Here is a 576,716-nt window from a genome sequence, read left to right as displayed (position 1 = left end):
AGAAGCATGCCTGTATGTGATGCAGTGCTGTCTAAGGGCCCGAAGATCACGGGCACCCAGTATGGTTTTCCGGCCTTGACCCTTACGCACAGAGATTCTTTCAGATTCTCTGAATCTTTTGATGATATTATGCACTGTAGATGACGATATGTTCAAACTCTTTGCAGTTTTACACTGTCGAACTCTTTTCTGATATTGCTCCACTATTTGTCGGCACAGAATTAGGGGGATTGGTCATCCTCTTCCCATCTTTACTTCTGAGAGCCACTGCCACTCCAAGATGCTCTTTTTATACCCAGTCGTGTTAATGACCTATTGCCAATTGACCTAATGAGTTGCAGTTTGATCCTCCAGCTGTTCCTTTTTTGTACCTTTAACTTTTCCAGCCTCTTATTGCCCCTGTCCCAACTTTTTTGAGATGTGTTGCTGTCATGAAATTTCAAATGAGCCAATATTTGGCATGAAATTTCAAAATGTCTCACTTTCGACATTTGATATGTTGTCTATGTTCTATTGTGAATACAATATCAGTTTTTGAGATTTGTAAATTATTGCATTCCGTTTTTATTTACAATTTGTACTTTGTCCCAACTTTTTTGGAATCGGGGTTGTATAAAACTTGAGTCAGCCACCCTCCATTTGCCCTTATCAGAAATACCAAGCTAGCTTTTCCGGATTGATTTACATCTTCTTCTTTTGGCTACTCCCGATTAGGGGTTGCCACAGCGGATCTTTCGTCTCCATTGCTCCCTGTCTTCCGCATCCTTCTCTACCACACCTGCCACTTTCATGTCCTCTCTCACCACATCCATGTATCTCTTCTTTGGCCTTCCTTGTTTTCGTTTGCCTGGCAGCTCCATCCTCAACATTCTCCTTCCCACATGCTCTGCATCTCTTCTCAGGATGGGCCCATACCATCTCAGTCTCCTCTCTCTTAGCTTAATTCCCAAGCTCTCCACATGTGCTGTCCCTCTGATGTGCTCATTCCTTATCCTGTCCAACCTTGTCACTCCCATCGCAAACCTTAATATCCTCAACTCCGCTACCTCCAACTTTGCCTCCTGTCTCTTCATTAAGGGTACGGTCTCCAGTCCATACATCACAGCTGGTCTCACTACTGTCTTATACATCTTGCCTTTCACTATTGCTGGGACTTTCCTATCACAAATAACTCCTGAAATCCTTCTCCAACTGCTCCACCCTGCCTGCACTCTCTTTCTCATCTCACTATCACAGCCCCCATTTTCCTGCACAGTTGACCCCGGGTACTTGAATTCACCAACTTTCTTTACATCTACTCCTTGCATCTTCACTACACTCTCATCCCCATTCTCATTGATGCACATGTATTCTGTTTTGCTATTGCTCACCTTCATTCCTCTTCATTCCAATGCATACCCCCATCTCTCCAAATTCAATTCAATCTCCTTTCTACTTTCACCACATATCACAATATCATCCGCAAACATCATGTTCCATGGTGACTCTTGCCTCACTTCGTCCGTCAAGCTATCCATCACTATGTCAAACAGAAAAGGACTCAAAGCAGATCCTTGATGGAGTCCCACCTTCACCTTGAATCATTCAGTTGTTCCAACTGCACACCTCACTGCTGTTTCACTGTTCTCATACATGTCTTGCACCACTCTAATATACTTCTCATTCACTCCACTCTTTCTCATACAATACCATAACTCATCTCTTGACACTCTATCGTATGCCTTCTCCAGGTCTACAAACACACAATGTAGCTTTCTCTGGCCTTCTCTCTACTTCTCCATTGACATTCTTAAAGCAAAAATTGCATCCGATGTGCTCTTCCTTGGCATAAACCTATACTGCTATTCACAGATTGCTGCCTCTCTTCTCAATCTCGCCTCCAATACCCTTTCCCATAGCTTCATGGTGTGGCTCATCAATTTTATTCCTCTGTAATTACTGCAGCTCTGTACATCTCCCTTATTCTTGTATATTGGGACTAGCACACTCTTTCTCCATTCATTTGGCATTTTCTCATTCTTTAGGATCTTATTAAACAATCTCGTTAGGAACTCCACAGCCGTCTCACCCAAACATCTCCAAGCCTCAATCGGGATACCATCTGGTCCGACTGCTTTCCCAGTCTTCATTCTTTTCATGGCTGCCCTTACCTCATCCTTAGTAACCAACTCTGCTTCCTGATTTGATGTCCCCAACGAATCTGACCTTTTCTCTCTTGGATTCTCCTCATTTAATAAATCCTCAAAGTACTCTTTCCACCTTCTTAATACACTCTCTTTGTTTGTCAGCACATTTCCATTTACATCTTTCATCACTCTTACCTGCTGTACATCCCTCGCTTCCCTGTTTCTCTGCCTAGCTAGTCTGTACAGGTCTTTCTCTCCTTCTTTGGTCTCCAGTCTTTCGTACAACTCCTGGTATGCATCTGCTTTCGCCTTTGCTACCGCTCTTTTTGCCTTCTGTCTCGTCTCTCTGTAGAACCGCCTGCTTTCCTCGTCTCTCTGATCATCCCAATTCTTCTTTGCTAGCCTCTTCTCTTTTATAATTTCCTGCACTTCTTTGTTCCACCACCATGTCTCCTTGTCTTCCTTCCTCCTTCCCGATGACCACCTTAGCACCTTCCTTGCTACCTCTCTTACTAGTACAGCAGTAGTATTCCAATCTTCTGGCAGACTTCCATGACCATTCAATGCTCGTCTCATTTCTTCCCTAAACTCCTTCTGATGTTCAACCTCTTTTAGTTTCCACCACTTAATCTTTGGCTCCACTATTTCATGCTTCCTCTTTTTCACTTTCAAGCTCATCCTGCACATGACCACTTGATGTTGTCTAACTACACTCTCCCCTGCCATCACTTTACAGTCTCCAATCTCCTTCAGGTTACCCCTTCTGCAGAGTATGTAGTCCACCTGTGTAGATCTTCCTCCACTCTTAGACGTCACCCTGTGCTGCTCTTTCTTCTCAAAGTATGTATTGACTATTGCCAAATTCACCCTCTTTGAAAAATCAACCACCATTTGCCCTTCCACATTTCTCTCTCTTACACCATATCTACCCATCACATCCTCATCTCCTCTGTTTCCTTCGCCAGCATGTCCGTTGAAATCTGCTCCTATCAGCACGCGCTCCTCCCTCGGTATACTTTCTACCACTTCATCCATCTTTTCCCAGAAAGACTCTTTCACTTCATTCTCACATCCAACCTGTGAGGCGTATGCACACACAACATTGATTACCACTCCTTGAATCTCCAACTTCATGTCTATCACTCTATCTGACACCCTCTTCACATCAATCACACTGTTGACCAACTCTCCCCTCAAAACAATACCAACACCATTTCTCTTTCCATCAACTCCATAATAAAACAACTTGCATCCATCTCCAATGTTCTTGGCCTTGCTTCCTTTCCACCTCATCTCCTGCACACACAAAATGTCCAACTTCCTTCTTTCCATCATACCTGCTAACTCTCTTGCTCTGCCAGTCAATGTTCCCACATTCAGTGCTCCTACCCTCAATTCTAAGCTCCTTCCCTTCCATCTTTCACACTCTCTCCTAACATGCCTCCCCCCTCTCTTTCTCCTTCTCCATTTTGGCGCAACAGTAGCACACTGATTTACATAGAATCCCAAAACAGACTGGAGAAGCTTGATGGAACAGGTACTTTTTTCTGGAATTAATCTCGCTTGCTTTAGTTATGTTGTTTTAATGCCTCTGCTATACATGCATTAAGTTTAGGTTTTCCATGTCAAACCGCCTTTCTAATGTGGCCTGGAGAAATACCATAAATCTTGCAATCTTCAGCAATATTCATATTCGAAGAAAGCATGTTAGAAAATAAATTATCAACATGATAATGGTACCATAAATAATGTAAGATTATTTCTTATAAATTCATTTCTTTTTGATGAATGTGTCTAGTGTCTTTAAGCTTCTGTATCATACAGAGTTTAATATTCCAGAGTTCAACATGGGTTCCACAAATTGTTTGGATAAACGAAACAAATAGTATTCAAAAATATCCATGTACAAAATTACGCAAGTCAACATGTTCTCGCATGAATGTCCCATATGATAATAGTAATATTGATAGGACATTGTTAGGAAAACAATTAAACACTTAACCATAGACCAAATATTTACTTGATTGTGCCAATATATTCAGCATCTTTCAGAGTGTGTTGACTTTCTTACCATTCCCAATGTTGGTAAGTAGTTTGTACTCACTGAACACAGCACAAAACATCACTTTGTGTGTTTGTCTTAATTCTGAATATGGCCTAGATTACCTAAATGTCAGATTACTCATCTTGAAGCAATTAAGTCCAGTTTCAGAACACAGTTATGAACTACATTTCATTTCAGATAGAAAGAAGTGGAGTATCACCATTCAAAGATGGAAAGAAGAATGGGCCTGGTCTTCTACACCTCTGCATAAATTTGTGAGGGACCCTTCTACTAAGCCTCCAGGTCACAACTTGGAGCGTCGACCATGGGTCCACCTAAACTGTCTGAGGACCTGCTGGGGGAAAATGCAAGCCTTTCTGCATCTTATTTGCACCAGAGATGAGATGTATTTCCATGTGGCGCTCCACAAACCATCTCCCATATACTGCAGGAGTGTCCACTCTATAAACCACCACATGATCGCGAGGGCCTTATCAACTTGACGACGACACGGTGCCGTGGCTCAGCAATTGCAACGTCCCCATATAACAAACCATTCACAGTGTGGCTAGAAATAGCACCACACTGCAATAACGGTATAACGCCATATAAATCCATACGCATGTACTGAAACTGTACATACATACTGTACAAGGCAAGCTATGCATGTTACAAGCTACAAATGTTCTTGACAAATGTTTGTCAGTTTGTTTCAGTTAACCATGTGAAATAATGTCCAAAATAGAACTTTCTTCACCATCTCCTACTTTTTTTTTTATCTAGATATCTGTCGTGTTCCAAATAGCAGTTTTGTGAAGAACTCATTTGTCATAATTCTGGCTTGCCTATTGCAAGACATCTGAGCACAAATAGCAAAAGACATGGTGGAAGCACATCACTCTTGAAACTACTTCTGATGCACACTGTGTTCAGAAGCAATTAAGTTGGCATCTGTTGTTTTGATTTTGGGGGATGAGTTAAAGTGACAGATGCACTTCCATATTCTTTCTCTAACACAGATCTAGCTGGCTAAATTTAGAAATCTTATGAAGGGGAGGAAAGAGGAAGAAGGGAGATGGAGATGGAGATGGAGAAGTGTATGATGTGTTTCTTGAAAAGTAGAGAACCACTAGGAGGGTGTGTGATTGGTAAGCATAAAGCACAAGTGGCTCAAGACCATAGATTTTGGTGGGGCAAGCCAACTTAACACCATAGCCTCAAACAAAATTGAGTTGAAGTGCTATCACTCTGGACTTATGTTATAAGCTACTGTGTAATGATTTTTTTTTTTAAATAACCCTGTAATAAGCACTTGAGAGTAAAAATCCACAAATTAACTTGAACAAACCAACTGTAGATCAGTTTTCAGTGAGAGAACAGAAAGATGTAGGTAGTCTGGTCTAAAAGCCAGTACTTCAGGACAGATAAATAGCACAGCAAAAAGTCACTGAACCTCACCCCACTGGTCAAAAACATTTTACTCCAGAAGAAGAAAGGTGGTACAGGAAACTTCAGTGGTTGGGGACTTCAAAATCAAGTTGTGTGCACTTTTCCCAAGACAAGAGATGAGCACACACTTTTTTCTCCTTATGTTCTGACATACCATTGAATTCTAATGTCCAAATTGTCACTGTAGAGCAAAACGAGACATCTCAAGTTAGGGTTGGGGCAGTGAGGAATGAATAAGAGGATTGCAGAATAAAGTGGGTGATGGAGGCATTTTAAGGGACCGTGGTATGACTTGACCATTATATCTGCAACAGATAGGAGTTGAATTCTATCACATAGCAACGATCTATAGGATGGTGGTGTAAGATTCAATGTATCACATATATGGTTTGAAAGTATAGCCATCACATAGTGGTCTGTGTATAGTGTGGGTTTGCATATCCTCTACTCTGAGGTCACTGTGTATCCTATACATGTGTTCTTTACATAAGAGTTATGACCTCTATAAGAGAAGGTTCTTGCTTGTGATTCCCAGCTCTGGCTCGCCTTGGCAAAGAACTTGACTTATTGAGGGAGTGGTAAGTCAATGTTTAAAGCTGATTGGAAGGTCATGATTCCCAATCCCAGCACTTTGGATAAAAGCATCAGTCAAATGATGGAAATGAATTCAAGTGTTGGTCTGTGTTCTCCATACTGACACGTTCATCACAAAAGGACAAAACCCGACAGACTCAAGCAACAGTTTTAACATGCATTTTCTTCAACAAAGGTGAAGGTTTTGGTTAATTTGGTGTGTGTGTGTGTGTGTGTGTGTGTGTGTGTGTGTGTGTGTGTGTGTGTGTGAGTGAATATCTCATAGCTCTGGAAGTTTTCTACTTTTATTTATGCAGGCAGTGTACTATAACTAATGTGAGCCTCCTTAACTCTTTCTACACCAGCAGAATGGAAATCAGTTTATCAGGCATTTTAAATCAATATAAACAAATGAATTATTTTTATCGCTGCAAGTTGTTATAAGATTAGTCAGGACACTGCTTCTTCATGACTCTGTCATCCCTTTTCCACCAACAGGGAACGGGTTCCGTTCTGATTCATGTACCAAATTTTGAACTGTTCAGAGAAATTCGACCAAAAGTAAATTGGTTCAGAACCTGAAAAGTTGGTTCCCAGCTGGAACCAAAATATCATCAGTGGGCATGTCATTAGTTTTGAGAGGAAGCAGAGTGCACCCATGGAGAATGTGATGGAAAAGGATATATCTTGGAAAATGGAATGAAAAAATATATCTGCAATAATAGAACAAAAGCTCACAGGTATGTTACATTACATTCCACCATTTTGCTAGTACTGCCTACTTCCACTGTGCATTGTGCAACACCCTCCATTCACACTGCGTCCTTGACTACAATGGTTCCACTCAAAACTGGTGAAAATGTGGGCTGGTTCGCTAGCAGGCACCAAGGTTCAAATCACCCTGAAAGGAACCAGTTCAAGAACCCATTCCTTGTTGGTTCAAAAAGGGGTATGTATTTAGCTGCTTAATTTAGTAGTAACTGTGTTTAGTAGGCTAGGTTTAAAAAGAGAGAAATGCTGGAGTGTCTATCCATCCATTATCTGTGACCGCTTATCCTGTGCAGGCTCGTGGGCAAGCTGGAGCCTATCCCAGCTGACTACGTATGGGTGAGAGGTGGGGTACACCCTGGACAAGTCACCAGGTCATCACAAAGATGACACATAGAGACAAACAACCATTCATACTCACATTCACACCTACAGTCAATTTAGAGCCACCAGTTAGCCTAGCCTGCATGTCTTTGGGGGAAACCGGAGCACCCGAAGGAAACCCACACAGACATGGGGAGAACATGCAAACTCCATAGAGAAAGGCCCGCATCGGCCACTGGGCTCAAACCCAGAATCTTCTTGCTGTGAGGTGACAGTACTAACCCCTACATCACCGTGCCATGCTGGAGTTTGGCATCAGAAATTAATTCAGTGCTGAACACGGAAACAATCAAAGCAGACAGAAATTCATTTTTGACCTCTGGCAAAAGAACATTTCTGAGAAATCAGACTACCTGATATGTAAGCTAGAAGCTGTTAGGATAAAGTGTTTCAATTGTTTGGATGAAGTAAATTTTATGACTCACTATAATTTGGATGGAATTCAAAGAAATTGCAACTGGCTCATTCTGATGCCAACAAAATTTCCATTAATTTATGCTGTCACCTTAACTGATCGAAATAAGTTCAAAATTACTTCAAAGGGAATTATTTTAAATATTGTGTATTTAAAAACATACACAATATCTATCTTTATTGAGATATATAGATAAATAAAAGGCATAATGCATGAAGTGCTGTTGAATTTCGTTGAAGGTTAACTTGTTTCTGAGTGACCACTGTTGGGATCAATAATTCAGTAGTGTGGACAATAACGCTGTGGGTTGTATTGGTAGGGCAGCAGGTAGCATTGCCAGCTCACTGCTTCAGGGTCCTTAATTCAATCCTGACCTAAAATGACTGTCTGTGTCGTGTTTTACATGTTCTTCGTTCCTGGGGGATTCAGGTTCTCCAGTTTACTACAGCCTCCGAAACAAAAACATGCTGGTAGGTGGATTGGCGATGCATAATTACCCCTAGGTGTGAATGAATATGTGAAGAGTTTGGTTCCAAAACACTATAAATCCACTTTTATTAACTTAAGAAAACATTTATTTTCTTACAAAAAAAAAGTGGTAGTATGAAAACAACTATTTTCTGTTTGAAACTTTAATATAATACTATGAGATTGTAATAACATTAAAAATGCAAATTCAGATTTTGATATTTGAAATTTTATGAAACAAAACCTGATTTTTTTTCAAAATGCAATATATCCATGACACATTTCCCCCCCAAAAAATGCTATAAATTCAATACATTAATAATTTTTTTGAGTGTGTGAAATATAACTAGAAACAAGAAATAAAGTTGATCTACACATATGACAACCTCTGAACTTGGACTATCTCTTATATTGAACCACAGATTTTCTCACATTACATTCATCTTGTCGTCTTGTGCATGCTATAAATCTGTTACATCAATAAAAAAAATTTTCTCTGTGAAATCTGTGCAAAATAGAACTATAAACAATAAGGAAAGATGATCTACAAATATGACGGCCTCTAAACTTGAACCATGTCTTATACTGGACCGCAAATTTTCCCACATTACATTCATCTTGTCATCTACAAGCCCCAATCTATTTTACACACAAAGCTCTGAGGAATGTTAATAGGCCCAGTCTGATGTTTACATGGAAACTTTTTATTCTGAACAATAAATTTAGAAGTTTGGACACATTGTACAGTTAAATTCATATGGTAAGTGGTAGATCTAGATCCCAGGAGGAACCAGGTGCACTCAAAGTGGAAACTTACACTGGACCACATTCTCTACTGGAATAATAATAAAACATTAAGATAAGAAATGTTTGATTCCATCAAAGTTATTCATTTATTTCATTCAAAATCTCATTAAAAATCAGGGATTCTCCATGATGTTGACAATCAATAGAAGCTGCCATTACTGTTCATATATTCGAATGGTGTGCTGTGATTGGTTGAGTGGAGATATCAGGTTCTGCTGAAAATCAGTAGCGGTGTTTGTTGCAGTTTGGAAAGAAAGGGAATAGACAGGACAGAGAAACATGGCAGATATCACATTTTGCATAAAATTGAATGTGGAACTTTGAATAGTGATCAAATGCCAAATGTCTTTTGGTGGGAACTTGATTTTTTTTTTTAAATTGTGCTTATCACATTTTGGAACCAAACTCTTCATATGTACATTTGTACATTACATTAATGGAATTTAGTAGATGCTCTTATCCAGCGTGACATACAGCATATCCAGAGCAGCCTGGGGAGCAAGTTAGGGGTTAGGTGCCTTGCTCAAGGGTGCTTCAGTCATTCCTGCTGGTCCAGGGAATCAAACCAGCAACCTTTTGGTCCCAAAGCTGCACATTATAGTGTACACATAGTGTCCTGCCATGGTCTGGTATGCCATGGGTGCATTCATTCCTCATGTATAGTGTTTCCAAGATAGGCAGTTCATCGTAACTCTGACCAGGACAAAGCAGTTACTAAAGATGAATAGAAGAAAGACTATAGTGTGTGGAGTTGGCACATGTCTATGGGATTGAGACAAAAATTGCTGCAACATTTCCTTCTATTTCTGAAGAATACTGCTGCATCTTAAAACCCACACAAGTGCAAATCACATAGGCAGTTGGAAAAATGTGTGTGTGTACGTCTGTCTATCATGCATCACTCATGGGTGAGAGGTCCTGTTCAATGGCTCCACAGAGCTTCCTGCCAGTTCAGTACAAATGAACAAGACAGAAAGGGGGAGAATGAAATTCATGAAGAGATGGAGAAACTGAGAAATAATGATGGGTGGGAAAGAAAACATGAAAAAATTGTATTACAGGAAGAAAATGAGCAGGATGGAGGTGAGACAAAGATGGAACTGCAGTGCAAGTAACAATGATGAAAAGAGGTCAGAAAATGGAGTCAAAGGTCGAGAGGCCAAGTGGAAGAGGCTCATTTATATTTCATAAGCCAAACACATCACATAATCCTCTCTCTCTCTCGATCTCTTCTAATATACCAAGGAGAGATAGAAGCCAGTGAAAAAGATTTTTTTTTTGTATTATCTGACGTGCGTTGCTTGATACAGTGTTGTAGTTGAGTCACTAAACCTCGAGTCCAGTCTCGAGTCCCCAGTGTTCAAATTCGAGTCAAGTCCAAGTCATTAAAAAAAAAATTCGAGTCAAGTCCACTATTGATCCGAGTCGAGTCCAACACTCCAACCGTACTATTTGACGGTGGCTGTTTTAGCCCCATGAACATTAGTTTGTTCCTGAACATGACGTATGAACAGGTGAATGTGCATTCTCTTTGTCAGGGAGTGTGAAGTATTCTGTCAGAGATGGTTGGGAGACAGGTGTATTTATTAATACAAGTGAAGACGGTAAACAATCCAGAATGGCAGGCAAAATCGTAAAACAGTGAAACAGGCAATAAGTTGAGTGAGGCACAAACAGGCTATCGTAGACTCGGCAGAATCAAAGACAAGAAACAGGAAATCAGGGATCAGGAAACCAAACAAGGAAATAATGTGTCAGCAACGTAACTCAATACTTTGCAAAGTAAGTGATTTTCACAGTTTTTATATAGGCGCGCTGATTGCGCCTTAATCCTGTGCAGATGCGACTCGTTTACGGCGCGTGCGAGAGTCCACTTGGCGTGCGTGCTATCTGGAACACGCCTGAGAGTCTATCTGATGCACACGCCAAGAATTAATGTAAATATAAATATCCTATGCCAAATTATTATGGCATGTTACAAAAAATAAAGAGAAAATCAGAGTCCTTGCCTCCATTTTCCAAGTCCTAATGCAGTTAATGCATGAGTCCGAGTCCGAGTCCGAGTCATCAGTGCTCAATTCCTTAAAATTAGGGCACGAGTCGGACTCAAGTCCAAGTTCTGGACTTGAGTACTACGGTACAAGCCTGGCTTGATACTTTGGAAGTATTTAATTACTAGGAAACAGAACTGGAGAATGGATACCTCTTTACATTGGTGCCTTTCAGATCATGTTTGTTTGTTTCAGTGATTTATGTTGGACAATCTAACAACAATTAAGAGATAATGGTGTAAAAATTACTGTATTTTAATACAATCCTGAGTCTTTTTCATTTTAAAAGTGTCTGTTGATCTATCTATTGCTTGTACATAGTCTTTCTAGATTTACAAAAAGGAAAATAATAAAAATCGGTGAAGAATTGAGAGAGAAGAAGTGATTTTCATGAAATGTGGACAACGCCAGACGGACGCCAGACTACACATGATGGCATAAGCTCATCACCTGTTGGCTGGATGAGATAATAATAATAATAATAATAATAATAATGGGGCGGCACGGTGGTGTAGTGGTTAGCGCTGTCGCCTCACAGCAAGAAGGTCCTGGGTTCGAGCCCCGGGGCCGGCGAGGGCCTTTCTGTGCGGAGTTTGCATGTTCTCCCCGTGTCCGCGTGGGTTTCCTCCGGGTGCTCCGGTTTCCCCCACAGTCCAAAGACATGCAGGTTAGGTTAACTGGTGACTCTAAATTGACCGTAGGTGTGAATGTGAGTGTGAATGGTTGTCTGTGTCTATGTGTCAGCCCTGTGATGACCTGGCGACTTGTCCAGGGTGTACCCCGCCTTTCGCCCGTAGTCAGCTGGGATAGGCTCCAGCTTGCCTGCGACCCTGTAGAAGGATAAAGCGGCTAGAGATAATGTGATGTGATGTGATAATAATAATAAACAACATCATGAAGACCAAGGAGCCATCAAAACAAAACTGGGACAAAGTTCTGAAAAACGTATCATAACGTATAAAAACAAAAAGTATCAAAATGTTCTCTCATCTGATGAAACTAAAACTGAATTGTTTGACCTTGGCAAAGAAAAAACCCAAAAGTTCTAGTTTTGGTGGAAAACCAACTCCTTCATGTTCATCATGTTGTGGGCATGGTTTTTATGAGCACAGACTGGGATCCTGGTCAGGGTTGAGGGCAAGATACTTGGAGACTGGGGTAGTGATTGAGTTTCTAGAAGACTTGCAGCCAAAGTGTTGGCATAGGGGGTGAATAATCATATGAATTTGTATCTGCAGGTTTAGGACAGCATAGGAAAGAAGTTGACAATTTTTACATTTACTGCACTCAGCTGAACCACATGGTGGTGTAGTGGTTAGCACTGTTGCCTCACAGCAAGAAGGTTCTAGGTTTGAGCCCAGTGGTTGACAAGGGCCTTTCTGTGTGGAGTTTGCATGTTCTCCCTGTGTCTGTGTGGGGTTCTTTCGGGTGCTCTGGTTTCCCCCCCAGTCCAAAGACATGCAGGTTAGGCCAACTGGTGGCTCTAAATTGACCGTAGTGAATGTGAGTGTGAATGGTTGTTTATCTCTATGTGTCAGCCCTGCGATGACCTGGTGATTTGTCCAGGGTGTACCCCGCCTCTCGCCCATAGTCAGCTGGGATAGGCTCCAGCTTGCCCACCACTCTGCACAAGATAAGTGGTTATGGGTAATGAATGGATGGATGCATGCATTTGGTTAATGCTAATACAAAGTGACTTACAATTGTGCAGATAATGGCAAGCCCAACCATGTCAGCTGGGTGATTTGATCTCACAACTTTCTAATCAGTTCCTCGATGCACTAACCACTCAGGCGCTACTGAATCAGACAAACGTCTCCAAGTGACAGAGTGCAAATCAGCAGAATTCTAATTTATTCACAGAACACAATCTATTTTTCTTTCATGCATGTGGATCAAAGCAACAAAAAAAAAACCTCATCACGGCACGTTCCTGCACCCTTCTGTTCCAAATATTTTCGACATACACATGCATGTGAGTATCCTAACATCCTTATTCTTATCAGGCCCCATACTCAAAAAGTCTCTAAAGTTTTTTTTTTTTACACACAGTGGTGGCTCAGCAGTCTTTTAATCATTCAATTAGCTGAAAACTTTACAGAATGTCCTCTACTCCCTAATGATACTTTTGAAATATTTGACATAACTACCAACACAGAAGCTCCCCAGGACATTCACAGAAATTATCACATTTCTGATATCTTCTTGCTTTATAAAACGCTGTGTAAGCAAATTGCTCTCTATGTCTCTGGGTATGTGCACTTTTTTAAGTGTAGAAGAGTCCTTGGAGGTTGTTTGTAACAAGGACAATACATTCATTTTTCTTTTAAAGTACATGCTTCAGGCTTTCTGCTGGAGCTGGGCAACATCAATCTCTGATGAGATTTGGGCCAAGTATGATCAACCAGTCTGTTCACACCATTACTTTTGTGACTTTAAAGCTAGACAGCTTTTCGATTTCATAAAATCGGTGAAATTTAGTTCCCTCTGAAATTTGGTCATTGCGATATATGTTTATTCCTGCAATACCTCAAAAAAAAAAACCCAGGCCATTCTATGGCTGGGAAGTTATTTAATTTGAGGGAATTCCCTAGCAAATAATGTACATGAAATTGCTTGCTTCATGCAGTCAAGCACACAGAGGAAGTCCGTGTGTGCATTTGCAGGTTTACCTTCATCTTCTTCTTTTTGGTTTTACAGCAGCTGGCATCCACAGTGTTGCATTACTGTCATCTACAGGTTTACCTTGACCGTGCGCTGACAGTTACATCATTCTGTACCTAAACGAACAGCTGATCACACCGAGGTGCTCGCTGACCACCGATATTTATTAGTTTGGTCCTGCATTTCCTTTTCTTCGCAACATAAAATTTTTTCTTCTCACTTTCCATTACTGTAGTTGGTCTTTCACATTTCATTCACACACTCATGTCCTCCATTTTTCTCTCCTGTTTCAAATTTGTATCCCACAATGCCTTGCATGAATAGGGAAAGCCCACCACATGATGCATGACGTAGTATCTTGAATTGGGTCATGGTGAAGCAGGAAAAAATAGCAAAGAATTTAGGACCATGTGGCCTGAAATTCATTAATTGTTCTATTAAAAAAATAATAATACAATTGGAAGTCTGTGATTCGAATTCAGTAGGTTTTGGTCCACAAAACAAAAATAATTGGGTGTCGGGGAAAATTATTTTTATGACCTACTGGTACACTTGAAAAATCTGAAAGGTAGTCTAGCTTTAAGATGCAAAATGGCATTTTTTTATCAGCTAGAGAAAAATGCAGAGCGCTGCTGGCATGCTGCTCACAGTGTGATTGAGTACAGCAGACCAGAGGTATCACCAGAGCCAGCAAGTGCCATTAATCAATGGAATCATAATAACAGCCAGGAAGAGCCGCAATCAGCAGTATTTCAAACCTCATCAGAACAACAAATGGGCTACATATTTCCAAAATCAAAAGAAATGGACCTTCTTTCTTTCTTTCTTTCTTTCTTTCTTTAAATAAATAAATAAATAAATAAATAAATAAATGCTTCAAAATTTGCAGAAAGTGTAAAAAAAACAATTTTATTTGTTTTTAACATATTTGCAGCTTCAAGATTTTGTAAAGAATTTGCAGCTTTCACATTGCAAGATGTTCAGCCAAAAAAAAAAAGGCCAAGACAATGGCTTAGAATTCCTTTTCTTATTTTTCCAGGGTGACACTTGAGTATACAGTATGTCCATCCAGTTTACTGTAACAGTACAGGAATGAAAGAGAGCCCTTTATCTGTGGATACATAGTACCTACAAACATGTTAAATGCTACTTTATATAATTACCTCGCCCACAACGGAGTCAGCAGGGCGAGGTATTGTAATCAGTGTGGTTTGTTTGTTTATTTGTGTCTGTCTGTTAACAGTCTAGTGTCTAGACAGTTGCACCGATTGACTTCAAATTTTCAAGGTAGGTGGGCAATGGCCCGTAGATTACCTGATTAAATTTTGGAGGTGATCGGGTCAAGGTATCCAGTAAGGTCAAAATTGTTTTTTTTTTTGCGATAACTTTCTTCAAATGTATTATTTTGACTTCAAACCAACACCAAAATGTGCATCTTTCAATTCTGCTTCCAACCATATGCTGCATGATGGGGTAGCTTGGACAGTCTCGGGGGTTAAAGGTCAGGGGGGTCAAGGTCATCAGTCAAAATAACATATTTTCCATTATAAGTCAAAAACAGTTGCAGATAGACAGATATTTACAATTATGAGCATATAAGTGCTGCCGAGCAAGGTTTGTTTTGCCTGGCAACACTTGTTTTTTATTATTTTGGTCTAAGTAAAAATTGCCACGACACTTCCCCTTTCTATAAATTTTGATAAATTTCTATACATTTTGCAGTTCAGACCTGTTTCCCATTTAAAACACTTGGTACATTATGAAATGAAAAATATGACAAAGGACACCCTGAACTGTTGAGCAGCTGGAATCTTCTATCAAGCAAGAACAGGACTTCAATTTCAAAACTACAGTAGCCAAACATTTACAGAGTGTTGTTTAAAAAAAAAATGTGATGCAACACAGTGGTAAACACACCCCTGTTCCAACTTTTGTGACACATGTTGCTGGCATCAAACACAAAAGAAGCATATATTTTACAAACAATACAATTTCTCAGTTTCAACATTTGATATGTTGTCTTCATACTATTTTCAGTTAAATATAGGGTTTTCGGGGCGGCACGGTGGTGTAGTGGTTAGCACTGTCACCTCACAGCAAGAAGGTCCAGGGTTCGAGTCAAGCGGCCGGCGAGGGCCTTTCTGTGTGGAGTTTGCATGTTCTCCCCGTGTCTGTGTGGGTTTCCTCTGGGTGCTCCGGTTTCCTCCACAGTCCAAAGACATGCAGGTTAGGTTAATTGATGGCTCTAAATTGACTGTAAGTGCAAATGTGAGTGTGCATGGTTGTTTGTCTCTGTGTCAGCCCTGCGATAACCTAGAGACTTTTTCAGGGTGTACCCTACCTCTCGCCCATAGTCAGCTGGGATAGGCTCCAGCTTGCCTGCGACCCTGTAGAACAGGATAAGCAGCTATAGATAACGGATGGATGGATGGATAGGGTTTCCCTTATTTGCAAATCGCATTCTGTTTTTATTTATACTGTATTTTAGACAGTGTTCCAACTTATTTGGAAATGGGGTTGTATATTTAAACAGATTTGTCACAGTAGAGAACTTAGGAATTTCTTTTCAGGACAATTGGTTCAATAATATAGTGGAAAGTACATGAAACCACAACTAATCGTGCATAATTTCACAATGTGCTCTCAGAATAATGATAAGAAAAGCAAGAAAGAAGTCACTTGAAAAGAGTTGCAGGATAACCTGAAAGCAGCAGGAACAACAGTTACATAAGCAATGGACTGCAGTGCAATCATCTCCATTCCTACACCCCACCCAACCCTTTATTGCTAAATACATACATACAGTTGAAACCGTATATTTACGTACACTTTAGGAAAAGACACAATCTTTTTTTTTTCTCATAGTCAGACATGAAATCAGACATTCACTTTAACTTTTTCATGTCTGTCTGAATATTTAAAATTATTTCAATGTACTTAATGCCAAATTAATCAGAGAAGGAGTTTTTTATTCAATATTTTAATTGCTTTTATCAAATCAGAAGTTTACATACACTTCATCAGTACTTGGTACAATTGCCCTTAAACTGTCTGACTTGGGTCAAACGTTTTGGATAACCTTCAACAAGCTTTGCACAATACTTGACAGGAATTTTGGCCCATTCCTCTTGACAGAACTGGTATAACTGGGCCATATTTTTTGGCTGCTTTGCATGCACATGTCGTTTCAGCTCTGCCCACAAATGCTCAATAGGGTTGAGGTCGGGGCTTTGTGATGGCCACTCCAAAACATTGACTTTGTTGTCATCAAGCCATTTTTTGACCAGTTTGGCGGTGTGCTTTGGGTCATTGTCCATTTGGAAGACCCATTTGCAGCCAAGCTTTAACTTCCTGGCAGATGCTTTCAGGTGTTGGTTCAGTATCTCCACATACTGTTCCTTCTTCATTACTCCATTGATTTTGTGAAGTGCACCAGTACCTCCTGCAGCAAAACAACCCCACAACATGATGCTGCCTCCACCATGTTTCACTGTTGGTATGGTGTTGTTAGGATTGTAAGCGTCTCCTTTTTTTCTCCAAACATATCATTGTTGATTATGGCCAAACAGCTCAATTTTAGTTTCATCCGACCACAAGACATGTCTCCAAAAATTGAGATCCTTTCCCCTGTGTTCATTTGCAAACTGTAATCTGGCCTGTTTATGTTTGTGTTGGAGTAATGGCTTTCTCCTGGCAGAGTGGCCTTTCAGCCCATGTTGGTGCAGAACTCGTTTCACCGTGGACAGTGACACACTCTTACCAGCTTCAGCCATCATCTTCACGAGGTCCTTTGCATTCATTCTTGGGTTCTTACGCACAACACTGACCAGAACCCGCTCATCTCTGGGACTCAGAATCCGTCTCCTTCCTGTGCGGTATGATGGCTCGACATTCCCACATTGTTTATACTTTCGTATAATGGTTTGAACTGAAGACCGTGGCACCTTCAGGCTTCTTGAAATTTCCCCCAAAGATGAGCCAGACTTGTGCAAGTTAACCATTCTTAGTCTGAGATCTTGATCAATTTCTTTAGATTTACCCATGTTGTGTACAAGGAAGCACTGTGTTTGAGGTGTTCCTTAAAATACAATCACAGGTGTGTCTCAGGTGTGTCTCCAATTAATTCAAATGTTGCCAATTAACCTATCAGAAGCTTCCAAAGACATGACATCATCATCTGGGCATTCCTACATTGTTTAAAGGCACACAAACTGCAGTGTATGTAAACTTCTGATTTGATAAAAGCAATTAAAATATTGAATAAAAAACTCCTCTGATTAATTTGGCATTAAGTACATTGAAATAATTTTAAATATTCAGACAGACATAAAGTTAAAGTGAATGTCTGATTTCATGTCTGACTATGAGAAAAAAAAAGATTGTGTCTTTTCCTAAAGTGTATGTAAATATACGGTTTCAACTGTACATACATACATACATACATACATACATACATACAGTACTGTGCAAAAGTCTAAGGCACCCTATTTTTTTCATACAAACTTTGTGACAGATTTCTATTTTATGACTTCTACACTATTGAGTCAGTACAAAAACATTTTAGAGTTCCAAACGTTCATTTTCCAGCACAAAATTAAATGATACAGAAAAAAAGTTTGTATCTGAGCAGCATATTACATAAGAGAGCACTTTTCAGATGAAAAAAGAAAACATCATGAAGGCTACTGGGTTTTGCTGCAAAATTAAGAAGGGAGTGTGACAGTCAAAGTGTCTGGAAGAACTGTGGCTGGTTCTGCAAGATGCTCAGTGAAACCTACAGCTCATTTCACTGGAGATGACAGGGTTTTTTTTTTTTAAAGCAAAGGGTCATCTCACACCAAATACTGGTGCTTTTTTTCATTTATTATGGCTTACTGCTGTTTATAGTATATTTTTTATGTTGAAACATTTCATTTTATTATTTTTAAGCTATTTTTTTGGTCTACAGCATTTCTTGTGCCTAAGACTTTTACACAGTACTATACATACATACATACAGACATACAGTAAATAAGCCAGCACAAAGATGGACATCTAAATTAATTTAGACAAATTAGAAATCTTTTGGAACAGTATATTCTGGTCAGAAGAAACAAAAATAGAACTGGCAATAATATAGCTTGTCATCTTTGGATTAAGAAGGGTTGTGTGTGTGATTCCAAGCATGCTACCTTCATGGTGAAGTATGGAGGTGGAGGAATTATGATATGGAGCAGATTCTCTGTGAATGGTGCTGGGGTTTGTGCATCTCATCTCATCTCATTATCTCTAGCCGCTTTATCCTTCTACAGGGTCGCAGGCAAGCTGGAGCCTATCCCAGCTGACTACGGGCGAAAGGCGGGGTACACCCTGGACAAGTCGCCAGGTCATCACAGGGCTGACACAGACACAGACAACCATTCACACTCACATTCACACCTACGCTCAATTTTAGAGTCACCAGTTAACCTAACCTGCATGTCTTTGGACTGTGGGGGAAACCGGAGCACCCGGAGGAAACCCACGCGGACACGGGGAGAACATGCAAACTCCACACAGAAAGGCCCTCGCCGGCCCCGGGGCTCGAACCCAGGACCTTCTTGCTGTGAGGCGACAGCGCTAACCACTACACCACCGTGCCGCCCCGGTTTGTGCATCATCAAAGAAATCATGAACGAAGCAATATGCCAGGACATAAAAGAGAATTTAATTTTACTGCAAAGAAACTGGGAAGATGACTGACTTTTTAACAAGAAAACAATCCCAACATACAACCAAAATAACTCAAGAAAGCCTTGCTTGACCTAATCTGACCAGCTCCAAAATTGAATCCTTTGAATATTTATCGATGATTTTGAAATTGCAAGTCCGTCAGGGAACTCTCATAACCTTGGGGAACTGAAGACAATTTTATAAGAGGATTTTCTTACATGCAGGTTAGGTTAACTGGTGACTCTAAATTGACCATAGGTGTGAATGTGAGTGTGAATGGTTGTCTGTGTCTATGTGTCAGCCCTGTGATGACCTGGCGACTTGTCCAGGGTGTACCCCGCCTTTCGCCCGTAGTCAGCTGGGATAGGCTCCAGCTTGCCTGTGACCCTGTAGAAGGATAAAGCGGCTAGAGATAATGAGATGAGATGAGATTTTCTTACAATGCAGCAAAAAGCTAATTATTTCTTACTGTAGATGTCTCAGAGCTGTAATTTTTAAAAACATCTTTGCAAAAAAGCAATAATGTTGGTAAGTTGCGGTGTTCAAATATGTTTTTCCCTTTAATTTTGTTTTTGAAATATATCTTTGTTAATGTTTTTTTGTTCATATTTAGAAGTACAAAGTCAAAAAACGTGTTTAAAACGGAAGTTGATAAATGAACTGAAAATATATTAAGTGACACAAACAATTGTCAGAATACTTATTTGAACAAATACATACAGAAACGTAGCATCTCTGACTGTTTACAGACAAGTACAGTATATTTAACAGTTATTCCATGAAATCGAGTTGTACATGAACTGATAGCTGATGAGGTGCGTCGCACTGAGTTGGCGATAAACCATGTATGATGAGATTGAGTGGAATAACTGTTTTATTCTACCCACATTCACTTGATTTTGAGAAACAGAGCATTTTTATTTTTGCAAATTTGATAAATAAAACTTTACACAAAACATCAAACAGAATTATTTCCGCTTAGAAAAAGCGATTTGTGAAAAATGCTGTAATAATAATTCTTGAAAAAAAACAATACATTCTTACCATCAAATACTTTTATTCCATATTTTGTTGCTTTTTTTTGTATTTTTTGGTGTTTTCTTCTTTTTTAGGGTTTTTTGGCTAAACCAGCTTAAAGGTGCATTACCGCCACAGACTGGGCTGGATTGTGGAACAGGAGACATTGGGTAGGAGGGAAAGTATATTCTTTTAGTTATTTCTGTTTCTTTTAAATATTTTATAATAATTTTTGGGTTTTGTTTTCGAGTACAGTTTTTATTTCACCCTCGACTGGTTCAGCAAAATGCTCCACCATTTTGTTTTTCTCTACTTACGGTATATGAGCTGATAGCCTAGTAGTAGAGTAGCCAATCAGAGCATGCAATTGCTCATATCCAGTGAATGTGGATATAATAATATAGAACATAATGTCTTTTCACATAGGGGGGCATGGTGGTGGAGTGGTTAACACTGTCGCCTCACAGCAAGAAGGTTCCATGTTGAAACCTCACGGCTTATGGGGGCCTTTCTGTGTGGAGTTTGCATGTTCTCCCCGTGTCTGTGTGGGTTTCCTTCAGGTGCTCTGGTTTCCTCCCACAGTTCAAAGACATGCAGGTTAAGTAAAATACCCAGCTGCTGGGGTTGTACAAGACAGTGCACACTTAATGTTGGTCCCAAGCCCAGACAGATTGGGGAACGTTGAATCAGGAAGGGTATCTGGTGTAAAACCTATGCCAAATCAAATATGCAGAAGAGATCTGCTGTGGTGACCCTTAACAGGAGCAGCTGGAAGAAGAAGAATGTCTTTTCACATAGCTGGCAAGAGCAAATGTGAGAAAATCTCTCAATATATTGGCTTTATTTTGAGCCATACCCACCTTTCATTTCTGCAACAGTAAACCTCGGAAGAAATTTACTGCTGAAAGTGCCTAATTACGAAAATGGGCCTTTCACTGAAGCATAAATCACTTGTCAGGTGGCAGTTACACTTTTTCACTGGTTTCCCTTGTTCTTTTTACCTTGTTTTGCTTCCTTTCTTCTACCTCAAATGCTCCTTTCTTTTATTCCCCCCCCCAAGCATCTCATCACTTTAAGGCGCTTTTTTCCCATTTGCATACAGAGCCATTTACTTTCATCTTATAGCATAAACCTGTTTTATTCATCAAGCTTTCTCTGATTGTGTTTTCTCAAATATTCCAGCTTGTTCATGTGTTTTGCTTTGTTTTGTTTTTATGTTCCACTCTTGTCTTATCTGACTGTTTCACTTAGGTGAAGTGGAAAAAAGGAAGAAGAGATGAATAGGACCAAGACAAGAAGTGAAAAGTGGAAAATGGTGTGGAAATGTAAAAGCACAAGTGGAAGTTCAGAAAGGAAAGGTGGATAGGTTGGGAGTGGGAAAGGAAGGGGCATCTTACATAAATCATGCTATCTTTTCCTCATGCCTGCAGATTACTTATTAAATCATTTATGTAATCAGTGCGATGCAGCCCTCAACATGAGTTCCATATATTTTGTGTAATCCCTTTATAATTTGTGTGTGTGTGTGTGTGTGTGTGTGTGTGTGTGTGTGTGAGAGAGAGAGAGAGAGAGAGAGAGAGAGAGAGGATGTGTTTATCAGAATGTGCCAGGAAGATGAAAATTATAATTAAAATGTTTATTAAAACATTTAAATTCAACCCCAAATCAGAAGCTGGGACAGTATGTTGAAATTGAAATAAAAACTGAAAACAGTGATTCGTAAATAATCTCTGACCTGCATTCCACTCAAACAATAGCACATTATTTGATATTATCTCGTGAATTTGATTGATTGATTGATTGATTGATTGATTTGTGTTCAAAATAAACACTTATTTCAATTTTGATTCTTGCAACACATTTCAAAATATTGGAACAGTAAAGTATTTACCGCTTTGTAACGTTGCCATTCCTTCTCACAACACTTAAAAGATGTTTAAAGACTGAAGACATGAAGTGATGAAGTGTTTCAAGTGTTATTTTGTCCCATTCTTCTTGCAAACAGGTCTTAAGGTGTGCAAAAGTATGGGATCGTTGTTGTCATATTTTTTTTTTTTTTCAAAATTTGCCACACATTCTCTATTAGGGACAGAGGGGGCAGGTGCCCTCTTCTTCCACAGCCATGCCTTTGTAATGTGTGCAGAATAGGGCTTTGCACTGTCTTGTTGAAATCTCCCTGGAAAAGATGTCGTCTTGAAGGCAGCATAAATTGCTCCAAAATCTCAGTGTACGTTTCTGCATTAATGCTGCCATCACAGAAGTGTAAGTTACCTTTTCAATGGGCACTGACAACTCTATACCATGATACACCCTGGATTTGGGACTTGTTCCTGGTAACAGTCTGGATGGTCCTTTTTCTCTTTAGTCTGGAGCACATGGTGTCCATTTCTTACAAAAAAAGACCCGGAATACTGATTAGTCTGACCACAATACATGTTTCCACTGTGTGATGCTCCATTTCAGATGCCTCCAAGCCCAGAGGAGTCAACAGCACTTTTGGACACAGTTAACATAAAAAAAAAGATTATGCTAAAAAAGGTCCTTTTTGTAAAGGTTTACTTGGTTTTTGTGGATGTAACTCCATATTGGAGTGCTTGACAAAGTTTTGCCAGAGTAATCCCAAGCTCATGTGGTTCTCAGCTATAGATGAATGATGGTTCTTGATGCAGTGTCATCTGAGGGATCGGCATTCACAGGTGTTCAGCTTAGGCTTGTGCCCTTTCCCTTTATGCACCAGAATTCCTCCACATTTCTTGAATCAGTAAAGGATATTGTGCACCTTAAAGGGTCAAATATCCAAATCACGTCATATCTTTCTTTGAGTAACAATGTTTTGAAACATTTCAATAATTTTCTCATGCATTTATTGTGAAACTGGAGATCCTCAAAGACTGCACCTTTCCTGGATACTGATTTTGTAGCAAATCATGACTACAATCACCTGTTGGCATCACCTGTTTCAAATCTTTTTTTTTTTTAAACCTGATTACTCACCCTAAATTGCCCCACTGCAACTTTTTGAGGAAAGTGTTGCAGGCCTAAAATGCAGGAATGGATGTATATTAACAAATGAAATGAAGCTGACCAGACAATACATGAAATATCTTGGGTTCATACTGTCTGAAATGAAATACAAATCAAAGGAAATTGGGGTTGAAAACCATGACCATTCTTCACTTGATCTCTCTCTCTCTTTTTTTTTTAATCCCCTGCCCAAACGAAGTTTGGCAGGGGATACTGAAAAGGGTTCTGTCCAGCTGTCTGTCCAGTCACATTTTCGTGTCTGGGCCATATCTTTAAAACTACTGAAGATATCTTCATGAAACTTTGTGTACATATCAAGCAACATGTGAACTGGTGCCTTTACTATTTTGGATTTTTGAAAAAAATATCTTTCAAATTTTTACATAAAAAATAGATTTTGACTTAGTTTCTAAGAGCAATGTTTGTTTCCAGAGCATATTTCCAAAACTATTCATGATACGGATTTGAAACTTGACATACATGTTAACAAGGTGATGTAGATGTGCCTTTTCATACTAAGAAATTTGAGAAATTGTAATTTTTCACGTTTCCATGGAAACAATTTCAGACTTAGTCTCTCAGGTTAATCTTAGTGGTAGGTTTTGTTTCTGGAGCAGAACTTGAAAACTATGAGTGGTATAGTCTTGAAAGTTGATATATGTGTTGCAGTGTTGTGCATGAACGCGTTCAAAAGAACGCGTTCACTGAACACGCTCGTTTTTCCATGAACTTTGAACTGAACGCAACAACTTTGTAATGAAAGAACTTGAACGTGAATTCGTTCAAATTATGCGACATGAACGACAAACATGAAGATGAACGAAACATGAAACCTGATGATTCGAGTGGCACGTCTACCTGCAAGATATTTTACATTCTACTACTTCACTGTCAGTCTGATGTTGTTGTCACTCACTGCCCTGAGGTGCCGCGTGTGTGCAATGCATCATGGATAACGTAGTGTGAAGCCGGAGATAGTGGATGGCTCTATAATTTGGCTCCATACTACGTTACCCATGATGCAGCAGAGGAGAGTAGGCGTAACCCAGCGTTCCCTAGCTACAGGCAGCAGACAACGCGCACACCACAGCCGGCGCACACTCACGGCAACATGGCCAGTGAAAGTTCAAGTAGCGGCACGGAGAACACAGATGAGTACAATGCCAAATAATTTTAGAAATTTGATTGTTGTGTGGGCGGCACGGTGGTGTAGTGGTTAGCGCTGTCACATCACAGCAAGAAGGTCCTGGGTTCGAGCCCCGGGGCCGGCGAGGGCCTTTCTGTGCGGAGTTTGCATGTTCTCCCCGTGTCCGCGTGGGTTTCCTCCGGGTGCTCTGGTTTCCCCCACAGTCCAAAGACATGCAGGTTAGGTTAACTGGTGACTCTAAATTGACCGTAGGTGTGAATGTGAGTGTGAATGGTTGTCTGTGTCTATGTGTCAGCCCTGTGATGACCTGGCGACTTGTCCAGGGTGTACCCCGCCTTTTGCCCGTAGTCAGCTGGGATAGGCTCCAGCTTGCCTGCGACCCTGTAGAAGGATAAAGCGGCTAGAGATAATGAGATGAATGATTGTTGTGTGCATACACAGATGTGTACTGAAGAATGAGGCTATCTGAAGTTTTCCTGTTTTGTATTTTGAGAAATAAAAAGCCCTTGAGCATGCATCCCTCTGTCTGATCAATATGGTTGATATGGTCAATGCTGTTGATATGGATCTTAAAATAGCACTCCTTCAGTGTATATACATATTGGCAGTCATCTTTTTAGAAACACACACATTTATGAGGAAGTCTAGTTGTCATTTATTAGAAGTTACTGTTAGTTGAAACTGAAAGCATTTGTTTGAAGTCACGTGTAACATTTTGGTAGCAGTGGTTGAGTCAGTGAAGAAATCAAAATATTTTGTCCTTTTTTCCATATATAGTATGTACAATAACTTCCATTTTGTGTGATAGAATATAATATCTATAATATGTGAGTAGTTTTGAGCTAGAATGTAGCATATGATTTTAGTCTTTATTTTCATATCCCACCTAAAAGTAAAATGAACTGAACTTTGAACTAGTTCAGAATTAAAACTGTGAACTATGAACGTGAACGGTTCACTTTTAACATGTTTGAACTGAACTTGAACTAGTTCAAAAAAAGCGTGAACTTGCACAACACTGATGTGTTGAGTAAGTAATGTGCCTTTTGATACTAAGAAATGTGAGAAATTTACATTTTTAGCTCACCTAGAATAAAGGTCCGGTGGGTTTATGCCACAGGCTGCTGAGATCAGTGTAAAGAGGTAGAGTTGGTTTCCTAAAGCAGAACCTGAAAAATGTGACAAATAATATCTTGAAACTTGGTATATAGTTGGTACATAGGGTGGGGGATATAGATAACTCTGTCTTCTTGTTTCTCATTTTTTCAGTGTCAGATAAAGCTACTTCACCAAAAATGTGGAGGGGACTAACTTACAGTGGTGCTTGAAAGTTTGTGAACCCTTTAGATATTTCTATATTTCCACATAAATATGACCTAAAACATCATCAGATTTTCACACAAGTCATAAAAGTACTGTAGATAAAGAGAACCCAGTTAAAAAAATGAGACAAAAATATTATACTTGGTCATTTATTTATTAAGGAAAATTATCCAATATTACATATCTGTGAGTGGCAAAAGTATGTGAACCTCTGCTTTCAGTATCTGGTGTCACCCCCTTGTGCAGCAATAACTGCAACTAAACGTTTCCGGTAACTGTTGATCAGTCCTGCACACCAGCTTGGAGGAATTTTAGGCCATTCCTCTGTACAGAACAGCTTCAACTCTGGGATGTTGGTGGGTTTCCTCACATGAACTGCTCGCTTCAGGTCTTTCCACAACATTTTGATTGGATTAAGGTCAGGACTTTGACTTGGCCATTCCAAAACATAAACTTTATTTTTCTTTAACCATTCTTTGGTAGAACGACTTGTGTGTTTAGGGTCGTTGTCTTGCTGCATGACCCACCTTCTCTTGAGATTCAGTTCATGGACAGATGTCCTGACATTTTCCTTTAGAATTCACTGGTATAATTCAGAATTCATTGTTCCATCAATGATGGCAAGCCGTCCTGGTCCAGATGCAGCAAAACAGGCCCAAACCATGATACTACCACCACCATGTTTCACAGATGGGATAAGGTTCTTATGCTGGAATGCAGTGTTTTCCTTTCTCCAAACATAATGCTTCACATTTACACCAAAAAGTTCTATTTTGGTCTCATCCATCCACAAAACATTTTTCCAATAGCCTTCTGGCTTGTCCACATGATCTTTAGCAAACTGCAGACGAGCAGCAATGTTCTTTTTGGAGATCAGTGGCTTTCTCCTTGCAACCCTGACATGCACACCATTGTTGTTCAGTGTTCTCCTGATGGTGGACTCATGAACATTAGCCAATGTGAGAGAGGCCTTCAGTTGCTTAGAAGTTACCCTGGGGTCCTTTGTGACCTTGCCGACTATTACATGCCTTGCTCTTGGAGTGATCTTTGTTGGTTGACCACTCCTGGGGAGGGTAACAATGGTCTTGAATTTCCTCCATTTGTACAGAATCTGTCTGACTGTGGATTGGTGGAGTCCAAACTCTTTAGAGATGGTTTTGTAACCTTTTCCAGCCTGATGAGCATCAACAACGCTTTTTCTGAGGTCCTCAGAAATCTCCTTTGTTTGTGCCATGATACACTTCCACAAAGACGTGCTGTGAAGATCAGACTTTGATAGATCCCTGTTCTTTAAATAAAACAAGGTGCCCATTCACACCTGATTATCATCCCATTGGTTGAAAACACCTGACTCTAATTTCACCTTCAAATTAACTGCTAATCCTAGAGGTTTACATACTTTTACCACTCACAGATATGTAATATTGGATCATTTTCCTCAATAAATAAATGACCAAGTATAATTGTGGCAGCGGGGGCGTGGTCAAGCGCCGGTCTGTGACAGGAGGGCGGAGTCAGGGAAGGTAAGTGGCAGAATCACTACACCTGACATCATTTAACCTGTTTGTGTGGCTTCCCAGTGACTGTGCCCTATTTAAAGAGGGAGAGTAGAGAGCAGAGGAGAGCTCATCCCGGAACAAGACGCCAGTCGTGTGTTTGTCTATTTGAGTAAAGATTGTTAGGCTGAAAAGTGTAGCAATAAACGTTATTTTGAACCTGATCTCTGTCCTGCCGTCCTCTGTGCTCCACCCACCCACCCTGAACTGCCACAGTGGTGCCGAAACCCGGGACTGGAGCACCAACACCGAACCGCCCCATGGAGTCTTCCCCGTTCACCGACCTGGTCCACGCCCTTGCCACAGCCCAGCAAAGCCAGCACCAGGCGCTAGTCACGCTCCATAATGATCAGAAGCAGCGCTTTGAGGCCCTGGTGTTGGCCCAGCAAGAGGACCAACAGGCGTTCCGGCACCTCGCGCCAGCGGGGACAACGGGTGCTTCCACCGCGGGCCCGTCCCCCCTCACCCTGACAAAGATGGGCCCGCAGGATGACCCCGAGGCTTTCATCACGCTCTTTGAGCAAGTTGCGGAGACCTCGGGATGGCCAATGGATCAGCGCGCGGTGCGCCTCCTCCCCCTGCTAACGGGAGAGGCACAGCTGGCCGTGCTACAGCTCCCTGCCAACCGCCGGCTGGCCTATGCGAACCTTCGCCGGGCCATCCTCCAGCGTGTGGGGCACACCCCCGAACAGCAGCGCCAGCGCTTCCGCGCTCTGCGCTTGGAGGAAGTCGGCAGGCCGTTCGCGTTTGGCCAGCAACTCCGGGACACCTGCTGGCAGTGGCTGAGGGCCAACAACCGCGATGCCGAGGAGATCGTCGATCAGGTGGTGCTGGAGCAGTTCATCGCGCGCTTGCCAACAGGAACCGCGGAGTGGGTCCAGTGCCACCACCCGGCGTCACTGGATCAGGCCATCAAGCTGGCGGAGGACCATTTGGCAGCTGTTCCGGCAGCAGGACAGCAGACAGCCTCTTCTCTTCTCTCCTCTTCTCTCTCTCTCTCTCTCCCCCTCCTCCTGTGTCCCGTCCTTGCCCCATTTCCACACCGCGGAGGCGGGGGCCGGCACCACCCCAGCCAGCCTGCCGCACCCGCAGTGCCCTCCTGTTTCTCCCTTCTGTGTCTGTCTCCCCCCCCTCAGGTGAGTGAGCCCCAGAACACCGGTGCAGAGAGGAAGCCCGGGCCGGTTTGCTGGCGCTGCGGGGAACCGGACCACCTCCAACAGCAGTGCACGGCAATGGAGGTGGGCGCAGTGGTTCGGGTCCCCGAAACGCCAGAAGCCGCCCTCGATCAGGCCAGAACATATCGCATACCGGTGAGTATTCAAGGGGATACATATCAGGCGTTGGTGGATTCTGGTTGTAATCAGACCTCAATTCACCAAAGCCTGGTGCAAAATGAGGCATTGGGGGGAGCACAGGGGGTGAAGGTGTTGTGTGTGCACGGGGACATTCACAACTGCCCTTTGGTGTTGGTCCACATTTTTTTCCGAGGGGAAAAATTTATAGTGAAGGCAGCGGTTAATCCTCGCCTTACCCACTCTTTAATTTTGGGGACTGATTGGCCAGGATTTCGGGATTTAATGACACGCTTAGTAAAGAGTGAGTCCTGCCATTTAACAGGGGAAGGTCCCGGTGTTGCTTTGGCGGGAGCAGCTGTCACAGAGCCATCTACGTCATCTCCACATCAGAGTGAGGAGCCGCCGGCCCCTCCTCTCTCTATTGGGAAATCCCTCGCAGATTTCCCATTAGAGCATTCGTGGGACGAGACTCTGCGACATGCATTTGACCAAGTGAGAGTAATCGATGGTCAAACGCTCCAGCCGAACGCCACCCCGTCCTTCCCCTACTTCGCGATTATAAAGGATAGGTTATACCGAGTGACACAGGATAGAGCCCTGCACTCCCACGGGAGTCCCGCGGGACTCGCGGGACCCGCCGCAAAGCAGTGCAGCACGGGACAAATTTTGAAAGCTCATTGCGGGCGCAGGCAGGACCAGAAGTGCACATATGCGCACGCAGGCGGGAGCGGGAGTGCACATATGCGGCGCGGGCGGGAGCGGTGATAAGCTGCAGTCCCGCTAACTAAAAACGTGTTTGAAATAAAATTGATAAATTATTAATTTATGTCTATCATATATAATTTGTGCTGGATATTTTATTTGGCATTAATAAAAACATTTTAAGATGCCTTAATTTGCAGAGAGAGTCAGATTGCCAGATTGAGTGAGGAATGGCATCTTAAATTTGCCATTGATCACCCTAACGGGAAATCCTTTGATCACTCTAATGACTCGCAGTTCACACCCAGCTAGCAAGAGAACCATGAGTGAAGTGATTTACTGCTTGCGTTAGTCTACAACTCTAATCAGAGAGACAGGTTACACAGTGCCGGTAGGCTTGACTCAATGCTATCCCAGAAATCCTTCCTGTAATATGCAAATTTGTCTGTCCAATCAGAGGTGGCCAAATTTGCATATTACAGGAAGGATTTCTGGGATAGCATTGAGTCAAGCCTACCGGCACTGTGTAACCTGTCTCTCTGATTAGAGTTGTAGACTAACTCAAGCAGTAAATCAATTCACTTCTCTTACTAGCTCTGCTTTGCAATAAAAAAAAAACGCCATTGGTACAAAGTAAGCCCATTCACTTTTTTATGCTGGTCAGAGAATTACAATGGTTTCTCATGTGATAAAAATGTGCGATTCGCGATTAAATATTTTAATTGCTTGACAGCACTAATTATTATTATTATTATTATTATTATTATTATTATTATTAGAGACACTACATGCTGAATTCAGAAACAAGGTAAATAATAACAAACGTGAATGTGAGCTGTAGATATTTGTGCTCAAATCCACTCAAAGTAGGGGGCGGGGCACCATCATGCTGTGTCAAGACAAGAACTTTCCTGAGAAATAACGTGAACATCTGCATCATGCGGGATTTGCGGGCAGGAGCGGGACAAAATATGGCAGGCGGGAGCGGGACTGAAAATCATAATTTTTTTGTGGGCGCAGGCGGGAGCGGGACTGAAAATCATAATTCTTTGCGGGCGCGAGCAGGAGCGGGACTGCACAATGCGGGCGCGGGCGGGAGCAGGACTGAAAAATCCGACCCGCGCAGACCTCTACGCAGGACATTCAAACTAAAGAGTAAGTCACGCAACTTCTAATTCCAAAGAGTCGCCGGGAATTGGTATTCCAGGCGGCTCACTTTAAAGGGCTGATGACACGAACATGACTCTATGCAATTTCTTAAATAAACTATGCAACATGGCAAACATGTTAGATTTCTGTTATAATTACGTGAAAAGAAGCTGTTGTTATGCAAATATCCAACTTTTAATTGCACAGCGCAAGAAAACTGGGTCCGTGGCTCGCGGCCATGATGTGACGTCAGTGGGAGAACACGCTGCAGTTCACTGGCTGTTCTACTCATAGACATCCTATGGTTCTACTCTGGTTCTACTCAATGGAAATGGTGCATGAAAACGCCGGTGAACTCTCTAGTGCTAGCTCTTCCTCTTCTGGGAGTCTAGAATTGTGTTGATCTCTTCCGAATAGAATCTATGATAGTCTACCCTCTTTACCCTTTGCCTCTCGTTGCTAGGCGGCAGTTACATGAAAGCCGCAAGCTTTCACAAGCAAATACATGACTGATATCACGCCGACTTTATGATTACATTTATGATTATCATGTAGAATCTACAGCTCTACGTACCTTTATCTTATGTTGTTTCACAACACATGTTCTGACAGGAGGACTGTCTTTGGATCCGGCATAGCTACTAGTAGACCCCCTCCGGAATACTGGCAGTGTTGCCAGATTGGGATTTTCCCGCCCAGTTGAGCGGTTTCAAGTGCATTTTGGTGGGTTTTGAACATATTTTGGGCTGGAAAACTTCAGCAGTATCTGGCAACAGATACTGCTGACATTTTCCAGCCCAAAATATGTTCAAAACCCACCAAAATGCACTTGAAACCGCTCAACTGGGCGGGAAAAATCCCAATCTGGCAACACTGTGTAGGCACTGCTGATGGTAGTAACACACGTTTGTGATGAACTGAACACCCAAGAGATTCTTTTAAGCTGGGAAGAGTGTCAAAACAATCCAAATCGAAGTGTTCAGAGCACAGGACGGATGTTGGTGAGGGCTCCCACTTGTCACGAGTGCGCCTGACTTGCTTCACCCACTTCGCATGCAGCTCAGGATCTCTGGGAAACTTGAATAAACTTACCCCATCCTTGTAGGTTTTGGAGCAAAAGCCGGCAACACAATGCGAAGGCATAATAACATATATATATAATGTATAATAATAATACTAATAATGACAAACTGAACACCTGTCGCGTCAACAATAAACTGGTAAGTTAGGAGGAAGGTTCTTTCGCTGATGTCATATAGCTCCTCCTCCTTCTCCGTCTCCTGGGTGCTGCAGCCCTGTCAAATTTGCCCAAATAGCCGTGTTTTTTATCATAACTTGTAAAATAGGTGCCTTCGTGAATTAATATATGGATCATCGGGAATTACTTTTTATGTTATAAAACATCGTCAAAGATGTCAAAAACGTGTCATCAGCACTTTAATCCCATGGCTGGACACTTAGGGCAGAATAAGACACTAGCCTGAATAATGGCCTGATTCTATTGGCCGGGGATTCGCGGCGATGTTCGTAGGTGGTGTACGGCGTGCCGCGAATGCCAGTTAGTAAATCCAGTGGCCATTCCAAAAGCGCCTTTGCGCCCTCTACCATTAATCGAGACCCCATTCGAAAGGATTGGGATGGATCTCGTCGGGCCATTAGATCGGTCAGCACGCGGGTACTGCTTTATATTAGTTCTGGTGGACTATGCAACGCGATACCCGGAAGCAGTGCCTCTGTGCAATATCTCAGCATGCAGTATTGCAGAGGCGCTCTTCCGCGCTATCTCCCGAGTTGGAATCCTGAAAGAGATTCTGACTGATCAAGGCACCACGTTTATGTCACGGACACTGCGCAAACTGTATGGGTTATTGGGGATTAAGCCGATCCGCACCAGCGTGTATCACCCACAAACGGACGGTTTAGTGGAACGGTTCAATCACACTCTCAAGAATATCATTAAAAAATTCATAAGTGAGGATGCACGTAATTGGGATAAGTGGCTCGAGCCCTTGTTGTTTTCAGTGCGAGAGGTCCCCCAAGCCTCCACGGGGTTCTCCCCGTTCGAATTATTATATGGGCGTAAGCCGCGCGGCATTCTAGACGTGCTGCGGGAAAATTGGGAGGAGGGACCTTCACAAAGTAAGAACGAATACGTTATGGACCTGTGCACAAAACTCCACACGCTCACCCACCTAACCCAGGAGAATTTGCGGCAGGCCCAAGAACGGCAAGCCCGCCTATACAACAAGGGTACGTGCCTTAGGGAGTTCACACCGGGAGATAAGGTACTCGTACTGTTGCCCACATCGAGCTCCAAATTGATCGCCAAGTGGCAAGGACCCTTTGAGGTCACACAGCGAGTCGGGGACGTCAACTATGAGGTGAGGCGAATGGACAGGGGTGGGGCGCTACAGATTTACCACCTCAATCTGCTTAAACTCTGGAATGAGGAGGTCCCTGTGGCGTTGGTGTCGGTGGTTCCGGAGAAGGCGGAGCTGGGGCTGGAGGTTCAAAAAGGGGCATTGGCATCACGTACCTCTCCGGTCCCCTGTGGAGACCACCTCTCCCCGACCCAACTCACGGAGGTCGCCCAGTTGCAGACCAAGTTTTCGGATGTGTTATCGCCCCTGCTTGGTCGCACTAACCTCATAGAGCACCACATAGAGATGCCCCCAGGGGTGGTAGTGCGTAGCCGCCCTTACAGGCTACCCGAACACAAAAAAAAGGTGGTTCGGGAAGAACTTGAGACCATGCTCAAAATGGGCATCGTCGAGGAGTCCCACAGTGACCTGGAGCAGCCCGGTGGTCTTGGTACCCAAGGCCGACGGGTCGGTCCGGTTCTGTGTGGACTATAGAAAAGTCAACGCGGTATCTAAATTCGATGCATACCCAATGCCTCGTATTGATGAGTTGCTCGATTGACTCGGCACTGCTCGCTTTTATTCGACACTGGATTTGACGAAGGGATATTGGCAGATCCCCTTGACTCCACTATCCCGAGAAAAAACGGCCTTTTCCACACCGTTTGGCTTACACCAGAGGTCACCAACCCGTCGATCGCGATCGACTGGTCGATCTCAGAGGCTTTCCCAGTCGATCTTGGGGAATGAGGAAAGAAACTGGAAGATTATACAGAAATACACTGCAGTATATCTGATTGGCGTTCATATTACATGTCTTCCGATAGGCCCACTACAGCTTTCCCCCTCTGTGTCGCAGGGTTCTTTTTTTTTAAACTCCTGCTTACGTCTTACGTCTCTGAGCATCGTCACCATGGTGATAGCCTCGCAATACAGTTCAGGGTTCTCCACAAGGGGTTTTAGAGGTGCGGGCCGCCCCCCTTTCTGTGATTCCTGCCCCCGTTTAATTTCTGCCACCCCTTTACAAAAGGAAGCATGATATTGCCTATAAAACCGTGAGGTTATAACCTGGCTGTCAGTGTTACTGTAGCTCTTGAACTGTTTCCGCGGAGTGATGGATCGGACTCGAGCCTGGCATGAACCGCTCCAACGCGCTACAATGACACCAATCTATCACCAGCCAATCAGGAGACTTAATCAAACACATCCCCCACCCACCAATCTATCGCCAGCCAATCAGGAGACTTAATCAAACGCATCCACTGCCCACTTGTGTCTGCGTCTGAGACGTTGAATTTTCACAGAAGGAGGGAAGAAGTTGACTGAGGTAATACTGTGTGATAAATTAGCGAACGAATAAGAGAGGAATTTCAACATATAGGGCTCAAGTTTGTTACCGTTAAATAAGCATTGCTTGTACAGTAACGTTATGTCGTTACAATGCTGAACCACTTTTAACGTGCCAAGTACTGACTGTAGCCGCTAACAAATGCTAATTAGCTTGCTGTCAAGTTTTTCCTTTGTCGAGCTTTAAGCGTAAGGTCATGGATGTTACTACTGCTTGTTCCTGCCGTAATATGATACGTGATATGAACCTACCGTAACTATAAGGCACTCACTGACCGTGTTCAGTCACAGCCATCACATTGACTTGAGTTGCGTGATGAACTGTAACCTCTCTAGCATGACAGCAGTCATTGGTAGTAGTATCACTGCAAGTTCATATTTGTCTTTATTGTGTATGTATGGTGAAAGAAAATCAGTTCATGTTGAATTGAAGTTGTCATTTTGTCACTTAAGTTACAATTTGTGATGTATCATCACCGTTGTGTTGTAATTTCAGTTGACAATTTCCATTTTACGTTGCTGTGAAATTAATTAATTTAGTGTTACAATACAAACAAGACAGTGCAACTGATGTTAACAGTTCAGCTTTCTCATTACAATATTATTAGTTGATATTAATAACAATCTGAGTCATTGGTGGTTCATTCATTCTGCTCACTACAGATATAGGCCTATATATTTTTTGTGTATAGTTAATTTCCATTGTATGTTGTACTGAAATTAAGTAATTTCGTCAGCTCTCACAAGAAATTAAAAAGTTGGACCAGGGTCTTAAATCTTATTCAGTTAAAATTAGGCCAAATAAAAAGCCTCAACTTGAAACAGTCTAGTCTGGATTTCTTTTTCTGTCAACGCTTCAAGGGGTAGATCTTGCTTGCCATCTAGGCAGAGGTGAGGGATCTCGGGCATAAAAAGGTTGGTGACCACTGGTTTACATTGATTTGTCACACTTCCGTTTGGGCTGTTTTGGGCGCCCGCTACGTTTCAGCGACTGATGGACAGGGTCCTCCGCCCCCACGCCACCTATGCGGCCGCCTATCTCGACAACATCATCGTCTATAGTAATGACTGGCCAAGGCACCTCGAACATCTAAGGGCCATCCTTAGGTCGCTGAGGCGAGCGGGTCTCACAGCCAACCCGAAGAAGTGTGCAATTGGGCGGGTGGAAGTACAGTATCTGGGCTTCCACTTGGGCAATGGGCAGGTGCGTCCCCAAATTAACAAGACCGCAGCAATTGCGGCCTGCCCGAGGCCCAAGACCAAAAAGGGGGTGAGACAGTTCCTGGGGCTGGCTGGCTATTATCGTAGGTTTATACCTAATTATTCGGACGCCACCAGCCCACTGACTGATCTCACTAAAAAGGGGGCACCAGATCCAGTCCAGTGGATGGAGCAATGCCAGCGGGCTTTTTCTGAGGTAAAGGCTGCACTGTGTGGGGGTCCACTTTTATACTCCCCTGACTTTTCTCTCCCCTTTATGTTGCAGACCGATGCGCCAGACAGAGGGCTGGGGGCGGTTTTGTCCCAGGAGGTGGAGGGGGAGGACCGCCCCATCCTGTACATCAGCAGGAAGCTGTCGGTGCATGAGGGGCGCTATAGGACCATAGAGAAAGAGTGTCTGGTCATCAAGTGGGCAGTCCTCGCCCTCCGGTACTACCTGCTGGGGCGCCCTTTCACCCTCTGTTCGGACCACGCGCCCCTCCAGTGGCTCCACCGCATGAAGGATGCCAATGCGCGGATCACCCGTTGGTATCTGGCACTCCAACCCTTCAATTTCAAGGTGGTCCACAGGCCGGGGGCGCAGATGGTCGTGGCGGACTTCCTCTCCCGTCAAGGGGGGGGGGGGGGGGGGGGGGGAGTCGGCTGCAGGCCGGACGGCCACCCGGCCTGAGTCGGGCGGTGGGGGTATGTGGCAGCGGGGGCGTGGTCAAGAGCCGGTCTGTGACAGGAGGGCGGAGTCAGGGAAGGTAAGTGGCAGAATCACTACACCTGACATCAATTAACCTGTTTGTGTGTGTCTTCCCAGTGACCGCACCCTATTTAATTAAAGAGGGAGAGCAGAGAGCAGAGGAGAGCTCATCCCCAAACAAGACGCCAATCGTGTGTGTGTCTATTTGAGTAAAGATTGTTAGGCTGAAAAGTGTAGCAATAAATGCTATTTTGAACCTGATCTCTGTCCTGCCATCCTCTGTGCTCCACCCACCCACCCTGAACCGTCACAATAATATTTTTGTCTCATTTGTTTAACTGGGTTCTCTTTATCTACTTTTAGGACTTGTGTGAAAATCTGATGATGTTTTAGGTCATATTTATGCAGAAATGTAGAAAATTCTAAAGGGTTCACAAACTTTCAAGCACCACTGTGTGTGTGTGTACACACACACAGTGCTTTCTACAAGAATGTGATGGTTCTCCAACTTTATACATTAAAATGGTCTATATTACAATGCAATCACAGATCATAGTGTTTGAGTAAGTACATATGCTTAAATATGGCGTATGGGTCTGTCTCTGCTTTACAGTTTGTATTATCTTCACTTCAAGATCAATTCTCTCTCTCTCTCTCTCTCTCTCTCTCTCACACACACACACACACACACTTCTTCAACAGTGCTCATTTCAAGGACCATTAAACATGCCATCACCTATTTGTGCAAAGGTGCTACATTCTCTATTTCAGTTTCTTGAATAAGGGTTTTTGTATGAAACATGTAATTTACTACATTTGAAGTGTAGCCTTTTTTACAATGTATTTTGCTTTTCATTATATAAGTGCACCGATTTACTATGTACAGTTTTCAGCATTTACAGTGGGATTTTATTACACTGCCATCTTCTTTGAAAGTGCTGTGCATTTATTAATTATGAGGTTAGAGAAGTCCTGAGATTTATCCCAACATTAAGAGGATCACTGTTGACATTGAACAGGTTATCAAAACAATGCAGAAACAGTGTTTAATTTTGCCTGGCTTGTTTTTCCCGATTGTTTCAGGTATTTTTTTTAAGGTGGTAGATGTTTTATTTTGTTTAATTGCACAGTGCAGTGCGATTTCTTTTCATTTAGTAGGTATTGGGTTTTTCATTTTGAGATTAATTTGCAGTCAGGGGTTCTAATCCCTGCAGAGACCTCTGTGATTAGCTTGGTAATTAACTCTTTTTATGCCATTTCTGCCATGAGCTCAGAGTGGCATCTGGCTAATGTAGTTTGCCAATTAAGTTATCTGGATTTCATGATAGCAGGCATAACTATAATCTTTTAATCCATAAATCATTTATGCTTTCCATAATTACACCCTAATATTTGTTTTCATGCTGTTCTGTGTGGAGTGGCGTGAGTATGTGGGGATAGAAAAGAGTTGCTCATAATAAAAGCTTATGGATAAAATTTAAAAATAAAATATTGCTTAAAAAAAATTCAGATAGACTATAACTGGTCCAATAGCAGACTGACCTCATCAGCACGCCATTTCCACTTTCAGAACTACTGCTCACTACTGCTGAGTTGGAATAAGCTCAAGAAACTTTTGCATATGAAAATTCCAGATCAGCAGTTTTTGAAATACTCAAACCAGCCCACCTGGCATCAACAACCATGCCACAGTCAAAGTTACTGACATTACATTTTTTCCCCATTCTGAGATTTGATGTAAACTTTAGCTGAAGCTCTTGACCATCATCTGCATGACGTTATGCATTGTACTGCTGCTGCATAATTGGGTGATGGATAGCTACATTGATGAGCAGGGGTACAGGTGTTCCTATTAAAGTGGGCATGAGCATGTAATAACTTATTAAAGTGGGCATGAGCATGTGAATTTAGTCAACTTTATACCATGTTTTTCACAATACAGTGGCTAGAATTGGTAGGCAAGCACAGTGGCCATCAGGCAGTGTTGTCCAGGAGTCTAAAGGTCTGCTTAGGACTATAGCAGCACTCCATTATCAAAATACTGCTGTGCAACCAAGTTTCTAGTTTAGAGTTTACTGTTTACTGCTTTGTTTATATTATAGTTTATAGAAGTAGTTTATTGCTGAGTTTGTCTGTATTCATTGCCAACTTCATTCACATTATCGGTCTTTATCTGGCTGCAGTTCTTTTTCTCTTCTTTCTCCTTCCTTTCCTCTACTTCACACTCTCCGAGTTACCAAGTAAGTTGGCAAACTCCACAAATTAGCTCCTGCTTTCCCAGCACATGTGAATTGGGTTGCATCAGTTGGACAGTGCACAGCGAGTGACTCAGTCCTGGAAAAGAGAGAGAGCAGGAGAGAGGCTGAATTATTTTCCCCTGAATAATCTCCACTTTGTCACTGTATATTCTGGAAATGTTTACTTTTAAAAAGCCAATTTTTGAAGCAACTTTATTCGAATTGCCTTGCACTCTTGCACTCAATCATCTTAGTAGTTCATATATATTCTATCCACATTCACTGGATATGAGAAATCATGCACTCTGATTGGCTACACTACTACTAGGCTATCAGCTCATATACTGTGGGTAGAGGAAAACAAAATGGCAGAGCGTGTTGTTGCTGAACCAACCGAGGACAAAATAAAAACTACTCCAAAATAAAACCCCAAAAATTATCAAGTATTTAAAAGAAACAGAAATAGCTCAAAGAATATAGTTTTTTTTTCTCCTCCCACTATATCCTGTTCCACACTCCAGCCCAGTTGATGGTGGTAATGCACCTTTAAGTTGGTTTGCCAACCACCAAAAAAAAAACCTAAAGAAGAAGAAGAAGAAGACCCCAAAAAATACAAAAAAAAGCACAACAAAATATGGAATAAAAGTATTTGATGATAAGAACATATCTTTTTTTTTTTCAAGAATCATTATTATAGCATTTTTCACAAATGCTATTGTCATTTTGCCGGTTTGTTTACATTCTAAGCATAAATTATTTTGTAAGGTGTTTTGTATAAAGTTTTTATTTATTGAATTTGCTAAAAATAGGAATGTTCAGTTTCTCAAAATCCAGTAAATGTGGATAGAATAAAACAGTTATTCCACTCAATCTCATCATACATGGCTTATAGCCAACTCAGTGCTATGCACCTCATCAGCTTATGTACAGCTCAATTTTGTGGAATAACTGTTATATATCTTCAGCTGGAAAGTTGCATCGTGGCACAGTGGGTAGTGTTGTCACTTCACAGCTTCAGGGTCCTAGTTTCAATCCTGAGCTTGGGTCACTGTGGAGTTTTGTATCTCCATGGGTTTCCTCTTGATCCTCCAGTTTCATTAAAACTTCTCTCATTGTCACTAGGTGTCAGTGAGTGCAAGAATTTGTCCCACACCACAAAAATTCCATTGTTCCTGGAATAAACACCCTGAACAAGATAAATTAAATACTTTCGACAAATGGATGAATGGACAGTTCAAGGTTATTTAGCATGTTAAAAGAACATTTCCTAAAGTATGTACATTGTATTTATCAGGGGTGGCATAGTAGCACATCAGGTAGTGTTGCAGGCTTATTGCTCAAGAATCCAATGTTTAATTATTACTGTCTTGTGGAGTTTTGCACATTCTACCCACATTTCCTTTCACCTCCCAAAAATCTGCCAGTCGATGGACTGGCTTCTCTAAATTGCTTCTAAATATAAATGATTTTTGCCCTGACATGGACAGGTATCTTCTTCAAGCTGTATTCCTGTCATGCAGTGAGTGTTCATGCATTCTCACTTTGTATGTTCCCCCTGTGCTTGCGTGGGTTTCCTCCCACTGTCCAAAGACATGTGGATTAGGTCAGCTGGTTACTCTAAATTGCACACTGGCATGAATGTGAGTTGGAATGGTTGTTTATATCTGTGTTAGCTCTGCAATAGATTGGGGACCTGCCCAGGACCAACCCCACTTCTTGCCTAAAATCAGCTGGGATTACCTCCAGCTTACCTGCGACCCTGACGGATTTAGTGGGATGGATATTAGATGGATGAATAGATACAACATTAGTGGTTGTTAAGGTACAATTATTTATGTATCTTAAATTATTTTAAATGTATATTCACATTGGGTAGTGTTTTGTCATGTTCTGTTTCTGCCTCTTCGTGGTACTTTCTGTCCTGTTCTGTACAGTGATGATTCTGTGATATTGCCATTCAATTCTATGCAGAATATGTATACGTATGTGTGTATATATATGTGTGTATATGCATATGTCCTGGGTATGACTTTAAACTGCAACCGGTGGTGAGTCTCAGGTCCAGGAAGACTTGAGTATTGGGGAAAGTGGAGCTACTCCTTAATCACCATTGCTCCCAGGTCCGTTCTGACCCGGAGTGGTAGCACCTGCCTGGGTTCCAGCTATGGGTTAAATAGTACATCACCAATCAGGTGCTGGCAGCAGGGTGCTTTTTGGTGCAATGTGGTAGATGAACCCAACAGAGTCAATGGTGCACCACCTGATGGCATGCAGAAGAGCTACTCAAAGGGCCAATGGACGGCGTCACTCGGCAAGTCAGTTGTCACTGCAGGGCAACTTCCATATCCGTCAGGTCTGTGGCACTTTTGTGCACCACTTGGCATCAGGTCTCAAGGTCCAGAGAGGCAACACGATGGGGGCATGATATTGTTTGTCTTGCCATACTTCACAAGGCACTTTATTGGGAAAGGAGAATTACACACAGCCCATCTGTGTTTCTGCACATCCTAATGAAGCAGTCATCATCGCAAGCAATGGACATCTGACGATATTCACCTATGATGTCTTTGGGTATTGGCTTAATTTATAACAAAAGGCAGTTTAGTTTGAACTTTTGAGGAACCAAGCACAACAGCACCACAAATGGTCAAACTAAAAAATACACAGAATGATATGAAGTGCATCTGTGGCTTATTTTGTTCTAGCCCAGACTTTAGATTTCTGGAACTGATCTGTAACAGTTATGTCAGGTGATTACTCACAGTGAAACCCCCCACTAGATTCAATCTCCATTTGGGTTCATATTTTTCAGCCTACTTCCCTGACACATTGATATCAAGTTATCAGCAGTTATCATGTGAAATATAGTTGTGGATGTAATGAATACAAACAAAGTTGATTATTTACTCATCTTTTTCTAGCCCAAACTGTTTTCAAAGGAGCAACTAAGAGATGCACATACGTTGTTCAGTTAAAGTAAAAATCACACAAGCAGATTGATGACGATGATAATAATAATAATAATAATAATAATAATAATGGGCGGCACGGTGGTGTAGTGGTTAGCGCTGTCGCCTCACAGCAAGAAGGTCCGGGTTCGAGCCCCGTGGCCGGCGAGGGCCTTTCTGTGCGGAGTTTGCATGTTCTCCCTGTGTCCACGTGGGTTTCCTCCAGGTGCTCTGGTTTCCCCCACAGTCCAAAGACATGCAGGTTAGGTTAACTGGTGACTCTAAATTGACCGTAGGTGTGAATGTGAGTGTGAATGGTTGTCTGTGTCTATGTGTCAGCCCTGTGATGACCTGGCAACTTGTCCAGGGTGTACCCCGCCTTTCGCCCGTAGTCAGCTGGGATAGGCTCCAGCTTGCCTGCTACCCTGTAGAACAGGATAAAGCGGCTAGAGATAATGAGACGAGATGAATAGTATTAATAATAATAATAATAAAGTCTTTATTTCAACTTTGTAAAAAAGCATGCTAGTCATTAAAATATCTACAATTAAATATAAAATAATAATGTTTTATTTTAATTATTTATGCATTTAAAAATATTGAAATTGTGTGTGTGTGTGTAATAGTCCCACATCACCCTTATTATGCCATCCATGAGAACTCATGATACATCACTTACTCAACCCTAATAGTTTTCTTTGTCAAACCTTTGATAGATATAAGATTTTAGCCCGCCCATCTAATCACTGCCAGACGCCCCCAGCTATCACCAAATGATGGCTAACATTATGCATGAAGAAATATAAATTTGAAAATGATAGCTTCTTTTAATGTGTGAAATATAGCTATTCTATAAAAAGCCTGTGATTTTCACCATCCACTAATGAAAGAAAATCATTAAAAGGCCCATATAAAATTGGGAACACCCACATGAATTTTATTCACAGCTTGGTCCCTTCGGTCTCACCCATTCATACTTCACAGAATAGTCCAAACCCTGTAGAGATAGCCTTCCAAAAACCTAATTACTAAATAATTATGGTTTGCCCTACTATAGCAGTATTAATTGCAGAGGCAACAAGAGCCAGGCTGGTGTAGGACACTGATTAAAGACCGGATAAATAATTGAAACATTTCATGCAACATTAACAAATGTGATTAAATATTTACCACTCTAGAGTCCAACAAAATGGAGTGGAACTTTGAGGCTATTTACATACTTGCCATGGCTGTCCTGCTGTTTTCTCACGAAGTCCTCAAAATGTGTGTTAAATATTGATGTGATCATGCAAACAAAACAAATAGTTTAAATCTTTTCCTAATAGACCAGAGGTCTCTTTTATAAGCTTTTCTCTCCACACAAACAGGCCTCCAATGTATGTGCATGTTATTTCCTGTGCACATATTGAGATTTATGTAAAAAATATATATATATAAAATAATAATAATAATAGGGGCGGCACGGTGGTGTAGTGGTTAGCACTGTCGCCTCACAGCAAGAAGGTCCTGGGTTCGAGCCCCGGGGCCGGCGAGGGCCTTTCTGTGTGGAGTTTGCATGTTCTCCCCGTGTCTGCGTGGGTTTCCTCTGGGTGCTCCGGTTTCCCCCACAGTCCAAAGACATGCAGGTTAGGTTAACTGGTGACTCTAAATTGACCGTAGGTGTGAATGTGAGTGTGAATGGTTGTCTGTGTCTATGTGTCAGCCCTGTGATGACCTGGCGACTTGTCCAGGGTGTACCCCGCCTTTCGCCCGTAGTCAGCTGGGATAGGCTCCAGCTTGCCTGCGACCCTGTAGAAGGATAAAGCGGCTAGAGATAATGAGATGAGATGAGATAATAATAATAATAAGTATACTTAATGCTCTCGACAACACATACACATTTACCGCTTTGTATGAATTGCCAATTTCTATGGTGAGTTCATCAACTCAACAAAATGTTTCAAATATCTACTTTCCATGGAAGTCATCAGTCATGAAATGTGGTTCTTTGCATCAATATTCACACCTCTTTTCTACATTTTGTACTGGTAAAAACCTTGAGTTGAAATGATATTTATCTTTGATTTTCATAACATGTTTAACATAATCAGGATCCTGGTATTTTTTTTTTACCAATTCTTCTTAGCAAACTCATTCAAGCGCCATCAGGTTGAATGGAGACTGATTTTCATATCTTGCCAAAGATTCTCAATTACATCAAGGTCTGGGCTTTGACTGTGCCATTTTAACATGTTCATTTTCTTGGTTTTGAGCCACTGCAGCATGGCTTTGGGTAACTGTGCCATTGGATGGTGAACCGTCACCCCAGTCTCAAGCTTTTTGCAGACTGGAACAGGTTTTCTTCTCTGTTAATCTTGTCCTGAGTAGTTTCCCAATCCCTGCTCATGATAAGCGTCCCCATAATGTGATGCTACCACCAGCATGCTTCACTGTGGAGATAGTGTTTTCAGTATGATGAGCAGTGTTGGGTTTCTACAAAACATTTTAGTCTCAGCAGATCAGAAAACCCTTTCCTATATGATTGCTGAATCTCCAATATGCCTTTTGTAAAGCTCAATTTTTTTTTCTCTTTTCGACAAGCTTCCATAAAACCCACTGTTATGGAGTTGTTACGTGAACAGCTTCTCTAGTCAATGCTAGCTGCATATATTTATAGGTCTTTCAGTGTTACCCTTGGCCTCTTGGATGCTTCTCTACCTAATGCCCTCCATACATGGTTGTTGGTGGACAGCATCTTCTAAGATTCACAGCTGTGGCATATTCTTTCCATTTTTTTTTAAATAATGGACTTAATGGTGCTCCACACAATATTAAAAGCTTTGGATATTTTTTTATAACCTAACCCTGATTTATATTTTTCCAGAACTTTATCCTGGACTTGTTTTGATAGCGCCTTGGTCTTGATGCTGTTTGTTTCGATATATCCTCTTAGGAGCAGGTGTATTTATATTGAGATCATGAGACACTTTAATTGCACACAGATTAACTCCATTCAGCAATTTATGTGAGTTTTGATGGCACCTGGCTGCACCAGGACTATTTTATAAGTTTCACAGCAACAAGGTGAATATTTATGAAGTTACAATGTTACTTTTTTAAATTTGTAAATTAAAAACACAGCTAATTCCAGTTAAGTCCATTTTAATTGCAGGTTATAACACTACAAAATGTGGAAAAGTTCAAGGGGGTGAATACTTGAATGCAAAACACTATAAGTGCAGGACTTGAGAATGGAAAGTATGAAGTGCTCCAAATGAAGTTGAGTGGGCAATCAACATTGTGTAGCTGTACTGAAAAACAAATGACACTGAACAAGCTTGACCTTACTGGGGAAAAAAGAGAAGAAGACAATGTATTTACTCAGTTTAATCATCTACATTGGTTGCACACAGATTGTTTGCTTTGGCAGGAAGTTATAGAATTATGTTAAATCAACACAAACCCTTTATGTTCAGTCATAAATAGTTTGTGGGGTCAGGCACCCTTTCTTCCACAGTCTATTCAACGTGTGCAGAATGTGTGGGGTTTTTTTCAGTAAAGTAAATTAAACTCTTTGATCATTGTACTCCAACATAATTTAATTACTTCATTACAATTCAATCCATTTTATTCCAACATCATTTGATCACTTAACTCTAGCTATATTTATTTTACTATTTCGATCTAAATTACATGTTGTCATAACTGTAAAACTTGAACTAAATGTAAAATTATGTTAATATAATATCCATCCATCCATCCATCCATAACCACTTATCCTGTGCAAGGTCACAGGTAAGCTAGAGCCTATCCCATCTGGCTATGGGCAAGAGGCAGGGTATTGGTATTTCACCCACGTGACCAAGTCACGTGACGCAGCCATTTTGGACGGCACGCTTAAGTCCTTCAGTGCAAGGCGGTAATGAGATGGTGGAGACCTTTGCACATTTTAACAAGAAAGGAAGCTGTGATTCGTGTTAAATTGGATCTGTCCTTTATCACAAACACTGTACCCAGCCTTGGAGCCCTGTTTATTTATTTCTGTGTCCCGTTTCTTTCTAGCCTTTGTTATTGCGTTTTATGTCTGATGTCTGCTACATGCAACCCTAGACAAATTAACACTGCCTTGTTTCACTGCTCAGATGGGTTAACAAACACTGACTCATTTACTTTTTGCTATATGTTTTATCAAAATTGCGTTAACTGATAAACTAACCTGAAATGAAATGATCACTGCAAAGTCTGGAGTACTCTGTTGGCTCCCAATCCTGTCACTTCACAGCTGCAATCCATTTGGCCCTCTTGTCTGTGTCAGTAGGAAACCGGTAGTGATGTGTCGGTCGTGAACGATCCGGTTCAAAGAGCCGGCTCTTTGAAGTGAACGACGGGAGCCGGCTCTTCGGTGGGAGCCGAGTTGGGGAGCCGAATTAGTTTTTTGTCCTTAGGTGCCTCAGAGAGAGAGACTTTCACAAAAAAAGTTGCTGTCCGATTGCGTCTTTGTGTTGTCTATTACCATTCAAAGGAAAAAAAAGTAGCATGGTGTACGCCTACTTTTTTTGGTTGGGGGGGTTGATGTCATTCACAGCTGCGAAAATACGAAAATTGGTGTAATGCTTAAAGCTGTGGAGCGCAGGGGAGAGGAGTCTGTGAGGCACCTGAGGAGGGGAAAATCAGCTGTGTATTTTATATTGGTAAAATTACGTTTGTGAGAAAATAATTTATTAATTGGTAAGTAAGTTTTATTTCTATAGCTAGAACATTGTTACACTGCTATACTTTACAAAGCTTTACAATGGCTACAAAAACTAAAAAATAAAATGGAAAACATCCTATTGATAAAATATAAATAATAATGTAATTAATTAACTAGTTAATTGCAGCAATTAAATCAAAAATAAAATCTCGGGAGCCGAAAGGACCGGCTCCTTATAGTAAGAAGAGCCAAAAGAGCCGGCTCCCGAAAAAGAGCTGAAATTCCCGTCACTAGAAACCGGTAAAAGGAGCGTCCTGCACGCTGTCCCTGTCTGTTGCGGCAGCCCACAGCACAACAAGCAAACACCATGGTTATTTATAGAGTGCTTACTGACAAATTAATCTATTCTAGGTGTCTGTAACACGTTTTTTTTTTCAAGCTGGTTCTCCCTCTCTGTCTGCAGCGTTAGTATGTAGCTTGACGTTCAAAATGGCGGACACCGGGGCGTCACGTGACCCTGTGACGTCAGGTGAAATACCTCAATACCTTGGACAAGTCACCAGGTTATCACAGGGCTGACACATAGAGATAAACAACCATTCACACTCACATTCACACCTAGGGTCAATTTAGAGCCACAAATTAGCCTAACCTGCATGTCTTTGGACTGTGTGGGAAACCGGAGCACCCAGAGGAAACCCATTAGACACGGGGAGAACATGCAAACTCCACACACAAAGGCCTCCATCGGCTACTGGGCTCGAACCCAGAACCTTCTTGCTGTGAGGTGACAGTGCTAACCACTACACCATTGTGCCACCCCATGTTAATACATTTATAAATATAATTTAATGTAAATATAAAAAGTGATGTTAAATATACAACCCCAAATCAGAAAAAGTTGGGACAGTATGTTGAAATTGAAATTAAAACTGAAAAAAAAAATTGTAAATAATCTTTGACCTGTATTGCATTCAAAAAAAATACAGTGGTACATAATTTGAGGTCTTACCTCATGAACTGTATTGTTTTACCAAAATAAACACATTTCAATTTTGGCTCTTGCAGCACATTAAAAAAGTTGGGACAGAAAAGTATTTACCACTTTATATTGCTGCCATTCCTTCTCACAACACTTAAAAGATGTTTAGGGACTGAAGACACCAAGTGATGAGGCATTTGAGGTGTTATTTTGTCCCATTCTTCCTGCAAACAGGTCTTAAGACATGCAACAGTACGGGGTCATCATTGTCATATTTTTTGTTACAAAATATGCCTCACATTCTCTATCACAGAGACAGAGGGGACAGGCACCCTCTTCTTCCACAGCCATGCCTTTGTAATGTGTGCAGAATGTGGTTTTACAGTGTCTTATTGAAATATCCCTGGAAAAGATGTTGTCTTGAAAGCAGCATATGTTGCTCCAAAATCTCAATGTACTTTTGTGTTAGGGTATTGCTGGGATTCGAACCTGGTTCGTTGGTGTGATAATCCAGCAAACCCCCACTAGGCCACCAGGGGGATGACTCAAATGCAGAGGCGTGAGGCGGAAGTAGAAAAAGAATCAAAAGGTTTATTTAAACTATATACACTATATACAGGGCAAAACAAAAGACAAAAAAAAAACAAAGAGTATAATCCAAAAGAAAAGCAAAGTGCAAAAATTCAAAAGCTAAGAAGATCAAAAAACACAGTACAAAGGAAACTGGAGATAAACATAACAGCACAAAGACTCCGTGACAAGAGGACTGAACTCAGGGGTATAAATAGACAAACTAAATAAGGACACAGGTGAAGATAATTAGGCAATTAACACAAACACAAAACACAGGAACAGTGGCGGCCTCTAGAGGCCAAAATAAACACGACATGAAAAGGAAATAACAGCGGCCTCTAGAGGCCAAAACAGTCCTAGTCCTAACAGGACCCCCCCCTCTAGGAGCGTCTCCTGACGTTCCCAGGGCGATCCGGATGGGCCGAATGGAAGTCCCGACATAGTTCTTTATCAAGGACATCCCGAGCAGGAACCCAGCAGCGCTCCTCAGGACCATAGCCCTCCCAGTCCACCAGATATTGCAACCCGCCGCGGACCCGGCGGGAGTCAAGCAGGCGATTCACAGTGAACACAGTCTGCCCCTGGAAGATGCGGGGGGGTGGGGGGTTCCTAGGGGCAGGGGCATACGTAGACGTCAGTACGGGCCGTAACAGGGAAACATGGAAAGTGGGGTTGATCCTCAGAGTCCGGGGCAACTGGAGCCGGTAGGAGACAGGGTTCACCCTGCGCACCACCTTGAAGGGGCCAATGTAGCGAGGAGCAAGCTTGCGGTTCTCCACCCGCAGTGGAAGGTCCTTAGTGGACAGCCAAACACGCTGCCCAGGGCGGAAAGCGTGTGCAGGTCTTCTATGGCGGTTGGCCTGAGTCTGGTTGGTTCTGGAGGTCTGTATGAGGGTCTTCCTGACCTTACTCCAGGTCTTGCGACACCGTCTCACATATTGGTTGACCGAGGGCACCCCCGCGTCCTCCTCCTGGTCCGGGAACAGAGGTGGCTGGAACTCGAATTGGCACTGGAATGGCGACAGCTTGGTGGCCGATGACTGCAGGGTGTTGTGGGCGTACTCCGCCCATGGCAGCCAGGTGCTCCACGATGTCGGGTTATCCATAGCCAGGCCTCGCAGGGTGGTTTCCAGGTCCTGGTTGAGCCTCTCCGTCTGACCATTGGACTGTGGGTGAAACCCAGAGGAGAGGCTGGCAGTGGCTCCGATGACCTTGCAGAACCCGTGCCACACTCGGGAGGAGAACTGGGGCCCTCGGTCTGAGACGATGTCCTGTGGAAGACCAAAGACTCGGAAGACATGATTAAACAAAAGTTTCGCAGTTTCAAGAGCAGAGGAGAGTTTGCACAGTGGTATGAAGCGGCAGGCCTTGGAGAATCTGTCAACTAAGACCAAAATGACCGTGTTACCTTGTGACTCAGGGAGACCCGTGATAAAGTCGACTGCCACGTGGGACCAGGGACGCCGGGGAATGGTCAGAGGATGCAGGAGACCCTGGGGACGCTGTCGTGGGTTCTTGGTTCTGGTGCAAACCTCACAGGACAGGACAAATGACCTTACTTCCTTCTCCATGTTAGGCCACCAGAAGCGTCTTTTCAGGAAGTCCAGGGTCCTCCGAGCTCCCGGGTGGGCGGTGAGAGGGGAAGAGTGACCCCACTGGAGAACCTTGGCCCGGGCTTGATGTGGGACGTACAAGAGGCCTGGTGGCCCCGTCCCAGGACCGGGGTCCTGGCGTTGGGCTCGTCGGACAGCCTCCTCAATACCCCAGCGGACAGGGGCCACAATCCGGGACACAGGGATAATAGGCCCGACTTCATTTTCCCTGTTAGTGGCAGAGAACAGTCTGGACAGTGCGTCAGGTTTGGTGTTCTTGGAGCCAGGGCGGTATGAGAGGGTGAAGTCAAACCGACTGAAAAACAGGGCCCACCTAGCCTGTCGAGGGTTCAGTCTCTTGGCTTGCTGGAGGTACTCCAGGTTCTTGTGGTCAGTCCAAACCAGGAATGGATGTTGTGCTCCCTCCAGCCAGTGCCTCCACTCCTCAAGGGCCAGTTTGACCGCTAGCAGTTCTCGATCCCCCACATCGTACCGGGACTCAGCAGGACTCAGGCGGTGGGAGAAGTAAGCGCAGGGGTGCAGCTTTCCTTCCGAACGTTGAGAGAGCACCGCGCCGACACCACTGTCCGAGGCGTCCACCTCCACGATGAATGGTTGGGAGGTGTCCGGGAGGACCAGAATGGGTGCCGTGCAGAAGCGGTCCTTGAGGTCTTTGAACGCCTTTTCTGCCTGAGGAGACCAGCCATAAGATCCACCGGTCCCTTTGGTGAGGTCTGACATGGGTGCTGCCACAGAACTGAAGTTCCTGATGAACTTGCGGTAGAAGTTAGCGAATCCTAAGAACCGCTGAACCTCCTTAACGGACTTGGGAGTAGGCCAATCCCGGACGGCCAGGGTCTTGGCAGGGTCCATTTGGAGTTGGCCTGTCCGTACAATAAATCCCAGAAAGGAGACCTCGGGAACATGAAATTCGCATTTCTGGGCCTTGGCGAACAGATTGTTCTGTAGCAGCCTCTGGAGAACCTGGCGGACATGGTGGCGGTGCTCCTGCACGGTCTTGGAAAAGATAAGGATGTCGTCGAGGTAGACAAAAACGTATAGGTTAATCATGTCCCTTAAGACGTCGTTGATTAGGGCCTGAAAAACAGCTGGTGCGTTGGTGAGTCCGAAGGGCATCACCTGGTATTCGTAGTGCCCAGACGGGGTGTTAAAGGCAGTCTTCCACTCGTCTCCCTGTCGGATACGGATGAGGTGGTATGCGTTCCGTAGGTCCAACTTGGTGAAGACGGTGGCGCCTTGGAGCAGGTCGAAAGCAGTGGACATCAGCGGAAGGGGATATCGGTTGCGCACAGTAATCTTGTTCAGGCCCCTGTAGTCAATACATGGTCGAAGCCCCCCATCCTTCTTGCCGACAAAGAAGAAGCCGGCACCAGCAGGTGAGGTGGAGGGTCGAATGAACCCAGAGACCAGGGCGTCTTTGAGGTATTCCTCCATAGCCTTGCGTTCTGGCTGAGAGAGGGAAAACAGTCTGCCACGAGGAGGGGTAGTCCCAGGGAGCAAGTCGATGGCACAGTCGTAGGCCCGGTGCGGAGGAAGAACGGCGGCCCTGCTCTTGCTGAATACCTCCTTGAGATCCCAGTACTCTGTGGGAACTTGAGATAACTCGGTGAGATCAGGGGGCTCGGCAGGAGACACAGGAGAGCTAGAGAGCAGACAAGAGGCATGGCATGCAGGGCCCCATTCCACAACCTGGCTAGTTACCCAGTCTATGCGAGGGTTGTGGCGAGTAAGCCAAGGAAGGCCTAGAATAACTGGGAACTCAGGTGAAGGAATCAGGTGCAGGGATATTTCTTCCTTGTGACCTTGAGACTGGAGGAAAACTGGAGAAGTAACTTGGGTGACTCTTCCATCACCTAACGCTTGGCCATCGAGGGCAGACACAGACAGTGGGACTTCAAGAGGTGCAGTCGGAATATTGATGCTTTGGGCGAAGTGAATATCCATAAAGTTCCCAGCCGCCCCTGAGTCTATCAAAGCTTGACAAGAGTGGACAGACTCACCCCAGGAGATGGAGACCGGGATGTAGATTCCTTGGCCAGGGAGTCCGGGAGAGAGGGTAGGCCCCGTCACAACCCTCCCTCGGCTGGACGGGGCGGTCCTTTTCCCAAGAGTTCGGGACATGATGCTCGGAAGTGACCAGGCTTGCCACAGTAGATGCAGCACTTGTCCCTCCTTCTGCGCTCCCTCTCAGATGCGGAGAGGCGAGTACGACCCACTTGCATGGGTTCTGGACAGTCACTGAAGGAGGTAGACGGTCTCCAGGTAGAGGTAGGGAGGCTGGGGGGGCTCAAGGCTTGGTGGCATTCTCTCATCCTGTTGTCCAGACGAATAGCATGTGAGATGAGGGTTTCGAGGTCACTTGGGCATCCAATAGAGGCCAGACCGTCCTTGATGGGGTCAGACAGACCATGGTGGAAGGCTGACACCAGGGCAGTCTCGTTCCATCCACTTACTGCTGCGAGTGTTCGGAACGAGATGGCGTAATCTGCGACGCTTCCTCCTTGCCGGATGGACATGAGCTTTCGGGCTGCGTCGGTACTGATGTCTGCCTGATCGAAGACCCGAAGCATCTCTTCAGAAAACAGCTGGAAATCAAAGCACTCAGGTCCCTGTCTTTGCCAGATAGCAGTAGCCCAGGCTCGCGCCTTACCAGCTAATAAGGTTATCACAAAGGCAATCTTGCGGCGATCCGTAGTGTAGGTGGTAGGCTGAAGCTCAAAGGTGAGTTGACACTGGGTAAGGAACTCTCGGCACTCACTGTGCTTGCCGTCATACCTCTGTGGTGCAGGAAGGCTGGGTTCGCGAGGTGAAGAAGGCAGCATTGCAGGAGGCACTGGAGCAGGAGCAGGAACTGGATCAGGAGCAGGAACTGGATCAGGAGATGCAGGCAGAGATGTCAGCTGTGCCAGGGTTTTCCCAATTTGCTGAAGCAGTTCCTCGTGGCGAGCGAGGGCCTCACGTTGGCTGGTGAGTGTACGTCCATGAGCGTCCATGGTCGCTCCGAAGCGTGTCAAAGCTGCCATAATTCCCTGAAGGTTGGCCGGGTAGACAGTTGAAGCAGCCTCTGCTGAGTCGGTCATGACGGAGTCTTTCTGTTAGGGTTTTGCTGGGATTCGAACCTGGTTCGTTGGTGTGATAATCCAGCAAACCCCCACTAGGCCACCAGGGGGATGACTCAAATGCAGAGGCGTGAGGCGGAAGTAGAAAAAGAATCAAAAGGTTTATTTAAACTATATACACTATATACAGGGCAAAACAAAAGACAAAAAAAACCCAAGAGTATAATCCAAAAGAAAAGCAAAGTGCAAAAATTCAAAAGCTAAGAAGATCAAAAAACACAGTACAAAGGAAACTGGAGATAAACATAACAGCACAAAGACTCCGTGACAAGAGGACTGAACTCAGGGGTATAAATAGACAAACTAAATAAGGACACAGGTGAAGATAATTAGGCAATTAACACAAACACAAAACACAGGAACAGTGGCGGCCTCTAGAGGCCAAAATAAACACGACATGAAAAGGAAATAACAGCGGCCTCTAGAGGCCAAAACAGTCCTAGTCCTAACATTTTGTGCATTAATACTGCCATTACTAAAGTGTAAGTTACCTTTGCCAAGGGCACAGACACAACCCTATACCATGACAGACCCTGGCTTTTGGACTTGTTGCTAGTAACAACCTGAATGGTCCTTTTGGTCTTTGGGCTGGAGCATGTGGCGTCAGTTTCTTACCCAAAAAGACCTTGAATACTGATTCTTCTGACCACAATAGGCATTTCCACTGTGTGATGGTCCATCCCAGATGCCTCCGAGGCCAGAGAAGTCAATGGTGCTTCTGGACACAGTTAACATATGGCTTCCTTTTTGCACAGTAAAGTTTTAATGGCCATTTGTGGACACAACTCTGTATTGTAGTGCATGACAAAGGTTTGCCAAAGTAATCCTGAGCTCATTGGTGATCATACATGAATGATGGTTCTTGATGCAGTGCTGTCTGAGGGATCAGAGTGATTCTTGCCCTTTACACATACAAATTCCTCCAGATTCCTTGAACTGTTTAATGGTATTATGCACCGTAGAGGGTCAAATATTAAAATCCCTTCGTATCTTTCTTTGAGGATCATTATTTTTAAACATTTCAATAATTTTCTCACATATTTGTTGACAAACTGGCCCATCTTTGCTCCTCAAAGACTAGGCTTTTCTGGGATACTGATTTTGTACCAAATCATGATTATAACCACCTATTTCAAATCACATAATTTAATTGTTTTACCTCATTACTAGCCCTAAATTGCCTCTGTCCCAATTTATTTTTTTAAATGTGTTGCAGGTCTGAAAGACAGAAATGGATATATATTAAAATATGAAATCAAGTTGACCAGACAAAACATGAAATATCTTGGGTTCATACTGTCTGCAATGAAATACAAGTCAAAGTAAATTTAGAAATCACTGCTTTTTTTTTTTTTTTGCATTTTCAATACCTTCCCATCTTTTTCTGATTTGGGGTTGTAAATACAGTAAATTATATTTAGAATTTCAGCAATCAGTTATTTTCTTGTTGTCTAATCTTTTAAAGTTATTGGATTCTAATCCAAAACACTTTGGGTTTTTTTTTCAAATACAGCGAAAATCTCCTCATGGTCCACTGGCTGTCTGTTTTGTGTGTGCACTGAAAAAAAAAAAAACATTCCAGTGTTCATACACAGCTCAGCCCTGGTTCTTTAAATGAGACACAAACAAAGTGGCTTGGACCAAGGCACACAACACTAATTCAGCCAATCAACAACGGGAGTGGGAAATTCGTGCTCATGCATAGGACAGGGGCAAAGGAGAGATGGGGGAAATAAACCTCAAAGAAGAAGAAAGAAAAGAGGTCCACTAGCTGAAAGAGGGTGCATCATAAGCTGTGTGTGAGGGTCTAGGAGGGTATGTGAGGAAGAAACAAAAATGTAGCCAGCTGGCACTCCCATCCATCCTGCTTTCCAGTGGCTGCTCCCTGGGCAATAAACTGGACTACATTTGACTCCAGCAAACTAGTCAGCAGGAGTTTATTCAGTGAGACAGGCTTGTCTCATTTCATGCCAACAGAAATGCATCTCTCTGCAGTAAGGCTTGTGGTGGTTGCTTATGTGCTTATATGAACATGGAATGGTGCACGAACTCTGTGCTAGTTTCAAGTTACTGCTAATCACTTTATTCACATTATAACTTCATAGTGGTCATTTCTTGTTGTTTTTTTTAGATTTTTTTTTTTACTTTTGAACAAGAAATGCATTGAACAAGTGCTCCTTCAGTGCGCCATGCAATGATGTCAAGATTATTCAACAATGTGTCACATATGAACAAATAAAATAATATACATTTTTCAGAGAGCTGCACAGTAATTATAACTGTAAAACAGCAAGTGGAATATTAACAATCAAATATGCATACATGTCAACCCCTCACGGCTCTCACCTGTACTCCCTGGTAAAGAAATCCATAATTTCCATACCAAATCCATAGTAATATTTCATGCATAATAAAAATGTATCAGATCTTACCTAATACCTAATGTCAGATACAACCTTTGTTGGCTTTTGTGTGAAGAAATTAATTGACGGCTGTCTCTTTTTCTGGTTTGCATTCTTCACATGCATTTGAGATTTCATGTGTTCCCTCACGTCGTAAATTCCAGAGGCAAACACTTTCACGTCTCTACAACAAATTGTGCAGTTGACATACTCAGCACCCATTTTGGAAGCGATAATTATTCCATTGAATGTTTCTGTCCATTCGGGAAGAAAGCAACCTCCAGTTTTAGATGTTTTGAGTTTTTCTTCGGTGGTGCCGACATCTTGACCTGTCTATTGTTACGCTACATGTGCTGTTATTTCCCGCTCGGTGTGCAGGAAAATCACAATTGCACATGCTCAGACATTCGGAATGGCTTGTTGGTACTAGCGGAAGTACCGGTTGAGTAATTCTAAATGTAGAAAATGGCGGCTCCCATGCATTTTCGTATTTCATGACGATTTTTTTGATGGTAATAAATCAAAATAATTTTAAGGTGAAAATGTAGAAAAATCCGTAGTTGAATACCACTACGCCCGTACCATTTTTAAAATGCCAAAATCTGTAGGGAATACGGGAAATCCGTAGGGGTTGACAAGAATGAATATGCAAAGAGCTTACAACTGTAAGACATCAAGAACCCTAGTGTATTTTAATTTTCAAGTTTTGGGCCTTTCTGGACAGTTCAGCTGCATCTACGCCATTATTCAAAGTCAAAGTCCCTCCCACACCAAAATCTGGCCTTCCCAGGCAGTCTCTTGTCCCAGCTCTCTGAGGCGCATGGGTGCAGCGCATGGGTGCCTATCCCCGTTTCTATAGCCCTTGGCCTCTCACATATTATACAGCTAGGGTTACAGTGGGGGGTAACTGCTGTAACTGCGAGAGTTTGACTCCCTACTCATATCTGTATTGCAGTGTGCCTTGCCAGATGGCACTAGGTACCATTTTTATAATGGTCTTTGGTATGACCTGACCATGAGTAGAACTCACAATCTCCCAGTTGAGAGGCGGACACACTAATCACTCGGCCAACTCGTGGTCATCTCCATTATTACCTTTTGAATAACCTCAAAGGTGTAGCAGAGCTTTGACAGGTACCGTACCTTGTGTTTAAGGCCTAAAAAGTCCCAACAGCATAGCAGTTGCAAGGGCCACATTCTCCAGCTTGTCAAGCACCACCACACCCTTGAGGATTACTCACACATTAGAATAGTCACTGCTGGGAGTCCCTCTGGTGACAGAGATTCACACTGTTGTTCCATCTATGGCACTTAGTGTGTTGGCATCAGTCAGGTCCTGGTGAAAGGAAAATAATTTATTTAAAGATAGGTTCAATATTTTTTGACACCACATGCTGTAGACTAATGAGCAAACCATTAGGTCCACTCATGATTCATAATTCACCTTACTATATAAAGTAATATAATCCACAGGTGGAGGACAGTGAAGCCAGAGGGAGAGAGAGCTGTACTTAAGATTATTGTATTATTATTTTATAGTGTCTCTGCAATCAGCAAAATGCATTATCACAATTTTAGTGTCAATAGTCCATGTCAATTATAACAAAACTAATTATAATCCAATGCAGATTCATACAAGTTTCAGCATTTAAGACAAAATTCATTAAGATGGCTAAATTCATTATAACCTAGGCTACTTTTTTTTTTTTAATGTGGCAAAGGCACCACCTACTTTTACACATACTCACAAGAAAGTACTCCTGCACCAGATCCTCAGGCTGCTAATTGAGATAGAAGCAGAGTCTTTTTATGACATACTCCCTGCCAGCATCAAATAGCATCCTCAAGAATTAAAAAGAACATAGTGACATTTTAACTCAAATTGTCAGTAGCAAGGATGAAAGAGGGCAAAGACAAAACAAATTTGAAAACTGTTCTGGGGAGGGTTTCCCAAAAGCATCGTAGCACAAAGATCATTGTTAAATGATAGCGCGAGCATCACAATGAACACTCTCTCTCCTAGTTAAGATTCTCTTAACGTTAAGAGGCTTTTGGGAAACCCACCCCTGTAAAGTTAACTTGTGAAGCTGGCATCTGAATAACAATCTGAAAACCAAATAAAATGCAGAGGCTCCTCTCTGTTGACCTATTGAAAATGATCATTGAATAATTAAAGCATTTGGCCCAGCTTGAGAGTAGCTTGACTCGCAATCATGCAGCTCACAATCACCCGAGTGATGAATGTGTTTGTGTCTATATATTGTTTGTTCTGCTTTGTGATGGTGATTTGAAAATATTTGATGAAGATCTCAGTTAGATTGCAATGTTCAATTAAAATTGCTAGGAGCTACCCGTATAGTGTGTGGCTCTTAAAGCTGTCACTCAGCCATGTTTATCATACAAACTATCATCTAGACAGCTTTTCAAAATTTAATATTATTTTTCCACCTTGAGTGATATGGAGTAGTCAAATTTTGGGATAACTGACCATTGTAATGGATACTTATGAATCTTTCACTGACCTAATGCCAAAAGCACAAAAATGCAATTTATAGTTAAATCGATAAAAAGTTATTGCTGCAATCATGGGAGCCATGTCTTTAAGCATCTTGCCCTGATGCCTTGACCACTTCACAAACACCCTCAAGAGATTTTTGGAGTATACTGTAGGTCAAGCTGTGACAGAAACCTTGACTGTAGTGGTATAGTTATGATACACTTGAACACTGTGTTTATTTGAAACAGCATGAAACCATTTTTTAACAACATGGCCCACTGACATACACACAAGACATTTGTTACACCAAAACTACACCTGCCAAACACACCACTGCATGTACTGTGCATATTTAGTCATCATTTGAGTTCTGCTATGGAATACTCTAAACCACATCCTAATGGAGCCAAGCATTAATCTAATAGTTGCATGATATACCATCTACAGAACAAGAAGTCACACCTTTATTGAAACTTTTTTTTTCTATTTAACTCCATTAGCTCAAAGTGAGCTGGCCCTTTCTCTTGTACATCACTGGTCATGGGAGTATCATGAATTATTTCTTGTCTTCTTAATACAAATGTTTTCTCCCTTTTAGCCCTAACCTTCTCACTGTTGTTACATTTCTTGATATCTGAAAGGAGTTCAACACTCATTTTCTCCAGGGACTGGTAGCTTTCTTCAAGCAAAAAGGAGGGGAAGTAAGCCACTTCACCCCTCTTTCATTTCTTAAAGTCAAAGGCAGGATAATGTTTCCCATCTGGTCAGTGTTTCAAAGATTTACACAGACTTCAGGATATCCTACTTTCTGGAGATGGATGCTGTACTTGTATTTGAGACTGGTCTTCCATCCACCATAGTCAGTGGCTGAGCCAGTTTCTTGTAAACATGAATGCCTCAGGGTGGCATGGTAGTGTATTGGTTAGCACTGTTGCGTCACAGCAAGAAGGTTCTGGGTTCAAGCCCAGTGGCTGACGGGGGCCTTTCTGTGTGGAGTTTGCATGTTCTCCCTGTGTCTGTGTGGGTTTCCTCCAGATGCTCCGGTTTCCCCTACAGTCCAAAGACATGCAGGTTAGGCTAATTGGTACAGTAGCTCTAAATTGACCATAGGTGTGAGTGTGAATGGTTGTTTGTTTCTGTGTGTCAGCCCTGCAATGATCTGGCGACTTGTCAAAGGGTGTACCCCGCCTCTGTCCCATAGTCAGCTGGAACAGGCTCCAGCTTGCCCATGACCCTGCACAGGCTAAGCAGTTATGGATAATGGATGGATGCCTCATGATGAGCACCTGTACAACTTGGTCAAACTTGCTGTCTGATATAGATTTTGTGCTTAACTATCTCCTGAATCAACCCCTCTAGTATATCAGACTTCAGCTTTGGATCAGGGATCAGCAGTCTCTCTTTTTCTCTGAAAGCTTTATGGGCCTTCTCAAGTTTCAACTCTGCATGGAACATATCTGGCCATGAAGACCATGAAGATATTTACCCTGGAGATGAGTAAACAACAGTGCCCTCACCAGAAGATATGGTGTTATCAGGATGCTTGATTGATGAAAAGACCAACTGTTCACACTCTGGATCAGCAGTCAGAAGTTTGCAGGATCTCATCTCATCTCATTATCTCTAGCCGCTTTATCCTTCTACAGGGTCGCAGGCAAGCTGGAGCCTATCCCAGCTGACTACGGGCGAAAGGCGGGGTACACCCTGGACAAGTCACCAGGTCATCACAGGGCTGACACATAGACACAGACAACCATTCACACTCACATTCACACCTACGGTCAATTTAGAGTCGCCAGTTAACCTAACCTGCATGTCTTTGGACTGTGGGGGAAACCGGAGCACCCGGAGGAAACCCATGCGGACACGGGGAGAACATGCAAACTCCACACAGAAAGGCCCTCGCCGGACCTGGGGTTCGAACCCAGGACCTTCTTGCTGTGAGGCGACAGCGCTAACCACTACACCACCGTGCCGCCCAGTTTGCAGGATGTGTACTGTATATTACTTTCACTGTAAATTTGTCTTGTATTTCTTCCTTTTAACTTAGTATGTTCATAAACTCATGACCAAGAAGTGAGTCCATGAACCGCAGCTGAAAGGGCTCCCTTACTTTACACTGACTCTTTACTTCAGTCTCTAGTTCAGTCAAAGTTGAAGGCAAGCCAGCAAAAACCTTCTGACAGCTGTCTGCCCCATGATTACTCTGAGAATAGTTGAGCATGTAATGGTCTTACTTCACTGTATGTTAGGAAGAAGAGTAAATATACGGTGAACGGTTTAGAGTCAGTTTTATTTCAAGAGGTACATGTGATCAAACTCTCATCATTTGACTGTTTTCCCAGTGGCTTGGTAAGATAAGAGTGAATACTTGTCTTCTTCAGAAAGGGTCAATCGTGAAGAACATCTTGAATTTTATTGGGCCAACAAAACATCACGGCAACTAGGAGTAGAAAGAAAAGACTCCATAGTGCTCACTATACCATCCATAGAGCAGTTTCAAAAGAAAAAACAGTCTCTGATGCAAAATCCATATTTAATGGATTTCCACAAATTCAGGCAAGACCCATGAACAACTATTATACCTATCCTGTAGTTTACCCCCTTGCTACATTTTTTGCAAGGTATGTTTCAGAGATATTAGGATCTCTCTGTTTAAAAGCTTGAAGTAGTGACACCTTCAAAAAAAATCTAATCAGATAGTAGATACAGCTGAGGCATCCAGCATTGGTTTATTTCACAGCCAGTGAGAGAGACACATTTTTAAAGCAACTGGTGTGTTTTATTAGCTTTTTCAAGAAACTGTGCTTTGCTTCAACCTCATGTTTGCTCTCAAGGTATATAATAGACTCATCATTGTAGACTGGAGTAACCACAAGCTCACCAATCTGTTTTAGGTTCAACAAGATCTGCCATGCTGGATCATGGCCAGGAATCTTAGGCCCAAATAGAAATGGGAGCAATCTTAACAAGTTCCAGTTCTCCTGGGCATTACTATTTATGGTGTTCCTGATTGAGAGATTTTGTGGCAAAATATGAGGCTTATTTGTTTTGTCTGTCTACTTGTATGGGAAATGTTGACTGGAATTGTTCATATAATTAAAGGTGATATACTTCTTTAATATTATTAATGTGAGAGAATGTGCTATTTCAACAGACACAATACCTTCAAAGAGATCATGGGCAAAGTCAGGAATGTAGCCACTGACATCATGAAAATATGTGAAAGTGCTTTACTCAAAGGACTCAAACACAGCTACTGCCACTATCTAGGGTTGCTCTGACATAAGTATCATGTATTTCTTTTGTTCTGAGGCTGAAAGGTCCTGATCTAACCTTTTTTAATACATTGGCTGAAGCTGTTGCTGTACAGAAATGACAAAAATAGGGGCCTGTAAAATTCTCAACAAACCCTGTGATTCCATGACCCCCTAAATTGCCCGTAGCAAATGTCTAAACTGTACCTTTTGGTGATCCACCCAGTTGTGGGACAAAAATTCCATCAATTTCCAAATATCTGAGTTTATGCATAACTGGCTCTAAAATCATAGCCTTTGGACTTAACATTGTATATTTTGCAAAGGAGGACAAAGACAAATGAGACCACGGGGGTAGGTTGTGTAGCACCCAATACACAGCAAAGAGTTAGTGGGATTTACATGAGGTGCCTAGAGGGTTGCAGAACTAGAAGTCATCAACATACAAACTAGTCGATTCCTTAAAGGGATAGTTCGGGATTTTTGACATGAATCTATATGGTATCCCCGTCAGCAGTGTCGTGCATCCACACTGACTTACCCCCGACAGTGTTCTGTGAGCCTAGATATTGTACAGTGTTGGTCAGTGCACAAGTAGTTCCGGCAGGTTTCCTGGGGTCTGCAAAGTAACACGTTTTTCTTCTCAAAACAGCTCGTGTTCGAATGAGTGATTTATTAGCATAACAAAACCCTTGTAGTCCAAAAAGTCACACCTTGTAATTGCTTGGGGCTACTTTCTCTCAATAGCGATCAGTGCGCGCTGTCACTGTTAACAGTTGTGTGCGAGCTAGCCAACAACTTTCATTAGTTGTTCGACAGTGTTTAGCAGCAGCAAATTGCTTTCCTCCTCAGTATACAAGTGCGCTTCCATGGCAGGGAAAAAGAAACTACCACTGCTGCCTATGTAGTGCCCTATTTATACAAATAGGAGTCATTCAGGATTCAGCCATGACACGGAGCAAAAACATGGCTGAATCCTGAATGACTCCTATTTGTATAAATAGGGCACTACATAGGCAGCAGTGGTAGTTTCTTTTTCCCTGCCATGGAAGCGCACTTGTATACTGAGGAGGAAAGCAATTTGCATTACAGCCGTGAAGCAGCTCGGCTCAGTTTTCCCTTTCGGGCGCTCTCGTTTTCTGTTAGAATTTGGTAAAGAAAAAAAATAATAATAAATATTATTTACCAGCTTACCGGGTCCATGAACATAAATCTGACAGCTAACAAGGTCGGGATATAAACGAATCGAATACAAACCACCCGCCGGGACTCCTACTTATGCGGCTCCAGCTTATCCTTGAAGCTGGAGCCGCAGCTGGATGAAGCCGGCAGCGCGCAGGAAAATAGTGCCAAGCGATTTCGAGGTCTGACTTTTTATTTGGCAACGGTTTTGTGATGCAAATATATCACTCTTTTGAACACATACTGTTTTGAGACGAAAAACGTTTTACTTTCGTGACCCCAACAAACTTGCCGGACTACTTTCGTCTGGACCAAAACTGGACAAGAACTGGACTCACAGGATGCTGTCAGGGGTAAGTCAGTGTGTTTGCACGACACTATTGATGGGGATGCCATACAGATTCATGTCAAAAATCCCGAACTATCCCTTTAACTCTTGCCCTGACAAGAAACACTTTTGCTTACAATGCAGACATCCCAGAAAGACTTGTACACATTTTTTTTAACTCTGTTTCCCTTTGTGTTTCATAAGTACAGACCATCTTGTCCACTATCTTTCCTGTTCAACACCACTTGTAGGGATTCAAGAATGGAGACATACTGCAAGGTTTTGTTCTATTCAGCATTCAAAACATATTCAGCTGGTTCAACAATATTAAGATTGGCCTTGTAATACTACTTAGGTTAAAATACAGAACTCAAAATACCACCTTTTTCTATGACTTTATTTATAGGAAGTGAATTTAACTTAAAATTCTAACTTTAAAAAAAGCTGCTGCAAAAGTGTATTCAGTTGCAGAGAAGTGTTTATTTCCTCTATGATAGCTCTGTCAACCTGGAGCTTGTGCTTCTAAAAAAATATCAACTCAAATGTCATCAGTGTGGGAACCCGAGGGACAGCTAGTTAAATGGTGAAGCTCTAGCAAAAAAAAAAAAAAATCATTGATTGCTATGCTTGGTAGATGGGTAAAAGGTCCTAACTTTAAAAAAGCTGCTGCAGAAGTGTATTCAGTTACATTTGGAAGGTCGTTTGGGGCATCAACACTGCAATCTGGTTGTGCATCAGAGTATGCCTTGCCTATGTCATCATCTTCCATCATTTTCCACCATTATTTTCCACAGATTTCAGGCAGACAAAGGCGGTTTACAATCTGTTAATGAATGAGAATTGTGTTGCGTTCTTGTAGGATTTAAATGTTCCATAGATATTCATTTGAAAGTTGCAATCTGAAAACATGCAAGTTACAACCTCATTGTTTTTCAGGTGTGCATTAATATGTGTCATGTTTGCACCTGATAGCACTCAAGACTCCACTTCCAAGCATTCACAGTGACCTTCAAATATGACGGCCACAGACTACAACACCCATCCTGCACTTCCCCCAATTACTCACAGCCCCCCAATTACTCCTGGACTCAATCACCACCACACATATATAAGCACTCACACAGCACTTCGTCTTTGCAAAGTAAATGCCTAGTTTTGTTGGTCTGATTTAACCAAGCCTTCTGATATCTGCACTGTTTATCCTTACAAGGACAGACAACCCCAATTCCAAAAATCTTGGGAATCTGTGTAAAATATAAATTAAAAAAAAAAAAAAACAGAATGTGATGATTTGCAAATCATGGAATCCCTATATTTCATTGAAAAGAGTAGAAAGATAACATATCAAATGATGAAACAGAAATCTCATCTTTGTTTGTTTGTTGGTTTAATATTTATTTTTAACTTAGTGCCAGCAACACGTTTCAAAAAAAGTTGGGACGGAGCAACAAAAGACTAGAAAAGTTGTGTAATGTAAAAAATAATAAAAATAATAATTGGATTAATTGGCAATGGGTCAGTAACATAATTGGATATAAAAAGAGAGTCTCAAGAACACTTCCAAAAGCCATCATCTGTGAACATATTTCGTCACTGCTTCTTCAAATGCACATAGAAACAATAACTAGAAACATCGCCTCCTTCTCTGAGCCTGAGCTCATTTACAATGAACTGAGGCGAAGTGGAAAACTGTCTTCTGGTCTGATGAATCGAAATTTTAAATTCTTTTTGGAAATCATGGACACTGCTTCCACCGGGCTAAAGAGGAGAGGGACCATCCAACTTTTTATCAGCACACAGTTCAAAAGCCAGCATCTGCACAAACCTAAACATCATATTATGAAAATCTAAAAAAAAGTTAATTACAAATATTTTATGTTCCTGCAGGGAGCCTAAGGTGGCCTGCATGATAGCGGTTTTATTTTCATTACCTTAATGTAGGTCCCCTGGATCTTTCATATTTCCTATTTCAAGTCTCATCTCATCTCATTATCTCTAGCCGCTTTATCCTTCTACAGGGTCGCAGGCAAGCTGGAGCCTATCCCAGCTGACTACGGGCGAAAGGCGGGGTACACCCTGGACAAGTCGCCAGGTTATCGCAGGGCTGACACATAGACACAGACAACCATTCACACTCACACCTACGGTCAATTTAGAGTCACCAGTTAACCTAACCTGCATGTCTTTGGACTGTGGGGGAAACCGGAGCACCCGGAGGAAACCCACGCGGACACGGGGAGAACATGCAAACTCCACACAGAAAGGCCCTCGCCGGCCCCGGGGCTCGAACCCAGGACCTTCTTGCTGTGAGGCGACAGCGCTAACCACTACACCACCGTGCCGCCCCCTATTTCAAGTATTTTTGCTTTGTTATGCTTTATGTATGTTTGTTGAAGATCCAAATAAATAAATTAATTCTGAAATTCTGAATTCTGCACCTATTGCAACTGCATGCCTCCATAGTAAAGAGTCCAAGTGCTAAACTGGCCTTCCTGCAGTCCAGACATGTCTCCCATTGAAAACAATTGGCACATTATGAAGCACAAAATATGATAAAGGAGACCCTGAACTGTTGAGCAGCTGAAATCCTATATCAGGCAAGAATGGGACAACATTTCACTTTCATAACTATAGCAGTTGGTCTCCTCAGTTCCCAAACACATACAGTACATTGTTAAAATTAGAGGTGATGCAACACAGTGGTAAACATGCCCCTGTTATAACTTTTTTTGAAATGTGTTTTTGGCATCAAATTCAAAATGAGCATATATTTAACAAAAAACAATAAAATTTCTCAGTTTCATCATTTGATATGTTGTCTTTGGATTAAGTCAATGTACACTTAAGCCTATATAACATTTATACTCACCACAAAAATCTCAGAGTGTGAGGCTGGTGGTGACCTATAGCACCAAAGGAGCACACAAATCACTGCATTAATATACTGTTTATTTTCTTGTACAGTAAATATAACTTTGAGTATAGATCATTCTAATCCTGTTATTTTGAGAAAAAGATACATGCTCACTATAGAACTTGAGCCACAGGAGAAGCTTATGCATGTCTGGCAGCAATCTACATTTACAGCAATGACATTAAAAACATACAAAAAAAAGCACTTCAATCCAAAACTATGACTCACAAAACAAAAGTGACTTATAAAACAGTTAGTTCCTGTCTTACCAGTGCAAAGAAATTTGCACAGAAATGAACAATGCTGTGTTGAGTAAAGTAGAAACAGTAATTGTGTCTGCTTGGAAGTTTTCCCAAAGGAAATATGACAGTTCAATAAGTCTAATGTTAACTTGGCAACTCAAATCATGGCTACTTTTAGAAGGGATTTGCGGACACATTTTAGCCTGAAAATGAAAAGCACTACAAACAATGTCATAGCAAAATTGTTGGGGGAAAATAGCAAAAATCTCATGTGACTAAAATTTGACTATAACTTGTGTAGTTTTCACTGACTAAAACTCATAATCATCAAATGACTGAAACATGACAGAAACAAATATATATTTTACTCAAAACACTAAACCTAAAACTAAATCAAAACCACATACTAAAATTAACAATAATAGTTATGCATTAGCCAATATTCAAATGTATCCCAGCCATTCATACTTACCGAGCTGAGCTGATAATAATGTGACAAAGCAGATTGCCTCCTTCATCAAATTAATTGTACACAATGCATGATAACATGGGATATCATGAGCAAAACTAATATTGATACCTTTACTTGACTGACTCACCTTATCCCAACATGAGCAAATTAATTTCATGTACTCTCCCTGCATACAATTTAGATTCTACACAATATTATTACATTTAGCTTCAGAACATGAAATGAGATCATCAGTGACGGCGTAGCTCGCTCCGGCCCCGTCTAGTCCAAAAGAAACAATCTAAAGTGGGCCACCTTGCACCATAAATGTTGCTAGCTATATACACTACATACAAGCTATATACAGAAGCTATATACACCCTAGGAATACCTACCTATTTCCCAGAAGGAATCCAAAACAGTGAGGAATTAACCAAGAAGAAGCAATTTTTGTTGAACTGCTCATTAAGAATTAATTAGTCCATAACTTCATTAATAATTGCAATTAAGCAAATCTGGGTAGAAGTTACATGCACCTTAGGTAGCCCTACCTTCATGCCAGAAAGAATCAAAATCGGTGAAGAATTGAGGGAGAAGAAGCGATTTGTGTGAAAACTACTCGTTAGGGCTTAATTACTCCATATCTCCATTAATAATTGCAATTATGCAAATTTGGGTAGAAGCCATATGCATCCCAGGCAGACCCACCTTCCTGCCAAAAAGAATAAAAATCAGTGAAGAATTGAGAGAGAAGACGCGATTTTCGTGAAATGTGGATGACGCCGGACAGACAACACACGATGGCATAAGCTCATTGCCTGTTGGCCAGATGAGCTAATAATTGTGTTAAATACACAAGAGATGCTTAGATAAATCTAACAAATGGACAGCCTCCTTTTTTCAGTGTTTCTGATCGCATTGCTGATGAAAGGCTAAAAAGGGAATGTGTGTAAGGATTGAAAGGATATTTTGGAGCACAATATTGACTGAATTATGAGTTTGGTTGTGTGTGTTTTTTTTTTTTTTTGGGGGGGGGTAATGGAGTGTTTGTCATCAGGCCAGAATATCTGTCTAGAGACTTAGCTGATTAAACTTATTCATGTAGCTGTCCAAAATCCTGATGAAATCATGAGAAACGCAGAACTAGTTTGCAAGATTTTTCAATATCTTCAGGCAGAATGACTTCCTTTACTACTGTGTTTGATAAACAGGCTGCTTACACAGCATAGTTGTTGCAGACATCCAGTGCAAGGTTAGAAAGTAACCTAAATAAAGCCATTTTCACAGTCTGTTGGTAATACAGTACTGTGCAAAAGTCTAAGGCACCCTATTTTTTTCATACAAACTTTGTGATAGATTTCTGTTTTATGACTTCGACATTATCGAGTCAGTACAAAAACATTTTAGAGTTCCAAACATTTGTTTTCCAGCACAAAATTAAATGATACAGGGAAAAAAAAGTTTGTATTTGAGCAGCATATTACATAAGAGAGCACTTTTCAGATTAAAAAAGAAAACATAATGAAGGCAACCAGGGGCGCTGCCAGAAATTTTGGGCCCCATGAAAGATTAGAATTTTGGGCCCCCCAACTTTGCCCACCCTCGTCACAATTGCACTATTGTCATTATTTGACTTTTGATAGCCCATGGACCTTGAGTTTGTGACTTTGTTATTACATTTTATGTATTAACCTACCAGGGACTAGATGAAAACTGGTCAGTGACTAATTCTGGTGCATTTACAATCACAAATGAAAATTCAAGATTTTGCCACATGCCTTCTTGTGCTAGGACAATTGGTAGTGAAATGTGTGATGTGACTGCTAATAAATCATTATTACATTCCACACACGTAACCATGTGAAACACTTGACTGGTGTCCGTTATTAGCAACACTTTAATCTAGCAAACTGTATATGGTGCTCGCTCATTAAAAACATCAATCCTAAAGCATTATGGGTTGTATTGCTGCTTACCTCCTTCTTCAAAGGGGGGTTCAGTAGTTTGGTAGGGCGGAGGTCCCCCTGAGGCTGAATCTGTGCTTATTTAGGGCACCCCATTAGTTATGAAACTGGTTATTAGCACTAGTTATTAGCACCAGCATAACGTAATATTTCATCTTGTTTATCACACAAGTCAGTTCAGTTATTAAAATGGAAAAAATGTCACTGTAGAAACTGTAAAAGTGTTCTCTTGATAGGCTAATCCAACCACGTTCATACTGTTCATTTACCATTCGCTAATATTTTGAACACACATGTGAGTGATAGCTACCTTTCTTTGGGAAAAACTGAGTGACCAGTTGCCTGCCTCTCCGGTCCCTCTCAGCTTTCAGTTGCCTTTCTTTACGTTTTTGACAGCCACTCTTCATATTTAGCGATCATAGACTGTACGCACTCCACTGCTGGCTGGCTGGCTGCTGCACCGCGACACAGCAGCAAGTAGCGTTGCACTGATCAGCACACAGATTTAACGCATCGCGCTTCTACCAGAACTGGACCATACCATTTCACAAAAGGGGGAGGGTTAAATGACAATATGTTGAAGAACTCAAGAAAGAGACAACCTTGTTCAATTAGCTCATTTTACCAGATGGAATATTGCATTGTTGTTATTTCAAAAGTCTTATTAAAATCATTAAAAGCATATTATCAGCCCCTTAAAGGGCCCCATGGCAGCACTGGGCCCCTAGAATTGTTCTAACCTTTCCCCCCCTGGCAGCGCCCATGAAGGCAACTGGGTTTTGGTGCAAAATTAAGAAGCAAATGTGATAAAGTGTCCAGAAGAACTGTCTGGTTCTGCAAGATGCTCAATAAAACCTACAGCTCATTTCCTTATAAAACTGCACTAACTGTACCTGAGATGACTATTTAAAATAATAATAATAATAATAATAATAATAATAATAATTATAATATTATTATTATTATTATTATTATTATTATTATTATTATTATTTTTAAAAAGGGTCATCTCACACCAAATATTGACTTTATTTCCAGAGGTGGACAAAGTACCCAAGTTTATTACTTAAGTCAAAGTACAGATCCCACTGGTTAAATTTTACTCCAATACAAGTGAAAGTTGTCCAGTCAAATTTTTTACTGAAGTTAAAGTACTGAAGTACTTGCTGTTAAAAATGCTTAAGTATTAAAAGTACATTTTCTGTCAACGCATTGTTGTATTATTGCCACAACGCTGACAAAACCTAATGCCTTTGAAGCAACTGATTGGATTTCCTGACTAGTTTGTAGAACGTGTAGAACTGAAGCTCCACCTGACATGCTAGCAAACCCATTTCAAACTGAAATCATATTGGGTAGCTAATGTTACTAGAAAAGAAAGATTTCTATATTTTGTTTATTTGGCAACATTGTGCTAAAGTTAATGTTATTCATGTTAGCGTAACTCTGTTTTTACATGCTAACTAACAGTATCCAAGTTAACTAGCTATGTGTTAACGTTAGCTGTGGACAAGGCTACAGCAATTTGGCAGGCAGATCCATAGAAAGTCATTTGACTAACCAGACTGCATAGCTATTGCAACATTATCGCTAGCTCTAAAAGCACAGACAACTTCATTACAAGCTTTCTCTTGGAATTAAATGTTTACATCCCTCAATATACTTCCACAGGTTGGACAGCAAGTTTTCGCAGGCCGTGATGTGGTTCGTTTTAGGCAAACATTTAAAACAAAATGAATCTTTAATCCTTTCTGAAAACTGAAACATAGGTTCTAGCTATAGCTATGGGTGCATGCATTCCCCAGAAAAACCACCTCCTTTCATTCTGCCATCAATGGAACATGTTCAAATAATGTTGCTGGGAAATTGAACTTGATTTTATACAGTCTGTGGATGTGACATGACCCTAGTGATTAGTGATAGGCTGTCTCAGTGTCACCTGTGAAAAAATCAATCATGTTTTATAAAAGAAAACAAAAAACATCCACTTTCAAAGCTGCTTCATAGTAACGAGTAATGAGGACCTTGATAAAAATGTAGTAGAATGAAGAGTACAATATTTGTCTTTCAAATGTAGTGAAGTTAGCCATAAATTTCCAAAAAAAATACTACTCAAGTAAAGTACAGATACTCAAAAAGTGTACTTAAGTATATTACTCAAGTAAGTGTACTTTGTTACTGTCCACTTCTGTTTATTTCATTTATTATGGCTTCCTGTTGTATATAGGTTTTTTTGTTTATTTTTGTTTTTAACGTTGAAACATTTCATTATTATTTTTTTTAAGCCATTTTTGGTCTACAGCATTTCTTTACATGTGCCTAAGACTTTTGCACAGTATTTTTTATTATTTATAATTTATAATTTATCTTTACTTGAAGTAGAGATGGCTATGAAGTACGTTACATGTAGAAGGCTGTTTTAAAATAAGTTTGCTATTTTAGTGAATTCACTTTTTATTAAAAGTAATACAGTGGTGCTTGAAAGTTTGTGAACCCTTTAGAATTTTCTATATTTCTGCATAAATATGACCTAAAACATCATCAGATTTTCACACAAGTCCTAAAAGTAGATAAAGAGAACCCAGTTAAACAAATGAGATAAAAATATTATACTTGGTCATTTATTTATTGAGGAAAATGATCCAATATTACATATCTGTGAGTGGCAAAAGTATGTGAACCTTGCGTTCAGTATCTGGTGTGACCCCCTTGTGCAGCAATAACTGCAACTAAACATTTCTGGTAACTGTTGATCAGTCCTGCAAACCGGCTTGGAGGAATTTTAGCCCATTCCTCCGTACAGAACAGCTTCAACTCTGGGATGTTGGTGGGTTTCCTCACATGATCTGCTCACTTCAGGTCCTTCCACAACATTTCGATTGGATTAAGGTCAGGACTTTGACTTGGCCATTCCAAAACATTAACTTTATTCTTCTTTAACCATTCTTTGGTAGAACGACTTGTATGCTTAGGGTTGCTGTCTTGCTGCATGACTCACCTTCTCTTGAGATTTAGTTCATGGACAGATGTCCTGATATTTTCCTTTAGAATTTGCTGGTATAATTCAGAATTCCTTGTTCCAACAATGATGGCAAACCATCCTGGCCCAGATGCAGCAAAACAGGCCCAAACCATGATACTACCACCACCATGTTTCACAGAAGGGATAAGGTTCTTATGTTGGAATGCAGTGCTTTCCTTTCTCCAAACATAACACTTCTCATTTAAACCAAAAAATTCTATTTTGATCTCATTTGTCCACAAAACATTTTCCAATAGCCTTCTGGCTTGTCCACATGATCTTTAGCCAACTGCAGATGAGCAGCAATGTTCTTTTTGGAGAGCAATGGCTTTCTCCTTGCAACCCTGCCATGCACACCATTGTTGTTCAGTGTTCTCCTGATGGTGGACTCATGAACATTGGCTAATGTTAATGTGAGAGTGGTCTTCAGTTGCTTAGAAGTTACCTTGGGGTCCTTTGTGACCTCGCCGACTATTACACACCTTGCTCATGGAGTGATCTTTGTTGGTCGACCACTCCTGGGGAGGGTAACAATGGTCTTGAATAGCCTCCATTTGTACACAATCTGTCTGACTGTGGATTGGTGTAGTCCAAACTCTTTAGAGATGGTTTTGTAACCTTTTCCAGCCTGATGAGCATCAACAACGCTTTTTCTGAGGTCCTCAGAAATCCTTTGTTCGTGTCATGATACACTTCCACAAACATGTGTTGTGAAGATCAGACTTTGATAGATCCCTGTTCTTTAAATAAAACAGGGTGCCCACTCACACCTGATTGTCATCCCATTGAATGAAAACACCTGACTCTAATTTCACCTTCAAATTAACTGCTAATCCTAGAGGTTCACATACTTTTGCCACTCACAGATATGTAATATTGGATCATTTTCCTCAATAAATAAGTGACCAAGTATAATATTTTTGTCTCATTTGTTTAACTGGGTTCTCTTTATCTACTTTTAGGACTTGTGTGAAAATGTGATGATGTTTTAGGTCATATTTATGCAGAAATATAGGAAATTCTAAAGGGTTCACAAACTTTCAAGCACCACTGTATGTCCCATATAAAAGGTTGAGTTCCTCAATGACAAGAGATGTTGTTCAAAGAACTCTATATAAAGCACAGTGTGTGTTTAATTCAAAGTAAAATTGCATCTGGTTGAAGAAGGGTTTCATTCATTTTGCATGACTGCAATCTGACATTTGGGCAGACTAATGCAAATACCAATTACATCAGTTGGCTTCATGAGTGAGTCAGACAGACCCCAAGTGCTTCATTTTGAAATCTGTGAGCAGTTTAGGAACACATACTACCCTCATAAACACTGTCACACTACTTTACCCATTATAAGAAGCATCCCTTATTTCTCTGAGCACAATGATGACTCAGATTATCTTTTGCACAATTTGCTGTTTTAGATTAATTAATGCAAGAGAGACAGACAGAGAGAGAGAGAGAGAGAGAGAGAGAGAGATTAATTTGACATTTTTATTTTACCCTGAACATCCCTGGCTCATTGGCCCCTATGCATACATACACACACACACCATCATCAACGACCAAATCTGCTCAAATCTTCTAGCTATTTTATGTGAGGTTCAAAAATACCACAATATGTATACATCTCGCGCTGAAAAAAAATTAGAAAAATCCAACCTTTAATTGAACTTAATTTCTTCAGAAAGAAACAAAACACTACTCAGCTGTACACTATTCATCTCTCTCTCTCTCTCTCTCTCTCTCTCTCTCTCTCTGGCACCAGCTTCTCCTAAAAACACAAAAATAATTCAACTGCTGGCGATTAGACACAGATAAGAATCATCATGCCATACCTGCTGGTTCAACCTGCCTTCTCTCCATCAACCAGGGCCGTTGACAGCTTTGGCTGGGCCCGGGACAAAATAATCTGAGTGGGCCCCCCCCAAAATAATCTGAGTGCCCCCCCCACACACACACACATACGCGCGCACGCACATCGCCACACAGCAACCACCCACACCCAACCCCTCTTTTCACAGTCTCCATTCACTCCAACCCTTAAATAACAGGTATTCCAAGCCCATTATAACAGTCAACCATTTTATTTCAACATTTCAACATATTTACAGTTTGAACATTTCCTTAGTCTGCAACTATTCAGGTGCGAAATGCAATGCGCCGGACTTTTGCTGTGGCAAAGTCGTCAATAAGGTCATTGAAGTCCAGCTTCTTTGCAAGTTCGCGCTCTATAGAGAGCATAGCCAGCCCATTGAGCCTCTCCTGTGACATGTTTGAGCGCAGGTAGTTGATAAACCAAAATGATTGTTTACGGGATGGAACTGGGCCTCAATGAGAACGGAGTTATGGCTTTCCCAAAATCTGAACATAGAAGCATCACCACTAGTGATGTGTACAGTGAGTTTTTCAGTGTATTTTTTTGTCTTGTTTTTCATAAACGTCCTTTCCGTACTCGATTTAGAATGTTACAAAAAAAAGTGACACCCTCCCAACCACGTAACATTAGCCTATCTGACCTGGGGGCTGACACGTTTATTACGGATAAACCAAAAGGATTACAACGTTCCCTGGATATAGAACTGGACCGAGAAGATTTCAAAATCTTAACGTGTAAGCAACAACAATAAAACAGAGGTTGTTTTATTCATTTAGGGCTTATTAGGCTACTTTCATTAATTGCGCTTTTCATACAGGCCTATCATTTTTCACTTGAGCAAGGGAATTGTTTGAAGAGTATCCAGTCTAAGCGAAAGTTTAATGTTTTGCAACAGACTAACCTCAAAACACCCCATTTATAGCCCATTCGTTACATTAAACTCTATCTAGCTGGCAATTTCACATGCCGTCGTATCTACACGGGATGATTTCCAACAAAATAAGGTTTAATTAACAAGAGGCAGCGTTCCACGGGCTTTCAGCTAACCAGAGTCCAGCTCAGCGCAGCTCAGCAAGCGTGCCTAAAACATTTGGATATGATTGCGGGCCAATGTGCTATTCTTTGCTTCATTGAGATATCTGCAACACAGTGTTATTAAACCGATATGTTTATCAAATAATTCAATGCCCTGTGCATTTCAGTGTTCACTCAGTGTACCCTGCTATCCCCTACTTTATAATTATGAATGGCGTGTCGCGCGTGCTGGGGTTACATTACGGGGCTGGAAAAAAGTTATCTGTGTCTTACCTGGCTCAGCTGCCCCACTGCCTTCACCACCTGCTGCATCATCTGAATCTTTTCTAAAATATCTATGCAGTGAGCCCCTGATGCTCTTGGCTTCTTCATCTCTTTTACTCTTTTCTTTTCTTTGCTCCTGACTTGTGCATGTTGGCAAACGGGCTCGCACGCTTATTGTCGAAGCGTTATGATGGAATAGTGCCGTGTTATTTGGTGCCTTAATCAAAGACCAAACCATTTCTGCATTAGGGGTGGTAGGTGGGTTCTTGAATCTATTTTCGAAGACAATAAAGGCAAAAGAACCAGAAATCATTCATTGAATGCAAATATAGCACATTTTTCTCCCCCAAATCAACACATTTTGAAATGAAACAGAATGATTAATGGCATCTTCATGAGGGACCAGTTCTGGGCCCCCCCTCATGCCTGGGCCCGGGACAAAATACCCGGTTGTCCCCCCCTGTCGACGGCCCTGCCATCAACAGCTGAGACTCAACCACATCCCGCTGCCTCAGTCTTCTTATGCGTAAACTTACACATACTCAGGAGCATCATGAATACCAAATTTCTCATGTAAACACTTGTATGAACAATTTACAATCAAATCCATTTGGATCCAGTTTGATAAGTGAAGCCTGATAAGCATGCATTATTCCTTTTTTGAAAGTCCTCTCATGAAAATGACCCAAGTCATCTGAGTCACTGAGAATGAGCCATCCCCTAAACAATTAGAACAATGACAGCAACTGAAGCTAACATAAGCATGTGCCCATGTCTTTTTAACACTTATTCCATGAAATCGAGTCACACGAGCTGATAGCCGACGAGGAGCATAGCACTGACTTGGCTATAAGCCATGTACGACGAGATTGAGTGGAATAACTGTTTTATTCTATCCACAGTCACTGGATTTTGAGAAACAGAACATTTTTATTTTTATTTTTTGCAAATTTGATAAATTAAAACTTTATACAAAATGTCTGACAAAATAATTTCCGCTTAGAATGTAAACAAACCAGCGAAATCATGGGAGCAATTTGTGAAAAATGCTGTAATAATAATAATAATTCTTGAAAAATACAAAAAGATAAGTTCTTACCATCAAATATTTTTTATTCCATATTTTGTTGCACTTTTTTTTGCATTTTTAGGGTTTTGTTTTTCTCTACTCATGGCATATGAGCTGATTGGCTACTCTACTACTAGACTATCAGAGCATGTGATAGCATGCTCATATCTAGTGAATATGGATAGAATAATAATCAATTATCATATAGCCATTCTATTTTCTCTCTCATGTATACAAATGAATGTGTCTTTCTATCTTACCCCTCCATGGAAACACACACACAAATACATGCTCAAAAGGACACCACACACGCGCGCGCACACACACACACACACTTGCATTCTAGGACAGTTAAATAAATCATTAAATAAATCTGTTTGTTTGTGTCTGTGTTCAAGTATCTCTAAGTGGTCCTCATTGCGTAGTTACAGACACTTAGCTGAAGCAGTGACCCTGTTCACTCACCACTCAAAGAAAAGAGCAAAGATAAGAACTTTATTCTGATTCATTCTGCACAGTGATTGTTACTCTGTAGGTTTTTTTTTTCACAGTACAAAAATGTTTTTTATGTTTACCTAAACACTCAACCAAACACTGACAAATGTGACTTATAGTAGTCAATATACTATATTGACTATTACCGTATAAGTCACATTTACTATAAGACTACTATATCACCACCTCCACTGGCTCCCCAAGGCTGTGTGCTTTCTCTGCTGCTCTTCATTCTGTACACTGATGAGTGCAGATCAACGTACCCCAACTGTCACCTGGTTAAGTTTGCTGATGACACAGTTCTCCTGTCCAGCCCTTCCCTCCATCATGGACCCGCTCTTCAGCAGTTCGTAGAGTGGTGTGACTCTTCCTGCCTGGAGTTGAATGTTAGTAAAACTAAGGAGATGGTGGTGACCTTCTCCAGCAGCCAAAGGGAACTAGCGGCGGCTGTCACCACTATGGTCCACGGTTTTCCAGTCGAGACAGTTGAGGAATATAAATACCTGGGAACCATTCTGGACTGCCAACTGAGGTTCTCTTCCAACACAGAAGGGATCCTGAGGAAGTGCCACCAGAGGATGTACCTACTAAGGAAACTGAACTCTTTTTCTGTCAGTCAGAACATCTTGTTGACATTCTATTATACATTCATTGAAAGTGTTTTAGCTTTTTCTATATGCTGTTGGTATTACTCCATTACTGTACAGGATAGGAACCGCCAGCATAATATTGTCAAGGTGTGTTCTAAGATTATTGGACTTCCTGCTCGCCACCTGAATACTGTGTACGAGCAGCAGGCTAGCGGCCTGGCTCGTCGAATTCTTAAGGACTCAACTCATGCTTTGTTCCCGGCATTTGAGCAGCTGCCATCTGGTCGCAGGTTCCGCTGTCCGGCCTGTAAGACCCAGAGGAGGAGAGCAACCTTTGTTCCAAGTGTTATTCTCCTCCTGAACTCTAAGAAGTCTAAGACAGTTACAATAACTTAAGTCTTCTGTACAATACTCTAGTGCAATATCACATGTCCTGATGTGCAATATTACAATATCACCTTGTCACTTTAACTACAATGTCACTCTAATCATATTGTCATTTTAATTTTATCCACGCGTCATTTTATTTATTTGCCATATTTTATCTGCTGCCTTTTTTTTTTTAACTTTGTTACTGGCAACAGGCCTGCCATTGTACATTGTATATAATATACTGTGGTTTTTTTTTGCCCACCCATTTTTGTGATTTTATTCTTTTCGTGATTTTATTTTCTTGCTCTTTTAATGTACCGCTCTTCGCCCTTCTAATTGCCCTTCGGGGATAAATAAAGTTTTGTCTAAGTCTAAGTCTAATATTGTATATTTTAAATAATACTGACTGGCATTGAGTGGTATATCAGATATATTCCATTCAGGTAGCATGATATTGAACGAGTCGAATACAAGTTCAGTATCATGCTAGTTTAATGGAATAATGTCTGATATACCACAAAAAGCCATTATTATTATTATTATACATTACTTTTGGGTGTTCAATGCATCTTTCCCTTTCAAAATTTTCTCAATCTTCCATATTTAACAAACCAAACCTGGTGGCCGTGTTTGTTTGCAAATTGTCACAATCACTCGCTTGGGTGAAAGTTTTATGTCTCCGACCTGTGATGTCATGTTGTCTTGACAACCATGCAATATCATAAACCATATTCAATACTCATTCTCCATTGGCTAGAGTGACATAATAGACGTAGGATAAGCGATATGCTAACAATATTGCATGCTGTCAAACCAAATGAATGAAACCCGCTAGAAGGGAAAAAATTGTCCTGTATGTACAACCCCGATTCCAAAAAAGTTGGGACAAAGTACAAATTGTAAATAAAAACGGAATGCAATGATGTGGAAGTTTCAAAATTCCATATTTTATTCAGAATAGAACATAGATGACATATCAAATCTTTAAACTGAGAAAATGTATCATTTAAAGAGAAAAATTAGGTGATTTTAAATTTCATGACAACACCACATCTCAAAAAAGTTGGGACAAGGCCATGTTTACCACTGTGAGACATCCCCTTTTCTCTTTACAGCAGTCTGTAAACGTCTGGGGACTGAGGAGACAAGTTGCTCAAGTTTAGGGATAGGAATGTTAACCCATTCTTGTCTAATGTAGGATTCTAGTTGCTCAACTGCCTTAGGTCTTTTTTGTCGTATCTTCCATTTTATGATGCGCCAAATGTTTTCTATGGGTGAAAGATCTGGACTGCAGGCTGGCCAGTTCAGTACCCGGACCCTTCTTCTACGCAGCCATGATGCTGTAATTGATGCAGTATGTGGTTTGGCATTGTCATGTTGGAAAATGCAAGGTCTTCCCTGAAAGAGACGTCATCTGGATGGGAGCATATATTGCTCTAGAACCTGGATATACCTTTCAGCATTGATGGTGTCTTTCCAGATGTGTAAGCTGCCCATGCCACACACACACTAATGCAACCCCATACCATCAGAGATGCAGGCTTCTGAACTGAGCGCTGATAACAACTTGGGTCGTCCTTCTCCTCTTTAGTCCGAATGACACGGCGTCCTTGATTTCCATAAAGAACTTCAAATTTTGATTCATCTGACCACAGAACAGTTTTCCACTTTGCCACAGTCCATTTTATAATGAGCCTTGGCCCAGAGAAGACGTCTGCGCTTCTGGATCATGTTTAGATACGGCTTCTTCTTTGAACTATAGAGTTTTAGCTGGCAACGGCGGATGGCACGGTGAATTGTGTTCACAGATAATGTTCTCTGGAAATATTCCTGAGCCCATTTTGTGATTTCCAATACAGAAGCATGCCTGTATGTGATGCGGTGCCGTCTAAGGGCCCGAAGATCACGGGCACCCAGTATGGTTTTCCAGCCTTGACCCTTACGCACAGAGATTCTTCCAGATTCTCTGAATGTTTTGATGATATTATGCACTGTAGATGATGATATGTTCAAACTCTGCAATTTTACACTGTCGAACTCCTTTCTGATATTGCTCCACTATTTGTCGGCGCAGAATTAGGGGGATTGGTGATCCTCTTCCCATCTTTACTTCTGAGAGCCGCTGCCACTCCAAGATGCTCTTTTTATACCCAGTCATGTTAATGACCTATTGCCAATTGACCTAATGAGTTGCAATTTGGTCCTCCAGCTGTTCCTTTTTTGTACCTTTAACTTTTCCAGCCTCTTATTGCCCCTGTCCCAACTTTTTTGAGATGTGTTGCTGTCATGAAATTTCAAATGAGCCAATATTTGGCATGAAATTTCAAAATGTTTCATTTTCGACATTTGATATGTTGTCTATGTTCTATTGTGAATACAATATCAGTTTTGGAGATTTGTAAATTATTGCATTCCGTTTTTATTTACAATTTGTACTTTGTCCCAACTTTTTTGGAATCGGGGTTGTATAATAATTTACTGTATGTTATATGTAATTACTCTAGTCAACAAGATTGACAGAAGAGACCTATATGACAATTAGGTCTTATTTATGTCTCATGATAGGACCTGGATGTCTCAAAGATTTGAATGAGCAAGCTCAAAAGTGGTGTCTGTCATAAAGCATGGTGGGACTAGCAGTTGACAATAAGGATCTGGCATTCGTTGTCTTCCAGTGCTGGAACTGTGCGGCCACAATTGAAAGACTCAGTTTTCCATGAGATTTTCATTCTTTTTTCAGATGCAACAGCTTTATCCATCAACATGTGATAGCACACCTGCTGATCTTCCCACTCGGGAAAAGGGTTTCAGAATCCAGCCCTTGCATTTTACACCTGGTAGAACTTTATAAGGTCTTTTATTGTCTTTAACCATGTTACCAGTTTCATCCAGTCTGCCGAGCCTGTAAAGAAATGTATAACAATTTCTTTTGTGGCCTGAACACACTCTAGCCATGGGAGCTTTAGGGATTTTCCACCATGGCTGTGCTGGATTTGTTTGTAGCTGGTTGCTGTCAGTTTTGTAGCTGTTTCAATTACTTCCATCAGTTGGGGGGGGGGGTTTGTACCTTGAAAGATACGTGTCTTCACAACAAACAAGTAATGGCAATAGTAGCAGAAAGAAATTGGGGTGCAATTTCCCCATAGAACAGAAACTTGCTCTCTACTTAAAGCTTTAATGAAGCCAAGTCTGTTATGTTGGAAAAGAGCGCATGCTCCTTCTCAGTTCTTACTAATTTCTTCTTCTTCCTCTTCTTCTTCTTCTTCTCAACCCCAAAGGGTATAAAGATATCCCAAATGCTCGAACAAAACTTGCACAATAGTGTTTATTATGCACCTTAATATTGTTAAGGAAACTGTTTCTTTGTTTGTTCTGTTTGTGGGAATGGAACAGCTGTTCCTTATTCATCCGCAGCATTTAACTGAATGTTTACTGAAAGTATTCGACACTACAGCAGCATTTTAAAGGAAGTCTCTTGTGGCTTTCTTTCTGGAGTGGTGGAGATAATGGACAGGCAGGCTTTATAAGACAGGCTGATGATTTTGAATATAAATAAAGCACACATAGTAATACGACACAAAGTCACACAGGAAATTAAACCCTGTTGTCTTTAGTGTTATTTTGGGACTATTGTTTTGCCCATAGTCTCTCAAGAGACTGACTGACTTCTGATGAAGTGGGAATACACACTGGAAGGAATGTAAGTCTATTGCAGGGAATCATGCACACTTAATAATAATAATAATAATAATAATAATAATAATATAGAGCTAGCATTTGAAACTCGAGAAAGAAGGCAGGGACACATGGTACATGTGGTTCCATTGGTGATTGGCTGTTTGGGTGGGTGAAGTGGAGAAAGCTCACTCTGTGGTTGGAACAATGCAGAAAATGGTTCTCATGGATGGAGAAACAAATATCCAGAAGGTTCTATCAGGTCTAATCGAAAGTACAGTGGACAAGTAAGGTGTTGTGAGTTCTCAAGTGGGAGAACAAACTTTGTTAACCCTTTTATTGGCTATTGGCTTATGTAAACAGCTATCATTTTCATAATATAGATATTTAGGCACTGACTAAAAGCAGAGCTCCTGATGAGTGTATGAGCAAAATATTTGCAAGGGCACAAAATCAGCCTGAATGGAATAATAATATTATAGCATATGACCCATTGAATTATGTAGTGTAGTGTATTTTGTGTCAATAAATTGCTGCATTGTCTTGTGACAGTGACACCAATAATGAGATATGCATCACCATTACGAATCCATATGTATTCCTTTCTTTGACACTGCATGCCATGTGCCAGAAACAACACCACAATATTTATTATGGTGTGACTCTGCTGGGTGTCTGGTGGACAGCAGTGAACCAGCGCTTTCACTTTACATCATTACTATAGAGTTACGATCGAATATCAAACTTGATATGTCAAACAGTTGTCTGGTTACATCTGTCACATCCATATGCGCTGCTGCGTGCACACAGCACCATTAGGACTAATTACCATGCACCTGTTCCCGATTATGTGCAATCACAGTGCAGACATATAAGGGCTCTCAGTAACACACAGCCTATGGGAAGTATACGCTCTGTACCCTGCGTCTAACATTACCAAGCCTTGTATTTTGTATTGTTTTTCTGGTTTTGACCCTGTTTGTGTTTTTGGACTTTGAATATTGTATTACCTCTGATATACATACATACAACATACAATGGACATTCACAAAAAAGGAAACCAAAGATTGTCAGCAGTACGCAAGCTCAAAGGCCTCCATGTTGCTCCCCACCTACTTCTACTACTGTATTCCAGTATTGTTCAACCTGTTTTCTTGTACTGTTCCACATGTTTTTTCAATATGCTCACTGTCAAAAACCGCAACAGACTCTTTCAGATAACCAATATTGCCACCAAACTAATCGATCTGCCCACTCCAAATCTGCAAGACCAAAACAACAAGGCCATCACACATATTGCACATGCAATATCCCTGGACTTTACCCACCCACTAAATCGGTACTTCTCACTTCTCCCCTCAGGTAAAAGGTACTGCAGTATAAGATGCAATAAGGCCCGTTTCAGCAGAAGCTTAATCCCCTCAGCCATTCAAATGATAAATAAAACATCCCAGAGATAACCATGTCAGTGTGTATGCCCCCCCCCCCAGGATCCCCTCAGCCATCCAAATGATAAATAAAACATCCCAGAGATAACCAGGTCAAATGTGTATCCCCCCCCCCCAAAAGTATACATGTTTCTGTCTTTTTTGTAGATCCAAATGTATCTGTGACAATGTCTGTGTGTCTGTGACTATGTACTGTATATATGTCTCTACTGTATGTGTGAAAACAGTCTGATATGTATACACGCCTGTGACCATGTCCATGTGTTTGTGATTATGTATGTCTCTACTGTATGTATGAAACAGCCCTTAAAACGTGCTATGAAATGTATGTAAACTGTGAAAAAGAATTTCCCTAAGGGGACTGTAAAATAAACTAACCAAACCGTATCCTGTTTGTGCCTCGCTCGACCACTGCCTGTTTTTTTTTTTTTTAATTCTGCCTTTGTCTACATTTTGGATATGTTGGCTAGCGTGCTTTCAGTAAAACTCTTCCTGCACTTACATTCATCTCCCGCCTTTACATGACAGAAACGGTCAACTGTCCAACAAGATAGTGGACTAATAAAACTGTTTTAACTAGTTTTATATGAAACTGTGTGAATATTTTCCATAAAATGTGTTAGTAAACAACCCCATGTTATTTTTTAAAAAGCAAATTAAAAATAAGTGCTGGATAAAAACCCATCTATCTTATGTAAATAAAGATAAAAAATTTTGTTGCCCAGTGATCAAGTGTTTGAGATATGTTGCCTTGCACTTATGATCAGGTTCCCTGTGGTGGTACGCATACGTGTGGACGTTGTATGGTCACAAAAGCCATCAAAAATCAGGTCGATGCATTCTCTTGAGTATGGGGCTCCATTCTGTGCACTTTGGGCAGGGAGAGCGCCAACAACAACAACAATAATAATAATAATAATAATAATAATAATAATGTATATAGAGTAGGGAATTTTGGAAAAAGTTTGTATTTAGCTTAAGAATCAGTCCAAAAACAAAACTATTCAGCTAACAGCAGTTTTGTCACAAACTGACAGCATCAGTTTCTCAGCTCTGCAGTGACAGTGAAGTAGAAAAATATCACTGTTGTATTTGACACACTCTTACCAGCACCACATACACAAACATGCCACTACCCTGTCAATGTCACTGCTGTGATGAGAGTGGTCTAGCACACAAATATCAGGTTAGTGCTGGTCCTATAGTGGTAGGCTGTGTGCACCAAAGAAAGTGCACATTTGTGGCAGATATGGCTGATAAAATGCACAAGGAGTGTACATAGGTAAAGGTGTATAGATAGATAGATAGATAGATAGATAGATAGATAGATAGATAGATAGATAGATAAGTGTCTATTAAAATCCGACAACTTGTAACACACCTCCACATTTCCACACACTACTCTCGATACTTAAGTGGTGGAGAACCGCTGTTGAAAATAGAAAACAGTAGAATTCATTAGTACAGTTATCTGTCAGGTTAAAGCAGGCTGGTAGGATTTAGCCTCCCACTCCAACTCTGTAGCTCTGATTACTAGATGACATGCGTGCGCACACACACACACACACACTCAGAAAGATTTCTTGCTCTTACAACCCTATCACTTTTCAATTGTGGATATAATTTTTTGCTCAGAAATGTCAGTCACAGCATTTGAGGAAACTCGTCTTCACTCTTGACTGATCACTGTTCACTGAGAATATGCAAACTCATACAAATTTATTATTAATTACTGTACATAACATTTTTACAGTCATTCTAATGTAGTGTATAAGACCAACCAGTTAACACCTCAGCTTTATAATTTACAATAACTAGGTAAAATAGATAATGTACAGTCACCAGCCACTTTATTAGGAACACCTATACACCTGCTGTTTTATGCAGTTATCTAATCAGCCGATCCCTTGACAGCAGCGCAAAGCATAAAATCATGCAGGTACAAATCAAGAGCTTCAGTTAATGTTCACTTCAAACATCAGAATGGAGAAAAATTGTGATCTCAAAGTGTGACTTTCACTGTGGCATGGGTGTTGGTTTGAGCCAGATGGACTGGTTTGAGTATTTCAGAAACCACTGATCTCCTGGGGGTTTCACCAGTGTTGGGAGTAACGCATTACAAAAGTAACGAATTACTGTAATGCATTGCTTTTTGCAGTAACGCGGTAATGTAAGGCATTACAGAAAAAAATTGGTAATATTTTACTCGATACAAATGTTAGTAACGCGCATTACAATGCATTTTTAACCTGGAATGAAGTGGTGGGGTTTTTTTTCCTTCATACAAATTCGCCAAAATCACCGCGAGATCAGCAGAGGTGAAATGTCCGCGCAAAATGTTTCACTTCCTTTTCCTTTAAAGGCGTCACGCAGCGGCAATAAAAGTCGCATTATTCTACACCAGAATGCTTTCGAGATTCGAAATAAATTGACCGTCGATTTTTCAAAAGCTTCCCGCGGTTGTAATCGGTCCTTATTTGGTCATGCCCATCACTTGAAATTTCCCGCGTTCGCAGCGCCCCCTCTCCGTCAATGGAACAGCTGCGTGACGTCATACCAGTAACCACTCGGTGCAGTTGCAATGGCGGACACACCAGAAAATAGGAGCGATGCTGAGGAAATTAGCTTTGATTTTACCGATACAGAAGAAGAAAATGGCCCACAAGTAGAGATTTTGACAGCTGAATGTCCTGGTGGTATCCAGCCTTACAGATGTGAACCTGAGCGCTCATCTTCAGAAGAAAATGAGGACAGTTCTGACGACGACAGAAACGAAGACGAGAATGAAGACCGGCGACTTGAAGACTTGTTTTGGTTGGTTTCTCTGACTAAATCACTACTTGTGTGTATTTTTAAAGACCATTTTCACTTGAATTAGAATGCTGTGTGATTAATCTATGATTATGTGTAATACTGATAGCTGTAGGGGGTGAAAGTATAGCTAGAAAGATTGAATTCTAGCAACTTGACAGCTTGCGATCTCGCGAAATGCAGTGGGCCTTCTGATACAGTAGACCCCTTGATATTCCAGTTTTCATCATTTTCCTTTTATTGCGGTTGATTTTAACTTGATATTCAGTATGTTATAGGCTGGGAGTATTAAGCTTTGTATTGTATTGTTTAGTAAACGTACAATCGTCAGTAATAAGTGATAATTATTAGTTAAAGGCAGCTCTGTGGCATAAATCTTTCAATTAATCTTCTGTCATCCATTTGCTAAAATTATGTGCCACATATTATCAAGACAACACTTCATGTGACAAAGAAAGATATGACAAATACATAAATGTATGAAAATCATTTTGTACAATTAATGATTGATACATAGAAACACTTAAAACATGTGTTTTTAAAAAAATATATTTTTCTATCAATACCAAGCCATGACCTTGAAATCAGATCCATTGATAACAACAGTCACAAATAGTGTTCAGTGTTCGTTGTTACAGCCAAACACAATACACCGATTAGGCATTTTGTATCTCAGAATATTAATACATCATTTCATAGTGTTTTGAGTGTTCAAAACTATCCACAAACTGAATAAATCCACAAAATCCGCAATATAAACAACTCTGGTAAACGCACGCTATAGAGAAAACATGGCGACAGGCCAGCATCACCCAAGGGAGGTTACTGGTATGACGTCACACATAAGTTGACCTAGTTAACGGCTGGCTGCCTAAATTTGGCTGTGCGCGTCAACTTTAAATGCTTGTAGCGGGCGCATTGTGACACTGAGATCGCGGGAAACCGAGGGGCTTGAATAACCCACCAAACCCGACATTTTGACACATGATATAGCCTGATTGCTGAAATTACCGCACGACGCCTTTAAGCTAGTCAGATAGGAGAGAGAGAGATGAGTGAACCTGCAGCTGAGCTAACGTCGGATAGCACATTCTCCAGATGGGCATACGCCCATTACTTTAAGTTTGTGAAAAATAAGGATGTGAAGAACATCGTAGTCAAATGCACTTTGTGTGCTAAATCTAAAGAACTGTCCACTTCCCGAAATAGCACCAGTAATTTAACTAAACATTTACAGAGGTGCCATAGTAACATGAAGTTAGCAAGGAAGCAAGCGGAGGATGAGAGTGGCGATAAAATCACCAAGCAGCCAAAATTAACGTTCTGCCGCTCTGAGATGTTCCTTCAGCCTCAAGAGGTTAGGAGACTTGTGGCGGAGTATGTTGTTGAAGATATGCTGACAGTTTGTTTACATTTTTGTCCTGTATAATTGAGTTTTTTTCTGGTCGGAAGTCAGACTAAAGTGATTGAGCTGCCTTTCCTTCGAGGGCTAATATGCCTAAGCACTTCAATATCATTAAAAGCACTTTGATTTTGTTATTTCTAATTCTGTTTTTCGAAATGTGACTGGGTAGCCTCATATACTGTAGCTAATAGTCATTGTCTAGCCGTGATTTAAAAGGCTTGTGGGGGGGTTTTCAGGCCAGTTTTATTGTACACAGCAAATTCCTCAGTGTTGAATTAACACTTTCAGAGTTAATTTGTGTCCAGTTGGACCTATATAAACACAGTAGGGTGTTAAATCAACACTCTGGGTGTTAATTCAACACTGGGGATTTTGCTGTGTAGGCTACGATTTGCCATAATATGTTCATTTTTGTTAAATTTCTGAAATGGAGTCATATCCCTTAGGGCTAATCGTTTTTTGTTTTTTTTTATGAAGCATAAACTATGCTAAATGCTGTAAACTTGAAAACAATAAAGGCATAGAAATGCTAATTTTGTATCCTGTCATATCTTTAGACATTACAATACAATACAGTTCAATTAATGTTAATATGAATAGGCCTAAAGTTACAGTATTTCTATCACAATTTGCCAGACTTTCACCTTTTGTCTGTTCTTGCGATGATTGTTCCTTGTATTGTGCCATGAGCATCACTGTAGCCATTATATTCTAGTGTTTCTAACCATAAGCCTAGCTCAGTCAGATACCACATCACCTTCCACTGGATGTGTGATGAGCTAATTGAGCGTCTTGAGCTACATTTAGATTGCCAGATCCATACTTCCAGTTATTTTGGTGAGAGTAACTTAAAAGTAATGCAATAGTAGTGTAATGCCTTACATTTTAAATACAGTAATATTGTAATGTAACTAATTACTTTAAAATGACAGTAACAAGTAATAAATAATGCAAAACAGTTTTGAAGTAACTTGCCCAACACTGGGTTTCACACACAACAGTCTCTAGAGTTTACACAGAATGGTGCACAAAACAAAAAAACATCGAGTCAGTGACAATTCTGTGGGTGGAAACACCTTGTTGATAAGAGAGGTCAGAGGAAAATGGCCAGATTGGTTGGAGCTGCCAGGAAGGATATAGCAACTCATATAATCACTCTTTGCAACTGTGGTGAACAGAAAAGCATCTCAGCATGCAACAGCAGAAAACCGCATTGGGTTCCACTCCTGCAGCCAAGAACAGGAATCTTGGAATCAAGAACAAGTTCCTATTAAAGTGGCCGGTGAGTGTAGATAGTAGATCTCTACTGTTTTATTAAATATGAACTCATATGGACATATCATTGCTAAAGACAACTTTTCTTTGTAGCATTTTCAGAACTGTCACAATGAACGAGGGTCCTATTGAAGAACAGTAGTGTCTAAACTACATTGTTTTATCTAATTATTATAAATTATACAACTGAGGTGTTCACTGTTTTGTGTTATTATACACTAGCCTAGTGTAATATTTGTACATTAATAATTGTAATTAAGCAACTCTGGGTAGAAATTATATGCGCCCTAGGTTCCCCTACCTTCATGCCAGAAAGAATCAAAATCAGTGAAGAATTGAGGGAGAAGAAGCGATTTGTATGGAAGCTGCTTGTTAGGGCTTAATTACTCCATATCTTCATTATTAATTGCAATTATGCAAATTTGGGTAGAAGCTATATGCACCCCAGGCAGACCAACCTTCCTGCCAACAAGAATAAAAATCGGTGAAGGATTGACAGAGAAGAAGCGATTTTCGTGAAATGTGGACGATGCTGGACGGATGATAAATAACACATGATGGCATACACTCATCGCCTGTTGGCCGAATAAGCTAATAAAATGGTGCATGTAAAGTTCTTTAGTGTCTATATCTTAACTAAAACAGACAAACTGCAGGCTTTCCCAAGCCTTTGGTGATTTCCATAAAAGCTCTATATAGTCAAATCACTTGTGCAACCATGTTATTGTAAGGGTTGTTTGGTTTTTTCCACTTGAATTTCATTGGTGGGTACTGTATATATCACATTAAAGGTGATATGATTTGACATGGTTTATCGTAGTTTCATTTTCTCCCTTACAAAGACCTGCAATTTTAACAGGGGTGTAGAATTGTTATATGCATTGTATATGCACAGACCAGTTGGGGCACAACACAATGATCATGGCTTATAACTTTTTCAACTCAATTATCTCATCCCCTCAACCGAATGGTCTTGTTCACTTGCCTTATTAAGGTCATGGCCATGCATTAAGATCTCTACTTTATTATTATTATTATTATTATTATTATTATTATAGAAAGCTGCAAACCAGCTGGAAATGTCATTTGTTTTGAAAAAAAAAAAAGTTTTATGTAACTATCTAAATGCCATGCCAAGTGTAAAAGCACAAATAAAAAGCTTGTCCCTGCTCTGCATTCTCTAAGCAGCCTACATATGGTCCCTTATTCAAACTGTACACTTCATTCCTCTCATTCTGAAAGCGTTATTGGGTGTAAATGGATGTCCAAGTCTAGCTGGAAATGTCATTTGTTTTGAAAAAAAAAAAGTTTTATGTAACTATCTAAATGCCATGCCAAGTGTAAAAGCACAAATAAAAAGCTTGTGCCTGCTCTGCATTCTCTAAGCAGCCTACACGTGGTCCCTTAGGCCCTGTCCACATGGCAATGGATTCAGGTGACTCCGATACAATTGCTTATCGTTTAGGCCTGGCGTCCACACGGCACCGGCGTTTTGGGTGCCCAAAACACAATCTTTTTGAGAACGGGTTCCAGAGTGGAAAGATCTGGCAACGTTGCCGTTGTGAAGTCGTCTGGATGAGTAGAACGGATTTGTTTACGATGACGTCACAACCACATGACTGTGAGTGCTTCACGCCGGGTAGAAGTGTAACGAACTCGATGCAAGTTGTCAACAAATCCTATAACTTGGTTCATGAAACGCGCTTGCAAAATATTTTCACTGTGAATATTTATTGTGTAATGGTGCAAAGTGAGAGAGAGAGAGAGAGAGAGAGAGAGAGAGACTCTGCCCTTAGGGCAGAGTCAATCCCGCCAGCAAAAATAGGGAAAAAAAGGAGCGATCTCACCTCTTCAGATGTTGATTTAAGTCCTACAATACATTCCTCAAAAAGGGCGTAGAAGAGCAAATTAATCCATCAACGTGTAGCATTCAATTTATTCCGGACCATTAAAGACGCCGCCTTCCGCGTAGAATCATACGTCATCCTCACCGCCATATTGGATAGGTCAAAGCGGAGAATAAAGGTTCATGTGCTGCGTTTAATTGTACCAACAGGTTTACCATCCAAACGAGATCACATGGGATTACCTTTCACAGGTGAGAAACAACAAATTAATCCATCAACGTGTAGCATTCAATTTATTCCGGACCATTAAAGACGCCGCCTTCCGCGTAGAATCGTACGTCATCCTCGCCGCCATATTGGATAGGTCAAAGGGGAGAATAAAGATTAGCTGCATTTAACTGTACCAACAGGTTTGCTGTCCAAACGAGATCACATGGGATTACCTTTCACAGGTGAGACTGGAAAAATACTTTTCATTGTATTTGGTCATTATAATGTAATTTTACGAACAGATTTTCCTGACTTTGTGGCTAATATGAAGTCTTGCGCATAATAGTTTATGCGCATGCGTCCTTACTTCTTCTATTGTTCTGGTGTCTCCGAAGGGACCGTCTTACAGCGCCCCTAGAGGTGTGGCATGTGTATTGCATCGTTTTCAGCAAGCGTTGCGTTGCCATATGTACCTGATATTTTACTGATCATTGCCCATTTGGACGCGATATATTTTTAAATAACATCTCGTTGCCGTTGTCGTGTGGATGTAGCCTTATTCAAACCGTACACTTCATTCCTCTCATTCTGAAAGCATTATTGGGTGTAAATGGATGTCCAAGTCTAGCTGAATGAGAATTGACTTCATGCTGTGTTAATGTGTAAATGGGCTAAAATGTACTTCTGACCTGGCCGCATGGAAAATATCTCTAAAAGCAATTCAATGCATGTTCCCGTTCCCAGAATGTTAAAATGCAGCATAGGTGAAAGAAATACTCCACAAAAGAGCTAATGATCCATCACAAAAAGAGTGTCTGAAAGGGTTCTCTCTCTCTCTCTCTCTCTCTCTCTCTCTCTCTCTCTCCATTAAGAGTTATAGTGGTACTTGAAAGTTTGTGAACCCTTTAGAATTTTCTATGTTTCTGCATAAATATGACCTAAAACATCATCAGATTTTCACACAAGTCCTAAAAGTAGATAAAGAGAACCCAGTTAAACAAATGAGACAAAAATATTATACTTGGTCATTTATTTATTGAGGAAAATGATCCAATATTACATGTCTGTGAGTGGCAAAAGTATGTGAACCTTTGCTTTCAGTGTCTGGTGTGACCCCCTTGTGCAGCAATAACTGCAACTAAACATTTCCGGTAACTGTTGATCAGCCCTGCACACCGGCTTGGAGGAATTTTAGCCCATTCCTCCGTACAGAACAGCTTCAACTCTGGGATGTTGGTGGGTTTCCTCACATGAACTGCTCGCTTCAGGTCCTTCCACAACATTTTGATTGGATTAAGGTCAGGACTTTGACTTGGCCATTCCAAAACATTAACTCTATTCTTCTTTAGCCATTCTTTGGTAGAACGACTTGTGTGCTTAGGGTCGTTGTCTTGCTGCATGACCCACCTTCTCTTGAGATTCAGTTCATGGACAGATGTCCTGACATTTTCCTTTAGAATTTGCTGGTATTATTCAGAATTCATTGTTCCATCAATGATGGCAAGCTGTCCTGGCCCAGATGCAGCAAAACAGGCCCAAACCATGATACTACCACCACCATGTTTCACAGATGGGATAAGGTTCTTATGCTGGAATGCAGTGCTTTCCTTTCTCCAAACATAACACTTCTCATTTAAAGCAAAAAGTTCTATTTTGGTCTCATTCATCCACAAAACATTTTTACAATAGCCTTCTGGCTTGTCCACGTGATCTTTAGCAAACTGCAGCTGAGCAGCAATGTTCTTTTTGGAGAACAGTGGCTTTCTCCTTGCAACCCTGCCATGCACACCATTGTTGTTCAGTGTTCTCCTAATGGTGGACTCATGAACATTAACATTAGCCAATGTGAGAGAGGCCTTCAGTTGCTTAGAAGTTACCCTGGGGTCCTTTGTGACCTTGCCGACTATTACACGCCTTGCTCTTGGAGTGATCTTTGTTGGTCGACCACTCCTGGGGAGGGTAACAATGGTCTTGAATTTCCTCCATTTGTACACAATCTGTCTGACTGTGGATTGGTGGAGTCCAAATTCTTTAAAGATGGTTTTGTAACCTTTTCCAGCCTGATGAGCATCAACAACGCTTTTTCTGAGGCCCTCAGAAATCTCCTTTGTTTGTGCCATGATACACTTCCACAAACATGTGTTGTGAAGATCAGACTTTGATAGATCCCTGTTCTTTAAATAAAATAGGGTGCCCACTCACACCTGATTGTCATCCCATTTATTGAAAACACCTGATTCTACTTTCACCTTCAAATTAACTGCTAATCCTAGAGGTTCACATACTTTTGTCACTCACAGATATGTAATATTGGATCATTTTCCTCAATAAATAAATGACCAAGTATAATATTTTTGTCTCATTTGTTTAACTGGGTTCTCTTTATCTACTTTTAGGACTTGTGTGAAAATCTGATGATGTTTTAGGTCATATTTATGCAGAAATATGGAAAATTCTAAAGGGTTCACAAACTTTCAAGCACCACTGTAAGCTTTCTCACAACTGGATGTACCAGCTACCAATAAAGCCTCACAGTTTTGTTACCTGTTTGCTATCCATTTTTCTGACTTATGCGTGTAAAATAGAGGCAAACAGAAAGGTTCATCATAACACCAGGATATAGACAGTAAATAATAACTCAGACCAAGATACCAAAGTATTTAGACTGAAGTGAGTTCTGGATTTGGACGAATGTATGTGTTATATACAAACTAGGAATGGATCCATTTTCCACTTCTGCATGAGAAAGCCAGAAACAGAGAAGGCAATCCTGATTAAATCGACAATCTTGTAACCAGAGCTATCACTACCAGTTTATGCAAACGTTGGATTATGACCAACATTCCCCGTTCTCTTAATTACCCTCTTTGACATCTGCTAGGAGATCTGTATTTTATATTTAATTCATGTGAAATTTAAAGAAACAATGACTGCTTATTATGAATCCTGTGAAAAGGCAATTACACAGGGTTAGTCAAAATTATGTTAACCCTAATGAATTATTTTTCTCCTGAATGTGTGGTGCGTCGTGACTGCTGCTGGCGGAATTGAGCCCCACTTTTTTGACGCCCCAACAGTGTCTACTTACAGATGGTGCAGCAGTACGCCATCGATGAACTTCCACTACAGATTGGATTGGCGGGGTATTTCCAACTGGATGGCGCACTGCCACATTTTGGCCTTACCATTCGTGCTTATCTCAACCACACATTTCCAGGTCAATAGATAGGTCACAGTGGACCATTGCCGTGGCCTCCACATTCCCCTGATTTGACTCCCTCTGATTTCTGGTTATGCCAAGAAATGTATGTCTCCCATCTCATTATCTCTAGCTGCTTTATCCTGTTCTACAGGGTCGCAGGCAAGCTGGAGCCTATCCCAGCTGACTACAAGCGAAAGGTGGGGTACACCCTGGACAAGTCACCAGGTCATCACAGGGCTGACACATAGACACAGACAACCATTCACACTCACATTCACACCTATGGTCAATTTAGAGTCACCAGTTAACCTAACCTGCATGTTTTTGGACTGTGGGGGAAACCAGAGCACCCGGAGGAAACCCACGTGGACACGGGGAGAACATGCAAACTCCGCACAGAAAGGCCCTCGCCGGCCACGGGGCTCAAACCCGGACCTTCTTGCTGTGAGGCGACAGCGCTAACCACTACACCACCGTGCCGCCCTATGATGTGTGTTTTATGAATAAATGGTTTCTACCATTTAAGTGTTAACATAATTTTGACTAACCCTGTATTAACTAGAAAGAGACTGTGAGTAAAGTCACAGTAATTTGCGCTAGCTGTTAAAAACCAGGACATCTGATCATCATTTCCTATAGGTCTAGAATGGTAAGAGATAGAGAATGATGCTTAGTGAGGAAAAGGTGTGCCTTACCACCCTGAAAAAAATAAATAATAATAAAAAAAACTAATTGAAAAAATCATGAAAATTGACAGTTACAGTATAAGTGATTGGAAAACAAAAATCCCGTTTTTCATGGATCATTTCGGATCAGTGATCCGGATCACCACCAAAAGTCACAGCAATATAATTCAGCCCAGAGGTATTATTCATGTGAAATTTGGTGATGATTGGTTGAAAACTGAGGGAGAAATAGCGTCCTAAAAATGTTAGGAGAAGAAGAAGAAGAAGAAAGTAAAAAGATCCTAAGTGAGAGTAACAATTTGTGCCAGCACTGCTAGCGCAAATTAATTAATAAAGGCACTATGGGCCTTATCTTATACCTGGCGCAAAGTGGTGCCTAGTGTCTTTGCTAGTTTGAGATTGACACGGTTATTATTTTACTGTCAGTGACAATACTTCACTGTTATTTTAAGGGTGAATTATCAAGATAGTAATATGTGCACAACATGCGTACACTCTGCTTGTTACACACAGGAATGTGCAGCATCACACAAACATGCAAAAGATTAAAAATAATAAGATTACAATGTGAACGAGTATTATGGTGTGTGTGTGTGTGTGTGTGTGTGACAGAATGGTTAGTCATTATATGCCACTACCTCCTCCCACGCCTTCTTCATTTCAGGGAGCATTGGTGGAATCCTGCTGCTGCTGTAGATGGTCTGCTCGCTTGCTATCACTTCACACATAAACAGATCCATTTCATCTGCAGAGAAAGTGTTCTTTCCTGCTGCCTGGCAAATCTGCCATTATAATATAATAATATATAATAAGTCTGTCAAGGTGCAAGTGTACGTGGCTTTTAAAGGGAATGGGAGACGACACTCTTATTGGTTTATTGCATGTTGCATCCAAAACACACCCATGATTAAGTAAGAGACTAAGTACAACCCTTTTGAACCATGCAACCATTTTTCCTCCATTAATCTAGTAAAAGTGGATTTGGATACACCCTGAATGCACATGTGCCATGAACTTCAGACCATGTGCTGAGATCATTAAAATAGGGCCCAATGTGTGAAAAAATGGTGGGGGTTTTCTGGTAAGTATACATTACATTAATGGCATTTAGCAGATACTGTTATCCAGAACAATATACAGCATACCCAGAGCAGCCTGGGGAGCAGTTGGGGGTTAGGTGCCTTGCTCAAAGACACTTCAGCCATTCCTGTTGGTCTAGGGAATCAAACCAACAACCTTTTAGTCCCAAAGCTGCGTCTCTAACCATTAGGCCATGGCTTCCCCCTGTGAATGCTATACACTCATTCTGAATTTGCTGCCTGCAACATGTTCCAAAAAAGGTTGGGACAGGGGCAAGCGAAGACTGGGAAAGCTCAAAAAACACCTGTTTGAAACATCCTACAGGTAAACGGGTTAATTGTTGTTGTGAAGTGATCTTTCAGATATCACTACTCCCCAGAGCCAGTAGGGGGCGTTGGTAATGTTGACCAGTGTTGTATCTGACTCCCAGGGATGAAGCTGCTCTCCACCATGACTGGCTGTATGTACCGGTGCGAATAATAAAAGCAGTTCAAGAAAAGAAACCAGCTCCTTTTATTGCTGATATATTGAAGATATCACAATTGTTATTTGGAAAGGCTCAATCATTCACAATCAAGCATGAGGCGAGGTTCAGTTTGAGAAAAACTGCAAATTATGCAGCACAAAATACGACAACAGAGACCGCGAATATTTGAGCAACTGAAGTTGTATTTCAAGCAAGAATGAGAACGTATTTCACTTTCAAAACTTCAACAATTAGTGTCCTCAGCTTCCAAATGCTTATTGAGTGTTGAAAGAAAAGGTGATACACTCAGAATGAGTGTATATTAAAAATAGATAAAGTTTATCAGTTTGAACATTAAATACTGTATATTGGGCGGCACGGTGGTGTAGTGGTTAGCGCTGTCGCCTCACAGCAAGAAGGTCCTGGGTTCGAGCCCCGGGGCCGGCGAGGGCCTTTCTGTGTGGAGTTTGCATGTTCTCCCCATATCCGCGTGGGTTTCCTCCGGGTGCTCTGGTTTCCCCCACAGTCCAAAGACATGCAGGTTAGGTTAACTGGTGACTCTAAATTGACCGTGAATGGTTGTCTGTGTCTATGTGTCAGCCCTGTGATGACCTGGCGACTTGTCCAGGATGTACCCCGCCTTTCGCCTGTAGTCAGCTGGGATAGGCTCCAGCTTGTCTGCAACCCTATAGAAGGATAAAGTGTCTAGAGATAATGAAATGAGATGAGATACTGTATATTGTGTTTGTATTGTATTCAGCTGAATATCAGTTGAAAAGGATTTGCAAATCATTGCATTCTTTTTTTATTTATGTTTTACACAGCGTCCCAACTTTTTTGGAATTGGGGATGTATGCATATCTAAGAGTTATCATCATTTTGAGATCTTCCTCTGGAACATTCAACTGAATAGGGATAGGAATAAATATCTAAACTGACATGTTTGGGCAGCACAGTGGTGTAGTGGTTAGCGCTGTCGCCTCACAGCAAGAAGGTTCTGGGTTCAAGCCCAGCAGCCAATGGGGGCCTTTCTGTGTGGAGTTTGCATGTTCTCCCCATGTCTGTGTGGGTTTCCTCCGGGTGCTCCGGTTTCCCCCACAGTCCAAAGACATGCAGGTTAGGCTAATTGGTGGCTCTAAATTGACCGTAGGTGTGAGTGTGAATGGCTGTTTGTCTCTATGTGTTAGCCCTGTGATGATCTGGTGACTTGTCCAGGGTGTACCCTGCCTCTCGCCCATAGTCAGCTGGGATAGGCTCCTACTTGCATACATGTCAACCTTTGGTCAATCAAACCTGTATAACCAACCTCCAAAATCCATATTTCCCTTATAAAATCCATATAAGATGCAAATTAAAATAATTTACCTAAAATTTGAATGATAATTAACAATGATATATCCAAGTTACTTTTTATTCAATATTAATAACAATAAACCTTCAGAATGAATACAAAGCTCCAATGTTTGACAAATACACAAAGTGTCACTCTAATGTTCTGAATTGTACTCCATGACAGCTTTTTTTAGCAGTCCGCACCATTACCTCACGAGGCTGCATGTCACAGCAAGTGTCTGTGTTGATCTTGCCGGAGTGCCCATTCAGAATCTTTTCAGTCACTACTGAAAGTCGCTCAGGTGGAAATACACGTTTCAAACAAAATGTTACTTCCCGGTTGGCGGGATTCTCGCAATGTGGTGTGCGCATGATCAAAAGTGGAACCAAGTCTCGCTACCACAAGATAATGCGCGATTTCATAAGACTCTTTACTGGCTGTTTGTGCTTTCTGTGGTGTACAGTACATTTGTAAATGTTATGCGCTCTTTTATCATCGTGGGAATTGATTATAGCTCTAAATAAATATTGAAGTTTTTTTAAAGAATCCATATAACTTTATTTGTACGCCCGTATACTATGTTTATTGAATCAAATCCGTATAAAATACGGACATTCCGTATAGGTTGACATGTATGTACTTTCACAGAATAAGCGCTTACGGATAATGGATGGACTGTCATGTTTGAAGATCATCGAGAAAGTGAGATTTTTTTTTAATGGGAGCACAAAGAATGACAAGTCAAGTGAAGGAATGACAACAAGGCTCCACTCATAATAATATATCATCAGATTTACTTTAGGTTTTGACTTTGTAGCATTCCACAAAGTCTCGTCTTCTTCCGCTTATCCAGGACCGGGTCGCGGAGGCAGCAGTCTAAGCATGGAAGCCCAAACTTCCCTTTCCCCAGGCACCTCGGCCAGCTCCTCGGGAAGAACACCGAGGCGTTCCCAGGCCAGCCGAGAGACATAGTCCCTCCAGCGTGTCCTGGGTCTTCCCCGGGGCCTCCTCCCGGGGGGACATGCCTGGAACACCTCCCCAGGGAGGCGTCCAGGAGGCATCCGAAAAAGATGCCCGAGCCACCTCAGCTGGTTCCTTTCGATGTGGAGGAGCAGCGGCTCTACTCCGAGCTCCTCCCGAGTGACTGTGCTTCTCACCCTATCTCTAAGGGAGCGCCCAGCCACCCTGCGAAGGAAACTCATTTCAGCCGCTTGTATCCGCGATCTTGTTCTTTCTGTCATTACCCAAAGCTCATGACCATAGGTGAGAGTCGGAACGTAGATCGACCGGTAAATTGAGAGCTTCGCCTTTTGGCTCAGCTCCTTCTTCACCACGACGGACCGGTAAAGCGACCGCATCACTGCGGAGGCTGCACCGATCCGCCTGTCGATCTCACGCTCCATCCTTCCGTCACTCGTGAACAAGATCCCGAGATACTTAAACTCCTCCGCTTGAGGCAGGACTTCTCCACCAACCTGGAGAGGGCAAGCCACCCTTTTCCGGTCGAGAACCATGGCCTCGGACTTGGAGGTGCTGATTCTCATCCCAGCCGCTTCACACTCGACTGCAAACCGCCCCAGTGCATGCTGAAGGTCCTGGTTTGAAGAAGCCAACAGGACAACATCATCCGCAAAAAGCAGAGATGAAATCCTGTGGTTCCCAAACAGGATTCCTTCCGGCCCCTGGCTGCGCCTAGAAATTCTATCCATAAAAATTATGAACAGAACCGGTGACAAAGGGCAGCCCTGACGGAGTCCCACATGCACTGGGAACAGGTCTGACTTACTGCCGGCAATGCGAACCAGACTCCTGCTCCGTTCGTACAGGGACCGGACAGCCCTTAGCAAAGAGCCCCGAACCCCATACTCCCGAAGCACCCCCCACAGAATACCACGGGGGACACGGTCGAATGCCTTCTCCAGATCCACAAAGCACATGTGGACTGGTTGGGCAAACTCCCATAAACCCTCGAGCACCCTATGAAGGGTATAGAGCTGGTCCAGTGTTCCGCGACCAGGACGAAAACCGCATTGTTCCTCCTGGATCCGAGGTTCGACTATTGGTCGAATTCTCCTCTCCAGTACCCTGGAGTAAACTTTCCCTGGGAGGCTGAGAAGTGTGATTCCCCTATAATTGGAGCACACTCTCCGGTCCCCTTTCTTAAAAAGAGGGACCACCACCCCAGTCTGCCACTCCAGAGGCACTGTCCCCGACCGCCACGTGATGTTGCAGAGGCGTGTCAACCAAGACAGCCCCACAACATCCAGAGACTTGAGATACTCAGGGCGGATCTCATCCACCCCCGGTGCCTTGCCACCGAGGAGCTTGCAAACCACCTCAGTGACTTCGGCTTGGGTAATGGACGAGTCCACCTCTGAGTCATCAGCCTCAGTCTCCTCAGTGGAAGACATGACGGTGGGATTGAGGAGATCCTCAAAGTATTCCTTCCACCGCCCGACAATGTCCCCAGTCGAGGTCAACAGCTCCCCACCCGCACTGTAAACAGTGTTGGCAGAGTACTGCTTCCCCCTCCTGAGGCGCTGAACGGTTTGCCAGAATTTCTTCGAGGCCGACCGATAGTCCTTCTCCATGGCCTCCCCGAACTCCTCCCAGTTCCGAGTTTTTGCCTCCGCAACTGCCCGAGCTGCAGCACGCCTGGCCTGCCGATACCCGTCGGCTGCCTCAGGAGTCCCGGAGGTCAACATGGCCCGATAGGACTCCTTCTTCAGCTTGACGGCATCCCTTACTTCCGGTGTCCACCACCGGGTTCGGGGATTGCCGCCACGACAGGCACCGGAGACCTTGCGGCCACAGCTCCGAACAGCTGTGTCCACAATGGAGGTAGAGAACATGGTCCACTCAGACTCAATGTCCCCCGCCTCCCCAACAGTTAAAGACCTGGGAGTTAAAGACCTCCCCAACAGAGTGCTCGGCCAGACGTTCCCAGCAGACCCTCACCATACGTTTGGGCCTGCCAGGTCTGTCCAGCTTCCTCCTCCGCCAGCGGATCCAACTCACCACCAGGTGGTGATCAGTTGACAACTCAGCCCCTCTCTTCACCCGAGTGTCCAAGACATAGGGTCGGAGATCAGATGACACGACTACAAAGTCGATCATCGACCTCCGACCTAAGGTGTCCTGGTGCCATGTGCACTTATGGACACCCCTATGCTCGAACATGGTGTTCGTTATGGACAGACTGTGACTAGCACAGAAGTCCAATAACAAAACACCACTTGGGTTCAGATCGGGGAGGCCGTTCCTCCCAACCACGCCCCTCCAGGTGTCACTGTCATCGCCCACGTGAGCATTGAAGTCCCCCAGTAGCACAATGGAGTCCCCAGTCTGAGCACCCCTCAGTACCTCTCCCAGGGACTCCAAGAAGGCCGGATACTCTATACTGCTATTTGGCCCATAGGCACAAACAACAGCAAGAGCCCTCTCCCCAATCCGAAGGCGCAGAGAGGCGACCCTCTCGTTCACTGGGGTAAACTCCAACACATTTTTAAAAAAAATTGTTCACTGGACACAGTGTCAGAAAGTGCTATGAAGCTGGAATGCAGTGCTGCTGTGAATCCAATATAATGCCTATATGGTTTTCTGGAATGATCATCTTTTAATAACTATAGAGAACGTTCATTTATGAACAATGAAAAACTTGCACAATGTTATATTTAAAAGTTACCGGTATACATTTTTTGAAACTCCAGCAGACACACACTGGCCTGTCCACAGTCTATATGGTGAGCAGTAGAAATGTGTGCACACCACTGTGAACTTGCATTGTGTATGGTGGGAAAATAAATGAAAGTAGCAGTTAATTACCTCGCCTGCAACAGAGTAAGCGAAGCGAGGTATTGTAATCAGTGCAGTTTGTTTGTCTGTTTGTTACTTGCGAAAATCAGAGAGTTTTGCAAGTATGTTGATCTTTCCATTTGTTCGTTTGTTCATTGGTGCTCTAGAGTTGTAATTTCTTGACCAATCTTCACCAAAATGCACAGGACAACTCACTAGGGTTACACAAAGACATCATTAATTTTTGGTGGGTCACGTTCACCAAGGTCAAATCTTGTAAAAAACCTAATAGGCCATAACTCCATTTTCTTTGTGATTTTTGCAAGTATCATGCTCTGCACAACTTTTCATTTGTTTATCTGTCTGTTTGTTTGTGTGTCTGTCTGTTAACAGTCTAGACAGTTGCACTGATTGTTGGCTGCTTCCGTACGTTCGGGGTTGCCACAGCAGATCTGTTTCACATACAACCCCGATTCCAAAAAAGTTGGGACAAAGTACAAATTGTAAATAAAAACGGAATGCAATGATGTGGAAGTTTCAAAATTCCATATTTTATTCAGAATAGAACATAGATGACATATCAAATGTTTAAACTGAGAAAATGTATCATTTAGACTACGTTCAGACTGCACCCTGAAACGACCCATATCCGATTTTTTTGCCCATATGCGACCCATATCCGATTTGTTATTGACAATCTGAACGACACAGATCTGATTTTTTCACATGCGACCCAGGCCGCTTGGATATGTGGTCCTAAATCCGATGCATATCCGATATTTTCACATGCGATTGCAGTCTGACCGGACAGGTCGCATTCATGCGACCTACACGTCATCAACAAGAGACAAATGTCACTATTCTGCGTTGGCTAATCCCGCCTCTTTGGTGGAAAACAACAACATTTGTATAGTTTTCAGAATTTAAATAGACTTTTATAGAATTGATCAAGCTAATGGTGGATTTGGTAGGGACCTGGATGTTGATCTGTTAGCCTGATTAAATAAAACAGTTTCTATAACTGATTTATAACTTATAATCTTGTAATACAGGATGGTTTAAGATTGTTCTGGAAATTTCCAGTAATTTGACACCTTCGGTCTCATTAGTCTGCTGTTAATCAGATTACTGTGTGAGTTCCGCCGCCGCCACAAAAACCACATCGCCAGGTCTCGCCTCATCTCCATAGCAAACTGCACTGGTGTTTATGCACCTTGAGCCAGCGCTGAGAGAAGTTGCAGAATTCAGCTGGCTATAAACAATCTAAATAAATATTTATAAAAATGTAGAAAAAGTTTATTAATATGACGAAATAAATATGTGCAAATTATTAAGCCTGAATTAAGAGTTTGGTAATACAGCGGCCGTATCCCAAATGACTGCCTACTGAAGCTCGAGGGCACTATATAGAGTTTAAAAGTCCATTACTTCCTAGTAACATGTAGTGCACTTATATAGAAATTAGAGAGACATTTAGGAGTCAACCCTTGTTACCAGGCTACATGTTTTCATTTCAGTTCAGAAACAAAAACACACACGAGACCTCACACTTTAACCAGATAATTAAACAAACAAACAAAAAAAAGAAACCATTAAACATGAAGAGTGCGCTTTTTTTTTTGTTTACGTATTACGTAGATGTGCTTATTACGTGTCAATTTGCGCATGCGAGACACTTTTGGGTCGTTTTCTGTTCATATTGGAGATCGCATACAAGTCTCATATAATTGGTAATATGAACGGCCTAACAAAAAAATCGGATTTCACAACAAGTCGGATATGGGTCGTTTCAGGTTGCAGTCTGAACGTAGTGTTAAAGAGAAAAATTAGGTGATTTTAAATTTCATGACAGCAACACATCTCAAAAAAGTTGGGACAAGGCCATGTTTACCACTGTGAGACATCCCCTTTTCTCTTTACAACAGTCTGTAAACGTCTGGGGACTGAGGAGACAAGTTGCTCAAGTTTAGGGATAGGAATGTTAACCCATTCTTGTCTAATGTGGGATTCTAGTTGCTCAACTGTCTTGTGTCTTTTTTGCCGTATCTTCCATTTTATGATGCGCCAAATGTTTTCTATGGGTGAAAGATCTGGACTGCAGGCTGGCCAGTTCAGTACCCGGACCCTTCTTCTACGCAGCCATGATGCTGTAATTGATGCAGTATGTGGTTTGGCATTGTCATATTGGAAAATGCAAGGTCTTCCCTGAAAAAGACGTCGTCTGGATGGGAGCATATGCTGCTCTAGAACCTGGATATACCTTTCAGCATTGATGGTGTCTTTCCAAATGTGTAAGCTGCCCATGCCACACGCACTAATGCAACCCCATACCATCAGAGATGCAGGCTTCTGAACTGAGCGCTGATAACAACTTGGGTCGTTCTTCTCCTCTTTAGTCCAAATGACATGGCATCCCTGATTTCCATAAAGAACTTCAAATTTTGATTCGTCTGACCACAGAACAGTTTTCCACTTTGCCACAGTCCATTTTAAATGAGTCTTGACCCAGAGAAGATGTCTGCGCTTCTGGATTATGTTTAGATATGGCTTCTTCTTTGAACTATAGAGTTTTAGCTGGCAACGGCGGATGGCACGGTGAATTGTGTTCACAGATAATGTTCTCTGGAAATATTCCTGAGCCCATTTTGTGATTTCCAATACAGAAGCATGCCTGTATGTGATGCAGTGCCATCTAAGGACCCGAAGATCACGGGCACCCAGTATGGTTTTCCAGCCTTGACCCTTACACACAGAGATTCTTCCAGATTCTCTGAATCTTTTGATGATATTATGCACTGTAGATGATGATATGTTCAAACTCTTTGCAATTTTACACTGTCGAACTCCTTTCTGAAATTGCTCCACTATTTGTCGGCGCAGAATTAGGGGGATTGGTGATCCTCTTCCCATCTTTACTTCTGAGAGCCACTGCCACTCCAAGATGCTCTTTTTATACCCAGTCATGTTAATGACCTATTGCCAATTGACCTAATGAGTTGCAATTTGGTCCTCCAGCTGTTCCTTTTTTGTACCTTTAACTTTTCCAGCCTCTTATTGCCCCTGTCCCAACTTTTTTGAGATGTGTTGCTGTCATGAAATTTCAAATGAACCAATATTTGGCATGAAATTTCAAAATATCTCACTTTCGACATTTGATATGTTGTCTATGTTCTATTGTAAATAGTATACAATATCAGTTTTGGAGATTTGTAAATTATTGCATTCCATTTTTATTTACAATTTGTACTTTGTCCCAACTTTTTTGGAATCGGGGTTGTATTTTACACCGGATGCCCTTCCTGACACAACCCTCCCTAATCTATCCTGGCTTGGGACTGGCACTAAGTATGCACTGTCTTGTACAACCCCAGTGGCTGGGTATTTTACCTAATCTGCATGTCTTTGAACTGTGGGGGGAACCAGAGCACACCCATACAGACACAGGGAGAACATGCAAACTCCACACAGAAAGGCCCCCTTCAGCCACTGGACTTGAACCTAGAACCTTTTTACTGTGAGGTGACAGTGCTAACTTCCATGCTGCCCCTATATGTAAAATGTTATGATAAAACTAAAAAAAAAAAAAACCAGACTTCTGGAAAACTCGGGGAGGCTATACAACATCACAACAATGCACAAAACTTGTGTCCAGATGAAAATGGCCCTCTAAAATTAGAAAACAGATCTGCTTTTATAGTCCATTAGTCATTTTTAGAGGTGCATAAACCCCGAATACCATACAATTCGCTTTCTAAAAATATTCAGGGCATTTTCAACTCTGCTACTGGTACACGTGCTGTTACCCTATGTTTGCACTGAACATGGTGACAGTGTCAAAATGTCCGGACATCATTCACTGACTATGTGAGCCAGCGTCTCTCATAGCATTTTGGATTGCAGCCCCCAAACTGTGGAATTCTGTCTCTCACTATCTTCGGGATTGTACATCTCTTCCCAAATTTATAAATAATCTAAAATCTTTTCTCTACTCTCTGTGCTATTCCTCCTCCTGATAGTTCCTCGGAGAGCATGCAAACTCCACACAGAAAGGCCCCCGTCAGCCATGAGGGTCAAACCAGGAAAAATCGCTTCTTCTTCCTTAATTCTTCACCAATTTTGATTCTCTCTGGCATGAAGGTAGGGGTACCGGTACCTAGGGTGCATATAACTTCTACCCAGATTTGCTTAATTACAAATTTTAATGACGTTATGGACTAATTAAGCCTTAATGAGCATTTCAACAAAAATCGTTTCTTCTCAGTCAATTCCTTGCCGTTTTGGATTCTTTCTGGCAAATAAGTAGGTATTCCTAGGGTGTATACTGCTTCTGTATATAGCTTGCAACATTTATTGCAAAAGGTGGCCCACTTTACATCGTTCCTTCTGGATTAGACGGGGCCGGAGTGAGCTACGCCGTCACTGACGGTCTCGTTGTTTCATCCTACCAGGGGACATTGATTCCACCAACTTTGTGCCAGTACAGAAAAATGCCTTGATGGACGCCTTTCTTACATCTTGAGGGATGGTAGATCAAGGGAGTGTGGTACAGAGCAGGGTTTGATGAGTAGGTAGATGGGGGTCGGTCTGACTTAGAAAATGAATGAATTAATGAATAGAGATGAACACTTTTGATCTAAGTTGTTCAACATTGAGAAGACAATCATGCAATTTGAATGAGACATGATGTAACTCAATAAAATGTCCTTTTCTTTAAAATTTCAGAAATACGAATGCAGCTCTGCCAAAATAAACTGTTTCCTGTTGATTTTCAGGTTAAATCCTAGCAGAGCCACAGAGATCTATACTTTGAATGCATATGACTGTATGAGTATTTCTCCCAGTCCCTCTATCTTCAGTGTCAAAATCAAAGATGCATTCACTCTGCACAGTGCAATGCCAGAGTGATTATTTCATTTGTATAAATCATAAAAGGTTCTACTAACTTCTATCCCAAGAGTCACCTCACCAAAAGAACTAAGCAGCAGAAGTATATCTCTATTCCCGTCAAGTAAATGAGGAATTTTACGGTCAGTCAGGCTTTTTCTGTTATCACAACTGTGACAGTAATGAGAGACAAGTAATGAAGGGTTTGCAATATTAAAAAGAGAGAACCTTTTATCTTTTTCAAAAGAATTATTTTAATCTCCTTGCTCACATCTTCATTAAACTGGAATGTGTGGCCATGTTAATTATAGACCACTTCATTATCTTTCTTTCCAGGGATATGGATGGGATTTTATAACAGAGAAGGCAATCAAACATGAGATGAGATGAAAAGGGAAAAAAAACTAAATATAATCATGGGTAGGGTGAAAATTCAATGACTCACTGATTTGGAAAAGCTGTCTGGAGGTTCTCTGCTTGAAAATAATCAATAGTGCTTTCTGCAGAAAGACGTCATGCCATCATATCACATCCACAAGTACGCAGTGTTGGATCAATATCCTGAAGAGCAGGTATTGATTTTCACTAATGTGTAGATCTTCTTGCTTAATGTGTAGGCACTTTGATTGCATGAACCTCTTAGATAGAGGAAGTCGTTGTAAGCTAAACAAATTATTACACATTATTTGCAACACAAAATGAAGCATGTCAGGAGACACACAGAGACGTCTTTGGAAAGTGGCAAAACCTTGCAATGAAGTGAAGTGAGTGAGCCATTTGAATACACAGAACTAATGGAACTGTAAGAGGAAATGGGAGGAGTCAGTAATCAGACAAGAGTGATTAATGTAATGTCCTGACTGGTGTGGAGTGGAAACTCAGTCACAAGTAGGGATGGAAAGATCAATACGGAAGCATCCATACTTTTGATCCTGATGTTTCTTTTTCTTTCTTTTTTTAATAAATCAAAAGACAGAAAACAAACTATGCTGATTTTCTATCAATAAAAAATGTGAAATATTTAAAGAAACTGGCCCAGAGTTGCCAGGTTTGCCTCAAATATTCCATAAAATGGTTTTCAATTCCCAGAATTTTTTACATTTCAACATCAGTAACTATCATTACCAAATCAATTATTACAGACTATTTCAAGTAATATCATGTCATACATTTTAACAAATGAACAGGAATTAGGTCTGTAGGAAGTAACCCTACTTGTACAGTATATGGCTTATTTTTTTAAAACAGGACCCAAATTCTAACAGTCTTGGATTATTTCACATACAATTTGCCCCAAAGTCTGAGACGACTAGTGGAAAAAAAGGTTTCTATTTTGTATTTATTCTCAAATTTAATACAATGTTTTTCATTACAGATCATAATCAACATAACAATTTGAGTGAAAAGGAGACTCGAATCATCTTTGCAGTACTGAAAAGCAAGTACGCACATAGTGAAATTGCCCGTGTCAGCTATTCGTCAGACGTCTGTTCAAGTTAATAAATTTACAGCCATTGTTCACATATTATAAATATGGTAGTGCTTCAGGTATTCAGTATAACATCTCACTGTTCAGCATTTCTGTAAGGGAGACTTTCTCATTTCATCTCATCTCATCTCATTATCTCTAGCCACTTTATCCTTCTACAGGGTCACAGGCAAGCTGGAGCCTATCCCAGCTGACTACGGGCGAAAGGCGGGGTACACCCTGGACAAGTCGCCAGGTCATCACAGGGCTGACACATAGACACAGACAACCATTCACACTCACATTCACACCTACGGTCAATTTAGAGTCACCAGTTAACCTAACCTGCATGTCTTTGGACTGTGGGGGAAACCGGAGCACCCGGAGGAAACCCACGTGGACACGGGGAGAACATGCAAGCTCCACACAGAAAGGCCCTCGCCGGCCATGGGGCTCGAACCCGGACCTTCTTGCTGTGAGGCGACAGCGCTAACCACTACACCACCGTGCCGCCCCGGAGACTTTCTCAACATCATATTATGGCTAAACTGAAGGTTAAGCGGTCGGTGAATTGCACTCAAACACTTTTACCAAAACAGGATCATTTGTATCCTGCAGCAAGATAATGGTTTAAAATGCACATCAAAGCTTTGCAACAACTATTTGAAGACCAAAGAAAATCAAGGAGTGCTGACCATTATGAACTTTCCTCCACAGGCACCTGACCGAAACCCCATTGAGCTTTTATGGGGGCACTTGAAGACAGAGAAGACCAAGAGTTCAGTAACATCAGAAGATGCTTTTTGGAATATTGTTGTACTGGGATTACATGGATCATCAAATTTTGCACAAACTTGTGGAGTCCATGCCAGCTTGAGTGCATGCTGTCATAATAGCAATAGGGGGACATATCCATTCCTTCCCCCAAAAGATGAAACATAAATTCAAGAGAAGAAGTGGGAGCTTCAGGCATGCCCTGTGTCCAAAATTGCTCCCTACTCACTATATAGGGCTCTATATAGTGGGGACGCCATTTTGTAGTGCTGTCTGAAACCTTAGTGAGGATTATTTACACCCTATATAGTGCACTCAAAGTATCCCACAATGCATCATGAAAAGTAGTGTACAACCGATGGTCACTAACCAAAGCAATATATCCCATCATGCATTGCGGTCGCGCTGAAAGAAATCAAATTAACAGTCTCAAATTTGATTTAATAAAAGGCAGCGGCAAAGAAGAAAATATTCAGCCTTGATTTAAAAAAAACTGAAAGATGCAGGTATTGATTAATGTGGGAAATACGCTCAGTATAATATGTATGTATCACAAAAAATACATGCATGTATTTATTATTTTGAAAACCCACCAGCCGACTGATCTGGGACATTTTAATTGTGCGACAAAAATGATGTAAATACCGGCGCGATGGACTAGTGTCCGAAAGCGTTTTTTCATTTTACCAATGAGCTCACTATATAGTCCTGTATATAGTAATTCCCTATATAGGAAGTAGGGAGTAGTGAACAAGTGACAGATTTTGGACACAGGGAAATGGTCTTTGGTTATTTTAAGGTAAATAAACGTGTGTGTGTGTGTGTGTGTGTGTGTGTGTGTGTAAAGGTCACTTACAAAACAAGCATGGGGTAAAAAAAAAAAAGTCCACCAAAATCAGTCAGGATGTAACTCCAGTGGTGTAGCTACTCACAGTCTCACCAAAAGGTGTACAAAAGTATGTCCCACACCATCTGCACAGCCACCGCAATGTCACCTGGCAACAGCGTTCGGAACACCGTGCCATGAATCCACAAAGTGAACAAAAACATCACCACAGAGAGTGCTGGGAAACCCTGATGTTGATGGAAACAACAAATACACTGCAGTCCGTAGCAAGCAGAGTCATGGCGGACCAAGGCCTGAGGAAACAGAGGCTCAAGACTGGGTTTGGAGCTACACAGCAACCCAGTGGACAAAGACACAGAACCAGCAGAATATTCAAACAGAGAACAAAAATCAAAACATACACCAACAGAAAGAAAGAAAAAGAAAATGTCCCGGTGAGAAGCGGCAGACAAAATGCACACAGCATACTCTCAACTGGAAACAGAAAATGTTTTGAGGGTTAAAGGAGAATTGAAGTCATTTTTAAACTTGCTTATTCCTTAATTAACATGTTATTCAATTATGTTTTTGGTTTTAGTAACCTTATATCGTGACTCATATTGGCAACTAATTGCAATTAAATGTTGTACTTATCGGCCTATTCAGTTTTTAGCCATGTTGAATTTAGTTCATTTGGTCCACGGCAGGCATCACTTATCCGTGCGATCTTCACAAGACTTGTGCGAGACTTCGAAACATGAAGTGTCAGCCAGGTGTCAGTGCCACCATTTTGAAAACTGTTTCTCAAACGAAATATTGGACAAAAATTAGTTTAAATGACGATTACTGCCTACTTTTTTCAAACTTTCCTGATTGCTATCAAAACAAACAAAACTTCCGGCTTGATTACATCAGCATTCGAAAGAGGGCGCGCACGTCTTTTGACAATGTTGGCAGATGTTGGTCACTTTGATTTCCACTGTACGTTTTACTTCCATCCTACAATGTCTCTCACAGGTCTCAACGAATCTCGTTTACGCCCATCGCTTTGACATACGGACTGATACCGTATATTACATAGCATATTTCAAACACTCATAACGTGCTATAGCAGTGACAAAATAGCGATCAAAAATGCATTCCTTTTTTTAATAAAATGAGAAATAGAATTTTGATCATAAAAAATTTGCCTTCAGTTCTCCTTTAAGACTTAGCTTTCAGGTCCAGGTTAGAATTAGGGTTCGAGTAGGGGTTCGAGGTCAGCTTTTAGTTGTAATGATTAAGGTTAGGGCAAGGGGCTAGGGAACGCATTATGTCAATGAGCATCCCCACAAAGATAGAAGTGTGTGTGTGTGTGTGTTTAATAAATAATTAGAGGGTGTTATTTTAAATGTGAAGTTTGCAATTTGACAAGAAAGAAGAAAATTCAGATGGTGTCCCTAGGCATTTCTGCTTGTGGAGTCAGACAAAAAAAAAGAAAAAATTTAGAGGAATTAGTTAATCATTGTAAGATTGTGAGTGTGCATTTGTGTTCAGAGCATGAGTATAGCTCTGAGTGTTTCCCCCCCCTTAATTAAATGCCCTCTTCTTTAGAGATAATTAGCTCCCACCAGTTTCAGTGCAAGCTAAAATGTTATTATGCTTGGTTTCGTAGCACTGTGAGGCACTTTTGGCTTTCCCTCTCTCCATTGCTCCTTCTCTTTCTCTCCCTGAAGAAGACATTAATCTTCTGCTGCCAGTGGGTGTGTTGGGTTTTGATACACCTCTCAGAACCAAGAGGGAAAGGCCCTGCAAATATTGAGTTAGTTCCCATGACACACTTTTGACACCTATATACACTCCTGTGGCTTCTCAACTATTTCTGAATTGCCACTATCTGACAGTTTTACACAAACCAGTGCAGTCAAATAACAGCTCTGGAGATTGAATAATGCTGGGTTTGCTTAAGAAACAAATTAAGGTACACACTCATACACCACAGAACACTTACAGCATAGAGAGACCTGCGAAGATATGGAAATCACAGTTCTAGTGTTGCTTTCATACTAATATATTTTATTAATTCTGGTAAATTAGAGTGTAACCAAATTGAACTCTTTTTCCATGAATTAATTTTTGTTTAATATACAGTATGATCAACACTGTCCAATTTGTAAAAGTTGCAAATTGAAAACTATGTATATCTGCTGTATATCATAGTATCATGCATCATTTTGTATAACATTCTAAATTATTCTATCCACATTCACTGGATATGAGCAATCGCGTGCTCTGATTGGCTACTCTACTACTTGGCTATCGGCTCATATATACTGTAGAGAAAAACAAATGGTGGCACATGTTACTGAACAAACCGAGGACAAAATAAAAACTCTTCTTGAAAACAAAACCCCCAAAAATACAAAAAAAAAGCAACAAAAGATGGAATAAAAGTATTTGATGGTAAGAACTTATCTTTCTTTAATTTTTCAAAAATTATTATTATAGCATTTTTCACAAATTGCTACTGTCATTTCACCGGTTTGTTTACATTCTAAGTGGAAATGATTTTGTCTGAGGTTTTGTATAGTTTTTTTTTATCAAATTTGCAAAAAAAATTAAAATAAAAATGCTCTGTTTCTCAAAATCCAGTGAATTTGGATAGAATAAAACAGTTATTCAACTCAGTCTTGTCGTACATGGCTTGTAGCCGACTCGATGCTATGCACCTTGTCAGCTATCAGCTCACGTACGACTCAGTTTCGTAGAATAACAGTTAAATATTTTAATGTTCTAACATATTTATGTCAAAACTGCCCATACCAATGCACCACTTGCCAGTTTATGGCTAAGACTATTGTGAAGTGATCATACTACTCCCCCACATAGTGAGAATGTTGAGCTCAGTGACTGGTATTAGGCTGATTTAGGGACTCATTTGGGGAACTGTTAGTTCTGTCTCTCTGGTATTCCAGGCCTCACTGAAAAGCAAACATATAATAAATATGCCTCTCATTAACCACACATAGGTGTAAACCCTCACTTGTTACCTGTTCCTTTTCCATGACTCCTCTTCCCATTCACAGTTAGCTCTTCACCACGCCCTTACTGCTACAATTTGTCTTTCATTCTTTCTGTGTCTACTGATATGCGAGTTAATATCTGACTTAAAGGTGAAGTATTATACCCTTTTTCCACAAGTTAACACAGTTCCATGAGGTCTTAATGAAATGCCTGTGATATGCTTTGGTCAAAATACCACAAGGTTAAAGCACCACAGCTCTATTCTCACCCTGTCTAAACATTCATTCATTCATTATCTTTAGCCACTTTATCCTGTCCTACAGGTCGCAGGCAAGTTGGAGCCTATCCCAGCTCACTGCAGGCGAAAGGCGGGGTACACCCTGGACAAGTCGCCAGGTCATCACAGGGCTGACACATACTGTAGACACAGACAAACATTCACACTCACATTCACACCTATGGTCAATTTAGAGTCACCAGTTAACCTAACCTGCATGTCTTTGGACTGTGGGGAAACCGGAGCACCCAGAGGAAACCCACGCGGACACGGGGAGAACATGCAAACTCCGCACAGAAAGGCCCTTGCCGGCCACGGGGCTCGAACCTGGAACTTCTTGCTGTGAGGTGACAGCGCTAACCACTACACCACAGTGCCACCCCGTCTAAACATCCCTATTCAAAACAGCTGATTTGAGTGCCTGTTCCTTTAAATGATCATGAGCCACTGCTCAATACCCTCCCTCTCATCTTCCGCCGCCCAATCAGATAACATTTATTCTATGAATATTCATTTACAAAGGCAGTTCTCAAGCCATGGGCGGAGATACTCAGATTAGCGGACGGGATAATTCTAATGAGCTCCACTTGTGACATAGGAAGAGGAGCCAAATCTGAAGGGCTTATTGAAGCACATGTTTTCTGAAATAGGCAGCTCAAAAAAACTGACTGGGTGTCTTATTTCAGAGTTTGTGGGTTGGTAGGCTCCAGATACCCAAATGTATATGCACAAGCACTGAAAAAGTGAGATTTATATAATACATTCCCTTTAAGTCCTCCAACAGGCCCAATCATAACAACTTAAAAATAACCTGCCACAGCATAACTTTTTGTGAGACAAGGCAAGAAGGTGGGGAGTGAAACATGTCTATTGAGATGTGATTATCATAAAAAATCCAAATTGTCAGGGAGAATAGTAGTCAAACAAGCATGGGTTGAACCCACTGGTGTACAGGTAGGTATATGTAGAGTAGACAATAGGCAGACGTAAGTATTAAAAGGCAGAGATCAGTATCCGAAGGTAATATGAACATAGAGCACAGTGTGATTCACAAAAATAAATATTGGAAAGACCTCACAAAGTGAGAATGTTTGTGAGTTGTTTATACAGTACAGTCCTCCTGTGAGAGTCCTCCTGTGAGTCACAGCAGAATAGTTGCATAGTGATTGGGAAGGGATGGATGGATGGATGGATGGATGGATGGATGCTTTCCCCTAGGAAAATATGAACAATTGTGTTACAGCATCACCATTAGCCCAGTCCTTGCTCTCTTACTTATCTGAGTAGTAGGGGGATTTTTGTACATCTAACTATCTGGTGATTCTGCACCATTTTTATGTCTTATGACCTTTACTGCCCACCATATTTTAGTGCAAAATTGTCCATCCATCCATCATCTATAATGCTTATCCATCAGGGTCACAGGAGAAGCCGGAGCCAATCCCAGCTCACTTCGGGTGAGAGGCGGTGCACACCTTGGGCAGATCACCAATCCATCGCAGGGCAAACACCGAGATGAACAACCATTTACGGTACACTCACATTCATTAGTGCAGAATCATAACAATAATAATAAAAAGAAGATCATAATGGTTCCAATAGGGTTATAATCGCTTTGTTCATGTACCCTAATAATTAAAAAGGAATGTAAGTGTTTGGTGCAATCTCCATATAACTCCCTAGGTAGTAGGAGGATGTTACAATGGACAAATAACAGAGAACAAAACATGTAAATCTAAGAATGATAGAGGATGTGATGGAATGTAACAGTGCATACCAGAGTGATTTGTAGAAAACGTGCACCACTACTGCCTTCTAATGACCCAATCCAATTACTGGGACTAATTGATGTGTCAGTTGATATTTCATTAACATTAAATTATGTTATACAATAATAATCTACTAAAATCTAATTAAATTTATTATTGTTATCTTTTTTCCTTGGGTTAAACAAATTTACTAACCAATGGTTGAACTTAGCATTGATACAGTATGTAATGTTTTTACTCTGGGCAAAAGTTTTCCACGGGGCAAAGGTTTGAATTTGTTATGTGCTGCAATCTTAGCTAAGCACTCTCAGTTAAATTGACTCATATATTCTCTGCCAAGGCCTGGCCTGTACTCTCCCTACTGCACTTTTTTTTTTTTTCCATATTGGAGTTACTTAGATGGTTGGAAGTGCATAATAAAATTAAACAGTACACCAGTGTTAGCTGAGATCTTTAAAAATGCTCTAATGTGAAGAATTAATTAAACATAATCTCATCTCATCTCATTATCTCTAGCCGCTTTATCCTTCTACAGGGTCGCAGGCAAGCTGGAGCCTATCCCAGCTGACTACGGGCGAAAGGCGGGGTACACCCTGGACAAGTCGCCAAGTCATCACAGGGCTGACACATAGACACAGACAACCATTCACACTCACATTCACACCTACGGTCAATTTAGAGTCACCAGTTAACCTAACCTGCATGTCTTTGGACTGTGGGGGAAACCGGAGCACCCGGAGGAAACCCACGCGGACACGGGGAGAACATGCAAACTCCACACAGAAAGGCCCTCGCCGGCCCCGGGGCTCGAACCCAGGACCTTCTTGCTGTGAGGCGACAGCGCTAACCACTACACCACCGTGCCGCCCCTAATTAAACATAATAATAATAATAATAATAATGTTATTAATAATAATAATAATAATAATAATTTTGCTCAAGTAACTTTGCATATTAATACAATATATTTTAATTTTTACTAATGTCCCACAACATTCATGCAACCCTGTTACCTGAACTCCATGAAGTACAACCCCAATTCCAAAAAAGTTGGGACAAAGTACAAATTGTAAATAAAAACGGAATGCAATACTTTACAAATCTCAAAAACTGATATTGTATTCACAATAGAACATAGACAACATATCAAATGTCGAAAGTGAGACATTTTGAAATTTCATGCCAAATATTGTCTCATTTGAAATTTCATGACAGCAACACATCTCAAAAAAGTTGGGACAGGGGCAATAAGAGGCTGGAAAAGTTAAAGGTACAAAAAAGGAACAGCTGGAGGAACAAATTGCAACTCATTCGGTCAATTGGCAATAGGTCATTAACATGACTTGGTATAAAAAGAGCATCTTGGAGTTGCAGTGGCTCTCAGAAGTAAAGATGGGAAGAGGATCACCAATCCCCCTAATTCTGAGCCGACAAATAGTGGAGCAATATCAGAAAGGAGACTGACAGTGTAAAATTGCAAAGGGTTTGAGCATATCATCTACAGTGCATAATATCATCAAAAGATTCAGAGAATCTGGAAGAATCTCTGTGCATAAGGGTCAAGGCCGGAAAACCATACTGGGTACCCGTGATCTTCGGGCCCTTAGACGGCACTGCATCACATACAGGCATGCTTCTGTATTGGAAATCACAAAATGGGCTCAGGAATATTTCCAGAGAGCATTATCTGTGAACACAATTCACCGTGCCATCCGCCGTTGCCAGCTAAAACTCTATAGTTCAAAGAAGAAGCTGTATCGAAACATGATCCAGAAGCGCAGACGTCTTCTCTGGGCCAAGGCTCATTTAAAATGGACTGTGGCAAAGTGGAAAACTGTTCTGTGGTCAGATGAATCAAAAGTTGAAGTTCTTCATGGAAATCAGGGACGCCGTGTCATTCGGCCTAAAGAGGAGAAGGACGACCCAAGTTGTTATCAGCGCTCAGTTCAGAAGCCTGCATCTCTGATGGTATGGGGTTGCATTAGTGCGTGTGGCATGGGCAGCTTACACATCTGGAACGACACCATCAATACTAAAAGGTATATCCAGGTTCTAGAGCAACATATGCTCCCATCCAGATGACGTCTCTTTCAGGGAAGACCTTGCATTTTCCAACATGACAATGCCAAACCATATACTGCATCAATTACAGCATCATGGCTGCGTAGAAGAAGGGTCCAGGTACTGAACTGGCCAGCCTGCAGTCCAGATCTTTCACCCATAGAAAACATTTGGCGCATCATAAAACGGAAGATACTACAAAAAAGACCTAAGACAGTTGAGCAATTAAAATCCTACATTAGACAAGAATGGGTTAACATTCCTATCCCTAAACTTGAGCAACTTGTCTCCTCAGTCCCCAGACATTTACAGACTGTTGTAAAGAGAAAAGGGGATGTCTCACAGTGGTAAACATGGCCTTGTCCCAACTTTTTTGAGATGTGTTGTTGTCATGAAATTTAAAATCACCTAATTTTTCTCTTTAAATGATACATTTTCTCAGTTTAAACATTTGATATGTCATCTATGTTCTATTCTGAATAAAATATGGAATTTTGAAACTTCCACATCATTGCATTCCGTTTTTATTTACAATTTGTACTTTGTCCCAACTGTTTTGGAATCGGGGTTATATTTGGAATATCACACAGTTCACACATTCAACAGGAAGTTGCATCATCTGAAGATCATATCGTAAAGACTGTCAGAAGAAGAACATTACTTTCTCATTCATTTTCATTATTTTCATTGACATTGACCATGTGCTTCTGTTATCCATCAACAAGCTTCTGGTAGAATTCTGGTTGGATAATTGACCACTCTTCTTGGCAGAATTGGTAGAGAATTCCGTTAAGTTTATGTGTTTCCTGAAATGGACCTGACTTTTAAGCACAGTCGTCATATTTTCCGTAGGGTTGAGGGCAAAAGCTTAATGTTAGCCTCCCTTATCCATTCAATAATCAGCTTTGATGCAGGTTTGGGTGTTCAGCAGGACACTGACCCCAATGGTGTCCAAGTTTCAACAGTTTAGTTGATGGTTTGAGGTTATGCTGCAGAATTCTGAAGTAGTTCTCCTTCATTATTCCATCTACTTTGTGCAATGTACCAGTTCAACTGGCAGCAAAACTGCCCCAGAGCATGACGCTACCACCACCATGCTTAACAGTTGGTACAGTGTTCCTCTGTACCTCTGATCATTGTGGACAAACAACTTAATCTTTCTTTCATTTGACCATAAGACTTTCTTCTAAAAGGCTTTTCTCTTTTTCCATGTGATCAGGTACAAACTTTAGTCAAGCTTGATGGTGTCAATTTTAGAGCATAGGCTTCTTTCTTGGACAGGAGCCTCCTAGTCAATAGCAATGTAAAACTTGCTTGACTGTATACAGTGTTCCAGCTGCTTCCAGTTCATGGCAGGCCTGTTTCTTCATTGTTCCTGGGTTATTCTTGACCATCCAAACCAATTTCCTCTCAGCTGAGGGTTACAGCTTGGGTGACAGTTTCTTCCAGACCTTGGCAAAGTGGCTACACCTCCCACTAGCTTGTACTTACATACAGTTGTTTGAACTGATGATCTTAGAATCTGGGGTTTAGAAATGACTCCAAGAGACATTCTTGAGTTGTGTAAATTTATGATCCTGTTTCTGAGATCTGCACTGAACTCCTTGGACTTTCTCACTGGGCTTTGGGTTGATCAATCCTTTTTATGTTGGCACAGAGAAGCTACCAGCTATAGTCAATTATGATCACTAACAAAAAGTTAAGAGGTGTTAGCACCGGCAGGTTAAAAGAGATTTTAGATCTTTCAGCATGACTAAACTAATAATCTAAGTGAGTGTTTGTTTGTATATTTTTGAACCTGTACGGTATATATGACCCTGTGTTGATTTCAGAAAACCCAAAATAAATTAAAACTTGTGCACCACATTCTTTTTTTTTTCTATTAAAGACATGTTGTACAACCATTCTGCCACAGAAAAAGAACAGTTCAAAGAAATAATTGAAAGTACAATATTGCCAGGGTGGCACAGTGGTGTACAGTAGTGGTTAGCACTGTCGCCTCACAGCAAGAAGGGCCTGGGTTTGAGCCCAGTGGCTGACGAGGGCTTTTCTGTGTGGAGTTTGCATGTTCTTCCCGTGTCTGCATGGGTTTCCTCTGGGTGCTCCGGTTTCCCCCACAGTCCAAAGACATGCAGGTTAGGCTAATTGGTGGCTCTAAATTGACTGTAGGTGTGAATGTGAACTGTTTGTCTCTATGTGTCAGCCCTGTGATGATCTGTGACTTGTCCAGGGTTTACCCTGCCTCTTGCCCATAGTCAGCTGGGATACACTCCAGCTTGTCTGTGACCCTGTCCAAGATAAGCGGTTACAGCATTTCCAGGATAAGCAGTTATGACCTTCATGTTCATGATGAATGTATGTAAACTTCTGACCTCAAGTGTATATTCCCTGTTACACAAATTATCAGTTACAAGTAAATTATTCATTTTAAAATATAGCAAATCTATAGAATGCCCTTAGTCACTGGGGACTGTGACTGTGTTTGAGTCCCAAACAGTAAATAGAAGGCTGCTCCATAACTGTTAAACTTTGTAAGAGAAAGCTTTGCCCCCAGCTGTAGCTTTCATTATTTGAAGTACCAAAAAATAGCCTGCACCTTTTGATTGAAGCAGGAGTGGTGGATCGTAAAATACCAAAAAGTTCTCTCCAGTTCTGTGGCACGAGACTATTTAAATAATTATAAAGTCAATAGTAGAATTTAATAAATCACTGCAAAATTTTTCTGGGACCCAGTGCAGTGTAGATAAAATGGGTGATGTTTTTTTTTTTTTTTCTGGTTCTAGTAAGGGCAGCATGATGGTGTAGTGGTTAGCACTGTCGTTTCACAGCAAGAAGGTCCTGGGTTTGAGCCCAGTGGCCAGCAAGGACCTTTCTGTGTGGAGTTTGCATGTTCTCCCCGTGTCTGCATGGGTTTCCTCCGGGTGCTCCAGTTTCCCCCACAGTCCAAAGACATGCAATTTAGGTTAATTGGTAGCTCTAAATTGACCATAGGTGTGAATGGTTGTTTGTCTCTATGTGTCAGCCCTGTGATAACCTGGCGACTTGTCCAGGGTGTACCCCACCTCTCACCCATAGTCAGCTGGGATAGGCTCCAGCTTGCCTGTGACCCTGTAGAACAGGATAAGCAGCTACAGATAATGGATGGTTCTAGTAAGGACAATGGCTGCTGCATTCTGGACTAACTTGAGCTTGCTTATGTATGTACCTACTGGAGCATAACAAGGCATTATAATAATCCAACCTAGAGGTAACAAGAGCATGAGCTAGTTTTCTTCTGCATTATAAAGTGCCATATTTCATATCTTAGCAACACTTATTAGATGAAAGAAGGCTACCCAAGTGATATGTGAGCTTTGAATGAGAGACTGGAATCAATCAGACCAAGGTCTTTTACTGCTGCATATGATGCAACTGAAAGGCCATCCAGAGTTACTATATAATGAGAGCTCGCTTCTAGCTGCCTGTGGTCCTAATAGACTTCTGTCTCATTGGAATTAAGTAGGAGGAAATTACTCAGCATCCAGTGTCTAATGCCATTTACACATTCCTCAACTTTATTAAGCCAGTGTCTCTTATCTGGCTTTGCTGATGCATACAGTATACCTGTGCATCATCAGCATAATAGTGGAAGCTAAAACCATGTTTACAAATAATGGGAAATATGGGAAGGTAAATTATTACATTTTAAATATCATAAAAACAACGAAGTGCTGCACAACAGCTGATTAGTATCAGACAGCTGATTCACTGGTGTGTGTGTGTGAGAGAGAGAGAGAGAGAGAGCACCCTGATGCTCTCAGAGAAGCTCAGACACATAGTTTTAATGTTTTATTATGTTTTGAGCCCACTAAAATAAAAGCTTTTTAAAATTAAACATGCAAATGCCTTGATTCCTCTTTTCTATTTTAAATATAGTAAATCATTATCATGTTTTCATGACATTAGCATACATTACGTGTATTTGCCAGTTCAAACCTGTTACTTATTTAAGAGCAAAATACAGACATTGCCAGCAAATAAACTTTGTTCAAAGAGATATTGTTGCCAAACATTAGTTAAAACATTTTGAATGATTAAAGACATGTTTTCAAATGAGAAAAAAGACCATACAGCTCTGGAAAAATTAAAAGACCACTTAATTTTTCCTTAAATCAGCATCTCTATGTATGCCAGCCATTTCATTCCAGTGTCTGTGCTGGAATTTCAACACAAGCACAACTCATTTTACTTAATGAGGTACTGATTAGGTCATCACTTGAACCAAATCTTATTTAACGAGGAAAAGTGTAAAAACCACTGCTGTGGCCATTACTATCCTCTTAGACCAGATTGGATGGCAAAAGCGTTGCTAGTAAAACCATAATTTAATTGGAATACAAAAATAGCTATTCTTCATGCCAAAATAGATTTTTTAAATAGTTTTGAGTGAGAAAAAGAAGGTGTGGCAGCGGGGGGCATGACCAAGCAGCAGTCTGTGAATGGAGGGCGGGGTCGGGGAAGGTAAGTGGCTAAGTCATTCCACCTGCTGTCAATTGTGTGTGTGTGTGTGTGTGTGTGTGTGTGTTACAGGGATGGAGCATAAAAGGAGAGAGAGAGCAGAGAAAGGGGGCTCTCGCCCCGACCACAACGCATGTGTGAGTGAATGAGTGAGAAAGGAAGAAGGAAAGAAAGCTGAAAAGCTAAAATAAAGTGGTTTGTGGAACATTAACTCTCGCCTGCCGTGCTTCTGTGCTCCACCCACATCAGGAATTACTACAGTGGTGCCGAAACCCGGGAGCACAGAAGGGAACCACCCCATGGAGTCCTCCCCATTCGAAGAGCTCATCCTTGCCCTCGCTACCGCCCAGCAGAACCAGTATCAAGTGCTGATCACCCTCCGGAAGGAGCAGCAGCAATGCTTCGAAGCCTTGATGCTGGCCCAGCAGGAAGATCGCCATGTGTTCCGGCACCTGCTCGCGTCAGCAGGGCCTTCGGCCACTGCTGCCGCCACCCTCATGAAGATGGGACTGCAGGATGATCCGGAAGCGTTCCTCGCTCTCTTTGAGCAAGCAGCCGAGGCATGGGGGTGGCCGCTGGAGCAGCGCTCGGTGCGCCTCCTCCCGCTCCTGACTGGCAAGGCGCAGCTCGCAGTGCAGCAGCTCCCTGCTGACAGCTGACTGGTCTATGCTGACCTAAAGAAAGCCATTCTGCAGTGGCTCGGCCACTCCCCGGAGCAACATCGTCAGCACTTCCGGACTCTGGCACTGGAGGAGGTCAGCCGGCTGTTTGCATTCAGCCAGCAACTCCGGGATCCCTGCCGGCAGTGGTTGAGGGCAGAAGACTGCAACACCGATGAGATCATCGATCTGGTGGCACTGGAGCAGTTTATCTCTCGACTTCCGGAAGGAACAGCGGAATGGGTCCAGTGTCACCACCCAGCGTCACTGGGACAAGCCATCAAGCTGGTGGAGGACCATCTGGAGGCGGCTCTGACGGCAGGCAGATGAGGCATCTCCCCTCGCTTCTCTTCTCTCTCTCCCTCTCTCTCCTGTCTCTTGTCCCCCTCTCCACCCCGTTCCCCTGCCACAAAGGCAGCAGCTGGCTCCGCCCCAGCCGGCCTGTCGCACCTGTGGTGTCCTCCCATCTCCCTCTTCTGTGTCTGTGTTGTCTCCCCCGCAGGTGAGTGACACCTATAACACCAGTGCAGAGGGAAAGCCTGGGCCGGTGTGTTGGCGCGGCAGGGAATCCGAGCATCTCCAGAGTCAGAGCTCTGCAAGGGAGGTGGGTGCTGTAATCCGGATCCCCGATGCACCAGAAACTGCCCCCGATCAGGCTGGAACGTATTGCATACCGGTGAGTATTCAAGGGGATACGTATCACGCTTTGGTAGATTCCGGTTGTAATCAGACCTCAATTCACCAACGCCTGGTACAAGGTGAGGCATTGAGGGAAGCACAAGTGGTGAAAGTGTTGTGTGTGCATGGGAATGTTCACCATTATCCTCTAGTGTCTGTCCATATTCTATTCCGGGGCCAAACGCATAGAATAAAGGCGGCGGTTAGTCCTCGTCTTACCCACTCGTTGATTTTGGGTACTGATTGGCTGGAATTTAAAGAACTAATGGAATATTTAACACATAGTGGGTCCTGCCCTAGTAGGTCACAGGAAGATCCTGGTGTGACATTGGCTGGAGAAGCTGTCACAGAGCCGTCTACATCAACACTGCGTCAGAGTGAAGAGCAGCCTGCTCCTCCTCCCTCTCTCGTGGATTCCCTTGGGGATTTCCTGTTTGAGCAGTCGCGAGACGAGAATCTGTGGCATGCATTTGACCAAGTGAGAGTAATCGATGGTCAAACTCTTCAGCCAAGGGCGGCACCGACCTTCCCCTATTTTGCCATTATTAAAGATAGATTGCACCGAGTGACACAGGACACTCAAACTAAGGAATGAATAACCCAGTTGTTAATCCCAAAGAGCCATAGGGAACTCATATTCCATGCAGCTCACTTTAATCCCATGACTGGACACTTGGGGCAAGACAAAACACTAACCCGAATAACGGCTCAGTTCTATTGGCCAGGCATTCACAGGGATGTCCATCGGTGGTGTGCAGTGTGCCGTGAATGCCAATTAGTAAATCCCATGGCCACTCCAAAAGCACCATTGCACCCTCTTCCTCTAATCGAGACCCTGTTTGAGCTAATTGGGATGGATCTCGTCGGGCCATTAGATCGGTCATCACAGGGATATCGCTTTATTTTAGTTCTAGTGGACTATGCAACACGATATCCGGAAGCAGTGCCTCTCCGCAATAGTTCAGCATGCAGTATTGCAGAGGCACTCTTCCGCTTTATCTCCCGGGTTGGGATTCCGAAAGAAATCCTGACAGACCAAGGTACCTCGTTTATGTCACGCACACTGCACGAGCTGTATGGGTTACTGGGGATTAAGTCTATCCACACCAGTGTCTGTCACCCACAAACAGATGGCTTAGTAGAGTGATTTAACCAGACACTCAAAAACATAATCCAGAAATTCGTAAGTGAAGATGTGCGTAATTGGGATAAGTGGCTCAAGCCCCTGTTATTCACAGTACAAGAGGTCCTGCAAGCCTCCACAGGGTTTTCTCCCTTTGAATTATTATATGGGCGTAAGCCACGTGGCATTCTGGATGTCCTGTGGGAAAATTGGGAGGAGGGACCTTCACCTAGTAAAAATGAAATCCAGTATGTTCTTGACCTGCGCGCAAAACTCCACACCCTCACACACCTAACCCAGGAGAATTTGCAGCAGGCATAAGAACATCAAAGCTGGCTGTATGACAGGGCCACGCGCCTTAGAGAGTTCACGCCGGGAGACAAAGTGCTCGTATTATTGCCCAAGTTGAGTTCTAAATTAGTTGCCAAGTGGCAAGGGCCCTTCGAGGTCACACGGCGAGTCGGGGACGTCAACTATGAGGTGAAGCGAATGGATAGGGGTGGGGCACTGCAAGTCTACCACCTCAACCTTTTAAAATGCTGGAATGAGGGGGTCTCCGTGGCGTTGGTGTTGGTAGTCCCAGAGAAGGTGGAGCTGGGGCCAGAGGTAAAAAAGATAACATCTCGGACCACTCCGGTCCCTTGTGAAGACCACCTCTCACTGGCCCAACTCACAGAGGTAGCCAAGTTGCAGAAGGAATTTTCCGACATGTTCTCACCCCTTCTGGGTCATACCCACCTCATAGAACACCACATCGAAACGCCCCCGGGGTGGTAGTGCGTAGCTGCCCTCACCGCTTGCCCAAACAGAAGAAAAAGGTGGTTCGGGACGAACTCAAGGCCATGCTCAAAATGGGCATAATCAAGGAGTCCCACAGTGACTGGAGCAGCCCAGTGGTCTTGGTTCCCAAGACCGATGGGTCGGTTTGGTTCTGTGTGGACTATAGAAAGGTCAATGCAGTGTCTAAATTTGATGCATACCCAATGCCTCGCATTGATGAGTTGCTTGATTGGTTAGGCGCTGCTCGCTTTTATTTGACACTGGATCTAACAAAGGGATATTGGCAGATCCCCTTGACTCCTCTATCCCGAGAGAAAATGGCTTTTTCCACACTGTTTGGTTTACACCAATTTGTCATGCTCCCTTTTGGGTTGTTTGGGGCGCCCGCTACATTCCAGCAGCTTATGGACAGGGTCCTCCGCCCTCATGCTGCCTACGTGGCTGGCTATCTAGATGACATAATAATCTACAGTCATGATTGGCCGCGGCACTTGGAACACCTGAGGGCTGTTCTAAAGTCGCTGAGGCAAGCAGGCCTCACAGCTAACCCGAAAAAGTGTGCGATTGGGCAGGTGGAAGTACAATATCTGGGGTTCCACTTGGGTCATGGGCAGGTGCGTCCCCAAATTAACAAGACTGCAGCAATTGCGGCCTGCCCAAGGCCCAAGACCAAAAAGGAGGTGAGGCGGTTCTTGAGGCTGGCTGGCTATTATCGTAGGTTTGTACCTAATTATTCGGACGTCACCAGCCCGCTAACCGACCTCACTAAAAAGGGGGCTCCAGATCTGGTCCAGTGGATGGAGCAGTGCCAACAGGCCTTCTCTGAGGTAAAAGCTGCACTGTGTGGGGGGCCACTTTTACACTCCCCTGACTTCTCTCTCCCCTTTATTCTGCAGACTGATGCATCGAACAGGGGTCTGGGGTCTGTTTTGTCCCAGGAGGTGGAGGGCAAGGAGTGCCCCATGCTGTACATCAGCTGAAAGCTGTCGATGTGCAAAAGCAAGTACAGCACAATTGAAAAGGAGTGTCTTGCCATCAAGTGGGCGGTCCTCGCCCTCCAATACTACCTGCTGGGGCGCCCTTTCACTCTCTGTTTGGACCACATGCCCCTCCAGTGGCTCTACCGCATGAAGGATGCCAATACATGGCTCACCCATTGGTATCTCGCTCTCCAGCCATTTAAGTTTGAGGTGATCCACAGGCTAGGGGCACAGATGGTGGTGGCGGACTTCCTGTCCCATCGGGGGGGGGGAGTCAGCTTCAGGCCGGATGGCTCCCTGGCCTGAGTCGGGTGGTGGGGGTATGTTGCAGCGGAGGCGTGGCCAAGCAGCAGTCTGTGAATGGAGGGCGGGGTCGGGGAAGGTAAGTGGCTAAGTCATTCCACCTGCTGTCAATTGTGTGTGTGTGTGTGTGTGTGTGTGTGTGTGTTACAGGGATAGAGCATAAAAGGAGAGAGAGAGAGTAGAGAAAGGGGGCTCTCTCCCTGACCACAACACATGTGTGAGTGAGTGTGTGAGAAATGAAGATGGAAAGAAAGCTGAAAAGCTAAAATAAAGTGGTTTGTAGACCATTAACTCTCACCTGCCATGCTTCTGTGCTCCACCCACATCAGGAATTATTACGGAAGGGTTCGATTCTGGCTTTACTGGCAGAGGGATACATTGAGTGTCAGGTTGCTTCCATCCTCAAAATTTCAAAGACGGCAGTTCATAAGAACAAGGTCAAGCAGCAGACATTGGGGACAACAAAGTTACAGATTGCCAGATGGGAAAAATGACTCTTCACTGACTGGGATGATCGTCAACCCCTACAAATGCCACTCAACAATCGTAGGATGACATCAAATGACCTACAAAAAGAACAGTAAATGGCAGCTGGGGTTAAGTGCATGGCAAGGACAGTTTGAAACAGGCTCCTCTGAGTGGGTTGAAGTCATGCAAAGCTAGAAAAAAGCTCTTGATCAATGAGAAGCAAAGAAGAGCCAGGTTGAGGTTTGTTAAAGACCATAAGGATTGGACCATAGAGGACTGGAGTAAGGTCACCTTCTCTGATGAATCCAATCACTAGCTTTTCCCATCACGTGGTCATCTAAGGTTTAGACGGAGTCTTGGAGAGGCCTACAAGCCACAGTGTCTCACATCCATTGTGAAAGTTGGAGGAGGATCAATGATTATCTGGGGAGCTTCAGCAAGGCTGGAATGGGGCAGATTTTTGTTTGTGAAGGACACATGAACCAAAGCATGTACAACATGCATGTACAACGTCTTTCTACTCTGACAGTGTTCCCTAACTCTGAGGATTGGGTTTTCCAGCAGGATAATGCTCATGCCACAAAGCCAAGTCAGTCAAAGTGGGGATGAAGGGCCACAAGATCAAGACCCTGTCATGACCAGCCCAATCTCCAGACCTGAACCCCACTGGAAACCTCTGGAATCTGATCAAGATGAACATGGATAGTCACAAGCCATCAAACAAAGCTGAGCTGATTGAATTTTTGCACTAGGAGTGGGAAAAAGTCACCCAAGAGCAACATGAAAGACTGATTGAGAGCATGCCAAGATGCATGAAAGATGTGATTAAATGTCAGGGTTATTCCACCAAATATTGATTTCTGAACTCATACTAAGCTCAAATATTAGTAGTGTGTTGTTTAAAATTGAATACAATCTTGATTTTTATGCGTTATTCAAGGTCTGAAAACACTTCATCTTTTTTGTTATTTTTGAGCAGTTGTCATTTTCTGTAATTAAATGCTCTAAGTGACAATTTTTTATATGGAATGTGGGGGAAATGTCAGTAGTTTATAGAATAAAATAAAAATGCTCATGTTCCTTAAACACATACCTATAAATAGAAAGTCAAGTCAAGTTTATTTGTATAGCACTTTTAACAATAAACATTGTTGCAAATCAGCTTTACAGAATTTGAATGACTTAAAATATGAGCTAATTTTATCCCTAATCTATCCCCAATGAGCACGCCTGTGGCGATAGTAGCAAGGAAAAACTCTCTCAGATGACACAAGGAAGAAACCTCGAGAGGAACCAGACTCAAAAGGGAACCCATCCCCATCCGGGCAACAACAGACAACATGACTATAACATTAACAGTCCTAACATAAAGTCAGCTTCGTTGATGTTATAAACCCCCCACCAATGGAAACCCGAACGCAAAACCGTTCACGACAACCATAGTCCCAAAGTCAGCAAGTCAACTGCAGTCCTAAAGTCAGCAAGTCAACTGCAGTCCCCAGCCACAAAAGCACCACTGCAAGAGTCCAGAGCGTCCTCCAGGCGCGACCCCCAACTGTCCACATGGGGCCGCCCTCCACAGGAGCAATGCGATGAGACTCCAACCAGACACAGGGCACCAGGATGGATCAGGCAGGTCGAAGGAGCAGAAGAGGTCAGCATCTCGATCCCAGGACCGACATGTAACTCAGAGGGGGGGACTGTTAATTGGGGGGGAGAAGAAAGAGAAAACACAGGTTGTTAGGTATGCCCAATGTCACCTGAATAAGTAGGAACAGTATACATATTGCACTGAGTACAAGCAGGGACTCCAGCAACTAACTATGACAGCATAACTAAAAGGGGAGAGCCAGAAGGTAACACAGACATGAGGGAGCCCTGGGACATAAAGCAGCCAGCCACTACACCATCAACAAAGTCGAGTGAGCAAGCGAGTGGGGACTGACAGCATCCATACATCCCAGTTTACCAAAACACTCTATGTCTGAGGACCCTCCAGATCTACTTCTTTACCTCATAAACACCATTACCAAAAGGCTTGACTAAACAGATATGTTTTCAGCCTAGACTTAAACACTGAGATTGTGTCTGATTCCCGAACACTACTTGGAAGGCTGTTCCATAACTGTGGGGCTTTATAAGAAAAGGCTCTGCCCCCTGATGTAGCCTTCACTATATGAGGTACCAGCAGATAGCCTGCACCTTTTGATCTAAGTAGGCGTGGTGGGTCATAGAGGACCAGAAGTTCACTCAGGTACTGTGGTGCGAGACCATTCAGTGCTTTAAAGGTCAATTGTAGTACTTTATAATCAATATGAAATTTGATTGGGAGCCAATGCAGTGTGGATAAGACAGGGGTGATGTGGTCATATTTTCTAGTTCTAGTAAGGACTCTTGCTGCTGCATTTTGAACTAACTGGAGCTTGTTTATGCACTTATTGGAACATCCAGACAGTAAGGCATTACAATAATCCAACCTGGAGGTAACGAAAGCATGAACTAGTTTTTCTGCATCATGTAGTAACATTAAATTTCTTATCTTAGCAATATTTCTGAGATGAAAGAAAGCTATCCGGGTAATGTTATCAATGTGAGTTTTGAATAAAAGACTGGGGTCAATAATCACTCCGAGGTATTTTACTGCTGCACGTGAAGAAACAGAAAGGCCATCCAGAGTTACTGTGTAATCAGAAAACTTACTTCTAGCTGCATGTTGTCCTAGTACAAGTAGTACTTCAGTCTTGTCAGAGTTAAGCAGAAGGAAATTAATAGGCATCCAGTGTCTAATGTCCTTTATACATTCCTCAGTTCTATTAAGCTGGTGTCTCTCATCAGGTTTTGCAGAAACATACAACTGTGTGTCATCAGCATAACAGTGGAAACTAACACAATGTTTACAAATAATATCACCCAGAGGTAACATATATAAAGAAAAAAGCAGTGGACCCAAGACAGAACCTTGTGGAACACCAAACTTTACCTCAGTACATCTAGAAATATCACCATTTATATCAACATACTGATAGCGATCAGTTAAATAAGACCTGAGCCAGGAGAGGGCCGTTCCTTTAACTCCCACAACATTTTCTAGTCTATCCAGAAGAATGGAATGATCAATGGTATCAAATGCTGCACTAAGGTCAAGCAACACAAGCAGTGAGACACAGCCTTGATCAGACGCCAACAGTAGGTAATTTACTACTTTAACCAGAGCTGTCTCTGTGCTATGATGTCTAAATCCTGACTGATACATTTCATGGATGTTATTCCTATGTAAATAAAAGCATAACTGCTGTGCCACAGCTTTTTCAAGGATCTTGGAGATAAAGAGGAGGTTTGATATTGGCCAATAATTGGACAGCTGACAGGGATAAAGGTCAGGTTTTTTAATCAGGGGTTTGATAACTGCTAGTTTAAAGGATTTGGGTACATAGCCAATCATAAGAGAAGAATTTATTATTTTTAGAAGCAGTTCAATTACTTCAGGTATTATCTGTTTGAATAGACGTGTAGGTAAGGGATCTAGTACACAAGTTGAGGCTTTTGATGCCGAGATTAATGAAAGTAATTCAGTTTCTTTTAGGGGAGTAAAACATTCTAATTGATGATCTGATACAGTTATATTGTTAACCAGAGAAACTGATCATTTTACAGTGGTCTCTTAATTTTTTTTTCTTCCAGAGCTGTATAATGTGTAAGAGTTACAACAGCTAAATGGCACCCTAATCATGGAATCACTTACTGGCTTAAAATTCTTCCTACTGATAGCAAATTTTAAAATTTGCCCGAACTCTTTGACCAACATCTCTCAGTGAAAGACTATCTATCTGTCCATGTTTGTTTCCACTGGATTGACAGTACTAACAGGCTGAGTGGGGTGGAGTTGTCACAGCCATTGACAGATTTGATAGTAATTTAAGAACAGCTGATATGGGGTTGCCTGAAGTTAATGCAAATATGCGGGCGGGCGCACACACACACACACTCATACACACAGAGTTTCTACTGCAGAGCACTGAATGACAGTTTCCAGGCTCTTATCTCCTTCCTTCTTTAATATTTTTGCATATATTACAGAAATCATTCAAGCTCAGCCCTTCTATATCACATTTCAGCTTACCACTTTCTCTTTTTATGAAATATTAGTTTCTTAGTGTCAGTGATTGTGTATTTGATCAGAAGTCAATACCTAACTGCAATTCTGGAGCTTTAGAATATAAAATAGTCTAAAATGCACCAGGTTGTCCAGCCATTATCCATAACCACTTATCCTGTTAGGGTTTTGCTGGGATTCGAACCTGGCTTGTTGGTGTGATAATCCAGCAAACCCCCACTAGGCCACCAGGGGGATGACTCAAATGCAGAGGCGTGAGGCGGAAGTAGAAAAAGTATCAAAAAGGTTTATTTACAATATGTACAAAAAATATCCAAAAAGTAAAAATACAAAAACGCTCAGAAGATATAAGGGAAAAAATAAAAAATCCAAAAGTACAAAACAAAAGCCAAAAAACAGAAAAGAAAAGGCAAAAATACCAAAGCTCAGAAGATCCAAAAAACACAGTAACTACTAGGTCCAAAAGAAAAGTAAAATGCAAAATAAAGAACACGGTACAGAGGAAACTGGAGATAAACATAACAGCACAAAGACTCCGTGACAAGAGGACTGAACTAAGGGGGTATAAATACACAAACTAAATAGAACACAGGTGAAGATAATCAGGACTAAACAGGCAATTAACACAAACACAAAACACAGGAACAGTGGCGGCCTCTAGAGGCCAAAATAAACATGACATGAAAAGGAAATAACAGCGGCCTCTAGAGGCCAAAACAGTCCTAGTCCTAACAGGACCCCCCCCTCTAGGAGCGTCTCCTGACGTTCCCAGGGCGATCCGGATGGGCCGAATGGAAGTCCCGACACAGTTCTTTATCTAGGACATCCCGAGCAGGAACACAGCAGCGCTCCTCAGGACCATAGCCCTCCCAGTCCACCAGATATTGCAACCCGCCGCGGACCCAGCGGGAGTCAAGCAGGCGATGCACAGTGAACACAGTCTGACCCTGGAAGATGCGGGGGGGTTCCTAGGGGCAGGGGCATACGTAGACGTCAGTACGGGCCGCAACAGGGAAACATGGAAAGTGGGGTTGATCCTCAGAGTCCGGGGCAACTGGAGCCGGTAGGAGACAGGGTTCACCCTGCGCACCACCTTGAAGGGGCCAATGTAGCGAGGAGCAAGCTTGCGGTTCTCCACCCGCAGCGGAAGGTCCTTAGTGGACAGCCAAACCCGCTGCCCAGGGCGGAAAGCGTGTGCAGGTCTTCTATGGCGGTTGGCCTGAGTCTGTTTGGTTCTGGAGGTCTGTATGAGGGTCTTCCTGACCTTGCTCCAGGTCTTGCGACACCATCTCACATATTGGTTGACCGAGGGCACCCCCGCGTCCTCCTCCTGGTCCGGGAACAGAGGTGGCTGGAACCCGAATTGGCACTGGAATGGCGACAGCTTGGTGGCCGATGACTGCAGGGTGTTGTGGGCGTACTCCGCCCATGGCAGCCAGGTGCTCCACGATGTCGGGTTATCCATAGCCAGGCCTCGCAGGGTGGTTACCAGGTCCTGGTTGAGCCTCTCCATCTGACCATTGGACTGTGGGTGAAACCCAGAGGAGAGGCTGGCAGTGGCTCCGATGACCTTGCAGAACCCGTGCCACACTCGGGAGGAGAACTGGGGCCCTCGGTCTGAGACGATGTCCTGTGGAAGACCAAAGACTCGGAAGACATGATTAAACATAAGTTTCGCTGTTTCAAGAGCAGAGGGGAGTTTGCACAGTGGTATGAAGCGGCAGGCCTTGTAGAATCTGTCAACTATGACCAAAATGACCGTGTTACCTTGTGACTCAGGGAGAACCGTGATGAAGTCGACTGCCACATGGGACCAGGGACGCCGGGGAATGGTCAGAGGATGCAGGAGACCCTGGGGACGCTGTCGTGGGTTCTTGGTTCTGGTGCAAACCTCACAGGACAGGACAAATGACCTTACTTCCTTCTCCATGTTAGGCCACCAGAAGCGTCTTTTCAGGAAGTCCAGGGTCCTCCGAGCTCCCGGGTGGGCGGTGAGAGGGGAAGAGTGACCCCACTGGAGAACCTTGGCCCGGGCTTGATGTGGGACGTACAAGAGGCCCGGTGGCCCCGGCCCAGGACCGGGGTCCTGGCGTTGGGCTCGTCGGACAGCCTCCTCAATACCCCAGCAGACAGGGGCCACAATCCGGGACACAGGGATAATAGGCCCGACTTCATTCTCCCTGTTAGTGGCAGAGAACAGCCTGGACAGTGCGTCAGGTTTGGTGTTCTTGGAGCCGGGGCGGTACGAGAGGGTGAAGTCAAACCGACTGAAAAACAGGGCCCACCTAGCCTGTCGAGGGTTCAGTCTCTTGGCTTGCTGGAGGTACTCCAGGTTCTTGTGGTCAGTCCAAACCAGGAATGGATGTTGCGCTCCCTCCAGCCAGTGCCTCCACTCCTCAAGGGCCAGTTTGACCGCTAGCAGTTCTCGATCCCCCACATCGTACCGGGACTCCGCAGGACTCAGGCGGTGGGAGAAGTAAGCGCAGGGGTGCAGCTTTCCTTCCGAACGTTGAGAGAGCACCGCGCCGACACCACTGTCCAAGGCGTCCACCTCCACGATGAATGGTTGGGAGGTGTCCGGGAGGACCAGAATGGGTGCCGTGCAGAAGCGGTCCTTGAGGTCTTTGAACGCCTTTTCCACCTGAGGAGACCAGCCATAAGATCCACCTGTCCCTTTGGTGAGGTCTGACATGGGTGCTGCTACAGAACTGAAGTTCCTGATGAACTTGCGGTAGAAGTTAGCGAATCCTAAGAACCGCTGGACCTCCTTAACGGACTTGGGAGTAGGCCAGTCCCGGACGGCCAGGGTCTTGGCAGGGTCCATTTGGAGTTGGTCTGTCCGTACAATAAATCCCAGAAAGGAGACCTCGGGAACATGAAATTCGCATTTCTGGGCCTTGGCGAACAGATTGTTCTGTAGCAGCCTCTGGAGAACCTGGCGGACATGGTGGCGGTGCTCCTGCACGGTCTTGGAAAAGCTAAGGATGTCGTCAAGGTAGACAAAAACGTACAGGTTAATCATGTCCCTTAAGACGTCGTTGATTAGGGCCTAAAAAACAGCTGGTGCGTTGGTGAGTCCGAAGGGCATCACCTGGTATTCGTAGTGCCCAGACGGGGTGTTAAAGGCAGTCTTCCACTTGTCTCCCTGTCGGATACGGATGAGGTGGTATGCGTTCCGTAGGTCCAACTTGGTGAAGACGGTGGCGCCTTGGAGCAGGTCGAAAGCAGTGGACATCAGCAGAAGGGGATATCGGTTGCGCACAGTGATCTTGTTCAGGCCCCTGTAGTCAATACATGGTCGGAGCCCCCCATCCTTCTTGCCGACAAAGAAGAAGCCGGCACCAGCAGGTGAGGTGGAGGGTCGAATGAACCCAGAGACCAGGGCATCTTTGAGGTATTCCTCCATGGCCTTGCGTTCTGGCTGAGAGAGGGAAAACAGTCTGCCACGAGGAGGGGTAGTCCCAGGGAGCAAGTCGATGGCACAGTCATAGGCCCGGTGCGGAGGAAGAACGGCGGCCCTGCTCTTGCTGAATACCTCCTTGAGATCCCAGTACTCTGTGGGAACTTGAGATAACTCGGTGAGATCAGGGGGCTCGGCAGGAGACACAGGAGAGCTAGAGAGCAGACAAGAGGCATGGCATGCAGGGCCCCATTCCACAACCTGGCTTGTTACCCAGTCTATGCGAGGGTTGTGGCGAGTAAGCCAAGGAAGGCCTAGAATAACTGGGAACTCAGGTGAAGGAATCAGGTGCAGGGGATAGGCCCCGTCACAACCCTCCCTCGGCTGGACGGGGCGGTCCTTTTCCCAAGAGTTCGGGACATGATGCTCGGAAGTGACCAGGCTTGCCACAGTAGATGCAGCACTTGTCCCTCCTTCTGCGCTCCCTCTCAGATGCGGAGAGGTGAGTACGACCCACTTGCATGGGTTCTGGACAGTCACTGAAGGAGGTAGACGGTTTCCAGGTAGAGGTAGGGAGGCTGGGGGGGCTCAAGGCTTGGTGGCATTCTCTCATCCTGTTGTCCAGACGAATAGCATGTGAGAGGAGGGTTTCGAGGTCACTTGGGCATCCAATAGAGGCCAGACCGTCCTTGATGGGGTCAGACAGACCATGGTGGAAGGCTGACACCAGGGCAGTCTCGTTCCATCCACTTACTGCTGCAAGCATTTGGAACGAGATGGCGTAATCTGCGACGCTTCCTCCTTGCCGGATGGACATGAGCTTTCGGGCTGCGTCGGTACTGATGTCCGCCTGATCGAAGACCCAAAGCATCTCTTCAGGAAACAGCTGGAAATCAAGGCACTCAGGTCCCTGTCTTTGCCAGATAGCAGTAGCCCAGGCTCGCGCCTTACCAGCTAATAAGGTGATCACAAAGGCAATCTTGCGGCAATCCGTAGTGTAGGTGGTAGGCTGAAGCTCAAAGGTGAGTTGACACTGGGTAAGGAACTCTCAGCACTCACTGTGCTTGCCGTCGTACCTCTGTGGTGCAGAAAGGCTGGGTTCGCGAGGTGAAGAAGGCAGCATGGCAGGAGGCACAGGAGCAGGAGCTGGATCAGGAGATGCAGGCAGAGATGTCAGCTGTGCCAGGGTTTTCCCAATTTGCTGAAGCAGTTCCTCGTGGCGAGCAAGGGCCTCACGTCGGCTGGTGAGCGTACATCCATGAGCGTCCATGGACGTCCATGGTCGCGCCGAAGCGTGTCAAAGCTACCGTAATTCCCTGAAGGTTGGCCGGGTAGACAGTTGAAGCAGCCTCTGCTGAGTCGGTCATGACGGAGTCTTTCTGTTAGGGTTTTGCTGGGATTCGAACCTGGTTCGTTGGTGTGATAATCCAGCAAACCCCCACTAGGCCACCAAGGGGATGACTCAAATGCAGAGGCATGAGGCGGAAGTAGAAAAAGTATCAAAAAGGTTTATTTACAATATGTACAAAAAATATCCAAAAAGTAAAAATACAAAAACGCTCAGAAGATATAAGGGAAAAAATAAAAAATCCAAAAGTACAAAACAAAAGCCAACAAACAGAAAAGAAAAGGCAAAAATACCAAAGCTCAGAAGATCCAAAAAACACAGTAACTACTAGGTCCAAAAGAAAAGCAAAATGCAAAATAAAGAACACGGTACAGAGGAAACTGGAGATAAACATAACAGCACAAAGACTCCGTGACAAGAGGACTGAACTAAGGGGGTATAAATACACAAACTAAATAGAACACAGGTGAAGATAATCAGGACTAAACAGGCAATTAACACAAACACAAAACACAGGAACAGTGGCGGCCTCTAGAGGCCAAAATAAACATGACATGAAAAGGAAATAACAGCAGCCTCTAGAGGCCAAAACAGTCCTAGTCCTAACATATCCTGTGCAGGGTCGCAGGCAAGTGGGAGCCTATCCCAGCTGACTATGGGCGAGAGGTGGGGTACACCATGGACAAGTCACCAGGTCATCACAGGGCTGATACACAGACAACCATTCACACTCACATGCACACCTAGAGTCAATTTAGAGACATCATTTAACCTAACCTGCATGTCTTTGGACTGTGGGGGAAACCGGAGCACCTGGAGGAAACCCATGCAGACACAGGGAGAACATGCAAACTTCACACAGAAAGGCCCTCATCGGCCACTGGGCTCGAACCCAAGCCCTTCTTGCTGTGAGGCGACAGTGCTAACCACTACACCACCATGCTGCCCACCAGTTTATCTCATCTCATCTCATCTCATCTCATTATCTCTAGCCGCTTTATCCTGTTCTACAGGGTTGCAGGCAAGCTGGAGCCTATCCCAGCTGACTACGGGCGAAAGGCGGGGTACACCCTGGACAAGTTGCCAGGTCATCACAGGGCTGACACATAGACACAGACAACCATTTACACTCACATTCACACCTACGGTCAATTTATTGTCTCCAGTTAACCTAACCTGCATGTCTTTGGACTGTGGGAGAAACCGGAGCACCCGGAGAAAACCCACGCGAACACGGGGAGAACATGCAAACTCCGCACAAAAAGGCCCTCATTGGCCATGAGGCTCAAACCCGGACCTTCTTGCTGTGAGGCGACAGCGCTAACCACTACACCACCATGCCGCCCCCACCAGGTTATTTATAATAATAATAATCATAATTGTAATAAAATTATTTGTAGTAGTATCGTCAATAAGTATGCCGAGTAATTTGCAAAGCAGATGGAACTGATAATCACATACAAAGATTGTTGCTCGGAGTGAAATTCTCCAATATTTCATACTTGAATTCTGATTAAAACTATATTTAAACACTTCCAGTTTGATTTACTTTGCTTGTACATTCTGATAAATGGGTGTGTCCCAAGGGATTTAGAAAGAATAATTGCACAATGGAATTGGGATGTAAAGCTAGCCCTGCTGCAATTTGATGATGTGCATGATGTGCATAAGAAGTAGTGACATATTTTCACATTGATTTATATCAGCACTTTTACTTCCTGCCTAGGCTTTAGCAGCTATAAATATTCACACAACTCATTTTCAGAGATGTAAATGGGGTGCTTTAGAGCACTGTTCTGTACTACTGTGATTCTGATTATTAAAATATAACTATAAAGTCATAGGTAGTTACAATTCTTTCCTCAAGGGATACCTTTTTTGCATCCAAGGCTGTTAAATTCCTGCCCCTGTATGTACAATATTGACTAAAACTGTGAAAGTAATTGTGCCTTTTAAGCAATGTTGATTCATGGGTAATGGGCATAAGTGTATATAAATCAGTTTATTCATTTTAGTTGAAATAAAATATTCCCTGCTCTCCTCAATAAGGTCTACACATTAGTGATTTTGACAATACAAAATGCTAAGACATGCTGATAGAATCCTGGTTATATTTTTATCTTGCTGTGTACTGTACATTGTATATGGCTGGGATGACAAAGGCAGGACTTGAATTGATGGTGACCATTTTGCTATTAACACACCTTTGAGCATTAAAGGTAGTAATATGCAACTTATTAGATAAACCTAAAAAGATGCATTTAAAAATACTGTCATAGTTTGTCTAACTTTGTCACAGACTCTTCCTGTTTTGGTTACAACTCCACTTGTAGTCTATTTCAGGTTTTTTTTTTTTTTTTGTCACACTAGAGACATTGTCTGCTTTTGTCAATGTTCTTCCCTGTCACCTGTACTAATAGTCTGAGGTGATCCTTGTGTAACTATGTACATGTTCGTAGTGACAAAATTGGGGTCTCATCTCATTCATCTCTAGCTGCTTTTTCCTGTTCTACAGGGTCACAGGCAAGCTGGAGCCTATCCCAGCTGACTATGGGTGAAAGGTGGGGTACACCCTGGACAAGTCGCCAGGTCATCACAGGGCTGACACATCGACACAGACAACCATTCATGCTCACATTCACACCTATGGTCAATTTAGAGTCACCAGTTAACCTAACCTGCATGTCTTCAGACTGTGGGGGAAACTGGAGCACCCGGAGGAAACCCACGTGGACATGGGGAGAACATGCAAATTATCTCTCATCTCATCATCTCTAGCCGCTTTATCCTGTTCTACAGGGTCGCAGGCAAGCTGGAGCCTATCCCAGCTGACTACGGGCGAAAGGCAGGGTACACCCTGGACAAGTCGCCAGGTCATCACAGGGCTGACACATAGACACAGACAACCATTCACATTCACACCTACGGTCAATTTAGAGTCACCAGTTAACCTAACCTGCATGTCTTTGGACTGTGGGGGAAACCGGAGCACCCGGAGGAAACCCACGCGGACACGGGGAGAACATGCAAACTCCACACAGAAAGGCCCTCGCCGGCCATGGGGCTCGAACCCGGACCTTCTTGCTGTGAGGCGACAGCGCTAACCACTACTCCACCGTGCCGCCACATGCAAATTATTATTAGGGCCCGAGCCCTATGGGCGAAGGCCCTATTGTTCTTGTAAGAGTTCACTATTATTATTATTCTTCCGTCTTCTTCTTCTTCTTCTTCTTCTTCCGTCTTCTTCTTCTTCTTTATTTTTCTCCGCTGTTGGGCCATTTTCGGGGCGCTTGCCATGGGCGAAAACGCACGAAATTTGGCATCAGTTCCGAGAATTGCCACCGCTACTCAGAACCAGAAGCCCAAACTTGGCCGGGGCTCCGGGCCTCTATAGCGCCCCCTAAGTCGTTGTGATTGTGGCCTCCCGCATTAAGGTGCCTGGGTGCCATGTAGTTTGTAGTAGTGGCATGCCATTTGGTACGCATATGTATCTCACTAAGCCAGACAAAAATGTAATGCCAATGCATTAGCCACGCCCAACAGGAAGTGAGGTAATTTCACTTTTGTGCAAAATGCATGGCCACGAAGACAGCGCAACTCCTCCTAGACCGTTCATAGGAATGTCACCAAAATTGATACACATCATCTACAGACATGGCTGACAAAAGTTACTAAATACGTTTCACGTAGGATAAACCCTTCAGAAGTTATACGTCAATCACTTTTCGATGCAAAATTTTACATGCTTAAAAATTCATAACAAATCTTCTGATTGCTCAAAACTGCTCATACTTCACACGCAAATCACTCATTGGGCTTCTGACATGTTACCCAATTTCTGTGATATTTCGCCACTGGGGGCGCTATTTTTGGGCAAAAATTCCAATCTTTCCTCAAATTTGGTCAAACTTCACGGCCACCCTCTTGCTACCTCCCCTGTCATGTATACCACATTTTGTAAATTTTCGTCCATGGGGGGCGCTGTTTCTGGCCGACGCAATTGCTCCAAAACGGGTTTTTGGTAAATAATTCCATAATGCTTTTCCTTCACACCACTACCTTGTGATAGTACGTTGCTGTTGTGGACACTTATTTTTCCAACTCATAATCGCTCATGTACAGCATAGCGCCACCTACTTACATGGGAAAAAGCAAAAAATTTATTCTTCAAAAATCTATATCTCATCTTCTACTTACTCAATTGTCATCAAACTTCATACGCAAACTCTTCATAGCTCACCTGACATCCACACCAAATTTTGTGCACTTTCGCCCCTGGGGGTGCTGGTTATGGCAAAAATGATATTGCAGCTTCTGATCTGTCAAACTTGCCAAGCAAACTCTTTACAAGACCCTTATTGGGGCGCTTGCCATGGTCGACAATGCACGAAATTTGGCTCCTTTTTCTTAGACTGCCACCGCTACTGAGAACCAGAAGCCCAGATCCAGGCGGGCCTCAGGGCCTCTATAGCGCCCCCTAACTCGTTGTGATTTTGGCCTCCCGCATTAAGGTGCCTGGTTGCCATGTAGTTTGTAGTACTGGCATGCCATTTGGTACGCATATGTATCTCACTAAGCCGGACAAAAATGTAATGCCAATGCATTAGCCACGCCCAACAGGATGTGAGGTTATTTCACTTTTGTGCGAAATGCATGGCCACGAAGACGGCGCAACTCCTCCTAGACCGTTCATAGGAATGTCACCAAAATTGATACACATCATCTACAGACATGGCTGACAAAAGGTACTAAATACGTTTCACGTAGCATAAACCGTTCAGAAGTTATACGTCAATCAATTTTCAATGCAACATTTTACATGCTTAAAAATTCATAACAAATCTTCTACTTGCTCAAAACTGCTCATTCTTCACACGCAGATCACTCATTGGGCTTCTGACATGTTACCCACTTTCTGTGATATTTCGCCACTGGGGGCGCTATTTTTGGGCAAAAATTCCAATCTTTCCTCAAATTTGGTCAAACTTCACGGCCACCCTCTTACTACCTCCCATGTCATGTACACCACATTTTGGGCATTTTCGTCCATGGGGGGTGCTGTTTTTGGCCGACGCAATTGCTCCAAAACGGGTTTTTGGTAAATAATTCCATTATGCTTTTCCTTCACTCCACTACCTTGTGATAGTGCGTTGCTGTTGTAGACACTTATTTTTCCAACTCATAATCGCTCATGTACAGCATAGCGCCACCTACTGACATGGGAAAAACCAAAAATTTTATTCTTCAAAAATCTATATCTCATCTTCTATTTACTCAATTGTCATCAAACTTCATACGCAAACTCTTCATAGCTCACCTGACATGTACGCCAAATTTTGTGCACTTTCGCCCCTGGGGGTGCTGGTTATGGCAGAAATGATATTGCAGCTTCTGATTTGTCAAACTTGGCAAGCAAACTCTTTACAAGACCCTTATTGGGGCGCTATTATTATTAGGGCCCGAGCACCGTACAGTGCGAGACCCTATCGTTGCCATGTGTCCAATTCTGTGCTTTGTCGCCATTGCGGGAGTAATGTCTCTTGCCGAAGAAGCTGTGGAAGGTATTTCGCGGGGACGCATGCCCCCGCCCCCCTTGGCCGCTGGCGCGAGGGCCCGTCGAGGCCGCTTGCGGCTTTAATTATTATTATTATTATTATTAGGGCCCGAGCCCTATGGGCGAAGGCCCTATTGTTCTTGTAAGAGTTCACTATTCTTCTTCTTCTTCTTCCGTCTTCTTCTTCTTCTTTATTTTTCTCCGCTGTTGGGCCATTTTCGGGGCGCTTGCCATGGGCGAAAACGCCCGAAATTTGGCACCAGTTCCGAGAATTGCCACCGCTACTCAGAACCAGAAGCCCAAACTTGGCCGGGGCTCAGGGCCTCTATAGCGCCCCCTAAGTCGTTGTGATTTTGGCCTCCCGCATTCAGGTGCCTGGTTGCCATGTAGTTTGTAGTAGTGGCATGCCATTTGGTACGCATATGTAGCTCACTAGGCCGGACAAAAATGTAATGCCAATGCATTAACCACACCCAACAGGAAGTGAGGTAATTTCACTTTTGTGCGAAATGCATGGCCACGAAGACGGCGCATCTCCTCCTAGACCGTTCATAGGAATGTCACCAAAATTAATACACATCATCTACAGACATGGCTGACAAAAGTTACTAAATACGTTTCACGTAGCCTTACCCGTTCAGAAGTTATACGTCAATCAATTTTCGATGCAAAATTTTACATGCTTAAAAATTCATAACAAATCTTCTGATTGCTCAATACTGCTCATACTTCACATGCTAATCACTCATTGGGCTTCTGACATGTTACCCAATTTCTGTGCTATTTCGCCACTGGGGGCGCTATTTTTGGGCAAAAAATCCAATCTTTCCTCAAATTTGGTCAAACTTCACGGCCACCCTCTTACTACCTCCCATGTCATGTATACCACATTTTGGGAATTTTCGTCCATGGGGGGCGCTGTTTTTGGCCGACGCATTTGCTCCAAAACGGGTTTTTGGTAAATAATTCCATAATGCTTTTCCTTCACACCACTACCTTGTGAAAGTGCGTTGCTGTTGTACACACTTATTTTTCCAACTCATAATTGCTCATGTACAGCATAGCGCCACCTGCTGACATGGGAAAAACCAAAAAATTTATTCTTCAAAAATCTATATCTCATCTTCTATTTACTCAATTGTCATCAAACTTCATACGCAAACTCTTCATAGCTCACCTGACATGTTCGCCAAATTTTGTGCACTTTCGCCCCTGGGGGTGCTGGTTATGGCAGAAATGATATTGCAGCTTCTGATTTGTCAAACTTGGCAAGCAAACTCTTTACAAGACCCTTATTGGGGCGCTTGCCATTGTCGACAATGCACGAAATTTGGCTCCTTTTTCTTAGACTGCCTCCGCTACTGAGAGCCAGAAGCCCAGATCCAGGCGGGCCTCAGGGCCTCTATAGCGCCCCCTAACTCGTTGTGATTTTGGCCTCCCGCATTAAGGTGCCTGGTTGCCATGTAGTCTGTAGTAGTGGCATGCCATTTGGTACGCATATGTATCTCACTAAGCCGGACAAAAATGTAATGCCAATGCATTAGCCACGCCCAACAGGAAGTGAGGTAATTTCACTTTTGTGCGAAATGCATGGCCACGAAGACGGCGCAACTCCTCCTAGACCGTTCATAGGAATGTCACCAAAATTGATACACATCAACTACAGACATGGCTGACAAAAGTTACTAAATACGTTTCACGTAGCATAAGCCGTTCAGAAGTTATACATCAATCAATTTTCAATGCAAAATTTTACATGCTTAAAAATTCATAACAAATCTTCTAATTGCTCAAAACTGCTCATACTTCACACGCAAATCACTCATTGGGCTTCTGACATGTTACCCAATTTCTGTGCTATTTCGCCACTGGGGGCGCTATTTTTGGGCAAAAAATCCAATCTTTCCTCTTTTCCTTCACACCACTACCTTGTGATAGTACGTTGCTGTTGTAGACACTTATTTTTCCAACTCATAATCGCTCATGTACAGCATAGCGCCACCTACTGACATGGGAAAAACCAGAAAATTTATTCTTCAAAAATCTATATCTCATCTTCTATTTACTCAATTGTCATCAAAATTCATACGCAAACTCTTCATAGCTCACCTGACATATACGCCAAATTTTGTGCACTTTCACCCCTGGGGGTGCTGGTTATGGCAAAAATGATATTGCAGCTTCTGATTTGTCAATCTTGGCAAGCAAACTCTTTACAAGACTCTTATTGGGGCGCTTGCCTGTGCTTTGTCGCCATTGTGGGAGTAATGTCTCTTGCCGAGGAAGCTGTGGAAGGTATTTCGCGGGGACGCATGCCCCCGCCCCCCTTGGCCGCTGGCGCGAGGGCCCGTCGAGGCCGCTTGCGGCTTTAATTATTATTATTGTTGTTGTTAGGAAAAGCTCTCCTGGAGGATCTCCTCAATCCCACCATCATGTCTTCCATTGAGGAGACTGAGGCTGATGACTCAGAGGTGGACTCATCCATTACCCAAGCCGAAGTCACTGAGTTGGTTTGCAAGCTCCTCTCTGGCAAGGCACCGGGGGTGGATGAGATCCTCCCTGAGTATCTCAAGTCTCTGGATGTTGTGGGGCTGTCTTGGTTGACACGCCTCTGCAACATCGCGTGGCGGTCGGGGACAGTGCCTCTGGAGTGGCAGACTGGGGTGGTGGTCCCTCTTTTTAAGAAAGGGGACCGGAGAGTGTGCTCCAATTATAGGGGAATCACACTTCTCAGCCTCCCAGGGAAGGTTTACTCCAGGGTACTGGAGAGGAGAATTCGACCGATAGTTGAACCTCGGATCCAGGAGGAACAATGCAGTTTTCGTCCTGGTCGCGGAACACTGGACCAGCTCTATACCCTTCATACGGTGCTCGAGGGTTCATGGGAGTTTGCCCAACCAGTTCACATGTGCTTTGTGGATCTGGAGAAGGCATTCGACTGTGTCCCCCGTGGTATTCTGTGGGGGGTGCTTCGGGAGTATGGGGTTCAGGGCCCTTTGCTAAGGGCTGTCCGGTCCCTGTACGAACGGAGCAAGAGTCTGGTTCACATTGCCGGCAGTAAGTCAGACCTGTTCTCGGTGCATGTTGGACTCCGGCAGGGCTGCCCTTTGTCACCGGTTCTGTTCATAATTTTTATGGACAGAATTTCTAGGCACAGCCAGGGGCCGGAAGGAATCCTGTTTGGGAACCACAGGATTTCATCTCTGCTTTTTGTGGATGATGTTGTCCTGTTGGCTTCTTCAAACCAGGACCTCCAGCATGCACTGGGGCAGTTTGCAGTCGAGTGTGAAGTGGCTGGGATGAGAATCAGCACCTCCAAGTCCGAGGCCATGGTTCTCGACCGGAAAAGGGTGGCTTGCCCTCTCCAGGTTGGTGGAGAAGTCCTGCCTCAAGTGGAGGAGTTTAAGTATCTCGGGATCTTGTTCACAAGTGAGGGAAGGATGGAGCGTGAGATCGACAGGCGGATCGGTGCAGCCTCCACAGTGATGCGGTCGCTTTACCGGTCCGTCGTGGTGAAGAAGGAGCTGAGCCAAAAGGTGAAGCTCTCAATTTACCGGTCGATCTACGTTCCGACTCTCACCTATGGTCATGAGCTTTGGGTAATGACCGAAAGAACAAGATCGCGGATACAAGCGGCCGAAATGAGTTTTCTTCGCAGGATGGCTGGGCGCTCCCTTAGAGATAGGGTGAGAAGCACAGTCACTCAGGAGGAGCTCGGAGTAGAGCCGCTGCTCCTCCACATCGAGAGGAATCAGCTGAGGTGGCTCGGGCATCTTTTACGGATGCCTCCTGGACACCTCCCTGGGGAGGTGTTCCAGGCATGTCCCCCCAGGAGGAGGCCCCAGGGAAGACCCAGGACATGCTGGAGGGACTATGTCTCTCGGCTGGCCTGGGAACGCCTCGGTGTTCTTCCCGAGGAGCTGGCCGAGGTGTCTGGGGAAAGGGAAGTTTGGGCTTCCATGCTTAGACTGCTGCCTCCGCGACCCGGTCCTGGATAAAGCGGAAGAAGACGAGATGAGATTATTGTTGTTGTCCTTGTAACATTTTTAGGACACTATTTCTCCCTCAGTTTTCAACCAATCATCACCAAATTTCACATAAAGAATACCTCTGGGCTAAATTACCTTGCTCTGACTCTTGATGCTGATCTGGATCACTGAATCAGAATGATCCATGAAAAACTGAATTTTTTTTTCAATCACTTAGAACTCGGTCATTTTTTCATGATTTTTTAAATCAGATTTATTTTTTTATTTTGTTTGGCATAATGACCTTCATCTTGACCTTCAATTGACAAAGGTCAGCAAGCACAAATTACTGTGACTTTAGTCACAGTCTCTATCTAGTTTCTATTCTGTTTCCTCAACTTCTGCTGGTGGCTTTTTTTCCAGGAACCCACCAGGTTCCTTATATTTTATTGTCTGATAGACAGGACCTTTCAAATAATGTGGATTTTCAAGGAGTGCAATCTTCTGCACTTGACTGACTTGACACTTGACCTGACATTCACCTTGTCAGGAAATTTTGGAGACAGTACTCTGACTACAACTGGGCTCACATGAGCCTTGGTCTTCCACATGTGTGAAATCTAAATCTTGAAATCTTTGTAGTTGCTTAGTTTTTTATCTCTTTGAGATGATCACATCAGGGACAGCTACATCGATGAGCAGACATCACCTCTTGCTTTTGTCATGAAGAATGATGTCCGGTCAATTTGCTCCAATTCTATGATCGGTCAGCCAGGTCTTACATAATGGTGATGTTCTCCGCCTCAGTGACCTTTTCTGGCTGGTGATCCAACCAGTGATCAGGCACTGCCAGGCCAAGTTCTGTGAGCATTGAGCAGTGCAGGTAGCTAGCTATCCAACCATGTTGATGAGTGTATTCTTTTGACACTAGCACTGGGCACCCAACAACAACATGACTGATATGCTATTTTTGTTTTTGCCATAATCTGCACTTGTTATCAACATTTTGAAGGTCTTGATCACATTTGAAGTGTTGCCACGCTCTGAGTGTTGCCAAGACGTAAGTGAAATTTGTTCATGATCTTTCCTCTCCTTAGAACCAGGCATTGACTTAATTGGCTTGAAGCACATCAGGGCCCATGTTATCAGTGACTCCAGGCTCTTTACAATCCACCTGTGTCCTGGGACCAATGTTGTTTTCAAGTGTTCAAATGTTATTGTCATTTTCAAGTCATCCATAAAGGCCCTGATAGGTGGTCAATTAATGCCAGAATTCATTTGTGAGACTCATTTGTGAGACACTGCATATCAGCAGATTTAGCCAGCATGTTTATGATAAGTGTTTATCTTTATCCTTTAATCCTTTAATAAAAAAATCTACACAAAGAGATGAATCTAAATAAGTAAATAAATGGGTATGTAGCGGTTCTCGTATAATGGTGGAGCACAGAAGACGGCAGGACAGAGTTCAGGTTGGTACAGCGTTTTATTGCTACACTTTTCAGTGAACACTTATTTTGAATTCACAGACACACACACACACACAATCGGCATCTGGTTCGGGGAAGAGCTCCCTCTGCTCTCGCTCTCCCTCCTTAAGTAGGGCGCGGGTCACTGGGAAGACACACAAACACAGGTTAATTGCCCTCAGGTGTAGTGATTCTGCCACTTACCTTCCCTGACTCCACCCTCCTGTCACAGACTGGCGTTTGACCATGCCCCCGCTGCCACAGGGTATATATAGAAATAAATGATTATATATAAAATATATTATTCTAGAAATAGTGAGAAGTATACATTACAAAACACAGTAATGCAATAATCTATTTGTACATAATGTATGAGAAATATACAATAATAGTCAATCATAATTTATAAAATCCAGGTGATCGTAATTTATAATATAAATTTAGACCATAGTATTAATTGAGGATTTTGCAAGGTTCCGAAACTGATCAACAGAAGTAGATAATGATGGTAAATTAATATTATTCCAAGTAATTATGGTTCTTGGATAAAAAGAAAATTTGTAAATGTTATTATTCCATTGCAATTGCCTGTAGGGAAAATTGTTAGGTAATCTAGATGTTCTGTTTAGCTTGGTAACTTCATCAGGAAACTGGATGCCAATGAGGTTTTGTTGGATCTTGTAGAACATAGTGGCTTGGCTCATCAGTCTGCATTGCTCTCAGGTGTCCCATCCAAGATTTTCCAACATGGGCATTATATGGCTACACCAAGAGTAGTCGTTATAACCTAATCTTGCTCCACGACGTTGAATCATTTAAATTTTATTTATGTTCTTTTTAGTATATGGATTCCATGTGCAGGTAGCATATTCTAGTTTAGGTCGAACCATACTTAAATATGCCTGGGACTTAACTTCAGTGGTGCAGCCACTCAAAATACATTTGAGCAGACCTAGAGTGCTATTGGCTTTATTAACCCCGCCGACAGTAGTCGGAGGGGTTATTATTTTCACCTGCGTCAGTCTGTGTGTGTGTGTATCTGTCTGTCTGTCTGTGTGTCTGCAAGATATCTCAAGAACCAATGGATCGATTTGGACCAAATTTTGTACATGTGTTGCCAATCACCCAGGAAGGAAACCATTAAATTTTGGAGGTCAAAGGTCAAAGGTCAAGGTCATGGCAGAACTTCGAAATTTTCGCCCAATGTATTTTAATAGGGAAAAGGCGGGGTTTGCACTCGTTAGAGTGTCCCTGTCTAGTTACAGATATTATCACAGTGTTCATTCCATTGTAGGTTGTTTGTAATTGTAACTCCCAGATAAGTTGAAACTTTACACATGGAATACTTTGAGAAAGCAGTACATAACTATGTTCATAGGGAGATCTCTTCAGAGTCATACCAAGATGGTAACATTTGGACACGTTGAAGTTTAACTGCCAAGTATTAGACCATGCAGAAAGGTGGTTCAAATCTTGCTGGAGGATATGGTGGTTGTCAACACTCAGAATTTCTCTATACACAATACAATCATCAGCGAAGAGATGTAGATTTGATTTGATGTTAGATGTGATGTCATTAATGTACAGCAAGAATAGGACTGGCCCAAGAAGGGATCCCTGTGGCACTTCTGACGTAACTTCTTTAAAACTTGAAAAGGACAACTTTAATTCCTTTCTCAAGCTTATGCCACTCTGTTATTTTGGGCCCAGCAGAGATTCTCAGACTGAACCTGCTGAAGGAATCCAGGATGATGTTTCTAACCTTCCTTTGTACGTGGCATAGGTCCAATACCACATCAAAGGCAGTTGTCATAGGCATTTTTAGGTCCAACCACAGCACAATCAAACAACCCTCGCCCCCACAGTTCACTCAGGCTTCCCTGATCAGCTTAGCTACCGTTTCCAGGATTGCATAAGCCTTTTTGTCAAAATTTACACCTGTGCTTTATGACACCTGCCTCCTCTGCATGCATCTTGGTCTTGTGGAGCCACAGATAATCCAGATTCTTACACACTTTGCTGGAGATTCATTCTATACTTGTTGTCAAAGTTATGTTGCCAAGTGCCTGTGTCATCCAGAGTCCTTATGTCATCCCCCATGCTCCCTCTTGAGTGCCCCATTGGTATGTGTGTCGATCTGTAGCACACTGTGTATTCCTTCCTAGTCCTGTTGCTTACCCTACCTGCCCCAGTTGCTGTCTCTCCATGCTGTCTACTGATAGCCAACAAGTCTATTCCTGGCTTTGACTGACTGCTCTAGACTGATAATTGTGAATAAACATCTTTAAATGCACCTGGACACACCAGTGTAACCCTCACCCTGTACAGACTTGTTCTTCACTAAATATATTGCTCACTTTTTCTGTGAGAAATTACAGTAATATGACAAAAAGAGACATCTGTTAAAGACTTGGGTATTGATCTTTAATATGGTCTAGGCTATAGGATGGCAAATCTAGGCTATAAGGCATTTTTTTTCTGCCTGTATAAATAGAGCTTACTCGTCGCATTGTGAATAGACTGGCCTCACATCCAGGGTGAATGTCAGTTTTGCACCCATTGTTCCCAGAAAAGGCTCTGGCAACATTGTGGCCTGACCAGAATAAAGAGATTACTAAAGATGAATGAAGTACCATAATCAAACTATAGCAGTATTATGAATAGTAAACATAGTTATCATACTACACCAGTGTAAACCCCATTTTGTGGTGGGATGTGTTTTGTTTTTTTGTTTTTTTGAAATATATACTAACCACAGTTGACATTAAGGACCACAGTCAAATCATGGTAATATTATAGTTTTGAGGCATAAAATATTGAATATGGAAATATCAAATTATTGTTCATTTTTTATGCAAAGTGGGCATTAGTGAAAATGGACTAGGCCCTTTGTCCAGAGAGCACAAAACATGACCCTGACCACTTTATTTCTGAACAAAAAAACAACATGCATGGTATAGACAGGCCAAGAAGCAGGATAAAATTAGAAGTGGAAAACAGTAGAGGGTCAAAAGGTTATAGGGAGGATGAAGTCTGGGTGCAAAATAAGAACCAGACCTTGACGTAAACACCCAGAGGCTAGGAAGACTATGTTAACTTAGAAAAGCTTTATATGGTAAATCCCTTGTATAAGACTGTAGTTTTCACAATTTAAGTACAGTGGTGCTTGAAAGTTTGTAAACCCTTTAGAATGTTCTATATTTCTGCATAAATATGACCTAAAACATCATCAGATTTTCACACAAGTTCTAAAAGTAGATAAAGAGAACCCAGTTAAACAAATGAGACAAAAAATATTATACCGTACTTGCTCATTCATTTATTGAGGAAAATGATCCAATATTACATATCTGTGAGTGGCAAAATTATGTGAACCTCTAGGATTAACAGTTAATTTGAAGGTGAAATTAGAGTCAGGTGTTTTCAATCAATGGGATGACAATCAGGTGTGAATGGGCACCTTGTTTTATTTAAAGAACAGGGATCTATCAAAGTCTGATCTTCACAACACTTTTGTGGAAGTGTATCATGGTATGAACAAAGGAGATTTCTGAGGACCTCAGAAAAAGCGTTGTTGATGCTCATCAGGCTGGAAAAGGTTACAAAACCATCTCTAAAGAGTTTGGACTCCACCAATCCACAGTCAGATAGATTGTGTACAAATGGAGGAAATTCAAGACCACTGTAACCCTTCCCAGGAGTGGTCAACCAACAAAGATTACTCCAAGAGCAAGGCGTGTAATAGTCGGCGAGATCACAAAGGACCCCAGGGTAACTTCTAAGCAACTGAAGGCCTCTCTCACATTGGCTAATGTTAATGTTCATGAGTCCACCATCAGGAGAACACTGAACAACAATGGTGTGCATGGCAGGGTTGCAAGGAGAAAGCCACTGCTCTCCAAAAAGAACACTGCTGCTCATCTGCAGTTTGCTAAAGATCACATGGACAAGCCAGAAGGCTATTGTAAAAATGTTTTGTGGATGGATGAGACCAAAGTAGCACTTTTTGTTTTAAATGAGAAGCGTTATGTTTAGAGAAAGGAAAACACTGCATTCCAGCATAAGAACCTTATCCCATCTGTGAAACATGGTGGTGGCAGTGTCATGGTTTGGGCCTGTTTTGCTGCATCTGGGCCAGGACAGCTTGCCATCATTGATGGAACAATGAATTCTGAATTATACCAGTGAATTCTAAAGGAAAATGTCAGGACATTTGTCCATGAACTGAATCTCAAGAGAAGGTGGGTCGTGCAGCAAGACAACAACCTTAAGCACACAAGTCGTTCTACCAAAGAATGGTTAAAGAAGAATAATGTTTTGGAATGGCCAAATCAAAGTCCTGACCTTTATCCAATGGAAATGTTGTGGAAGGACCTGAAGCGAGCAGTTCATGTGAGGAAACCCACCAACATCCCAGAGTTGAAGCTGTTCTGTATGGAGGAATGGGCTAAAATTCCTCCAAGCCGGTGTGCAGGACTGATCAACAGTTACCGGAAACGTTTAGTTGCAGTTATTGCTGCACAAGGGGGTCACACCAGATACTGAAAGCAAAGGTTCACATACTTTTGCCACTCACAGATATGTAATATTGGATCATTTTCCTCACTAAATAAATGACCAAGTATAATATTTTTGTCTCATTTGTTTAACTGGGGTCTCTTTATCTACTTTTAGGACTTGTGTGAAAATCTGGTGATGTTTTAGGTCATATTTATGCAGAAATATAGAAAATTCTCAAGGGTTCACAAACTTTCAAGCACCACTGTATCTTGAATCCTTTAATCTGTTTGGGTTTCTGGATGGTTCCTTTGAACCTTGGAAACACCTTGATTTTTTTTTCTTTACAATTAACCGAATTCCTATTACCCGTTACACTTCTCTTGTGCTCTTAGGTTAAACATTTAGTTCCTTGAAAATATTAACGAACATCAAAATGTTGGATTTATCTGATAAATGTTTACTATTAGTATGTCACAGAAAATAATCCTGACTGTATTTTGTAAACAGCTATTTTTCTGTTACTTTAATGTAGCACTACTTATGTATTGCATTTTTGTCCTATACTACATTATACTGTAACTTTGTATTGTATTGCTGTGTTACTGTATGTGCCCCCAGAAATAATATTCTGTTTCTGACTCTATTGCCGCTTTTCCACTACAAACGCGGCTGAGTCGGGCTGAGACGTGCCGTGCTGACTCGAGCTGAGTGGGGCTGTTGGAGTTGCATTTCGACTACAACCGCGCTGAACCGTGCTGGCTGGAAGTGAGTGGACACATTGGGTGGAGTTAGTGAAAGTGGGTGGATGTCAGGTGATGTCGTTAAGCAGCGCAAACAGTGACATCAGTGAGCTTTTAAGCGGTAGTCTCACGACCCGGATAGTAAACAATAAACATGGAGGACATGGAGTCGTTAGTGTTGCTGGTCTTGGTGCTGTGGCTTGTTGTCACCGACAACGCGGACAGATACTGGCAAGAGCGTATAGATGAGGCGAGGCGCATAAGGCTTCAGAAATTCTCGTAATTCGTAATTCTTCTCCTTCCGGGTTTGCGGTGTTTACAGATCCCAGCGCGCTCGCGGGGCGTGTGTGGGCATGTGAGGACACTCCTCCTCACCAATCAGTGCACAGGGGAGTGTCTACTCACGCCCCCAGCCTCACTCGGCACGGCTTGGCTCGCTTCAGCCCCACTCCAAAACGGTGCGAGTTTTAGGGGCTAAGCAGGGCTGAAGCGAGCTGAGTCGTGCTGGTTTTTGGTAGTCGAAACGCGAGCCGTGTCGGGCTGAAGTGAGCTGAAGCGAGCTGAAAAAGGGTAGTGGAAAAGGGCCATAATTGTTGGGTGAGATTTACCCAGAGTGACACGGTGGTGTAGTGGTTAGCACTGTTGCCTCACAGCAAGAAGGTTCTGGATTTGAGCCCAGTGGCCAATGGGGGCCTTACTGTATGGAGTTTGCACGTTCTCCCCATGTCTGCGTGGGTTTTCCCATGTCTGCAACTTTATTCATCACACACTTGTGAAACTCCTCTCTACATTTAACCCATCTGAAGCAGTGAACACACACATGCACACACACGTGAGTAATGAGCACACACACATACCCAGAGCAGTGGGCAGCCATGCTAACAGCGCCCGGGGAGCAGTTGGGAGTTAGATGCCTTGCTCAAGAGCACCTCAGCCCAAGGCTGTCCCATATTAACCTAACTGCATGTCTCTGTACTGTAGGGGAAACCAGAGCACCCAGAGGAAACCCACGCAGACACGGGAAGAACATGCAAACTCCACAGAGAAAGGCCCCCACTGACTGCTGGGCTTGAACCCAGAACCTTCTTGTTGTGAGGCGACCGTGCTAACCACTTACACCACCATGCCGCCCCTCTGGGTGCTCCAGTTTCCCTCACAGTCCAAAGACATGCAGGTTAGGCTAATTAGTGGCTCTAAATTGACCGTACCGTAGGTGTGAATGTGAGTGTGAATGGTTGTTTGTCTCTGTGTCAGCCCTGCGATAACCTGGCAACTTGTCCAGGGTGTACCCCGCCTCTAGTCAGCTGGGATAGGCTCCAGCTTGCCTGCGACCCTGCACAGGATAAGTGGTTATGGAAAATGGATGGATGGATTTACCCAGCATATGTTCTGTCCAGTAGTTACCTAGCTGTGTGTTTAAAACAAGCAAACCGCACAGACACAGACACACATGCTGGGTAAATCTCACCCAAATTCTAAGGCTGTGTCTATTTAATGATGATTTCAAATGAAATATAGATGGGAGAAAATACCTTCTTGGCACAATGTCTCCTTCCCACGGAGACCAGTACAAATATACCTGGTGTGCTAACAATATTAAAGTACACACAGGTATTGAATTCTAATAGCCCTAATTTCAGTCTGTGCATGTTCTCTATTCTAATAGAACAAATTTAAACTGAACTCAGACACTCAGATTGCTTTATCCTCAATTGTCTGGTTCTTACTTCGTCACGTCATATCAAATTCTTGGATCACCTTGTGCCATCTGCCAATCTGCTTTATAGGTAAAATAGCTATTATCTGCTTTATAGGTAAAATGGCTATTAGCCATTTATGGAAACATAAATAAATGCAGTTAATGCACGAGTCCAAGTCTAAGTCATCAGTGCTCAAGTCCAAGTCAAGTCACAAGTCCTTAAAATTAGGGCTCGAGTCAGAAACGAGTCCAAGTCCTGGACTCAAGTACTACAAGCCTGGTTCATACGGTCTGCAATGAAATACAAGTAAACATATATTTAGAAAATCACTGCTTTCTTTTTAATTTGCATTTTTCATACCATCCCAACTTTTCTGATTATTATTATTATTATTATTATTATTATTATTATTATTATTGAGTGCATTTTAGCATTATGCCTTTCTGCACTCTTATGCACACACACCAAACAAAATAATAAAAAAAAAAAAATCTTGCTGAGTCCCACTGTCCAGCTCTATTTCAGCACAACCTGGGTCAGGTCAGGGCAGATATGGTCAGCTCCATCTCGCTCTCAGGCATCTGGCAGCATACTAAGGAGAAAAAGGAGCAGATAAATAGGCTACCATAAACCACACAGGTGTAGACCATCATTCATTACCTGCTCATTCTCCATGACTCCATGACCATCATAATCAGAGGTTTCATTTATCAAACCGTACATACCGTAGAAAAGTTCTAAATTTGTGTGTAAGAACTTCTGGTACACACAACAAAATTTATCATGTGTGCACACAGCTGTATGCAATGGACTTGATAAATCCCACACATTCTGAATCGATGTGCTCATGCACGGCTATAGTTGGTAGTATAAAGAAATGCCCACAAATTGCTATAGATGGTAAACACTGACAATCAAGTAAAAATACTGTTATGAGTGGTTTGGTTAATAAAGAAATACAGGGTTGTTTTTTTTAATGATTTTAAAATTTTGAGTACATGGTGTTCAGTCTTCAAACAGTGCATCATCCCAGTCAATATTTCAAAGTGCCTTTCATACTATTTTACTTTACACCTCATCTGGCACCTGTCCACACCCTGCCAGTTATTCTGATATGTTTGATAAGTGCTCCTCATAATCAGTTTACCCACTATTACACTTTTTTTTCCTTCCATAAGCATGGTCAGTACATCCTCACACCAAAGAACTTGATAAACCATGTACTATGCATTGGGATACTGTACGTATATGCATGGTTTACACACAATAATGTGTGTATCCACAGAGACACCAGGTTGCTTAGTTAAAAGTATTAACCTAAGAATGTGTTTATCTTCTCCCTGCACATCCTCTTTACTTGTTGTTCTCTACTGATCTGACCTTGTAGTGGGCCAGTGAATCAATCGTGGAGATTAAGGTTTGAAAGTAATCATATATATTGTTATGTTTTACATTCAGTTCAGGTAGATGGTCAAATATGAATGCAATATGAATAGTGAATCAGTCCAGAATAATAAGGATATCAGGCTTCAGATGCAGGAGGATTTGATGTAACTAATGTCATGTAACATAATACAGCAAGTTACGAGATAATAACAGAAGCCAAGGCTTCAGACCAACTCCAATGTCCATTGATGATGAGTCCAGAGTCAGCTACAATATGTCATAAGCTGCAGCAGAAATTGAATTGGATTGGAAATTGAATTGCAGCATACAGCAAGTTAAAAGATAATAAGAGAAGCCAAGGCTTCAGAGAAGCACCAATGTCCATTGATGATGAGTCTGCTACACACTACCATAAGCTGCAGTAAAAATTGAAGGCTGATCCATAGTTTGTAGGTGAAATATAATAATTATTATTCTATCCACATTCACTGGATATAAGCAATCACGTGCTCTGATTGGCTACTCTACTACTAGGCTATTAGCTCATATACCATGAGTAGAGAAAAACAAAGTGGCGGTGTATGTTGCTGAACCAACCAAAGATGAAATAAAAACTACTCGAAAACAGAAACCCCAAAAATACAAAAACAGCAACAAAATATGGAATCAAAGTATCTTTTTTATTTTTCAAGAATTATTATTATAGCATTTTCACAGACTGCTACTGTCATTTCGCCGGTTTGTTTACATTCGAAGCAGAAATTATTTTGTCGGACCTTTTGTATCAAGTTTTTTATTTATCAGATTTGCCAAAAATAAAAATGCTCTGTTTCTCAAAATCCAGTGAATGTGGATATAATAAAATAATTATTTCACTCAATCTCATTGTACACGGCTTATAGCCAACCAGATCATGTATGACTCGATTTCATGGAATAACTGTTAATTATTATTAACGGAGACCATGCAGCCATTCAAATCACTCCTGAGCTGGCCAAGTTTTAAATAGAACCAATCAAGTTACTTTTGAGGAAAGTAAATGCATAAATAAGCCAATAGAATAGCCAATAAAGGAAATCGTTTTATCAGTAGTGTATCACAAAAGGTGAGAAATGCCAATGTCTCTCAGGTGGGTTAATGCTCCCAGGTAAAATACCACAGGGAATTTCTCAACATGGTAATTAATGACTTTCCATGGAAGTCTCTCTTTCAACTGTAACTGGTACCAAGAGCAATCTCGTGGAATTGTCTTTCTGGGCAGCAAATTCCATGATAATTCCATAATTCAGCAGAGTTAACTGGGGTTTACTGGTCCATGTATGGCCCCTTTCATCAATTGTTATATGAAACTAACTTATTGTTCAGACAAGATATTTTATTTCTTACATGATCCACATTCTGAGAGGTGTAGTTTAGTGATATTAAACAGGGTAAATCAGAAGATAAGTAAATCATAAATATATCTCACACACACACGCACACACACACACACACACAAAAAAAAAAACTCAGCCCTGTAACTTTCAACCCTGTTATTTATTTTTATCCCCCGCTAGCCAAAAGGCCCGAAGGGGGATTATGCTATGGCGATGTCCGTCCGTCCATCTGTCTGTCCATCAGTCCTGGGAAGGGTACTCACTTTCTGAAATCAACTCCTCTCACAATTTTTGGAGGAATTTCATGAAACTTGACAGGATTCTTTGTTATATGTCAGGAATATGCATACAGTTTCCTCCGGGTGCTCCGGTTTCCCCCAAAGACATGCAGGTTAGGCTAAGCTTTAACTTGACCGTAGGTGTGAATGTGAGTGTGAATGGTTGTTTGTCTCTATGTCAGCCCTGTGATGATCTGGCGACTTGTCCAGGGTGTATCCCACCTCTCGCCCATAGTCAGCTGGGAAAGGCTCCAGCTTGCCTGCGACCCTACACAGGATAAGCAGCTACAGATAATGGATAGATGGATATATATATATATATATATATATATATATATATATATATATATATATATATATATATATAATCTGCTTCTTTTATAACTGACAAATCTGCAGATCCAGGATTTGGCTAATTCTGCTTGTTAAAGTCTTCTTTCTGGAAAAGACCATCATCTTCATCCCTTTTCCAACACTGTTGCCACGTCAGGGTCCATGTGGCCCTTATTGATCTACATGTCATTAATTGAAGAATAGATTTACGCTGGATGCCCTTCCTGCTGCAACCCTCCCATTTCTGGGCTTGGGAAACAACCATTCACACACAGTCACACATATGGACAATTTAGAGTAGCTAGTTAGCCTAACTGCATGTCTTTGGACTGTGGGGGGAACCCGGAGCACCCGGAGGAAACCCATGCAGACACAGGGAGAACATGCAAACTCCACACAGAAAGGTCCCCTCGGCCACTGGGCTCGAACCCAGAACCTTCTTGCTGTGAGGCGACAGTGCCAACCACGACACCACTGTGCCACCCAAAAGACCTTCCATCAAAGGTTTTGATTTTTTCAGTCATCTTCAACAGCCTCTTTATCCTGGTCAGGTTAATAGTAGATACCCAGAACACTGTGCAGGAAGCAGGGGACACACCCTGAATGATACACTAGTTCATTGCAGGGCACTATGCACATACACATTTACTCACACATTCATACTGTACATGGGGTCATTTTAGAATATACAGTCTACCTCCTGGGATGTTTCTGAGATGTGTGAGGAAACTAGAGAACCTGGAGAAAACCCGTGTGGACACAGGGATAACAAACACAGAAACACCACACATACAGTATCTCAAATTCAGGATGCAACTGGGGCTCTTTGAGCTGAGAGACAGCAGTGGTTCTTGTTGCACCACCTTGCCACCCAAAGGCTATTGTAAATTTAAGCTTGTTATCTCATACTCAGCTCTTATAATAGATCTGTACTTGAGTCCTGTGCTTGAAGCCTGACTGCACACTTCTCTGCTGTCTACAGTGTCATCACCTTTTAGACTTTATCTTCCCATAAACCTCTCTGCCCTTTCATTTTGTCACAGTTGAACTTGAGTGGTATTACATCAGGTTTTGATAAAGAAAGCCTGCTCCCAATTAGACCCTGCCTTTTACACAATGCCCATTGTTTTTCAGAGAAAGCAAACATGATGTAACATGGCTTGAATTACTGTAGCTTGTGGCTGTTGATGGAGTTTATTGAAATTTCATAATTTATTTCAACTCAAAAATTATCAAGGGGTGGCCTTCATTGATGATGATGTCAAGTGCATAACCTAAAAGGATACAAATAATACAAAAAACATTAAAAAAGAAAGAAAGTTTGATTAATTTCCTTATTCAGTTGATTCATGTCTCTTAAACCTTGTTTTATAGATGAGAGAAATAAATCACTTGGCTGACCATGTCAAGCATGAAATTCACAGGTCTTGAGCAATGTGTCTGGTTTCAAAAGGTTGTGTGTGGATATTCGTGTTGGAGTGTGTCTGAGTAAGAAATGAAAAAAAGTCTCTTCCTCTTCTATCTGCTCTCTTCATTTCAGAATTTCAGTTCAAGGCAACTTCATGCAGCCAATCTTTTAAGCTGACCACTGGAATGCAGATCAAACAAGGACCTGATCAAACTTTACTGTCAACATAGCCAAATCAACAAAAAATGTTTAAATCCTCAGAGTGTTACAAGCAGATAATATTAGTTGAATTCTTCATTGTTAAGTGCTTTTTCATTATACCCCCACTCCAGGGGGTGGGTGGGGGGTGTTTATACTGGTTTACCTCTGTTCATCCATCCCGTCCATCTGCCCATCCGAAACACCCTTTTTCTCAGCAATGACAAAAGGGTTCTTTTGGGGTTCTATACCGTGTATACTATTTTCAGGTCTGTTGCACATCAACTTCCTGTTTACCGACTGAATGTATTTACAAAACATATAGTGTGGATTTACAAAATTTTCGTAACACTTTTCTCAGCAACTACAAATCACAACTGCTTGATATTTGGTACAAAGCTTCAGCTTCAGGTTCTATACTCATCTCATCTCATTATCTCTAGCCGCTTTATCCTGTTCTAGCCCAGTGGCTAGCGAGGGCCTTTCTGTGTGTGTGGAGTTTGCATGTTCTCCCCATGGGTTTCCTCCGGGTGCTCCGGTTTCCCCCACAGTCCAAAGACATGCAGGTTAGGTTAACTGGTGACTCTAAATTGAGCGTAGGTGTGAATGTGAGTGTGAATGGTTGTCTGTGTCTATGTGTCAGCCCTGTGATGACCTGGCGACTTGTCCAGGGTGTACCCCGCCTTTCGCCCATAGTCAGCTGGGATAGGCTCCAGGTTCTATACTGTGTATACCATTTTCAGATCTGTCGCACATCAATTTCCTGTTTACCCTCTGAATGTATTTACGAAACATATAGCGTGGATTTACAAAATTTTCATAACACTTTTCTCAGCAACTACAAATCACAACTGCTTGACATTTGGTGCCGAGCTTCAGCTTGGGGTTCTATACTGTGTATCCTGTTTTCAGGTCTGTTGCACATCGACTTCCTGTTTACTGACTGAATGTATTAATGAAACATATAGGGTGGATTTTGAAGCTATTTCAAGAAGCAAAATGCCATTTCAAAATTACAGTTTACCAGGATGCTATTTGCAATATCTGGGGAGAACACTGCTCTTCACTTGTCTCATCTCATCTCATTATCTCTAGCCGCTTTATCCTGTCCTACAGGGTCGCAGGCAAGCTGGAGCCTATCCCAGCTGACTACGGGCGAAAGGCGGGGTACACCCTGGACAAGTCGCCAGGTCATCACAGGGCTCTCTTCACTTGTTTCAGGGTTAATTATTTGTTGAAGTCAATATTCATAATAAGTGTCCTATTCCTTCCATTGCTTACATTCTGATATAAGCGAGAGCGGGCGTATACATAAGTGAGCAGTAGCTCACAGTTGATTATGTTTAGTGTTAAATTATAGCAGGCTCTGCAAAACATCATGCAAATGTACTTCTTAAACAATAGGCAAAGACAAGTGTAACTGGATAAAAAGGTTTACATGGTCATTACTCTTCTTTATAATGCATTTAGATTATTTAAAGGCTTACCCACCTCTGATCAGACAGAAACTTGCCAATGTAGATTGGTATCAACTGGCTTAATCTATTCCAATTGAAGTATACTAGTGCATCTCAAAAATAGAATATCATGAAAAAAGTTCTCTTTTTTTGGAATTTAATTCAAAAAGGTAAACTTTCATATATTCTATATTCATTAAATGTCGAGAAATATTTCAAGCCTTTTTGTTGTTTTAATTTTAATGATTATGGCTTATACAGTGGTGCTTGAAAGTTTGTGAACCCTTTAGAATTTTCTACATTTCTGCATAGATATGACCTAAAACATCATCAGGTTTTCACACAAGTCCTTAAAGTAGATAAAGAGAACCCAGTTAAACAAATGAGACAAAAATATTATACTTGGTCATTTATTTATTGAGGACAATGATCCAATATTACATATCTGTGAATGGCAAAAGTATGTGAACCTTTGTTTTCAGTATCTGGTGTGACCCCCTTGTGCAGCAATAACTGCAACTAAACATTTGCAGTAACTGTTGATCAGTCCTGCACACCGGCTTGGAGGAATTTTAGCCCATTCCTGTGTACAGAACAGCTTCAACTCTGGGATGTTGGTGGGTTTCCTCACATGAACTGCTCGCTTCAGGTCCTTCCACAACATTTCGATTGGATTAAGGTCAGGACTTTGACTTGGCCATTCCAAAACATTAACTTTATTCTTCTTTAACCATTCTTTGGTAGAACGACTTGTGTGCTTAGGGTCGTTGTCTTGCTGCATGACCCATCTTCTCTTGAGATTCAGTTCATGGACAGATGTCCTGACATTTTCCTTTAGAATTCACTGGTATCATTCAGAATTCATTGTTCCATCAATGATGGCAAGCCGTCCTGGCCCAGATGCAGCAAAACAGGCCCAAACCATGATACTACCACCACCATGTTTCACAGATGGGATAAGGTTCTTATGCTGGAATGCAGTGTTTTCCTTTCTCCAAACATAACGCTTCTCATTTAAAGCAAAAAGTTCTATTTTGGTCTCATTCATCCACAAAACATTTTTCCAATAGCATTCTGGCTTGTCCACATGATCTTTAGCAAACTGCAGATGAGCAGCAATGTTCTTTTTGGAGAACAGTGGCTTTCTCCTTGCAACCCTGCCACGCACACCATTGTTGTTCAGTGTTCTCCTGATGGTGGACTCATGAACATTAACATTAGCCAATGTGAGAGAGGCCTTCAGTTGCTTAGAAGTTACCCTGGGGTCCTTTGTGACCTTCTCGACTATTACACGCCTTGCTCTTGGAGTGATCTTTGTTGGTCGACCACTCCTGGGGAGGGTAACAATGGTCTTGAATTTCCTCCATTTGTACACAATCTGTCTGACTGTGGATTGGTGGAGTCCAAACTCTTTAGAGATGGTTTTGTAACCTTTTCCAGCCTGATGAGCATCAGCAACGATTTTTCTGAGGTCCTCAGAAATCTCCTTTGTTCGTGCCACGATACACTTCCACAAACATGTGTTGTGAAGATCAGACTTTGATAGATCCCTGTTCTTTAAATAAAACAGGGTGCCCACTCACACCTGATTGTCATCCCACTGATTGAAAACACGTGACTCTAATTTCACCTTCAAATTAACTGCTAATCCTAGAGGTTCACATACTTTTGCCACTCACAGATATGTAATATTGGATCATTTTCCTCAATAAAAAAATGACCAAGTATAATATTTTTGTCTCATTTGTTTAACTGGGTTCTCTTTATCTACTTTTAGGACTTGTGTGAAAATCTGATGATGTTTTAGGTCATATTTATGCAGAAATATGGAAAATTCTAAAGGGTTCACAAACTTTCAAGCACCACTGTAGCTCATGAAAATCAGAAATCCAGTATTTCATTAACATTAAAATATTCCCTAAGATTAATCAAAAAAGGATTTACAATACAGAAATGTCCAACTTCTGAAAAGTATATTCAATTATACACTCAGTACTTGGTCAGGCCTTCCTCACTACAAATTACTGCATCAATGCAGCATGGCATCGAAGCAAGTTCTATTCCTAATATTCCTATTCCTAATATTTGAAGGTTTACACTAGTGACACCCCCCCCCCCCCCCCAATATGCCTAGTGATGCCCATGATGACACTTCCTCATCAGGCTGGTCTCCATTTCCCAGTAACACTTTATCCTCCCATTGTATCAGTCCCCATGACATCACACTCCTGAACAGATAACTCTGAATGAATGAATGAATGAATGAATGAATGAATGAATAACCAACCAGAAACCGTGATGGAATTTGCAGCATATTATAATATCAACTATATTAACTTACAGAAGTCTGTGGGTAGCATTACTGCCTCACAAGTCCAGGGTCCTGAGTTCAGGTTATTGTCTGTGTGGAGTTTCAAATATTCTTATCTCCATGTGGTTCTCTGGTTACTTCCAAATAAATTTAGGAAACTGGGTTGGCTATGTTAAATTGTCCCTTAGGTATGGTTATGTGTCTGTGCAGCTCCATGTTGCCAGTGTTAAAACCAATGTAGGAATAAACAAAAGGGCGAGGTAAAATCAGATGAAAAATATGTGAGGCAGACAAAAGGTCAGATGATCAGCAAACAAGCATAAACTAGACACTAAATCAGTAAACACGGAGCAGGCTATGGTCAAAGCAGTCATCAAAACAGGCAGAGAACAAAGGAGACACATGAAATCTGGAGCAAGACTATGCAAAGTAATGATGAAAGTCCAGTGCACTTCCCTAAACACTAATTGATGCCTCTTTGATTCCTCGAGTCTGCCTGCTTCAAATGCCATTTTTAAATAAATATGATATGTACCAATGCACTAAGGAATCAAGGTGTGTGTGTGTGTGTGTATATATATGAATTTTTCTAGTATTACTTAGGTTCTAGATACTGTACATATCACATAATTAGATAATTATTTGGAGGTCCAATGCAAATTCCCAAATATATTAATAGACAACAGTGCTCTGAGAGCACAATATCCCCCGCTGGCAACTATACCATAACTCTGGTAAAATGCGACTGAATTGAATGAAATTGCAATATGCGCATTACCGACATGTAACAAAGAATCCTGTCAAGTTTCGTGAAATTCCTCCAAAAATTGTGAGAGGAGTTGATTTCAGAAGATGAGTACCCTTCCCAGGACGGACGGACGGACAGACTGACATCGCCACAACATAATCCCCCTTCGGGCCTTTCAGCCAACAGGGGATAAGACTTAGAAATGTTCCTGCAGTCAGTACATATGTATATTGTGAGGCCTTGAGCTTTAATTTCCCTTAGAAATGAGCCATTAATAGGTTGGATGTGACCCAAAATATGTCAAACACTACCAAAATTTGGGGATATTCAAATTTTAGGTATTCGTACATATGCAAATAATCCAACATTATGTAAATCTAACAGATGGGCTTACCTGGAAGAGGATCCATTTGCACAGAGAATTTATTTAAATAAAAACAGTAACAACAAACTGAGAGGAAACAAGGTTTAAAAAAAAAGACTTTGGCAAAGCAATAATTGGTGGCAAGACAGGACCATAGGCATCAAACACAATGCCATGAAGGAAAGGTTTACACTCCACATGAGATGTTTAGATATCTGTGGTAAAGAGTTAAGGCCGATCAAAAAAAAAAAATTGTTTCCAGTCACCTGCCCAACCCTGCATAAATGTGCTCGATCCTGAAATTTTTGAAGTGTTTAATTAATACAACTGATAGTTTTAAGAGTTTCATGCACTGCAAATGATGAAAAATGTTTACCATTGCTCAGAAACAATTGCTGCTATGGGCATGGTCACATTTGATATACTGCATGACTACGGTGATAACGTGCAGGAGTTCAACGTGATTCTAGCAGAAAATGGTAAACAACGTAACAAAAACAAACATAACAAATCAAAATACAATATTTATCATCCACTTCAATGATCACAAAAATTGCTCAGTGATAGTAAATATAAAAACATGATCAAAAAATTACAGATGTTTACAATAGTCACCATCTCTCCATGCAAAATCACACATTGGCATCCATGAATGCCAGCAATTTTAATAGTGTTACTGCAACTGAAAAAGGCACCCAAGTTAGTGCAGACATCCACCTCGAAGATCTGCTGGAAATTAATTGATTGATTGATTGATTGATTGATTGATTGATTGATTGATTGATTGATTGATTGATTGATTCCAAACAGTAAAGAAGAGATAAAAACAAAAAAACAAAAATAAAAATAAAAAATGCAATCATCAAAACATCGTCATAAACAAACAGAATACCGTAGCCACAAGGCAGTAACAATAATGTTTGGAAAGGATTAGGAAGAAGTAAATAACTTATCAAATCCTAACCCTCTATACCACCGCTAATCAAACGTCACTTTCCACCATAATAAACTATATATACAAAAGAAAACAAAATCAACAAAAAAAAGAAAACATACCAACATACCAAGACATACCAACATGGTATAATATCGACCAATCAAATCATATAAACAGATACTTATGTTATGCATATATACACACATACAATACATATATACAGTACGTACATATACACATACCTATAACTATACACATCCATACGTACACAGACACCCATCATAATTATGCATATTATGCTGATATATTATATACAATTATGCATATATATATATATATATATATATATATATATATATATATATATATATATATATATATATACATTTTATATAATATATATATATCCGTATGTACCCATACCCACATATATACACTTATATTATCAATAGCATGTTATTGTAATTCCTCCTCCCTATACCTCATAAAGATCTGTTCCTTATACCTTTTTTTGAACTGGTTTATAGTTGTACATTTCATGAGTTCCACAATCAAACTGTTCCATAGCTTTACTCCACAAATAGAAATACTGAACATTTTTAACGTTGTCCTAGCACTGCGAATTTTAAATTTCAATTTTGGATATTCCTTGGTACTTTATAATTCCTTACTTTGTACATTATTAAGGCATTTTTATATTCTATAATATCCCTGAATTTTAGCCATTTTGAATTTAAGAATAGTGAATTAGTATGATCTCAGTAACCAGCACCATGAATTATTATTATAGCTCTTTTTTGAAGTATAGTTATTGCATGAAGCGAACATTTATACGTATTTCCCCACACCATTGAGCAGTAATTTAAGTACGGTAAAACCAGGGAACAGTAAAGAATGCAGAGTGAATTATAGTCCAGGACGTGCTTAGCTTTACTCAACACAGATATGCTTCTTGATAGTTTAATTAGTATGCATTCTATATGTGATTTCCAATTAATTCTATCATCTATTATTACCCGAAGAAATGTATTATTAGAAACTCTTTCAATATCAACACCATCTACCTGTACATTTATTGCCCTATTTATTTTATAATTATTAAATAACATGATTTTTGTTTTAGACAGATTTAATGATAATTTATTTCGATCAAACCAACTTTTTAACCTGTACAATTCTGAAGAGATTATGTTTTCTAACTCATGTAAATTTGTTCCAGAACAAAACATATTTGTGTCATCTGCAAATAATACCATCTTAAATATCTTTGATACATTGCACATATCATTTATATAAAGAATAAACAGTTTAGGACCCAATACTGACCCCTGAGGGACACCACAATCAATATTCAAACGAGCTGAGACAGAGTCACCCAACTTCACAAATTGTGTCCTGTTGCTCAAATAACTTTTTATCCAATTTAATACAACTCCCCTTATCCCATATTGTTCCATCTTATTAATTAATATATCATGATTAATAGTATCAAAAGCTTTTTGAAGATCAATAAATATCCCAGGGACATATTTCTTATCATCTATAGAGTTACTGATTTCTTCAATTGATTCCATTAGTGCCATCTCTGTTGATCTATTTGCTCTAAATCCATATTGACTATCACTGAGTAGTTTGTATTTTTCAATGAATTTATCTAATCTGTTATTGAATAGTTTTTCAAGAATTTTGGAGAATTGAGGAAGTAAAGAAACAGGTCTATAATTTGTGAAGTTGTGTTTGTCCCCAGATTTATACAATGGAATTACTTTTGCTATTTTCATATTGCTTGGAAATGTACCGGTTTGAAATGACAAGTTACAGATGTATGTTAATGGTTTATAAATCCCCCCAATAATAGTTTTCACTAGTTTATTATCAATATCATTACAATCTGTGGATATTTTATTACTACATTTATTAACTATGTCAATAATTTCCTTCTCATCTACTGGTGTAAGAAACATAGAACAAGAATTCCTCTTTATAATATTATCTATACAATCATCATTTTTGTTTGTACATTTATTCAATAAGACGTTCTTTTAATGAATGTTAAAATAAATCTATCCCATATAGTCTTAAAATGGAAATGACTCAATTATGGCCCTGTCCACAAATGTTTTTCTCTGCATTCCACGGACTTATGAGCAATAATACAAGAAAATCTGAGGCCTAGATGTAACTCGGCAGCACGGTGGTGTAGTTGTTAGCACTGTTGCCTTACAGCAAGAAGGTTCTGGCTTCGAGCTCAGTGGCCAATTGGGGGGCCTTTCTGCGTGGAGTTTGCAAACCCCATGTCTCCGGGTGCTCCGGTTTCCCCCACAGTCCAAAGACATGCAGTTAGGTTAACATGAGGCAGCCATGGTCTGAAGGTTGGGTTGAAGTGCCCCTACGCATGGCACCTAACCCCCAACTGCTCCCCGGACGTTGTAGCATAGCTGCCCGCTGCTCTGGGTATATGGGTGTGGTCATTGCCCACTTGTGTGTGTTCATTGCTTCAGATGGGTTAAATGCAGAGGAGGAATTTCACTGTGTGCTTAAGTTTGTGCTTGAGTGTACGTGTGATAAATAAAAGTTTCTTCTTCTTCTTAACTCGGCCTACCAAAAACAGGCTTTGGTATCTCTCAAATGTCCTACTTGGTGGACCTACTTGTCTTCAGTGTCTGTTTAAAGCTTGAAGGCCATTTGATTTACTTTTGCATGGTAAACAAAACAACCCATTACCCTAGATGCAATACATTTTTAATTATTTTTATTAAAAATATGATTTGGAATTGCATTTAATGATATGTTAGAATTTGCCTAAACACAAGGAAGTGGTGGATGAACAGAGAAAAACACATCAAAAAAGTATTATCAATTTTATTTTCTTCAAATCGGGCAGCACGGTGCTGTAGTGGTTAGCGCTGTCACCTCACAGCAAGAAGGTCCGGGTTCGAGCCCCGTGGCCGGCGAGGGCCTTTCTGTGTGGAGTTTGCGTGTTCTCCCCATGTCCGTGTGGGTTTCCTCCGGGTGCTCCGGTTTCCCCCACAGTCCAAAGACATGCAGGTTAGGTTAACTGGTGACTCTAAATTGACCGTAGGTGTGAATGGTTGTCTGTGTCTATGTGTCAGCCCTGTGATGACCTGGCAACTTGTCCAGGGTGTACCCCGCCTTTCGCCCGTAGTCAGCTGGGATAGGCTCCAGCTTGCCTGCAACCCTGTAGAACAGGATAAAGCGGCTACAGATAATGAGATGAGATTTTCCTCAAATCCTGCAATCAGGCATATAAGCCATTTTCATGCATCATAAATCAATTTGATATGTAGTAACAAAAAATTGTTTGTACCTACAATTTTAATATGGTTCTGAAAGAGAAATAAAATTTCAAAAATTCCAACCGTCCTACCCTGATTTTATTTATTTATTTATTTTGTGCTCGGCCTAAAATGAGAAACAGATGTACACAATTAATGGAAATAGGGCTGACCCACAAAGAAGATTCTTAACCTTCAGGGAAGGTTGCCCTCTGGTGGCATGGGTATGAATTGTTTGCATTAGACATGACAGTATACCTGCAAAAGTGTAATTTTCTACATTCTCTGTTGCTGAGAATTTTATGCAATTCTACTTTGCTTTTCTGCAGCCTTTGACATGGTCAATTACAAGATTCTCCTCTCTATCTATGGAGCTTTTGAATTAGTGGCCCAGAATGAGTTTTTGTTGCTTCCTACCTGGAGGGATGGTTCAATCAGGTTACATTAGTGGGGGACAAAATAAGGCTTTTTGAAACATTATAACGTTCGAAGCAATTGTGCCGGAATTGTTTTGAGGTTTCAAAACAATCTGACATCCATCTCCACAGTGACGCCTACTGACCACACACCGATGAGTAGTGTGATACACACAGTGAGACAGTCTACTGCGTTTAGAAGAATTATAAGTAATCTTGGAATATCGCTTGACCAATCAAATTGGTGAACTGGAACTAGCCATCCATCCATTATCTATCCCGCTTATTCGTCAGGGTTGGGGGGAAGCTGGATCCAATCCCAGCAGACTTCGGGTGAGAGGTGGGTCCACCCTGGGCAGGTCACCAATCTGTCACAGGGCTAACACAGAGACAAGACTAGCAACCATTAACACTCACATTCACACCTGTGGCAGTTTATAGTAGGACCAGAACTGACTGTTTTATGAATTCATACTTACCATGACCTGTATGTTTTCAACTATTCTTCAACCACTTCTTCCTCTTGGTTCAAATTGACTCGAGGACCTTATAAGTGATGTAAATGTGTAAGGGTGGTGTAGGATGTGTGTTTTATAAAATGTTTTTCTTGTAAATGTTCCTCACAGAAAGAAAACTAATGCCACAGAACTTCAGGGGAAAAAATAGTGGTTCTATGTTTCTTTCTTTTAGTAAAAAGAATTTGACCTGAGGGCTGTATGAGGGTTAAATGGTAAGATGCTTGTTGTAGTGCAATAAAATCTGTGTTGCTGGGCAGTGGCAAAGTTAAGCAGAGCTCTTGCAACTTTATGCAAACAAGGTGAAGGATAAGGGGGAAAAAAAACAAACTACAGCACTTTCTTGTGTGCCCTCAATGTACCATCCACTTGAGTTCATACAGTGGTGCTTGAAAGTTTGTGAACCCTTTAAAATTTTTTATATTTCTGCATAAATATGACCTAAAACATCATCAGATTTTCACACAAATCCTAAAAGTAGATAAAGAGAACCCAGTTAAACAAATAAGACAAAAATATTATACTTGGTCATTTACTGATTCAGGAAAATGATCCAATATTACATATTTGTGAGTGGCAAAAGTATGTGAACCTCTAAGATTAGCAGTTAATTTGAAGGTGAATTAGAGTCAGGTGTTTTCAATCAATGGCATGACAATCAGGTGTGAGTGTGTTAGGGTTCTGCTGGGATTCAAACCTGGTTCGTTGGTGTGATAATCCAGCAAACCCCCACTAGGCCACCAGGGGGATGACTCAAATGCAGAGGCATGAGGCAGAAGTAGAAAAAAGTATCAAAAGGTTTATTTACAATATATACACAAAAAATCCAAAAAGTAATAATCCAAAAACGCTCAGAAGATATAAGGGAAAAAATAAAAAATCCAAAAGTACAAAACAAAAGCCAAAAAACCAGAAAAGAAAAGGCAAAAATACCAAAGCTCAGAAGATCCAAAAACACAGTAACTACTAGGTCCAAAAGAAAAGCAAAGTGCAAAACAAAGAACAAGGTACAGAGGAAACTGGAGATAAGCATAACAGCACAAAGACTCCGTGACAAGAGGACTGAACTCAGGGGGTATAAATACACAAACTAAATTGAACACAGGTGAAGATAATCAGGACTAAACAGGCAATTAACACAAACACAAAACACAGGAACAGTGGCGGCCTCTAGAGGCCAAAATAAACATGACACAAAAAGGAAATAACAGCGGCCTCTAGAGGCCAAAACAGTCCTAGTCCTAACAGGACCCCCCCCTCTAGGAGTGTCTCCTGACGTTCCCAGGGCGATCCGGATGGGCCGAATGGAAGTCCTGACACAGTTCTTTATCTAGGACATCCCGAGCAGGAACCCAGCAGCGCTCCTCAGGACCATAGCCCTCCCAGTCCACCAGATATTGCAACCCGCCGCGGACCCGGCGGGAGTTAAGCAGGCGATGCACAGTGAACACAGTCTGACCCTGGAAGATGCGGGGGGGGTGGGGGGTTCCTAGGGGCAGGGGCATACGTAGACGTCAGTACAGGCCGCAACAGGGAAACATGGAAAGTGGGGTTGATCCTCAGAGTCCGGGGCAACTGGAGCCGGAAGGAGACAGGGTTCACCCTGCGCACCACCTTGAAGGGGCCAATGTAGCGAGGAGCAAGCTTGCGGTTCTCCACCCACAGCGGAAGGTCCTTAGTGGACAGCCAAACCCGCTGCCCAGGGCGGAAAGCGTGTGCAGGTCTTCTATGGCGGTTGGCCTGAGTCTGGTTGGTTCTGGAGGTCTGTATGAGGGTCTTCCTGACCTTGCTCCAGGTCTTGCGACACCGTCTCACATATTGGTTGACCGAGAGCACCCCCGCGTCCTCCTCCTGGTCCGGGAACAGAGGTGGCTGGAACCCGAATTGGCACTGGAATGGCGACAGCTTGGTGGCCGATGACTGCAGGGTGTTGTGGGCGTACTCTGCCCATGGCAGCCAGGTGCTCCACAATGTCGGGTTATCCATAGCCAGGCCTCGCAGGGTGGTTTCCAGGTCCTGGTTGAGCCTCTCCGTCTGACCATTGGACTGTGGGTGAAACCCAGAGGAGAGGCTGGCAGTGGCTCCGATGACCTTGCAGAACCCGTGCCACACTCGGGAGGAGAACTGGGGCCCTTGGTCTGAGACGATGTCCTGTGGAAGACCAAAGACTCGGAAGACATGATTAGACATAAGTTTCGCTGTTTCAAGAGCAGAGGGGAGTTTGCACAGTGGTATGAAGCGGCAGGCCTTAGAGAATCTGTCAACTATGACCAAAATGACCGTGTTACCTTGTGACTCAGGGAGACCCGTGATGAAGTCGACTGCCACGTGGGACCAGGGATGCCGGGGAATGGTCAGAGGATGCAGGAGACCCTGGGGACGCTGTCGTGGGTTCTTGGTTCTGGTGCAAACCTCACAGGACAGGACAAATGACCTTACAGTGGCGCTTGAAAGTTTGTGAACCCTTTAGAATTTTCTATATTTCTGCATAAATATGACCTAAAACATCATCAGATTTTCACACAAGTCCTAAAAGTAGATAAAGAGAACCCAGTTAAACAAATGAGACAAAAATATTATACTTGGTCATTTATTTATTGAGAAAAATGATCCAATATTACATATCTGTGAGTGGCAAAAGTATGTGAACCTCTAGGATTAGCAATTAATTTGAAGGTGAAATTCGAGTCAGGTGTTTTCAATCAATGGGATGACAATCAGGTGTGAGTGGGCATCCTTGTTTTATTTAAAGAACAGAGATCTATCAAAGTCTGATCTTCACAACACATGTTTGTGGAAGTGTATCATGGCACGAACAAAAGAGATTTCTGAGGATCTCAGAAAAAGCGTTGTTGATGCTCATCAGGCTGGAAAAGGTTACAAAACCATCTCTAAAGAGTTTGGACTCCACCAATCCACAATCAGACAGATTGTGTACAAATGGAGGAAATTCAAGACCATTGTTACCCTCCCCAGGAGTGGTTGACCAAAAAAGATCACTCCAAGAGCAAGGCGTGTAATAGTTGGCAAGGTCACAAAGGACCGCACGGTAACTTCTAAGCAACTGAAGGCCTCTCTCACATTGGCTAATGTTAATGTTCATGAGTCCACCATCAGGAGGACACTGAACAACAATGGTGTGCATGGCAGGGTTGCAAGGAGAAAGCCACTGCTCTCCAAAAAGAACATTGCTGCTCATCTGGTTTGCTAAAGATCACATGGACAAGCCAGAAGGCTATTGGAAAAATGATTTTGTGGATGGATGAGACCAAACTAGAACTTTTTGGTTTAAATGAGGAGTGTTATGTTTGAAGAAAGGAAAACACTGCATTCCAGCATAAGAACCTTATCCCATCTGTGAAACATGGTGGTGGGAGTATCATGGTTTGGACCTGTTTTGCTGCATCTGGGCCAGGGCGGCTTGCCATCATTGATGGAACAATGAATTCTGAATTATACCAGCAAATTCTAAAGGAAAATGTCAGGACATCTGTCCATGAACTGAATCTCAAGAGAAGGTGGGTCATGCAGCAAGACAATGACCCTAAGCACACAAGTCATTCTACCAAAAATGGTTAAAGAAGAATAAAGGTAATGTTTTGGAATGGCCAAATCAAAGTCCTGACCTTAATCCAATGGAAATGTTGTGGAAGGACCTGAAGCGAGCAGTTCATGTGAGGAAACCCACTAACATCCCAGAGTTGAAGCTGTTCTGTACGGAGGAACGGGCTAAATTTCCTCCAAGCCGGTGTGCAGGACTGATCAACAGTTACCAGAAATGTGTAGTTGCAATTATTGCTGCACAAGGGGGTCACACCAGATATTAAAAGCAAAGGTTCACATACTTTTGCCACTCACGGATATGTAATATTGGATCATTTTCCTCAATAAATAAATGACCAAGTATAATATTTTTGTCTCATTTGTTTAACTGGGTTCTCTGTATCTACTTTTAGGCCTTGTGTGAAAATCTGATGATGTTTTAGGTCATATTTATGCAGAAATATAGAAAATTCTAAAGGGTTCACAAACTTTCAAGCACCACTGTACTTCCTTCTCCATGTTAGGCCACCAGAAGCGTCTTTTCAGGAAGTCCAGGGTCCTCCAAGCTCCCGGGTGAGCGGTGAGAGGGGAAGAGTGACCTCACTGGAGAACCTTGGCCCGGACTTGATGTGAGACGTACAAGAGGCCCGGTGGCCCTGTCCCAGGACTGGGGTCCTGGCGTTGGGCTCGTCGGACACGCTCCTCAATACCCCAGTGGACAGGGGCCACAATCCGGGACACAGGGATAATAGGCCCGACTTCATTCTCCCTGTTAGTGGCAGAGAACAGCCTGGACAGTGCGTCAAGTTTGGTGTTCTTGGAGCCGGGGCGGTACGAGAGGATGAAGTCAAACCGACTGAAAAACAGGGCCCACCTAGCCTGTCGAGGATTCAGTCTCTTGGCTTGCTGGAGGTACTCCAGGTTCTTGTGGTCAGTCCAAACCAGGAATGGATGTTGCGCTCCCTCCAGCCAGTGCCTCCACTCCTCAAGGGCCAGTTTGACCGCTAGCAGTTCTCGATCCCCCACATCGTACCGGGACTCCGCAGGACTCAGGCGGTGGGAGAAGTAAGCGCAGGGGTGCAGCTTTCCTTCCGAACGTTGAGAGAGCACCGCGCCGACACCACTGTCCGAGGCGTCCACCTCCACGATGAATGGTTGGGAGGTGTCCGGGAGGACCAGAATGGGTGCCGTGCAGAAGCGGTCCTTGAGGTCTTTGAACGCCTTTTCCGCCTGAGGAGACCAGACATAAGATCCACCTGTCCCTTTGGTGAGGTCCGACATGGGTGCTGCTACAGAAATGAAGTTCCTGATGAACTTGCGGTAGAAGTTAGCGAATCCTAAGAACCGCTGAACCTCCTTAACGGACTTGGGAGTAGGCCAGTCCCGGACGGCCAGGGTCTTGGCAGGGTCCATTTGGAGTTGACCTGTCCGTACAGTAAATCCCAGAAAGGAGACCTTGGGAACATGAAATTCGCATTTCTGGGCCATGGCGAACAGATTGTTCTGTAGCAGCATCTGGAGAACCTGGCGGACATGGTGGCGGTACTCCTGCACGGTCTTGGAGAAGATAAGGATGTCGTTGAGGTAGACAAAAACGTACAGGTTAATCATGTCCCTTAAGACGTCGTTGATTAGGGCCTGAAAAACAGCTGGTGCGTTGGTGAGTCCGAAGGGCATCACCTGGTATTCGTAGTGCCCAGATGGGGTGTTAAAGGCAGTCTTCCACTCGTCTCCCTGTCGAATACGGATGAGGTGGTATGCGTTCCGTAGGTCCAACTTGGTGAAGACGGTGGCGCCTTGGAGCAGGTCGAAAGCAGTGGACATCAGCGGAAGGGGATATCGGTTGTGCACAGTGATCTTGTTCAGGCCCCTGTAGTCAATACATGGTCGGAGCCCCCCATCCTTCTTGCCGAAAAAGAAGAAGCCGGCACCAGCAGGTGAGGTGGAGGGTCGAATGAACCCAGAGACCAGGGCGTCTTTGAGGTATTCCTCCATGGCCTTGCGTTCTGGCTGAGAGAGGGAAAACAGTCTGCCACGAGGAGGGGTAGTCCCAGGGAGCAAGTTGATGGCACAGTCGTAGGCCCGGTGCGGAGGAAGAACGGCGGCCCTGCTCTTGCTGAATACCTCCTTGAGATCCCAGTACTCTGTGGGAACTTGAGATAACTCGGTGAGATCAGGGGGCTCGGCAGGAGACACAGGAGAGCTAGAGAGCAGACAAGAGGCATGGCATGCAGGGCCCCATTCCACAACCTGGCTTGTTACTCAGTCTATGCGAGGGTTGTGGTGAGTAAGCCAAGGAAGGCCTAGAATAACTGGGAACTCAGGTGAAGGAATCAGGTGCAGGGATATTTCTTCCTTGTGACCTTGAGACTGGAGGAAGACTGGAGAAGTAACTTGGGTGACTCTTCCATCACCTAACGCTTGGCCATCGAGGGCAGACACAGACAGTGGGACTTAAAGAGGTGCAGTCGGAATATTGATGCTTTGGGCGAAGTGAATATCCATAAAGTTCCCAGCCGCCCCTGAGTCTAACAAAGCTTGACAAGAGTGGACAGACTCACCCCAGGAGATGGAGACCGGGATGTAGATTCCTTGGCCAGGGAGTCCGGGAGAGAGGGTAGGCCCGGTCACAACCCTCCCTCGGCTGGACGGGGCGGTCCTTTTCCCAAGAGTTCGGGACATGATGCATGGAAGTGACCAGGCTTGCCACAGTAGATGCAGCGCTTGTCCCTCCTTCTGCGCTCCCTCTCAGATGCGGAGAGGCAAGTATGACCCACTTGCATGGGTTCTGGACAGTCACTGAAGGAGGTAGACGGTTTCCAGGTAGAGGTAGGGAGGCTGGGGGGGGCTCAAGGCTTGGTGGCGTTCTCTCATCCTGTTGTCCAGACGAATAGCATGTGAGATGAGGGTTTTGAGGTCACTTGGGCATCCAATAGAGGCCAGACCATCCTTGATGGGGTCAGACAGACCATGGTGGAAGGCTGACACCAGGGCAGTCTCGTTCCATCCACTTACTGCGGCGAGTGTCCGGAACGAGATGGCGTAATCTGCGACGCTTCCTCCTTGCCGGATGAACATGAGCTTTCGGGCTGCGTCGGTACTGATGTCTGCCTGATCGAAGACCCGAAGCATCTCTTCAGAAAACAGCTGGAAATCAAGGCACTCAGGTCCCTGTCTCTGCCAGATAGCAATAGCCCAGGCTCGCGCCTTACCAGCTAATAAGGTTATCACAAAGGCAATCTTGCGGCGATCCGTAGTGTAGGTGGTAGGCTGAAGCTCAAAGGTGAGTTGACACTGGGTAAGGAACTCTCGGCACTCATTGTGCTTGCCGTCATACCTCTGTGGTGCAGGAAGGCTGGGTTCGCGAGGTGAAGAAGGCAGCATGGCAGGAGGCACTGGAGCAGGAGCTGGAGCTGGATCAGGAGATGCAGGCAGAGATGTCAGCTGTGCCAGGGTTTTCCCAATTTGCTGAAGCAGTTCCTCGTGGCGTGCAAGGGCCTCACGTTGGCTGGTGAGCGTACGTCCATGGTCGCTCCGAAGCATGTCAAAGCTGCCATAATTCCCTGAAGGTTGACCGGGTAGACAGTTGAAGCAGCCTCTGCTGAGTCGGTCATGACGGAGTCTTTCTGTTAGGGTTCTGCTGGGATTCGAACCTGTTTCGTTGGTGTGATAATCCAGCAAACCCCCACTAGGCCACCAGGGGGATGACTCAAATGCAGAGGCGTGAGGCAGAAGTAGAAAAAAGTATCAAAAGGTTTATTTACAATATATACACAAAAAATCCAAAAAGTAATAATCCAAAAACGCTCAGAAGATATAAGGGAAAAAATAAAAAATCCAAAAGTACAAAACAAAAGCCAAAAAACCAGAAAAGTAAAGGCAAAAATACCAAAGCTCAGAAGATCCAAAAACACAGTAACTACTAGGTCCAAAAGAAAAGCAAAGTGCAAAACAAAGAACAAGGTACAGAGGAAACTGGAGATAAGCATAACAGCACAAAGACTCCGTGACAAGAGGACTGAACTCAGGGGGTATAAATACACAAACTAAATTGAACACAGGTGAAGATAATCAGGACTAAACAGGCAATTAACACAAACACAAAACACAGGAACAGTGGCGGCCTCTAGAGGCCAAAATAAACATGACACGAAAAGGAAATAACAGCGGCCTCTAGAGGCCAAAACAGTCCTAGTCCTAACAGAGTGGGCACCCTGTTTTATTTAAAGAACAGGGATCTATCAAAGTCTGATCTTCACAACACGTGTTTGTGGAAGTGTATCATGGCACAAACAAAGGAGATTTCTGAGAACCTCAGAAGAAGCGTTGTTGATGCTCATCAGGCTGGAAAAAGTTACAAAACCATCTCTAAAGAGTTTGGACTCCACCAATCCATGGTCAGACAGATTGTGTACAAATGGAGGAAATTCATGACCATTGTTACCCTCCCCAGGAATGGTCAACCAACAAAGATCACTCCAAGAGCAAGAAGCGTAAGTGTCAGCGAGGTCACAAAGGGCCCCAGGGTAACTTCTAAGCAACTGAAGGCCTCTCTCACATTGGCTGATGTTAATGTTCATGAGTCCATCATCAGGAGAACACTGAACAACAATGGTGTGCATGGCAGGGTTGCAAGGAGAAAGCCACTGCTCTCCAATGAGATCATTACTGCTCGTCTGCAGTTTGCTAAAGATCACGTGGACAAGCCAGAAGGCTATTGTAAAAAATGTTTTGTGGACGGATGAGACCAAAATAGAAATTTTTTGGTTTAAATGAGAAGTGTTATGTTTGGAGAAAGGAAAACACTGCATTCCAGCATAAGAACCTTATCCCATCTGTGAAACATGGTGGTGGTAGTATCATGGTTTTGGCCTGTTTTGCTGCATCTTGGCCAGGACGGCTTGCCGTCATTGATGGAACAATGAATTCTGAATTATACCAGCGAATTCTAAAGGAAAATGTCAAGACATCTGTCCATGAACCGAATCTCAAGAGAAGGTGGGTCATGCAGCAAGACAACAACCCTAAGCATACAAGTTATTCTACCAAAGATTGGTTAAGGAAGAATAAAGTTAATGTTTTGGAATGGCCAAGTCAAAGTCCTGACCTTAATCCAAGCGAAATGTTGTGGAAGGACCTGAAGCGAGCAGTTCATGTGAGGAAACCCACCAACATCCCAGAGTTGAAGCTGTTCTGTATGGAGGAATGGGCTAAAATTCCTCCAAGCTGGTGTGCAGGACTGATCAACAGTTACTGGAAACATTTAATTGCAGTTATTGCTGCACAAGGGGGTCACACCAGATACTGAAAGCAAAGGTTCACATACTTTTTGCCACTCACAGATATGTAATATTGGATCATTTTCCTCAATAAATAAATGACCAAGTATAATATTTTTGTCTCATTTGTTTAACTGGGTTCTCTTTATCTACTTTTTGGACTTGTGTGAAAATCTGATGATGTTTAAGTCATATTTATGCAAAAATATAGAAAATTCTAAAGGGTTCACACACTTTCAAGCACCACTGTACACTTGCCAAAAGCAGTGAAGTCATTACCAGGAAAGTATGTAACATAGATGAGCAATTTCTTACTCCAGCTTATTCAGTTTTGTCAGTGAGGCTTTAGGTTCAGTTAAGAAGTAGATGTGCAATTAAGGTGCAGATGGTGTCTCACTAAATTTTTATCAGCCATTTAAAATAATGTACTTATACACATACAAATCTGATTTATGGATATTTTAAAAACAATTAAATCAGTCAAATTCTTCTTCTTCTTCTTCTTCTTCCTCCTCCTCTTTTGACTGTTCCTGTTAGGGGTTGCCACAGTGGATGATCCTTCCCAATTTTTGATCTGCATATTTGATTTGGCATATGTTTTACCCTGGATACCCTTCATGACACAACCCTCCCCAATCTGTCCAGGCTTGGGACCAGCACTAAGTATGCACTGGCTTGTGTGTTAATCTTTTTCTTCTTCTTCTCTCAGCTGCTCCCATTAGGGGTCACCACAGCAGATCTGTTCCACTATTTGATTTGGCATAAGTTTTACACCGGATGCCCGTCCTGGCAGAACCTTCCCTGATCTATCCAGGCTTGGGACTGGCACTAAGTATGCACTGTGTTGTACAACCCTAGCAGCTGGGTATTTTACCTAAGCTGCATGTCCTTGGACAGTGGGGCAAACCAGAGCACCCTGAGGAAACCCACACAGACACAGGGAGAACATGCAAACTCCACATAGAAAGGCCCCCATTGGCTGTGAGGTTCGAACTCGGAACCTTCTCGCTGTGAGGCGACAGTGCTAGCCACTGTGCCACCACTGGCTTGTGTGTTTAATAAGAATCATCTCATCTCATCTTCTCATTATCTCTAGCCGCTTTATCCTGTTCTACAGGGTCACAGGCAAGCTGGAGCCTATCCCAGCTGACTATGGGCGAAAGGCGGGGTACACCCTGGACAAGTCGCCAGGTCATCACAGGGCTCATACATAGACACAGACAACCATTCACACTCACGGTCAATTTAGAGTCACCAGTTAACCTAGCCTGCATGTCTTTGGACTGTGGGGGAAACCGGAGCACCCAGAGGAAACCCACGCGGACAGGGGGAGAACATGCAAACTCCACACAGAAAGGCCCTCGCCGGCCACAGGGCTCGAACCCAGACCTTCTTGCTGTGAGGCGACAGCGCTAACCACTACACCACCATGCCGCCTGCTTTCAGTTTACTTTTTATTTATTTTTCACAGATACACTTAATCAAGTTATACATAAGTATACTTGGCTTATACTGAAAAGTATATTGAAAAGTCTCAGTATATTAAGCTTATACTTAAACTTTTGATCAAGGTATAGTTAACAAAAGTGTAATAAAGTATTAAAATATTTGTACCATATGTTTAAGTGTGGCGGCACGGTGGTGTAGTGGTTAGCGCTGTCGCCTCACAGCAAGAAGGTCCTGGGTTCGAGCCCCGGGGCCGGCGAGGGCCTTTCTGTGTGGAGTTTGCATGTTCTCCCCGTGTCCGCGTGGGTTTCCTCCGGGTGCTCCGGTTTCCCCCACAGTCCAAAGACATGCAGGTTAGGTTAACCGGTGACTCTAAATTGACCGTAGGTGTGAATGTGAGTGTGAATGGTTGTCTGTGTCTATGTGTCAGCCCTGTGATGACCTGGCGACTTGTCCAGGGTGTACCCCGCCTTTCGCCCGTAGTCAGCTGGGATAGGCTCCAGCTTGCCTGCGACCCTGTAGAAGGATAAAGCGGCTAGAGATAATGAGATGAGATGTTTAAGTGTACTTGCCCTGTAGTTGTGCTTCAACATTGTTGACTCTTAGGTATGTCTGTTGTTCCATATAAGGTTATTTTTTCTTTCTTTTTTTTCTTTTTTTAATTTCTCCTGAGTCGGATTATTTATTTATTTATTTATTTTTCTTGAGAGCTTGGACATCAATTTCAGTTGTCATTGTCATGTTTTTATACTTTGACATTTAATATGTTGCTTTAAATTTTGATTTTTAAAGAAAATGAATATGTTCTTAATCCTGAGTATCTGTTGTTATTTTGTGAAAAACAACAGATCAAGGCGACACAAAGTTTAAGGGTAATACACAGTTATTCTGGATGAACAGCTGTATTTATCGTGTTTTAGTGTAAGTGTCCTAACATCAAGAATAAAATTTGACATCACCTTTAGATGTTTTTCATATTTAAAAAGGTCTGAACACATCAACCCTATATTCCTTAGTACCTCTGTATAAAAATAGAGCATCATGCTCTAATAAACGACCTTATGTTATTTACACTCGCTGGCCACTTTATTAGGAACACCCATCCACCTGCTGTTTTATGCTGTTATCTAATCAGCTAATCCTTTGACAGCAGCGCAATGTCTAAAATAATGCAGAAACAAATCAAGGGCATCAGTTAATGGATTCAAACATCAAAATGAGAAATTGTGATTTCTGTGACTTTCACTGTGGCATAGGTGTTGGTGCCAAATGGGCTGGTTTGAGTATTTCAGAAAGTGCTGATCTCCTGGGATTTTCACACACAACGGTCTCGAGAGTTTACGCTGAATGGTGCAAAAAACATAGTGAGCAACAGTTCTGTGGGTGGAAATGCTTTGTTGATAAGAGAGATCAAAGGAAAATATCCAGATTGGTTCGAGCTGCCAGGAAGGATAGAGCAACTCATAACAACTCCTTACAACCGTGGTGAGCAGAAAAGCATCTCAGCATGCAACAGCAGAAGACCACATTGGGTTCCACTCTTGCAGCCAAGGACAGGAATTTTAGAATCAAGAACAAGTTCCTATTAAAGTGGCTGGTGAGTGTATTCATTCATTCATTCATTCATTCATTCATGCTGCCCAGTTTTTGTCTCTGTAGGCATTTCAGGTCTTTATTTTTTGGAGACAAACATTTCAGTGATACATTATAGCACAATTTGCTCCTGGATAACCGCCACAGTTCCTGGGTCTTGGACTTGTCCAGGTGATCAGTTGACTGAGGCAATGAGCACATCCAGCTGCAGTTACATGCCAAGACAATAAGCACATCCAGCTGTTGTTATAATAGTCACACACAGAGTAGTGTATCAATGAGTAAAATGTGACAGCATTTACCATGCTGATGCCTCTGTACTTTATACTTCCTGACTACCATCTAATTGGATGTATGCATATATGTGCTTGAGTGGATGGAGCTCCATCTGGGGATCTGTGATTCTTTAATGCTGTAGTCATCAGCTTCTTCATAACTGAATCCAGATGACTCTTCAGTTTGGTGAGACAATAAAATGACATCAATGAATTCCTATTCGATGAATATGCTGCCAATCCATAGGGGAAGCCATGTCCTAATGGTTAGAGAAACAGCTTCGGGACCAAAAGGTTGCTGGTTTGATTCCCTGGGCCAGCAGGACTGGCTTAAGTGCCCTTGCCTTGAGCAAGGTGTCTAACCCCGAACCTCTCTGGCAAGAGTGGTGGTGTACCTTGAGTCTGATTAGCCAATGAAAAACTGATGATGCAATTATCAGTTTGGGAATTGAACCTGACCAACTGAACTGCCACTCCATACTTATACATCTATCTCTTAACCTCTCTTTTCTCCTATTCAAAAGTAAACATATATCACAAGTTGGGCTGACAGACAGAGAGCTACTTTCTGTTATCATTCATTCATGGTGGATGTGAAGCCTATCCCCTAAACACTGGGTGTGAGGGAGAGGACTTCCTGGATGGGAGACCAGTCCATCATAAGGCATCATATGCGCACACACATGCATGCGCGCACACACACACACACACCTACTAGCATGAAGGAGGGAAGAAAGAAAGAAGATGGAGGGAAACTCCATACAGACAGCAATCCAAGGTCAGGATCAAACCAAGGACCCTGGGGCTGTGAGCCAGCAATACTACCCAGTCTACCACTGTGCAGTAAGGCAGCTCCCTGGCACACAGTAGGCAGCCTAGCCTCTCTGCAGTATTTTCTCATATCCTGAACACCAGAGTAGGGTTTTTTTTTTTGCCTTCATTCACATGGACTCCCACAGCAAAGAGTGGAGAGAGAATCCTGTTTTCACTGTTGGGCTCAAATCAGTAAAGCACGTTACCTCCACAGGGGCATTTGTGCTACCCTCTTTATGAATGTGTATGAAAGTGCATGAGCTTTCAAGGTTTATTTTCTCCGTGAACAAGCTCTGGGCAAACATTTCTATGACCTAATTCCTCTTTATCCAAGTTATTAGCAGTATAAAGAAAATTTTCATTTAAAGATTCAGACTCAGGCGGCACAGTGGTGTAGTGGTTAGCGCTGCCGCCTCACAGCAAGAAGATCTGGGTTCGAGCCCTGTGGCCGGCGAGGGCCTTTCTGTGCAGAGTTTGCATGTTGTCCACGTGGGTTTCCTCCGGGTGCTCCGGTTTCCCCCACAGTCCAAAGACATGCAGGTTAGGTTAACTGGTGACTCTAAATTGACTGTAGATGTGAATGGTTGTCTGTGTCTATGTGTCAGCCCTGTGATGACCTGGCGACTTGTCCAGGGTGTACCCCGCCTTTCGCCTGTAGTCGGCTGGGATAGGCTCCAGCTTGCCTGCAACCCTGTAGAACAGGATAAAGCGGCTAGAGATGATGAGACGAGATTCTGACTGTAAAGTTGAATTCTGGGCAAAAATGTTCTATTTCTATTGCTGTTGGAGTTTCAAGATGTTGCGCTGCTGCACACACCATGTATCCTGTGTGTCAGAGGGTACCATCAGGGCCTTCTAGGCTTTCAGAGAGGCCCAAACATATCAGCATTTCAAATGTTATATTTAATTTATTTCATTCTTTAACTGCTTTCATTCTTTCATAATTTCATGATAATTATTCTATCAAATTTGCTTCAGAAATGAAAGAGTTACTGTCCTGAAAACATTAAAATCGAGTTATCCAGTGAGATTTTTTTGTTTGATGTCTCTAGGCTGAGAAGAGTTTCAAGTTGGCTCACTCATTGGTTAGGACTTCATTGCCAGAACAGAAGGCCATGGCAGTGTCTGTTTGTGTAGGAAATGACAGATGAATTAACCAATCAGAGTTTGATTTATAGTGGGAGGGGCCAAAAATTTATCACCTAAGGCCTTCTCAAAGGCCAACACTAGCTTAACCATGAGTCAGCATCGTCACTGCAGCAGTGAAGTCACCTTCCAGCCGGTGTAGCGTTCATCAGTAGTGTTAGCGAATGCTAATAAAGCGGTCAATCCAGTGCTATCGAGAGCAAGTAGCACAGGCTAACGACCGAGAAACTAAGATTTCTGTCTCCAGACTCTTCTTTCATGCACACTCGCTACAGTACTTTTCACTTATACTTAAGTATTAATTTCCCTCTGTAATTTACTTATTTGCTTTTAAAATCAACATCGACAACTACACACAACGGAGCTACCTGGCAGCCTGCCACTAATCCTTTGCAAAATCATTTGCCCTGTTGCTTTTTTGGTGTGTCTGGCTAAGTTTTGGCTGAGTTGAAGTCCCAGCTCTAATAGTAACTGCTTGCCACTGCTATGTGTAAATGTTTTGCCGAGATAAAAAGCATCCCACATTTTATGATTCCGGAGCTTGCCAAAGCAAGTGAGCAACAATATCACGTGACCACTGTGGGGCATGTTTGACCTACTTTTAACCAAAACAAGTTGGCATGGGCAAACATGGCAGACTCTGCTCTCCCATCAGCTAAAAGCCAGTGGAAAAGAAAAGGAAAGTATTAAAGTAAATCAGCTAGAAAATGTGCCAGAAAAGCGAAACCACACGTTACATCCCTGTGACTCAAAACTCTCTGAGGTCGATGCAGAGTCACAATGCTTTCCACATGTCACCACCTTGGTGTGGCGCAGTTCCATAGTTATGCTCATTAGTTAAAGCTCCTCGCGTTTGGCTGTTTCCATAAGGCTATACTGTTTACCTCAAAAGATCGGATATTCAGTCCCAAAATGGAGAAAAACAACCCTCAGCACATCAAAATGATCACATCTCATCTGCATGATATTGTTCTTGTGGGACATAGGAAAATGCCATGTACAATAAAAAAATAAAAAAATTTCAGATGACTTTGCAGTCAGTACCTTTAAAATCTCAGAGTATTTCATGGTATCTATGATGTCATGTATCTTTAAGATTGCCAGGGCCTTGGAGGAACCAACAGCTTCTCAGCATCACAGATCCTGATGTAAGAATGTCAAGGATTCAGACATGCATCCTTGAAAATTCTCTGAATGAATGACACAGTCCTTGGTAGAATTTGAAGGATTCTAGACATTGCATTGGACCAGTCCTTCAGCAGGATTCAATGATGTGACATAGTTGAAATGCAGACTTGAAAGGATGCGTCCTTGACATTGAGAAACACTGTTGGTTCTCGGTAGAATATAAAAGATCCAAAGCATCGGAACAGTCCTTCAGCAGGATTTGATGACATGGCATCCTTGAAATGCAGCAGTTCAAGATCCTTCCTTGACATTGAGAAACACCCATTGTCATTGTGAAGCCTTCCCTAATACCCAATACCTAACTGTACTGTATGTTCTGATCATGTTTCTCTGCTTGCTTTTCTGTGGTGTTGGCATTTGCTTATGGTTAGATTATTCTTTAGCTTACTATTTTGGCCTTGTTGTGTTGGATGAAGATTTGTCTTTTGACCCTTACTTGTTTTTTCATCATTGAAGTTTGGATTGCGTTTTGGAATTGTTAATGGAAATCTCTTGAGTCCTGTTAGTTACACTCACTTTGCATGGAAGATAAATGCTGTTTTAGCCTTCTGAATTATTGCTTTAGCAATTAACCACAAAGGGCCATATTACACATGCAAGGAGTATTTAAGAGTGAAAGTGTATCTGCACTGAGATCTCAAATATAACTCTGGATATACACCCTATTAGGCCAATTTTTCTTGCACAATATTGACTTCATTGGAAGTGATATAAAGTCCTATGCCACTGTCTGACATTTCACTGTAACCACAATATTTCACCCGGACACACATTTGGGCATAAATACAAATTATAAAATACACAAAGGAATTGACATGGTTATGTGAAGATATGAAGTTTACCTTCGAGTGGTGAACATATTCACAAGTGAGTGAAGCAAACAAGTGAAAATATTTTCAGCATGAAAAGATAAACTTCATATCTTCGCATCATCGTGTAATGTTCTTTATATTATATGGACACATCCACAAAAAAATGCAAATTCATCAAAAGAATTTTAATTTTGAACTGGTTCACCATTTTGACAATGCGTATCTAGTCAACAGGAAAAACACTGGAAGTGACATCATCGAAGTGTCTCGTCTCGTCTTCTTCCTCTTTATCCGGGGCCGGGTCGCAGAGGCAGCAGTCTAAGCATGGAAGCCCAAACTTCCCTTTCCCCAGACACCTTTGCCAGCTCCTCGGGAAGAACACCGAGGCGTTCCCAGGCCAACTGAGAGACATAGTCCCTCCAGTGTGTCCTGGGTCTTCCCCTGGGCCTCCTCCCGGGGGGACATGCCTGGAACACCTCCCCAGGGAGGCGTCCAGGAGGCATCCGAAAGAGATGCCTGAGCCACCTCAGCTGATTCCTCTCGATGTGGAGGAGCAGCGGCTCTACTCCGAGCTCCTCCCGAGTGACTGTGCTTCTCACCCTATCTCTAAGGGAGCCCCCAGCCACCCTGCGAAGGAAACTCATTTCGGCCGCTTGTATCTGCAATCTTGTTCTTTTGGTCATTACCCAAAGCTCATGACCATAGGTGAGAGTCAGAATGTAGATCGACTGGTAAATTGAGAGCTTCGCCTTTTGGCTCAGCTCCTTCACCACGACAGACCGGTAAAGCAAATGCATCACTGCGGAGGCTGCACTGATCCGCCTGTTGATCTCACGCTCCATCCTTCCCTCACTCGTGAACAAGATCCCGAGATACTTAAACTCCTCCACTTGAGGCAGGACTTCTCCATCAACCTGGAGAGGGCAAGTCACCCTTTTCCGGTCGAGAACCATGGCCTCGGACTTGGAGATGCTGATTCTCATCCCAGCCGCTTCACACTCGACTGCAAACCGCCCCAGTGCATGCTGAAGGTCCTGGTTTGAAGAAGCCAACAGGACAACATCATCCGCAAAAAGCAGAGATGAAATCCTGTGGTTCCCAAACAGGATTCCTTCTGGCCCCTGGCTGCGCCTAGAAATTCTGTCCATAAAAATTATGAACAGAACCGGTGACAAAGGGCAGCCCTGCCGAAGTCCAACATGCACTGGGAACAGGTCTGACTTACTGCCGGCAATGCGAACCAGACTCCTACTCCGTTCGTACAGGGACCGGACAGCCCTTAGCAAAGAGCCCCGAACCCCATACTCCCGAAGCACCCCCCACAGAATACCACGGGGGACACGGTTGAATGCCTTCTCCAGATCCACAAAGCACATGTGGACTGGTTGGGCAAACTCCCATGAACCCTCGAGCACCCTATGAAGGGTATAGAGCTAGTCCAGTGTTCCGTGACCAGGACGAAAACCGCATTGTTCCTCCTGGATCCGAGGTTCGACTATTGGTCAAATTCTCCTCTCCAGTACCCTGGAGTAAACCTTCCCTGGGAGGCTGAGAAGTGTGATTCCCCTATAATTGGAGCACACTCTCCAGTCCCCTTTCTTAAAAAGAGGGACCACCACCCCAGTCTGCCACTCCAGAGGCACTGTCCCCGACCGCCACACGATGTTGCAGAGGCGTGTCAACCAAGACAGCCCCACAACATCCAGAGACTTGAGATACTCAGGGCGGCTCTCATCCACCCCCGGTGCCTTGCCACCGAGGAGCTTGCAAACCACCTCAGTGACTTCAGCTTGGGTAATGGACGAGTCCACCTCTGAGTCATCAGCCTCAGTCTCCTCAATGGAAGACATGATGGTGGGATTGAGGAGATCCTCAAAGTATTCCTTCCACCACCCAACAATGTCCCCGGTCGAGGTCAACAGCTCCCCACCCGCACTGTAAACAGTGTTGGCAGAGTACTGCTTCCCCCTCCTGAGGTGCCGGACGGTTTGCCAGAATTTCTTTGAGGCCGACCGATAGTCCTTCTCCATGGCCTCCCCAAACTCCTCCCAGTTCCGAGTTTTTGCCTCCGCAACTGCCTGAGCTGCGGCACACCTGGCCTGCCAATACCCGTCAGCTGCCTCAGGAGTCCCGGAGGTCAACATGACCCGATAGGACTCCTTCTTCAGCTTGACGGCATCCCTTACTTCTGGTGTCCACCACCGGGTTCGGGGATTGCCACTACAACAGGCACCGGAGGCCTTGCGGCCACAGCTCCAAACAGCTGCGTCCACAATGGAGGTAGAGAACATGGTCCACTCAGACTCAATGTCCCCCACCTCCCTCGGAAGCTGGGAAAAGCTCTCTCGGAGCTGGGAGTTAAAGACCTCTCCGACAGAGTGCTCGGCCAGACGTTCCCAGCAGACCCTCACCATAAGTTTGGGCCTGCCAGGTCTGTCCAGCTTCCTCCTCCACCAGCGGATCCAACTCACCACCAGGTGGTGATCAGTTGACAGCTCAGCCCCTCTCTTCACCCGAGTGTCCAAGACATAGGGCCGAAGTCATCGAAGTGAAATATCTTTCATTATTATACATACAGGACACTTTTTCAATGGAATAAAAACATGTATTCTATTCTCTTCTAGTGGGTTTATTGATGGCATGCAATATTGTTAGCATATCGCTTAGCCTCCATGTATTACGCCACTCTCCCCAATGGAGAATGAGCATGCAATATTGTCATAATATTGCATGTTGTCAAGACAACATATCACACGTCGGAACTCATGAGAAGATCCAATGACAAAACTTTTCTGCTGCATCTGTGTCACATCCTGCCACTAGAGGATACTACAAAAGACAGTGGCATATGCACTGTGTCAGCAGAGGATTCTGTCCATGAATTGTTGAGAAGTCTCTGGGGCCCCAAACAACCCAAACAGAGGGGTGAGAAACTGGTAAAACCCAAACAGCATGCAAAAGGCCATATTTTTCTCAGGATATTGGACTCAAGGAATCGTGCAATATTCCTTAGTCAAATCCAGTGTTGGATAAAAGTGAGCCACACCTAACCAGTCAAGCACTTCATCAATGCAAGGCATCAGATATGCAGCAAATTTAAACACCACACTGACTTTTCTAAAGTCTACACAGAACCAGACCAACCCATCAATTTTGGGAACCAAAACCACCAGCCTGCTCCAATCACTCCTCAATTTCAGTTAATTTTTCATACGAATTACATTGGTACACTGAGTAGCATATTTTCCAATACCCTCACTCATGAGGATATTGATGAATTGTTTTGATAAATTTGCATACATTGTGAAAGTGTCTATATAATAAAAAGAAACTTGCATGTTGGCTTGAAGATATGAATTTTATCTTCTGATGTTGAAAAAAACTCATATTTTTCATTCCAAATATATCCCAGACCTGAGTGACATATTTTCCAATATCCTCACTCCAATGAAGTCACTCCCAGCTTTTTCCTGCTGATTTGACTCACGTTGTCAAAATGGTGAACCGGATCAAAATTCTTATAACTTGCTTTTTTTTTTGTGGATGCATCTGTATAATAAAAATAATATTACATGGTGGCGCAAAGATATCATGTTGAAAAATATATTCACCACTCAAAGATAAATTGGTGGCATGGTGGTGTAGTGGTTAGCACTGTTGCCTCACAGCAAGAAGGTTCTGGAGTCGAACCCAGTGGCCAATGATGGCCTTTCTGTGTGGAGTTTGTATGTTCTCCCCGTGTCTGTGTGGGCTTCCTCCCACAGTTCAAAGATATGCAGGTTAGGTTAATTGGTGGCTCTAAATTGAGTCTGAATGGTTGTTTGTGTCTCTGTGTATGTCAGCCCTGCGACCCTGCCTCTCGCCCATGGTCAGCATAGGCTCCAGCTTGCCCCACGACCCCGATAAGCGGTTACAGACAAAACAACAAAGATAAATTTCATATATCTTCATACCACCATGCAGTATCCTCTATTTACATCACCATTATATATCAACATTTACTTATTAGCCAAAAGTGGTTCCTCTCAAAAAGTATTTCCTTTTTGATGGAGTTACAATGCAGGTTTATTCACACACAATATATTTGTACTATTCAGCTGCTGGAACCTTGGTTGCCATTTAATTTTCCAAGTAGTTTTCATTTAGTTTTTTCAAGTTGTGTGCAACTTGCCAAAGAACACAAAATATTTCCTATAGTCTATTACCACTTATTAAGTTCTATGTAGCATAATAACATGGTGGTGCAGGGGCGGCATGGTGGTGTAGTGGTTAGCCTCACAGCAAGAAGGTCCAGGTTCGAGCCCCATGGCCGGCGAGGGCCTTTCTGTGTGGAGTTTGCATGTTCTCCCCGTGTCCGCGTGGGTTTCCTCCGGGTGCTCCGGTTTCCCCCACAGTCCAAAGACATGCAGGTTAGGTTAACTGATGACTTTAAATTGACCGTAGGTGTGAATGTGAGTGTGAATGGTTGTCTGTGTCTATGTGTCAGCCCTGTGATGACCTGGCAACTTGTCCAGGTTGTACCCCGCCTTTCGCCCGTAGTCAGCTGGGATAGGCTCCAGCTTGCCTGTGACCCTGTAGAACAGGATAAAGTGGCTAGAGATAATGAGATGAGATGAGATGGTGGTGCAGTGATTAGCACCGCCTCATTGCAAGAAGGTTCTGTGTTTGAGCCCAGCGGCCGACGGGGGCCTTTCTGTGTGGAGTTTGCATGTTCTCCCCATGTCTGTGTGGGTTTCCTTGGGGTGCTCCGGTTTCCCCCACAGTCCAAAGACATGCAGTTAGGTTAACTGGCTATTCTAAATTGCCCATAGGTATGAATATCTGAGCTGTTTTCTGTGGTCAGACATGAGTAGTATGGCCTTTGTGTGCCTTCGACTCAGCCATGTTGAGCTGCGCCCTTCGTAAAATAAAAAGAAAGAATGATCAGCCAATGTTATGTAAATAATAATGTTTTATTCTTTTGTAATGTAATAATTTATTGTTCTTAACAGAAAACAACAATACTGCATGGCTGATAAGTGATTACATCTGCTTCTAGAGCTGTTGCTTCATGGCCTCCCATGTTAAGCAATAATCCATGCACATTGCCCTGTGAACATTTCTGGCAAGCTTTCTAAAAATATAAAAGGAAAATAAACTATAAGGAATTGTGCGCCTCTTATTTGTATCTGTTCAATCTGAATTATTTATTCTTATTCTGTTACATCCCTAATACACAATATAAACACATCATGGGATGTTAACACAATGAACAAGAAGCATGTGAAAACAATAATCAGGAAAGAGTGGTCTGAGCAGAGCTGGAGCAGACATGAGGGAAACAGAAAATAAAACCATTGGTGTTCAAGAAAATGGTAGCCAATTTAAAATAAGCCACATGACTGAAAGCCTTCATCAAGATTCATGATGTATTTAAATTTCTTTTTCTGCCTAGTGAGAGAATTTCATTAAAAGCAGGATGTGTGAAATGGAGGATACAGTGCAATCACTGGTGTTGAATCACCTCAGAATGAAACCAAGTCTCCAATGAGCACTACAGGGGTTCATCCAGCTGTGGAGAATGTAGTGGGTGCCAGTGGTGTAGGTCTTTTGGGCTGTGAGGGAATGGTTCTGCCTCTTGCATCCTCAGATCCTGATGAATGATGATGCATATTTCACCACCCACAAAATCCTCAGTCACTTAGCCAGATTGATTGAGAATTGTGTGTTTGTGTTCCTATCATCACACATCACTCAGCGGTGAGACTTTCCGTCCATCACTTCTGAAAGTGTTTTGTCCCTTCAGTACAAATGAGGAGGAAAAAAAACAGAGGACAGAAAGACAGAGTAAAGTCATACTAAAGGATGGAGGAACAGAGACAAATGAGAGTGGAAAGGGAAACTTGCCAAGCAGAATTAATCACAATAAGAAATTAAGAGGAAAAAAAAGAGATCACACACTGCAATAAAGATAGGAGAAAGTAGACAGTGGAGAGGCGAAGTGTAATAATGGAAATCAGTAAGCAGTATCAAAGAGCCTGAGTACATTTGGGAAGGAATCTCATTCACCTTTCATACTACAGAGTTAGGACTACAGACGATGGCTTTAGGCTCATCTATATTTCATAAACCCAATCGCAGAAGGCCATTCAAGGAAGGGTTTTTTTTTCTCTGTATGTGCACTTTTTTCCTTGAGGTAAATATACAGATACACACTTTTTCCCTATTTATGTTGAGTTGGGCTATATTATTACTGTTAGTATTTTTAGCATTTCCTTTTTTTCTTGACTATTGCACACATCCTACTATGTGGTGTCATTAATCAACCAGATCTTCCACTGACAAATTTCACAGACATCTCTTTATTTTACAAACTTGGATTTTACATTACATTACATTAATGGCATTTAGCAAACACGCTTATCCAGAGCGACATACAACATACCTAGAGCAGCCTGGGGAGCAGTTAGAGTTAGGTGCCTTGTTCAAGAGCACTTCAGCCATTCCTGCTGGTCCAGGGAATCGAACCTTTTGGTCTAAAAAATGATTCTTCAGCCCAGTAAAAATTGCTCATAAAAAAGAGAAGATTTTACCTAAAATGCTGTTATCTGAACTTGACTCAATTGAAAGAATAAGTACAGCTCATTATTTTGTGTGTTAAGTGTCTTTAAGATTTTGCAGAAACATTGTCTATAATTTTTAGCAATATCTACGTTCAGGAGATTTGGGAACACTAAACTAAATATTTTGAGATCTTCTGACACCACACCATTAGACCATATTATGTCAACTTTGAAGCATTTGGACCATTTGCCATGACACCGAAAGGAAGAATTGCATAGGTAAAAGCACATCAGACTGTTAATTTTTATGTGTTTACAGTTATGAGGGTTTTTTGTTGGCTGGCTTGTTTCAAACAATTGACATGTAATGTTTTACGGGGTGTTTATCTATATCAAAAGGTGTTTTGACTGCAAGGCTGGCTTGGCAGGGAACATGAGGCAGCCTAGGCTAGCAAAGTGGAGCTAGCGCTGATAAATTAGCAAATCTAAGTGGGGTCAGTTTTTCAAATAATTAATTCAGTCTTTTAGTGGAGATGTTCTTAAATACGACCATGTTCGAACTTCTTGGGTTTTATTTGTTTATATCGTGAAGTCGGTCATTGATGTAAGTTGTGTGTTTTCGCTAATTAACAGTACCGTTGATCTAGTTTTCTGGACACGATTATTTGAAAGTTCTGTGATTATATAGTAATTAATTTATTTGTCATATAAGAAAATCTGTGTGCTATAGATTTTCACTGTGGCAGAAACAGCAATAATAGTAATAGTAGTTTTCATAGTGGTAATGTTTCACCAAGATGTTGCACATATTCAACTTAAAATATTAAGAAAGTCTACACTACTGTTCAAAAGTTTGGGGTCACTTTGAAATGTCCTTATTTTTTAAAGAAAAGCACTGTTCTTTTCAATGAAGATCACTTTAAACTAATCAGAAATACACTCTATACATTGCTAATGTGGTAAATGACTATTCTAGCTGCAAATGTCTGGTTTTTGGTGCAATATCTCCATAGGTGTATAGAGGCCCATTTCCAGCAACTCTCACTCCAGTGTTCTAATGGTACAATGTGTTTGCTCATTGCCTCAGAAGGCTAATGGATGATTAGAAAACCCTTGTACAATCATGTTAACATAGCTGAAAACAGTTTAGCTCTTTAGAGAAGCTATAAAACTGACCTTCCTTTGAGCAAATTGAGTTTCTGGAGCATCACATTTGTGGGGTCGATTAAATGCTCAAAATGGCCAGAAAATTGTCTTGACTATATTTTCTATTCATTTTACAACTTATGGTGGTAAATAAAAGTGTGACTTTTCATGGAAAACACAAAATTGTCTGGGTGACCCCAAACTTTTGAACGGTAGTGTAAATGAAACAGCTTAATTTTACTGGCTGGAGAATCCTACGTATATTTTTAAGTAAAGACGAAGTGAAATTCAGATTTTTTTTAGCAAAGTCAGTTTAATTTTATGTGTAAAAATTACCCGGAAACTTATGCATTTTCTACATAAAATTATGGATGCAAAAATGTTGCACTAATTTTTTAAATAAAATCAGCCCATCATTTTTTACAGTGTAAGCTGCTTCAAACTTTTACCAAAATGGATCTTACTCAACTGGGCTTGCTAACTGGACTACCTTATCTCTACATATAGTATGGAGCACCTGGTACTTAAACCCAAGCCCCTACATTGAAGTAAGTCACAGGCAGAGGGTAAGTTCAGTCAAAACTACAAACCGTATAAATATAAAAAATTACATATAATAGCCAGAGATTATCATAGACTATTAACAAGAAACAAATTTATTTGCATTTTTTATTTGTGCTACATGTTTTCTGTGGGGATAGGCATTGCTAAATTAGACATATCAATGTGTTGATAGTTTAACCTACTGTAAGGTAGGTGTGGCGCTTTTATGTTAATATGCATTGCTAAATGAATACAACACCCAATTTAAAAAAAAAAAGTTGGGACAGTAAAGCATTTATCACTTTATAATGTTGCCATTCCTTCTCACAACACTTAAAAGATGTTTAGGGACTGAAGACACCAAGTGATAAAGCATTTCAGGTGTTATTTTGTCCCATTCTTCCTGTAAACAGGTGTTAAGGTGTGCAACAGTACAGGGTCATCCTTGTCATATTTTTTGTTTCAAAATTTACCACACTTTCTCTATTGGGGACAGAGGGGACAGGCGCCCTCTTCTTCCACAGCCATGTCTTTGTAATGTGTACAGAATGTGGTTTTGCATTGTCTTGTTGAAATCTCCCTGGAAAAGTTGTCATCTTGAAGGCAGCATATGTTGCTCCAAAATCTCAATGTACTTTTCTAAATTAATACTGCCATCACAGAAGTGTAAGGTACCTTTATCAAGGTCACTGACACAACCCCACAACTTGTTGCTGGTAACGGTCTGGATGGTCCTTTTTGTCTTTGGTCTGGAACACATGGCATCCATTCCTTAAAAAAAAAAAGACCTGTAATACTGACTCATCTGACCACAATACACATTTCCACTGTGTGATGGTCCATCCCAGATGCCTCCAAGTCCAGAGAAGTCAATAGCACTTCTGGACACAGTTAACATAAGGCTTCCTTTTTGCACAATAAAGTTTTAACTAGCATTTGTAGATGTAACTCTGTATTGTAGTGCTTGATAATGGTTTGCCAAAGTAATCCTGAGCCCATGTGGTTATATCAGCGATAGATGAATGATGGTTCTTGTTGCAGTGCTGTCTGAGGGATCAGAGATCATGGGTGTTCTGTTTGGAATGTGGAATGTGTTGCAGGCCTGAAATGCAGGAATGGATGTATAGTAACAAATGAAACAAAGTTGACCAGACAAAATATGAAATATCTTGGGTTCATACTGTCTGCAATGAAATACAAGTCAACATAAATTTATAGATCACTGCTTTCTATTTTTATTTGCAATTTCCATAACAACTCAATGTCTTTTTTCTGATTTGGGGTTGTAATAAATTATAAGAACATTATCTAGAGCATCAAAATATTTAGGTCGATGATATGATACTGTAATTAAGCTATGGTTACTTGAAAGCTTACATCTACCCAACATTATTATACACTTATTCATTTCCAAATTTGCCTTTGAAAAGTTTTGTATGCCTACTATTACTGAAGCCATCGCTTACATAACTGTTTTTTTTTTTTTAAGCCAATGGCATTGTGTGAAACATTAGCTAACCTACTATGCCTAATGTAAAACAAATTAGCCTAACCCTCATCATGGCCAGAGTATGCATATATAACATGTTTCATACAATTGCCTTTACTCCAGACATATGTACCAAGTTACTGTTTTGAACATTTCTTACAGATAATGGTCTAACGATCATTGCTTTGTCTTACTGAATGGTATACTGCCTGCCAGTTCACACACAAGCCATCTACTGCAGTGCTGCTTCCAATGTACATAAATTCTAATTGCTGTCAGTGGAAGTGCAAGGGGCTGTGCTTATACCATCTCTCATAACTCATACACACAGCAGACACTAAATAACAAGTCTAAACTGAATTAAGCATCCACTCATCTCAGCGGAAAAATACTCAACCACTGATATTTTATCCAGTTGTATTTAGGTTCAAATTTTATTTGTAACTCTAAAACAAATTACCAAGGTCCAGACCACTGTGATTTTATTACTGGCTCCAGGCGTAAGTACAATTAGGAGATTTTAATATTCATGTTGATTATGACTAATTGTGTCAGAATGTCCTCCAGTACTGTGAAGATCAAGTTCCCCCACCCATACTAGAGATCACACTTTTGATATTGTGTGCTCATTAGGTACTACACTTCTTCTTAACCTTGGTGACAGTACTTCTTTTTGAATTGTCTATTCCCTCTCTCTTATTCAAAAACCTAACACACTGTAACATCACTTGGAGGGAAAAAGAAATTATTGCTTCAGCCTTAATGAGAATGCTTGAGCAGGTTCCAATCCTGGAGTCTTCAACTCCATCTCCAAAGTTCCTAGTCAGCCACTACAATAATATCATCTCTACTACCTTTAATCAACTTGCTCCTTTCAGAACATGTGCTGTGACCTTCACGCATCTGGCCCCTTGGTTCACTAGTACGCCATACTACACTGTATGAAAGCAGCTGGGTGCCAATTATAATGCCTCGGCAGGAAGACAGGCCTGACATTGCTTGCACTTGCCTATAAAGAGGGTGTTTCACAGTACAAGGAGGCACTTAAGAAAGCCAAGATGGAGTACTACTCCACGGTCATTAGCAATGACCACAGTAAGCATAGAACTCTTTTTTCGACTATGCTATAACCTGCTCACAGTTTTCCACTGACTCTTTTTCCAGTCTGCTGCATCCATCCATTTATCCATAACCACTTATCTTGTGCAGGGTCACGGGCAAGCTGAAGTCTATCCCAGCTGACTATGGGCGAGAGGTGGGGTACACCCTGGACAAGTCGCCAGATCATTGCAGGGCTAACACATAGAGACACACAACCATTCACACTCACACCTACGGTCAATTTAGAGCCACCAGTTAGCCTAACCTGCATGTCTTTGGACTGTGGGGGAAACCGGAGCACCCGGAGGAAACCCACACAGACACGGGGAGAACATGCAAACTCCGCACAGAAAGGCCCTCGTCGGCCACTGGGCTTGAACCCAGAACCTTCTTGCTGTGAGGCGAGAGTGCTAACCACTGCACCACCGTGCTGCCCATCTGCTGCATTTTCTTTTTAATGACAAAATAGAAAATAGCCATCTTCAGTTTCAGCAATATTCTATCTTTGCAAATGAGCCTGTCTCACTTCTCCACTTCTTTTAATGGGTCATTCCATACTTTTATACCTGGAGAGGAGATTTCTGTTGCAGGGCTGATGAAAGCATCAAGAGCTATTACCTTCTACCAAGAGTCCATGCCTAATCCTCTGGCAAAGGCATGTCATCCTTTATTATGCCCACTCATAACTAAAGCTGTGAATACTTCACTTATTTCTGCCTTTGTTCCCAAACACTTCAAACTAGCTGCAATCACTCCAGTTCTTAAAAAGTCAGGGCTTCAACAAACTGGTTGAGGAGTTTCAGTCTGGGTTTAGGTTAATCACAGTACTGAAACTGCCCAGAGTTATAAATGACACCTTTGTTCCATCTGACTGGTGTTTGCTCAACAAAGAGGTTCTTCTGTACCTGATGCTGCTTTGACAGAGTATGCCACACCATACTCTTACACTGACTGGAAAAATGGTTGGCCTTACTGACTCATATATACAGTATGTCATATCGTTACATTATTATGCTGATGATATGCAGCTTTACTACACTGACCTCATTCACAGACTGCCTTCTCCTGCACTGGATGACTGTCTGATTGACCTCAAGACCTTAATGAATGCTAATTTTCTGAGGCTAAATAGTAACAAATCTGAAGCCATAAGAAAATAAAGCACCACTCATCAACTATTTAAGAGTTATTCCACGAAATCGAGTCGTACATGAGCTGATAGCTGATGAGGCGCATAGCAGAGTTGGCGATAAGCCATGTACAATGAGACTGAGTGGAATAACTGTTTTATTATATCCACATTCACTGGATTTTGAGAAACAGAGCATTTTTATTTTTTGCTAATTCAAGAAATAAAAACTTTATACAAAACATCTGACAATCATTTCCGCTTAGAATGTAAACAAACCGGCGAAATGACAGTAGCAATTTTTGAAAAAAGCTATAATAATAATTTTTGAAAATTTTTTAAAAAGAAGGTATGTTCTTACCATCAAATTATTTTATTCCATATTTTGTTGCTTTTTTTGTATTTTTGGGGTTTTGTTTTCGAGTAGAGTTTTTATTTCATCCTCGCTTGGTTCAGTGACATCTCATCTCATTATCTCTAGCCGCTTTATCCTGTTCTACAGGGTCGCAGGCAAGCTGGAGCCTATCCCAGCTGACTACGGGCGAAAGGCGGGGTACACCCTGGACAAGTCACCAGGTCATCACAGGGCTGACACATAGACACAGACAACCATTCACACTTACGGTCAATTTAGAATCACCATTTAGCCTAACCTGCAGGTCTTTGGACTGTGGGGTAAACCGGAGCACCCGGAGGAAACCCACGCGGACACGGGGAGAACATGCAAACTCCACACAGAAAAGCCCTTGCCGGCCACGGGGCTCGAACCCGGACCTTCTTGCTGTGAGGCGACAGCGCTAACCACTTCACCACCTTGCCACCCGGTTCAGTAACATGCTCCACCATTTCGTTTTTCTCTACTCATGATATATGAGCTGATATCCTAGTAGTAGAGTAGCCAATCAGAGCTCATGAGTGCTCATATCCAGTGACTGTGGATAGAATAATCCTGGTTATATTACATGTACTGTACCTTGGCTCAGGTTGGTGTCATGTTAGTCCTCATATGGTCATATAATTGACACATTAAAAACCTTATCAAGACAGGTTTCTTTCACCTTATGAACATTGCCAGGTTTTCCCTCTTCCCATAATCCATCTTTCAGCAAAGATGCTTATCCATGCCTTTGTTAATTCCAGGTTCGATTACTGGAACGCTATTGTATTGTAACAAGTTGCAGTATGTGCAGAACTCATCTGCTAGGGTTCTTACCAACACCAGATCATGGAAACATATTACTCACACACACAAAAGGTTACAGTGGCCCACTGTTTGCTTCTATATACAGTATAAAATACTTCTTCTCGTCCCTGCATGGTCTATCCCACAGCTAATTATTTGGCCTCTTTCTTCCCTACTCTCCAATACAAAACTCTCAGATCTTCTGACACTCACATGCTCACTGTCCCTTCATATCGACTTCAGCACTGTAAGAGATAGGCTTTTTGTGTGGAACTCATTTCCTCTCCATCTCCATGCCATTCCCCATTTGAAAACGTTTCCTTGGTTTTGCCAGTGATTCATTTGCATTATGTCTTATTGTGCCCTCTAGTTTTATATAAAACATACATTTATCTTTATTTTCTCTGTCTTTTTTATTCTTCCTCTTTTTCTTTAATCTTACATTTAATTTAGACTTAAAATTAAATAATGAACAACCTTTAGAGCCTCAGAGCTAGTAATGGTAATGCTGAGAGTTGGAATCCCAGGACTGCCAGAGAGCCAAAACTGACCCACTGAACAACACCCTTAATATTTAACTGCTTGTATAGTATCATCTCTCACTTGTAAGTCATTTTGCATGAAATGATCCAATTAGCATTTAATGCCTCCTTAGTTTTGATTGTGTAATTAGACTGGTATTTAATGCTGTCTTTGAATTAAAGACCATTAAATGATAAACCTACATATGAAACACTGTTTCCCCATGCTTTATCCCTTAGATAAGTACAATAAATTAATATAAGTAGAGAGTCACTGTTTATAATGAATAAAAGAAAAACATTTGCAGTGTAAAAGAAAGCCCATTTAGTATTAAAAAAAAAATAGGTATTTTTAAAAATAGCTTCATGGGGAATGTCCTCTGAGCTGTTAATCCATGCTTGTTCATGGGAAATGTATGAACCTTGTTGGTGACAGAGAAATATTTGGTAATAATCTGTACAATAACCTGTGTTGCAGTTTCATCTCCGTTTGAGTGAATTTTAATCAAGTGGTATTATAGCAATTTAAAATACAGCATATGATTTAAAACCCAAGTCCAATGTTCAACTAAACAGGTACAAATATGTCCCATATTAGGTACATATGATGTACCTATGGAGGAAAATACAATCTGCAGATAGTGGAATTGTTGAAAAAAACAACTGAGTGGCACAAGGGAACATGGCAGAAGAGCTAAATCCCAAATTATTCAGTTCAATTCAAAATTGTACTGTGATGTGTACAAAGTACAATGAAATTCTTACTTGAATGCTTCTCCACATACCAGATAATTACTAGTGCATCTCAAACAATTAGAATATTGTGAAAAAGTTCATTTTTTCATAATTTAATTCAAAAAGGTAAACTTTCATATATTCTATATTCATTACACAGAAAGTTAAATATTTCAAGCCTTTTTTGTTTGTTTGTTTTAATTTTGATGATTATGGCTTATAGCTCATGGAAATCAGAAATCCAGTTTCTCAAATTATTATAATATTTCCCAAGATCAATCAAAAAGGATTTAAAATACAGAAATGTCCAACTTCTGAAAAATATGTTAATTTATACAGTCAATACTTGGTTGAGACTCCTTTACTACGAATTACTGCATCAATGAGGCGTGGCATTGAGACGATCAGCCTGTGGCACTGCTAGGGTGTTACTGAAGCCCAGGCTGCTTTGATAGCAGCCTTCAGCTCATTTGTATTTTTGGATCAAGTGTTTCTCACTTGATGGGGTTCTTTATGGGGTTCAGGTCAGGCAAGTTGGCTGGCCAATCAAGCACAGTAATATTATAGTTAGCAAAGCATTTTGTAGTAGTTTTGGCACTGTGTGCAGGTGCTAAGTCCTGCTGGAAAAGGAAATCTGCATCTCCATAAAGCTTGTCAGGAGTTGGAAGCATGAAGTGCTCTAAAATCTCCTGGTCGATGGCTGTGTTGACTTTGGAGTTGATAAAACACAGTGGACCAACACCAGCAGATGACATGGCACCCCAAATCATCACAGACTGCGGAAACTTCACACTGGACTTCAAACACCTTGGATTCTGTGCCTTTCCATTCTTCCTCCAGACTCTAGGACCTTAATTTCCAAATGGAATGTAAAATTTATTTTCTTCTGAAAAGAGGACTTTAGACCACTGAGCAACAGTCCAGTTCTTTCTCTCCTTAGTCCAGAACTGGAGAGAAAGTTCTTCTGACATTGTCTCTGGTTCAGGAGTGGTTTAATATTAGGAATGCAACAGTTGTAGCCCCTTTCCTGAAGACATCTGTGCATGGTGGGTCTTGATGCACTGACACCAGCCTCAGTCCACTTCTTGTGAAGCTCTCAAATCGACTTTTCTTGACAATCCTCTCAAGGCTGCAGTCATCCCTGTTGCTTGTGCACCTTTTACAGCCAGCCTTTTCAGAAATGATCTTCTGTGGCCTACCCTCCTTGTGGAGAGTGTCAACGATCATCTTCTGGACAACTATTAAGTCAGTAGTCTTCCATGATTGTGGTTGTGTGTACTGAACTACACCAAGAGATACACTGTATTTATACTGTTGTACTCAAACTTGAAGTGAAATATTCTAATATTTTGAGATTTTTTTTGTGCTGTAGGCTATAAATATCAAAATTAAAATAGAAAAATGCTTGAAACATTTTAGTTTACATTTAATGAGTCTTGAATACATTACATTTTCACTTTCTTAAATAACTGATGGAAAATATTGAACTTATTCATGATATTCTAATTGTCTGAGATGCACTAGTAGTGTCAGAGTAGTACAACATTACAATGAATAAATACCAAGTACAAAATACTAAATACTATAAGACAGCTTACAATGTCTAACATAACAATTAACACAACAATTAACATTTAACATGAAGTAATGAAGTGTTATGACTGCACCAATCTAATCAAATTAGTAATTAACAATGCAGAGTAATGAGCATGAAGAGGATCAGTACAAAGGATAACTTGCAAATGACAGTGTGAAGTTTAGTATTAATATTACACATTAGTATGTGTTGAACAGTCTGAGAGCATTGGGGTAGAAGCTCTCCCTGAACCTTGTTGTGTGTGTGGATAGTTCTGAACCATTTACTAGAGGGTAGAAAGGGGGGAAAAAGCCAGTGCAGGGTGACAAGGGTCTTCCATGATGCACTTTGCTTTTCTGAGGCAGCACATGGTGTAAATGTTCTGGATTGCTGGGAGCCTTATGCCGATGAGCCTTTGAGCTGTTTTTATAACCTTTTGAAGGGCTTCCTTGTCCTGTGTTGTAAAGCTGCCATACAAGTAAGTAATACCCTGTGAAGATGGACTCCACAGCAAGCACACCTCTAGAAACTGGTGAGGACTGTAGTGGAAATCCAGGCTTTCCTCAGATGCCTGAGGAAGTGAAGGCATCTGTTGGCCTTTTTAATGGCAGTTGCTGTGTGCACTGTCCACTTGAGGTTATCACTGAGGGTGACCCCAAAGAATCTCAAACTGCTGACCCCCTCTACAGCATCCCCACAGATGTAGATACGGCTATGAACTTCATCCTGTTTCCTGAAGTCAGTGACCAGCTCTTTAGTTCTACTAACATTAAGATACAGGTTGGAAGACACCACTCTGCCAGGAGCTTCACCTCCTCTCTGTAAGCCAGCTCATTATTGTTGGTGATCAGACCCACAATGGTGGTGTTGTCAGCAAACTTTGTGCTGGTACTGGTGCTGTATCTGGCCACACAGTCATATGTGAATAAGGAGTATAGCAGCGATATCAGAACACTGCCCTGTGGAATGCTGGTGTTGAGGATCAGGGTGGAGAGGGTGTTTCTGCCAATTTGTACATGTTTGGGACTGTTGGTGAGGAAATCCAGGGTCCAGTTGCACAATGTGGCACCGAGTCCCAGATCTAGCAGTTTTTGGATCAGTTTGGATGGGATGACTGTGTTAAATGCAGAGTTGTAATCCATTTTATTTAACAAGTCTACATTTGTGAAACAATCTCCAGTACTAGTAAACTGCCTGGATCAGAGTCTTACATCAAAGCACCTTGCTGCAATCTTGTGCTCATAACTGTCAAACTGACTGCTGTCTGAAACAATAGGGCTTTAGGTCTAATTATGTATACTGTTAGGAATAGGAAGAGGTGGAAAATGAAAGTTTTACATGGATTTTTATTTCATTCCTGATAACATCCTGCTTTTAAAAGTGTATTTGAATATTATGCTCATTCACACGCCCTCTCTCTCTCTCTGTTGAAAATACTATCTACGTAATGAGTCTTTGAAGATGATATTTGTAGCAATAAGGACAGTGAATAGTATTTGTTCTCGTATGAGATTTGAGCCAAGTATGATTGGAAAGTGGGTTTGCAGTGTTACATCAAATGCATAATAGTAGAAGGAGGTGAAGAAAGCAATGCAGAGAATTGCTGCTTATATTTTCATGGTGTAGCACAAATCCACTGGTCAAGGTGATCCCATCAGATGAGTCAGGAGAAGCCAGTGACAGCCTCATTTGTCTGTCTTTAAATTCTACACAATCAGAATTCATGTGTGTGTGTGTGTGTGTGTGTGTGTGTGTTGAAAATACTATCTACGTAATGAGTCTTTGAAGATGATATTTGTAGCAATAAGGACAGTGAATAGTATTTATTCTCGGATGAGATTTGAGCCAAGTATGATTGGAAAGTGGGTTTGCAGTGTTACATCAAATGCATAATAGTAGAAGGAGGTGAAGAAAGCAATTCAGAGAATTGCTGCTTATATTTTCATGGTGTAGCACAGACCCACTGGTCAAGGTGATCCCATCAGATGAGTCAGGAGAAGCCAGTGACAGCCTCATTTGTCGGTCTTTAAATTCTACACAGTCAGACTCCATGTGTGTGTGTGTGTGTGTGTGTGTGTGTGTATGCGTGCGCATGGTACCCCGTGATGGATTGGTGCCTCAAGATCCACCCTGACTCGACCCAGGAAAATTAATGACTAACGATGAATAAATGAAATGTATTACCAGTGGTATTTATTACCAGTGATCCAGCAGTGTAAATATCTAACTTTGTATAAGCATGCCTTGGTAAGTCCAGTGCCAAAAGTAAGCAATCCTGTTGACATTAACAATGGTTTTAGACAAATTTCTGTGTTGCCACAAATTGCAAAAGTGTTGGAAAGGTTCCAGCTTAATTTGAATAATGATGACCTTAAAATTACGAATAAATCAACATGCCTTTATTCAAGATAGATAAACTGTTATGGCTCTTGCCTGTGTCACACAGGACTGGTATAATGCTACAGACTTTGGCAGTAAGACAGAAGGTGTGCATACTGTATTTGTGGATTCTTGTAAAGCATTTGATTTAGTCGATCATGCCATCTTGTTGACCAAGCTTACCGTCATGGGAGTTAGTAGAAGGTTCTTGAAATGGACTCAGAGCTTTTTATCAGGAAAAACACTGCAGGTAAAGCTACATGGAACATTGTCTAAATTAGCTCAAGTAATTGCTGGTGTTTCACAAGGCGGAGTTATATCTCCTACACTCTTCAATGTTTATTATATTAATGACATTGAAGAAGTCATTCCGAGTGACCTGCTTACAACTTGCAAATACACCGATGACTGCATGCAATACCAGATAGTACCTTTAAATTCAGAGAGTCAAATGCAGGATGTCATGTGTTATTTGGAATCTTGGACTGTGAGTAACAAAATGAACTCAATGCCAAGAAAACAAGATGACGGAGTCATCTATATCCCCCGCCCTATATACCAACTATATACCAAGTTTCAAAATATTATTTGTCACATTTTTCAAGTTCTGCTGCAGGAAACCAACCCTACCTCTTTACAATGACCTCAGCAGCCCATGGCATAAGCCCACTGGACCTTTGGTCCAGGTGAGCTAAAAATTAAAATTTCTCACATTTCTTAGTATCAAAAGACACATATACATTACTTAATCAACACATATACCAACTTTCAAGACCATACCACTCATAGTTTAAGTTCTGCTCCGGAAACAAAACCTACCCCTAAGACTTACCTGAGAGACTAAGTCTGAAATTGTTTCCATGGAAACATGAAAAATTAAAATTTCTCAAATTTCTTATTATGAAAAGGCACATCTACATCACCTTATTAATATGTATACCAAGTTTCAAATCCGTATCATGAATAGTTTTGGATATATGCTCCGGAAACAAACATTGCTCTTAGAAACTAAGTCAAAATCATTTTTTATGTAAAATTTGAAAAATACTTTTTTTCAAAAATCAAAAATAGCAAAAGGCACCAATTCACATGTTGCTTGATATGCATACAAAGTTTCATGAAGATGTCTTCAGGAGTTTTAAAGATATGGCCCAGAAACGAAAGTGTGACCGGACGGAGAGACGGACGGACGGAACCTGTTTCTATATCCCCCGCCAAATTTTGGATGGGGGATAACAAAAGGAGATGTGGATTTCTTTCAAAAAAGACTAACAACTCCCCACCTCCTTTACATATCAACAATGTGGAGCTTGAAAGAGTCACCGAGTTCAAGCTGCTTGAAGTTGTAGTACAGGATGACTTAAAGTGGAACTCTCACATATCAAGTATCATCAGTAAAGCTAACAAACAATGTTTATTATGTGAGAGCATGTAGGAAAGTTGGTCTTCTTATTGAGGTTGGCCTGACTACCTACATAACAAAGATCTGGCCCTTGCTAGAATATGCCAGTCCCATTCGGGGTGGTTGGCCTGAGTATCCCTCTGTGGAGCTACAAAGAGTGCAAGACTGCTGTCTGAGGATCCTTGGAATTCCAAAGGACACCCTGGAAGCACTGGCCCAAAGAAGAGACACTATGACTAAGAATGAACTAAAGCATATGATGGAGAGTAACAACTTTAACCACTTATTTCAACAATCTGAGCCCGTACACAACTACAGCCTAAGGAATAGGAAAAGTAATCAAGCACTGCTATCCAGAACTAACAGACATCAGCAATTATTCATCTTTGAGACTGTTGCTGTAGGGGTTATCTATTCTATTCTATTTTTAAACATTCACTATCATCTCATTATCTCTAGCCGCTTTATCCTTCTACAGGGTCGCGGGCAAGCTGGAGCCTATCCCAGCCGACTACGGGCGAAAGGCGGGGTACACCCTGGACAAGTCGCCAGGTCATCACAGGGCTGACACATAGACACAGACAACCATTCACACTCACATTCACACCTACGCTCAATTTAGAGTCACCAGTTAACCTAATCTGCATGTCTTTGGACTGTGGGGGAAACCGGAGCACCCGGAGGAAACCCACACGGACACGGGGAGAACATGCAAACTCCGCACAGAAAGGCCCTCACCGGCCACGGGGCTCAAACCCGGACCTTCTTGCTGTGAGGTGACCGCGCTAACCACTACACCACCGTGCCGCCCTATATATATAAGAACTATAGTAATTTATTGATCTTTTGTTTTATTTTAAATGTAAAAGACATTGTATTTTTTTCACAATAGTGTCTTAATAAGGATTTTTTTTTTATTGCAGTCATACACTCTATCATCGAATCATCTCATCTCATCTCATTATCTCTAGCCGCTTTATCCTTCTACAGGGTCGCAGGCAAGCTGGAGCCTATCCCAACTGACTACGGGTGAAAGGCGGGGTACACCCTGGACAAGTCACCAGGTCATCACAGGGCTGACACATAGACACAGACAACCATTCACACTCACACCTACGGTCAATTTAGAGTCACCAGTTAAACTAACCTGCATGTCTTTGGACTGTGGGGGAAACCAGAGCACCCGGAGGAAACCCACGCAGACACAGGGAGAACATGCAAACTCCACACAGAAAGGCCCTCGCCGGCCCCGGGGCTCGAACCCAGGACCTTCTTGCTGTGAGGCGACAGCGCTAACCACTACACCACCGTGCCGCCTCATCGAATCATAAGTAAATAAAATAAATATACAAAGACCTATAGGATAATTGTGAAGTCGGTTGCAAAATAGAATAAATATGCAGTCCAGGCTAATACATTTAAAATAACAAAAAAGTAAATTGTATAATAATGTAGTCAAATATTCACTGAAAATGTTTTGCTTAAGAACATTCAATTAAAGTGATTCTACATTCATTATGTCTCTCCAGGTGATCTCGCACAGATTTAGAACCGAATCGATAAAACTGTTAGTGCTGGAGTGTTACGTTGTTAGTCATTTTAACACAAAACAAGATAGATTAAAAGGATTAAAGGAATGAAGTTCAATGAGAGATTTAAGGCAAAAGAGGTTTAACACATTAACCTCATTCTGTAGCTGTTGTAGGCACTGCATGTATCCAGGCGTTACTCTTGCTTCACACATAATGAGAGCCCATATTCACATCAAGTTGAAATCAGTGATTTACAAGGTGAAAGTATATCTTGATTGCTTTTAAATGATTGCAAGCATGATATCTTGACGTCTTCGACACTTAATCTTTTTTTTTTTTCTGTTGCCAGGACAAAACAGCAAGGATGTATCTAATTACTGCCTCAAATTATTCATGACCCAGCTGTTACAATTATTTAAATTTAAAGTATAACACATATAGCAGTGCTACTATTATACAGGCTCACCAGGATTTGCAGTATAAGATGGCTAGAGTGTCAATCAACAGAAAGGAAGGAAGGAACTCACTATGTAGGAAAAATTTCAAATGTTCATGTTCTCTGTGATCAGAGCTGACAATCTCTGGTTTAGATAATAACATAAATTAGTCTTTAATGAAGGGAGAGAAATAGTTGGCATGCATATAAAAGATTTTTTCGCTTTTATTAACTGCCAATACCGTGAAGACAAGTTTGGCTGCTGTTTTCTTTTTTCCTTAGTTCTACTACAACATTTAAGTGCTTGTTTCAGTCCAGTAAAATACTTTTCTGGGTCAGATAGCCCTAAAATACCAAATATCCTTGAATACCAGGATTACAGAGACTCTGAACTCTACAGGGAGAGGGCTTAAAGAAGAAGAAGCCTTTATTTGTCACATGCACACTCAAGCACAGTGAAATTCATCCTCTGCATTTAACCTATCTGAAGCAGTGAACACATGCACACACAAGTGAGCACACACACATACCCAGAGCAGTGGGCAGCCATACTACAGCACCCGGGGAGCAGTTAGGGGTTAGGTACCTTGCTCAAGGGCACTTCAGCCCAGGCTGCCCCATGTTAACCTAACTGCATGTCTTTGGACTGTGGGGGAAACCCGAGCACCCAGAGGAAACCCACGCAGACACGGGGAGAACATGCAAACTCCACACAAAAAGGCCCCCGTCGGCCACTGGGCTCGAACCCAGAACCTTCTTGCTGTGAGGTGACAGTGCTAACCACTACACCACCATGCCACCCTTAAACATTCTCAGAAAAGATAGACCTAGCTAAAAAACACCTTTGTGAAAAATACCTTGTACAATACACACATTAGAAGCCCTTTGTGTCCTGCAAATATCTCTACATAGATTTCAAATGCACAAAAGGCAAAGAGAAAAGCACAGACGCAGAGACAACAGCTATCTGTGCCATCTTGGAACCAACAGAGGCAAAATAAGGGTCTTCATGATGGTAAATTAGTCAATTTAAAAATTAAAAAGATCCAAATGCACATAAAGGGGGAGAACTTATTGGCATAAATTAGATGCTCTCAGGAAACACCAGGTGGGCTGGAGACCTATCGTTTTCTCCCAGATGCCTGCCAGATGACACTTTGAATTCAAGATTCAATGCAAATCATGCATCAAGCAAAGGTGCATGAAGCAGAAGATCAGCAAGGGCTGATGAAATGAAAATGAAAAGCATAAGTGTAAGTGGGGGACTTGGAAGTGAGGATAATTACAAGTATGGCAGTTTCTGCAAGTCAGAACAGCATGCTCAAGTGGCTCTCTCCAGTCACACTTGACCACCGATCAGGAATGTTTGGTTTTCCAATATACCTGGAAGAAAAGATACAGCAAGTTTTGCTGTTGTATCAGAAAATCCAGCCACAGCTTCCTTTTCTGTGGCAAAAGGCATATGTCAAATATCTGGAAAATACCAAATATACTGGAATACTGGCATGACAGAAAAAATTCCTGTAAAGGGATAGGAATTGTTCTAAGATATTATGGTCACACAGTATAAAGGCCAATTTATGCTGACAACCCAGTCCTCGCAGACGGTGTCGCAGACAGTGTCTGCGTAGCCCCCCCACCTTCGCAGACGCTCTGCGCGCACCTCCCAAAAATTGTGACCACCGCAGAAGCCTCGCAGACAGCGCCGCAGACAAGAGGGCTCTGATTGGTCCACTCTACCCGCTGTACACGCACTTCCGCTTCCCTACTTTCCCGGTTTTTGTTTTCACGACCGGCATTTTTAAAAACACGAGCGAAGATGGAGCAGCATGAAGAGCGGTTGATTGAGGAAGTGAGGAAGTACGTACATCTATACGACTCCAGTTCTAGTCATTATAAAAAAAAAAAAAGTTCTAGTCATTATAAGTAACCGGAGGATAAACACTCCACTAACCACACCCACCAACTACTCCTAGCGACTTCGCGCACGCCTATTCCCCCGCTCAATAATAAATTACAACTGTCTGCGAAAAGCTATCTGTGAAAGCCTTGTCGCAAGAGCATGCAGAGGCCTTAAGAAACCATAACAGCAGTGGCAAACCGTGGGACTTCAGCTCAGCCAAAACATAGCTAGACACATGAAAAAGCAACAAGGCAAAGGAATTTGCAAGGGATTAGTGGCAGGCTGCCAGGTCACTCTGTTGTGTGTAGTTGTCGATGTTGATTTTAAAAGTAACTAAGTAAATTACATAGGGAAATGAATACTTAAGTCTGCGTGAAAAATACTGTGGTGATCATGCATGGAAGAAGAGTCTGGAGATAGAAATCTTAGTTTCTCGGTTGTTAGCCTGTGCTACTTGCTCTCGATAGCACTGGCTTGACTACTTTATTAGCATTTGCTAACACTACTGATGAACGCTACACCGGCTGGAAGGGTGACTTCACTGCTCTGCTGATGACGCTGACTCGCGGTTAAGCTCGTGTTGGCCTTCAAGAATGCAGAGGGCAATAAATTTTTGGCCCCTCCCACTATAAATCAAAATCTGATTGGTTAATTCATCTGTCACTTCCTACATAAACATACACTGCCATGGCCTTCTGATCTAGCAATGAAGCCCTAACCAATGAGTGAGCCAGCTCTAAACTCTTCTCAGCCTAGAGACAGCAAACAAAAAAATCTCATTGGATAACTCTATTTTAATGTTTTCAGGACAGTAACCCTTTCATTTCTGAAGCAAATTTGATAGAAAATGAGGCCAAATTAGAAGAGAATAATAATAATGAAATTATGAAAGCACAAAAGCAATTAAAGACTGAAAGAAATTAAATATAACATTTGAAATGCTGAAATATCTGGGCCTTCTCTGCAGGCCTAGAAGGCCCTGACAGTTCCCTCTGCATAACAGGATCCTCAAAAGAACAGATATATAGTGCCAAAATATAATTAAAAAAAGAATGTTTTTACAGAATCTTTGATGGAGCTGGATCCTACAATACAAAGAGACTAGTACTTTCCATCTTTGTTAAGCTGTGACATGTCAGCCTTCCAATAACACTGTTTCTGAGTCCAAGCCTTTACTGTGTTGGCTGAGGCTCTCATCTCCTAGTCCAAAATTTTTTTTTCAGTTCTCATTCTACTGCTCTCCTTGCAATGAGAAAAAGAAGAGGAAATGGCTACAATTAATAAGGTAAGATACAATTCTTAAACGAATGAAGAAAAACAAAGTTTGGCATCAGTGGGTATCACACATTGTGTCGCACTTAACAAGTAGATAAGTGGCAGAGCTGTGCTAAGTCAATGTTAACCTTGCATTGCATGTTGCGCATTCAATACTTTTCTCCTCACCATGGTTGTAAAGAGTGCTTATTTGAGTAACCATAGCCTTCCTTTCTGATCAAGTCATTCTGTTCATTCTCCTATGGTCTCTCTCATTAATACAGCACTTACAACTCCAATTCCAAAAAAGTTGGGACACTATGTAAAACATAAATAAAAACAGAATGTGAATATTTGCAAATCATGGAAACCCTATATTTCATTGAAAATAGTACAAAGACAACATATCAAATGTTGAAACTGAGAAATGTGATTGTTTTTTTTTTAAATAGATGCTCATTTTGAATTTGATGTCAGCAACATGTTTCAAAAAAGTTGGGACAGGGGCATGTTTACCACTGTGTTGCATTACCTCTACTTTTAACAACACACTGTAAATGTTTGGGAACTGAGGAGACCAATTGTTATAGTTTTGAAAGACAAATGTTGTCCCATTCTTTGTTGTATTGTGTGCTTCATAATGCACCAAATGTTTTAAATGGGAGACAGGTCTGGGCTGCAGGCAGGCCAGTTTAGCACCTGGACTCTTTTACTATGGAGCCATGCAGTTTTAATATGTGCAGAAAGTGGTTTGGCATCGTCTTGCTGAAAGAAGGAATCCTTCCCTGAAAAAAGATTTTGCCTGGATGGCAGCATACTGCTCTAAAACGTATATGTATATATATCAGTATTAATGATGCCTTCCCAGATGTACAAGCATGTCATGTGCACTAATGCACCCTTATACCATCACAGATGCTGGCTTTTGAACTGAGCACTGATAAGTCGGATGGTCCCACTCCTCTTTAGCCAGGAGGATGTGGTGTCTATGGTTTCTAAAAAGAATTTCTAGTTTTGATTCCTCAGACCTTGGGACAATTTTCCACTTCGCCTCAGTCCATCGTAAATGAGCTCAGGCCCAGAAAAGGTGGTGGTGTTTCTGGATATTGTTCATATCTGGTTTTAACTTGCATTTGTGGATGTAGTAATTAAATGTTTTCACAGACTATGGTTTTCTGAAGTGTTCCTGAGCCCAGACAGTGATTTCCACCAAAGACACATGTCTGCTTTTAATGCAGTGTCTCCTGAGGGCCTGATGATAACAGGCATCCAGTGTCAGTTTTCAGCCTTGTCTCTTGCATACAGAGATTTCCCCAGATTCTCTGAATCTTTTAATGATATTATGTACCATAGATGATGTGAGCCCCAAATTCTTTGCAATTTTACATTGAGGAACATTATTGTTAAATTATTGCACTGTTTGCCCACACAGTCTTTCATAGAGTGGCGAACCCCTCCCCATCTTTACTTCTGGGAGACTCAGCCTCTCTGGGATGCTCTTTTTATTCCCAATCATGTTCCTAACCTGTTGCCAATTAACCAAATTAGTTTTTTTAGTATTACACAACTTTTCAGGTTTTTGTTGCCCCTGTCCCAACTTTTCTGAAATGTATTGCTGACATCAAATTCAAAATGAGCATATATTTTTCAAAAAACAATAAAATTTCTGTTTCAATATTTGATATGTTGTCTTTGTACTATTTTCAATTAAATACAGGGTTTCCATGATTTGCACATTCTGTTTTTATTTATGTTTTACACAGTGTCCCAACTTTTTTGGAATTGGGGTTGTAGAACATACATCCCTCGAACTGGATACTTTTTTGTGGCACCATTTTGTGTCAACTCAAGCGACTGGTGTGCATGAAAATCCCAGGAGTTCAGCAGTTTCTGTGTGTTCAGGAAAACATAAATGTGCTTGGGTCAGCAGGTTGATATAAAATGCATAGCCTATTTTATTTACAAAAGTATCATTCAGTATTTTTGCCAGAAATATGATCCCCCCCAAAAAAATCACCTTCAGTGGTGCCACGGTATAACATAAGGTAAACGATGACCTTAGTCTCATTAGAACAATATGAATTTTAAATGTGAATTGAAGAAAATATAAAATGGCTTAAAAGAATAATTTATACATAAATGCCATCTTAAATATGATACTACAGATAATCAGTACTTGAGTGAGCATGCAAATATTATCCTCTAAGCAAACAGAATACTAGTTATATTACAGTTTAAGAGTCTGTGCATTTACTTTGCAAGGTGTGTGAAGTCTTAAATAGTCTGTGCCTGTAATGATGAACAGGTGTGTTTGATCAGATATCATGGTGTGTGTGTGGGAGTTGTCCTCCTGGGCGGCCATGTTAGTAGGCCACAGAGTGTTAGATGGAGATTATGGCACTGATATGGCACTTGCATACTAGTTGACACCTACAGTGGTGCTTGAAAGTTTGTAAACCCTTTAGAATTTTCTATGTTTCTGCATAAATATGACCTAAAACATCAGATTTTCATACAAGTCCTAAAAGTAGATAAAGAGAACCCAGTTAAACAAATAAGAAAAATATTATACTTGGTCATTTATTTATTGAGGAAAATGATCCAATATTACATATTTGTGAGTGGCAAAAGTATGTGAACCTCTAGGATTAGCAGTTAATTTGAAGGTGAAATTAGAGTCAAGTGTTTTCAATCAGTGTGATGACAATCAGGTGTGAGTGGGCACCCTGTTTTATTTAAAGAACAGGGATCTATCAAAGTCTGATCTGCACAACACATATTTGTGGAATTGTATCATGGTATGAACAAAGGAGATTTCTGAGGACCTCAGAAAAAGCATTGTTGATGCTCATCAGGCTGGAAAAGGTTACAAAACGATCTCTAAAGAGTTTGGACTCCACCAATCCACAGTCAGACAGACTGTGTACAAATGGAGGAAATTCAAGACCATTGTTACCATCCCCAGGAGTGGTCGACCAACAAAGATCACTCCAAGAGCAAGGCAATGTAATAGTCGGTGAGGTCACAAAGGACCCCAGGGTAACTTCTAAGCAACTGAAGGCCTCTCTCACATTGGCTAATGTTAATGTTCATGAGTCCACCATCAGGAGAACACTGAACAACAATGGTGTGCATGGCAGGGTTGCAAGGAGAAAACCACTGCTCTCCAAAAAGAACATTGCTGCTCGTTTGCAGTTTGCTAAAGATCACGTGGACAAGCCAGAAGGGTATTGGAAAAATGTTTTGTGGATGGATGAAACCAAAATAGAACTTTTTGGTTTAAATGAGAAGTGTTATGTTTGGAGAAAGGAAAACACTGCATTCCAGCATAAGAACCTTATCCCATCTGTGAAACATGGTGGAGGTAGTATCATGGTTTGGTCCTGTTTTGCTGCATCTGGGCCAGGACAGTTTGCCATCATTGATGGAACAATGAATTCTGAATTATACCAGCGAATTCTAAAGGAAAATGTCAGGACATCTGTCCATGAACTGAATCTCAAGAGAAGGTGGGTCATGCAGCAAGACAACAACCCTAAGCACACAAGTCGTTCTACCAAAGAATTGGCTCCAGCACAATCAGGTGTACACATTGTGTTGCAAAAATTGTCAAAATTTGATTAAGCAGTTTCAAGAAGTAAAGTGATTATTTTTGCTGCCAAATATATTGGGAATGTGGTACTGAAAGTTTTTTTTTTCTTATTCGGACCTACATTTAAAAAAAAAAAAAAAGATATATGGAGCCATGTATTGAGGGCCTACAGACACTACATACTCATCATGAAGTTTTATTTATCAATAAATGCCAATGATTCTATACAATATTTAGTGTAAAATAACCTTTATTCATAAACTTTAAAACAGAACATGCAAAATAAATGCTTATAAATCCATATCAAAATGTCAATATGTATTTCTTAGGTCTAACGTAATGAAATTACGTTCCCAGCCTATGATTTAGCATTAAGTAAATTACTCAGTATTTAAATTAAAATTCATTTTTCAAATTACACATTTCTGGATCAAGCCGAAAGGTAAAGGCATGACTTGTAGGAAGTGTTGTAGTTCTGTACATAATAATACCCCATATGTGCACAAAATACATCATTCATACAGGAATTATTTAGTGATTAAAAAAAACTTATTTACATATCTTTATGTAGGTGGATGTGAGATAAGGCAACTACCATTGTAAATACAGAATGTATGTTTACTACTGATGTTAAATAATGGGAACAAGATCAGTGAAGCTTTGGACCTATGGACACTACAAGTAGCCTATGTTATTTTTACTGATTTTATAACCAAAAAAAATTATTTATATTGACTGATGTGAGATTTGACAACTAGCATTGTTGACTAAAAACAGGCAGCACTACAGTGCTAATCATATGACTCAAAATGTTAAAATTTATTCTTTGTTTGCTCTCATGTTAAATCATTTTCATTAATTTGACACTCATACCATTACTGTTCCTTCGTTGTATTTGCACATACAGTATATAAAATTTGTTTACTTATTTTTAACAAAATTTGTAAATTTAATGGGAGAAATATGGGTAAATCACTGCAAAATAGGAACAAGAATGCTTTCGGCCTACGGACACTACAAACAAGAATTATTATGTGATTTTGACTAATTTTATAACAAAAAATATTTATTTATATAAATTGATGTGCGATTTGACAACTACCATTGTAGACTAAAAACAGGCAGCACTACAGTGCTAATCATATGACTCAAAATGTTAAAAGTTATTCTTTGTTTGCTCTCATGTTAAATAATTTTCATTAAATGAACACTCATACCATTACTGTCCTTTCATTGTATAATCATTTGCTCATATATAAAATTGTTTTACTTATCTGTAATAAAATTGGTGAATTTTATGGGAGAAATATGGGTAAATCACTGAATAAAAGGAATAAGAATGCTTGGAACCTATGGACACTACAAGGGGCCTACGGAAACTACAAACAAGTATTCAAGTTTTATCACTGTATGTATTAATCCAATTTATTTTGAGTGCTTATGTTTGATAAAAGTATCCAACAACAAATAGCACCATACCAATAATTATCTAACATGGCATCCATTCTATGATTTAGTACCAGGCCGACAGACACTACAGATTTTTTAGGCAAAATTACATGGGTTCAGGATCAGGTGACAAGACCTAGTATTTGTAAACAATCGGATAACTACTGATTCACACACAACAGAGACATCATATGCTTGCTTATAAATTACATTTTGATGATGTATCTTGCACTTTAGTCTTTTAGAAAGAGTAGTTTTTGTCATAAAATATATAATCATGCAAAATGACGCTCGACACATGATTTCATTTTTAAATTTTTTTATATAATACTGTGTGACACATTTACTCAATGAACATGAAAAAATAAATAAGTGATAAAAGAAAAAACAATATGAATTTTACTAATTTTGCAATTTATTTAAACATTTTTTACATTTAAAATATCAATAAATAGCAAGTGCAACATCATTATATCAAATTTATGATCAACTTGGATCACATAATTAGTCATAACTTTGGACTCGATTGATCGATGTCCACAATTTTTTCAGGGATTTTAGATCCAACATAGTTACATAATTTCCATTACTCTTCATGATAGACAAGCAAACTCATATGATGTAGGATACAGATACTCGATACTAACAGTAATTGGTACACCTGATTGTGCTGTAGCCGAATGGTTAAAGAAGAATAAAGTTAATGTTTTGGAATGGCCAAGTCAAAGTCCTGACCTTAATCCAATTGAAATGTTGTGGAAGGACCTGAAGCGAGCAGTTCATGTGAGGAAACCCACCAACATCCCAGAGTTGAAGCTGTTCTGTATAGAGGAATGGGCTAAAATTCCTCCAAGCCGGTGTGCAGGACTGATCAACAGTTACCGGAAACGTTTAGTTGCAGTTATTGCTGCACAAGGGGGTCACACCAGATACTTAAAGCAAAGGTTCACATACTTTTGCCACTCACAGATATGTAATATTGGATCATTTTCCTCAATAAATAAATGACCAAGTATAATATTTTTGTCTCATTTGTTTAACTGGGTTCTCTTTATCTACTTTTAGGGCTTGTGTGAAAATCTGATGATGTTTTAGGTCATATTTATGCAGAAATATAGAAAATTCTAAAAGGTTCACAAACTTTCAAGCACCACTGTAACCATCAAACCCATTTGTGCTTGTTGAACATCCCAATCAAAAACCACATGTGATTTAAGATTGAAAGTTGAATATTGGAGTTGAAATCCCCCCCTTTGTTGCTATAACAGCCTCCACTCTTCTGGAAAGGCTTTCTATTCGATTTTGGAACGTTCCCATGGGAATTTGTGTCCATTTAACCACAAGAGCATTAGTGAGCTTGTGTACCGATGTCAGATGAAAAAGCCTGGGGTGCAGTCAGCATTCCAATTAATCGCAAATGGGATTGGGCTCAGAGATCTGTTCAGACCACTCAAATTCTTACACACCACACCTTAGCAAGCAATGTCTTTAAGGATCTTGTTTTGTGCACAGGGGCATTGTCATACTGGAACAGGTTTTGACTAAGCCCTTTAGCTTTAGTTACAGGATATTGTAATGCAATAGCATACAAAACATTCTAGTCGATTTTGTGTAACTTTGTGGCAACCATTTGGGTATGACCCACATAAATGTATGGGTACAATAGTCAAGTGTCCACATGCTTTTGGTCATATAGTGTGTTAATAAAATGTTCCTCTGCGATGGTACATTTCATGAAAACTTTGTTAGCTGATGAGTAAGATTCCTTTGGTATCAATGCTGTTGTCCCACCCTAAATCTGAACCGTGCAATTGAAGGTTAAATACTCCATGTAGACACTTTCATATAATGCTCTAGTGGTGATGGGGCTCTGATATTTATTATCCTATATTAACTTGCTGTGACCCTGATAGGAGATATATAGAGAGAAATGGGTTCCAGCTCTTCAGAGCTCACATTAATCCATCCTATTTTGAGGAGAGTCCAACTCCTTACAGTGACTTAACATAGCAAGCAAAAAGATCTTCCACAACCAGAGTTTCCTATTATATGTACCCATGAAACAGCATGAGTGCTTTGAATTCTTTCTATAACCCCTTCGGACACAAGGAAAAATGCTATGGAACTTCATGTGTACAATTGTACACATTATTTCCGAAGGGGATATGTTGATCTACTTCTTTTCCACACACAATTTCTTACCAGCCTGTAGCAGTTTTATTGTATCTTACCTCTTCCCTACAGTAGTGAGAGCATTCAACTACCCAGAGGTTTAAGAGGGAAAAGACATGAGGCAGTGAAATAAAATGATATAGAGAAAAAGTAATTTATGAGCTTTTTGGACAATTTTGTCTAACCCAGCCTAATGTGCCTTGATATGCTTGACTTGCTCACCATTTTGTCACACACATTAGAAGTCTTGGAAAATACAATTTTTTAAATTTACTGTTTTATTTGTTTCTACAGCACCAAGATACTCACACAAAAAAATTCTAAAACACTTTTTTTCCCCATTTTATGGGGACTTGAAAAAGCAGACACACCAAGGGAAGATTCATTCACCCAAACATCATCAGTATCAACTGAAATAAACAAGTTCAAACATATCTGAAAGATTAATCAAACCCTGAAAGCCAAGTAGAATATGAAACTAGTCATAAAACCACAGGGACTAGAGAGAAAAATTCATCAAACTCATATAAAGATTGCTCCCCATTACGTACCTAATCTGAGAAATACAGAACAGTAGAATAGTCAGTAGAAATGTTTACATCAAGACACTGCTAAAGCTCTCTCTCTCTCTCTCTCTGAGTAGATGGCCAAATATCAATATCACATCCTTTATAAGAGAAGAAGCCCAGGCGCAGACATTTCAATCTTCAATTCCAGCAGCAAATGCAGCAGTAACATCTCAAAAAGCAACAGGGTTCGCCTCGAATGTCAATGACAGTGTGTATTTCTCCAATCGACTTGTATGTCTCAAGCTCTCAAACCCATGAAACTTATTCATTTTAGCAGATGGGTAAATTAATTTACTCGTTTTAATCTGAGCTGTAACCTCTGGTTAGATGGCAATTTGATTGAAGTCCCTTCAATAAGTACACAGCAAACATCATTTGCATATCATTAGGGATATGTTAATTAGAGGGTTATTTTTCTTCCAGATCTGGATGCAAGAGGAGATGTATGAAAATGGATGGGAAGTCGCTTGTAAAAGGTACTTAAGTGTACTTTTAAACAAAGTACAAGCTGTTTCCAAAAATTTGATATCATTTCACAATCTAATAACTTTGCCAATTCTCGTTCATCCATCCATCCATGCAGGGCTAATACATAGAGATAAACAACCATTCACACCTATGGTCAGTTTAGAGCCACCAATTAGCCTAACCTGCATGTCTTTGGGGGAAACCCACGCAGACACTGGGAGAACATGCAAACTCCACACAGAAAGGCCCCCATCGGCCACTAGGCTTGAACCCAGGACCTTCTACCACTTATCCTGTGCAGGGTCACAGGCAAGCTGGAGCCTATCCCAGCTGACTATGGGCGAGAGGCAGGGTACACCCTGGACAAGTCACCAGGTTATCGCAGGGCTAACACAGAGATAAACAACCATTCACACCTATGGTCAATTTAGAGCCACCAATTAGCCTAACTTGCATGTCTTTTGGGGAAACCCACGCAGACACTGGGAGAACATGCAAACTCCACACAGAAAGGCCCCCGTTGGCCACTGGGCTCGAACCCAGGACCTCCTTGCTGTGAGGCAACAGTGCTAACCACTACATCACCGTGCCGCCCAATTTTCGTTCAATTGACCTCAAATTTTAACAGCATGTGTGGAAACAGGTCAAAATTTTATGTTTCATTTTAAAAAAAATCTTTTTAGGTACAGAACTGCCATTCATTGGAAAAGAAAAGGTGTTTTGTGTGTTAGACTATGCTCAAACACAGTCGAGCAAGACTGTGCAGCATGCATTTATGAGAGAATTCTCTAAAAATGCACTGTTACCAGAAAAGACTGTGACTAAAGACATGCCGCAGCGTGTTTGACAGGAGCTGGACTACGGACTTGACGTGTGCTGTGTCTCAGGTGGTACGCATATTGAAAACTTGTGAAATCATTCATGGAATCGACATACCTTTGAATTTCTCGTTCAAATTTTGAGGAACAAATCTTATATTGCTCAACATTAAGCCTGTTCAGTTTCATTTGCCTAGACTATGTAGTTTCTGGGATATTTACATCTCAAATAATTTAACATTTTTTGAAACACCCTGTATAATTACAACCCCGATTCCAAAAAAGTTGGGACAAAGTACAAATTGCAAATAAAAACGGAATGCAATAATTTACAAATGTCAAAAACTGATATTACATTCACAGTAGAACATAGACAGCATATCAAAATGTCGAAAGTGAGACATTTTGAAATTTCATGCCAAATATTGGCTCATTTGAAATTTCATGACAGCAACACCTCTCAAAAAAGTTGGGACAGGGGCAATAAGAGGCTGGAAAAGTTAAAGGTACAAAAAAGGAACAGCTGGAGGACCAAATTGCAACTCATTAGGTCAATTGGCAATAGGTCAGTAACATGACTAGGTATAAAAAGAGCATCTTGGAGTGGCAGCGGCTCTCAGAAGTAAAGATGGGAAGAGGATCACCAATCCCCCTAAGTCTGCGCCGACAAAAAGTGGAGCAATATCAGAAAGGAGTTTGACAGTGTAAAATTGCAAAGAGTTTGAACACATCATCATCTACAGTGCATATGATCATCAAAAGATTCAGAGAATCTGGAAGAATCTCTGTGCGTAAGGGTCAAGACCGGAAAACCATACTGGGTGCCCGTGATCTTCGGGTCCTTAGACAACACTGCATCACATGCAGGCATGCTTCTTCATTGGAAATCACAAAATGGGCTCAGGAATATTTCCAGAGAACATTATCTGTGAACACAGTTCACCGTGCCATCCGCCGTTGCCAGCTAAAACTCTATTAGTTCAAAGAAGAAGCCGTATCTAAACATGATCCAGAAGCGCAGATGTCTTCTCTGGGCCAAGGCTCATTTAAAATGGACTGTGGCAAAGTGGAAAACCGTTCTGTGGTCAGACGAATCAAAATTTGAAGTTCTTTATGGAAATCAGGGATGCCATGTCATTCGGACTAAAGAGGAGAAGGACGACCCAAGTTGTTATCAGCGCTCAGTTCAGAAGCCTGGATCTCTGATGGTATGGGGTTGCATTAGTGCGTGTGGCATGGGCAGCTTACACATCTGGAAAGACACCATCAATGCTGAAAGGTATATCCAGGTTCTAGAGCAACATATGCTCCCATCCAGACGACGTCTCTTTCAGGGAAGACCTTGCATTTTCCAACATGACAATGCCAAACCACATACTGCATCAATTACAGCATCATGGCTGCGTAGAAGAAGGGTCCAGGTACTGAACTGGCCAGCCTGCAGCCCAGATCTTTCACCCATAGAAAACATTTGGCACATCATAAAACGGAAGATATGACAAAAAAGACCTAAGACAGTTGAGCAACTAGAATCATACATTAGACAAGAATGGGTTAACATTCTTATCACTAAACTTGAGCAACTTGTCTCCTCAGTCCCCAGACGTTTACAGACTGTTGTAAAGAGAAAAGGGGATGTCTCACAGTGGTAAACATGGCTTTGTCCCAACTTTTTTGAGATGTGTTGTTGTCATGAAATTTAAAATCACCTAATTTTTCTCTTTAAATGATACATTTTCTCAGTTTAAACATTTGATATGTCATCTATGTTCTATTCCGAATAAAATATGGAATTTTGAAACTTCCACATCATTGCATTCCGTTTTTATTTACAATTTGTACTTTGTCCCAACTTTTTTGGAATCGGGGTTGTAAAATGTTAATGCTTAATACACATTTCACTAAATGTTTTATTTTGGAATAACTTATGACAAGTGTATTTAAAGGTTGGCACAGTGGTGCAGTGGTTCGCAGTGTCACCTCCCAGCAAGAAGGTTTCTGGGTTCAAACGTCATGGCTGACGGCAGCCTTTCCATATGGAATTTGCATGTTCTCATATGTAGAGTTTGCAAATTGTTGTTTAGTAGGCTACTATACAAACCTGATAAGCTACGATACAGATATTTAATAATTGTTTCAGTGTATTCAATGTGGTCTAAAGCCTTCAGTATTATCTATGCACCATTCTGAAATGCTGGCACTCTGCTGGAGAATTGAGTGCAATATGCTTACTCTGCATGACAGCATATCAAACAGACTTAGTGAAATAGAGTGCCAGTAAATTGCAGATGTTAGTGTAACACTCTTGTAGTTCATGTGGAATGAGGAAGTGGGAAACAGGCTTGACAACTCGGGGTGCATTTTATTTTTTCATTCAAATGTCCTTTTTTAGTAATTTTATTTGGTTCTCAGCACTTCAGGTACGCACACCCGCACACATACACACAGCGCTGGGTTGCTCAGCTCTTCCTTACCCCTTTTCCACTAACGGGGAACAGGTTCCGTTCTTGCTAATGCACAAATTTTGAACTGTTCAGGGGTGTTTTTCCCAAAAGCCTCGAGAGCATTTATTGTGCTGCTCTCTCTACCATTTAATGATGCTCTTTGTGCTACAATGCTTTTGGAAAACTCAGGCCAGAATACTTCAACCAAATTGGTTTGAAACCTGAAAAGTTGGTTCCCAGCTGGAACCAAAAGGTAGCTGATCTTTCCAGCATGAACCGTAATGACATCAGTGGGGGTGTCATTAGTTTGGAGAGGAAGTGGAGGACAGCAGTGGAGAATGCAGTGGAAAAGGATACATCTTCGGGGAAAAAATGGATAGAGAACAAATATCTGTAAAAACAGAATAAAAGCTTGCAGGTAATCAATGCACTCTGCCATCTTGCTACTACTGTTTACATCCATTGTGCACTGTGCAATGCCCTCCATTCATGATGCATCCTTGATTACAACAGTTCTTCTCAAAACTGTTGAAAAGTGGGCTGGTTTGCTAGTTGGTACTAAGGTTCAAAGAATCCTGAAGGGAACCCTGTTGGTCAAAAAGGTGTATCTTTCTATCCCCTTCAGACCTTAGCTTTTTCTACTAAGTGGGGGGAAAAAAATAAAATTGTGTCACATCGATGGGAGGATTCTCAAAGAAAGGATCAGTGATAGTAGTGAATGGCCTACGACACCATTTAATCTCTTCCTTCCTGGTAACTGTCAGATCCTCATGCTCCTCTGTCACTACACTGTCTTGTAACTCAACCTCAGCTGCTACCTCAAGTTCTTCTGGCATGCATGCACCTTCTCCATTGTCACTGTCCCTCTCTGAAGCCAATTAAAAAAATATGTTTTATTCACTTTGAACTTATTTTACTATTCTAAGTCTTAAACTCTTATGCATATACTGTAATTGGATTATACAGCTTGAATATTATAAAGATAGATGAAGATCCTATGACTTAAAAATACTCTAACTTCTAAACTTACCATCTACCTCATGCCTGGTCTCATCTGGTGTCATCTCCTGAATCCAAGCAGTCAATATTGGACAGTTCACCATTTATCAGGAGATGAAGAAAGCCTTCAACTTTATACTCTAAAATTAAATTTTTATAAATGGCATAAATAATTATTAAAATATTGTAAAATCATATTTTAGCTATGCTCACAGATTTTCCCTAATCTGGCATACTGACACTAAATAATGAAGCGTCTTCTAATGTCTTTCAACACCTAATGTCCATTGGGATGGACATAAAACTTTTTTAAAAATCCTGTGCTTTACAGCTATGAAATATTTCCAAATTAACTTGACATACTATCACTTCATAAGGTTAAAATTATATTAAATGCAAATTAGTATTTAAAAGGTGCTTATTCCTCCTCCTATCCAGATGGTGAGCCATGCTTGCCTTGTGTGATGGCTGAAGCTCTCTCAAATCAAGTTACAGGTTATCACTTCATTGTGATTGGATCATCAAGGACCAATCTGTGACCAAGCATTATTCAAATCATGGCATCATCCATCCATTTTGGCATATCGCTACAGTGACGTGGCCATTCTGACAGCTTCGGCCATCAAAGTGTCTAAGGAACATTGCAGTAGTGGTTTCCTGTTGCCTTCTACTGGATTATTAGAGAGGTTTTCTCCTCTCAATCATTCACACTCACACCTATGGACAATTTAGAGCCACCAGTTAGCCTAACCTGCATGTGGGGGCTGTGGGGGAAACCGGAGCACCCGGAGGAAACCCATGCAGACATGGGGAGAACATGCAAACTCCACACAGAAAGGCCCCCATCAGCCACTGGGCTCAAACCCAGAACCTTCTTGCTGTGAGGCGATAGTGCTAACCACTTATACTGCATGTGTAATCATATTGTATTCATATTACAAAGAACTAGAGACCAGAGGTTTAAACTGTGACACGTGGAAAGTGGGGTGAATACGTCGCATGGTGAGTGGTAATGCCAGTCTGACGGAACATGGATTGATTACCTTGCTGATGAGGAAGGGTCCTAGATATCTGGGGTCCAGCTTACGGGAGACAGTTCTGAGTGGCAGATGGCGCGTGGAGAGCATGACTCGCTGTCCCACCCGGTAGGTGGGTGCCTTAGAGTGGCATTTGTCGGCCCGCCTCTTGGATGCTAGGGTGGAGCAAATGAGTCTTCTCCGGGCCAATGCCCACGTCCTCCTGCAGTGGCGTATGAAGGTCTGGGCTGAGGGTATGGCGACCTCCTCCTCTTGGTTGGGGAAGAGTGGTGGTTGGTAACCTAGGGAACACTGGAAGGGTGGGAGACCTGTGGCAGATGAAGGGAGAGTGTTGTGAGCATACTCGACCCAAGGTAAGTACTTACTCCAAGAACCGGCATCCCTGGACGCCATGCACCTGAGTGCCACCTCCAAATCCTGATTGGCCCGTTCCGCCTGGCCGTTGGTTTGAGGATGAAAACCTGAGGAGAGACTACAGGTGGCACCAATGAGTTTGCAGAAGGCTCTCCAGAACTGCGCAGTGAACTGAGGACCCCAGTCGGAGACTATGTCAGTGGGGAGTCCGTGTAGGCAGAAAATGTGAAGGATGAGTAATTTGGCAGTTTCTTTAGCTGTGGGAAGCTTGGGCAGAGGGATGAAATGGACTCATCTCATTCATCTCATTATCTCTAGCCACTTTATCCTGTTCTACAGGGTCGCAGGCAAGCTGTAGCTTATCCCAGCTGACTATGGGCAAAAGGCGGGGTACACCCTGAACAAGTCACCAGGTCATCACAGGGCTGGATGAAATGGACTGTCTTGGAGAAACAGTCAATAACTGTGAGGATGCACGTGTTGCCACCTGAGTTGGGGAGTCCTGTGACGAAGTCCAGGGCGATGTGAGACCAGGATCGGTGAAGAGTCGAGAGCAGTCTTAGCAAGCCGGCAGGGGGTCGATCGGCTGTCTTGTTCCGGGCACATGTGTCGCAGGCTGCCACAAACTCCTGGACATCTTCCTTGATGGAGGGTCACCAGAAGTGCTGTTGGATGAGCGCCAAGGTTCAAGCAGCTCCTGGGTGACAAGCCAACTTGGAGCCATGACCCCACTGCAGCACCTGGGTTCACACAGAACAGGGAATAAACAGATGGTTATGTGGTATGTTGCTCGAGTTGCCTTCTCTGGGGTCCTGCTCCAGGGCCTTCTGCACTAATGTCTCTACCTCAAGTAGGGCGGCCCCCACCAGATAGCGTGGAGGGAGGATGGTTTCAGGCATACTAGACTCCTCCTGGCGGGCAGAGAATATCCTGGACAGGGCATCAGGTTTACCGTTCTTGGAGCCTGGGCGGTAGGAGAGTGTGAATCGGAACTGGGAGAAGAAGAGAGACCATCGGGCTTGCTGTGAATTAAGGCATTTGGTGGGCTTGAGGTATTCTAGGTTTTTGTGGTTGGTCCAGAAAAGGAAGAGGAGATCCGACCCCTCGAGCCAGTGCCTCCACTCCTCCAAGGCTAGCTTGACGGCCAACAGCTCTCTGTCACCGATGTCGTAATTTAGTTCAGCAGGAAACAGCCGGCGAGAGAAGAAGGAGCAGGGGTGGACCTTGTTATCGTTGGCCCTCTGGGAGAGAATGGCTCTGACCCCGGACTCGGAAGCATCGACCTCCACGATGAACTGTTTGGTCGGATCGGGTATGGTGAGAATGGGTGCTGTGGTGAACTTGCGCTTGAGCATGGAGAAAGCTTTCTCTGCTTCCTCCCCCCACTTGAATGGGGTCTTAATCGAGGTCAATGCCATGAGAGGTCCAGCCACTGTGCTGAAGTTGCGGATGAAGTGCCTGTAGAAATTGCCGAACCCCAGGAAACGCTGGAGCTCTCATTGCGAGGATGGGGTAGGCCAGTCAGTGACTGCCTCAAGCTTGAGGGGGTCCATCTGGATCCTAGCAGGGGAGATGATGAACCCCAGAAATGAGACAGAGCTCTGGTGGAATTTGCTCTTCTCCGCCTTGACAAACAATTTATTCTCTAGCAGGCCCTGGAGGACCTGCCAGTTGTGGCCCCGATGTTCCTCCAGGGAGCGGGAGAAGATCAGGATATCATCCAGGTGCACGAAGACGAAGATGTTAATAAAGTCCCTTAAGACGTTGTTGACGAGTGCCTGGAAGACTGCTGGCGCGTTGGTCAGGCCGAAAGGGACCACGAGGTACTCGTAGTGGCCCGTGGTGGTGTTAAAGACTGTCTTCCACACAACCCCCTCCCTGATCCTCACGAGATGGTAGGCATTGTGTAAATCCAACTTAGTAAATATCTTGGCTCCCTGGAGCAGTTCAAAGGCCATGGTCATGAGTGGTAGTGGGTAGCGGTTCTTGACCATGATGGCGTTGAGATCTCGATAGTCAATGCAGGGGCGGAGCAACTTGTCCTTTTCCATGAAGAAGAATCCCACCCCTACTGGAGAGGAGGAAGGGTGGATGATCCCAGCTGCCAGAGACTCAGAGATGTACTTCTCCATGGCTTGCCTTTCGACAGGAGAGAGAGAGTAGAGTCATCCTTTGGGTGGTGCCATCCTGGGCAGGAGGTCGATTCCACAGTCATAGGGTCTGTGAGGAGGGAGGGACACTGCTTGGGTCTTGCTGAACACGAGTCTTAAGACCAGATATTCCGGAAGCACGTGAGAGAGGTCGGGAAACTCGCTGGCTGAAGGCTGCGGTGGTTTGGTGGAAGGCAGAGTGGAGTTCAGGCAGGAATCTAGGCAGGAATGGCTCCAGTCTAGGATGGTGTTGTCGGCCCAGTTAAGGTGGGGGTTGTGCTGCGTTAACCAGGGTAATCCTAGGATGATGGGTATGTGGGGGTCGTTCATGACATGGAGTTGGATGGTTTCTGAGTGGTTACTGAAAATCCTCAGGGCGAGCGGGGCGGTAAGGTGGGTGATGGTGGTCAAGCCGGTACCATTGAGTGTCAGGACAATGAGAGGGACATCGAGGGCGAGTAGTGGGATTCTCAGACGCTTGGCGGTGGTGGAGCAGATCAGGTTCCTGTCCACCCCCGAGTCGATGAGGGCCTGGAGATGGTGATGCTGATTGTCGTGGATGATGATGACAGGGAGTAACGGACGATCAGCGGGGGCTGGTTCTGAGCGTTGCCCACCAGAGCCCCTCGATTCACTGGTGGGCTTGTCCTTTTAGCGGGTAGGCTCAGCAGATGTGTCCTTGCTGACCACAGTAGAAGCAGGCCCCTGTGCTCAGCCAGTGTTGTCGTTCCTCCGCTGACACCCGTACCCGGTTTACCTGCATGGGTTCGACGGACGAGGCGAGAGGTGGAGAGGAGGTGAAGCTGGGGCTGGTATTCTCTCTCCTCCATTGCTGGATCCAGGTGTCGATGCGGTTGGCGAGGTCTATGAGACTGGAGAGGTCCGACGGCAGTTCCCACGATACCAGCTCATCCTTAATGGTATCGGACAAGCCATGCAGGAATGTGTCGACCAGGGCGCTCTCGTTCCAACCGCATGATGCCGCCAACGTCCGGAACTCGATGGCGTAATCCGAGGTAGATTGGGACCCCTGCCGCAGCTCCATGAGTTCCCTAGCTGCCTCCCAGCTGGACAGAGAACAGTCAAATGTTAGCCCCATCTCTTCAGAGAAATCCTTGAAACAGGAGCAAAAGGGAGCGTCAGCGTCCCTGACCACTGTCACCCGCTCCCTGGCCTTGCCGGTGAGGAGTGTAATGATATATGTCACCCGGGAGCGTTCTGTGGGGAAGGTCAGAGGTTGCAGCTCCATGATCAATGAGCATTGAGATAAGAACGATCTGGAAGTACCTGGCTCCCCATTGTAGGGCTGAGGTGCTGAGAGTCTCAGCTCAGGGAGAAAAGCAGTGGCAGGAGCTGAAGTTGGAGATGGCTGGGCAGGGGTAGGCATGGCTTGATAGTGCTGCATCTGTGTGGTGAGGAGGTTGAGTGAGTTGGACAGGGTGGCGAGGTTCTGGGTAATCTGTTGGAGGTCTTGCTGGTGGGTCCCAAGAAGAGTCCCTTGTTGCTGGATGGCCATTCTCAGATGGGTGGGTTCCGCTGGATCCATGTTGGCCAGAATGTACTATTAGGGGTGGTGGAAGTGTGGTGAGATAAGGATCCAAAAGCAGAACACAGACAGTAATCCAATAAGTAAGGTGATTTAATCTAGGGAAAAAAGGGCATGGTAAAAGGTAAACAAAGAGGACAAAAAACAAATGGCAAAAATAGTCTGGGTAAAAAGAGACAAAAAAACTTGACAAAAACACAAGACAGGCAAAGACAAAAATGCTAGTGCAAAAAACCATGAACAAGAAAAAACACTTAGTGCAAAAAACCATGAACCAGAAAAATCTCATCTCATCTCATTATCTCTAGCTGCTTTATCCTGTTCTACAGGGTCGCAGGCAAGCTGGAGCCTATCCCAGCTGACTACGGGCGAAAGGCGGGGTACACCCTGGACAAGTCGCCAGGTCATCACAGGGCTGACACATAGACACAGACAACCATTCACACTCACATTCACACCTACGGTCAATTTAGAGTCACCAGTTAACCTAACCTGCATGTCTTTGGACTGTGGGGGAAACCGGAGCACCCGGAGGAAACCCACGCGGACATGGGGAGAACATGCAAACTCCGCACAGAAAGGCCCTCGCCGGCCACGGGGCTCGAACCCGGACCTTCTTGCTGTGAGGCGACAGCGCTAACCACTACACCACCGTGCCGCCCAACCAGAAAAATAGCTAGAGCAAAAAACCATGAGACGCAATAGAGGCACAGAAACGGCTAGAGTGGGGGCGTCGTGGCTCAGGTGGATGAGGCGCCATACCATAAATCCGGGGACCCGGGTTCGATTCCGGCCCGAGGTCATTTCCCGATCCCTTCCCGTCTCTCTCTCTCCTGCTCATTTCCTGTCTCTGCACTGTCCTATCCAATAAAGGTGCAAAAAGCCCAAAAAAAATCTTTAAAAAAAAAAATGGCTAGAGTAGCAAACAAGACATTCTGGCAAAGTCAGAGTCTGAGAACAGCCTTTAAATATGCAGCGGTGAAAACCAGGAAGTGAGCGCTCACTGAATGGGGAAGCAGGCAGGATGGAATTCGCGTCCCAGATCCGGATCGGCGCAGATGTGGGAGAACCGTAATCTCTGGAGTGGATGTCCGGGGCGGAGCATGACATCCCATTAATACACTTTACAATAGATTATTAAATTCTAATAGAATAGATAAGCCACAATAATTGGGGATCTTTTTTAATGGGCCCCGACTTGTTACAAGTATGAATAGGTGGGCCTCAAAGCAGAAAAGGTTAAGAACCCCTGGTCTAACTGAAAGACAGACGAAACAAAAAGACAGTGAGACAAAACACAAATGATGAACGTTCACAGAGTGAAAACAAGCTGACACAAGGTCAATGAAAACATGACAAGAAACAAAGCACAGGAATACTGACACTTTTCAAGGGATGACATGAGAAAGAAGGTGAGATTTGAGGCATGTAGCATATGGAAATATGACGAGGAATAACAACCATGAAGGTGAGATGGAGGTGGAAAACAGAGGGCAAAAGGATGTAAAAAAAAGAAGAAAAGAAAAGTGGATTGGTGGAAAACGGAAGCACGTCCTGATGCATGATTTATACTGCAATGAAAGGCCCATTCCCATAATTAGACACTTTCATCTCTATAAATTGCTTCTTAGGTTTAATGAGGCAGAATTGCAAGTTGGAGTCGGGTGTATGGCGCTTCTTCGAAAAAAGAATTGAGAAATGGAAAAAATGAATGGCTCTAATGGCAATTCTCTCTTACTCGGTTTTTCTCCTTGGAAACATGCTGGAGGTGGCAGTGTTTGTCACATTTAAATTTTTAACTGTATTAGGATTTTTTAGTTTTATTTCACATTTTAATTTTTAATTGTATACAATTTAATTGTATAATGTTGTCAATGTATTTGAATCAAATGACTACAAGCCAGACAACAATAGAAGTGTGTGTGTGTGTGTGTGTGTGTGTGCGCGCGCGTGTGCGTGCGTGCGTGCGTGCGTGCATTGAAGTATTCTGTGACCTGAAGTGAAAACAACAAGGATATATAATGATGTGGGAATTACTTTGGCTTGCATCTTAATTGCATACTGCATAGAGGAACTGTCACATTCAGTAACCCCAAGCACCTGCTAAGCTCCAGCAGAATCTTCACAGAACAAAGTTGGTTCCCAACAGAGTTATAATCACTAAAGCAGTTGCTCTTAATGGCAGTTCTGAAACAGTCCTTACAATACACAGATTATTGTGAATACACCTGGGTGTATAAATGTGAAATGTTCCTCATTTTTCCTTTCCATGCCCTATGGCCAACCCGGACATGTCCTGGCTTCAGCTTAAGGAATCTGTCTACTGTCAGGTGAAAGATAGCTGCAAGGACTGGTCATGCCAGTAGTAGAAGGAGTCACATGGAGCTTTGGAAACCTTGGGAGCTGCCAGAGTCCTCACTTGTGCTTTGGTCTCAATGTATGCTATCTTAAACCACTGTATGCTTAGAACATAGCTAATCATGCATACATACATACATGACTTTTTCTCTTTTGAGCTCTATGCATACTCCTGTTGTCTGATGTGGTGCCAGCACCAGATCCTGACACTTCTACTGCTGTTGATGAGTTTTACCTAGAATGTACAGTATATTAAACATTTTAATATAGAATTAATATTTTCCATCCATTATCCATAACAGCTTATCCTGTACAGGGTCGCGGGCAAGCTGGAACTTTTCCCCAGCTGACTATGGGCAAGAGGCGGGGTACACCCTGGACAAGTTGCCAGATCATCACAGGGCTGACACACAGAGACAAACAACCATTCACACACACAGTCAATTTAGAGCCACCAATTAGCCTAAACTGCATGTCTTTGGACTGTGGGGGAAACCGGAGCACCCGGAGGAAACCCATGCAGACATGGGGAGAACATGCAAACTGCACACAGAAAGGCCCCCGGTGGCCACTGGGCTCGAACCCAGAACCTTCTTGCTGTGAGGTGACAGTGCTAACCACTACACCACTGTGCCACCCTACTGGTAATGATTGGGACATCAATTCTAACAATACATAACTTGACAGTCTCTTCATCTTTGTAGTAATGCTTAAATAACTCCAAGGTATACAGGGTTAGGAATGTCCAAGGAATGCTTGTCCAACTTTCATTAATGAAGATACTTTGCAGTTTTAATCCACTATTAATTAAAATTTGTACAACTTCAAGTGAGTGTTGCTTCTCTGGAATATTAAGTAGTTCATTTTAGGAAAATGCCTTTGCCGTTCTCCCCCCCCCCCCCCCACATTGTCCCCACTTTTTATTTACCCAATGGAAGAGGAATCCTCCCTTTAGGAGGATGGGATTTAATTGAAATCATAGCCCCATTATATCAATTATTTAATGCCCTTTGAAAATATAGAAATGGTTGCAGATTTTATGGTTCTCTATTCATGAATTAAATCAATTTGAACTACTTTTGAAAAACACAGTTTATTTAATGTCCTGCATGCTGAGAAGTTATGCATGGCAGAGATCAAGTCAGTTGGAAAAGCAATTACTAAACTCACTAATGTTTTTAATGGAGCCAGACCTCACCTGTATTATCTGCTAATGATTAACTTTACTGCCCAAGGACAAACAAGGCAAGGCAAGTAGTTTTCACTCTCTTGACTAAATAAATGAATGAAGGATGGGAATATCTGACAGTTTAGATTTTGTGGGGACATTTGGCTAGCCCCCGTGAGGAAAACTACAAATAGTCTTGAAAAAGCTTGCCATTTTTCAATTAGGAAATGACACCATATTACCTGTAATGTCTAAGACAACCCTAAACTTGTTAGAATATTATCTCAGTGGTGTCAGATGGTCAACTGACCACCAGTAGACAATAGATATTTCCAGCAGTAACAGAATTCATTTAAGTATTTGTTGATCTGTTGTAATTATCCAAGCTGTTATAGGACAGATGTGTGTATTCAGTCACTCCAGTCAGACTTCCTTATTGAAAAATATGCAGTAAATAACTTATCCATTCTAATTTAACTTCATTTTGCATTTTTAATGACAAGAGGCTTGGAAAGCAATGGGAAGATGGCCAAGGAATGTGATTGGATTTCTAGCATTTTGTCATTAAACCATTTGCCTTGTCTTTACTAATGATCAGTTCCTTCTCACTTAACACTGGGAGAATAATAGTTATAGTGCATGGTTTTATATTAGCACATAGTCTAGAAAAAAAAAGAAGTCATTTATTCTCATCTGGTGATAGGTACAGTGATATACGAGATATACAGATATAGTGTTCTGATAATGGTTATGTGTGTATTTTGACAGTGTGCTGAGCAGGAAGGACAGATCAGAAAGACCACAAAAGGCTCTGAAGTCTGCCAGCAGAACAGTTGCCAGCTGGCATAGTGTGTTGCTCTGGTATGTATCATTTAGATGGCATGAACTCGTACACAAAACAAACACTCACAAACACACCCAAGGTTTCAGTGACAAGTCTCATTTGAAATCAAAGACACCTTGGCTGACAAGGCGTGTGTATGTGACTGAATGCCATTCAACTCCCTAAACATAGTAGGAGCTCAATGCTGACTGAGCAAAAGCACTTTCATCTCCTCTTCCTTTGTCTTTTATGTGATTTTTTATCCATTTTCCTCTTGTATCTATTCAAAAGCCACCCAGATATTAGGATTTCACACAGATCAGGCTGTTCCTGAAAGCACACTGGGAGACCAAAGTCAATGTTCTCGAGCAGATATTGAATTCAGACTAGTGTGACTGTTCTAACTGTTAGGGCACAAATAAATGCTCATATCAAACTGGACACTCAGATATATAATGTTGGAAAAATGATATATGATGTCACTCCCTCCCCCCAAGACTAGGTGCGACTGTAAAAATTTGCACTGTACCTATTATTCTCCCTAAAGTGTATGTCTTATTTAAATGTTTTCCATTTTTCTGCATATCTTAATGGTTCTTGCAATAATATTTAAAGTTATTCCACAAAATCAAGTCATACATGAGCTGATAGCCGACGAGGCACATAGCGCTAAGTTGGCTAGAAGCCATGTACGATGAGATTGAGTGGAATAATTGTTTTATTATATCCACATTCACTGGATTTTGAGAAACAGCATTTTTATTTTTATTTTTTGCAAATTCGATAAGTAAAAATTTATTTATCGAATTTGCAAAACATCCGAAAAAATCATTTCCACTTAGAATGTAAACAAACCAGCGAAATGACAGCAGCAATTTGTGAAAAATGCTATAATAGTGATTCATGGGAAAAAAAAAGATACACTCTTACCATCAAATACTTTTATTCCATATTGTGTTGCGTTTATTTGTATTTTTTGGGGTCTTCTTCTTCTTCAGGGATTTTTGGTGCTTGGCAAACTAACTTAAAGGTGCATTACTGCCACTGACTGGGCTGGAGTGTGGAACAGGAGATATTGGCCAGCGGCGACAACTATATTATTTTAGCGATTTCTGTTTCTTTTAAATACTTGATAATTTGGGGGGGTTTGTTTTTGAGTAGAGTTTTTATTTCGTCCTCGGTTGGTTCGGCAACATGCGCCACCATTTTTTTTCTCTACTCACAGTATATGAGCTGATAGCCTAGTAGTAGAGTAGCCGATTAGAGCCCACAATTGTTCATATCCAGTTAATATGGATAGAATAATCCTATTTATATCCCTGTAAGAAATGTTTCCCAACCTACTGGATTCAATGTCATTTAACTTGTAGCTGAAAACACTTACTCCAACTCAACCTTTTGAATATCAGTTAGTTTTCTGTTCAATACTCTACTGCAATCAGATCGTCCTCATTCCAATACATTATGTAAGGCATCAAGGCAAGAAGCTTATTTTTCTCATAGCTGTCTGGTGACATTTACAGAATGACCAGTGTGAAGTGCTCTCTTTGAGATCAATTAAATTCATTTAATCTTTACTCATAACCACAAAACTCATTTCATTTTCTTTTGTTCTCTTAAATGTCAGATATAACCACACCCAGATCACGTTCCTGTTGCTTTGCACTTAGTCTGAAAGACTAAGTCAATAAAAAGAAATCAGTACATAATGAGAAAATGATTACTCTCAGTCAATACAAATTTCTTTGAGGGTTTTAAGAGTAGTCACAGTAATCTCAGAAGCTGTCATTGTTCATTATACTAATTAAGTAATCATTTGTTTGGATTGCTTTCCTTCGATCGTTTATACTGATATCCTGATGATGTATTTCAGGAAATACACTCACCGGACACTTTAATAGGAACTTGTTCTTGATTCTAAGATCCCTGTTCTTGGCTGGCAGGAGTGGAACCCAATGTGTTCTTCTGCTGTTGCATACTGAGATGTTTTTCTGCTCACCACGGTTGTAAAGAGTTGCTATGAGTTGCTATATCCTTCCTGGCAGCTCAAACCAATCTCCCCTCTCTTATCAACAAAACATTTCCACCCACAGGACGGTCACTCACTCAATGTTTTTTTGTTTTTTTGCACCACTCTGTGTAATCTCTAGAGACTGTTGTTTATGAAAACCCCAGGAAATTAGCAGTTTTTGAAATACTCAAACCAGCCCATCTGGCACCAACACCCATGCCACAGTGAAAGTCACACTTTGAGATCACAATTTTTCCCATTCTGATCTTTGAAGTGAACATTAACTGAAGCTCTTGATTTGTATCTGCATGATTTTATGCATTGTGCTGCTGTCAAGGGATCAGCTGATTGGATAACTGCATAAAACAACAGGTGTCTGGGTGTTCCTAATAAAGTAGCTGGAGAGTGTATTTAATTAATTTAGCCACATTAGTCTAGCAAATCCTCTTCAGCGGTTTTCCAAAACTGACAACACTTGATGTGCTCTACTGAATCACTTTCATAAATCAGTTACTTAGGAATGTATATATAATTCAACAGTATATAATTAAACACTGCATATATTTCATAAATAGGTCAAGAAGTGACTGTCAAGTTGATTTGTGACCCCCACTGAGCAAGAACTAATAGACAGTAAATTTTAAAAGTAATAGGGCCTGATGTATGTATGGTACAGTGGTGCTTGAAAGTTTGTAAACCCTTTAGAATTTTCTAGATTTCTGCATAAATATGACCTAAAACTGTTTTTTGGCAAATAATAACATGTCTGCATCTTGTATTTTGTTGATTTTATCAATTAAAATTGATATTTAGTTAAAAAATGAACTATTCATATTTTCTGAATTTTCATCATATGCTTGCGATCAAGCAGTGACAGGCAGCGCACGCGCAGAGAACTGTCAGTGTTCAGGACAGCAAAATGGCGAGCGGTCAGCAAAAAGCTGACAGAAAGTGCAGAGTTTTTAAAGAACAGTGGACCACCGATTATTTTTTCGTTCAGTGTAAGGACCGTGCAGTTTGTCTTGTATGTAAAGAAAGCGTGTCGGTTTTCAAAGAATATAATCTGCATCATCACTACGAAACCCGACACAAAGAGTATGCTAGTTTGCGAGGGCAAACAAGAGAAGACAGGATTCGGAGGATGAAATACGGACTGGCTGCACAACAGAATGTATTCCTTCGCCAAACCCAGATCAACCAGGCTGCTGTCCGAGCTAGCTATAAGGTAGCTCACCTACTAGCTGCCCATGGAAAGCCATTTACTGATGGGGACTTTGTTAAAGTATGTATGCTTGCTGTGGTCGAGGAGGCGTGTCCCGACAAGAAGGATGCGCTCAACACAGTGAGTCTCTCCGCACCTACTATGACCAGGCGAACCGAAGATTTGGGGGACAACGTGTATGACCAGCTGAATGAGAAAGCGTCAGAATTCGAGTTTTTTGCTTTGGCCATGGATGAGAGCAATGACGTGCAGGACACAGCACAACTGCTGTGATCTATTGCTCATATTATTATAATTTCACTGTTTTTTTTAAATGTATTTAGTTTATAGGCCTATTTATTTGACCTTTATTAAGTGCTGCACACAATTATTATTTATATTATTAATAATATCAACAGGCCTACCTACAATTTATAATTTTCCACTCACCTTTGCCAGTGTCAATCACCTCAACTAGGCAGATGTTTCTTACCTTGACAGCTTTGATGTTATTTTTATTAGAAAATAAATAAATGGAATATCTGTGGTATTTCAAATTAAAACAAAGTATGAAGACTCGATTACTACTTTTGCAAACCACTAGTAAAGATAAACAAATATGTGCCAGGAATCAAGTGTTGATATAGTAGTGTGGATATAGTAGTGTGGGGATATAGTAGTGTGGGTATAGTAGTGGGGATATAGTAGTGGGGATGGCTGTGCCAGGCTAGTAATCTCTACTACACAATGAGGCCTGCTGGTGGTCATATTTGTCTGGGTCATACAATTATATGTTATATGGCTGACCTGACCCCGGCCCCCCATCACAGTCAGGAATGACAATGTGGCCCCCAGAGAAAAAAGTTGTGACCCCTGACCTAAAACATCATCAGATTTTCATACAAGTCCCAAAAGTAGATAAAGAGAACCCAGTTAAACAAATGAGACAAAAATATTACACTTGGTCATTTATTTACTGAGGAAAATGATCCAATATTACATATTTGTGCGTGGCAAAAGTATGTGAACCTCTAGGATTAGCAGTTAATTTGAAGGTGAAATTAGAGTCAGGTGTTTTTAATCAATGGGATGATAATCAGGTGTGAGTGGGCACCCTGTTTTATTTAAAGAACAGGGATCTATCAAAGTCTGATCTTCACAACACATGTTTGTGGAAGTGTATCATGGCATGAACAAAGGAGATTTCTGAGGACCTCAGAAAAAGCGTTGTTGATGTTCATCAGGCTGGAAAAGGTTATAAAACCATCTCTAAAGATTTTGGACTCCACCAATCCATAGTCAGACAGATTGTGTACAAATGGAGGAAATTCATGACCATTGTTACCCTCCCCAGGAGTGGTCAACCAACAAAGATCACTCCAAGAGCAGGGCGTGTAATAGTCGGTGAGGTCACAAAGGACCCCAGGGTAACTTCTAAGCAACTGAAGGCTTCTCTCACATTGGCTAATGTTAATGTTCATGAGTCCACCATCAGGAGAACACTGAACAACAATGGTGTGCATGGCAGGGTTGCAAGGAGAAAACCACTGCTCTCCAAAAAGAACATTGCTGCTCATCTGCAGTTTGCTAAAGATCATGTGGACAAGCCAGAAGGATATTGGAAAAATGTTTTGTGGACGGATGAGATCAAAATAGAACTTTATGGTTTACAACCCTGATTCCAAAAAAGTTGGGACAAAGTACAAATTGTAAATAAAAACGGAGTGCAATAATTTACAAATCTCAAAAACTGATATTGTATTCATAATAGAACATAGACAACATATCAAATGTTGAAAGTGAGACATTTTGAAATTTCATGCCAAATATTGGCTCATTTGAAATTTCATGACAGCAACACATCTCAAAAAAGTTGGGACAGGGGCAATAAGAGGCTGGAAAAGTTAAAGGTACAAAAACGGAACAGCTGGAGGACCAAATTGCAGCTCATTAGGTCAATTGGCAATAGGTCATTAACATGACTGGGTATAAAAAGAGCATCTTGGAGTGGCAGCGGCTCTCAGAAGTAAAGATGGGAAGCAGATCACCAATCCCCCTAATTCTGTGCCAACAAACAGTGGAGCAATATCAGAAAGGAGTTTGACAGTGTAAAATTGCAAAGAGTTTGGACATATCATCATCTACAGTGCATAATATCATCAAAAGATTCAGAGAATCTGGAAGAATCTCTGTGCGTAAGGATCAAGGCCGGAAAACCATACTGGGTGCCCGTGATCTTCGGGCCCTTAGACGGCACTGCATCACATACAGGCATGCTTCTGTATTGGAAATCACAAAATGGGCTCAGGAATATTTCCAGAGAACATTATCTGTGAACACAATTCACCGTGCCATCTGCCGTTGCCAGCTAAAACTCTATAGTTCAAAGAAGAAGCCGTATCTAAACATGATCCAGAAGCGCATACGTCTTCTCTGGGCCAAGGCTCATTTAAAATGGACTGTGGCAAAGTGGAAAACTGTTCTGTGGTCAGACGAATCAAAATTTGAAGTTCTTTATGGAAATCAGGGACGCCGTGTCATTCAGACTAAAGAGGAGAAGGACAACCCAAGTTGTTATCAGTGCTCAGTTCAGAAGCCTGCATCTCTGGTGGTATGGGGTTGCATTAGTGCGTGTGGCATTGGCAGCTTACGCATCTGGAAAGACACCATCAATGCTGAAAGGTATATCCGGGTTCTAGAGCAACATATGCTCCCATCCAGACGACATCTCTTTCAGGGAAGACCTTGCATTTTCCAACATGACAATGCCAAACCACATACTGCATCAATTGCAGCATCATGGCTGCGTAGAAGAAGGGTCTGGGTACTGAACTGGCCAGCCTGCAGTCCAGATCTTTCACCCATAGAAAACATTTGGCGCATCATAAAACGGAAGATACGACAAAAAAGACCTAAGACAGTTGAGCAACTAGAATCCTACATTAGACAAGAATGGGTTAACATTCCTATCCCTAAACTTGAGCAACTTGTCTCCTCAGTCCCCAGACGTTTCAGACTGTTGTAAAGAGAAAAGGGGATGTCTCACAGTGGTAAACATGGCCTTGTCCCAACTTTTTTGAGATGTGTTGTTGTCATGAAATTTAAAATCACCTAATTTTTCTCTTTAAATGATACATTTTCTCAGTTTAAACATTTGATATGTCATCTATGTTCTATTCTGAATAAAATATGGAATTTTGAAACTTCCACATCATTGCATTCCGTTTTTATTTACAATTTGTACTTTGTCCCAACTTTTTTGGAATCGGGGTTGTAAATGAGAAGCATTATATTTAGAGAAAGGAAAACACTGCATTCCAGCATAAGAACCTTATCCCATCTCTGAAACATGTTAGTATCATGGTTTGGGCCTGTTTTGCTGCATCTGAGCCAGGACGGTTTGCCATCATTGATGGAACAATGAATTCTGAATTATACCAGCGAATTCTAAAGGAAAATGTCAGGACATCTGTCCATAAACTGAATCTCAAAAGAAGGTGGGTCATGCAGCAAGACAACAACCCTTAGCACACAAGTCGTTCTACCAAAGAATGGTTAAAGAAGAATAAAGTTAATGTTTTGGAATGGCCAAGTCAAAGTCCCGAACTTAATCCAATCGAAATGTTGTGGAAGGACCTGAAGCGAGCAGTTCATGTGAGGAAACCCACCAACATCCCAGAGTTGAAGCTGTTCTGTACGGAGGAATGGGCTAAAATTCCTCCAAGCTGGTGTGCAGGACTGATCAACAGTTACCGGAAACATTTAGTTGCAGTTATTGCTGCACAAGGGGGTCACACCAGATACTGAAAGCAAAGGTTCACATACTTTTGCCACTCACAGATATGCAATATTGGATCACAGGGCCGGTTCTGGAGGGGTAGCAACGGTAGCATTTGCACCCGGGACTGGTGTGGAGAGGGGCCCCAAAAAATAAGAGAAAATAAAAAATAAAGAGTTCTCTCTGCTCCTGAATAAGTGCATTACTGAGTGTCTCTGAGCAAAGGAGAGCCTGAACATTGCAACCTCCCTATTGGCTGTTTATTGGTTGTTTGTAAAAATGTATCAATTGTTGCCCCTCCCACGGGAATCATCGCGGGCTCGAGAGACGAGACCTGACGAGTTAGTTCGTTGGTAGCAGAACAAAATGTCTGGACACAAATCGGGTTTTCAGAAAAGGAAAGAAAATAAACGCAGGGTCGAAAATACAAAAAAGGAGGCAGAAAATGCAAAACGAGTTTACTGTATACTTCTTGGCTTAGTAGACGAACAGAAGAAATCGAGGACACAGGGATGGTTACTTTTTAAGGCAGCCCGCCGTGGCTGCGCAGGCTGTCAGTTGTGTCATTGAACGGTTACTTTTTAAGGCAGCCTGTCATGGCTGCAGGCTTATTTATTATAGCCCATTTAGTTAAAATAGTTGATGTAAAATGTTTATAGTTATAGTTATGTGATAGTTGTCCTGATTTAGACTGGTGTGTGTGTGTGGTTTTTTTTTTTTTTTTTTTTTGGGGGGGGGGGTTGCGCGATGTTGCACCCGGGCCCAGATTAGGGCAGAACCGGCCCTGTTGGATCATTTTCCTCAATAAATAAATAAGTATAATATTTTTGTCTCATTTGTTTAACTGGGTTCTCTTTATCTACTTTTAGGACTTGTGTGAAAACCTGATGATGTTTTAGGTCATATTTATGCAGAAATATAGAAAATTCTCAAGGGTTCACAAACCTTCAAGCACCACTGTAGATACATATGTAGAATGTATAAAATCATGCAGATTCAGGACAACAGCTCCAAACACCAGAATGGGATCTCTGTGATTGTGGCCATGGTGTGGTTGCTGGTACCAGTTTTGAGTACATTAGAAAGAGCTGATTTCAGCAATCAACAGTGTTTATACAGAGGGGTGCAAAAAACTAAAAACATTCAGTGAGCAGCAGTACTGTAAGTGGAAATGGATTGTTGATGAGAGAGGTCAAAGGAGAATGGCTAGACTGATTCGGGCTGACAGGAAGCCTGTGTTAACTCAAATAGCCACTTTTTACAGCCTAGACAATTGAAGATTGTTTAAAAAAAAAAAAAGGCCAGGCAAAGTTTTTCCAATCTTCCAATCTACACTATTCTGTGTAAACTCACAAAGTAGGTGGATTGATGGCTTTAAATTGAGTGTGAATGTGCAGAGGGGAACTGTCAGGGCCTTCTAGGCCTTCAGAAAAGGCCCCAACATATCAGCATTTCAAATATTATATTTCATTATTTTCATTCTTTAGTTGCTTTCATTCTTTTATTATGATTATCCTCCTCTAATTCTAATTTGGCTTCATTTTCTATCAAATTTGCTTCAGAAATGAAAGCGTTACTGTCCTGAAAGCATTAAAATCGAGTTATCCAATGAGATTTTTTGTTTGTCGTCTCTAGGCTGAGAAGAGTTTAGAGCTGGCTCACTCATTGGTTAGGACTTCGTTGCCGGGACAGAAGGCCATGGCAGTGTGTGTTTATGTACAGTAGGAAGTGACAAATTAATTAACCAATCAGATTTTGATTTATAGTGGGAGGGACCAAAAACTTATCGCCCTAGGCCTACTCGAAGGCCAACACTAAATTAACTAGGAGTCAGCGCCGTCAACACAGCAGTGAAGTCACCTTCCAGCCGGTGTAGCGTTCATCAGTAGTGTTAGCGAATGCTAATAAAGCGGTCAAGCCAGTGCTATCGAGAGCAAGTAGCACAGACTAACGACTGAGAAACTAAGATTTCTGTCTCTAGACTCTTCTTCCACGCACACTCGCTCACCACGGTATTTTTCACTCAGACTTAAGTATTCATTCCCCTATGTAATTGACTTAGTTACTTTTAAAATCAAATTCGGCAACTACACACAACGCAGCTACCTAGCAGCCTGCCGCTAATCCCTTGAAAAATCCTTTGCCCTGTTGCTTTTTTCGTGTGTCTGGCTACATTTTGGCTGAGCTGAAGTCCCAGCTCTAATAGTAACAGTTCTCCATTGTGAACGTGTATGTGCATGGCACACTGTAATAGACTGGCATTCCATCCAGGGTATATTCCCATCTCACACCAATGTTCCCAGGATGGACTTGAGAAACACAGTGACCTAACCAGGATAAAGTGGTTCATGAAGATGAATGAATATTTCTCATTTTATGCAGTTCAGAATCGCTCTGCAATAATGATCAATTTCATAACAGCTGAACAGCTTTATCATAATGTGTATAAATGGTAGAAATAACATTCGAACAGAACATAAAGATCTAACTTGAAACAATATACACAGGATGGCTATGTAAGATGTGGTGACAAATCTGTTGTAGTAGTTATTTTTAGGAGCACTTTAAAACACCAACACTGTCTTCATCCAGATAGCTGCGATTAAAATAGATACTCTGGGTGATCTGTCTGGATTTTGCAATCTGTTCTTCTGTGGATAAATGCTGTATTATATACCACTTGAAATGAACCACATCTACATATCTTTTGGACAAGGTTACAGCTATTGGACAAGGTTACAGTGTCCAGGTCTATTCCAGGAACACATGGTGCAAGGTGTGAAAATTCAAAGGTTAATGATTCATCCATAATATTAAGTTAGCCTGTTAAGTCTATTAATTTGGAAGTCACTTTCATCCAAAGCAACATAGAAGTGAGGCAAGCAAATCCATGGATATGACTGAATGGTTGGAGATTCAAGGGCTTCCTTAAGGGAAAATTGTCTCTCTGCTAGTTCTTGGATTTGAAATCACAGTCTGATGCTCTATAACACAGAACATGAGCCAGTGAGTCACCACATATCCTGAAAGTGCCACATGAATCTCCAAACTCATGATGTTTACCAATGAACCACTTAAAAGTCCCTGCTCCTTTAGGCTTATTTTCAGTGAAAACAAACTTGACTGGGTGGCACAGTGGTTGGTGTTGCTGTTGCACAGCTTCACAGTCCTGGGTTTGATCCTGACCTTGGGTTACTGTCTGTGTGGAGCTTCACATGGTCTTTCCATGTCTGTATGGGTTTTCTCTAGGTTATCAGATTTTCTCACTTCTCCCAAAAAATGTACATGCTGGTGCAGTGGTTAGCACTGTCACTTCACAGCAAGAAAGTTCTGGGTTCGAGCCCAGTGGCCAACGGGGGCCTTTCTGTGTGGAGTTTGCTTGTTCTCCCCATGTCTGCATGGGTTTCCTCTGGGTGCTCTGGTTTCCCCCACAGTTCAAAAACATATGGTTAGGTTAACACGGGGTGGCCTTGGGCTGACGTGCCCTTGAGCAAGGAACCTAACCCTCAACTGCTCTCTGGGCACTGTAGCATGGCTGCCCACTGCTCTGAGTATGTGTGGGTGCTCATTGCTTACTTGTGTGTGTGCATGCATGTGTTCACTGCTTCAGATGGGTTAAATGCAGAGGACAAATTTCACTGTGCTTCAGTGTGCAAGGGACAAATAAAGGTTTCTTCTTCTGAAAGGCTGTTGTCCCATTTAGGGTTTTGGAATTCTTGGAGCAGGTTCTGTGGAAGTGTCGTCAAGTATCAGAAAATTCTCCCTTGGTTCCCATCAAAGTACCAATGAAGGTAAAGAGTGCTATAAAATATTCTGTCTCACGTTTCCCATAGGTGTTGAATTTGTTTGAGATCTGGTGACTGGAGACCAAAGCATATGGTCATCAACCCATTCAGTGAGCCCCCATGGCCAAGATAAGAATTTTTCATCCTAAGATACACCAAAAGAGAACCAAACTGAATGTATACCGTGTATATTAGGCTACTGTGCCAAACCGTTATGCATTTCTAAAGACATGTTGGAAATTCAAAAATAATGATATGAAAAGTTTCTATGTACCAAAAGAATTATTATAATGATGAGTCAACAGTAAGATAATGAATAAAAAAGAAATCAAATAATAATTTGCTTTTGCTCTGCTTTTAGAAAACTGCATAAATTCTCACTGTTCCTCCTTATAAAGTGCAACAAAAAGCTAAAAGATTAAAACAAATAAAAAAGAAGAAAATAGGAAAATTAATAATAGTAGAACAAACAACACAAACAAGTTAACCTAAACCCACGGAAAATACTAAGAACAAGATACTAGACACCAGAGCCATGGAGAGAGAGAAATGTTAACAGTATTTCAAAATGCTTGACAGTCATGTGATTCCTGTAGACTTTAGATAGTTTCAGGAAGTGCTTTATAGGCAGTTTAAATATGTAATAAATACAGTGAGACAAACTGATTTTTGGTCATGAGTAGTCAATAAATAAATTAATTTACAATACTTAATTGGTACACCAGCATGTATATGTAGTTACATATAATCTATCCACATTCACTGGCTATGAGCAATCACGCGCTCTGATCGGCTACTCTACTACTAGGCTATCAGCTCACATACCGTGAGTAGGGAAAAACAAAATGGCGGAGTGTGTTGCTGAACCAACTGAGGATGAAATAAAACCTCTATTCAAAAACAAAACCCCCCAAAATAAAAAAAAGCAACAAAATATGGAATGAATGCATTTGATGGTCAGAAAGTATCTTTTTTTTTCTTTTCAAGAATTATTATTATTACAGCATTTTTCACAAATTGCTACTGTCATTTTGCAGAGATGTTTACATTCTTCATCTTTAAGCATTAAAATTTGTTGAATTTTTTTAGACTGGTTCAAAAGCTCAAAGAAGTTTGAAAATGACATCACTGAAACGTTCAGGGAAGAATTAAATAAATGTTTAAAGTTATTCTGTACCTCGGCACGACAGCAAGATGGCACTTTCTACAAAAAAACAACAACACTAAAGTCAATTTGTGCAGCCATTGATAGGTTTTAAGAAGTCCGCCTGAGCAGAAATTATTTTGTCGGACGTTTTGTATAAAGTTTTTATTTATCAAATTTGGAAAAAAAATGTTGTTTCTCAAAATCCATTGACTGTGGATATAATAAAACAATTATTCCACTCAATATTGTCATGCATGGCTTAAAGCCAAATCAGCGCTACGTGTCTTATTGGCTTATAAACAGCTAGCATTACTTGGCTTGTTGACATATTTTAGGTTAACGTTACCTTGGTAAAAGAGCATGTTGTTGCTGTTGTTTTTGCTTTGAAATCTCATATCATCATCTCTAGCCGCTTTATCCTGTTCTACAGGGTCACAGGCAAGCTGGAGCCTATCCCAGCTGACTACGGGCGAAAGGCGCGGTACACCCTGGACAAGTCGCCAGGTCATCACAGGGCTGACACATAGACACAGACAACCATTCACACTCACATTCACACCTACGGTCAATTTAGAGTCACCAGTTAACCTAACCTGCATGTCTTTGGACTGTGGGGGAAACCGGAGCACCCGGAGGAAACCCACGCGGACACGGGGAGACCATGCAAACTCCGCACAGAAAGGCCCTCGCCGGCCACGGGGCTCGAACCCGGACCTTCTTGCTGTGAGGCGACAGCGCTAACCACTACACCACCGTGCCGCCCTACTTTGAAATCTTTTGGTATAATTATGTTCTATTATATTTTACTATAAATACACAGATATTATTGGAAATCACATGCGCTGATTGGTCAAGAAATTCGGACTATTTCTCGATAATCACCTCAGGTAACTCGGCAAAATGGCGGCCAATCGCTTTGTCACAGTAAGTGAGGAAGAATTACAAATGATGAAAGAAAATGCTGTTCTTAAAAGCACTAAAGATGCTACGAAGTTTGGTCTGAAACTATTCAAAGGTAAGGTGGAATTGTGATTTATTTTATCTATTTCAAAACAAAGTATTTTATGTGAGTTGGCATAGATAAGTGACAAGTCTGTGATGCACCAGTATTACATTTGCATGCCACTTTTGAAGTTTGAAATAAATTATTTTTTAAATATGATTTTTAATTTGGGGTGGCACGGTGGTGTAGTGGTTAGCGCTGTCACCTCACAGCAAGAAGGTCCGGGTTTGAGCCCCGTGGCCGATGAGGGCCTTTCTGTGCGGAGTTTGCATGTTCTCCCCGTGGGTTTCCTCCGGGTGCTCCGGTTTCCCTCACAGTCCAAAGACATGCAGGTTAGGTTAACTGGTGACTCTAAATTGACCGTAGGTGTGAATGTGAGTGTGAATGGTTGTCTGTGTCTATGTGTCGGCCCTGTGATGACCTGGCGACTTGTCCAGGGTGTACCGCGCCTTTCGCCCGTAGTCAGCTGGGATAGGCTCCAGCTTGCCTGCGACCCTGTAGAACAGGATAAAGTGGCGAGAGATAATGAGATGAGATTTTTAATTTTTTTAAATAATTACCTGTGTACTTATACTAAAACAATTATCCGCCTCAGGCTCGGTGAATATCGATGAATAATAACCTTGACTCCGTTTCAGTTCGATATTCACTTCACCTCCGGCGAATAATTGTTAAATATTATTTTTTTGTTTTTTTATGATGTAAACTTGTCTGGTAGTCAAGTGCAATCGTATCCTAATGTTTATTGATATATTTAGAGGGAGGGACAGTAAGGAATGTTTCAAAATTCCAATCAGATTCATTTCCAAACATTTCTTTAATTTATGGGGTTAATTTATTGTCCCATGGTAACTTAAATAAACTTAATGACTAATGCAGTCTTTATGACTTACAGATAGGACAGAAGGAGATCAGCAAGTGACTGTCAATGATTGTCATGAATTAATTAAATAAATCTCTAATAAACTCAGAAACATGAATAGCATGTCAAGTAGTTTATCTGTGCCCTTTCTTCCTTGGTGTCCTTGCATATAATCTCCACCATGGTTCGATATACAAAGAATAATTGCTAGTGAGTTTACAAGAACTATAAAAAGATATGCGAATGCATGACATAGGAGGATATATAAAGGATGTACAAGATATAGACTTGAGTGCCAAGTAATATGTGAAAACATACATAAAGATAAGTGCAATAAAGATAAAGGGAAAGGATGAGACCTACAGTACATCTTTACCTTACCTAAAGTAATGGGTAAGAGACCAAGAAAAAAGAAACAATGCAATATTGGTCGTCTAATAAGTTGTACAAACCCAAGTACATGGGCCAATCCAAGGGTTTGTGACTAGACACTCTGAAAAGGTCCTTTTAAAAAGTCCTGAATTGGCATGTAGGTGGGAAGCAAGAGCTGATACTCAGTGGAGGGATTATTTAACGGAAGAGTAAAGAGAAATAAATAATAATAGGAAGTAATTCCACACTATGTCAGGTGGCTTCACACTACCCTATGAATGAAGCATTACAATTTTAACTGATCGATGAACTGGATTGTCCATTAATACTAATTATTATATACATACAGGACACATTTTCGATGAAATAAAAACATGTGTTCTATTCCCTTCTAGCAGGTTTCATTGATTTGGTTTGATAGCATGCAATATTGTTAGCATATCGCTTATCCTATATGTATTACGTCACGCTACCCAATGGAGAATGAACGTTGAATATGGTTTACAATATTGCATGGTTGTCAAGACAACATGACATCAAACATCAGAGATGTCATACATTTGCACTAGCAAACAACTGTGACAATTTGTAAACAAACATGGCCGCCAAGTTTGCTTCATTAAATATGGAAGATTTTGAGAGAATTTTGAAAGAGAAAGACGCGCTGAACATGCAAAAGGAATGTGTACGTCTAATGATAATATTGGCTGGCTTTTTTTCATGATGTATCAGAAATATTAAATTCAGCTCGCATGATATTGAACGAGTCGAAGATGAGTTCAATATCATGCTAGCTGAATGGAATATATCTGATATACCATGAAAAAAGTCAGCCAATATTATTTAAATATGTCATTACTCGCTCTCAAAGGATGTTCTGTGACATGTGAGTCAGAGCGTTTACACAGATGGATGAAAAGTGATGCAATCTAATGGTACTCAAATGTACTACACTGTCATGATCTTACAACTGCAATTTTCCACAATTGCATATCTTATCAATACAAAGTGTAGCTGTTTTGCAGAGTCTCACAAAGTAAGTCAAGATAAGATAAACTATAACTTTTGTTTCATATAAAATATTATTTTACCATATGCCTTCAGAGTGGTGCTTTTCACTCTAGAATCAGTCAATAAGTGTGTACCACAGGCTTTCTGTACAGACCATTTAATAAGAACTACAGTTCCTGAACATGCTATGAATGGTCCACTGGCTTAAGGTTTCTTATAAAAGTTTGGGGGGGGTCAGCGGTGAAGCTAAATGTAAAAATCCTGTTCTCGAGCACAAAAGAGCAGCGTGACCACAAAAGTCACAAATGGCGTTCTGTTTTGCCTCTTTTTCTGTATTGTTCAAGTGCCATTATTTATCATTACATAAAATTGCTCAGTGTGCTTCTGTTGTTGCCTTTATAGCTGTGTTTCATCTGGTATCAAAGACGTGTAGGAACACTTTAGCATTTCACAGCAAGATATCCAAGATATAACATTTCTGCTGTCAAAGTTTTTCCCCCTGACAGATCATAAAAAGGTACATTTCTCACAAGATTTTTTTTTTAAGAGTTGTGTGACAGGCCCTGACATGCTGTCTAAATCAGGGAGGGAGGGAGGGAGAGAGAGAGAGAGAGAGAAAGAAAGAAAGAAAGAAAGAAAGAAAGAAAGAAAGAAAGAAAGAAAGTTTATTGTTGAACAGGAGAAAAAAATATCCAGTCAATTAAGCAGAGACATGTTCTAGTCTCAGTAAGAAATCTGGTTTTTTTTTACCTCGCCCAGGATGGAGTCCACCGGGGGTGAGGTCTCAAATAGAACCTCCAACATTTTGAGGGTCAGCCAGTCAAGGTCACCAAAAAGGTCAAAATTGTTTTTTCGCAATATCTTCCTTCATATTCATTCAGACGTGTTCTGATTGGCTAAGAGCAGTACGGTGTGTTCTGATTGGCTGAAAGCAGTACGGTGTGCGAATGAGAATCAGAACCATGTTTATTGGACAAGTATGTTCACACACAAGGTAAAAATCAAGGTCAAAGTCAAGGTCACCAAAAAGGTCAAAATAATTTTTTTTGCGATATCTTCCTTCATATTCATCGTAAGTGCTACCAGACGAGGTTTGTTTTGCCTGGCAACACTTGTTTTGTTTGTTTTTCTTTCTTTTTTGGGGATATGATTCACTTTAAACTCTTTTTTTCACCCTAGTTTACCATAGTCCTTGGTTTATTTGGGAATTTTAAGAAAAGCCATGTGAGTGAAGCTTCCTCGTGAAGCGAAAAACCAAATGGGCAAAGCTTCATCAGAAATACTGTTATTAATTTAATATATAAAATAGTTTTGATATTTTAAATATTTTTCTTCATCTAAATAAGTAACTGAATTAATTTCATTAAGTAATTAAAATTACTTGAGGTTTATACCACAGGGGCTCATTGTAGGAATACACTGTCAGAAATAAGGGTACAGTAGGAGTCCATTTCTGTCCCCCAAGGTACAATCTACACTAATATACCCCCTAGGATGAATTATTGGATTTCACGGTAACTATGTGTACCTTTTTAGTGTCAAAAAGGTACATATATGTTCCTAAACAAAATATAAATGATATATATAAGTACCTTAGAGGGTATTGTCCCAGTGACAGGCCATTGTACCCCTAAAGATACAATGATATACTTTGTTTTCTGAGAGTGTAGGCATAAAACTAATATGCATACCTACAGGAGCGCACTGAAAAATAAATCGACAACACCATTTGTGTTTCCTAATTTTTCTGAAGTTTTTCATCATGTCTCTTCAGATATGAAGCAGGGTAAACAGAAATCCAATAGCTGTTCGCCAGCTTTTTTATTTAAACCAAAGTAAAAAAAAATTTAAAATTAAAAAAAATTAAAAAAATAAATAAATTCACAAAAAAGGTCATTAATCAAATGTGAAAATTTGAATCTTATGTCTATTCATGTCTTTTTTTTTATGTGGTGTTTCATTTAAAGACTACAATGAGCTTGAATGAGTCTGTGCCACTAAAAATAATTAAAGAATTTTTAAAAAGAAAAAGCATTCAAAGTGTGAGTACCTCAACTTCATTGCAATTATTAAAATAATAATGAAAGTTACCAAGAGAAACTGAGAACCCAGAAGTTCTCAGTTACCCAGAAGAAAACTGAAGACAGGATAGAATGTTTTGATCTAAGCCCCTTGGACGGGGGAAGGATATACTTCTCGTCTTGGGGTTTGTACGTCACAAATTTCTTTACCTGGTAAAGTAGCTAAATGCTAGTAATATACAATCACAAATCGGAAAAAGTTTGGATGGTACGTTGAAATTGAAATTAAAACTGAAAACAATGATTTGTAAATAATCTTTGATCTGTATTACACTCAAAACAAATGTACAACAGCACATAATTTGATGTTTTACCTCAATTTTATTGTTTGTCTTTCTTTTTTTCAATAAACATTAATTTAAATTTTGATTCTTGTAACACATTTCCAAAAATCAGCTGGGACGGTAAAGCATTTCCCACTTTATCATGTTGCCATTCCTTCTCACAACTCTTAAAAGATGTGTACAGACTGAAGACACCAATCGACGAAGTGTTTCAGGTGTTATTTTGTCCCATTCTTCCTGCAAATAAGGGGTGCAATAGTATGGGGTCGTTATTGTCATATTTTTTCATTTCAAAATTCACCAGACATTCTCTACTGGGGACAGAGGGGACAGGCACCCTCTTCTTCCGCAGCCATGTCTTTGTAATGTGTGTAGAATGTGGTTCTGCAGTGTCTTGTTGAAATATCCCTGGAAAAGATGTCGTCTTGAAGGCAGCATATGTTGCTCCAAAATCTCAATGTACTTTTCTGCATTAATGCTGCCATCACAGAAGTGTAAGGTACCTTTATCAAGGTCACTCACACAACCCCATTCCATGACAGACCCCGACTTTTGGACTTGGTGCTGGTAACAGTCGGGATGGTCCTTTTTGTCTTTGGTCTGGAGTACACGGCGTCCATTTCTTCCAAAAAGACCTGGAATACTGACTTCTCTGACCACAATACACATTTCCACTATGTGATGGTCCATCCCAGATGCCTCTGAGGCCAGAGAAGTTGACAGCACTTTTGGACACTTAACATAAGGCTTCCTTTTTGCACAGTAAAGTTAGAACTGGCATTTGTGGATGTAACTCTGTATTGTAGTGCTTGATAATGGTTTGCCAAAGTAATCCCAACCCCATGTGGTTATATCAGCTATAGATGATGGTTCTTGATGCAGTGCCATCTACCAAACTTCCTCCATATTCCTTGAAACGTTTAATGATATTATGCACTGTAGAGGATGAAATATCCAAATCCCTTCATATCTTTCTTTGAGGAACATTAATTTTAAACATTTCAATAATATTCTTATGCATTTGTTGACAAACTGGAGATCTTTGTTTGTCAAAGTCTGTGCTCCTCAAAGACTAAGCCTTTCTTGGATACTGATTTTGTCCCAAATCATATTTACAAATCACCTGTTGATGTCACCTGTTTCAAATCACATCATTATTTAATTGTTTTACCTCATTACTCACCCTAAATTACCTCCATCCCAACTTTTGTTGGAATGTGTTGCAGGTCTGAAACACAGGGATCGATGTATATTAACAAATGAAATGAAGACAAAACATGAAATATTTTGGGTTCATACCGTCTGCAATGAAATACAAGTTAAAGTAAATTTAGAAATCGCTGCTTTCATGTTTTATTTGCATTTTCCATGCCGTTACAACTTTTCTGATTTAGGGTTGTGGCATTAATGCACTCGTGTCATTAAAAAACAAATTATAATAAAATTTGGTCCTTTAATACACTTAGAAGTCTGTATTCATCTTTTCATTATTCCTAAGTGAGCAGCTGCACTGAAAATTCTTTAAAACTATTATATTTCATGTCTGTAGTAAATACTTCATCATTTGAGTCAAAATCCTCAGTTTGTCTTTGTGTTGCTTGCTCATTGACCTGGATATTCAACCTGCTCCCTGTCTTCTCCTTCAAATCCGACATATCCAATGAAAAGCATGTTTTGTTCTCAGCCACCAGTTCTTCAATCTTCTTCAGGAGTTCAGTGACCTGGGTGCTACTTCTCTGGTTCTTGTTACTGAGAACATGATACCTATTCCCACATTTTTCAAGAATCCACTTCAGTGCATCACCTTCACTCTCAATGTACAGTTCAATGGTTCTGTCCCCCAACCAATCCCCACAAGTGAACAGAACCATGGTCTGGTCCCAGACTGTGTCTCCGAAAAGGTTCATGTGATCATTCACAGCTCTTCTCTCTTCTTCTTGAAAAGAACTGTCCAGACGGATGACCAGTAAGAAACTGACAGGGCCTGGAGGGGCCAGGGAGACACTCTCTAGAATTTCCTGTTTGCTAAATTGTGGCATTTCTTCTATTGGAAGACGCTTCCACCATCCTGGAGTGTCTATCACAGTGAGTAATCTTCCTTCTACCTCTCTTGTTCTCTTCATACACCAAGAAGTTCTTTTCAATCCAAAATCTCTGGTGCCGAGGATGGTGTTACTTGCTGATGTTTTACCGGCTTCACCATACCCCAGAAGAATGAGGCTAAGCTCAGTCAGATGTTGTTCAGGACCTACCACAACACAGTGATATGGACTAGTTAACAAACGTACATGATACACACTAGAGATGTAACCAAATATGAATATATTAATAAACTATTCAGATTAAACAGACAAGGTATTCTAAACAGATATAAATGTCTATTTTACAGGGAAAACAACAACAACATGGCATCTAGTTGAGACTAGAGGTATGCATCTGGGGCACAACAAAGCAAGTGGAAGGTTTTTACTTTCATGTGGGCACAAGTGCACAAACAACAATAATAATTAGTAATCTAGTTTAACTTTATTAGTATAATTCCCATTAGTACCTTAGTGCCTTCATTATTATAATTAATTTGTTTATTGCTACACGGTTCTTTTTTCTCATTATACTATCGCTGTTACATTTACACTTTTTGTTCATCAATTAGGTAATCGTATCATTTAATTTCTTCACTTTGTTTCAGATAATTTTTCCTCTATTAGTATCCAAGTATTGCTCAAGTTTCAAACTTGACTTATTTCTCATATATCTCCAATATTTAGTACTAGCAGGTTACCCGGCATTGCCTGGGTTTTGCAAAATTCTGGGTTGTCCCCAGACTTCCATGTCAAATTTGGTGAAGATCTGTCGAGAAATGATGTTAACCCAAGACAAACAAAAATCCAAACATCCACCACCCAGGGGCCCACTGGGGACCCCCTGGGGCCCAAATATGGAATTTCTGAATTCTGCCAAATTGTGGCCATCTCCTGTACCTACTTGCCAAATTTGGTGAAAATCCATCGAGAAATGGCGACGTTAGCTCAAGACAAACAAACAAACAAACAAACAAACAAACAAACAAATTTTGCTGCTTATTATATAGATTATAAGTAAAGGGTTTTTTGTATCTCAGGCTAGGAAATTTTTTATATCTTTTATATTTAGTACTATAAGTTTGACAATTAGTATTTAGGATTTTTAATATTAGTAGAGTATGTATATTTAGCTTTTACAGCAGGTGCACAGCCATATTTGTGGAAACTCTGATATTATTATTATTATTATTATTATTATTATTATTATTATTATTATTATTAAGTGGGACAAAGAAAGATTAATTTAGTGCATCCTTAGTAACTGCCTGGTCAGGATTGCACTGGCTTAAAATAGGCTTCTAATGTATTAATATTTCAGGAAATAAAATAATTAAATTAATTAGAATAATATCACAAGCAAGTACAAATAAAGATGACTGTGTGAATGGGATTTATTTGAAAAATTGGCCTCTTTGAATTTGACCTCTCCTTCACCTCATATTTGTACTGCAGTTAATCATGAAGTCATGGATTACACCTTGAAAGTTCCTCCACACTCCATTCAACTCAAAAATGCTGTACAATTTAAATAGGAAACATGTTTCAGTTACATTGTGTTCACTATAATTTCCAGGGGTGCCAATAATAGTGGCAGGAGTTTTTGTTGAAAATAATTATTTCTTGATGGATTTCTTGGATTTGTTTTTCTTTGAATAAATTTATTTGAATTAAAGGTTGCATTTTCCTCATTTTTTTCAGTGCGAAATGAAGTGACTTTATCAAAAGGTGGATTTTTATTTCTAACCCTTTTTGCTAATCTTTACAAGGGGTGCCAATAATTGTGGAGGGCACTGTATATTAAAGGAACTTACCTTTCACTGAATTCATCATCCTTCTGTGCTTCACCTTCAGCCTCATCTTGGATTTTTTCCCCATTAATCTCCATTTCCGTCTTATTTCCTTATAAGTCCTTGGGTGCATTTCATAATAAAGGCCTTGATTTTCTGCCACCATCTCCTCGATTTTCTTAAACAGCTCTGTGACTTGACCACCATCAAGCAAATTCGTTATTGAGAACATGATACCGGTTTCTACATTTTGCCACAAGCAACTTTAAGTCCTTCCCTTCACTCTCAATGTACTGCTCAACAGTCAGGCCACCAAGCAAATCCCCATGACTGAAAAGCAGGATAGTATGGTTCCAAGCCCGCTCACCAAGAAGACCAATGTGCTCCTCCAGTGATTTCATCTCTTCGTCTTTGAATGGCATATCTAAGCGTAGAGTCAAGAGTAAAGCATGCGGTCCTGGGGGACACAGCCAAGTGCTACGTACTATTTCTTGCTTGTCCAGTTCTGAAGTGTCTCTTGCTGCAAGAGTCTTCCACCAGCCTGGTGTGTCCAGCACAGTGATGACTTTTCCAGCAACCTCATCCTGAGTCTTCACACATTGTGAAGTAATCTTCAAGTCAATATTCTCTCTTCCAAAGATATTATTCCTGATTGAACTTTTCCCAGATCTCCGATAGCCTAACAACACCATTCTTATGTTTGACAGGGAGCAGTTATGGCCTGGTAGACAAAAAAAGTGAAATGTTAGGCATATCAGAGGCTCGCTGGCCATGCTGTGAAAATTGTCCATGCAGACACTCATCTACAGTGGTGCTTGAAAGTTTGTGAACCCTTTAGAATTTTCTACAACCCCGATTCCAAAAAAGTTGGGACAAAGTACAAATTGTAAATAAAAACGGAATGCAATGATGTGGAAGTTTCAAAATTCCATATTTTATTCAGAATAGAACACAGATGACATATCAAATGTTTAAACTGAGAAAATGTATCATTTAAAGAGAAAAATTAGGTGATTTTAAATTTCATGACAACAACACATCTCAAAAAAGTTGGGACAAGGCCATGTTTACCACTGTGAGACATCCCCTTTTCTCTTTACAACAGTCTGTAAACGTCTGGGGACTGAGGAGACAAGTTGCTCAAGGTTAGGGATAGGAATGTTAACCCATTCTTGTCTAATGTAGGATTCTAGTTGCTCAACTGTCTTAGGTCTTTTTTGTCGTATCTTCCGTTTTATGATGCGCCAAATGTTTTCTATGGGTGAAAGATCTGGACTGCAGGCTGGCCAATTCAGTACCCGGACCCTTCTTCTACGCAGCCATGATGCTGTAATTGATGCAGTACGTGGTTTGGCATTGTCATGTTGGAAAATGCAAGGTCTTCCCTGAAAGAGACGTCGTCTGGATGGGAGCATATGTTGCTCTAGAACCTGGATATACCTTTCAGCATTGATGGTGTCTTTCCAGATGTGTAAGCTGCCCATGCCACACACACTAATGCAGCCCCATACCATCAGAGATGCAGGCTTCTGAACTGAGCGCTGATAACAACTTGGGTCGTCCTTCTCCTCTTTAGTCCGAATGACATGGCATCCCTGATTTCCATAAAGAACTTCAAATTTTGATTCGTCTGACCACAGAACGGTTTTCCACTTTACCACGGTCCATTTTAAATGAGCCTTGGCCCAGAGAAGATGTCTGCGCTTCTGGATCATGTTTAGATACAGCTTCTTCTTTGAACTGTAGAGTTTTAGCTGGCAACGGCGGATGGCACGGTAAAATTGTGTTCACAGATAATGTTCTCTGGAAATATTTCTGAGCCCATTTTGTGATTTCCAATACAGAAGCATGCCTGTATGTGATGCAGTGCCGACTAAGGGCCCGAAGATCACGGGCACCCAGTATGGTTTTCCGGCCTTGACCCTTACGCACAGAAATTCTTCCAGATTCTCTGAATCTTTTGATGATATTATGCACTGTAGATGATGATATGTTCAAACTCTTTGCAATTTTACACTGTCGAACTCCTTTCTGATATTGCTCCACTATTTGTCGGTGCAGAATTAGGGGGATTGGTGATCCTCTTCCCATCTTTACTTCTGAGAGCCGCTGCCACTCCAAGATGCTCTTTTTATACCCAGTCATGTTAATGACCTATTGCCAATTGACCTAATGAGTTGCAATTTGGTCCTCCAGCTGTTCCTTTTTTGTACCTTTAACTTTTCCAGCCTCTTATTGCCCCTGTCCCAACTTTTTTGAGATGTGTTGCTGTCATGAAATTTCAAATGAGCCAATATTTGGCATGAAATTTCAAAATGTCTCACTTTCGACATTTAATATGTTGTCTATGTTCTATTATGAATACAGTAACAGTTTTTGAGATTTGTAAATGATTGCATTCCATTTTTATTTACAATTTGTACTTTGTCCCAACTTTTTTGGAATTGGGGTTGTATATTTATGCATAAATATGACCTAAAACATCATTAGATTTTCACACAAGTCCTAAATTTTTTTAGGTCATATTTATGCAGAAACATAGAAAATTCTAAAGCATTCACAAACTTTCAAGCACCACTGTAAGTTTCCAAATCTGTCATTGCTTAACTCCTGAATAGTTTCTATCATAAATACTATCATTAAAAAGCTTATAATCTCTGCTTTCCAAAGAAATATATCTGTTCAGTACTTTGGGAGTAACTTCAGGTTGAATTTGGTACAACGGAGTACACTTTCTACTCGCGTGACGTCGGGAAACTGCCGGTGCTTTTTGAGTCACAGGAAAGTGGTCAGACGCGCTCTTTCTCTCTCTTCTGACCGGTTTCCAACTGGATTACTCATGAATATCAATCAAATAACTTTTATAGGGATGTTCTCTTGCTCTCACCGTTTCTGATGAAGTATTCAGCAAAATTTTCCATCAGCTAGTTTTGATGTTGCGCTTCACAGAAGACTTTGAAGTGAGTTTTCATAGCTTTACCTACTTAATTTTTCAAATCAAACTGATTCCTGTAAATAAATAATTATTTTAGAATATACAGGAACTGCAGTTGTTTTGATGAAAAATATTGAGATCTTGGTGGCCAGAACAATATTTAAAAAACCAGAAGTCAGAAACACGAGTGTCAATTTCAATTCAATTAAATGAAATTGTTTATTGGATGCGGATCACACAATTTTTTCGAGGTTCGCTTTGAAAGCTGTGAATATTAATCAAAATACTCATTTATATTCTTTCATATAAACAATAGTAAGCCCTACTTTTGAGAAATGCAAAGCCCTACAGAGCACAAAGAGGGTATTAGAAATAATCTTTTATTACTTTTTTATTTTGAGAGAGAATGGTAGATGTGAATGACATTCAGTGCTTATGTATACATATTTTATAATTAACACTGATTTCTCCTTCTTTGTGATGTATAAATGAGAGTTAAGATCAGCTTTATATTGCACAAATAAAGCCATTTGGTGAAACTTTGAAGAAGAGTGTGTACCGATTTAACGTTTTACCTAACTAGTATAATTAATACTAATTAAAAACTAATTTGCGTAATTTGTTTTTACTACTTTTTCAAACTTTGTATTCAGTATACAACCATCTATGTGCCTCCCAATTTCCATGTAAATATCTTGAAAAATAAAAAAAAGTTATTAGAAAAAACATTTGATCTCATTTATTAATGAGGCCCATTTTGGACCATGTGATCCTAATACATCATATTCAGTCAATTTTCTAAAAAATTAAGCCATTTTTTCAATCTTTGATTTGTAATATCTCAAGAATGGATGAACATTTTAATTCTATAAAAAGTATATGTTGTTCTGCATTCAGTAAGAGCAGTTTCAAACAATTTGGATTGAGTTTTAATTTTCACCTGATATTACAAGTCATTTTGAAATATTAGCTCTGAGAAAATGCATAGACTTTTGAAATCTCACCTTCATGCACCTCTCTTTGTTCCTGGACCATCCTCCTCCTCTCATTTGCTTTCTCCTCCTCCATCATCCTCATCTCTTTGACTTTATACAGACACTTTTTATCCATTTCATAACAGGAGCCACCATTTCCAGCCACCATATCCTCGACCATCTCAAAAAGCTCCTTCACCTGAGTACCACTGTATCTATCAATGTTGAAAATATGATACCGGTTCCCGCATTTTCCCACAAGCCACTGCAAAAAGGTTTCTCCCTCACTTTCGATGTACTGCTCAACTGTTTGCTCCTGAAGATGATCACCGTAAGTGAACACAACTACTGTGTGCTTCCAGATGTCCTTCCCAAGAAGCTCCAGGTGCTGCTGTGCTGCTCTTTTGTTTTTCTCCGTGTATAATGCATCCAGACGTATGACTAGAACAACAGCATGGGGTCCTGGTTGACAATGAGCCATACTTAGCACCAGCTCCTGTTTTTGAAACTCAGGAGTCTCATGCACAAGAAAGTTCTTCCACCAGCCAGGACTGTCAACCAGAGTGACCAGTCTTCCAGCTGCAACTCCATGGATCTTCACGCACTGAGCAGTACTCTTTGGAGATGTGGTCTGTCTACACAAAATCATGTTCGCTAGAGAGGTTTTTCCAGCTCCTTTATTCCCAAGCAGTACAATCCTGAACTCTGAGATAAACTGTACACCTGATGGAGCAGAAGGGGAAATCAGTTTAACCTGTGTCCAGTGAGAAACTGTTCACTTCAGTATTCAGACCTCAAACATAACTATAGACTTCAGTCTGCAAAATACAGTTTGTAAAAAAAAAAAAAACTAGACAGGGACACTCTAACGAGTGCAAACCCCGCCTTTTCCCTATTAAAATACATTGGGCGAAAATTTCGAAGTTCTGCCATGACCTTGACCTTTGACCTCCAAAATTTAATGGTTTCCTTCCTGGGTGATTGGCAACACATGTACAAAATTTGGTCTAAATCAATCCATTGGTTCTTGAGATATCTTGCAGACACACAGACAGACAGACAGACAGACAGACAGACAGACAGACAGACAGATACACACACACACACAGACTGACGCAGGTGAAAACAATAACCCCTCCGACTACTGTCGGCGGGGTTAAAAAACAGGCTCAGACGCTTCTACTCAAGAAAAACCTGGTAAGCTTGGAGGAATGAAGTACATGCATTTAGCAGGTGCATAGTCTGTCTGAATACACACAAATTTCTCCACATAAATATTGACTTAAATATGGACTTAATTCGCCAACTCTGAATACGGCCATTAGTATCTCTTCAGAAAAAGATCATAGATTAACGTGAAGTATTATGACTGTAACATAAAATAGCCAAATACTGTCTTTTAAAGCTAATACGGAGTGCTTTGGAATGATCATCCACAAAAAAAAAGTGCACTAACCAAAGTCATCTGGTCAACTGTAAGAAACTTGCAACTTACCACATGCAGCCATCATTGATTCTGTTTTCCTCACTTCTCCTGAATAATCAATTGCTCAGTCATTGCTGTATCCGTCCCATATTTTTGCTTTTTATTTCATAATATATAATTTATATACAAATTAGACTCATGGAATATTTTGGAGAACAGACGCAATATACATGCATGCAAACAATTCTGTTTTTAATGTAAGACTCTGAAAAATAACGCAAAGCAAAGTAGCAAAGCCTTCACCATTATCCTCACTACTCTATGATCTATTAGGAAGTGAAGTAGAGCGTACACGGTTTCTGGACACAAACCACCTAAACCAGTGGGTTAGATGCCAAGAAATGTTTATGCACATGCTCAGTAGGGAGCACGCACACTCTTACCTAAGCAGCTGGATGGGTCTGTTGTTTTTTTCTTGTTTAATGTTTCACAAGGTCAATGCGAACAAAGTCCTTCAGCCCTCATATAAAAGAGAATGAGTGTGTTTTGTGTTCTGCTTGATAACCTTCAGCCTTTGTCCTTTGCTTGTCCTTTTGGGTTTTTTTATGTTGGCAAAACAGATTAATGTTTTCAACCTTTAATAGATAATGGGAGGGCAGTTTCTTTGATGGGATATTTTGGATAACTATGTATATACACTCACTGGCCCCAAGAACACCCATGCTCCTGCTCATTCATACAATTACCTAATTAGCCAATAATGTGGCAGCAGTGCAATGCATAAAATCATGCAGATACAGGTCAAGAGCTTTAGCTAATGTTTGCATCATAAACCAGAATGGAGAAAAAAAGTGCTCTCAGTGACTTTGACTTTGTGGCAGGGATGTCAGTGCCAGATGGACTGGTTTGCATATTTTAGAAACTCCTGTGCACAACGATCACTTGAATTTGGTGTGAGAAACAAGAACATCCAGTGAGAGGCAGTCTGTGGGTGGAACTGCCATCCTGATGAGGTTGTAGGAGAATTGCCAAACTGGTTTGAGTTGACAGGAAGGCTACAGCTCAAATAACTGATTTTTACAGCCATATTGAGTAGAAAAGCATCTCAGAGCTCACAACATGTCCTACCTGGCTCAGTGAGCCATTCGTTGGTTACCACTTATAGGCCTATTTGAGAGAATATTAAATATAATAATTATTAGCTCATCCGGCCGACAGGTGACAAGCTTATGCCATCATGTGTTGTCCGTCGCCTGTCATCCTTATTTCATGAAAATCGCTTCTTCACTGATTTTTATTCTTTTTGGCAGGAAGGTAGGTCTGTCTGAGGTGTATATAGCTTCTACACAAATTTGCATAATTGCAGTTAATAATGACGATATGGAGTAATAAAGCCCTAACGAGCAGTTTCCACACAAATCGCTTCTTCTTCCTCAATTCTTCACCGATTTTGATTCTTTCTGACATGAAGGTAGGGGTACCTAGGGTGCGTATACGTAACTTCTACCCCGATTCGCTTAATTACAATTATTAATGAAGTTATGGACTAATTAAGCCTTAATGAGCAGTTCAACAAAAATCACTTCTCGGTCAATTCCTCACCATTTTGGATTCTTTCTGGCAAATAGATAGGTATTCCTAGGGTGTATCTAGCTTCTGTATATAGCTTGCAACATTTATTGTGCAAGGTGGCCCACTTTAGATCATTCCTTCTGGACTAGACAGGGCCAGAGCAAGCTATGCCATCATTGATAATCTTGTTCGTTCATTCATTCATTCTTTCATCTGGATCTGGAGCCTATCCCAGGAATGCTTGGTGTAGGATGGAATACACTCTGGATGGGATGCCAGGCCATTGCAGGATGTCATTCACACCTGGAGGAAATTCTGAATCACCAATCCACCTGTTGGCAGGTTTTTGAGAAGTGGGAGGAAAACTGAAGGAAACTCACATGGACATGGGGAAAACATACACAGAAACTCCACACAAGCAGTAACCTGGGCTCAGGATCAAACCAGGGACCCTGGCATTGTGAGATACTTCCCACTGTACCACCTTACCACCTGAAAATATCAGTACATAAAAATAAACAGGAGGTGGCCAGAACATAAGTGGGGAAAAGTATCTCCCAGTCTACTTCCAAGGAAGCTCTAGCATGGCTCCAATGCAGTGAGAAAGCATTTAGATCCTGAATCAACCAAAATGCATGAATCAAACTTAGATTTTGGGGTGTGGGTGATATATTTCTGTAAATATGAGCTGCTCAACTGAATCCTGAGGAGCAAACTGAACCAAAAGACAGTTCCAATGCACTGCAGAAATGTGATGTGTTCAACAAACAACAAGAATGAAAAGGTGGAGGTGATACACAGAATGTTTTCCCATAGGCACAGGGAGAATATGCAACTCCATACAGAAAGGCCTCAGTCAGCCATGAGGTTTGAACCCAGAATGTTCTTGCTGTGAGAAGATAGTGTTCACCACTGTACCATCATGCAGTCTTATTATTGTATCTCATCTCATCTCATTATCTCTAGCCGCTTTATCCTTCTACAGGGTCGCAGGCAAGCTGGAGCCTATCCCAGCTGACTATGGGCGAAAGGCAGGGTACACCCTGGACAAGTCGCCAGGTCATCACAGGGCTGACACATAGACACAGACAACCATTCACACTCACATTCACACCTACAGTCAATTTAGAGTCACCAGTTAACCTAACCTGCATGTCTTTGGACTGTGGGGGAAACCGGAGCACCCGGAGGAAACCCACGCGGACACGGGGAGAACATGCAAACTCCACACGGAAAGGCCCTCGCCGGCCCCGGGGCTCGAACCCAGGACCTTCTTGCTGTGAGGCGACAGCGCTAACCACTACACCACCGTGCCGCCTATTATTGTATCATTTATTGTAATTTTTGGATAGATGAAGCATACACTATCAGAAATAGGGGTACAGTAGGATCCCATTTCTGTCCCCCAAGGTACAATCTACACTAATGTACCCAAGGCTTGTAGTACTCCAGTCCAGGACTTGGACTCAAGTCCAACTCATCCCCTAATTTTTAAGACTTGAATGAATGAATGAATGAACCCTTTATTATCACTGTTACCAGTGAAATTTACCATCAACCTGTCCTTACAGAGGGGGAACAGGACAGGAAGACAGGGATAAAAGAAAAAGAAACACAGTAGTAACATGAGGAAAGATGAGGAAAAAAAGAACACCCCCCCACTATGCTCCTATCAGGAGTACAGTGTGGGAGCATTTAAAAACCTCTGCACAAGCACACAATAACACAAGTACACTTTAAAACACGGGACTTGGGGGGAAAGGGGGGAAAGGAGGGGGCAATCAGGGGTGGGGGTAAGGGGGTAAAGGACTTGTGACTTGGCTTGGACTTGAGCACTGATGACTCGGACGTGGACTCGTGTATTAACTGCATTTTGACTCGTAAATTGGAGACGAGGACTTTGATTTTTTTCTTTATTTTTTTGTAACATGCCATAATAATTTGGCATAAGATATAAATATCTATGCCCTGCAATGACCTGGTGACTTGTCCAGGGTGTACCCTACCTCTCGCCCATAGTCAGCCGGGATAGGCTCCAGCTTGCCTGCAACCCTGTACAGGATAAGTGGCTACAGATAATGGATGGATGGATATTTATATTGACATTAATTTTTATACTAATTTTGTGCAAGAGAATGCACATTCACCTGTTCATACATCATGTTCAGGAACAAACTAATGTTAATGGTGCTAGAATGCCTGGAGAGAACGCCCCTAGGATTGTCTGCTTTGCTTATACAGATTTCTCATGCAGTGGGAAAAAATGCACTGCTATGTGTTCCATATGTAGAAGAACTATCAAGGAGACGACGGGGACAACCTCGAATTTCAATCGTCATTTGGCAAGACTCCACCCAGAGAAGTGACATGCTGTGTTCATTGCTCTGTTGATAGCGGGGCTTGCTGACCAATGAACTAGCTAGTGTTAACCCTCTCTCATGTTATTTGCCCTGTTGATAGTGGGCGGGGCTTGTTAAGCGATGAACGAACTTTTTATCTGTAGCCTATTAACTAAAATGGGGCATTCAAGCAGTAACGTTAGTCCAACACAGAAGCAGAGACGCTTTCACATAAAGGCAGCAACAGCCACTGTTAAATGGCGCAGATGGAGTCTTGTTCTCGGACTCGACTCGGATCAATAGTGGACTCGACTTGAAATTTTCTTTAATGACTCAGACTTGAGCACTGGGGACTCGAGACTGGACTCGGACCCGAGGTTTAGTGACTCAACTACAACACTGATGTACCCCCCTAGGGCTCATTTTTGGACCTCAAGGTAACTATGTGTACCTTTTTAGGGCCAAAAAGATTCAAATATGTTCCTGAGCAGTATATACTGTAAAGGGTACAAATAAGTACCTTAGAGGGTACCGCCCCAGTGACAAGCTGTTGCAGGCTTAAAAAGGTACAATAATGTACTTTATTTTCTCAAAGTATACAGCATTACATCCCACACAAAAACAAATAATACTTCCACATAGAATACACGTATATCATTGATTCATGCTGACTGCACTTTAAGAATGGAGGACTTCCATTAGTTTTCAGGTCACGGGCTGAAAAAGGTAAGATTGAGAAACCAAGGAGGAATCATGTTTCATCTTATCTCAACTTCAATCATGAACCAAACACAGGGAGTTGTTCGAATGAATCAGTCAAATCTCAGATAAAGTCTGTGATATTGAATGGCATATAAAACCAAGCAGTGAACCGGTCACTACTGAAACCACACAAAATTCACATTTCCTCAGTGTTGTTACAAGTCCTTATCAAACATCTACTTTTTAAGCCAAAAAAAGAACTACAGATTAAATATCTCTGGGTGTTTTCAAGGTTTAGAGATCACAGCTAGCATTAGGTCTATAATATGTGCTATAGATTGTGTTTTTAGGAAGAAAACAAGGGTTTGCTTCACTAGCCTGCTATCCACCAAGTGTCTGAAATGCATCTCTGTAGCTATATAGAGACCATAAATGACTCAGACAGTATAGTCTCAGTAATAACCATTATCTCACAGAGAAATAATAACCATGCTGAGGACAGACGACTCAGGCCTTGAGAAAGCTCAGCATGATAATGAGGAAATAATGACATAATACAAATACTGGCTTTCAGTCAAGCTCACAATTTTTCAAGCACGTTTACATTTGCTTTATGAGTCAATTTATTCCAAGGTAAAAAGTGAAATAAAAGCATTTTAAAAAATTTATAATATGATGAAACAGGGCGGCACGGTGGTGTAGTGGTTAGCGCTGTCGCCTCACAGCAAGAAGGTCCTGGGTTCGAGCCCCGGGGCCGGCGAGGGCCTTTCTGTGCGGAGTTTGCATGTTCTCCCCGTGTCCGCGTGGGTTTCCTCCGGGTGCTCCGGTTTCCCCCACAGTCCAAAGACATGCAGGTTAGGTTAACTGGTGACTCTAAATTGACCGTAGGTGTGAATGTGAGTATGAATGCTTGTCTGTGTCTATGTGTCAGCCCTGTGATGACCTGGCGACTTGTCCAGGGTGTACCCCGCCTTTCGCCCGTAGTCAGCTGGGATAGGCTCCAGCTTGCCTGCGACCCTGTAGAACAGGATAAAGCGGCTAGAGATAATGAGATGAGATGATGAAACAGCCAGCAAGGACAAATATGGAGGTGCATGGAGTGGAGTGGTATCGGTCACATGATTAAATTCAGAGGTGTGTCTTAGGTATTCACAATTCTGACCTTAAATGGCACTTTATGTTGCAGGGTGCTCTAATGTCTAGTCCCTTCTGGCTCTCTATCATAATTCGACCTGTCGGTATCTCTCTTTTGAGTGATACGTGCACTCCTGCTGCCTGTTCGAGACACACTTCTACTGCTGTGGGCCCTAAGGATCTACACTACTGTGCAAGTCTGAGGCACCCTTTTTTTTTCCCCCATACAAACTTTGTTATGGATTTCTATTTTATGACTTCTACATTATCGAGTCAGGACAAAAATATTTTAGAGTCCAAACGTTCGTTTTTTAGGACAAAATTAAATGTTACAGAAAAATAAAGTTTGTACCTGAGCAGCATATTATATAAGAGAGCACTTTTCAGATTAAAAAAGAAAACAGAATGAAGGCTACTGGGTTTTGGTGCAAAATGAAGAAGCGAATGTGACCGTCAAAGTGTCCAGAAGAACTGTGGCTGGTTCTGTAAGATGCTCAGTAAAACCTACAGCTCATTTCCGCATAAAACTGCACTCATTGTACCTGAGACTACTATTTTGGTGGTGGTGGTGGGTTGTTTTTTTTTTTTAAAGCAAAGGGTCATCTTGCACCAAATATCAACTTTGTTTCATTTATTATGGCTTACTACTGTCTATAGTTTTTTTTTTTTTTAATGTTGAAACATTTCATTTAATTATTTTTAAGCCATTTTTGGTTGACAGCGTTTCTTTACACGTGCCTAAGACTTTCCCAGAGTACTGTATATCTACAGGCAAATCTCTCTAAAAATACTTTGTAATCATATCTATTGATACACATCAGGGGCGATTCTAGCATCTGATCTTTGGGGGTGCTTAGCCCCCAGAACTGACAGAGGCACCTGGCTTGAACGACAGTGTTTCCACGTTTATTCCGCATTTAGACTAGACTTAACTAGACAAGAAGACTAGACTAGACAAGACTAGACTTATGCAATGTTTTAACAGAAGCTGACCCAATAAACTATGATATCTACACATTTACAACCACTGACACAAATATTTACGTTATATTTTTAACTAAACAAGACCTACTACTGCATTTATAATGTTGGAGCTATTCATTTTGAACAGTGGTAATTGTTAATTACTTAACTCCAGTCCATACCTTCACATCTCGCTATGCCAGTAATACTCAGGTGCTATTTCGAGTTCCTCATGGGCGTGGAATCCAGTTAAAAAAAACACCATGTCGTAGCAAGCACTCGCGCGGATAGGCAACCCAATCAGAAGGGACGCAAGGAGGAGAGGTATTTTACTGGTCATAGAACTATCACGTAACAGATGAATTCAAGAACACACACGCCCACGCACACATTCATTGCGCAGTGCGCAAGGGCACTTATTTCTGAAAATTACGTCCAAAAGCAGTGTTTTTGAGGGTGCTGAGCTAGGGGGTGCTGAGCTCGTTTTTGGGGGTGCTTGAGCGCCCCCAAAAATAGGCTAAACACGTCCCTGATACATGTGCCATCTGAATTGAATTAACCAGAGTGTCAGCGACGCAGTAGCTCACACGACGGTACCATGAGAAACCAGACTCATTTATAATTAGCCAAGTTGCTATTTGTGAGAACAATTAGATCTTCAAAACAAAACAATCAGAATCAAAATCCATTGAAAACTCAGGGAGGAGTAGCGATTTTCCCAAAAGTTTGTTAATTGGCCTAATTAGCAACTTGTTAAATGAGAAATCACGAAACCAGGGAATAAATAAATAATGTACACACTGATGAGATCTTCCAAACAAAACAATCAGAATCAAAATCCATTGAAAACTCAGGGAGGAGTAGCGATTTATGTGAATTGTGGATGGATGGACGGCCGGCCGGACGATGGACGCCATGTGATGGCAATAGCTCATGTGAGCTAATAAGACTCTGTCTTGTAAAGTGCTACTCTTTTCATTTTCAGTTTTAGGATCTTGCAGCAGCTTTTTTTTTCTGCCTCCACTCCAGCATGGCAGAAATGATTCATTTGGCAGCAAATTAGCACTTTCCTTGCTATTTGTTTAATGACAAATCAGGATAAAGATGCATCAAGTCTTTCATCCTCAGATAAAATATCATCTGAATGATATAACAGCATCTGGGGCTGTTGTCATTATTAGCATAATACACACTTCTGAAAAGAATAACATGAGGCTAGAATTTGATTTAAAATGCAATTTTTAATCCCTGATGGCATTTCTGAGTCATTACGTACAGCCCACAATGAAAATGTGAGTCATTATGATTCCGAAATGATTATTAAAGTCACCATGTGGTGAAAAATGCCAGAAGATGAATAGTACAGTACAAACATCTGATTGGTCTTGGCTGTACAGGCTCTTTACTGTAACACTACACAACGTTGTTGCTGTTGCTCTTGGGGTTTTGTGCCCTACTATATAAGGCACTTGTTGCATCAGATAAAGCAAAGTCAGTACAAAGCTTGCAAAAATGTGTGAGAGAAAGTGAACATGAAAAGAAATCCTTCAGGGAGCAGGGGATTATGTTATCGCATACTAAAAGTTTTAATTCCTAGTCATGTTTTTGTAAAGTAGCTGTCTAACTGAATTGTTCCATAAATCAATATACTTATTCATCAGCCTAAACTTCTCGACAGCTTTGACACGTTTGGATTACACCTTCATCATTCTCCTTTTTTCAAAAACTTGACGCGTGTCTGGACAAAAACATACCCATTCTTTCCACCGTTATTCTTCGCCGTCTGTTCTCAACTTTAAAGACAAAGTGACAAGTTGATTTTTGACAAAATTGTCTCCAAATCCACAATTTAAAAACAGTCACGACAGAGTACAAAGTAGAAAATGAACAGAAGAACATAGGCTTGAGACAAATTAAAGATTCACACTCATTCAGTGCTCCATGGCATCATCATCTTCCTGCTCATCCTCACTGCTCTGAATGAAGTCATCCCCAATGTCATCAATAGAGGGTCCGGCTTCATCCCCGTCATCATGGGCGACCAATTCTCCTCCGAGTTCTCCTAACAGCTGCTCAGTGTGCTCCAACATGGGTACATCCTCACAATGCAGCTTCATGTAGAGCTGGAAGACATACCAAGAGATGGTTAAAGAAACTAAGGACATACAGGTGACAAATTAAAGGAAAAATCAACATAACGTGTACTAGCAGGGCGGTGAACCATCACCAGAAACCAGAACAGATTTCTGTTATCGATTCTACAAGTCGCTGGAACTCTAGAGGAGGGATGAACACTGTTCTTCCAAAAGATATTCCCTCAATTGGTGTTTTGACATCTCATCTCATTATCTCTAGCCGCTTTATCCTTCTACAGGGTCGCAGGCAAGCTGGAGCCTATCCCAGCTGACTACGGGCGAAAGGCGGGGTACACCCTGGACAAGTCGCCAGGTCATCACAGGGCTGACACATAGACACAGACAAGCATTCACACTCACATTCACACCTACGGTCAATTTAGAGTCACCAGTTAACCTAACCTGCATGTCTTTGGACTGTGGGGGAAACCGGAGCACCCGGAGGAAACCCACGCGGACACGGGGAGAACATGCAAACTCCGCACAGAAAGGCCCTCGCCGGCCCCGGGGCTCGAACCCAGGACCTTCTTGCTGTGAGGCGACAGCGCTAACCACTACACCACCGTGCCGCCCGGTGTTTTGACATGTCACTCCAAAATTTCCCAGATCTGGTCATGGTCAAGGCCGAAGCATACAGTTTACATCATTTTCATCCTCGTCAAAGCATTTAGTGAGCTCTCACGCCCTGTGGATGTGGGCGGGGTTATCAAAGAAGAGACCACGCCTATCAGGATAGAAATGTTTCAGCTGGGGCTAAAGGTGAACAGGAAGAAGAACTTGGTATTGATTTGATATCAGTGCATATTGTCTCATTAATATGCAAATGATTAGTCAATGGGGGCAGCCATGGCCTAAAGGTTAGATAGAGAAGCAGCCTTGGGCCCAAAGGGTCGCTGGTTCAATTCCCTGGACCGGCAGGAAAATCCATGGCTGAAGCGCTCTTGAGCAAGGCGCCTAACCCCCAACTGCTCCCCAAGTGCTGTGTGTGTGTGCTCATTGTACGTGGATAAGAGCGTCTGTTTAATGCCTGTAATGTAATGCCAATGATGCAGCCGATATATCCGATTTTTCCTTCCCTATCTCTCCTCCGAACTCTCAGGAAGGTTCCACAAGTTAGTTCCTGCTTTCCCAGCACAAATAAATTTTGATCCACAACTACAAACTGTACGTAAATTGACTGATTTTCTCCAGTGCGTCCTCTCTTAATCACTCCAGAAGTGCGCGATTTTGAAAAACAGCAATTCCTACAGGCTGTAAACTATAACACCACAGACTACATCAATTTAGTTAGATTTACATAAAACATTGAAGTGAGTTTTATATACTGAAGTGATAAAAATATATACATTTCTTGACATAATTAAGAACTGCAAAATAATTAGGTGGTAGAGTAGGAAATTTCTCACTTAAAAGAAAAAAATGCATAAAGTTGTACAAAAAAATGAAAAAACTATTTGACTTAACACAAAAAAGAAGCAATAATCTGATGTACAGCAAAACTGGCTAAAAGAGTTATGACCAATTAGCCTGTAAGATCAAGCCCATGATTCATACACTTCGATGATGAATGGGAGTGTCACACTGTAGAGTAATAAAACGAGCATAAGCACACTCTTGGCTGATCAATCAGAGGAAACTGCAGACAGTGAGGCAACAGTTGCAGCATTGCTCATTACCGAGATTAAGCAATGGATAAGGCTTGGACTCTGCCAGAGTCGCAGGTCCTCTCTCATATATGTGCTTGCGCGCACACACACATACACACCTAACCTGGACAGTTGAACACTGGAAAAACATCACCTGGTCAGGAAGAGTGTGGCTTTCTACTGTTGTAAGGCAGATAAGCTACAACATGTTATGTGTTCTAAGATGCTTTTCTGCTCACCATGGTTCTAAAGAGTGATGTGTGTACTGTGGCCTTCCTCTGATCTCAAACCATTCTCCTCTGACCTCATTAACTCTCATTAACAAGGCATTTCCACAGATAGAACTACTGCTCACTGAAAGGAAAACTGAAGGCAAATTTTTTATGATCAAAATTCTATTTATCTCATTTTATTAAATACAGGAATGCGTTTTTGATCGCTATTTTGTCACTGCTATAACAAGTTATGAGTGACTGAGATATGCTCTGTAATATATCAGTCCATATGTCAAAGCAACGGCCATAAACGAGATTCGTTGAGACCTGTGCGAGACATCGTAGGACGGAAATAAAACGTACAGTGGAAATCAAAATGACAGACATCTGCCAACGTTGTCAAAAGACGCATGCGCCCTCTTTCGAATGCTGACATAATCAAGCCAGAAGTTTTGTTTGTTTTGATAACAATCAGGAAAGTTTGGAAAAAGTAGGCAGTAATCGTCATCTAGTTTTTGTGCAATATTTCGTTTGGAAAACAGTTTTCAAAATGGCGGAACTGACACCTGGCTGACACTTCACGTTTCGAAGTCTCGCACAAGTCTCCTGAAGATCGCGCGGATAAGCGACGCCTGCCGTGGACCAAACGAACTAAATTCAACATGGCTAAAAACCGAACAGGCCGATAAGTATAATATTTAATTGCGATTAGTTGCCAGTACGAGTCAAGATATAAGGTTACTAAAACCGAAAACGTAATTGAATAACACGTTAATTAAGAAATAAAGCAAGTTTAAAAATGACTTCAGTTCTCCTTGAAGGGTAGGGTTTTTTGTCAGCCACCGTCTTGACAACTTTTATGCACAACCACCTGGGGAACATTGTAGGCGAGTTTGATTGAAATCCAAGCAATCCTGTAGGAGGAGTAGTGATTTTTGTGCATTGTGGACGGACAACGACGACAGACAGACAGACGACACGTGATCACATGAGCTCATCCAACCTGGCCTATGGCCGGATGAGCAAAAAAACAAAAACAAACAAAAAAAAACCTACAAGAGCAAAAAAAAAAATATGTTCCTTTTGCTTACTGGTCAAGTTTCTTTTTATAGCGCTTTAAACAATAGACATTGTCACAAAGCAACTTTACAGAATTTTAATGACTTTAAACATGAGCTAATTTTATCCCTAATCTATCCCCAATGAGTAAGCCTGTGGCGGCGGTGGCAAGGAAAAACTCCCTCAGACGGCATGAGGAAGAAACCTCGAGAGGAACCAGACTCAAAAGGGAACCCATCCTCATTTGGGTGATAACAGACAATGTGATTATAACATTTTTAACAGTTTTAACATGAAGTCAGTTTCGTTGATGTTATAACTCTTCATTAATGGAAACTTGAGTGCAACACCGTTCATGACAACTGCATTCCTAAAGTTAGTAAGTCAGCTGTAGTCCTCAGAAATAGAAGCATTACTGTAAGTGTCCAGAGCATCTTACAAGTGCGACTTTCAACTGTCCATATGGGGTAGGGTTTTTTTTTCCATGACCATTCAGTGTAAACTCTACACACAGTTGTTTGTGAAAATCCCAGAAGGTTCTGAAATAGTCAAACCAGACCATCTGGTGCTAAGGTCATCATGATCAAAATCACTGATGTCACATTTTCCCCCCATTCTAATGTTTAATGTGGTGGCACGGTGGTGTTGTGGTTAGCAGAAGGTTGTAAAAAAAAAAAAAAAAGAAAAAAACAATACTGCATGCCCTTCTTCTGTTGTTCATACATTGTGTCTGAAAGTCGTATAAACCCTAAAATTCTGGTACTGTACACTGACTGATCATAACAGATAGGAAACTTTCTCCTTGAACAAAGCCTTGAGCAACCAAGAGGAATATGGACAATAAGAATACAGATAACCTTTGGTGATGTAGTGGTTAGCACTGTCACAGCAAGAAGGTTCTGGGTTCGAGCCCAGCGGCTCACGGGATCCTTTCTGTGTGGAGTTTGCATGTTTTCCCTGTGTCTGTGTGGGTTTCCTCTGGGTGCTCCGGTTTCCCCCCACAGTCCAAAGACATGCAGTTAGGTTAATATGGGGCGGCCTTGGGCTGAGGTTGGGCTGAAGTGCCCTTGAGCAAGGCACCAACCCCTAACTGCTTCCCGGGCACTATAGCATAGCTGTAGCCTAGTAAACTAGACCCAACCGCCTAGCGGCCAAAAATATTTTTTGCCTAGCGAATGGGTCTAGCCTCGCACCATATAAACAAAAACACCCCGGGCATCAAATCGTGCCCGCCAATCACAACGCAAGGTTTTTGTTTGGATTCTTTGGGCGGGCTTTTGCAGGAGTGACGACAAAGCTGCGCGACGCTGGAGAAAGCGCAGCAGGAAAGATGGCTACGGCTAGTGAACAGCGCGTGTTTGACTCCGCTTTGGAATCAGTTTTAGAAGAATTAAACTTGGAGTTTTCATTGAAACATGAGCAGGAAGAGGCTCTCCGCTCATTCCTTTTCAAGAAGGACGTTTTTGCTGTTTTGCCGACCGGCTATGGCAAAAGTCTGATCTACCAGCTGGCTCCGCTCGTAGCCAAAAGGATGGGGCTAGTTTGTGCAGTACGAAGAATTAATAAACAGCTTTGAAACATTACTTTTTGATTGTTTCTTATTTTCCCGTTATTTTAAATTTAAGGGAAATTATTTCACCAAACACCCACTAAATAAAAACTCTCAAAAACAGTTTAAGCAAACCCTTGAAAAACACTTGGAAAAAAATGTGTATGTGGTACAGACTCCAAACTTGTGGTCATTATCTCCAAACTTCTTAATATCTAGAACCTGTTTATTAATTAATACGCATTTTGAAAAATTATTTATTTCAAGGCCTCCCCCACTGCTTTCTGTCGCTCTGACTACATCACAGTCACTGTTGCGCTGATTGGTCAGAGCGTTGGCCTATACGCACAGAGACAGTTTGAAAGACAGCGGTTTGTTCCTCCTACCCGCTTCGGAAATGTCTACGGATCGAGGCCAGACTAAATATTCACATTTAGTCTGGCTTGCCAGGCTAGCATAGCTGCCCACCGCTCTGGGGGCATTGTGTATATGTGTGTGCATGCATGTGTTCACTGCTTCAGATGGGTTAAATGCAGAGGTTAAATTTCCCCGTGTGCTTAAGTCTGTGCTTCAGTGTACATGTGACAAATAATAATAAGCTTGGCTTATTATTATTATTAATGTGAAAAATAACTGTAGGTCTTGACCTGTACCCACCAAATTTCCATACAATCCTTTAACTTCTCTGGTATTACTATTGTTAGTGATCCTCAAAAAGGGTTCAACACAAACACACACAGAGGCTTGAGGCAAAAGGAATTTTCAGATATCGTAAAAGGTTCACACTGTGCATTTATATGTGTAATTATCCACACAAGACAGACAGCCCCCACATAAACACACTTAAGAACATTTCAAACAGAATGTGTTTATATGCGCTTTGGCTTGATTAAGAGGTTTGGCTGACTTCAAAAAGCTTTTATCACACCTCGCATTAAACTGAACACAGAGGTTAATAGAAAACAGAAAGCAACATTTAGTGACATTTAGTGTTAAATGAATAAGCAGAGAGAGAGAGAGAGAGAGAGAGAGAGAGGGAGAAAGAAAAAGTGACTCATCTAATCAAGCTCACTGAAAAAAAAAATGCATAGCAAATATTTATGTAATGTCATCAGCCTGTTACAAACTGTTGCAAATTAATGCAACGTGTCTAATTTAAAGCTGCTGTTCATTCTTCAGCTAATTTTATTGGTCTGCAGTCACAAACTAGCTACGATATTATAACTCTAATGAGTGTGTGTGTGGCAGAACGGATACTGAATGAGAAAATGGCTCCTGCAAATATGCTGTCAGTTTAAAAATTTAGCTTTAGACTGCACACCGAGAACAGCTTTACTGGTTGCATGTCTGTCCCACAAGGATAGAAATTTCTATCCGTTTTGAAATTGTGGGCACATTTGGTTGGTCCCCATGAGGAAAACTGCTTTTCTACCAAAAATACAAAGCAAAACAAAACGAGAAAAAAAAAATGGCCTCAATGAGGCTGTAGCTCATACCGGCCACTGTTGTTGTGTGTGAGTTTGAAATCCGATCACTCCTATTGACCCATCCCACGTGACGTCACGACAAATACGGCTGCCATTTTGGACATGAACTACCAGTAGTCTACCACAGCCAACAACAAGGAACGACGGCGAAGCATCGAAAGGAATATAGACATCAAAGAAAGTTTTTACTTTCAGCAAGACTTCCATCATGCCATTATATTGTTGTGCACCTGGATGTAGTAACCATCAACACAAGGCAAGATTTATCATTTTATCGGATCCCGACAGACGCTGACCGACGGAGAAGATGGATGGTCTCTAAAATATTGGCAAAATGATGTTTATTGACATAGCAATCGTGTGTAACGGGAAGCATTTGCATATCCGAAGTGTTGTGTTTACATCAAAGATAAAATAAACCGATATGACAACGACTGCTGCTGCCAGGTTGGGGACACAAACTAGTAGAAAGGAAGTGTGCCAACAGTGCCAACACACTTCCTTTGTGGTCGATTCTGCTTTAAGGTAAGATGCATTTAATTATTCGTCTGCTGTGGGTTTGGAATCGGTAGCCTGACCGATTCGTTCATGTTTGTGGTGCCATTTGTTTGTTGACGCGTGTTGAAATGGAAGATTGGTTGTTGACATGATTTCCAGTGATGCTTTGGTGCTGCTGTGGATCAGATGTGTTGAGTAGCCTGACTGTTTTTTTTTTTTCTTGCGTGTGGTATCATTGTTGACGCGAGGTTGTTTTTTGAACATGCCAATGCGGACACGATTTCCCCTGATGAGTTATGACTTCAGACGCGATGCGTGTGTGGAGGTGTGGAGTCCGCGTGATATGTGCGTAAAATAGGCTTCTCATGTGTTTGGAGATCCGCGCTCTGAGGCAAGCGCAAGCACCCCCCCCCCCCCCCCCCCAAGGGAAAAAAGGGACCCCCCGAAAATATCGGCACAGTTCGAACACTGGGTTGGAGAAAGCAATGGCAAATAGTGAGTGCACAAACCATAGAAGGTAAACTGTACACAGCGCCAGGGCAGTGTGATGGTATGTCTACTTTTAGATTGTGTTAGCTTATCAATGAACACACTAGTCACTCGACGAGTTTCACGTCTTTACGATGGATACTTAAATGTGTGTTAGGTATTATTGTTGCAGTCTAAGCAGTCATTGTAGCAGCTAGATGAGCGAGAACCGAAAGGGTCTGTGCCATAAACCGTTATTTCTTCATGTCCAAAATGGCGGTCGCGTTTGCGAAGGTCACGTGAGTGGGAAGGGTCAATAGGAGGAGTAGCAATTTTTTGTGAAATTGCGTGTGACCCCTGTGTAGCCGCATCCATGGTACGTGGTGCCACCTGGTGAACAACTCTTGTTGGATGTCTTTAGAGTCTTCTGTGTGAGTTTCAGTGAAAACATCCTAGCAGTTTACAAACAGTAGTATTTGGTGTGACGAGTCACCCAAAAATTTCAAACGCCCATAAAATGTTAAATATGACAGGTGATGGCACCCTCTTGATAACTTTTATACAAACCAACCTAGGAGAAACATTCCATATGAGTTTGATAAAAATCTGATCACTCCTGTATGAGGTGTAGCGATTTTGGGGAAATTGCATGTGACCCCTCTGTAGCCTCATCCATGGTATATGTCTTTAGAGTCTTCTAGATGAGTTTCAGTAAAAACATCCCAGCAGTTTTACGAAGAATAGCGTTTAATGTGACGAGTCACCCAAAAAATTTCAGACGCCCATAAAATTGTAAATGACAGGTGGCGCCACCGTCTTGACAACTTTTATGCACAACCACCTGGGGAACATTGTAGGCGAGTTTGATTGAAATCCGATCAATCCTGTAGGAGGAGTAGTGATTTTTGTGCATTGTGGACGGACAACGACGACAGACGGACAGACGACACATGATCACATGAGCTCATCCAACCTGGCCTATGGCCGGATGAGCAAAAAAACAAAAACAAACAAAAAAAAACCTACAAGAGCAAAAAAAAAAAAAAAATTTTCCTTTTGCTTACTGGTCAAGTTTCTTTTTATAGCGCTTTAAACAACAGACATTGTCACAAAGCAACTTTACAGAATTTTAATGACTTTAAACATGAGCTAATTTTATCCCTAATCTATCCCCAATGAGCAAGCCTGTGGCGACGGTGGCAAGGAAAAACTCCCTCAGACGATATGAAGAATAAATCTCGAGAGGAACCAGACTCAAAAGGGAACCCATCCTCATTTGGGTGATAACAGACAATGTGATTATAACATTTTTAACAGTTTTAACATGAAGTCAGTTTCGTTGATGTTATAACTCTTCATTAATGGAAACTTGAGTGCAACACCGTTCATGACAACTGCATTCCTAAAGTTAGTAAGTCAGCTGTAGTCCTCAGAAATAGAAGCATTACTGTAAGTGTCCAGAGCATCTTACAAGTGCGACTTTCAACTGTCCATATGGGGCCATCCTCTACAGGAGCGATGTGATGAGACTTCAGCCAGATGTAGGGCATCAGGATGGATCAGGCAGGTCCAAGGAGCAGAAGAGGTCAGCATCTACTGGTGTTATCATTAGATTTAGGTATAAGTATCAGGTTACTTAGCTGCATTAATAGTTGTGTCAGTTGATGGTCCTCACAAGGATCGTAAAACAAATGAAACAGAAACCATCTGCATTCCAATTCAGCTTGGATCTCCAGTGCAGACAAAAATCTTCACCTACAATGCAGGTATGCGTGAACTTGTGTTTAGAGCGCACGTTCAAATCTGTAGTTAATGCTTTAATTCAGACGCACTTTGTTTCGTGGTGATACCGTACTGTGTCCAACTGAGTAATGGGTGCTGTTATTCTTCGGCTTTAAGCACCCTAATTCTCTCTGACAGGAGAAGGTTGGGGAAAGGGCTGACCTTGGTTTCAAAATTAATAGGCTGAATACAATAAAAGCAGTTCCTAAAAATCCTATAATCCTCACGGCCAAACTCTTATCTCTGTCAGTCTTGGCCTCTTTTGATATCAATATAATTTTTCTGTTTGATATTCAATACTTTTCTAAATGCGGGTCGACAAATTTAGCAAATAAGTGAGAGAGAGAGAGAGAGAGAGAGAGAGAGAGAGAGAGAGCCTGGTACTTATGAGTATGACGGTGTCATGATTATGGAGAAAATGATGCTTTGTTTATCCATAACTTTGCTATCAAAGTGTACACTCTTGGATATATCCATATAGATGGCTAGTAACGTACATTTGTTTCGTTAATGTTTTATACTTCTTTTGTATCTGGGATGATTTACATAAAGACATTACAGACTGTGTGAGACAGCAAGTGCTTTGACGATAGAAATGGGATAATTTTCAAAAAACAGGACATTAAATGACATACTGCAACAGCAGGGCAAATACTGTTATTGGTAATGTGCCAGAGGAGTGAAAAGAAAATCATTATCCTTGACTTGCAAGCGACGTCAAAGCAAAATAGGAACCCGGATGTCGGCCATGTTGGTGGAGATACAAATGCGAGGTCAAGTGACATTCCATACAAAACACAGTCACGCATGCGCAACTCTCTTTGTTTTTCCACTGCTTTAAGCGTTCTTTTAGCTATGTCATATCTTTGTGCTGTATATGGTTGTGGTCACAGCAGTACACGTGACCGTGGCACGTTCTGATTTTTTAGAATTCTGTCCGTGATTCGGAAAGAGGGCGAGGAAACTCTGAGGCTTAGTACGGAGAGGAGACGAGCACGGCTGAACAACATCGGCAGGGCTGATCTAACAAAGGCTAAAAGCAAAACAGCTCGTGTTTGCAGTAATCATTTTATCTCAGGTGAGATTCAAAAGCTTTCTCGATAATATCATAGAAGAATTTTATTTCATGTTGCTAGAATTTTGTTATACAATGAGCGTCTTCTTGTCGTACTTCACTCGGTCATTGTTATAATTTTAACACGTGTATTACCATTTCCCTTCTCAGAGCACTAGCAAAATTATACGATAGAAACAATCCAGACTGGGCACCCACTCAGAACATGGGCTATGTTTTGTCCAAGATCGGACTTGATTCTTCGGCAGCCAAACCAGACAGAACGCAATATCTGGGTACTCGATGGTCAGTAGAAGCGTCTTATCTTCAGAAAAGTCTGACTTTTTGAAATTGATAACATTACCCGGATAGCTTTCTTTCGTTTCAGAAATATTGCTAAGATAAGAAATTTAATGTCACTACATGATGCAGAAAAACTAGTTCATGCTTTCGTTACCTCCAGGTTGGATTATTGTAATCCCTTACTGTCTGGATGTTCCAATAAGTGCATAAACAAGCTCCAGTTAGTTCAAAATGCAGCAGCAAGAGTCTTTACTAGAACTAGAAAATATGACCACATCACCCCTGTCTTATCCACACTGCACTGGCTCCCAATCAAATTTCATATTGATTATAAAATACTACTACTGACTTTCAAAGCACTGAATGGTCTCACACCACAGTACCTGAGCAAACTTCTGGTTCTTTATGACCCGCCACGCCTACTTGGATCAAAAGGTGCAGGCTATCTGCTGGTACCTCGTATAGTGAAAGCTACATCAGGGGGCAGAGCCTTTTCTTACAAAGTCCCACAGTTATGGAACAGCCTTCCAAGTAGTGTTCGGGAATCAGACACAGTCTCAGCGTTTAAGTCTAGGCTGAAAACATATCTGTTTAGTCAAGCCTTGTGTTAATGGTGTTTATGAGGTAAAGGTGTAGATCTGGAGGGTCCTCAGACATAGAGTGTTTTGGTAAACTGGGATGTATGGATGCTGTCAGTCCCCACTCGCTTGCTCACTCGAGTTTGTTGACGGTGTAGTGGCTGCTGCTTTATGTCCTGGGGCTCCCTCATGCCTGTGTTACCTTCTGGCTCTCCCCTTTTAGTTATGCTGTCATAGTTAGTTTTGCCGGAGTCCCTGCTTGTACTCAGCGCAATATGTATACTGTACCTACTTATTCAGGTGACATTGGGCATACCTAACAACCTGTGTTTTCTCTCTCTTCCCCCAGTCTGTCCCTCTGACACCCCTTTTCCACCAAATCAGTTCCAGGGCTGGTTCGGGGCCAGTGCTGGTGCTGGTTCACAACTCTTTCAACTTGCGAGCCAGCTGAGAACCAGTTTGCTTTTCCATAGCTCGGGGTGCTAAGTGGAGCCACGTCATTACGTCGCTGTATACGTCAGTTACGTCGCTGCGTTTGCATAAACCTTGGCACGAACATCGAAGCAACAACAACACGGAGAAGAAGCAGCAGCAACAACAACAACAATAATAATGGATGACTTCACGTTTGTACAGCTGCTGCTTCTCGTCGCTTAAAAATGACGACCTTTCACAGTCTTGCTATTGTTGTTGGTCTTAACAACTCCGCCCCCCCCGCTGACGTAAGCGGTTCTTTCCTCTAGCCCAGCAAAGAGCTGGTGCTAGCCTGGAACCAGTTTTTCTGGCCCCAGAGCCAGTTCTTTGTCAGTGGAAACAGAAAACCTGGTTCCAAATTAAGCACTGGCCCCGATCCAGTCCTGGAACTGCTTTGGTGGAAAAGGGGCATGAGTTACATATCAATCCTGGGATTAAGGTGCTGACCTCTTCTGCTCTTCGGACCTGCCTGATCCATCCTGATGCCCTATGTCTGGTTGGAGTCTTGTGAGGGACCGATCAGTAAGGCTTAAGGACACCAGGGATTTAGTTCAAAAAATAGGGTTTTTATTACCCTATCTTTTGTCTATTAAATAATCTCAATAATGAAAACAGGGCGGCACGGTGGTGTAGTGGTTAGTGCCGTCGCCTCACAGCAAGAAGGTCCTGGGTTCGAGCCCCGGGGCCGGCGAGGGCCTTTCTGTGCGGAGTTTGCATGTTCTCCCCGTGTCTGCGTGGGTTTCCTCTGGGTGCTCCGGTTTCCCCCACAGTCCAAAGACATGCAGGTTAGGTTAACTGGTGACTCTAAATTGAGCGTAGGTGTGAATGTGAGTGTGAATGGTTGTCTGTGTCTATGTGTCAGCCCTGTGATGACCTGGCGACTTGTCCAGGGTGTACCCCGCCTTTCGCCCGTAGTCAGCTGGGATAGGCTCCAGCTTGCCTGCGACCCTGTAGAACAGGATAAAGCGGCTACAGATAATGAGATGAGAATAATGAAAACAATCTAGCAATGCCATTTACTTTGGGAATTAAAATAAGGGTTTTATTTTAATGTTTAAGGGTTTAATTTAATGTTTTAATGTTTAATTTTATTTTAATGTGCTGTTTTAAAAACCTTGTTTAGTGGAAACAGCATGCCACACTGTATACTGGATGTAACGTGACACTGTCATAAACACAGTTGGAGCATAATGTTATCAGCTACACTATGTCCTACATAATGTCTATTCCCTTACAATTTTTAACTTCATAATATCTGATCATGCCTTTATGTATGAAATAAACAGATTTTTGCCGTGTCCTTTTTCTGTTCCTCTCGCTCTCTTTTCTCTCTGCTTGGATCAATCAGATTATGATCAATGACTTGTCCCTGACTTGTCTCCTTCATAAATCACAATCTCTAAGCTTTTATCTCTGACTCTCAGCACCTTCCTTTATCTCATGCTTTCTCTCCTCTTCTGATGGACTACTTGGCAGGAAATGCTTGATCCAAAACTGACCTTAATGTCCACATGGCAGGTACGAATGCGCACACATACACTATCTCTCCCTCGAAGCTACACTGATAACATGGATTAATCCTCTTTTCCTGTTCTTTCTTTCTTTCACAAATGTGTGCGCGCGCCCACTTTAACCTCCCACAGAGAGTACGTCCTAGTGAGAAACTGAAAATTCTATTACTGTGTAACTCGTATTCAGGAAACACTGGACTGAAGATTGAGATTATTATTATTATTATTGTACTGTCATGATCATTTTTGTTTTGAAAAATTAACACGGATTAATTAGTGCATAATTAAAGGAGAACTGAAGGCAAATTTTTTTATTATCAAAATTCTATTTATCTCATTTTATTAAACATAGAAATGCATTTTTGATAGCTATTTTGTCACTGCTATAGTAAGTTATGAGTGTTTCAAATATGCTATGTCAGGGCTTTTCAAAGTGTGGGGCGTGCCTCCCCTAGGGGGCGCCAGAGTTCTTCAGGGGGGGCGCAACATGAGGAAAAATAAACCAGAATAAGTTACTATTACGGACATTTAGCGAACTTCAGCTAGCCTTTGCCAGAGACAAAATGGATCGATTTTTAGTACCTAAAGCTACAGTGAGTGAAGAGACAGAGTCTGGGCCAAGCAACAAAAGAAGGAAGTATGACCACGATTATTTAAAGTTTGGATTTTCATGGACTGGATCTGAAGATGCTCCACTGCCACAGTGTGTTGTCTGCCAAGAGGTGCTAGCTAACGATGCTATGAGATGTTTAAAATGTGTAAAACATGATGTTTTTTTAAAAAAAAAAAGCACAGATGTTTAAAATGTGTAAAAAAAAAGATGTTTTAATAAAGCTCATACGTTTTAAATGTGTAAAAAAGATGTTTTCAAAAAGCACAGATGTTTAAAATGTGTAAAAGAAAAAAATAAAAATGTGTACAACCATTTTTTAAAATATGAATGGAACATTAAGTATAGCAACAACAAAAACTGTAAGGGGGGCGCTGTTGTTTATTTGCTCTCTGAAGGAGAGGCTGACTCTCCCACACTTTGAAAACTCCCGTGCTATGTAATATATCAGTCCATATGTCAAAGCAATGGCCGTAAATAAGATTCGTCGAAGCCTATGCGAGACATCGTAGGACGGAAGTAAAACGTACAGCGGAAATCAAAGTGACCAACCCTGTGTCCAAAATCGCTCACTCGTTCACTACTCCCTATACAGGGAATTACTATATAGAGGACTATATAGTGAGCTTATTGGTAAAATGAAAAAACGCTTTCGGACACTACTTTGTCACGCTGGTATTTACGTCATTACTGTCGCACAATTAAAATGTGCCAGATCAGTCGGCTGGTGGGTTTTCAAAATAATAAATACATGCATGTATTTTTGTGATAAAGCCATATTATCAAAAGTCCTTCCCACGCCATGTAGCGGCACTGATCTCCATTTCCGTAGCCCTCGGCCTCTCGCCTATTACATAGCTAGGATTACAGTGGGGGATTAGTCCTCTGGTAACCGCAAGAGTTTGACTCCCCACCCACATCTGTATTGCAGCGTCCCTTGCCAGATGGCAGTAGGTACCATTTTTATGATGGTCTTTGGTATGACCCGACCGCGAGTAGAACTCGTGATCTCCAGATCGAGAGGCAGACACGCTAACCACTAGGCCAACTCGCGGTAAATCCATATTATACTGAGCATATTTTCCATATTAATAAACACAGAGTACCTGCATCTTTCAGTTCTTTCTAAATCAAGGCTGAATCTTCTTTGCCACTGCTTTTATTAAATCAAATTTGAGACTTTTAATTTGATATTTCAGCGCGACCACAGTGCATGATGGGATATATTGCTTTGGTTAGTGACCATCCAATGATGGTCTAATGATGATACACTATTTTTCGTGATGCATTGTGGGATACTTTGAGTGCACTATATAGGGTGTAAATAATCCTCACTAAGGTTTCAGACAGCACTACAAAATGGCGTCCTCACTACATAGTGCCCTATATAGTGAGTAGGGAGCAATTTTGGACACGGCAACATCTGCCAACGTTGTCAAAAGACGCGCGCGCCCTCTTTCAAATGCTGATGTAATCAAGCCGGAAGTTTTGTTTGTTTTGATAGCAAATCAGGAAAGATTGAAAAAAGTAGGCAGTAATCGTCATTTAAACTCGTTTTTGTGCAATATTTCGTTTGGAGAACAGTTTTCAAAATGGCGGCACTGACACCTGGCTGACACTTCACGTTTCGAAGTTTCGCGCAAGTCTCGTGAAGATCGTGCGGATAAGCGACGCCTGCCATGGACCAAACGAGCTAAATTCAACATGGCTAAAAACCGAACAGGCCGATAAGTATAATATTTAACTGCAATTAGTTGCCAATACAAGTCACAATATAAGGTTACTAAAACCGAAAACGTAATTGAATAACACGTTAATTAAGAAATAAAGCAAGTTTAAAAATGACTTCAGTTCTCCTTTAATAAAATAAAGGATTATAAGGAAAAGTCTGCTTCAACCATCATTTCTATTAAATTTAACTGAGCCTAGATGAACTTGACATGCGTTCAGCCTTTTCACCAAATGAAAGTAATAATAATTAACAATCACAGTCACGTTGCTGTACATGGGTATTAGTGCCCATCTCACTAAAGTATGTGTTCACAATCTTTATGAGAATGCTTTCAGTCAGTGAAGAAAAGCAGAGGAAATGCTTCAAGTCAGTGATGGAAGGCTAAAATGGAACGAACAGCGTGTGTCCATATAGCATGTCTTTCTGGCAGAAAATCACTGGGGAACATTTCATCAAAAAAGCCCTCCCACACTGTGCGTCAGTTTTGCTTCTATGATAACGATACCTTTAGAACACATCACCATTCTAACAACCATATGATAGGTTGCCTGAAAAGGAGTGACAGTGTGATTAGTTGCCTGATCATGCCAGCATCTCTCATCTCATCTCATTATCTCTAGCCGCTTTATCCTTCTACAGGGTCGCAGGCAAGCTGGAGCCTATCCCAGCTGACTACGGGCGAAAGGCGGGGTACACCCTGGACAAGTTGCCAGGTCATCACAGGGCTGACACATAGACACAGACAACCATTCACACTCACATTCACACCTACGGTCAATTTAGAGTCACCAGTTAACCTAACCTGCATGTCTTTGGACTGTGGGGGAAACTGGAGCACCCGGAGGAAACCCACGCGGACAAGGGGAGAACATGCAAACTCCACACAGAAAGGCCCTCACCGGCCCCGGGGCTCGAACCCGGACCTTCTTGCTGTGAGGCGACAGCGCTAACCACTACACCACCGTGCCGCCCCTCATGCCAGCATCTTTCTGAAAATTTTATAGATTTTCAAATCAAAGTGCTTGGTCCGGCCACACAAAAACAGCGGAGAGCTCTGAAAAAAAAAGATGCTGGGTGCAGTGCTTTTCCTCTTGGCTGCTGCATACGCTCTCTCCTCATTGGAAACAGTTGAAAAAAGATGCTGGTGCTCAGGGGGGGGAAGCTATACGGACACCTACCTTAAAACCTCTGATGAGCAGAAACTACGTGGGCAGAAACGCCTTGTTGATAAGAAAGGTCAGGACAGAATGGCCTGACTGATTCAAGCTGACAGAAAGGCTATACGGTAAATCAAATAATCAATCTTTACAGCTGTAAAAACACCTGGAAATGTACAACACATCAGGTTCCACTCCTGTGAGCCAAGAACAGGAATCTAAGGCTACAGTCAGCACAGGCTCACCAAAACAGGACAGCGGAAGGTTGTTTAAAAAAAAAAAAACACCACAACACTGCATGGCCTTCTTCTATTGTTCATTCACTGTATCTGAAAGTACAGGGTGTTTCAAAAAATGTGATATTTCACAATCTAATAACTTTGCCAATTCTCGTTCAACTGACCTCAAATTTTAACAGCACATGTGGAAACAGGTCAAAATTTTATGTTTAATGTGTTTTTTTTTTGGGGGGGGGGGGGTAGTGGTTAGCGCTGTCGCCTCACAGCAAGAAGGTCCGGGTTCGAGCCCCGTGGCCGGTGAGGGCCTTTCTGCGTGGAGCTTGCATGTTCTCCCCGTGTCCGCGTGGGTTTCCTCCGGGTGCTCCGGTTTCCCCCACAGTCCAAAGACATGCAGGTTAGGTTAACTGGTGACTCTAAATTGACCGTAGGTGTGAATGTGAGTGTGAATGGTTGTCTGTGTCTATGTGTCAGCCCTGTGATGACCTGGCGACTTGTCCAGGGTGTACCCCGCCTTTCGCCCGTAGTCAGCTGGGATAGGCTCCAGCTTGCCTGCGACCCTGTAGAACAGGATAAAGCGGCTAGAGATAATGAGATGAGATGTTTTTTTTGTTTGTTTTTATCTTTTTAGGTATAGAAATGACAGAATTCTCTAAAAATGCACCAACTGCAATGCAGATTTGGACACGGCACAAAAAGTTCAAAGAGGAAGGCTGTGGGTAAAAGGATCTGGACGACCACCAGCATCGGAAGAGACGGTCAAGAGAGCGAGAGCGTGAATATTGAAAATGTGTGAAATCGTTCATGGAATCCACATACCTTTGTATTTCTCATTCAAATTTTGAGAAAAAAATCTTATATTGCTCAACATTCAGCCTGTTCAGTTTCATGTGCCTAGACTATGTACCGTAGTTTCTGGGATATTTACATCTCAATATCAAATTTTTTGAAAACACCCTGTATTATAAAGCCCCACCCCTAAAATTCTGGTACTGTGCACTGACTGATCATAACAGATAGGGAAATACGGACAATAAGAATATAGATAACTTAAAAAATACAGACATGGGTGTTTTACTGTGAAATACACCACTTGTATTTTTTATATGAAGTGCATCCGGGACACTGAGTAACATATTTTGCAATATCTTCACTCGTGAGGAAATCAATCGATTAATTGTTTTGATAAATTTGGGTATTTTTTGTTTGTGAATGTGTCTATATAATTAAAAGAAAATCACACATTGGCTTGAAGATATGAAGTTTATCTTCTCGTGTTGAAAAAAACTCGCGTTTTTCATATGAAATACATCGCGGATCTGAGTGACATTTTGAAATAATATTGGCTGGCTTTTTTTTCGTGGTATATCAGATATATTCCATTCAGCTAGCATGATAGTGAACAAGTCAAAGACGAGTTCAATATCATGCTAGCTGAATGGAATATATTTGATATACCGTTAAAAAAGCCAGCCAATATTATTATTATTATTATACATACACATTCATTTTGGGTGTTCAACACATCTTTCTCTTACAAAATTCTCTCAAAATCTTCCGTATTTAATGAAACAAACCTGGCGGCCATGTTCGTTTACAAATTGTCACAGTCGCTTGCTAGCGCGGAAGTTTTACATTTCCAATGTATGACGTCATGTCTTGACAACCATGTAATATCAAACCATATTCAATGCTCATTCTCCATTGGGTAGAGTGACGCAATACACGCAAGATAAGCGATATGCTAACAATATTGCATGCTATCAAACCAAATGAATGAAACATGCTAGAAGGGAACAGAACACATGTTTTGATTCCATTGAAAAAGTGTCCTGTATGAATAATAATTCCTGATATTTCACGCCGATGACGTCACTCCCAGTGTTTTCCCGCTGACTAGACACATGTTGTCAAAGTGGCGAATTGGTTCAAAATTAAAATTCTTTTGATTAACTTGTGTATTTTTTTGTGGATGTGTCCATATAATATAAAGAAAATTACACGGTGGCACGAAGATATGAAGTTTATCTTCTCGTGTTGAAAATATTTTCACTCATTCGCTTACTCATGAAATATGTTCACCACTCGAAGAGAAACTTCATATCTTCATGCAGTCACATACTAGCCTCTCTCTCAATTTTATTATATATAAGGATATGCTTTTATGCAGATTTCTAACACTAAATTTTGTCCCTAAACACACATCACAGACCACCGACCTTGATGCGTGTGTGTTTGTACAAAGTTCATAAGAGTAGATTCCAATGAACAAACAGCCTGTGTGCTCATTTTCAGCATGCTTACTTACGGCACATTTCACAACAGTTACGTCTACAAGTTTCTCTGTTTGCCCGGAAAGCATACAAGACATGGAGAAGGAGAAAAAGAGACTTCAAAGTCAGTGTTGAGCAGGAGGCAGAAAATCAATGGCAAGTAGCAACTGAAGTTGAATTTGAACTGCGCCCAGAGCCACAGACTGTGACAGAGAAAAGTAGAGAAAGAAAAGTGTTGAAACGGAAAGAGAAGGTATAAAGGCAAGGTGAGACACAGAATCTGTAGAGGTGAAAAGAGAGAAAAGAACAGAGAGAGAATAACCTAGAGATGACAGTACCCAGTGTTATACAGACTAAATATAAAACAAATACACATTATTGCATATCTGCCATCAAAAGGTCAAACATGCACGCATTAGCACATCCACATTACCTCATACATACAGAATAAAGAATAAAGTCACATTATTAAACACAGCTATGTTGTTTTACAACCCCGATTCCAAAAAAGTTGGGACAAAGTACAAATTGTAAATAAAAACGGAATGCAATACTTTACAAATCTCAAAAACTGATATTGTATTCATAATAGAACATAGACAACATATCAAATGTCGAAAGTGAGACAAAAAAGACCTAAGACAGTTGAGCAACTAGAATCCTACATTAGACAAGAATGGGTTAACATTCCTATCCCTAAACTTGAGCAACTTGTCTCCTCAGTCCCCAGACGTTTACAGACTGTTGTAAAGAGAAAAGGGGATGTCTCACAGTGGTAAACATGGCCTTGTACCAACTTTTTTGAGATGTGTTGTTGTCATGAAATTTAAAATCACCTAATTTTTCTCTTTAAATGATACATTTTCTCAGTTTAAACATTTGATATGTCATCCATGTTCTATTCTGAATAAAATATGGAATTTTGAAAATTCTACATCATTGCATTCCGTTTTTATTTACAATTTGTACTTTGTCCCAACTTTTTTGGAATCGGGGTTGTACCAGGTGATTAATTATTGGCATGGATGTGAAAAATATAAGTAATTGTGACACATCTGCGAGAAAATGTTCCTGACAAACATCTCATCTCATCTCATTATCTGTAGCCGCTTTATCCTGTTCTACAGGGTCGCAGGCAAGCTGGAGCCTATCCCAGCTGACTACGGGCGAAAGGCGGGGTACACCCTGGACAAGTCGCCAGGTCATCACAGGGCTGACACATAGACACAGACAACCATTCACACTCACATTCACACCTACGGTCAATTTAGAGTCACCAGTTAACCTAACCTGCATGTCTTTGGACTGTGGGGGAAACCGGAGCACCCGGAGGAAACCCATGCGGACACGGGGAGAACATGCAAACTCCACACAGAAAGGCCCTCGCCGGCCACGGGGCTCGAACCCAGGACCTTCTTGCTGTGAGGTGACAGCGCTAACCACTACACCACCGTGCCGCCCCTGACAAACATATTCTATGAATACTGCTAAATACTGCCAACGTATGATTATGATTATAGTCAATTCATAAGAAAAGAAAACTGCCATAATTGTGCTCACTGCCATTAACACAACATTGTTAAATTCATATATATTATGTAAATACACAGACATTCTGCAAAAGCCTTCAAATTAATGAAGAATCCATAAAAAGCAATAAAATTATACATACGAACACAATCAACATACCTTATACACTACCAGTCAAAAGAACTATTATTCAGGCTACAAATTTCTCAATCTACTTCAACAATAAGACAATAAACACATGAGAAAAAGCAAGAAAAAAAAAAAACAGAGGCAACTTAAGTGCTGTGACAACAGCAGGCTGGTGGCCCCTGTGCACAAGTTCACAAGCGCTCGTTGGCACTCTGCCTCAGGGGTGCTGAAGAAACAGCGCCCCACTTTCCCCCCAGTGGCGGTGCTGATGAGAGAGTGCCACCACAGCACCACTGTTTACAAACATTGCGCACATGGCCAAGGGACAGGTGAACAGACAGACAGACAGCCCGAACAGAGAGCGAGTCCATCACAGAGAGGAGCTCACGCTGGCACAAAAGCAAGTGCTCAGGGAACTGGAGGACCAGTTTGGGGATGTGTTCTCAGTGGAACCTGGGTGAACACACACTCCAGCATGAAATGAAGACACATCTGGGAGTTGTGATTCACCAAAGATCCTACCAGGTCCCCGTGGACCACCAACAGGCTATAGAGGCAGAAGTAGCCCACATGCTACAGACTGAAGTTATCGAGGACTCCACCAGCCTTTGGTCCATCCCCATCATCACAGTCCCCAAGCCCGATGGGAGTCTGCGGCTGTGTAACGACTTTAAGAAGCTGAACTAGGTCTCAGAGATCAACAGATACCCCATGCCTCGATTGGATGACTTCAGTGAGTACCTGGGAAGAGACTGTTTCATCTCAACCCTTGATCTTACCAAAGGCTACTGGCAAGTGGCCCTCATCCCCAGCTCCAGGCCAAAAACAGCCTTCAGCACCGCCACTGGCAATCCCCGGTTCTCCATGGAGTGCCAGCAACCTCCCCATGTCCGATGGACATCCTCCTGTGGCCTCATTGGCTCTATGCTGCCACACACACCTGGCAAGAACACCTACATCAGATCAGAGGGGTACTGCTTGAACTCCAACAAGCCAGACTGACATCCAACCCCTGCAAACGCCACCAGGAACTCACAGAAGCATAGTACCTGGGCTGTCGCATCAGGCAGCATCTTTTAAAGCCCCAAGGCAAAAAGATCAAGGCTGTTAAGAACTACCTTTGACCCTCCACAAAAAGCCAGGTATGTGCCTTCTTGGGCTTGGCAGGATACTATGGAAGGTCTGTGCCTAACTATACTCTGCAGCCTCCCACCTCTCAGATTTAACCAGAAAAGGCAAGCCGGACAAAGTCCAATGGCTCACAGAAGCCAAATGAACCTTTTCAACATAAAAACAACCCTCATCAACACTCCGGTGCTTCAAAACCCAGACTATTGATTGATTGATTGATTGATTGATTGATTGATTGATTGATTCCAAACAGTAAAGAAGATATAAAAACAAACAAAAAAACAAAATATAAAAATAAAAAATGCAATCATCAAAACATCGTCATAAACAGAATAGCGTAGCCACAAGGCAGTAACATAATAATGTTCGGAAAGGATTAGGAAGAAGTAAATAACTTATCAAATCCTAACCCTCTATACCACCGCTAATCAAACGTCACTTTCCACCATAATAAACTATACATACAAAAGAAAGCAAAATAAAAAAAAAAAACCATACCAACATACCAAGACATACCAACATGGTATAATATCGCCTAAATCAAATCATATATATATATATATATATATATATATATATATATATATATATATATATATATATATATATATGTGTGTGTGTATATATATATATATATATATATATATATATATATATATATATATATTAGTGCTGTCAAGCGATTAAAATATTTAATCGCGATTAATGTCGTGACTGTCATAGTTAACTCGCGATTAATCGCAATTTAATCGCACATTTTTGTCACATGAAAAACCACTGTAATTCTCTTATCAGCATAAAAAAGTGAATGGGCTTGCTTTGTACCAATGTTTTTTTTTTTATTGCAGAGCATAACACGTCTTGTCACAGCCACTGACATCCATAACTTCCATATTAGATGAGAAAACCAAGGGATGAAAAATAAAGTGCATATCACTGTGAAAATAAAAAAATGTTTTATTTTACTCTTCATTAGTTTCTTTTGAAGAGAAGTATTTGCCATAAAAGAAGAAAAAAAACAGATAACAAAAATAAAAACATTCATCATATGTTCAAAAACGTTCATCATAGTGTGGCACTGTATTATCTAATTCTCACTGCTTATAACTCTACACCTCCCCGGTGGAGATGAGCTGGTGGGAAACTGAAGACTGAAGGAACAGTATTGAAAAGTATTTTTCCAGTCTCACCTGTGAAAGGTAATCCCATGTGATCTCGTGTGGACGGTAAACCTGTTGGTACAGTTAAACGCAGCACATGAATGAGGCATCTTTATTCTCGGCTACTGTCTAGACGCTGTACCAGAGACGGTTGAAGAATCTCCACTTTGCCCCATCCAATATGGCAGCGAGGATGTTTATATGTCTGTGCCTTTCTCCATCACTCACACGTACTCTTATTGAAGCAGCGCGCAACAAGCCTCAACAGGAACTACGGGTGACTTGCAGGGCCAAATTAGAATTTGCGTTAACGGCACTATTTTTTTTAATCGCGTTAAATTGAGATCGAGTTAACGCGTTATTATCGCGTTAACTTTGACAGCACTTATATATATACACACACACACACACACAAATACTTATGCATATATACACACATACAATACATATATACAGTACATACATATACACATGCCTATAACTATACACATCCATACGTACACAGATGCCCATATCATAATTATGCATATTATGCTTATATATTATATACAATTATGCACTATACATACACACACTATATATATATATATATATATATATATATATATATATATATATATATATATATATATATACACACATACTCACTTTTTATAATATATCTGAATGTACCCATACCCACATATATATAGTCTGGTTATGGTCTGGAATCCGCCTATTGAATTTCTCGTAGGGGAGGTGTGGTTTACGATTGTCAACGGCCGTTTATTGGACGTTGCGAATGTCCTATCATTTGGCATATACGTAGCCCATGGCCAATCATGGCAGTTGTAGCCGGTGACGTAGTTAGAGCGACGAAGAAGACGAAGAGGCGAAGAAGAGAAAGAAAGAGAAAGAGAAGGCAAAACAAAAATAGGAAAACAATGGCACAGAACGATTACTGCTCTAAACTATTCAGAACAGTGTCTAAAGCTTGATCGAAAGTTTGGTTCGTATCGCTCGCCGCCATGTTAAATGTGATCCGTAAACAGTCCCAAATAAACTACAAGCTTCCGTTTGTCGAGTAGTACGCGTCACCGTCTTTCCACCCCTCCCCACTCTCTGATTGGCTCCCTAACTCAGGCGAGCCTTTAGACCATAGTTTCCATGCTGTCTTTTCAGATCGGAACGATTGTGCAAAGCAGCATGGGATTTCCCAGGCTAACATATATACACTTATATTATCAATAGCATGTTATTGTAATTCCTCCTCCCTATACCTCATAAAGATCTGTTCCTTATACCTTTTTTTGAACTGGTTTATAGTTGTACATTTCATGAGCTCCACATTCAAACTGTTCCATAGCTTTACTCCACAAATAGAGATACTGAACATTTTTAACGTTGTCCTAGCACTGCGAATTTTAAATTTCAATTTCCCCCTAAAATTATAGCCCCCCTCTCTATCCGAGAACATTATTTGGATATTCCTTGGTACTTTATAATTCCTTACTTTGTACATTACTAAGGCAGTTTTATATTCTATAATATCCCTGAATTTTAAACATTTTGAATTTAAGAATAGTGAATTAGTATGATCTCAGTAACCAGCACTATGAATTATTCTTATAGCTCTTTTTTGAAGTATAGTTATTGCATGAAGTGAACATTTATACGTATTTCCCCACACCACTGAGAAGTTATTTAAGTACGGTAAAACCAGGGAACAGTAAAGAATGCGGAGTGAATTACAGTCCAGGACGTGCTTAGCTTTACTCAACACAGATATGCTTCTTGATAGTTTAATTAGTATGTATTTTATATGTGATTTCCAATTAATTCTATCATCTATTATTACCCCAAGAAATTTATTATTAGAAACTCTTTCAATATCAACACCATCTACCTGTACATTTATTGCCTTATTTATTTTATAATTATTAAATAACATGATTTTTGTTTTAGACAGATTTAATGATAATTTATTTCGATCAAACCAACTTTTTAACCTGTACAATTCTGAAGAGATTATGTTTTCTAACTCATGTAAATTTGTTCTAGAACAAAACATATTTGTGTCATCTGCAAATAATACCATCTTAAATATCTTTGATACATTGCACATATCATTTATATAAAGAATAAACAGTTTAGGACCCAATACTGACCCCTGAGGGACACCACAATCAATATTCAAACGAGCTGAGACAGAGTCACCCAACTTCACAAATTGTGTCCTGTTGCTCAAATAACTTTTTATCCAATTTAATACAACTCCCCTTATCCCATATTGTTCCATCTTATTAATTAATATATCATGATTAATAGTATCAAAAGCTTTTTGAAGATCAATAAATATCCCAGCGACATATTTCTTATCATCTATAGAGTTACTGATTTCTTCAATTGATTCCATTAGTGTCATCTCTGTTGATCTATTTGCTCTAAATCCATATTGACTATCACTGAGTAGTTTGTATTTTCCAATGAATTTATCTAATCTGTTACTGAATAGTTTTTCAAGAATTTTGGAGAATTGAGGAAGTAAAGAAACAGGTCTGTAATTTGTGAAGTTGTGTTTGTCCCCAGATTTATACAATGGAATTACTTTTGCTATTTTCATATTGCTTGGAAATGTACTGGTTTGAAATGACAAGTTACAGATGTATGTTAATGGTTTAGAAATCCCCCCAATAATAGTTTTCATTAGTTTCATATCAATATCATTACAATCTGTGGATATTTTATTACTACATTTATTAACTATATCAATAATTTCCTTCTCATCTACTGGTGTAAGAAACATAGAACAAGAATTCCTCTTTATAATATTATCTATACAATCATCATTTGTTACTGGATCAGAGATATTTTGAGCTAATCTTGGTCCAACATTAACAAAAAATATATTAAAACTATTAGCAACTACATCCATGCTATAATTTTCGATACCTTTGTCATTAAAGTATTTAGGGTAATGTATTTGTCCAGAACCATCTTTAATAATACTGTTTAATATATTCCATATTCCTTTAATATTATTTTTATTATATATTAATTTACCATAATAATCCTTCCTACATATCCTTATGATACTTGTTAACTTGTTTTTACATTTTTTATATTTATTTTCTGCCTCTTTGGTTCTTAATTTAATAAATTCTCTATATAGAGTGTTTTTCTTCTTACAGGTATTTTGTAATCCCTTAGTAATCCAAGGTTGGTCATTATAGTTTTGTACTATATTGCTTTAGTGGGCAATTTTTATCATATAATAATTTGAATATACTTAAAAAGTTATCATATGCTCCATCAATGCTATTCTCTATATAAACTGACTCCCAGTCTTGTATTAATAAATCATTATTTAATGCAAACATGGCCTCCTCAGTCCTAACTCTTCTATACTTAAGTTTATGGTCTGTCACATTTATCTTATGATTACAGTCATAAATTGTAAAAACTGGTAGATGATCACTAATATCATTGATTAATATTCCACTTATAATGTTATTATCTATATCATTGGTAAATATATTATCTATTAAGGTAGCACTATGGTCAGTAACTCTGGTGGGTCTGGTAATTTTTGGGTGGAGACTCATACTGTACATGGTATTAATAAATTTCTCAGTCATACTGTGCTTATTAGGGTTCAACAGATCAATATTAGTATCCCCACAAATGAAGATAACTTTTTTTATTATCTACTGTAAATGTCTTTTCTACCCAGTCCTTAAACGCCTCTATACTAGTTTCTGGCGCTCTATATATACAGCTAATTAATACATTTCTACTTTTTTCAATATTAATTTCGATTGTTAAACATTCTAATAAGTTATCAATCACTGTTGTCATGCCATCTATTAACTTATAATTCAAATTACAGTCCACATACACCGCCACTCCTCCACCACCTTTATTTTTCCTGTTTATATAATTAAATTCATATCCAGCCAGTTCGAAATCCACTCCTTTCTCCAGGTCAATCCAGGTCTCCGTTATGGCAATTATGTTGAATGGATGAGTAAACTGACTTAAGTATTTCTTGATGTGTTTGAAGTTAGCGTACATGCTTCTGCTGTTGAAGTGTATTATTGATAATTTTCCCACAGCCTTAGTGGACTGATTGTACTGCTCCTCTGTGTAATAGTGGCAATTGTCATTAATGGTTGAAAAAAAGTTATTGTCCGGGTCTATGTCATTTTCTGTATCCAATAGTTTATGGTCAGTGAATTCATGTGGTTTCAGTTCCAGGTTTTCATAATCAACAAGCATTTGCGTGAGCTGAGTAGTGTTCCGGGTAATGGATGAAGGAGTTATTTCGGTGTGTGTCGTGGCTGGGCTTGGTGTAGTGTCACGTCGGTATTGATTACCGTACAGTCCCGATAGCATCACTGGTATTTGTCCAATTCCTCGATGTTCCGTATGACCAGAACTCTCGCCTCCTCCGGTGTCCCGTTCAGCTTTATGAAAACTTTGCAGTTGGTGATCCATGTAGATTGAATTTTATTTTCCTTCTTCAGATGTCGTGCTTTTCTGGCGATGTCAGCATTGCGTTTTGTCAGGTGTTCGTTGATGTAGACGTTTGTCCCTTTCAGTTTTCTTCCTTGTTTCAGTAGTGTAGCTTTATGCTTCCGGCTGATGAAGCTCATGATGATGGTCTGTTTGTCTCTGGTGTTCCTCCTTGGTAGCGGGTGGCAAGCCTCGATGTTATCGCAGTCCAGGTGAATTCCCTTGGACTGCAGGAAAGCAGCTACCTGCTGCTCCGTGGAGCTCTCATCCAGCTCCCCGGGCTCCTCCCCGCTGATAGCGGTCACTGCCCGAGCGCATGACCGAGGTTTTACCTGGAGCCCGGTGACGACAACGTTGTTCATTCTGGAGTATTGCTCCAGGTCGGCCACTCGGCTTTCCAGGTCGGTGATCCGCTTATCCTTCTCCACATTCTGGATCCACAGCATTTTCACCTCTTCCACCAAGTCCAATATGCTCTTCTGCTGCAGCCTGACAGCAGAAACTTCTTCAGTTATGAAGTCGAGTAACTTTTTTATGTCATCGACTTCCTCAGCAGTGGCGATCTTCTTTGGGCCCATATAGCCCGGTAGCAAGTTGCTGGGACAACCAGCTTTCGCTGTCAGCTGTTAGCCTCACTGCCTTTCTGAATTTTCCCGCCAAAGGAAGAGGAAGACGGAAGTGACACTCACTTAGTGCTCCCAATCTATGAAGCTTCCACAACCCTTCCTGGTAAACACCAAGACCTTGGAGACTGGCCTGGGTGCAGTCCTCTGCCAGAAGTTTGACTGGAAAGAGCTTCCAGTTATGTACATGAGTAGAAAACTGACCCCTGTGGAGCGGCGGTACACTGTAGTGGAGTGAATAGCCCTGGCTATCAAATGAGTCACAGAACTACAATATTTCCTCACTGGTCATCATTTCACTCTTGTTACAGATCACGCCCCCTTCAGTGGATGGCGAAGGAAAAAAACTCCAAAAGCAGAATAGCACGATGGTTTCTCTCCCTGCAGGACTTCTCACTCCAGATCCGACATCAAGCAGGGGTCCACCACGGAAACACCGATGGCCTCTCCAGGAGGGATGTGCTCTGGGTCTAGTCCCCTACAGCAGTGGGCTCGAAGCTGAGATGGGGATACTATGACAATGATCAACATACCTTATACACTACCAGTCAAAAGAATTACTATTCAGGATACAAATTTCTCAATTTAATTTAACAATAAGACAATAAAACACATGAAAAAAAGCAATTTAAAAAAAACAGAGGCAACTTAAGTGCTGTGACAACGGCAGGCTGGTGGCCCTTGTGCACAAGTTCACCTTGCCACGCTGCCTCAGTGGTGCGGACGGAATGGCACCCCACTTTCCTCACAGTGACAGTGCTGAAGCAAGAGAGCCACCACAGCACCACTGTTTACAGACATTGCACACATGGCCAACGGGTGGGGAAATCTAATCGGCGTGTTTGCTCACCCTCCATGAAGCACGGAGAGGATATAAATGGCCGCCACTCCACCAGTTGGGTGAGTAGGAGGATGGTGAGATGAAGTAATTAGACTGTGCTGCTCTCTTTGTCTGCTGACAGATTCCAGCTCTGACAGTGCTCAGCGGTCTACCGAGAGAAGCGGTTCTCCTCCCCGGCACCTCCCCTGAGTGGCCAAGCCTCAACAGTCTCCAAAGGGACGTTCTCACACTGGGACGGGAAGCTTCTTCAGCACCTTGCACCCTCACTCCCTTTTCCACATCATCACTGTCTCCTGAGTCTGTGTCCAAGCCCGAGCGCTAAAGGGTGCTACAGTGCATACACTATAGTTGTGCTGTGTTACACTAATATCTTGTTTCTGGTGAAGTGTTCACTGAACACTTGCTTACTTTGTAAAGACTTTTGCCAAAACAAGAAGACCAAAGACGACTTTGGTCTTCTGTTTGTCATCAACCTTTAAAGTCATGAGTTCAAGTCCGTTCTATCTTGTGCTGCTGGATGATTAACAATGTTTTGGCACAAATTATCAGCATTGTTCCATTTTTATATCATAACAAATGAAGCATGCCTTCCAGAGGAGTTATGGGTCACTTTAGAAAGGCTGCATAGAAAGGAGTCTTGTTGAATGTACTGATACAGATGGACAGAGAGAGACTGTGAATGTGCCAATGATTCATTTTGTATAGCTCAAGGATAAGAAAGCAGCAAATCCTCCTTCAGAAAGACAGACGGGGCAGGACAGGAGTGACTGAGCAAAGGACAGAGGATCATACAGACAGAGGAAAAGTGATGTAGTCCAAAGAGACTGAAAGGCAAAAGGAAAACGAGAAGAACTTAGGTAGAAGACTACATGTGGTGTCTTCAGAGGAAGCTGAACTCCAACATCATCAAAAGGCCATTACAAGAGTTGGAAAAACATAGAGGACATGAAAAAAATAAACCAGCCATTTCTCCATGTACCTCTCACTAGAAACTCTCATTGCTTTTCTCAATCACCCCAACTTTTTATTTTCATTACCATGCCTGTGCCTCTGCACTGCCAACAGTGTGAGAGAAATTTCACCACTACGTGAAAATAAAAATTGAAATAAGGCCAAGGAGTGTGTGCCTGGGTGTAAGAAAAAAAATCCTGCTCAGTGCAAGTATCAGCTGAATAATAATAATAATAATAAGAAGAAGAAGAAGAAGGATGATCTCAGATATTTGTGTGTGTGAAGTATTACCTTTTTTGCTTTGGTAAGGTAGATTCTGGCTGATTTTTTCAAGTTTTCTGAGTCTTCTGCAGCACTGGGCTTATCCAGCTGGAGATAATACAACCATCCTAACAAATACCACACCTGAGGAATAAAGAACAATTATAAAAATAAGTGGATCTGACACAGCAAACAAGGTTTATAACCAAAATAATCTTACTCTTCTCTGAGTGTTCTCAAAATATCATGGTGTATGTAAATATGTGAGTGCGTTCAAGGACTTATACATGATAGTTTCTATGGTAACGGCTAATTCACAAGGACATATGATGGACAATGCATAATCGATGGCTAAACTATGTTTTTTATTTATGCTGAGGTTTTCTGTTTATGCATGGAGTCTCCAGTGGCAGCATTTTGTAACAGCCAGTAAGTTTTCTGCCACAGGCCAGAAGACTTGAACTTTCTGGTTTCTTGGTAGCATAACAAGTTGCATTTTTTGTCTTATTAACTTCATAAGAGAGGAAAATGATAGGCTAGTGAGGGAACATCTGTTTATAGCTGTTTTACATCTCGGGGACATTCCACAACATTAAGTGTAACTATAATTAAAAAATGTAATTGTTGGCAAATCACTATGGGATAAGTAGAGTCAAACACTTTAGGAATATTGGAAATTATTCTATCCACATTCACTGGATATGAGCAATCGTGTGCTCTGATTGGCTACTCTACTACTAGGATATCAGCTCATATACTATGATTAGAGAAAAACATAATGGCGGAGCGTGTTACTGAACCACCTGAGGATGAAATAAAAACTCTACTCAAAAACAAAACCCCATAAAAAAAATAATAAAGCAACAAAATATGGAACAAGAAGACCGAGTCGGCGGCACGGTGGTGTAGTGGTTAGCGCTGTCGCCTCACAGCAAGAAGGTCCGGGTTCGAGCCCTGTGGCCGGCGAGGGCCTTTCTGTGTGGAGTTTGCATGTTCTCCCCGTGTCCGTGTGGGTTTCCTCCGGGTGCTCTGGTTTCCCCCACAGTCCAAAGACATGCAGGTTAGGTTAACTGGTGACTCTAAATTGACCATAGGTGTGAATGTGAGCGTGAATGGTTGTCTGTGTCTATGTGTCAGCCCTGTGATGACCTGGCGACTTGTCCAGGGTGTACCCTGCCTTTCGCCCGTAGTCAGCTGGGATAGGCTCCAGCTTGCCTGCGACCCTGTAGAACAGGATAAAGCGGCTAGAGATAATGAGATGAGAAGAAGACCGAGTCATCTATATCCCCCACCCTATATACCAACTACTGTATATATACACCGAGTTTCAAGATATTATTCGTCACATTTTTCAAGTTCTGCTGCAGGGAACCAACCCTACCTCTTTACACTGACCTCAGCAGCATATGCCCACTGGACCTTTGGTCCAGGTGAGCTAAAATTTAAAATTTCTCACATTTCTTCGTATCAAAAGGCACATATACATTACTTACTCAATACATACCAACTTTCAAGACCATACCACTCATAGTTTTCAAGTTCTGCTCCAGAAACAAAACCTACCCCTAAGACTAACCTGAGAGACTAAGTCTGAAACTGTTTCCATGGAGACATAAATTTAAATTTCTCAAATTTCTTAGTATGAAAAGGTACATCATCTAGATCACCTTGTTAACATGTATACCAAGTTTCAAATCGGCATCATGAATAGTCTGGGATATATGCTCCAGAAACGAATACTACTCTTAGAAACTAAGTCAAAATCTATTTTTGATGTAAAAATATGAAAAATACTTTTTTCAAAAATCCAAAATAGCAAAAGGCGCCAGTTCACATGTTGCTTAATATGTATATAAAGTTTCATGAAGATACCTTCAGTAGTTTTAAAGATATTGCCCGGAAACGAAAACGTGACTGGCCGGACAGCCGGACGGAACCCATTTCTATATCCTCCGCCAAACTTCATTTGGGCAGGGGAAAATAAAAGTATTTGATGATAAGAACGTATCTTTTTTTTATTTTTCAAGAATTATTATTGTAGCATTTTTCACAAATTGCTACTGTCATTTCGCCGGTTTGTTTACATTCTAAGTGGAAATGATTTAGTCGGACGTTTTGTATAAAGTTTTTATTCATCAAATTTGCAAAAAATAAAAATATGTTTTGTTTCTCAAAATCCAGTGAATGTGGATAAAATAAAACAGTTATTCCACTCAATCTAGTTATACATGGCTGATAGCCAATTTGGTGCTCCACGACTCATCAGCAATCAGCTCATTTACGACTCGATTTTGTGGAATAATTGTTAAAAAAAAACAATTTTGTGTGCTGATGGCTCTCTGTTTCACATTGGTCTACATCACACTACCACTTCTTGAACTAGAATGGCACTTGGGAGAGTGCATACCTCTGCTAAGCCACATATTCTGATTTGGATTGAAATCTAAATCAATTGTTTCTTGGCCAATGGCTCGCCTTTCTTTAAAACCTAGGTCACAACCCGACGTACGATTTTTTTGGCCATGCGATTTTTGGCGTTTCCCAAATCACTGCGTTTTTTTTGTTCATGGAGAAAGATGCGCGTTGGCCGTAAGTTTGTCTTGCAACCTGAAAAAAACATAAGCGCCCGTAGAGTTTGTTTGACATGACAAAGAACCTCTGCGGCCGGTCTACGGCTCGAAAATCAGCACGTCACAAACGCGCCCTCCGTGCGTTTCTTGCGTTTTTTGCACGTAGACCGGCCGTAGGAGCACGTACGGCCGGTTGTGACCGAGGCTTAAAATTTCATCAAAATCCGTTCACTACTTTGAGTTACACTGGGAACAGACAAAAAAAAAAATCCTGGATCCACATACATATCTGGATTTGCATCAAAATCTAATGACTTGTTCTTGGCCTATGGCCCATCTGTCCTCAAAATTTCATCAAACAAACAAACAAGCAAACAACAAACAAAGGCCTCCAACAATGTTGGAGGAGGTAATTATCTGAATTAAAACTGAAGCAATTTAGTATTAAGGCAATTTCTGATAGTCTTCAGAGAATAACAGTGGGTGGGTTCTTTCCCTGTTGTGCACTGAGAAAATGTTTTAGAGCCTTCAATCCATCTTCATTTCGGATGACTGTACAGACATGTAAAAAAAATGCTTGCAGGAACTGTTCTATGAAGTGTTCAAGGATTTGTCAAAAATGTGACAACTCTTTAACAGATGTTGATGGGCAATGGGTTGGAAAATGTCCTCTAGAAATTGAGATATTATTGGTTGGTTAGATGGAGGGCTGCAGCTAAAAAGCCACTTTTCCCAGTTATTGAGAGTTAACTTCTTCTGATATCCAAAGGCTTTAAATATTTAACAAGACCCAACACTAATGAATTCCACTGCTATTATTATAATGACAGTAAAGATTTTTTGTTGTTGTATGAGGCTTCGCTCTCATTTTAATAAGGATCCACAACACATGTTCTAGATTTCTTGAACCTTGTTGACGTCTCTAAATATAATTGTACAGTCTTCATCCTGGACACCCTCTAGTTAAAGTTTCAAACACTTGGAATTTTTTCTTCAGTACCTGTGAAGAAGAGAAATTTGTAACATTGAGCTCTTGTCTATCTATCCATCCATTCATCAATTCATCCATCCAGTCATTAATCCATGAATTAATGATTAATTAATTAACAATTAAACCATCCATCATTCCATCTGTCCATCATTCCATCCTCCAAACAATTAAACCATCCATCATTCCATCATCCATCAAACAATTAAACCATCCATCCATCTTTACATCCTCCAAACAACTAAACCATCCATCATTCCATCCATCCAACTACTAAACCATCCATCCATCCATCCATCCATCCAACAATCCATCCATCCATCCATCCATCCAACAATTAAACCATCCATCATCCCATCCATCCATCAATTAAACCATCCAACATTCCATCCGTCAAACAATTAAACCATCCATCATTCCATCCATCAATTTATCCATCCCTCTATCCACCTGAAATAAAAAATACCTTGCAAAGCAAACCTAGGATATCGCTATAAAAAAAGTTTTGTAAAGAATACATTTATTTTATACTGTATATGCATATACATGCAAATAAAATGTATTTAAATAACATACATGGGTATCCATTGTTTTTTTTTGTTGATAGCGAATGTTCATATCAGTAGCAGTATAATATTAAAATATTTGAGACACTGGCAGCAAAATATTTTATTGCATATTATGTGTTATATTGACAGTCAACAATTAAAAAAAGTCATCAGTATGGTAAAAACGATCGTAGTTCTTGCAATTTCTTCATCAGGTGAAAAATAAAGCTCACAGAATGTTTTCTAGTCAAGCCAGGCCAGATTTTCCAAACCGTTATAATACTGATTCGCTCATAACACGGTCAGATTCTTTGGATCCCACCTACCGTGTTATAACAGCGCTCCACTGTACTACGTTTATTGTATGAATGTTTGTGTGACAATAAATTGATTTACTTCTTACAGAAATTCCTTATTTAAAACAACATATAGCATGGAATAATCGAAGATCATACAGGACTTTAGGACCTGAAAGAGCTGTTTAATTAACTGTATGGTTCTAATGCTGCTTTACTAATGTATTGTATAGTGTTACATCTTTAACATAACACCATATATGGCAATGGAATTCATAATGTGAGATTTTGTACGATTTAAGAGTGTCATAGTTTGAATTTTGGGTGTTTTATTGACCATTTATTGACCTAGTTTTGAATGGCCATTGGGATTATATTCATCACACAGACCTGGTAACCCAGAATACCTGGTCAAATCGAGTAAACAGGAGATCCTCGGTTTACTTTATATACTATTCAAAAAAAGTAGGGGATATTGGATTTACAAGTAGAATGAAATGCAGATCATGAGGTCAGGAAGGAAACAAATGACAGAAAAACATTAAGGAAACATTTGTCAATTTATTCGAAACCCTGTGTACAGTCAGTAAAGGACAGATTCTCCAGAATAAGGGTCAACACAAACACAGGGTCACACAGTAAATTTACCACCATTTTGAAACCGAGTCAGTAGCGGGTAAAACCCCCTAGGCGTGGCATACTCCTAACGAGACGTTCCAGGTCATTTTGGGGAATGTTATTCCATTCCTGTTGCAATGCTGCAGCAAGTTCTTGGACATTGGCAGGAGGTTGTTGACGTTGGCGTAGCCGCTGTCCAAGCATGTCCCAGACATGCTCGATGAGGGAAAGGTCCGGACTGAGTGCTGGCCATGGTAATCTGGTGATATTCTGCTGCTGGAGGTAATCTGTAACGATCCTGGCTCTATGACATCTGGCATTGTCATCTTGGAAAATGAAACGGTGGCCATAACGACGTGCAAACGGCACAACATGGGGTGCCAAGATGTTGTCCCGGTAGTACTGCCCTGTGACACGTCCAGCAACAACATGCAAGTCTGTTCTGCCGGCAGCAGTGATGCCTCCCCACACCATTACAGGGCCACCCCCATACGGATCATGTCTAATGACGTTAACGTCATGGAAACGTTCGTTACGTCGGCGCCAAACCCTCCTGCGTCTGTCCAGTAAGTCCACAGTGAACCTCGACTCAGAACATTACGTGGTTCCATCGGCGATTATCCCAGCGTTGATGATGACGACACCATTGGAGTCTGGCCCTAATGTGACGATCCCTCAAACAGGGAATGACACGAGGACATCGGGCATGTAAGTGAAATCTGTGCAGTCGATTCCTGATGGTCTGGCCACTCACTACCAAGCCAGTATCCCTTCGAAGTTGAGACCTTATCTGATTTGCTGTTACCATACGATTTCTCAAGGCAATAGTGCGGATGAATCTGTCCTGAGCCTGAGTTATTGCCCTTGGTCGACCGGATCGTGGTCTATCCTGAACAGACCCTGTAGCACGATGTCTGGACCATAATCTGCTGATGACAGACTGGGAAACATTCAATGCTCTTGCCACAACGACCTGTCTTGTGCCAACCTGTAGCATGCCAAGGGCACGTAACCTCTCATCCTGTGTTAGACGGCGCATGGTCTCTGTTTAATTAACGACTTCAACCACTGATAATCTGATGCTTTCTCTTCAAAATCTTCCTTTGGAGTGGCTCTAACCTTCCAATTCAGAGTCATGCAAATTTGTGGCACGACCCCCTTGATCATCAGTAGCATCCCGTGCTGATCATGAGAGTGTCATTGATGTGTTTGGGTGATGAATTTCTTTGGAAATGCTTCCTCAGTAAGGAACTATACAACATGCTTTCGTATCCCTTTGTATATGTGAAAATTTGGATCTCAAAATAAAATATCCCCTACTTTTTTTGAATAGTATATAATAAAGTGCTAAGAATTCTTTCTAATTTACATGGTCATTTTTTTTTTAATAATCCTCCCATCATATTTTGTTGAATTAAGAGATAATGCACGACAAAGAAATGACCTTTTTGGCTCTGCATGCAACAGATTACCTTCCAGAGTTCCAGAATTGTGTAATCCAAAGAGACACGAGAGAGAGAGAGAGAGAGAGAGAGAGAGAGAGAGAGAGAGATGAGAGAGAGAGAGGCGCAAGAGAGGAGAGAGAGAAGAGACAAGAGACATGAGAGGAGAGAGACACGAGAGATGACAGAGAGAAGACACACACAAAAGATGAGAGAGAGGAGAGAGAGACACAAGAGAGAGAGAAAAGAGGAGAGAGAGACAAGAGGAGAAAGAGAGACACACAAGAGAGACAAGAGAAAGGCACGAGAAAGAGAGTGACGACAGAGAAGAGAGACATGAGGGGGAGGCAGAGAGACACGAGGGAGAGAGACACGATTTGGATAAGATTTGGAATGTTGGTTATGAACATTCAAGTCTCAATTTGTTCACATCAAGTGCTGCATATTGCACATTTCCCTTTTTCCACCTGGTTTGGTAATATGGATATCTGTCATGTCATCAAAACAGAATTGATGTATTTGGGATTGAGGACACGATGTGAGAAGACATAGAAAACAGCTAACAAAATAAAATTGCTAAATATGATAGAAAGAACGAAAGAAGAAAGTAAAAAAGTAGTGCTGATTTATGACAGGTGTCCATCAGTCGTTGTATTTAATAGGAGAGCACAGACACTGATTTTATTACTTTGTACATATTGCACGCACACAGTGATCCACAAAGCAAGATCAATCAGGAGACAACTTTGCTTGATAAGAACACGTTTGAGCAGAGAAACAGGAGCTCGGAGGGGAGATGCTCAACAGACATGTGACACTTGTAACAATGATTTAGTGCCTCAAGCAGTGAGTGATTCATCAACTTGCATTAAAAGCACACTCGGTGCAAACCTCATATCAGCAGCACCACAGCCTAGAGAGATATTTTCAGACTCTGATTTATGTTTTCAACTTCCAACATGCACTCACTGGCCACTTTATTAGGAACATCCATACACCTGCTGTTTGATGCAGTTCTCTGATCAGCCGATCCCTTGACAGCAGAACAATGCAGAAAATCATGCAGATACAAATCAAGAGCTTCAGTTAATCTTCACTGCAAACAGAATGGGAAAAATTGTGATCTCAAAGTGTGACTTTCACTGTGGCAAATGGACTGGTTTGAAGATTTCAGAAACTGCTGATCTCCTGGGGTTTTCACATGCAATAGTCACACAGAATGGTGCAAAAAAACAAAAAACATTGAGTGAGCGATGATTCTGTGGGTAGAAACAAACGCCTTGTTGATAAGGTCAGAGGAAAATGGCCAAATTGGTTCGAGCTGTTGAACTAGTGCTACCACCATCACCCAGATATTTACAGTGCCTTGCAAAAGTACGGTATTCATACCCCTTGAACTTTTTCACATTTTTCCACCTTACAACCACAAACTTAAAAGTTTTTTATTGAGATTTTATGCGATAGACCAACACAGAGTAGCACATAATTGTGAAGTGAAACGAAAATGATAAATGGTCTTCAAAATTTTAAACAAATAAAAGTCTGAAAAATGTGGTGTGCATTAGTATTCAGCCCCATGTCCTCTGATACCTCTAAATACAATCCAGTGCAATCAATTGCCTTCAGAAGTCATCTAATTAGTTAATAGAGTCCTACTGTGTGTAATTTACTCTCAGCATAAATACACTTGTTCTGTGAAGGCCTCAGTGGTTTGTTAGAGAACACTGAAGAACAAACAGCATCATGAAGACCAAAGAACTCACCAGACAGGTCAGGAATAAAGTTCTGAAGAAGTTTAAAGCAGGGTTAGGTTATAAAAAAAATATCCCAAGCTCTGAACATCTCAAGAAGCACTGTTCAATCCATCATTCAAAAATGGAAAAAGTATGGCACAACTGCAAACCTACCAAGACATGGCCGTCCACCTAAACTGACAGAGCGAGCAAGGAGAGCACTGGTCAGAGAAGCAGCCAAGAGGCCCATGATCACTCTGGAGGAGCTGCAGAAATCCACAGCTCAGGTGGGAGAATCTGTGCACAGGACGACTATAAGTCGTACGCTCCACAAATCTGGCCTTTTTGGAAGAGTGGCAAGAAGAAAGCCATTGTTGAAAGACAGGCATAAGAAGCCATGTAGGGGACACAGCAAACATGTGGAAGAAGGTGCTTTGGTCAGATGAGACCAAAGTTGAACTTTTTGGCCTAAATGCAAAGCGCTATGTGTGGTGAAAAACTAACACTGCTCATCACTCTGCACACACCATCCCCACTGTGAAACATGGTGGTGGCAGCATCATGCTATGGGGATGCTTTTCTTCAGCAGGGGCAGGGAAGCTGGTCAGAGTTGATGGGAAGATGGATGGAGCTAAATACAGGGCAATCCTGGAAGAAAACCTATTGAAGGCTGCAAAAGACTTGAGACTGGGAAGGAGATTCACCTTCCAGCAAGACAATGACCCTAAACATACAGCCAGAGCTACAATGGAATGGTTTAGATCAAAGAATATTCATGTGTTAGAATGGCCCAGTCAAAGTCCAGACCTAAATCCCACTGAGCATCTGTGGCAAGACTTGAAAATTGCTGTTCACAGACGCTCTCCATCCAATCTGGCTGAGCTTGAGCTATTTTGCAAAGAAGAATGGGCAAAAATTTCAGTGTCTAGATGTGCAAAGCTGGTAGAGACATACCACAAAAGACTTGCAGCTGTAATTGCAGCAAAAGGTGGCTCTACAAAGTATTGACGCAGGGGGGCTGAATACTAATGCACATTTTTCAGATTTTTATTTGTTTAAAATTTTGAAGACCATTTATCATTTTCGTTTCACTTCACAATTATGTGCTACTCTGTGTTGGTCTATCGCATAAAATCTCAATAAAAAACTTTTAAGTTTGTGGTTGTAAGGTGGAAAAATGTGAAAAGGTTCAAGGGGTATGAATACTTTTGCAAGGCACTGTATACCCTAGTTTGCCTTTGATTGTCATGTGAACTTGTGAACACAAGCCAGTCCACATATAGCCAAGTGTCCAATTCTTGCTGGTGATGGCAAAGACGATTAACTGGTGGTGCTAACTAGACTTCTAATGTTTATATCAGATTATGACACTGCTCACATTAAACTACAACTGACTAAAATGTGACATTTCTATGTGACCTTTGACTTCTCAGCGGAACTCATTCATCAGCGCCGTTTGTCCTCTCGCACTACTTATAGTACATAATTTATCACCTGATTTAGCACTGACCAAAAAAAGTGACAGCAAAATTGTGTCCAAATGATGCCAAAATCTGACAGCGGTTTCCTCCGGGTGCTCCGGTTTCCCCCACAGTCCAAAGACATGCAGGTTAGGTTAACTGGTGACTCTAAATTGACCGTAGGTGTGAATGTGAGTGTGAATGGTTGTCTGTGTCTATGTGTCAGCCCTGTGATGACCTGGCGACTTGTCCAGGGTGTACCCCGCCTTTCGCCCGTAGTCAGCTGGGATAGGCTCCAGCTTGCCTACGACCCTGTAGAACAGGATAAAGCGGCTAGAGATAATGAGATGAGATGAGATCTGACAGAGCAAGCCCAGATTATGACAAGCGTAAATTTAACTGATATACTTTTCTCCACTCATTTGTGTCTACAAGACTGCATTTTTAATTTCAAATATTTAATTGTGAGTACTCCCACACCTCCTCCTCCCACATGTCCTCAGACTCAGGAGGAACAATGCGGATTCCCTCCTGGCCATGGAACGGTGGACCAGCTCTTTACCCTGGCAGGGTTTGGGGGGGTTCATGGGAGTATGACCAGCCAGTCAACATGTGTTTTGTAGATTTGGAAAAGACTTATGACTCTGTCCCCGGGGGGCTCTTGTAGGGGACACTGTGGTAGTATGGGGTATCGGGACAGTTGCTACGAGCCATCCGGTTCTTGTACAACCAAAGTGTGAGCTGTGTCCGAATTCTCTGCATGAAGTCAAACATGTTCCCGGTGGGTATTGGACTCCGCCAAGGCTGCCCCTTGTCGCTAATCCTGCTTGTGATATTCATGGATGGGATTCTCAAGGCACAGCCAGGGTGAGGAGGGTGTTCGGTTTGGGAACCTCAAGAATTGCATCTCTACTCTTTGCAGATGATGTGGTTCTGTTGACTTCTTCAGAGCGTGACCTTCAGCAAGCACTGGGATGGTTTGCAGCCAAGAGTGAAGTTGATGGGATGAGAGTCAGCACCTCCAAGTCTGATGCCATGGTTCTCTGCCGGAAAACGGTAGAGTGCTCCCTCCGGGTTGGGAGTGAGTTGCTGCCCCAAGTGAAGGAGTTCAAGTATCTCAGGGTCTTGTTCACGAGTGAAGGTAAAATGGAGCGTGAGATGGACAGGTGGATTGGGGTGGCGTCAGCAGTAATGCGGGCGCTGTACCAGACCGTCGTGGTGAAGAGGGAGCTGAGCCGGAAGGCAAAGCTTTCCATTTACCGGTCAGTCAATCTACATTCCAACCCTCACCTATGGTCATGAGCTTTGGGTAGTGACCGAAAGGATGAGATTGCGGATACAAGTGGCTGAAATGAGCTTTTTCTGCAGGGTGACTGGGCTCACCTTTAGAGATATGGTGAGGATCTCAGACATCCGGTGGGATCTCGGAGTACAGCCACTGCTCTTTCATGTCGAAAGGAGTCAGCTGAGGTGGTTTGGGTATCTGATTAGGATGCCTCCTGGGCACCTTCCTTTCGAGGTTTTCCAGGCACGTCTAACTGGGAGGAGACCTCGGGGTCGACCCAGAACACGCTGGAGAGATTATACATCTCATCTGGCCTGGGAGCACCTTGGGATCCCCCAGGAGGAACTGGAAAGCATTGCTGGGGAGAGGGACACCTGGAATACCCTGCTTAGCCTGCTGCCACCACAACCCGACTTTGGATAAGTGGAAGAAAATGGATGGATGGATGGATGGATGGATGGATGGATGGATGGATGGATATTCAAATGTTGTTCTGTTTGTATTATAGCTACAGGTGGAGAACACTTATATCACATAATAAAATGAATTCTAAATGTTTATTCTTAATTCTAAAGCAAAGAAATACATAAAACTCTTCTCAAGCATGCGAATGATGTATATGTTTGTCTGTGTGTGAGTATGCGTGAGTGTATGTGGGTGGGTGGGTAAGAAAGATGAAATGTCATGTCCTTTAAAGAAGGTGTGTTATTTTAGTGTAGTTTATTATATGATGTGACAGCTGTGCTGGCATCCGCGCTCATAATTCCCACAGCTGATAAGTTAAACCTTCATGCACACACAATTCCAGCAGTTCTCAAAACATACATTATTTATTCAGCCATCTGAGGCAGGCAATGTCAGACTCACTTTTCAGACACACTAAAAATACAGAATTGTTACAGACGACACTGACAAAGTGCACAAATATCACAGACAACAAATGACACGTACACAGCCATTCATACATACAAATTAATGAGTGAGGCACACAGACGGTTGGCTTTAAAAATCTATTAACTAACTGTACATTTCTCAAATAAGATGACAGACTTTTGCCATTGATGCAGTATAAATACACAGGTGATTGTAGAAAATCGCACGTGTTGATTGATTGAGAAATTCAGGCTATCCTTTGATTGCAATCCTTGACTCGCAAGCGACATCAAAGCAAAATAGAAACCCGGATGTCGGCCATGTTGGTGGAGGTGTTGGTGGGGTCAAGCGACATTCCACACAAAACAGTCACACATGCGCAACTCTCTTTGTTTTTCCACTGCTTTAAGCGTTCTTTTAGCTATGCCATATCTTTGTGCTGTATATGGTTGTGGTCACAACAGTACTTGTGACCGTGGTATGTTCTGATTTTTTAGAATTCCGTCTGTGATTCGGAAAGAGGGCGAGGAAACTCTGAGGCTTAGTACGGAGAGGAGACGAGCACGGCTGAACAACATCGGCAGGGCTGATCTAACAGAGGCTAAAACCAAAACAGCTCGCGTTTACAGTAATCATTTTATCTCAGGTGAGATTCAAAAGCTTTCTCGATAATATCACGGAAGCATTTTATTTTGTGTTGCTAGAATTTTGTTATAAAATGAGTGTTCTCTTGTCGTGATTCACTTGGTTGTTGTTAGAATTTTCACATGTGTATTACCATTTCGCATCTAGGAGCGCCAGCAAAATTAGACGATAGAAACAATCCAGGGCGGCACGGTGGTGTAGTGGTTAGCACTGTCGCCTCACAGCAAGAAGGTCCGGGTTCGAGCCCCGTGGCCGGCGAGGGCCTTTCTGTGTGGAGTTTGCATGTTCTCCCCGTGTCCGCGTGGGTTTCCTCCAGGTGCTCCGGTTTCCCCCACAGTCCAAAGACATGCAGGTTAGGTTAACTGGTGACTCTAAATTGACCGTAGGTGTGAATGTGAGTGTGAATGATTGTCTGTGTCTATGTGTCAGCCCTGTGATGACCTGGCGACTTGTCCAGGGTGTACCCCGCCTTTCGCCCGTAGTCAGCTGGGATAGGCTCCAGCTTGCCTGCGACCCTGTAGAACAGGATAAAGCGGCTAGAGATAATGAGATGAGAGATGAGATGAGAAACAATCCAGACTGGGCACCCACTCAGAACATGGGCTATGTTTCATCCAAGGTCGGACTTGATTCTTCGGCAGCCAAACCAGATAGAACATGATATCTGGGTACTCGATGGTCGGTAGAAGCTAGCCTGGGCCCGCCCATCCTAAGCGTGACGCAACACGAGGGCCTGTTGCGAGCTTAGTCTGGCCAGGCAAGCTATCTACAGCTCTTCCAAGCTCCAGAAAAATCGGGAACCAATCAACTTTGAGCATCTCCAACAGCCCTGGGTAGAGGCGTGTTCAAGGCACTGACGTAGTAGAACTGCGACCGGAAGCCATAGATTGTTTACAGAATCTATGCCGGAAGCGCTTCATTCACGCTTCCGCATCTATTACGCATAGATGCTGTATTGAAAGCATTCAACGAAAGTTCTCATTGAAAATGGAGCAAAGAGCAGCCCTGGAGGTATTTATTGAAAGGAACGACGTTTTCGCCTTGCTCCCGACCGGCTTCGGTAAGAGTTTAATCTACCAGTTAGCCCCGTCGCGTCGCATACGTCAGAGGAAAGAGTGATGTGATTGGTTTAAGCTTCGTCACAGCCTTTTCTGGCTTCGACCAGTAGCAAACTGAGGCATTTCAGGGAGGCGGGTCAACCACGGGCTCTAGGAAACGGTTGGGCTTAATATCTTGGCCAGACCAATAGCTCGGAGAGCTTTGAAGTCGCGTTAGCCAGGCTAGGTAGAAGCATCTTCAGAAAAGTCTGACTTTTTGAAATGATATGGGTCCAAACCACACACATCTATCTTCTCTTTGTATTGAATCTTAACTTGACCATTCAAATCGTTGTAATACTGGGAAAATTCAGCATTGTTTACAGATACACTTTCAGTGGCTGCCATCCTAGTTGCTTTGTATATCCACCATCATGGTGGACGCTCATGACGTAGCACATTTTGATCACGTGGTTGCAAGCCATCTATAGATGTCACTTCGGGTAGCGATCTGCCTCATTATACATTCAGATTTCCAGCTGATGGGCAGGAATTGTATTTGTTTCCAGTCGCTTTGCAGTGGTTTCTTGTGTTTCGCCTCCAAATACGCCAGATTGTTGCTCTGTATTTGGATGTTCAAACCAATCAAATTGAGAAAAAAGACAAAAGGTATTATAGGATACCAAAAGAAGTCGTGTACGAGGGTGAAGGAATGAAAAACATCTCAAAAAGACGCCATGAAAAATGCTTCACAATCCTTTCACTGTGTTCGAAAGGAATCGAGAGTCCACATGCTCCTGTTTGCAGCGATCATGTTGTTAAAGGTACGTACATCATGATACTTTATGTATCTAAAATCAAAAATCCTAATGTTAAATGAGTTTTCTTATGTGTTGGATGGTGTAAAACAAACCATCGATGAAACTACGTAGCTTGTAGGTCGACCTCGATTGGAACGCGACTGTTTATATATTTTTTCAGGTTGTCCAGTGATGTTAATTCATAAGTCTGAGCTACATTTGAAATGTCATGAAATAAAATGCAAGTTATCATTGCAAAAATGCCTCCAGCAGCTCCGACTTGAATCACATACAACGCTTTGTCTTACATTACTTACCCTCGCAAAAATAAGACGATTATTGTCCTTTAGAAGTCTTAGTCCAATGTCATGAACCCAGCCACAAACAAAAAAGTTATAGGTTTCAAGACTTTTGAAAGCTGTCATTTGATTCTTCGTGTAAAACAATGTTTGGACCATCAGATAACTGGAAACGTCTGGAAACTGTATGTTTGGAAAGTTGTTGAAATCTCTTGAAATGGCCGGGGTTTTTTAGCTGTAGGGGTCCAATCCATCGCACAAATATATTTTTTCTTGATATTTCAATTTTGCTTTTGGTTCTAGTCCTTTAACATGGTCAGATGTAGAATGTTTTCCACAAAATGACAATGGACATGTACTTGGTTTGGACGCTATCTTTGATTGTTGCCCGTCACTTGGAAACCGGAAGTGAACCAGGAGGCAAAAAGTCACATGATTGCAAACAAAGAATTTCTCAATAATCATCTCTAGCAACTCGGTAAAATGGCGGCCAATAGCTTTGTCACCGTAAGTGAGTAAGAATTACAAATTATGAAAGAAAATGTTGTTCCTAGAAGCACTAAAGATGCTATGAAGTTTGGTCTGAAACTATTCAAAGGTAAGGTGGAATTGTGATTTATTTTATCCATTTCAAAACAAAGTAATTTATGGGACTCGACGTAGATAAGTGACAAGTCTGCGCTGCACCTTTATTACATTTGCATGCTACTTCTGAAGTTTGAAATAAATTATTTTTTTAATATGATTTAATTTTTTTTAAATAATCACCTGTGTATTTATAATAAAACAATTATCCGCCTCAGGCTCAGTGAACATCGGTGAATAATAACCTTGACTTCGTCTTGGTTATTATTCACCGATATTCACCTGCAGCGAATAACTTCATCTCATCTCATTATCTCTAGCCGCTTTATCCTGTTCTACAGGGTCGCAGGCAAGCTGGAGCCTATCCCAGCTGACTACGGGAGAAAGGCGGGGTACACCCTGGACAAGTCGCAAGGTCATCACAGGGCTGATACATAGACACAGACAACCATTCACACTCACATTCACACCTACAGTCAATTTAGAGTCACCAGTTAACCTAACCTGCATGTCTTTGGACTGTGGGGGAAACCGGAGCACCCGGAGGAAACCCACGCGGACACGGGGAGAACATGCAAACTCCACACAAAAAGGCCCTCGTTGGCCACGGGCCTCGAACCCGGACCTTCTTGCTGTGAGGCGACAGCGCTAACCATTACACCACCGTGCCGCCCCCAGCAAATAACTTAAATAATAATATAATAATAGACATTTTATCTTTATTTCCTGAAAGCAGTAGCAATCATAATACATAAGACAGAAAACAACTCTAAGAAATAGCAATAAACATTGTATGTTATCCATGTATTATTATTTTTTTTAAATGAAACCTGGAAATTGGAAAAATTAAAGCAATTGTGTAAACAACATTTCAAATTATGAATATGCAAATATTACAAATGCAGTCACTCACCTGTACAACCTCATCGTCCTCCTCTAACAGACCCTCCAACACATCCGTGGCCATCTGAGGAGAGAAATCCCATTCATCTTTACAGTTTACTCTTTGCTACTTATTAACATTATGTTACATTTCTTGTTAGAACACAGCACTATCAAATTCTCAATTTTGATTGGTCAGAAGGCATAATCCATTTTCACGATGATTCATTTGCTACGACAGTAGTTCTAGCTCCAAGGTAAGTCACAGGTTTATCGTTTCTATAGTAAAAGCTTACACAGGGATTTGTACAGCAGAAACTTACGTATCCCCCCACTCTCGCTTATATCAGAATGCGACCAATCGAAGGAATAGGACACGTATGATGAATGTTGACTTCAACAAATAATTAACCCTGAAACAAGTAAGTAAAGAGCAGTGTCTCTCCCCAGGGATTTCAAATAGCATCCTGGTACACTGTCATTTTGAAATAGCATTTTGGTTCTTGAAATAGCATCAAAAATCACCCTATATGTTTCGTAAATATATTCAGTCAGTAAACAGGAACAGGAATATGCGACAGACCTGAAAACGGTACACACAGTATAAAACCCCAAGCTGAAGCTCGGCACCAAATATCAAGCAGTTGTGATTTGTAGTTGCTGAGAAAAGTGTTACGAAAATTTTGTAAATCCACGCTATACATGTATGTTTCGTAAATACATTCAGTTGGTAAACAGGAAGTTGATGTGCGACAGACCCGAAAACGGTATACACGGTATAGAACCCCAAGCTGAAGCTCAGCACCAAATATCAAGCAGTTGTGATTTGTAGTTGCTGAAAAAAGACTTTCCAAGACCAACCATCTTTTCAGGTCAGAATATGATCTTCCAACCAGAAAGTAGGCTGAATCCAAAATAGTTTGCTGGCTATTTAGTATTCATCTTGCAACTCATCTTGGGAGCTAGCTGCCCTGAAGTTCTTCCAGTTTGGCTTTTATATTTAATTTCAATGATGGTTCACAAAGCCGTCCGAGTTTAAAACATATCAGCCAATGAATTATCCAGGACTCTACCTGTTAAGGTATCAGAAACTTATGTGAAGTTATTCTATTACATGCTTGGTTGTCTGTAGCTAATCCACAATAAACCATATAGCCTCTGGATTATCCTTATGGAGAGAAAATTAAAGGATTAACACTCTGTTAGAAGGGCTTTTATACTATTGGTTAAAAACCAGTCTGCAGCTGAAATGGCTTCTGTGTCTGCATTAATGCAAGAATCTGACATGTCGTACTTTTCTTTATTTAGGCCTTTGGGTGACTGTCTGTTTTTATTAAGGACAGGGTTTATGCAGCACAACCCTATGTTCTGTCTCATCCCCTTTATTTTTCAATCAGTTAACTGTCACTAGTGATAAAGTCTGGTTACATGGAGGAATTACAGTTCTCCATAATCTCATCTTTCAGCCTCATGATGACTGTTTTGTAGTGAAATAGTACTCATTATAAAGATACAACAGACTGAAAATACCACTAGATATAACTATATCAAAGCCCCTCCCACACCAGGATCTGGTCTTCCCAGGCAGTCTCCTGTCCCAGTACTAAACAGCTCTTTGAGGAACATGGGTGTGGCACTGATCTCCATATCTATAGCCCTCGGCCTCTCGCCTATTTTACAGCTAGGGTTACAGTGGGGGGTTAGTCCTCTGGCAACCACGAGAGTTTGACTCTCTACTCGCATCTGTATTGCAGCGTGCCTTGTCAGATGGCAGTAGGTACCATTTTTATGATGGTCTTTGGTATGGCCCGACCGCGAGCAGAACTCATGATCTCCTGGTCGAGAGACGGGCATGCTAACCACTAGGCCAACTCGCAGTAGATATAAATATATGCACCTTTCCTGAAACTGGCCAACTGTCCATTTACTAGTAAAATCACCTTTGGAAATCATGGGATGATATAAATTTGTATATTTAGTTCATTTCCAATGTGTTGGATGTAAATCCCACACCAAGAAGCACAACAGCACAACTTTCCAGGACTTAATCATGATTCTCTCAACAATTCTATAACAGTCTGCCACTGAAGAGATGGCTGTTTCCCTGAATTTAAGCATTTACCAGATGTGCTGGATCAAGTGCTATTTTATAAGCTGCCAAATAATGAGAGTGAAACCCAAGTTCAAATATAGCCGCAAGCAGCAATGAAGGACCCAAGCACCTCCGGTTCCGTGACCCGTCACACGTGGTCATCCGAATCTGGAATGAAGCTGATGAACCGTCTAGGAGCAGTATAGCAGATACTGATGAAAAAAGCCACCCTTTGTGTTGCCAAATGGTGGCACTACACCAGAGGGTCACTTTGGGCATGTGGATATCATCAGAACCATCATATCCTATTCACCTGTGAAGTTTGAGCCATATCAGGCAATGCATTGGCGAAGTTATGACATTTCCTGTTTACATGGCTTAACATAGAAATTTATTGTTTTTGCCTTTTCAACATCTTGCAAGATATCGCAAATCCCTTCGCAATTCAAAATCAACATCATCTTGACATCACATATGCCAAATCTGGCATCAATCCAACAAACTGCCTAGGAGAACGTCAAAACGTAGCACGTGTCAAAACGCACAAAACCAAAAATAACTCACTTCCTGTTGAAGATGGCTAATGCAATGTAAGTTACAATTTCGTTCATCTTGCGGCACCCCACACATCTACCAAATTTGACACGGATAAGTGAAACTTTATACCGTGCAAAAGTCTCAATGACATGTGGGGGCGCTATGGAGTTCCCCAAACACACCTGGGGCCAAGCCTCTATCCCTGAGTAGCGGTGGCCAGGACTGATGTGAGTACCAAATTTCATGAGTTTTCACCCATGGGGACCACCTCAAAAATGGCCAATTCTTGAAGAAGAGGAAGCATAATAACAAGAATCCTTAGGAAAACAATCGGGCCTTGCGCCTCCGGTGCTCAGGCCCTAACTAAACTTCTAGGCGTACACTAACTCCAAACAGGTAAATGTAATGAATACAGAGTCCAAAAAGTCAACTTAAGTACCTGTGCAAGGCAACTCCATATAAGTGAGAACTTTTCCCCATGTAAATACTGAAATATATCTTCTGAACTTAATTCGCCGACTCAAGTGTGGTCATAGTTACTGACTTTTAAAATGTAAATATAATCACGGCTTTCTGACATCATTTCCCTTTTCCTAATCCAAAAATGAACAATTTAAAAATCAGAGAAGTAAAATATACCAAGTGTCTGTACTTTATATTATTCTACTACTCTTACCTCTTACAGTTTTCGAAACTGAACCCTCCGAACTGAGGCTGACATACACATGCTGTTGCCATGACCGAAATTCTTATTTTCCAGAAATGGCCCGGCGCTGGCACGGTGGTGTAGTGGTTAGCGCTGTCGCCTCACAGCAAGAAGGTCCGGGTTCGAGCCCCGTGGCCGGCGAGGGCCTTTCTGCGCGGAGTTTGCATGTTCTCCCCGTGTCCGCGTGGGTTTCCTCCGGGTGCTCCGGTTTCCCCCACAGTCCAAAGACATGCAGGTTAGGTTAACTGGTGACTCTAAATTGAGCGTAGGTGTGAATGTGAGTGTGAATGGTTGTCTGTGTCTATGTGTCAGCCCTGTGATGACCTGGCGACTTGTCCAGGGTGTACCCCGCCTTTCGCCCGTAGTCAGCTGGGATAGGCTCCAGCTTGCCTGCGACCCTGTAGAACAGGATAAAGCGGCTAGAGATAATGAGATGAGATGGATGGCCCGGTGCTAGAGCTCAGTGGTCTCGGTAATGAGCATAAACATGTCTGAAAGTGATTTCTTTAGTCTAGTCAATTTCTTTCGAAAGGTGAACCACATTGTATACACTCACTGGCCATTTTAATAGGAACACCTGTATGCGTATGCGTAGTGCTCTATTGTTACACTCATTCTTACAATACGATGACAGTGACTCCGCCTCCATGAGGCAGTAACCACAAAAATGCTAATTAGGTAGACAGGAATAGGTAGACAGACAGACAAGAGGAAATACTAGGTAAGTGTAGACAGAGAGGAAGTAGATGGAAGAAAGAGAGACAAAAGTGATGAAAATCCCTTTTAAGAATCTTAGGCCAAGTTTACATTAGACCGTATCTGTCTCGTTTTCTTCGGGGATGCACTGTCCGTTTACATTAAACCGCCTGGAAACGCCGGGAAACGGGAATCCGCCAGGGTCCACGTATTCAATCCAGATCGTGTCTGATCTGGTGCTGTGTAAACATTGAGAATACGCGGATACGCTGTGCTGAGCTCTAGCTGGCGTCGTCATTGGACAACGTCACTGTGACATCCACCTTCCTGATTCGCTGGCGTTGGTCATGTGACGCGACTGCTGAAAAACGGTGCGGACTTCCGCCTTGTATCACCTTTCATTAAAGAGTATAAAAGTATGAAAATACTGCAAATACTGATGCAAATACTGCCCATTGTGTAGTTATGATTGTCTTTAGGCTTGCCATCCTTCCACTTGCAAGTGGTAAGTGATATGCGCTGGGATCACACACACAGCGAACTCAGTCCCGAATCACAGCTTGTGCACTTCACTCGCGCGCTCTGTGAGCTGCACAGGGCCGGAGTGCGCACCCTCCAGAGGGCACTCGCTGTTCAGGGCGGAGTGATTTGGAGCGCAGGATGCCTGCGGAGCCGAGCGTATCCGTGTATCGGTGTTGCTGTGTGCACGCAAATCGTGTATTGGTGTTGCTGTGTGCACACTAATTGTTTTAAAAACGTTAATCTGATGATCCGCTAATACGGTCTAATGTAAACATGGGCTTAGATCATCCAAAATTTTGCCTAGGTTGGAAATTATGAGCTAGGTTAAAAATTTTAACCCAGATCAATCAATCAATAAATAAATAATCACCTAGGTTGAAATTTTTTTTTACCTGTAACAGATACAATGCAGTGAGTATCATGTTTAATAACATATTTTAAAAATTATTTTACAATTTGCAAGAACACGGAGAAAAGAGTGAGTAAGTATGAATCAGAGCGAGGTGCAGGAAAGAAGAAAGAGAACAGGGAGCATCATTCAGGGGTTACATAATTTAAGGTACTGACCAGCCAACTTACGATCCTGCAAGGCCATAAAATTTGGTCTGGACTTAATAACAGCATATTTAATGTGACACTTCTGACAGATCCAATCTACCAGATCTGCACTACCAACCTCGCTGGTAGGTGATGGTTTAAGTCTGTGTGTGTGCGCGTGAAAATGTTCTTAGCCATATAGAAATGTGCAAGCTCATAAAAAATGAATTGTAAGTTACAACATTAATCAAAAAAAAAAACACGGGTACATGACTGCCACAGAGAGCTAGAAAAATCCTCAATTAAATTAAGGCTTTGGAATTAGGAGCCAAAATAATTACTTTAGGGACTGATTTTTATTCACATGCACTCTTTCAGCTCCCTGTGCTGACGCTCAAAAGATGTTGTTGATAAAAGTGGGACAAAAAACCCCAATGCAACAGGGCAGCAGGAAACTGATCACCCAAAGTGAAAATCTAAATCAGGGGTCGGCAACCTTTTTGCCATGTAGTGCCAATTAGAAATTTTCTTGTTAATTAGAGTGCCATTCAAATAGGTGCTGTTAACTATGTGTAATTAGACACCACACATTTTAGACGGATATGGATATTTAATGCATTGAGCAAATGTAAAACACCATTGCACTTGTTTTATGCCATTAACCTCACACACAAGGTTTAAGAACCCCCCCCCACACACACATTGGATAACAACATTGCAAGCAGCTTATACAAATTCACAAAATAACATCCAAAATCTTTCAGTAGGTAACAGGCTCAAGTTATTCACAATAAAGACGTAGCAGCCTAATGGAAATGGAACTGATGAATAATAAAACTGCAGAAAAAAAATTTAAATAATGAGTGTCAGAGAACATTGACAAGTAGCCTACATAAAGTGGCTTAACAAGAAACTGCAAATTTGAAGTAGCCTTGTTACAAAATAAATGTTTTGCCTATCAGTCAGTGTGATCCCTGGCCCTGCTTCCCCTTACTTAGCTCCGAGATGTGGGGATGGTACAGTAATTGGTCACTAAGTTGGACGCATGCTTCCGAATGGCCTGTTGTCAGACGACTTCGGGAGGGGCAAAGTACATTCTTCATGTGCGAAAATATCTGTTCACACAGATATGTTGACCCGAACACTGACAATAAAGCCAGTGCGATATTGCGAAGACAGTTGAACTTTTCGGGTAAAGATGCCCAGCAGGATTCACTGCCAAACGTGCCACACTGTTCACATCTACGCTTTCGTCAAGCGCAATGCTAAACACCGCTGCATCTTTTATGCCAGTTGTTTGCTGCACCCTTACGTTTTCTGCCATTTCACCAATTCGTCGCTCAACAGTTCTGGCTGATACGGGCATGTCTTTTATTCTTGATTTTATTGTTTCTTTATTTGGCAGCCCCGCAGAAAGACTATCCGAGCTGGAGAGAAAGGCCTCCTTAATGTATTCACCGTCTGTGAATGGCTTTCCATGTTAGCTATGCAGTGAGAAATTATATAGCTAGCTTCAGTGGCACTGTTTTTAGCTGAGGTAAAGACTGTTAAAGTGTGGGCTTGCTTCCCATATCTGCACACTGCGCGTGAGAGTGATTCGTCCCTATCTGCCTGATCTTTGAAAGTCTTTCCGTGCTTTGCCTCGAAATGACGTTTAACACTGGATGCTCGAAACACAACACTTTCAAAACACAACGTGCACACAGCACGGTCCCTCTGAGAAACGAACCCATATTCTTTGGTCCACGAGGAGAGGAAAGCCTGAACTGTCGGCTTCTTTGCCATCTTAGCGCAACTGCTGCATCAAGTGGGCCCGTCTCGTGAGAAATATGGGGAGGGGGAAGTGTTGCCAGATTGGGTGGTTTTAAGTGCATTTTAGCGGGTTTTGAACATATTTTGGGCTGGAAAACGTCAGCAGTATCTGGCAACACTGGGGGGGGGGGGGGGGGCGCTATATTGTTGTGTAGTCATGCTAAAAGAGCAGGCTCACCATGCAACAGCCAATGACAGTTCAAGATGACGTTTGAACATTTTTAATGTGTTGAATAATTAGGTTTGTGTATCATCGTCGGTGTGCCACTGGAAATTCCTCGGCGTGCCAGTTGTGGCACGCGTGCCTAGGGTTGCCGACCCCTGGTCTAAATGTTTTAAAAGCCATTTAAAAATGTATGCGGTTGCAAATTTAATACTCAATTTCTTTCAATATCACCAGAGTTGCTACTTCTAATAATGAATTATGAATATAGTTCCTGTGTGCCGTTATAGTTACTATAGTGTTGTATTTAGAGTTGAGTTGCGCGTACTTGGCGTTCTCAAATCTACCTGGTCAGAAGGTGTTTGACTAAAGGGGGAGCCATTGATTCTGGAGAAAGATTGGCGATACTATTTGAATTCAACAGCCAAGCAAATACACATTTTTTTTTTCAGTGCTCCTTCAGAAATCCCACCCCACCTCCAAATTCATAGACACGCATTGCTTCGGCAACAACACTAACAACTGGCCTAGCTGACCAAAAGAGAAATAGATCAGAATCCAATGAATGTCTCTTTCTTATAGCTGAAGCAAAACGAAAATAATATAAAACAGCGGCAGTTCTAGACCAAAATTACTAGGAGGGCCGAGGTGGGGCCAGTGTTTTTTTCAGGGGGGCACATATAAGGACAAAACATGGCAATATTTAAGCGTTCAAAATGTTTTGTTTAGTTTATTTAAAACCAAAACAAAATACATTGAACATAAATACAATGAGATAAACATTCTGTCTCAATAGCCTAAACATAAAATAAACTGTGCTCAATAAATCTTAAAACCATGTTTCTCTTTTTTGTAAAATAAGATTTCTATTTTTGCATACAATGAACATTTTATCTGTACAATGAACCTTTTATCTGTACAATGACACTTTAAATTCACAGCATGAATGAATTTTCTTTTTCACAGCATGAGACTTGAATGTACGATCATTATCTAAATCACACTGTCATCATCTCACTCTTTATGTACAGTAGGGGGGAAATAGAAAGAAAAAATAAATTCACATACAGTGGTCTCAGAATCACCCTATAGCATTCACAGCAGGCTGAAACACTACAACAACAAGATTCTGCGATTGTGACTCCTTGAGAAACGGTCTACAAATGCATCAAGGTTCAAAGCCTTGGACCTTCTGGATTCAATGCTGAGCACACCAAGATTGCTTAGACGCTCCTCACTAATGGTGGATCGGAGGTAGGTCTTCACCAGTTTCAAAGTGGAGAAACTCCGCTCACAAGAGGCAGAGCTCACTGGGAGTGCCACAGCTATTTTGCATAGTCTAAAGAGCTCAAAAAATACTTCTTTATATGGCTCAGTGAAACGTGTCAACGCTACTGTATCTGATGGCTTTTCAATCAAAAAACTTCGGACGTGACAGCTGTTATCTCTCACATCTGAAGTTTACAATTCGTGCTGCTGCTGGTCTTTCTGCTGCAGGTAACAGTGTGCGTGTAGCGCGTTAAGGAGTCCGTGTAGAACACTCCGTCATGTCAGTTCCGATCTTTGAGCCAGCGCACGTCAAAATTAATAAATCTTATTATCTGTTCACCACAGGGGCCAGGAGCAATTTTACAGGGGCACTGGCCCCCCCTGGTCCCCGTTTAAAACCGCCTATGATATAAAATGTAATCAAACAAACAACATGCAAGCACACAAGCACTAGCGAGAGTTAGCTGTTTAGCCAGTTTTAAAACTAGTGACTAAAAAGAGGACTGCAAGTTTGAAGCTAAGCTAACAAGAAAGGTAACAATTACCTCGCATGGCATTTCAAATAATGCATCAATACAAATAATAAAACTTGTGATTTTAGGTCTATGTGGCTATAAAACCCTTCGCAAATGTTGTACAAACAAATACCCTGATCAAGTCAAGTGACTTTATTGTCATTTCAATAATATACAATACAATACAATAATATCCAGCTGGTACAGTATACAGTGAAATGAAACAATGTTCCTCCAGGACCATTGACAGCTACGTCAGATGTAGTCCAGTTTATTGTCCAGGGAGCAACCACTGGAAATCAGAATGGATGGAAAAGCCAGCCAGCTATGGTTTGTTTTTTGTTTTTTTCTGCTTCCTCCAACACCCACCACTTACTACTTACGATGCTCCCTCTCCTGGCCAATGACACGCTTATCTTTCTTCTTCTTTGAGGTTTATTGGTGTTCAGCAAAGAACAATTTGGTGCATTACCACCACCAACTGGTAAAGATCAAGGTCCCTGTAGCTTGCACCACCACCCCTTTCCCTCATCTCCCGCCAGAGTTGCTACATGCCCAATACACAATCCTCCTCAGTCTTCTTTTCCTACAAGTTATGACATGGAAAAAAGTCACGTATTTGGTAAACTGCTAGCTCCACGGCCAGTCTACCAGCCTTATTCTGATCATGAATCAATAAAGATTCCTCAGCCCAACATGTTATTTAATTCAAGTTGATAACATTGATCCAAACATTCAATTTTTTTTTTTCAACTAAGCAGAAAACTTCCAGTCTACTCTGCTGGTGCGGCCATTGTGGAAATCACGTGATGCACTGCTACGTGCTGATTGGTTGAAAAGTGAGTGACGCTGAATTCGTCTGCAAGAAACCACGCACCAATTTTTAAATGTTAGCTGTCAGAATGAGTAACAAAAACGGGACTAAAGGCTCACAACAACACACAGTGTCATGGTATGGAAGGGTTGGAAATTAAACAAGTAGTACACAAAGTCGAAATTTATGATACACTATGTTCCTTCAAATCATTATTCTCAAGTTTGAGTGCGCTGATTGGGGATACTGATAGGTAAAACAGCACGGTGTATAAGGTTCATGAACACCATTCGAGCTTTGGCCAATCAGCACGCAGGAATGCATCATGTGATTTCCAAAATAGCCGCACTGGCGGAGCAGATTAACTTTTTGGCTTGATTCAGAAAATCAGCAGCAGGGGACACCAATATTGATTTGAAGTTGCTGAAACGTTGATTCGGGAAACCTTTATTGTTTTGTGATCAAACAGAGACTGACAGATTGTATGTGGAGTGGACCGTTCATGAATTACAGCTTTGGGGATTTTTCCATGTCATAATTGTAGGAAAAGAAGACAGAGGAAGATTGTGTATTGGGGCATGTAGCGACTGTATCTCCCCCTTCCCCTTGTCCTGTGCATGAGCACGAACGTCCCGCCCCCTGTTGCTGATTGGCTGGAATAGTGATGTATGGATGGGTAGGAGCCACTTTGTTAGTTGACCATTTACAGAGCCAGGACTGTGTGTGAACACCAGATTTTTTTCAGTACGCACACAGAACGGACGGCTAGTGGACCAGGAGGAGATGTTCACTGAATTTGACAAAAAGCGTATTGAAGTAGAATTAACTGACTGCACCTTTAATGTTCTCTAACGTTAGTGCTGGCTGTAATTCAAATGATTGATATAAATTTTAGATTAAAATTTACCTACAGTATAGTAACAGCTCATTCACAGGAACTTGTATTGTGTAAATGTGATCATTCTCTGATTAAAAAGTGTTGTAATTTATGGAAGGAGTCTCCAATGCCAGCGCTTTATAACAGTCAGTTTTTTCGACAGGAAAGTTTTTTGTAACTTTGTATATGACAGGCTGTATTGGTTTCCCCCCCCACTTATTAGCTTCGAGAACGAAGAAAGGAAGGCAATATTGATGAGGGAATGACAGCTTATAGCTGCTGTAGCATAAGTGATAAAAGAAAATAACTTGTTCTGCAAAATTAAACGTAAAGTATAAATGTTAAAATACACAACGTTAAAAGATTAAAATGAATAAAAGATTTTAATAACTAGCAGATTGCTGTGGTATAAAAGGAACGAAACACTTTGCTGTTATATGAAATAATCAAATCTGTTTCACGTCACATGACCCTGTCGTTGATTAGTTTTCCAGAACTACGTGCTTGGTCAGTTTTATCCCTTATTCATGCACGAAAAAAATGTTTTTTAAAAAAAAAATCATATAATACCAGTGAATGAATGTGCAATTTAAAGCATAGTGACCACAGGGTAACGTATAATTGCTACTTGTCTGTGAACACATTAATATTAATAGGAATGTTCTGTGACTCAGAGACCTCTTATCTGCTTAAACAAGTGTCCTTTCTTATGTGCAATCTGGGAACCAAGTGATATTTTAACAATTTAATTCATTTTGTGAATGGCTTTGAAAAGAAGCAGCATGAACTTTGCATTCATGAGAGTAACGTGAGGACTAAGAGCATTTGATATAACTTGTACTCAATCTTTCAAGACCACGAGGACTGTGTGTATGCACGTTTCTATGCAAGAAATAAAATTTATCAAGGTTATCTTATGTGTGAGGATATGTGTATATTTCCACACGCTCCTGGCCATGCGTATGCATTTCTACTTAGTGGTAGAAAAGTGTAATAACAGGAAACGGACTTTGCGTACGATCTATCATATCGGCATAATTAAGAGAGTAATTAATGATTTTGGTGTTCACAAGATGTAGAGAGAATTTAAAGTAAAATCTTCTAAAAGAGCTGATTGAGCTGATACCTTGTTTGAAGATTTGGCTCACGAAGCTTTGCAGAAGGAATGTGTTTTTTAGCACCGCTGGGAACTGTATGCCGAGAGTGAGAATTGGATCAGTAGTCGATTTTGTTTGCCCAGTGCAGTTTTAGTTTCTCTCTGTTCTTGGACTTTTAGCTTCAGGTACATTTCAATGAGGAATCAGAGAAGGTGTTGGCGTTTCCCAACAAAGTACGAGTTGGTTGGTAGTCTTCCCTTCGTTCATGTCTCTCACACTGCAATGCATTACATTTCTAAAACAAGTGTTGCCAGGCAAAACAAACCTCGCCCAGCAGCACTAATTTTATTCCTATATACGTTGATAATGGTAATATTTCCTCAATCATCAGCTGTCATGACCTTGACCCCCAACCGCTAAGAAAACTATGAGAGATACCCCATCATGTAGCATATCAATGGAAGCAGAATCGAAAGATGAACATTTTGGAATTGGTTTGAAGTAAATATGATGAATATGAAGGAAGGTATCATGAAAAACATGATTCTGACCTTCTTGGTGATCTTCACTGGATGACCTTCAAAATGTTGGAGGTTCTATTTGAGACCAATGCCCATCTATCCTGAAAGTTTCATGAAGATTGGTCCAGCCGTTTTCCCTTAATCTTGCTAACAACAAGTGTTGCCAGGCAAAACAAACTTTGCCCAGCAGTACTTATTTAATACCTATATGCTGATAATGGTAATATTTCTCAATCGTCAGCTGTCATGACCTTGACTCCCTCCTGACATTTGGCCCCCAACTGCTAAGAAAACTATGAGAGATACCCCATCATGTAGCATATCAATGGAAGCAGAATTGAAAGACGAACATTTTGGAATTGGTTTGAAGAAAATAAGATGAATATGAAGGAAGATATTGTGAAAAAACAACAACAAAAAAGATTTTGACGTTTTTGGTGACCTTGACCGGATGACCCTCAAAATGTTGGAGGTTCTATTTGAGACCAATGCTATCCTGAAATTTTCATGAAGATTAGTCCAGCTGTTTTCCTGTAATTATGCTAACAAACCCCACCAAAAACAATACCTCGCCCCCCTGGTGGACTCTGGGCTGGGTGAGGTAAACAGTAGTGAAAAAGACAGCAAAAATGACAGGTTTTCATGCCATCACAGAGTCTCTAAGTGTAACTGAGAAAAGAGAATGCACGCGCACACACACACACACACACACACACACACACACACACACACACACAGTGTGAGTCAAAAGTTTGGACAGACCTTCAAATTCAAATGTTTTTGTTTTATTTTTATGAATTTAAAAGACACGTCATATCTTAAAGTAATGATGGATGTTGTCTCTCTTTACTCTGTTGAACGGTTCTTGAAGTAATATGGATTATTACAGTTGTGGTGTGGAATAGGGTTATTTACTGTATTTTATAATTTACTATTTGATCTCAAACACGTTAAGAAGGCAAGAAATTGCACTAACTTTTGACAAGGCACCTGTTAATTGAAAAGCATTCCAGGTGACTCCCTCATGAAGCTGGTTAAGATAATGCCAATAGTGTGCAAAGCATCATCAACGTAAACACTGGCTACTTTGAAGAACCTAAAATATGAAACTATTTTGTTTACCCACATAATTCCATATTTTCTATCCACATTCACTGGATATGAGCAGTCGCGTGCTCTGATTGGCTACTCTACTACTAGGCTATCAGCTCATATACCATGAGTAGAGAAAAACAAAATGGCGGCACACATCAAGTCAGATTTATCTTTGTTATCAAACATTTAAAAGAAACAGAAATAGCTAAAAGAATATAGTTTCCCCCCCCCCCCACTATCTCCTGTTCCACACTCCAGCCCAGTCAGTGACAGTAATGCACCTTTAATTCGGTTTGCTAACCGTCAAAAAAAGAAAAAACCCAAATGAAGAAGAAAATGGTAGACTGTGTTACTGAACCAACTGAGGACGAAATAAAAACTCTACTCAAAAACAAAACCCCAAAAAATACAAAAAAAAAAGCAACAAAATATGGAATGAAAGTATTTCATGGCAAGAACGTCTTTTTTTATTTTTCAAGAATTATTATTGTAGCATTTGTCACAAATTGCTACTGTCATTTCGCTGGTTTGTTTACATTCTAAGCGGAAATTATTTTGTCGGACGCTTATAAAGTTTTTATTGATCGAATTTGCAAAAAATAAAAATGCCCTGTTTCTCAAAATCCAGTGAATGTGGATAGAATAAAACAGTTATTCCACTCAATCTCGTCATACACAGCTTATAGCCAACTCAGTGTTACGCGCTTCATTGGCTGTCAGCTCATGTACGACTCGATTTCGTGGAATAACTGTTAAATATTTTCCATGTGTTATTTTATACATACGTTTTATATAAATGTGTTTTGTATATATATATATAAAAATTATTTATTAGATAGACTGTACTCAAACTACTCATGAAAGTGCTAAAAAATTTGTTTTGCTCTACTTCATGCAACAGTACCTTTACCTCATTGTTGGTGAAGTTAATCTTCTTAGACCTTTCATTATGTTCCAAGTAGCATCACAAGCAGGCTAGTATACTTTTTAAATAGAAGTCGTTTACCATATATGGCAATTTGAGGGCGTTTCTTTATGCAAATAAGCGTGGCCATGCGCAAGCATATCAATTTCGAATATGTGGGATTTATCAATGGCCGTTGCATACAGCTGTGTGTACGCATGTGTGATAAATACCAATTTTCTCATGCATACCGACAGGTCTTACGCACTAATAGTACTACACACACACACACTGATGAATGAGCTGTCTGATGAGCACAGTCACTGGCTGTACCTGTGGTTAGCCTCTCGTCTAATTCTACATTTGCATGGTGCACTATGCCTTTTTTTTTCCATGTTCTCTTAAATGGCTGTGAAAATTGATCCGCAAAACTGAGTGACATCCACTAAGGCTAAGAGCAAATTCGGTTGCACTTTCAAAGACTGCAAAAATACAACAGAAGCAAAACACGAAATTGCTGCTCAGTGAATAAACTAACCAATTCCCATTTACAGTCTGTCCATTTTTCATTTATATGTGGTAACAGTCCACAGTAAATCGATGAGGAATTTTTATACCATTTTAAGGGAACTCAAAATCCTTTGTTTTAACCGGCCCACGTTTGACAATTTCGCAGTTTTATTGGTCAGTAAGAATGGAATGGGAAGAATCAGAAAGAATGGTCAAGTTGTGAAATGTCAGGGGAAGCAGCAGGACAAAAAAAAATATTAACTTAAGCCATAAGTATAGTTTATTCACCTCCTTCTCCTTGGATTTCCTGCTGCGTGAAGAAATTGCTGAGCTTTCCCAAGCTCTTTGTACTGAGCTTCTTTTCTTTCTTTCTTTCTTTTTTTATTTTTTCAGGCACTGCCGTGATATTAGCATTTCATGGTTGCTTACAAGAGCTCTGATTAGTTAGTATTACAGTATTTCTTTAGATTGAATGAATCAATGAATGAATGAAAAGAAAAGCTGCATTTATTCATTCTATTCAGCTACGTGCTTGTGTGATAAATATTTGTGCATTTGTGTGGTGGTAAAGACCGCCATGGATGCTTGTGTATTATGATGCGACAAAAAGACCGTAAAAAACTAATAAATTCAGACAGGAGAGTGAATTTTAAACTATACACCATCAACAACAAGTTTAATTTATACTGTGCCTTTCAACAACCCAAGGATGCTTTCCAAAGTAATGGCACTCCAGAAAGAGAAGCAGATCAACCAAAAGAAAAAAAAATGACACATAAAACAAAGTGACGATTTACATGAGCATAAAGATAACTATCTAGCTCAAAGTACTGAAAAAGACAGACCAGTCAGTGATCAGGAGAGGAAATATCAGGAAGAGGAATATCCAAGAGAATAGAGAAAAAGGAAAAGAGAGAAGTTATATTCTAAATTGCACACTCAACGTTCATGTGGCCCAAAAGAACATATTTTAACGAATATTAATTTTTACTACTTGACCATCCATCCATTATCTATATGGCTTATCCATCAGAGTTTTAGAGAAGCTGGAGTCAATCCCAGCTGACTTTGTTCGAGAGGTGGGGTACACCCTGGGCAGGCCGCCAATCTATCACAGGGCTAACAATCTTCAACATTCCAGGCCTCATACTTCAATAGAATTGTGAAACTATGGAACTCTGTTTGCTATGCTGCACCCAGAGCTATTTTCAGCAGCCCGAACTCTTTTAGAAACTATGTTGTAGGATTTCTGTGTAAACTACTCAAAACCTGCTACGATATAGAGAGACCGTGCACCTGGTCCGCCGTCCGATCTTGCGCGTGCCATCAAACTTAGCGCACTGACTTTATTATAAATCATATTTATCATAAATGTATGTGTTGTGAATAACAGTTTCATGATTTCACTTTATTGTTAAAAGTGGGCGGTACCTCGCATGGGTTTTCCCGTTCGTGCTGACCCCTTTGGGTGACATTACCTTTTTTTCCTTTTTGTAAATTATTGTAAATTTTTTGTGTAATTTATTATGTATTTCATACGGTTAATGTTCCCAATAAAGCTGAAAAAAAAATCAATCATTCACACTCTCCTTCACACCTTTGGGCAATTTAGGCCCTGTCCACACGGCAACGGATTCAGGTGACTCCGATACAATTGCTTATCGTTTAGGCCTGGCATCCACACGGCACCAGCGTTTTGGGTGCCCAAAACACAATCTTTTTGAGAACGGGTTCCAGAGTGGAAAGATCTGGCAACGTTGCCGTTGTGAAGTCGTCTGGATGAGTAGAACGGATTTGTTTACGATGACGTCACAACCACATGACTGTGAGTGCTTCACGCCGGGTAGAAGTGTAACGAATATCACCAGGAAAAAGCCTTACAGAGCACTAGTGAGAGTGAAACACGAGCTTGGATATTATTATTATTATGTTCAGTGTTAGTTCACAGTAGTAATGCAGGAAGCAGAATAGTGACAGTAATAGTGAAGCAAAAACATGCAATTGTACAAACACTGCAGCTCTACAGCAAAATATTCATTTATGAAATGGTCTGATTCTTAACACCAGTAGTGCCAATGATCTCATTGCGATGCGAGTTGTCAACAAATCCTATAACTTGGTTCATGAAACGCGCTTACAAAATATTTTCACTGTGAATATTTATTGTGTAATGGTGCAATCCCGCCAGCAAAAATAGGGGAAAAAAGGAGCGATCTCACCTCTTCAGATGTTGATTTAAGTCCGACAATACATTCCTCAAAAAGGGCGTAGAGGAGCAAATTAATCCAATTTATTCCGGACCATTAAAGACGCCGCCTTCCGCGTAGAATCATACGCCATCCTCGGCGCCATATTGGAGAGGTCAAAGCGGAGAATAAAGATTAGCTGCGTTTAACTGTACCAACAGGTTTTCTGTCCAAACGAGATCACATGGGATTACCTTTCACAGGTGAGACTGGAAAAATACTTTTCATTGTATTTGGTCATTATAATGTAATTTTACAAACAGATTTTCCTGACTTTGTGGCTAATATGAAGTCTCGCGCATAATAGTTTATGCGCATGCGTCCTTACTTCTTCTATTGTTCTGGTGTCTCCGAAGGGACCGTCTTACAGCGCCCCTAGAGGTGTGGCATGTGTATTGCATCGTTTTCAGCAAGCGTTGCGTTGCCATATGGACCTGATATTTTACTGATTGTTGCCCATTTGGACGCGATATATTTTTAAATAACATCTCGCTGCTGTTGTCGTGTGGATGTAGCCTCAGACTAACCAGCTGACCTAATCCACATGTGTTTAGACTATGGGAGGAAACCCACACAGGCATGAGAAGAACATACAAGCTCTACACAGAATGGCCCCAGTCGGCCATGAGGTTGGACCCCTGAACCTGCTTGCTGTGAGACGACAGTGCGAACCACTGCACCACCATGCTGCCTGTAACTTCACCAGTAATTCTTTAAAAAATATATATATATATATATATATATATATATATATATATACACACACATATATATATATATATATATATATATATATATATATATATATATATACATATATATATATATATATACATACATACATATATATATATATATATATATATATACACATACATATATATATATATATATATATATATATATATATATATATATACATATATACATATATATATATATATATATATATATATATATATATATATATACACACACACATATATATATATATATATATATATATATATATATATATATATATATATATATATACACATATATATATATATATATATATATATATATATATATACACACATATATGTGTGTGTGTGTGTGTGTGTGTCATTTTTTCATAGCTCAAGTAAAAACTTCCAGAAAGTTACTATTTTAGGTTATTTTATAAGTGCAGTCAAAGAACGCATCTAACTGCACTCAGTTAATAAAGACCACAACTACATTTCTGGCTTCAAGCTACATTTAAAGGCAAAAAGAAATAAATTAGTAGAATAAACATGCAAAATAATAAATCTATGTATCACATCTATAATTATATCTATACGACTACAGGAAGGCCGTCTGTCTATTCACCTATGCAAAATGACACCGCTGGACACACATACTCCATACTTTGCACATGGATTGGTGACACCCCAGAGGGGCCCAAGACAACATTTTCGATTTTCCAAAACATGGGGTTAGTACTAATCCAACAAACTATTCATTTTCCATAGGCTACATGCTCGCGCTAACACAATGCGCGCAGCCTCGGTGGGGAATCCCGTCCCCGACTTGCCTGAGAGTTTCGATTGTACAGAACTTCGCAATCCGCGCTCCTCGCCGGAGACTTCCACTAGGGCCAAGTCTACGTCACTGAGGAAACATGGGGAGCGATTTACATAATTTTGACAGAACACAGTGAAAGCATATACATCACATCACATGCATCCACTCAACTCTCCACTGGGCCATTCAGAGGAAATCAGGTTCACAGGCAACAACTACTAGTTACACTAAAACACCAATTCTTAAAATGCACAAATGCGGATTATGTGCTGGCTTGTCTGAAAATGATGATTCTGGAACTGAGCATGCAGCATGGAAGTTCATGTCTTTCAGCAGTTTCCTTCTTCTAGCTCAAAGACTGAGCTTGGATAAACTATGTTTATATTGGGATGGCATAGTGGTGCAATGGTCGTACTGTTGCCTCACAGCAAGAAGGTTTTGGGTTGGAGCCCAGTGGCCAACGGGGGCCTTTCTGTGTGGAGTTTGCATGTTCTCCCCGTGTCTGTGTGGGTTTCCTTGGGGTGCTCCGGTCTCCCCCACAGTCCAAAGACATGCAGTTTGGTTAAGTGGTTACTCTAAATTGCCCAGAGGTGTGAATATCTGAGCTGTGTTCCATAGTCAGACTTGAGTAGTATGGCAGCTGCCAGTGGCGCCTTTGTATGCCTTCGACTCGGCCATGTTCAGCTGCATCCTTCGTAATTCAGCTGCAAGAAAGGATGATCTACAATGAATTCTAGGAATTTTTTTTCTGCTATGTTCAACTCTAGTCTCTGTAGCATGGAACACTCATTCCGTCTAAACTGGTGTTAAAGCTAAGTAGTCTGGATCTCTACAGCTCCATCTGCAACTGGTACTGGACTTTCCGTCTAACGCAGCCCAGACAGTAAGAATTGGTAGCAGGACATAACCACACTGACAACTGGCTTGGGAAAACCCCAGGGCTGTTATCTGTTCATCCAAGACTGTGCAACAATATCATTAAGTTCATGAACAACACAATAGTGCTCAGGCTTATACCCGACAATGATAAGTCGGGTATAAGCCTACAGGATGGAGATTCTTGACCTGACCACCTGTTGCCACAACAGCAACCTGGGTTTGAATGCCAGCAAACCCAAATGGCTGGCTGTGCTTCACGAAAAGAAGTGGGACTCATACTCCTGTCAGCATCCACGGTTCAGCTGGGAAAATTGTCAGCTGCTTTAGATGAGTTATCAGAGTGCCTGTCTTAAGCAGCAGCCCCAAAAACGCACAGCAGCATCCATTCCTTCTGAGAAGATTGAAGCAATCTGAGTACACATGACCAAAGAACTGTGACATCTGCACCAGCACAGATATCATACAACTCCAACAGATCTATTTAGCCAGATGCAAGATAAGAACCTGTTCGATAATCAAGGACTGCTCTCATCCAGGTAATGCCCTGCCGTCCACCCTCCCCTCCAGCAAATACCTCCACTGCATCACAGCACACACTTCCCAACATAGAAACAGCATCTTCCAATATCTTCAGCCTATAATGATTCTCAACAGGAGGCTTTAATGGACACTGGCTTTTTCATGACTTGCTAGACCAATCTTCTGCAAATGCAATAAACTGCTCATCTTACAGATCATATCTTGCTTTTTTAAAATTTAATCAACATACAGCATGCAATTGATTGTTAATCATCTAGTCTGAAATACATTCAGATGAAGAAAAGTAAGCTACATTTAGCCTTCTTTTGTTACCAGCTGCCTTACGTTGTTTTTCCCCCCACTACCCCAACTACATACTTCACATCTCCTCACAGCAGTGATTAGTGAATGTATTAGTTATCTTGTCTATGCAACACCTAATATTTAGCATAGAATTATACCATAATGAATTAATGTTGGATTGCTGAAACAAAAACAGTTCTTAGTAATGGACTCAATCCTCACTCTCATATACACAGCTATTATTAAACCCCTCATCAGGGCTAAAAGCTCCTTATTCCTCCACCTCTGTTCCATTACTTAATTGCAGTACAACTCTTCTTTTCCACAAGAGTTTAATTAAGTCCTTCCCATCAAGACGTCACTCAGGCCAGCAAGGCTGTTGGCATAGCAACCACCTGTGTAAAGAGACCACCTGAAGTGAAAATTACTTTGTGATGTCTGGCATGACTTTTTATGTATTTTCAGCTGCTACCAAAGTTCATGGAAGAACCAGATGGCTATGAGTTGCTGCTCTCTAGTGTTCAAGGTGATGCAAATAGAGGTGTGATGATATACAAGGCAGTATACCATGGGATAACCTTGAAGTAGTTACATCATTGGAGTTTGCATGTTCTCCTGGTGTCTGCGTGGGCTTCCTCCAGGTGCTCTGGTTTCCCCCACCATCCAAAGACATGCAGTTAGGTTAACTGGCTACTCTAAATTGCCCATAGGTGTGAATGTGTGTGGATGGTTGAGAGGACAAAATCTCTATAATAATCCAGTAGAAGGCAACAGGAAACTACTATTGTTATTCTTCCCGAGAAACTTTGATGGCTGGAGCCATAGAGTAGCCACATCATTGTAGCGATATGCTAGACAGATTGACAGGTAGATGGGTAGGCAGGTAGATAGACAGGTAGGTAGACAGACAGACAAGTAGACAGGTAAGTAGACAGGTAGGTAGGTAGACAAGTAGGTAGGTGGGTGGGTAGGTAGGTAGACAGACAGGTAAACAGGCAGGTAGGTAGGTAGGTAGACAGACAGGTAGGTAAGTAGACAGGTAGGTAGACAGGCAGACAGACAGGTAGGTAAGTAGACAGGTAGGTAGGTAGACAGACAGGTAGGTAGGTAGGTGGGTAGGTAGACAGGCAGGTAGGTAGGTAGGTAGGTAGGTAGACAGACAGGTAGATAAGTAGACAGACAGACAGACAGACAGACAGACAGACAGACAGGTAGGTAGGTAGGTAGACAGGTAGGTAGGTAGACAGATAGGTAGGCAGGTAGACAGATAGATAGTTACATCACTGACATTATGTTATACTGGTGACATCACCACATACACTATATGGCCAAATGTTTGTGGACACCTGACCAACCATCATTTGTGCTTGTTGAACATTCCATTTCAGATATTGCCCCTGCGGTCGGTGTTCCAGTTCATCCCAAACGTGCTCGCTTTATAAACTTTGCTTTGTGCACAGGAACATTGTCATACTGGAACAGATTTGGACTAGGTCCCATAGTTCCAGTGAGGGGAAATCTTAATTCTACAGCATACATATACACGTTCTAGGCAGTTGTGTGGTTCCAAGTTTGTGGCAACAGTTTGGAGAAGACTCACATATGTATGGGTGTGACGGTTATATCCACATACAGTACTTTTGGCCATATAATGTACATTTCCAAAACCGGATATGATTTGCAACTTTTACTCTGAAGTGATGGAGTTAATAACTTAACTAAAACTTAACTTGACCTTCGGCACCAGTTTTACCATTTGTGTACATCTGTCCAAGCAGACCACTGGCTGATTTGAGACCACATTCCTGCTGAAAAATCCAGCTTGGTCTGACCAGCTACCAAAATACAGGCTGAACTGGTCAAGCTGGTCAACCATTTTTGACAGCTGATATGTTAAATTCCAGCTTTGTAATTGTCTAAATCGATAATAAACTTTTGATATTTTCTATTTACTGACTGTCATGTTATTTGCTTTGAAATAACTTGTTTATGATGTTGCATGAGTAGCAGTAATTTAGAAACTCTTTTCATTGACTAAATTGGTCTGTGCTTTGGCAGAGGGTAGATAGTCAAACCAAACTGGATTTTTTTTAGTAGGGTTGCTGCTTTTCAATGCTCTTAATCATTCACATACTCTAGATTTTTTTTCCCCTCAGTGCATAACACATATTTTATATCCTGAATAAAATACAGTCTTGGGTCTGCAGTGCCACAATCTCCTCTGCTGGCTGTACTGGAAATGGCAAAATATCATAGGAAAAAAAAAAAGACAGTGTAGATTTGTATGCCTTAGCTATCTATACTGCTTTTTTAACTTTATTTTTTAGTTACTGTATATCTTTTTAATGTAATATACATTATAGATCAACAGTTATAGGACGTAGAAAAGGTCCACACTGACTACTGGCCCCATGGTGGGTCCTGTAATAAAACAGATGGCCAATGTAATTATGTCCAATTGGCCTAGTGTGGATCTAGTATCAGCTCAAGAGCAGTTTGCTTCCTGGATCCAGATCGTTACTGTTAGGACAAGATTAGTAACGCAGATTTTAAATGTGGCTAAAAGTCTGCTGGCCCTACAATCAAAGCATCATATTTTTCTCCAATGTCCATAACGCTAAGCGCTACTAACAACTACACATTCCTTTTGATTTAAAACGAGCAGATATTAAGATTGACTTCATGTCACAATTCAAAACGGCATCTTGTTTCAGAGCCTCTTATTAGTGGATTAGTGATTTGCATATTTGCAGGCTGACATTTAAGCAGGCCTATATAAATGGCAATTATGTTAGCTTGCACTAAGAGAAAATGACAACCAGAAGACTAGAAGTTCACTTGGGGCTTTCGCTCATCCGGTAGCAAAGCTGTAGCACACATTATAAATTGCAAACCCACCCTCACATTGCACATATTCCTCATGCAGTTCCACACAAAACATATTTCCCCAAGCTCCATGTCACCCCAGGTGACGGTCTACTTGGTTACCCTGTTGATCTGTTCCACAAATAACAGTTTAAGGTTAATTAATGCCAAATAGAGAGAGAGAGAGAGAAGGGGAGGGTTGAGATAAGGCCTGATCGGGGAATCTGTCATACAGCTATAATTACCAAGTCTCCAGAGATCTTTATAAAATTTCGGGTGCCAAACTTTTAATTGCAATTCCTCATTTTGGCGTGATAAATCCTGACTCATCAGCCTTTAAATTACCCCCCATGTTCACACCCACATCTTTCAATCAATCAAGCATCTAATAACTATATGACTTAAATACAGCCATAGAAAAAAATTAAGAGCCCACGTTTAATGGTGGTCACTATTAAAAGTAGGCTCTTAATTTATTCCATTCCTGTACGCTTCGCGAAACTCTTTCTATCAAGATATCCTAATAAAATAAGACTTAGTATACTAAGATTCATAATAATCTAAGGCAATTCTACTCATCTGAATTAAAATGTGTGTATAAACAGTCTTAGGCACATGTAAAAAAATGCTGTTGACCAAAAATGGCTTAAAATAATGAAATTAAATGTTTCAACATTTAAAAAAAAAATACCATAAACAGCAGTAAGCAAACAAAAAGTCAATATTGGGTGTGAGATGACCCTTTGGTTAAAAAAAAAAAATAGAAGTCTTAGGTACAGTGAATGCAGTTTTATACGGAAATGAGCTGTAGGTTTTATTGAGCATCTTGCAGAACCAGCCGCAGTTCTTCTGGACACTTTGTCACACTCGTGTCTTAATTTTGCACCAAAACCCAGTAGCCTTCACTACATTTTCTGTTTTAATCCGAAAAGTGCTCTCTAATGTAATATGCTGCTCAGATACAAAGGTTTTTTTCTGTAACATTTAATTTTGTGCTGGAAAACAAACGTTTGGACTCTGTACCGATTAAATAATGTAGAAGTCATTAAACAGAAATCTATAACAAAGTCTGTATGAAAAAAATAGGGTGACTAAGACTTTTGCACAATACTGTGTGTGTATATAATAGTAATGTATTGGATGTGTGTGTGTGTGTGTGTGTGTGTGTGTGTGTGTGTGTGTGTGTGTGTGTGTATGATGAGATTGAGTGGAATAACTTTGATTCTATCCATATTCACTGGATTTTGAGAAACAGAGCATTTTATATTTTTGGAAATTCAATAAATAAACTTTATACAAAACGTACGACAAAATCATTTCCGCTTAGAATGTAAACAAACTGGCGAAATGACAGGAGCAATTTGTGAACAATGCTATAATAATAATAATTCTTGAAAAAAAAAAAAGATACGTTCTTACCATCGAATATTTTTATTCCGCATTTTGTTGCTTTTTTTTGGGGGGGGTTGTTTTCGAATCGAGTTATTATTTCGTCCTCGGTTGGTTCAGTAACACGGTCCGCCATTTTCTTCTTATTCTTTCGGGTTTTGGCGGTTTAGCGCCACCGACTGGGCTGGAGTGTGGAACAGGCGATATTGGGAGGCAGGGGCGGGGGGGACGATACTCTTTTAGCTAACCCTTTTAGTTTCTTTTAAATACTTGAGAACAAAGTGATATATTTGACCTGTTGCGCTCTGCCATTTTGTTTTTCGCTACTCACGGTATATGAGCTGATATCCTAGTAGTAGAGTAGCCAATCAGAGTGTGTGATTGCTCATATCCAGTGAATGTGGATAGAATATTATATAATCACAATATTATTAAAGGTAGAGTGCCTTTCAGATTTTTCAAGTTTATGTCATAAAAAGAATTTTCCCCAACACCCATTCATTTTTGTTTGTGGACCAAAAGCTACTGAATTCGAATCACAGACTTCCAATTTTATTAGTTTCTTAAAAATAGAACAATTAATGAATTTAGAGCCACGTGGCCCTAAATTCTCTGCTATTTTTTCCTGCTTCACTATGACCCAATTCAAGATACTATGTCATGCATGACGTGGTGGGCTTTCCCCATATGCACAAGGCATTGTGGGATAGAAATTTGAAACAGGAGAGAACAATGGAGGACGCGAGTGTGAGAATGAAAAGTGAAAGACCGACTACAGTAATGGAAAGCGAGAAGAAAAGATGTTATGTTGCGAAGGAAAGGAAACGCAGGACCAAACTAATAAATATCGGCGCTCAGCGAGCACCTCGGTGTGATCAGCTGTTCGTTTAGCGACAGAATGATGGAACTGTCAGTGCACGGTCAAGGTAAACCTGTAGATGGCAGTAATGCAACACTGTGGATGCCAGCTGCTGTAAAACCAAAAAGATTAAGAAGACGACGACAACAAAGGTAAATCTGCGCGTGCGCACACGGACTTGTTCTGTCTGCCTGACTGTGCGAAATGAGCGATTTCATGCACATTATTTGCTCAGGAATCCCCTCAAATTAAATAACTTCCCAGCCACAGAATGGCCTTTTTTTTTTTTTTAAGATATTACAGAAATAAACTTATATCACAATGACCAAATTTCAGAGGGAACTAAATTTCACCGATTTTATGAAATCAGAAAGCCGTCTATTTTTAACATACGTTACTATACATATATATATATATATATATATATATATATATATATATATATATCGAGGCCAAGATAAAGGCAGCAAGGAGAGAAGTTAGCCAGCTAGCTGAACTACAGAAAGGGAACATGGTGAATAAAGGGGCGCCCAGGAAGTACAACTCACTCTCCATACCAGAGGCACTCGAAACTGCCAAACAGCGACTAACAGCTCTGGCCACCCGGTTGAGGAGATACACCAAGGAAGGAGAGGCCAGGAGAATAAACAAGCTGTTCTCCACTGAACCAGCCAAGGTGTACTCTCAATGGCAGGGGAACAACAACCGGTCAGACCCACCAAGAGCTGAGGTGGAAAAATACTGGAAAGACATATGGGAAAGAAAGGCATCACACGACACCGATGCCCAATGGTTAGTGGACCTAAGAGCTGACCACAGCAACCTCCCAGAACAAGAACCAGTAACCATCTCAATGGCAGACGTCCAAGAAAGAGTGTCAAAGATGAAGAGCTGGACAGCACCAGGCCCCGATATGATCCATACGTACTGGCTGAAGAAGCTAACTGCACTCCATGAACGCCTAGCAGCACAGATGAACCAGCTGCTGAGGGATGGAACCCACCCAGAATGGCTAACCCAAGGCAGGACAGTCCTAATCATGAAGGACCCCCAGAAGGGACCCATCCCATCCAACTACCGGCCAATTACCTGTCTCTGCACAACATGGAAGGCCCTGTCAGGCATCATTGCGGCAAAAATGAGTAAGCATGTGGCTCAATACATGAGCGAGGCACAGAAAGGAATTGGCAGTAACACCAGAGGAGCCAAGCACCAGCTACTGGCCGATAGAACAGTCGCCCGAGACTGTAAGAAGAGACAGAACAACCTGTGCACTGCCTGGATTGACTACAAGAAAGCCTACGACTCAATGCCACTCACATGGATACTGGAATGTCTGGAACTGTATAAGATCAACAGGAACCTAAGGACCTTCATACAGAACTCAATGGAAATGTGGAAGACAACCCTAGAGGCCAACTCAAAACCCATTGCCCAAGTCAACATCAAGTGCGGCATATACCAAGGAGATGCGCTATCACCACTGCTGTTCTGCATAGGCCTGAACCCCCTCAGTCAGATCATCACAAAGAGCGGCTACGGGTACCGATTCCATAGTGGGGCAACAATCAGCCACCTGCTCTACATGGATGACATCAAGCTGTATGCCAGGAATGAGCGAGAAATAGACTCGCTGATCCACACCACCCGGATCTACAGCGATGACATAGGGATGTCATTCGGATTGGACAAGTGTGGCCGGATGGTCTCAAAGAGAGGCAAGATGATCCGGACTGAAGGGATTGATCTACCAGAGGGCAACATAGGTGATATCCAAGACAGCTACAAGTACCTTGGCATCCCACAGGCTAATGGAAACCATGAAGAGGCCACAAGGAAGTCAACCACAGCCAAATACCTCCAGAGAGTAAGGCAGGTCCTGAAAAGTCAGCTGAATGGTAAAAACAAGGTCCGAGCCATCAACATGTACGCACTACCAGTCATCAGATACCCCGCTGGTATCATAAACTGGCCAAAGGAGGAGATAGAAGCCACAGATATCAAGACTAGAAAGCTCCTCACCATGCATGGAGGGTTCCACCCCAAGTCCAGCACCCTGAGACTATACACTAAGCGGAAAGAGGGAGGCCGAGGGCTAGTGAGCGTCAAGACCACGGTCCAGGATGAAACATCGAAAATCCGAGAATACATCAGAAAGATGGCCCCAAAGGATGAACTGCTAAGTGAATGTCTCAGGCAGCAGAACCCTGATGAGAGTGCAGAGGAGGAAGAGGAAAAGACAACCTGGAGAGACAAACCCCTACATGGCATGTACCACCGTCAGATAGAGGAAGTGGCTGATATCAAGAAATCCTACCAGTGGCTGGATAATGCAGGACTGACAGACAGCACAGAGGCACCAATCATGGCAGCACAAGAACAGGCCATAAGCACAAGAGCCATAGAGGCCAGGATCTACCAGAGTAGATCAGACCCAAGATGCAGACTGTGCAAAGAAGCCCCTGAAACAGTCCAGCACATAGTAGCAGGGTGTAAGATGCTAGCTGGATCAGCGTACATGGAGAGGCACAACCAAGTGGCTGGGATAGTATACAGGAACATCTGCAACCAGTATGGAATAGAAATACCCAAGTCCCAATGGGCCATACCACAGAAGGTGGCTGAGAACAACAGGGCCAAGATTCTGTGGGACTTCAGCTTCCAGACTGACAAACAGATCCTGGCTAACCAACCGGACATAGTGGTGGTGATAGATGTGGCGATCCCAGCTGACGCCAACATCAGGAAGAAGGAACATGAGAAACTTGAGAAGTATCAAGGGTTGAAAGAGCAGCTGGAACGGATGTGGAAGGTCAAGGGTTGCGTGGTCCCCGTGGTAGTGGGGGCACTTGGGGCAGTAACCCCCAAACTGGGAGAGTGGCTCCAGCAAATCCCAGGAACAACATCTGAAGCCTCAGTCCAGAAGAGCGCAGTCCTAGGAACATCGAAGATACTGCGCAGAACCCTCAAACTCCCAGGCCTCTGGTAGAGGACCCGAGCTTGAGGATGACATGGATACCACCCCCCCGCCGGGGGTGAGAAGGAGATTTGATATATATATAAAACACCCACAATACACATACTGTACAATGTAAATTCAAATATATACAGTAAGGCATTGTTGCTTCTGATGAGCAATAATGTAAAGATGAGTCATGACGATCTCTCCAGTAAAGCTCTTTATCTTCATCTCATCATCAGCGATAAGCGCTCTAATGCGGTCTCTCCACACTGAGGTAAATACGCACTTTACTTCGGGTGGGTTGTAATCCCTACAATATAATAAGATTAAAATCTAATGCAGTGTTCTCTCTGTAGCAACATATTTGTGAGAAAATAAAGCCTTCAGAAAGATTCTCCAAGGCCAATCTTCTTTCGAATTTCCTGAACATGTCGTTCCATTCACCAATACAAGAAAAACACACAAAAATTGCTCTGTGTTGAGAATTTAACAGCTGGAAGTAAGCAACCTAATGCAGTAATATAGCCTGAGATTCAAGGTGCTGACAAACACTTTCATATATTTTTGGTCAACAGATTGATTCTTTCAAATAAATTCTTTCATAAATTGAAAGAAATGCAATGAACTTGAGAAAATTGCAACATAAATTACAACCCCGATTCCAAAAAAGTTGGGACAAAGTACAAATTGTAAATAAAAATGGAATGCAATGATGTGGAAGTTTCAAAATTCCATATTTTATTCAGAATAGAACATAGATGACATATCAAATGTTTAAACTGAGAAAATGTATCGTTTAAAGTGAAAAATTAGGTGATTTTAAATTTCATGACAACAACACATCTCAAAAAAGTTGGGACAAGGCCATGTTTACCACTGTGAGACATCCCCTTTTCTCTTTACAACAGTCTGTAAACGTCTGGGGACTGAGGAGACAAGTTGCTCAAGTTTAGGGATAGGAATGTTAACCCATTCTTGCCTAATGTAGGATTCTAGTTGCTCAACTGTCTTAGGTCTTTTTTGTCGTATCTTCCGTTTTATGATGCGCCAAATGTTTTCTATGGGTGAAAGATCTGGACTGCAGGCTGGCCAGTTCAGTACCTGGACCCTTCTTCTACGCAGCCATGATGCTGTAATTGATGCAGTATGTGGTTTGGCACTGTCATGTTGGAAAATGCAAGGTCTTCCCTGAAAGAGACCCCATCTGGATGGGAGCATATGTTGCTCTAGAACCTATATATACACCTTTCAGCATTGATGGTGTCTTTCCAGATGTGTAAGCTGCCCATGCCACATGCACTAATGCAACCCCATACCATCAGAGATCCAGGCTTCTGAACTGAGCACTGACAACAACTTGGGTCGTCCTTCTCCTCTTTAGTCCGAATGACACGGCGTCCCTGATTTCCATAAAGAACTTCAAATTTTGATTCGTCTGACCACAGAACAGTTTTCCACTTTGCCACAGTCCATTTTAAATGAGCCTTGGCCCAGAGAAGACGTCTGCGCTTCTGGATCATGTTTAGATACGGCTTCTTCTTTGAACTATAGCGTTTTAGCTGGCAACGGCGGATGGCACGGTGAATTGTGTTCACAGATAATGTTCTCTGGAAATATTCCTGAGCCCATTTTGTGATTTCCAATACAGAAGCATGCCTGTATGTGATGCAGTGCCATCTAAGGGCCCGAAGATCACGGGCACCCAGTATGGTTTTCCGGCCTTGACCCTTACGCACAGAAATTCTTCCAGATTTTCTGAATCTTTTGATGATATTATGCACTGTAGATGATGATATATTCAAACTCTTTGCAATTTTACACTGTCGAACTCCTTTCTGATATTGCTCCACTATTTGTCGGCACAGAATTAGGGGGATTGGTGATCCTCTTCCCATCTTTACTTCTGAGAGCCGCTGCCACTCCAAAATGCTCTTTTTATACCCAGTCATGTTAATGACCTATTGCCAATTGACCTAATGAGTTGCAGTTTGGTCCTCCAGCTGTTCCTTTTTTTGTACCTTTAACTTTTCCAGCCTCTTATTTCCCCGTCTCAACTTTTTTGAGATGTGTTGCTGTCGTGAAATTTCAAATGAGTCAATATTTGGCATGAAATTTCAAAATGTCTCACTTTTGACATTTGATATGTTGTCTATGTTCTATTGTGAATACAATATCAGTTTTTGAGGATTGTAAATTATTGCATTCCGTTTTTATTTACAATTTGTACTTTGTCCCAACTTTTTTGGAATCGGGGTTGTATATTTAGAAATAGGAGCAGACTAAAAGGGTACAGACGTGAGCATAGTAAACTCTGTATTATATTATATATACACACACATCTTTCACAGCCTCACTTGCTATGTCAGAGTAACAGATGAAGGTTTTCCCCTTCATTGTGTTATAATATGCTAAATTTAACTCAAAATTTGAGTGCCTCAGAACAAATATCCTAATCTATGCTGATTTTCTCAAAAGAAAAAAAAAATAGATTGTTTAGTACGCACTCATAGTATGCACTGATAATTATACCAGTGACATTCATGTCCATTAATCTGCACAAAGGAACAAACTACTACTGGTCACCCGGCCCCTCCTCCCCTCCGCTCCTGCCCAGCCCGCTCAAGACTGCTGTCTGTCCTGGTTCCCTGTTGATGGAATGACTTTCCCATTGAGGTCAGAACTGCCGACACCCTGACCACCTTCAAACGCAGTCTGAAGACTCATCTCTTCAGGCTGCACTTCTCCCCTGCCCATTGTGTAACCGCATAACAGTCTAGACCAGCCCAGGCTGTGTACTGTCTAGCCTGGGGTTAGCCGTTTTGAGTTCTATTTTTCTCTATTTAGTTGTGCTTTTGTCAGTTCGTTTGTATGGTTGGTTTGTTTCCTTGGCTAAATATTGGTACTTCAACAGAATATTACATCAAGTATTGTTCTGTCACTTGTTCAGTTGGTATTAGAAATTTCTTGTCTAGAAGTTCAGCACTTTGTGTAGCTGACTTCTGCATTTGTTGTACATCGCTCTGGATAAGAGCATCTGCTAAATGCCATGTAATGTAATGTAATGTAAACTAGGAATGTGTAGTAATGGACATGCATGTTCTTCAATTCACCATAGCAACCAGAGTAAAACAGTGATTCTGGCCAGTCAATGGGGCACCACCATGCCTAGAGCAACACTGCAAGTAAAAAAAAAGCCTAAACTCAAAAGCACCAACCACTCATGGCTGGAGGATGACAATAACCCATGGTGGGCAGTCCAAATAATACAGAATAAATAAGCTGCCTGACAAAAGATTGTGGAAAAATGAAGACTCCATCATTGAAAAACCCAACTGCATAGTAAAGCAATCACTTGTTATCTGTATCAAACGGACAAGAACACTCTTCTTACCGAAGCTGAACCAAATTTACATTATGCACTAGAGCACCAGTGTAAGATTACACCTTGAATAACCCTAATAGTATTTCTCCTCCAGAGTGGAGTGTTGGGACAGGTCCCCCAGGCCCGAATGTTGGGACAGGTCCCCCAGGCCCGAGCGTTGGGACAGGTCCCCCAGGCCCGAGCGTTGGGACAGGCCCCCCAGGCCCGAGCGTTGGGACAGGCCCCCCAGGCCCGAGCGTTGGGACAGGCCCCCCAGGCCCGAGCGTTGGGACAGGCCCCCCAGGCCCGAGCGTTGGGACAGGCCCCCCAGGCCCGAGCGTTGGGACAGGCCCCCCAGGCCCGAGTGTTGGGACAGGCCCCCCAGGCCCGAGTGTTGGGACAGGCCCCCCAGGCCCGAGTGTTGGGACAGGCCCCCCAGGCCCGAGTGTTGGGACAGGCCCCCCAGGCCCGAGTGTTGGGACAGGTCCCCCAGGCCCGAGTGTTGGGACAATGAATGCATTAAAGCTACAACCCTAAATCAAAAAAAGCTGGGATGGTACGGAAAATGCAAATAAAACATGAAAGTAGTGATTTCTAAATTTACTTTGACTTGTATTTCACTGCATACAGTATGAATCCAAGATAGTTCATGTTTTGTCTGGTCAACTTTATTTCATTTGTTCATATACATCCATTCCTGCATGTCAGGCCTGCAACACATTCCAAAAAAGTTGGGACGGGTCAATTTAGGGCTAGTAATCAGGTAAAACAATTAAATAATGGTGTGATTTGAAACAGATGATGTCACAAAATGATTGTCATCATGATTTGGAATAAAAGTGGTATCCAGGAAAGGCCCAGGTTTCAAGGAGCAAAGATGGGCCGAGGATCTCCAGTTTGTCAAAAAAATGTGTGAGAAAATAATTGAAATATTTCAAAACAATGTTTCTCAAAGAAAGATAGGATGGGATTTGGATACTTAACCCTTTACAGTTCATATCATTATTAAATGATTCAAGGAATCCTGAGGAATTTCATTGCATACAGGGCAAGGGCGCAAGCCTAAGCTGAACACCTGTGATCTCCAGTCCCTTAGATGGCACTGCATCAAGAACGGTCATTCATCTATAGCTGATATAACCCCATGGGCTCGGGGATTACTTTGGCAAACCTTTGTGAATCAGTACAATACAGAGTTACATCCACAAATGCTGGTTATAATTTTACTGTGTGAAAAGGAAGCCCTTATGTTAACTGTGTCCAGAAGCACCATCGACTTCCCTGGGCTCAGAGGCATCTGGAATGGACCATCACACAGTGGAAATGTGTGCTGTGGTCAGACGAATCAATATTCTAGATATTTTTTTGGAAGAAATGGACACAGTATGCTCTGGACCAAAGACAAAAAGGACCATCCAGACTGTTACCAGCAACAAGTCAAAAGCCAGAGTCTGTTATAGTATGGGGTTGCGTCAGTGACCTTGGGAAAGGTAACCTACACTTCAGTGATGGAGCACTAGTGCAGAAAAGTACACTGAGATTTTGGAGCAACATATGCTGCCTTCAAGACGACAACTTTTCCAGGAATATTTCAACAAGACAATGTAAAACCACATTCTGCACACATTACAAAGGCATGAATGTGGAAGAACAGGATGCCTGTCCCCTCTGTCCCTGACAGAGAATTTGTGGAGAATTCTGAAACGAAAAATATGACAATACGAACCCGTACTGTTACACACCTTCAGACCTGTTTGCAGGAAGAATGGGACAAAATAACACCTGAAACACTTCATCACTTGGTGTCTTCAGTCCCTAAACGTCTTTTAAGTGCTGTGAGAAGGAATGGTAACATTACAAAGTGGAAAATGCTTTACTGTCCCAACTTTTTTTTTTTAATATGTTGCAAAAAAAAAAAAAAAGAACCGAGTGTTTATTTTGAAAAAACAATAAAATTCATAAAGTAAAACATCAAATAATGTGCTGTTGCATTGTTTTGAGTGCAATGCAGGTCAAAGATAATTTACAAATCATTGTTTTCGGTTTTAATTTCAATTTCAACCTACCATCCCAACTTTTTCTGATTTGGGGTTATAGATCATGGACATTACCTATCAATATGATGGAAATTATTAGAATTGGAAGTGTTCTGGTGTGTTGCACTGTGAAATGGATGTGCACAATGTTATTTCGTAAAAAGATGAAACCCCTGACGGGAAGCGATTAAATAGATCATGGACATTACCTATTAATATGATGGAAATTATCTGAATTGGAAGTGTTCTGATGTGTTGTATTGTGAAACGGATGTGCACAATGTTATTTCTTAAAAAGATGAAACCCCTGATGGAAAGCGATTAACGCACTCCAAAGGGAGTCGAAATTTCCACCGTCAAATCTGTGATGCTGCTCACACACACACACACACACACACACACACACACACACACACACTTTAGCCTAATTAAAAATTGATCCGGCTTAGCTTGATGTCTATTCTCTTATCTGTATGCCCTCTGCTCTCCAGCTTTCTTAACCCAACGCTGTCTTAAAAGGCTGCTCAAAGCACAGGCTCTGACAAAGGAAATGTAGATGGATTAGCTGAGATCAAAGGTGGCAAAGACATATCACACACACACACACACATTAGGAAGATCTAGATAGTGATATATGCATGTTGCAGCCTTACCTGTGGCAGAAAGATCAGTAGATAATAATGAATACACGAACACATCAACACCCTTTCCCAAAAAAGTAGGTCAAGCCAGGTACACTATGAAACATTCATGTAACTTAAAATAATGATTCACCCAAAACAAGCACACAAAATAATCAGAAAACAACATTCAATTAGCACGTTCAATTCAATCAACATGTAGGAAAACTATCTTTAAAGGGGAAGAAAGGGCAATATATAGAGTAAATATAACAATAAAACACACATTGACGAACCTTATTCAAGACTTACAAAAGTTTTTTGTTCTAAGGTTGGAAAGTTATAGTGTTTTGAAAGTACTGTAGCTCGAGCAAACTATTTCCGCAGTTTGAACAGCCCGCCATGATATTAATTTTATCCAATCAGAATGCACGTTCATTTTCTCTGCGTAACACTCATGACGTATGTATGTGCCCAGTTGTGTTGGCTCATTGAGGTTGGGAACAGCACATGTGAATCAGAAAGTAGGATGAATTGTAAGTGATCGGCTACACAATGCCACAGTGTGTTGCTTTCGGGTGTAATAACAGGACCGATGGAAAGCATAACGATCCTCCAGACGTGTCTTTTCACTCGTTTCCACTGAAAAATACCAAGCGAGTTCGAGCTTTCTTCTCTTCTTTCGTCATCACCGGAGTCGAGAGTACCTCTCCTAGGTTCAAACTGGTACCCTTCTAAGCCATAGCCTGCTTGCAGTGTGTCTTGCGGGATCTCTTCATACGATTCGACAGAGCTGTCGCTTTCAGTTGATGCGCCCGACGCCATAATTACACGCTTCTCTCCTAGTGCAGTGGGTAGGGCTGACGTCACGGTCTTTTAAAAATGGCGACTCTTGTGCGGTTTAGCGTACCGACTATTATATTTACAATTACCAAGATATTTCGTTGTTTTCTAGTACATAAATTTGATAGAATACTTAAGAATACATTACTTTTTCACATCAGCAACCGTATATATTGCCCTTTCTTCCCCTTTAAACCTCTATACAAATTACATTACTATATTATATGGATACGAATGTTTTACCACTTGTGTCTTTCATACGAGCTACATCCGGGACATGGAGAACCAAAACTGTAACAAATCTCTATACGTCACTCATGAGGAAATTGATGAACTGTTTTGATAAATCTGGGTTTTTTTTTTGTATATATTTTTTTAATATAAAGAACATTAAACAGCAGCACAAAGATACAAAGTTTATTGCTTTGCTCACTTGTGATATATCAATTCACTACTCGAAGATAAACTTCATATCTTTGGGCAATTGTGTAATATCCTCTACAGTTTTTTTTTCTCCTAGCAGGTTGTTTTAATCTAATACAGTATACTGTAAAAAAAAAAAGTTTAAATAATTTATAAACCAAGTAGCGTAAACAGAACCGAGATGTATTAAATACTAGTTTTGTTTTCTAAAATCTACAGCAAGTGCATTTTTAGAGTTAAAATTAGGAGGAAACAGATTATTGAATTTGGAAAGAAAAAAACAAAACTGAATAATATGATGTTCCTGAGCTGATCTGAGTTGACCTGACACTTCTGTAATAGTAGGTCATAGTTAGTGCTGTGTCATGGGCATTGGGACAGATTCAGCAGGACATTTTTATGCATAAAAGTCATATGTCAATTTGGACGTGTCACACATTATCATGCCCTGGCTTCAGACACAAAGGAAGACCAGATCCACAGTGACAGACCATGAGTAATGAGGAGAGAGAGGAGCAAGAAGAGTGCAAGACCAAACAAACCATATCGGAGTCAGAGAGCGAGAGAGTAACCTTCCTCTTGTCAAACATGTCAGGCATTTATTTGCAGCTAGTTTGAAGCTAGCGCATGATAACCAGCTTATTATATCCGATTTATGGGATTCGTATCTTTATCCAGGTGTGAAGAACTCATGTTAGCTTGATAGTGACCAACGCTTTTGTATTTCAAACTTGGGTATATTCCAGGCTTGGTTATACATAGTGGCGTAAAGAAAAACAATTCTAATTAGAAAGTCATGACGATTGATTTATACTCCCTGACTCCTAACCCTTGTATATGTGTGTATGAGAGAGAGCGCGCGAGTTCATCTGGATCTGAAGAGACTTCACATTTAACAACAACTCAGCAGAAAAAGCACTGCTGTGTGTAAAACTGCCATTAAAAGAAAAAAGAACCACAGACATTTAGGTAAGTAACGATTCACCAAATTTACAATTCGATTCATGATACTTGATTCACGATTCAATTTTCCTTGGATATTTTTGAAAAAATATTAAACGAAAAACTCGTATTCTTTACCAGCTTAAACATTCCTTTTGTTAAATAAAATAAAAATAAAAACAAACCCTTTTGTTTCATTTTCTTAATAACCAACGATTATTTACAACATTTGTAAAGGTTGGAATCAAATATAATAGCCTAGTAACAAACATTCATTTTATTATAAATGAAAAATGTGGATAAATAGGCCTTTTCGTACTGTAATAAACTTTTTTGAACATTTCTAATACTACAAGTTTTTCTTTAGCTTTCATCAGACTGTAAAAAGAGAGCGCTGAATTCTTGTTAAAACTAGACGGCTTTTCGATCTCATAAAACGGGTGAAATTTAGTTCCCTCTGAAATTTTGTCATTGCGATATATGTTTATTTCTGTAATATCTAAAAAACAGGCTATTCTGTGGCTGGGAAGTTATTTAATTTGAGGGGATTCCCGAGCAAATAATGTGCATGAAATCGCTCGCTTCGCGCAGTCAAGCAGACAGAGGAAGTCCGTGTGCGCATACGCACGCTTACCTTCCGGTGTCGTCGTCATCATCTTTTGGGTTTTACGGCAGCTGGCATCCAGTGTTGCATTACTGCCATCTACAGGTTTACCTTGACCGTGCACTGACCGTTACATCATTCTGTCGTTAAACGAACAGCTGATCACACCGAGGTGCTCGCTGACCACCGATATTTATTAGTTTGGTCCTGCATTTCCTTTCCTTCGCAACATAACGACTTTTCTTCTTGTTTTCCATTACTGTAGGCTTGCTCATTGGGGACAGCAGGGATAAAGTTAGCTCATGTTTAGTCATTCAAATTCTGTAAAGCTGCTTTGCAACAATGTCTACTGTTAAATAAAAATATAAAAATAAACTTGACTGTAGTCAGTCTTCCATGTTTCATTCGCGTCCTCCATTTTCCTCTCCCATTTCAAATTTGTATCCCGCAATGTAGCCCACCACGTGATTCATGGCGTAGTCTTTTAGATTGCATCACTGTGAAGCAAGAAATAGTAGAGGAGAATTTAGGGCCACATGGCCCTAAATTCATTAATTGTTTTATTTTTTTTTTAAACTAATAAAACTGGAAGCCTGTGATTCGAATTCAGTAGCTTTCGGTTCACTAAACAAAAATAACTGGGTGTCAAGGAAAATTCTTTTTATGACCTAAACTTGAAAAATCTGAAAGTCGGTCTACCTTTAAATCTACATATACAGTCAATCACACAACAGCGCTTTCCCATTTTAGATCTGCTTTCGTGTGTGTTTTCATGGCATTAGGGCTGTGTTACTTCTGCCTACGGTGAAGTCACATCTTCCTGCTACTGTATGTTATTGCATGCTGTGTTGTCTAAACAACACAATTACAGCTAGGAAAAACTAAGATATTACACAGCCTAATAATAATAATAATAATAAAGAAGATGATGAGACAGTAGCTCATATTGTCTCTGAGTGTACACACTTGGTTCAGAATGAGTATAAGAAATGCCGTCATGACAAGATTGCTGCTATTTATTCATTGGTATTTGTGCAAGAAATTTGGTTTCAGTTGCTGTAGAAAAAGTTATGAACATTTAGTAGAAAAGGAAACCAGGGTCTTAGAAAATGAAGGTCCAAAGATTCTATGGGATTTTTCAATACAGACAGAAAGAAAGATAAAACATAACAAGCCAGGTATCGTTTTGCTGGACAAGAGAAAGTCTGTTTCGTACTTGATGTGGCCTGTCCATTTGACACAAGAGTCATAAAAAAAATATATAAAAAAAAAAAAAGATTGAGCATTATACCGATTTGAAATACAAAATCCTCAAATGCTGGAAGCTGAAAAAGTTGTGATTCTACCTATTGTCATGGCTACAAGGAATGTAAGAAGAAACCTTGAAAAGATAGGAATCAATCTGGGTGTGGGTGTATTACAGAAAACCTGTATGCTTGAAACGACTTGTGTACTTCGAAAAATGTCCTGGATATTAAATGAATGTGAAGAAAAGAATGAAGAAATTGAATTTGAAGAAGAAAAGGTTGGACTAAATAAAAGACAAGATTAGACTTGGAGAAGAGTAGCTTGTCATCTTAGATCATGGGTAGTGGCCTGATGAGCCGGTTATAACTTAAATACCGTGCACAAATAATAATAATAATTCTTTTTTTCATCAATTCAAATAATCATAAATTTGTATCAGGGTGGCATGGTGGTATAGTGGCTAGCACTGTCGCCTCACAGCAAGAAGGTTCTGGGTTCGAGCCCAGTGGCATACGGGGGCCTTTCTGTGTGGAGTTTGCATGTTCTCCCTGTGTCTGTGTGGGTTTCCTCTGGGTGCTCTCGTTTCCCCCACAGTCCAAGGACGTGCAAATTAGGCTAACTGGTGGCTCTAAATCGACCGTAGGTGTGAATGCGAGTGTGAATAGTTGTTTGTCTCTATGCGTCAGCCCTGCGATGACCTGGCAACTTGTCCAGAGTGTACCCCACCTCTCACCCATAGTCAGCTGGGATAGGCTCCAGCTTGCCCACGATTCTGCACAGGATAAGCGGTTACGGATAATGGATGGATAATTTTGCATCACAATTAATCATTATATGCCTACAAACATTGCTCCCCATGTACAAGGAAGATGGCACAGGGTAATTAATGTCACCCAATGGAAAGCCTGCAGCTAAAGATGTGACGGGGAGCACTAATGTTAGTTTGTTACTCCGTACTTCTATTTGAAGGCAATAATCGAAGCAAGCTGTTATTTTATTTGCAAAGACATGCACTCTATAGCGTTATTGAAGTAGATATTTTAGAGGAGAATTAATTCAATACCAATTCACAGACAAAATAAAAGACATTGAAGAAATGTCCTTAAACTGTTACTAGGATAGATCAGTGCATTTACCGTAAGAAGACGACTTTATTTTTCACATGTACACTCAAGCACAGTGAAATTCCTCCTTTGCATTTAACCCATCTGAAGCAGTGAACACACACAAGTGAGCAATGAGCGCACACACACATACCCAGAGCAGTGGGCAGCTACCGGTATGTTACAGTGCCCAGGGAGCAGTTGGGGGGTTCAAGTGCCTTGCTCAAGGGCACCTCAGCCATGATACAGAGGGAAAGTGCTGTTCATTCACTCAACCCCCCTCACGGTCAAACCAGTGACCCTTTGGGCCCAAGGCTGCTTCTCGAACCTTCAGGCCATAGCTGGTCCAATTTATTTAGATTTAACTGAACTCCGTCATATTGGATTGGGCCTGAATCAAACTGGATCTGTGCTGAATCGTAACATCAGTATGCTGTGAAATTACCTTCTTACCTGGTACTTAGTAGTAACCACGAGAGTCACAATGAAGAAAGATTTTTGAAAGTTTTTCTCAAAAAGTTTCTGTAACATTGAGGAAACGGCGCAAACAATTATATCCTAAGAGGCACAAACACTTGGGCTGCATCCCAAACTGCATATGACCCCATTAAATACTTTGTCAAGATGTGATTTTGTGTCATTTCTTTTTAGGCGTACTGTTTACTTTGGAACACTGCCTTGAATTCGCTCCAAATGTGCATTGCAGAGACATTAATCTGCAGTGACAAATGACAAAGCACAACCCATGGTACAAAGTAGTTTTCGACAAGTAGCTTGTTAACGATAATGTTTCTACCAGAGATGGCAAAATGTATACAATTAGTAAGGAATAGCACATAGTGGAAATAATCCATGTGCCAAATGGACGATATTCCCGTAACAGCACAGTGCGAAGTGTTATTCATCTTATACCACAGCAACTTACTAACAATCAGTGCTGTAGTCGAGTCACTAAACCTCGAGTTCAAGTCCAGTCTTGAGTCCCCAGTGTTCAAGTCTGAGTCATTAAAGAAAATTTCGAGTCAAGTCCGAGAACGACTCCATCCACACCATTTGACGGTGGCTGTTGCTGCTTTTATGTGAAACCGTCTCTGCTACTGTGTTGGACTAATGTTACTGCTCATCTGCCCCATTTTAGTTAATAGGCTACAGATAAAAAGCTTGTTCATCACTCAGCAAGCCCCGCCCACTATCAACAGGGTAAATAACATGAGAGTGTGTCAACACTAGCTAGTTCATCGCTCAGCAAGCAAGCCCCGCTATCAACAGGGCAATGAACATAGCGTGTCACTTCCTTCTCTGGGTGGAGTCTTGCCAAATGACGATTGAAGCTCGAGGTTGTCCCCGTTGTCTCCTCGATAGTTCTTCTACATATGGAACACATAGCAATGCATTTTTTCCCACTGCACAAGAAGTCTGTATGAGCAAAGTGGACAATCCTAGGGGCTTCTCTCCAGGCATTTTAGCGCCATTAATGTTAGTTTGTTCCTGAATATGACGTACGAACAGGTGAATGTGCATTCTCTTGCATGAAATTAGTATAAAAATTAATGTAGATATAAATATCTTATGCCAAATGGCATGTTACAAAAAATAAAGAAAAAATCTGAGTCCTCGTCTCCAATTTACAAGTCCGAATGCAGTTAATGCGCGAGTCCGAGTCATCAGTGCTCAAGTCAAGTCATAAGTCCTTAGAATTAGGGCACGAGTCCGACTCGAGTCTGAATCCTGGACTTATGTACTACAAGCCTGCCAGCAATTACAATTTTTAAGTTACATTGCAAAAGAAGTCCAGTTCCAGTTAGTACCCAAGTTAGAGCATTCCTTCAAAAGCCTCTCTTTTTTCCCTCTTTTCTCTCCAAGTTAATAAGATTTAAAAAAAAATCATAGGTTGCTACCAAGAAACTGAAAAGCAGATCCTTTAACCTCTTCTGTAGCAGAAAAATTATTAATCATTACAAAGCACTGAAACTGGAGACTCCTTCCATAAATGGGAAATGAACATCACCATATCAATATGTTTTTCTTTCGGCATGTAACAATTGATCCCAGGTGTGTCCGGGGGACTCCATAGCGCCCCCATACATCATTGAGACTTCTGCCCGGTATGTAGTTTGACCTATCCGTGTCAAATTTGCTAAGTGTGTAGAGTGCCCCAAAATGAACAAAATCTTAATGCACATTGTATTAGCCAACTGAATTGCAAAGGGATTTGCGATATCTTGCAAGATGTTGAAAAGGCAAAACAATAAATTTATATATGTGAAGCCACGTAAACAGGAAACGCGTCATAAATTCACCATGCATTGCCTGATATGGCTCAAACGTCACAGGTTATAGAATATAATGGTTCTGATGATATCCACATCCCAAAGTGACCTTCTAGCATAGCACCACCATTTGGACCTGGACAGTAAAGACTCCATTACCTAAAAACTCAAACTCATGAAATTTGGTACTCACATCAGTCCTGGTCACTGCTACTCAGGGATCGAGGCTTGGCCCCGGGTGTGTCCGGGGGACTCCATAGCGCCCCTACATGTCACTGAGACTTCTGCCCGGTATATAGTTTCACCTATTCGTGTCAAATTTGGTACTGTAAGTGTGTAGGGTGCCCCAGGACGAACAAAATTGCAATATACATTATATTAGCCATCCTCAACAGGAAGTGTGTTATTTTTGGTTTTGTGCGTTTTGATACGTTACATTTTGACGTTCTCCTCCTCGGCAGTTTGTTGGATTGATGCCATATTTGGTATACATGATATCAAGATGTTACTGATTTTGATTTGCGAAGGGATTTGCGATATCTTGCAAGATGCCGAAAAGGCGAAACAATTCATTGCTATATTAAGCCATGAAACAGGAAATGTGTGTCATAAATTCACCATCCATTGCCTGATATGGCTCAAACTTCACAGGTTATCAGACATAATGGTTCTGATGATATCCATATGCCCAAAGTGACAGTCTGGTATAGCACCACCATTTGGACCTGGACAGTAATGACTCCATTGCCTAAAAAAATCATCACTGGTGGCGCACACATCAGATACCGAGGCTTTTGTCTCACATCTCAGATGGGTGTGTATTGTATGAGGAAAACGTGTGACGGGTCGTAGAACCGGATGTGCGAGGGCCCCTCATCGCCGCTTGCGGCTATATTACGTTTTGAATTTGGTCATAATCATTACAGATGTCCTTTAGTAACATTATTTAACGTACAGAAGTAAAACAGATCCTATAACAACAGTATTTAAGCTATTGCAGATGAGCTCAATAAGACAGAAATCCATAGTGGTTACAGAGAAGTTTGATTCATGCAAGCTGTTGCATGAACTGTTCCATATCAGTATGTCCTTTTTGAAACATCCATGCACATTAACAATGACAGGCTAAGTATGTAACATACACCACGGGCGATTGCTCTAAGACAACGAGGGAGGCTCAGCCTCCTCTAAAAATGACGAACATCGTGTAGGATGAATTGCGCTAGGCTTATGTTATAGCCGACCTTATAACATTGCTATTTCAGATCCAGAATCATAGAAATATATGTGCTCAACCCAACTACAGTGCGAAATCATTCCGTTATAACTTTAATGTGTGCGTGAGTTTTTCCCCCTCGTGACAGCGCGATGCAGCCCAGCCTCAGTGGACTTCAATGGCATTTGGGAGCTATGCGCTTTTCAATCTCAAAATGCAAGACGGTTATTGGACAAATACTGCGAAAATGCCCACCCACGGAGTCTTAAGGACTCCCAGCCTCAGTGGACTTCAATGGCATTTGGGAGCTATGCACTTTTCAATCTCAAAATGCAAGATGGTTATTGGACAAATACTGCGAAAATGCCCACCTACGGACTCCCAGCCTCACAGTGGGAGGGACATGGCAAAGCTTTCCGCGAGGAGACTGGTGATTGGTGAAAGCGGATGGATATTTTCTTTGATTGACAGCTCGTTTCAAATATAGACAGGCAGCGGTGAGTTTCAGTTCAGTCCCATGCGGATTCGCAAGTGCTGTGGTGTATTGTAAGAGATCAGCTTACATTTCGATTTCATTCATTACATACGGTTTCTACCAGCTTTTTTAGTTTGTATATATTTTCATTGTAAATAAAGTGTAAATATAGTGTTGTCAAGTTTGCTATCTTAGTTCCAGAAATTTTGTTTATTTGAGTGACTGAACTTGAACTTGAGGGGGCTAGTCAGCTAGCAAGAAAGCTGCGCACGGATGCCAAGCATTGCTGATTTAATTTTGGCGAAGCCATTTGCCAGTCTTCCTTTCGAGGAAAAAATTAAAATTAAAGAGCAGGGTAGACCAACGCCTCAAATTGACTTGGTGAAAAAGGTAGGGAATAATACTCGTTCCTTTCAGCTCTCCTGGTACGAGAAAGTGAATTGGCTAACAGCAAGTGACCCACATCAACAACAGTAAATAGGCTACTTTAGTAATATGTCATGGATGGACCAAAAATATAGAATCTATTTAAAGTGTTTATGCTGAGTATATTATACTGGAATATATATTTTCTGGATATGAATTAAACACAGCTACAATTTGGAAAACATTTTTAAACAAAAACACAGCCAAGAACATTTCACACTACAGACCTGGATTAAAAGGGAAGGGTTATCAAAATTGTCAATAAAACATTTCTCAGTTAAAATAAGTAAAATATAGGGAAAGTGTCATTGAATGAAATGTGTGGCACCCAGCTCTATGTTTGGCTCTCCAAGGTCAGTGCTTGTGCCTATTCCAGAACACTCTGCTGTTACTGCTGAGGTTCCTGACAAAGAGCTGCTTTCAATAATGATCAATTTTTAAACAACATGCCACAATTTTAAAATGTTAAAATATACCCCCCCCCAACACCACCATCATGTATATTGGACAGTAGGCTAATGGGTCAAAAGAACCTGTTATTTTACAGTTTGTGACCCTGCCAACAATCAGCCAGATCAGAGGCAAGAGTATGGGCAAAATTGATGTGTTTTTTCTTTTTTCTTTTAAAATCTGGAAATATCGTAACCGACCAGCCTCCCCTGTTTGAAAGGCTACCAGCCGCCACTGACATACACTGTGCTAAAGATTATACACAAAACCCTCCTTATGTAACTACAGAGCTATAAACCGGCTCACGTACAAATACACAGAGAGGTGAAGTGCAGCATAGTAAAGGATGAGCCAACAGCGGAAACGTGACAGCAGCTGGCTTTCGCCGCAGTGACAAGTTTCTGCCTTGGCGATAAGTTGGCCTGGTGACAGGTTTGCTGTCGGGATGGTTACCTGGCGACAGGTGAGTGCTCTCCAGGGATCCCTGAGATTCATTTATCACTTACACATAGCACATGGAGCAGCAGATGCCTCAGCGCGCACACACACACACACAACTGCTTCTTGTCAGTGCATATGTGTATCTGTATTCTGTATGTGTGTGACAGTTTGCGACAGACAGAAGACAAAGTGCAGGTATCACAATGGCACCTCTAGTGTTAACTATATTCAAGAACAGCACAACAGATTGTTCAGAGCCTTTGTTAATAGAGGTATCGATTATGAAGCAGACAATAGGAGGAAGAAAGAAAGACAATGAAAGCACCCTGCTGTGAAAACTAGGGCGCAATAATTTACGCTCCCTGCTCATCTCCATCATCCATGTGAGCCTAAGTAGCAAAGCCAAGCTTGGCTTTACTCTTTCACTTTCCTTCAAGTTCCCATCTGTTTATTTTAGATCTCTGCTGCAGCTACACACCTTCTCTGCCCCTCTGTGTGTCATAGAAACAGATTTACAGGCCTTCTTAGGAATATTATTGATGTTCTGTCAACCTGGAGCCTTAAATACACTGACCTTGCTAACCTGAACACTGTGGGTGTGCATGTATCTAAGCATCACTGGGTACGTGTATGGGAAAAGGAAAAATGCACGCCCAGGCTTTTGAGCCAACATCGAACAAACCTGTCATGTTTTTTTTTCCCCTTGGTATTTAAGTGTCCTATTTTCATGTACATCCGTGCTGTAAGAGGTCAGCATTGTGTGTGTGTGTGTGTGTGTGTGTGTGTGTGTGTGTTTGCTGACTGGAGGAAGACAATTCGGTCCTCAAATTTTGGTCAAAAGAGGTAACAAAACAAAGGAAGCAGAAATCCAGATGTCAGAAATGATTGGATTCAGTCACAAGGACAAAGTTTCGACTCAAGCTTCAGAGACTTTGCTGGTTACACTTCCGTACACTGAATAACTTAATGAGCACCAGTCAAAAAAATAGCCTCAATGAGGCTGTAGCTCATACCGGCCACTGTTGTTGTGTGCGAGTTTGAAATCCAAACAATCCTGTAGCGAGTTTTGTGAAATTGCATTTGACCCATGTAGCCACATCCATGGTAGGTGGCGCCACCTGGTGAACAACTCTTGTTGGAATATGTCTTTAGAGTCTTCTGGGTGAGTTTCAACGACAACATCATTGTGCAGCAGTCCAGTTACCTTCCAGCCGGTGTAGCATTGAGCAGTAGCATTATCGAAGGCCAACGCTAGCTTACCCCCCGACTTGATGCTGTTAGCACGGCAGTCCAGTTACCTTCCAGCTGGAAACACTCATGCAACATAACTCACGCAACATCAGATATAATCCATTCAGCTAGCATGATACTGAACTCGTCTTTGACTCGTTCAATATCATGCTAGCTGAATGGAATATATCTGATAGACTACGAAAAAAAGCCAGCCAATATTATTATTATTATTATTATTATACATAGACACTCTTCATATCAGCATTCTCGAAGGCCAAGCTAGCTTACCTGCGACTCAGTGCTGTTAGCGCGGCAGTCCAGTTACCTTCCAGCCAGTGTAGCATTGAGCAGTAGCGCTACCGAAGGTCAATGCTAGCTTACCCCCTAACTTGGTGCTGTTAGCGCAGCAGTCTACTTACCTCCCAGCTGGTGTGATGTTAGAAGGCCAATGCTAGAGCAGTCAAGCCGAATATTAATATTATTATTATTATTCTCCCTGTGTAACTTAGTTACTTTTAAAATCAACATCGACAGCTACACTCAACGGAGCGACCTGGCAGCCAAAATTCTCTCAAAGTCTTCCGTTTTTAATCAAGCAAATCTGGCAGCCATGTTTGTTGACAAATTGTTACAGTCGCTCGCTAGCGTGGAAGTTTTACATCTCTGACGTGTGACATCGTGTTGTCTTGACAACGTGCAATATTGTAACAATATTGCATGCTCATTCTCCATTGGGTAGAGTGATGTAATACACATAGGATAAGCGATATGCTAACAATATTGCACGCCATCAATCCAAATGAATGAAACCCGCGAGAAGGGAATAGAATACATGTTTTTATTCCATCGAAAAAGTGTCCTGTATGGATAATAATGCTACATATTTGCTGAGTGAACAGGTTTGTGCTCAGATTGTAGATTCACAGCCTATCGGTAACAATCATGTGACACACTACCACCGATTTGATCTCCATGTGGGCTGTTTTTGGTTTTTGAACACATCCATAACACGTCATTTGCAGTGTTTGAGAAGTCGGATGTGAAATACAGAGTAAATACAGAGTGGGTTCGAACCGGTTAGTCGACCAGGACCTTTCTGTGTAGAGTTCATGTTGCATGTTCTCCTCCAGGTGCTCCGGTTTCTTCTGAAGACATATGGATTAGGTAAACTGGCTACTCTATACTGTGAATGTGAACGTGAGTGTGAATGGCTGTCTGTCTCTCTGTGTTAGCAGAGAGAGAAGTCGTGTGTGAAATACAGTCGCAGGTGTAATGAACACAAACAGGATTATTTACTCAATCATCCTTCTTTCTCCAAAATGCCTTTGAGGGAAAGTAGAGCACACATGGTCTAATCAAAGTATAATGCCTTGCTCAAACCTAATACTTTCTTGTATCAAGTTATTGATAGATACAGTATTAGATTTAAGGTCCTGCCATCTAATATCGCCAGCAGTCACGAGTGGAAAAAGCTTTCATGGGATTGAAAGCAGAAATGTCACACCTTTGTCAACAATATCTTGGTATCGATTTTGCAAGTTTGACTAAACCTAGGAATAATAACACACCGGCAAATGAAGTCGCCCTAAAATAAAGATTTATTTATCTGCTGTGTCTGGACTTTTATGGGTTTAAAAGGATTTTTTTTTTCCATGTAAAAGAAATGTAAAAAAAAAAATCATTCACAGATAAAAACCATGAGTCAAATCAAGTGCAAACACAAACATTGACTTTCATTTGACAAACAAACTTTTGTCTCTTTCATTCCAAACCTGAATAACGCACAAAGAGAAACTTTAAAGTTGTAGAGTACCAGTCAAAAGTTTGTGCACCCCTACTCATTTATAAGTTTTTCTGTATTTTGAGTCTACATTGTAGACAATACTGAAGACATCAAAACTATCAAATAGCACATGGAACATATATGGAATTATGTGGTAAACAAAAAAAAAAAAAGTGTGAAAAAACAGTTTAATATTTTAGATTCGTCAAAGCAGCCACTGTTTACCTTGATGATGCTTTGCACACTATTGGCATTATCTTAACCAGCTTCATGAGGTTGTCACCTGGAATGCTTTTCAATGAACAGGTGCCTCGTCAAAAGTTAATTAGTGAACGAGTTTCTTGCCTTCTGAATGTGTATGAGATCAAACAGTAAATAGTAAATAATAAAAATACAGTAAATAGCCCTATTCCACAACTGTAGCAATCCATATTACTGTATGTTAAGAACTGCTCAACTAAGTAAAGAGAAATGACATCCATCATTACTTTAAGACAGAAAGTGACTTTTAATGAATAAAAGTAAAGAAAACTGTTGGATTAGAAAGTGTGTCCAAACTTTTGATAAGTACCTTTCTATATTTACATCTATGAAGGGTCACAGAGACCAAAGACAGACACACACACACATACACCAAAATGGCTGAAACACTGTTTCCATTCCTAATCAAATATGAACAGTGTGTTTTTACGGGGACTCGCATAAAAACAAAGAGCCGGTGCTGATCAGATCATTAAGCCGAGTAAACAACACATTAATGATTCATTAAAGTCAGCGCTGTTTATAATTAAACTCAAATTGAAACAGACAGATCCTGTCTAATTGTTTCTTTGAGACACAACACACTCAGAGAGAACACTCAGGTGCCCTCCACAACTATTGGCACTCTTTATGAAAATAGCATTGTCTTGTACTTGGGTTGCCCCTTTCCTTCTTTCCTTTATTCCTTCCTTCTTTCCTTTATTCCTTCCTTATTTCCATCCTTACTTCCTTCTTTTTCCTTCCTTCTTTCTTTGCTTCCTTATTTCCATCCTTCCTTCATCCCTTCCTTGCTTCCTTCCTCTCTTCCTTCCTTATTTCTTTCTCTCCTACCTTCCTTCTTTCCTTCCTGCATTCATTCCTTCCTTATTTCCTTCCTTCCATTCCTTCTTTCCTTTCTTCATGCTTTCCTTCCTTCCTTTTCCTTTCTTCCTTCTTTCCTTCCTTTCTTCATGCTTTCCTTACTTCTTTCCTGCATTCATTTCTTCCTTCCTTCCATTCCTTCCCTCTTTTGTTTCTTCCTTCATGCTTTCCTTCCTTCCTTATTTCCTTCCTTCCATTCCTTCCTTCATGCTTTCCTTCCTTCCTCATTTCCTTCATTCCATTCCTTCTTTCCTTTCTTCATACTTTCCTTCCTTCCTTTTCTTTCTTTCCTTCCTTTTCCTTTCTTCCTTCTTTCCTTCCTTTCTTCATGCTTTCCTTACTTCTTTCCTGCATTCATTTCTTCCTTCCTTCCATTCCTTCCCTCTTTCCTTTCTTCCTTCATGCTTTCCTTCCTTCCTCATTTCCTTCCTTCCATTCCTTCCTTCATGCTTTCCTTCCTTCCTCATTTCCTTCATTCCATTCCTTCCCTCTTTCCTTCCTTCCTTCCTTCCTTCCTTCATGCTTTGCTTCTTTCTTTCCTTCCTTCCATTCCTGCTTTCTTTCCTTGCTTCCTTCCTTTTTTTCCTTCCTTCCTTGATCAAGTGTTCCATGTTCACATAATTGTGCCCTTAAAGCTGAGTGTGTTATCAGTATGTGTTAGACTGGTATTATCCATTTGACTTGTCCAGTTTTGCCAGTTCACAGCATGTGGGTACTGCAAACAGCCTTTGAAAAGAAGCTGCAAGTTCCAACAATGAAATCAAAGACAGACCAGAAACAGAGGGTATTTTATATCCAAGAAGGAATGCCCCAAAATAATATTTTAAAAAATATATATCCTCACACATATTTTCCATAGTGCAAGGGAAGTACACTGACTAGACCACACGATATAGTCTTTTCATCATCACAAAGAACACGCGAGCCACAACATTTGCAAAGAAATACAAACACAGTCTGGAATCGTTCCGGAACAAATATTTATGAACAGTTAAGATGGCTATTGCGGCACAGTGGTGTAGTGGTTACCACTGTCGCCTCACAGCAAGAAGGTTCTGGGTTCGAGCCCAGTGGCTGACGAGGACCTTTCTGTGTGGAGTTTGCATGTTCTCCCCATGTCTGCGTGGGTTTCCTCTGGGTGCTCCGGTTTCCCCCACAGTCCAAAGACATGCAGTTAGGTTAACTGGCTACTCTAAGTTGCCCATAGGTGTGAATGTGAATAGTTGAGAGGAGAAAACCTCTATAATAATCCAGTAGAAAGCAACAAGAAACCACTACTGTAATTCTTCCCTGGAAACTTTGATGGCTGAAGCAGTCAGAGCAGAACTCTAAAAGAAACAAGATGGATATGTACATTCATCATGCCAGAAGATCTGCATAGTGCTCTCTTTTGTTTAGGTCCAGGCATCCATGAATCAGGTTTTTAAAACTTTGACATTATAAAAGTTCTAGTATACTTTATTATTTATCATTTTTGTAAAATATTTAAACAAGCCTATATTTTAGTACAATTGCGTTCTATGAATGGAAATATCAGAAATGAAAGCAACTCTTTGTCACCAATAAGTAGCCAAAATATTAATGTTTAAATAATCCGCCAAATATTCGAATAGCTTAATTATGTATGACTGTGTACTAGGGACATTGTAATTAAAAAAAAAAAAAAAAATGAAGCTGAGGCAAGGGGGTAATATAGTGGTGGTGGTGGTGGTGGTGGTGGGGGGAGTGCTCTGAGAGCACGATATCCCCCGCTGACAACTCTGCCATAACTCTGGTAAAATGTGACTGAATTGAGCGAAATCGCAATATGCGTATTACCGACATATAACAAAGAATCCTGTCAAGTTTCGTGAAATTTCTCCAAAAATTGAGAGAGGAATTGATTTCAGAAGGTGAGTACCCTTCCCGGGACAGACGGACATCACCATGACATAATCCCCTTTTGGGCCTTTCAGCCAGCGGGGGATAAAAACTGAGAAGTTCCAAGGTTACTCAGATATTCTCTGAGATTATAGAGTCATAAATTTGCAAGGATAAAACACTCAGAAATTCCAAGAAAAAAATGTCAGAAACTCCAAGATTAAGAAGTCACAAAGTTACTTTATAATCTTGGAGAATATCATAGTTGTTTTTTTTTTTGTAAATATATGAGATGAGATATATGACTTTATTCTCGGAAATTCTGAGGCGTTTTTCCCCCCTCAGAATATTATGCCTCAAGTCTTTTTTTTTTTTTAAACCGACAATGGCCCCAATACATCATTGTACTTATATTTATGTTATAAAAATGTTTTATTATTATTATTATTATTATTATTATTATTCAAATGGGTCCTAACAACAGTTGGTCTCATACCCTTAGCCATCAGAAATTACTTCAATACAGTTTGCAAACGTTAAATCCCACTGACAGCAATACAAGTTCGATTTCATTTTTGACCTCAACATCAGATGACTTGCTCTGAACAAATGTGTCAAGGCAGATCATTCTGGACTCTTGAGGAACCAAATGCAATAGTTACACCAATGGTCAGAAGAAAAATACAAAGAATGGTATGAAAATGGGAGGCTGGGGCTGATTTCTTTCTATCCTAAACTATTTATGCAGCATATCAAGGACAGTCATGTCATAACGACAGCTGAATTTGTAGCTAATGTACAGTATCTTGCAAAAGTATTCATCCCCCTTGGTGTTTGTCCTGTTTTGTCGCATTACAAGCTGGAATTAAAATGGATTTTTGGAGGGTTAGCACCATTTGATTTACACAACATGTCTACCACTTTAAAGGTGCACATTGTTTTTTACTGTGACACAAACAATTAAGATGAAAAAACAGAAATCTGGAGTGTGCATAAGTATTCACCCCCTTTCGTATGAAACCCCTAAATAAGAGCTGGTCCAACCAATTCACTTCATAAGTGACATAATTAGTTGATAAGCTCCACCTGCGTGCAATCAAAGTGTCACATGATCTGTCACATGATGTCTGTATAAATGAACCTGTTCTGGAAGGACTCTGACTCTGCAACATGATTAAGCAAGCAACATGAGAACCAAGGAGCCTCCAAACAGGTCAGAGACAAAGTTGTGGAGAAGTATAGATCAGGGTTGGGTTATAAAAATATCCCAAAACTTTGACTCTCCCACGGAGCACCATTAAATCCATTATAGCAAAATAGAAAGAATATGGCGCCACTACAAACCTGACAAGAGAAGGCCACCCACCAAAACTCATAGACCAGGCAAGGAGGGCATTAATCAGAGATGCAACAAAGACACCAAAAATAACACTGAAGGAGCTGCAAAGGTCCACAGCCGAGATGGAAGTATCTGTCCATAGGACCACTTCTAGCTGTACACGCCACAAAGTGGGGCTTCATGGAAGAGTGGCCAGAAAAAAAGCCATTCCTTAAAGAAAAAATAAGAAAACACATTTGGAGTTTGCCCACCAGCATGTGGCAGACTCCCCAAACACATGGAAGATGATTCTTTGGTCAGATGAGACTAAAACTGAACTTTTTGGCCATCATGAGAAACATAACGTGTGGCGCAAACCCAACACCCTGAGAACTCCATTCCTACAGTGAAGCATGGTGGTGGCAGCATCATGCTGTGGGGATATTCATCATCTGCAAGAACAAGAAAGCTGGTCAGGACTGAAGGAAAGATGGATGGCACTAAATGCAGGGCAATTCTGGAGGAAAACCTGTTTGAGTCAGCCAGAGGTTTGAGACTGGGATGAAGGTTCACGTTGCAGCAGAACAATGACCCTAAACATACTGCTAAAGCTACACTGGAATGGTTTAAAGGAAAACATTTAAATGTCTTGGAATGGCTTAGTCAAAGCCCAGACCTCAATCCAACCGAGAATCTGTGGCATAACTTGAAGATTGCTGTACACCAACACAACCCATCTAACTTGAAGGAGTTGGAACAGTTTTGCCTTGATGAATGGGCAAAAATCCCAGTGGCTAGATGTGCTAAGCTAACAGAGACATACCCCAAGAGACTTGCAGCTGTAATTGCAGCAAAAGGTGGCTCTACAAAATACTGACTTGGGGGGTGAATACCTACAGTACGTACACTCTAGATTTCTGTTTTTTCATCTTAATTATTGTGTCACAATAAAAAATAATTTTCACCTTTCAAGTGTTAGGCGTGTTGTGTAAATTAAATGGTGCTAACCCTCCAAAAATCCATTTTAATTCCAGCTTGTAATGTGACAAAACAGGACAAACACCCAAGGGGATGAATATATTTTTGCAAGACACTGTAGTTTTGTGTTTTCTGACCAAAGTTAAACACAAAGCTGTTTCTTTTGCACACCGTAGCTGAACACCACACACACTCTTCCTAAAAGCATTATGCTGTTCAACATAAGTCCAGGCATGGCTGAGTGAAGCTGAGCTCATGCTGGGCTAATATGTTAATGTGCTTCTGGCCTAGCAGCTTCGAAAATGGTTCTGGGAGCAATTTGGCTCAGGCCACGACACCCAGTTTGGCTTTAAACCCTGGCGTACTTGAGAAAAAATTTCTTTGTAAAAGACCTAATGCTATGACTCAAGTCCACGGAGAATGTCTGAAAAGGTTAGCGCATAGCCACATAACCATTAACCTCATTCCTGTGACATTAAGGCAGGATGCTCTGGATTCATTTGTCCCAAGACTCTATAATTGCCATGAGGCATGCAAATAAGCACAGCCTATGCATATTTTAACGCATTCATATAAAATATGCATAGACTGTGCTTATTTGCATCAATTATATGGGTCCATTAAAATATGCATAGACTGTGCTTATGTGCATACCTCATGACAATTCTAGTGTCTATGCATTTTTTTTAAATGCACCCATATAAACCTATCAACGTCTCAAAAATATGCATACACAGTTGAACACAATCATAGTTAGAATTTTGTTGATGGGATTACATTTCCCAGAAGCACCTCTGACCTTTTCGAGTGGTGCCATTATATGCTTGAACGCATGTGCATACAAATAAAAGCCCACACACACACACACACACTTATACCCAATCTCACACACTCAACAATACACAGGCCGCCTGTAATTTATTAGTTCTCCCCTTTGATCTGATTACCTACCTCTGGCTCAAACAGAACATTACGGACCAAATGAGCTTTCTCCCCAAACACTGCCAGAGACAAAGGATGCAACTGGTAATTAATGACCATGACTGGCTCCTTTTATTAACAAGGCTTCACTGGGATCAAACATTAAAATGAGAATTTATGATCGCAGCCTTTAATAAAACCTTGCAATATTTATCACATATTTACTAAAAAAAAACTCGCAGCACACAGGTATTCACTGAACAACAGAATGACAGGTCACTTCATATGTCTGGAATCACTAGGTTTGGGGTTATGGGAATATTAGATCATCATGGAGATATGATTAACAATTATTCCACAAAATCGAGTCGTACAGGGCTTATAGCCGACTCGGTGCTATGCACCTCGTCGGCTATCAGCTCATGTACGACGCGATTTCGTGGAATAACTTATTATATCCACATTCACTGGATTTTGAGAAACAGAGCATTTTTCTTTTTTGCAAATTCGATAAATAAAAACTTGATACAAAATGTCCGACAAAATCATTTCCGCTTAGAATGTAAACAAACCAGCAAAATGACAGTGGCAATTTGTGAAAAATGCTATAATAATAATTATTGAAAAATATATTTTTTTAAAGATACATTCTTACTATCAAATAATTTTATCCCATATTTTGTTGCTTTTTTTGTATTTCTGGGGTTTTGTTTTCGAGTAGAGTTTTTATTTCATCCTTGGTTGGTTCAGCAACAGACTCCACCATTTTGTGTTTCTCTACTCACCGTATATATGCTGATAGCCTAGTAGTAGAATAGCCAATTAGAGCGTGCGATTGCTCATATCCAGTGAATGTGGCTAGAATAGCAGTGGTTATACTCACAAGGTTATCAGTACAAATTAGGGATGTTAACCGATGACCGTTTGACCGGTGGTTGACCGAATCAACGTCAACTGGTTAATTTTTTTTGGTTGTTGGTTAAAAAAAAAAAAAAATCAATCGTTTTGAAGCTGCCGATTTTGGAGCGGACAGCTGACAAATCAGAAACACCCATTCAGTCATGTCCCACCCCAGTTAAAGACAGCTGACAAATCAGAAATACCCATTCAGTCATGTCCCGCCCAGCTGCCACTCGGTGAAAGAAAAGTGTAGACACCGGCTTTTTAGCTTACAAATTACTATTGGGTTTTTTGGGGGTTTTTTAATTATTAGAAGGCACATGGAGTTTAGTCCTGCCTTGGCCAGTGCATTCTGAAAGTATGTTTCGGTCTGTAGCCAACAATGCATGTTATTGCAGATCATATCTCTCCACACAAACTAAAGGCGCAGATGCCGACTTTTTTTTTTTTTAATCGCGCAGATCCGTTTGTTTGTTTGTTTGTTTGTTTGTTTGTTTTTTGGGGGGGGGGGGGGGCGTTGGCATGTCCGATTGTAATTTCAAGGTGGATTCTGTATTAAAATTACTAAATAGGCGGGTGCCGTTGCAGTCCATGAGGCGTGGGGGGGGTGAAAGGAGGGCAGTGGATCGGGGTCTGCGCGCGTTTGCGCGGAAGCTGCGCAATCAGTAGATCAGAATGCACACATTAAATTTTGCGCGGGTGCGCGGCTTTCTGATTTGCTGTTTCTCGTGCTTGTACTTCCTGTGTTTCGTGGACTGTGGCGGCATTTGCTTATATGCAGAATTTGCTTTGATGAAGTTGTGGTCGGACGCTCCAACGCCCCCCCTTGGGAAAGGAAGGTCGGATCTGCGCAATTCAGCCGTGGAGAGGGCGGCATCCGCCAAAAGGCGCGCCGTTTGCATCCCTGTAATAATTCCAATTCTAGAATTTTAAACTCATAGGTTAACTGACTTTAACTGGCTAATGAGGCTCGGTGGTCGGTCAAGATTTTTTTTTAGTTTTCGCCATCCCTAGTACAAATAATAATACTGAGTAGAAAAAGAAGAAATCCATCAATACCTTATTATTTTAAGATGAAGGTTTGACTACTTTTTTTTTTTTTTTACTGATACTGAACTCTACACTCACAGGCCACTTTAATAGGAACTTGTTCTTGATTCTAAGATTCCTGTTCTTGGCTGGCAGGAGTGGAACCCAAAGTGATCTTCTGCTGTTGCATGCTGAGATGCTTTTCTGTTCACCATGGCTGTAAAGAGTGGCTATGAGTTGCTATATCCTTCCTGGCAGCTCAAACCAATCTGGCCATTTTCCTCTGACCTCTCAACAACAAGATATTTCCACCCACAGAAATGTCACTCACTCAATGTTTTTTGTTTGTTTGGTTTTTGCACCATTCTGTGTAAACTCTAGAGACTGTTGTGTGTGAAAACCCCAGGAGATCAGCAGTTTCTGAAATACTCAAACCTGTCCATCTGGCACCAACAGATGGATCTGATTTGTCCATTGATTTGGACAATTAACTGCCCATCAAAAAATGTATGTCCTATTGTTTTGGGACAAAGGGTCGACAGTGGGAAGGGTATTCAATGAGAAGAGTAAAAAATGCCATTCAATTCAATGAGAAGAGTGAAAACCCCTTCCACTGCCAACTCTTAATCCCATCAGGTCAAGTGATCAAAACGGTTCATCACAATGGGAAAGGTCATGTTTTTTCACTCATTCCAACAGTTCTAAAACTGCTTTTTACAACAGCTTCATTTATCTGGAATTTTTTTTTACATACTATATAGATGCTATTGTAGCTGAACTTGTGCTGAATACCAAAAAAGGCATATGACTGAAAATACTGCTTAGATTTGTTGAAATTCACAACATCAGAGCATGCCAAAATCATTAGAGTGCCAGAAAAAGACGAAGAAGAAAAGAGAGCAAACAAGTGACAGTGCACATTTTATTTACTCAATAAGCATGCAAAGGTTATGCTCTACACCGCACGCATATCAACTGATATGCTCATAAGAAATAGAAGAAATATTTACACTTTCTCGAGTCGATCTACTGCTGGATCGAGTTGAAGTTCAAAATGACACCGCTCATCATCAGTGTCACAGTTCTCAAGATTGAATTGCTGTCCTGAATCATTCAAAGCTCCTCCTGAACATCAAATCTGCATGCCATCTCGCACCAAGTTTTATGTTCAAACAGGTCGCCTAAACTATGGCTGACAGATTTTATCCTGTTTACGGTGGGCGTTCCCACCGTGCAAGAGAACCCAATCGAAACCGAAAGAGTGAAAGTGATTATCAAGTTTTATGTTTCATCTAATTTAGGTAATTTAAAACAATATAATATTATTTGACAGTGGGCACATAGGAAAATAAAGTATAAAAAGTTTGTCAATATGTTTATCATGCTTGTATGATAAAAACTCACGAAGATATTAATCTAAATACATGACCTATTCATTCTAAACCTGCCGAGCTTCGCCAGCGAAGCCCTGAACCCCAGACAGTTAAGTACTGGTGAGCAAGTATTTCAAAGTAAATCAAAAACTGAAAAATGCTGCTTGCATAACCACTCACCCACCTCATGTTCCAAAAGCTTCAGATGAAAGATCTTGTCTTAATGAGGGCACAATCGACTTATAATTGGCCTTCAACTGTGAAATATTAAAACAACTCCCATTTTCTGGCCAAAACCCTCACTTGTACTGCCATTGAAGAGATGGTCAGCCTGAAGGAAAGGAGTGAAAATGAAGGCTAAGCTGCATTATACGAACGTGAAATATAAAGGTAATAGAATTTCCTAACATGGGACTAAGGTGTAAAATTATATTTAAGAGGTTGGACATCCCAGTAAGCATTGTTGGATCAACAGTGAGGAAGTGGAAGCCCGAACACACCACCCTAGCATTACCTAGACAAGGCTATCGCTCAAAACTCAGGAAAAAAAAAAAAAAGACGGAGCCTGTTAAAGGAAGCCACAGTGAGGCCAACAGTCACTCTGAAGGAGTTACAGAGTACAGTTGCTGACAGTGAGAGTGGAGTGGAGTGAAGATGCACCAGACAAATCTTGAAAGCTCACCGATTTCAAGAGCTCTGCATAATTGAAGACTGTATGAAAGGGTGGCTAGAAAAAAAACATTGCTCAAGAAGAGCCCTATAAAAACCTATAAGAAGACCCGGTGAAGATGTGGGTTTTTGGTGTGATAAAACCAAGATCAAGATATTTCTTTGAAATAAGTTTCAAAGCTACGGAAGCCACGAGAGGCCCTTCATATAATCTTTTTTTATTCACCTTGTTATCCCAAGATAACGACATAATTAATTCAGGATGTCGAGAAAACAACACAACTAATTCGAGATCTCGAGAAAACAAAACAATTATTCCGTGATCTCAAGAAAACAAGACAATTATTCCGTGATCTCGAAAAAACAAAACAATTATTTCATGATCTCGAGAAAACAGCTGAGATTTCTAGCAGAGCTGCGCCCCCCTGTGGATCAGACAACGAAGACTTAGAAATTGGCATGTAACAGAGCAGAAATGGCTTTTTACGATGCCTTAAGAGAGAGGGTGGCCAGTCTTCTGTGGAGGTGCCGCAGACTAATTTTGAAATGATCCCTTATTAAAAGACTTAATGCAATCTCTCCCTGTGTCAACCTCTGATCAAAATATTGCCTTATTAGGTGATCGATTATTCCAGACATTCTAATGACCAAAGTTGCGTCTATACAGAATGAGAAATAGCCCCAAAATCAGCATATCACAAGTCTCTTGGTGCACCTGAATGAACCATTTCTCAGCTGTTTACTCGAAATCATGAAATAATTTTGTTTTCTCGAGATCACGGAATAATTATTTTGTTTTCTCGAGATCTCGAAATAACAGTTTTGTTTTCTCGAGATCTCGAAATAACGGTTTTGTTTTCTCGAGATCTCAAAATAACGGTTTTGTTTTCTCGAGATCTCGAAATAACGGTTTTGTTTTCTCGACATCCTGAATTAATTACGTCATCTTGGGATAACAAGGTGAATAAAAAAAAGGATTATATGAAGGGCCTCTCTCGGCTTCCGTACAAAGCACTGTGTTTGTTGCAAACATAACAAGCCACACCACAATCCCTACAGTGAAATATGGTGGTGCTGGCATCAGCATCATACTCCAGGGAAGCTTTTCATCCCGAGTCTGGGCTTCTTGTCAAAACTAATGGGAGTATGGATGGAGCAAAATACAGGGGAATATTAAAAGAGAACCTGCCTTCAACTGCTTAAAAAAATTAATAAAGCTTGGGAGCTTGGGAAAAATGTCACCTTTCAGCAGGACACTGATCCCAAACACAAGGACAAAGCAACACAGGAGTGGTTAAAAAAGGTGAATGTTCTACAGTGGCCAAGTAAAAGCCCAGAATGAACTGCAGTCAAAAAACAACACCCAATGAACCTGCTGAACCTGGAGCAAATCTGTCAGGAAGAATGAAAATCACTCCAAAACAGTATGCAAGGCTGGTAGGAACTTATAACAGATTTAAAGCTGTTTCTGCAGCAAACGGTGTTTTAACCAAGTACTAGTCTGAACTGGATGAAGAATTATGCAAGCAGGATTTTTCAGTCTTTAATGTGTAAATAAATAATGTTACAACCCCGATTCCAAAAAAGCTGGGACAAAGTACAAATTGTAAATAAAAACAGAATGCAGTAATTTACAAATCTCAAAAACTGATATTGTATTTACAATAGAACATAGACAACATATAAAATGTCGAAAGTGAGACATTTTGAAATTTCATGCCAAATATTGGCTTATTTGAAATTTCATGACAGCAACACATCTCAAAAAAGTTGGGACAGGGGCAATAAGAGGCTGGAAAAGTTAAAGGTACAAAAAAGGAACAGCTGGAGGACCAAATTGCAACTCATTAGGTCAATTGGCAATAGGTCATTAACATGACTGGGTATAAAAAGAGCATCTTGGAGTGGCAGCGGCTCTCAGAAGTAAAGATGGGAAGAGGATCACCAATCCCCCTAATTCTGCGCCGACAAATAGTGGAGCAATATCAGAAAGGAGTTCGACAGTGTAAAATTGCAAAGAGTTTGAACATATCATCTACAGTGCATAATATCATCAAAAGATTCAGAGAATCTGGAAGAATCTCTGTGCGCAAGGGTCAAGGCTGGAAAACCATACTGGGCGCCCGTGATCTTCGGGCCCTTAGACGGCACTGCATCACATACAGGCATGCTTCTGTATTGGAAATCACAAAATGGGCTCAGGAATATTTCCAGAGAACATTATCTGTGAACACAATTGACCGTGCCATCCGCCGTTGCCAGCTAAAACTCTATAGTTCAAAGAAGAAGCCGTATCTAAACATGATCCAGAAGCGCAGACGTCTTCTCTGGGCCAAGGCTCATTTAAAATGGACTGTGGCAAAGTGGAAAACTGTTCTGTGGTCAGACGAATCAAAATTTGAAGTTCTTTATGGAAATCGGAGATGCCGTGTCATTCGGACTAAAGAGGAGAAGGATGACCCAAGTTGTTATCAGCACTCAGTTCAGAAGCCTGCATCTCTGATGGTATGGGGCTGCATTAGTGCGTGTGGCATGGGCAGCTTACACATCTGGCTCCCATCCAGACGACGTCTCTTTCAGAGAAGACCTTCCATTTTCCAACATGACAATGCCAAACCACATACTGCATCAATTACAGCATCATGGCTGTGTAGAAGAAGGGTCCGGGTACTGAACTGGCCAGCCTGCAGTCCAGATCTTTCACCCATAGAAAACATTTGGCGCATCATAAAATGGAAGATACAACAAAAAAGACCTAAGACAGTTGAGCAAATAGAATCCCACATTAGACAAGAATGGGTTAACATTCCTATCCCTAAACTTGAGCAACTTGTCTCCTCAGTCCCCAGACGTTTACAGACTGTTGTAAAGAGAAAAGGGGATGTCTCACAGTGGTAAACATGGCCTTGTCCCAACTTTTTGAGATGTGTTGTTGTTATGAAATTTAAAATCACCTAATTTTTCTCTTTAAATGATACATTTTCTCAGTTTAAACATTTGATATGTCATCTATGTTCTATTCTGAATAAAATATGGAATTTTGAAACTTCCACATCATTGCATTCCGTTTTTATTTACAATTGTACTTTGTCCCAACTTTTTTTTGGAATCGGGGTTGTATTTGTAATCTGCATCCTATGCCTTTTAAGGAGCAGGGTTCTCCAGAAAATCTGAAGTAGCCGGCTTAAAAAAAGTAGTAGGTAGTTTTGGAATTTGGGCAAAGCCAAATGCTATGGGGCAAAGCTAATGGTAGGAGGGTCTGGGAGCTTGCCCCCCCCCAGAAAACTTTGAAATTAACATGCCTTCTGGTGCATTCTCCGCTAATAAATTACAAATCATTTCCCTGTAAAATACTTGCAAGCTATATATGAAATTTCCCTCCAGATGTGTGAGTGCTTGGCTTTCTCAGTTACGCTCTGTTGTACGCTGCCTGGCTCTGTAACATAACTACATGGTGTAACATAACTACATACACTACGGCATGGTCACGTGGTCCAGCTCAGCCAATCAGAACGCGAGAATCAAATCAACAAATATGGCATCGCTTCTGGTCATGCTAGACCCGAATTGAAGAAAATTTCATGGTGAAATAATTGGATTTGTAGCAAATTATGGGAAGCGGAGACTGTTTAAATCAACTGAACATTGAAAGGCAAGTTTTTGTTTTTTTCTGGGATCGAGTAGCTGGCACAGACCGTCTGTGTAGGCAGAGAAAACTGCCGGTCACCGGCACTTGTGGACATCTCTGAGGGGGTGAATTATTTTGCAAGGCACTGTACATAATATTACCTGCTATCAGATGTTGGTATCGGAGGACATTTTTTATAGGTAGGAGTACAAGCATGACATCAGAAAGATACCTAAATACCAATATTGGTACTGAAGCATCCTGAAGAACGTCACAGTATGCCAAATAAGATGTGCTGCAGTTTAGACAAATAAGGGACATGCCAGAAATAAATCAGAATATTTCTATATTATTCTATCTACATTCACTGGATATGAGCAATTGCATGATCCGATTAGTCTACTCTACTACTAGGCTATCAGCTCATATACCATGAGTAGAGAAAAACAAAATGGCGGCTTTGTTATCAAGTATTTAAAAGAAACAGAAATGGCTAAGAAATTGAGTTCCCCCCTCCCCCCCAAATATCTCCTGTTCCACACTCCAGCCCAGTTGATGGCGGTAATGCACCTTTAAGTTGGTTTGCCAACCGACAAAAAACCCTAAAGAAGAACAACAACAAAATGGCGAAGCGTGTTGCTGAACCAACCAAGGACAAAATAACTCTACTTCATAACAAAAGCCTAAAAAATACAAAAAAAAGCAACAAAGTATGGAATAAAAGTATTTGATGGGAAGAATGCATTGTCTTATTTTTCGAGAATTATTATTATAGCATTTTCCACAAATTGCTGTCATTTTGCCGGTTTGTTTACACTCCAAGTGGAATAATTTTGTCGGACATTTTGTATAAAGTTTTTATTTATCGAATCTACAAAAAATAAACGATGCTGTTTCTCAAAATCCAGTGAATATGGATAGAATAAAACAGTTATTCCATTCAATCTCATCATACATGGCTTATAGCCAACTTGGCGGTACGTACCTCATCGGCTATCAGCTTATGCACGACTCAATTTCGTGAAATAACTTAATTATTTTCATAAATTATTAAAGATCAACCATCCTTTGATCAAGCCTTTGATGAGGCTTTTCTTAATAACCTTTTATGAACATTTGTACTACCTCCATTTTCTTCACTTTTCTTTAGCTTTCAGCAATCTGTAAAAACAGAGCTCCGATTTCTTGTTGAATCTATTTGCACAGTCAATCATACAACAACTCTTTCCCACGTTAGATCTGGTTTTTTTGTGTGCTTTCGTGGCATTAGAGCTGTGTTCCTACCGCCTAGGATGAAGTCACGTGTATTCCCACTACTGTACGTTATTGCACCCTGTGCTGTCTAAACACATCGAATCTGCAAAAAATAAAAATACTCTGGTTTCTCAAAATCCAGTGAATATGGATAGAATAAAACAGTTATTCCACTCAATCTCATCGTACATGGCTTATAGCCAACTTGGCACTACGCACCTCATCGGCTATCAGCTTATGCACGACTCGATTTCGTGAAATAACTTAATTATTTTCATAAATTATTAAAGATCAACCATCCTTTGCTCAAGACTCTTAAAGTCAAATAAAAACCTGATTTTTTGTAATGTAATAATCTTTCTCTTAAAAAGTAAGCCTGTAACTATTCGCTCAATTCACAATTTTTTTAAAATAATCAAATGAATATTTTATGACCAAACAAATGCAACATTTACTTTTGCATTCTTTATCAAATTAAATATTCATTTTGTTAAATTAAAAAAAAAAAAACTTTCATTTCATTTTCTTAACCAACACAAATTATTTACCCACATTTGTGAAGTTTGGAGGAAACTATAATAACCTATTAACTAAAACATTCCTTTTATTAAAATTGGAAAAAGGTTGTGGCAGCGGGGGCGTGGTCAAGCGTCGGTCTGTGACCGGAGGGCAGAGTCAGGGAAGGTAAGTGGCAGAATCACTGCACCTGATGTCAGTTAACCTGTGTTTGTGTGTCTTCCCCAGTGACCGCGCCCTATAAAAGAAGAGAGAGAGCAGAGGAAGGGAGCTCTCTTCCCAACCAAACGACTTGTGTGTGCGTGCGTGTGTGGCTGGGAAAGTGGAAAAGAAATCACTGAAAAGTGCATAATAAAGAGTTTTGGAACTCAGTTCTGGCCTGCCGTACTTCTGTGCTCCACCCACATGCTCGAATTCTTACAGTGGTGCTGAAACCCGGAACTCGGAGCACAGAGGAGAACAGCCCCCATGGAGTCCTCCCCCTTTTCGGACCTGATCCATGCCCACGTCACGGCCCAACAGAGCCAGCACCAGGCGCTGGTTGCCCTCCGGAAGGAGCAGGAACAAACACAGGTTAACTGACATCAGGTGCAGTGATTCTGCCACTTACCTTCCCTGACTCCGCCCTCCAGTCACAGACCGACGCTTGACCACGCCCCTGCTGCCACAAAGGTTTATCACAAATAGGACTTTTTTATGAACATTTGTACTACCTCCATTTTCTTCTCTTTTCTTTAGCTTTCAGCAGTCTGTAAAAACAGAGCTCTGATTTCTTGTTGAATTCATTTGTACAGTCAATCATACAAGAACTCTTTCCCATGTTAGATCTGGTGTGTGTGTGTGTTTTTCTGTGGCATTAGAGTTGCATTCCTTCCACCTAGGGTGAAGTCACATGTATTCCAACTACTGTACGTTATTGCACCCTGTGCTGTCTAAACAACACACTTGCATAATGACAACTATGATGCAGGATTGTGCGTCTGCCAATGTTGATACCAATTCAATACATAATCAGGAATTAAACCTCTGAAAGTGCATTTCAAGTACGCAATATGATGCGATGTAGTGCAACTGCAAATAATTTTACTCCCTTTTTTGTTCTTTTTGCGTCAATTACGATATAGTCTAAAAATAAAAAAAGAAAGAAAGAAATACATGAATCGGGGGGGAGATGAGGGACAGAGGTCCGACATCACAATAGCCCTCGTCACAGTTTGAGTATCATGGTCATATTTCAACTTGAAATCTCATTTTATTATAATGTTTCACAGGCCGTGTTTCAAAGGTTGTTCAATGAGGTGAAGAGAAAAAAAATATTCACTTTAGGGAGTGGGAAATTTCATTTACAGGGATTGACGGATGCGGAGATGCATAGAAGTGTTGAGAAAGAACGAGGGCAAGAAAGAAACGCACAGCGTGAAAGAAAATTCATTTAATAAAATTACTGAAGACTAATAAAATAAGAGGTGTGTGGTGTTGGACTCGTACAGAGAAATCTGCTCATGATTGCCTCACAGCTTTTGCTCTGTACACAGTGATTTGAATTATTGCAGCTGATGCACTGGCTCAAATCAGTAAATCTTTACACCCCGAGAGTTTCAAGCAGAGATAAATATCTTGTTCATCATTCCGTTCTGCTCTGCAAGTATGAAGCACTGGACTGATGCATCGAACAATCAAAACATATCTTTCTCTCTTTCTCTCCAAGCTCAGCGTGCACACAAAAATGACAATCCTTGATGGAATAGTGGGTCAGTCAGCTAGATATTAACAGTATAAACCATTATGCAAAAAAATAAAAATAAAAAAATAAAACCAACAAGCATCACTACTATCCAGTATCATAGCATAGGCAGGAGTATAATACTGGTATGACTGCTGCAAAATCTCTTATATACCAGCAATACTGAGGTCTGGGATGAGAAAGTAAATGATAAATACAGAGTTATTTCTATCTATCAAAAAAGACTCTGGGTGGCAGAGGGGAACCGTCAGGGCCTTCTCAGCCTTCAGAGAAGGTCCAAACATATCAGCATTTCAAATGTTATGTTTAATTTCTTTCATTCTTTCATAATTTCATTATAATTATTCTCTTCTAATTCGGCTTCATTTTCTCTCAAATTTGCTTCAGAAATGAAAGGGTTACTGTCCTGAAAACATTAAAATTGAGTTATCCAATGAGATTTTTTGTTTGTTGTCTCGAGGCTGAGAAGACTTTCGAGCCGGCTCACTCATTGGTTAGGACTTCATTGCTGGGACAGAAGGCCATGGCAGTGTGTGTTTATGTAGGAAGTGACAGATAAATTAACCAATCAGATTTTGATTTATAGTGGGAGGGACCAAAAATTTAATCACCCTAGGCCTCCTCGAAGGCCAACGTGAGCTTCACCATGAGTCAGCGCCGTCAGTGCAGCAGTGAAGTCACCTTCCAGCCGGTGTAGCATTCATCAGTAGTGTTAGCGAATGCTAATAAAGTGGTCAAGCCAGTGCTATCAAGAGCAAGTAGCACAGGCTAACAACCGAAAAACTAAGATTTCTGTCTTCAGACTTTTTTTCCCACGCTGCACGCTCACCACAGTATTTTTCACTCAGACTTAAGTATGCATTTCCTTGTATAATTTACTGAGTTACTTTTAAAATCGACCTCGACATCAACACACAATGGAGCTACCTGGCATCCTGCTGCTAATCCCTTGCAAAATCCTTTGCCCTGTTGCTTTTTGGTGTGCTTGGTGAAGTTTTGACTGAGCTGAAGTCCCAGCTCTAATAGTAACGGCTCGCCACTGATGGGTTGTACACGTTTACCACAAGCAGAAGTCACAAAATTATTCAAGTCTTTCTTCCTCTTCTTCTTCCTATTATTATTATTATTATTATTATTATTATTATTAATAATTGTTAAAGCATGAGTAATTGGCATCTTAATCAACAGTAGATACTGGAAATGCAGCATAATGTTTCCTCAAACATATCTCTGACCACAACAATTAATCAATAATTACAGGTAAATTAAAAAAAATTTTTTAGCTACTTAGCTAGAAACAATCAGAAAGGTTCCAGTAACTGGACAAAAAAAAAAATGACAACTTAACATCTTATGTCAGACATGGACAAATTATATTATTTTATGCACATTCACTGGATATGAGCAATCACGTGCGCCGATTGGCTACTCTACTCCTAGGCTATCAGCTCATATACTGTGAGTAGAGAAAAACAAAATGGCGGAGCGTGTTGCTGAACCAACAGAGGACGAAATAAAAACTCTACTTGAAAACAAAGCCCCAAAAAAATGCAGAAAAAAAGCAACAAAATATGGAATGAAAGTATTTGATGGTAAGAATGTATTTTTTCATTTTTCAAGAATTATTATTAGTATTATTATCGCATTTTTCACAAATTGCGACTGTCATTTTGCCAGTTTGTTTACATTCTAAGCAGAAATTATTTTGTCATACATTTTGTATAAAGTTTTATTTATCGAATTTGTAAAAAAAAATAAAAATGCTCCGTTTCTCAAAATCCAGTAAATGTGGATAAAATAAAACCGTTATTCCACTCAATCTCGTCGTACATGGCTTATAGCCAAATCGGCACTATGCGCCTCGTCGGCCATCAGCTCATGTACGACTCGATTTCGTGGAATAACTATTAAATAGTTTGTTATAGCAGGGTTGCAGTGTAAAAAGAACTGCTTTAATGTCATAAATGTGGAGAAGTTTAGGTGAAGAAAGTTACTAAAGAATTAGACACAATATCATCATGGGTTGACAAATCAATAGCCCAGGTATCCACGGCAACTCAATTAGTTTTTTTATTTGCAGTTGCCTCATGGACAAGTAAGCTCAGTAGGCTAGCTGTCACCAGTGGGTTTTTTTTTTAAGTCTTCTTCAAAGAAAGTAAAAACTCTCCTCACTATTTAGCAAAACAAATTATTTTAGTGTTTGTATATTTGTACAAAAAGCACGCCTTAAATCCGACCACCTGCTGCACCACACACATTGTCATTCATGAGATGGATTAATTAACATTCCCAGATGACACATGATCTTTTCCAACTCGGGTAAGGGTACAGACCGACAAAACTGAGCAAAATAAAGTGCAGTGCAAATTTCTAAACAAAGATGCTAACCAGAATCTTTTTTTTGTGCAATATGAAGAGCCTTTTTGTTGAGAACGCAAACACAATATACTATGTCAGACATTTTCTTTGGCTAGGTACGAGCAGCGTAACAAGAAATGGGTGCAAAATAAATTAATCAATAAGCAAAAAAAAAAAAAAAAGACCATTGAGAACTGAATCATTTAGAATGAATCTAAGTTTTTAAAAAATTGTCTTATTTCAGAGGGAAAGACACCATAAAATATCAAACAACAGTCATGTTCTAGTAAATGCCCCGAGCTACTGGATAATTTGTCCAACTCGAATACACACACACCACTGATTTTCAATCCCTTTCAAGTTAACAAATTATAATCATAAAGCATAGCCATTAAGATTAGCTATTCAGAGATATTTTACGAGAAGCAGTTTCTGACATAAAACACTGAAGATAAAAACTCACAAAAGAAAACGAGATGGTCTATTAAAAATGTGCACAGAATGGAGTCTGCAGTGAGGGGTGTTTTTTTTTCCCTTAATTAAATGCCTTCCACTTTAGAGATAATTGGATCCCACCAGTGTCATTACAAACTAACATTCAATTCTAGTTAGCGTAAGCAGTGATGAGAGAATATTCTCCTGTCCCTTTTTTGTTCCTTCTTGCTTTCTTTTTCTCTTGCTCTTTTGAGGAAGACATCAATCTTCTGCTATTAGTAGGTGTGCTGGGCTTTGACCAGATGGCGTCTCTAGGGAAAAGGCCCTGCTAAAATTGAGTTAGAACCTGTTCCTCAGTTTTGACATCTATGAACACAAAGATACACGCACAGATTGTCTCAAGAGTCCGTACAAATAATACCAATATCTGCCAGTTTTACTCCAGTTTTATAAAATCTCTCAAGAGCACCGAGTTTGCTCAAGCAAGACGTTACGGCGCAAAAATACACACACTGTGGAAACATACAAAACATCTACAGAGAGGTCTGTCTCTCACACGCCTGTGGTTGTCTTAAGGTGCCAGTCTGAACAGATATCTATATTTCTGTGCTTTTCCAAAGAACAGAGCTGTAAGACACGGCTTGAAAACTCATCCCTATCCTGGCTGAATGTGTGTGTTGGTTTCCCCATCATATAAAGTTAACTTGTGCGGTGGCGTTGTGGCTCAGGTGGATAAGGCGCCATACCATAAATCCAGGGACCCGGGTTCGATTCCGGCCCGAGGTCATTTCCCGATCCCTCCCCGTCTCTCTCTCCCGCTCATTTCCTGTCTCTACACTGTCCTATCCAATAATAAAGGTGAAAAAAGCCCAAAAAAAACCTTTAACCAAAAAAAAAAAGTTAACTTGTGCAAATACAGAGTCTTACAAAAGTATTCATCCCCCTTGGTGTTTGTCCTGTTTTGTCACATTACAACCTGGAATTAAAATGGATTTTTGGAGGGTTATCACCGTTTGATTTACACAACATGCCTACCACTTTAAAAGGTGCAATTTTTTTTCTTTTATTATTGTGACACAAACAATAATTAAGATATAAAAAAAAAACAACAACCAGAAATCTGGAGTGTGCATAGGTATTCACCCCCTTTCATAAGAAACCCCGAAATAAGAGCTGGTCCAACCAATTCACTTCATAAGTCATGTAATTAGTTGATTACGATCCACCTGTGTGCAATCAAAGTGTCACATGATCTGTCACATGATGTCTGTATAAATCAACCTGTTCTGAAGGACCCTGACTCTGCAACACTACTAAGCAAGCAACATAAGAACCAAGGAGCCTCCAAACAGGTCAGAGACAAAGTTGTGGAGAAGTATAGATCAGGGTTGGGTTATAAAAAATATCCCAAACTCTGAATATCCCATAATCCTATGGGGCAATCATGGACCCGGCGCCGTGGGGGGGGGCGAAAGGGGGCGTTGCCCCCTCGTGGCTACAGCCCCGCCCCCTCAACGGAGACTCAGATCACTTAATTGTTTTCTTATGAAAATATAATGTATTATAGACATATTAATAATTTGCATTTTCAAATACGAAATATTAAGTGGTTGCACATTGCACAAAAATACATTTCACATAAATCACTACTAAAACTGGCACGGTAGAACAAATCTGATTGGTTGTTATGACACTTACAAGTGCACTGTCTCTGCAATATCCTGTAATATGCAGTCAGTTTACGGGAGTAGTCTTTCCCCTTCCGAATTAAGCCACAATACTGTGAATCCATTTTCTTTCTTTGTAGGCTAAGTTTATCTCCGTTTATGTTGGTGTATGTGTTCATATATGGTCCGCTTTGTGCGCAAATAGCGTAAGAATGTGTGTCGTTGACGTCACCCCCCATGCAGCGGGGGTGAAAGTTCATCACTTCAGAGTGTTTTGTCCCCTACACGCCTAAACTGGAATCGCGGATTAAGTGGTTAGCGTTGACTCGGTGCGAGTCAGGAAGGCTATTACTGGTGCAGCCGCAGGGTCTGTTGATTTTTTTTAAATTATGATTTTGGCCGCCGAGCCAAGTACCTTAGACTTGCATTGACGTTTTGTTTTCATGCCGCGGAGCTATTTGTATGTATTTTAAATGTAAAGGACTTTCCTGTAGGTTTGTGTGTGTTGTTTAATGTTTGGCATCTTTCCGGTTGTAACGCGTGTCTGTGAGAAAATTGGAGGGGAGGGGTAACAGGTGGGCACGGGAGCTGATAAAGCGCAACTGCCCTGGTAATATGTCACATGATTTTCCCGGACTAAAGCAACCTTCAGGGCCGTGGTTTTGTGGTTGGCGCAGTTAATTGTTTGAAACACGTTGTCAGACCGCCATCACTACTACACGAAAAATATTTGCCCCCTTGCGGTTTCTAATTGCCCCCTTAGTTCCTGGCGCCGGGCCTGGGCAATCATCCACGTCAAAGTAAAGTGCTTTTTTGTTGTTGTTTTCACCACTGACCAGCTCAAAATGTATAATGGTTACAGTGTTCTAACTCAGTCATGAACCGATATCCATCATTTTTGTTCCTACTAAAAATTTGGACCCAGAAAGTTGGGTAAATAGGGCCCAGGTTAAAAAATAGCGGAGTTTCCCTTTAATTGTGGCTCTCTGTTCATTCAACATAAATCTTGTATTTGTTTCTGGTCATTTGCTGAAACTCTTGCTAGAACACTTGCAAGCTCAGATTGAATTGGATTCTACTTCCCTTGATTGTTGCTCTGAATAAAACTGCCTGCTAAATGAATCAATGCAAATGTAAAATTTAAGTCACACAGCTAGTTATCAGACCATCTCTCTCTCTCTCTCTCTCTCTCTCTCTCTCTCTCAGTTCAGTCTACATTTCTTTCTTTTTCTCTCTCTCATGTTTCTCTCGGTTCAGTCTACATTTCTTTCTCTCTCTCGGTTCAGTCTGCATTTCTTTCTCTCTCTCTCGCGGTTCATTCTACCTTTCCCTCTCTCTCGGTTCAGTCTACCTTTCTCTCTCGGTTCAGTCTACCTTTCTCTCTCGGTTCAAGTCTGCCTTTCTCTCTCTCTCGGTTCATTCTACCTTTCTCTCTCTTTTGGTTCAAGTCTGCCTTCCTCTCTCTCTCGGTTCATTCTACCTTTCTCTCTTTCTCTCTCCCTCGGTTCAGTCTACATTTCTTTCTCTCTCTCTCGGGTCAGTCTACCTTTCTCTCTCTCTCGGTTCAGTCTACCTTCCTCTCTCGGTTCATTCTACCTTTCTCTCTTTCTCTCTCCCTCGGTTCAGTCTACATTTCTTTCTCTCTCTCTCTCGGTTCAGTCTACCTTTCTCTCTCTCTCTCGGTTCAGTCTACATTTCTTTCTTTTTCTCCCTCTCATGTTTCTCTCGGTTCAGTCTACATTTCTTTCTCTCTCTCAGTTCAGTCTACATTTCTTTCTCTCTCTCTCTCTCTCTCTCTCTCGGTTTATTCTACCTTTCCCTCTCTCTCGGTTCAGTCTACCTTTCCCTCTCTCTCGGTTCAGTCTACCTTTCTCTCTCGGTTCAATCTACCTTTCTCTCTCGGTTCAAGTCTGCCTTTCTTGGTTCATTCTACCTTTCTCTCTCTCTCGGTTCAAGTCTGCCTTTCTCTCTCTCTTGGTTCATTCTACCTTTCTCTCTCCCTCGGTTCAGTCTACATTTCTTTCTCTCTCTCCCTCGGTTCAGTCCACATTTCTTTCTCTCTCTCCCTCGGTTCAGTCTACATTTCTTTCTCTCTCCCTCGGTTCAGTCTACATTTCTTTCTCTCTCTCTCAGTTCAGTCTACCTTTCTCTCTCTCTCGGTTCAGTCTACCTTTCTCTCTCTCTCGGTTCATTCTACCTTTCTTTCTCTCTCTCTCGGTTCATTCTACCTTTCTATCTCTCTCCCTCGGTTCAGTCTACATTTCTTTCTCTCTCTCCCTCGGTTCAGTCTACATTTCTTTCTCTCTCTCCCTCGGTTCAGTCTACATTTCTTTCTCTCTCTCCCTCGGTTCAGTCTACATTTCTTTCTCTCTCTCTCTCTCTCTCTCGGTTCAGTCTACATTTCTTTCTCTCTCTCTCTCTCTCTCGGTTCAGTCTACATTTCTTTCTCCCTCTCTCTCGGTTCATTCTACCTTTCTCTCTCTCTCGGTTCATTCTACCTTTCTCTCTCCCTCGGTTCAGTCTACATTTCTTTCTCTCTCTCAGTTCAGCCTACCTTTCTCTCTCTCTCGGTTCAGTCTACCTTTCTCTCTCGGTTCAAGTCTGCCTTTTTCTCTCGGTTCATTCTACCTTTCTTTCTCTCTCTCCCGGTTCAAGTCTACCTTTCTCTCTCTCGGTTCATTCTACCTTTCTCTCTTTCTCTCTCTCTCTCTCCCTCTCAGTTCAGTCTACATTTCTCTCTCGGTTCAGTCTTCCTTTCTCTCTCTCTCAGTTCAGTCTTCCTTTCTCTCTCTCTCAGTTCAGTCTACCTTTCTCTCTCTCTGTCTCTCTCTCTCTCTCGGTTCACTCTACCTTTCTCTCTCCCTCTCTCTCTTGGTTCAGTCTTCCTTTCTCTCTCTCTCTCTCTCTCTCTCTCTCTCTCGGTTCAAGTCTACCTTTCTCTCTCCATTCTACCTTTCTCTCTCTCCCTCTCAGTTCAGTCTACCTTTCTCTCGCTCTCTCTCGGTTCAGTCTACCTTTCTCTCTCTCACTCTCTTCCTCTCAGTTCAGTCTACAGTTCTCTCTCTCTCTGTCTCTCTCAGTTCAGTCTACAGTTCTCTCTCTCTCTGTGCAGTCTACTTTTCTCTCTCAGACTCTCTCTGTCTCTCTCTCAGTTCAGTCTACATCTCTCTCCCTCTCTCTCTCTCCCCAACTTTCTTTCCTTTCATCAAAACACCAATCATAATGTGTCATGCTGAGCAGGAGCTTGGCTTCTGTCTAAGCACTGGCTATCAAAGTGATGACCCCATGACCTTCAGTGCAGCTCTCCCAGGCAGCCAGGTGACTGGTATTAATATTAATGCCTCCCTTATGGTGCGAATAGCTTTCGACCATGCTGAGACATCTAACAGCTTTCGAATCATGCTGCAGCCATAAACGCACTTCTCGACTGGGATGAAGATACAAAACAGACAAAAGAAAGAAAAGAACAACCCATTTCAGGTTCTTCCTAATTCTTGTATGTGGGGAAAAACTCAGATTCCTTATTATTTTTAAACCTCCGAGAGCTATCATTCATTTCCCCCTTTTTCACACCATCCTTTTTTTTTTAAACTCTTTCTATTCTATATACCATTCTATATCATTCTCAGTGGGATCTGTTCAGGATTTTCACAGTTCATTATACAGTATGCTCACAGGAGTGTCTCTGTGTGTGTGTGTGTGTGTGTGTGTGTGTGTGTGTGTGTGTGTGTGTGTGTGTGTGTGTGTGTAAAGGTCAAGGGCTGAGCAAAATACAATTCCTGAATTATTCAAAGGCAATGTTCCCATGGAGAAAAGAGACAAAAATGCTTTGGAAAAAAACCCACTTATAATTATTCAAGTGAAACAAAACACTCATACAAGGAATTTTGTAAAAACATAGACACAATCATGTTTTTCCCCCCACTCTATAGCTAGAACACAGAGATTTAAAAAAAAAAATGAAGTACACTGAAACCGCACTACAGTGACCCCTTTTACTATGAACTTTCACATATAACAAACTAAGTTTGTGTCCCCTGCCTTTAGAGACAAGAACTCGGAGTCTTAAAAAAAAAAAAACACACATCACTGTGTTACGTCCACGTGTGTTGGTGCTCAGCGTGCATGCTGCACATTACAAAGCGCGCACAGCGCCATTAGGACTAAATACAGTACTGTGCACCTGTTCTGGATTAGAGCACAATCACAGCACACGCTTATAAGGACTCTCTTAACACAGAGACTTTGCGAAGTATACGTGCTGTACCTAATGTCTCACATTACCAAGCCTTATATCTGTGTATTGCCTTTCTGGTTTTGACTTTGTTTTGTGTATTTGGACTCTGCCTTTCGTCTTTGCCTCCGCCATTCTGTTTGTGCCTTGCATGACTATTGCCCGTTTCACGACCCTGCCTTTGTCTTACGTTTTTGAACTGTTTGCCTGTCTGTTCTGTAAATAAAGTCTCTTCCTGCAATTATACCCATCATTCGCCTGCTTACGGTACATGACACAGAGCAGTGTTGTAGTCGAGTCACTAAACCTCAAGTCCGAGTCCAGTCTCGAGTCCCCAGTGTTCAAGCCGGAGTCAAGTCCAAGTCATTAAAAAAAAAAATTGAATCGAGTCCAAGTCCACTATTGATCCGAGTCGAGTCCAAGACTCCAACCGCACCATTTGATGGTGGCTGTTTTAATGCCATTAACATTAGTTTGTTCCTGAACATGACGTATGAACAGGTGAATGTGCATTCTCTTTGTCACGGAGTGCAAAGTATTCTGTCAGAGATGGCTGGGAGACGGATGCAAGTGCAGAAGGTGTATTAAGACAAGTAAGCAATGCAGAACGGCAGGCAAAATCATAAAACGGTGAAACCGCCAATAGGTCGAGCGAGGCACGAACAGGCTATTGTAGACTCGGCAGAATCAAAGATTAGAAACAAGAAATCTGGGATCAGGAAACCAAACAAGGAAATAAGGCTCGGTAACGTGTCAGCAACACAACTCAATACTTCACAAAGTAAGTGTTTTTTCACAGTTTTTATATAGGCGCACTGATTGCACCTTAATCTTGTGCAGGTGCGAGTCGTTTACGGCACGCGAGAGAGAGTCCGCTTGGCATGCGCACTGTCCAGAGCGCACCCAAGAGTCTATCTGATACACGCGCCAAGGCACGCAGGTGTGACACTCTTATACGAAATTAGTACAAAATTAATGTAGATATAAATATTTTATGCCAAACTATTATGGTAGGTTACCAAAATAATTAAGAAAAAATCCAAGTCCTCGTCTCCAATTTCTCAGTCCTAACGCAGTTAATGCATGAGTCAGAGTCCAAGTCAGAGTCATCAGTGCTCAAGTCCAAGTCGAGTCACGAGTCCTTAAAATTAGGGCACAAGTCCTGGACTCGAGTACTACAAGCCTGACACAGAGACACAATAAGTAATCAAGTCAACAATATGCGTTCACACCATAAAACAAAGGCTTAACAAGCCTCGCTTAGGTGTCGACCACTAACAATTATCAAGAATGATGATCAAAGGATCGATAAAAGGATTACATGACTTACATGACATGATACCGCTAAACTTAACACCTAGTTAAAAGCACACTGGCACCATTTTTATACCCCCCACCCAGCCCTACAAGTGAAAGTCAAAGTCCCTCCCATACCAGGACCTGGTCTTCCCAGGCAGTTTCACATCCCAGTACTAACCAGGCCCTTAAGGCGCACTGGGCAGCATCGATCTCCATTTCTGTAGCCCTCGGCGTCTTGCCTATACAGCTAGGGTTACAGTTGGGGGCTGGTCCTCTGGTAACCGCAAGAGTTTGAGTCCCCACTAGCATCTGTATTGCAGCGTGCCTTGCTAGTAGGTACCATTTTTATGATGGTCTTTGGTATGACCTGACCGTGAGTAGAACTCGCGATCTCCCAGTTGGGAGGTGGACACACTAACCACTAGGCCAACTCACGGTGCCCAGCCCCACAGCACAACATAAACATCATCGGTGCTTTGCAACACATGAAGGAACTGAATGGTGAAAAACATAGCGAGTCAGTGGGTGGACATTAACAATGATACACTGGTAACCTCTGTCATTTCCATAACAGACAAAGACATTTTCATCTCTGTTCGTGATCCTTTAACTCAGTCAATGAAGTGCAATAGTGACTCGGAAGGAGAAACTCATGATATAGAGAATGTGCCTAAAAGTTTCACATATCCCGTGAGCATTTGGCGTGACACATGGGTCCATTTCAGTATTACAAACTTTTCGGTATGGACCCTTTTCACGTGACGTCACGACAAACACGGCCACCATTTTGGACATGTACTACCAGTAGTTTACCACAGCCAACATTGAGGAACGGCAGCAAAGAAAGCTTTTACTTTCAGCAAGACTTCCATCATGCCACTATATTGTTGTGCACCTGGATGTAGTAACCATCAACAAACAAGGCAAGGTTTATCATTTTATCAGATCCCGACGGAGAAGATGGATAGCGGCCATTAACAGGAAAGATTGGCAGCCCTCGGCATACCAACGCTTGTGTAGTGACCACTTTGTTGGAGGTAAGACGAATAAAATTAGCCAGAAAAGGCATTACATTGCTGTTAACATTCTGTGGCGGCGAGTGTGTAACCAAATAGGTTAAAATAACCCATTGTAACCTCTTTGTTCTTCTGTAGTAGCTATTGTTGACTAGCTAATGTCAACAAGTAGCTGGTATGTTACTGTAGCAATGTTTACGTTCAGTCATTTGGATGACTGTTAAAACCTTTCAGTCTCAAGTTTTTCCTTTACTGTATTTACTAGTTTACTGTAATTATGATCCGGCAGCTATTTACACCGGATCCAGTATAAATAGCTGCCGGAGCCAACGTCCGAGGTTCCGGAACGCGCTCCGGCTTGCTCTCCCTCAAATTAAGCAGCGCGCTCCGGCTTGCTCCCGGAGTGCTCCGGCCGAGGTTCCCCTCAAATTAAGCAGCGCGTGCCGGCTTGCTCCCAGAGTGCTCCAGCCGAGGTTCCGGAGCACACTCCGGCCGAGGTTCCCCTCAAATTAAGCAGCGCGCTCCGGCTTGCTCCCGGAGTGCTCCGGCCGAGGTTCCCCTCAAATTAAGCAGCGCGCGCCGGCTTGCTCCCGGAGTGCTCTGGCCGAGGTTCCCCTCAAATTAAGCAGCGCGCGCCGGCTTGCTCCCAGAGTGCTCCAGCCGAGGTTCCGGAGCACACTCCGGCCAAGGTTCCCCTCAAATTAAGCAGCGCGCTCCGGCTTGCTCCGGAGCAAGCCGGAGCGCGCTGCTTAATTTGAGGGGGAGCAAGCCGGAGCGCGCTCCGTAACCTCGGCCAGAGCACTCCTGGAGCAAGCCGGAGCGCTCTCCGGAACCTCGGACGTTGGCGTGTATGTGTATGGCGATGGGTTTTTAACGACATAGGTATACAGATCATGTGGGCCGAAGTCAGGTAAAGACGAGGGCTTCGTGTACTTCCGTACGTCAGTGAACAATCCTGGTGGAAGCAGGTAAACGTCGTTCTCTAAGCCTGCTAACCTCAATTTTTGCAAATACCTCTCCCTCTGCTCGCCCTGTAAATGCCCTACGTCGCTGGATAGTGAAGGTGTTTTCTGCATCTCGCTCCTTTTTCTTTTATGTTTTTTGTTTGTCGCCTTCCTCGTATTCAAACTGATTCGAGCCGAAGTCCACTACATGTCCAAAATGGCGGTCGCGTTTACGAAGGTCACGTGACTGAAAAGGGTCTATAACAAACTATTTGGACATCCTCCAAGGAGTTCGTTATAGCGGGGTTGCAGTGTAGTTCCATCTTCCTACTTCTGACTGCAGCATAAGAGTCCTAGAATAAGCACAGGACAGTATTTATGATTACAGCAGCAGTACTTAAGTAGAAATCTATAGTATTCATGTCAGACTGTCCACTGAAGCAAGAGTCCTGTTCTTGGCTGAAAAGACTGGAACCTGATGTGGTCTTCTGTTGTTGTAGCCCATCCAGCACAAGGTTCAAGGTTTTGTGCATGCCGAGATGTGTTTCTGCTCACCACAGTTGTAAAGAGTGATTCGATGAGTGACTCTTATATCCTTCCTGGCAGTTCGAACCAATCTGGGCATTTTCACCCACAGAACTGTTTTTTATCCCCCAGCATATAATGCAGGGGATATAGCTATCGCTTTGTCCGTCCGTCTGTAAACATTTTAGCTTCCAGAGCATAACTCAAACTATGAGGAATTTTTTTCACGCAACCTGATAGTTATGTTAACTGACTAGAGGAGTTGTGCCTTTTGACATTTTGGGATTTCTGTGATTTTTATTTTTTCAGTATTTCCATGGCAACCAATTCAACTTTGGAAAATTTGGAATGGGGTTTCATCTCCTCATGACTCTTGTTGTTTCTGGCACCATTTGGTGTAAATTTTAAAAACTTGTGTGTGAGAAAAATTTCAGGGTACGAAGGTACATCAAGGTATACCATCCATTCATTTATTCACCTACCTGTACATGCACAGAGTTAATTCATGTTCCTAACCAACAAAGCTATGCAAGATCATGAACCATAGGTATAAAAGACAGCTGATGATGTGACATAACAAGCAGCACCAGTCAAACCAGGTACAGCATTGCAAAATATAATTCATGAATAAACAGATGTCAGATATAGCAGAAAATAGCATTTTGTACTTCTCCAGAACACTACCAACCTCTACTTTTATTACTGAAGGACAGCGCAAGTACTAGACGGAGGCTTCTTAAAAATAAATACAAACACGGATAAACGACATAAATAGGTGCTTTTTTGAGGCTGATTCATCATTCGTACAAAGCATGGTGTACAAAAAGAGTACACACATCCAGTCACATAATACACCATTAACTACATGACCAGTAGTATAGCAGCTGAACTCACCAAGTGTCATTTGAAGTCGGTTTTTTGGTTAGGCACACCAGCGATATGTTTGAAGTAAAATGAGGACTGCACACAGGATAAGCATATCCACTGAAAAATATGGTGGTGGATTACACTTGTGCTAGTGTTGGAGTACTTGAGACGAGTCTTTGGCCTCAGGACCACTTTTTGAAGGTCTCGTCTTGGAACCGACCCCATTTTTACTTGGTCTTGTCTCGATCTCCGACACAGAGGACTTGGGATTTTATTTCAAGACCGGTCAAGACCACAACTGTCGGGATTTCACTCAATTGCCTGTGCACTGTCTGATTATTTGTTAACATCGTTACTGCGATTGGATGTAAAGTTTCCTGTTTCAAATGCAACCAATAATGTGACTCATTGCTAACTTGAAATTTTCTTCCTGTTAATAGCCGTCACTCCTCCCCCACAATGGTCTGGTCCTGATCTTGACTCAGTCTCGTCCTGCCTTGGTCTTGGCCTTCACTTGGTCTCAACCACCGGAGATGTCCACAAGCGCCAGCGACCAGCGGTTTTCTCCGCCTACACCAGTGTTTATCAAACTTTTTCAGACCAAGGACCACTTTATCCATTTTAAAAAACTAATAATTTAAAAAAAAAATGCTCCGAGAGCACAATATCCTCCGCAGGCAACTATGCCATAACTCTGGTAAAATGTGACTGAATTGAACAAAATTGCAATATGCATATCACTGACATATAACAAAGAATCCTGCCAAGTTTCGTGAAATTCCTCCAAAAATTGTGAGAGGAGTTGATTTCAGAAGGTGAGCACCCTTCCCGGGACGGACGGACGGATGGGCATCACCACAACATAATCCCCCTTTGAGCCTTTCAGCCAGCAGGGGATAAAAACGTTTTGCCAAATTGCATGAAATTCCTCCAAAAATTGTGAGGGAAGTTGATTTCAGAAAGCAAGCACACCTTGATGAAATTGCCAAAGTACAAGTTTGTTAATAATCAAGGGCAGAACTCTGGTAAACTCTGCCCAAATTAAACGAAATTTCAATATGCGTATAACTGTCATATAACAAAGCCTTTTGCCAAGTTTGTTGAAATTCCTCCACAAATTGTGAGAGAAGTTGATTTCAGACGGAAAACACACTCTCATGAAGTTGTCAAAGTACAATTTTGTTAATCAAGGGCTGTAACTCTAGTAAAATGTGACCGAATTTAACAAAATTACAATATGTGTAGTACTGACACATAACAATGCCATTTGCCAAGTTTGGTGAAATTCCTTCAAAAATTGTGAGAAGAGTTGATTTCAGAAGGTGAGTACCCTTTCCTGGGAGGGAGGGAGGGAGGGAGGGAGGGAGGGATGGACGGAAATCGCCACGACATAATCCCCCTTCGGGTCTTTCGGACAGGGGGGATAAAAATTTGCAGCCCATCTAACCCCCTAAATATCCCCAACAAAAAACAATGAACCTACTTCAACAGTATATTTCAAATTACACACTAATGAAATGACAGTTTTACAAATAGTACAGCCAACTTACTCATTGTTGTGCTTATCTTAATGGGAAGAATGGTGCTGCTTATTCTGATACATCAGTGAAGCAATGTCTGGCTCCAAACTGGACAGTTTTAATCTCATATTGGGGGCCACATTGATCCGGTTGCGCTGCTTTGTTTTCTCAAACAAAGAATCATCGTGTCTTTGCACTTTGTCCTTGCTTGTGTCAGACGTTTCTTGTGCTTTTCTTTTGACTGACCTGGTCTTCAGCCACTGATCCATTATCTTTTTGACAGTTTGATGCCAAATCTAATTTGGTTACTCGTAATTCCTCTGCATTCCACATTCCCTCCACATTCAGAGGTGACGTTGATATGAAAGTGTAACCAAAACCGACGTAGCTATTGGCAATGTCGCAAAACTGTTGGCTTGCTTAATTAACCCTTTGGTGACTGACCCCTTGAAAATGGTTCCTCCAGGAACGATGACGTTTCAGTTGTCAAGACAACGGAAAAACTAAAATACAAAAACAGAAAGATACGTCACAATGCTCTTGTGCACAAAACAAAATGCTCTTGTATTTTAGTTTTTCCGTTGTCTTGACAACTGAAACGTCATCGTTCCTGGAGGAACCATTTTCAAGGGGTCAGTCACCAAAGGGTTTTAATGTCAGACAAACTCAACTAACAGGCTACTATTTGAATTTACATAGGACTTTATTCAATACAGAAAACAACTCATCTGTGCCACTCATAACTTTGCTTTTGGAGTCACATAGGTGATTTGAGAAACACTGATAAAACGTGATATTTTACTACATCAACTTGCGGACCACACCAGGGCTCTACATTAACTTTTGAAACCACTTGTCCTGTCGGGCAAGTTGAAAGGAAATTTACTTGTCTGAATGTGAAGTTGACTTGTCCGAAGAAAAATTTGAGAAAAAAAAAAACAAAAACTATTTGTAATAAACTAATTTCACCAGAATTATTTTAACACAATCTATTCACTGCAGAAAAAAATTGGACTCCATCAATCATTAATTTATTTATGAGAAATTGAAAACCAGAAAATTAAAATTATACAGTATATTTTTAAATTATTAACTTTGAATATATATCCTCCACTGATTAATTGTTGTTGTCTAATTATTCATTGTGGCTCCTGTATGGTATTTAATGGTTGCGATGAAAGTTGCAGTGTTTTTTAGGTTTTTGTTGCGATTACATTGCAGGAGGAAGTGAAAGTTGTGAGAAATTGTTGCGATTTTCTCTTTGTGATTAAAATTGAGTGATATGTTAAATGTTAAGTTATTACTGAAAAACTATTGATTAAAAAACACAAAGACACTGAGAAATGGTCCTATAAATAACTTTACCAATATAAAAGATTACCAGGACTACAAAAATGCAGAAAAATAGGCTTTACTTATCCAAATGCACCTGTTGGTTCAAAAGTTAAAGTGCAGAGAACCTCACAGCACAACATGAAGTTACCTTAAAATATAATATAAATGCCTCAGCTTTCATGTAAGAAAAAAAAAAATTTATACTAGTACTGTGTGCAGGCAGTCTCTCCTGAAGACTAAATTAAACAATAATTATAAACTAATAAAATAAATGGTTCAGGCTTCATAGAAGAAAAAAACAATTTGAACAGAATCTCACAGTATGATGCTGAAGCTGCCTAAACAATGGAAAATAAAATACCATTTTGGCAAAAATGTTGGCATCCATTAATTTCTTGTATTAAGTAAAAAATAATGTAAAGTGCACACAGTCCTTCACTGTAAACATAACACACTTTCAGTAACAGAATTTAAGCCTATATAAACACTGACTCGCACATGCTGCTTCTCTTGAACGGAAACACGGAAGTAAGGCGGAAGGCAGTTTGTCGACGTCACCACAAGACGACGCCAACGATTGGTCAAATTTGCGGGAAAGTTGTGGTGATTGGATATAATTGCAACACCGCCCTGAATTCACGGGGATTAGTTGAATTTGCGTTGAAGTTGCAAATCGCAACATCGCGAAATCCTGGAGGGTCTGGTAAACGACCATTTACTTTTCAGCTCAAATACACGAAGCGGTATTGGCCGGTTTCACAAGCGGAATATTGCGCATGCGGACATCACTCTTTCCGAAGAGAAACATCCGGCGATTCATCAAAACAATATGTCGAGTGAGATGCTTCGGAAATCATGTGAATAAACTGATAAATTTGATATGTAACCCGAATATCAGCGTATTTTGGCACTTGTCCAATCGGACAAGTAACTGAGACGATGAACTTGTCCAACATAAAGGATCACTTGTCCCAGACAAGCGGACAACCGTTAATGTCGAGCCCTGCACACCCTGAGAAACAGTGGCCTACACAGATGGTCTGCACTGGCTGCTCAATCCCAGAAAAAAAGTGAAAACTTGCATTTCAATGTTCAAGTGATTTATATCGTCGCCGCTGCCCATAATTTGCTACAAATCCAATTATTCCACCACAAAATTGTCTTCGATTGGGGTCTAACATGACCGGAAGTGATGCCATATTTGTTGATCGATACTCGCACTCTAACTGGCTGAGCCAGACCATGTGACCATGCCGTAGCACATGTAGTTATGTTACAGAGCCAGTCAGCGTATTACAGAGGGTAACCGAAAAAGCCAAGCACACGCACACACCCATCCATTATCTGTAGCCGCTTATCCTGTGCAGGGTCACGGGAAAGCTGGAGCCTATCCCAGCTGACTATGGGCGAGAGGCAGGGTACACCCTGGACAAGTTGCCAGATTATTGCAGGGCTGACACATAGAGACAAACAACCATTCACACTCACATTCACACCTACGGTCAATTTAGAGCCACCAATTAAACTAACCTGCATGCCTTTGGACTATGGGAGGAAACCAGAGCACCCGGAGGAAACCCACATAGGCACAGGGAGAACATGCAAACTCCACACAGAAAGGCCCCCGTCGGCCACTGGGCTCAAACCTAGAACCTTCTTGCTGTGAGGCGACAGTGCTAACCACTACACCACATGCCACCTGCACACTTGCATCCGGAGGGAAATTTCTTGCGTATTTTACAGGGAAAAGGTTAGTAATTTATTAGCCAAGAATGCACCAGAAGGCATATCAATTTCAAAACTTTCTGGGGGCTGCAATTCCTGAACCGCCTCCTACTTTTTTTTTTTTTTAGCCAGCTACTTCAGATTTTCTGGAGAAACCTGTAACCCCTCAAAGTCTTGGTCTCGATACACTCTGGTCTTAGTCATGACTTGGTCTCAGTTCAGGTGGTCTTGACTACAACACTAGCTTGTGCAATATTGATTTTTCCTTACTTGCGTTTTACCATTTACTACATTTTGTTTAAAAAAAACAAAACACAATCACTAAAACAAAATCATGCAGTTGCACTGTTGTGTGTCAACAGATTTAAATGTGTCGTAAATACTGTAGCATCACTACGGCAATAAATTTCAGTAGGAGTACTTCAACCTAAAGGCTGATTTAAACTTGCTGTTTACTATGTGTACACACATGAAAGACGGCAAGAATGAACACAATGCGTTCTCATTGTGCAATACCAACATAAACAGTGGAGGCAGTATAGCACCATGACCCCAACAGCGCAAACAAACTAACGTTTATCTATCTCATAGCTCATATTTATACAGTGGTGCTTAAAAGTTTGTGAACCCTTTAGAATTTTCTATATTTCTGCATAAATATGACCTAAAACATTATCAGATTTTCACACAAGTCCTAAAAGTAGATAAAGAGAACCCAGTTAAACAAATGAGACAAAAATATTATACTTGGTCATTTATTTATTGAGGAAAATGATCCAATATTACATAACTGTAAGTGGCAAAAGTATGTGAACCTTTGCTTTCAGTATCTGGTGTGACCCCCTTGTGCAGCAATAACTGCAACTAAACATTTCCGGTAACTGTTGATCAGTCCTGCACACCGGCTTGGAGGAATTTTAGCCCATTCCTCTGTACAGAACAGCTTCAACTCTGGGATGTTTGTGGGCTTTCTCACATGAACTGCTCGCTTCAAGTCCTTCCACAACATTTCGATTGGATTAAGGTCAGGACTTTGACTTGGCCATTCCAAAACATTAACTTTATTCTTCTTTAACCATTCTTTGGTAGAACGACTTGTGTGCTTAGGGTCGTTGTCTCGCTGCATGACCCACCTTCTCTTGAGATTCAGTTCATGGACGGATGTCCTGACATTTTCCTTTAGAATTCGCTGGTATTATTCAGAATTCATTGTTCCATCAATGACGGCAAGCCGTTCTGGCCCAGATGCAGCAAAACAGGCCCAAACCATGATACTACCACCACCATGTTTCACAGATGAGATAAGGTTCTTATGCTGGAATGCAGTGTTTTCCTTTCTCCAAACATAACGCTTCTCATTTAAACCAAAAAGTTCTATTTTGGTCTCATCCATCCACAAAAGATTTTTCCAAGAGCCTTCTGGCTTGTCCATGTGATCTTTAGCAAACTGCAGACAAGCAGCAATGTTCTTTTTGGAGAGCAGTGGCTTTCTCCTTGCAACCCTGCCATGCACACCATTGTTGTTCAGTGTTCTCCTGATGGTGGACTCATGAACATTAGCCAATGTGAGAGAGGCCTTCAGTTGCTTAGAAGTTACCCTGGGGTCCTTTGTGACCCTGCCGACTATCACACACCTTGCTCTTGGAGTGACCTTTGTTGGTCGACCACTCCTGGGGAGGGTAACGATGGTCGTGAATTTCCTCCATTTGTACACAATCTGTCTGACTGTGGATTGGTGGAGTCCAAACTCTTTAGGATGGTTTGGTAACCTTTTCCAGCCTGATGAGCATCAGCAATGCTTTTTCTGAGGTCCTCAGAAATCTCCTTTGTTCGTGCCATGATACACTTCCACAAACATGTGTTGTGAAGATCAGACTTTGATAGATCCCTGTTCTTTAAATAAAACAGGGTGCCCACTCACACCTGATTGTCATCCTACTGATTGAAAACACCTGACTCTAATTTCACCTTCAAATTAATTGCTAATTCTAGATGTTCACATACTTTTGCCACTCACAGATATGTAATATTGGATCATTTTCCTCAATAAATAAATGACCAAGTATAATATTTTTTGTCTCATTTGTTTAACTGGGTTCTCTTTATCTACTTTTAGGACTTGTGTGAAAATCTGATGATGTTTTAGGTCATATTTATGCAGAAATATAGAAAATTCTAAAGGGTTCACACCACTGTATACTACTCTAGTACTCAATTACTGAGTAGTACATTTTTTCCTATTACAATTTTTGAATTTTAAAAATCTCTTTAAACCTACAGAAAGGTCTGTTTTGATTATGAGTCTTCTGGATTTCCTAGATTAGTAAAAAAAATTTTATATAGTGACGGTTTTCTACTTGAGATGCAGAAACAAAGCTCATTGATCTGTTTAACGCTGCTGTGCATGAAACTGTTAAAAATTAGATTGACTGTAATGGATTGGAATGTTTTGGCTCTAATGTGCTATCTAGTGGACGCTGTTTTTAATCCTCCACATGTACATAAGAGACGCAAGGGAGTATGCGGAAAAATGCCACTCGTAGCAGCTGCATGTGTGCATGTACACATGGTGAAAGTAAAGTATATTTGTACATTAATCAGACATTACAGCCTTGTGCTCAATACCTGCTTTTAGCCCCGATTTCCCATTCGCCAAATAATTTTGGAGCTCAGCAGCAACCACATCAACCACATTTCCAAATTAGATAGTGAGTGATCACATAGTGTGAATCTTTCCGCAACTAGCAGCAAAAAATAGCATGAAAATAGCCTGCGAGAGTCCAAAAGGAAATAAAATTCATCAGCGGTTATGTGCAGCAGACCCCTGAATCCAGTTAATCATCCATCTTTGTGTGGGAAGATGAAAGCAAAATGTATCAGCAGTAATAATGCTTCATTAAGAAATGATTTGTCATATCCAGATGATTGCTAAAGTGCAAGTTTGAGCTTAAAATATCACAAATGTTTTGCTCAATTTTGCTTATATTAATAATGTAAATGTACCAATTAAATTTTAATGCAAGAGTGAAACAATGTGGTATCATCTTACCTCAAATTCCTCAACTTCTATCAGTAATTTGGCTGTTGTAATTCGGGACTCATACGGTGGGATATTACTCTGCAAAAAAATAAGTAAATAAAAGTTGAACATGCTGCAGGCAAAACTCTGTTTGGCTTACGGCAGCTTTATGCATACATAATGCTGAAACAATTTTGGAATCCTCAGGATCCAGCATGCTTGCTCACTCATGTGCATGTGTGCGCACACACACACACACACACACACACACACACACAATTTGCTATTAATGATGCAATGAAATGAAAATTCTTGGCCAAAACCAAAACTTGGAACATACTTGAGGCAAAATAACAACTGAAAAATAATTAAGTGCTGGATTTCATTCTTATTATTGTTGCTGTCATTAAATTTCATTTGTATTACAAGATATATTTCAACAAAGAAGTTTCAAAGAAATCCAGGAATTAATAGTAGTAGTGACACTAAGAATTGAACTAATAGTAACAGTATTAGTAGCAGGAGGAGAAGGAGGAAGAGAAGTTGTAATACTTGTAGGAATGGTGGTAGTAGTAAGAAAAGCAAAAATTATTAGGTGATATTAAATACTAGTAGGAGTAGTAGAAGCAAACGTAAAAGCAGTAGTAGTAATAATTAACATTAGTAGCAATAGTACTATTAGTATTAATAGTAGTAGCCATAGTAGCAGTAACAAAAGTAGTAATAATACTAGTGATAGTAGTAACAATGACAGCAGTAGATTTATCAGTAGTAACAGTGCAATTATTAGTAACAGAACTTGTAGCGTAAATAATAAATAATAATAGAATTATCAATAGTAATAGTACTAACCGTATTAATAGTAGTAACCGTGGTAGTAAGTAGTAACAACAGTAGCTGAATTAGCACTAGTAGTATTAATAGTAGTAACAGTAGTTATATTAGTAGTAACAATAATGAACAGAATTATCAGTAGTAATGGTAGTAGTAGTAGTAAAAGTAGTAGTCCTATTATTAGTAATGGTACTAGTAGCAGTAATAGTAGCAACAGTAGTTATATTAGTAGTAACAATAATGAACAGAATTATCAGTAGTAATAGTAGTAGTAGTAATAGTAGTAGTAGTAATAGTAGTAGTAACAGAAGTGATAACAGTAACAATTATCACTAGTAGTAATAGTATTCGTAGAACTACTAGTAGTAATAGTAACAGTAGTAATTGGTAGTAACAACAGTAGCAGAATCATCAAATAGTAGTAGTAGTAATAGTGATATGAATAGTAGTAATAGAAGCAGTCATAACAGTAGCAGAATCATCAACAGTAGTTGTAGTAATAATAGTACTAGTGGCATTAATAGTAGTAATAGAAGTAGTAACAATAGTAGGCTGTCTTCAGACGCATGTCCATTACTTTAGCGCAAGAGATGACACCGCTTCTTGTGGCTGAAGAGCCCGATCCTTGAACAGCAGGGTCGACCACAGCCAACGCACACGAAATCCGATGTTGACAGAGCATTTCTAGCTGCCTTTCTTCTCTCCCTTTTCGCCACGGCCTCATTCCTTATCCTCCTCTCTCTTGCTTCAAGGGACACACTGCAACTGGTCTTCCATCTGGCGCGATCTGCGGCAAGCAGCTCCCAGTTATCAACAGCCAGGCCGATTGCAATCATATCTCTCTTGCATACATCCCTGAAGCAAAGCTTCGGACGACCCACGGGCCTTGAACCGTATTCCAGTTTGCCGTAAAGGAGGTCCTTTGGAATTCGACCGTCCATCATCCAACATACGTGGCCCAGCCACCTCAACCTGCGTTGCCCGAGTAGGGTGAAAAGCGAGGGGACACCAGATCTCTCGAGTACATCGTTGTTGGATACTTTGTCCGTCAATTTAATCGAAAGGATACGGAGTAGACATCTCATATGGAAAGTGTGTAATCGCTTTTCCTGCCCTGCGTAAGTGGACCATGATTCGCTGCCATAGAGCAAGGTGCTCAAAATACAGGCACAGTATACGGCACTCTTCGTCTGGGTAGTCAGTTTCTTATTTTCCCCACACTCGGGAGGAAAGCTTCGTCATGTTTGTTACTGCTTTACCAATTCTTTTCCCGAGTTCCGCATCCAGGGATCCATTTGCAGTGGTGGTGGAACCAAGATAGGTAAACTGTGGGATGACTTCCAGGGTGTAATCATTGATGGTTAGAGTAGGTGTGGCTTCAGAGCCTTGGTGCATGACTTTCGTCGTCTTCAGGCTGATAGTAAGACTGAATGCCGCACAAGTGCTTGAAAATCGATCCAGGAGGGTCTGCAGCTCTCTTTCACTGTGCAACAACAGCAGCATCGTCAGCAAATAGAAGGTCGCGTAGCGTACACTTGCGGACTTTGGTCTTGGCTCGGAGACGAGCTGGGTTGAATACCGTAGTTTCCCATCTGATCGAGTACGTAACAGGACGCCTTCATCGGCTGACCCAAAAGCACGTTTCAGGAGAATGGAGATGATGTTGGAGCTAGTACACATCCTTGTTTAACACCATTGTTAATGTTGAAGACCTTGGACGTGTTGCCGTCAAACTTAACAGTGCCTCGGGTCCCGTCGTGAAATGACTTGATGAAGTTGAGGAGTTCAGGAGGGCAACCAATTAATTGCAAGATGTTGAACAAACCTTCCCTACTGACCATGTCGAAGGCCTTTGTTAGATCGATAAAGGCGATGAAGAGGGGTCTTTGTTGCTCTTGACATTTCTCCTGTAGCTGCCTCAGAGAGAATATCATATCCACTGTCAAGCGATTGGGACGGAAACCACATTGAGATTCAGGGTAGACCCTCTCGGCGAGTTTCTGTAGGCGGCGCAAATCTACTCAAGCAAACAGCTTACCAGCAATGCACAGTAGTGAGATACCACGGTAGTTATTTCGATCACTACAGTCTCCTTTGTTCTTATACAGATTAGTAATAGAGGAATCTCTCATCTCCTGTGGGACGGCTCCTAACTCCCAGCACTTGCAGAGAAGCTGATGGAGGGTGTCGAGGAGCTTGCTTCCGCCACATTTGAAGACCCCAGCCGGGATGCCATCTATTCCAGGAGCCTTGCCGGAAGATATTTCTGTGATAGCCTTGGAGAGCTCTTCTTTGGTGGAAATCACATCTAACTCGAACAATGTGGGGAGCCATTCGATTTGGTTGAGAGCAGAAGGTGAAATGGAGCTGGTGCCACCATAGAGCTCGCTATAATGCTCAACCCAGCACTCCATCAGTTTAGACTTTTCAGTTATGACCTCTCCAGTTGACGACTTCAGTGGGGCGTACTTCGCTTGTGTAGGTCCAATGGCCTTCTTAATTCCGTCGAACAAACCCTTGACATTACTGGTGTCAGCTGCAGCCTGGATCTTAGCACAGAGACTCATCCAATAGTCGTTAGCACATTCCTTGCATTTTTTTTTTGTGCGTCTTCTGGCCTCACGTAGTATTTCTAGGGACTGTGGTGTAGGGTTGCATCGGTAATTCTGAAAAGCAACTCTCTTTGCTTTGATAAGGGGTTGCAAAGTCGCGATGTTTGCGTCGAACCAATCTTGACTTTTGGGTTCCTTCTTTCCGAAAGCCTGCATTGCTGCATCATGAGTCGCGTCTTTAACATGCTGCCAGTGGTCCTCTATTCCGAGTGCATGGTAGTTCTCTAGCTTGGTTTGGAGAAGATCTCGAAAGGCTAGGACCTTCCCGGGGATTGCAGCTGCAGCAATATTGATGCAAGATTTGGCAGGGTTCCAAGCACGGTGAAGTTTCTTTGGGCACGACTGGACCTTTGAGCAGACAAGGGAGTGATCAGTGTCACAATCGGCACTGTGAAAAGATCTTGTGATCCGGATGTTATTGAGATGATCCCGTCGTGTGATAATAAGGTCCAGCTGGTGCCAATGTTGGGATCTGGGGTGCATCCACGAGAACCTTTGTCGCAACTTCACAGCAAAGAAGGTGTTCATGATACAGAAATGACGGTAAGAACAAAGCTCCAACAGGCGCTGCACATTTTCATTGCACTTATCAACACCAAAGTGGCCCAAGCAGATGGGCCAAGACTCCTGATCATTTCCCACCCTAGCATTGAAGTCTCCTAGAAGAAACAGGGCCTCATTCTTTGGGATGCGTTTGATAGTTTCATCAAGCTCGCTGTAGAAAGCATCTTTGGCGTCCGAGGTAGAGGTCAAGGTTGGGGCATAAGCAGAAAGCAAGTTTGTGATGCCTTCATCAGTGTTAAGTCTCATGTGCATGAGGCGCTCTGATATAGTTGAGCCAGGCTCCACTAGTTTGTTTCTTATAGCAAAACCAACAACGTGTTCCCTAGGTTCATCCTTGCCTTTACCATGCCAGAAGAATGTGTATTCCTTTTCTTTGAGACTGCCAGAGCCAGCAAGACAGGCTTCCTGCAATGCCGCAATGTCAACATTAAGCCTTTCCAGCTCTCTGCTAATTATGGCAGTCTTGCGCAGGCCATCAGTGTTTCGTATGTCCTTGGTCAGGCCGGTCAGCATCGTTTGCACATTCCAACTCCCAAGGGTGAGAGTTGGCCTTTTTCTGGTAGATCCTTTCTTCTTGGGTGAAGTAGTCGCAGTCCACTTGTCAGTCTGTTTCCAGGCTTCAGTTCTGCTCACCCCAGCAGAACAGGCGGACGGTGGCGGGAAGCACCTTATTGACTGGGGGCTGCCCAGTTTAAGCGGGCGGTAGCTATCCAATGGGGCTAAACAGCTCCTCCCACTGTCAGGAGTGGCCCCAGGCATCAGGCCATGCGCCAATTTAGCCATGACTTTTAACTGGTAACTGTATACTCCTCGGTTTGATTTCATGTCAGGCAGAGCCAAGCGACACACTGAAGCTGCCTCTCCAGGCGCTAGCCAGGGCTGTGTATGAAGAGAGACTGGTTCGCCCATCTCCCAGAATCCCCCGCTCGGTCTTGCTGGTAGGGTCCAAAGGAAAGGCGTAACCAATACGTTTGGGACCAGGTCGACTGCAGGAGTTGCCAGTGACTGAAGTAACATCAGACTGCCTCACAGGGCTCCACTCCGGGTTTTTCTGTAGGGGTTTGCTCCCTTAGCCTTTGACTATCCCTAGTCGCCTACAAGGCAATAGGAACCGTATCCCTGGTCAAGGGAGGCTAAGGGTGTACTAACACTTGCCCAAGGTGTCCACCCAGGCTAGTGGAAGGAAGGAGGCGCCTTACATCTCCATTCTAGACCAGCTCCAAGCAAAGTCTAGCCACTGCCCTTAGTAGTAACAATAGCAGTAACAGAATAATCAACAGTAGTAGTAGTAGTAGTACCAGTGGTATTAATAGTAGTAATAGAAGTAGTAACAACAGTAGCAGAATCAACTATAGTAGTAATAGTACTAGTGGTATTAATAGTAGTAATAGTAATAATAGAAGTAGTAACAATAACAGTAGCAGAATCATCAATAGTAGTTGTAGTAAATGGTACTAGTGGTATTAATAGTTACAGTAGTAATAAGTAGTAATAACAGTAGCATAATCATCAATAGTAGTAGTAATAGTACTAGTGGTATTAATAGTAGTAATAGAATTAGTAACAATTATCAGTAGTAGTAATAGAACTAGTATTATTAATAGCAGTAAAAGTAGTAGTAGAGGTAGTAACAACAATAATAATAATAATAATAATAATAATAATAATAATAATAGTATTACCATTAGTTGTAATAGTGCTAGCAATATTAACAGTAGTAATTATCATAATAGTAGTAGTATGAGTAGTAGCAGTCGTAATAGTAGTGTAACATATCTGTTAGTGGTAAAGAGGCAGGACGCAAGTGCGCAGCATGTTTTTTTTAGTCCATGGTGAAAGTCAAAATACAGGAAACAGACTTGCATTGTAAAGTGGAAAGAGCAGTGTGGGTCAAAACCAAGAGGTCAAATCAAATAGGAAAAGAACTAGGACAACCAGGCAAGAACCGAGGTTTCGAAATGGACGTTAACTGAATGAAACTTTGCACTGAAACAGTGAAACATTATTGTTTACATACACGAATCAAGAACGAATAAAAAAAACCCGGGTGAAAACAATCATGACACATTTGGAATCAACCCAGAAGCAGTACTGTTCACGCCGACAGCCATGACGTGGGTTGAGAGCAGAAGTGCACACTGAAAAGGGGAATACGTGACAAGTAGTGCTCATGATAGTAGTAAAATTTAGTAGTAATAGTATGATTGCCTAATTATATAACTATGAGTTAATGGAAAAACAGTTTAATGTCCACAAGACTGAGCTATTAATAAAAAATAAAAAAAAAAAGGATTTCTCTCTCTCTCTCCGTTTACAGCATGTTTAGATTTTTGGCCATAACCCCAAACTGTCATTTTTGTCTGGTTTTCAGTGAACAAAATTCCAGTGTATCCTCATTGACTATTGTTGTGTTTGTCCCTGTAGTCAATTGCTACCATATGCACTGTGAGTGCACGTGAATGAACAGCTACCCTTATAATTACATACACTGTTATGCTCTTAGGTGGTTGGAGCTTGATGAGCACGATGCAAATGTAAGATGCTCTTTTATGTGCAGCACGTCTACCAGTGTTTTTCCGAACCTGTTGGCTCATTAGCACTTCATCAGAGCCTTGTCTTCTTTTCTGCTGACTGCACTCTTCCCTGCTGTCTGCGCCATTCTCGCCTTTTCAACTTCGTCTACTCATTAACCACTCTGGCTTCCTACCTCATCGTGTGCGCGTGCGTGCGTGCGTGCGTGCGTGTGTATCTCAATGCAAGAGTGCTACCACATCAGGTTTTCATCATGACGGCATTGAACCAAATCTGATCCCAATTACACTGTGGCTTTTACATCCTGTTCATTTTGCTTTTCACAGGAAACGAGCAGAACATGAAAGAATGGTGTTTAATTTGCCATCACATAACGCTTGCAGCTATTAAATCAAAAAAACAGAAATGATCCAAACAACAAGCAAATAGAGAAATAAAACAAGACTGTTGTTCATTTCTTCAGATTCGTTTCAGGGCAGTGATGTATACAGACAAGCAAAGAAATTGCTTTTGCCAACCTCTGAGAGTGCATAATCTTTGCTGACTTTGAGTAAAATGTCTGGATTTCAAGTTACAAAGAGGGATGTTAAGGTATAGGGTCAGTGTGTGTGCGCGCGAGCATGTGTGTGCATGACTGCCTTGCAGAACAGTGTGACTGAGCGAAATGAAAGGATTAGTCTCTTCAACTCCCACTAGCTTTCTCCATCCGAGAACTCATTTCAAAGTTCGAAGAAGCTTCATGCAGCACTGCTTTTTAGCCTGGCCAGTGGAACGGAGGTCAAAGTTGTCCCTCAATCAAACTCTCACATACATATAAACCAAACACAAACGCACACTATGAAATCTCTTGAGCAGTATGTTGCTTCACCACACTTTTCTCATTCCTAAAGAAATATCTTAATCTTAAAAGCAGACGTCCTTTCGATTTCATAAAATCGGTGAAATTTTAGTTCCCTCTGAAATTTGGTCATTGTGATGCGTTTATTTCTGTAATATCTTAAAAAACAGGCCATTCGGTGGCTGGGAAGTTATTTCATTTGAGGGGATTCCCGAGCAAATAATGTGCATGAAATCGCTTGCTTTGCGCAGTCAAGCAGACAGAGGAAGTTCGTGTGCGCATGTGCAGGTTTACCACCTTCTTTTGGGTTTTACGGCAGCTGGCATCCACAGTGTTGCATTACTGCCATCTACAGGTTTACCTTGACTGTGCACTGACAGTTACATCATTCTGTCGCTAAACAAACAGCTGATCACACCGAGGTGCTCGCTGACCGCCGATATTTATTAGTTTGGTCCTGCGTTTCCTTTCCTTCGCAACATAACATCTTTTCTTCTCGCTTTCCGTTACTGTAGTCGGTCTTTCACGTTTCATTCACACACTCGCATCCTCCATTTTTCTCTCCTGTTTCCAATTTGTATCCCACAATGCCTTGCACGAACAGGGAAAGTCCACCACATGATGCATGACGTAATATCTTGAATTGGGTCATGGTGAAGCAGGAAAAAATAGCAGAGAATTTAGGGCCAGGTGGCCTGAAATTCATTAATTGCTCTATTTAAAAAAAAAACTAATAAAATTGGAAGTCTGTGATTTGAATTCAGTAGGTTTAAGTCCACTAAACAAAAACAAATCAGGTGTCAGGGAAAATTATTTTTATGATCTACACCTGAAAAACCTGAAAGGCAGTCTAGCTTTAATCTTATCCTTCTCGAAAGAATTACACGCCCATGTCATCATGTCATATGTTGGATGCGTTGGAACGTCGTACAAAATCAGGTCTTACCATCATACTTTTAACCTATGCAAGAACTGGACAATTTAGGAAATGTTTGAATTGCTAGTCATATACCGTCGAAGAACTTTCCAATTCCTTGGTAACATTACGAGCTGTGTTGTGTTCTCCATTATTATTATTATTATTATTATTATTATTATTATTATTAACTTCAAGAGAGAGAAGAAAAAACGGGCTGGTGATGGAACATCTTTTTATAACTGCTATAAGTGATAACAGGAATTATTCTATCCACATTCACTGGACATGAGCAATCATGCGCTCTGATTGGCTACTCTACTACGAGGATATCAGCTCATATACCGTGAGTAGAGAAAAAGAAAATGGCGGAGCGTATTGTTGAACCAACAGAGGATGAAATAAAAACTCTACTCGAAAGCAAAACCCCAAAACATACAAGCAACAAAATATGGAATAAAAATATTTGATGGTAGAACGTATCTTTTTTTTTTCAAGAATTATTATTATAGCATTGTTCACAAATTGCTCTTGTCATTTCGCTGGTTTGTTTACATTCTAAGCGGAAATGATTTTGTCAGATGTTTTGTATAAAAGTTTTAATTTATCGAATTTGTAAAAAATAAAAATACTCTGTTCTCAAAATCCAGTGAATGTGGATAGAATAAAACAGTTATTCCACTTAATCTCATCGTACATGGCTTATAGCCTACTCGGTGCTACGCGCCTCATCAGCTATCGGCGCACGTACGACTTGATTTTGTGGAATAACTGTTAACTAGCTTGTCTCACAAACATTGCATGACAAAGTCAGTGCGTTTACATGCACATAGAGAAAATCGAATTTCTGCCGTTGCTCGACTGAAATCGAAGTTCTAAATGGCATGGAAACACCTTAGCTAGGCTGAAATTGAGCCGAACTTGATTTCTCGTAATCAAGCTACACGACCTAGATTATGCGATTTTTGCCGAGCTACTTAGTGCACGTAAACCCTATCGAGCTACGGAGTCGAGCTACTTACTTCAGCACTGCCCCTTCCGGAAGTGACGAGTGACAAGACCACAAGTGGGAAACACAACAGCCTCGGTCGGGAAAAAAAAAAAAAAAAAACAGCCTCGGTCGGCATGACACTTCACCTTAGCCGCCCACTTTATGAGGAACACTTCTGTTCGTACATACAAACTACAAACACTCTTCTTGCGAACACGGAACTGATAACTTTGTTTATACTCTTGAATAGCTCTTCTTCATGACGACAACCGGAAGTGTACCAACACGATGGGGCGTGTAGCGCCACCTGTGGCTCGGGTGCACAATGTACCTCACACAATAGCTCGATTTCCTTGTGTGCATGTAGGATTGGATTTCTCTGGCACCCCTGCTGGGACCTTTAGCTCGATTACCGACAGCAGCTCGATTTGGATGTGCATGTAAACGTACTGTATGACTTGTGGCAGCGGGGGCGTGGTCAAGCATCGGTCTGTGACCGGAGGGCGGAGTCAGGGAAGGTAAGTGGCAGAATCACTACACCTGTCGTTAATTAATGTGTTTGTGTGTCTTCCCAGTGACCACGCCCTATTTAAGGAGAGAGAGCGAGAGCAGAGGGAGCTCTCTCCCCACCCAGACGACTGATGTGTGTGCGTGTGTCTGAGTGTATGAAAGAGTAAATATAGAAGCTGAAAAGCTAAATAAAAAGAGTTTTGTGAACTCAGTTCTGGCCTGCCGTCCTTCTGTGCTCCACCCACCTATACGAACTGTTACAGTGGTGCCGAAACCCGGGAGCGAGCACAGAAGAGAACAGCCCCATGGAGTCCTCCCCCTTTGCAGACCTGACTCCGCCCTCCGGTCACAGACCGATGCTTGACCACGCCCCCGCTGCCACATGACTATAAACATATCAAAAAGCACAATGTGGTGTTCATGAATAAACTAAAAATAGTAATTGTTGCAAGTTGCTCTGGTGCAAGAAGAATAAGAGGAACAGGACATGCTGTTAACAGGCAAACAATCCACTTTGGTGAGGTAATGCACCACACCACAACACCACACTGCATCCAATATATGATGCACTGAGAGGATGTGGTTGAAATTATGGATTCTCTGAGGTGACTCGCATAGTATTAGTTTCTGAGAGACACAGCCAGTCACCGAAGAGAATCCGTAATTTCCGGTGCCTCTCAGTGCATGGTATATTAGATTGATACCCTTCATCAAAAAATTCCAAACTAAAAGTGTTAACTAGCGCTTCATAATTCATGTCTACAAAATTGCAGTATTCCTTAAAGGTGGCTAATCCATACTTTATTTGTTTTTTGTTTTTTCTCACTAGCAGTTGATTCTATAAAATCCTCCAAATCCTCATCGTCTGAGATTGAATCTCAGCATAAACTCACTAGAAGCAGCCATGTTTGTTGTTTACTTTGGACCGACCTTCGACCTGCGCATGTGCAGTGTACCGTGCTATCGCCTGCCTCGCTAAGCACGATCATGATACGTATATCTACACACACAGAAATGCTCGCAGAGCCACAGCTGTGACTCGAGTCAACCGTATAGCTTGAAATTGTGACGTCAGTTAATGGTATATCCAGGATATACCACGACTGACTTACAACATCCATTTTTTTTTTTTGACGTCACGAGATACATTACTTAATCAGTGGTGGAACTATGTTATGTCACGTGAGCCATCCTTAGCCAATCCCTGCATGGGAGGTTTTTGATGAGGGATATAAATTCCTATAGCACATGCCCTGATGTTTTATTCTTTACCTAACAAATTAAAGTGCCCCAAGGATTAAAATCTCCACCTGTCACAATCATTCCACAGGCACCTATTCACCAGCATTTGAGCTGATCTTGATTATTTGAAATGGCAATACTTAATAATATCGTGCAATCATACGTCTCCATCAAAATATACCAATCAGGAAAAGAGAGCGCTCATTTCATAATTAGTTTCTTAATATAATCAAATCACTGCACCATCAGATTTGAATCACTCCCTGTTGGAGTTTGTGATTGATTTATAATTGTGCTTTCTTATGGAGCACATGGAGTGATAAAGGAGATATGCAGAACCTTTATTTTTAAATACATTTCTGAGTGGATAGTATCTCCATCCTTGACTCTTGTATGCTGCATAATTGGGAATAAAAAAAATATATATTTGAGACTTAAAATCGACCGCAAAGTTGGCATTCATGCTGCCCCGCTAAGCCAGCCAGCCCTGAGTGTGTGACATCACTGCGGTAACCGGTTTTAAGGCCGAGGCCTTTGACAGCTATAGACCAAAGCCAGACTCGGCAGGCGAGAGTGGTTGCAGTGGCCTCTTCGTTCGGATTTATTGGAGATTCTTCAGATTCCTCAGATAGTAATACATCTGACTGTGATCGTCCTGAAATTGGAGTGTGTGTACATGCTACTGCTATACACGTAGAACCATATCAGTTTGAACCATCAAAAAGTGAATCCGATAGTAACATGTCGGCCACGGAGACCCCCACCTTATGAAGTAAAGCCAGAGAACAAAGCCGTCTAGAGAATTGGATGGAATTGAACTGACAGTCTCATGTGACTCTCATTAAAACAGGATAGGTGTTATAACTTATGCAACATACATTTACATGCATGCATTTTCACTGATAAAATGTAAAAGGCTAATTAAATAACCAGATGAACTGAGAGAATCACATTCTGAAGCAAATTAAATAATCTTATACCGGTAACTTAAAGACACAATACAAGTTACATGTATCAATCTAAATGCAGGTAAACGAGTGTTGTTGTGATGTAACCAAATGAGAGTCGCATCTTACCCGTCTGTGTTCTCGCTTCTTGAAGGCCGATCTTGTGGCTGATTGTTTTGAAACAATCCGACTTTCAGTTCTTCGTTCATTTGCTTCTTCCATGTAAGGGTGAGATATTGCTGCTGAGGCAAGCATATCCAGTGGGGGGGGGGGAGGAGACATATCCAGCAGAGAAATCTGACGACTGGTCCACTCATTCTCCATACGGAGTACTCCGCCATTACTGCTCAGCTCACACTGCGGGAGAACTGGTGCAACTGAACTTACTTTCCTTTTCTTGTAGTTTTCTTTTCCTTTAATTGTTGGTACTGCACCCTCTTTCAATACGGGCTTATAGCCAACGCTTCTCAACAGATCAGCGGTTTTGTACGAGTCCTCAGTAAAATGTGGAGAGACCACTTCGTAGGCGCTCAACGGGCCTGTGAATTTCTTGCAAAACGCCTCCAAATCTTTGCAGTTTGAACATTTTTGGGCCATGAACGCAACGTAAATCCACCTTCTGTCGTGCTGCTGCACCCGCCAGCAACATCTACATGGCATGGTGATAAATTAGCTCAAAATGGAGGATCAGAGTTAGAGTCAGCTTTATGTTTTAGTATAGTGGAAATGGCGATGAGACCAATAGCCTTACCGCAGTGATGTCACAGATGTCAAGGTCATTCACTCAGACCGCTACCTATATGAATCATTTTAATCATAAAAATTACTATATTAGATTTATTGTTAATGCTTAAAACTATTCCTATGCCATTTTTGAGGTCTCAAGGCATTTATAAACAAAAAGTGAGGCCATGGTTCTGCGTATATGCTTTAACAACTCAAAAGTGTTGTGCATGACAAATCTTAGTACTTTTTGTACTAATGAATTAGTTAGATAGTTATTGCTGTAATGCAGTGTTTATGCAAAGAATACATTACTTGGATGACAGCGCGAAGCGATGCACCACAATGTGACATAACAGCATGTCTCAAAAGTGTGTTTATTCCTCCCTCAACTTGCCAATGACTGCAATTTTCATTCATAGGTTTTTCTGTATTTGGACTATTTTCTACAGTATAGAACAATCCAGAAGACATCAAAACTATAAAATAGCACATGGAACATATATGGAATTATGTGGTAAACCAAAAATGTGTTTAAAAAAACAAAACAATACACTTTTCATATTTTTGATTCTTCAAAGTAGCCAGCGTTTGCCTTGACGCTTTGCACACTATTGGCATTATCTTAACCAGCTTCATGAGGTAGTCACCTGGAATGCTTTTCAATTAAGAGGTGCCTCGTCAAAAGGTAATTAGCGCAAATTCTTGCCTTCTTAATGCATTTGAGATCAAACGGTAAATAGTAAATAATAGCCCTATTCAAACACCACAACTGTAGTAATCCATATAATATCAAAAACCGGTTAACTAAGTAAAGAGAAACAACATTCATCATGTGTCCAAAATTTGACTGGTATTATACGACCACGGTGGCATAGTGGTTAGCACTGTCGCCTCACAGCAAGAAGGTCCGGGTTCGAGCCCCGTGGCCGGCGAGGGCCTTTCTGTGTGGAGTTTGCATGTTCTCCCCGTGTCCGCGTGGGTTTCCTCCGGGTGCTCTGGTTTCCCCCACAGTCCAAAGACATGCAGGTTAGGTTAACTGGTGACTCTAAATTGAGCGTAGGTGTGAATGTGAGTGTGAATGGTTGTCTGTGTCTATGTGTCAGCCCTGTGATGACCTGGTGACTTGTCCAGGGTGTACCCCGCCTTTCGCCCGTAGTCAGCTAGGATAGGCTCCAGCTTGCCTGCGACCCTGTTGAAGGATAAAGCGGCTACAGATAATGAGATGAGATGAGATTATACAACCACTTTTCAACCAACAGGGAACCTCGGTGCCAGCTAGCAAACCAGTCCACGTTTTTCACCAATTTTGAGCAGAACCGTTGTAATCAAGGATGCGTCATGAACGGAGGATGTTACACAATCCACAACGAGATCTGTTTTTCCAGATATTTGTTTTTGGTCCATGTTTTTTTTCAGATGATGTATCCTTTTCTGTTGCGTTCTCCATTGCTATGCTCCACTTCCTTTCCAAACTAATGACACGCCCACCGATGTCATCATGGTTGGCACTGGAAAAAACAGCTGTATTTTGATTCCAGCTGGGAACCAACTTTTCAGGTTCTGAACCAATTTATTTTTGGTCAAAATGCTCTGAAAGGTTCAAAATTTGGTGTGTGAACAAGAACAGAACCCATTCCCTGTTGGTCGAAAAGGGGTATGTGTGTGTTTTATCTGTTTAATGTTACAGTTAATATTGTGCAATGTCCAGAAAAATATCTGTGATTACAGGAACGAAGTTAACAGTTATTCCACGAAATCGAGTCGTACACGAGCTGATAGCTGACGAGGTGCGTAGCACCGAGTAGGCTATAAATCATGTACGATGAGATTAAGTGGAATAACTGTTTTATTCTATCCACATTCAGTGGATTTTGAGAAATGGAGCATTTTTATTTTTAGCAAATTCAATATATAAAAACTTTTCCAAAACGTCCGACAAAATAATTTCCGCTTAGAATGTAAACAAACCAGCAAAATGACAGTAGCTTTTTGTGAAAAATGCGATAATAATAATAATTCTTGGAAAATTAAAAAAAAAAAAAAGATACGTTCTTGCCATCAAATACTTTTATTCCATATTGTGTTGCTTTTTTGTATGTTTTGCCGTTTTGCTTCCAAGTAATTTTTATTTCGTCCTCGGTTGGTTCAGCAACACGCTCTGCCATTTTGTTTTTCTCCACTCACAGTATACGAGCTGATATCCCAGTAGTAGAGTAGCCAATGAGAGCACGCGATTGCTCATATCCAGTGAATGTGGGTAGAATAAAAAGTTGTTCCAGCATAAGCCTCTGTTTTGTTCCTCATCTGTAGCCACTTTATCCTGTTCTACAGGGTCGCAGGCAAGCTGGAGCCTATCCCAGCTGACTACGGGCGAAAGGCGGGGTACACCCTGGACAAGTCGCCAGGTCATCACAGGGCTGACACAGAGACACAGACAACCATTCACACTCACATTCACACCTACGGTCAATTTAGAGTCACCAGTTAACCTAACCTGCATGTCTTTGGACTGTGGGGGAAACCGGAGCACCCGGAGGAAACCCACGCAGACACGGGGAGAACATGCAAACTCCGCACAGAAAGGCCCTCGTCGGCCACGGGGCTCGAACCCGGACCTTCTTGCTGTGAGGCGACAGCGCTAACCACTACACCACCGTGCCGCCCTCTTGAAATTAATAAGCTATAAAAATGTAGTCAAGCATTCAATAGTAAACTGTTTGCACATTTGAGCAATATTTTTATACGTGCTATTCTTTAGTTTGAAGGCAAACAGTAATGTAACTGATAAACGGCTGCACGAGTGCATTATTCCAAACGTGCTCTAAAGTTGACAGAAAAGACAAATAAATGTTGCGTGTTGAACAAAACCATATGTATGAAAAGAACCATTGTTACAAAGACAGCACTAAAGTAATAGAATTTTAGTAGCTGTGATTTTAGTAGATTTTTCATGATTTTTCCATGACACATAATGGGTTTTTCATGAGAGACATCATCACAGACACTCACACACACACGCACACACCTGTGATCTCTCCTCCTCCTCATCTTCTTCATCAGGTTGCTCTGCGCTTGCTGAACACGCTTCCTCCTTCTGGCGACCCGGCAACCACGTCGACACACTCTTTATCAGGTAGTCACGGCCCTCCTGGGAGGGGAAAAAAAAAAAATGCTGTTTGCATCAATTTTAAAATTATATTCATGTATCATATTACTTAAGTCCGTCATTTAGTTCTGGAAGAGCTTCTCCGGATGAGTAGGACAGTGGGAGGAAGGAATGAGGACAACTTAAAAGTGCTGCAGCATTAACTCAGACCACATAATGCATAAGATCAGATGTAAAATCAGATGAACTCTTGCTTTGTGTAATAACGCAGTCAAATCTGGATCATTACAAAAATGGCCATCTTGTGAACTTTAATATCTTGTCTGACCTGCACCAAGCAGTCCGGACGAACCTGGACAGAAAACCTTATACCAGTTTGCCACCCAGTGGTTGAGGTCAGAATTACAGTGCAACGCTTTCACCTCAGGGAAGAGGGAATTCATTATATGGGCACACTCTCAATTAAAGTGTTCTCTGACCTGAGTTGGACTCTCCTTGAATTTTTGCCATTCAAGTCTGCTGCAATTGTTTCTCAGAGCTGTTAAGTTCTGCTTCCTGGGTAAGGTCAAATAACTGACAGCCAACCTAAGCAATGTCATTATAATAAACCTATCAGTGCACTGACGAGAAAAATGTATCGACAACACAGCTGATTGATTGAGTTCGCTTCTGAAGTAACTGGTGGAGTGAATTAAAGAAATGCTTCGTGGTTGGTGTGTGAGGAAACAACAAAGAAGACAGGACGGTTTCTTGTATCGAGATGTGCGCATACCTCAGGTTTTTCAATGCTGAATTGGTAGCTCGCCATTAACTGCAGAGCTTCAGGGTTGTTCTGGTCATAGTGCAGCGCTTTCTCAATAGCCTCCTTACACCGCTCGGCTGCTCCCTCCTCCATACTGACAAAAAAATAAATACATTTGCACATTAACAGTTACACAACACTGTTTCCAGGGAGCTTGAGAACATCTAGGATTCTTTTCGCTTGTATAAAAGTTTCAAACCATCACCTGAACATTGAAAGTCACCTAAACTAAGCTTTATTTCATGTACACTTGAGATCAGAGATGTTTATAAACACTCATCATGGACATGAAGGTCATGGTAATATTGGAATTTCAATGATTTCTTTGAAATGAACTTTGTTTGATAACACTCACTGGATTAACTAACACAGAGTACAATGGAAAAGTCCAAGGAACTCTGTGCAGAGCTGAGAAAGATGATTGTAGATTTTCCCAAGTCAGGAATGTCTCTTCGAGCCATTTCTAAACAAGAGAGCACAATACCCCCCCGGCAACTATATCTATGCTATAAGCGCTTAATACACCGTCATGAAATTGTCAAAGTACGAGTTTGGTAATCAAGGGCTGTAACTCTGGTAAAATGCGACTGAATTGAACGAAATTGCAATGTGTGTATTACCGACATATAACAAAGAATCCTGTCAAGTTTCGTGAGATTCCTCCAAAAATTGTGAGAGGAGTTGATTTCAGAAGGTAACTACCCTTCCCGGGACGGACGGACATCGCCACGACATAATCCCCTTTTGGCTAGTAGGGGACAAAATCTTTGGGTCTTCTTATAGACCTTGGCAAATTGTCTCCCTCAGCTGAGAGGAAATTGGATGGGTAATCAGGAACAACCCAGGAACCACTAAGTCCCAGGCCTGCCATGAACTGGAAGCTGCTGGAACACCAGTGTCCCTATCTGCAGTCAAGTGAATTTTACATTTCTTGGCTGCCATCCAAGAAAATAGCCCTTGCCCCAAAATCGATACCTCCAAGCTCAACTAAAGTTCTGAACACATGGACAAAGGAAAAATAAAGTCTGGCTGCAGTGACCAGAGCTATGTTTGGAGGAGTAAAGGTGAGGCATTCAACTCCAAGAACACTGTACCAACTGTTAAAGGGATCATGTAAAAACAGATTTTGCAGCGTGAAGTCTCATGTTTGATCCAGTTTACGTCGGTGACCCTCTGCCACAGCTGAGCAAGCACACTTTACATGTTCTGTGCAGAAATGCAGTCTAATTCCAGCTTGTGCTTTCTTTTTAGCATCATTGTGACATTTACATGCTACACAATGAGGCATACTTATTTAAAAACTGATAAATTCGGCAAAATACTTGTAAAACTAGCAAAACTACGATGTAAACAGAGAATATAAAACAGCCGAGTTGCTCCAAGCGACCGCTACCTGACGTCATCGCATATGTCACCACAACAGGAAGCCCATCTGGCATTTTAAAGAAAATTCATTTTTCTTGAACGCTATTTGGTCTCCGAAAATGAAAATTTGATTTTTGAAATCTGTGACTACTTTTAATTAAAATAAGTTTGAGAACATATCCACTGGAGGATCCCTTTAAGCATGGTGGTGGTAGCATCATGCTCTGGGGCTGTTTTGCTGCCAGTGGAATTGGTGCATCGCACCAGTGGCTGGAACAATAAAAGATGTCTGCCTCAGAATTCTTCAGCATAACTTCAAACCAATAGCTATACAGTTGAAAATTGGACACAATCGGATGTTCCACAACAGGACAATGACCCAAAACACACTTCAAAGCTGGTTGTAGAATGGATAAAGCAGGGTAAAATTAAGCGTTTGGAATAGCTTGACCTCATTCCTTTCAAAAATGTATGGGCTGTGCTTAAAAGTTGGGTCCATGCCAGGAAACATACAAATTTAACTGAATTCTAACAAAAAGAGTGGTCAGATATCCAAGCAGAATTCTGCCAGAAGTTTGCTGATGGCTAACAAAAGCAATTGAAACTTGCTAAGGAACCAAATATTAGGTGTGCTGTATGTATAATTTTTACCCTGTGTTCATTTCAGAAAAACAAAATAAATTAAAACTTGTGCACTGAATTCTTTTTTTTTTTTTTTTGAGAGCACCATCTCGAAACAGCCACCACACATGGCCACTCTAAACTCCAACTCCCAAGAATCTCAGCGCCCCCTGTCTCCTGCATACTAATTACACCGGTCTCTCATTTCCTCATCAATTAGCTCCGTTACTTAAACCTCTCTCTCTCACACTCCAGTTGCAAAGTATCATTCAATGTTTCTCTCCTGTCAGACCAAGGCATTTACTTTCCGTCTGTCTTCTCGTTATCTCAACTTTGTTTACAGTCTTTTCAACCTCGTTTTCTCGTCTAGTCTATGCTGCTCTGTTTGCCGATCGACCGACCCCTGCCCGTTACTCTGACTACAATTCTCGTCCTCCGATTTGGCTTCATTTCCAGTTTGTTTCACCTGCTCTCCCCTGCACCTGTATCCATAAGTGGCTGCACCCTGACAGTTGTACAATCATTCTGCCCCAGAAAAAGAACAATTCAAAATTCACTAAGTGCTCAACAGTTCAAACTTCTCATTGCAAATGTAAATACCACATTTTAAGAGGCCAGGAGCTATTGAACAAATTCCTTCAATCAAATTAAAGTATTAATGACACTTTTATCCAAACTGCTGTAGTACATTTCCAAAAGTACAAAAAGTGTGTGGTGAATTTGACTTCTCTTCACCAGAGATGCCTACCCCAAATTTTGAATTTCAGTATTCTTGAAAACATTTTTCAGTATTTTGGAATGACTTTCAGTAACATTAATTTATGCGCAGTTCCATTATAAAGAGGTGTATATACCAATATGTTTAACATTTAAATTATTAAAAAGTACTGTTTTGTGTGAATTGAATAAACAAAACACGAGCAGCCATCTCAACTGAATTTCCACTCAACAAATTTCTAGAGCATACAATTTCTCACATTTTTCTAAATACAATAGTGTTCCCTGTTTGCAGACATTACGGTTGACTACCAATGATTGTTTTGAATGTAACTCCTCAAAAGTATTATATTATATTGCCTGGCAAAATGTTCTACCTGTTAACGGATTCTAATAAAATTTTAAAAAATTCTTATTTCATGCCAAAGAGAGTCTGACATTATCTTAATGTCCCAATATATAAATACTCCAGCATAATGCTTCAGAAGAGACACTGAATAAAATGACATTTATAATTGTATTTAAAACAGTGGAATGATCAATTTTTTGCCACAATCCCAACAGCACTAATCATAAAATTCTGTTTTTGATCATACTACATGTACATTTGCACTTGCAACACTGAAAAGACTTTGAATTAAAGAAGTACAGCCAGTGTTTGATATTTCAGTGAATAAAAATCAGACATGTAAAAAGAAACTGAATAAGTTTAACTCACATTTCATGGCACTAATTGGCAAGTTCAACTCCAAGCACAGGTCAACCATCACCGCTTCAGCACGCGTCATGTTCCGTGTCTTTTAATCCACAGATTTCGTAAAAAACTGCTGGATACCCCCAGATTTACTTTCTGCCATTTCAGCATACTCCATATGTTTTTTGTAGTTGACATGCCGCGTGCAGTCATCACGACCACCATGAGTGATGTTAATGTCAGTTCTACACAGTTTGCAGTGCGCGTATCCATTGCCCTTTTGACTGGGTGTAATGCACGGCCATTCTACCGTATATCGTGGGAGGAACACCGGAGACCTGTGCTTCACTTGTCCCGATACTGAGCGTTTCATTTCCACTATTGAGAAGCAGTACCATGCGTGTGTGATGCCGAGCGAAAATAGCACGAACAAATGTGCGGTATCTGCGCATGTCACACACAGCATGTGTGGTTGTCGTAAAAATAAATAGCCGTGAATCGCGCATGGATTGAAAAAGTCGCTTGGACATTTAAAAACAACTCACTGGAATTTTTTAAGACTTTATAATAATTCCGTACAGAATAACACTGTTTGTCGTAACATCGTATTTACGTAACTTTTCCGTACAAAATACGGCCAATCCGTACTAGTAGGCATCTCTGCTTCACCTTGATGATTCAGCTTTGAAATATATCTGCACTAACGGCTAGGTACAGTACTACAAGCTAAAATTTTGGTTTAAGTGTCATGGGAATCATACAATACGTCACTGGAAACCATGTTGTGTTCATCTTTTCATAGGCAAAACGTAGGCCAAGGTTTCAGTAACAATGATTTATTTCGTACTCACAAGCAAATGTTACTGCAAGCTGGCCTAGTGGTTAGCGTGTTCGCCTCTCGACCGGGAGATCGCGAGTTCTACTTGCGGTCGCGTCATACCAAAGACCATTATCAAAAAAATGGTACCTACTACCATCTGGCAAGGCACGCTGCAATACAGATGCGGGTACGGAGTCAAACTCTCGCGGTTACCAGAGGACTAGCCCCCGACTGTAATTCTAGCTGTATAATAGGCGAGAGGCCAAGGGCTATAGAAACGGAGATCAGCACCTCCCAATCCACCCTAAGGGACTGGTTAGTACTGGGACAGGAGACTGCCTGGGAAGACCAGGTCCTGGCACAGGAAGGACTGACTTTTGACAATGTGTAAAGGAGCTTTTTGCATTTAGTGACACCCACAAAACTCCATAAAAAGCAAAAGCACACGAAGAGGGGGGCAGAATGACGACTAAACTGTGAGAAAAGGAAATAAAGGAATTTCTCAGAGAAAGAAGCGGAAGTCATTTTGAAACAACACAGTCTGTTTGTTTCAGTCTAGACCTGAAACCATATCTGTTTAGTCAAGCCTTTTGTTAATAGCTTTTTATGAGGTAAAGGAGTAGATCTGGATGGTCCTCAGGCACAGAGTGTTTTGGTAAACTGGGATGTATGGATGCTATCGCAACCCCCACTCTCAGTCACTCAGTCAGGTTTGTTGACGGTGTAGTGGCTGGTGTCACAACCTGGCTCTTTGGGCCATGACAAGACCGGAGTTGCACCGATTTTAGAAGGTTTAACACGTTTATTAATTTCACATACAACAACGAAAAGTGGAACAAACATTACAAAATAGAATATGGACATCAGTATTATCAGTAGTGTAGGGTGTGCATGTGTGTAAAATATAATGGATGTGTGTTGTCAAATACATAAACTGAGAACATTGCGGCTGCCACATCACCTCACGGGACGTCTGCTGGAGAGAGAGCGAGAATAAATCAATCATGGATATTTATAATCTCAGGGCACCGGGCCCAGGTGCCCCTGATCACCAAACCCAGCCCACAAACCAAAGTCTCATCAGGAAACTGCTGCCTCAACAGCAGGGGTCACCGCACTGGCTGCTTTATGTCCCAGGCTGCCCTCATGACTGTGTTACCTTCCGGCTCTCCCCTTTTAGTGATGCTGTCATAGTTAATCCCTGTTTGCACTCAGTGCAAAATGTATCCTGTTCTTACTCTTTAGGTGACATTGGGTATACCTAACAACCTGTGTTTCCGCCCGCCCTTCCTTCTGTCTGTCCCTCTCCGAGTTACATGTCGATCCTGAGACCCCAGTGGTGCTGACCTCTTCTGCTCCTCGGACCTGCCTGATCCATCCTGATGCCCTACTTCTAGCTGGAGTCTCATCACATCTCTCCTGTGGAGGACGGCCCCATACGGACAGTCGAAAGTCGCACTTGGAAGACGGCTCTGGACACTTACAGTAATGCATCTGTGTCTGAGGACTACGGTTGAGACTTGCTAACTTTAGGACTGCAGTTGGTTGTCATGAACAGTTTTGCACTCAAGTTTCCATCAATGAACAGTTGATAACGTCAACAAAACAGACTTCTTGCTAAAACTATAATGATTTTCCTGGTTACACAGTTATACTTTGTAACTATAAAGGACACTGTTATAGAAGCGAGTTATTCATAATCATGCTATCTGTCATCACCCAAATGAGGATGGGTTCCCTTTTGAGTCTGGTTCCTCTCGAGGTTTCTTCCTCGTGTTGTCTGAGGGAGTTTTTCCTTGCCACCGTCACCACAGGCTTGCTCATCAGGGATAGATGAGGGATAAAATCAGCTCATGTTTAAAGTCATTACTTTTCTGTAAAGCTGCTTTGCGACAATGTCTGTTGTTAAAACTGCTGTACAAATAAATTTGACTTGACTTGAATTTTGACTCGTGTATGGCTATTACAAAATACAGTGGGAGAAATAAGTATTCAACGCGTCAACTATTCTTCTATTAAACATATTTCAAGTGTAGCGATTCACATAAAGCGTTGAACAGAAGCTGGCATTAAAGCAATAAAACTACACAGAAAAAGAAAGCATAATATTCCAAGCCACTAAAATAATTATGTGCAATAAAGAAGAATGAGACATGGTATTGAACACGGTAACTGAAATTTATTTAATACTTAGTGGAGAGGTCTTTGTTTGCAATGACAGCTTCAAGGTGCCTCCTGTCTTTAAATTAAATGTTTTTTTTATGGATTGGAATATTATGACTTCCTGTGTAGTTTTATTGTGTTAATATCAGTGTCTGCTCAAAATTTCATGTGAATAACTGCACTGGAAACATGTTTAAGAGGAAAAATAGTTAACATACTGAATACTTATTTCATCCAATATACAGTACTGTGCAAAAGTCTTAGGCACCCTATTTTTTTTTTCATACAAACTTTGTTACAGATTTCTATTTTATGACTTCTACATTCTCGAGTCAGCACAAAAATATTTTAGAGTTCCAAACGTTCGTTTTCCAGCAACAAAATTAAATGTTACAGAAAAAAAGTGCTTACTTTTTACGTAGAAATAGCGATATCTTTTTTTAAACCTTTTAATGCAAGAACCAAGAAGACTCTTGGCGACAAGGCCTTCACTGTTGCAGCGCCTAAACTTTTTAATGCTCTTCCTTGTGAAATCAGACATGAGAAGAATTTTGATCATTTTAAGTCTTTGGTGAAAAAGGTTTTGTTTCTGGCTACTTACTTACTTTATATACTACATCTGATCATATTAATGTATCATTATTATATTACATTTTATTAACTCATCTGGCCAACAGGTGATGAGTTTATGCCAGAGCCGGCCCGTGGCATATGCAATATAGGCAAATGCTAAGGGCGCTGCGTCCATCCAGGGGCGCAGAAATGGGGGGAGAAAAATTATGACTTGCACTATTCTGAAAATGAGTCAGCATTATAATGTCTTAGCCTAATTTAATGGTACAGCAAAGCATGTAGTCAGGGTGCGATTTGTCAAAAAAAGCAGGGTGGGGTGGGGTGTGGTGGTGGTTGTTAATCATGAAACAATAAGCGCTCAACAGTGGTTCGCCCTGTCTATAGTGTGTCTTCGGGCGCGTAAGTGCGCATCCGCGGCTATTCTCTGTTTTGGTCCAAGTGTTGTTGGCTAAAGAGTGTTTTTGCATAACGTAGATAACTGACATAGATCTGTTGCTTGTTTTGAATATGGCTGCACTTGGAGCAGTCTGTCGGTGTCATTGAGCAGTCTGGGCTGAAGTAAAGGTCTTTTATGCACCGAACACGTTTCGCAGCGAGATATTCCAATGGTGCCTGGCACGTTTTTTTTTTTTAATAAAACAAAGTTGCTTTGTTGATCTGTGTTCTCATTAAAATGACAGTTTAGCAGCTCATTCAAGCAACCATGTTGCGAAGAGCTTCCTGGAGGAAAATATAATAAACGCGTTGAAAACAAGAAACAATCTCAGAGCGTCAAGACTGCAGGGAAACGAAACAAGCACTCAGATGTGTTCTCTTTACAAATAGCATAAATGGCACACTTTCTCTCCTGTAAAGGAAGAAGACACAAAAGCAACTCACCGAGCGGGTGGTGAGGAATTCAGTAAATAATAATAATAATAATAATAATAATAATAATAATAATTATTATTATTATTATTATTATTATTATTATTATTATTATTATTAGACCTGTTACTTTCCCAAGGCGCCCCCTCTCGTCCGACCAGGCTTTACATATGCTAGACATCAAAGTGCTGAGAAAAAAAAAAGGAAAGCAGCACAACATATCAACATATAGTAAACTAGTATCTCCCTTGTACTATATTCAATATCAACATATACACATATAGTTACATATCAACAGTTTTTTTCCCCCTGTTCTACATTTAGTTTTTCAATAGTTGAAGTTGAAGGCAGTACCAAAAACACCACTAGAGGTCTTTTTAATATCACAATTTTATATATTTTTATTTTTATTTAAATCCTTGTATTTTTCATGCACACTGGTTTCTTTAATATCTTATTTTGTGCCATGCCTTATTTATATTGCATTTACGAATTACAACACTTGTTTACATTTTTTATTTTGGGAGTACTGTAAATGTAATACTTGATGTAAGCCATTTATATTATGTTTCATATATTCAGTTCATATGTTGTATTTGTTTCTTTAATTCAGTATTAAATATTTTGAATGTGCAATTTCTTTATTTAATGCCTTTAATTAAGTATTTTGAACGTGCAATTTTTTTGTTTAAATAAAAGAATGTTTTAAGACAAAGCTATTCCATTTCTTGTTAGTATAGACACACTATCAGTGGCTTTAACTGGTGTTGGGGAGGGGGCGCCACCTAAAATCTTGCCTAGGGTGTCAAATTGGTAAGGGCCGGGCCTGGTTTATGCCATCATGTGTTGTCTGTCATCCATCCAGCGTCATCCACATTTCATGAAAATCACTTCTCCGATTCTTTTTGGCAGGAAGGTAGGTCTGCCTGGGCTGCATATAGCTTCCACCCAAATATGCATAATTGCAATTAATAAAGAAGACAGGGCCTGTGTCCAAAATCGCTCCCTACTCACTATATAGGGCACTATATAGTGAGGACACCATTTTGTAGTGCTGTCCGAAACCTTAGTGAGGATTATTTACACCCTATATAGTGCACTCAAAGTATCCCACAATGCATCATGAAAAGTAGTGTACAACTGATGGTCACTAACCAAGCAATATATCCCATCATGCATTGCAGTCGTGCTGAAAGAAATCAAATTAAAAGTCTCAAATTTGATTTAATAAAAGGCAGCGGCAAGGAAGAAAGTATTCAGCCTTGATTTAAAAAAAAAAAAGAACTGAAAGATGCAGGTACTTTGTATTGATTAATGTGGGAAATGCGCTCAGTATAATATGGATTTATCACAAAAACACATGCATGTATTTATTATTTTGAAAACCCACCAGCCGACTGATCTGGCACGTTTTAATTGTGCGACAGTAATGACAAATACCAGCGCGACGGACTAGTGTCCGAAAGCGTTTTGGGTTTTTTTTTTCCATTTTACCAATGAGCTCACTATATAGTCCTCTATATAGTAATTCCCTATATAGGGAGTAGGGAGGAGTGAACGAGTGAGCGATTTCGGACACAGGGATGGAGTAATTAATCCCTAACAAGCAGTTTCCACACAAATTGCTTTTTCTCCCTCAGTTATTCCCCGATTTTAATTCTTTCTGGAAGGTGGGGTACCTAGGGTGCATATAACTTCTACCCAGATTTGCTTAATTACAATTATTAATGAAGTTATGGACTAATTAAGCCTTAATGAGCAGTTCAACAAAAATTGCTGCTTCTCGGTCAATTCCTCACCGTTTTGGATTCTTTCTGACAAATATTTGAGCTGGACTGTTCAATAATAATAATAATAATAATAATGGCTTTTTTTGTGGTACATCAGATATATTCCATTTAGCTAGCATGATCAAGGACGCGTTATCCTAATGGGCTTCATGGGCAGCTGCCCAGGGCCTCGGCCACTAGGGGGCCTCGGAGGTAGCGAGATCGGAAAATATGAAATGATATTTTCAGAAGTTTTGATCATATTGATAACATTTTTGATGCATTTCGCCACCCGTAAGGAAGTCCACCTTGTCCCGTCACATAAATCACCCGTCACTGTCAATATGATCACTGTCCACTATGTCTTCACACGCTACGCCAGCTTGAGTTCAATGATTTAATTAAATGACTTCGCTTTCCAGAAAAGTAGGAAAGTGCCCTTGTAAGTTGACCCATGGCTGTCAAACTGAATGCGCAAAGCTGTGTGCCACTGCTGTTTGGGACATTACGTGTGTGAAAGGATGAAATGTTTCACATAGCCTAACATTTTGAGATTTATTTCTGAGAAGCAAGATATTTTTCTTTCTTTGTTATCGCTCTTTGTTTTCACAAGTTAAAAGTCGCCTGGATTCCAAAATGAAAACGAACGGTTATATACCAAATGAATGTTCTTGTTCTGAATACTAAAGAGACTGTTGTAGGCCTCGGTTATGTTCTTGACATGTTGTTCATTGACTCACTCATTCAAAGGCTTCTTGAGGCTAAACTTTAGTTAACCAGACCTGTTAACCGTGATGTCTGATGGATTTTTTCACCATGCAGTTGCCTATTTCACCACTGCTTTTTCTCGATTAAATAGGTGTTGATGGATATAAAGTTTTATCGTTCAATAGTATTTCTAATTGTGCCACTGTCATTAATTAAGTTTCTGTGTCTAGTTAGACAGGCACGTCTGAGGGGGTGAATTTGCTGAGCACAGTTGACAACAGGCGGGGGTGGGGCCTCGGGGGGGGGGGGGGGGGGGGGGGGGGGGGTCTGCCCAGGGCCTCGGCAAGGGTTAACGCAGCCCTGAGTATGATATTGAACTCGTCTTCGACTCATTCAGTATCATGCTAGCTGAATGGAATATACATACATGTCAACCTATACGGAATGTCCGTATTTTATACGGATTTGATTCAATAAACATAGTATACGGGCGTACAAATAAAGTTATACGGATTCTTTAAAAAAACTTCAATATTTATTTAGAGCTATAATAAATTCCCACAATGATAAAAGAGCGCATAACATTTACAAACGTACTGTACACCACAGAAAGCACAAACAGCCAGTAAAGAGTCTTATGAAATCGCGCGTTATCTTGTGGTAGCGAGACTTCATTCCACTTTTGATCATGCGCACACTGCATTGCAAGAATCCCGCCAGCTGGGAAGTATTTTGTTTGAAACGCGTATTTCCACCTGAGCGACTTTCACTAGCGACTGAAAAGATTCTGAATGGGCACTCCGGCAAGATCAACACAGACACTTGCTGTGACATGCAGCCTAGTGAGGTATTGGTGCAGAGTGCTAAAAAAAGCTGTCATGGAGTACAATTCAGAACATTAGAGTGACACTTTGTGTATTTGTCAAACATTGGAGCTTTGTATTCATTCTGAAGGTTTATTGTTATTAATATTGAATAAAAAGTAACTTGGATATATCATTGTTAATTATCATTCAAATTTTAGGTAAATTATTTTAATTTGCATCTTATACGGATTTTATAAGGGAAATACAGATTTTGGGGGTTGGTTATACAGGTTTGATTGACCAAAGGTTGACATGTATGAATATATCTGATACACCACTCAACGCCAGCCAATATTATTTATTTAAATAAAGTTGCTCAGATCTGCGATGTAATTCAGATGAAAAACACAAGGTTTTCAATACATGAAGATAAATGTAATATATTCAAGCGAATGTTTGATTTTCTTTTTATTAAATAGACAAACAAAAAGTCCCAAATTTATCAAAAAAAAAAAAAAATTCCTCGATTTCCTCATGAGTGATATATTGAGAAATGTGTCACAGTTTTGGTTCTGTGTCCCAGATGTAGCTCGTATGAAAAATACGAGTGGCGTATTTACCAGTAAAACACTCATGTCCATATAATGGACATTCATACACACACACACACAAAAAAATTATATATACACACACACACACAACCCTGATTCCAAAAAAGTTGGGACAAAGTACAAATTGTAAATAAAAACGGAATGTGGAAGTTTCAAAATTCCATATTTTATTCAGAATAGAACATAGATGACATATTAAATGTTTAAACTGAGAAAATGTATCATTTAAAGAGAAAAATTAGGTGATTTTTTTTTTTAATTTCATGACAACAACACATCTCAAAAAAGTTGGGACAAGGCCATGTTTACCACTGTGAGACATCCCCTTTTCTCTTTACAACAGTCTGTAAACGTCTGGGGACTGAGGAGACAAGTTGCTCAAGTTTAGGGATAGGAATGTTAACCCATTCTTGTCTAATGTAGGATTCTCGTTGCTCAACTGTCTTAGGTCTTTTTTGTCGTATCTTCCGTTTTATGATGCGCCAAATGTTTTCTATGGGTGAAAGATCTGGACTGCAGGCTGGCCAGTTCAGTACCCGGACCCTTCTTCTATGCAGCTATGATGCTGTAATTGATGCAGTATGTGGTTTGGCATTGTCATGTTGGAAAATGCAAGGTCTTCCCTGAAAGAGACGTCGTCTGGATGGGAGCATATGCTGCTCTAGAACCTGGATATACCTTTCAGCATTGATGGTGTCTTTCCAGATGTGTAAGCTGCCCATGCCACATGCGCTAATGCAACCCCATACCATCAGAGATGCAGGCTTCTGAACTGAGCGCTGATTAACAACTTGGGTCGTCCTTCTCCTCTTTAGTCCGAATGACACGGCGTCCCTGATTTCCATAAAGAACTTCAAATTTTGATTCGTCTGACCACAGAACAGTTTTCCACTTTGCCACGGTCCATTTTAAATGAGCCTTGGCCCAGAGAAGACGTCTGCGCTTCTGGATCATGTTTAGATACGGCTTCTTCTTCGAACTATAGAGTTTTAGCTGGCAACGGCGGATGGCACGGTGAATTGTGTTCACAGATAATGTTCTCTGGAAATATTCCTGAGCCCATTTTGTGATTTCCAATACAGAAGCATGCCTGTATGTGATGCAGTGCCGTCTAAGGGCCCGAAGATCACGGGCACCCAGTATGGTTTTCCGGCCTTGACCCTTACGCACAGAGATTCTTCCAGATTCTCTGAATCTTTTGATGATATTATGCACTATAGATGATGATATGTTCAAACTCTTTTCAATTTTACAGTGTCAAACTCCTTTCTGATATTGCTCCACTATTTGTTGGCGCAGAATTAGGGGGATTGGTGATCCTCTTCCCATCTTTACTTCTGAGAGCCGCTGCCACTCCAAGATGCTCTTTTTATACCCAGTCATGTTAATGACCTATTGCCAGTTGACCTAATGAGTTGCAATTTGGTCCTCCAGCTGTTCCTTTTTTGTACCTTTAACTTTTCCAGCCTCTTATTGCCCCTGTCCCAACTTTTTTGAGATGTGTTGCTGTCATGAAATTTCAAATGAGCCAATATTTGGCATGAAATTTCAAAATGTCTCACTTTCGACATTTGATATGTTGTCTATGTTCTATTGTGAATACAATATCAGTTTTTGAGATTTGTACATTATTGCATTCCATTTTTATTTACAATTTGTACTTTGTCCCAACTTTTTTTGGAATCGGGGTTGTATATATATCTCATCTCATCTCATTATCTCTAGCCGCTTTATCCTTCTACAGGGTCGCAGGCAAGCTGGAGCCTATCCCAGCTGACTACGGGCGAAAGGCGGGGTACACCCTGGACAAGTCGCCAGGTCATCACAGGGCTGACACATAGACACAGACAACCATTCACACTCACATTCACACCTACGGTCAATTTAGAGTCACCAGTTAACCTAACCTGCATGTCTTTGGACTGTGGGGGAAACCGGAGCACCCGGAGGAAACCCACGCGGACACGGGGAGAACATGCAAACTCCACACAGAAAGGCCCTCGCCGGCCCTGGGGCTCGAACCCAGGACCTTCTTGCTGTGAGGCGACAGCGCTAACCACTACACCACCGTGCCGCCCATATATATATATATATATATATATATATATATATATATATATATATATATATATATCTCGGGTGGGCAGAAAAAAAAGTGATACCCCTGTTTAATCAAGAATAACTCAAAAACTAGGCTATGCATACAAACTAAATTTGGTACATGTCATGAGCAGCTAGTTTTAGTCAAGTGGTGAAATTTTCAGCCAAAAATATTCATTAACACAGGAATAATGAAGAAATACAAAATTCAGGTAAAAAAAATGCAATGCCAGACGTTGACTTATTATTTACTTACCACGGCTTTAATCGAGAAGATGGTCGATATGGCCTCCATCCTCGGAATCAACCAATCGAAGTCTCTTTTTCCAGGAAGATATGGACTTTCGAATTTCAGCAACTGATACCGGTATTTCATCCCACTTTTCTATTATCTTGTCCTTCAGTTCCTGTTCTGTGAACTTTTCCGTCCTTCCAGCATAAACTTTTTCGGATAACGAACCCCAAACACTGTAGTCCATTGGATTCAAGTCAGGTGACTGTGGGGGCCACTCATCCTTTTTTATGAACATTGGAGTGTTCTGTTCTAGGTATTCCTGGGTAACGCAGCTTGTATGCGAGGTGGCCCCATCCTGCTGAAAAATGTACGTGTCGTCTGCAATCCGGCAGAAGTCCATTTTCCAACAGCTGCATGTAAGATTGAGAGTTCACCTTCACTTTGTTCGTATCGATAAAGTGGATGTTAGTTCTTCCATTCCAAGACACACCAGCCGACACCATGACTTTCTTGGTAAACCTTGAAGTTTCATGGTAGAGTCTTGTGGGAGGAATGTCATTCTTCTTTCTTCCATAAACCCTATCGTTCTGTCTATTGCGTGCAACTTCGTACGTAAAATCCTTTTCATCCGTAAACACCATCCGTCTTATATCCTTGGCTGAATACCTGTCGTTTAAATTCCGGCTGCGAGTCTTTCGCTTCTGTTTCACGTTAGTATCACGTCTTGAAACCCTGATTCTCTTGAATGGTTTCAAATTAAGTTCCTTGGTAATGGTTTTAACAGAAGTACGACTGATGTTCAAATCGTGCGCAATTTGTCTTTGAGATTTATGTGACCCTGGCTGGTCCTCCTGGGATGCGAGGAGCTCCTCAACTCAGGCCTTGTTATCAGTTGTAGCTGTTCGAGGTCGTCCACTGCCTGGCTTCCTATCTGTGGAACCAGTTTCTTTAATTCTTTTAATCCACCTGTTAAGAGTAGCAATGCTCCACTGTTTCCTAGGGAACTCCTTTATTAGCCGCTTAGCACCCCAGCCTTTCTCTTCCACACAGGCCTTAACAACAGCTTTATCTTCTTCACTCAAAACCATGACTTCTCTCAAGGGCTTTACAAAATCAAATGCTCCAAAACCAGGCTGTTCAGAATGTTTAGGTTATAGGGACTGCCACGCGCAGACGTTACGTCATCAGGCAGCAGACGCACTGGTAGATGCACTGGATGACACAATAAGAACGTCTGGCATTGCATTTTTTTTTACCTGAATTTTGTATTTCCTCATTATTCCTGCGTTAATGAATATTTTTGGCTGAAAATTTCACCACTTGACTAAAACTAGCTGCTCATGACATGTACCAAATTTAGTTTGTATGCATAGCCTAGTTTTTGAGTTATTCTTGATTAAACAGGGGTATCACTTTTTTCTGCCCACCCGATATATATATATATACACACACACACACACACACACACATACGTGTGACAGCTGGCAATGGCAATGTATATGAATGTGTGAGAGGAGCTGGCAGGCAGGTGGGATGGTGGTTATAAGACAAGGACTTAGCTGGTCATGTGGGGGGAAAAAAAAAAGACAAAGAATTACCAAAGGTCAGTGAAGAAAATCTCAGCAATGGAACAGAAGGCTACACACACGTCCTTTGCAGTAATGGGAGACTCTGATGGTAAAGCCGCAGCTCCTAGATTACTAACCTGGCAACACACAAAGCACACAGCAATGTCAATTTATTCCTTAAAAAAAATGTGTGTAAATACGTGAAATATGCATCTACTCAGACATCCAACATACTGCAATACTCAACACACAAAAATATATTCTCCTTAACCCTGAGCGTGCTAGGCAAGACAGTTACAGCTAAACATGCGCTTAATATTTAGACACCTTTATAGCAATGTCACTGATCATCTATCTCTGTCTGGAAATTTACAGTCCTGTAGAGCAGTTCATAACCAAAGACTTCCAAAAGAACTGATTAATGAGTTGGATCAGTCAGGTATCAAGTCCCTTCCTTTTGAAAATAACAGACAAGCCGACCTTGTCCATTCCACATGCAAAAAAAAAAAAAAAAAAACCTTTTCAAGACTTTATCAGACTTTTTTTTTTTTTTTACATTTTTCAAGGTTTTTGTATTCTTGTGTCTTCTTGATATTTGTTCTCAAAAGAAACACTCATGTGAGAAGCATCTGGAAGGCTGCTTTAGTGCAGGAAATAAAGGGAATGTCCTTACGCAGATTTAAAATGAATACCTTCGAATTTTTTTGGAGTAATTTTTCAGGCTTAGGGCGTAGTTTGGATTAAAATAAATTTAGTAATATTCCTTTGCAAAATAAATAAATTATTATTTTCCAGAACATCAAGGATACGGTAGCATGGTGGTGTAATGGTTAGCACTGTCGCTTTAAGCAAGAAGGTCCTGGGTTCGAGCCCAGCAGCTGACGGAGGCCTTTCTGTGTGGAGTTTGCATGTTCTCCCCATGTCCGAGTGGGTTTCCTCCGGGTGCTCCGGTTTCCCCCACAGTCCAAGAGACATGCAGTTAGGTTAACATGGGATGGCCTTGGGCTGAAGCACCCAACAGTGGCAGCGCGCACGTACGCAGCAGCTTTGCTCTCCTATGATGAACTAAATTTCGTTTATAGAATGTGTGCAGTGACAATAAAGGCGTTCTATTCTATTCTACGTAGCAGCTCATCTGGCCTGCCATCAAAACAACCATGACTACCAAATCATCAAACTGAAATGTGACAGAGGACCAACCTTCACGACAAATTGTTTACAACAGGAAAATCAACAAAGGACTAAATTTTGTTCTCCAAAGGAAGATCAACCCAAAACATCGATCAGAATTGAATTCGCATGATAAATGAGAGAGGAGATACAATTCTAGTCAGAAGAAAATTTGTTACGTTGACCTGATTACTAATTTGTTCGCAAAAAATTGACAATACAATGACCATGTTTTGGGCGGCATGGTGGTGTAGTGGTTAGCGCTGTCGCCTCACAGCAAGAAGGTCCTGGGTTCGAGCCCCGTGGCCGGCGAGGGCCTTTCTGTGTGGAGTTTGCATGTTCTCCCCGTGTCCGTGTGGGTTTCCTCCGGGTGCTCCGGTTTCCCCCACAGTCCAAAGACATGCAGGTTAGGTTAACTGGTGACTCTAAATTGACCGTAGGTGTGAATGTGAGTGTGAATGGTTGTATGTGTCTATGTGTCAGCCCTGTGATGACCTGGCGACTTGTCCAGGGTGTACCCCGCCTTTCGCCCATAGTCAGCTGGGATAGGCTCCAGCTTGCCTACGACCCTGTAGAACAGGATAAAGCAGCTAGAGATAACGAGATGACCACGTTTTGTGCATTAGCTCTAATTTGTTCAAATAAAACAATCAGAACTGAAATCCATTCAGAACTGAGGGAGGAGACACGACTTAACTGAAAATAAACAAGTTGTAAACAAATTGTTTACAACAGGAAAATCAAAAAACAAACAACCAAGTTTTGTTCCCCGAGAGATGATCAACCCAAAACATCGATCAGAACTGGAATCAGATGAGAAATGAGAGAGGAGATAAAATTCTAGCGAGAGGCCTGGAAAATTCGTTCATTTGGCCGAATTACTAACTCGTTAGCAAAAAATGACAAAACAATGACCTAGTTTTGTGCGGAGTGAGGAGTTCTTTCAAACAAAACAATCAGAACGGAAATCTGTGGAGAACTGAAGGAGCAGATACGATTTAACTGAACTGTGGACGATGGACGCCACGCCCTGGCAATAACTCGTCAGCTTTATGGGCAGTTGAGCGAATAAACTCTAACATTAAAATATGAAACATTTACACATTAATTGGGAAGACGGGTCACTTTATTCAAAGCAACTTCACTACATGTACATAAGCATTTGAGGGTAAAGGGCGTCAATTGACAGCCCATGGCTCTGAGGCAGTCATGAGATTTAAACACACAACCTTCTGCTCTTAATCACTTAATCTAATCCTCGTCCATGATGAAACACTGTTACCCCATTTTCACCCTCAGGCCCACGTTTTCCTCAGTTTACTAAGGTGCAAGTAGTTTGCTGACACCATTATTGGATTATTCTATTCATTCTGTTACTGTTTGTATAAATGCACCTGCAGTTTTTTTTTTTAATCCCCGCTGGCCGAAAGGCCCGAACGGGGATAATGTCGTGGCGATGTCCGTCTGTCTGTCCATCCATCCATCCCGGGAAAGGTCCTCACCTTCTGAAATCAACTCCTCTCACGATGTTTAGAGAAAATTTCACGAAACTTGACAAGATTCTTTGTTATATGTCGGTAATACGCACATTGCAATTTCATTCGATTCAGTCGCATTTCACCAGAGTTACGGCCCTTGATTACCAAACTTGTACTTTGACAATTTCACGAGTGTGCGCTCGTCTTCTGAAATGAACTCCTCTCACAATTCTTGGAGGAATTTCACGAAACTTAGCAAAAAGGTTTTGGTGTATGTTGGTAATACGCATATTACAATTTAGTTCAATTTGGTCGATTTTTTCCAGAGTTATTACCAAACTTGTACTTTGACAAGTTCATGAAAGTGTGCTCGTCTTCTGAAATCAACTCCTCTCGCAAGTTTTGCAGGAATTTTCTGAAACTTTGCAAAAGGCTTTGCTATATATCGGTAATGTGCGTATCACAATTTCATTCAATTCGGTCACATTTCACCAGAGTTATGGCCCTTGATTACCAAATTTGTACTTCGACAATTTCATGAGGGTGTATTAAGCACTTATAGCATAGATATAGTTGCCAGTGGGGGATATTGTGCTCTCAGAGCGCTCGTTTATTATATGTTTCGGATACTATTATTATTACTACTTGTACAACCTGCGAATAAAATTAATGCTATCTTGATTGAAAGGAACTGAAATTGATCCCCAGGGCGGGCTGGCTTACAGCAATAAGGACCTGTGTTATTTTTTTTTTTCTGCTAATGTTGCAGAATGTGGGGCGGCACGGTGGTGTAGTGGTTAGCGCTGTCGCCTCACAGCAAGAAGGTCCGGGTTCGAGCCCCGTGGCCAACGAGGGCCTTTCTCTGCGGAGTTTGCATGTTCTCCCCGTGTCCGCGTGGGTTTCCTCCGGGTGCTCTGGTTTCCCCCACAGTCCAAAGACATGCAGGTTAGGTTAACTGGTGACTCTAAATTGACCGTGTGTCTATGTATGAGCCCTGTGATGACCTGGCGACTTGTCCAGGGTGTACCCCGCCTTTCGCCTGTAGTCAGCTGGGATAGGCTCCAGCTTGCCTGCGACCCTGTAGAACAGGATAAAGCGGCTAGAGATAATGAGATGTTGCAGAATATGCTGAAACACTGAACTGCATCCTTATGTACAAAAACACAAGTCATATATTGTGTAGTAAGTTATTTCATTAAGCTGAATATGAGTACAGAAAAATCTTCTGCACTCTTCCTGTGCATGCGTGTGCGTGCATGTAGGGTGCGTATGCGAGTGAAAGTATGTACGGCTCCAGCTTGAATGAGTCACGAAAACATAAGCTTTGTCTCTCTTTGTTCTTCCTACAGCTATCTCTCCTTTGTGTTTGCTCAGCTGCTGGAAACTTCTTTCTGCAGCACTTCCATCACTGCCAACTCATTTAACAACTTTACGCTTGGATTCTCTTCTACTCGTGAATAATTTTGGATACAAATTATCTTTCAAATACATAAAAAGTGGGGGGATGAAATCCTACTACCGACTGAAGAATTAAGAACAAAGTAGAAACTTTCATTATTAGCACAAGTACTCGTCGTCAACGCCATAATTACTGGCATTCTTCATGAACTGTCGTACAATTACATCCAAGTGAATGTAATAATTGGCTTTGAAAAACACTAGACGTTTTAAGACCCCCCCCACAGAGGCATTAAAACTTTCATACACTCACCGGCCACTTTAATAGGAACCTGTTTTTGATTCTAATGGCCCTTTTCCACTACCCTTTTTCAGCTCACTTCAGCCCGACACGGCTCACGTTTCGACTACCTCAGAGCAGCACGACTCAGCTCGCTTCAGCCCGACTCAGCACCCAAGACTCGCACGGTTTTGGAGTAGGGCTGAAGCGAGCCAAACCAAGCCGAGTGGGGCTAGGGGCGTGAGGAGACACTCCCCTGTGCACTGATTGGTGAGGAGGAGTGTCCTCACATGCCCACACACGCCCCGCGAGCATGCTGGGATCTGTAAACACCGTAAACCCGGAAGAAGAAGAATTACGAGAATTTCTGAAGCCTTATGCGCCTCGCCTCATCTATACGCTCTTGCCAGTATCTGTTGGCGTTGTCGGTGACAACAAGCCACAGCACCAAGACCAGCAACACTAACGACTCCATGTCCTCCATGTTTATTGTTTACTATCCGGGTCGTGAGACTACCGCTTAAAAGGTCACTGATGTCACTGTTTGCGCCACCTAACGACATCACATGACATCCACCCACTTTCGCTAACTCCACCCAATGTGTCCACCCACTTCCAGCCAGCACGGTTCAGCGCGGTTGTAGTCGAAATGCAACTCCAACAGCCCCACTCAGCTCGACTCAGCCCAACTCAGCACGGCACGGCTCAGCCCAACTCAGCCGCGTTGGTAGTGGAAAAGCGGCATAAGAGTCCTGTTCTTTGCTGCAGGACTGGAACCCAATGTGGTCTTCTGCTGTTGCATGCTGAGATGCTTTGCTGCTCACCACAGTTATAGAGGATGTGCAGTCATGTGACCCGTCCGTGTTTACTACGTTGCGTTGCGTGAGCGACAGTTCTGTGGGTGGAAACAAATGCTTTGTTGATAAGAGAGGTCAGAGGAAAATGGCCAGATTGGTTTGAGCTACCAGGAAGGATATTGCAGCTCATAGCAACTCTTTATAGAGGATGTGCAGTCACGTGACCCGTCCGTGTTTACTCCGCCATATTGGACGGCTTCAGGATTGTTTACCTTGCGCGAGCGTAATGGTTCCAGGGAGTAATCCCCAAGAAAATTCGGAAAATACCCCATCTACATCGCGCGATAACTTGTCTAAGTTTGTTCAGCATCTTGAAGGTGACGTGAGGCAGCGTTACGTGGAAAAGTGTTCCAGGTTGGGGATTGCAGATCCGTACAACTTGCCGCAATCCTTGTTCAGGGAAATTCGGAGCTGCGGTGCCGGCGATTTGCCCGATCTGGCCTACCACGACATTTACAATTTTCTTGTTAATCGTGAATCGTGTTACACTGGCAAAGCCCTCAAAGCTTACAAGAGCCTGGAAGCTTATAAATATTTTGTTGCGGGATGGATATCTCAACTATACCTCTGGAAGGTTCCGAAGAAGAATGTCTACTTGATAACCTCACGGGTAAGTGGCATTAAGACGTTTATCATAAAGAGACTATGCAGGACGTTTTATCGTAGGAATGTTCGAAATCTAAACTCAGTTCCAGATAATGACAGGGTTGTAAATATGTATGTTTTTATCTGAAAAAAAAAAAAAAATCACAAATCACCGACTATGCAGTTATCATTCAATCCGAAAATCAACTTAACAGATGTACTTCTTGAAAGATCTACTCCCACACACTTGATAATTAGAACGGGTTTGTCTAAATTCTATGCGTGGCCATGCCATCCAAGATGGCAGATAAACAAATATCACGTGACCTCGTGACGTCACGTGCACGCTCTCTATAGAGAGCGTGCTGACGTCACGAGGTCACGTGATATTTGTTTATCTACCATTTTGGACGGCAAGGTCGCCCGTTCTAATTACGAAGTGTGTGGGAGTAGATCTTTCGAGAATGGTTATATCTTGTTCAGCATTTGGTTGTACCAATAGACAGGGCCAAAAGGAGGGCCTGTCATTTTATAGATTCCCCACAGACGAGGAGAGACGCGCAAAATGGGTGTCCGCTGTGCGAAGAGAAAACTGGTACCCCAGTTCTACCAGCCGAATTTGTAGTGAACACTTCATATCAGGTAGGTGTAATCTTCTAATTCAATACTCCTAGTACATCTGTTAAGTTGATTTTCGGATTGAATGATAGCTGCATACTTAGAAACTAGACAGTCTCTAACGTTTAAAATGGCTATGCCTAGCCCTACTACCCTGGCCTAGTCTATGACAATGTTTTATCTTTTTGGCTCATATATGCCTTTGAAAGGCCAATCCATAGTAGGGATGGCGAAAACTAAAAAAAAATCTTGACCGACCACCGAGCCTCATTAGCCGGTTAAAGTTGGTTAATCTATGAGTTTAAACAGGGATGCAAACGGCGGATGCCGCCTTTTTCACGGCTGAATCGTGCAGATCCGATTGTTTTTTTTTAGGGGGGGGCGTTGGAGTGTCTGAATAATTTCATCAGAGTAAATTCTGTATTAAAATTACTAAATAAGCAACATAGGAAGTATTAGTATGAGAAGAAGGCAGTGGGTCGGAAAGCTGCGCACATTTGCGCAGCTTCCGCGCAGATGTGCGCGGCTTTCTGGTTTACTGTTTTTCAGACAAAAACATACATATTTACAACCCTGTCATTATCTGGAACTGAGTTTAGATTTCGAACATTCTTAAGATAAAACGTCCTGCATAGTCTCTTTATGATAAACGTCTTAATGCCACTTACCCGTGAGGTTATCAAGTAGACATTCTTCTTCGGAACCTTCCAGAGGTATAGTTGGGATACCCATCCCGCAACAAAATATTTATAAGCTTCCAGGCTCTTGTAAGCTTTGAGGGCTTTGCCAGTGTAACACGATTAACGAGAAAATTGTAAATGTCGTGGTAGGCCAGATCGGGCAAATTGCCGGCACCGCAGCTCCGAATTTCCCTGAACAAGGATTGCGGCAAGTTGTACGGATCTGCAATCCCCAACCTGGAACACTTTTCCACGTAACGCTGCCTCACGTCACCTTCAAGATGCTGAACAAACTTAGACAAGTTATCGCGCGATGTAGATGGGGTATTTTCCAAATTTTCTTGGGGATTACTCCCTGGATCCATTACGCTCGCGCAAGGTAAACAATCCTGAAGCCGTCCAATATGGCGGAGTAAACACGGACGGGTCACGTGTCTGCACATCCTCTATAAAGAGTTGCTATGAGCTGCAATATCGTTCCTGGTAGCTCAAACCAATCTGGCCATTTTCCTCTGACCTCTCATCAACAAAGCATTTGTTTCCACCCACAGAACTGTTGCTCACGCAATGTTTTTTTGTTTTTCGCACCATTCTGTGTAAACTCTAGAGACTGTTGTGTGTGAAAACCCCAGGAAGTTAGCAGTTTCTGAAATACTCAAACCAGTCCATCGGACTCAAACCAACACCCATGCCACAGTGAAAGTCACACTTTGAGATCACAATTTTTCCCATTCTGATGTTTGAAGCAGGCTTGTAGTACTCAAGTCCAGGACTCTGACCCGAGTCCGACTCGTGCCCTAATTTTAAGGACTCGTGACTCGACTTGGACTTGAGCACTGATGACTCAGAATCATGCATTAACTGCATTCGGACTCCTAAATTGGAGACGAGGACTCTGAATTTTTCTTTATTTTTTGTAACATGCCATAATAATTTGCCATAAGATATTTACATCTACATTCATTTTGTACTAATTTCGTGCAAGAGTGTCACACCAGCGTGCCTTGGCACGTGCATCAGATAGACTCTCAGGTGCACTCCGGACAGCGCGCGAGCCAAGCGGACTCTCGCGCGCACCGTAAATGACTCGCACATGCATATCAGCACACCGATATAAAAACTGTGAAACCACACTTAATTTGCGAAGTATTGAGTTGTGTTGCTGACACATTACCAAGCCTTATTTCCTTGTTTGGTTTCCTGATTTCCTGTTTCTCGTCTGCCGAGTCTACGATAGCCTGTTTGTGCCCCGCTCGACCTATTGCCCGTTTCACCGTTTTACGATTTTGCCTGCCATTCTGGATTGTTTACCCGTCTTCACTTGTATTAATAAACACACCTTCTGCACTTACATCCGTCTCCCAACCATCTCTGACAGAATACTTCGCCGGCTCACTCATTGGTTAGGACTTCATTGCCAGGACAGAAGGCAATGTAGGAAGTGACAGATTAATTAATTAACCAATCAGATTTTGATTTAGGGGCGGCACGGTGGTGTAGTGGTTAGCGCTGTCGCCTCACAGCAAGAAGGTCCGGGTTCAAGTCCCGTGGCCAGCGAGGGCCTTTCTGTGCGGAGTTTGCATGTTCTCCCCGTGTCCGCATGGGTTTCCTCCGGGTGCTCCGGTTTCCCCCACAGTCCAAAGACATGCAGGTTAGGTTAACTGGTGACTCTAAATTGACCGTAGGTGTGAATGTGTGTGTGAATGGTTGTCTGTGTCTATGTGTCAGCCCTGTGATGGCCTGGCGACTTGTCCAGGGTGTACCCCGCCTTTCGCCCGTAGTCAGCTGGGATAGGCTCCAGCTTGCCTGCGACCCTGTAGAACAGGATAAAGCGGCTACAGATAATGAGATGAGATTTTGATTTATAGTGGGATGGACCAAAAATTTATCGCCCTAGGTCTTCTCGAAGGCCAACGTGAGCTTAATCACGAGTCGGCGCCATCAGTGCAGCAATGAGGTCACCTTCCAGCCGGTGTAGCGTTCATCAGTAGTGTTAGCAAATGCTAATAAAGCAGTCAAGCCAGTGCTATTGAGAGCAAGTAGCAGAGACTAACGACTGAGAAACTAAGATTTCTGTCTCCAGACTCTTCTTCCACGCTGCACGCTTGCTACAGTATTTTTCACTCAGACTAAAATAACTATTCATTTCCCTCTGTAATTTACTTTTAAAGGCGTCACGCAGCGGCGATAAAAGTCGCATTATTCTGCACCAGAATGCTTTCGAGATTTGAAATAAATTGACCATCGATTTTTCAAAAGCTTCCCGTGGTTGTAATTGGTCCTTATTTGGTCATGCCCATCACTTGAAATTTCCCGCGTTCGCAGCGCCCCCTCTCGGTCAATGGAACAGCTGCGTGATGTCATACCAGTAACCACTCGGTGCAGTTGCAACGGCGGACACACCAGAAAATAGGAGCGATGCTGAGGAAATTAGCTTTGATTTTACCGATACAGAAGAAGAAAATGGCCCACAAGTAGAGATTTTGACAGCTGAATGTCCTGGTGGTATCCAGCCTTACAGATTTGAACCTGAGCGCTCATCTTCAGAAGAAAATGAGGACAGTTCTGACGACGACAGAAACGAAGACGAGAATGAAGAAGACCGGCGACTTGAAGACTTGTTTTGGTTGGTTTCTCTGACTAAATCACTACTTGTGTGTATTTTTAAAGACCATTTTCACTTGAATTAGAATGCTGTGTGATTAATCTATGATTATGTGTAATACTGATAGCTGTAGGGGGTGAAAGTATAGCTAGAAAGATTGAATTCTAGCAACTTGACAGCTTGCGATCTCGCGAAATGCAGTGGGCCTTCTGATACAGTAGACCCCTTGATATTCTAGTTTTCATCATTTTCCTTTTATTGCGGTTGATTTTAACTTGATATTCAGTATGTTATAGACTGGGAGTATTGAGCTTTGTATTGTATTGTTTAGTAAACGTACAATCGTCAGTAATAAGTGATAATTATTAGTTAAAGGCAGCTCTGTGGCATAAATCTTTCAATTAATCTTCTGTCATCCATTTGCTAAAATTATGTGCCACATATGTTATCAAGACAACACTTCATGTGACAAAGAAAGCTATGACAAATACATAAATGTATGAAAATCATTTTGTACAATTAATGATTGATACATAGAAACACTTAAAACATGTGTTTTTAAAAAAATATATTTTTTCTATCAATACCTAGCCATGACCTTGAAATCAGATCCATTGATAACAACAGTCACAAATAGTGTTCAGTGTTCGTTGTTACAGCCAAACACAATACACCGATTAGGCATTTTGTATCACAGAATATTAATACATCATTTCATAGTGTTTTGAGTGTTCAAAACTATCCACAAGCTGAATAAATCCACAAAATCCGCAATGTAAACAACTCTGGTAAACGCACGCTACAGAGAAAACATGGCGACAGGCCAGCATCACCCAAGGGAGGTTACTGGTATGACGTCACACATAAGTTGACCTAGTTAACAGCTGGCTGCCTAAATTTGGCTGTGCGCGTCAACTTTAAATGCTTGTAGCGGGCGCATCGTGACACTGAGATCGCGGGAAACCGAGGGGCTTGAATAACCCACCAAACCCGACATTTTGACACATGATATAGCCTGATTGCTGAAATTACCGCACGACGCCTTTAAAATCAACATTGACAACTACACACAACGGAGCGACCTGGCAGCCTGCCGCTAATCCCTTGCAAAATCCTTTGCCCTGTTGCTTTTTTGGTGCGTCTAGCTACGTTTTGGCTGAGCTGAAGTCCCAGCTCTAATAGTAACAGTTCACTACTGCCAAATAATTAGGACAATAGCAATAGAGCAGAAGAACGTGTATCTTGTCCATTTAGCTCTATCAGGATGAATTGCTGAGCACATGCCGGCAGACCTACCTGGGGCTGCTTCACTAATCATTCTAACACGCACACTTAGAAAAAATGTAATGCAGTGAGCCACTACTGCTGTATTTTATGTCCCCTTTTATACTCCCTTTATATCCAGCCCTTTGGACGTTCACAAACATCAAACATAATGTTGGTTTTCGATTCAACTGGTAATCCACAATTCTATTTGTAAGTCCAGCCGGATTCACTAGCACACCAAATGAAAGACTGTGTAAACAAAATAAAGGCTGAGACTAACAGAAACATCCTTCTCCTTAATTTTATAAAACAGAAAATACTAATATTTGCTCACAGTAAGATTTTTCCCTGAAGCTTGAGAGTTATTCTGTAAAACCGTAAAGGACTTCAGTGTCACTCTAGCTGCTGGTTTATCATTTAATTTCCATGGATCTCTAAAGCTGCTTACTGGCATTTAGCAGACGCTCTTATGCAGAGCGACGTACAACATACCCAGAGCAGCCTGGGGAGCAGTTAGGGATTAGGTGCCTTTGCTCAAGGGCACTTCAGGCATTCCTGCTGGTCCAGGGACTCAAACCAGCAACCTTTTGGTCCCAAAGCTGCTTCTCTAACCATTAGGCCACGGCAGCAGCCGTCCTGACCAGCACGACAGTACAGAACATTTCCCCAGTTTTATTAAATCTACACTGGCTGCTAACAGATTTCCGTGTTAACTACAATGCCCTGTTTACAATGTTTAAATCCTAAAATGGTTCATCACTGTGTACCTTGCTGATCTCTGGATGTAGTACATCCTATCAGCCATACACTACAAAAACACTCTATGATACTTTCCCAGAGAACATTCGGCAATATTTTTCGTGATATTTTTCCAATCGTTCTTAAAAGACGAGAAAAATGTGTGTGTTTAGACGGTACATTATGGCATCTCGGTCATCTTAAAGCTGTACTGCCTTTCAGATTTTTCAAGTGTAGGTCATAAAAAGAATTTTCCCCGACACCTAATTATTTTTGTTTCGTGGACCAAAAGCTACTGAATTTGAATCACAGACTTCCAATTTTATTTTTTTAACAGAACATTTAATGAATTTAGGGCCATGTGGCCATAAATTCTCCGCTATTTTTCCCTGCTTCAGCATGACGCAATTCAAGATACTATGTCATGCATCACGTGGTGGGCTTTCCCCGTTCGCACAAGGCATTGTGGGATACAAATTTGAAACGGGAGAGAAAAAAAGTGGAGGACGTGAGTGTGAGAATGAAACATGAAAGACCGACAACAGTAACGGAACGCGAGAAGAAAAGACGTTATGTTGCGAAGGAAAGGAAACGCAGGACCAAACTAATAAATATCGGCGGTCAGCGAGCACCTCGGTGTGATCAGCTGTTCATTTTGCGACAGAATGATGGAACCGTCAGTGCACGGTCAAGGTAAACCTGTAGATGGCAGTAATGCAACACTGGATGCCAGCTGCTGTAAAACCCAAAAGAAGAAGAAAAAGAAGGTGGTGGTGGTAAACCTGCGCACGCGCACTTCCTCTGTCTGCTTGACTGTGCGAAGCGAGCGATTTCATGCATATTATTTGCTCGGGAATCCTCTCAAATTATATAACTTCCCAGCCACAGAATGGCCTGGGTTTTTGTTTTTTTTGAGATGACAGAAATAAACATACATCACAATGACCAAATTTCAGAGGGAACTAAATTTCACCGATTTTATGAAATCGAAAGGCCGTCTCGCTTTAATAATAAGGATTAAGTCCCTACCGTGCACTAACGATATACTAATTTATTAGCAATACATTATTAATTCACCTAATGATTAAAGTAATGCAAAGGCATGGGAACATCTACAGACAAAGTCAGATTTTATCACACACTAGTCACTTTGATACGTACCTCTTGAACTTGCTTGTCTATGGCTTTGAGCATGACTTCAATGCCTTTGCTAAAGTACTGCACGGCCTCGGCGCCTGTGTGAATCTGACCCAGGTACATGTACTTGCTGTGACCTTCCTCTGGACTCAGTTCCACTGCTTTCAGAAATATGTGCACTGCTGTTAAGGGCTCGATCGCTTTCAATAAATCTCGCTCTCACACACACACACACACATACACACACACCAACAAACTTAAACCGCTTAAAAATAATAATAATAATAAAAATGAGGTGGCATGGTGGTGTAGTGGTTAGCGCTGTCGCCTCACAGCAAGAAGGTCCGGGTTCGAGCCCCGTGGCCGGCGAGGGCCTTTCTGTGCGGAGTTTGCATGTTCTCCCCGTGTCCGCGTGGGTTTCCTCCGGGTGCTCCGGTTTCCCCCACAGTCCAAAGACATGCAGGTTAGGTTAACTGGTGACTCTAAATTGACCGTAGGTGTGAATGTGAGTGTGAATGGTTGTCTGTGTCTATGTGTCAGCCCTGTGATGACCTGGCGACTTGTCCAGGGTGTACCCCGCCTTTCGCCCGTAGTCAGCTGGGATAGGCTCCAGCTTGCCTGCGACCTTGTAGAACAGGATAAAGCAGCTAGAGATAATGAGATGAGATGAGATAATAAAAATAAAAATACACAACTGTGGAAAAAAAGTTTAACGGTGGTCATTGACAGATGAAACTTTTTTTAAAGGACTGATCAGGGGTCATACATATAATTGGTTTATATTATATTATATACAGATATATTAAAGGGGACATATTATATCCCTTTTCTACAAACTGACACGATTACCTGAGGTCTTAATGAAATGTCTGTGATACGTTTTGCTCAAAATACATCAAGGATAAAACACCACAGCTCCATTCTCCCCCTGTCTAAACAGCCCTGTTCAAAACGGCCGATTTGAGTGCCTGTTCCTTTAAATGATGAGCCACTGCTCACCCCACCCCTTTCTTCTGCCAGCCAATCAGGTGGCACTTTCCTCATGAATATTCATTCACAAAGACTGTTCTTAAACGTGAAGTTTTCCGATATGAGAAATCCTTCAGGACAGAGTACTTTGTGATTCGTGGATTAAAGAGAGAAATATAAAGACACGCTGGTGAAGGAGTGACTGTTTACAGCGGCTATAATGTAAGCGAGAACAGGAACTAACTGCTAAATAAACAGATAAAATGTGCGCATCGGACCACCATTGTTGATTGTTTTACTAAAACAGCATGTCTGGTCATATTGTATTCTGTAGAGAATGAAAGGGAATGGGGTATACACATTAGAAATCATCATCATATGTCCTCATTAAGTCCAAAAACAAACATGTTACGCACAAACCAAAGAGACAGGTACAAGTACAAAAAAAAAAAAGTAGTCATTCTTGCTAGCCTGGCAAGCCAGACTAAATGTGAATATTTAGTCTGGCCTCGATCCGTAGACATTTCCGACGGGTGTGGGAGGAACAACCCGCTGTCTTTCAAACTGTCTCTGTGCGTATAGGCCAACGCTCTGACCAATTAGCGCAACAGTGACTGTGACGTAGTCAGAGCGACAGAAAGCAGTGGGGGAGACCTTGAAATAAATAATTTTTCAAAATGCGTATTAATTAATAAACAGGTTCTAGATATTAAGAAGTTTGGAGATAATGACCACAAGTTTGGAGTCTGTACCACATAACTCTTTTTTTTTTTTCAAGTGTTTTTCAAGGGTTTGCTTAAACTGTTTTTGAGAGTTTTTATTTAGTGGTGTTTGGTGAAATAATTTCCCTTAAATTTTAAATAACGGGAAAATAAGAAACAATCAAAAAGTAATGTTTCAAAGCTGTTTATTAATTCTTCGTACTGCACAAACTAGCCCCATCCTTTTGGCTACGAGCGGAGCCAGCTGGTAGATCAGACTTTTGCCATAGACGGTCGGCAAAACAGCGAAAACGTCCTTCTTGAAAAGGAATGAGCGGAGAGCCTCTTCCTGCCCATGTTTCAACGAAAACTCCAAGTCTAATTCTTCTAAAACTGATTCCAAAGCGGAGTCAAACGCGCACTGTTCACTAGCGGTAGCCATCTTTCCTGTTGTGCTTTCTCCAGCGTCGCGCAGCCTTGTCGTCACTCCTGCAAAAGCCCGCCCAAAGAATCCAAACAAAAGCCTTGCGTTGTGATTGGCGGGCACGATTTGATGCCCGGGGTGTTTTTGTTTATATGGTGCGAGGCTAGACCCACTCGCTAGGCAAAAAATATTTTTGGCCGCTAGGCGGGTGGGTCTAGTTTACTAGGCTACATTCTTGCCATAGTCAGCTGGGATAGACTCCAGCTTGCCTGCGACCCTATAGGACAGGATAAGCAGCTACAGATAATGGATGAATGGTCATTCTTGATAATATTGTGACAAGTGAACTATAATAAATAACAAAATCATCTAGAATTATATTTTTGACAGAAATCAAACTGGCTCCACTCTGGGTACCACTGAACCACACACTCCTCCACAGAGATACCATCAGTGAAAATTTCTATCCGTCTGGACAATTTCGATCTCAAGCTAAAGGATATCTGTTTGGCTTTATCCATGTCCCCGAGCTCAGCGCAGATGTTTCCTAGCATGCCCAGAACAGTCAGGTTGGTAGGTTCAATGTCCAGGGCGCGCTGACAGAACATCTTCGCCATTGGAAAGTCAAAGTTGTCCATACATTCTTCTGTCTAGCAAAGAGAGAGAAACAAACAGTGTTACAAATTGCAAATCTGACACGTCTTAATTCTTTTTGGAGAAAAACAAGCCACCAAGTCGGTTTTATCATCCTGTTTTCGACATGCCCTTGATGATTGCCCCTCATGAATCAGAAGGGCCGAACATGAACATCACACAAGCGGTCACTTTTGCAATACAACCAAGGATTAATCTGAGGGAGGATGCAGTCCTACAGTTCAAAATAAAGACAAAATCAACCTCCGTGAAAACTTCCAACCCTTTGTCCATTCCTTTTACATTAATACTCCGATACTAGGTCACTAATTAACCCCGCCGACAGTAGTCGGAGGGGTTATTATTTTCACCTGCGTCAGTCTGTGTGTGTGTGTGTGTGTGTGTGTGTGTGTGTATCTGTCTGTCTGTCTGTGTGTCTGCAAGATATCTCAAGAACCAATGGATCGATTTGGACCAAATTTTGTACGTGTTGCCAATCACCCAGGAAGGAAACCATTAAATTTTGGAGGTCAAAGGTCAAAGGTCAAGGTCATGGCAGAACTTCGAAATTTTCGCCCAATGTATTTTAATAGGGAAAAGGCGGGGTTTGCACTCGTTAGAGTGTCCCTGTCTAGTTTTATATAATTTGCACCGCCTGAAAGGAACATGAGGTCATTCTAAAATCCTGAGACGTTTAAAGGGGAAAACTCACTAGTGCTTGTATACATCTAGGTATCTGGAACTTATCCACCCACAAACCCTGAAATAAGTCACACAGTCAGTTTCTTTTGAGCTGCCTGTTTCAGAAAACACGAACTTCAACAAGCCCTTCAGATTCGGCTCCTCCTCCTATGTCACAAGGGGAGCTCATTAGAATAATCCCGCCCCCTCATCTGAGTATCTTCACTCATGGCTTGAGAACTGTCTTTGCAAATGAATACTCATGAGGAAAGTGCTACCTGATTGGCTGGCAGAAGAAGGGGGTGGGGTGAGCAGTGGCTCATTATCATTTAAAGGAACAGGCACTCAAATCGGCCGTTTTGAACAGGGCTGTTTAGACGGGGGAGAATGGAGCTGTGGTGTTTTATCCTTGAGGTATTTTGAGCAAAACATATCACAGACATTTCATTAAGACCTCAGGGAACTGTGTTAGTTTGTGGAAAAGGGATATAATATGTCCCCTTTAATATCTCTGTATATAATATAAACCACTTATATGTATGACTCCTTATCAGTCCTTGAAAAAGTTTCATCTGTCAATGACCACAGTTAAACGTTTTTTTTTTTTTTTATTTCTGTTCCAGTCACTGTGGGACTCCTCGATTATGCCCATTTTGAGCAGGGCCTTGAATTCATCCCGAATTTGATAATATATATTCATCCATTATCTGTAGCCGCTTATCCTGTTCTACAGGGTCGCAGGCAAGCTGGAGCTTATCCCAGCTGACTATGGGTGAGAGGCAGGGTACACCCTGGACAAGTCAACAGGTTATCGCAGGTCTGATATATTATATATATAAAATTTAATTGCGGGTACATTTCAAGTGTTGACGCCGTTATCGTCAACTCCTGTTATCTTTAAACTGTGCAATCCATTAACAGAACTGCCGATAACAGAGTTGACATTTTCCACCATTCTGTCTCTTAACTCCACATACTAACCTCAAACTAGCTACCACATGGCATGTATAAAAACAGAATTTGATGGATTTTAATCATATTATTGTTTTTTAAAAATGAGTAAGATTGACTCCAATATCACAATAACAGATCTGATGAATAATTAATCTCCTGTTGGTACAGTGGGGAAAATAAGTCTTTGATGCACTGCCGATTTTGCAAGTTTTCCCACTTACAAAGATTGGAGAGGTATGTAATTTTTAAATCGCAGGTGCACTTCAACTGTGAGACAGAATCTAAATAAATAAATAAATAAATCCATAAAATCACATTGTATGATTTTTAAATAATTAATTTGCATGTTATTGCATGAAATAAGTATTTGATACAATAGAAAAACAGAACTTAATATTTGGTACAGAAACCTTTGTTTACAAATTACAGAGGTCAGATGTTTCCTGTAGTTCTTGACCAGGTTTGCGCACACTGCAGCAGGGATTTTGGCCCACTCCTCCATACAGATCTTCTCTGGATCTTTCAGGTTTCAGGGCTGTCGCTGGGCAACACGGAGTTTCAGCTCCCTCCAAAGATTTTCTATTGGGTTCAGGTCTGGAGACTGGCTAGGCCACTCCAGGACCTTGAAATGTTTCTTACGGAGTCACTCCTTAGTTGCCCTGGCTGTGTGTTTCGGGTCATTGTCATGCTGGAAGACCCAGCCATGACCCATCTTCAATGCTCTTACTGAGGGAAAGAGATTGTTGCCCAAAACCTCATGATACATGGCCCCATCCATCCTCCCCTCAATACGGTGCAGTCGTTCTGTCCCCTTTGCAAAAAACCACCCCCAAAGTATGATGTTTCCACCCCCATGGTTCACAGTTGGGATGGTGTTCTTGGGGTTGTACTCATCCTTCTTCTTCCTCCAAACACAGCGAGTGGAGTTTATACCAAAAAGCTCTATTTTGGTCTCATCTGACCACATGACCTTCTCCCATGCCTGCCCTGGATCATCCAGATGGTCATTGGCAAACTTCAGACGGGCCTGGACATGTGCTGGCTTGAGCAGGGGGACCTTGCGCGCACTGCAGGATTTTCATCCATGACGGCGTAGTGTGTTACTAATGGCAATCTTTGAGACTGTGGTCCCAGCTCTCTTCAGGTCATTGACCAGGTCCTCCCATGTAGTTCTGGGCTGATCCCTCACCTTTCTCATGGTCATTGATACTCCACGAGGCGAGATCTTGCATGGAGCCCCAGACTGAGGAAGACTGACAGTCATCTTGAGTTTCTTCCATTTTCTAATAATTGCACTAACAGTTGTTGCCTTCTCACCAAGCTGCTTGCCTATTGTCCTGTAGTCCATCCCAGCCTTGTGCAGATCTACAATTTTGCCCCTGGTGTCCTTAGACAGCTCTTTGGTCTTACCCATGGTGGAGAGGTTGGAGTCTGATTGATTGTGTGGACAGGTGTCTTTTATACAGGTAACGAGTTCAAACAGGTGCAATTAATACAGGTAATGAGTGGAGAATAGGAGGGCTTCTTAAAGAAAAACTAACAGGTCTGTGAGAGCCAGAATTCTTGCTGGTTGGTAGGTGATCAAATACTTATTTCATGCAATAAAATGCAAATTAATTATTTTACAAAAATCATACAGTGTGATTCTCTGGATTTTTTTTTTTAGATTCTGTCTCTCACAGTTGAAGTGTACCTACGATAAAAATGACAGACCTCTCCATTCTTTGTAAGTGGGAAAACTTGCAAAATCGGCAGTGTATCAAATACTTATTTTCCCCACTGTATATCCTCAACGTTTTGTTCAAATTAATGAGAGAAGAAACAGAACATACCTCACTGCCTTTCTGCAGTTTCCCGCCAGAGGAAGTGACCTCTCTCGGTGGAGTTGTCATGAGTCTTATTAAAAGTCTTTGTGGATTTTATGCCATTTTATAACAGAGTTGACAAGAACATTGGGACGGATTAAAAAAAATCATTTTTTTTAATTACTGAAATTTCACATAATACAGAAAATACTTTCTATGCAATTGATTTTATAACAGTTAATGGAATGAGCCCCAAAAAACAGACTGTTCGACTGAATTACTTCATGTTTATTCAAGTTGAATGGATGAATCAGGAGTCGAAGACAGCCAATATTGTGGGGGGAGGGGTGGGAGTCATTTAGTTAATGTTTTAGGGATAAATTGAGTCTAAAATGTACATCAAGCATTGCTATTTGTGAAAGTTTGTCATAATTTTCATTATTGTTCAAAACTGATTCAGTAAAGATTTCTTTTTTGGAAAATAACAAAAGGTTTATCTCCGAGATGCGAAATGTATACTGAATTCTAGAATGACCCAAGGACTGTCAAACGATTAAAAAAATTTAATCGCGATTAATCTCAGAATTTCATATAGTTAATCGTGATTAATCGCATTTTTTTAAATCTATGTAAATGAATAAGGCTTTTAAAGCGAAATGTTACAATTAAAATGGTGAACACATTTTATGCTAAAAGTACTTGTTAAAAACTGCTGGGACAAGAGAAAATAGTAATGTGGCTAGTATGTGTATTCATTCACATACTAGGCAGTACTGAACATACAAAACACAAAATTGGATTTTGTGATGGATTAGGGAGCTGTAGTCTAGAGCCCTGCACTCCCGCGGGAGTCCCGTGGGACCCGACACAAAGCAGTGCGGCGCGGGACAAATTTTGAAAGCTCATTGCGGGCGCGGGCAGGAGCGGGAGTGCACAATGCGGGCGCGGGCGGGAGAGGTGATAAGCTGCAGTCCCGCTAACTAAAAACGTGTTTAAAATAAAATATATAAATTATTAATTTATGTCTATCATATATAATTTGTGCTGGATATTTTATTTGGCATTAATAAAAACATTTTAAGATGCCTAAATTTGCGGATGTGGTCTAATCTCGCGTACGTTTCCGATTCCTTTCCGCTCTTCCATGTTTGAGATCTCCGATCATGGCAGAAGAGCAGAGCTCCTCTAGTGAAGCTCACAGTGCTTCAGAAGTAAGTGCTGCTTTAAAAAGAGGTACATTTACCGTTAAAAAGTCAAGAGTCCTGAAATCAGACATTTGGAAGTCGTTCTCACTCAGCTAAGCTCAGCATGTTTAATTCCCCAAGCCAATGACAAGAACTTTCGTGAGAAATAGCGCGAACGCCTGCATCATGCGGGATTTACGGGCGGGAGCGGGACAAAATATGGCAGGCGCGGGCGGGAGCAGGACTGAAAATCATAATTCTTTGCGGGAGCGGGACTGCACAATGCGGGAGCGGGACTGAAAATTCTGTCCCGCGCAGACCTCTACTGTAGTCTCAAATATAAAACATGTAGTCACATACTACTGTGTCTCAGTTCAGACATGTGTGACAAAAGAAAATAAAAATGAAATAAAACTTCAATTGTGCTGGAGTTGTAGTCAGTCACAGCCTATAGGACTCACAGTACTGTGCAAACAAAAATAAATTGCAGTTGGACTTCAATAAAGACATTTAGTGTCATATCACAGTGCTACAGCATACTGAAATCTCACTTTACAAAAGTATTTTAGAACTGTAAAGTGCTTACCAAAACCAACTCAATCACACTCTACTTTTGAAATGAAACTTTTCAAATGAAACTTCCCATGTAACAGACCTTTCTCCATCACTCACACTTACTCTTATTGAAGCAGCACGCGACAAGCCTCAACATGAACTACGGGTGACTCGCAGGGCCAAATTAGAATTTGCGTTAACGGCACTATTTTTTTTAATCGCGATAAATTGAGATCACGTTAATGCGTTATTATCGCATTAACTTCGACAGCCCTAATATATACATAAAATTTATTCCATGAATTTGAGTCATGCATGAGCTGATAGCAGACTGTCATTTTGCCAGTTTGTTTACATTCTAAATGGAAATGATTTTGTCAGACGTTTTGTATGAAGTTTTTATTTATCGAATTTGCTAAAAATAAAAATGCTCTGTTTCTCAAAATCCAGTGAATGTGGCTTATAGCCAACTCGGTGCTCTGCACCCTGTCGGCTATCAGCTCATGTACGACTCAATTTCGTGGAATAACTGTCAAATAGTGCCTCAGGCCTCTAATATATCGATAATGGGAAGTTCTAACTTTCTAAACTGGCAAACAAAAATACATTCCACAGTTTGACCTGTGGGCCCGTGTAACGCAGATCCTGCCTCAAAGATACTCGTGGCTCCAGATACAGAAATCTAAATACAACCCCGATTCCAAAAAAGTTGAGACAAAGTACAAATTGTAAGTAAAAATGGAATGCAATAATTTACAAACCTCAAAAACTGATATTGTATTCACAATAGAACATAGACAACATATCAAATGTTGAAAGTGAGACATTTTGAAATTTCATGCCAAATATTGGCTCATTTGAAATTTCATGACAGCAACACATCTCAAAAAAGTTGGGACAGGGGCAATAAGAGGCTGGAAAAGTTAAAGGTACAAAAAAGGAACAGCTGGAGGACCAAATTGCAACTCATTCGGTCAATTGGCAATAGGTCATTAACATGACTGGGTATAAAAAGAGCATCTTGGAGTAGCAGTGGCTCTCAGAAGTAAAGATGGGAAGCGGATCACCAATCCCCCTAATTCTGCGCCGACAAATAGTGGAGCAATATCAGAAAGGAGTTCGACAGTGTAAAATTGCAAAGAGTTTGAACATATCATCATCTACAGTGCATAATATCATCAAAAGATTCAGAGAATCTGGAAGAATCTCTGTTTGTAAGGGTCAAGGCCGGAAAACCATACTGGGTGCCCGTGATCTTCGGGCCCTTAGACGGCACTGCATCACATACAGGCATGCTTCTGTATTGGAAATCACAAAATGGGCTCAGGAATATTTCCAGAGAACATTATCTGTGAACACAATTCACCGTGCCATCCGCCGTTGCCAGCTAAAACTCTATAGTTCAAAGAAGAAGCCATATCCAAACATGATCCAGAAGCGCAGACGTCTTCTCTGGGCCAAGGCTCATTTAAAATGGACTGTGGCAAAGTGGAAAACTGTTCTGTGGTCAGACGAATCAAAATTTGAAGTTCTTTATGGAAATCAGGGATGCCATGTCATTCGGACTAAAGAGGAGAAGGCCGACCCAAGTTGTTATCAGCGCTCAGTTCAGAAGCCTGCATCTCTGATGGTATGGGGTTGCATTAGTGCGTGTGGCATGGGCAGCTTACACATCTGGAAAGACACCAGCAATGCTGAAAGGGTTCTAGAGCAACATATGCTCCCATCCAGACGACGTCTCTTTCAGGGAATACCTTGCATTTCCCAACATGACAATGCCAAACCACATACTGCATCAATTACAGCATCATGGCTGCGTAGAAGAAGGGTCCGGGTACTGAACTGGCCAGCCTGCAGTCCAGATCTTTCACCCATAGAAAACATTTGGCGCATCATAAAACGGAAGATACGACAAAAAAGACCTAAGACAGTTGAGCAACTAGAATCCTACATTAGACAAGAATGGGTTAACATTCCTATCCCTACCTTGAGCAACTTGTCTCCTCAGTCCCCAGACGTTTACAGACTGTTGTAAAGAGAAAAGGGGATGTCTCACAGTGGGAAACATGGCCTTGTCCCAACTTTTTTGAGATGTGTTGTTGTCATGAAATTTAAAAATCACCTAATTTTTCTCTTTAAATGATACATTTTCTCAGTTTAAACATTTGATATGTCATCTATGTTCTATTTGAAGAAAATATGGAATTTTGAAAATTTCACATTATTGCATTCCGTTTTTATTTACAATTTGTGCTTTGTCCCAACTTTTCTGGAATCGGGGTTGTACATTTTGAAGCTCTACAGCATACTACACAATAATCCTGAGGTATAAAATAATCCTTCAGAAGAAAGCAAGATTCAAAAATAGCCTAGAGATGTATAGATGTCTACCTGATGTTTACAACATAACCAGCTAACAGCATAATGAGAAATAAATATCCCAGCGCATCAGACGCGCCCCCTTGAGACTCGACCAGTTGGTTAAAGAGCTAATAATTAATTTTGTTATATTGTAACAGACATTTTGTTTCATGATCTGATGTTTGGGCAGCACGGTGGTGTAGTGGTTAGCACTGTCGACTCACAGCAAGAAGGTCCGGGTTCGAGCCCCGTGGCCGGTGAGGGCCTTTCTGTGCGGAGTTTGCGTGTTCTCTCCGTGTCCGCGTGGGTTTCCTCCGGGTGCTCCGGTTTCCCCCACAGTCCAAAGACATGCAGGTTAGGTTAACTGGTGACTCTAAATTGACCGTAGGTGTGAATGTGAGTGTGAATGGTTGTCTGTGTCTATGTGTCAGCCCTGTGATGACCTGGCGACTTATCCAGGGTGTACCCCGCCTTTCGCCCATAGTCAGCTGGGATAGGCTCCAGCTTGCCTGCGACCCTGTAGAACAGGATAAAGCGGCTACAGATAATGAGATGAGATGAGATCTGATGTTTGAATGGATCACACAAACACTGTGTCATGATTAAGGTTCAATCATTGTACTTTTATAATGTTGACTAAATCAGTCAAAAGGAAATGGAAACTGACGACACACTCAGGCAGTGCTCAGTTTTGCTGTACTGAAAATATGTCAAATCGCATCAAATTGCAATTTTATGTATCGTACACCCCTAAAAGATCTGTATGTATTACCTTTTCCAGTAACTGATCGATGGTGTATTTTTCAGCAGTCTTCTTTTTAGCTTTCTCCTGCATCCTGGCTTTCATCCTGTCCTTCATCCTGTCCTGTGGTGACATTGCTGTGTTCTCTAGACCTGAAACAAGCATTAAATCAGATATGATCATTCTAATTAAAAAAAAACATACACACACACACACACACACACACACACACACACACACCACTACAAACCTGACAAGAGAAGGCTGCCCACCAAAACTCACAGACCGGGCAAGGAGGGCATTGATCAGATTTTCAACAAAGACACCAAACAGAACACTGAAGGAGTTGCAAAGATCCACAGCAGAGATGGGAGTATCTGTCCATAGGACTACTTTAAGCTGTATACTCCACAGATTGGGGCTTTATGGAAAAGTGGCCAGAAAAGTCATTGCCTTAAAGAAAAAAATAAGAAAACACGTTTGGAGTTTGCCCACCAGCATGTGGCAGAGTCCCCAAACACATGGAAGAAGATTCTCTGGTCAGATGAGACTAAAATTGATCTTTTTGGCCATCATGGGAAATGCCATGTATGGCACAAATCCAACACCCTGAGAACACCATTCCTACAGTGAAGCATGGTGGTGGCGGCATCATGCTGTGGAGATATTTTTCATCTGTAGGGACAAGAAAGTTGGTCAGGACTGAAGGAAAGACAAATGGCACTAAATGCAGGACAATTCTGGAGGAAAACCTGTTTGAGTCGACCAGAGGTTTGAGACTGGGACGAAGGTTCACATTCCAGCAGGACAATGACCCTAAACATACTGCTAAAGCTACACTGGAGTGATTTAAAGGGAAACATTTAAATGTCTTGGAATGGCTTAATCAAAGCCAAGACCTCAATCCAATTAAGAATCTGTGGCATAACTTGAAGATTGCTGTACACCAACGCAACCCATCTATAACTTGAAGGAGTTGGAGCAATTTTGCCTTAAGGAATGGGCAAAAATCCCAGTGGCTAGATGTGCTAAGCTAATAGAGACATACCCCAAGAGACCTGCAGCTGTAATTGCAGCAAAAGGTGGCTCTACAAAGTAATGACTTTGGGGGGTGAATGTCTATGCCACGGGCGATTGCTCTAAGACAACGAGGGAGGCTCAGCCTCCTCTAAAAATGATGAACATTGTGTAGGATGAATTGCGCTAGGCTTATGTTATAGCCGACCTTATAACATTGCTATTTCAGATCCAGAATCATAGAAATATATGTGCTCAACCCAACTACAGTGCGAAATCATTCCGTTATAACTTTAATGTGTGCGTGAGTTTTTCCCCCTCATGACAGCGCGATGCAGCACAGCCTCAGTGGACTTCAATGACATTTGGGAGCTATGCGCTTTTCAATATCAAAATGCAAGACGGTTATTGGACAAATACTGCGAAAACGCCCGCCCACGGAGTCTCACGGACTCCCAGCCTCAGTGGACTTCAATGGCATTTGGGAGCTATGCGCTTTTCAATCTCAAAATTCAAGATGGTTATTGGACAAATACTGAAAATGCCCGCCCACGGACTCCCAGCCTCACATGGGAGGGACATGGCAAAGCTTTCCGCGAGGAGACTGGTGACTGGTGAAAGCGGACGGATATTTTCTTTGATTGACAGCTCGTTTCAAATATAGACAGGCAGCGGTGAATTTCAGTTCAGTCCCATGCGGATTCGCAAGTGCTGTGGTGTATTGTAAGAGATCAGCTTACATTTCGATTTCATTCATTACATACGGTTTCTACCAGCTTTTTTAGTTTGTATATATTTTCATTGTAAATAAAGTGTAAATATAGTGTTGTCAAGTTTGCTATCTTAGTTCCAGAAATTTCGTTTATTTGAGTGACTGAACTTGAACTTGAGGGGGCTAGTCAGCTAGCAAGAAAGCTGCGCACGGATGCCAAGCATTGCTGATTTAATTTTGGCGAAGCCATTTGCCAGTCTTCCTTTCGAGGAAAAAATTAAAATTAAAGAGCAGGGTAGACCAACGCCTCAAATTGACTTGGTGAAAAAGGTAGGGAATAATACTCGTTCCTTTCAGCTCTCCTGGTACGAGAAAGTGAATTGGCTAACAGCAAGTGACCCACATCAACAACAGTAAATAGGCTACTTTAGTAATATGTCATGGATGGACCAAATATATAGAATCTATTTAAAATGTTTATGCTGAGTATATTATATTGGAATATATAGCTATTTTCTGGATATGAATTAAACACAACTACAATTTGGAAAACATTTTTAAACAAAAACACAGCTGAGAACATTTCACACTACAGACCTGGATTAAAAGTGAAGGGTTATCAAAATTGTCAATAAAACATTTCTCAGTCAAAATAAGTAAAATATACGGACAGTGTCATTGAATGACATGTGTGGCACCCAGCTCTATGTTTGGCTCCCCAAGGTCAGTGCTTGTGCTTATTCCAGAACACTCTGCTGTTACTGCTGAGGTTCCTGACAAAGAGCTGCTTTCAGTAATGATCAATTTTTAAACAACATGCCACAATTTTCATCTCATTCATCTCATTATCTCTAGCCGCTTTATCCTGTTCTACAGGGTCACAGGCAAGCTGGAGCCTATCCCAGCTGACTACGGGCAAAAGGCGGGGTACACCCTGGACAAGTCGCCAGGTCATCACAGGGCTGACACATAGACACAGACAACCATTCACACTCACATTCACACCTACGCTCAATTTAGAGTCACCAGTTAACCTAACCTGCATGTCTTTGGACTGTGGGGGAAACCGGAGCACCCGGAGGAAACCCACGCGGACATGGGGAGAACATGCAAACTCCGCACAGAAAGGCCCTCGCCAGCCACGGGGCTCGAACCCGGACCTTCTTGCTGTGAGGCGACAGCGCTAACCACTACACCACAGTGCCGCCCTGCCACAATTTTAAAATATAAAATGTTAAAATATACCTCCCCCCAACACCACCATCATGTATATTGGACAGTAGGCTAATGGGCCAAAAGAACCTGTTATTTCACAGTTTGTGACCCTGCCAACAATCAGCCAGATCAGAGGCAAGAGTATGGGCAAAACTGATGTTTTTTCTTTTAAAATCTGGAAATATCGTAACCAACCAGCCTCCCCTGTTTGAAAGACTACCAGCCGCCACTGATCTATGCACACTCTCGAGTCCTGGTTGTTGTTTTTTCTTTTTTATCTTATTGTTTATCACATTTTTTTTTAATACACCTTTAAAGTGGTAGGCATGTTGTGTAAATCAAATGGTGCTAATCCTCCAAAAATCCATTTTAATTCCAGCTTGTAATGCAACAAAATAGGACAAACACCAAGGGGGATGAATACTTTTGCAAGATACTGTATATTGATCTCTTAATCAGTTTGAATGTTTAACAGTAGAGCACTGTGATTTTTTTTAAATAGCTGACACAGTATATAGAGACCTCTTTATCTAATAAGTCAGCATCAAAACACTATGTCTGATCTAAGCTCTGTGATATACAATAATATAGCATGATGGAATTGTGTCAGCAGTTAATTAGTACTTAATGAATGCCAAATCTCAGCCTTTATCCCTGATTTCATGAAATGTCTTTTATATATCCATCAGGAAGCCATGTGGGATCCAGCCACAGTCTCTATGACTACAGTTATACGACTAACTTCAGACAGTTACCTTTACGGTTCTCTTTTCTCCTCGGTTTGCTTTTCTTTTTCGCCTTTGCTTGTCCTCCCATGGCTGTGTTACGATGATCTCACCTCCCTGATACACAAAACCGTTTTATTTGATATTATTTATAGCTCAGATGTGCATATACAGCCTGGAAACGGAAAAGACGTGAATTAAACACCCTGACTTTTTTTTTTTTCACAATCATATTGAAACAGAATCTGAATTATACACCAGGATTGGCTGGATCTATCCCGGCTCCTGTGCTAAGATTGGCTAATCTCAAGATGACAATCATAGCAACCAATCAGAGCTTGGTTTAAAGAAGAGGCGGGGTTTGTGGAAAACGGGTGGGGGGAAATAATGTAATGCAAATGCTAGCATTTGGGGCAACGTGAATGTTTTGGCTTCCACTTCCGGTAGTGGATGTAATTTCAAAATAAAACCAGGTATGTGTTATGATTATATAATATCTACTAGATGAACATGATGACATGGACATTTCATATGTGAATGAACTGCAAAACGTGTTTTATGTGTGCGTAAACGGACAGGTTTGTCTGAACAGAGTGAGAACAGTCGCGCAATAATGACGTCATGAGTAGGTGATAGTGTTTACGACAATATTCCGCGCCTTCCATTCCAATGCTAATTCCATGTGAATGTCGCCGGGTCTGAAATTGTGGGACTGAAATTGACAAGGTAAGATCTTGTCATGGTTTATAATTGTTGTTCAAAGCCTGTTTGTATTTATTGCGAAATTAATCGCGTTAGAGGTTGAAAAATCTTGTTAGTTGATGGTTAAAGTCGTGGAGCGCCTCCATAGCGACAAGGTCAGAATCCTTCCTTATTGAGAAGCTGTTTATTGGTGTGTTTAATATGTATTATGTCATTTTAATTCTGCATCTTAAAAGCTTTCCTGTTGCGTCTTTAGGGAAAATTACACTTTGTCATGTGTACGTGGCATAAATAAAAACAACTAATTTGCAGTGCTTTGCCTTAACATTCAGGAAGTAGAAGTATTTGTTTATCAACAGTAGATATTTTACCAGTTTTGCCAGTCGACTGATGATATTCTTTCTTTCAGATACTGGAATTGCATTTGTATTAGTACATTTCACATATGGAAAAGTCCTTTCTGTAAGAAGATGTTTCCATCTATGGATAATAGAAGCCTTTATTGGATCACATGTCCACTCATCTGAAGTGTGCCCATGTTTAACCCATCTGGAGCAATAAACACATACAGTGGGGGAAAATAAGTCTTTGATACACTGCCGATTTTGCAAGTTTTCCCACTTACAAAGAATGCAGAGGTCTGTCATTTTTATCGTAGGTGCACTTCAACTGTATCTCATTTCATTATCTCTAGCCGCTTTATCCTGTTCTACAGAGTCGCAGGCAAGCTGGAGCCTATCCCAGCTGACTACGGGCGAAAGGCGGGGTACACCCTGGACAAGTCGCCAGGTCATCACAGGGCTGACACATAGACACAGACAACCATTCACACTCACACCTACGCTCAATTTAGAGTCACCAGTTAGCCTAACCTGCATGTCTTTGGACTGTGGGGGAAACCGGAGCACCCGGAGGAAACCCACGGGGAGAACATGCAAACTCCACACAGAAAGGCCCTCGCCGGCCACGGGGCTCGAACCCGGACCTTCTTGCTATGAGGCGACAGTGCTAACCACTACACCACCGTGCCTGCCTTGAAATCACATTGTATGATTTTTAAATAATTAATTTGCATGTTATTGCATGAAATAAGTATTTGATACAATAGAAAAAACAGAACTTAATATTTGGTACAGAAACCTTTGTTTACAATTGCAGAGGTCAGACGTTTCCTGTAGTTCTTGACCAGGTTTGCACACACTGCAGCAGGGATTTTGGCCCACTCCTCCATACAGATCTTCTCTGGATCTTTCAGGTTTCAGGGCTGTTGCTGGGCAACACGGAGTTTCAGCTCCCTCCAAAGATTTTCTATTGGGTTCAGGTCTGGAGACTGGCTAGGCCACTCCAGGGCCTTGAAATGCTTCTTACAGAGTCACTCCTTAGTTGCCCTGGCTGTGTGTTTCGGGTCATTGTCATGCTGGAAGACCCAGCCATGACCCATCTTCAATGCTCTTACTGAGGGAAGGAGGTTGTTGCCCAAAACCTCACGATACATGGCCCCATCCATCCTCCCCTCAATACGGTGCAGTCGTCCTGTCCTCTTTACAGAAAAGCACTCCCAAAGTATGATGCCGTGCCCCCCCAATGGTTCACAGTTGGGATGGTGTTCTTGGGGTTGTACTCATCCTTCTTCTTCCTCCAAACACGGCAAGTGGAGTTTATACTAAAAAGCTCTATTTTGGTCTCATCTGACCACATGACCTTCTCCCATGCCTCCTCTGGATCATCCAGATGGTCATTGGCAAACTTCAGATGGGCCTGGACATGTGCTGGCTTGAGCAGGGGGACCTTACGCGCGCTGCAGGATTTTAATCCATGACGGCATAGTCTGTTACTAATGGCAAGCTTTGAGACTGTGGTCCCAGATCTTCTCAGGTCATTGACCAGGTCCTCCCGTGTAGTTCTAGGCTGATCCCTCACCTTTCTCATGATCATTGATACTCCACGAGGCGAGATCTTGCATGGAGCCCCAGACCGAGGAAGATTGACAGTCATCTTGAGTTTCTTCCATTTTCTAATAATTGCGCTAACAGTTGTTGCCTTCTCACCAAGCTGCTTGCCTATTGTCCTGTAGCTCATCCCAGCCTTGTGCAGATCTACAATTTTGCCCCTGGTGTCCTTAGACAGCTCTTTGGTCTTGGCCATGGTGGAGAAGTTGGAGTCTGATTGATTGAGAGTGTGGACAGGTGTCTTTTATACAGGTAACGAGTTCAAACAGGTGCAATTAATACAGGTAATGAGTGGAGAATAGGAGGGCTTCTTAAAGAAAAACTAACAGGTCTGTGAGAGCCAGAATTCTTGCTGGTTGGTAGGTGATCAAATACTTATTTCATGCAATAAAATGCAAATTAATTATTTTAAAAAATCAGTGTGATTCTCTGGATTTTTTTTTTTTAGATTCTGTCTCTCACAGTTGAAGTGTACCTACGATAAAAATGACAGACCTCTCCATTCTTTGTAAGTGGGAAAACTTGCAAAATTGGCAGTGTACCAAATAGTTATTTTCCCCACTGTATATCCTCAACATTTTGTTCAAATTAATGAGAGAAGAAACAGAACATACCTCACTGCCTTTCTGCAGTTTCCCGCCAGAGGAAGTGACCTCTCTCGGTGGAGTTGTCATGAGTCTTATTAAAAGTCTTTGTGGATTTTATGCCATTTTATAACAGAGTTGACAAGAACATTGGGACGGATTACTTTTTTTTTTAATTACTGAAATTTCACATAATACAGAAAATACTTTCTATGCAATTGATTTTATAACAGTTAATGGGATGAGCCCCAAAAAACAGACTGTTCGACTGAATTACTTCATGTTTATTCAAGTTGAATGGATGAATCAGGAGTCGAAGACAGCCAATATTGTGGGGGGAGGGGTGGGAGTCATTTAGTTAATGTTTTAGGGATAAACTGAGTCTAAAATGTACATCAAGCATTGCTATTTGTGAAAGTTTGTCATAATTTTCATTATTGTTCAAAACTGATTCAGTAAAGATTTCTTTTTTGGAAAATAACAAAAGGTTTATCTCCGAGATGCGAAATGTATACTGAATTCTAGAAGTGCACCTACGATAAAAATGACAGACCTCTCCATTCTTTGTAAGTGGGAAAAATTGCAAAATCGGCAGTGTATCAAATACTTATTTTCCCCACTGTACACATACAGTGGTGCTTGAAAGTTTGTGAACCCTTTAGAATTTTCTATATTTCTGCATAAATATGACCTAAAACATCAACAGATTTTCACACAAGTCCTAAAAGTAGATAAAGAGAACCCAGTTAAACAAATGAGACAAAAAATATTATATTTGGTCATTTATTTATTGAGGAAAATTATCCAATATTACATATGTGAGTGGCAAAAGTATGTGAGCCTTTGCTTTCAGTATCTGGTGTGACCCCCTTGTGCAGCAATAACTGCAACTAAACGTTTCCAGTAACTGTTGATCAGTCCTGCACACCAGCTTGGAGGAATTTTAGCCCATTCCTCCGTACAGAACAGCTTCAACTCTGGGATGTTGGTGGGTTTCCTTACGCTTCAGGTCCTTCCACAACATTTCGATTGGATTAAGGTCAGGACTTTGACTTGGCCATTCCAAAACATTAACTTTATTCTTCTTTAACCATTCTTTGGTAGAACGACTTGTGTGCTTAGGGTCGTTGTCTTGCTGCATGACCCACCTTCTCTTGAGATTCAGTTCATGGACAGATGTCCTGACATTTTCCTTTAGAATTCGCTGGTATAATTCAGAATTTATTATTCCATCAATGAGGACAAGCCGTCCTGGCCCAGATGCAGCAAAACAGGCCCAAACCATGATACTACCCCCACCATGTTTCACAGACGGGATAAGGTTCTTATGCTGGAATGCAGTATTTTCCTTTCTCCAAACATAATGCTTCTCATTTAAACCAAAAATTTCTATTTTGGTCTCATCCATCCACAAAACATTTTTCTAATAGCCTTCTGGTTTGTCCATGTGATCTTTAGCAAACTGCAGACGAGCAGCAATGTTCTTTTGGAGAGCAGTGGCTTTCTCCTTGCAACCCTGCCATGCACACCATTGTTGTTCAGTGTTCTCCTGATGGTGGACTCATGAACATTAAATTAGCTAATGTGAGAGAGGCCTTCAGTTGCTTAGAAGTTACCCTGGGGTCCTTTGTGACCTCACCGACTATTACATGCCTCGCTCTTGTAGTGATCTTTGTTGGTCGACCACTCCTGGGGAGGGTAACAATGGTCTTGAATGTCCTCCATTTGTACACAGTCTGTCTGACTGTGGATTGGTGGAGTCCAAACTCTTTAGAAATGGTTTTGTAACCTTTTCCAGCCTGATGAGCATCAACAACGCTTTTTCTGAGGTCCTCAGAAATCTCCTTTGTTCGTGCGATGATACACTTCCACAAGCATGTGTTGTGAAGATCAGACTTTGATAGATCCCTGTTCTTTAAATAAAACCGGGTGCCCACTCACACCTGATTGTCATCCCATTGATTGAAAACACCTGACTCTAATTTCACCTTCAAATTAACTGCTAATCCTAGAGGTTCACATACTTTTGACACTCACAGATATGTAATATTGGATCATTTTCCTCAATAAATAAATGACCAAGTATAATATTTTTGTCTCATTTGTTTAACTGGGTTCTCTTTATCTACTTTTAGGACTTGTGTGAAAAACTGATGATGTTTTAGATTATATTTATGCAGAAATATAGAAAATTCTAAAGGGTTCACAAACTTTCAAGCACCACTGTACTAGCTGCCCACTGCTTTGGGTATGTTACAGCGCCCGGGAACAGTTGGGGGTTAGGTGTCTTGCTGAAGCTATGATACAAAGGGAGGGGAAAGTACTGTTTGTACACTCAACTCCCCTCACATTTTTTCTGCCGGTCCTAGAAATTGAACCGGTGTCCCTTTGGGCCCAAGGCTGTTTCTCGAACCTTCAGGTCATTGCTGCCCCATGGAGACTGGAAGGGGTCTCCATTGTTATTGTCAGCACTTTATAACAATCCGTTACAGTAGGCTTGTTGGAATTTGTTTTCAAGGATTATATTTTGACCTGAAATCGAAAATACCTTTCCTTACAAATTGATATATGTATGTGGAAAAGGAAAAAAAAGCCATGGCTAAATGGTTAGAGAAACAGCTTTGGGACCAAAAGGTTGCTGGTTCGATTCCCTGAACCAGCAGGGCAGGCTCAAGTGCCCTTGAGCAAGGCACCTAACCCCCGATAGCTCTGGCAAGTGTGGTGGTGTATCTTGTGTCTGATTAGCCAAAGCAAAACTGATGATGCGATTATCAGTTCAGACAAGAACGCAGCCATAACTAACTAATAACTATAGAAAAAAGTGACGGCAAAACAAGCTTCATTAAACTGCATAAAAACAAAGAAGAATCTCTGACTGTTTTTGGTTCCAGGCACGAAAATGATCATAACTTTTTTTTTTTTCTAAAAACTGAGTCAGCTTTTTCAGGCGTCCAAAATTTCAAGTGCTTTCAAATGATGTGAACATCAGCTGCGTCAATTAAACATATTATTCCTAATTACGATACTGTTTAATAAAAACGACAAAATGCAGGTTTATGCAGAATGCAAAGTCGTGAAAAAAAATGATTTTGCAAAGCCAGATTTATCTTCAAGGTACAACTTGGGATAATTCGCAACAAAAAATTTTATTCGAGTTGATGTCTTAAAGAACTAATCGTTAACCGTTAGTCGAACAGAGTAGTCTGTTTTCGGCTGCTCAAAAACAACTTTCTGATCATCAAATCTTTTTTTTTTTTTTTTTTTAATTAAAATTTCACCAAGGAAGATTACAGCTAAGGAATGATATAAATCATCATCATCTCTTAAATTGTGGTCATTAGTGTGCGAATTGGTTTATCAGGGATTAAATCCAAGGGAAAGTTTCACCAGATAAAAACTACACTTTTATTGCAAGAGAACTGAAAAAAATCGAAAGCACAATGAAAGTATTCTTCTTGCATAATGAGTGGAAAAGTGGTGAAAACCATTCAAAACAGCCAACCAGAAGCGAATTTGCTGGGACAACTGTCAGGAAGCGGTGGCCTCACTGGAACAGTACGACTCGCCAGCTAGTGCACCTCGCTGTCCGAAGATTGTGGCGTGCCTTGTTACGGGGTCTTCAGGACGGAGGAGTTCAGTTTCTTGGGAACACAAGCTTCTTTTTGTCTAACTTAAAGGAACAGTCCACCGTACTTCCATAATGAAATATGTTCTTCTCTGAATTGAGACGAGCTGATCCGTACCTCTCCGAGCTTTGCGCGACCTCCCAGTCAGTCAGATGCAGTCAGACGCGCTGTTACTCCTGTTAGCAATGTAGCTAGGCTCAGCATGGCCAGTGGTATTTTTTGGGGCTGTAGTTAGATGCGACCAAACTCTTCCGCGTTTTTCCTGTTTACCTAGGTTTATATGACCAGTGACATGAAACAAGTTCAGTTACACAAATTGAAACGTAGCGATTTTCTATGCTATGGAAAGTCCGCACTATAATGACAGGCGTACTAACACCTTCTGCGCGCTTCGGCAGTGCATTGATATCTGAGCTCCATATCAATGCGCTGTCGAAGCGCGCAGAAGGTGTTAGTACGCCTGTCATTATAGTGCGGACTTTCCATAGCATAGAAAATCGCTACGTTTCAATTTGTGTAACTGAACTTGTTTCATGTCACTGGTCATATAAACCTAGGTAAACAGGAAAAACACGGAAGAGTTTGGTCGCATCTAACTACAGCCCCAAAAAATACCACTGGCCATGCTGAGCCTAGCTACATTGCTAACAGGAGTAACAGCGCGTCTGACTGCGTCTGACTGACTGGGAGGTCGCGCAAAGCTCGGAGAGGTACGGATCAGCTCGTCTCAATTCAGAGAAGAACATATTTCATTATGGAAGTACAGTGGACTGTTCCTTTAAAGTGAGGGAAAAACATGCTATTGTGTAAGTGATAACAGGAATCTGAGGATGTTAGTCAACATTTAATGTAGATATAAATTCTTTTTTTTAAGCTAAAAATTTATGTATGTATTTGTATTTAGGTTTATCTACCTACAGAAACACTAAAGGGCGAAGTACATGTAAGCTTACTTACACTGCATCGTTTGGGCTTTACTTTGGGGGTTGATCCTTCAGTAAAGTCGTCCTTTTCAGTTCTTTGACTCGTCCTTGTTTTTCGGTTTTCGCACTTTTTACGACTAAACACAAAGACAGAGTGGTTGTACAGTAGGCTTCTTGACTTGGATCATCAGACTTTACTCCAGCACTGAAGTGTGCAGAACATAGGCGCGTGTTGTCTGTCGGTGTAAAATTTTGACGGCGAATTCTGTCTAATCACGCTTTTTGATGCTTAGCTTCTTGAGGTACTTTATAAAACTTTCGATCAGGAAAAGTCGTTTTTCCCTTTGTGAATTTGAAGAAATTACCTGGTTAACCCCCAAGGCGCAAAGCATTATGGGTATGTGAAAGTAGTCAATACCTCTCTACCCAGAATTACACTTCTATACCCGTCTTTCTGTCTAATTTGATTTGGGGGGGATTCCCTACTTTTTACTGTCCTTGCTGGGAATCGAACTCAGGACCTTCTGCTTTGAAGTACACCACTTTACCACGACGCCACAGAGGAGTCAGTTGCAATAAAGAAATCAAATATTCCACTCGATGACCCTGTAACATATATAAGGCTTTTACTTCCTTGTTTGTCATCTAATGTTTGACTTGTGTGGTGGTGTTTTGTTTTTCTCTCTCTCTCATCACCTTCCTCATCTAGCTTCTCGACCGACATGCGGATGCCAAATCTTGATTTCTAGTCCCTCACTTGCTTCGCTGAAGATTTCCCCCAAATGGCCAGCAGGTTTTTGAGCCGGTGCGCTCGCCTCTTGGCCGTATGCCCCCAGGCCTCTTCAGCCGCCAGCCGTCTTCATACGCTCACAGCTCACCCGCTCACAGAGTATCCACCATGGTCCCAGTCCCTAAAGCTACCCTCCATCAGGCCCCTGAATCTGAGTGCTGGTCCGGCGCAGGCAGACGAGCAAAACACGTTTACACGCACTGAACTGGATATCCGTGTCGAGAAGACGACGACACCACAGGAAGTGCTATGCTTGTGGGCAGAACGAGGTGGCACGGCCAATCAGGCAGGCATGTGTCTGATCCAACTCAGCCGATTGGCAGTAGAAAAGAAAGATCTCGACAGAGCCGATATCCTTCAGGACCCTCGCTGTGTGGATCTGCTGGAGGCTTTGAACTCTCAGGTAAGTGATGGTGCAGGGAGGTGTGTGTTAAAGCAACAGCGTGTGGATGCTAAAGCTGTTCGGCTTCCATCCACGTCATGGGATTCAGATAGTGGTTTTTGAAGATGTTTTATAGATTGCTCAGATATTAGAAGATACTTCGTCCCATATAAAAATGACAAAGGAAATCAAACCTCAAACTGCATCCACTCAGATTACTCACTGTTCTTGCTCAATATATCTATAATACTCCATTTCTGTAAATCAGCGCCTTGGAATTATTAAGTGTTCGACAGTAATTATAAAGTCGCCCCCCGCACACATGCACAGGCACTTCAGTGTGCTTTCCATAGCAAAATGAAAGAACATAAGGACTTTTTATTTTTTTAAAGACAAAAATAAGATGTGTTGGTAAATATAGCTGCGAGTGGCGATCTGTGGGGTCCAAGCACCGCAGCCACAGTGACCAGTTCTTGCCAAGTTACAGTGGTGCTTGAAAGTTTGTGAACCCTTTAGAATTTTCTATATTTCTGCATAAATATGACCTAAAACAACATCAGATTTTCACACAAGTCCTAAAAGTAGATAAAGAGAACCCAGTTAAACAAATGAGACAAAAAATATTATACTTCGTCATTTATTTATTGAGGAAAATTATCCAATATTACATATCTGTCAGTGGCAAAAGTATGTGAACCTTTAGGATTAGCAGTTAATTTGAAGGTGAAATTAGAGTCAGGTGTTTTCAATCAATGGGATGACAATCAGGTGTGAGTGGGCACCCTGTTTTTTATTTAAAGAACAGGGATCTATCAAAGTCTGAGCTTCACAACACGTGTTTGTGGAAGTGTATCATGGCACGAACAAAGGAGATTTCTGAGGACCTCAGAAAAAGCGTTGTTGATGCTCATCAAGCTGGAAAAGGTTACAAAACCATCTCTAAAGAATTTGGACTCCACCAATCCACAGTCAGACAGATTGTGTACAAATGGAGGAAATTCAAGACCATTGTTACCCTCTCCAGGAGTGGTCGACCAACAAAGATCACTACAAGAGCAAGGCATGTAATAGTCGGCAAGGTCACAAAGGACCCCAGGGTAACGTCTAAGCAACTGAAGGCCTCTCTCACATTGGCTAATGTTAATGAGTCCACCATCAGGAGAACACTGAACAACAATGGTGTGCATGAGAGAGTTGCAAGGAGAAAGCCACTGCTCTCCAAAAAGAACATTGCTGCTCATCTGCAGTTTGCTAAAGATCAAGTGGACAAGCCAGAAAGCTATTGGAAAAATGTTTTGTGGATGGATGAGCTCAAAATAGAACTTTTTGGTTTAAATGAGAAGCATTATGTTTGGAGAAAGGAAAACACTGCATTCCAGCATAAGAACCTTATCCCATCTGTGAAACATGGTGGTGGTAGTATCATGGTTTGGGCATGTTTTGCTGCATCTGGGCCAGGATGGCTTGCCATCATTGATGGAACAATGAATTCCGAATTATACCAATGAATTCTATAGGAAAATGTCAGGAAATCTGTCCATGAACCAAATTTCAAGAGAAGGTGGGTCATGCAGCAAGACAATGACCCTAAGCACACAAGTCGTTCTACCAAAGAATGGTTAAAGAAGAATAAAGTTAATGTTTTGGAATGGCCAAGTCAAAGTCCTGACTTTAATCCAATGGAAATGTTGTGGAAGGACCTGAAGCGAGCAGTTCATGTGAGGAAACCCACCAACATCCCAGAGTTGAAGCTGTTCTGTACAGAGGAATGGGCTAAAATTCCTCCAAGCCGGTGTGCAGGACTGATCAACAGTTACCGGAAACATTTAGTCGCAGTTATTGCTGCACAAGGGGGTCACACCAGATACTGAAAGCAAAGGCTCACATACTTTTGGTACTCACAGATATGTAATATTGGATCATTTTCCTCAATAAATAAATGACCAAGTACAATATTTTTGTCTCATTTGTTTAACTGGGTTCTCTTTATCTACTTTTAGGACTTGTGTGAAAATCTGATGATATTTTAGGTCATATTTATGCAGAACTCTAGAAAATTCTAAAGGGTTCATAAACTTTCAAGCACCACTGTACATCAAACAAAAGAGGCTGTTAATTTTCATGATTGAACAAAGTACTCAACTACATTACTTAAGTCGAAGTGCAGATCCCACTGGTCAAATGTTACTCCGATACAAGTGAAAGTTGTACAGTCAAATTTTTACTTAAGTTAAAGTACTGAAGTACTTGCTTTTAAAAATACTTAAGTATTAAAAGTACATTTCCTGTCAGTGCATTGTTGTATTATTGCCACAACGCTTACAATACCGAATGCCACTGAAGCGACTGACTAGATTTACAAAATGAACGCATGCTGTGCCATTATGGTGGTTTAATGTTAAGCTAGCTAGTCAGTGACGCGCCACCTGACATGCTAGCAAACTCTTTTCAAACTCAAAATCATATTGGGTATCTAACGCTACTAGAAAATAAAGATTTCTACATTCTGTTTATATGGCAAGATTATGCTAAAACATTTCTGAAAGGACTTCAGATAAGTTAACGTTATTCATGTTAGCATAACTCCATTTTTGCATGCTAACTAATAGTGTCCACGTTCACTAGCTATGTGTAAATGTTAGCCGTGGACAAGGCGACGGCAGCTTGGTGGGCAAATCCATAGAACGTCATTTGACTAACCAGACTGCATAGCTATCGCAACGTTATCGCTAGCTCTAAAAGCACAGACAACTTCATGGCAAGCTTTCTCTTGGAATAAAACGTTTATATACCTCAATATGCTTCCGCCGGTTGGACGGCGAGTTTTTTAGGCTGTGATGTGGTTTGTTTTAGGCAAACAAAACAAACATTTAAAATGAAACAATTCTTTAATCCTTTCAGAAAACTGAAACATGGGTTCATGGCCCATGAGTGCATGCATTCTCCAGAAGAACCGCCTCCTTCCATTCTGCCATCAACTGATCGTGTTAAATAATGATGCAGAGAAATGATTGATTTTGATTTTATCCAGTCTATGTATGTGACGTGACCCTAGTGATTACTGATAGGCTGTCTCAGTCTGCGTTCACATGCACATCCAAATCGAGCTACTGTCGGTAATCGAGCTAAGGGTCCCAGCAGGGGTGCCAGAGAAATCCAATCCTACATGCACACAAGGAAATCGAGCTATTGTGTGAGGTACATTGTGCACCCGAACCACAGGTGACGCTACACGCCCCATCGTGTTGGTACACTTCCGGTTGTCGTCATGAAGAAGAGCTATTCAAGAGTATAAACAAAGTTATCAGTTCCGTGTTCACAAGAAGAACGACGACGAGGACAGCAACATCGAGATATATATTCAACTCCTTAAGCTGAATGAGCATGAACTCTATCTCCTCATTGCTCCAGAAGTGCACATTTCTACTACTGTTGTCATGCCGACCGAGGCTGTTGTGTTTCCCGCTTGTGGTCTCGTCACTTGTCACTTCTGGAAGGGGCAGTGCTGAAGTAAGCAGCTCGACTACGTAGCTCAATAGGGTTTACATGCACTAAGTAGCTCGGCTACAATCGCATAATCTAGGTCATGTAGCTCGATTACGAGAAATCCAGTTCGGTTCGATTTCAGCCGAGCTAAGGTGTTTCCATGGCATTTAGAACTTCGATTTCAGTCGAGCTACGGCAGAAATTCGATTTTCTCTATGTGCATGTAAACGCACTGATAGTCACCTGCGAAAAAAAACAATCACGTTTTAGAAAAGAAAAAACATCCACTTTCAAATTTGCTTCATAGTAACGAGTAACAAGGACCTTGATAGAAATGCAGTGGAGTGAGAAGTACGATATTTGTCTTTCAAATGTAGTGAAGTTCAAGTCATAAACTACCGTTCAAAAGTTTGGGGTCACTTTGAAATGTCCTTATTTTTGAAAGAAAAGCACTGTTCTTTTCAATGAAGATCACTTTAAACTAATCAGAAATCCACTCTATACATTGCTAATGTGGTAAATGACTATTCTAGCTGCAAATGTCTGGTTTTTGGTGCAATATCTCCATAGGTGTATAGAGGCCCATTTCCAGCAACTCTCACTCCAGTGTTCTAATGGTACAATGTGTTTGCTCATTGCCTCAGAAGGCTAATGGATGATTAGAAAACCCTTGTACAATCATGTTAGCACAGCTGAAAACAGTTGAGCTCTTTAGAGAAGCTATAAAACTGACCTTCCTTTGAGCAGATTGAGTTTCTGGAGCATCACATTTGTGGGGTCGATTAAATGCTCAAAATGGCCAGAAAAATGTCTTGACTATATTTTCTATTCATTTTACAACTTATGGTGGTAAATAAAAGTGTGACTTTTCATGGAAAAAACAGAATTGTCTGGGTGACCCCAAACTTTTGAACGGTAGTGTAAGTTTCCAAAAAAATAACTCAAGTAAAGTACAGACGCTCAGTGTACTCAAGTAAATGTACTTCGTTAATGTCCACCCCGATGTTAGCTCAGTGCTGACTCTGTCAAACACCTGCTGAAATCTGATTGGCTGATAGCCGCCATTTTTATTCAGTAATTCAGTCTGGTGTTTGGGCGGCACGGTGGTGTAGTGGTTAGCACTGTCGCCTCACAGCAAGAAGGTTCCGGGTTTGAGCCCAGCAGCCGGCGGGGGCCATTCTGTGCGGAGTTTGCATGTTCTCCCCGTGTCCGCATGGGTTTCCTCTGGGTGCTCCGGTTTCCCCCACAGCCCAAAGACATGCAGGTTAGGTTAACTGGTGACTCTAAATTGACCGTAGGTGTGAATGTGAGTGTGAATGGTTGTCTGTGTCTATGTGTCAGCCCTGTGATGACCTGGCGACTTGTCCAGGGTGTACCCCGCCTTTCGCCCGTAGTCAGCTGGGATAGGCTCCAGCTTGCCTGCGACCCTGTAGAACAGGATAAAGCGGCTACAGATAATGAGAATGAGACCTGCGTATTTATACGAAAATAAAATCCAAAATCCGCTTTCAGATTACAGAAATCACCTTACCGTTTCAAGGCTTCACAAAAGACATCCATCCACGTCCTGACCTGCGGATTGATGTCCTTTTTTTTTTTCTGCTCTAACTCAGTCACCTTGTCAATATTCAGCTCTTTGTTAACAGTGTTGGAGTATGAAAGTGTTTATAGCATGGACTTTAGTCACTATGGTAGTTATTATTATGATTTTTTATTTTATTTAATTTTTTTAGGTCAATGTGATATGGAATGGCACACTGGTTTCTGTCTTGCGTGCTCTTTCCATACTTGGTGTCCCTTCCAGCTCTCCGGTGATGTGCTCTCTCCAGACAGAGGCGCTGTGGAGGCTCCGGCGCTTCAACTACCGCCACCTTTCCTCTCTGGCGGACTGGGCGTCAGGCTGGAAGAGTCCAGGGTAAACCTGAATATTAAATAAAGCATTAGCATTGTATGAATCTTAATAGATGACTTGCAAGCACGTGATCAAAATGCACTACGTCATGAGCGTCCGCCGTGATGGTGGATATACAAAGGAACTAGGACGGCAGCCGCTGAAAGCGTGTCTGCAAACAAACAATGCTGAATTTTCTCAGTATTACCATGATTTGAACGGTCGAGTGAAGATTCGATACAAAGAGAAGATAGATATGTGTGGTTTTGACCCATATTACTTAAAGTCAGACTTTTCTGAAGATAAGATGCTTCTACCGACCATTGAGTACCCAGATATCGCGTTCTATCTGGTTGGGGTGCTGAAGAATCAAGTCCGATCTTGGACGAAACATAGCCCATGTTCTGAGTGGGTGCCCAGTCTGGATTGTTTCTATCGTCTAATTTTACTGGTGCGCCTAGAAGCGAAATGGTAATACACGTGTTAAAATTCTAACAACAACCGAGTGAAGCACAACAAGCAGACGCTCATTTTATAGCAAAATTCTTAGCCTGGCAAGCCAGACTAAATGTGAATATTTAGTCTGGTCTCGGTCATAGACATTTCCGAAGGGTGTGGGAGGAACAACCCGCTGTCTTTCAAACTGTCTCTGTGCGTATAGGCCAACGCTCTGACCAATCAGCGTGACTGTGACGTAGTCAGAGCGACAGAAAGCAGTGGGGGAGGCCTTGAAATAAATAATTTTTCAAAATGCGTATTAATTAATAAACAGGTTCTAGATATTAAGAAGTTTGGAGATAATGACCACAAGTTTGGAGTCTGTACCACATACTTAACATACACACTTTTTTTTTTCCAAGTGTTTTTCAAGGGTTTGCTTAAACTGTTTTTGAGAGTTTTTATTTTTATTTAGTGGTGTTTGGTGAAATAATTTCCCTTAAATTTAAAGGAACAGTCCACCGTACTTCCATAATGAAATATGCTCTTATCTGAATTGAGACGAGCTGCTCCGTACCTCTCCGAGCTTTGCGCGACCTCCCAGTCAGTCAGACGCAGTCAGACGCGCTGTCACTCCTGTTAGCAATGTAGCTAGGCTCAGTATGGCCAATGGTATTTTTTGGGGCTGTAGTTAGATGCGACCAAACTCTTCCGCGTTTTTCCTGTTTACATAGGTTTATATGACCAGTGACATGAAACAAGTTCAGTTACACAAATTGAAACGTAGCAATTTTCTATGCTATGGAACGTCCGCACTATAATGACAGGCGTACTAACACCTTCTGCGCACTTCAGCAGCGCATTGATACGGAGCTCAGATATCAATGCGCTGCCGAAGCGCGCAGAAGGTGTTAGTACGCCTGTCATTATAGTGTGGACTTTCCATAGCATAGAAAATCGCTACGTTTCAATTTGTGTAACTGAACTTGTTTCATGTCACTGGTCATATAAACCTATGTAAACAGGAAAAACGCGGAAGCGTTTGGTCGCATCTAACTACAGCCCCAAAAAATACCATTGGCCATGCTGAGCCTAGCTACATTGCTAACAGGAGTGACAGCGCGTCTGACTGCGTCTGACTGACTGGGAGGTCGCGCAAAGCTCGGAGAGGTACGGAGCAGCTCATCTCAATTCAGATAAGAGCATATTTCATTATGGAAGTACGGTGGACTGTTCCTTTAAAATAACAGGAAAATAAGAAACAATCAAAAAGTAATGTTTCAAAGCTGTTTATTAATTCTTCGTACTGCACAAACTAGCCCATCCTTTTGGCTACAAGCGGAGCCAGCTGGTAGATCAGACTTTTGCCGTAGCCGGTCGGCGAAAACGTCTTCCTTGAAAAGGAATGAGCGGAGAGCCTCTTCCTGCTCATGTTTCAACTAAAACTCCAAGTCTAATTCTTCTAAAACTGATTCCAAAGCGGAGTCAAACTAGCGCTGTTCACTAGCCGTAGCCATCTTTCCTGCTGCGCTTTCTCCAGCGTCGCGCAGCTTTGTCGTCACTCCTGCAAAAGCCCGCCCAAAGAATCCAAACAAAAACCTTGCGTTGTGATTGGCGGGCACGATTTGATGCCCGGGGTGTTTTTGTTTATATGGTGCGAGGCTAGACCCATTCGTAGGCAAAAATATTTTTGGCCGCTAGGCGGGTGAGTCTAGTTTACTAGGCTACAAAATTCTAGCAACACGAAATAAAATTCTTCCATGATATTATCGAGAAAGCTTTTGAATCTCACCTGAGATAAAAATGATGACTGCAAACACGAGCTGTTTTGCTTTTAGCCTCTGTTAGATCAGCCCTGCCGATGTTGTTCAGCCGTGCTCGTCTCCTCTCCGTACTAAGCCTCAGAGTTTCCTCGCCCTCTTTCCGAATCACGGACGGAATTCTAAAAAATCGGAACGTGCCACGGTCACGAGTACTGCTGTGACCACAACCATATACAGCACAAAGATATGGCATAGCTAAAAGAACGCTTAAAGCAGTGGAAAAACAAAGAGAGTTGTGCACGCGTGACTGTGTTTTGTATGGAATGTCGCTTGACCCCGCATTTGTATCTCCACCAACATGGCCGACATCCGGGTTTCTATTTTGCTTTGACGTCACTTGCAAGTAAAGGATCTTGATCTCTTTTCCTGTGGCTCTGTTGGCAGGTTTTATGAACGTAAAGGTGTGAATGAGTATGGCTACTGAATCGCACATCTGATTCTGGTGGGGTTTACATTAGACCGTATCGACTTCCGGGTTGGATATGGCGTGAGCGGCAAGGCGTTGTTGTGGCTCCCTAATCTTTACTTTATATTTTCATGTTTACCCCATTAATATCTAGTATTATCGTTTACAACAGTAAGTTAAAGCAATTCTTGAAAGAATAGACCATTTTAATTATGTCTAAAAAGCCTCTTCGCGACAGAAAACCGAATGATAATTTGACGACAAGCAAGACTAGCCAAACCTCAAGTATGGAGCTAACCGAGCAGTTTGAAAAACTCCGCTCTGCGCTTCTTTCAGAACTTACTCAATCTATTCACACGGTCATAAAGCAGGACCTTGATGCAGCTTTATCTCCTCTTAATTCTACGTTAAGCCAAGTGAAATCGTTATACGAGTCACATGAGGAGCGGATTGGTGGAATCGAGGCTACTCTTGACCAAAGCGAACAGAGACTTTCTCTCATCGAAGCTAAACTTGCCGCTGTTCAGTCTGAAAACACCTGGCTGAAGGATAAAGTTGATGATTTGGAAAACCGTTCTCGCAGGCTCAACTTAAGAGTGGTTGGCATTCCGGAGAGGGTGGAGGGTTCTAACCCAGTCGCTTTTATGACACATTTCTTCGAAGAACTATTTGGGAAAGATTTTTTCCAGACCCCCCTCGTTCTCGCTCGTGCCCATCGGCTCGGACCACTTGCCACATCAGAAGCGGGCGGTAACCAACGCCCACGAGTTTTCATCGTTGCATTCCACAACTATCAAGATAAACAACGGATTTTTACACACAGACGTCAACGAGAGATGGCCTTTCGGGGCCACAGGATTTTCCTTCACGAAGATGTCAGCGCTGAACTGGGACGCAAGCAAGCGGCCTTTAAGGAGGTGAAGGCTCTACTCTATGCAAAGAAGGTCAAGTTTAGGATGGTGTACCCAGCTCGTCTCCGAGTGTCGTTCAACAATACGGAGTTGTGTTTCGATACTCCTGGAAAGGCGATGAACTTTTATCATGAACATTGGGGTTCCAGCACCTCTGGTGCATCAGAATCTCTTGACTAAGGTAACATAACCTAGTGTTAGCCTAAACCGTGAACAGTGTGTGGTGCATTTTGTTTTGAAAGACGTTTTAAAGTGCATTGGACTCTGTTATTATGGACCACGCACAAATCGTTCTTCTCCCTCCTAAAGTCGATACCAAGTTGAATGATTTTGGTTTTCTGTGATTATTAGCATGCCACTATAGCTTAATCAGCCTACTATGAGGGAGAAACATTGGCTGGGCTTGGCTCAGTTTCGTTTTGAAACCTAGACCTTTATTTTTTAATTTTTCTTAGAGCTTGGGTTGTTTTCTACTTAACTCTTTCCTCATCTTATAATGGGGCATTTAGATTATTAAACACTCAACATGTATGGGGTTCTGTTTTACATACGGCCTTGGGAGCCACTTAAGTGTTTTTTCTTTGTGTGTGTCAACTTTGTTTCTTAGGCGATGTCAAATCGGATAGTCTTTAGATTGGTTAAGCCTGCGATCCTCCTCAGGTTCTTTAATAGAGGTGGATCTAGGAAAGTGTTCTTGTTTGAGTTGTTTCTGTTTTTTTACTTATTTTTTACGTTATTTTTAGTTTTCTCCCCCCTTTTTTTTAGTTCTTACAATGCTAATAGTAAGCCTAGGACTCAAGCCTACAGTATATTACAGTCATACTTGGCCTATGTAATGTGATATCCTTTCTCACTCTACTGACATCTCTACACCTCTTTTAGGTCCCTTTAACAAAATGTGTCATCACTTCTTTTATATTTTTCATCCATTACTACCCTTGACAAAATGAATAGCAGCCCAGTAGTACGTTTTGTTTCATGGAATGTTAAGGGACTAAATGGTCCAATTAAACGCTCTAGAATTTTCTCCTACCTTAAATCTCTCAATGCTGATATACTGTTTCTACAGGAGACACATTTACGAGTAAAGGATCACATTCGTTTACGTAAAGCTTGGATTAGCCAAGTCTATCACTCCAGACACGATGGTAGTTCAAAAGGGGTTGCCATCCTAATTAATAAAAAAGTGCAGTTTACACCGACAGAGGTCATCACTGATACTCTTGGTCGTTTTATCATAATCTGTGGATGTCTCTTTCATACCAGAGTTATTCTTGTAAACCTTTATGCCCCTAATTGGGATGACACAGACTTTGTGAATAAACTGTTATCAACGCTCCCAAATTTAGACACTCATAAGCTTATTTTGGGAGGTGATTTAAATTGTGCAATTAATCCTGTATTAGACAGATCATGCTCCAAAACATCAACCCCTTCAGGCATGGCAAAGGCATTCTCTGCTTTCATGGCTCAAAGTGGTTGTATAGATCCATGGCGATTTCTCAACCCAAATTTGAAACGGTTCTCCTTTTTTTCTCCAGTGTACCACTCCTTCTCGCGTATAGATTATTTCTTTGTTGACAGTTCATTCATTCCTTCAATAAAAACAGCCGATTACTTAGCTATCATCATTTCCGACCACGCCCCGGTTGTTCTGGATATTTCCTTCGCTCTGAATATAAAGCAACGTCCATTATGGAAACTAGATCCTCTTTTGCTATCTGAGGAGGACTTTTGCAAATTCCTGGCAACCAGTATAGATGTTTATATTGCCATAAATAAAACTGATCAGATCTCATACTCTACGCTCTGGGACTCACTTAAAGCCTACCTTAGGGGGCAAATTATTTCATATACAGCCTTTAAAAATAAGGAGCGTTCTAAGGAGATATCGGGCTTAACTGAATCTATAAGTAAGCTTGACCAGCTCTTCTCTGAGTCACCTAATGCAGAGTTGAACAAGAAACGGATAGATTTGCAAGCTAAATTGAACATTTTAACCACTAAACATGCAGAACAACTTTTGTTTAAAACTAGAGGGACTTTCTATGAATATGGAGATAAATCCAGTCGTTTACTTGCTCATCAATTAAAACGCCAGGCTGCATCTCGTCTTATCCCTCAAGTAACGGATGAACATGGTACATTAATTTCAGACCCTAAACACATAAATGACATATTTGTCACTCATTTCATCTCACTTTACACCTCTAATTTCCCTACAGATACCACCCCTATGATGACTTTTCTGAATAAAATGAAAACCCCTTCCCTTAGTCACTCTGATGCATCTACCCTTGAACGAAATTTAGAGATAGAGGAGGTCCTCAATGCCATTATGGCCATGCAGAACAGAAAAACTCCAGGCTTGGATGGGTACCCTGTCGAGTTTTATAAAAAGTTTAAAGACCAGCTTGCCCCACTCCTCATGGCAGTTTTTACTGAATCATTGGAGAGAGGTTCCTTACCCCCCACATTTTCTCAAGCATCTATCTCACTTATTCTCAAGAAAGATAAAGATCCCACCCATTGTGGTTCTTATCGTCCGATATCTCTTTTAAATGTGGATGCAAAGATCCTAGCTAAAATTTTGGCCCGCCGGATGGAGAATTTTCTTCCAACAATCATCTCTGAAGATCAAACTGGTTTTATTAGAGGTCGGCATTCTTTCTCGAATGTACGTCGCCTTATCAATATAGCATATACAAAAAACACAGACTGTCTGCCTGAAGCAATTATTTCTTTAGACGCAGAGAAAGCATTCGACAGGGTCGAGTGGAAGTATTTATTTGCAGCATTGAATAAATTTGGCTTTGGTAAAAATTTCATTTCGTGGATTAAGCTCTTGTATAAGGATCCACAAGCAAGCGTGCAAACCAATGACTTGAGATCAGTTTTTTTTCCCTTGAATAGAGGCACAAGACAAGGTTGCCCACTCTCCCCACTCTTGTTTGCCATTGCGATTGAACCACTTGCCATAACCTTACGAACCACAACAGCATTTCAGGGTATAGTAAGAGGGGGGTTGGAACACAGGGTTTCATTGTATGCCGATGATTTGTTGCTATATGTCAGCCATCCAACCACCTGCGCAGCTAAAATTGTTTCCATATTAGAAGAGTTTGGGAGATTTTCTGGATATAAACTGAATTTGCAGAAAAGCGAATGTTTCCTACTAGATTCTCCAGCACCATCTGGACAAGCACCATCTGGACAAACACCTTCCCTTCCTTTTCACATTTCTGGTTCAGGTTTCAAATATCTAGGAGTTAAGATTACGAAGTCCTTCACTTCCCTTTCGTCAAATTTTACAGCACTAGTTAATCAAACGAAGGATGACTTCAAAAGATGGTCTGCTTTACCTCTTACTTTAGCAGGCCGTATAAATACTGTAAAGATGACGGTTCTCCCAAAGTTTTTATACCTCTTTCAGTGTTTACCTCTCTTTCTTACCAAGTCTTTCTTTCGACTGCTAGGTCAAGCTGTGACCTCATTTATTTGGGGCAATCAAGTACCGAGAGTTAAGGTGAATCTTTTACAAAGGCAACGAAGTGTAGGTGGATTAGCCTTGCCCAGTTTTATCCATTACTACTGGGCTGCAAATGTCCAGAAGATACTTTATTGGTTACACGCCGCTAACACAGACTGGTGTATTTTGGAAGAACAATCATGTAGACATTCAAGCCTTAGGGCTTTAATTTACTCATCCTTACCTTTAAAGCCTTCTCGCTTCTCCTCTAATCCTATAGTTTTGTCCACACTAAAAATTTGGAACCAGTTTCGTTCACATTACAAATTTCTTTCTGCCTCTATCCTTGGCCCCATTCACAATAATCACTTATTTCCTCCATCTACCATGGACTCGTCATTCATGGAGTGGTGGAAGAGGGATATTTACTGTTTCCAGAGCTTTTACAGCTCCAAGACCATGGACAGTTTTGAAGATCTACAGAAAGAACATAATCTACCCAGACAATTATTCTTTCAGTATCTCCAAATACGACATTTTCTCAAAACTAGTTTCCCCTTTTTCCCCAATCTACCAACACTGGGAGCCTGGGAAGACTTAACTCTTTTAAAACCAGAAAGAGGTATAATTTCTGTTATATATCAGAAACTATTGTCTTTGGATGACCACAATTTAGCCAGAATTCAGTCTAAGTGGGAGGATGAGTTAGGAATGGAGCTGGGAGACTATTGGGACTGTGCACTTACAAAAGTTAATTCATCATCATCCTGTGCACGCTTGGCTCTTATTCAGTTCAAAGTCTTACATAGAGTACATTATAGTAAAGCCACATTGGCTGAAATATATCCAGGAGCGGATGCAAGCTGTAATAGGTGTTCCTTTTCTCCAGCTAATCTTACACACAGTTTTTGGTCCTGTCCTTCCCTTGAAAGATACTGGTCTGGAGTGTTTGGGACTTTGTCTGAGGCACTCAATATATCCATTGAACCAAACCCCTTAACTGCAATTTTTGGTGTTCCGGCGGACACAGTTTCAAAGACTCATTCTGATGTCATTGCTTTTACCTCACTGCTCGCCCGCCGTAGAATTCTCTTAGGATGGAAATCTTCTACACCCCCTTCACTAGCCCGATGGCTGGAGGATACTATGCTTTTTCTTAAATTAGAAAAGATTAAATTTACTCTTAGAGGGTCAATGAAAAAATTTTACTTGAGATGGCAACCCCTTATCACTTATTTTGATAAGTTAAAAGAACTAAAGGCTGAATCCACATAGCTTATGTTACCTTCCCATGATCTTTTTGAGTGTGTAGGTCTAGTACATATGAAGCTGCTCTTGAATACCTGGGCTTATTCAATTATTATTGTTGTTGTTATTATTATTATTATTATTATTATTATTATTATTTTATTTATTATTTTTTTTAAATCCTTGTTTCCCCAAATTATTATTATTTTACTTTATTTTTTTATTCTTTTCTTGGCTTGAAATTTACTTTATGGTATTGTTTATTGCTGTTCTGTTTTATAAAAGGAAATAAGGTGGAAACTGCTTTTTACTATCTTTGTCTTAGTAGACAATGTCTACTTTACCCTCTGTATCACTCTGGTTTTCATCAATAAACAGATTGCCAAAAAAAAAAAAACATTAGACCGTATCAGCGGATCATCAGATTAACGTTTTTAAAAACGATTAGCGTGCACACAGCAACACCAATACACGATTCGCGTGCACACAGCAACACCAATACACGGATACGCTAATCACATGACTAATTCGGCACGCAAGTTGAAATGTGTCAGTGCGGCTCATCGCTTCCTCCTCAGCGGCTGCGCTCCAAATCACTCCGCCCTGAACAGCGAGTGCCCTCTGGAGGGTGCGCACTCCGGCCCTGCGCAGCTCACAGAGCGCGCGAGTGAAGCACACGAGCAGTGATTCGGGACTGAGCCGCTGTGCGCAAGTCACTTACCACTTGCAAGTGGAAGGATGGCAAGCCTAAAGACCATCATAACTACACAATGGGCAGTATTTGCATCAGTATTTGCACTATTTTCATACTTTTATACTCTTTAATGAAAGGTGATACAAGGCGGAAGTCCGCGCCGTTTTTCAGCAGTCGCGTCACATGACCAACGCCAGCGAATCAGGAAGGTGGATGTCACAGTGACGTTGTCCAATGAGACGCCAGCTAGAGCTCAGCACAGCATATCTGCGTATCTCAATGTTTACACAGCACCGGATCAGACACGATCTGGATTGAATACGTGGACCCTGGCGGATTCCCGTTTCCCGGCGTTTTAATGTAAACGGACAGTGCATCCGCGAAGAAAACGAGACAGATACGGTCTAATGTAAACTTGGCCTCTGATTCAGTTGAAGAAAAGCACAGTGTATTGTTTGTTAAACCATATCACGATATTGGCCTTTGCTGTATGTAAATGAACCCACTAACTACTCACTAATCACTGTTTCTGTTTGAATGGTCCATTACATGCACATTATTCATCAGATGTTTGTTTAGGACAGACAGGCCAGGCTTAAACCATGCGTTTTAATTGGCTGTAAGCTTAGAGATAGTTATATAAAATGACTCATGCCTGGTACTAATTCATGCTGTCACTGTTTGGATGGATATTTACAGACTGTAAGGATGTTGCAGTACAGTTAGGTGTGTGTGTGTGTGTGTGTGTGTGTGTGTGTGTGAGACAGACAGGGAGATGAGCTACTGACGTCTGTGCTAAAGCAACTAGAGCTGCGCTGGACAGAGCTGAATGACCCACGCACGGTCACCATGCTTATGAGCCGAGCTGCAAGACTCTCCCCTCCACTCATGGAAAAGCTGGAAGATAAGGTAAACACACACACACACACACACACACGTATATTTAACAGTTATTCCACGAAATCGAGTCGTGCATGAGCTGATAGCCGATGAGGTGTGTAGCACCGAGTTGGCTCTAAGCCGTGTACGGCGAGAGCGAGATTGAGTGGAATAACTGCTTTATTCTATCCACATTCACTGGATTTTGAGAAACGGAGCATTTTTATTTTTTGCAAATTCGATAAATAAAAACTTTATACAAAACGTCCGACACGATCACTTCCATTCAAGCGGGCTTCTTAAAAACCTATCGATGGCTGCACGAATTGACTTTTTAGTGTTTTTTGTTTTGTTTATTTTTGGAGAAAGTGCCATCTTGCTATCATGCCAAGGTATAGAATAGTTATAGATCTATCAATCCATCTATTATCTGTAGCCGTTTTATCCTGTTCTACAGGGTTGCAGGCCAGCTGGAGCCTATCCCAGCTGACTACGGGCGAAAGGCGGGGTACACCCTGGACAAGTCGCCAGGTCATCACGGTAGTTGAAATGCGCGTGCGCGAAATGTTTCCGTGGTTACCGAGTAACTTCCTTCCGAGAATATATGGCATCCGTTATTTCGAGATCTCGAGAAAACAAAACAATTATTTCATGATCTCAGCTGGATCACTGTATCTCCGTCGGTAGAGACGAAGCCGGGCCAGTCTTCTGCGGAGGTGCCGCGGACTAATTTTGAAATTATCCCTTATTAAAAGACTTAATGCAATCTCTCCCTGTGTCAACCCCTGATCAAAATATTGCCTTATTAGGTGATCGATTATTCCAGACATTCTAATGACCAAAGTTGCATCTATACAGAATGAGAAATAGCCCCAAAGTCAGCATATCACAAGTCTCTTGGCGCACCTGAATGAACCATTTCTCAGCTGTTTACTCGAAATCATGAAATAATTGTTTTGTTTTCTCGAGATCATGAAATAATTTTGTTTTCTCGAGATCATGAAATAATTGTTTTGTTTTCTCGAGATCATGAAATAATTTTGTTTTCTCGAGATCATGGAATAATTGTTTTGTTTTCTCAAGATCTCGAAATAACGGTTTTGTTTTCTCGAGATCTCGAATTAGTTGTGTTGTTTTCTCGAGATCCTGAATTAATTATGTCGTTATCTCGGGATAACAAGGTGAATAAAAAAAAAAAGGATTATATGAAGGGCCTCTCTCGGCTTCCGTACGGATGAAACAACGTGTGTGTGCTTTTTGTTGTCAGTGTACAGTCTGTATTTCTGGTGGTCATTTATCCAGTCGAATCGTATAAAACGCGCGAGGCAGTTGAGAAAGAAACAAACGAATCTCCGTTCTTCACTATTTTATTCAGCGAAGACATCGATTGAGGTGTGTGACTTTGCGCATGCGCATTATATTTGTATCGATACAGAGCCGCTTCATCTGTCCACACTACAGCGAAGCGCTACAGTACCGATACTGTACCAGTACGAAACCCATACATTTGTGGGTTTCGTACCGATACAGTTATACCACTACAGTACCGGTTATAGTTGCTAGTGTGGACAGGTGTTGCGGTACGAAAGTAGTTTCGTATCGGTACAAAATCCCTAGTGTGGACAGGGTAATAGACACAGACAACTATTCACACTCACATTCACACCTACGGTCAATTTAGAGTCACCAGTTAACCTAACCTGCATGTCTTTGGACTGTGGGGGAAACCGGAGCACCCGGAGGAAACCCACGCGGACACGGGGAGAACATGCAAACTCCGCACAGAAAGGCCCTCACCGGCCCCGGGGCTCGAACCCGGAACTTCTTGCTGTGAGGCGACAGCGCTAACCACTACACCACCGTGCCGCCCTGAACCAGTCTAAAAAAAAATTCAACAAATTTTAATGCTTAAAGATGAAGAATGTAAACAAACCGGTGAAATGACAATAGCAATTTGTGCAAAAATCCTTGAATAATAATTGTTGGAGGAAAAAGATACGTTCTTGCCTTCAAATACTTTCATTCCATAATTTCTTGCTTTATTTGTATTTTTTTAGGGTTTTGTTTTCAAGTTTTTATTTCGTCCTCAGTTGATTCAGCAACACGCTCCACCATTTTGTTTTTCTCTACTCATGGTATATGAGCCGATATCCTAGTAGTAAAGTAGCCAATCAGAGCTCACAATTGCTCATGTTCAGCGAATGTGGAATCGAATAATTAAGTTATTCCATGAAATCGAGTTGTACATGAGCTGTCTGCTATAAGCCGTGTACGACAAGATTGAGTGGAATAACTGTTTTGTTCTCCACATTTACTGAATTTTGAGAAACAGCAATTTTTTTTTTTTTTTTTTGCAAATTCGATAAATAAAAGTTTTATACAAAATGTCTGACAAAATAATTTCCCCTCAGAATGTAAACAAACCGGTGAAATAACAGCAGCAATTTGTGAAAAATGCTATAATAATAATGGCGTCACGGTGGTGTAGTGGTTAGCGCTGTCGCCTCACAGCAAGAAGGTCCGGGTTCGAGCCCCGTGGCCGGCGAGGGCCTTTCTGTGCGGAGTTTGCATGTTCTCCCCGTATCCGCGTGGGTTTCCTCCGGGTGCTCCGGTTTCCCCCACAGTCCAAAGACATGCAGGTTAGGTTAACTGGTGACTCTAAATTGACCGTAGGTGTGAATGTGAGTGTGAATGGTTGTCTGTGTCTATGTGTCAGCCCTGTGATGACCTGGCGACTTGTCCAGGGTGTACCCCGCCTTTCGCCCGTAGTCAGCTGGGATAGGCTCCAGCTTGCCTGCGACCCTGTAGAACAGGATAAAGCGGCTAGAGATAATGAGATGAGATGATAATTCTTGAAAAATTAAAGAAAAAATTTTCTTACCATCAAACACCCCCCCCCGGTTTTTCTTTTCAAGTAGAGTTTTTATTTCATCCTCGGTTGGTTCAGTAACACGTGCCGCCGTTTTGTTTTTCTCTCTTCACAGTATATGAGCTGATAGCCTAGTAGTAGAGTAGCCAATCAGAGCATATGATTGCTCATATCCAGTGAATGCAGATAGAATAAATATGGGCTGTTTATTTGGCAGGTCCATTTGTTTACCATTTGAACAAATTTCACCCCAAATCAGTGACCTCTGTTGAATGGATTTAGCCTTGGATAGCTTGATTCTTGTAGCTATAAAAGCGAAAATGCTTAGTGGTAGTCAGTCAAAGCAGTGGAAACAAAATTAAGTAAGCTAACCATCCACTGTGTGTCTTATCCTTAATATTTATCTGCACCAGGCCCTGGAGTTGGCTGAGAAGTTCAGCACTGAGGACATCCGCAAGGCGACATTAGCCGTGGCGTTGCAGGGCCGGCGATCGGTGCCACTTCTGCGTGCACTGTCCTACCACCTGCACCAGAAACCTTCTTCTGAACTCAGTACACCTCTGTTGCTGGACATTGTGTTTGCTTATGGTTAGTTTATAAAATGTTTTTACTAAATCAGAAGTACATGTAGCTTATTTGGAGATGCAAGATGATATTTAAAATTGTGGCACAAAGTTTAAATAAAAAAAAAAAGCAGAAATTTGTTGGTTGCATTGGACCCCTCCTGGGTCAGTGCTTGGTAGAACTATCTTTCACTGCAGTTACAGCTGTCTTTTGGGATGGAAGTCTCGATCACCTTTGCACACCTGGATCCTGATATTTTTCTCCCTCGTTCTTGGTATAAATTCTCAAGCTTTGGATCCATTACTGAATGGGAATCTTGTGAAATAATATTCTCAATCAGCTTGAGGTCTGGGCCTCTTACAAACAGAAACAGGTTTCCCTTGTATTTGTCTCTGCACTCAACCTGGAGCAGTTCACGTTCCCTGCTGGGGGGAACTTCTCTAATGGATGCTGCCACCACCATGCTTCACTGTGGAGATGGCATTTTCAGGGTGATGAGAAGTTCCAGTTTATCACACTACAAAATGTGTAAAAGGTCCAGGGGTGGGGGTGAATACTTATGCAAGGCACTGTAACAGCAGTGAGAGTAGTGATATAACCATGTACAGTGGTGCTTGAAAGTTTGTGAACCCTTTAGAATTTTCTATATTTCTGCATAAATATGACCTAAAACATCATCAGATTTTCACATAAGTCCTAAAAGTAGATAAAGAGAACCCAGTTAAACAAATGAGACAAAAATATTATACTTGGTCATTTATTTATTGAGGAAAATGATCCAATATTACATATCAGTGAGTGGCAAAAGTATGTGAACCTCTAGGATTAGCAGTTAATTTGAAGGTGAAATTAGAGTCGGGTGTTTTCAATCAGTGAGATGACAATCAGGTGTGAGTGGGCACCCTGTTTTATTTACAGAACAGGGATCTATCAAAGTCTGATCTTCACAACACATGTTTGTGGAAGTGTATCATGGCACGAGCAAAGGAGATTTCTGAGAACCTCAGAAAAAGCGTTGTTGATGCTCCTCAGGCTGGAAAAGGTTACAAAACCATCTCTAAAGAGTTTGGACTCCACCAATCCACAGTCAGACAGATTGTGTACAAATGGAGGACATTCAAGACCATTGTTACCCTCCCCAGGAGTGGTCGACCAACAAAGATCACTCCAAGAGCAAGGCGTGTAATAGTTGGCAAGGTCAAAAAGGACCCCAGGGTAACTTCTAAGCAACTGAAGGCCTCTCTCACATTGGCTAATGTTAATGTTCATGAGTCCACCATCAGGAGAACACTGAACAACAATGGTGTGCATGGCAGAGTTGCAAGGAGAAAGCCGCTGCTCTCCAAAAAGAACATTGCTGCTCATCTGCGGTTTGCAAAAGATCACGTGGACAAGCCAGAAGGCTATTGGAAAAAATGTTTTTTGGACGGATGAGATGAAAATGGAACTTTTTGGTTTAAATGAGAAGAGTTATGTTTGGAGAAAGGAAAACACTGCATTCCAGCAGAAGAACCTTATCCCATCTGTGAAACATGGTGGTGGTGGTGGTAGTATCATGGTTTGGGCCTGTTTTGCTGCATCTGGGCCAGGACGGCTTGCCATCATTGATGGAACAATGAATTCTGAATTATACCAGCAAATTCGAAAGGAAAATGTCAGGACATCTGTCCATGAACTGAATCTCAAGAGAAGGTGGGTCATGCAGCAAGACAACGACCCTAAGCACACAAGTCGTTCTACCAAAGAATGGTTAAAGAAGAATAAAGTTAATGTTTTGGAATGGCCAAGTCAAAGTCCTGACCTTAATCCAATCGAAATGTTGTGGAAGGACCTGAAGCGAGCAGTTCATGTGAGGAAACCCACCAACATCCCAGAGTTGAAGCTGTTCTGTACGGAGGAATGGGCTAAAATTCCTCCAAGCCGGTGTGCAGGACTGATCAACAGCTACCGGAAACGTTTAGTTGCAGTTATTGCTGCACAAGGGGGTCACGCCAGATACTGAAAGCAAAGGTTCACATACTTTTGCCACTCACAGATATGTAATATTGGATCATTTTCTTCAATAAATAAATGACCAAGTATAATATTTTTGTCTCATTTGTTTAACTGGGTTCTCTTTATCTACTTTTAGGACTTGTGTGAAAATCTGATGATGTTTTAGGTCATATTTATGCAGAAATATAGAAAATTCTAAAGGGTTAACAAACTTTCAAGCACCACTGTATGCACATGTATCCGTCTTGTATGATGTGACCACTCAGGTATGTTTGATACTGTCAGTGTTGTTTTGAGTCAAAGTAGACACTTGCTCTTCTGATTTTCCTTCCTGCAGGTAAGCTGCATTTCCACCAGACTCAGGTGTGTCAGAGAATGGCTGCTGAGCTTTTGCCCAGATTACCAGAGATGAGCTCCGCTGAAGTCATGCGCTGTTCAAAGTCTCTAGCCTTCCTGAAGTGGCTTCACTTACCTCTGTTCGAGGGATTTACCCAGGTTTAAACCCTATTCACTTAACATCTGGACATATTCGACATGTCCTAAGCATAGCGGAACTGATGCTCAGGCTGAGAAATAAATTCCAGTGAAAGATGCCACAGATGGATTTAGTCGGTGGTACAGTGCCTTGAAAAAGTATTCATACCCCTTGAACTTTTTCACATTTTTCCACCTTACAACCATGAACTTAAAAGTTTTTTTTAATTGAGATTGTATGTGATAGACCAACACAGAGTAGCACATAATTGTGAAGTGAAACGAAAATGATAAATGGTCTTCAAAATTTTAAACAAATAAAAATCTGAAAAACGTGGTGTGCATTAGTATTCAGCCCCACTGCGTCAATACTTTGTAGAGCCACCTTTTGCTGCAATTACAGCTGCAAGTCTTTTGTGGTACGTCTCTACCAGCTTTGCACATCTAGACACTAAAATTTTTGCCCATTCTTCTTTGCGAAATAGCTCAAGCTCAGCCAGATTGGATGGAGAGCGTCTGTGAACAGCAATTTTCAAGTCTTGCCACAGATGCTCAATGGGATTTAGGTCTGGACTTTGACTGGGCAATTCTAACACATGAATATTCTTTGATCTAAACCATTCCATTGTAGCTCTGGCTGTATGTTTAGGGTCATTGTCTTGCTGGAAGGTGACTCTCCTTCCCAGTCTCAAGTCTTTTGCAGCCTCCAATAGGTTTTCTTCCAGGATTGCCCTGTATTTAGCTCCATCCATCTTCCCATCAACTCTGACCAGCTTCCCTGTCCCTGCTGAAGAAAAGCATCTCCATAGCATGATGCTGCCACCACCATGTTTCACAGTGGGGATGGTGTGTGCAGAGTGATGAGCAGTGTTAGTTTTCTGCCACACATAGCGCTTTGCATTTAGGCCAAAAAGTTCAACTTTGGTCTCATCTGACCAAAGCACCTTCTTCCACATGTTTGCTGTGTCCCCTACATGGCTTCTTATGCCTGTCTTTCAACAATGGCTTTCTTCTTGCACTCTTCCAAAAAGGTCAGATTTGTGGAGTGTACGACTTATAGTTGTCCTGTGCACAGATTCTCCCACCTGAGCTGTGGATTTCTGCAGCTCCTCCAGAGTGATCATGGGCCTCTTGGCTGCTTCTCTGACCAGTGCTCTCCTTGCTCGCTCTGTCAGTTTAGGTGGACGGCCATGTCTTGGTAGGTTTGCAGTTGTTCCATACTTTTTACGTTTTTGAATGATGGATTGAACAGTGCTTCTTGAGATGTTCAGAGCTTGGGATATTTTTTTTATAACCTAACCCTGCTTTAAACTTCTCCAGAACTTTATCCCTGACCTGTCTGGTGAGTTCTTTGGTCTTCATGATGCTGTTTGTTCTTCAGTGTTCTCTAACAAACCACTGAGGCCTTCACAGAACAAGTGTATTTATGCTGAGAGTAAATGACAAACAGTAGGACTCTATTAACTAATTAGATGACTTCTGAAGGCAATTGATTGCACTGGATTGTATTTAGAGGTATCAGAGTACAGGGGGCTGAATACTAATGCACACCACATTTTTCAGATTTTTATTTGTTTAAAATGTTGAAGACCATTTATCATTTTCATTTCACTTCACAATTATGTGCTACTCTGTGTTGGTCTATCACATAAAATCTCAATAAAAAAACTCTTAAGTTTGTGGTTGTAAGGTGGAAAAATGTGAAAAAGTTAAAGGGTATGAATACTTTTGCAAGGCACTGTATGTAACTGGGTTGCCAGGTCTGCAGTTTTCATTTGGAATGGAGATAATTTTGACCGGACGCATATGTAACCCATATCCTAGACACCTTATTCTTTGCTACCAAAGTTAACTTGATGCTAGGAAGCTAGCAAGCAATTCTATAAAGATGGGACATTAAACAGGATGGGATGTGCTGTTATAGGAAAATTAATCAAAGGCAGGGTGCAGTGATACAGCCAGACACAAAAAAGTTACTGTTACTGCCTTATCCATCCATCCATCTTCTACCACTTATCCGGGTCCAGGTTGCGGCGGTAGCAGCCTAAGCAGAGCAGCCCAGACTTCCCTCTCCCTGGCCATCTCCACCAGCTCTTCCGGTGGAATACCGAGGTGTTCCCAGGCCAGCTGAGAGATGTAACCTCTCCAGCGTGTCCTGGGTCTGCCCCGGTGTCTCCTCCCGGTGGGGAATGCCCAGAAAACCTCCCTGTTACTGCCTTAGTATTGATTTATTTTCCAAAAACAAGACCTCCCAACGTATTTTATTCCTCTTGTACCACAGCAGCATGCCAATAATTAATGACTCCATGTTTTGTTTTGTTTTTTAACTTTTTATAGTTACCTTTTGATTGGAATGAAGGTGAGCAGTAGCAAAACAGAATACATGTGCATCAATGAGAATGGGGATGAGAGTGTAGTGAAGATGCAAGGAGTAGACGTAAAGAAAGTTGGTGAATTCAAGTACCCGGGGTCAACTGTGCAGGAAAATGGGGGCTGCGATAGTGAGGAGAGAAAGAGAGTGCAGGCAGGATGGAGCAGTTGGAGAAGGATTTCGGGAGTCATTTGTGATCGGAAAGTCCCAGCAAAAGTGAAAGGTAAGATGTATAAGACAGTAGTGAGACCAGCTGTGATGTACGGATTGGAGACCGTACCCTTGACGAAGAGATAGGACGCAAATTTGGAGGTGGCAGAGTTGAGGATGTTAAGGTTTGCGGTGGGAGTGACCAGGTTGGACAGGATAAGGAACGAGCACATCAGAGGGACAGCACATGTGGAGAGCTTGGGAATGAAGCTAAGAGAGATGAGACTGAGATGGTACGGGCACATCCTGAGAAGAGATGCAGAGCATGTTGGAAGGAGAACATTGAGGATGGAGCTGCCAGGCAAATGAAAACGAGGAAGGCCAAAGAGGAGATACATGGATGTGGTGAGAGAGGACATGAAAGTGGCAGGTGTGGTAGAGAAGGATGCGGAAGACAGGGAGCAATGGAGACGAAAGATCTGCTGTGGCAACCCCTAATCCCAAGCAGCCAGAAGAAGAAGAATAGTTACCTTTTGATGTTGTGGAATATCCGCAAAACACTTTAGTTCCTGTTATCACTCGGTTTATAGCAGCTATAAACAGTGGTTTACTCAGCTTTTCATACTCGAGAAACCTGCCAAGTCATCTGTCTTGAAGACTCTCCCATGGTGGGAAAACGTTACAAAGCACTGACACTGGAAGCTCCTTCTATAAATGTCCATAAATTTAAAAAAAAGAACCATCGTACAGAAGTGTTGATTGTATAAACATTGCAACGTTGAACATAAATGTTTTTGTTTTTTGGTAAATAACAGCACACATTTTAATCCGTTGTTTATTAGACTTGGATTATGTGGGGCATCCGCTAACGAATGAGCTCTTATTATAGAAATTATACCAGGAGTGTTTTACTATAATATAATATTTAACAGTTATTCCACGAAATCGAGTCGTACATGAGCTGATAGCCGACGAGGCACGTAGCACCGAGTTGGCTATAAGCCATGTACAACGAGATTGAGTGGAATAACTGTTTTATTCTATCCACATTCACTGCATTTTGGGACACAGAGCATTTTTATTTTTTACAAATTCAATAAATAAAAACTTGATACAAAGCGTCCGACAAAATAATTTCTGCTTAGAATGTAAACAAACCGGCGAAATGACAGTAGCAATTTGTGAAAAATGCTATAATAATAATAATTCTTGAAAGATATATATTTAAAAAAAAAGTTCTTACCATCAAATATTTTTATTCCATATTTTGTTGCTTGTATTTTTTGGGGTTTTGTGTTTGAGTAGAGTTTTTATTTCGTCCTCGGTTGATTCAGCAACACGCGCCGCCATTTTGTTTTTCTCTACTCACGGTATATGAGCTGATATCCTAGTAGTAGAGTAGCCAATCAGAGCGTGCGATTGCTCATATCCAGTGAATGTGGATAGAATTATATCTATCTGTCTGTGATTTTAAATTACAGAGCTACCATTATATGAAATGAATCAACACTTTATGACTAATCAGGTTCAAGATTTTGAACCGCACTGTGGTAGAAGAGTACACAGATGACAATGCTGCTTGTAAACACACACACATGCTTTTTTATGCATTTTTTTAAAGACTTTGTCCTTCTTTCTGCCTTTTAGCACTTCTTGAAAAACAGTGAAAAGTACAGCTTGTTACAGATGTGTAACCTCCTCATGGCCTTCGCCAAACTCAACTTCCAGCCCAGTAACAAGGAGCTATTTTACACGAAGGTAACCAATCAGAAGTGGGATGTGAGGTTCAGTAAACTATGCTAGGAAATGAATTGTTTGATATCATTAAAAATTATTTTGTGTGTGTGTGTAGGTTCATGAAGTTTTGGAAAGCTCATGGCAGAGCTTGGAACCTTTTGTACTGACCGATGTAGTCTGGGCTCTCTGCATTTTCCAGCAGGCCAAACCCGAGTTTATTGCTGCTGTCACAGATCCTGCATTTCAGAGCAAAGTTACAGGTTGGCGACTGAATAACAGAAAATACAGTTCCAGGGAACCTAAATCATTGATTGCTTTCTAATTTGGTTAATATTGATCTTGAGGGTCAAATCATATGCAATGATGGTGTATGAATAATTTGTGACATCCACTGTCTGTGCTTTTCTGTTGTTTGATTTTAAAGCAGCAGTCCTAAGACGTCCCAAGATGATATTTCAAACGATCAAAACTATGTGCTCCTGCTTGATTAGTCAAAAACATGTTAGTGAGACAAAGAAAAGCGAGCAGGTGTAGCTTCAAATGTTCACCTTTGGGTGAAGCATTGAAGATGGGTATCATACAAACATTTTTAATATTTCCCTGGAACTTGAAATATGCAAAAGTGGAGAAAAAAAAAAAGTTAGCTTCCAAAATATCTTGATTTATACAGTACTGTGCAAAAGTCTTAAGGGCCCTTTTTTATTTTTTATTTTTTCCATACAAACTCTGTTATATAATTCTGTTGTATGACTTCTACATTATCGAGTCGGTACAAAAACATTTTAGAGTTCCAAATGTTCATTTTCCAGCACAAAATTAAATGTAACAGGAAAAATGTTTGTATCTGAGCAGCATATTACATAAGAGACCATTTTTCGTGGTGATGTCTGTCCTTCCGTCCGTCCTGGGAAGGGTGCTCACCTTCTGAAATCAACTCCTCTCAATTTTTGGAAGAATTTCACAAACCTTGGCAGGATTCTTTTATTTATTTATTTATATATATATATATATATATATATATATATATATATATATATATATAAATAAAATGTGTGGGTAATACAGATATTGTAATTTCATTAAATTTGGTCACATTTTACCAGAGTTACAGCCCCTGATTAACAAAATTATAATTTGACAATTTCATGAGAGTGTGTTTTCCTTCTGAAATCAACTTCTCTCACAATTTTTGGAGGAATTTCACCAAACTTGGCAAAAGGCCAATATATGTCGGTAGTACGCATATTGTAATTTTGCTAAATGTCCTTCCCACGCCATGTGGTGCATAGGGTGGCACCGAGCTCCGTTTCCGTAGCCCTCGGCCTCTCGCCTATTACATAGCTAGGGCTACAGTGGGGGGCTAGTCCTCTGGTAACCGCGAGAGTTTGATTCCCCACTCGCATCTGTATTGCAGCGTGCCTTGCCAGACGGCAATAGGTACCATTTTTATGATGGTCTTTGGTATGACCCGACCATGAGTAGAACTTGCAATCTCCTGATCAAGAGGCGGACACGCTAACCACTAGGCCAACTCACGGTATAGTTTTTTTTGCTAAATTCGGTTGTATTTTACCAGAGTTGTGGCCCTTGATTAACATCCTTGTACTTTCACAATTTCATGAAGGTGTGCTCGCCTTCTGACATCAACTCCTCTCACAATTTTTTTTTTTTTTGGACAAATTTCTCGAAGCTTGGCAAAAGGCCTTGTTATATGACTGTAATACGCATATTGCGATTTAATTTCGTTTGTGAAAAATTTTACCAGAGTTTTGACCCTTGATTAAATAGCTTGTACTTTGACAATTTCATGAGGGTGTACGTTTTTCTGAAATCAACTCCTCTCACAATTTGTGGAGGAATTTCACCAAACTTGGCAAAAGGCTTTGTTATATGACAGTTATATGCATATTGAAATTTCGTTTAATTTGGGCAAATTTTACCAGAGTTATGCCCTTGATTATTAACAAACTTGTACTTCGGCAGTTTCATCAAGGTGTGCTTGCTTTCTGAAATCAACTTCCCTCACAATTTTTATCCCCCGCTGGCCAAAAGGCCCAAAGGGGGATTATGTCGTGGTGATGTCCATCCGTCTCGGGAAGGGTACTCGCCTTCTGAAATCAACTCCTCTCACAGTTTTTGGAGGAATTTCATGAAATTTGACACGATTCTTTATCTGTCGGTAATATGCGCATTGCAATTTCATTCAATTCAGTCGCATTTTACCAGAGTTATGGCCTAGCTGCCAGCAGGGGATATTGTGCTCTCAGAGCACTTTATTTATTTTTTATTTATTTATTTTTTAAATGTTGAAACATTTAATTTAATTATTTTTGTAAGACATTTTTGGTCTCCAGCATTTATTATGTGCCTAAGACTTTTGCACAGTACTGTATATCATTTCAGATATATTTATTTTCTTTTACATGTACATAAATTTAAAATAAATATATTTGGGGATTTCAATTTAAAGCTACTTCAGTTAATTCAGTTAACATTGTGATCTCTGTGATTTTGACCATGGTATAGTTGTTCATACCAGCCAAGCTCATCTGAGTATTTCAGAAACTGGTGAGCTCCTGAGATCTTCACACACAAGTCTCTCGAGTTTACACAGAATGATGTTGAGTGTAAGTTCTGTCAGCGGAAATGCCTTGTTGATGATAGAGGTCAGAGGAGAATGGTCAGACCAGTTTGAGCTGACTCGAAGGCTATATTAACTCAAATAATCACTCTTTACAACCGTGTTGAACAGAAAAGCACCTCAGAACACACAGCACTCGGAACCTTGAGGCGAACAGGTTACAAGAGAAGAAGACTAGATCAGAGTCCACACCTGTCAGCCAAGAACAGGAGTCTGAGGCTATATTGGGTTAAGACCCAGCAAAACTGGACTGTTGAAGATCAGAAAAACATTGCCTGGTCCCAGTTTTTTTTGTTTTTTGTATGATTTTATGCATTGCACTACTGCCACACGATTGCCTGATTCGGATTATGCGTGTTCAGTTGGCCAGTGAGTGCATGTGTGTATTTTACTTCCATATTGTTTTTACTTGCTGTTTTTCTTCAAGCCACATGATGTCAGCGAATACCTGTTGCAGAATTTCTCTCAGCCAAGGTTGTTGTACTTCAGTGTAACACAAACCTCTGAACAGAACACTGTCTTTTCAGCTCCACCTGCTTCCACTTATGAAAGACTTCATGATCAGTCAGTTATTCAAAAGCACCAAGCTTGTGTAGGTTTTCCATGTCATATTACGAAGTACAGCATGTGTCTCTCTTTCTTCACCACCAGGTGGCAGTGGTGCTCCTGCAGAGAACTACGCATTGAAGGTGCTTCATATTGCTGCCTCGGGACAGCTAGAATCTGGCATCCGTACCACTGTGCCCCTTCCAGCAGTCCACACAAAACTGGTCAAGTCCAGCCGAATGCCCATTCAGAGCACCCTACACAAAGCCCTCCAGATCCTCACGGAAAATCGCACAAAAGCTCTGCGCAAAGACATCAACACGGTGTACGGCTGGAATATAGGTGTGTGTGTGATGTTTCATTCAGTTTATGATTTGATTCAATTCTCAATACTGGGTTCATGATTCTGTTTTCCCACAATATTTTTGAAAAAAAAAAAAAGATGAATATTTTATTACCAAAAAAAGCCTAGGTCACAACCGGACGTACGATTTTTTTTTTTTTTTGGCCGTGCAATTTTTGGCGTTTCCCAAATCACTGCGTTTTTTTTGTTCGTGGAGAAAGATGTACGTTGGCCGTAAGTTTGTCTTGCAACCTGAAAAAAACATAAGCGCCCGTAGAGTTTGTTTGACATGATGAAGAACCTCTGCGGCCAGTCTACGGCTCGAAAATGAGCACGTCACGCGCGCCCTCCGTGCGTTTCTTGCATTTTTTTGCACGTAGACCGGCCGTAGGAGCACGTACGGCCGGTTGTGACCTAGGCTAAAGCAACATTTATTTTCCTGTTCTTTATCAACTTCAATATTCCTTTTGTTAAAAAAAAAAGCCTTTTGTTTAATTTTCAAGTTGGAGTATTTAAGTTATTCCACCAAATCGAATCATACAGGAGCTGATAGATGACGAGATGTGCAATGCTGAGTTGGCTATAAACCATGTACAATGAGGTTGAGTGGAATAACTGTTTGTTTTATTCTATCCACATTCACTGGATTTTGAGAAACGGAGCATTTTTATTTTTTGCAAATTCGATAAATAAAAACTTTGTACAAAATGTCCTACCAAATAATTTACACTTAGAATGTAAACAAACCAGCGAAATGACGGTAGCAATTTGTGAAAAATGCTCTAATAATGATAATTCTTGAAAAATTCAAAAATATTTTTATTCCATATTTTGTTGCTTTTTGTTTTCAAGTAGAGTTCTTATTTCGTCCTTGGTTGGTTCAGCAACACACTCCGCCATTTTGTTTTTCTCTACTCATGGTATATGAGCTGATATCCTAGTAGTAGAGTAGCCAATCAGAGCGTGTGATTGCTTATATCCAGTGAATGTGGATAGAATAAAATGTAACAGCCTATGAATTAAAAGAATTCCTTTTATTAAAATAGGCCTTTTCTTAAAAAGTTTTGATGAACATTTGTGAAGGTTGTAGTCAGGCGTAAACATCACCTACGTTCACACTGCAAGGCTTAATGCTCAATTCCGATTTTTTTGTGAAATCCGATTTTTTTGTGAGGTCGTTCACATTAACAAATATATGCGACTTGTATGTGATCCTCAGTATGAACGAAAAGCGACCTAAAAGTGTTCCGCATGCGCATTGCAGGATACGACGACGTCACACGCAGTGAGCATGGCCAGTGTTTACGGAAGTAACCTAAAGTTTCCTGTGTATGACAGTAGCCAGCATGGAGTACCTGCCGATGATGCGGTTGTTGTTGCGACGGAGCCAGAACATGCACAATAGCCTGATGTTAAGGAGGAGGTTGAGAAGGAAGAGGGCAAGGGTTTTGGCTCAGGCGTTCTGCGGGGTAGTGACTGCAACCTCCGTTCAAAGGAACATCAAAGCCATGTTGTTGTAACTTTTTTTGAGAGACCCGCCGCCTACTTCAGCGCAGAATAGTGACGTTTGTGGCTTGTTGATGACGTGTAAGTCGGATGAACGCGACCTGGAGGGTTCAGACTGAAGTCGCATATGAAAAGATCGGATAGGAATCGGAATTAGGACCACATATCCAAATGGCCTGGGTCGGATTTGAAAAAATCGGATCTTGGTCGTTCATATTGTCAATAAAAGATCGGATACAGGTCACATATGGGCGAAAAAATCGGATTTGAGTCACTTCAGCCTGCAGTGTGAACGTAGTGTAAGAAACTATGCTCTCTCTTCTTTAGCTTTCTTCAGTCTGTAAAAAGAGTGTCTGTGTCTTGTTAAAGCTATTTGTACAGTCAATCGTACAACAGCTCTTTCCCATTTTAGATCTTTTTTTCCAGCATTAGAGTGGTGTTACTTCCACCTACAGTGAATTCATGTGTATTCCCACTATTTTATGTTCTTACTTAAAAATCTGTCCTGTCTAAACAAAGCAGTTACAGCTCGGGGGGAAAAACTCATATTGCACAGCCTGATACTAATCACAGTTTTGTTTTGGGGTTTTTTTTTTTTTCATTGAGTTCAAATCTTCATAAATTTGTATCGTAATTCATCACCACGCGATATATCATTACATGCCTTCTCTACGCTGTAGCAAATTTTGGAAGATTTAACACTTAAGCATATGAATAGCCAAATTGTGATGTGTTTATTGATCGATGATTTGTTCTCCCACTATTTAGATGCAGAAATGGTCGTGGATTCAGAGAATAAGCCCATAGACCTGGAGAACCTGGAAGCGCCACACTTACCTGGAGGGGGCGGCACAGAGCGCTTACCTCCAGGAGCGCGAAGGTGAGGGTTAAAACACTAAAGGTGTTCCTTCATCGAATCTTAACCTTGAATACATTTACACAGTGAAGATGCAAAGGTTAAATTTATTTCCAAGATAATCATGTGTAGAATATGATGATTTCTTTGTGTGACTAACAATGAAATGAAATGCAACATTTCATTTAAACTGCAATTTCAGTGAACAGCACGAGCGCCTTATGTTAAATAGCAGAAGTTGTTATTATTATTATCGTATATTCTTGTGTCCCAGGTTATGTTTGGGTTCATGATTGGATTTTCTCTCTCTCTCTCTCTCACACACACACACACACACATATATATATATATATATATATATATATATATATATATATATATATATATATATATAATTTTTTTTTATTTGAAATGAAAAATTTTATTAACAAAAAAATCATTTATTTTTTCTTATCCTTTATCAACTTAAATATTCCTTTCATTAAATTAAAAATAAACTTTTTCATTTTCTTAATAACCAACAATAATTATTTACCCATATTTGTAAAGGTTGGAGTAAAATATAATAGCCTATTAACTAAAAACATTCCTTTTTAAGCATGGAAAATAGTCAATAACAAATGGGCTTTTTCTTAAACGTTTATAAACATTTGTACTACCTCCATTTTCTTTCTTTCTTGTGAAAACTATTTGTACAGTCGATCATACAACAGCTCTTTCCCATTTTAAATCTTTTTTAATGGCATTAGAGCTGTGTTACTTCCACCTATAGACCCTTTTCAGTCACGTGACCTTCGTAAACGCGACCACCATTTTGGACATGTAGCGGACTTCGGCTCGAATTGGTTTGAATGCGAGGAAGGCGACAAATGGAGAACATACAAGAAAAAGGAGCGAGATGCAGAAAACACCTTCGCTATCCAGCGACGTAGGGCATTTACAGGGTGAGCAGAGGGAGAAATAACAACAGTAACGACACCTTAGCAACGCCGTACAGAAATAACAGTTTATGGCACAGACCCTTTCGGTTCTCGCTCATCTAGCTGCTACAATGACTGCTTAGACTGCAACAATAATACCTAACACACATTTAAGTATCCGTCGTAAAGACGTGAAACTCGTCGAGTGACGAGTGTGTTCATTGATAAGCTAACACAATCTAAAAGTAGACATACCATCACACTGCCCTGGCGCTGTGTACAGTTTCCCTTCTATGGTTTGTGCACTCACTATTTGCCGTTACTTTCTCCAACCGTTGTTACAGGTTACAGGGAACGGCCTGGATTTAAGAGACAAATACATGTTCCTCTTATTTTGAACACTTATTTGTAGGCAGTGCTTAATTTGTAAAGTGGGAGGTCCCGGAGCGCAGAGGATGAGCGGCTCCGGTGCGGAAAAAAAGAGGGGGGCGCGGCGCTGCGCTTCTGGGCATGTTTTGTAATAACACTGCAAATTAAGTTCATCTGCAGATATTTTGTGGATGTCGTTTCATGAGAGAAATCACCAACAAGACAGATATCAAAATCAGACATTAACACTAAATAAACTTGCATTTTTTAAATTTAATTATTTGTTTTGTTTTTTGTTACATAGTCAAAAGAGGTGTCGGATCACCGGATCCAGTGTAAATAGTTGCCGGAGCCAACGCCCGAGGTTCCGGAGCACGCTCCGGCTTGCTCCCCCTCAAATTAAGCGCTGTTTGTAGGACACTGCCTCTGATCTGTCCTACAGTCTACCAACAGCAAAGGAACACAACGCTAGCTAATAGCTACTACAGAAGAACAAAGAGGTTACAATGGGTTATTTTAGCCTATTTGGTTACACACTCGCCGCCACAGAATGTTAACAGCAATGTAATGCCTTTTCTGGCTAATTTTATTCGTCTTACCTCCAACAAAGTGGTCACTACACAAGCGTTGGTATGCCGCTATCCATCTTCTCCGTCGGTCAGCATCTACCGGGATCCGATAAAATGATAACCCTTGCCTTGTTTGTTGATGGTTACTACATCCAGGTGCACAACAATATAGTGGCATGATGGAAGCCTTGCTGAAAATAAACACTTTCTTTGCTGCCGTTCCTCAATGTTGGCTGTGGTAAACTACTGGTAGTACACGTCCAAAATGACGACCGCGTTTGTCGTGACGTCACGTGAAAAGGGTCCATAGTGAAGTCATGTGTATTCCCACTATTGTACATTATTGCACCCTCTACTGTCTAAACAACGCAATTACAGCTATGAAACAATGGACATTACGCAACCTGTTAATAATCACGATTCATGTTTAATTTCATTGATTCCAATTGTCATCAATTTTTATCATGCTTTATCGTCACACAAAAGATGATTACATGCCTATTGACTGATATAACAAAAAGAGTTCCCTTATTGGCCAGCCTGTTTTTTTGTGTTTGGTTTTTTTTTCCTCTGCTTGTCTGTTTTTGTATATCTCGGTGTTTGTTTTGGTCAGCATGTCTCTTTCTGTTGGTATCTGTCTGCGTGTCTCTTTCTTTCTTTCTTTCTTTCTTTCTTTCTTTCTTTCTTTCTTTCTATTTGTATGTCTGTCTGTCTTTCAGCCTGGATCTATCTGTCTTGTTGTTGTTGTTGTTGTTGTTGTTGTTGTTTAATCTTTGAAGAAGCTTTTATTTGTCACAGTGAAATTTGTCCTCTGCATTTAACCCATCTGAAGCAGTGAACATACACATGTGCGCACACATACCCAGAGCAGTGGGCAGCTATGCTACAGCACCCAAGGAGCAGTTGGGGGTTAGGTGCCTTGCTCGAGGGCACTTCAGCCCAAGGCCGCCCCATGTTAACCTAACTGCATGTCTTTGAACTGTGGGGGAAACCGGAGCACCCGGAGGAAACCCACGCAGACACAGGGATGCAAACTCCACACAGAAAGGCCCCCATCAGCCACTGAGCTTGAACCCAGAACCTTCTTGCTGTGAGGCAACAGTGCTGACCACTACACCACCGTGCCACCCCATCAATCCAGTTATCTGGCTGGCTGGCTGGCTGCCTGTGACTGTCTTTCCTGCTTCTGTCTGTCTGAGCATTCCTGCCTGTTGCGTTCTTGAAAATTATAGTTACTGATGCCTAAAAGATTCATCATAGTCTTCACATTTTCCCTGTGTGTGTGTGTGTGTGTGTGTTTGTTTGTTTAGGGTGGCCTTCGTGGCCTGGGAGTTCCCCCATTTTGCCTCCAAGAGCAAAGATCTCCTGGGCCGCTTTGCTATGCAGAAGCGCCACCTGCAGCTGGCCGGGTTTCTGGTCGTGGAGGTAGGTCATAAAGTGAGGGAGAAGGATGGAAAGAACGAAAAAGCAGCAAAATAGGAATTATGAGCAGCTCATGAGTCTAGATTTATTGAGGTATTTCACCTGACGTCACAGGGTCACGTGACGCCCCGGTGTCCGCCATTTTGGACGGCAAGCTAGCTAATGTCAACAACAGTAGCTGGTATGTTACTGTAGCAATGTTTACGTTCAGTCATTTGGATGACTGTTAAAACCTTTCAGTCTCAAGTTTTTCCTTTACTGGATTTACTAGTTTACTGAGCCAGCCAGCCCCGGAGCGCTAGCTAGCCGGCCAGCCAGCCCCGGAGCGCTAGCTAGCCGGCCAGCCAGCCCCGGAGCGCTAGCTAGCCGGCCAGCCAGCCCCGGAGCGCTAGCTAGCCGGCCAGCCAGCCCCGGAGCGCTAGCTAGCCGGCCAGCCAGCCCCGGAGCGCTAGCTAGCCGGCCAGCCAGCCCCGGAGCGCTAGCTAGCCGGCCAGCCAGCCCCGGAGCGCTAGCTAGCCGGCCAGCCAGCCCCGGAGCGCTAGCTAGCCGGCCAGCCAGCCCCGGAGCGCTAGCTAGCCGGCCAGCCAGCCCCGGAGCGCTAGCTAGCCGGCCAGCCAGCCCCGGAGCGCTAGCTAGCCGGCCAGCCAGCCCCGGAGCGCTAGCTAGCCGGCCAGCCAGCCCCGGAGCGCTAGCTAGCCGGCCAGCCAGCCCCGGAGCGCTAGCTAGCCGGCCATCGAGCCCCGGAGCGCTAGCTAGCCGGCCATCGAGCCCCGGAGCGCTAGGTAGCCGGCCAGCCAGCCCCGGAGCGCTAGGTAGCCGGCCAGCCAGCCCCGGAGCGCTAGCTTGCCGGCCAGCCAGCCCCGGAGCGCTAGCTTGCCGGCCAGCCAGCCCCGGAGCGCTAGCTTGCCGGCCAGCCAGCCCCGGAGCGCTAGCTTGCCGGCCAGCCAGCCCCGGAGCGCTAGCTAGCGCCAGCCCCGGAGCGCGCTCAGTAAACTAGTAAATACAGTAAAGGAAAAACTTATAACGGGCCATGTCTCAACAGACTAAGAAGTTATTTCAATGACATTTAATAACATTTTGTTTATCCTGAGGACCGAAAGTAAATGAAAATGTGAACAAATCTTAGCTGTCAGTGAACAATCCTGGTGGAAGCAGGTAAATGTCATTCTCTAAGCCTGCTAACCTCAATTTTTGCAAATACCTCTCCCTTTGCTCGCCCTGTAAATGCCCTACGTCGCTGGATAGTGAAGGTGTTTTCTGCATCTTGCTCCTTTTTCTTTTGTTTTTCGTTTGTCGCCTTCCTCACATTCAAACTGATTCGAGCCATGCCGTCCAAAATGGCAGCATCACATGACTTGGTCACGTGAGTGAAATACCTCAATAGCCTTATTTCAAGACTTGTGTTAAATGATGACATGACTGGGGATCAAATAGGTTAATGCCAAGAGAAGGGGATACTTTTGTTTAAAGGCTGGTTAGCTTTTGCCTTGTGGCCATTTAACTTATGCCGGATCCCTAATTAGACAACAGGGTATAGATCCATTGCATCCCCCTAATTTGAAGGTGTTCTTTCAACAACCGCACACACATCTACAGAAGCATAGTAGGAATTGTAGGTACAAAAAAAAAACTATAGCTTCTCTCATGCAAATTATATCAAGCCATTCTGTAAATATAGACTAGATGCAATACCAGATGTTTTCTCTGTACAGACTGGTAATGTGCTACCATGTTAGTGTGTGTGTGTGTGTGTGTGTGTGTGTGTCATGTTGCTTGTGGCATTCATGTCCCTGATTTTCATATATTTCTGAGTATGTGACATTGCTGTCAGCCATGGCTAGCACAGATTAGCTACGTTCGTGCTGCAGCATCTGGCATAGCAGATTGCCCAGTGGTTTAAAAATAGCAGCAGTAGCACAGAGCTGCAGAACAGGATTGAGTCTCTCTCTCTCTCTCTCTCTCTCTCTCTCTCTCTCTCTCTCTCTCTCTCTCTCTCTCTCTCTGTGTGTCTCTGCAGCATTTAGAATAATCCTGTTAGGACTGGATTGACTTGGTTGGTTCTTCTATTAGTTCAGACTGTAAAATGAGTATTATAGCTTGAAATAAAAGTGAACAAAACCATTCCAGGAATGGAGCAGACAGACTGTTTGGCTGCAATCTCTTCCTTTTAGTTTCTATATTTTCAAACTTCTCAATGCTTGATTTTTCTTCCAGTTCAGTGCTTCTTACATGCAGAGTTTGAGAATAGTTCGCAACAAGTAGTGACCCGACCAGCTTGGTTACATTTTTGGTAGTGAAGCAGTGGATGACTAGTTTTAAAATAATGTAGCTTCACAATAACAAAGTAGCTCTTTTTTTTTTTTTTTTCCTTATATTACCAAGTAATGGCTTTGGGGGAGCTGTGGCCTAATGATTAGAGAAGCGGCTTTGGGACCAAAAGGTCGCTGGTTTGATTCCCTGGACCAGCAGGAATGGCTGAAGTGCCCTTGAGCAAGGCACCTAACCCCCAATTGCTCTGGCAAGAGTGGTGGCGTACCTTGTGTCTGATTAGCCAAAGAAAACTGATGTGATCATCAGTTCAGGTGGTACCCAGCCAAAACTAAGAAAACTAAAATTACTAAGTAATGTAGCATTTTTATCATGCTAATTTTTCACATGACTGTTTTTTGAAACAAATTGCAATGTGCAAACTACTAGTTGCCATTTTTGAACCAAATCCAATACTTCTAATTAGTGTGCACACTTTCACTGGGTATAGTGGCATTGTGATACACCTACAGAGGATGTATTCTTCTTCTTCTTCCTCCTTGTCCAGCACTGTTGACAGATCATGTTAATTGGAGCATGGTTTTACGCCGGATGCCCTTCCTGCTGCAACCCTCCCATTTCTGGGCTTGGGAAACAACCATTCACACCTATGGACAATTTAGACTAGCCAGTTAGTGGGAGGAAACCCATGCAGAAATGAGAACATGCAGACTCCACAAAGAGAGGCCCCTGGACTCAAACCCAGAATCTTCTTGCTGTGAAGCAACAGCGCTAACCACTACACCACCATGCCACCCCTACAGAGAACGTATTCTCCATCCATCCATTATCCATAGCCGCTTATCCTGTGCAGGGTCGCGGGCAAGCTGGAGCCTATCCCAGCTGACTATGGGCGAGAGGTGGACAAGTCACCATATCATCGCAGGGCTGACACATGGAGACAAATAACCATTCACATTCATACCTACGGTCAATTTAGAGCCACCAATTAGCCTAACCTGCATGTCTTTGGACTGTGTGTGTGGGGGGGCAGAGCACCCATAGGAAACCCACACAGACACAGAGAGAACATGCAAACTCCACACAGAAAGGCCTCCGTCAGCCGCTGGGCTCGAACCCAGAACCTTCTTGCTGTGAGGCGACAGTGCTAATCACTATACCACTGTTAGTGATGATAACAAGAGACTCGAACATCCATGGCCATGATTATAATGTACAATCCCGATTCCAAAAAAAGTTGGGACAAAGTACAAATTGTAAATAAAAATGGAATGCAATGATGTGGAAGTTTCAAAATTCCATATTTTATTCAGAATGGAACATAGATGACATATCAAATGTTTAAACTGAGGAAATGTATCATTTAAAGAGAAAAATTAGGTGATTTTAAATTTCATGACAACAACACATCTCAAAAAAGTTGGGACAAGGCCATGTTTCCCACTGTGAGACATCCCCTTTTCTCTTTACAACAATCTGTAAACGTCTGGGGACTGAGGAGACAAGTTGCTCAAGTTTAGGGATAGGAATGTTAACCCATTCTTGTCTAATGTAGGATTCTAGTTGCTCAACTGTCTTGGGTCTTTTTTGTCGTATCTTTCATTTTATGATGCGCCAAATGTTTTCTATGGGTGAAAGATCTGAACTACAGGCTGGCCAGTTCAGTACCCGGACCCTTCTTCTACGCAGCCATGATGCTGTAATTGATGCAGTGTGTGGTTTGGCATTGTCATGTTGGAAAATGCAAGGTCTTCCCTGAAAGAGACGTCGTCTGGATGGGAGCATATGCTGCTCTAGAACCTGGATATACCTTTCAGCATTGATGGTGTCTTTCCAGATGTGTAAGCTGCCCATGCCACACGCACTAATGCAACCCCATACCATCAGAGATGCAGGCTTCTGAACTGAGTGCTGATAACAACTTGGGTCGTCCTTCTCCTCTTTAGTCCGAATGACATGGCGTCCCTGATTTCCATAAAGAACTTCAAATTTTGATTTGTCTGACCACAGAACAGTTTTCCACTTTGTCACAGTCCATTTTAAATGAGCCTTGGCCCAGAGAAGACGATCCAGAAGCGCAGACGTTTAGATACGGCTTCTTCTTTGAACTACAGAGTTTTAGTTGGCAACGGCGGATGGCACGGTGAATTGTGTTTACAGATAATGTTCTCTGGAAATATTCCTGAGCCCATTTTGTGATTTTCCAATACAGAAGCATTCCTGTATGTGATGCAGTGCCGTCTAAGGGCCCGAAGATCACGGGCACCCAGTATGGTTTTCCGGCCTTGACCCTTACGCACAGAGATTCTTCCAGATTCTCTGAATCTTTTGATGATATTATGCACTGTAGATGATGATATGTTCAAACTCTTTGCAATTTTACACTGTCGAACTCCTTTCTGATATTGCTCCACTATTTGTTGGCGCAGAATTAGGGGGATTGGTGATCCTCTTCCCATCTTTACTTCTGAGAGCCGCTGCCACTCCAAGATGCTCTTTTTATACCCAGTCATGTTAATGACCTATTGCCAATTGACTTTAACTTTTCCAGCCTCTTATTGCCCCTGTCCCAACTTTTTTGAGATGTGTTGCTGTCATGAAATTTCAAATGAGCCAATATTTGGCATGAAATTTCAAAATGTCTCACTTTCGACATTTGATATGTTGTCTATGTTCTATTGTGAATACAATATCATTTTTTGAGATTTGTAAAGTATTTTATTCCATTTTTATTTAAAATTTGTACTTTGTCCCAACTTTTTTGGAATCGGGGTTGTAAGCAAAGTTGAAATACTGTCGACATCCAAAAGATTGATTATCAATTTAAAAAAATACTTTGTGTATGTAGCTTGTTGTCTCCTTTTAGTTATTGTGGTTGATTACTTGGCTAGTTAAGTTACAATGGTAAGAAAAAATAAGTGAACCCTTTGGAATTACTTGCGATTATGTATAAAATATGGTCTGAACTTCAACTAAGTGACAATGAACAAGCACAATCTGTTTTAACTAATAACACACAAACGTGTATAGTCTCATGTTTTTATTGAACACACTCAAACATTCACAGTGCTGGTGGAAAAAGTAAGTGAACCCTTTGATTTAAGAACAGTTTGAGCTTCCTTTGGCAGCAGTAACCTCAAATAAGCGCTTCCGGTAGCTGCAGATCAGATCTGCACAACATTCAGGAGGGATTTTGGACCATTCTTCTTTATAAAACTGCTTCACTGCAGCCATGTTCCTATGATGCCTAGTATGAATGGCACTCTATTGGGATAAGGTCTGGGTTCTGACTGGGCCACTTTAAAGCTCATAGGCAACAGTTTTAATTTTATGCACATTTGAAATTTTATATGTTAAATATATGTTTTATATGTTTATATGTTTTGTGACCACTCAGCATGTGATGTCATTTAAGCCAAACAAACCACTTGAGTTGAGTCCACTTCCGTTTGCTTACATTGCCGTTGGGCTTGAATGCAGAAGTGTGTTCAGGAATTTCCAAAGAAAAACCATGCCTTATTGTTGTCCAGTGAACTGTAACAACCGGTTCAGTAAGATGTTTTTACCTTTTTCCGCAAGAGGAGAAGAGGCAGAGAGAGTGGATTGGCTTCTTCCGAAAGAGGAAAAGAGGCGGAGCAATAGGGTTGGCTTTTTCTGGAAAAGGAGAAGAGGCGGAGCGAGAGGGTTGTTTTTTTCCGAAAGAGGAGAAGAGGCGGAGCGAGAGGGTTGTTTTTTTCCAAAAGAGGAGAAGAGGCGGAGCGAGAGGGTTGTTTTTTTCCGAAAGAGGAGAAGAGGCGGAGCAAGAGGGTTGGCTTTTTCCGAAAGAGGAGAAGAGGCGGAGCGAGAAGGTTGGCTTTTTCCGAAAGGGGAGAAGAGGCGGAGCGAGAGGGTTGGCTTTTTCCGAAAGAGGAGAAGAGGCGGAGCGAGTGGGTTGGCTTTTTCCGAAAGCGGAGAAGAGGCGGAGCGAGTGGGTTGGCTTTTTCCGAAAGCGGAGAAGAGGCGGAGCGAGAGGGTTTGCTTTTTCCGAAAGCGGAGAAGAGGCGGAGCGAGAGGGTTGGCTTTTTCCGAAAGGGGAGAAGAGGCGGAGCGAGAGGGTTGGCTTTTTCCGAAAGGGGAGAAGAGGCGGAGCGAGAGGGTTGGCTTTTTCCGAAAGCGGAGAAGAGGCGGAGCGAGAGGGTTGGCTTTTTCCGAAAGGGGAGAAGAGGCGGAGCGAGAGGGATGGCTTTTTCCGAAAGGGGAGAAGAGGCGGAGCGAGAGGGTTGGCTTTTTCCGAAAGGGGAGAAGAGGCGGAGCGAGAGGGATGGCTTTTTCCGAAAGCGGAGAAGAGGCGGAGCGAGTGGGTTTGCTTTTTCCGAAAGGGGAGAAGAGGCGGAGCGAGAGGGATGGCTTTTTCCGAAAGGGGAGAAGAGGCGGAGCGAGAGGGTTGGCTTTTTCCGAAAGGGGAGAAGAGGCGGAGCGAGAGGGATGGCTTTTTCCGAAAGCGGAGAAGAGGCGGAGCGAGTGGGTTGGCTTTTTCCGAAAGCGGAGAAGAGGCGGAGCGAGAGGGTTTGCTTTTTCCGAAAGCGGAGAAGAGGCGGAGCGAGAGGGTTTGCTTTTTCCGAAAGCGGAGAAGAGGCGGAGCGAGAGGGTTGGCTTTTTCCGAAAGGGGAGAAGAGGCGGAGCGAGAGGGATGGCTTTTTCCGAAAGGGGAGAAGAGGCGGAGCGAGAGGGTTGGCTTTTTCCGAAAGGGGAGAAGAGGCGGAGCGAGAGGGTTGGCTTTTTCCGAAAGGGGAGAAGAGGCGGAGCGAGAGGGTTGGCTTTTTCCGAAAGGGGAGAAGAGGCGGAGCGAGAGGGTTGGCTTTTTCCGAAAGGGGAGAAGAAGCGGAGCGAGTGGATTGGCTTTTTCTGAAAGAGGAGACGAGGTGGAGAGAGTGGATTTTGTGCGTGAAGCCAGAGGGTTGTTTTTTTCCAGAAGAGGAGATGAGGCGGAGAGAGTGGATTGTGTGCGTGAAACAAAATCAAGCAGTCAAAGAAGAAACAGAGCAGCAACACTCAAGCAAAAAGGAGAAGATTGGAGGGAAACATTTTTACTTGTGCTTGCAATTGACAAGTCAAGAATCCTGAGGGATCCTGTATAGTCATTGTGGAAATGAGACAAAGGGATATTTCCTCGCTTAGAGTCGGCTATAAATAGTATAATGCCGCGGATGGCAGGCTAATGTGGCCTACCGGTGCACTGTCCAGTAATCGTTACCTATATCCACTAGGGAGGGCGGTTTAATTATTCTTCAAAAGGGCTCTTATTTAGTATTACGACGAAAGTAAGAATTTACCATAACTACCAGGATAAATCGTTTGGGCGCGAGTCTTGTTGAAGTCCGGGGTCACCGCGATCAGAGTCAGCCGAGTCGCCGTCCGATTCCAAGGCCGCACGGTCAAACCAGTGAGCCACATTCACCGATTGCTTCGCAACAGCCATAGGTTCATACATATATGGTTTCACCTCTGGATATTTAATTTGGAGACTTCCTACTTCAAAATCGCTATCGCTTTCAGACATTTTACACAACCTCTCACGACCAAAGTCCGTACACGTGTGCTCGGTTCGCAGGTAAACACAGAGCTGCTCCCGGTCTGTTTGGCTTAAATGACGTCATGACGACGGTCCCCTGGCGGTGAAAGTGTGCATAAGTGAGATGTAAACAAACCGGAAATTGGGCAAAACAGTATATTTTAACCGTTTTATTCAATTTTAGGGTGCAGCTTAGACACTGGGAAAATTTGAATTCGTTTTTTGGGTCGTTCTTCTCGACAATAAAGTTGATATTCTATGTTTCACCTATGACCTTTAAAAGGAGGATTTTCTTTTCTTTAAAGCCATTCTGTTTCTGTAGTAGATTTACTTTGATGTAAATCAAAGACAGCCACCCTGACAGCCAGTCAGACAGCCACCCTGACATTACCCTGTAGGATACCTTGATAAACCTGGGAATTAATATTCCCCTCAACGTTAGCAAGCTGTCCAGGCCCTGAGGCAACAAATCGGCCCCAAACAATGACGCTCCCTCCACCATATCTTCCACCCATTTTGATGTGCCCTATTTACACCATGTGTAGTGTGTTCTTCCTGAATAATTCGACCTTCATTTCATCAGTCCGGAAAACATTTTCCCAGTAGCATTGTGGAGTGTCAAGGTGCTCTTTAGTAAACTTCAAGCACATAGTAGTTTGTATGTGAGGGTTTTTTGTTTAAGAGTAATGGTTTCCTCCGTGATGTCCTGCCACGGACACCCTGCCTGTTCAATGTTTTGCATATGGAACAGAGATATTAATCAGTTCCAGTGATTCCCTCTAGCCTTCAGCTGTTACTCTCGGGTTCTTATTAAACTCCTACATTGAGGCTTTGGAGTAATCTTGGCTGAGCGCCCACTTCTAAGGAGATTAGCCACAGTACTAAATTGTCTCATTTGTCTAATTGTAGATTGATGAAGACCTAAACTCTTTGAGATAGCTTTGTAACCCTTTCCAGCTTTATACAAATCAATCATTCTTGATCTTGCGTCCTCTGAGAGCTCTCTTTTTTTTTTTTTTTGGGTGAGGCATGGTTCACATCAATACATGCTTCTTGTGAATTGCTAACTCAAAATGTTTGAGTGTCCGTATCTGTAACCCACATCTCCAAACTCGTTTCATTGATTGATTGGACTCCAGGTTTGCTATCTCGTCACTCCAGTTAGCTTTTGTTGAAGTCATTAGCCTCGGGGTTCACATACTTTTTCCAACATACACTGAGTTTTTGAACGATGTATTAAATATAGACAAGAACAAAGCAATAGTTTGTGTGTTATTAGTGAAAATAGATTTTGTTCATTATTTTAACTTGGATGAAAATGAGGCCATATTTTAAGATAAAGTTGTACATAAATGCAGGTAATTCTACTTATTTTTTCTTGCCACTGTATAAAGACATCGCGGTTGTGTTTCAATTTGACGAAGTATCTTCATTGTTTTAAAAAAAAAAGCTTCTTTTTCATAGTGTAGCTGGGTCTTTGGTAAAAGGGTATTTCAACTGTAGCTCAGCTGCTTTAAATCTTGTAACTTGACAAGTTCCACTTTCAAAGAAGCTTCCCCAACACTGACATCCATGCACTTTCAAAGAGGAAATCAATAATTGTGATGTAGCAGAACAGGTCAATTATTCAGTTAAATAATTTTTAGAATCATTCTTGAAAATGGGGGATGAAAACTTTTGGCGATATAGTTTAAAAATAGAATTGAATGACGGTGCACTTTCTTTTTGCCATGATTATATTTAACAATTATTCGATGAAGGCAAAGTGAATATCGGTGAATAATAGACAAGGTTATTATTTAAATAATATTTGCTGACATTGAGTGGTATATCAGATACATTTCATTCAGCTAGCATGATGCTGAACGAGTCGAAGACGAGTTCAATATCATGCTAGCTGAATTAAATGTATCTGATATACCATGAAAAAAGCCATTATTATTATTATTATTATTATTATTATTGTTATTATTATAATACATTCCTTTTGGGTGTTCAACGCGTCTTTTTTTCAAAATTCTCTCAAAATCTTCCGTATTTAACGAAGCAAACCTGGCAACCATGTTTGTTTACAAATCGTCACAGTCGCTCGCTAGCGCGGAAGTTTTACGTCTCCGACATGTGACATGCTGCCTTGACAACCATGCAATATCGTAAACCATATTCAACGCTCATTCTCCAGTGGGTAGAGTGACGTAATACATGTAGGATAAGCGATATGCGAACAATATTGCATGCTATCAAACCAAATTAACGAAAACCGCTAGAAGGGAATAGAATACATGTTTTATTCCATTGAAAAAGTGTCCTGTATGTATAATAATTACCGATCTTCACTGAGCCTGTGGCGGATAGTAGTTGTTTTAGTATGAACACACAGGTCTCATCTCATCTCATTATCTGTAGCCGCTTTATCCTGTTCTACAGAGTCGCAGGCAAGCTGGAGCCTATCCCAGCTGACTACGGGCGAAAGGCGGGGTACACCCTGGACAAGTCGCCAGGTCATCACAGGGCTGACACATAGACACAGGCAACCATTCACATTCACACCTACGCTCAATTTAGAGTCACCATTTAACCTAACCTGCATGTCTTTGGACTGTGGGGGAAACCGGAGCACCCGGAGGAAACCCACACGGACACGGGGAGAACATGCAAACTCCGCACAGAAAGGCCCTCGCCGGCCACGGGGCTCGAACCCGGACCTTCTTGCTGTGAGGCGACAGCGCTAACCACTACACCACCGTGCCGCCCTAAACACACAGGTGATTTTATTTTTAAAAAAAATCATATTGAAAGAAAAATAATTTATTTCAAACTTCAAAAGTAATACGCATATGTAATAAAGGCGCAGCATAGACTTGTCACTTATCTACACTGACTCACATAAAATACTTTTGTTTTGAAATCAATAAAATAAATCACAATTCCACCTTACCTTTGAATAGTTTTAGACCAAACTTCATTGCAGTTTTAGTATTTTTAGGAATAGTATTTTCTTTCATAATTTGTAATTCTTCCTCACTTACGGTGACGAAGCGATTGGCCGCCGTTTTGCCGAGTCGCTCGAGGTGATTGGTCGAGAAATTCAGACTATTTCTCGATAACCAGCGTGCACGGTTTTCTATAATCACCTGTGTATTTGTACTAAATATGCTTCGAAATGTATATACATTTAGCTGATGAATTAAAGGAAAACCTGGCTGGTTTGTTATGCTGTGGGAGCCATTTAATGTTGCTGGCAGGGTTTGTTTCCATTTGTCCTCTTGAAGAGAAGGGTCACTGCCAATAAATACAAACTGCTTCTGTCTGACAATGAAACATTTCCATCCTGAAGATAACCCCATCCTCATTCACAGAGCATGAGGGCTCACTGGATGGTTTGATGAGTGTGAAAATGATGTAAATCTTATGCCATGGCCCTCAGTCGCCAGATCTCAACCCAAATGAGCACAATTGAAATTTTAGACCAAGGTGAACCAGGATAACAAATGTAGTCAGTTGTTGAGAACCTTGTTGGCTGTGTGAGTTTCTTTGATCATGTTTGGAGATGGCTCGCACCATAGCCAGACGTTACCTGTAACCAGATATTGGCTGTCAAAATGTCTTCAATGTGACTGCAAAACAAATAAGATTTGTTCTAATAAAAAAAAAAAAAGACTATAAACAAGGTCAGTAGAAGAGAGCTGACTGAATTCATCAGCAATTACTTCCTAATTGAAGAAAGACCAGTGATGAGGCTGATGATTAAATTGTATAATTCTTTAAAATTTGGCAATGTGGGGTTTTTGTTTTGCTTGCCCCCCCCCCCCCCCCCAAAGTAAGTAGATTAGGTGATGAAGGTGGAAGTAGGAAAGGCATCTGTCACTGGAATTGGAATGAAGGCTTTAAATGCCCCTTTTCACTTTTGTGGGTTCTAAAATGATTTCGATATGTGCAAAATAGAAACGTATTTTGATTCAGAAAGATTTGTAGATTTTCAAATTTTATATATAAGGCCATCCTTAAAATAAAAATCCGTTTCCTGTCCACCGGGTGAGCAAAATAATTTTCAGTCGGGAGGGAGGGATTTTATTTATTTTTATTTATATAGATAGATAGATAGATAGATAGATAGATAGATAGATAGATAGATAGATAGATAAGAAATCGCAATGCTGTGTTTGCTTTTTCTTTCAGTACTTTTTTATTACAAAAGCAGGCACATTTAATAAAATGACAGTTTAATCAACTGAAACTTGTACAAAAACTTTAAGTTAGCATTTTAAATGCTGACTGCAACATTTGCAAAACTTTTACAAAGGTACTTAAAATGTCCGACACACGGACTTTTTGTAGTTCTAAATCGACCGTTAGGCCTAGTTCGGATGAAATTACACTATTAAAATGATCACTGAATGATTTGTTTTTCTGAATCTTTACTATTTTGTTGTTCGCCAGAATACCATTTTGCGATTTCACACTTAAGCAAATGTTTGAAAACTCCGGATCTCCTTCCTTCATGGTGGCTGCCATTTTTTTTTGTGCCGCATGGCGCATGCGCAGAGCTGATTCAGTTCAGATTGCGTGCGCACTTGGCGGAGGCAGTAGTGTGTCGGAGGGAACAGAAGCAGAGAGAACGCTTATTTTGTCTCCGGTAAACCAGTCTTCTCTCGTTCAATTACGTGCTGGCATCAAAAGACACCGTTGGTTGTAAATGAAACCAAACTGAGTCGTTGGAGTGTATTTTCATACACAAATGGAGAAATGTTCGCTGAGTGTTTGTGTAGCCCCACTGCAGACCGTTGTCGTTGTTAATTCATAGCATGCTCAGCTGCGTGAATGTGTCATGCACCGAAAATAAGAGATTTACAAGCCAGGAACGCCTCATGATGCAATACGCAAGAAAAGAAAGAAGATTTACTGCCATTTTACTTTGTATTTGAGTAAAGTGAATAAATAAATGGTCTGTGGAAAATACATTTAATCCTGGGAACTGCGTGCACAGGAGTTTATTTTGTGTTTACTCCCCCCCCCCCCCCCTGGCTGGCTACTTATTTGTCATGGCTGGCTAGTATGAGCCTTAGTGGAAAGCCCTGGGAATGTGGAAATGTCAAGTTCGATTTTAGATTTACGAACCCGAAAAAAAAATGTCGAAAAAACGGCGTTAAAAAAAAAATTTCAACCGCACAAACGGCACTCACCCGGCCGGTGGACCGGAAACAGAACATTTTTTAATAATGGCCTAATCAGGGTTCTAACTAGGCCTTTTCAGCGTATCAGGGCGATTCGCAATGTTTCCTTCCTGCTACGCCCACAATTTTGCCGATACGCCTGTAAAAGTTGCCGCTACACTAATAAGACGTGTCGATCTTGAAAATGCGGTCTTTTGTTCAATTTTCTCTTCTTATCCCCACGCTGCTGCAGCAGCACGCCGCCATGCGAATGTTCCACATTTGGATATACTCTACTCCGCGTCCACGTGAGCACCCAGTGCAGAGCTGCCTGAGTAGTTCCATGTGGAGATGGTAACTGATCATTCTCATCCAGTTTACCTCCTTCCTTATGCTGTGTTCGCGGTAAAGTGCCATCCGGGTTAATAGGCACTTGCGCACCATGCACTTAATATGTGCCAGTCCCTGGCAATTTTTATTATTATTATTTTTATGATGCAACACTGTGTGCATTGAAACCGTCGGAGTAATGGTCAGTAGGGGAAGGTATGATAGGAGTTAGATCTGAATAGTCATGTGTTGTAATTGAATGGCTGAAGCTGAAAGCTGACACTTGGTGAACATCAACTAGTAGTTTTATTCTTATTCCATAAACATGTCACGAATATATAGATGAATATTAATGATAAGTCTTCAATCAAAAACAGTCACAGCAATTTTTGGCAAAAAAAAGTTGTTGTTTTTTTTTTTATTCATATTACCCAAAAATAGTGACTTTCAGGGAGGCCTGCAGGTGCCAGGAAATGGACTAGCATGTAGAACCCGTGAGCTTTCAGGGGCCTAAGGCGGCCCCCGAATCCCCAGCTGTTATGACTGGTGCCACTACGCTGATATTTTGGTCTAGTTAGAACCCTGTATAACCATAAAGCAAATGTCAAAATTTGACCATGTGAAGCATTTCCCAGGCCACACACACACCTGACCTCTTCCTATTGTTTGTCTCTTCAGGTTCCATACTTCGACTGGCTGGAGTTGAAGACGGATTGGCAGCGAGTGTCCTATCTGAAGGATAAGATTGGGAAGGCTGTAGCTGAGGACATGGCCAAGTGAGCTTCTGGACTGCAGCACATCCACAGACCAAAGCAGAATAAACAGCAGGGCAAATAAATTTGTGCACGGGTTCAACCAAGATCCAACCAGAGACAGTCAGAAAACGACATTATTTTTATTCACCAGTAACAAACATTCTTTTACATGGATCGTCAGGATTTTCATGCAGAAGTGATAGAACGCTGAACACACGACTGTACTTACTCATCACTAAATTACCATTATAATGCCATCAGATAATTTATTATGTAAAGTCTCAAGGCTTCCAAGGTATGATTAGCCTTGGGTAGTACGTCAGCGCTCTGTATACTGCTATGTGAAAATATGCTTGATATGAAGCTGTAATTGAAACCAATCTGTATTTCGGGTGTATACAACTTATCTGGTCATGATATAAATTTAATTCTGGTTGTCTCTTTTACTTGTGTACCATTTTGTTTTATTGTGTGAATGTATAATTCAGCTTCAAGCATCACATTCGAATAAACAGATTTTATACTGCTTAAAATAACCAGACAGACAAGACAATCAGTTCTGCAAGCCCTCTCACAATTCAAAAGGATGTCTCCTTGGAGAACTCTCCTTCCACTAATAACAAACTCCTACTTTCCAGTTGTGATGTGGTTGCCTAGACAACACGATGGGGCTTTCCTTGTTGCCAAGGAGACGGTCCTTGTGGCTGCCTGAAAGTGAAAGGGGTGTGCTCAGATCTAAGAGTTTGAAACATTTAAAAACATCCTTTTTACACATGAAATGTATGATTCAGTTGTCGTTGTGGAGTACAGCATATGGACAGAATAAAGTGTTATTTAAATTATTGTATTGGGTATATGTGATTGATGAATTAGTGTACAGAATACATATTCACAATTTTACTAAGCATAAATTAATTAGATTCAAATTACAGGGATGTGCTGGACAAACAAGACCTTGCAATATACAGCGATTTGAGATATGTGCGTTACAAATAAAATTTATTATTATTACAGGACTTAAAGGATCTACTGCTAACATCTTGGGTCCAGATACCACAGAACACCTTCAGAGGTCTTGGCTAATTGGTGTAAAGTAACATCTCCGACATCCATTATCTGTAGCCGCTTATCCTGTTCTACAGGGTCGCAGGCAAGCTGGAGCCTATCCCAGCTGACTACAGGTGAAAGGCGGGGTACATCCTGGACAAGTCGCCAGGTCATCACAGGGCTGACATGGAGACAAACAACCATTCGCACTCACATTCACACCTACGGTCAATGTAGAGCCACCAATTAGCCTAACCTGCATGTCTTTGGACTGTGGGGGAAACCGGAGCACCTGGAGGAAACCCACAGAGACACGGGGAGAACATGCAAACTCCACACAGAAAGGCCCTCACTGGCTGCTGGGCTCGGACCCAGGACCTTCTTGCTGTGAGGCAGCAGTGCTAACCACTACACCACTGTGCTGCCAACATCTCATACAATACCACTCAAAAGTTTGGACACACCTTCTAATTAATTGTTTTTTAGCTCATCTGGCCACAGGCCAGGCTAGATGAGTTTATGCAATCATGCGTCGTCTATCGTCATCATCCGTCCACAATTTACAAAACTCACGACTCCTCATTACAGGATTGATTGGATTTCAATTAAACTCGCATACAATGTTCCTCAGGTGGGTGTGGATAACAGTTGTCAAGATGGTGGCGCCACCTGTCATATTAACGATTTTATGGGTCTCTTGGCCAGTATGAGCTACAGCCTCATTGAGGCTATTTTTATTAATTAAAAGACACTTGATGTCTGAATGATGGACTGTTGGTTTTCTTTACTCTTTACAAGAAACTAGTTCACTAATCAACTTTTGACAAGGCACATGTGTTAATTGAAAAGTATTCCAGGTGACTGCCTCATGAAGCTGGTTAGGTTAATGCCAATAGTGTGCAAAGCGTCATCAAGGTAAAGATGTATAAGCAGATAGTCGAGTTTATTTGATTTTATTTTCCTATGTTCTTCCCACATTATCATTGCTTTTTGTTTTTGCACATACAGGTGGCTATACTGAAAAATCTAAAATATGAAACCTTTAGGAGTGGAACCCAATGTGGTCTTCTCACTGCAAAAAAATATCTTAGCAAGTGAAAATATCTTGAAAATAGTTGAAGCAATCTAGCATTTCCTATTAGAAGAATACAAGAGACCAATTCTGAGATTATTAAACCTAGTTCTAGATTGCAACTAACGTATTCCAGGATGTCTTGTCAAGTAAAATTATCTGTCCATGCAGCAAGATAATTTCACTAGTATTAAGTCATTTTCTCCTCAAATTCAGTTTTCAATTTTTTGCAGTGCTGCTGTTGCATGCTGACATGCTTTTCTGCTCACCGTGGTTGTAAAGCATGATTATACGAGTTACTTTTTCCTTCCTGGCAGCTCAAACCAATCTGGCCATTTTCCTCTGACCTTTATTATCAACAAGACGTTTCCACCCACAGGACTGTCACTCTCAATGTTTTTTGTTTTTCACACCATTCTGTGTAAACTCTAGAGACTGTTGTGTGTGAAAACCCCAGGAGATCAGCAGTTTCTGAAATACTCAAACCAGTCCATCTGGCTCAAACCAACACCCACAGTGCCACAGTGAAAGAAAGTCACACTTTGAGATCACAATTTTTCCCATTCTGATGTTTGAAGTTGCAAGATGTATTGAACGATGTCCCAAGTTCATACATGTCAACCTTTGGTCAATCAAACCTGTATAACCAACCTCCAAAATCCGTATTTCCCTTATAAAATCCTTATAAGATGCAAATTAAAATAATTTACCTAAAATTTGAATGATAATTAACAATGATATATCCCAGTTACTTTTTATTCAATATTAATAACAATAAACCTTCAGAATGAATACAAAGCTCCAATGTTTGACAAAAACACAAAGTGTCACTCTAATGTTCTGAATTGTACTCCATGACAGCTTTTTTAGCAGTCCGCACCAATACCTCATGAGGCTGCATGTCACAGCAAGTGTCTGTGTTGATCTTGCCGGAGTGCCCATTCAGAATCTTTTCAGTCGCTACTGAAAGTCGCTCAGGTGGAAATACGCTTTTCAAACAAAATGTTACTTCCCGGTTGGCGGGATTCTCGCAATGCGGTGTGCGCATGATCAGAAGTGGAACGAAGTTTCGCTACCACAAGATAACGCGCGATTTCATAAGACTCTTTACTGGCTGTTTGTGCTTTCTGTGGTGTACAGTACGTTTGTAAATGTTATGCGCTCTTTTATCATCATGGGAATTGATTATAGCTCTAAATAAATATTGAAGTTTTTTTAAAGAATCCGTATAACTTTATTTGTACGCCCGTATACTATGTTTATTGAATCAAATCCGTATAAAATACGGACATTCCGTATAGGTTGACATGTATGCAAGTTACGATGCCAAGATCCTTATGGGGGACTTTAATGCACAAATTGATGGCCAAAGGGCAGGCCTAGAAAGTATCATAGGTCCATATGGGTCAGCAAAACAGACAACTGAAAATGGAGAAAGATTCCTGTCCTTCTGTAGTGTAAATGGCTTGTGTGTGGGAAACACCTTCCAACATAAAAACATACACAAGAAAACATGGCGCTCCCCGGATGGTAAAACCACAAATGAGATTGATTACATTTGCATTAACAAGAGATGGCACAGTGCAATCCAGGATGTGCGTAGTTACAGAGGAGCTGATGTTGGCTCGGACCACTACCTGGCTAAGGCAATTGTGAAACTGAAACTCAAGAGAACTAAGAAACAAATAGTGATAAAACCATTTGATACAGAAAAACTGAACAACATGGAGACATGTCAGAAGTACGTAATTGAAGTACAAAACCGTTTCCAAGTATTAGAAGAGACAGAGGACATTGAAACACAGTGGGGAAACTTTAAAGCAACGACTTTACAAGCTGCAGAGACAGTTATTGGTCGCAAGAGAGGAACGAAGAAGGAAAGCTGAATACAACCTGACACGTGGAAACTAACAGATACCAGAAAGGAAATTAAACAAAAGAGGGGAAGTGCAAAGTCACGGTCAAAACATATACAAGCATCAGAAGAATACAGAAAAGCAGATAAGAAGGTAAAAAAACACTGTAAGAAAGACAGAAAAGCTTGGCTAGAGAACAAATGCACAGAAGCACATAGGGCAGCTGATAAAAATGACACAAGAACACTACAGAATAGCCCGTGAGTTAAGCGGAGCTGGCAATAACTCCGGAGTCCCCATTAAAGACAAAAATGGAAAAACTCTCTTGTCAGAAGAAGAACAAAATGCACGTTGGGTAGAACACTTTAGAGAGACACTAAACCAACCCGAACCACAGGAAGTATTCACCTTTCCAGAAGTCTTTACAACAGATCAAGATGTAGACTGTGGAAACATCAGAGAAACAGAGGTCATCAGTGCAATAAAAAGCCTAAAAAACCATAAAGCTGCAGGATTAGATCAAATCCCTGCCGAACTCCTGAAAAACGGAGGAGATATGACTGTAAAGAACTTAACAAGACTGTGCAATATGTGTTGGGAAAAGGAAACAACGCCTCTAGACTGGAGAAAAGGTGCAATAGTGAAAGTACCCAAAAAGGGTCATCTTAGGGATTGTGAAAATTGGAGAGGTATTACATTGCTCTCAATACCAGGCAAAGTGTTCTGTACTGTATTGCTAAACAGACTGAGAAGTGCAATAGACAGAAAACTTAGGGAGGAACAGGCTGGATTCCGACCCAACAGGTCCTGTAGTGACCAAATATTTATCTTACGCAACATTATTGAACAAAGCCTTGAGTTCCAGAAACCAGTATCCATAAACTTCATTGACTTTACAAAAGCATTTGATAGTGTACACAGAGAATCAATATGGGGAATACTCAGAACATATGGCATACCTGAAAAGTTCACAAATGTTTTCTGAAACTTGTATGAGGGTTCAAGTTGTTGCGTGAAGGTTGACTCAGGCTATACTGACAGCTTTGATATAGTCAAGGGAGTAAGACAAGGATGTGTCCTGTCCCCTCTGTTGTTCATCACCACTATAGACTACGTAATGCGCAAAGCCATGGATAACCCTAACTTTGGTTTAGTATGGAAAGAGGGCAGACGCCTCACAGATCTGGACTTTGCAGATGACATTGCTTTAGCAGCTGAGTCGCATCTGATTCTCCAAGAGGTGACTACAAGCACTAAGACAAATTCAGCGAAAGTAGGCCTGAGAATTCATCTTATCTCATCTCATTATCTGTAGCCGCTTTATCCTGTTCTACAGGGTTGCAGGCAAGCTGGAGCCTATCCCAGCTGACTACGGGCGAAAGGCGGGGTACACCCTGGACAAGTTGCCAGGTCATCACAGGGCTGACACATAGACACAGACAACCATTCTCACTCACATTCACACCTACGGTCAATTTAGAGTCACCAGTTAACCTAACCTGCATGTCTTTGGACTGTGGGGGAAACCGGAGCACCCGGAGGAAACCCACACGGACACGGGGAGAACATGCAAACTCCGCACAGAAAGGCCCTCGCCGGCCATGGGGCTCGAACCCGGACCTTCTTGCTGTGAGGCGACAGCGCTAACCACTACACCACCGTGCCGCCCGGCCTGAGAATTAGCTGCAGCAAAACCAAAGCAATGCAGGTTGGAGAACAGCCCACAAACATACAGCTGCACATTAATGGTGAACCAACAGAGAACGTTACTCGGTTCACATATCTGGGCAATGTAATTACCGCTGAGGGAGATTCAGACACAGACATCAATTCCCGTATTGGCAAGGCAGCGTCAGTCTTTAGAAGAATGAACACAGTTTGGGACAGCAGGACACTATCCAGGAAACTCAAGGTAAAGCTACTCCAATCAGTAGTACTTCCCATTGCTCTCTATGCCAGTGAGATATGGAAAATCACAGCAAAAATGAAAAGAAAGCTTGATGCATTCCAACAACGATGCCTCCGAAAGATACACAACATAACATACAGAGATAGAATTACAAATGAGGAAGTGTATCAAAGGAGCGGGACAAAACCCCTTAGCACCACCATCACAGAGAGGAGAATGAAGTACACAGGACATGTCCTTAGAATGCCGGTGGAGAGACATGCAAAAACAGCGCTGCACTGGCAACCCAACAAAGGAAAAGGGAAGCAGGGAAGACCAAAACTAACCTGGAGACATATGTTACAAAGGGACCTCGACCAACTGGGGGTTAGCCTGAGGGAAGTGGAAACCCTAGCCCAAAACCGCCCTGAGTGGAGAAGGCTTGCTGCCCAATGTGTCACTAGACACGGGAGGATCTAAGTCTAAGTAAGTAAGATGTTTGAAGTGAACATTAACTGAAGCTCTTGATTTGTATCTGCATGATGTTATGCATTGTGCTGCTGTCAACGGATTGGCTAATTAGATAACTGTATAAAAATAGCAGCTGTATGGGTGTTCCTAATAAAGTTGCCAGTATGTGCAATTCCATGTATGTTATTTCATAGTTGTGATATCTTCAGTATTGTTCTACCATGTAGAAAATAGTCAAAATCCAGAAAAACCTATGAATGATTAGGTGTGCCCAAACTTTTGACTGGTCTTGTATATGTGCTTTGAATTCAGCTTCTTGGATCTCTTGGATAGGTAAGATTTAAAGCAATTGAAGATTTCAACCAATTCCACCCAATAATGCATCAATTCAATTGAACTTTATTTATATAGCACTTCTAACAATAGACATTGTCACAAAGCAGCTTTACAGAAGCATTGGTTATGTTCTGTGTCCAGGCTTGGTGTGATCAGTAAGGAATAAAATATGACTAAGCATGCTGTTATGGGAAACTAATCAATGCCAGTGTGGTGTGATGATTATTTTCCAATAAGAGCATGCCTTGAAGTGTGTTATTCCTCTTAAGGCACAGGAATTTGTAATAATTTATTAATGAATGATGATGTACTTTTTATCTGTTTATATATTATTAGGTTTATTGCTGTGGAACATCCATGAAACAGGTTACTGGCCTTTCATTTTTCTCTTGATGTTAAAAGACAAAAAAAAATGCAGTGTTTTCAAGTTTTACAAAGTCAAGTCAAGTTTATTTGTATAGCGCTTTTAACAATAAACATTGTCGCAAAGCAGCTTTACAGAATTTGAACGACTTAAAACATGAGCTAATTTTATCCCTAATCTATCCCCAACGAGCAAGCCTGTGGCGACGGTGGCAAGGAAAAACCTTCTCAGACGACATGAGGAAGAAACCTCGAGAGGAACCAGACTCAAAAGGGAACCCATCCCCATCCGGGCAACAACAGACAACATGACTATAACATTAACAGTCCTAACATAAAGTCAGCTTCGTTGATGCTATAAAGCCCCCACCGACGGAAACCCGAGCGCAAAACCGTTCACAACAACCGTAGTCCCAAAGTCAGCAAGTCAACTGCAGTCCCCAGTCACAAAAGCACCAATGCAAGAGTCCAGAGCGTCCTCCAGGCGTGACCCCCAACTGTCCACATGGGGCCGCCCTCCACAGGAGTGATGCGATGAGACTCCAACCAGACACAGGGCACCAGGATGGATCAGGCAGGTCCGAGGAGCAGAAGAGGTTAGCATCTAGATCTCAGAATTGACATGTAACTCAGAAGGACAGACAGAGTGGGGGGGAAGGGGAGAAAGAGAGAGAGAAAACACAGGTTGTTAGGTATGCCCAACATCACCTGATGAGTAGGAACAGTATACATTTTGCGCTGAGTGCAAGCAGGGACTCTGGCAAAACTAACTATGACAGCATAACTACAAGGAGAGAGCCAGAAGGTAACACAGGCGTGAGGGAGCCCCAGGACATAAAGCAGCAGCCACTACACCGTCAACAAACTCGAGTGAGCAAGCGAGTGGGGACTGACAGCATCCATACATCCCAGTTTACCAAAACACTCTATGTCTAAGGACCCTCCAGATCTACTCCTTTACCTCATAAACACCATTAACACAAGGCTTGACTAAACAGATATGTTTTCAGCCTAGACTTAAACACTGAGTCTGTGTCTGATTCCCGAACATTACTTGGAAGGCTGTTCCATAACTGTGGGGCTTTGTAAGAAAAGGCTCTGCCCCCTGATGTAGCCTTCACTATACCCTTTTCAGTCACGTGACCTTCGTAAACAAGACCGCCATTTTGGACATGTAGTGGACTTCGGCTCGAATCGGTTTGAATGCAAGGAAGGCGACAAACATAAAAGAAAAAGGAGCGAGATGCAGAAAACTGTATTTACTAGTTTACTGTAATTATGATCTGACAGCTATTTACACCGGATCCAGTGTAAATAGCTGCCGGAGCTAACGTCCGAGCTTGCCGGAGCGCGCTCCGGCCGGCCACGAGCTAGCGCGCTCCGGAACCTCGGACGTTGGCTCTGGCAGCTATTTACACTGGATCCGGTGTAAATAGCTGCCAGATCATAATTACAGTAAACTAGAATGGAATGTTAACAGCAATGTAATGCCTTTTCTGGCTAATTTTATTCGTCTTACCTCCAACAAAGTGGTCACTACACAAGCGTTGGTATGCCGCTATCCATCTTCTCCGTCGGTCAGCATCTACCGGGATCCGATAAAATGATAAACCCTTGCCTTGTTTGTTGATGGTTACTACATCCAGGTGCACAACAATATAGTGGCATGATGGAAGTCTTGCTGAAAATAAACACTTTCTTTGCTGCCGTTCCTCAATGTTGGCTGTGGTAAACTACTGGTAGTACATGTCCAAAATGGCGGCCGCGTTTGTTGTGACGTCACGTGAAAAGGTACCAGCAGATAGCCTGCACCTTTTGATCAGGTGTCTTCAACGCAGCAACACTTACTATTTAGATACAATAACATTTCAGCATAGTATCTGATCCCATTAATAAAATAGATTATTTAGAAGTTGTATTTTGTAATAGAGCCATTTTTGGAGGGTGTTTCAATAGTGATGACATGATAGAGATCATTTAATGGAAAGTGCTATATTTCACTGACTATTTAAAAATTTCATCTGATTTAACCTTTTTTTCTAATTTCTTGATGTGAATTTATTCCAAGTCTTTCCCTTATATATATAAGGAGTCACTATCAAAAAAAAAAAAGAATGGGACTGAAAAGGAATTATCTAAAGTGGGCCACCTTGCACAATAAATGTTGCAAGCTACAGTATATACAAGCTATATCCACCCTAGGAATACCTACCTATTTGCCAGAAAGGATCCAAAATGGCGAGGAATTGACTGAGAAGAAGTGATTTTTGTTGAACAGCTCATTAAGGCTTAATTAGTCCATAACTTCATTAATAATTGTAATTAAGCAAATCTGGATGGAAGTTATATGCACCTTAGGTAGCCCTACCTTCATGCCAGAAAGAATCAAAATTGGTGAAGAATTGAGGGAGAAGAAGTGATTTGTGTGGAAACTGCTCATTAGGGCTTAATTACTCCATATCTTCATTATTAATTGCAAGTATGCAAATTTGGGTAGAAGATATATGCACCCAGGCAGACCTACCTTCCTGCCAAAAAGAATAAAAATCGGTGAAGAACTGAGAGACAAGAAGCGATTCTCGTGAAATGTGGATGACGCCAGACAGATGCCAGACAACACATGATGGCATAAGCTCATTGCCCACTGGACGGATGAGCTCATAAATAATTGATATTGTAGATGTTTTGCATTTGGTTTATTTGTGTTTACATGTTTAATTTATGTTCTTCTGCCTTTACAAAGACTAGCGACCTTCAAAGAGCTTGACAGAAAAGCTCTCTCTCCTCTGTGCAGCCATTTTCTTGCAAGGCTGTGAAAGAGGTGACCGAGTTTATCTATGCCACATCATCATCATCATCATCATCAGACCCTTCATATGTTTTAAAGGATCTCTTCACCATCCTCACCCATCCTGTCTTTCTTTCTCTCCAGGGTTCATTTGAAATCTGCTTAGCACAGCCATTTAATGAGAGTCCTTACATCAGACACACACAAGTGGAGAAGTGGGACAAAAGGATGGATTACTTAAATCCATTAAGGAGTATTTATATGCCATGGCAACCCAAACAAAAAGCAAAACACATCATTAGCCTGTATTGCTTTTGCCATGATCAGAGAGGACTAAACTATTTTTTTTAAATGTTTTGAATAAAACATGTACCTCTGTTTTCCATATGAATATGTGTAATTACAATTTGAAGCCACATTGTGTACATGATTGTGTTTCCAAATATTCAGATTCAGATTTTACGACTTCGGATCTTTTTTTAAATTATATTAATTTAATCAGGGCGGCACGGTGGTGTAGTGGTTAGCGCTGTCGCCTCACAGCAAGAAGGTCCTGGGTTCGAGCCCCGGGGCCGGCGAGGGCCTTTCTGTGTGGAGTTTGCATGTTCTCCCCGTGTCCGCGTGGGTTTCCTCCGGGTGCTCCGGTTTCCCCCACAGTCCAAAGACATGCAGGTTAGGTTAACTGGTGACTCTAAATTGACCGTAGGTGTGAGTGTGAATGGTTGTCTGTGTCTATGTGTCAGCCCTGTGATGACCTGGCGACTTGTCCAGGGTGTGCCCCGCCTTTCGCCCGTAGTCAGCTGGGATAGGCTCCAGCTTGCCTGCGACCCTGTAGAAGGATAAAGCGGCTAGAGATAATGAGATGAGAATGAGATGAGATTAATTTAATCACAAATTCTAATTATTCATTCATTCATTCATTCATTTTCAGTAATCATTTTATCCTGGTCAGGGTCACAATGAAGCCAGAGCCTTTCTCAGGAACACTGAGGCAGGAATATACCCTGGATAGGACATCAGTCCATTGCATGGCACCATGCACTCACACACTCATTCACGCCAAGGGACAATTTGGTGTAGACCTTCTGGCATGTTTCTGAGAGGCGGTTTATGGATTTTAATTTTGCCATTCTTGAAGGAAGCAATGCTTTTTTAAATTGGTGTCATTCTGAATAAATGTATCCTCAGGTTCCAATAATACTGTATTATACAGCTAAATTTTGTATAATAGACTTTCACACCAGAAACTAAAAATGTCTCAAATTAGAATTTTGTAGCTCACAACTTCTCTCTCTCTTTATTTGGCCTATCACTGCAGTGACGTAGCTTCTCTGATGGCTTTTCTTCCAGCCATCAAAGTTTCTAGGGAAGAATTACAGTAATGGTTTCCTGTTACCATCTACTGGATTATTAGCGCATCCGGCTGACAGGCGATCAGTTTGTGCCATCATGTGTTGTCCGCCGTCCATCCGGCATCGTCCACATTTCACAAAAATCGCTTCTTCTCACTCAATTCTTCACTGATTTTGATTCTTTCTGGCATGAAGGTAGGGGTACCTAGGGTGCATATAACTTCTACCCAGATTTGCTTAATTACAATTATTAATGAAGTTATGGACTAATTAAGCCTTAATGAGCAGCTCAACAAAAACCACTTCTTCTCAGTCAATTCCTTGCCATTTTGGATTCTTTCTGGCAAATAGGTAGGTATTCCTAGGGTGTATATAGCTTGCAACATTTATTGCACAAGGTGGCCCACTTTAGAGCATTCCTTCTGGACTAGACAGAGCCGCAGTGAGCTACACCATCATGGATGGTCTCATTATAGAGGTTTTCTCACACCTTCACGCAAATTAGAGTAGCCAGTTAACCTACTTTGAGCTGTGGGGGAAACTGGAGCACCCAGAAGAAACCCACACAGAGAACATCCAAACTCCACACAGAAAGACCCCTATCAGCCGTGAGATTCGAACCTGGAACCTTCTTGCTATGAAGCACCAGTGCTAACCACTACACGACCATGCCACCCCAACACTTATACTATATGGTGAAAAGTTTGTGTCCGCTTGATCACGCCAATATGTGAGCCTTCCCTGAATTGTTGCTGCAAAGTTGGAAGCATAAAATTGTATTATAGAATGTCTTTGTATTTCCCTTCACTGGAACTAGACCTTTTTGAGCATGACAATGTCCCTGTGCACAAAGTAAGGTTCATAAAGACATGTTCTGCCAAGGTTGGAGTGGAAGAACTTGAGTGGCCTGCACAGAGCCTTGACCTCAACCCCAATGAACACTTTTGGGATGAATTGGAACACTGACTGTGCACCAGGTCTTCTTGCCCAAAATCAGTGCCTGACCTCACTAAAATGCTCTTATGGATGAATGAGAAAATCCCCACAGCCATACTGCAAAAGCTTGGGGAAAGCCTTCCCAGAAGATTGGAGGTTATTATTACAGTAAAGGGGAGCTAAATCTGGAATGTGATCCTTAAAAGCATATAAGGGTGTGATGATCAGGTGTCCACAAACATTTGGTTATATACTGTACACTGATACTGTCTACAGTCAACTGCCAGACATTAACAAGTGCACTCTGAGGGAAAACATTTTTTAAAAACGCTTGTGATTATGTTAAAAAAATCACTCTGCGTAAAGAAAATATTTGAACTGCTAACTTGCTAGCAAAGTGTGTTTTTCTAGCCCAGTGAATGTCATGCTTTGATCAAGTTTTTGGATACGTACCAAAGCAAAACGGACATAAGCCTACGAGATCCGGTTTATAAATGGTGTAAACATCAGCTGTCAAATCATTTGTCATGCACATGATCTCATGAACATTATTGAGACATAGCAGAGAAAGATGTAATGTTTGAATGGTAATAGAAAAAGTGAAATTCTGCCAAAGGAGCACAACTCAGTGATTGTTTCAGCACTGATGTGTTCAGCTTAGTCACAAGTGATGACAATGGCTCTGGTTAAGACCTGTGGGAACAAACAACCACAATCACAGCACAACCCCAATTCCAAAAAAGTTGGGACACTGTGTAAAACATAAATAAACACAGAATGGGAATATCTGCAAATCATGGAAACCCTATATTTCATTGAAAATAGTACAGCCCCAATTCCAAAAAAGTTGGGACAAAGTACAAATTGTAAATAAAAACGGAATGCAATGATGTGGAAGTTTCAAAATTCCATATTTTATTCAGAATAGAACATAGATGACATATCAAATGTTTAAACTGAGGAAATGTATCATTTAAAGAGAAAAATTAGGTGATTTTAAATTTCATGACAACAACACATCTCAAAAAAGTTGGGACAAGGCCATGTTTACCACTGTGAGACATCCCCTTTTCTCTTTACAACAGTCTGAAATGTCTGGGGACTGAGGAGACAAGTTGCTCAAGTTTAGGGATAGGAATGTTAACCCATTCTTGTCTAATGTAGGATTCTAGTTGCTCAACTGTCTTAGGTCTTTTTTGTCGTATCTTCCGTTTTATGATGCGCCAAATGTTTTCTATGGGTGAAAGATCTGGACTGCAGGCTGGCCAGTTCAGTACTCGGACCCTTCTTCTATGCAGCCATGATGCTGTAATTGATGCAGTATGTGGTTTGGCATTGTCATGTTGGAAAATGCAAGGTCTTCCCTGAAAGAGGCATCATCTGGATGGGAGAATATGTTGCTCTAGAACCTGGATATACCTTTCAGCATTGCTGGTGTCTTTCCAGATGTATAAGCTGCCCATGCCACACGCACTAATGCAGCCCCATACCATCAGAGATGCAGGCTTCTGAACTGAGCGCTGATAACAACTTGGGTCGTCCTTCTCCTCTTTAGTCCGAATGACACGGCGTCCCTGATTTCCATAAAGAACTTCAAATTTTGATTCGTCTGACCACAGAACAGTTTTCCACTTTGCCACAGTCCATTTTCAATGAGCCGTGGCCCAGAGAAGACGTCTGCGCTTCTGGATCATGTTTAGATACGGCTTCTTCTTTGAACTATAGAGTTTTAGCTGGCAACGGCGGATGTCACGGTGAATTGTGTTCACAGATAATGTTCTCTGGAAATATTCCTGAGCCCATTTTGTGATTTCCAATACAGAAGCATGCCTGTATGTGATGCAGTGCCATCTAAGAGCCCGAAGATCACAGGCACCCAGTATGGTTTTCCAGCCTTGACCCTTACGCACAGAGATTCTTCCAGATTCTCTGAATCTTTTGATGATATTATGCACTGTAGATGATGATATGTTCAAACTCTTTGCAATTTTACACTGTCGAACTCCTTTCTGATATTGCGCCACTATTTGTCGGCACAGAATTAGGGGGAGTGGTGATCCTCTTCCCATCTTTACTTCTGAGAGCCGCTGCCACTCCAAGATGCTCTTTTTATACCCAGTCATGTTAATGACCTATTGCCAATTGACCCAATGAGTTGCAATTTGGTCCTCCAGCTGTTCCTTTTTTGTACCTTTAACTTTTCCAGCCTTTTATTGCCCCTGTCCCAACTTTTTTGAGATGTGTTGCTGTCATGAAATTTCAAATGAGCCAATATTTGGCATGAAATTTCAAAATGTCTCACTTTCGACATTTGATATGTTGTCTATGTTCTATTGTGAATACAATATCAGTTTTTGAGATTTGTAAAGTATTGCATTCCGTTTTTATTTACAATTTGTACTTTGTCCCAACTTTTTTGGAATCGGGGTTGTACAAAGACAACATATCAAATGTTGAAACTGAGAAATTTTATTGTTTTTGAAAAATATATGCTCATTTTGAATTTGATGTCAGCAACACGTTTCAGAAAAGTTGGGACAGGGGCAACAAAACACTGAAAAGTTGTGTAATGCTAAAAATAACTCATCTCATCTCATTATCTCTCGCCGCTTTATCCTTCTACAGGGTCGCAGGCAAGCTGGAGCCTATCCCAGCTGACTACGGGCGAAAGGCGGGGTACACCCTGGACAAGTCGCCAGGTCATCACAGGGCTGACACATAGACACAGACAACCATTCACACTCACATTCACACCTACGCTCAATTTAGAGTCACCAGTTAACCTAACCTGCATGTCTTTGGACTGTGGGGGAAACCGGAGCACCCGGAGGAAACCCACGCGGACACGGGGAGAACATGCAAACTCCGCACAGAAAGGCCTTCGCCGGCCCCGGGGCTCGAACCCAGGACCTTCTTGCTGTGAGGCGACAGCGCTAACCACTACACCACCGTGCCGCCGCTAAAAATAACTAATTTGGTTAATTGGCAACAAGTCAGTAACATGATTGGGCATAAAAAGAGCATCCCAGAGAGGCAGAGTCTCTCAGAAGTAAAGATGGGGAGGGGTTCACCGCTCTGTGAAAGATCGTGTGGGCAAACGGTGCAATAATTTAGGAATAACATTCCTCAATGTAAAATTGCAAAGAATTTTGGGATCACATCATCTATGGTACATAATATCATTAAATGATTCAGAGAATCTGGAGAAATCTCTGTATGCAAGAGACAAGGCTGAAAACTAACACTGGATGCCTGTGATCTTCAGGCCCTCAGGCGACACTGCATTAAAAGCAGACACATATCTGTAGTGAAAATCACTGTATGGGCTCAGGAACACTTCAGAATACCATCGTCTGTGAAAACAGTTCATTACTGCATCCACAAATGCAAATTAAAACCAGATATAAACAATATCCAGAAACACCACCACCTTCTCTGGGCCCAAGCTCTTTTATGATGGACTGAGGCGAAGTGGAAAATTGTCCCGAGGTCTGATGAATTAAAAGTAGAAATTCTTTATAGAGATCATGGACACCACATCCTCCCAGCTAAAGAGGGGAGGGACCATCCAGCTTGTTATCAGTGCACAGTTCAAAAGCCAGCATCTGTGATGGTACGAGAGTGCATTAGTGCACATGACATGGGTAGCTTGTACATCTGGGAAGGCGTCATTAATGTTGAATGATACATACACGTTTCAGAGCAATATGCTTCCACCCAGACAAAATCTTTTTCAGGGAAGGCCTTCTTTCTTTCAGCAAGACAATGCCAAACCGCTTTCTGCACGTATTAAAACTGCATGGTTCAGTAGTAAAAGAGTCCGGGTGCTAAACTGGCCTGCCTGTAGTCCAGACCTGTCTCCCATTTAAAACATTTGCTGCATTATGAAGTGCAAAATACGACAAAGGAGACTCTGAACTGTTGAGCAACTGGAATTGTATGTCAGGCAAGAATGGGACAACATTTCTCTTTCAATACTACAGCAAATGGTCTCCTCAGTTCCCAAATGTTTACAGAGTGTTGTTAAAAGTAGAGGTGATGCAACACAGTGATAAACATGCCCCTCTCCCAACTTTTTTTGAAATGCGTTGCTGACATCAAATCCAAAATGAGCGTATATTTTTCAAAAAACAATAAAATATCTCAGTTTCAACATTTGATATGTTGTCTTTGGACCATTTGCAATGAAATATAGGGTTTCCATGATTTGCAAATTATCGCATTCTCTTTTTATTTGCAGTTTACACAGCGTCCCAACTTTTTTAATTGGACTTTTATATTGCAGAGCTGAAAAAAAGTATAAGATGATTTGACATGCCTAAATAAGTTTATTTCATGTTGCTGTTGCAAAAATCAATATGACAACATCAATGAAATTATACAGATCAATGTCGTTCTTAAGATGGCTGTCAGTCTTCTAGGTTGATGATGTAATGTTGAGTGTGCACGTGACCATGCTCACTGTGTGTTTATCTGTGTGTGTGCTCAATCTGTCACATTGTTAATTGACTTAGCACTGTGGAGAATTCAGAATTGGCATGTTAGTTGATAATTTAATCAATATTGCATTACAGATTAGGGTGCAAGGGGTTTAAGCAAGCCTATACAAGTTAAATGGATGTGTGTGTGTGTGTGTGTGTGTGTGTGTGTGTGTGTGTGTGTGTGTGTGAGAGAGAGAGAGAGAGAGAGGAGCTTTAGGGACTTTCCAGTAAAAATGGAACAGGGCTTCAGAACAGAAAGCTGGGCAGCTCTGCAGAATTCCTCTAGAAAGGTTCAGTCTTTCAGAAAAGAAACTGAAAGAGGGAGTGAAAAGAGGACTCTAGGAAAATCCCATAACCTTGGCAGCACTGGGATTTTCCACATATGCAGGTTATTTTCTAAAAATGCTGTGAATGTTTTGCACAGCTCAGTTGCTGTGGAAACATAGAGAATGGTTCTGTGCTACAGCGTCCCACTGCACTGAGGGAAAAGATATACTCTGCTCTAATTTAGGTGGCAAGCGTTTTAAAGGAATAGCAGTCACTTTTTTTGTGCACTATGAGCTCAGGCATTAGCCCCAGTGATGGCTGATCATGACATTAGATAGGAGGACTAAAATCTATTATTCTATCCGCATTCACTGGATATGAGCAATCGCACGCTCTGATTGGCTACTCTACGACTAGGTTATCAGCTCATGTACCATGAGTAGAGAAAAACAAAATGGCAGAGCATGTTGCTGAACCAACCGAGGATGAAATAAAAACTATTCGAAAACAAAACCACAAAAAATACAAAAAAGCAACAAAACATGGAATGAAAGTATTTGATGGTATTTTTCAAGAATTATTATAGCATTTTTCACAAATTGCTGCTGTCATTTCACTGGTTTGTTTACATTCTAAGTGGAAATTACTTTGTCGGACGTTTTGTATGAAGTTTTTATTTATCAAATTAAAAAAAATAAAATAAAAAAAATGCTCTGTGTCTCAAAATCCAGTGAATGTGGATAGAATAAAATAGTTATACCACTCAAATTTGGTGCTATGCACCTCGTCAGCTATCAGCTCATGTACAACTTGATTTCATGGAATTACTGTTAAATATACAGTTGGGTCCATAATTATTTGGACAGTGACACGCTATTTATAATTTTGCTTTTGTATACTACCAAATGGATTTGAAAAGAAGCAATCAGGATGTGAAGATGTGAACAAAGTGTAGACTTTCTGCCTTAATTCAAGGGGTTTAACAAAAATATTAACTGTTAACTGTTTTATTTTTTTGTAGTACCATACAACTAGTCTGTTGTCTTTATGATGCTCATGTTAATTGCCATTTTTGTTGTTTTCCTTTTTTTGTTATGTCTCTTATCTGTTATGTCTTCTTTTGGTTGATTTGTCTGTCTTTCTGTTTTGTCTTTTGTTCGTGTCATTATTCTGGACAGCATCCTTGGGTTGTTGAAAGACGCTATATAAATTAAACTTCTTGTTTAGGAATTACAGCCATTTTGTTTACAGTCCTTCCATTTTCACAGGTTCAAAAGTAATTGGATAATTAACAGGTTAAATGGCCACTCTTCAATTATGTCACGATAAAATGTCTGGAGTTGGTTCCAGGTCTTGAATTTGCATGTGGTACCTGTTCATGGGAACTCTAAACATACAGTCCAATGATGTGTCAATGCGATTGAAAGAGGTCATCATTAGGTTGAAAAATAAATAGCCCTATCAGAGGGATATCAGAAACTTTAGGAGTGGCCAAATCAACAATTTGGTATGTTCTTAAAAAGAAGGAATGCATTGGCAAGCTCAGCAACGGCAGAAGGCCTGGAAGACCACAAAGACAACTACAGTGTATGATCACATAATTATTTCCTTGGTGAAGAAAAACCACTTCCTCTTCACAACATCTGACCAAGTCAAGAACACTCTCAAGAAGGTAGATGTATCATTTTCAAAGTCTACAATCAAAAGATGTCTTCATGAATGTAAATACAGAGGGTTTGCCTCAAGATGCAAACCACTGGAAACATTGTCTGTCCAATTCTGGAACAAGATTCCTTGGAGAGATGAAACCAAGAACGATGGGAAGAGAAAAGTATGAACAAGGAAAGGAAGGGTTCATGATCCAAAGCTGGAACTGGATCACTGGTATTTATTGATGATGTGACCACTTGGATGAAAGTCGCACTTGGAAGATGGCTCTGGACACTTACAGTAATGTATCTATGGCTGAGGACTACGGTTGACTTGCTAACTTTAGGACTGCAGTTGGTTGTCATGAACAGTTTTGCACTCAAGTTTCCATCAATGAACAGTTTATAACTTCAGCAAAATGGACTTCATGTTAAAACTTTAACGATTTTCCTGGTTACACAGTTGCACTTTGTGACTATATAGGACACAGTTAGAGAAGCAAATTATTTATAATCACGCTGTCTGTTATCACCCAAATGAGGATGGGTTCCCTTTTGAGTCTGGTTCCTCTCGAGGTTTCTTCCTCGTGTCGTCTGAGGGAGTTTTTCCTTGCCACCATCACCACAGGCTTGCTCATTGGGGATAAATTGGGGATAAAAGTAGCTCATGTTTAAAGTCTTTAATTTTCTGTAAAGTTGCTTTGCAACAATGTATGTGATTAAAAGCACTATTCAAATAAATGTGACTTGACACTGATAGAAGTAGCAGGATGAATTCTCAAGTCTATAAAGTTATACTTTCTGCTCATATTTAGTCAAATGCTGCGAAACTTATAGGATGGTTCTTCACAGTACAGATGGATAATGACTCAAAGCATCTCAAGAGCTTCTTAATTAAGGCAAAGAAATGGAATGTTCTTAAATGGCTAAATCAGTCACCTAAGCTCAATAGAATTGAACATGCTTTTCAGTTACTGAAGACAAAACTGAAAACAGAAAGACCAACAAAATAGCAGCAACTGAAAGAGGCTGCAATAAAGGTATAGCAAAGCATCCCAAGGGAGGAAACTCAGTATTTTGTGATGTCCATGGGTTCCTGTGGTCATTGACTGCAAAGGATTTTTTTTATGCACCAGTTGTCTATCCTTGTTTAATAATATTTGATTTATAATCACTTCTCAATATTAATTTTTATTATTTCCACATTCATTGGATATGAGCAATCGCACATGAGTAGAGAAAAACAAAATGGTGGAGCATGTTGCTGAACCAACTGAGGACAAAATAAAAACTCTACTCGAAAACAAAACCCCAAAAATTATCAAATATTTAAAAGAAACTGAAATAGCTAAAAATATATAGTTTTTTGTTTGCTTGTTTGTTTCCCAATATCTCCTGTTCCACACTCCAACCCAGTCAGTGGTGGTAATGTACCTTTAAGTTGGTTTGTCAACCATGAAAAAAACCCTAAAGAAGAAGAAGAAACCCCCCCAAAAAAATAAAAATAAAAAAGCAACAAAATATGGAATAAAAGTATTTGATGGTAAGAATGTATCTCGATCTTTTTTTATTTTTCAAGAATTATTGTTATAGCATTTTTCACAAATTGCTACTGTCATTTCGCTGGTTTGTTTACATTCTAAGCGGAAATTATTTTGTCAGACATTTTGTATAACATTTTTCATTTCATCTCATTATCTGTAGCCGCTTTATCCTGTTCTACAGGGTCGCAGGCAAGCTGGAGCCTATCCCAGCTGACTACAGGCGAAAGGTGGGGTACACCCTGGACAAGTCGCCAGGTCATCACAGGACTGACACATAGACACAGACAACCATTCACACTCACACCTACGGTCAATTTAGAGTCACCAGTTAACCTAACCTGCATGTCTTTGGACTGTGGGGGAAACCGGAGCACCTGGAGGAAACCCACGCAGACACGGGGAGAACATGCAAACTCCACACAGAAAGGCCCTCGCCGGCCACGGGGCTCGAACCCGGACCTTCTTGCTGTGAGGCGACAGCACTAACCACTACACCACCGTGCTGCCTTATAACATTTTTATTTATTCTCATCTCATCTCATTATCTCTAGCCGCTTTATCCTGTTCTACAGAGTCGCAGGCAAGCTGGAGCCTATCCCAGCTGACTACGGGCGAAAGGCGGGGTACACCCTGGACAAGTTGCCAGGTCATCACAGGGCTGACACATAGACACAGACAACCATTCACACTCACATTCACACCTACGGTCAATTTAGAGTCACCAGTTAACCTAACCTGCATGTCTTTGGACTGTGGGGGAAACCGGAGCACCCGGAGGAAACCCACACGGACACGGGGAGAACATGCAAACTCCACACAGAAAGGCCCTCGCCGGCCACGGGGCTCGAACCTGGACCTTCTTGCTGTGAGGCGACAGCGCTAACCACTACACCACCGTGCTGCCTTATAACATTTTTATTTATTGAATTTGCAAAAAATAAAAATGCTCTGTTTCTCAAAATCCAGTGAATGTGGATAGAATAAAACAGTTATTCCGCTTAATCTCGTCACACATGGCTTAGAGCCAACTCAGTGCTACACGCCTCATTGGCTTTCAGCTCATGTATGACTCGATTTTGTGGGATAACTATTAAATATTCAATTATAATTGATCATAATCAATTTCTGTAATTATTCATTGGTTTTTAAATCAATGCATCTGTCCAAATTATCCCATCTTTACACCCCTAACTAACTAACTAACTAACTAAACTACTAGCTCTAAACCTAAACCTTCCTCATTCTTTCAGTATTGTTTTTCCAAAAGTAAGAATATAGGGTTTTTTCACACACTCAAAAGGAAAACTCATGTATAATGCTGTGACCACATTCATCATTTTTCTCTGTCCTCCCCAGGCAGCAACCTAGATACACAAGAGAAATTTGCTGACATCATCGTCCAACATCCACTTGTTTAAAGGAGCAAGGGGGACTGGGTGATAGAACAACAGAGACGAGGAGGAAGAAGTGGTGTTGGTGGATTAGGAAAGCAGAGGCTTTGCAAAAAAAAAAAGAAATAAATAAAAAAATAAAAATAAAAAACAAGGAGGGTGAGAGGGTGACTGGAGAAGGACAGAGAAAGGGAGGGTGATATAGAAAGAGGTAGAGGTTCTGAGACCGCAGGTGGAAAAGGAGGGAGAGGGAGGGAGAGAGAGAGAGAGAGAGGGGTTGGGCTGAGGACTCGCTGCAATCAGGGAGAGCACTGCAGCTCTCTCTCAGATTCCACCCATCCTTCTGCAACCTCTCTCTCTTTTGCTCTCTCTCTTTCACACACACACACACACACACTCAGCAGCAGAGCATCTCAGCAACATATCCTGCACTCATTTGCTGCCACCTGAGCTCCAGTTCTCCATTTCTAACAAGTGCGTCAAAGGCTGGGTAAGGATCAACATGCCTGGGGATACACAAGACTTGCTGGACACGGACGCAGAGCTACCAGGTGAGACACACGAAATGACATTAGGAGAGAAAGAAAGCAATAAATTTAAGGAACGTGTGCAGTATTCAACATGAAAGCAGTGATAGTTTGGGATGATATAATGGTGGTGTTTGTGAAAGTGTACAGTTTTTAAGATAAAATAAGCTACATGAGCAAAGAGAAAGAAATTTGATAAGAGACAGAGTGGGTGAAGGATGCGTGGATGCTTTCTGAAGGAAGTGTGCAGTGAGAGAGAGAGAGAGAGAGAGAGAGAGGTTGGGTTTGGCCGCACCCTGAAACAGCATCAGCATTGTCCCAAAAGAGATGCTGTAATACATCCAGAGCATGACACAGCATCACTGAGGACCCCTCAGTTGAGAAATGAGTGACTAACACAAACGCCTGCTCAAAAATGTGACATAAATTAATGAAATCTGGCTTATGGATAATAAAGATTTGAGCATTAGAGCATCAATAATGTCTTTAATCGCTGTTTAGTAGCACTGCAATTATTGCCTTATGCTGCCGCTGTTGTAATACAGTATGATAGAGGGGGAATAAATTATATAATATAGTGTATCTATATATGATCTAGTATAGCAAAGATGATATATAAAAGATGATTGGGTCTTATTAGAAGAGACATGATCTATATTATGCTATTGCTGTTGAATATTATAAAATTATAGTCTGTGTGCATAAATATGTCGAAAATATATCCTGCATATAAAATACAGTTATATAACTAAAACTCTTGACTTGTGATGAACCACACTTTTTCTTGTGTTGCAGTAAAAACAAGAAAGTGCCTTCTATTAGCAGTCATACTGGATGCCAAAAGCTAAAACGTCTTTCTAAGTAACAGATTATATAGAGCAACTGAAAGAAGGCAAAACACAAGTGTGTGTGGTGGCCTAAAAAATCTCTCATGTGCCAGTGTGTTGCCACTATCTTTAGTGTACTGAGCAAATTAGATGAGATGAGCAGATAGTCCTCGGTGGAATCATGCAGGCTACAGAGTAATGTATAACACTAACACGTTCGGGAGTTTGATAATGCAAAGGTTTCAATAATCGATCAGAAATCAATGATTAGAAAAGAAATAAACAAGATTAAAAATAGCAGCTTCTCTTTATTTGTCCGTGAAAACAAGTTGTATCGAGATTGATTTCATACTCATGCTTGGGAATCGTTTCAGCTTCATATTTCATCTAAAGAAGGAGATCTAACTTCACTTCTACTAACTAATCATATTACATTGAATATGAGACCAAAAAAAAAAAAAAAAGAAGGGTACTTTTTTCAGGGGCTTGAACAGACATTTTAAAAATAATTGACACTCTAGAGTGCATTTGGACTGATACAAGGATCACCAAGGGTTAATCTGGAAGCCATCTGTGGTAGTAGTGTATACTGGGCATGAATGCTTTTTGCCTAACTGAATGTCCAAAAATGTCAAAAGTAAATTATTGCATCTCAGTCAGCTTCTGTAAAGTGAATATTGCAAAGAGAAGCACTAAGATGACATTGGCCAATCTCAAACATGGAGAAATGGGCTTACGTCACCTTTTATTGCATATTTTCTTTATCAATACATTGATTTTTTCAGGTTGTTGGGTTTTTTTGGCTTTTTTTTGGGGGGGGGGGGGGGGGGGGTTGTAATATTTAGACAATATTCATTTCTGGAGTTCAAATTCAAAACTGACATTAAACCCAGATGGCTGCAATCCACTCTAATGTAGCCTCACTGGAGGGATTCAATTAATCCTCCTCCTTCTTATAAACCTATTAGTGTGTGTGTGTGTGTGTGTGTGTGTGTGTGTGTGTGTGTGTGTGTGTGTGTTTTATTCTTGGCATCACATATGCATTAGGGTTAAGTAGCTGTAAAATATAAATGTGACCATACCCTGATTCATAATTCAGTACAAACAGGCACAAACAGTATGCATTGTGGAATCTGAATATGAGGTAACACTAGCATAATACTGTATTTTGATTCTCAGTGTGCAAGGGTCTAAATAATTTTTTTAAAAGCATTTATAATATTTTATTTGTAAGTATTGTTTATATTTAGCAGGGGCGGCTCATTATCTTTTAAGCTAACACACACACACACACACACACACACCCCCACACACACACACTAAGTTTCTTTTCAGCATCCACATCAGATTATTTGATATTAGCAAATGTCTTAAAGGGGCTGGCTCACCCTTCCCAGAAGCCTCTTCACCAAGTAGTAAGTGGGCATTTTCACATCCGTAGAGATTCCACTGTTTGAAAAACAATCCGCAACAATCCGGCGACATTCTAAGCCATAGATCATAAACTGTTACGTGAAATTGAAGCTATTTTATCAAATTAGGTATATTTTAAATTCTTTCAACCAATCCATTCTGTTTTCTTATGATTATTCAATTGTAATGGACCAGAACTGGCCTCGGCTGCCTCACAGATGGTCATGAAGGAAAGAAAATATCAAGAATATTCTATTCAAAATGTCCACATACAGCATACAGATGAAGAAAAAGGTCAAGATGGATTTTGGATGTATCACTAGCAGTGAATTTGCAGAGGTTTTGCCACACAGGAAGCTGGCATAGTAATGGTTAAACAACAATTTCAAAACAAAAACAACAAACTGGATTCTGGGAAGGGTGAGCCGGCCCCTTTAAGGTGGATTATTTTGGACTTTTGTGGAACAGGCACAAACACACAACAAAATGGTATGAAGAATCAGTGAGGCTCAGGTGTACCTTTCTAGACATGACCATGATAGTTATGTCACGTCAAAGTGAAATGCTCCCTAGATTTGATCTCATTTTGGGCTGATATTTTCCAGCTGGCTTTGCTGAGGCAGCCAGAACACGTTAGAAGCAGTAACTGAGAAATTGCATGATAAATAGAATCAATGAGAAGCCACAGCCCAGCCTTTCTCAACCAGGGTGCTGCGGCACCCTGGGGTGCCGTCTGGCTTCATTAGGGGTGCCGTCAAAAAATTATATATTCTAACATTGAAATAAATAAAATGAATTAAAATTCCAAAAAACGATAGTTACACTAATGCAGATCATCGCCGCCTCATGCATCATCAAAATTTGTCTCACGGACCCCTTTCCCATGTCACAACGTCACTGCCGGGGTGAGCTTATGGTCAGTGTGACTGCGTATATTTTATATGGGGGTGCCTTGAGAATTTGCATACTTCTGAAGGGTGCCGTGACTGAAAAAAGGTTGAGAAACGCTGCCATAGTCTAATGGTTAGAGAAACAGCTTTGTGACCAAAAGGTCACTGGTTTGATTCCCTGGGCTGGCTGAAGTGCCTTTGAGCAAGGTACCTAGGCTGCTCTGGGTATGTTGTACATCACTCTGGATAAGAGTGTCTGCTAAATGTCATTAATATGATGTTGGGTAACATGGATCTATCATCCTTTTTCCCTAAAATGTGTTTGAAGGGAAATTTAAATTAAATAGATTAAGTACATATTATCCAATCTAAGTTAAAGGGCGCCGTAGTGGTTAGCACTACACAGTAAGAAGGTTCCAGGTTCAAACTTCATAGCCAAAGGGGGGGGCCTTTCTGTGTGGAGTTTACATGTTCTGCATGGGTTTGCTTTGGGTGTTCCGATTTCTTCTCATAGTTCAAAGACATGCAAATTAGGTAAAAATACCCAGCCACTGGGATTGCACAAGCCAGTGCATGCTTAGTGTTGGTCCCAAGCCTGGATAGGTTGGGGAGGGTTGCGTCAGGAAGGGCATCTGGTGTAAAACCTATGTAGAACAGATCTGCTGTGGCAACCCCTAATGGGAGCAGCCAAAAGAATCCAATCTAAGTTAAAGTTACACAAAAAAAGGTCAACTTGTCTGCTTACTCAGCATGAAGTCAGTAGAGATGTTGGGCCTTTGAAAACACTTTTAAAAAATGTTTGAAAACACAAATGGAGCTGCATTTCAGTCTGTTCAGGGTGTTTGTGTGTGTAATAATCACACTGCATTCTTAAAATGCCCTCAGTAAGACCTGATGATACTGTATAATGCATTGCTCAACCCTAATACAGTCTCTTTGCTGAGATATTGATAGATAATTAACAGTTATTCCATGAAATCGAGTTATACATGAGCTGATAGCCGATGAGGTGCATAGCGCCGAGTTGGCTCTAAGCCATGTATGACGAGATTGAGTGGAATAACTTTTATTGTATCCACATTCACTGGATTTTGAGAAACAAAGCATTTTTAATTTTATTTTTTGCAAATTCGATAAATAACAACTTGATACAAAACATCTGACAAAATAATTTCTGCTTAGAATGTAAACAAACTGGCAAAATAACAGTAGCATTTGTGAAAAATACTATAATAATAATAATAATAATAATAATAATAATAATAATTCTTGAAAAATAAAAAAGATACGTTCTTACCATCAAATACTTTTATTCCATATTTTGTTGCTTTTTTGTATTTTGGGGGGTTCTGTTTTCAAGTAGAGTTTTTATTTCGTCCTCGGTTGGTTCAGCAACACGCTCCACCATTTTGTTCTTCTTTGCTCATGGTACAGTATATGAGCTGATGTCCTAGTAGTAGAGTAGCCAATCAGACCGTGCGATTGCTCATATCCAGTGAATGTGGATAGAATAATAGAGTTTATCCATCCCAGCTAACTTCACTGCCAGCTATATGTTGAGTATAAAGAAATAGGGTGTTCTGAGAATGTTAATACAACATCAAAACATTTTCAGTTGTAAGACAAATTCATAGGAATGTTTCTATGAATGTATTTTTTGTCTTACTGAAGACACTGTCTGTTGTCTTTCTTGGGGGTGTTTCCTGAATTTTCTACCCAGATTGGTCACCTACCAACTCCCACCCACCAGCCAGCTCTTACAGTGTCTTGCAAAAGTATTCATCCCCCTTGGTGTTTGTCCTGTTTTGTCACATTACAAGCTGGAATTAAAATGGATTTTTGGAGGGTTAGTACAATTTGATTTACACAACATGCCTACCACTTTAGAGGTGAAAAAAATTATTGTGACACAATAATAAGATGAAAAAACAGAAATCTGGAGTGTGCATAGGTATTCACCCCCTTTTCATATGAAACCCCTTAATAAGAGCTGGTCCAACCGATTCACTTCATAAGTCACATAATTAGATGATTAAGATCCACCTGTATGCAAACAAAGTGTCACATGATCTGTCACATGGTGTCTGCATAAATCAGCCTGTTCTGGAAGGACCCTGACTCTGCAACATGACTAAGCAAGCAACATGAAAACCAAGGAGCCTCCAAACAGGTCAGAGACAAAGTTGTGGAGAAGTATAGATCATTGTTGGGTTATAAAAAATATCCCAAACTTTGAATATCCCATGGAGCAACATTAAATCCATTATAGCAAAATGGAAAGAATATGGCACCACTACAAACTTGGCAAGAGAAGGCCGCCCACCAAAACTCACAGACCGGGCAAGGAGGGCATTAATCAGAGATGCAACAAAGACACCAAAGATAACACCGAAGGAGCTGCAAAGATCCACAGCAGAGATGGGAGTATCTGTCCATAGGACCACTTTAAACTGTATACTCCACAGAGCGAGGCTTTATGGAAGAGTGGCCAGAAAAAAGCCATTGCTTAAGAAAACACATTTGGAGTTTGCCCAACAGCATGTGGCAGACTCCCCAAACACATGGAAGAAGATTCTCTGGTCAAATGAGACTAAAATTGATCTTTTTGGCCATCATGGGAAATGCCATGTGTGGCGCAAACCCAACACCCTGAGAACACCATTCCTACAGTGAAGCATGGTGGTGGCAGCATCATGCTGTGGGGATGTTTTTCATCTGCAGGGACAGGAAAGCTGGTCAGGACTGAAGGAAAGATGGATGGCACTAAATCCAGGGCAATTCTGGAGGAAAACCTGTTTGAGTCAGCGAGAGGTTTGAGATTGGGACGAAGGTTCACATTCCAGCAGGACAATGACCCTAAACATACTGCTAAAGCTACACTGGAGTGGTTTAAAGAGGAGCATTTAAATGTCTTGGAATGGCTTAATCAAAGCCCAGACCTCAATCCAATTGAGAATCTGTGGCATAACTTGAAGATTGCTGTACACCAATGCAACCCATCTAACCTGAAGGAGTTGGAGCAGTTTTGCCTTGAGGAATGGGCAAAAATCCCAGTGGATAGATGTGCTAAGCTAATAGAGACATACCCCAAGAGACTTACAGCTGTAATTGGAGCAAAAGGTGGATCTACAAAAGTATTGACTTTGGGGGGGGGTGAATACCTATGCACACTCCACATTTCTGTTTTTTCATCTTAATTTATTGTTTATGTCACAATAAAACAACAATTTTCACCTTTAAAGTGGTAGGCATGTTGTGTAAATCAAATGGTGCTAACGCCCCAAAAATCCATTTTAATTCCTGCTTGTAATGCGACAAAACAGGACAAAACACGAAGGGGGATGAATACTTTAGCAAGACACTGTACCTGTTATATAACAGCTACCAACAAGAGAGGGTGAAGGCTAACACATGCTTCTTCCAAGAAGCCAAGCACATTGCTGCTCATTCTGTTTGAAAAGATAGCATATATCACCCAGTGGAGTGCACTATATGCCTTGTCTATATAAATGAGCTCACAGACAACCATGATTGTCTATGAGTGTTACTGTGATTGACAAGGGAGAGAGAACTATTTAAATGTACAAATAATTCAGTCGACATTACCAGAAATTGAATTATATTACCAACAATGTTGTATAACTGACATGCGGTGTGTTTATTTAATGGCCTCATTTTATGGACTGTCCGGAGGACGCTTGCACAAAATGCAGTTATGAATGTGACTAAGCAAGAAATCTCAGATTGCTCAGTCACTGCAGCACAGAAAGTCAGCATGCAGGATCAAGAGGATTTTGGTGCTGGTGGTGGGGGGGTGCTGACTCTAGTTCTAGTATTTATATTCATGCCTGTGGAGAGAATCAGAAGCAATGCTTTATTTATTCACTGCCTTACACCTCCTGCAAGTTCGTTTTAGTAAACTGGAGGGGTTCGGTAGGGAAGGTCATTCAAGAAAGAGGTCATGCATACACAGAGAGAGAGAGAGCATCTGTCGGTGCAAATGCAATACTCAGTATCACAGATTTGCACATTGCAGGCACATTTCAGGATCTATCTGTGTGGTTTTATGAAAACAAGAGGTCTTTTCTTTCTCTCTCTATCTCTCTGACATGCACATAACTACAATATCTGGCAACAAGATTCTCCTGTTTTTCATACTACCCCACAACAGTTGCTCCATGTGCCAGGTGTGACAGGATGACATAATCATTTTGCATCATGACTAAGCACAACAAACCGCCTACAGCAAAACATACGTATACACATGGCAGAACTGAGGTACTATCTGCTACACACACACACACAGGCTGGGAGAAACAGACCAATCTGAAAAATAGAAGAGGTTGTAGTGGGCTGGCTGGAGGATAAAATAGGAAGGACATAGAAAGAAGCATGGAGGCAGGACTACCAGATATCAGTAAAATTTCCATCCCAGCTACATCTCAATAACCCCACAAAAAGACTAGCCCAGAAATGTTCTTGGTATATGACATAATCAAGGGAGTAACTTTGATTCTGACATTGGTGGGGACACAAAAGTGATCCAAGTCAGAGCTTCTGAAAGGTGGTTTTTTTTTCCCATTAGCAATCATAATTTCATGTCATGCAGATCTTACAGGTTAAAGAGGGCAGCTGTGGCCTAATGGTTAGGGAGTTGGTCTTTGGATCCCAGGGTTGCAGGTTCAAAGCCCACCCTTACATCTCTGTCCATGGCTGAAGTGCCCTTGAGCAAGGCACCTAACCCAACATTGCTAGAATCTGGTAGTTTATTACTTTTACACCACACAATTCCTAATTTGTGTTTAAGCAGTCGTTCTGTCTCTTCCACAGAAATACATGAAAATAAGAATTAAAAACTTTAAGCATTTTTAGCATTAAATATTGTTTTTTTTTTTTTAATTCAATATCTGTATTGTTTGACATGGGGGGGTGTCTCAAAATTCACTGACTGCCTTATTGAGACACTCATAAATAGGTGCTACTTGGTGGCATTTTCTATTCTGTAATTAAGCTCAAATTTAGTTAAAATGATATTTGGATATATAATTTAGTGATTGCCTATTATAGCATGATTATGATTACATTAGTATTGCATTTGTAGTATACCCCCCATTTTTTTGTCTTTTTGTTGCCTGTTTCTGTGTTCGTAACGTGTGTTATGATTTTCACTGCAGATGTGCTTGTGACTTCTTTTATGTTCATGCTGCAGTTACAATATTCGTCTGTAGATGGCAGTAAAGGACCATGGATTTGTTGTATCTAGCCTAGCCTAGTAGTAGTAGGCTACATCCACACGACAACGGCAACGAGATTTTTTTTTTAAATATCGCGTCCACATGGGCAACGGATCAGTAAAATTTCAGGTTCATATGGCAACGCAACGCTTGCTGAAAACAATGCAATACACATGCCACACCACTACGTGCGCTGTAAGACGGTCCCATCGGAGACACCAGAACAATAGAAGAAGTAGACGCATGCGCATAAATCCCTTCTTCTGTAGCATTAGCCACATAAAGTTTTGATTATTAATCAGTAGCGTAAAACGAAAGACGCGGAAAGAGGAATGAATGGGGGTAGATGGAAGCCGGTACGCCAACATTCTGATATCTTCCAGAATTCTTTAATGGTCCGGAATAAATTGAATGCTACACGTTGATGGATTACTTTGTTCTTCTACGCCCTTTTTGAGGAATGTATTGTCGGACTTAAACCAACATCTGAAGAGGTGAGATCGCTCCTTTTTTTTCCTATGTTTGCTGGCGGGATTGTTTTTGTTTTTGGAAAGCGCACGGGCGGTGCGTGGTTTGGTTATACTCAGTACTTCCGCAGTGTTTGGGCTAAAGACTCTGCCCTAAGGGCTATTCTCTCACTCTCTCTCTCTCACTCTCACTTTGCACCATTACACAATAAATATTCACAGTGAAAATATTTTGTAAGCGCGTTTCATGAACCAAGTTATAGGATTTGTTGACAACTTGCATCGAGTTCGTTACACTTCTACCCGGCGTGAAGCACTGACAGTCATGTGGTTGTGACATCATCGTAAACAAATCAGTTCTACTCATCCAGACGACTTTGCAACGGCGCCGTTGCCAGATTTTTTCACTCTGGAACCCGTTCTCAAAAGATTTCGTTTTGGGGCACCCAAAACGCCGGTGCCGTGTGGACGCCAGGCCGAAACGATAAACAATTTTATCAGATTCACCTGAATCCGTTGCCGTGTGGACAGGGCCTCAGCAGCTGTCACGCTGTTGATTCTGAAATGCAAGTCGCACATCTGCATGGCCATGCAGTAGCCTACATCTGACTACTTACATTCTGTAAAACCATTAGGTCTATAAATTTAACATTCATTCATCGAGTATATTATCTAACACCAAGTTACATTGCTCCAGCATTCCTTTTCTCTGCAGCTATGCAGTAGCCTAGCTCCGATGCGTCCTGTCACGTTGCTAAACGTGCCTAAGGAGCCACAGCATTGCTTTTATGAAGGGTTTCCATACATCAAAAGGATTTTGTTGAGTTTTTAAAGCTCGACGGAAACCCTGCACTTACATTCTTGACTTTGAAGAAGAATGAACGAATGTCTCGTTTCTTGGGAGGGGGGCCGTCATCCATGATACTCAAGTCAGCATGCGAGTCGTAGGGCAAGCATGCATGGACATCGAAGTCCAGCTCAATTTGTAGGCTGACGGAGAGTGGGAGGTGCGTGGGGTAGGTCAGGTGTGTATGTGTGAGATACGGGGGCTTGATGGGCGGGTAGTCACGGCTGCTGTGGGAAGTGTGCTGCTTTTACAGCAGATGGAGTGACAGCTGGGATAGCCAACCATGTAAGTTAGTGAGAAACAGGTAGCCAATCAGAGAATGATATCTACGTTAGAGGGGGGATTATTAGCAGTGTCATACATTTAACCCTTTGTGTGCCATATAATCATTGCTCAGGTTAGGACATCGGTTTTATTGATCGTGATTACACAGTAGCGGCTGAATATTGGTAGGGACACGTCCCTAGCGTCCCTACCCAAAATTACGCCCTAGGACAGAATGATACCATATAGTTCTTCAGTTACTTATGTATAAAAATAAACAAGTATTTCTTTTATCCATCTTTTCTCTTATGTTCTCTTGATGTCTCAACTTTCTTTATCCATCCATTATCTGTAGCTGCTTATCCTGTCCTACAGGGTCGCAGGCAAGCTGGAGCTTATCCCAGCTGACTGTGGGCGAGAGGCGGAGTACACCCTAGACAAGTCGCCAGATCATTGCAGATTTTCTTTATTTAAGGGAAAAAAAACGCACATAACAAAACTATGTCCAGACTTTGATTCTCATTCCAGACAAGTGTGCTAGTGTACACCGATCAGCTATAAAATTAAAAACACTGACAGGTGAAGTGAATAACATTGATTATCTCATTGCAGTGGCACCTGCCAAGGGGTAGGATATATTAGTCAGCAAGAGAACACTCAGTTCTTGAAGTTGATGTGTTGTAAGCAGGAAAAATGGGCAAGCATAAGGATCTGAGTGACTTTGACAAATTGTGATGGCTAAATGACTGGGTCTGAGCATCTGCAAAGTGCCACAACTTGTGTCATGTTAAGCTTGAGGTTAATGATGACACCTTTCTGTTTTAGCCAGCATTATTTTTTTTCAGCAGTTTGTGCTACAGTAGCTCTTCTGTGGGATTGGATCATATGGGCGAGCCTTCATGCCCCATGCGAATCAATGAGCCTTCGACACCCATGACCCTGTTGCCGGTTCACTGGTTGTTCTTCCTTGGACTACTTTTGGTAGGTACTAACCACTACATGTGTGTCATTTTGGAGATGTGCCATTTTGGAGATGCTCAGACCCAGTCATCTAGCCATCACAATTTGGTCCTTGTCAAAGTCGCTCAGATCCTTACACTTTCCCATTTTTCCTGCTTTCAACACATCAACTTCAAGAATGGACTGTTTTCTTGCTGCCTCATTTATCCTACCCCTTGACAGGTGCCATTGTAATGAGATAATCAATGTTATTCACTTCACCTGTCAGTGGTCATAATGTTATGGCTGATCGGTGTATAATTCCCACTATAACAGAAGTTATTCTGTACATAGTAGATATGCTGACGGCATGGTGGTATAGTGGTTAGCGCTGTTGCTTCACAGCAAGAAGGTCCTGGGTTCGAGCCCAGTGGCTGGCGAGGGCCTTTCTGTGTGGAGTTTGCATGCTCTGCGCGGGTTTCCCCCACAGTCCAAAGACATGCAGGTTCGACTAATTGGTGGCTCTAAATTGACCGTGAGTGTGAATGGTCGTTTGTCTCTGTGTCAGCCCTGCGATAACCTGGCGACTTGTCCAGGGTTTACCCTGCCTCTCGCCCATAGTCAGCTGGGATAGGCTCCAGTTTGCCTGCGACCCTGTAGAACAGGATAAGTGGCTACAGATGATGGATGGGTCGTAGATATACTGTCTACACTTACACTTTTCCTTTGTTTGCCATAGCCAGTTTTTACAGAAATTGACTGGGTAACATTTAGATGATTCACTTTCAAACAAGATCTTTAAAATAAAACAAGAACCTATGATTATTATTATTATTAAACTAGCCCAGAAAAATGCCGCCTGTGGACTTGCTTTTACCACCCGTGCCCTTGTTCCAAATCCGTCCCAATTTTGTGCAAAACCCACAACCCTGGCAACCTCAAATGTTGGTATTGCTAATGTGTGTCAATATTTGTGTACCATATAAATACCCTACAATCATCCAGGTATGTGCAGACCTTTATGATATGTTGACAGATGGCATTGAGCCAAACACATGCCATCTTTACAATACTTAGCTCAAATAATCAGCTATTGTGTGTGTGGCTTGTTTCTGCAGCTTGTTTTAGGATCCCTAGGCGAATCACTTTGCATATAAACAAGACATAAAACCCTTTGTAGGAATGTTAGAATGCCTTCACATTCATCAGCTCTCAACCCAGTTGAATATTTATGGGAGATTTTGGAGCATCGTGTTAGACAGCGCTCCCCACCAATATCATCAGAGGCTTGTATAATTTATACCAAGGAGCACTGAAGCTGTTTTGGAGGCTTGTGGTAGCCCAGCACCTTACTAAAATACTTTCTGTTGGTTTTTGGCTCAGCCCTTGCCTGAAGCCCATAGAGACACCTGTCTGTATGTGTATGTTTAACCGAATTTGAGCGTGTTTAAGAGTGTAATTGGCGTGCCATCCTCAGTTAGTGATTCCACAGTCGTGGTGTGGTGCCACTGTGTACTGACTATGTAAGTGGCACGTTACATAACCTCAGTTTGCGATGTAATCCTCCCTGGCTGAGCAGTCTAGAGTGCTGTTCAGGAAAGGAACACATTTTGCAACATCAGCTCAAATCCTGGTGTCAACGTAAAAGGCTGAGCTCAGACGTGCACAGGTCTCTAGTTCTATCTGTGTACACATTGTGTGTGTGTGTGTGTGTGAATGACCATTCTGCTGACAGTAAATGAGTATCCTCCTTGTGCTGGCAGCGCTGTCAATCTATGTTTGCCTTGCAGGCAGAATAAAGAATTACTTCCATTAGTCAGTTACTCAACAAATACACTGCAAAAAATTGAATTTGAGGAGAAAATTGCATAATACTAATGAAGTTATCTTGCTGCACGGACAGATAATTTTACTTAACGAGACATCTTGGAATAAGTTGGTTGCAATCTAGAACTAGGTTTAATAATCTCAGAATTGGTCTCTTGTATTCTTCTAATAGGAAATGCTAGATTGTTTCAACTATTTTCAAGATATTTTCACTTGCTAAGATATCTTTTTTTTGCAGTGTATTCAAATTGCTGCTTCTCACACTCTAACCAAGCTCCTTCCAATATCACTACGCTTTCTAGAGAGATGAGATAAGTCAAATAGCCATCTTTAGAAATTCTTACTCCAAACCTTCTGGCCTGTAGCACAAATTTAAAGGGAGACTCTTGCATGTTGGAATGTTCTCAACCTTAACCAAAATTGGGGGGGAATGATGTAGTGTTTATCTGTGCTACTCCACTATTCAGCTGATAAAATAGTTTAATGATCTATTTAATATAGAAAGTAAGGGTCTTGAGGCTTTTCAAGTTGCCAAACCCAATTCCAAATCCACATCATGGGTGTTAAAATTAGAGTTTAAAACATCTTTTTTGTGTAGACTGAAATCATTTATACAAATCCAAATCAAACAACATGAGTCCATATGACTGTTAATCAAACAATTGATTATTTAAGTACTATATATACTTGATACTTGGTTTAATGCTTTTAGGATATTTTGGGTATATTGAGATGGGGTAAATGTGGAGATGAAGGATTAAATTTGGTTGTCAAAGTTGATTTGATGATGCATTCATTCACAAACTGACTGATAGGAAAAGAAACTCAGTACATCTACAGAATCTTTGCAATTTACTATTGATTTTTTTTTAGTTTATTTAATCCTACCCAAACTATTCCAGCCAAACTGCTTAGATGACCTTTCCATGTAATATGCTGAATATTTTATGTGACATTTTGATGGCATTACTGAGTAAGTATTCATGTCTGCAGCAACAGGAAGTGGTAAAAATGCACAAGACCACAAGTAATTCAACTAAAGGTCAATCTTGTCCCTTTATACATTGAGGATATTCTATGGTTGTATGAAGATAAGTTTATCTTCAAGTGGTGAATATATTCACGAGTGAGCAAAGTGTACAAGTGAAAATATTTTCAACACAAGAAGATAAACTCCATATCTTATTTCCACCATGTAACGTTCTTTATATTATAGGGACACATCCACACACACAAAAAAACATGCAAGTTAATCAAAAGAATTTTAATTTTGAACCAGTTCGCCATTTTGACAATGCACTTCTAGTCAGTGGGAAATCACTGAGAGTGACATCATCAGAGTGAAATATCACAAAATATGTCACTCAGATCTGCAATGTATTCGTATGAAAAATGCGAGTTTTCCAACACGAGAAGATAAACTTTATATCTTCAAGCCAACACATGATGTTCATTTTATTATATCGACACATTCACAAACAAAATGTACCCAAATTTATCAAAACATTTCATCAACTTCCTCATAAGTAACATATAGAGATTTATGTCACAGTTTTGGTTCTCCATGTCCTGGATGTAGCACGTATGAAAAACACGAGTGGCGTATTTCCCAATAAAACACTTGTGTTCATATAATATAAAGGAATATGTTATGATTTACTGAAGATGTCACTCAAAGCTGTTGCTTATATATTTCCTAAAATTCTTATCACCATCTTTTTCAGATTCGTCCAGACAAACCTCAAGCTCCACAGCCTCAACTCCAACGGACAGTGCCTCCAGCCCATCTCCAAGCACTCCACCCAAGCTCTCCCCACAGTGTATCTCTCCGTTTGGACCTCGCTTAGTCATGTCTAAACCAAACACTTCTACTCGACCTCAGCCAGAGGGTGCCAGCTTTGAATCAGATGGGCGCACAGTAGGCCGGCTAACGGGGAGGTTTGGTAGAGGTGGATGCAGACGAGGGCCAGTGAAAATGGAGAGGATTAAAGTTCTAACTGGATCTGAAGTGGAGAGTGACTACCCAGAACCTGAGTCCATGGACGCAAGAGTTGTTATGGGGCAAGAAGCATTACTGAAAAACATGGAGACACAAATTGGTGTGCCTCCAGACAAAATGACAAGTCAAGAATCATCCAGCTCAGAACCCCCTCACTCAGATACTTCTACTCTTCTAGTGGAGCGACAGATTAGGGTAGAGGAGAAAATTAAACTTGATACTGGTCAAGAGATTGAAAACTCTGACCAGGTTAAGACTTTGACCACAACCCCTGAACAAGAGAGAAGTTTAGATCAGCTACTTGAGTGCCCAATTCTAGAACCCAAATCAGCAGATACTGGGCTGGCTGAAAGCAGCACCTTTTTCCCAGATGATGAAGGAGACACACTGTCTCTGTCTCAGGGTGAAGTGCCTTCCTTGTCCTTCTCCGAGCCCTCCTATCCAGTTGATCCTCAACGCATTGGTGTCCTTCCTGGACTGGACCCAGATCGTTATTACACAGCCCCTTCCACCCCAATTAAGATGGCCTATTGCTCACATCTTAAGCAACAATGGCAACCAAATAGTCCAAGCACAGGTCCTGGTTCACCAACAGATGAGTCTGATCTGTGCTCCCCTCCCACTTCTCCATCCGGATCCTACATTACTGCCGAAGGTGGCAGTTGGACCTCCTCCTATAATTCTGGCACTTCTCACTCCTGTTCACCTAATCTGACTGCTGAAGCTGAATTGCAGGAGGTCTCTGCCTGCTATGTGGGCTCTCTTTCTGAGATTGGGGATGAATTAGGAGACGACAAACTCATGGCTGAAAGGGAGCACTGTCTGTGTAAACCTGTTATGCCAGAGTTGGTTGAGAGTGAGGAACATGAGGAGGAAAAGATAAAGGAAGAGACTTGTGGGCCTCACTGGGTGACAGAGAATGTCTCCCCACACAGGAGCAGCAATGGTAGAACCACAGATTCAAAACATGAGGGAGAGGGACCTGAGGCCACCTTAGTCCAGGCAGAATTTCCAAGAGCCACTGACATATCACAGCCTTTGGATGATCCAGATCAGGAGCTAGAGCTGGACTTTAATAATTGCATCTCAGAGCACTTTGCCCAACATGATGCCCCTCTAAGCCTTGGAGAGGACTTTCCTTCAGATCTGGCATGTTCTTCTCCCTTCAGTCACCAGCAGGCAGCAGCTTCAAATTCTTTAGAGACAGGCAGTCTGACCTCTGCCACTTGTTCATCAGAGATTTCAGACACTGATAATAACAGCTTGTATAGTGAGATGGGATCTTCTGCTCTGTTCTTCCATGGGTGCTCCAGGGATGATGGACCTGGTGGAGATGGGATGATTCCTGCATCAATGTTACCAGTCCATGCCAGCTTGATATTCCAGGCAGATTCAATGGAAATAACATTATTTCCTACAGATGATGAGCCAGAAAATGATGTTGATGCATATGCTGCTGGAGAGGAAGAAGGGGATGTGGATGAATATGATGACGAAGATGAAGACGTGGACATAAATGATGACAGTGATTTGGAACAACATGTTGAAGCCATAAAAATTGGAACAAGGGGGGTTGATGATCCCAATGAAGAGGATACCTCTGCCTCCTTCCTAAATTCACTTTCTGAAAACTCAATTAACGATGGAGTAGATGAGTCATTTGCTTATCAGGATGACACAGAGGAGTCAATTGATTCCACCTCTTGTAATGGAGATGAAGATGACCACCTGTACAGCACAGAGAGACATGCTGAGCTTGCACAGCAATTTCCTGCACAAGATGACCATGTGCAGTCAGTTATCCATGCACGACCAGAATCCTCTGGAAGTGAGAGTGAAATGGAGATTTCCTCTGGATCTTCTGGGTCATCAAATGCATTAGTTCAGCAACATATGTCAGTCTGCACAGTACATGTTGAAGACACAAGCACACCTAATTCAAAGGCAGAATGTGCAAAGAGACTTGATTCCTCAAGCGATATTAGAGAACAAAGTGAAGAGAATAAACAGAGCACAGATCTCGAAAATGCTGAAGAAACGGACAATGCATGCTGTGAGGTATATCAACAAAGTGTCCATACAAAAATTGAAGGCTCAGGAAATCAGGCAAGTTCAGCAGAACTGTGTGAAGTATCAGAAGCAAACACTAAACCAGTCCTTTGTGTGCTTGGTGCCACAGCAGCAGGCATAAATAATAAGATAAATATTCAGGATGATAAAGATCTAGATCAGAAAAATGGAAATAACTCTGAATTTATGAATACGTCACTTCAGCTTGATGAAACAGCAACAAATGATCTCAACAAGGGAGTCCCTTTGTTGTCCTATCCAAAAGATGATTGTAGCCCCACAAACATACCAGTCTGCGCCTATCCTGAACTGTCTGAAGTACCAGATAACTTAACTCCTGCTGATATTTCCCCAACTGAACAGTCTCTTGACCAAGACAACCTGACTGAAAATCAACCCAGCACAAATGATATTAGTGATGGTTCTCTAAAAATGTCCTCTTCTACTTACAGCATGCTTGCCATCTCACCAAAGAAAGAGAACTCCCAAAGTAGCATAACAGAAAAGAGTGCTTCTTCTGAAGATTGGGCTCCAGAAGAGCCCTTGTCTTTAGATGCATGCTGTGACTTTAGACCAGAGAATTTGCTTACGTGTGAGATAGCTGGATCACTGCACAATAAGGGGCTATCTGTAACTCCCAACATTTCAGCTCGAGATAACATCATGGGTGACCTTGAGGACAACAATAGCTACTGTGACTTGCCAGAAAAGATGCCAAATAACGAGGCTGGTATGCTGGAGTCAAATCTATCCACTTGGAAATCCATTGAGGACCTTTCAGAGGCAGGAGGGGGTGAGGATGATGCAAACAACCTCCAGAATCCAGACAATAATGCACTCATACAATGCCATCCAGAAAATATTCAGGAAGCCACATGGAACCACTCAGAAAAGAGCTGTTCACCCAAGGTCACAGGTGCACAATCAACTTGTATGTTATTAAATATCCTTTCACATGACAAGAAAGATGAGAAAGACCAGACCACTGAGACAGAGTTTAACATTCCTGAGGAAGAACCTACATCAAAAATATTCATAGATGAAAGCCCTGACATTTTGCCTAAACAGAGAGCAGAAGTCCTGGAACCAGCTCAAGAACATGATGAAGCACTGATTTTGGGTTCTACTAGTTCCTCCAAACAAAATGATCCCTGTGGGCCCAATGCAATAAATAAAATATCAGACAAAGCAAGTGACATTAAAATTAATGAAACTTCTAAACAAATGTGCCTGGTAAATACCAATTCAGTAGTCTCAGAAAACAAACCTGTATTTAACCTAGAAGGGGGGTCATTTGGCAACTTTGAACACAAAAAGAAATCAAGTGAATCAAAGCATGATATTTCTGCATCTGCCAAGTCTCTGATACACAAGGAAACAGCTACCTGTTCTAATAAGGGGGTTATAACTTGGGCACCAAATCTCGATGCCAGCCAATTACAGTCTAACATTACAAAAGATGAAAACAAGCTGAATTCTGGTACAGTGGCTGACAATCAAATTGAACCAAAGATTGAAAGAGATGAATGTATTTTACTCAAGGAAAAGGAGGACAAGAAGGCCATGGAAACATGTCCAAAAGAGGAGGCAAATGAAAATGTCACAGAGAATACTAATGTTGTAGAGCTGAACAAAGATGAGACTGCCTCACGGAAATCAAGTAACTCTGAAACAGAAAAAACAGAACTGAATATTACCACAGTTAACTGTGGTAGGGGAAAGCAAGTGTCAGATAGCATGATACCAAAGGAGCCTGTCACAGTTGACAACACCAAACCGATTTCTGCCCTGGAGAAAAAGGAAGGCATCAAAAATACAGACAATAAACCTGAGACTGAAATAATTCAAACTTCTGCAAATGACACAGTTTTTCAGAGTAACAAATATACTCCAGAAACACAAGAGCAAATACACACAAATGATACTAAAGGAGAAAAAAGCGATCATCAAACACCGGTTCAAACTGTATTCCACCCTGCAGGCTCCAGCTCCAATACCCTTGAGAGAAACCCCAACTTGACAGAATCAGTGGGTTCTACTGACTCAAATTATCTTGGCAATTCAGATCAGAAAGAAGCACGTAATCATGGCACCTTAGAAGGGTTGGAATCACACAAAAGCACACAAGATGCCAATGATGACTATGTCAGGGCCTCCTTAACTTTTGTAGAAGAAATCTCAGAACTCAGCAGACATCCTGCTTCTTCCTCATCCACAGATGTGTTGGAGGAGAACCTTCCTGCACCTATACAAGAGTCCCAGTGTTCATTTAACAGTTCTCAAATACATGGTCTCCTCACTCATACCGAAACAAAGCTAAATGATGGACTGCATGAACATGAATCACAGAGCCCTCTTCAAGTGATAAAAATGGAACAGCCAGATGTTGAATCTGAGGAAGAATTATCGGTCTCACTTCCAATACAGGATACGCATCAAAATGTGAACGAGCAGTCTTGCAGACCAGAGAAACCCGAAGGTGTGTTGTATTTCAAATTACTCTTACTGTGCTATTGTTTATTAAATGTACAGAAGCAGTATTGTGCCACATTAATTTCTGCATATATATTGGCACTATTAAAAAATGAAACAATTGATGATTTTTTTTGGTTCTTTGAAGCTGTATGCACGGACCACAGACCAGAATCACCTAAAAGTCCCCAAACCCACCCAAATCAATGTACTGGACACAGAGACAGTAGTCCTGCTCACAGAAAATCAAGCCTGAGCAAAGAAAGGGAGATATTACCATGCATTACTTCTGCATTAAATTTCCCTATGCAAGCAAGACAAAATCCAACTGAAAAGCACACTGAAGACCAGGATGGGTGTTCAATCACCTACAGAACAAAGGACTCTCAGGAAGTGGATCTCTCCTTAAAAAATACCAGTATGTCTTACAGATAGTCTACTGCATGAATTCTGTCCTTATTGTCATTTTCAGTGATTATGCCTATTCAAATTTAAGAGTTGAAATCTTTTATTTAAAAAAAAAAGTTTACTCTGTCTCTATCTCTATGTCTCTATCAAAAAGTGGGCTCGTGTAATGAAACAGACAGTGATGGATCAATTCCTGAGCTGGAAGAACCGAACAGAAGCCTCTTGAAAACCTCAGACCCGCAAGTACGCATATACTATGTGCTTATGCAGGGAAGCCATGTCCTGTTTTAAAATACAAATAAGCTGTGTACAAAAGGGAAATTAATTTATAACTAAATGTATCTGATTTAATCTCTCTCAGATATCACATTCTACAGCTGATGAGTCAGTGAGCAAAACAAAGCAGAGTCGAAGTGAAAAAAAGGCACGAAAGGTACGAGACCTTATTGATTCCAGCTCTTAGAGACTTGTTATAAAATTTCTGACACAATAATGCTTATTTTTTTGCTGAATGAGCAATAAAAATGTTTTCTTTCTTGTTTTTGTTTGTGTGTGTTCTCAAGGCTATGTCTAAGCTTGGCTTAAAACAGATCCATGGAGTTACACGGATTACTATCCGCAAGTCCAAGAACATCCTATTTGTTATTACCCGCCCAGATGTCTTCAAAAGCCCTGCATCAGATATCTACATAGTGTTTGGGGAGGCCAAGGTTAGCATTTTGATTAACTTTGATCATTTTTGAAACTTACTTTCAGTGGCAGAGATTGGGCTGTTAAGTTCAAGGGTATTCAAATAAAATTTATGACGTCTAGCTACATAAAATTACTTGCTTACAAAGGTCCAGATAAGCAACCAACATGACTAAATGATGGAAATTATTGATTTAGTTTATGGCTATGAATAAGACTATTTAAAGTAGCTATGTTTTGTTTTGTAGTGGGCATCACATTACTACTTTTAAGTAATGCCATGAACAGATGAGATATTTTGAATCTGACACAAGGACAGTAATCACGTACTTCTCTGTCCGTCATCCTTAAACATTCTCTTTTTGCTATCAACTTTAAAAAAAAGCAGCAATGTCATCAGTTTACTAATTTCATCGAAAAACCTACAGTATGAAAGTTTCTGAGCTGATGTCTCTAAGCCTTGTAGCAAATCTCTGGTCCAAAGAGCTGCATTCAGTGAAATGATTTTATTTAAATGCAAGGGATTGATCAAATCACAACAGAAGATCTGCTACAGAAGCCATGCTGGTTCATGTTTAGAAAGCTAGGTCACTGAGCTACAGACAGTTTTAATAAAATATTTATCAGTTCTGCTTCAAGCTCTGTGTGATCCACTGAAATAATTTGCTTTGGGTCTGCAGCCAGACTGCATTCCGTGGTTGATAACCGACGTACAAGTTATTTTTGAAAAGCACAAACGAGTATAGTGTAGGCCTGTAAGAGAAATCTTAAATTCATCAAAAACATTCTTCCATTGCCTCGGTTACAGATTGAGGACCTGTCACAGCAAGTGCACAAGGCTGCAGCTGAGAAATTTAAGGTTCCCCTTGACCCTTCTCCTCTGACCCCTGATATCATGCCCAGCCTCACCATAAAAGAGGAGAGTGAAGAAGAAGAGGAGGTACAGAGTTGATACTGTCTTTATAACTGCTCTCTAGTGACTTGACTTTCATGAAGTTTATTGAACTATAATTGATACGATGAAGAAGGGAATTTAGACACATTCTGCATTTAGGGCAGCTGCCATCTTATGGGTGTGGCTTTTCTCCCATACCTCAAATAATATTACTATACTGTAATTCCATTTGGCCACAAATAAATATACTGTATGTAACCTACTCCGATGCACCATTGTGTGCTATTTAAGTCTCCACTTGCATAAAATGGACAAAAATTCACTTGCTTTCTCTCTATCAGGTGGATGAGAGTGGATTGGAACAGAGAGATATAGAGCTGGTAATGGCACAGGCTAATGTGGCTCGGGCTAAAGCTGTTCGTGCACTACGTCACAACAAGAACGATATTGTCAATGCTATTATGGTAAGACAACACTCTTTTTACAGTATATATTCTGAAACAGCTATGTGATGAAATATCTTCCCTGTAAATACACAGTCAGAAAATAAATACATTATTGTACCTTTAAGGGTACAATGGCTTGTCACTGGGGCAGTACCCTCTAAGGTACTTATTTGTACCCTTTATATACTGCTTGGGAACACATATGTAACGTTTTGGTCCTAAAACGGTACACATTGAGGTTCAATAATGAGCCCTAGGGGGTACAATACTGTAGACTGTACCTTGGGGGATAGAAAAGGACTCCTACTGTACCCCTATTTCTGACAGTGTATAGTACTGTGACAATAAATATAGTACTGTTGCAGGAGATTATTCTCCAGGACTACTACGCTCCTTCCTATTCACAATGTACGAAATTATGTTTTCTTATCTATACATTCATATTTATATCTATTTTCAGGAGCTAACCATGTGATAGAAGAGGTCTTGCCTGCCCCCAGCTTTTCTTCCTGGCGTACCCATCAACCCTTCCCAGTAATGCTGCTACATACCTTCAATAGCCCCTTACCTGCTAAATAAACTCTATAAAAACTGACCTGTTTGTTGTTTCATACATTTCATAAACTGAAAATTTGCAATCATCCACACAGTGTGATAAATATGCTAGATTTGGGAAGCACGTTAACATGTAATCACATCACTCAAAGCAAATGTGTTGCTTTGTAACAGCGATGCTAGCTGTGATTGGTAAACATTGTACTACGCACATCAAGCCCATCAGTAAAATATAAGCAAGCAGATGGTTTTCTATATTCATAGTTAAGAATATGTATTCTTGTATTCTTATTCTTCCACTCTCTCAAAGAGGCAGAAGATAAAGACGTGAATATAATTATACAAAAAATAAAAATGGAACTGCCCATAAAACTAAGTCCCTTGCTGGGCCTTTCCCAGAAGCATTTTTTTCCCATTAACAACCGAAAGACTTTCTAAACATAATATGTCTGTGAAGGTTCTCAGTCATCCAGGTCATAGTAAACCATAGGTGCTAAAGAAGGCAACTGGACTTGCTTGAAATTCTTGAAGATGTTTCACCTCTCATCCAAAAAGCTTCTTCAGTTCTGTCTGACTAGTGGGGAGTTCCAAGTATTTATCCTCTAGTGAATCAAAAGTAGCCCTAAGGAGAGTCGTTTCAGGACTGCAGTGTACGTATTTTAGCCAGAGAAGGCTGGTGGTTTGAAAGAGGAATAAAAGAAGCCATCCTCGTCAACCTGGAATGACCATCACTGGACAGAGGAGGTGGTCTAAGGCCCTGTCCACACGGCAACGGATTCAGGTGACTCCGATACAATTGCTTATCGTTTAGGCCTGGCGTCCACACGGCACCGGCGTTTTGGGTGCCCAAAACGCAATCTTTTTGAGAACGGGTTCCAGAGTGGAAAGATCTGGCAACGTTGCCGTTGTGAAGTCGTCTGGATGAGTAAAACGGATTTGTTTACGATGACGTCACAACCACATGACTGTGAGTGCTTCACGCCGGGTAGAAGTGTAACGAATATCACCAGGAAAAAGCCTTACAGAGCACTAGTGAGAGTGAAACACAAGCTTAGATATTATTATTATTATGTTCAGTGTTAGTTCACAGTAGTAATGCAAGAAGCAGAATAGTGACGGTAATAGTGAAGCAAAAACATGCAATTGTACAAACACTGCAGCTCTACAGCAAAATATTCATTTATGAAATGGTCTGATTCTTAACACCAGTAGTGCCAATGATCTTCTCATTGCGATGCGAGTTGTCAACAAATCCTATAACTTGGTTCATGAAACGCGCTTACAAAATATTTTCACTGTGAATATTTATTGTGTAATGGTGCAAAGTGAGAGAGAGAGAGTCAATCCCGCCAGCAAAAATAGAGAAAAAAAGAGCAATCTCACCTCTTCAGATGTGGGTTTAAGTCCTACAATACATTCCTCAAAAAGGGCGTAGAGGAGCAAATTAATCATTATTTAATTAGCATTCAATTTATTCCAGACCATTAAAGACACCGCCTTCCACATAGAATCATAGGTCATCCTCGCCGCCATTTTGGAGAGGTCAAAGCGGAGAATAAAGATTAGCTGCGTTTAACTGTACCAACAGGTTTGCCATCCAAACGAGATCACATGGGATTACCTTTCACAGGTGAGACTGGAAAAATACTTTTCATTGTATTTGGTCATTATAATGTAATTTTACAAACAGATTTTCCTGACTTTGTGGCTAATATGCATCCTTACTTCTTCTATTGTTCTGGTGTCTCCGAAGGGACCGTCTTACAGCGCCCCTAGAGGTGTGGCATGTGTATTGCATCGTTTTCAGCAAGCATTGCGTTGCCATATGGACCTGATATTTTACTGATTGTTGCCCATTTGGACGCGATATATTTTTAAATAACATCTCGTTGCCGTTGTCGTGTGGATGTAGCCTAAGACACCACTTACCAGCCACCTACAATGCAGTCTTTGGCACACTTCCCAGAAAACTGAATACACATCCACACCAAGACTCAGCTGACTTCAATGACTCACATGATGGCAGAGAGAGTCAGCAACCCACAGATCACCCTAACGACTCTCTAGGCTGCTAACACCGTTCACACCCGGCCCCCAGTGACCTACACCTACAGGATGACTCAATGACCCAGGTGACCTCAACGACTCTCCTTAGGGTTGCTTTTGATCCACTAGAGGATAAATACCTGGAACTCCCCACTAGTCAGACAGAACTGAAGAAACCTTTCAGATGAGAGGTCGTCAAGAATTTCAAGTCTTCAAGAATTTCAGTCTTCAAGAATTTCAAGCAAGTCCAGTTGCCTTCTTTAGCACCTACGGTTTTCTAAACATAATATGGGGGAAAATCTCTCATTTTCACATTTAATTTTTTTTTTCTTTCAAAAACAAGTACAGTATATCCTTCACATGTCTTTGGGATTCACTATTTTCAATATTCCTACAGAACTAAATGATGACAGTGTATTGTTAACCTGCATCTCTTAATCAACATACGAGTTGTAATACTTTTAAAGAATGATTCATAGTTATTCTTCTTGTTTGCTCAAAATATATCTTGCCATCACAGAGCATCCAATGAGTTTTTCATTTTTATGAATCCATGGACATAGACATCATATTTCTGAACACTTTGTATGAGGCAGGAATAAACTCTGGATGGGACGCTAGTCCACTGCAAGGCTACAGCTATAATCAACTCTTTATAAATAGAAGCTGAGCCAGAAACATACTCCATTTTAATGATCATGGAGGAATCAATCCATCCATATCCATAGTGACAGCGGGAAGGGAAGAAAAACAGGAGACAACATGAGGAAAAGCCTTGAGAGGAACCAGACTGTACTGACCTGGGTATAGATTGGCATCCCTGCTACATTCAAGCTTCGCATGAATACACCTGCTAATACAGTGGTGCTTAAAAGTTTGTGAACCCTTTAGAATTTTCTATATTTCTGCATAAATATGACCTAAAACATTATCAGATTTTCACACAAGTCCTAAAAGTAGATAAAGAGAACCCAGTTAAACAAATGAGACAAAAATATTATACTTGGTCATTTATTTATTGAGGAAAATGATCCAATATTACATAACTGTGAGTGGCAAAAGTATGTGAACCTTTGCTTTCAGTATCTGGTGTGACCCCCTTGTGCAGCAATAACTGCAACTAAACATTTCCGGTAACTGTTGATCAGTCCTGCACACTGGCTTGGAGGAATTTTAGCCCATTCCGCCATACAGAACAGCTTCAACTCTGGGATGTTTGTGGGCTTCCTCACATGAACTGCTCGCTTCAAGTCCTTCCACAACATTTTGATTGGATTAAGGTCAGGACTTTGACTTGGCCATTCCAAAACATTAACTTTATTCTTCTTTAACCATTCTTTGGTAGAATGACTTGTGTGCTTAGGGTCGTTGTCTTGCTGCATGACCCACCTTCTCTTGAGATTCGGTTCATGGACAGATGTCCTGACATTTTCCTTTAGAATTCACTGGTATAATTCAGAATTCATTGTTCCATCAATGATGGCAAGCCGTCCTGGCCCAGATGCAGTAAAACAGGCCCAAACCGTGATACTACCACCACCATATTTCACAGATGGGATAAGGTTCTTATGCTGGAATGCAGTGTTTTCCTTTGTCCAAACATAACGCTTCTCATTTAAACCAAAAAGTTCTATTTTGGTCTCATCCATCCACAAAACATTTTTCCAAGAGCCTTCTGGCTTGTCCACGTGATCTTTAGCAAACTGCAGATGAGCACCAATGTTCTTTTTGGAGAGCAGTGGCTTTCTCCTTGCAACCCTGCCATTGTTGTTCAGTGTTCTCCTGATGGTGCTCATGAACATCAACATTAGCCAATGTGAGAGAGGCCTTCAGTTGCTTAGAAGTTACCCTGGGGTCCTTTGTGATCTCACCGACTATTACACGCCTTGCTCTTGGAGTGATCTTTGTTGGTCGACCACTCCTGGGGAGGGTAACAATGGTCTTGAATTTCCTCCATTTGTACACAATCTGTCTGACTGTGTATTGGTGGAACCCAAATTCTTTAGAGATGGTTTTGTAACCTTTTCCAGCCTGATGAGCATCAACAACGCTTTTTCTGAGGTCCTCAGAAATCTCCTTTGTTCATGCCATGATACACTTCCACAAACGTGTTGTGAAGATCAGACTTTGATAGATCCCTGTTCTTTAAATAAAACAGGGTGCCCACTCACACCTGATTGTCATCACATTGATTGAAAACACCTGACTCTAATTTCATCTTCAAATTAACTGCTAATCCTAGAGGTTCACATACTTTTGCCACTCACAGATATGCAATATTGGATCATTTTCCTCAATAAATAAATGACCAAGTATAATATTTTTGTCTCATTTGTTTAACTGGGTTCTCTTTATCTACTTTTAGGACTTGTGTGAAAATCTGATGATGTTTTAGGTCGTATTTATGCAGAAATGTAGAAAATTCTAAAGGGTTCACAAACTTTCAAGCACCACTGTACCTCCACCAGTGGCCTTATCTTGACTATTTGGTCTGCCCTCCCTCATTGCCCTGGAAAATTAAAAGCGGAAAGTCACGGAATGATCTCCAAACTTCTCAGCTTGTTAAATTATGCTGCATCACCCATCCTGTCTGAAATGTTGTTCATGGAGCCCCTCTCTGTCAAAATGGCACTACAGAATATTTAGTCTCTGACAAATAAAACTTTTATCACAAATGATTTTTTTCTCTTCCCATAAATTGGACTTTTTATTCATGACTGAAACATGGCTCAATGCCAGTGATTTTGCCCCCTCAGATTGCTCTCCAAGGGCTACCAGCCATGGTGGTGGACTTGCCTGTATTTTTGAGGAAACAAGTGAAATATACAGTAGGCTACTGCATGGAGATGAATTCTCAAGTTTTGAGGTGCAAGTTGTGAAGATGGACTCAATCATCCCTGTAAAGTCTGCACTGTTGTACAGACCACCAAAATTTTAATAAGGATTTTATAAATGAATTTTCAGAGTTGCTGTCTTTCCTGGTGTTTTACTCTGACAGGTTGCTTATTTTTAGGGGACTTTAACGTTCACATCTGCTGTCCATCAAAACCTCTGGTTAGAAACTTCCTATACTTTGTGGACTCGTTTAATTTAACACAATTTTTCTCATGTCCCACACATCAAAAGATCACACATTAGAGCTTGTATTAACTTCTGGCTTCATGGTAAACAATCTGGCCATGGTTGATGCTGTTTTCTCTGACCACAACTCAGTAATATTTGAATTTATATCTCTGATCAAAAAACTCCCATGCAGGGATTGGCCAAGGATGGCTCACATGACAGAAAATAGTTCCACCACTGATTAAGTAATGTATCTTGTGATGTCAAAAATGTAAAAAAAAAAAAAAAAAAAAGGACATGGTGTGAGTCAGTCATGGTATATCTCAGATATACCATGAACTGACGTCACAATTTCAAGCTATACAGCCAATTCGAGTCACAGCTGATCTACGTATCATGATCATGCCTAGCGAGACCGGCGATAGCATGGTACATTGCATATGCGCAGGTCAAAGGTCACCCTGACATAAATAACAAATATGGCTGCCTCCAGTGAGTTTATGCTGAGATTCAATCTTAACACTTTTAGTTTGGAATTTTTTGATGAGGGATATAAATCAAATATACCATGCACTGAGAGGCACCAGGAATTATGTATTCTCTTCAGTGACTAGCTGTGCACTTCACAAAATAGTACTATGCCAATCACCTCAGAGAATCCATAATTTCAACCGGAGCCCCTCAGTGCACAGTATATTTGATTACTATACTGTTTTGTCCCCACTCTATAACCTCCCAGTCATTGCACTACTCACATTCTTTAATTCCAACCACATTCTGACAATTTTGTGAAGTATTCACTACTACTCACTTGCCCCGTGTCACGGAAGTCCTGTCTCACTGCACTAATGCAAAGAAGCTGCTGGACCTATTCTATAGTGTACGTAATAAGCCCAGGAGACCTAAGGCTAAAAACAATATGTAACCCTGGCTAAATGAGACCATTCATGCTCTCAGACGGGAGTGTAGGAAGGCTGAGCATTGGTGGAAAAAAGACAGACTATAAGAATCTTATGAAATTTGTCTTGAGTCCCTGAAAAAATACCAATCCACTTTTAAAACTGCAAAAGCAATGTATGTTTCTGGATTAACTGTAAAATAAAATTTAATTCAATTAAAAAAAACACTCATGGGCCCCAAGTAGTCTTCACCACTATCAACTCCATCCTAAATCCTGTATCCCCCACTTTCCTGGAAATTCAGTTGGCACATGAGTTATTCCTAATTTTTTTCATCAATAAAATCCAAAATATGAGGTCAAGAATTCAACTTCCAAACAAAGATTCATCTGCTCCAATGCTACCACCCAGCTGCCTTAATAGCCTTTAGCCAGTATCGCTGAGATTGTTTCACATTTAAGAACATTTGAACTGTACATTGAACATCCTTCCCACATGCATTTTAAGGAGGTTTTTGCCACATTTGGTCTCCTGGCCATAATAAACAGCTGTTTAATCACTGGGGCTGTACCTCCACATCTCAAATACACCATAGTTCAACCTTAACTCAAGAAGCCTAATCTCTATCCCTCTGTTCATAGGAACTACAGACTCATTTCTAAGCTCTCATTTCTGTCCAAAGTCATGGAAAAAGTTGTTTTCACTCAGGATCCTCTTATCTACTTTTATATACCTTGGATAAATTCCAGGCTGCTTTCTGAGCACTACACAGCACTGAATCTGCACTGCTAAAAGTCAGGGATGACATTTTAATGACCATGATACTGGCCTATGTGCAGTTTTAGCCCTACTGGATCACAGTGCAGCATTTGACACTATTGACCACAATATCCTGATTAAATGTCTGGATTAAATGTGAGGTTGGCATCCAAGGTTCTGAACTGGTTCACCTCTTACCTCATGGGCAGAACTTTTTCTGTTAATATTAGCAGTTCTTTCTCCTGATCTGCACCCATCTCATGTGATGTCTCCCTAGGTTCCATTTTGGGCAACCTTTTATTTTCCCTGTACACACTCCCTGTGGGTTCTAGCTTTCAGAAATATTGCGTTCCTTACCACTGTTATGCTGATGATACCCAGTTCTACCTCCCTGTTAAATCTGACAAAATCTGCACCATAAGTAACCTGCTAAAATGTCTAAATGATGCAAATGTTGGATGGCAAATAACATCCTTCAACTGAATGAAGATAAAACAGGAGTCATTATTTTTGGTCCCACATCCTTTTTCACTGTTATGTTCACTATCCACAAACCAAAATGACTGTCAGAAATCTTGGTGTCATTTTTGTCATACTGTTAAATTTTGGGAAGCAGATTAATGCTGTTGTCAAGAGAAGCCTCTTTCATCTTCACTCTGTTGCCAGATTAAAACTGGTGCTTTCTCAGAAGGATTTTGCAACTATTGTCCATGATCATTTCTTGCTTGGACTACTGAAATTCTCTGTATTTTGGTCTGGCCGAGTTGATTTTAGCTCACCTACACTCAAGCTTGACACTCAGGTCATTCGGTCAGTTGCTCCTCTCTGTCCCCCAGTCACAGTTAAAATCAAAAGGAGTTCAGGTTTTCTCAGTCACTGCCCCTAAGCTCTGGGATGGTCTCCCTCTCTTTTAAATCCATTATCTGTAACCACTTATCCTGTGCAGGGTCGTGTGCAAGCTGGAGCCTATCCCAGCTGACTATGGGCAAGAGGCAGGGTACATCCTGGACAAGTCGCCAGGTCATCGCAGGGCTGACACATAGAGACAAACAACCATTCACACCTACGGTCAATTTAGAGCCACCAATTAACCTAACCTGCGTGTCTTTGGACTGTGGGGGAAACCGGAGCACCCAGAGGAAACCCACGCAGACACGGGGAGAACATGCAAACTCCACACAGAAAGGCCCCCCCTTGGCCACTAGGTTGGCAATTAGTGGTTAGCACTTTTGCTGTGAGGCAAAAGTGCTAACCACTACACCACCATGCCACCCTCTTTTAATGCTCACCTTAAAACAAATTTTTACTCTTTGGATTTTAACAGTGGTGAACTGTTAGTATTAGAGCTGGGACTTCAGCTCAGCCAAAACATAGCCAGACACACCAAAAAAGCAACAGGGCAAAGGATTCTATAAGGGATTAGCGGCAGGCTGCCAGGTAGCTCCACTGTGTGTAGTTGTTGATGTTGATTTTAAAAGTAACTAAGTAAATTACACAGGGGAATGAATACTTAAGTCTGAGTGAAAAATACTGTGGTGAGCGTGTGTGGAAGAAGAGTCTGGAGACAGAAATCTTAGTTTCTCAGTCGTTAGTCTGTGCTACTACTTGCTCTCAATAGCACTGGCTTGACCGCTTTATTAGCTTTCGTTAACACTATTGATGAATGCTACACCGGCTGGAAGGTGACTTCACTGCTGCACTGACGGCGCCGACTCACAGTTAAGCTAGCGTTGGCCTTCGAGAAGACCAAGAGCGATACATTTTTGGTCCCTCCCATCTCATCTCATCTCATTATCTCTAGCCGCTTCATCCTGTCCTACAGGGTCGCAGGCAAGCTGGAGCCTATCCCAGCTGACTACGGGCGAAAGGCGGGGTACACCCTGGACAAGTCGCCAGGTCATCACAGGGCTGACACATAGACACAGACAACCATTCACACTCACATTCACACCTACGGTCAATTTAGAGTCACCAGTTAACCTAACCTGCATGTCTTTGGACTGGGGGGGAAACCGGAGCACCCAGAGGAAACCCATGTGGACATGGGGAGAACATGCAAACTCCGCACAGAAAGGCCCTCATCGGCCGCTGGGCTCAAACCCAGGACCTTCTTGCTGTGAGGCGACAGCGCTAACCACTACACCACTGTGCCACCTGGTCCCTCCCATTATAAATCAAAATCTGATTGGTTAATTCATCTGTCACTTCCGACATAAACATACACTGCCATGGTCTTCTGTCCCAGCAATGAAGTCCTAACCAATGAGTGAGTCAGCTCTAAACTCTTCTCAGCCTCGAGACATCAGACCCTACTAACAATTTTTGGTTCCCAGAACATTCCTGGAACATGAGCCTTTGGTTCCAGTTTGGTTCCGGCTACGTTCCCTGAAAGTCATTTTTGGTTCTGTTTAGGTTGTCACTTGGTTGGCAGGAAAGTTTAATTTTGGTTCCCAGAACGTTACTCATGTGGTTCCCATTTGGTTCCCTCACCGTTCTCACACCGTCCCTTTATCCTTGTTCATGTCATGTTTGTTCCCTCAACGTTTCCATATCGTTCCCATAACCTTGTTGGTTACATGTTTGGTTCCCTAGACGTGCTCCTGATGTTCCCCCAACCTTGTTTATTATGTGTTGGTTCCCACAAGGTTCCCCTACAACATTCTAGTAACCTCGTTGGTTACATGTTTGGTTCCCTCAGTGTTCCCCCAATGTTCTTTCCCTCACCATAATGTTGTCATATTTCTGTAGTATGTAATTCATTGTAAAAGTTTTGGTTGCATGACAACTATTTACTTCAGAACATATAAGCAGTGATGAATGACCAGGAAAATGTTGCAGGACTAGAAAGTTTAATAGAAAAAAATATCAAGAATACAACATTGGTAAGGACCTCAGCAACACAGTGCAACATTATTATACATTATAAAACATCTGACAACTATAGACAATTATGAAAACTATTTCTTAATAAAATACAATAAAGGCAAAAAATAAGAAAAATTTTAGAAATGCCAAAAGCGGGTGCGTGTGCATAGAAGTTGGTGTACGTCTTCAATCTTGAGGATCAGCTGACCTAAAAAGAATAAGAAACAAAACGTTTAACACCAACTTAGTGCCAACGTTTCATTTAATTATTGTGAATATTCAGCGATTGATAAAAGACTTAAAGTTTAATTTACCGTCTGTGTGGTGCAAACTTCAGTGCATGCCCAATGCACTCCTCAATATCAGCTACCTTCTTGCCAGGGAAGTTTAAAAAAAAAAAGTTACACATTTAAATCTCAGTCAAACTTGGCATAACACTGATTTGAAAAATGTATGAACACTTACCCGTTATAATTTTGCAAAGGGTTAAGTTCTGGAAAGGCTTTTTTGCTCTCCTCCCCCTCAGGCTGTACTGCGCCAGGACATTGTTGGTAGCCACCTGGCGTAGAATGCGACGAATGGCTGCCCCCGGATTCGCCCCTCCCAGGCGTTCAAGGAAATGTTTCTACAAAAAAAACAAACAAAAACAAGAAAAATATAAGTATACAATGAAAATGAATTTGGAGAGCTTATGTGGTCTACTTTCATTAGCCAAATCAATACATTACCAATGACAATTTATTTCATATATAATTATGTCCAATTAATTACCATTTGGTTCCTTCTTTCTGGTTGAGCCAGACTCCTGTCTAGCTCCTCCAGCGTGCTGCATAGGCCCAACAGCACATCTTCCTGCAGAGGAGGCTGAGGCGGGTTCGAGACCACAGCAGCCTCCAATGTCTCTGACTTCCTCTCCATACCCTCCATCCTCCTTTCCATAGCCTCCATCCTCCTCTCCATAGCCTCCATTCTCCTAGTCATTCGCCCCATGTGCTCTTCCATGGCTAGGTACATTTGTGATAGAATTCATTTTAGTTTTTGAACATAATATACTTGTCATATGTGAAAATGTGTGTATATAGTACTTACTTCTTTTTGTGTCATCCATCGTCCTCAATAGGAGCCTCTTTCGTTCCTCCAGGACTACAGGTAGAATTGAGATGAAATTCATTTTAGTTTTATACCCAATACACTTTTCCTGTGTGAACATCAACAAGTGTGTATGAAGTACTTACGCCTTATTACGGCAGTCATGCCTGAAGCCCCCTCCTCTTCGCCATGGGTCATTCCTGAAGTTCTTGAAAAGAAAATTGTTAGTGTTTGCTTTCTTGGTTAAGAACTTGTAATCAGATAGTAAATATAAAATTCAAAGCAAATGTACCCTGAACTGGGTCGGATGATGTTTGTTCCTCAATGTACGACTCTTCCAATGTCCGACGGCTGGGTGCTGGACTGACATGGGTTGAGGGACTGCTGCTGTACTGCTCCGAGCTGCTGACCGAACTTGTTGGCTCTGCCATGAACTCAGGCTGTTCTTCAATCTCCGCCGGTTGTATCTCTGGCATGTGTTGAGGTCCATTATGTTGTTGCTCTGCTTCTTGCAGAGCCTGGCCTGTCCTTGCTGCATCTCGCGCAGCCTGCTCTTCCCTGCTTGTTGCATCTCGCGCAGACTCCTCTGCCCTGTTTGCTGCATCTCCTGCATCCAGCTGGGCACGCACCAGTGCTCGCACATTCAACACCTCTCACCGCGCCCTCTTCCATTCCTTTGTGTAGATCTGTCTGGCCAACCTCTTTGAACTCATTGGCTGCAATGCAATACCATGCAAACAATGTGTACCTGTTGCAATGAAAAGCGGGGAAAATGTAAATACAACATTACAACAACAACATAAATTTAAGCACAGTGTTTCAGTTTACAACCATACTTGCATATATATATATATATATATATATATATATATATATATATATATATATATATATATATATATATGTTTTGTGACCTGATGGTAAAAAAAGAAATGGTTTTAGGTGAATAAGTTCATGTCCCCATTTCAGTACCCATACGCGTGGAATCACTCATTCATATATATATGAATGATAGTAAAAGCTGTTGAAGCAAAAGGTGCTCTCTGCGTCCGAAGATAGCAGCAATTGATTCTGTTCATTGCGATCAACCCAATTATCCATGTCTTCACAGCCACACCCCCACCACGTCAGGCAACCTGGTGGCCAATCAGCAGTCTATGTTCATTTCAAACTGAGGGCGGTCGTTGCGATACAAACGTTTAGATAGTAAAATGTTAACAAATGACTTCCATAGAACCCTCTCATGATATAAAACTACCACATTCTAAAAATAAATTTCTATTTTCTACCCATATAGCCTACCGCATAAAGTTTGCAACAACAACCATTTATTCTAGTAAATATAGAGGCAGATATCCCTTATGCGAAAACAATACATTTTTTTCTTGCGGCAGGACGGCAGTGTTTCCTGTCCACGAAATTGCCCTCTGCATTAAAGTACAGAGCCGTTGCAGTATGCCGTTTATTTTTATCCAGACTATAGCATTTACTGCACTAACACTGTAGTAATTCTGTTCTGCACTACAGCATTACTCTAGTAATAACAATTCACTGTAGTGCAGAGTTTGATTCTTTCCATAAAGGATGGCATCATGGTAGCTAACATGCTAAATAAATGGCTGTACTATCGACATACCTTCAGTTGATCTTGCTGTAGGCGTAAGGTGAAACGTTTTCAAATAGATGCATGCTGAATTGCTGTGCCATTAGACTTTTCGTTTAGTGTACAGGGGGAAAAAAAGAACCTCTGCAAAAACGTAAACATCCAGTTGTCCTCTCATTTCCAATGAGCTCTCTAACCATAGCTATTACAGGACGTGACATCACACACACGCGAGGCAGTCTTATAGATTAATAATTTCAGTCCACTGCTACAATAATATGCCATTGTGTACTTTAACTCATGAGTTATATGGCAATCTATTGAATTTGCAAAGTGTTGCTGTATAGCAGCTTTGTCAGTTACAAAAACAAAAACTGGTTGAACCAGTTTCCAAAAGCCAGAATGCACACACAATGGCTTTAATAGCCCAGCCATTTCATGTGCCTCTGAATGGCTGTCATTAGCAAGTAGGCTAAGCTTAATTGCTCTTGGTCTAGTTTTTTTGTGTGAATTTAAAACTCAGTTTGGAATACTTGAGACATCTACATTTTATTTTTTATTGTAGTCTACTTGACTTAATACAACTTGCGACATATATACTTATTTTATTGTAGCCTACTTTACTCTTTCTATTTCAGCTTTGGTTCAATTAATGTGCTATAAAAACAATGAATGGAGAAACAATGAATGAAGGCTGCACTAATACAGTGATATGCACACAGTTTTTCATAGCCAAGAGAAAAAGGAGAGAACATACCAAATCATTAGGGGGAAAAAACTGTTGTACTGCGGGATATAATTTGAAATATTGTTTCTTAAGGCCACAAATGCAAGGGGTCCACCAAATCCAGCACCAATAATGTTGTCTTTAAACAAGTTTGCAAAAGATAAAATGCAATGGCCAGCTAATCAGCCATTTAATATGTGGAATCTTAATAGCAGCCTACCAATGGCTTGCATTATCAGGTAATTAGGCTCTTGCCTACCAATGGGGAACCCCGTTTGGAATGCAACTTGCAATATAATTCACTTTGTATGGTACTCTTTGCAGTCTTTGTAAGTTAGACCTACTTTTGTGTATGTCTCCATTTCACTGAATTTAAAACAAATATAATACCTTTTTGTATTTTACTCTATTTGCACTTTGGTCCAATTTAGCCCTACCATAAAAATGAACAGGAGAAATTAATGAATAATGTCACACTAGGCTGGCCTAGTGTAAAATATCAAGGAAACAAAAACTGTCAGCACTGGTTCTCAGAACAACCAAAAAACAGCCAAGCATAACGTTGTGTGGTGGTAGCAGTGCAACATATGAGTGGTTCCCTAAAAGTTCAAGGAACGTTAGCCTTTGTTTGGTTTTTGCTGTAACCAAAGGGAACGTTCTTTAAATGGTAGTTTTTGGTTTGGTTATAACCTAACCTTTAGAGAACCAAATTCTAACGTTCCCTTTACGTCCTCTGTTACTAGGGGACAAAAATATCGAATTGGATAACTCAATTTTAATGTTTTCAGGACAGTAACTTTTTCATTTCTGAATCAAATTTGATAGAAAATTAGGCCAAATTAGAATTAGAAGAGAATAATTATAATGAAATTATGAAAGAATGAAAGCAATTAAAGAATGACAGTAATTAAATATAACATTTGAAATGCTGATATGTTTAGGCCTTCTCTGAAGGCCTAGAAGGCCCTGACAATTCCCCTCTGGTTTTTAATGTACCATAATAATATCTTAAGATAATTTACTTTGTGTAAAATGTGTATTTATTTAATGATTTTTAGCTGCCTTCTATCATTTGGCTATATGTTATTTTCTACTATTTTATCTCATTGGTATCTGCCTATCTTTTTTATACTCTATTTGATCTTTACTATTTTATGGTTTTGTTTTGGTTGTTTTTTTTTTTTTACACTATTTAGGGGCAACTCCCATTGCTTGTTAAATGTGCTGTAGAAATAAACTTGATGACATGAAAGGGAACCCATCCTCATTTAGGTGACACCAAATATTGGTATTATAAATCATTATTTTTCTACAGCTGTATAATACAGTACAAAGACTCAGCACTGAGTATGTTAAATGGAGGTTCTGCATGAGCATGTTGTGAATAAGATGCATATGATGTTGCTCCAAGGAGAAGAAGTATTAGGATGGAACAATACATGCAAAAGTGTGCACATGTCACTGGCTCTTTAAATGCAGACTCAGGCATGCTGTAGTTACCCATGGGATTTCTCAACAAAGGAGTACTGAAAATAGGACATTCTTTTTGTATAGTGCCACAGAGAAATACAGTGTCTTGCAAACGTATTCATCCCCCTTGGTGTTTCTCCTGTTTTGTCACATTACAAGCTGGAATTAAAATGGATTTTTTGGGGGGTTAGCACCATTTGATTTATACAACATGTCTACCACTTTAAAGGTGCAAATTGTTGGGTTTTTTTTTTTATTGTGATACAAACAATAATTAAAATGAGAAAACAGAAATCTGGAGTATGCATAGGTATTCACCCCCTTTCGTATGAAACCCCTAAATAAGAGCTGGTCCAATCAATTAAGCTCATAAGTCACATAATTAGTTAAGATACACCTGTGTGCAATTAAAGTGTCACATGATGTCTGTAGAACTCAACCTGTTCTGGAAGGACCCTGACTCTGCAACATGACTAAGGCCCTGTCCACATGGCAACGGATTCAGGTGAATCCGATACAATTGTTTATCGTTTAGGCCTGGCGTCCACACGGCACCGGCGTTTTGGGTGCCCCAAAACGCAATCTTTTGAGAACGGGTTCCAGAGTGGAAAGATCTGGCAACGTTGCCGTTGCGAAGTCGTCTGGATGAGTAGAACCGATTTGTTTACGATGACATCACAACCACATGACTGTCAGTGCTTCACGCCGGGTAGAAGTGTAACGAACTCGATGCGAGTTGTCAACAAATCCTATAACTTGGTTCATGAAACGCGCTTACAAAATATTTTCACTGTGAATATTTATTGTGTAATGGTGCAAAGTGAGAGAGAGAGAGAGAGAGAGAGAGAGAGAGAGAATAGCCCTTAGGGCAGAGTCAATCCTGCCAGCAAAAATAGGGGAAAAAAGGAGCGATCTCACCTCTTCAGATGTTGGTTTAAGTCCTGCAATACATTCCTCAAAAAGGGCGTAGAAGAACAAATTAATCCATCAACGTGTAGCATTCAATTTATTCCGAACCATTAAAGACGCTGCCTTCCGCGTAGAATCATACGTCATCCTCGCCGCCATATTGGATGGGTCAAAGCGGAGAATAAAGATGCCTCATTCATGTGCTGCGTTTAACTGTACCAACAGGTTTACCGTCCAAATGAGATCACATGGGATTACCTTTCACAGGTGAGACTGGAAAAATACTTTTCATTGTATTTGGTCATTATAATGTAATTTTACGAACAGATTTTTCTGACTTTGTGGCTAATATGAAGTCTCGCGCATAATAGTTTATGCGCATGCGTCCTTACTTCTTCTATTGTTCTGGTGTCTCCGAAGGGACCGTCTTACAGCGCCCCTAGAGGTGTGGCATGTGTATTGCATCGTTTTCAGCAAGCGTTGCGTTGACATATGGACCTGATATTTTACTGATTGTTGCCCATGTGGACGCGATATTTTTTGAAATAACATCTCGTTGCCGTTGTCGTGTGGATGTAGCCTAAGGATGGGCAGTTGACCTAATCCACATGTCTTTAAACTTTGGGAGGAAACCCATACAGGCATGAGGAGCACATGTAAACTCTGTATAAAAAGATCCCAATTGGCCACAAGGTTCAAACCCAGAACCTTCTTGCTGTGAGGGGACAGTGTTAACTGCTGCACCACTGTACGGCCAAGAACCTTTACATTTAATTAGTTAATTTAATTTTATGATGGTTCAATTTTGATAGCTCATTGAAGTTAGGAAAGGTACAATGTTTAGGAGGTGGGAATAGACCCTGGAAGGGACACCAGTCCATTGCAGAACACCATGCCCATGTACACTCATTTATATTTAGGGGCAATTTAGTATAGCCAATGCACCCTCTGTCATGTTTTTGAGAAGTGTGGAGAAAATCAGAGTGCCTAATGTAATTGAGATGCAAGTTACTGTGGTTTTAAAATGTCAAACAAATGAATTTCACTTTATGAATAAATTTGCTATTTTCTATGAATACAATAAAGTAATGCATTTTATGTTTGGACATGACAATCACTAATGATAACTAATGATCATTTTGGGCATGTGAAAAGCACATATGATGAATCATCTTCTTTCAGCTGCTCCCATTAGGGTTGCCACAGCAAATCTGTTCCGCATATTTGATTTGGCATAGGTTTTACCCCAGATGACCTTCCTCACGCAACCCTCCCCAATCTATCTGGGCTTGGGATCGGCACTAAGCATACACTGGCTTGTGCCAACCCCAGTGGCTGGGTATTTTACCTAACCTTTGAACTGTAGGGGAAACCAGAGCACCCGGAGGAAACCCATGCAAACAACATGCAAAGTCCACACAGAAAGGCCCCCATTGGCCATGAGGTTCAAACTTGGAACCTTCTTGCTGTGAGGCAACAGTGCTAACCACTACACCACCATGCCACCCGTGTATGATGAATAGGCAATGGAAATTCTGAATTCATGAACATTATATTTCTCCTTGCTGAGTTTCACAAGGAGTAAAGATCAACAACACATCACTTTATAAAAGACATGGTTTATTCGTAATACGACAACAGTTGCTGGAGAGACAGAGAAGAGTGTTCAGCTAAGTCTAGTCCATCTCTGCCAAGCAGTTCAAAAGGTTATACTGGGTATAGACCAAAATATTTTGGTGTGAAGTAGACAAGCTGGGAGATTCATCTTGGATGTTGAGTGAAAGCCTTCATCAAAATGGTGAATAACACTTGATATAAAACAAACCACTACTGTGGAGTTTTAATGAAATAGAAAATTAAGAGGCAAGCTCTGACAAGTTTTAAAGAGCTAAAACATTTACTGCTGGAGGTCATCTCAACCATAACTGTGAAACAATACAGACAAAACACTGGCTTTTTCTTTAAAGTAAGGCAGACGATGTTTTAAAACATCCCAGATGCTTATTCAGGGTCAAGCTGTGCCACTCTTATGAGGACATTTCCCTTTGAATTTCACCTTTAGCAATAATACGAGACACAGTGTGTGTGTGAGCACTGGGGGACTACATGTCTGAAATTACATGTCTAAAAATACCTAGGTACTTAGTATATGAGCTCAATGATCTTACAATGCTCTGAATATATTCCAACTCTCATGGATTAAAGTTAGTATTTTAAAATTTGTAACATTTTAAGGCCAACTAAACTGTAAGGCATCTTTGTGTTTGATCGGGCTTCAATTCACTGCTTTCAGACCCGTGTTCAATTCGCCCTAACAGTCCATGCCCTTTGACCTCTAACTCAATAAACTTTCCAGGATCAACTTTTAGGAGGCAGGACGTTAGCTTGGAACTGGCCCTGATTAGTTATATTCCCAGCAGGAAAGTAGCGAGCCACTACAAACGTGGAACCATCAGATGCAACAGCTTTACCAACACCCAGCTTCTTTGAGCTCTTCCACACCATCGCAGTGAAGTGACCTGAATAAGAGATCACAGGTTTACATAGTTACTTAGAAGTGGTAGTGTACACTGTGCATGCTTGAGCAAGCGTCAGAATGTCAGACTGATTTTGGAACCATGTGTCTCTAATATAAATGTTACGATTGACATGTGAATACAAAGCAAAATATTTATGTGTCAAAACAGGAAGTGGAAAAAAATAGGTAGCATTTATGGTGTAAAATGAACTTTATCTATTGCTCAACTTCCTTTTCCTGCTTCCTTGGTTATGCAATAATAAAATCACCAAGTGCTGGTATGTAGCATCAAGGCAGAAATGACACAGTCCAACTGGTTTTAATGGGTGTGGGATGCTAAGAGATATTACTCAATGGTTTTGTTCAATATTCTGGGTGTGGGGGCTTTTCGGAAAGTCTCATACCAATTCAGTGAATCGTCAAATAAAATGCTGCCTTTTTCAGTGAAATGGTCAGCTTACTCTTGTACTTCCAGTACTCTTATAGCATCATTTTCATTATAAAGCCAAGATGTGAGCTGATTCATGTGTAATTAGGAGAGCATGCTTACCAGTTCCAGAGGAGAATCCAGGCTGGTTAAAGTTGTACTGGTTCACTTCATTATACCAGCGATCAGACACATCCTTTCCTAACACACATTCATGTAGTGAAATTATTAATAATAATTTGTAGCAAACATAATGACTGATTTTATAATTGAAAATATGTACAAGCAAGCATGTGGCATTCCTCTTGACTTCAAATGAAATTCAGGTCCCATTCACATGTTTTGATTTTATTTATGGCTTATTTGACATGGACAATGCATGTTAAAGGTAGACTGACTAATATTTTTCAAGTTTAGGCTATAAAAAGAATTTTCCCTGACACCCAATTATTTTTGTTTATTGGACCAAAAGCTACTGAATTCGAATCACAGACTTCCAATTTTATTAGTCGTTTTTTTTTTTTAAATAGAACAATTAATGAATTTAGGGCCACGTGGCTCTAAA

The 576,716-nt window shown here is 41.4% G+C and overlaps 6 protein-coding genes across 10 annotated transcripts in view; 2 read left to right on the top strand and 4 right to left on the bottom strand.

Annotated features, from left to right (window-relative positions):
• Positions 1-247,910: 247,910 nt before the first annotated feature.
• LOC132867619 (GTPase IMAP family member 8) lies at positions 247,911-255,765 on the bottom strand. Its single transcript, XM_060900599.1, is given in 5 exon segments — positions 247,911-248,665; positions 250,313-250,506; positions 250,508-251,009; positions 254,228-254,920; positions 255,693-255,765. Coding segments are annotated over 5 exon segments (2,160 nt in total). The 5' UTR covers positions 255,709-255,765.
• Positions 255,766-263,554: 7,789 nt separating this feature from the next.
• Positions 263,555-456,181, bottom strand: si:dkey-12j5.1 (uncharacterized). 2 transcript variants are annotated; one of them, XM_060900199.1, is made up of 11 exons: positions 456,006-456,181; positions 452,337-452,458; positions 443,895-444,041; positions 441,322-441,471; positions 428,516-428,622; positions 412,839-412,962; positions 411,986-412,108; positions 396,279-396,347; positions 310,313-310,366; positions 294,251-294,364; positions 263,555-264,456 (listed from the first exon to the last, which is right to left on the bottom strand). In XM_060900199.1, exons 1-11 carry the CDS (start codon positions 456,064-456,066, stop codon positions 264,265-264,267), a joined length of 1,263 nt encoding a protein of 420 aa, XP_060756182.1. In that variant the 5' UTR covers positions 456,067-456,181; the 3' UTR covers positions 263,555-264,264. The 2 variants fall into 2 exon arrangements, with proteins under 2 accessions (XP_060756182.1, XP_060756183.1); XM_060900200.1 differs by lacking the exon at positions 396,279-396,347.
• A 431-nt stretch (positions 456,182-456,612) lies between these two features.
• tbrg4 (transforming growth factor beta regulator 4) lies at positions 456,613-514,101 on the top strand. Of its 2 annotated transcripts, XM_060900197.1 has the most exons (12): positions 456,613-456,701; positions 464,469-464,952; positions 470,151-470,332; positions 480,065-480,206; positions 483,459-483,633; positions 485,942-486,099; positions 490,247-490,357; positions 490,452-490,596; positions 493,629-493,865; positions 496,141-496,252; positions 499,397-499,511; positions 513,489-514,101. In XM_060900197.1, the coding sequence occupies exons 2-12, from the start codon at positions 464,542-464,544 to the stop codon at positions 513,588-513,590; spliced, it is 1,890 nt and encodes a 629-aa protein (XP_060756180.1). In that variant the 5' UTR covers positions 456,613-456,701; positions 464,469-464,541; the 3' UTR covers positions 513,591-514,101. The 2 variants fall into 2 exon arrangements, with proteins under 2 accessions (XP_060756180.1, XP_060756181.1); XM_060900198.1 differs by lacking the exon at positions 499,397-499,511.
• Positions 514,102-535,410: 21,309 nt separating this feature from the next.
• On the top strand, positions 535,411-557,816 carry nacad (NAC alpha domain containing). The gene is made up of 9 exons (XM_060900196.1): positions 535,411-535,557; positions 549,966-554,789; positions 554,931-555,200; positions 555,345-555,433; positions 555,552-555,623; positions 555,754-555,900; positions 556,689-556,820; positions 557,117-557,239; positions 557,682-557,816. Exons 1-9 carry the CDS (start codon positions 535,509-535,511, stop codon positions 557,694-557,696), a joined length of 5,721 nt encoding a protein of 1,906 aa, XP_060756179.1. The 5' UTR covers positions 535,411-535,508; the 3' UTR covers positions 557,697-557,816.
• Positions 557,817-567,384: 9,568 nt separating this feature from the next.
• Positions 567,385-569,324, bottom strand: LOC132867958 (uncharacterized). 3 transcript variants are annotated; one of them, XM_060900929.1, is made up of 7 exons: positions 568,790-569,324; positions 568,644-568,697; positions 568,498-568,551; positions 568,180-568,412; positions 567,874-568,033; positions 567,723-567,781; positions 567,385-567,616 (listed from the first exon to the last, which is right to left on the bottom strand). In XM_060900929.1, exons 1-6 carry the CDS (start codon positions 568,971-568,973, stop codon positions 567,771-567,773), a joined length of 696 nt encoding a protein of 231 aa, XP_060756912.1. In that variant the 5' UTR covers positions 568,974-569,324; the 3' UTR covers positions 567,385-567,616; positions 567,723-567,770. The 3 variants fall into 3 exon arrangements, with proteins under 3 accessions (XP_060756912.1, XP_060756913.1, XP_060756914.1); XM_060900930.1 differs by having other exon boundaries at positions 567,723-567,778; XM_060900931.1 differs by having other exon boundaries at positions 568,644-568,705; positions 568,790-568,876.
• A 5,485-nt stretch (positions 569,325-574,809) lies between these two features.
• Positions 574,810-576,716, bottom strand: part of glipr2l (GLI pathogenesis-related 2, like) — a 7,879-nt gene continuing 5,972 nt past the window's right edge. Inside the window, exons 4-5 of the mRNA XM_060900195.1 lie at positions 576,275-576,352; positions 574,810-575,725 (exon numbers count right to left, since the gene is read on the bottom strand). Of these exons, the coding sequence (XP_060756178.1) occupies positions 575,565-575,725; positions 576,275-576,352 (239 nt within the window). The 3' untranslated portion in view covers positions 574,810-575,564. The remainder of the gene's footprint in view (positions 575,726-576,274; positions 576,353-576,716) is intronic.

This window comes from Neoarius graeffei, chromosome 19, assembly GCF_027579695.1.
Source record: "Neoarius graeffei isolate fNeoGra1 chromosome 19, fNeoGra1.pri, whole genome shotgun sequence".
Lineage (NCBI taxonomy): Eukaryota > Metazoa > Chordata > Actinopteri > Siluriformes > Ariidae > Neoarius > Neoarius graeffei.
Note: the sequence above shows the minus strand (reverse complement) of the source record. Positions and strands in the feature narration are given on the sequence as shown.

What these genes read in the sequence shown, in the direction of transcription:
- nacad (XM_060900196.1), top strand. Translation starts at nt 535,509, where the DNA reads ATGCCTGGGGATACACAAGACTTGCTGGACACGGACGCAGAGCTACCA. An exon ending in CACGGACGCAGAGCTACCAG is followed by an intron (nt 535,558 to 549,965) that starts GTGAGACACACG and finishes CATCTTTTTCAG; the next exon opens with ATTCGTCCAGACAAACCTCA. An exon ending in TCTCTCCTTAAAAAATACCA is followed by an intron (nt 555,201 to 555,344) that starts GTATGTCTTACA and finishes TCTATCAAAAAG; the next exon opens with TGGGCTCGTGTAATGAAACA.
- tbrg4 (XM_060900197.1), top strand. Translation starts at nt 464,542, where the DNA reads ATGGCCAGCAGGTTTTTGAGCCGGTGCGCTCGCCTCTTGGCCGTATGC. An exon ending in TGGAAAAGCTGGAAGATAAG is followed by an intron (nt 480,207 to 483,458) that starts GTAAACACACAC and finishes TATCTGCACCAG; the next exon opens with GCCCTGGAGTTGGCTGAGAA. An exon ending in AGGAGCTATTTTACACGAAG is followed by an intron (nt 490,358 to 490,451) that starts GTAACCAATCAG and finishes GTGTGTGTGTAG; the next exon opens with GTTCATGAAGTTTTGGAAAG.
- si:dkey-12j5.1 (XM_060900199.1), bottom strand. Translation starts at nt 456,066, where the DNA reads ATGGGAGGACAAGCAAAGGCGAAAAAGAAAAGCAAACCGAGGAGAAAA. An exon ending in ACATGGATAAAGCCAAACAG is followed by an intron (nt 441,472 to 443,894) that starts ATATCCTTTAGC and finishes ACAGCAGTGCAC; the next exon opens with ATATTTCTGAAAGCAGTGGA. An exon ending in AGGACGATGAGGTTGTACAG is followed by an intron (nt 294,365 to 310,312) that starts GTGAGTGACTGC and finishes TTTATTCCTCAG; the next exon opens with GTGTGGTATTTGTTAGGATG.
- LOC132867958 (XM_060900929.1), bottom strand. Translation starts at nt 568,973, where the DNA reads ATGCCAGAGATACAACCGGCGGAGATTGAAGAACAGCCTGAGTTCATG. An exon ending in ATCATCCGACCCAGTTCAGG is followed by an intron (nt 568,698 to 568,789) that starts GTACATTTGCTT and finishes CAAGAACTTCAG; the next exon opens with GAATGACCCATGGCGAAGAG. An exon ending in CAGAAAGAAGGAACCAAATG is followed by an intron (nt 568,034 to 568,179) that starts GTAATTAATTGG and finishes TTTTTTTTGTAG; the next exon opens with AAACATTTCCTTGAACGCCT.